At 53.6% G+C, this 556,563-nt stretch overlaps 22 protein-coding genes and 1 non-coding gene across 65 annotated transcripts; 15 read left to right on the top strand and 8 right to left on the bottom strand.

Annotated features, from left to right (window-relative positions):
* Window positions 1–176,221: 176,221 nt before the first annotated feature.
* Window positions 176,222–242,558, bottom strand: TNS1 (tensin 1). Of its 15 annotated transcripts, none has more exons than XM_074873487.1 (34): window positions 242,493–242,558; window positions 239,257–239,371; window positions 238,015–238,052; window positions 222,730–222,768; window positions 220,504–220,545; window positions 217,673–217,722; window positions 217,171–217,342; window positions 216,798–216,848; window positions 216,154–216,276; window positions 215,783–215,847; window positions 215,578–215,661; window positions 215,344–215,456; window positions 214,625–214,685; window positions 213,320–213,395; window positions 213,056–213,185; window positions 212,631–212,696; window positions 211,913–212,074; window positions 201,652–203,349; window positions 199,123–199,209; window positions 195,015–195,193; window positions 194,628–194,766; window positions 192,138–192,230; window positions 191,184–191,219; window positions 187,811–187,985; window positions 186,287–187,155; window positions 184,835–184,921; window positions 184,022–184,153; window positions 183,493–183,585; window positions 182,861–182,938; window positions 182,687–182,758; window positions 182,439–182,607; window positions 182,122–182,190; window positions 181,745–181,777; window positions 176,222–180,704 (listed from the first exon to the last, which is right to left on the bottom strand). In XM_074873487.1, exons 1-34 carry the CDS (start codon window positions 242,523–242,525, stop codon window positions 180,560–180,562), a joined length of 5,574 nt encoding a protein of 1,857 aa, XP_074729588.1. In that variant the 5' UTR covers window positions 242,526–242,558; the 3' UTR covers window positions 176,222–180,559. The 15 variants fall into 15 exon arrangements, with proteins under 15 accessions (XP_074729588.1, XP_074729589.1, XP_074729592.1 ...); XM_074873488.1 differs by having other exon boundaries at window positions 182,693–182,758; XM_074873491.1 differs by having other exon boundaries at window positions 194,691–194,766.
* Window positions 242,559–248,530: 5,972 nt separating this feature from the next.
* On the top strand, window positions 248,531–254,669 carry RUFY4 (RUN and FYVE domain containing 4). Its single transcript, XM_074873485.1, has 11 exons — window positions 248,531–248,621; window positions 249,596–249,657; window positions 250,023–250,129; window positions 250,460–250,585; window positions 250,863–250,969; window positions 251,115–251,258; window positions 251,970–253,044; window positions 253,121–253,227; window positions 253,831–253,977; window positions 254,187–254,318; window positions 254,398–254,669. The coding sequence occupies exons 2-11, from the start codon at window positions 249,612–249,614 to the stop codon at window positions 254,498–254,500; spliced, it is 2,094 nt and encodes a 697-aa protein (XP_074729586.1). The 5' UTR covers window positions 248,531–248,621; window positions 249,596–249,611; the 3' UTR covers window positions 254,501–254,669.
* A 1,121-nt stretch (window positions 254,670–255,790) lies between these two features.
* LOC141945389 (C-X-C chemokine receptor type 2-like) lies at window positions 255,791–259,194 on the bottom strand. The gene is made up of 2 exons (XM_074873484.1): window positions 258,993–259,194; window positions 255,791–257,189 (listed from the first exon to the last, which is right to left on the bottom strand). The coding sequence occupies exon 2, from the start codon at window positions 257,182–257,184 to the stop codon at window positions 256,108–256,110; it is 1,077 nt and encodes a 358-aa protein (XP_074729585.1). The 5' UTR covers window positions 257,185–257,189; window positions 258,993–259,194; the 3' UTR covers window positions 255,791–256,107.
* A 1,595-nt stretch (window positions 259,195–260,789) lies between these two features.
* On the top strand, window positions 260,790–281,100 carry ARPC2 (actin related protein 2/3 complex subunit 2). Its single transcript, XM_074873483.1, has 10 exons — window positions 260,790–260,967; window positions 270,936–270,970; window positions 271,993–272,105; window positions 274,131–274,176; window positions 274,741–274,927; window positions 275,363–275,456; window positions 277,677–277,803; window positions 279,076–279,176; window positions 279,571–279,671; window positions 280,659–281,100. Exons 1-10 carry the CDS (start codon window positions 260,894–260,896, stop codon window positions 280,681–280,683), a joined length of 903 nt encoding a protein of 300 aa, XP_074729584.1. The 5' UTR covers window positions 260,790–260,893; the 3' UTR covers window positions 280,684–281,100.
* AAMP (angio associated migratory cell protein) lies at window positions 280,891–285,888 on the bottom strand. Its single transcript, XM_074873482.1, has 11 exons — window positions 285,767–285,888; window positions 285,273–285,425; window positions 284,744–284,863; window positions 284,448–284,587; window positions 284,189–284,333; window positions 283,957–284,040; window positions 283,602–283,717; window positions 283,107–283,210; window positions 282,520–282,610; window positions 282,058–282,212; window positions 280,891–281,791 (listed from the first exon to the last, which is right to left on the bottom strand). The coding sequence occupies exons 1-11, from the start codon at window positions 285,852–285,854 to the stop codon at window positions 281,716–281,718; spliced, it is 1,272 nt and encodes a 423-aa protein (XP_074729583.1). The 5' UTR covers window positions 285,855–285,888; the 3' UTR covers window positions 280,891–281,715.
* A 218-nt stretch (window positions 285,889–286,106) lies between these two features.
* On the top strand, window positions 286,107–298,218 carry PNKD (PNKD metallo-beta-lactamase domain containing). 2 transcript variants are annotated; one of them, XM_074873480.1, is made up of 10 exons: window positions 286,107–286,172; window positions 286,492–286,693; window positions 295,385–295,500; window positions 295,710–295,822; window positions 296,061–296,119; window positions 296,263–296,355; window positions 296,612–296,775; window positions 296,889–296,975; window positions 297,075–297,190; window positions 297,412–298,218. In XM_074873480.1, the coding sequence occupies exons 1-10, from the start codon at window positions 286,109–286,111 to the stop codon at window positions 297,583–297,585; spliced, it is 1,188 nt and encodes a 395-aa protein (XP_074729581.1). In that variant the 5' UTR covers window positions 286,107–286,108; the 3' UTR covers window positions 297,586–298,218. The 2 variants fall into 2 exon arrangements, with proteins under 2 accessions (XP_074729581.1, XP_074729580.1); XM_074873479.1 differs by lacking the exons at window positions 286,107–286,172; window positions 286,492–286,693 and adding an exon at window positions 293,995–294,167.
* On the bottom strand, window positions 287,422–293,588 carry TMBIM1 (transmembrane BAX inhibitor motif containing 1). The gene is made up of 12 exons (XM_074873481.1): window positions 293,467–293,588; window positions 290,158–290,438; window positions 289,969–290,051; window positions 289,808–289,872; window positions 289,620–289,673; window positions 289,435–289,485; window positions 289,241–289,280; window positions 289,036–289,073; window positions 288,727–288,814; window positions 288,517–288,612; window positions 288,193–288,246; window positions 287,422–288,093 (listed from the first exon to the last, which is right to left on the bottom strand). The coding sequence occupies exons 2-12, from the start codon at window positions 290,408–290,410 to the stop codon at window positions 287,950–287,952; spliced, it is 966 nt and encodes a 321-aa protein (XP_074729582.1). The 5' UTR covers window positions 290,411–290,438; window positions 293,467–293,588; the 3' UTR covers window positions 287,422–287,949.
* A 432-nt stretch (window positions 298,219–298,650) lies between the features above and the next one.
* LOC141944987 (natural resistance-associated macrophage protein 1) lies at window positions 298,651–308,755 on the top strand. Of its 2 annotated transcripts, XM_074872307.1 has the most exons (23): window positions 298,651–298,727; window positions 298,932–299,144; window positions 299,258–299,313; window positions 299,613–299,699; window positions 299,865–300,035; window positions 300,219–300,343; window positions 300,432–300,508; window positions 300,610–300,698; window positions 302,057–302,174; window positions 302,743–302,876; window positions 303,609–303,731; window positions 304,035–304,154; window positions 304,953–305,059; window positions 305,153–305,223; window positions 305,333–305,400; window positions 305,534–305,689; window positions 305,816–305,974; window positions 306,159–306,248; window positions 306,427–306,546; window positions 307,079–307,228; window positions 307,321–307,394; window positions 307,841–307,994; window positions 308,083–308,331. In XM_074872307.1, exons 1-23 carry the CDS (start codon window positions 298,652–298,654, stop codon window positions 308,191–308,193), a joined length of 2,649 nt encoding a protein of 882 aa, XP_074728408.1. In that variant the 5' UTR covers window position 298,651; the 3' UTR covers window positions 308,194–308,331. The 2 variants fall into 2 exon arrangements, with proteins under 2 accessions (XP_074728408.1, XP_074728407.1); XM_074872306.1 differs by lacking the exon at window positions 307,321–307,394 and having other exon boundaries at window positions 308,083–308,755.
* Window positions 308,756–312,153: 3,398 nt separating this feature from the next.
* Window positions 312,154–317,738, top strand: CTDSP1 (CTD small phosphatase 1). The gene is made up of 7 exons (XM_074873478.1): window positions 312,154–312,294; window positions 313,644–313,786; window positions 313,990–314,091; window positions 314,289–314,345; window positions 314,857–314,949; window positions 315,223–315,408; window positions 315,507–317,738. The coding sequence occupies exons 1-7, from the start codon at window positions 312,228–312,230 to the stop codon at window positions 315,633–315,635; spliced, it is 777 nt and encodes a 258-aa protein (XP_074729579.1). The 5' UTR covers window positions 312,154–312,227; the 3' UTR covers window positions 315,636–317,738.
* A 315-nt stretch (window positions 317,739–318,053) lies between these two features.
* VIL1 (villin 1) lies at window positions 318,054–325,990 on the top strand. Of its 4 annotated transcripts, none has more exons than XM_074873476.1 (20): window positions 318,054–318,224; window positions 320,297–320,401; window positions 320,637–320,711; window positions 320,842–321,038; window positions 321,316–321,424; window positions 321,735–321,845; window positions 321,942–322,144; window positions 322,641–322,719; window positions 322,807–322,905; window positions 323,002–323,155; window positions 323,262–323,362; window positions 323,498–323,635; window positions 323,771–323,929; window positions 324,017–324,196; window positions 324,312–324,457; window positions 324,579–324,723; window positions 325,008–325,196; window positions 325,351–325,419; window positions 325,593–325,730; window positions 325,812–325,990. In XM_074873476.1, the coding sequence occupies exons 2-20, from the start codon at window positions 320,327–320,329 to the stop codon at window positions 325,923–325,925; spliced, it is 2,481 nt and encodes an 826-aa protein (XP_074729577.1). In that variant the 5' UTR covers window positions 318,054–318,224; window positions 320,297–320,326; the 3' UTR covers window positions 325,926–325,990. The 4 variants fall into 4 exon arrangements, with proteins under 4 accessions (XP_074729577.1, XP_074729576.1, XP_074729575.1 ...); XM_074873475.1 differs by having other exon boundaries at window positions 318,145–318,224; window positions 320,300–320,401; XM_074873474.1 differs by lacking the exon at window positions 318,054–318,224 and having other exon boundaries at window positions 319,936–320,401.
* Window positions 325,991–326,585: 595 nt separating this feature from the next.
* USP37 (ubiquitin specific peptidase 37) lies at window positions 326,586–364,766 on the bottom strand. Of its 5 annotated transcripts, none has more exons than XR_012629500.1 (25): window positions 364,721–364,766; window positions 363,541–363,746; window positions 359,801–359,972; window positions 359,163–359,263; window positions 357,484–357,665; window positions 357,045–357,119; window positions 356,390–356,487; window positions 354,754–354,838; window positions 353,686–353,847; window positions 353,090–353,221; window positions 350,954–351,077; window positions 350,488–350,693; window positions 349,277–349,394; window positions 347,985–348,064; window positions 346,470–346,634; window positions 344,940–345,005; window positions 343,626–343,776; window positions 339,553–339,805; window positions 336,976–337,142; window positions 335,106–335,166; window positions 332,831–332,946; window positions 331,521–331,590; window positions 331,005–331,143; window positions 329,207–330,184; window positions 326,586–328,466 (listed from the first exon to the last, which is right to left on the bottom strand). XR_012629500.1 is itself a non-coding variant. In XM_074873471.1 (24 exons), exons 2-24 carry the CDS (start codon window positions 363,694–363,696, stop codon window positions 330,097–330,099), a joined length of 2,967 nt encoding a protein of 988 aa, XP_074729572.1. In that variant the 5' UTR covers window positions 363,697–363,746; window positions 364,721–364,766; the 3' UTR covers window positions 326,586–330,096. The 5 variants fall into 5 exon arrangements, 3 of the variants coding, with proteins under 3 accessions (XP_074729572.1, XP_074729574.1, XP_074729573.1); XR_012629501.1 differs by having other exon boundaries at window positions 326,586–327,719; XM_074873471.1 differs by having other exon boundaries at window positions 326,586–330,184.
* Window positions 364,767–365,020: 254 nt separating this feature from the next.
* On the top strand, window positions 365,021–379,248 carry CNOT9 (CCR4-NOT transcription complex subunit 9). Of its 2 annotated transcripts, none has more exons than XM_074873469.1 (8): window positions 365,021–365,175; window positions 370,100–370,279; window positions 371,396–371,511; window positions 372,817–372,926; window positions 373,699–373,808; window positions 374,757–374,855; window positions 376,772–376,863; window positions 377,577–379,248. In XM_074873469.1, exons 1-8 carry the CDS (start codon window positions 365,152–365,154, stop codon window positions 377,743–377,745), a joined length of 900 nt encoding a protein of 299 aa, XP_074729570.1. In that variant the 5' UTR covers window positions 365,021–365,151; the 3' UTR covers window positions 377,746–379,248. The 2 variants fall into 2 exon arrangements, with proteins under 2 accessions (XP_074729570.1, XP_074729569.1); XM_074873468.1 differs by having other exon boundaries at window positions 377,571–379,248.
* Window positions 379,249–379,987: 739 nt separating this feature from the next.
* Window positions 379,988–390,586, top strand: PLCD4 (phospholipase C delta 4). 3 transcript variants are annotated; one of them, XM_074873465.1, is made up of 16 exons: window positions 379,988–380,109; window positions 382,848–382,900; window positions 383,249–383,407; window positions 383,838–384,068; window positions 384,284–384,411; window positions 385,079–385,310; window positions 385,705–385,906; window positions 386,225–386,369; window positions 386,841–386,993; window positions 387,692–387,832; window positions 388,190–388,346; window positions 388,681–388,797; window positions 388,985–389,265; window positions 389,431–389,566; window positions 389,659–389,808; window positions 389,938–390,586. In XM_074873465.1, exons 2-16 carry the CDS (start codon window positions 382,876–382,878, stop codon window positions 390,042–390,044), a joined length of 2,364 nt encoding a protein of 787 aa, XP_074729566.1. In that variant the 5' UTR covers window positions 379,988–380,109; window positions 382,848–382,875; the 3' UTR covers window positions 390,045–390,586. The 3 variants fall into 3 exon arrangements, with proteins under 3 accessions (XP_074729566.1, XP_074729567.1, XP_074729568.1); XM_074873466.1 differs by lacking the exons at window positions 379,988–380,109; window positions 383,249–383,407; window positions 383,838–384,068 and adding an exon at window positions 382,672–382,711 and having other exon boundaries at window positions 384,304–384,411; XM_074873467.1 differs by lacking the exons at window positions 379,988–380,109; window positions 382,848–382,900; window positions 383,838–384,068 and having other exon boundaries at window positions 384,304–384,411.
* A 127-nt stretch (window positions 390,587–390,713) lies between these two features.
* ZNF142 (zinc finger protein 142) lies at window positions 390,714–400,981 on the bottom strand. Of its 2 annotated transcripts, none has more exons than XM_074873463.1 (8): window positions 400,069–400,981; window positions 398,848–399,486; window positions 398,332–398,595; window positions 397,031–397,843; window positions 396,588–396,765; window positions 392,683–395,899; window positions 391,688–391,793; window positions 390,714–391,337 (listed from the first exon to the last, which is right to left on the bottom strand). In XM_074873463.1, the coding sequence occupies exons 1-8, from the start codon at window positions 400,349–400,351 to the stop codon at window positions 390,838–390,840; spliced, it is 6,000 nt and encodes a 1,999-aa protein (XP_074729564.1). In that variant the 5' UTR covers window positions 400,352–400,981; the 3' UTR covers window positions 390,714–390,837. The 2 variants fall into 2 exon arrangements, with proteins under 2 accessions (XP_074729564.1, XP_074729565.1); XM_074873464.1 differs by having other exon boundaries at window positions 398,332–398,592.
* A 46-nt stretch (window positions 400,982–401,027) lies between these two features.
* On the top strand, window positions 401,028–406,193 carry BCS1L (BCS1 homolog, ubiquinol-cytochrome c reductase complex chaperone). 6 transcript variants are annotated; one of them, XM_074873457.1, is made up of 8 exons: window positions 401,028–401,071; window positions 401,991–402,367; window positions 402,768–402,907; window positions 403,023–403,217; window positions 403,606–403,669; window positions 404,049–404,218; window positions 404,677–404,794; window positions 405,491–406,193. In XM_074873457.1, exons 2-8 carry the CDS (start codon window positions 402,048–402,050, stop codon window positions 405,741–405,743), a joined length of 1,260 nt encoding a protein of 419 aa, XP_074729558.1. In that variant the 5' UTR covers window positions 401,028–401,071; window positions 401,991–402,047; the 3' UTR covers window positions 405,744–406,193. The 6 variants fall into 6 exon arrangements, with proteins under 6 accessions (XP_074729558.1, XP_074729557.1, XP_074729560.1 ...); XM_074873456.1 differs by having other exon boundaries at window positions 401,051–401,071; window positions 401,797–402,367; XM_074873459.1 differs by lacking the exon at window positions 401,028–401,071 and adding an exon at window positions 401,092–401,142.
* Window positions 406,194–407,416: 1,223 nt separating this feature from the next.
* RNF25 (ring finger protein 25) lies at window positions 407,417–415,400 on the bottom strand. Of its 3 annotated transcripts, XR_012629499.1 has the most exons (11): window positions 415,330–415,400; window positions 415,099–415,173; window positions 414,908–415,010; window positions 414,744–414,811; window positions 413,958–414,027; window positions 413,761–413,832; window positions 412,877–413,017; window positions 411,972–412,061; window positions 410,708–410,842; window positions 409,203–410,591; window positions 407,417–409,105 (listed from the first exon to the last, which is right to left on the bottom strand). XR_012629499.1 is itself a non-coding variant. In XM_074873453.1 (10 exons), exons 1-10 carry the CDS (start codon window positions 415,365–415,367, stop codon window positions 409,872–409,874), a joined length of 1,512 nt encoding a protein of 503 aa, XP_074729554.1. In that variant the 5' UTR covers window positions 415,368–415,400; the 3' UTR covers window positions 407,417–409,871. The 3 variants fall into 3 exon arrangements, 2 of the variants coding, with proteins under 2 accessions (XP_074729554.1, XP_074729555.1); XM_074873453.1 differs by having other exon boundaries at window positions 407,417–410,591; XM_074873454.1 differs by lacking the exon at window positions 410,708–410,842 and having other exon boundaries at window positions 407,417–410,591.
* An 18-nt stretch (window positions 415,401–415,418) lies between these two features.
* On the top strand, window positions 415,419–429,915 carry STK36 (serine/threonine kinase 36). Of its 8 annotated transcripts, none has more exons than XM_074873440.1 (27): window positions 415,419–415,502; window positions 415,832–415,943; window positions 416,809–416,949; window positions 417,701–417,778; window positions 418,206–418,336; window positions 418,568–418,817; window positions 419,218–419,311; window positions 419,562–419,722; window positions 419,944–420,143; window positions 420,222–420,348; window positions 420,460–420,603; window positions 420,864–421,043; window positions 421,265–421,362; window positions 421,719–421,824; window positions 422,233–422,374; window positions 422,655–422,782; window positions 423,394–423,498; window positions 423,726–423,824; window positions 424,038–424,132; window positions 424,453–424,516; window positions 424,720–424,830; window positions 424,972–425,046; window positions 425,470–425,635; window positions 426,054–426,201; window positions 426,405–426,564; window positions 426,835–427,581; window positions 427,674–429,915. In XM_074873440.1, the coding sequence occupies exons 2-27, from the start codon at window positions 415,860–415,862 to the stop codon at window positions 427,887–427,889; spliced, it is 4,050 nt and encodes a 1,349-aa protein (XP_074729541.1). In that variant the 5' UTR covers window positions 415,419–415,502; window positions 415,832–415,859; the 3' UTR covers window positions 427,890–429,915. The 8 variants fall into 8 exon arrangements, with proteins under 8 accessions (XP_074729541.1, XP_074729543.1, XP_074729542.1 ...); XM_074873442.1 differs by having other exon boundaries at window positions 415,421–415,484; XM_074873441.1 differs by having other exon boundaries at window positions 415,433–415,588.
* Window positions 427,916–455,321, top strand: TTLL4 (tubulin tyrosine ligase like 4). 2 transcript variants are annotated; one of them, XM_074873450.1, is made up of 19 exons: window positions 427,916–428,311; window positions 435,334–436,689; window positions 437,409–437,518; window positions 437,960–438,023; window positions 439,712–439,836; window positions 440,227–440,337; window positions 441,314–441,390; window positions 442,317–442,511; window positions 442,595–442,677; window positions 443,786–443,914; window positions 444,541–444,663; window positions 446,192–446,290; window positions 446,846–446,980; window positions 447,705–447,842; window positions 449,678–449,780; window positions 450,367–450,577; window positions 452,880–452,950; window positions 453,547–453,629; window positions 454,422–455,321. In XM_074873450.1, exons 2-19 carry the CDS (start codon window positions 435,356–435,358, stop codon window positions 454,561–454,563), a joined length of 3,333 nt encoding a protein of 1,110 aa, XP_074729551.1. In that variant the 5' UTR covers window positions 427,916–428,311; window positions 435,334–435,355; the 3' UTR covers window positions 454,564–455,321. The 2 variants fall into 2 exon arrangements, with proteins under 2 accessions (XP_074729551.1, XP_074729550.1); XM_074873449.1 differs by lacking the exon at window positions 427,916–428,311 and adding an exon at window positions 430,040–434,661.
* A 1,593-nt stretch (window positions 455,322–456,914) lies between these two features.
* Window positions 456,915–462,427, top strand: PRKAG3 (protein kinase AMP-activated non-catalytic subunit gamma 3). The gene is made up of 12 exons (XM_074873452.1): window positions 456,915–456,986; window positions 457,903–457,942; window positions 458,250–458,500; window positions 458,585–458,666; window positions 458,754–458,812; window positions 459,083–459,128; window positions 459,258–459,312; window positions 459,405–459,531; window positions 459,641–459,806; window positions 459,973–460,010; window positions 460,239–460,385; window positions 460,471–462,427. Exons 1-12 carry the CDS (start codon window positions 456,954–456,956, stop codon window positions 460,585–460,587), a joined length of 1,161 nt encoding a protein of 386 aa, XP_074729553.1. The 5' UTR covers window positions 456,915–456,953; the 3' UTR covers window positions 460,588–462,427.
* A 789-nt stretch (window positions 462,428–463,216) lies between these two features.
* CYP27A1 (cytochrome P450 family 27 subfamily A member 1) lies at window positions 463,217–468,593 on the bottom strand. The gene is made up of 9 exons (XM_074873451.1): window positions 468,360–468,593; window positions 466,060–466,250; window positions 465,590–465,789; window positions 465,309–465,506; window positions 465,010–465,170; window positions 464,537–464,703; window positions 464,174–464,255; window positions 463,887–464,087; window positions 463,217–463,790 (listed from the first exon to the last, which is right to left on the bottom strand). The coding sequence occupies exons 1-9, from the start codon at window positions 468,591–468,593 to the stop codon at window positions 463,665–463,667; spliced, it is 1,560 nt and encodes a 519-aa protein (XP_074729552.1). The 3' UTR covers window positions 463,217–463,664.
* A 9,272-nt stretch (window positions 468,594–477,865) lies between these two features.
* On the top strand, window positions 477,866–490,566 carry WNT6 (Wnt family member 6). The gene is made up of 4 exons (XM_074872305.1): window positions 477,866–477,961; window positions 486,398–486,618; window positions 489,516–489,817; window positions 490,101–490,566. The coding sequence occupies exons 1-4, from the start codon at window positions 477,885–477,887 to the stop codon at window positions 490,560–490,562; spliced, it is 1,062 nt and encodes a 353-aa protein (XP_074728406.1). The 5' UTR covers window positions 477,866–477,884; the 3' UTR covers window positions 490,563–490,566.
* Window positions 490,567–502,045: 11,479 nt separating this feature from the next.
* On the top strand, window positions 502,046–518,679 carry WNT10A (Wnt family member 10A). Its single transcript, XM_074872304.1, has 4 exons — window positions 502,046–502,200; window positions 505,075–505,337; window positions 513,130–513,506; window positions 518,212–518,679. The coding sequence occupies exons 1-4, from the start codon at window positions 502,142–502,144 to the stop codon at window positions 518,677–518,679; spliced, it is 1,167 nt and encodes a 388-aa protein (XP_074728405.1). The 5' UTR covers window positions 502,046–502,141.
* TRNAV-GAC (transfer RNA valine (anticodon GAC)) lies at window positions 515,706–515,778 on the top strand. Its single transcript has one exon. It is a non-coding gene; the product is annotated as a tRNA-Val (tRNA).
* Window positions 518,680–556,563: the final 37,884 nt, after the last annotated feature.

Genomic DNA, 556,563 nt, shown 5'->3' with positions numbered 1-556,563 from the left:
AGAAATCTGAAACATCCCTTTTCCCTCTTCTGCTTTTTTACTGTGTAAACTGAACTATCCTTATTCCTTAAGCTTTACAATCATTTTATTAATTCATGCATCCAGAAGTCAGTTTGCTCAATTTATTCACGTCTTTGTAATTTTCTCATTCTACTACTGTAAGGTCTTTAAATATAATGATTTTTTAATCTTGAATAGCATTTGTTTGAGAACTTCCTAGTGCTAATACATTACTATCATTTGTTTTACTATTCCTTTTTTAAGGTAAACCCTTCATCCCCAATGGGATGTGGTAGCCTTTCATAAAGTAACTTGAATACTGTAGCATCTTTTCAGGTACAGGCACTGTCCTGATAAGTCTCTTCCTTGGATCCTATTATTGATGAGCCACATGAAGCTGTTTCAACCTTCCTGTTTGCCCTCAGAAAGCTATTAACTCACTAAATTGATATTGATTTAAAAAAAAAAAAAAGTTATAGAAAGTAGCCTGATTAAAGAAATGTGAAAGAAATATAAAATCAAACCACTTTGGACAATAGATCTTGTCAAACAAACTTGATGCCATTCTGTAGGGTAACCTACTGTTTAAGTCTGACTCTAAGGCATAAGGTAAGTCAAGTCAGCAGAAAAACTATTGCTGTTCCCACCTTAAGTACTTAACCTTTCACTGCCACTCCAAATCCTCTGTTAGAACATGGTGGTGAAGATTTGTGATTTGGTATTTGACATATCTAGGAGCCAGGCATGGAGGCTAGGGTGTGGGACCCTCCAAAAATATATGTATGGATGCAATAAACTTTGCCATCCTGAGAAAGGACTCATGTCCCCACTGAGGACACAGAAATCCTTAAAAAACTTAACAAAACTTTTAAGTAAGTAAGGCTTCTGAAAACAGCAATTACTATCCAGTTACTGCTTAGCAGCATTAATTAAACAGAGCTCAATAGAGAGCTCATTAGAGAGCTCCTTAGAAACGTTGTATGTTTGGATTACTGTCATTAGTTTTACTGAATTTTAGGACTCCATATTTTGATTTAAAACAAATGAGCACTGAACAATATAGAGAGCAGGAATTAATTAAAAACTGTCTGACAGATCTCATAATTTTAATCCAGGCGAAAAGCCTGAATGACTGTGTTTTTAGTGGTGCTCTTCTAGGATGAGGCACATTTTGGATCTGCACTTTCATCACTGATTTAGTAATGGGTATAAAATCCCTGCAGATAAAGGCTACTGGGTGGCACAAGCATTGCTGGAGCAATGACTTACAATCAAAGCAATCAATTGATAAATTCAAATGAAACATTTCAATAAAAGTTTCTGCCTAAAAGAAAAGCAGTATATCATACCTACAGGAAGACTGGTGCTCACCACAAATGTCTTTCTTAAGATAGAATTTAGCATAATGTTTTTTGTTCTGGTTATGAAGACAAGCTAAACAGGGCTGCTGAGGTTGTAGGGTGTGTTGAAAGAGAATAACCTAACAGATGACATCATTACCTCTGCAGATGACATTTACTGATGCCAGCTTGTTGCATCCAGTTCTGAATGCACACCTGAGAAAGGATACAAAGCCTCAGTATTTTGCAGAACAGAACCACGTGGTTATTCTGGGTCTGGAGAAATACCTTCACCATGGGAGAGTTAAAGAAATCAATCTGTTTAACTAATCATGAATGCAGCTGGGGAGGCAAGAGGTGACTTGATTACTCTATAATTACCTTCCCAAGGAAAAAATAGCAGTTGCTAAAGAAGTCTTTAATTCAGCAGAGAAATGCAGAACAAGAATCAGTAGCTTGGAGTTGAATTAAAACTTGGCATATTATTTGACTGGGAGGGGGAAGGGAGAAGAATCAGCTATTTGGAGTAATCTGCCTGCAGAAAATACGAACTCTCTCTCTCATGCCTTGTCTTATCCATATAAGACCTAAGCATCTCTCTAGAAAACACATTATCACTGAGCAGTGTTAATGGATTTTATTAGATGGTGACCAGCAGAAAAACTGCACCTAGTATTCATGAACTACAGAGGCGGTCAAATCAGATAACTCTAATGGTCTGGCCTAGATTCAGAGAATTTAAAACTAAGAACTGCCTAGTACTGACCAAGGCTACGTGAGATGTTTTAATTTCATGGTAGTACAGTAACCTTCTGAACAAATTATATTTGACCTCTGCATCCTAGTTGTGGATAATCCTCTTGGGAAAATGCTTTAAAAGGCATTCACTGAAAGTTTGGCTGCTAGTATATTCATTGACTTACTGGTAGTTGAACACACTGAGACAAACCTTACAAAGTCATGTAGTACAACTAATACTTATTTATATGCTCTTTTTTCTTCTTTCCAGGTGAAAAAAAAGTCCAAAATGACCCAAGGACAGCAAGTTCTACTGTAACAGTCTTCATGGGGCTCTGGCACACTGGACTGCAGTTGTTACTTGATACAAACTGAACCTTTAATGATAGTAGTTAATAATCTTTTTATCTGCTGCTAATAAGGCCAATCTCTCATGAAATTTTTTTTTTTTTTTTGTTCTGTCTTGTCATCCCTTTTTTTTGGGCTGAGGAAAACCAATACCAAATAATCAGCAATTTCAATGGCATATATCCAACCCATATTCTTTTGGCTGTCTTCTTTTCTTAGCTATAGTTTTGTCTGAATATGCTGACAGTGGCCTCCTACAGTGGAGAAATATGACATCTTGTATTTATCTCATGTAGGAAAGTGAATGGTCTTCTTGATACTCTTGCAGTAAAATCATCACGTTAGCTTGGCCCATGTTTTGTTGCCTTCCATAACGTTCCTGTTTCCCAACATGCTAATATTTTTGGAGAAGTCATGTTAGATGTGCTTATCTTGACCATTGAAAACTTTCTTTACATTCTCTGGAATTTCTTGAATGATAATACCAAGATACGTGTGCACATCTCATCCCTAAAATCCTCAAAGCATTATTCATGACCTACTACTTTACAAGGCATATGGGAAAAATAAAATGACTGATTTCACTGATGTTGTTTCTTCCTAATCCATTCAGAACATTTTGAATTTGAGAGAGGAGTTGTTTTCTTGAGCAATTTAGTTTTTTCTGGTTGTTTTCCAAAAACCAGGCAATGTTGGATAATCATTCATTTTCCAAGCACACCAGTGCATGGTCAGACTGTGACCTGTCTCTCTGGAATAACTTGCAGGATGCGTTTTACTATTTTATCCAGCAGACGTGACACAGAGACACATCTTCCATTTGCACTTGTTTATGCTCTGTGATACACAGATAAAACAAACCAACCAAATCGCTTTGTTTTAACTATTCATAGCAGTCATGCATGGATGGGTAGACTACTAAGCACCTGTTACTTCAGGAAGTTTGGAGCTAAGAACACTTCTAATACACAAGAAAAATGAGTTGTGATTTCCAAAAGTCTGATAGCTTACAGCCAGAGAGCATACATCTGAGTCTTTTCATGACTGTCTGAACTGGTGATTCAGAGATGGACAAGATAAAGTCTGCTGATCTCTTCCTATGTGATATCTATCCTGTCAATGTAAAAGTTGTTTGAAAATACAGTACATTTTATACACACTGAAATGTACTCAACTCATGCATCTTCTGCTATTAACACTGTTATCCCCACCCAGCTCTTAAAATCAAATTTTCTTTCAGCCAGATGTTGTAGATCTTGGCATTCTTCTAAACAGACCATATCCATTTTTAGGTGAACTTCTTGTAATTATCATTGGCTCTTTTGTTGTTGCTTTGGTACTTTAGATTGCTGGAGGAGCATGTTTCCAAAGCAATGCAGTGAATTTTTTTTTGCTTTATTTCTCTGGAAAGGTCAATGAGCCAAGGTAAAATTGGTGTAGTTGATTTGTGAAGCAGCTGAGAGATTTTGGCCCTGAAAGACATTGAGCAGGACTGAAAACACCACAGAAGTCTACAGCCTCAGGTTTGAAAAATAAGAGCAGGCGGTTGTGCTAGTAAAGAATTCAGTGCCATGCTTTAAAAGGTAAAATCAAAGATTTCTGTGTGCCATATAAAGTTGAAAGGAAAGCAGAATCCAAAAGGGTTGGGTGACCAGTTTTGAAACACTATTTGAATAAGATGGATGGATTGGAGCTTGCCGTACTTGGTTTGAGGCCAGGAATAATCTTTTCAAAGCTAGAAGTGCTTTTGATCTCTGCCTACTCCTCCTCATCACTGTGAATCTCCAGGGATACAACCCTACTGTGCAATACAAGGGAAAGAAAATGTGCTTCAGAAGAGGGAGAGGAAAAAGGAGAAGGAAGCCAATGAAATAGTATCTGAGAACAACACCGCTGCCTGTAATGACACTGACCTGCTGGTGCCAGTGGAAGAGTTTTGTAATATTTTTCCAGGTCTGCTCTTGTTTTTGATACTAGGCTTTGGATCTGGCTCTGTGACTCTATACCACCCTCCGTACACTTCCAGGGGTATTGGTAATCGTTCCTATGGACCTGTGACTTGGAAGTAGACCCAAAATGTTTTACAGGCTGAAAGTCCCTTCAAGCAAAATCAAGCCAAATTGATCAGTGGGAGTAGATACACTGAGGAGCAGGGGTCTCTGCATCGCTATCTCTATCCCAGCTAGAAGGTGGCTGTGTTGGAGGTGGAATGCAATGGGTTTGTAGTGTACAGCAGTCCCAGGAAATTATTTGGGAAGAAATGAAGGGGAATAATCCATCAAATGAGTATAATAGGGGGCTCAAAGGGCACATGGTATTATTTATAATGGAATTCACACAGCTTAGCTGGAATGACATCGCAACTATAGTTTTGAAAAAATAAGCATCTTGTCTTTCAAGGACCATCAAACCTCTTAGCTGCACAGTGCCTCGGAAACCACCTTAGCGTTAATTTTGGTTCAGACTTAACTTAAAGAGAAGTATGTGTCCATGGAATTACTGCATCTCTAAAGCAGACTTCTCCCTGGAGGTCTGTTGTTTTAGCCTGTAAATGCTAGGAAATTAGAAGGTCCTGCTGGGAGCATACAGTCATTTCTGGATGTCTCTCTTCTTCTTTACAACTTAGATGCCACTAAGACTGAGACAGAATCACCACCTCCTGTTGGGTGGCATATCTTATGATGCATGGGCAATTTTAATAAGTTTTTTCTGTGAGTAATATAATCTCCTGGGACTGTGGATACAGGCTTGAGCCATGGAATAAATGTGGCTTTTTGGGCTTACAGTCGTCCTGAGCAACATTCTCCACTCAAAACCGCACCCTGCGCTTGCTGGCGGGAGAGTATAAACAGTCAATCGGAAACTTCCTCTGGTTTCTTCTCATCTGATTCAGAAATCCCCAGTATGGAGGCACCCAGTGGCACCTCTGCCTGTGACCACCACGCAGACCATTTCTGAAAGTCACCATGGCCATGGCTCCGAACAAGCCTGCAGACTGCTGGCACCCCTGAATCCCCACCAGGAGCCAGGCCCTCGGGGCTGTGGGGCTGGGCAAACCCAAGAGAGATGCAGATCATTCATGCCAACAGAGATGGGTGTCTGCTTGCTGAGTGGTTGAAGGGCCACCCATGCCCCTCTCAGATCTCACATTCACATTGGCTCCTCTGCAAGGTTGTTCTCTTTAGTTCACCACCCTGTCTCATGCATACACTTACTCATGTCATGTAATTTTTGCAGTGCCCAAGACAAATGTGTATTGCTTGGTGTTCCCTTTGCTTCTCTTCTGCACATACCCAGCCTCATAACTCCTGTCAATTCACCTTCACCTGATGTTTGTCAGAACATTACTAATTCTCCACAAATGGTATCCTCTAGTGTTTGTCATCCTTTTGCGCACAGAAAAAAAAAAAAAATGTAGTCTTTTCTGAAAAAGAAATTAATAAAGAATCAATTCGTGCAAAGGGGGAGGGGGAGGGGGAGGAAGGGAGAGAAAAGAAAAGATGAAAGAAACCTTGTCTTTGCCCTAGAAGGCTTTTCTTTTAAAGGTTTTAGTAGTTTGCTGACAATGTTAATTTACTAGCATCTCCATCAACACTCCATCCGTTCCACAGATCCTTTAGCCAACTTTTAAAACCAAACTGAATTCTAGGGAAAACTCACAAGATGCACAGACAAGTAAATTGCAGCTTGTCAAGTTTTATACTGATCAGTGGTAGTGTAAAACAAAATGTCAAAGAACAATCTTCTCTCTCACTCTTCTTGTAGAAACCCACACCCTCCTGTTCTGCTCCCCCACCACCACTCTCACCTTAAAAATAAATTCAATAAAAAGGAAAATAAAATAACCCCCTTTCTAACCACTTTGGAGAACGAAAGCTTTGAAAGCAAAACAATTCCATAAAATGATCCAACTACAATTCAAAATAAGCTGGTCACACAGAATAAGTTGGGTTACAATATTTGGAAAAACCACTGCATATGTTCCTAGCCGAGGTCTGGTAAAGGGCAGCCACAAATTGTCTGATCACAAAGAAGGAATTTCCCCCTCACTGGTTTGTGGCAAGTGTACGTGAGGCTAAGAGTGATGTTCAAATGAGACAAGCTGAGCACAGCTTCTGCTAAGTGAGTGATCCCTTCTCAGTCTACAGATTCAGTAAGAGTAAAAATGGAGTGAGGAGAGAGGAGGAGACAGTACCATACCTCAACCGAGACAGGAGCCAGCATAGACACAAGACATTTAGGACCAGCACTAAGCAGGAGGGAATCCCTAACAAATGTTTTCAAGTATCGTGATTATGTCTGATAGGAACAGGATGCTCAGACATTAGCGTGAAGAAGTCTCCCATCCCCTGCAGCTCTGAAGAACTAACTCAACAGAAGTATTCACTGTGCAAGGCCCCTTTTGTGTGTGCTCAGATACAGAAGTCACCGGGTGTCTTCAATCCCTACTAACAACACACTGTGTCAAGGGAAGCTCAGCAGCAAATAGGAGGTCCTCGGGTTCTTGCTGAAATTGTTGGTATTGGCAACATTCATTATCTTCCAGGTTCATTCACCACATGGAAAACAGTAAGAGAAGTCAAAATGCTGTCTTACAGATCTGTGTGCAACCCCAAAAGCCTTCTCCTAGAGCCTGTGTAGGATCAACCTATAAAGCAGAAAATAAATCAAGTGAAACAAAAGCTGAGGAAAAGCATCATATGCATCGCATTTGGAATCCTCCACTGTTTTGACTGCTAAATGGGAGGTGCTGTGATTAATCTGTGATTATGTGACTCACCATAATTATGTCTTGTTGAAATTGAATTTATTGAAGCATGAATCATTCCACCCGAAGTGGAACCTAATTGCTCCATTGCTGTGGCAGTCATTTAGGGTTTAGAGAAGAGGTTGATACTTTGGGTGAAGCCTTCACCTTGATTCAAGCAATGAAAAAGTTTTGTCTTGTGACTTGCAAAAGGGTGAAACTTGTCTCTGAAACAAGAAGAAACCATCCCGTGAAGTTATGTTTGAAGTGCTGGGAAATGTTCAGCCAACCTGATGGTGAAAAGCTTCCTTAGGCTGAGAAGGTACGTTAATGATCGATTTGGGTCTGTGAGGCTGCTGTCAGTATTTGAAAGCTGTATCACTCAAGCCACAGACCTCCCACTACTTCACTGTTTTTTCTGGGCACATGCTCACCAGGGCTGGTGTATATCCATAATAAACCTGTAATTTCATCAGTAAGAGTAGACTAGAGAAATACAGCAAAGATGAGCCTGGCACTCCTGCTTTGGAGTATGTGGTGTGTCTGTGGGATGTCTCTCAACCAGCAGCCCTGTATAAGAGAGAGAAAACTAAGGTCAGCTTGGATTTTTTTCCCATTCTTAAAGAAGAGATCCACACTTTGTATTCAGTTGTTTGAATTTTTGGACGGAAAAGGCTTTTTTCAAATGGGAATTTTTATGGGTAGACTTTTTGTTCCATTTTTTCCCAAAAAGCCACATTTAAAGAAACAGTCTTTGTATTCAGTTTAGGAGGAAAAAAATTTACATTTTCTCCTCTGATGTAAAATGGACCCTTTTTTCTAACCAGACTTTAGTATAATTATTGCTAGCATACATGAAGGAGTATAAACAATGGCTCTCTGGGGTAAGGAGATTTTTACAGTTGTTAAATTTCCTTCTCTATTTTTAAAATTCCTGCTGCTGCTGCTGTTGTCTACAACACAGCAGTAGCAAAGACCCACAATAGCAGTTAAGGTTGAAATGTGGGTGAAAATCGCAATTAAGAACAAAAGCAAAGCTAGGAAATACTTTGCAGTCCATAATGCCCAACCAGACAGAAGAATTATGCAGGGCAAAAAGGGGGAAATTTACACTTTGATTTCCCACTTAATGCCCATTCAGAGATCCATCAATAGGTTCTGGAGTGAAGGAAACAATCCTGCCTCATATCACTTGACCTGATCATCACTGGGACAACCAGATGATCAGACTCAGTCAGCATGGGTTTATGAAAGGCAGGTCCTGCTTGACAAACCTGATCTCCTTCTACGACAGGGCGACCTGCTTATTGGATGAGGGAAAGGCTGTGGATGTTGCTCCCTTGACTTTAGTAAGGCCTTTGACACTGTTTCCCACAGCATTCTCCTGGCAAAACGGGCTGCTCGAGGCTTGGATGGGCACACGCTTTGCTGGGTAAAAAACTGCCTGGATGCCCGGGCCCAAAGAGTTGTGGTGAAAGGAGTTAAATCCAGTTGGCAGCCGGTCACGAGTGGTGTTCCCCAGGGCTCGGTTTTGGGGCCACTCCTGTTTAACATCTTTATTGATGATCTAGACGAGGGGTTCAAGTGCACCCTCAGTAAGTTTGCAGATGACACCACGTTGGGTGGGAGTGTTGATCTGCTCGAGGGTAGGGAGGCTCTGCAGAGAGATCTGGACAGGCTGGAGCGATGGACTAAGGCCAACTGTAGGAGTTTCAATAAGGCCAAATGCCGGGTGCTGCACTTCGGCCACAACAACCCCCAGCAGCGCTACAGGCTTGGGGAGGAGTGGCTGGAGAGCTGCCAGTCAGAGAGGGACCTGGGGGGGGTGACTGACAGACAGCTGAACATGAGCCAGCAGTGTGCCCAGGTGGCCAAGAAGGCCAATGGCATCCTGGCTTGTATCAGAAATAGCATGGCCAGCAGGGACAGGGAAGTGATCTTACCCCTGTACTCGGCACTGGTGAGACCGCACCTCGATTACTGTGTTCAGTTTTGGGCCCCTCACTACAAAAAGGACATTGAATTACTCGAGTGTGTCCAGAGAAGGGCAATGAAGCTGGTGAAGGGTCTGGAGCACATGTCGTACGAGGAACGGCTGAGGGAACTGGGGTTGTTTAGTCTGGAGAAGAGGAGGCTGAGGGGAGACCTCATTGCCCTCTACAGCTGTCTGAAAGGAGGTTGCAGAGAGTTGGGGATGAGTCTTTTTAATGAAGTAACAAGGGATAGGACAAGAGGTAATGGCCTCAAGTTGTGCCAGGGAAGGTTTAGACTGGATATTAGGAAGCATTTCTTTACAGTTAGGCGTTGGAATGGGCTGCCCAGGGAGGTGGTGGAGTCCCCATCCCTGGAGGTGTTTAAGAGTAGGGTTGACTTAGCGCTGAGGGATATGGTGTAGTTGGGAACTGTTAATGTTGGGCTGATGGTTGGACTGGATGATCTTCAAGGTCTTTTCCAACCTAGACAATCCTGTGATTCTGTGACCTCTTTGCTCTGTGTTGGTACTATTGTTTCCCCCCAACTATATTTAGCCAATGGGAAAGTGATGCAGGAGTCCCATATGGTACATCAGAGGATGCTTCTTTCTTGGAATCACATCTGGTTTATGTTCACACTGAATCTTGGAAAGGAAACACGGAGCCAGGGTATTTGCTTGGCTATTACAAATTTGTTACTTATTTCTAGCAATGCACCCTTGAAAGCAAATATTCAGTGCAAAATATCTGGGCTTTATGGACACTGAAATGGAAATAAATATGTATTTTTTGAGAGAGACTACATGAATGTGTCTGTCATATGTGATGAATTAGTTATCAAAAAGGTCTCCCCTTCAAGAGGAGAGGCTGTGTAAGGTATTAGTGTCAGTCATTCTCTTCTAGATCTGCCTCTCCAGAGAAGGCTTTCACTGACCCTGTCAAACAACTTTCCAGTTTTCAGTCTACTAGAAACACTGTTTTTTATGTTGGTCATACATGATCCTTTTTTATTTTTTTTAAAGGCTTAACCTGTTAACATCTATGGCAATTATTTTATTCTCAGGCTTCCTGCAATCTGCTGCAGAAGAGATTCCTCTTCATCATAGCTTCTTGCAGTGACTTTGCTTTTGTTTGCTCTTGGTTTTTGAGAATGGAGAAATGGAGTAATTTCTTGTTTTTCATTGCCAAAAATAGATTTTCAGGATAAAAGGAAATGGCAGTAATTGTTCTCTACACATGCAAAGATGACAAGAGGAAACCTTTTGACTAGAACTCAAATTGCATTCAAACCATTCTCAACAACTACTTATGTTTTCTGATGTCCATCCATTCATAGTACAAAAGACTTCTGAAACTAATCTCAAGCATGATGTTAGATCAGTCCTCTTCCTACCTTTATGTGTTCATTTCTGGCTTGATATTGCTAAATACTTTGTGTTTCAAGGAAGGTGTGCAAACAACCTTGCTCCAGGATGACACACAGCTTCTCTTCTGGGACTTAGAAACCAGTCTCTGAACTACCCTGTGCATGGAGTGACACACAGTCCCTGCATGAATGGACAGCTGAGATCTGCGCCAGGGCAAGCAACAGGAATAAGCCCCCAAGACTGGGAGGAACACATATTCTTCACCTCATCACAGCACTTGATTTCTTTCTGATTCTCTGCATCTGTCAAGTAGAGTTTAGAGCTGCAGAGAGGGATGGATGCACATGTGTATGGATGCACAGGGAGTACAAGTGTTAGCAACATTGCAGGCCACAGAGTCAGAGGGCCAGAGATGGTAGTAAAGCAGGACTTCTAGTCATTCCACTAGTTCATCCCCAAGCAGATTTGTGGATGTCTGCCCCTTCCAGAGTGGGAGGAATGGAAAAAAAGAGTGACATTTCAAGGTCAGGATAGCCACAATCATTTTGCTATGCCCTTCAGTGATGGCTCTGGCACCTTAGCTAAGACCACTAGAGTACGAATCTTGTCCTTTTACTAGTAGTCTGTTCCCCCTCTACCCCAGAAGGTCTGAACACCAGCAGAATTGGTCATCCTTTCCCAGAACATGGAGTCAGCATTAACTAGATGGACAAATGCCATCTGACCAAGAGCCGTCTACTGTCTCCACCCCCACAGGAGCAAATCTTCTGATGTCCCAACCAGATTCCAGTTATTGGCATAACTTTCATCCTTTCTCTTTCTATGTTAAAACTTTGTCTCTCTTATGCCCAGGAATAAACTGCCAGTTTTGTAGATCTTGAATTTCATGCTAGTTAAATGAAACCATGGGTGCCATAAAACAGTTGTCCATTTGCTGGAAGCATTGGTCACATAGGATCAGGGTTACCAGCTTAAGGAGTGTATGTCTTCTTGAACATAAAGTAAGAGTAGGGGAGAAGATTTACTTCATGGAGGTAGCTATGTTCTTGAATGAATTCTTGTTAATGCTGGACAGTTCATACAATTTTCTTGTATTTCTCTGAGCTTTGACCCTCTACGGTCAGCAGTCAGGCACTGAAGGCGCTTGCTTTTCTGAGGGGTGGCTTGTACAGCCTTTTCCAGGTTATGCAAAAGACAAGACAAACACTTTCTGAATAATTCCACTCTTCATGTTAGGACAATGACTTTTCAGTTTTAAAAAATATTTATGTATTTCTATGTGGTGTTCCTCAGGGGTTGGTATCGGGACTGGCTCTGTTTAACATCTTTGTCAGTGACATGGTCAGTGGGACTGAGTGCACTCTCAGCAAGTTTGCCAGTGACACCAACCTGTGTGGTGCACTCAACACACTGGAGGGAAGGGCTGCCATCCAGAGGGACTTTGACAGGCTTGAGAGGTGGCCCCATGCAAACCTCATGAAGTCCAACAAGGCCAAGTGTAAGGTCCTGCACATGGATTGGGGCAATCCCAAGCACAAATACAGGCTGGGTGAAGAGTGAATTGAGAGCAGCCCTGCAGAGAAGGACTTGGGGGTACTAGTGGACGGAAAACTGAATAAGAGCTGGCAATGTGCACTTGCAGTCCAGAAAGCCAACCATATCCTGGGTTGCATAAGAAGCAGCATGAGGGAGGTGATTCTGCCCCTCAACTCTGCTCTTGTGAGACTCCACCTGCAATACTGTGTCAGCTCTGGGGCCCCCAACATAAGAAGGACATGGACCTGTTGGAGGAAGTCCAGAGGAAGGCCACAAAGACGATCAGAGGGCTGGAGCACCTCCCCTGTGAGGACAGGCTGAGAGAGTTGGGGTTGTTCAGCCTGGAGAAGAGAAGGCTCCAGGGGGACCTTATAGCAGCCTTCCTGTACCTAAAAGGGTCCTACAAGAAAGCCGGAGAGGGCCTTTTTACAAGGGCATGTAGTGACAGGATGAGGGGTAGTGGTTTTAAACTGAAAGAGGGTAGATTTAGATTAGATATAAGGAAGAAGTTCTTTACTGTGAGGGTGGTGAGACACTGGAACAGGTTGCCCAGAGAGGCTGTGGCTGCCCCCTCCCTGGCAGTGTTCAAGGCCAGGTTGGACGGGGCTTTGAGCAATCTGGTCTAGTGAAAGGTGTCCCTGCCCGTGGCAGGGGGGTTGTGATGAGATGATCTTTAAGGTCCCTTCCAACCCAAACCATTCTGATCTCATTCTCTATCTATCTGTCTGTCTATCTATTTATCTATCTGTATCTGCTGAGAAATGTATAACCAAACATTTCAATGAGTATTTTGCTGATTTTATCTGCTTTCCCTTCTTCTTTTCCAGTGCAACATTAAGAAAGCATTTTTTACAAAGTCCTCAGAAAAAGTCCCTCCAGAAGACATTTAAAGACAGGAAAAGAAACTTTATTTTCTCTTCAACCTCCTACCATTATTTATCTGAAAGTTGCTACTCTCCTCCCCGCCACCCCTGCAGATGTCTCCACCAAATCAAAACTTTTACTCTAGAGTGACTTCCCCAGGAAACAGAATTTAATGTGATCATGTTGTTTATGTGTCAGCCCGTACAACTTCCAGCTAACAGCTTTGTAACCTGACAGGCAGGAGAGAATGCCTAAAAATATTGTGACTATCATATTTCATCAAAATAAGCAAGTGGAGAAAGGAGAGAGACTTTCTTACTCAGGGATCACACCTTTCATTGAACACTAGAGAATCCATGCAAGCGAGAGCCTTTGGAATGAGCTTTCATTTCTTCCTGTGCTTATGGAACCACTTTGTCTGTGGGTTGTCACTGCTCTCCCTAATTACAGCCCCCTCCCTTGGGCTGTATCAATTTTTCAGCAAGTGTGAAATATTGCCTTGGAACCTATCATCTCACGATTCACCTTGGGTCTGGCCTGGAGGATTGTGCAATTTCTGCGGTCTGCTCCAGTGCAAACAGGAAAAAGAATCCAAGCCTCAGTTTTTACAATGTGCAGCTTGCGTGCAGGAAACGGACCGACTCGGCAGCATCTCTGGGACATTTATTGCTCTGCACTCTTGCCAGCAAGGCCCAGGCCATTAGCTCTGCTAGTGGAGGGCTGAGCCATCAGCATTGACGGGACCTCCAGTGGCCTGTCATCCTGCTGGAGGTCAGCTGGAAAAGGCACAGAGAAGTTCTCAGGCATTGCTTGGGGAAGAGGGGAAGGTTTCTTCTTCTTCCAGAGAGGTGATGTGAACAAGTGCAATGCTCCCACCTTCCCAGCCCCAGAAAGAACCAGTTTCAAGTTACGAGCCCAATTCATTGACTTGTTTTCAATAGCAATCCACAGTCAAGTGGTAACGGCACAACCAGCTGCAGCACGGTTGAGATCATACGTGAATTCATCTCTGCCCAAGGGACCCACTTTCCTCACCTACCTGTTACATTTTCCACCCAGCTCAGCTGCTTTACGCTGCTTTGTTCTTGGCACCTTCTGGGGATGAAATTTCTCTCTCTGGAATAGAGATGGAGCCTTGGGGCACTGTGTTGAAATCTTCAGCCTTTTTGTTAATTCATCCCAGTTATACACAAATGGGATGAAGCCCCATCCTGTGTGCAGTTGTGTTTCTACAGTCATTAATACTGCACAAATCAGTCCTACAGCTCACTAGTGAGTAGTTCATGCCAGCTGAAACAGACAAGCTCTAAAAAAGTCTCTCTCACACTTTTCTTGCTGTCCAAACCCATCCAGGCATAATTTCTTTTTCTGAATGAATTCTAATCTCCATTGACATGTTTTCTTCTCAGTTAACTTTACTCAAAGGAGGAAGTGGCCTAGTCCTTGCTATATACTGAAGGCAAGGAATTTGCATTTTCTCCTCTAATCCTTCACACCATGAAAACAGATGTGGAGATGTGGCACTGACATTTTGGGATTCTCCCTTTTAACTTTCTAGACTCCATGCCCTGTCATTAGGTTGCTGAACTGGGTCACTCCTGGGTAAGTCACTTTCTCCCTCTCTAGACCTTGGTTTCTCTACCTCTTATAAACTACATTGAGGTTCCTGGGTAAGAAGGAAGTCCAAGAGAAGATAATATTAGTAGCACCACAAAGGCTACTACCAGGTATACACTTAAATTCAGGAGATTCTTAACCTTGCCTTAGTTAAGGTAACCTTTGTGGTTTGCAGTTTCTACCTATGTGTTCTTTTGACCCTTGGGCAACACTGGGAGATCCACAGGTGTTGGGACAGAAAACTGCCTTCTGTGTGTCTCAAATGTGTAATTCAGTCCTAAGGAGCAGAGTGGGCCACCACACATATTTGTGGAAACTGAGTGCTCCAACGTGCAGCAGCAGATATGCTTCTGTCTGAGGGCAGGACCTGAAGTCCACGCATCACCACTTGTTACAGAGGCTCTCAAGTAAACCACCAAAAATTAAAAATTTATTATTAACACAATTAACTAGCTCTCCATAAATTACAGGTTCAAGTGTCTGTGAGAGGAGAACAGAACAACTTTCTAGGATTTAATGGCAACCCAAAATGCAGAACAAAGAACGCTATAGGGTTTAACAGCAACCCAAAACACAGAACAAAGCCCCACTCCCTAGGGTTTAATGGCAACCCAAAATGCTTTATCACTCACCTGACAAGTGAGGACTCTCAACCTCGAGGACCTGCTCAGGGCAGCATCCTGACCCAAGGCCCCTCAAGGAGTTTCCTTGGGCAGCGTCCTGACCCAAGGGGAGAGTCCTCGACCGCAGCAGACTGCTCCAGGGGACAAGCTCCAAAATGGCTCCCCTAGGGGACTCCATTTATACCCAGGCCAAATCTGACCTGTAGTCAATAGCGGCTCCCATTGGCCAAAGGCCCCAATTACCACAAAGCCCTGAGAACAAAAGCAGTCAGGAGCTGCTACACTTCAGCAGTCAAGAAGCCCTGTTTTCATTGGGTGGGTGTACCTCCCACAATCTACAGTCTACAGACACTACAGTCATGATTCGGCTGGTTTCCTTGAAGTGGTGGTGCAGTCACCTCTTGCCTCCAAGGTTAAAAGGGAGTGCAGTCCCGGTGAGTCTCCATACTCATTGTGGGTTGTCATCCCTAGATGATTATATAATCAAATCTTAAAAAAACCAACCCTCCAACCATACAACGTATTACAATCAAAATTGAAGGAAGCTGATTGACCATTCTAACCAGGAAGATTCAAACATATCCAATTAATCAATTAATGCTTAATATGGCAACAATTGCCTCAAGTCTCTTGCCACTTCCTTCATTTGTTGACCTAAAGTGACATTAACACAATAGCACCAAGTTCAATCACATTATTCTGAATGCTGCCAATTTCACAAGATTCATTCGCCACCACGTTGTCATCCAAGTCTTGATTGTCTGTATGGATCACCATTGCCAATCAGGATGTCGAAGTCATCTGTTCCTCCAAGATCCTAACAAAAAAAACAGAACTAGGCCTCAGATCAGAACTCGGTCATTAAGTTAGAAATCAGGGATTATTCATCAGGCACTGATTCGGTGAGTTTTTCCACCTTTATCTAAGGTCTCTCAGGCATGTAAACCCCCTAGATTTTACCAAGGTCACAGGCACAATGCCAACTGAGGGCAACTTCACCAGGACAGGTTGGCCTGCTTATATTTTCAGGGGGAACTGGCCCTTGTGATTGTCAAATATAGGAGCACCATCACCTGATAATCCTGTAGGACAAAATGCTCGTATTTTGGGTTCACGTAATGTCCCCAGCGGTTATTAACAATAAAAACCGCTTGTGCCAACCTTATATCCCAGTTCGGTCATGAAACATTGGCATGTCTCTTAATCAAGCCATTAATTTGCTCAACCATGCCATTAGCTTGAGGGTAATACGGTGTATGAAACACCCACTTGATGCCTTGTGTGCCCACTCCTGGACCACCCCGGCAGTAAAGTGGCTCCTGTTACCTGATTAAATTGATTTGGGTGTTTCCTTCTCTATCTGCCATGTGTGGCAATAATCTCACTGCACGTAGGGCTTCCTCCTTCCTCGCAGTTTCTCACTGCCCGACTCCCACAGGAGGGAGGGGGGGTTTCCAGAGATCTTAACCCCTTCTCCGGGCGTGGTTTTAGCGAGCTTTTGAGCCAGTGCATAGCAAGCAATTGTCGGCGAGTGCCGATATCCCCGACAGGACATGCAAATATAAACTGCACCGTCCCACGTGGGAGCAAAGCGATCTCTGCTTCTGACAAAGGCACCACAAAGAGCCGGTCCCAGAGCTGGCGGGCGGCTCCTGCAGGCCGCACCCAGCCCAGCCAGGCCCTGCAGCTGACAAAGGGCCTGGATGGGCATTCAGCCGCCCATAATCGGCTGTTAATTGCCACCTTTTGTTTGGTTTGCAGACTGGCCACACCGGAGAATTCTAAGGGGAACGTGTACGATTTATAATCTTTTTCAGCATCATTAATCACCTCAAAAACACCCTGTTTGGCAGCAGTTGGCAGTGGATATTGAGAGACACAGGTAACTTCTGTCCCCCTAACTCCAAAGCTCCACACTGCCGTGTGGTAAACACCACTGTTCACCTGCCAAAACATCAAACTCTAATATTTTTCATTTGTTCTCGAGTTCTGCCCTCCAGGAACTGCACCAGCTTCAAGATATTGCTAATAGATTGCCCATGTAATATTGCCCAGGGTACCCCCAGTGCCAATGCCTTCCACCAAAAATGATTCCTTTCTGAATCATAAAATCGACCCGATTTATCCCAAAATGCTTTATCACTCACCTGACAAGTGAGGACTCTCAACCTCGAGGACCTGCTCAGGGCAGCGTCCTGACCCAAGGCCCCTCAAGGAGTTTCCTTGGGCAGCATCCTGACCCAAGGGGAGAGTCCTAGACTGCAGCAGACTGCTCCAGGAGACAAACTCCAAAATGGCTCCCCCAGGGGACTCCATTTATACCCAGGTGAATCTGACCTGTAGTCAATAGCGGCTCCCATTGGCCAAAGGCCCCAATTACCACGAAGCCCTGAGAACAAAAGCAGTCAGGAGCTGCTACACTTCAGCAGTCAAGAAGCCCTGTTTTCATTGGGTGGGTGCACCTGCCACACCACTCCAGGGCTTTAGGCCACACAGCATGTCAGCATGAGGGGCGAGGAGCCCACCAGAGGAGTTTGGAAGTGAGGAAGTTTGAGACATGCAGATCCTTTCCTCAAATGGGCACTGGAGGACCTGTAGGAAAACATGCAATCGATGGAAGTGTCAAACTATGTCAGTCCTTGAAATCCAGAATTATGAAGGAATTAGAGCAATTGCTAGAAAAGCAGCAAGCTCTGCTGAAGACCAATAAAGGGGCAAGGTTTAGTGTGTGGCTGGCTTGGTTGTGGACTGCTTCATATCACTGAGCAAATGTCTTATCTAAACCACAGTGTTAACTCAAGGAATGAACACAACAGATCTTCATTTCTTCCCCCCTCCTGACCCCGATTTATATACTGGATGACCAGAAGCAGCTGAACAGTAACTGTGAATTTACTAGCACAAGGTAGGAATGCTGCAGTGAAGGCTTACCTGTTTTCCACTGGGATACATGAATATCAAAACTTCCTGTGGAAAAATGTTATTTTAGAGGTAAGGAGAAAATCAGGTTTCAGTTGCTTCAGAACCAGCCCAAATATGTCCTCCTCTACATGATCTTAAAGTGCTTTATTTCTGAAGCTGTGCAACAAAACAAGAATTTACATTTCTTTATGGTATGTTTATTTAAGGTATTTTGCAGAAGATCAGGAGCCCATGTTCCTTCTTAGAAAACTACATATCCCACAAGGCAAGCAAATGTTGGAACTTTATTGGGCACATGATGCCACTCCAATTTGGGTAGTTTAATGGGAGATGTAGTCAATCTGGTTACTAGCCCACAGAAGAAAACACAAGCTGGCACAACAACTCCCAGAAGTCAACACATTGCTGAAACATGAAACTAAGTGCTGAAATTACTTCAGAGGAAGGGATCCTCTGCAGGCTGTCTCAGGGATGAAGTGCTTCCCTTATTTACATTTTAAATGTCAAAACAAGATGTTTTGACATTTACTACTAATTAAAAAAGCTTTTGACATTTTCTGCAGATGAGAAATTACAGAATTTTTTTCTCTCTTTCTTTAACCTCATATTTTGGAACGTAAAGCAAATTTTTAAATGTCAGATTTTCCCATGGGATGAAGATCCAGAATTTTTTCTCAGCTGTAGTTATGGTGCTTGAAATTACCTCTGATAACCAAGGGACCTACAGTCCAAACAGTGAAACACTCTGCAGGCTCAGTTAGAGAAGGAGAATTTCCTCCCTTTGTTCTGTATTTTGAAACAGTGCTCTTTTTTAATTCCATGCCTCTGTTATCTGATACAGTTTTGCAAAGTAGGCAATTCCATCTAATAACTTTCTTCTTTACTACAGAGCAATCCCCTTGTTATTTAACTCTCCCTAAATCATGAGTGTAAATTTCTTAGGGAAGAAAAAAGAACTTAGTGACCCAACTGATGATACTTCTACAGTTCAGGCTGAGGTTGTGTACACCCCATAGCCATCCCCTGGTTAGCCAACAAAGATCTGAATTCTGAAGATTGCCAACATTTTTCCTGGATATCTCACATCCTACCTCAACAAAAGACCGGGGGTTGACCCCCAGCATCTTCCCTCTCATCAGAAAATGCATTACACTTGGGAAGAAACAAAAAGCAATGATAATCTGCTGACTAATGCACAGTAACCAAGACATGAGAGACACATGTCTTCATCCAAAGAGTCTGCTAATATAGTCAGGTGTCTAGTCCCTGTTATACAAGATGTGGATTTGATACCGGAGGCCCAAAGGAGCTTCTCGCTGACCAAGCCTTGTGCTTTTACTGAAGAGAAGAGTAGATGGGGGGAGCAGAGCACATTGTTGGGACAACTTAAAAAAAGAGGCTATGAATAAAAAGATAAAAAGTGGGAAGTATGTTCCCTTGTGCTAGCAAGCCAAGGCACTAAGCTGATTGTCTTTGGACTTGGCAGTGTAAGGAAGCCATGTCTGAGCCTTGTGATCCAGACCCATGAGGGGCCATTCAAGTTCATTCATGTGCCTTTTCAAATAGGCTGTTCCTCCAAGATGTGCCACTTAAAAGGTTAGTGCATTTGATTATAGTGTTAGCATTGAACATGAAATAAGACAAGCCACTCACACCTACAACAAAAAGCTCTTGCTACTGACCACCGGTCTGTCTAATGATGCTGACCAGTGGCAACTGCTCTAGGATAAGTGCAAGAAACCCAATGAGCAAAAGCCGTGGGGTTATGGGAAGACCTTTGATAGTCAGAATGGTTTGTAACCTACAGCTGTAGGATGTATTTCATTTTTGGTTTAGGATTCAGTGTTGCAATCCCAGATGCTCAAGCTTTTACTGAATATGACAAAACTTTTGTTGGCAATCACACCTCTGTGCCAGTGAGCTACAAAGAGTCATGTTCTGCAGAATATATATCCTAAATAGATACCCTAAATAAATCTGGCAAGGCATATATACCCTAAATAAGTGAGTAAAGGTGGTGCAGGTCTTATGGCATGCCAAAGAGCCAGCAAAGAATGATCAGAAAGAGTGAGTAGAGGCACAAGAGTTGCCATCATCTTCCCTTAGAGAAGAACAATGGATGAAAACAAGAATCTGACATGATCTTGCTGACTGCTTGATAATTTACTAGTGTTGGCTCCAGAGCACATTCTTTGCAGGCTGTAAGCAGGAAAGGATGTTTTTGGACTTCAGTAGACTGTCAGAAACTCCTGGAACAGCTTTGCCTACACAGAGACATGCAGCATTGTTCATTTGAATTAACCAGTGGGGTGTATTTAATGCTGATGTTTAAACTACATTGAACCCCTGGCTTGACTAACTCATTTGAAATTAATGTGGCTTCAGTGTGATTTACCTTAATTCACTTTGGGAGTGAAGTTGATGACTTAAATCTTAGAAAAAAGTGTCTGTAAGATGGTATTTTAATGACCTTAGGGACAAATGGACTTGTCCAAGTTATTTTGAGTTAAACAATCTGTTTGAAAAAAGCCAATTCAGATTCCTCTTTTTTTTTTCTTGAATATTTCTTTGCAAATAAATCTGTGCAGATAATGGTTTTCTCATCCTGTGAAGCTTTCTGAGACTTCAGAATTTTTTCATGTCCCACCACAGGATAAATCCAAACTCTTTTGTAGTGGTTTTGGTTCATTTAGTTGGGATTTTTGGGGGTTTTGCTCTCTCTTCCCTTCCTCACCCTGAACAAACAAACAAAAACTATCTCTCTCTGGAAAAGAGTCAGCTGACTAAAATATCAAAGAAATCATCTGGGGAGGGAGCCATTACCCCCATGAAGTCAACACAGGCTTAAAGACAATCTTTCAACTTTTTATGATTATGAATGACGTGGTAAGACCGCAAAATATCATCCTCATAGTCTGAGACCTGGCCATACTTATTCCAAGACATGTATCCTCTATATTAGCAGCTGCTCTGAACTAAAAGCATCTACATTTGATCAGAAATTCCATCATCAAGCTGGGAAGCCCACCTTTACTGAATGTTTGGGTTTGTTTTATTTTACAATGTTTTCTTGTTAAAAGATGTGTGGGGGAAAGGTTGGAAGAGCAACATTTTCTAATGACAACACTTTTAGTCAACAGTCCTGTCTGTCTGCAACCTTTGTATTCTGCTGCTGCTTATTTCAAGGGCTGTGCTTACATGTCTTCTTTTTTCATCCTGTCAAGTTACACAGCCTGAACAATCCCACTCTCTGGGAATTTTAGAAATTACCATATCCAAGGGGCTCTACTGTCACACTCTTCAACTGACTGGGACCTAAAGGAAGAATGTAACAAAAGTCCAAGGAAACCCAAGATAAGGAACTAAGTAACATTGAGTGAGTCTAGACAAAGGTCATCTGAATCCTTAGGTTTGTTTAAGATTGTTAGGCTTAGGACCTGAAGAATCTCATTTCTAAATTTCCATGGATTTCTGCAGGACTGATGCACCCAAAAGCCTTTGGGGAATTTATTTCTGATAGCAAGGTTATTCCTGTCAAGGCCCATGTAGCCAAAATAACTTAATGCCAAGGCTTTAGCATGAGTTTTAGGCCATAAATGAAGAGAAGTAATATGGAATCCAGTAATCAAATTTATTTTGCTAACTACAGTGATGAAGGAAAACAACTTGTGAGCATTTTAATTCAAAACTTGAATCTGAGAGTAACAGTAGCAAAAAGAACATATCCAATAAAATTCATGGCAACTTATGCTACCACTTGGCTTGCCAAAGCCAATAGCCTGAAGTCAGAGTAGAATAAACAGCAGGACAGCTCCTTGGGTTTGTGATTTCGGGCTATTAGGATTGTTATCTTGAGGAAGGAGTGTTACTGCAACCTTACTGCTTTGAATTGGTGGGTCTTTGTCAGCAGTGTTAAGAAATAACTAATCACTGCTCTGAAACTAGTTTAGTGACAGAGATACAAATGGTCCCAGTAAAGCTAATCAGTCAGAAATTTGATCAGCTAACACTTCTGCTTATTTTGAGGAAAGTAACAATGCCTTATATCCAGCAACATCCCGACAGTGTTGATCAGAGCTCTGACTTTTCATGGAGACGAGGAGTTTGCAGAACAATGTGAATTTAACAAGCCACCTTAATGCTGTTGCTCTGATCAAGTCCACCTGCAGTTTCCCCAAGGAGTAACACCTGTGTGGTGTATCTTTACATTGTACCCCTTGGTACTCTGGGATAATGCCCCTTCTAAGTCCTGAGCTTCAGGAATATGGGTCCAAAATAAGACAACTGTCCAAGGGTAGCTTAACCAAAACCACCTACATCTATGGTGAGAGGTTCACCCAGCCAAGAATTTTTCAGGGATGCAAACACATTTATGTTATATCACATTGCACCATGTCCTCACTCAGTCATCATCTAAATTAACCTATGACTGCAGCCAGCTGTGCATTTTTCTATGATTTTTCACTGGAAGAGGAGTCTTTGGGTCACTGAAAATTCAACCAGAATAGTGCATGAGAGCGCCTGTACTTGGGAGGGGACCCAAAGGCTCCAAGCATGGGTTGGGAAGGGGGAAGCTTGTTTGGATAGCTGGGGCAATTGCTTATTCAATGCATTCCTCTATGTCCATGGCCAGTTTGCAGTGTGCTCTAAGACCCTTAGTAAACTTGATGAGGAAGCAGGAATAGAAACAAGACTGGAATTCCCAAGTAGGTCAGGAAGGGTAAAATTTCAATCTGCTTACATTATTGGAGAACACGTGAAGGGACAGAACAATATTCATGAGACAGAATTGGCAAATTAAGAGCCAAATTAATAACATAAAATTGGGGGGGGGGTGGGGGGGTGGGGGGTGTTTTTTGTTTTTTTTTAAAGGACATTTGGAGCCAAACTTCTAGGAGGGACCACAGAGAATTAGCCTTGCAATTCCTACTAATAGGAGTCTGGAGACCCTTTACATATGTACTCTCATCTTCTCCCCCTGGTCTGTGCTGAAAACCTACCCTCTGAGGGTTATCTGAATGCTGCTAACAGGAAGGCAGCTAAACATTTGTCTTGCATCAAGGACAGAAAGAAAAATGAACCAAAGTTTTTCTTCTCATCCCCATAAAACTTGAGCATTCATACTCAGAGTGAATGCAGACAGCCCTGGGACCTGTATAAAAGACTAGCAACTGGCTTTAAGCACCATAACTTAGAGCACATTCCACACTAAACTGAGGAGAACTTGGGAATAGCAGAAATAGAATGATAGAAAGTGCCTCTTCGAACAAATTCCCAGCACTCAGCTCAGGGAGAGGTGAAAAGTAAAGGCTATTAATTGAAGAGGATGGATTGAGATGTCTCTGGCCAGATGAGGGAAGAAAAAACATAAGGGGAGACTGGGAGCGTGTAAAAGCAGTTGGTGCCTTCCAGTAAATCTTGCAACTTTTGCTCATCAGGACCAGTCCTGTTCTGCACACACGGCTGTTGTCTGTAACCTCCCCCTTTGTCTTGATTCTTCCTGCTAGCGATGCTCACTGAATGAGCTCTTTTTTTAGCACTGGCTTATGCTCAGAGAGGAAAGTAAGCATATCTTCCTTATATTCAGTTATTGTGGTGAGGAAAGAAAAAGAGAGGGGTATTTTGAACTTTAAGGCAAAAGTAGCACATTTAGTATCCTGTTTTCTAAGTGGCCCAGATGAGACCTCTCCTGGGTATAAAATATTTGCCCAGGTTTACTTACGTCTCAGGTGTTTGTCCATTTCATATCCAACTCTTTGTGTGCTTCTGCAAGCACAAGAGTGACCCATGGAGTGTGATCATGAATCTTAGCCCTCTGCAGTTTGAGCTCATGGAAATTGAAACCCATCATATGGAAATCTGTACTTTCAGATCAGCTGTGGCTTCTTGGGAGCCCATAGAGCACACAGCTTTAGGGCATCAGATCCAGACTTTGAATTTCTAGCAGGAAGGTTTGGATTCAAGGCTGTGGAAGAGTGACTGTGCCTCATAAAAAGCATGTACTTAAAGATCTCAAAGGCATCAATGTCCTGTGGATGATCATTCACTTTCCCATGTGCTTTTGCTTTCCTGTGAGTGTGTATTAACCTGAAGAGCTTAAATCCAATCACCCTGCTAGGGATTCCCTCTAATAATTACACAGTCCTACAAATGAGACTATCCATTCCTGCTGAATGCATTCCCAGCAATGTTTTCCCAGCATTGTTTGTAGGTCACTTTTTTTACCAAAAATATCACTGCAACTTCATTAACAAGAGAAGGAATCCGAGCTCCTTCTCAAACTCCCTTACTTGCTAAATAAGAGCACTTAAAGATGTGTCCATATAGCCTGCCTGTGTCCTCTCCATAAATAAAAATACTTTAAGCCACGTTTCTATAGGAAAGTTGCAATATAGACTTTTGCATTCTGCAGTCGGAAACCATGCAAACAAATAAGATCTGTCAGGCTACCATCACCTCCGGCTAAAATTATTAATGACTGAATTATTTCCAATTTACTCAAAGGCAATGTTAGTTGGAAAGACGAAAAGAGTTTATTTTTGTATTTTGCTTTTTTTATTTAAGTTTTTTCAAATAATAAATCTTCATTTGGGGGGGTGGAAATTCCTTCTAGCACTTGGTTCAGAAGACACAAGGGAAAAAAAACACTTTGTCTATTTTTATTTTTAAATAATTAATGTGGTTTAAATGGTCACTTCACAGGAATGCTTCGGCCTGTTTGGTGCTGATGAAATTGTGGTGAGGTTAAAATAAAGAGGAGGTTCAGCACTTACACAAACTGTCCAGTTTTTAAGGCATCTGGTGCTGGTATGAAAATTAAATATGGCTATCATGCATCACACGTGATGTGACCCAGTTTTACTGTTGTGAATCCAGATGCTATAAACCAGCCACGTCCTGAAAGCTGATTAAGCACCACTTGGTGAGCCTAAATACAATGAAGAAAACCATGATCCTGTCAGAGTAGGAGCCAGGCATATCTCATATTGTCATTTTTCAGTTTCTTCTGAGAAAGGACTGGTATTGGGTATTTCATTGGGCAGAAAGAGGACATACCATTGCATAAACAAACATATGAAAATGTATCTTTTTGTGTCATTCATAGCTTGAAGGTAGCATCATGAGGCAGAGCCAAGAAGTCATTGAAGAGTGAGGGAAAACATGGGAAAGGTGTATCCAGCACAGTCAGGTTGCAAGGTGGTGGGTCTCACAGACTGGTGTCCAGATGTGAGATGTGAGCCTTCTTCTCAAGGGGGTGTGATGCAGCTGTGCACCATTAGGCTTGCCTGTGAATGCGTGCCCAAAGCCAGGAATGCTTATACCCCAGAAGCAGAGTCTGGTGGTTGAACACCTCCAGATGGATTATTTAAGTAAATTTCTTCCAGTTGAGACTTGACCTGGGCCAGGTTTTAAGCACTTGCGTAAGCACAGTTTGCAAGCACAAATGTGTATTTTGGGCATACTGTGTTGGATGCACATGCACTCTGCTTGAACACATGGGACTCTTCAGGGCAAGACCTTTTAATTGCTGCATTTCCTTTTAACGGGTCTGTTGCTTCCCAAGTAGCATTTGCATCTGTCCTACAAACTTTCAGCCAGAGTCCTGTTCTGAAACGATGTGCTTGTTGCAGGGCTAGAGTGTTATCTCAGACAATAAACCAACAAGTCTTGAGGGCTTTTTAGACCATGCACCATTGTGTGCCGAAAGGTGACTGTTGCTTTCACAGTCCATGAGGTCATTTAGTGAGATGGAAGACAGAAGTAGGTGCAATCTGAAGCTTGTCCGTAAGGAAGCCAAGTGGGTGAAAGGGAGGACACTGTCCCTCTCGTTGCTCTCTAGGTTTCTGCATGAAAGCAGTGCAGTTATAACCAAAACAGGATGGTGGACAATCTGAAACTGAAAGCAGCCCACCACCCAGTGTGGAATGAGAAGCTATCTAAGATACCAAGATGGGATTTCTGCAGCCTCATCAGCACCAAGAGAAGCTGAACCAGACCTCAACCCATCATCTGCCTGTCCTGACGGAAACCTGAGGAAATTAGCACTTAACACATTTTTCAGAGTAATTTCAGGCTGTTACTCCTGATCTCAGCATCTTTTTCTTTGGTTCATAGTAAGAATCTAGTCATGGCAGTATCTTTTTGTCCGGCTAGGATATACTGAAAGGCTCCTGCATTTTAAGTAGGTAGTAAATTGCTGTGATATTCAAAGGAAATTTTTTGTCAGTAATGTCTTTTTTCCTTATCTTTATCTCTCACTTTCTTACCATCATTATTTACCAGCCTTGCTGGGAAAGAGTCATTTATATTCTTAGTTGTTGGGTAGATATGGTGGACTGACCTTGAAAAATTTCCTGCTTTTCAGACAAGTTTCAAGAGTGTCCATCAAATTTCACAAAGGTACTTTTGGGTTCTCTGTTCTTCCACAACTTTCTAATTCCACAGTTTGTTTGTGTTTTAGTGCAGAAGGGCCAACAAAATAAAGAACCAAGCCAATAAGAAAAAATATACACACTCCCAAACAACCTTCCAGTCATATTGCTGCAGATAATAGCATTCAACCGTCTGGTCCTCTAGTCTCTGTGTAAAACAGCAGTAGGCTCACACACTGTTGTCAGCTTTACTCTGATGCAGTGACAGCTCAGGGATTTCATGTGACATCGTATTTCTGGTAGCTGGTTCCTGGAGAGTGGACCTGAGCTCCTGAAAGAAATTACTGGACTGTGTGCTTGCTGTGATGCAGAGACAGCTATCTGCATGGGAGTGATCCAGATGTGCATCTTCACTCAGACTCCCTGCTCTGTAGGCAATTGTCTCCCTGGTTTCACAAGATGAAAGCTGGATGCATCCATGAAGACCACACTCTGTATCCCTATAAACTAAGTGCCTTTTGCCTCATTTTACAGGTAGGTGTTACCAACTTTTCTGCATGGCTCACACACGCAGAGTCCCATGTGGCTGGTACCATGCCCAGCTGCCGCTAGCCAGCCATTCAGTGTGAACCATGTGGGATGTCCAGCACGGGTTTTGACCACAGGCAACCCCAGCCAGCCACTTGCCTAGGGGTAAGCATTTCTTCTCACAATTCTCAGGGCAAGGGGCCCTTGACACAACACTGCTCAAAATCTAACTTGGTGTGTGTTCATCTCTGAAGGGCTAGGAAGGCAAATAAACACACTGGCTCAGCTGGCAAGGGGTAGCTCTGTTACATGAACACAGCACCATTTTCAGAAGTGTTGCAGAACAGGAGCTTTCATCCATGGGATCCTTTCAAGACCGTGTTGGAGTTAGGCTGGTTTTATGCGTATGCTATGAATGGAACCCATCCCAGTTCCAAAAACCGCCTGCTTTTATGCTGCCGTGGTACAAAAAGATTGTTTTCTTCCTGCAGCCTGATTCAATTTTAAACCAAATTTTTACAGCTCCTATCTGTATAGGCTTCCAGTAAGACTATTCTCATCTGAGCAAAAATTGGTTTGAGGAAGTTTTACCACAAACCCTTAAATACTTTGATATGACAGTATCCATTGCACTGACAAAGTCAAGGTTAAAAATAGAGTTTACAGGCTTAAGTTTGGCATTCAAGTTGACTGCAATATTGCAAAACGATTTAAAGTCAGCAAAATAATGTTTAACATGTCCCGGATCCCAGATCTCCTTGGAGGAGCAAGAGAAAAAAGAAGAAAAAGCTAAATAACCACAACATCAGGTCAGATGGCAATTTACTGCTGCCAAGCTTCCTCCATACAAAATCATTGCAGATGCTTCCTGGTCAGTGACAGTCTAAACAAGCAGTGAAACATTTACAGCTGTAAGCCTTCATGCCTATTCAAAACAGCCTTCTGGAAGAGAAGGTGCATGGTTTCAGAGAGGACCCTGATGAAGTTAGCATCCTGTGGCAGGACCAGGGCAAACCTGGAGTTAGGAGGAAGGTTTTGATGAGGAGATGCGTGGGTCTTTTGTGTCTTTCTGCAAGGGAGGGTAAGAGTATTTTATTGACACCGTGCTGATCCTATTTGCACTGATGATTAGAGAGATTGTAGAGGACTTGCATCAGCTAGACAGAGGGAAAAGGAGGATTTTGTTTCTCATGATTGATAGTCCCAATTCTGTCTCTTTTTACCTGTTTTTCTTCTGGTGCTTTGGGGCTGAACTGTAACTCCACAGGGTCTGAGGCAAGCCTCCTGGTTCTGCTAGAGGTAGTGAGAGATTCCCCTGGAGCACAGCAAGTGTACTCATGCCATCCAGTTTAATCCCATTGACAGATCTGTCTTTGGGAAGGAATGTATTTTTTTTCCCATTGTTCAGATCTGGCATGGATTTTTTTAGAGAGATTTTGCTTTTCTCTATGAAGTAGGGGTATAATCTGTTCTTCAGGACTCCAAACATAATAAAATCCTCCCTGAAAGTGAAGGAACCAGGAGCACACTCTGTACTAGCTCTCACCTTGAGTGCATGATGGTCCTCATACCCTTTCAGCATTTTACAACAGGTCTTAAACTTCAAAAGGGAACATTTGGGTTGTGCTGGTAGAAAAGCAGCAATTCTGAGGATACTTTTTGACTACAAGTTTCTACATGGTGGCTTGAAACTATCAGATGGGGAAGTTTTTGCCGCCCAGTGTGCTTTTTTTCTGTCCACAGTGTGTTGCAGTTTGGGATGACTGGCATCACACCATCACTGAAAAGCCTCAGCAAAAATCAAGTTGATGATGTGCTTGAAACTCAGTGACTTTATTAGCGGCTGACGTGGGAGACTGGCCACTTGCAAGGCTCCCCAGTGCCTCCTATTACAACACATGCTGCTTTCAGTTGTTTATGATTTTGCCAAAGCTGAATGTTTGGGTTCAGGTTTTCCATGCTGGATGTATGCCTTTGGGCTGAATTGCTTTTTGTTGTTCATTTTCCACCATCCAAACACCTTTCTCATCTAAGTTGACCTGACAAATATCTAAAAGAAGAAAAGTCACACAGTCCCCATTTTCCAGGCCTGGGTCTGAGAAATACTGAGGAGAGTCTGTCAATAAGCATTACTCCACAGAAGGAATGAAACCACTTGGAAAAGGTCAGGAAGGAAGTTCTTGGAGGAGCCAAGAATCGCAATCAGGTTTCCCAAGCCCACGAACCATGTCTTAACTCTCAGGCTGTTTGTTCTTGTCCTCTGCTGTAGGACTCATGATTTAAAGGGTAGGATGGGACTGGTGTTTGGCGGAGTCAGAAACTCTGGGTCAGTTGGGTTAGGGGATCTTTATTCAACAAACAGTTTCCTTTGCCGGACTTGTGTCGAAAATGTCTCACACCACAGCATTTCTGTACACTAGCCCTGTTCTTATTTGCTGCCCTACAGGCATCTGTGGTAACTACTCTCCCTGCTGAATTTCTTAGTGATGAGTCCAGAGCCTGCTCAAACAAGAAAAATAATAAAACCCCTTTCACAGGAAAGAGTGACTTGGAAGCAGGTAGGGGACAAAAACAGAAAAAGGAGGGTGGTATGAGGATAGCAGAACAGCAGAGCCCCCAAGCAGCACCTAACCTCTCCATGAAGAGGTTCAAGATGTCTGTCAATACTGACCAGTGGTGTTTAGTCTGGGTCAGGAAAATTGATAAGATAGACCACACAGTTGCCCTGCTTTCTCACCTCCTTGGTCTGGGGATGGCCAGCTCAGACCTGTCCTTGCGGTTCTTGAAGGAAGGATCCTATGACTCCCCAGGAATGGGACAAAGGAAAAAACACATCCAGAACCTCAGTAGAAGGTCTCAGGGAGCTTCATCAGACCCACAAAACCACTTTTGTGGTACAGCTGGGGCCTCAGCCACCTGCACATCTAGATGGAGGTCTTTGGGCATGGCAAACCAACTGCTGGAACAAGGTCCAAAAACCTTGGGGGTTTCAAAGAGAGGGCTCTAATGTGTGAGGAAAATGCTGCCAGTTGAAAGATTTTTCACATGGGAAAGTTGAGCAAAGCTGGCTGCTTTCTTTCCCAAACACTAAGGTGTGGTTTGGTTTAGTTTAGTTTAGAAACCTGTAAGGAGTTACCATCCTTTGAAACCAAAGCAGAAGTTCCATTAGAGGATGATTCAGAGCAGAAGCCTAACTTCTTGTGCTCTGGATCACCATTCTCCCCACTGCATCTGACAGAGACAAAGGCAACTAAACAGGTAAGTTACATGTCTGTAGCTGGATGCTGGGACATGAATGCTCCACGTAGGTTATGCAGGTCCCGTTCTAATACACTTCCCACCAGATTATGTTCTTCTCGAGGCTGTAGTGCCTTTCTCCTTCCTGCTCTCAAAAGTGATTGTAATTTACACACAGGTAAAGGGTAGAGGCAGGCAGTCAGCTCAGTTGTTCCAGATGCATTAAATTAACACTTTTTCTAGGGTCATCTTATTAATATTTTGGTCAGGAAGCCTTGAGGACTCAAAGTCAATCGCACAAGGATACCTGAGTCTGTACACCACTGCACAAAGCAAGGAGGCTTTGAAGAGAACAAGGCATTTCCCTTAAGAAAACACTGCAGGTGACTATCCTGTGTGGACTGCAGTCTCTGGCTTGTGTCTTTTGCCTGGTACACCGGGTCTGAGGGGGTGTTCAATACATCTCCCTGTGATCTAGAGCTGATGTAACATCAGCATCCATAGGGAAAGCTTCAGCCTAGCTCCTAGCCAGAATCACCCAGCACAAACTCTGCTGCCACTGAAGGAGATAGTCCTGCTCCAGCCACATGATAATTAAGACTGGAAAGCTCAGCCAACTGAAACTGAACTGCTTTTATACTTCCACTAGCTTTCAGCCAGATCATTTCCCTGACCCCATTCATCATGAGGCCACAGAGATGCCACTGCTGCTATAAGAGCAGAGAAGGGAATGGGAGAAATGTGGGGTAGGTGGATTTACCCCTGCAGACTAATGCTGGCTTTGCTTACCCTGACTCAGGGTCGTAGCCACAGACACATCTCTGTGACGTGCTCTCACTCCAGAACAATATACTTCTGTGAAATTTCCTTGTTTTGAAAGTACACCAATGAGCTCTAGTTCAAATTTAAACTAATACATAAATCACAGTAGATTTTGGCTTAAAATACAATGCCTTACCAAAAAAATAGTATATGTATGTTCACTAATCCAGCCAAGAACTGTAATAAACTGTCAACATCAGTCTTGTTCACTTCATTTTGGGGTCTTGCTGGTCCTTACAGAAAGGTTCTTCAGTTATGATCTCCAGGCTGGTGGTCTGTGGAGATTTTTCTGTTCCTGTGATTCTGTTTTTTATATCTGAATCTGATAAACTTCATTAAAAGAAGTCAGTACCCTATGGGATGAAATGTCAGACCTGTCTTCATGAAATATTGTGCTCTGAATTGACCCAACACAACCCAGCTCCGTGTGGGAAGTAATGCAGTCATTTTAGTGCATTGCTGAGCCCAGCTAATAAGCATTTTTGAGAAGTAGGTTATATTAGTTGTCACTCAGCACCTTGTGATTGCATTTCCATGGCTGTTGGACTGGTTTGGAGTGTGGGCAAAACATGTTCTGCCTGCTTGGAAAAGACCGTGTGGATCTATGTGCATGTATATCTAATCACATAAATGAATTCTCTAGGTGACATGAAAATCCTTGCCCAGAGTACAGGAAGGATATAAGAAGCTATATTGTCCTTGCTTTCCAGAAGTGCTGGGGTCACTTTGAATAGAAATCTGAACATGGGAAATTTGCCTGAGGGAAGTCAGGGACAAGTCAGGGTATTTCAGAGCTACACAAGTAATATAAAACAGCAGGAAAGCCATAAAGATTTACGGACAGGGTGTCCTCTGTTCCCAGGTAAAAGAAAACAAGTACTTCCACAAGAAAAGGAGGCAGCAGGGGAAAAGTATAATTCTTGCTGTAAATTTCAGTTAAATTAGGAGTGCAATACAGAGACAGCACATGTGGCAGCTCGTCTTGATTTTCACAGTCCCACACCTTGTTTGTTTGGTTTTGGTGGGGTTTTTTTCTAAGATGCTGTTCTCTGCTGAGCCATTCATGCTCTCATCACCCCTGTATCATGGTGTTTGCTGTGTTAACCAGTAGTTGCCATGCCACATATTTGTGCCTGCTTCCCGCACCCTGCGCCAAGCCTGCCTTGGTTTTGCTGCTACGCGGTTTCAGCCTTCACTCAGCTACACCAATTTTTGCCAGTACAACTTGTCATCAGCTCTAAGGTCAGTTCCTCACCGACATCCCGTTCACACGTCATCAGGCAGCCATGGGCTCTGAGCTAAATCCAACCGTACAAAAGAAAGGGCTTAGCAGCGCTATAAAAATTAAAGAGGTGCCTTTGTTTGTGTTCATCACCTCCCAGGTGACACTGTTGAGAGCAGCAGTTCCTGGATTGAGGCTTGTGCCCATCATGAGCTCTACGTGGCAGGCAGATCTAGTCCAGGAAGCAGTCAGCATGGAGCAAAAAGTCCACACTGGCAGCTGCTGTTGCAAGACACAAGTTTTTGTTCAGGTTTTTTCTTACAGCAGGCTATGTCCATCCAGTGATATTCATTTACCAGTTCTTAATTGTTTTGGGAATATTTCAGACTGGTACAGCTGGCTGCCAAAGAAGACACTAAAGCCATTCTCCTCTTGACAAGGTTTGAACTCCATCCCAGCAGACTTGATGTGTTGCTCAAGGTGAACGGCAAGGGGTTTTTGCCATTCCCACTGACAAGGGATTGTGACCACCCCAAGCTAATCTCTGATTTGCAGGAGCAGGGGAGGATGCACCAAGAGGAGGCAGTGACAGTGAAAAGATAAAGTGCAAGTTTTGGTCACAGCCATCAGACTCCAGGATGAAGTTGTTACTGGCTGACAGAGTCTACAGTGATGTTTTCTTCCTGCTCCTTCCTACAAGAGAATGTCTTGGTCAGAACAGGCATTAAAATGACCACCCAGCACCAAAAGGTTTCAAGTACTTTGGGACAGAAAATGGATTTTGCCTCCAGAACACTTCTCCTCTTGGGGTGGAGGGAGACATTCATTTCACCACACAGAGGAGAAACCAAGGACTCCCCCACTGAGATTTTGGATACAGATTAGGAGCTAAAGTAAGATCTCTCAAGGTGCTGGTCTTCCATCACCCCAGGCCCACTATCCACATGTCTCCCCTGGTCAGCAGGGAGGTGTCCAACTCCTGCTACTATACACACAGTTCTGGTGGGGTGCAAATTCCTAATACCATCACCTCACAGGTCTGGCTGAAACAAGTACCAAGACCCGTGGAGAGCCAGTGGAAGTAACAGAGCAGCCATTCCTTTCTCCTTCTCTTTCCTTGATTCCCAGGTAGCAGAGCTCATGGCAGGGCCCCTCAGCTCAAGCCATGAAAGATTTCCATCTCTTCTGCTGCTTATTTGTGAGATCGATTACCAGTGGTGCGGATAGCTCCCTCTGGCATGGAGAAGTGACTTTTAGTCCTTACAGCTGAATCAAATCTCTGATGTGACATCAGTCCTAGAGATGAGGCATCCATTCTCAGGGCTAAAGACTTTGGCTGTGTCCCCCTCTGGAGGCAGTCCCCACAGATGACCTCCTATCATCCACCACTAAGCTCCACACTCAGATGCTGTGTGTGTTTTTATCATGCAAGCCTGTGCATGCCTTCCCTGTGCAGCCCTTTCCATCTGAGCTTGCAGGGTAGGGAAACAGGTCTGACCTTCTGAGTGACCCAGTGGTCACATCCAGCAATGAGTTGTGCCACTCACTCATGTGCCATTGACCAAGTCACCTTAATCTCATGTGGAGGATGAAGAGCAAACAACTTCCTAGTTTCCAGGTTTGCTTGGGAATGAAATATGCCTGAAAAACTGACTTGAAAACTGCAACAATCTGAACAAAATACAAGGCCCCAGAACCTGAAGTAGATGGACCCTGGTGAATCAGTCGTCTTTGTTCTTCACAGAATGGGGTGGCCTTTTATTGCTGGCCTACAAGCACCAGTCCTCTATGATTCAAGGGGGTTGTTGCTTCTGTGTGTAGTTGTCTGTCACTGCCGAGCTCTCTGTGGGAGTGTGGCTGTAAATGTGCTGAAAAGCCAGCTTGTACTCAGGAAGCACAGGAATGCCTGCAGAATAAATAACAATGTAAATTAGACAGGACTGGAGCTCACCAGCCTCAGCAGGAGTTATCCCCTTGTCCAAACATCCAGCCAGCAGCTGATGAGCTTCCTTGTGTGCTCAGCAGTGCTCCTGCCAAGCTGAAAAGATTAAGAAGGAAAACTTGCCCCAGCTGAACAAATAGCTCAAAGGTCTGCCTGAGGCTCAATAGATGATTGGGGTGGCATGGTTAAGCGTTAGTTTCTCTAGCCTGAGAGACAGATGCAACTAGCATCACATCCAGCAGCAGCTGCCACGCTAGCCTGCAGGACCTGCAACACACCTGAAATTGTGCCCCCTGGAAAAGGTGTTCACTCAGCAAGTGAAAGCAAGTTTGAATTCCAAAAACACAAATTCAGATTCACTCTTAGCTGTGCTGTCCTTTTAACATGAGAACAGATACCTAGGAAACCAAATGTCTCTTGATTACCTTGGGACACAACTAATCTGTAAAAGAGACATCATGTCTTCCAGAAATGTTGACAGTCCTGCTTGTTTCACCACTGCTGCTGAGCTCAGGAGTCAAGTTCCTGGCTTATCTCCCCTAGGATTGTTGATGGCTCGGCAGGGACTGCAAATCTATGACTAGTGAAACACTGCTCAGAAACATCTTCTAATTTACAGCCAAGCATTTATGCAAACACCATAAATCCAGAGATGATCCATAGGGACTAATGTAATCATACATTAAGAATAACCGAGCATTTTGAAACACTCACGGCAGGTTCAACCCCACCTGCCTTAAATCACCTCTAATGGTCTTGGCCTCATCTTAGTCCCCAGCTGAAATTAAACCTTCTGTCACACTACTTTTTCTGAGTGCCTGCTGCACCTGAACTCATCACCAGAGACTGACAGCAGGGAAGAGAGGGGGCTGGAGAACCCTATGAATGTTATCATCACAGAGGGAACTTTTAATAGGTTTTCCATCATAGCCATAAACATTTCAGATCTAGGGACTTTTATGTTGATCTCCCTATGGTGTCCTAAAGGATAGTAAATAAAACACATTTCTATTGAGCCTTTTGAAAGATATAACCACTCATTTTTCTCCAATGGAACACTACAAAAGGGAGACAACTATTTTGCTTTCCGAATGCAAGAAAGTCTGTTGGGTGGTCAAACTGAAGGCTACGTCATGGCTTAACACCAGGACACCCCAAAACAATATAGACAGGATTTGCCATCCTCTAGACCCTCCAAGGTCAGTTTTGGGGTATCCTGGGGTTAAGCTGTGACTTTAAGAAAAATTGGAGTGTCATTCCCATTCTCCCTGACAAAGGAGCTAGAAAAGTGTAGGTCTTTTCTTGCTGACATTTGACATAAGCAAATATGACGTTGCCCTGCTTTCCTCCTCTTTCTACCTTCACCAGAAATTTATCACAACACTATGCTACTTGTGTTGCTGTCTGCCTGCACTCACTAGAGATTAAATGATTTTCCTGAAATCACTGACTCTGGAAGGACAGGTAGGTTTTCTACTGACCAAGTAGAAACCACAGATTTTTGTTCATGGGAATGGTATGTGACGAGAACCCAGTGGAAAGTGGTGTTGGGTCTCCAGGAAGCCTTCTTGTACTGTCCTCAGAGGAGGCAGAGAAATCCGAAGTCCTCCTCACATGAGACAAAAAAAGTTCCTCACATGAGACAGAGAACTGACACAACTGATCTTTTCAGGTGAGGTTATGGGAACAAGAGACAAACAGAAGTCTAACTTCTATAAAGCATTTCATTAACCTGGATTCAGCCTGTCATCTCTGAGATGCTTAAAACCAAGATACCCATGTCATTACTGTCATCCAGCGGGAATCCCTATCTGGACATTAACATTGCAAAATTTTGTCGGTTTTAGATCTGTATCCCTTAGGAAGCATCCCTCTTTTGCTCTCAAATATATGCACAGAGCATCTACAGTGACTCTGATCCTAACATGAGCACCCAGAGTTGGAAGACGGTCAATCTGGACACTTAGATGTGTTTTCCTATCCCCAGTCTTGAGGAGTTTCCATCAGAGCGTGTACAACGCATCTTAACAGTCGTGTTGATATCACTACCCCATGTGAGAAACAGTAAAAACCATTATCCATGGAGACCAAGAGATTTACAGTTGCAGAATGCAGAAAGCAGGACAGTGGTTATGCAGCTGAATATATAACACATAGGAGGTGATTTAAAGGGACCTATAAATATCCATGCACTTGTCACTGAGGATGGTTTAAATGTGTCACCTCTGATGCCTTCAACAAATCACATGAATAGGAAGGTTACACAAACAAAATTAAATGGAAGTGTTTTATTAATCAGATACTGTGAAGAGGCCTCTGACATGGCAGAAATTTAAGATTACAAAGTTTGAAAATATTAACTTGGCAAAAAGAGAAAAAAATGGTACTTTTCTCCCAGTGTGCAGTTCTTTTTCTTTGTCCTGGCATCAAGCCACAAACTGCATAAATCTTTGGAAGTATCTCCTAGTACATGAATGGCTTCTGGACTAAGAATGATGTGAGTGCATCTTAAATAACAGAAGTGCCCATTGCTCCACTATAAAGGGTACAATAGAGAAGTGTCAGTGATGGGAATGGACTTCGGGAAGGAATAACTCCGTAGCAGTAACTTGGGGTCACTGTGAGCAGCTCTCGCACGTGTGAAGGTTGTTGAAGTGCACAAGCCTTGCCTGTATCACTGCTTACTGATATCTAATTTGTCCTTATAAGCCTTCAGCTACAGAGACACCCTGACTTACCCGGCAGGCTTTTTGGAGCTTCATTGCTCTTGCTATTTTCCCAGTGCAAAGCTGACATTTCTCTTCCCTGTTTAAGCCTGCAGTTTCTCTTCTTGCTCACTACAGAACGCAAGTGCTATTCATCATCTTCCTCTATATCCGTTCCTCTTTAAAACATGAAGACAGAGAGCATTTTGAACACTGTAAAGTTTTCAGTCTTTCCTTTAGAGTTTTCTAGACCTTCCATCAGCCTCTTCTTTTTCCTCTGGATCTCACCAGTTGCTTTGCCCCTTTTTTGAAGTGTGATGCCCATAAAAGGGCACTGTACTTCAGCTAAGATTTTATTGATGCTGAGTTGGAGATTCCCATAGGCTTAAAAAATGTGGCACATTCCTATCATTAAGCATGTCCTTGACTTCCAGGGGGTTCAAAACAGTCCCTTCTCTTTAAGAAAACAATAATTTAAAGGATCCTCTATGTCTGTTACTGAACCACACTGGACAATTTCTCTTCCTTTTCTAAATAGTAAAAGAATATTTAAAGAGTATTTTGCTACTTCCAGTATCTTGTGTGCAGTTATTATAATCTATAGATCAAACCTAATGATTCCTGATAAATATCTTAAGCTCCCCTGGCTGCTTACATGGCAGCAATAAAATTGCCAGGCAAAGGTATCTGGCAAGAATTGCTTCAGTTCCTGGCCTCATTACTCATGAATCTGCATACAGCTGCCTCTTACCCCCATCAAATGCAAACCCTAGAGGCCTGAGAGATGATTGTACACACTTGAACATGCCAAATCCCCAGTAGAGTGCCCCCCCCGCCCCCCACGCACCACATCAGAGCGCTTTATCCATGCTTTGAAGGAATCACTTCCTTAAAATGCCTCTGGTTTAAAGTAACAGATGAGTTCACCCCTGTGGCCCAGTCTTGGCCCTCGTTCTCTGCTGAGGCTGACATTTTATACACAAGATGATGTCTTCCAAAGGCTGTAAGGGTTTCAAGAACTTCTCTGATTGTCCTTCATGATACATCCACACTTCATGTACACTGTGCCCCCATCAATGGACACGCATGGTCACTTGCCCATGGAGACTGATTGTCTGACTCCTTCTAGAACAAATGATTTGTGGCTCACTGACCTCCTGAGCCAAGGCGTTATTTTTTGTTAAAGTCTTTGATAGATTTTACTGCTGTGAATTTGTCTAGATATTTCTGAACCCAAACAAACTTTCCACAACCACAAAAACCTGCAGCAAGGTGTTCCACAGCTGAATTGCAAAATGTGTGAAAAGGCATCTTCTCTTCCTTTCTTTGTCCTGTCACTTAGTTTCTTCTGATGTCCCCTAGTTCCTGAAAGGGAAGAGACAACGAGAAATCATTCCCTATCCATCCTTTCAAAGACATTCATAACTCTACAGTTCTCTACCATACCTTTCCTTTATTACCTTTTTTCCTGCGGATCTCATTAGCTTCATACAGATTGGCAAATTGCTCCTTTTCTACTTCTGCTTTCATCACAACAATTTCTGTGATGAAAATGTATCCTCCAGAAATGGAAGACTAAAAACCATCAACCTTATTGTATGTCATCAAATGGTTATTTCAGTCCCGAGTAACATGTGCTGGATTTGGACTATCTCCTTAGATCAGTAAATGGTTAAACACCTGTAGAAGAATGTGGCAGAACTGCTAAGCACCAATTGTTTTGTGAAAGGGCTCAAACTCCTCATCAAGTGACCAGGGTTGTGAGTTATGATGTCTCTCCTCAGCTGGGGCAACTGCCTACATCTCTTCTCTTTGCCTGTGGCAAACACACAGTGATTCATTTTAGCTTAGTCTGAAGTGTTAAATTACATTATTTTGCATTTGCCCAGGGATAAATTGACTCAGCATTTAGGCTAAGCATTTACTGTAAGGTTTGCATCCAGACAATTACCTCAGCTTAGCTGATGCTTGGTAACTTGTTAAGCCACAGTATCTTAATTACAAGTCTGAGACCTAAGGCTGTCATAAAACAGACTGGGATTTTAAGATAAGTTCAGCTTCTATTTTGGAAAGTTGGAATAAATTCCAGGGCACAATTATTCTAAAACAAAGCTCTGCATTGCAATCTCCCATCATGTAGTTAGAAGAGTTTTGTATATAAAAGAGGAGTTGCAGCTATTTCTTTTCTAATACAAACTGTCCACCAAATACAGAAATAAGATTAAAAACTACCCTTGGCATAGTTAATTGCAATTAGACACTTTTGAAAATTCAAGCACTCATTCCCCACTTCAAACACAATTCAGCAGTGTTTAAGCTCTGACTTGAATGGGATGACTTAAATTATTAGCATTAACACGAGTTGAAGCATTTTGCAGAACCAAGACCTAAGGGGGAGAATAATGTCTTAAAACTATGGCAATTCTTCATCTGAAAGAACACAGAAGACCCTTGCTCTGGGTACCAAAATTATATTTCTTATGCATTTTTGATCTCCAGAAACAGAAGACTGCTTTAATACAGCTTATGTTGCACCTTTGGGATATGGATGAATCTGGTTCTTTGCAAGCTGCAAAATAACTTCTTAAGGAAAATGTCTTCCCTTAGCAGTTAGGAGATAGTACATTACCTTTGATGACTCTACAATACTGACAGCAACAGTTTAACCTGGATATTTTACAGTTTGATATAACATGTTCCAAAAGGTGTGTGCACAACCAGGAATTCTGAAATTACTTTTTGCATTTTGCTTATTAGGATCAATTCTGACAGCAGCATAATCTGAGTAACTTCATCACTTGCTCGAGACTGACATGATATAATTTAGAGTATCTTTTGGCACAGTATAACTCTTGATACATAGACACTAGTCACTCATGTTATATACCAAGATGCATTCCTGTATGCTGCCACTGAATTTGTTAATATTCTGCACTTAAACAATGCACAGATACGTGGAATAGACCTTCAATTAGCTGGAATCAGTCCTCCAGACTGGGCCGTGATGTTTTTGGTGGAGTAACATCAGAGAATGTTCTTGCTCCTCCCCAACCATTCACCACACATAACATGTACATCCATGATTTTTATGACCTTACAAATTCTTCTCTCACTCATTTACCATGGTAAATGGCAGTCATTTACCATGGTAAATGCGACTGTAATACCAAGGAAAGAAACTGGGAAAACTACAGCAAAATTTAGTTCTTGTAAGTATTCTAGGCATCCATGTTAGGCATCAGCTGTGGTTGAAATATGCGCATTTCTGGGTGGGTTTGGGGGGTTTTTTGCTAGATGATTGCTCTGTTTGGGATAATTACTGAAGCATGGCCTTGAAAAAACAGGCTTTACTCTGGATCTGGGAGAACACTCTTGCCAGTTGCAGTCCATCAGTTTAAGGGTGACATGTAGAGTCCTGCTTTTGAGAGAGGAAGTCGTAAGGGGAGTATTTTCTTCCCAGCCAACTTTCCTGTGCTTTTTGTGCTCTATAGTAAAGGCAAGTAGTCTTTCACTGTCAATCTAGTCTAGTGTCTTTCTGCTACAATCTCTTCATGGTCTCATTATCAGCAATTAATTAATTTGGGCCAATAATCCACTCAAAGATCAAAATTAAACCATAACAGCACATAAGAGGAGCAGACGTCTTACATCCTGTGTCAAGCTCATAACTGTGCTGAGCTACCATGTAACTATCATCACACTATCTAATCTTGACTTAGGCATCAGGCAAAAGAGAACCCAGTCCATTCCTAGATAAATTGTTCCACTGTTAAAAATGTGCAATTTATTTCTGCCCTCAATTTGTCACTCATCTGACAGTGTCTGGATTATGGAAAGCCTTCATTCAGTATATCAGAGTCTTTTTTTAAAAACCATTCTAGCAAAGAGAGCTGGAAGAAACTCCAAGAGACCCTCTAGCCCATCTCCCTGCCCTAAGGGAAGACCTGCTCTGCCTGTGCCCTTCCTAAGACCTCCTGCAGTGATGACTATGCCATCTTTCAAGGCCTGTAAGCAAGATCTCTTTACTATGTCATTCATAATTCTTCAGGGAGTTTCACGTATTTCCACTATTTTGATGGTGTGGTGGCTCTTCATGGAGGAAGCCCTACCCCACATGGTAGATGCCCCAGCAGCGCTGTGCTGTGTCTTGGGTGTCTAAAGCAGTCAGGTTCCTGCTTGTTGGTCTTTGGGGCTTGTTTGTCTACTTTCTCACAGAGACACCTCCTCAAGAACCATTCTCCTAAATTGCACTGACAGACACCTACATATAAAATGTTTGGAAACCTTCAGCTCGTAACCTCCTCTGCCAGCAGGTGGGCTTCTGGCTCCTGTGGGGAGTCCAGTGGTTTAGCCCTGGGTATTGAACTCCATAAGCTGCTTCATTTTTAGAGGAGCTGAAAATGCCTAGCACATCAATCCCTTGCGCAGAAGGTCTGGCAAATGCCACAGATGATGCGGTTTCTCACTCTAAGGAAAACACTGCAATTAACACTACACTAATTAACAGAAGAAAAGCAAGTTATTTTTGGAAGTAGGTGCCTGCCCACTCAGAAGCATCCAGGACACCCATCATACCCTTCTGTTAACAAATTCACATTAGCCTCTCAGACTAACCAGTCCAGAGATGGGAAAAGATGGTTTAAACTGGGGCTACACACTGTGCAGATATAGATTTTGGGAATCCATTTTCTGCGACCCTGACCCAAAATTCTGCTGGCATGGAAAAGGAAACCCTGGGATGCCAGTAGAAGCAGAAGCTAAAGAGTAGCAGGGATTGCCCTGTTTTTTATAATTCTGCTGTCATGGGATAGAAGAACCAAGGCTTCAGCACATGCTTGGCTGAGAGATCTAAGTCTGCTTTTAGAAATCCATACTCAGCTCTTTTGGGACAGATAAAGTCTCTTTGAAGCAGAAAAAAAAGTGTTTACAGAACCTGGCTTGTCTAATTTACCAGTGTAAGAAAAGGCAGGGCTCTCCCTGATGTCACTTTTCACATCCAGATAAGATGAACATGCCAGGGCAGCTTTCTAGCTGTTTGTGGTCAGTGGCATGGTAGTCTCATAAGGAGGTTTCCTTGGAGAAAGAGATATGTAATATATAAATGTTAACCACAGGATAATCGATTATAATGGATGGAGAATGAAGCTATATGTTAAAAAAAAAACAGAAATGCTAAACTGCTTGAGTTTAGTCAGACTTTTATGTTTATGAAGCTGGTTCAGGTGGTGTTTTAATGATTTAATGACCTTTGTGTAAGCTCATCAGAGGTGTAAGTCAGGAGTAACAGTAGCGTTACACTCTCATACCAGTAGCACAAAACCAGATTGCTGCCGTTCACGAGTCTCAGTGTGGCTGTCATCTTACCGGCCACATTCTGGGTATTGCTGGCTCTGTGAGCAGCTCTGGGGACTCGGAGAAGGAATAAATTAATGCTCATCATTGAGAACTGGGGAGGAATTTTCCGATGGAAGTGTTTGTTGTCGGAAAATGTGGGTTCATCGACAGCTGCACACGTGGCAAGGGTGGACTGACTTCAGTGACACTTTTTTCTTTTTTTTTTTTGACAAGAACAGTTTTCAGGTCCAGCATGGAATTTTTATTCAAAAACAGAGCAGAAAACTGCAGCTCCAGAGTGCTTATTTCTCATGATTAGCGTGTGAACTCAGAGATGGAAAGAATGGATTTAAGTCCCTGTTGTATCTGATTTGACTTTCATGTCCCTGCATCTCTAGCAGGTCCCCTCACTCTGGAGGTAGTTATTGGGGGAGAAGGACATGATCCCTCTTGCTGGGGAGGTCTGTCTCCGTCTTTGTTTTGCTTTGTTTGTTTGTTAAGAATACAGCATTATTTCATGCAGTAAGAGAAAAAGAAAAACAAAGTTCTTGAAATCTCAAGTGGTGCCAGGACATATTTTCTACCCAGCTACTTGCCATAAATAAAACTGACATTTTATATCTTGGCCATTACAGCTAAATGACTGCCATGATTTTTTTTTTTTTTTTCTTCTTAATAAAATAGAAGCCATGTTAACACACACTTGCTAACAGAAAATTTGGGCTTGTTTCAGTTGGTGCAAAACAGAGATAATGAAATATCAATTCAGAAAGATACACAAGGGGCTTCTTTTTTTTCCTGGCAAGCTTAAATTTCATTTGGGTGAGTTGTCTGCAATCCAGATGGTATCCGTGAGGGGAGAAGAAGTCAGGCACCATTTTTTTTCTCTCTTTTTCTTCCAGGAGACATATTGCAAATAAATTTGAAAAGGGGGCCATTTACAGAAGACCCATTTCAGGAGATCCCAGTTTTAATTCTCCAAAGGTAACTAGCACAGCTTTTTTTCCATAGAGTTCTTATAATTTTTCTAAGTCCTCAACATTAAGTGAGTCACTAGCTTTTAGAACATTTTATTTCAGCCATTTCTCACTGTGCCCTTTGGCAATGGATTTTTATGCTGCAATTTTCTCAAGAAGTTTGCATGAGGAACTACAAGGTTAAGAAAAAAAAAGCTTATGTCTCTATCTATAACTGCCTAGCTCTGCACATCTGGAGAGTACCTGGGGATGGGATCTTTCCCTTTCCTGGCACAGACCTGAGTTTGATCCTATGCTTCCATTGCATTACACATTTTAATGCATTTCTCTGCATTCTCAGACAGTGATTTTTATGAGTAAATAACATCAACAATGAATAGCTCAGAATGTCAAGCTCCTGAACTCAGAATTGGGTTGCACAGTTAACAGTGGAGTTCACTGTCTCAGGTTGAAAATAACGGGCTGGTATCTGACAGAACCAAGCTAAATTCCTGCCATGGACTTTTTCAGTTTCTGTGATGCCTCTGAAGTTAAGATTGGGCTTTGCACATATATACAAACACACTCAATGGTATATTGCTTTTAGTAAGACCCTTTTATTTCTTCCGAGTCCTGGACTATGTTCATGCAATGAGTCATGAGCAAACAGCTTTGCAGAACATATCCTTTGATTTGTAATACTCCCTGCTGTGCCTCTGCAAAGTCTTTTATTTCTTTGCAACATTTGCACAGAACACTTTCATAACTATAGTCTCCCAAAAGCTGAAATCAGTGAGAGTTGTATCCATTACACTAGGGATGCATTTGTCTTGCCATTTTGGACTTTGAAAATTGGAAGCATTAAAGCATTTACCATTGAAGGCAAGAACATATGCCATCACTTAGGAGACCAAATCCTGTTAGTTTGCAGTGGACATTCTTAAACAATATTTTTTAGATATCTAGCAGCAATCTAAGGTGCTTAAGTCTCCTTTTTAAATCCAAGCTCTCCAGCTATGTTTGTGCTGCCTTCAGTAGAAGTACATGAGTTCAGAGCAAGCCAAATGCCTTAAGATGGTGGCACCTGGACTTAAGGTGGGATCCCAAGTCTCAGCCAGGTTTCACAACCTCAGAATTGCATTTACCTGACTGAAAATGCTGAATTCAGCTCAGAAGCCAGAACTGACCTAGCTTTTTTAGCTTGAGCTTCTGGCAAGTGAAGGGAGGCTGACAAATGACATTTTAGCCTCTCCAGACATAGGCATGGTGAAGGGCAATGTCTTAGCTAACATGTCAGCTAGGAGGTATCCTTAGGAGCCTTCTGTAGTGTTCATCTATCTTCTCTCACTGCAGTGGCATTTGCACATCTACCTAAGCTGCCCTAGGCAAACCTGGTAGCTTCAGACAGCACTGGCACCAACATATTTTCTCCCATCCTACCAAACAACATCTGAACACTTCATAAATGCTGAGGGATCTGGGCTTTTCAATACCTCTGCAGAGAGCAGGCTTGTACTACCATCCCTTATTGACAGATGAAGAGATGAATGATGCAATTATTTAGCAGAGGTTGTCACAAAAGTCTCTCTAAGTGGGGATTGATATAAATTATTTTATATTTCCTTGGAAGCCTCCTCTCTCTTACCTCAGAGTTGAGGTACAATTAAAATGCTGACTGGACAGTGAGAGCTAGATGGGAAATTTTGTCCCAGTCATCTTTTGTTCTCTCTTCTTACAAGAGACTTTATCATATTGGGGACTTCAAAGGACAGCACCAGATAAGCAGAGGAGAAACACAGATTAGCTGAGACATCAACAAGCATTGGATGAGGTCAATTAAAAGCCAAATTAAACAAATGTAGCTTTCAACTGCGATCAAGACAGGAAGAAGCAGTCAAGTTGCAAGTGTTGGAGATGAAAAGAATTCCAAAGGGCTGATGCAGAACAGGAGCATGGGGGTGGGAAGAGCAGGGGGAGCAGGGGGGAGAAGTACCTTCCACCTACTGTCTTCAGACAGGACCAAAACTCATCTGGATCCATTCTACCTGGAGAAGCTGGAAGGGAAAAGCCCTGGCCAAGCTAAAAACCACTTTGGTGACTACAGAAAGAAAGTGAAGCAGAGCCCCAGCGTAAGGGTTGGGGTTAACGAGAGCAAGGACGAGCTGTGCTGCAGCAAGCAGAGCAGTGGCCTAGCAGTGAGAAGAAGCCGGTTTTGTGCCAAGTGGATTCTGGGTCACGTAACCCGAGCTGAGCTGCTGAGTCACTCTGCAGAGCCTTCCAAAAGCCACTTTGTCCACCTCCTGCTGCCACAGTCAAACCCGTCTTGAAACAAGGTTCATGACAGCCAGGAGCTGTGATGTGAAAACAAAGTGCTGGCTGAATATGCCAGAGGTAACCATGTGAAGGACTTGGTGCTGAGCCCACAACAAGGCCCTCTGAGTCAACATCTAAGTACCCCTGAAACACTGACATAAAAAGACTGGTTTTGTTTCATAGTGGAGTTTTCTCAAAAAGTCTTAACATTTTGCTTTGCCCACCAAATCCACTAACTTCTATGAGAGATCAGACTCAAGCTGTGTAGAAATATTCACATGATAGGACCTCTGAGGAGGTAATATACAGTGCATGGAGCAATAAATATTCTCCTTTTGAGGGGCTGTTGACTACTCTGCCTCTAGGTCATACATGTAAGATGTGACAAAGTCTGTCCTATTCAGCTGGGTTGAAAAACAGGCAACTCGTTCCCCTGTATGCTCCAGCATGAGTCAATTTTTGGTCTAAGTTTACCTTGTAGCTTCTAGGTCTTGTTCTGCTCTGATTCTACTATATCAGAGAACTGTTTGCTCTCAGGAATATAGTCTTCATACAAGTATTTGAAAGTCATGTTTGCTGTTTTATGGGTCACCTAATCAGACAGCATCCATCTTCTTTTTCACTTCGATCAGGCTTCTCAGATTTTGAGTCAAACAGTGGCTGTTTTCTGAGTTCTCCCTTCTGTTCTTCAAGGCCCTTTTTGAAGTGTGGACAACCGAAGCAAAAAAGGTACTTTTATTCAAATGACTGTTCCAAACCACTTTCCAGAGTCATTGCTTTCCTTGCTTTGGTCTTCCAGCTCCCAGGTTTGCCATATACTTGTATCCTTATTTTCTAAACAGAAATAATATTAATGGTCTCAAAATTACTGTCTTCCAGCCCATGCTTCCATGTGGGCCATCTGACTCCATCAAGAAGCTTCAACAAGTGGAGTATAATCTCAAAGACATTATGGTCCCCAATAAACAATTGCAGATTAGAGGAGCTAGAGGCCAACTAATGCTCTCTTGCCAAGGGAAAAGTGTGATCCCAGTGATTATCTACTGTGCTTGGCCAGAAGGTCCAGAGTTTGGAACCACATATGGGTATGTGACCACTTATCAAGATCTGGGAACAGGAGAAGAGATGACAAAGGGGCTGTGGGATGTAGGAACATGGCAAGCCATCATACAGGAGAGAGAGGGTTGTTGCATGGTAGGGAATGACAGGGGAAATACTGGGCACAAATCCATAGGGAAACAGTTTTCATGACTTTCTGTGTCCAGGGGACATTTCACTTGCCTGGATCAGACGACAGTTTACTTGAACAAACCTTTCCTTGCAAAGCAATCTAGTTCCAGTAAGACACGCAACATTCCTTTTTCTGCCTATTTGCTGCCATTGCAAAGACCACTGGAGACCACTTCAACCATCCCCCCTCAGTTTATCTTCCTTTTTCTTCTTAAGAATCACAGGGCAAGCCTGATGTCAAACTCTTCCCTTCAGGCTGATTTCCATCACTCCCAGAATTATGTTCAAACACATATATAGTCCGGTAATTAACACAAACTATCATGAGCTGACACGCACCTCTGTCTGTGTATCAGTACCCTCCATGCCTCCAGAAGATGGATGGATTTAAATAGCACCTTTGAAGACAGCTGAAGCAAGTTAATTAGGGATTGACTAACACAGTAAAGCTATTTTTAGTAGTCACTTTATATCTGGTTACCTTGTTATGGGAAGTTTATGCAATGCTAGTAAATTCTTAACTAAGGAGATGGATTGGACACCAAAATTATTTCACTGTTAACTCTTTGAGTCTCTCTTCAGAATAACTATAGGACTTCAAAAAGTAATGCATTTGACAGACAGAGATTTATTTCCCTTGAGGTGTTGGAGTTGCAAGGGGTTTATTTTTTCCCTTAAGGTTTCCTCTGAAGCTATGCAGGCTATCAGTAAAAAAAAAAAAGTAAATTTGTGATGAAACACCTGCCTCCAGGAGCAATTTATTGAAATAAACTTCCAAATATCACAATTCTTACCAGTGTTTTATGTGACCTAGTAGTACCAGCATTTTGGGATGTACATTTTTAAAAGACTGGTCTTCTAACATATACACACAAAATAAACTTTTCTGGGCAGCAGAGAAGCATTGGTATGGCCAAGCTGATCAGACCTGGGCTGACAGTCCCAGAAAGTGAATAGCTTTTCACAGACAGAAAACACTGGGTAAAGCAAGATCCCATTAATCTTCTGCCTCCCCAGGGAGGGAAGGAGAATGGAAGACAAGGCCCAGTTCTAACTTTGTTTTTTACCTTTGCAACTCTGATAAGATTGTCCCTGGATCTAAATAAGGACAGAGTTTGGCCCTCTGACTACTGAGAGGGAGTAGGGGCTGATGCAATTGAACCCATATGCAGAGGCAGCTGGCCAGTAAGACAAACTGTCTTGGGAGCCAGGGCATGATGCTGTGAAGTGCTTGATCCAGCACAGCAAGATGTTTTCCTTCCTTGCAAGCCCTAATATGAGAACAAGGCACACCGAGTATATATAGCTCTGGGGATCTGGATGGAGAGCTTTTGTGTCCTCAAAAAAAAAAAATTTTTTTTATTTGCTGGACAAAGGGGGACAGCTTTGCCCAGTTTGGGAGGAATCTCTTTTTTTTGGAAGGCTCAAGGGAGGGCAAATGGCACCAAGCCACTTCTAAAAATTGATTCAGAGGACAAAGCATGCACAGGTTTCCAAGGAATGAGTAAATACCATGACACCAAGGAAAGGTTTTGTCAGTGGAATGGAGAATTCCCACCTGTGACATATCTTGGAGATGCAAATCCAGGTAAATGGTAGAATCTCCGATGGTCACATAAGCCCAGTCAGCAGCACCAGCAGAGCCCGAGAATGGAGTAAAATGTTAGAATCACCCTCATGGGATGAAACAAGCTGAGATCCTAAATTAGGTCTTTGTCTTATCTTTAATAATCAAAATTGGCCTGCACTAGGTAGCAGTGGGTCTAACATCTGTGGCAGGTGCCAGTCAACACCACTAACGCAGAAGGCACAAGGCTTGACAGCCCTTCTAAGTATTATCTTATCTGCTGGAGCTGATGGATGCTGTTCTTACAAGTGAAGTACTTAATCCTCTTTTATCTCTCCTAATCACTTGGCCTCCATGATAGCCTCAGGCAAGCCCAATCCCTGTATTAATTATTGTTTGCATTTTCTTAAAGCCCCTCTTGTTCTTTTCTTTTTTTTTTTTTTTTTTTTTCAGATTCAGTGACTCCTAAGTGAAATGCTGTCATTCACCCTTCCCTCATAACGGACTCACATCTGTTTCTGTAGTCTCTTGGTAACACAGCAAGCTCTGATTTTACAACAGTAGGCAGATTTGGGGGTCTGAGGGTGTTTAAAATTATTAAGATTAAAGATGCAGAACTTGTGATTAACAAACTGATCAAACTTTCATGATGGCATCAGACTACAAGCCAAACTCTCAGGGAGCAAACCTCATCTCCACACCTCCAGTCTTGTTTCTCACCTGCTTATACTGGTTCCACTCCACAGTGCTACTGTATTTACATGTAGGTCCTGGAGCTTTATGTAACAAAACAAGCAAGAAGGAAAAAACAAGTATGTATCTGTCCCAGAAAACACCTCTCTAACTCCCCTTTGCTGTCCTACTCTAAGCAGCTTCGAAAATGAGAGATGCTGAGTTCTGGTAGAGGGTTCATAAGCTTGTTAAAGGAGTACCATACTGCTTTCTATGTAGCATAACACAGGTGCAAGTAAGAAAACCTCAGGCGTGTGCATTTCTTATTTTCCAAATGTAAATCATATCTTTGTAATAACCCCAGGCTCAAGCTTATAGCAGTTCTTAATACCTTTTGCTGTGCTTGCCTCTCTGTCTGCACCATCAGCATACAGGATCCCTCAGCTTTACACCTCCTCCTGCGTGCTTTCTATCGCTTTCCAACAACCTCTGGTGTAACCTCAGAGAGGTCACATCACAGTGTTCACTACAGTAGGGCTATTTGTTACAGATTTGGGATGGATTCTTGCCCAATTTGCCCCCACCTGCAGAGCAGGCACCCAGGGCCACCTTGGCTGTTCCCAGCTGGAGCTAGATTTCCAAGGGTAACCTTCACATGAAGGCTTTGATCAAAGCACCTGGGTCACTCCCTTTCCTCTGTTTCTAAGGTGAAGAAGTTGGAAAGCTTTGAGGCTCTTGAAAATGCCTCAACTTCTGGAGAAACAACTCCACCTCTCCTCATGTTCCATGTGCCTGACATGGACCAGAGTGGAGGAAGCCCTCCTGGGCAGAGGTGGCAGGCCTGATATCCCCCCATCATTTAGCCCTGCAAAGAGACTCATTGAGTTTGGACTATCTGCTGTTTCTACTGTTGAAACAGCCTCAACTTCTCCTCCTTCCACTCATTGCTCTTGCGTTGAGTCATGGCTCTGCACATCCCAGCCCCTTACATATCTGCAGGGAGGTTATGTAAGGCAAAGGAGATGTATAACATGAGTCTGTCTGTCCTCCATGTCCAGAGAATTCTTAGCGCTATGGTGGAGAGGAACAAGGAGTGGAAGTGTCCAAATCTTCATGACTTTTTACATAACATCAAGAATATATTCTTAGTCATCCCCCAAGACAGGCTGTAAGGGAGTACAACCCTTATTAGATGTCAGAAAATTTATGTGAGACTGGACTTCAGGCCAGTCCCAAACACAGATCAGACAAACACACGCGTGCACTTCCTTAAACAAAACAGAATTCAAGTAGTCTCCCTTACCAAGGCTTCATGTCCTTGAGTTTTCTAATTCCACTGATCAAAACCTCTTTTATTTAGTTTCCTCCAAAGCTTTGTTTCATGGTTCAGTTTCACTGGGATTGCGCTGGTTCTTGAGATGTCAGACCTCAGTATCAACACATGTGTGCGTGTGCCTCAGGTTTTGGAGAGCAGTGCTGACAAATGTTCTCCAAACACCCTGGCATTGTACTGAAACAATGCCAAATAAAAAAAAGAAAAATCATCCTCCTCCTCATTTTTACAGCAGAGATGAGTCCCACACTCTCTATTCTTAATCTGTAGCACCATCTTTTGAGGGGATGCTGTATTCCCAGGCAAATACACTGAGTTCTCCCCAGAGGATCCCCATGGGGCCTTGCTGGCCACAGTCAAAGCTGGCTGAAAAAAATTGTGACAGAAGCTGTTTTCCATTGGAAAGGGACGTTTCAAGGCAAAATGTTGGGAACGTGTGACGCTGAGTAAATTTGTGACTGAAAAATGTCGGGCTGCTACAACAGCAAGAAAGACTTATTTTGTTCCAAGTTTCTCAAGTCATTCAGTCCCAACTTGGTTTTCTTCAGCTCACATTTATACTTGGGCAGAGGGTGCCATGTGTATTGATACTTTCTATGCAGTATTTATATTGCTATATTTAGTGTTTCAGTATAATATTTTGGCATTGCTAAACTGTGTCATTTTGGTGTTTTCAAATGGAAATTTTTATTCGGGGGGGGGAAATAGAGAAATGTTGACCTTTCTCATCTATTCTTATTCCCCATTGTTAATGGAATCACCATCCATACAAAGACAGCTTCACTGTCCTGAACCTGTTACAGTTAATAGCAAATAATTGCTTTATGTCACACTTAAGCTGTAAAGGACTTCACAGGGAAGCAAGTGAATGTCTGTGTGCAGTGTGTGCCTCTCTTCACTTCATCCTGGATTTCAACTAAAGCTGGGGGAAGGGAAGACACAACAATACTTACAATGATGTGTTAGTAAGCTGCAATGATGAGAGTGCGGTGCACTTAGTGACTCTTCTATCCATACAGTGTTCTGGGGTGAAATATTCACACCCAAGAGATAATAGGGAAACTGAAGCATGAGGAAGGGAGGTGTATTTACTCTCTTCACTTTTTCTTTTCAAAACTTCATGAAAGGCCAAGGAATAAAAGAAGTCTGTTTCAGGGGAGTCATTTCTCATTCCCATTTAGGTAGGCACTGGCTATCAGCTCATGGGTGCTGCTCTGAACCACCTGCAAAGTGCTACGCAGGCATGTGGAATGGGTGGTCACCTACTGAGCTGTAGGAGACAGGCAAGGTCACTGAAGCCATAAGGCAGAGCTTGGCATGGTAGAAGCTCATGGATCCCATGGTGCAGATAGATAGTAATGGAAGCATCTTCCAAATGCTAGCCATGTCTAAAGAGGAATATAAATGAGGAAAAGGTTTCCACTTTCCCTTTATTTTTATTTCAACCCCTTTTATCTGTCTTGTTTTATAGCTTTACATTGGAAGGAAGCCTATTTCCTGGTACGTACAGCAGCTTGACTGAGCATAGCTTGGCAACAGTGCCTGTTGCTTTAGGGAAGAACAGAGCATATTCTCATTGTGCATGTTTTCCCTTGGAAACATTTCATCCTGTCTATATAATTCTATATATGGCTCCCAGCCATGCCACTACAGGCTGCAAAAACACCAGCTCTTATATGCCAACAATGTCAGGCCTATTTAATGACTGGATCCAAGGCCATCAAGAAATTACCTGTGATTCTGTAGATTGTCTTCCTCAGGCAGATTTGGGGGTTTTTGGCCCAGCATAAAGAAGGGAGCTATTTTCCCTTTTTAGAGGAGACCCTCAAAATCCTCATTTCTCCTATGCTCATCACATACCCCTTTGCTGCTTTTCACAATAGTAAGAAAATTAATTTTGATGTCCCAGCTAAATTTGGTATTGGTAATTCTTGCAGTTCTCCCTGTTCTAAAGAGCTTCTTGCATCCGTCTCAAACAGGTCATGCAGAATGCCTGGGTCCCTCTCCCACAATGCAAGGTTCATGTTTCTCTTGGGTTGAACTGGGTATCCCTGCACTGAAGGACCTAATTCAGTCCTGTTCTTCTGCTAACAAGCTAATATCCCTGAGGAGCTGGTCAAGAGAAGAGATTCTTTGGAGTCCTGTCTCAGTAAAATTTTAAAAAAAAAAGTTACATATTCAGTTCAAACCTCGTTTCATGTCTGCCCTAAGTTCATGTCAATTTTGCTATTAATAACCATGTCAATGTTAAAACAGGAAATAGAAAGTTTGCAAACTTTCTTAGTGTTGAAGTCATAGCAACGCTGTCATCCATGTGAACATGGATTTCATCATCAAAACAGATACTCTACTCCAAGAACTGTTAATTCTCTGAATACTTTTTGGCCCACATCAGCTGAAGTCATTCACCAAGCTAAGACCTTTTATTTGGGTTCTTCACTGCATTACACTGAGTGGTCTCAGCTCCCAAGGTTAGTAATGAGAACTCCACACTACTCCAGAGGTGATCTCTGTAGGAGCTGTCAGCATAGGGAATGATGGCTGTGAACGCAAGGGATGTCTGCTCCAGAAACGGGCAGCTTCAGCTCCACCTCTGCCCTTGACACTGCAACCCTTGCTTGTCTCATGCCGTTCTCAGGCATAGTCTCAAGCATATGAGACCTCCTCTCTCTGGCTTCTCTGTTGAATGGAAGAGTGTTTCAGTTCTGAGATTAGTCTACTTTTTGGATGTTTTTCAGCTCCTCAACTGATCTGTCTCCCCAACCAGCATGTGCAGAAGCAAGAGGAAGGGACCCCTCGAACTTTTCCTTGACGTGCTCACTGCTGTCTGTTTGGCAGCTCTGCAGATGCCATGCTGCTCTCTAGGACATGGTGTTTGGCTGGAGAACACCCTGGCAAGAGGGGATGTTGAAAAATAGCAGTAGCAGCAACAGTAGCAACAGATGGGGCTAGCAACCTTTCCCTGGGTGAGTATCAGATCTGTTACTCTTCTCAGCTGTTTGGCAGGTCATTGCTGGGTTACGTATCCAGTGGTGTTTGCACTGTGCTGTGGCCCAGCAACGTATATGCCAGATTCCTCTGGTTCTCCTCATTGCTTTGCTTTAGAGTGACAGGAGTGTGCTCAAATGCTCAGCAGAGGTTTTGCAGACTCTGAGCTGGAGCAGCCAAAAAATGTAATGTCCTGAAGTTTGAAACAACTCATTCATTTCACAGACATGTATGCATATATACTGTGTAATTTCTCATCATTCAACTTTGGCTCCTGAAGTCTGTAACCATCAGAAGCCTTTACTTGAAATCCTGTTTTCTCATGGGCTTCATTGGTTGTTATCTCAGAGGTGATTCATTACCTGCCTGGATTGGTTACCAGAGGGCTTTTTTCGGTGTGAAATCTTTCTATAGTGGAGTCATGGACTACAAAGCCAAGAAGGACCATTTTGGATCACCTAAAATAACCTCTGAGCTCTTCATGTATTGAGCTGTGAGTGTTGGCTGGTGATTGTAAGGGTTTTGCATACAGAAATGTATGCTTGTATTTTCAGTGCAAGTTTGCACTTGTCTGCCTTCCCTCAGTAACATTTTCCATGTTTTCATAATAAGATGGATCCTAACAGTCCTTCGGTGGTGCAAAAATTTTAGAGGGGAAGTCTTTTTCCCAAATGGTCATCAGAGACAGTGGACAATAACCATTAAAAGTGTCATGGACTTTGAATGGCTTTGGTGCTTAAGAAGGACAGCTTAAGATGATGTTTACATTGTACAAACAAGTGAAGGACAGGGATACTTTGACTAGAGCCCCCAAATGTGACGTCCACATGGCATAAGACACCGCAAAAATGTTGCCTTTCATAAACTGCATTATTAGCACAGAGTCACTCCCAAAACTGTAAGTCCAGTTTTTCAGTAAAGATCCATCCAAGATTTTGCATCTATTTCTGATTCCAGGTTCCTCTATTTTCATTATTTCTCACCAGGTGCCATTGATCAGTGTAGAAATGCCCCAAAGAACCTTGCTTGTCCTTGAAGCCTTCTCTGGATAAAGAAGTTCCTTCCCTACTGTTACATCAAAGCTTGATACCCATGTGATTAATCTTCCTACTTAAGGCAGAAGTCATTGGGTAATGAGACTATATAATAAGAGTTCCAGATGGCAGCTCATGCTTAGGCTGAGGACTGTGTAGTGGGACAGAGGAGGAGATCTGTCCATGAGAATATCACACGGGACATATTAGGTCAGAGTAATGGTCTGTTTGGATATGTTGTCTCTGATAATTCAAAATCAGATACCTAGGGAAGGATATTAGAACAGGAGAAGCATCATCCTTTCCCCTCTACCCTTCTATCCTCCAGCCGTTGAAGACCACATGGGATCCCACGAGACCTAAGGATGCCATAGCCCAAAAGTGAACCGAACACTGATCTGTATGGATAAATCAAATTCAAAGAGGACACCTGACTGGTCTTCGGTCACCCAGTGATCCTTACTCACCTGCAAACAAAGCAGCAAAACCAGTAGACCTAACCCAAAGGTGAATGAAAATGGTAGCAATACAGTGACAGGACAGGGAAATTTTTCATCCAATATTTCACTAGGGATCAAGCCAAACATGGTATGACACTGGAAGGAACAGAAGACACAACCCACTCTCCCAGCCATGCTGCTACCTCCCCCACCCATGGAACAAACTATTTTCAGTGTTTCCAATGGGAGATTTCTCCTGTGGATAATGTCCCCAGATGTCCAATTATGTTGTCCCATTGGTGACTTAGTTGTTAGAGATAAAATGGTCTATATTACAAAGAGGAGAGACAGCTCTGGAGTATGGCCACTGCCAGGCAGGACAGACCTAATTGTTTCCTTAGTAATTGCAATTTCTACTCTTCACACTAGGGAAATAAAATTGCCTTATTCTGAAGAGCTTATTGGCGATCAGGACAAAATAGGCACAGTATAGAAGACTTTCCTCAGTTTTACAAGAGGGAAATAGAGACAACAGTGTCAAGAAGACACATCTAAATTCATCCAGCGACATCTGAGACATGAAGCCATGTTGCAACTCTTGCTGTCCTTGTTGTGTGTCTTGCCTCAGGGGCAAGGTGACTTTTCTCTGCCTAAGATGACCTGTATGAACAGCCTGAGCTCACCACATCAAGCCTGCTTCCATGAACAGCACAGTCTTTCCGTGGCTCACTGCTCCCTATCAAACCTAGCCCTTACAGAGCATAAATGCCTGTTTGAAGACGGACTGTGCCCTGAACTAAAAGTGTAGTCAGTCCCCACACATCTGGATGCCATACTGAATGGCTAAAAATGGTTTTTTTTGACCATGATTCATCCCTCTTCATTTTTTCACTCTGTAAGCTTCTGTGAGTGACTCAAATCTGACACCCATGAAAGGCCTTTATTTCTTTATAATTCCTGTCAGACCACTAATTAATTGCTGTGTTTGTTCTTTAATACCTGACCAATTAGCATAAGTAAATAACATGGGTAGAACAAGATGGCATGCAGAGCTAATAAAACTGCTGCAGTGTTTTTAACTGCCAGCTTAAAACCCTGTGAAGTCTTTAGCATAAAAAGAGGAGAACAAGAAGGAAATAGGCTGAGTAGCTAAATGATGAGCTACCTCTGTGGGCTACACTTCTAATCTGTGGACTACTTGTAAGAGGTCTAGAAATAATAATATAAAAGAGTAGTAGTATTTTCAGCAGATATAAAATAAAGAGGGCTGATGAGTCCACAAAAGTTGAAGACCAGTCTCTAAGCAAGCCCAATAGCTGGGTCCAGATCCTCAGTACTGGGATCGCTGTATTTCCAGGCAGATTGCTATGTCTGCTGCTCGTTTATTTTACTGGCTCACTATATAAAATTACAGGGTGGAAAGAGCAGGAATGTCTAGGGAAACCTTAGATGTCACTGTAACAGCCCTGCTACTTTTCTAAAGCTGTATATACGCATTAACACAATATTGCTTTCAAACTAGACTATATCCTACCTCTTAGCTTGGTTTCTTACCCCAAACTCTGGTTCAGCAATGCAGGTACATGGTTTCTGGAATAGAACAACCATGTGCCCAAACTGCTTGGACTAGCAGTAAAGCTGTTCAGATGTCTCTGTGTATAAATGCCCTAAGTGATGGGAAAAGGTAATAAAAACACAGAAGCTACGTGGAGACATTAGAAAGAGAGGGTGGGATTTTTTATGTGTTCAGTGAGAGCCAGGAAAATGAAGGGGCACAGGTTTGGGTTAATCATTAAAGAAAAGGCTGGCCAAACATGAGGATGACATTTCTCACAGAAAGAGCTATGAAGCCACAGAGCCAGCTTGAGGGAAGCACCATCACTGACTCATTTCAGACTAGTCCGAACAAATTAATAGAGAGAGCAGAGAAACAGGCAAGCCTGGCAACAAGATTGGAGCTGACGATACGGCTTGATCCAAGAAACTGTTGGCCCTTCTCATCTTGAGTTTTCTTTGATTCTTCAGAAGCTTTTAATAATTTTATGGATTTTTGCATAAAACAGCTACAGTGTTGCATAAGGTCTCTATTAGCAGTTCCAGCTCTGAAGACGTGTCAGCAGTTCTGGTGTTGCTGCACTCGAAGGGATTGGGGCTGCAAGCATTACGTATATCATGGAGATACTCCCCATCATCACCCTTTTTTGAGGACTGGCTCAAAAATGAGATTTATGAATTTGCTCTTCTTCCAATGTGGATTGCCTTTCTCTATAGACAATTGAAAAGCAGGCATAGGTGTTAGGGACTCTGATTCTTTCATGGTTCTCTTCAACTCAGACTTTGCAGCTGCTACACGTGTTGAGATACAGTTGTCTCAGCCACAATTTTAAAGGCCTTGAGAGTTAAGCATCTCAAGGTCTTTAATGGCTCTGCAGCTTACTTTGTGAACTAAATCCACCATTTAGCATGGAAATTCCCAGGTGTGAATCTGTGGTGCTTTCGCTAAACTGGGGATTTCTGGAACTTGTGGAGTGCCTTTGGGATGTGTCACTGTGCATTTGCCATGGTCCTGTACTCCTCCCTCAGCATATTCTAGTTACCTGCCTACATGGATACTTTCCTAGATCTGCGTGGCTATTCTTATGTTCCCAGGGAGACCTGGCAACTACAGGAGCTGGCTACTAAAAGCAATGCACAGCAGGCTTTATATGCTTGCCGGGACCATCTTACAGGCATACCGTCTCCATGCTTATGTGTATAGACCTCATGTGAAAGTTTAACATCAGGTTTGACCTCTCGGTTATAGGACACAAGAAAGGCTGTTGGAAGCAGCAGGGCAGTTGCAAGCAACATTTGGTATGAATTTTCCCCTGTTTTGCAGTTAATGAATCATTCCTGAGCCTGCCCTTCCACTGTTCTCATTATTGCAGTTCAGACTGTTGGGAAAAGAGCTCTTTAGGAGACAGAGCAGAAACTGATTTTATGTATTTAATTTTGTTGGCCAGAGACAGAGGGATTTGTCATTTATTAACTGACTACCTTCTTGTCCAGTACAAGGTTAAGCTTGCTTTCAAGGCAGTCCAGAGTTTTTCTCTAAATTCATAGGCTACTGTGAAGCTGTAATTCTGCAGGGCTCCCAGAAGGTCTTTTTCTTTGCTGTGACCTAGGCACTGCACCTTTGAATGCACCCTTCAAGGAGTTGCAAGTATGGCTATTTCAGCAGGGTACAGTGCAGGTACCTTGTCCTGGGCATTGCTTGCTTCAGCTCTGGCCCACAAGTGAAATGAAACTGACTCAAATAAAGCCACATGGTAAAATTTCTATCATCTTACTAGTCAGTTAAAAGAAAAAAAAAAAAAGACAAGCTATGGCATCTGAAAATAAATTAGGCACTTTGGTGCTGAGGCAAGGTACCTTGGCTTTCCCTAGGACTTCTGGGAACATGGTACACATGAAATCCTCTGTGCTGCTATCTCCATCTTGGGTTACTGTGATGGGGATCCAGAGAAGGAAGACAACTCTGTGGTTATTGCAGTAAATTTTGTGTTCTGTAGGGTTAACTCATCTTTGTTTTAAACATCCCAAGTACAGAACATCAACAGGTCAGGTAAAAGTGCCTTTCTGTTAATTGCATTTTTTTTCCAAAGGAAAATAAAAATGCTGGCTTTTTGTCAAAAACATCAGCAGAACTTAGCTGACATATATAGGTGTAGGTCTGAAAGCCAGTTGAGGACATAACCCCACAATAGAGGAAAGTGTTAAATTTAGAGAACTATCAAGCTAGGCAGGACCATTTATGCTGGCCTTCTTCTAGGAAATTCCCTGCAAGAGAAAATTAGAGGCAGAGGACAGTGTGTAGCCATAATCAAACCTTGTTTAGTTTGGCACTTTCTCTATCTATCCCATCTTTACCAATCTGACTTGCTGTGCTGTTTTTCTTGGCTGGACCACCAGAGTAGCTATTCCATAGATATATCTAATATTTTAACATATACAGCTAGTGCAGTTGCTGTTTTGACCATCCTCTGTGAAGCAAACTTCAGGGAATGATTTTGAGTGTGACAGATTTCCAGGTTTTGCTGGAATCCTGCTCCAGGGCTGGGCAGATACCCAGAGCAGAGGCTCTTCTGACAGCATGAGAGAGGAGGGGAGAGCTTTTTCCTTTATGTGTCTCAGGCATTTGAGCTCTCAGGCACTTGATGGGCACCCCTGAGATATGTCTGAGATTTCAATAGAGGAGAATCTGAAAATACTTTCATACTTCATGCTGCATAGTTGGCCCATCATGGGGAGAGTATTCTAAACCAAAATTTTGCCGTATCTATGCATGCATGATCATCCCAATAAGACTGAATTGTCCCTGGCTGAGGTAGCGAAGAACATTTTTAATGTGTGAAAGGATGACCAATAGGCAGGATTCTCACCAAAACCAGCTGAGAAGATAATCTAGGGCATGACAGTGTTTTTCTCCTGTTAATGGGCAATCTTTATATTTTAATAGTTTTTTTTTGTTTTCCAGAAGTGATTGCCAAACCCCATAAATAAACATAGTATTCTATACACTAAGGAACTAGATTGACGTTCAGTGGTATTTCATAGCATGTACACTTTAATTAAGACATGATGACCTGGATTCAGTGGGTTGACACAAGGGAGCATTAACTCTCCATTCTAACAGTTCTGCTGCCAAGGACAAATTCTCTGTTGCATCGGTGTGACTCAGTTCAAACAACAAACAGTCTTATAATTTAAAATCCCTACAGGCCTTGGTCAAGTTTCCCCAGTTCTTGGATAACTTCCTCTTTCTCCTTCATGTTTTTCTTAAAGTGAGATATTCTGTTGCTTTGTCCTGATTTTCCAAGTAACGGGTGGGTCTTTATACTCCTGACAATAAAGTCACCTTCCAAATATTTATCACATCAAATAACATAGTTTTCCATGTTATTAATCCTGGAAAATCTCCATCTTTCCATTTGGTGAACTATGTTGTCTAACACGGAGAGATATTTCCAGAGTTAATGTTTCTGGGATTTCACATTTGTAACATACATTGAGAAGTGTATGAGGAAAAGAAACAGGGTTAAATTCAGCTTTGTTTACTTCTTGTTGTTAACATTCATGTGGTTCTGCTCGAGTCAGTGGGTGTAACTCAGAGCAGAACTGGGACATATTTGTATGAAACTGAGTGATTTAAACTGGAGATGGATGAACCTCCAGAGGAGAAATACACACAGTCTCCTGAGAGAAGTGAAGTTCTTCTGGATTCTGATTTGGTAGAAGGACTATCCATTGAGCTCCATCATATAGACTCACAGAGGCTCATACCATCATTGTGCTTCAGGTGTCTTCAGGACAGTATGGAATTCACTGAGTTAAAACAAACCAAAAATAAACTTAGTCAGAGCTGAGCAAGCTTCTCTACTCCAACTCCATGCTACTGAGGCCTGACCTCACCTCCACAAATCTTCCAGTTGAAATCTGCCCTTGCCTTCCTCTGAGAGCACCAGTAAAGGACTCTGCAGTCCTTTACTGAAAATAAAGTAAAGTAGGGTGAAGTTCAGCGAAGGACTTTGAGAGCAGTGATGAAGTTTTGCAGTTGTCCCAGGTCCTGATGTTGCAACAGTCTAGGAAACCAGAATCTTTTCGCCAGCTCTTCAGGCTTCATCATACAAGCCTCACTTTGGTCCAGAAAGCATAAACACACAGAGAGAAGGTGAAAACTGAATCAGAAGGACAGCAGAGTCCTTGTAATGTGTCCAACTCCCAGTGTTAGGCAGAAGGTCTCAAGGAAACATGAGCAATTTGGTGACTTGGCTTACAGTGCATGTCTACCCACTTTGGTGACCACGCCTACCCACTTTGGTGAGACCATGTCTACCCACTTTGGTGAGAGAAAGCATTACATGAGGTGGTTTGCTGCAGAAGTTACTGGGGACAAGCTGCTGCCTGTAATGGGACCTGGCTTCACTGACCTGGATAGTTTATAGGTTTTGATGCTCTTCGGGAAGGCTTTGCATCCACCTGTGTGGCAATGCCACCACTAGTATTATAAGGATGGCATCCACCCATTGCAGCTGGCTCCATGTTTCCTAACTGCTGTTAGTCACAGGGTTTGGATAATTCTGCACGCAAAGGGCTTTGAAACCAGGACTGTTCATAGCCTCTGGAGTGGGCCAAGAGGTGGGGCTGCTGTCTGCACTGGGATGAGTGAGGGCAGTACTCCTCCACGGCATTACTGCAGGTGAATTCCTTTCTCCCAACCTTTTCTCATCTGTTCACAGATCAGAAGCTTCAGAGACACTTTTATTTTGTTCTTGTCTTTTAAAAACATGAACTTTTCAGAGCCCTTTTTTCTTGGCACGTTCCTTAAAAAAGGCATACTACTGAAGCTCATGTAACCCTTACATACCTCTCCAGGCACAGAGATGGAGAGCTCATGTGTATGCATGCAGCTTCCCCTCTGCCGGAGGTTTTTTTTATACAGCTTTGAATACCACAGGACCTGGCTGCTTTCGAAGGCAAAGGCTGGCTTGCAGTTCTTCCTGACAGATACAGCTTATGTGCAATACGACGGCTCCTTCAAGGAGTACCGGTAGCTCTGCACAGCCAGTCTTCTGTTATCCTCCTCAGCCAGGTCCAAGGGGTTTGTGACAGCTGATACCAGGGAGTCTGTGGAGCTCCGGAAGATGCAGAGAGAATAAATTCCATGGAATGCACTTGTCTCGCTTCTCCATCGATAGTTGCAGACCACACACCAGTCATCCGTGCAGGACAGCTGTAAACACCGCCTGCGATAGAGCTCTGGCAAAGAGGCCAGTGGTCCTCCAGTGAATCCAGATGGGTCTCAGAGGAGAACAGCTGTGTGTGAACAGGAAGGGAGAGCTTCCTCCTGCCTCTTCCAAAACCTACCACTCAACCGCTAAATAAATCAACATCAGCAGTGACTCTTCACAAGGCAGAGTGAGCCAAGCCAGGCTGGGAGTTTACCTCAGTACATAGCAAAGGGAGAGGAGCTGTCTGCAGCAAACCAGGGCTTTCCCGATGCAAAATGGGTCATCACCAACCCATTTTTGCTGTGTTTTCATATAGCTTCTTTCCTAATGCTGTTTGTGCTACCTGAAGTTACAGCAATGACATGGTGTGTATCACTGGATGGAGACAAGGCATCCAGAGTATAGAACAGGTGAAGCAAAAATTACTTTCAGTTATACAACAGTAAAAATACCAAACAGAGTTTCAGAAAGATTTGGTTTGGGTCACGCAGGAAGTCTGACCGTTCCTGTCACTGTTGAGAGCTGTAGAAGAAAACCTCACCTGCCTTTGGACAGAATATGAGACATGTTTATAGGGAGCAAACAGTTTTTATTTCTGCAAGGACATGTTCTTGAAAGAAAAAAAAAAAAAAAAAGAAGCAAGACCCAAGAAGCTAGACTGTTTGGATCTGCTATTCCCACAGCAGCCCAACAGAAATCTCCAGTTTGGCATTAGACAACACCTGAAGTGACAAAAGAAACTGCAGTTCCTCTAGTGTCTTCACAGAGCACCATCTGATCATTTGTCATTTTAAAACAGCACTGGAGGTCCTTTTAATGTGAGTGTCCTGTAATCAGCCTCTCAAGCCTCATATCTGATAATCTCAACTTCATGTTAGGGTGTATAATTACAGGTGCTTAGTTCTCATCATCATGAATATAGTTAAATTGCAATAGGATAAAGGGAGTTTGATGGGTTTGCTACGTGTTGTGTATGGTATACCATGCTTAGAATGACAGAGTCATTTACATTGGAAGGGACCCACTGCATCTTCTGGTCCAGCTCCTATAGCTTAGGATATTCATACAATGTACCAAAGAAGAATTGTGCAACGTACGAAGCGAGGATTAAATTGTGTAATACCATATTCGCTAAGATGTCTGGAGGCATCCGTATAAATGGCTTCATAGGACAATCTGGCCTTCCTAATGCTGTATGAAATGGTCCCTCTTATTTGTCTGAAGAAGAGATCAGGACACATTTTTTCAAAGAAGATATTTTCCTGTTGAAAAACTACATTTAAAAGAAATACATTTTCCTAGAAATGTGTTGGTTTGGATAGATGCTTGTTTAGAAATGAGAGTGTGAAATGCAGAACTCTAAAGCCAAGTATTCTCAAAATATGTCATTTCGGTGTGTTTGGTTTGGGGGTTTTTTTACATCTTGAAACAACATTTTGCCCCTCTCTTTCTAGGCTGATTGTTAGACATGACTGAGAGCTGAAAATAAAACAAACAAAAATACCCCACAGATATTTTTTACTTCATGAAAGGGAGCTAGTTCACTTTGTCCAGAAGGAAATATTTGTGTGGAAGCTTTCAAATGTGCTTGTATTTGTCGCCACTGAGAATGCATCTTATTGTGGAATCACAAGATTTCATCCTTGCTGGGAAGATGAGCTGCAGCAGCTCAAGAGCTAAAGTTCCCTAGCTGGCTACCTCTCAGTCTTTGTATTGAGTTCAAACAGGGAGATTGCAACTTCCAGCCAGGAGAAGGGTTTATGCTGATGCTTCTTAATCCTGCCTAAAATCTATCCCAAGCAAAGGTGGTCCATCAGGGCCACAGGGAAATTCTACAGCTGGTATCACACCTGGTTTTGGTTTCCCAGTCAGAAAGTCAGGTTCCCACTCATAGTTGGGTGAACTTGGGCAAGATCAAAGCAAGGCTGGAGCACAGGCATCTGGCTTCAAAGCAGCACATGCCATACAGCTCTCTGGTACCCTTTCTCTAGCAGCTGAATTTCACCTCTGCAGAACATATTCAGAATTTCAGGTACCTACAAATTTAAAATACTTCTAGGGTGGTTTTGATTTTGAAACCTCACCAAATCTCACCATCCCTGACTCCCCACAGGATAACTCAGCAAATGAAATGTTATCGCTTTCTCATTTGTTTAGATAAAGGGCAAAAAAAGAGACAGAAAGAGTCTTGGACTTTTTTGTTTAAGGGAAACCATATTTTTCCAGCCAGGCTGAAGCTGTTCTTCCTCATGCATCCCAATAAAATTCACATTCAGGCATGGACTACATTTGGAAAACTTCAGCCGAAAATGTAAATGTTCTGAAACAGAAAAAAAAATTTATGAGACTGAATAAAAGAGAGGTTTAACATGGAAACTGCTCTGCAGCCTTCACTATAAAGCACTGCCAGATGCCTCCTCTAAAAGAACTCATACAAGGTATTGCTCACATAGCAGTTCCATTGGCCCCTTTGAGTCTACAAATATAAATTAGGGTTACTCATGTGAGTAAAGCATTGTGGGATCAGACTCCTCTCTTGCCCAACTGTGAGCATCTGTAAAAAACCCTTTTGGGATAAAAGACACAGAAGAACTATAAGACCCTTATGGTTGTCAAATACAATTTCCTTTACTTGCATTTTTTTCTTCCATTTAGGCTCTGACCTCCATCTGTTTATGGAAATATTTAGATCCCTCTGGTGTATTTTTAGCAGATCATTTTGCTTTCGCTGCTGCAATATCATTGCATCATCATTCTCCTGTTGCTCAGCTCCTATTCCTTTGCATTTTTTCTTTGTTTTTTCAGTCTTAAGCTTCAATCATTCCAGCATACACACACAAAAATAGTGAATGCTACACTGTGTTTACACTCTGAGTGCTTACACAAACATGCTGGCAAAGTGCACACAGAAACACACGCACACAGCATGACTTGTTGTGAGTGTTAGTGTTGGGCTTTTTTCAATTATATTTCCATTTGTGAATCATTCTGCCTGAGATATTATGGGATGGTTGCCCTGGCAGCTGAGATCTCAGGCTCTGTGAGGTACCTCCTGTAAACAGCTGAAGTCTGAAGGTGGGCAAGACTGTCACTATCCTTTGAAATGTTTGGTGTCACATTGTTCAGTCAACCAAAAATACAACTGGTGCCGCCATATTTCCTTTACCAGTCTTCAGACCTACAAGCATATGCATATATGAATCACCTTCTCCATCATCTGAACGTTTTTCCTCCCATAGATAGGGACCTTCCTTTGACAGTGCACAATAATCCTTCCCCACTGTCCCTGTCTATTCTGTCTGCAGACATGTCACAGCTTCAAATGTTTTCCAAATCAGGAGCCATTTGGACATAGTTATTTACAAAGGCAGGGAAAGCACCAACCTGCTGATAGACATTAAGTAGAACACCTGCAGTCTGGAAACTCAGCTGAGACCAAACAACTCATTAAATAATCCCCTTTGTCCCTCTCCATCAGATAACACTCACTGGGTTTTACAACATCATTACCTACAGTCTGAGATGACTAGGCACAACTGAAACCCTGGAAGAAGCTTTTAGGTGGAACCTGATGAAGGTCTAGGTGAGATCCATGGGGATACAATTAGAGCTAATTTCTAAATGGGAGAAACCAAGAATTATGTCTTCTGGGTGAAGAGCTACCCTTTTTTTGTGATAACCTTAAGGAAGCAAATATATGACTTGTCCCATGGATTTGATTTCATAACCTTGTATTAGCTAACAAGGTAGAAGAGAGTAATATTATGTCACTGGGATGTGATGTCATTCTTTGGCCTAGCTGTGTTAGTTTTAGGAGAGACAGTGATTTGTGACTCATACATAAATGGACCTGCACTCAGGAGAGATCAGGCTCCTTTTGCACACCTGAAGAGCCTCTGACTAGCCAAGTCATGCTCAGCATCTGCTCTTCCTAAATGCCTCAAAATTGTGTTGCCATTTGCAAAATTTCAAACCACAGCAGTCTATTTATCCTTAGCCTGGACAGAGAGTGTGTGATGGTTGCTCCAGACAAATCAAACCATTGAGCCTCTTAAAATGCTTTCATCATCATCATTATTTATTATTATTTATCATCCCTGCCATGTGTTACGTTTTTTCCACACACAAAGAACAGGCAGATGTTTTCCATCTGCATGATTTCTTAATTTTAGATCTCAGGAAAAAAAAAAAAAAGAAAGAAAAAGAAAGAAAAAAGAAACCATCAAAAATGAAGAAATGCACAGTGTATCTGGGAGCGGCCCTGACCCTCACATACAGGTATGTGCATGCATGAGGTCACTGGAACCACAGCCAACATCTTTGCTTTTCCTCAGGCTCTTGGCTGCCTTGGAGAAAAGGCTCCTGGGACTGCAACGGGTGACTTCACCAGAGCATGGGTCCTAGGGAAGCTGTACACCGTGGGAACCTGTTTAGGAGGTTACTCTGACCCAAAATGATGGGATGAACTTGAGCAGACCCAGACCAGTATATAAGTCTGCTTCCTTCCATGCAAACCCTTTTTCATCCCTTTAGCTTCTTGCCTCACTCTAATTTCTCCTCTGACCATAAGCTATATTGAGCCTCCAATTCATTCTCGGCTTCTTTCCCTATACACAGGCTGTGCTTTTTCTTATTATCTGACAGCTTAGATGAGTAAAGCTTTTGACCTTCTTCTCCCCACTGTGTGAGACCCATGGACCAGGTCAAGTGGCCCAGGACAATCCCTGACAGGAGGAGGTGGTATTGCCCAGAAGTGTCTCTCAGCTTTGGCACAGCTGTAGTCAACACTGGCTTTGCTGGGAATCTGGAGTTTTGATTAAATGTACATTTTCTTGAAAAGTGTCTTCTTTCCACAGGAATTTTGACTTTTTGATGAAGACCAAAAAAGTTTTGGCCTAAATGTTTGGGGGTTTTGAGTCTTTTTTGCAGGATATGGAAGGCAAGACATTCAAAAATTGCCACAACCAAATTCCAGGGGGACTGGATTTATTTTGGTTTCCCTCAGAGTCTTCCCAGAATCTTTCTCTCTTTTCTGAGAAACTTTAGTGTTTGATGTGAACACGTAGCTATGACATACAATCTATCAGCAAGGTAGCAGGCAGGATACCAAACTGGACTGATAGAAAGGTGAAAGAACTTGTATGATATATCAGTCCCCAGAGGAAACTTGTTGTCCGAGAGGATATAATGCATAAATAATAACAAAACAATGATGGGAACAGGAGCTATATTAATAATAATGCACCATAAATGCACATGGCTTTTTACAACTATATTACTAACAGACCATATCAAAGACCTTGTAAGAACAGCTCAGCGCCTCTAGGGCATTTGGAACACAGACCAAGATTTTGCCCAAAGAAACTGATGTGATACGTGAGGTGACAGTTTAAATTCAGACATCTGGTGGGTTGTGGGGAATGGGGCGCTGTGACTGTGGTATTAATAGCATGTTCCCTCCATTCACTAGTTCAAACAAGTTGCCGTGTTGTTGTTAACTTCAGAAAGCAACCAGACTTGTGAAAAATTAAGCTGTTTTCTTTCTGCTTGACATATTGTCAAAGAACTGAACAGACACAGTAACAAGTTCAGGCACTCTGAAGTGTTTTGGTTAGTGATTATTGCTATAAAGTCCTCTGTTTCTTCACCCCCACTACCCTTCTTGCCAAAATGAGAATCTGATGACAAGGTAACTTGACTCTGCCTCGCCCTCAAAAAGATAGAAAGATTCAAAAATAGCTGTATGCTTCAGGCTACACGGAAAGCTTGCAAAGAAAAATTACTTGAATGAGTAAAATGAAGATTTGTTGCATGGAAGCTCCCAACTACATAGCTGACCTGGAAATCTTGAGGAATATTTGACTGGGGCAGGGGGTCGGGGAGGGTTGGATGCTTCCTGCTGTTGGTTATCTGGTGGATTAGAATTCCACCACCTTGGGGACTTCTTTTTATTATTTTTCTCCCCAGTAAAAATTTAATGAGTATATTTCCAGCCTCAAGAAGTGAGGAAAGAAGAAAATCAGATTAAACAATTTTATAAAAGTGTAGAAAAAGGGGGCAGGGGGAACATCTCAGTCAAGACACAAGTGACAGCAGGAGAAGCCAAAAAAGTTGAGGTGGGGGGGGGGAAAGCAAAAGCTGCTTTCATGAACTATTTGTTTCATGGGAATTGAAATGAGCCATCAACTATTATGTTGATTTGCAGATGTTTGGATTATTTTTCTCCCAAGGAACTTCTGGAGGGAGACACTGCTCTGAGGTGTTAATAAAGCCTGACCAGAAGAGATGTCTCTGACTTTAGGTCTGTTTTGCCAGGTTTCTGTGACAAGATGAGCCCACAGTCCTCTCCTGTAATGTTTGCCTAATCTCTTACCCTGCCTCCCAGCCAGAGCCTTCTGGTACCATCATGCCCAATGTACCAGGAATAGCACTGGCTGCTCTGGCAACATTGTCTGTGTGCAGAGCCCAAGCACAACTGAATCCCAGCATCTGCTCTCCAGCATCTCTTCACTGAACCAGGTTTGGGGCTCGATCTGTTCCTCTCTGTCCCACCTTCCCTGATGAATAGAGAGACACATCTGCCAGCTGATCTGATGGAGAAAACCTGTTTGTCTCCTGCTGAACAAACACCACAAACAGGTAAGAGAGCCTCCAATGGACACCCTGAAGACCTTGGTCTCTGCGTGTTCCTATTCCCTTGGTTCAGCTGCCTGAAGGCAAGGGTGCTAGGAGGGGTAAGAAGGAGAAGGGTTTATGCACTGAACTTCATTTGGATACTTGCTCTTGATTAGTTTGCTCTGAGATGTACTGAGACTACCATTTTGCAACAGAAGACAATGGAAATAAAAGCAGTACTTGGAAATAAATATAAAAATTCACAGTGTCTACCACTCTGCTCCTCTGTGTGGAACAGCCTCCCCACTCATCCATTTCATTATCCTCCCATGCAGCTCCCTTTTAAGCTTCCTCCTGCACAGTGCGGAGCAGGAACTTCTTGGTAAGATGAGGCAGCTGGTGAAATGTGATCCCTGTGGATCCAGCAGGTCTGAAACCTTTCAAAACCAAACTCATCTGCCCTACCATGTTGCGAACCTTCAAGCCTGCCCTGAGAAAATGCCTCAGCCCAAGAGCCAGAGCTTTCTAAATGGTCAAAGTGAGGTTAGGCATGGCAGGGGGGAGGCCAATGACAGAGGAAGAGAACAAGACCCTGGTCACAAGTTGAGCATGTTGAAGCCCAGATCTCCACCTTGTAGCATGGGCCTTAGCAGATGCACAGGCTTGCTTGGCACAGAAAGTCTGTGATAGAGCAGAGAACTGGCCCTGAAAAGTGGAAAGATAATGTTCAATGGGTGGGTGATCCTGTCCCACTAAAAAGAAACTCTGCATTCAAATATCTGTGAAGCTGTGTTCAGAAAAGGATAATGAATGTCATCTGTCTGCACTCATTTCTCATTCCATGATTATCCCAACCAATATTTAGAAAACTTCTCTTCTCTTTCCCTCCCATCTTGATCCAACCCTGTCTCTTTCTTGATTTTTATTTCCTTTGGGGTTGCTGTTTCTGATTCCTTGTGAATGGGCTGTGTGGAGAGGGTCAAGGGAACTTCTTCACGGCCACAGAAAAAGAAAAGAATCACCTTGTTTGATATATGTTGCCTATGTTTCTTTCCTCCCTTCAGATTGAGAGTATCAGTCCCTACTCCCAGTCTTTTGACATGATGGCTTAACACTATCCATGAGGTAGAAATTTGTTTGCCCTATGGAATTTCCCACTTCAGTTTACCTTAGAAAATGTGGGAGGCTAAGAAGGTACATTTCCATCTATTAAGTCTTTCCAAGTGGTGCCATGATGCTGTTTAACCTTTACCTACAGATGTATAATGCCAGAGCTGTCAACCTGCATACAGCAAGTCTCTGCATGTACTTAATGCACAGACAGAGACCAGATCTTTACAAGAAAATGTCTGCATAAGCAACTTTGCATTCACCTACTGGTGGTTCATTTAACTCTTTCTCTCCTGAGATGCATTTTCCCCTCTTTCTACAGCACTGTATATATAAGTGTGTGTGTGTGTATTTACATACATATATATATATAATATTTCTATAACGTCATGTTCCCATTACTGGTTGGGTTAACTAAGGACAACAAGTATTGCAGGTTATCCCTTAATTCTAATGATGGAGCCCAGGCTTTGATGTTAAGGGTCACAGATTCATCCCTTTCATAAGGTGTTGGTAATATGTAGTGACATATGAAAAACACCTCATCACCTAATGTAGCAAGTACATTGAAGTTATAGAGCTTAAATTACTTTTGGGGTTTGTTTATTTTGATTGACCAAAGACTCGTTTTTGAGGACACAGATCTATTGATCAATTTTTCAATTTGGTAAATATAACTCACATGAACTTGATTGATTTTGGGAAGAGGTGAGCTCGATTTGTCCTCCCCCACATCCCCTGACAACAAACCAAAATATCCCCTAATGGCACAGTTCTGGGTTGAGTTTCAGAAGTCCTGAAATACAATCCTGATCTTGCTACTATTTCTAAGTGTGAACACGGGTATGCCGTTTCACTTCTCTGTGCATCTTCTTCTCCTGCTGACCTCTGTTTCATCTAGTCTTAGCTTGTCTCCTGTTTTGTACAGCAGCTATCAAGAGCAGACTCCTGATATCATCACCACTCAGCAGATAATGATATAGAGCTTCCCAATAGATACTGGAGTCTCAGCTGGGATGAGTGACAGTGGAGGCTGGAGAGCAGTTTGAGGGAGTCGATTTGCTTTGGTTGAACCATTTGTGCCTTTAAGGGAAGATTCAAGGCATGTAAAAACTCTAAACCTAGAGCTGCTCAGATATATGTATCTAAGGCAACTAGATGTTTTTGAGTCATTATCTGACCAGAAGTCTTTGTTAGGCCAGCAGATTACTTGGGAATAAACTAAAACCAACCAGAACTACAAAAAGAGGAATCCCATTCCCAGGGAAATCTCAGAATCTCTTTTCCTTTACAAAATGAAATAAAAAATAAATTCATTACTGAATTTCTCTAGAATGAAGATTCCTGAAGGCATTTGGTTCACAAACATAGGAATAGGAGATTTGATTCTGAAAACATAACTATTTCATATGAAATGTTTCCTAACCAAACTAACTTAAATGGAGAATTTCTGTTCATAAAAAAATGTCACTCAATGCTGATGAAACTCCATATATGCTAAGAGCACCTACCTGAATAATTATTTTGTTTGTTGTTATCCACTGGTACACAGTCAAAGAAGAGAAACCCTTCTCTTCTGGTATATCATCTTCCTTCCCATTCAATGCAGAGATGATATGGAACTCCAATTACTTACAGGTTCACTGAAGGAGGTGAGTAGGTAGGAGCTGGGAGGGTGGCAGAGTAGAAGGAAAAAACAATCTTTCTAGAAGAAATCCCAAAGAAATACTATGCTTCTGGACCACAGGCATGGTATGCATTACTTTCCATATCTCAACAGTTATGATTTTTTTTACTGAAAAGGGGAGATAGAGTAAGTCAAGGAGCAAAACTAGGATTTTTCGGAAAGGGATAAAAGATGGAAGTTCTTGACACAAGGAAAAGTTAGCTGGGCACGTTGACCTGAAAGCAGGCAATCTAGGCCAAGGAATGAGAAAGACAGAAAGAAGAAAAGCCATGCAAAAGCCAGCACACCACCAGGATGAAGCCAGGGATTGGCTGGCAGTGATGTCACTGCCCTCACTCCGACGACCAACTGTGGGTGATGTCATCTCTTTTCCCTTAACACGTTCTAACAAACAACATGGTGCAGAGGGAGGTTGTCCCCTTTTCTTCCTCCTATTATTATTATTATTTTAATTTCAAAATTAATTTTGTAATAACAGTAATTAGACCCTCCTGCCAGCCTATCCCTGGGGGGTGATTCTAGTTCTTGTGCAGCTGAAGTTTGCTCCTAAAGAACATCATAGCAGGCATGCAATAATCACCTAGAAATGCACAGCCTGTCGTGTCTTATTGCTTAATTATCCATCTTACCTTCTTTCAACCCTCTTCTTACTGTACTTCATGTGATGCCTGTTTATTTTATTTAATTTTCCTGAACTGCCCTCCCTTTCTGCCTTAAGATTATGAGAGCTGAAAACATTTTTCCCTTTCATTCTGCTGCCCTGAGGTTCCTCCTTCTTGGTCACCACTGATTGTTCCCATGAGAGATTACAAACACAACAGTCTGTGAGAGCTTTTCCCACTTTTAAGTTCTTGGGGCCCAATTCTACCATCTGTAACATCACTACATTGGTGTTTCACCAGAGGTAAATGTAGCCTTTTGGTTTTATGCCCTCAGAATACAATTGACTATGACCTGGTTCCTGAGAGGAACCTCTCCTGAAAAAATGAAGATGAACCCAAAGAAACCTAACATGCAGCAGCCAAAAATACTGTATGAAACAGTGGCTAGAAGTTCCAGACCTCCATGTCCTGGGGTTGCCTTGGTAGGACACACACAAAACTGTACAAAAAAACGTTTATTTGGGTGTGCACTGAGATCTCTTGCACTAAAAGCTGCTCTGGTTTATAATAGTTGCTAACCTTTGCCCAATGTTAAAATCACAGCCAAGAATCTGAGCAGTATCAGAGTGGAGCAGCCCCCACTTCTTCCACCCAACCACACTGAGGTAAAAAAATCCGTTCAGTTTGCATCATTTTGCTCTCTTTGTGGAGCAAAATCTGGGCCTCCATATCACGTCTAAGCAAGATTCTCAAGACAGTCTGTGAGTAGTTTAGAAACCTAAGTCTGAAGTTGGAGAGAGGAAAAAGCTGAATATCTCACTGGAAAGAGTAGCATTTACATATCTCTTGAAAATAAGAATTAATCTGTGAAGTTTCTAACAAAACTGATCAATTCTGTATCCATGTTCCAAAGCCCCTTTGGTTCCTTGATACTCTCATTTCTTGTGCTTTGTCTTTTGAACCGAACTAGGATCAGGAACAGCTGTGTGCAGCTCTTGCGCAATTCAGCAGAGACACTGGTGCCCAGGTGACAGGAAGGGGCTGGTCCCAGGATGAGAGAACAAACATGTTAAAGGGAGGTGGGGAAAGTCACGTGGCCCGGAGAGCTCACTGGAAGCGTCATTGACAGGCTTCATAATAGGTGAGGAGATTTAGATTATATTTGGTTTTCCCCTTTCTGCCTTCTTGAAGTTTTTTTAGATTGATAAAACACAACAAAACAAGGAGGGGGAGAGTTCCTTTTCCGTTTAAATGCATTTTTAAGAAATTTTTTACCAAATGAGAATGAAAATAAATAAACATTTTTATACTGACGTTTTAAATTCAGTGTTAGCTATCTTTAAACACATGTAAAAATACAGAAAGGTAAATTAACTAATTTATTTTTAAATGAAGACCAATTTCCAAGGCAAATAATGGAAAACATTTATTTTCTGACCTATTGGGATGAAATGATTGGACGGGAAGGGTCTTTGGTATTATTATTGGGTGCTTTTTCCCTGTCTAAATGAACTGCTCAGGGGAAAAGGCATGAATTCATAAAACATTTTGGTACTACTAAATCAGGCAGGGATTTTTTTTTTCTTTTTTCTCCTGGTATAAAAAGCATTAGATGAAAAATATCACCTAGCTCAGTTTTGGCACTGTGGCTCTCTAGTATTTGCTGGGGTTTGTACCTCGAGCATTACCCACCATGTTTACCCATGTTGAGAGCCAGGAGGGGAAGTCCATGACTCCTTGGCAAGTCCCTGCCCGGCCCCCCCGAAGACCAGGTTTGCTGTTGCCAGTGCAGACCACCGGGCTGCACACATGGCCATCTGCACATGGCCTCCTGCCTGCTGGGGCACCGGCAGTGGTGTGGCAGAGCCAGCGCACGTCCAGGCATGTGGCAGCTGGGTGGTCAGCCCTGGGTGGGACTGGGAGTTCCCGGTGCTCACATCTGTGCCCAAGACAGCGCTTTACAAGCAGCGTGGACACAAGCCCAGCCAAGGAACATCACTGGTAATTCCTCCCTCCAACCTACCAACTTTATTTTTTTCCCTAAGATATGCAAGATACGTCAAGGCTCAGTTTAGGAAGGGCTTTTATGAGATCTTTACTGTTCAAGGCAGGCTGTGGTTTCATTATTTTTATTATTTTGGTAGAATGAGTAACAGGAATAATAGTAGCTGAGGGTTGTTTCTCTTCATTGATTCTGTGTTAGGTTTGGAAGCCATTCGACCAGGACAGTCAAAACACAGACAGGAAATAATCTGTGATAATGTCCAACTGGGGTATCAATTACAGCTTTAGAGTTTCATGTTAAAGGGATATTGTCAGATCAAATTTAAACCAAAAGTTGTGGGTTGCGATTTTCAAATACATATATATACATACAGATATGTATATGTATGAGAGAGAGAGAAATGGAGACTACTAGAAACATTTCCAAGTCTCCTTTCTTTTTAAGTAAAAAAAAAAAAAATTTAAAGCAAACAGTCTACTCCCTGCTGTGTGTGAGACTTGACTGATGTCCTCGGCCTAGCCTGACCTTATGAGCTCACTGGGTCTTTTTTAACATCGTCTCTTAAAAGTCTCTGGTGGGTGAAGTGATTCTTTCCCCACAGACTACAGAAGACATGGGGTTAATCTACCATGGTGGCCCCACGGCAGTCTCCAGAGCAGGAGTGGGCACATGCCGACGCAGAGATTAACAAGTACATCTCTGAACAGAGCATGGTGCATCCAAGCACAGACACCAGTGAAGCCTTTCCACAATTCACAGGGGCTTACAGAGGTGTCCCACGATGAAAGCCATGGCAGGGGAACTGGGAGGGTGGCATGTCAACCAGCCTTGCTCAGCATGGTCATGTCATGTGAATATGGGAGGGAGGGGAAGCTGTAGCAACGGGTTTTTTTGGCCAGGGTGGAAGAAATAGGTGGGACTGATGCTGCTTCTTTCTGGACATCTGCTGTCAAGTCTTATAAAGATAAGATGGTAACCACCCCTTGCTGTTACACCAAGAGTCACTGAGTGGTCCCCAGAAAACCATGAAAGATTCCTCCATGTTAGGATCACATAGTTAAAAGAAACAACATCATACGCTATCTCTTTCCTTCTCCCTCTGCATTTTGTCACCCAGAACTGGCAGAAATAAATGGAAGGGAGATGTATTTACAAATGAGTTTGTAAACCAGCCTCTGGCAAACACATGAGAATAAAATCCTGTGTCCAGTCCTGGAGCTGGCACTTTAAAAAGAAAACTTGGAGAAAGCTCAAAGAAGAGCTGCCAGGAAGATTTATAGCCTGTCAAATGTGCTTACCAGTGAGAGAAGAAAGGAGAGATGGCATATGGGCTAACAGGTTAATAAGTGATTAAGGGACTTATAGAGAGAAAAACTCTGATATAAAATGGATCTTTGATCTAGCAGCCAGAGGCATGAGAGACTCCATGGGCTGTGATTTGGAAATTGGAAATCGGCAAATCCCAGGAAAATACATGGCACGTTTCTGCACAGAAGAGTAATGCAGCACAGGGAAAGCTGCACCCCAAGGGAAAGGGTGGATTTACTGTCATTTGGAGCCATGGGATGACATCCCTGGTCCTGGCCCAAATGAACATGAAATATTACATCTCATGTTAAGCAAAAGGCCAGATAAACTGGTAAGAGAGATGTCTTCCAGATTATCAGTCTGAAAGGTCTTTTGGGAAGTAACCATCACTGCCCTGGTGTCCTGGCTATGCTAGAGCAAAGTTGTTTTGTACATGTATGGACAGAAAGGTATTTTTGAATATGTGAACAGAGGGAAGGAACCAAGAGTCCCCAGGTACTGCCTCCATCCCTAACAGGTTGCAGCTGGATCTTGCCTGCACACCAGCATGGCTGATCAGGCCTGACGAAACTTCACAAACATTTGTCAGGCATGGAGGCCAAATAGGAGGCTGTAAAGAGAGAAACTACATGTAAAGCCTTCCTGGTAGCTCCTAAATATGGCTAAGCATGAGCTCCTTGGCTCACAGAGAAGGGACCTGAGGCATTGTTCAAGTGAGGTCCTGTGCTGGCATGGTAGATGTCTTTGGCCTCACATAGTGATTTGCAACGGTTTGGGACCCTGCTGAAGGAAATGAGAGTTATCTTTCAGCTCCAGGGGAATGATGTAGAGAAAGAAGTTACCAGGCTCAAGGTGAATGCTAGAACAAAGGAGTTTTTAAGCATATAGCCACATGTAGAAGACAGTGATTTTCAAGTACGAAAAAGAATCAAAATGAGCTTTTTCTGCTTTTTCTGTTCTCTGAGAGACCTTTCACTAAGTGAACATGATAAAGATTTCATTAGATCTTGTTCTTTACAAAGGTTGTTCTACAAAGGACCAGTAGCTACCCCAGACTCATGTCTCACACACATCCATCAAGTTCTGGAGAGGGCCTTCCATCCTTAGGAAGCCTTTAAGTCCAACATGAATGCAAAGCTTGCTTGGCCTTTAAGAGGAATGTGTGAAATTCCAGGGGCATTCCAGAAAAGCTGACTCGTGTGGAGCCAGGTTTTGACTCCAGGATTTGATTATGCATGAGGATAAGGGAAAGAATTCTTTATATTGTGGAAATATGGAGGAAAGCAAATTTCCAGACTCCAATAAAGTCTGGAGTTTGTTCTGAGATCTATGTTCTTCCCTGTCCCTTCTTCTCATAGGTAATGTTAAAATCTGTGTTGGTTTCTGCAGACAAATCACCCAGCAGTGACAAACAGTAGATGATGACTGAAACCCAGAACTGCATTCCAGGATCTCAATGTAGGTGACTGGACCAAGCTGTAGAGACTGGATGCAGCTGGAGTATAAGGGTGGGCATCATCCATCCCATAGTCTTCTCAGCCTAGGGGAACAACCTCCCAAAGCCACTAAGTGATGGATGCATTTGAAACCCTGACCTCGAGGCAAAAGTTCCCTGTTCCATTGCCTTGCTGTGGAGTTTTCCTGTCCCCAGTGAAGAAGCTTTTTTCTAAGTTCCCCTCCTTTCTCTCATGCTCTCTCTCTCCTCACGCTCTCTTAGACAGTTTATGTTCCATGTGACTAGAAACTGGAATGATTAAAAAGGGAGCCTCTGATTATAATAAAACAAAAAAGCCAGAGTTTGTTTTGTTTTCCCTGAAAGAATATCCGGTGTTTGGCCATTCTTTAGAGAGTTACAATTTGGACAATTTGCCAGTGTGTTCAGGGCAGAGGAAAGCATGTGACAATGGATTCAGGGACGATGACCATAGCTTAGGACAGTGAGAGGATACACAGTTGACTGATCCCGACAGCCTATTCTGCCTTTCTTCAGAGATGATAAACAGCCCCTGGTAATAATTAAGCAATAAGTATCAAAGACGTATTTTAAACTATTTTACTAACTTTTTTTCCTTACTCTTGGCTCAAGTAAAGCTTTATGCCAGATCCCTATGTATAGGTGCTCGTGGTGTTTCACACAACATTAAGGATCATCACAAACAACCCACCTGCTGAACTGGGACATATTCCAGAAATGAACAAGAGAAGATCCTGTATTTAATCCTTTCCTCAGAGCCAGTGTGCCTATAGGATAGGCTTCTTGTCCCCCAGTTTAACAACTGAAAGTGAGGTTTCTAGCCTAGGCTGAACACCTCTGGAAGCAATTCATCCTACCTAGAGTTATCTGAAGAAAATGAAACACTGCTTTTCATTGAGTTGCTGAAAAAGGTGGCATCCAACTTTAGGTGGCTGAAGTGTAAATAATCCCACATTATTAGGATGTATGCATTATTGGGTGCATACATCTACTCTAGGTACCAGGACAGAGGAACTAAAGTTGTCTGAAAAGTTTGATGATAAAGATAATTACACTGCATTTAGGAGATCTTCTGGACAGGAGGGTTGTGGCCTAAATTTCCAATATAAGGTCTCCATGTCTAGACGTCAGGTTCAAAAATGCTGAAAACACCTGGGTCTCACAGATTTCATGCCAAAAGAAAGTGAAGAGAATAGGGTTTCTTATCACAAAGAGGAGGTGAATTAAAGTAATGCTTTCAAAAAGTAGGGACAAATCTAAAAGAGACAATCTGTCTCCCTTTCCAGCAATAATGGAAGGTTCAGCCAGTGAAACAGAAAAGTGACAAATTCCATCTTAATGACAAGAAATTAATGGTTTGGGGTTTTTTAATGGGACAGTGGGACTCATTGCCATCGGAAAATTGGAATGCCAAGACCTGAAGGTTCAAGCCATTGCCTAGTTATGAGCAGTTGGGAATTTTCCCAGTACAGAGGGAGGAAAGTTCTGGACAGACCATCCAACAGCTCTCTGCTTTGGATTGCATGACCTCCCTTTTGCAACACTGGTGTCAGTCATCACTGGAAACAACCTCATGTTCAAAAGGACTGGGAGTTCCCTGTGTCGCCCTGATTTCAGCAGGAGGCACATGCAAATGAATTGTCAGACAGACACAGGAAGAAAAGCTCTGAAAGAGACTTTCAGATAGCCCTGCTTTGCCCACTCCATACTCACCACTTTTTTGTTGCCAGGCACCAGATCCTAAAGCTGGGATCATGTTCCCAGAGTACGAAGGCAAGTAAAAAAGGGTAATATCTCCTACAGGAAGGCATAAGGGTGGGAGATGAACTTGGCATCAATAGGAAACTTGGCATGGATTTTCAAGGAGCTCCAGAAATAGCAGACATGCTGTCATTGAAATGTAAGAGGAGGAGGGCAGAGCAAAAATATATAGGTTTTATGGGGGATTTGGAAGATTAGAAGAACAAATAAGTAACACAATGGCTGGATATTGACTCAAAGAATACTTGAACTAGATTTGACTGGCAAACAGTCCCAGTCTCTATTTGCCAACTGCTTGGAATTGTTTGAGCAATGACCTTGAAAAGCATACAGCAGATTCAGAGACTGGGAAGCCAGAAGGCTGCACTGCACTGGTCTGATCCGATCCTCTGTACAACAGCGTTCCTCTGATGTCACCTAGTCTCAACTCTGCTTTTTAAGCCAGCAAAAGTGGCTCATCCACTTTAAGATATTAAACTGGTTTAAAGAATTAAGTCCTCTTAAATCTTGAAAGCAGTTTAGCAGATCATGCTGCTTTTAAGACACTAAATTCTTAAACCCCCTTAACTCTGATGGAGGAGCCGAGAGCTTAGTATACCAGAGTCATGCCAACTTCAGAGTTTAAACTCTTAAGACACTTTTCACATTATAAGCCAAATTCAGATCAAGTGTAGTGCCCACGTTCTTGCCTGGTGTCAGTTCAGATGTTCAGCATCCACTGCATCATCCCACACCAGGTCAAGAGACTCGTGGCTGAATGTCTGCTTTAACTCACTGCCTGCTTTGTGAAATCACTTGACTTGTCTTCCAAGAACTTTTGTTCGTATCAGTCAGTCTTAATCTATAAAGTTTATCTCTCCTTGCAGATGGTTTTGATGTGGTATAAGAGTTCATTGGGTAAGGTTTTTTAAGTTCAACTCGTGGAATTTTTCTGATGATAAATACAAATATAAGATCATATCCAGATCAGCTGTAAAACCCTAAGAAATAGGCCTGACCCCAAGACATTTTAAGAGAAGGCTCTTGCTATGCTTTTGCAACTGGAGCAGCATGTATACAATTAGGTTTTAAGAATGGAAGGAGAGGATGGGGTAGTTAGGAAACCAATCTGAGTCTTTAACAAACACCAGTCCAGCAAACTCACCTTGCAGCAGAGTTTTATGTCTGGTCACAAACTACGTTTCCCCTGGATATTCAGGGACCATATTTACAGCACCAGAGCTAATCTTTCTTGTGCAAAGGTGGGCACATGCAAAAGAACATAAAATCCAATTTTTTTCCTGTAGAGATGGGATCACCTGGGATAAGAAAACCTCCTGTGATTTAGTGGGATGTGAATACTCCTAAAACGGTAGCTAACTGTGGTAAAGAAAAAAATGTCATTTACCAAATGCATAATATATAAGAACACTGAATGCACAAAAAGGCTTGTATTACATTTTGGAGGTCTCCATGTTGTCTAGAGTGGATGATTTGAGGGGGGAAGAGAGGGACTCTCTGAAAGGGTGGTTCAGAGCAGAAGTGTACTCAAGCTATATTTAAATTGGGGCATGCAAAACATGCCCACACAAATCTGGACCATGTGGTTTAGAGAGAGATTTGCGTGTGCATCAGTCCTCACTGCAGCTCCAGTGCCATCATTTCCATGGGAAGGAAACCAAGCATGTGGGCTAGAAGGGAGCCACAGTGTTCTCGGGATGGACCATCAATGAACAAGGACCCCTGTGTGTACTCCTCACACAGAGTGCCCCAGAGTATCCCACACTCACACTTTGTATGGCATCAAGACCACCCTCTGGAAATGCTTCACTGTTAAAGGGTCTTTTGGCTTAAGATCAAATGAAGGCTGGACTTCTCCAGGTTGGTAGTGAGTCCCGCATGTGATACATGTTGTGGCTACAGAGTGGCTCAGCCCTAGACCATATTTTCAGTTCCTGCCACACTGGGGGTCAGTGGTATAGAGCTCATGATCTGGCTCTCCGTTTCTTTGACTCATATACATTGCAGATTTTTTTAAGACAAAAGTTAAAGCAAGCCACAGTTAAAGCAGCTTTGTTTTCTTGAGGTAACAGGTTTGCTCTGTACAAACAGTATCTCTTATCTAATAGCCCTAGAAAGGCATGTAGCGTCAAGCTGATACTGTCTTCATGCTTGGCTTATTTTTGCATTTCAGCCCTGAGATATGCAGGCAACCTGCCATCAGCTGTAAAACCACAAACCCTGATCTGTGATGGGGACCGATAAGAGAAAATATATGAAAACAAACTCCTTAGAGCTTGACTCCTTTCCAGAAGGCTCTGGACTAAGATCTGGCATTTGAAAGTGATTGTTCATGCATAAGAAGCAGCATTTTTTATGTTTCCTTTTTAGGGCTGCAGAAAGGCTAAAAGAGAAGTGAGTGAGTCGGGGGGATGTTATTAGGCTCCTATCATGACATTAGCAAGTGCAACATCCAGTAGAACAATGGCTTTGACCTGCACAGCCCCCTGGGCTCCCAGGAGCCTTCTCTCCACTTCAAAATGAGAGGAAACATCATGTCAGCGGGTTGATGTGCTTCACAGGGACAGAAAACAGAACACAAAGCTGTCAACTTCCACTTTGATGGGGTGTTTATCTGTCCATCTTCCCCTTGCTTGCTTAGTCTAAACAGCCACTTACTGATCCTAAACTTTGGAGTCTTCAAGTTTTCTCAGACTTACTGCTCCCAAATAATACTTTGCTTGTTGAACATAAGAATTAGATAACATTCTTTAAATGTGCTTGCTTATAATGCTTATAATGCTAATGTTTGTAACATTTCAAGACCAAAAAAAAATCACTCATCATACCTGTAGTACCTGTGGTGGACATGGTGTAATGGTGTGCATGCTCCAGGCCCAGGGCACAACCATATGTGCCTGCTTCCTTCATGTTTTTTGTCAAACCCTGCTCCTCCTCACGAGGATTTCTGCCTAAAGACAGAACCAAGATAATGGAAGAAGAACTCCTCTGGGTCTGTCTGAAAGTAGAAACAGCAGCTACTGCTGCTACTGATGTGTGAAATCTGCTGCCCAGAAGGAAGTCTTTGTAGTTGTTATTTAGCCTGCTTCCATCTCAAAACACTAGATTCCCCTGCAACTTGAGCTAAGAGGGTATTTCACCACCTGCTTGAAGAGCAGGGACTGAGAAACTCTCCCAAGCTGTTGTGCTGCTACCTCTGAGCAGGCAACAGCACCCCCACACTCTCCCCTGCCTAAAAAACATTATTCAGTCCTCACATTTCTTTTCTGAAACAAGCCCCAGACATGTGTCAGGTGCAGATCTTCCACCCTTGTTGAACTTGTGGCATTGACCTATCCCCACACTTTGCCTTTCCAATGTCCTTGGGAGAAGCACCCAGCTGCAAAGCAATTTAAATGGATGGGGAGCCAACAAGTACACTAAATGGCTTATCTGATTCTCTGGGGAATCCATCTGGAGCCAAGAGCTTTTCCCCATCTGTATAACAACAATTATACTGCCTTCTCACCCTCATCCTCCACAGACTCTCATAATCCCCTGCCCTTCTATCCAGACAAGGGCAGCAGTTCTCTTTGGAGCAAAATGAGATCGCCAAGGGAGAGCTTCACCTTATTGGGACCACACCAGTCCCTGGTGTTCGGTTAAAGGGCCGCCATCTCAACAAAACCTCCAAGCAGAGCTCTTGCTCCCTTTCACCAGGTAGAGGAATTAAACAGAGTTTTGTTTTGAGGATACTCTGGTTGCACAAAAATATTTTGAAGACTATTAAGATCCTGTGACAACTGCACTCACCTGGCACCATTCTGGACCATCTTTTCCTCACACCCTGAAAGCTTGAATTCTTCAGTGCTTGTGGCAATCTTGAGACCAATACAGAGGACTGACATCTTCTTTCCACCATGTACTGTTTATAGGTGTTAAGGACATGTTCTTGACTTTCACTGCACTAGGGAGAAGCAGTTATTGACATCCTGGCATGTGTGGCTCCATTTGGTGGTTGTTTGTTGAACCTGTCCACTTGCAACAACTCTGAAGAAAGGAAAATGTAAGCAAGAGTTGGGGTGCAGAAATCAGGGTTGAGGATAGCACCAATGTACAAAGCCTAAAATGACTTTTTTTCTTTGTGGAGCATTTGGAGGAATGGCTGGAGCTGTCCAGTGCCAGCTGTGGGCCACTCTCCAGCAGGCCATGAGCAACAAAGACGCCCAAGGAAGAGTCACAAGAAGAGAGCAAGCATGTACTGACACCTTCCTAAAGCCACCTTTGGTGCCTTCATACCGAACAGCTCTTGATGGATTCAAAGACCATTTGAAGAGATTACTGGAAGAAAAATCTTTAGCACAAGCATCATGCAACAAGGAATTCCACAGAATTTCCATATCTTCTGTTGTTTGTTTTATACTTGCCTTTTAATTTCGTATGATGTTATCCAATTTTTCCACCTTTTAAGTAACTCCTCTTTTACTTGTGATACTTGACCCAGATGGGTTACAGAAGCTTTTTTTAATTAGTTTATATAGAAGGATAAACTTTATTTGAATGTGGAAGTTGCAAATAAAGACAAGATCTGGACTGATTTCCTCCTAGAAAACCCATGGTTGCCCAAACATACCTAATCACTTACCTTCATCTAACCCATACTTTTCTTATTATAATGATTTTCTGTCTTTGACTATATAAGACTTTATTTTTGTATCCTGGGGTAGCTAAATGAATTTGAAATGAATATGGATTTCCTGCTGATCTCATTTAGTTTTGGTCTTCACCCTAGAATTGAAAACATCAATGCCAGGGTGTGTTAGAGGTACACTCTGGAAAGGCAATTATCCTATAAATGCTCAGCTGTAACTTATATAATAATTATTTCTTCAACTGAAGTGCCTTTTGAAGTACTTTCCAAAAACTTACAATAGCCCTAACCCATAAGCATTTTGGTGGGGCAGGGAGACCAAATTCTGTACTCCATCTGAAACCGTTCTGCAGAAACTTTGTCTGAAGTGCACTGGCATTGGGTGTAGCTGGATCTCTCACATTAGGTGTTTGGAAATCTGTCCACAAAGACATATGCCCTGCAATGTTTACTTTTCAAATATTACTTGGAAATGATATGATGGATGACTGATCTGTGGGGTTTTTTTTTCATCCCCTCTTGGCTGAGGGTTTCCCTGGAACTTGAGACATGTCTCTGCTGAAAAAATCACTCAACATTAATGAAGAACAAAAGACAGCAGAAGGTTATTCAGTGTGTCATATAGTTTCACCTGAACCCCAGTGGTTTTAGGGTGTATGTGATCTACCAAGCATCTTGTCCAAGTCAAAAGCAGACTGCTTGTAAAACCTAAACTAATTCTTGTGACGCCAGTCGTCTGCATTAGCTGGTTAAATAACTTCTCTCTAATACAGCTGTTAACTGAGAGGAAAAGATTATAGGTTGAGAATCAGCAGACTGGGGGGTCAGTAATCTTTGGCCTTTCAAGTAATCTTGGGAGCCTCCCTTCATTTCTCTGAAGCCCTTCCTTTCTCTCCTTGTCTGAAGCCTCCTCAAGTCAGGGATTTGTTCTGCCTTGTTCTTGCACAGCACATGGCACAGGGACCCCTCAACTGTCGTTGGGATCCATTGTAGGCACTAACTTAATTTAGAAATGGTATTAGGCTGCAGCATTTGGATGAATGACACTGGTGAAGAGCAGCCATCCGGGGAGGCTGGGCTGCAGCATGAAGCTGAACAGCTGGAGAAAAGTAAAGAGTCTGGTGTTTTAAGAAAAGGCCTTTTTAAAGCCAGTATGTGCTCAAGATTCAGAAAATAGTCACAGAGGGGCAAATTCACCCTTGGCAAAACCCCAGCCTGGGGTCACATTGGAGGTAAGCGTGCTTCCCTTCTATCAGAGGGATTTGCAAGCAGAAAGAATTTTAACAAGGTCTCCAGACGTGACTAAAGACCCTGTTTGTTTTAGATCAAACTCCGTCCGCCCCAGAGCCCTGAGTATATCTCTTGTTCATAAAGTATCTCAAGCTCGGATATGTGTTTGTTTTCAGGGGTGACTCCTCCCCCCACTCAGCCCGGTTCACCTGTTAAAAGCTCATGAGAAATTGTATCCACAACATTCCTGTCCCTGTAACACTGGCGCATGGTGAAAGCCAACAAGCTGGTTCTCCTCAGACAATGGGAAAAAGCTGTCTTTCAAGCCTCCCTTCATCTGAAGCACACTGACTCCTTTCCAGGGCCAGCATACGATACTGAGCTCATGCATCTCAAAACACTGCAAAAACTTTTTCAGAGGCTCTTTAAGAAATAAAATAATAACTACAATGATGATGATGATGATAACAATAATGATAATGATGATAATAATATTAGCAGCCTTTGAGCCTGCTGCTGTAACCCCCACAGATCCTTCTGATGGGGAGAATCTTATTTCATGGGCTCAAATGGAGGAGTCACAACCAATTCAATTGCTCAAGAGTAATATCCTTCATAAAGAAGAGCTCCTACCACTGTTCCTTTGGAGGGTTCCCCTTTCCTGCTCCAAGCAGCTGTGTTGGTATTTAGACACAGGATACCAGCTCAGCCTCTACTTCCAGCACAACCTCGACTCATATCCTGAAGGCTTTATAAGTCCCCAGATGGTCCATAATGCTTGTGTAGTAGTTAGCCAGCCAAACAGTGCTTGCTGCTTATCTGGTGTATAACTCTCTGGAATGCGTGTGTGGGGAGAATGAGAAAAAATGCCAGATCATCTTCCCACAGAACATTTCCTTTCTTGTCCTTAGCCTCTCCTCTCTAAGCCCAGACAGAAACAAAACACCAGCTAGGGAATCAGCCACATTTGTGTCGCAACGGACTTGATCCTCGCGTCTTTTCAGAAGCAGCCTGGTGTATTGTGGCTGTGAACCTTTGATGCCAGGGCATTTATGCTGATCTCTGAGCGCGTGACAACCCATTTAGCTCTAGCTTAAATGACAGCACCAGATGGAAGTTAGTAACAAAACATGTCCAAAGCTAGCCATTTTCAAAACAGTGGAAATTCAGAGGATTCCTGCTAACAGTGGAAGGAGGTCAGAAATTTAACAAGAGAGAAAGAAGTTATGGGGAAGGGTCCACCATACTGCTGACATTCAGGAATCTTTGTGAAGATCTTTTGCTATATTACCCTTCAGCCTCAGGTCTAGCCTGGCTCTTCCTTCACCATGTGAAGGGCTACACTGGTAGCTCCCAAAGTCCCGGGTTCAGTCCTTGAAATTGGCCAGCAGACATGTCCACAGAGAAGGAAATGTTTTGGACAATGAATAAACCAGGGATACCTACACTGAGTAAGAAAATAACTGATGGTGTCTGCAGGGCCAGCTTACTCTGCTCCCCCAGCAGAGACCTGGTTTTGCCTGCTCGTTTGTGTTGTTCTTGACTTAACCAGTATTGGCAACATTTGGATGATCCTCATCCTGACACTGTGGGCAAACGAGACATTTGTTTCTTTTGCCAGTGCTGATCTGTTCTGATATTCAGCTACCCTGGAGCAGAGTAAGGAGGCCAGGGGAACACACGGAGACACAGATGGAGGTTTTCATTTCAGATTCACAGCTTCAGAGATTCCACTTTAATGCAGAAAGAGAATCTTCTGTTTAGTGTGAAAAACAAATTAGTAAATGTTGCTGTTGTTGCTCAGTTTTTTGTTTTCATGAATAACTGCTGAATTCAGAAAGTGCTGGTCTTGAACGTCACTTGTGGCTGGGCAAGTGGAGTGAGCAGTATGCACACCTCAGGAGAAGGCAGAGATTGTCAAAGACCCCAATTCTTTATATTTTGTTACACCCAAATAAAAAGAGACAGGGTCAACACCTTTGCCTTGGGTTCCAGAAATACTGCTACATTCCTGAGTAGGAATTCTGGACACTAAAGAGCATGACACCAATTAATAAAAAATACAAAGGCATTAAATAGAGGACAGCAGTGGCAAAAGAGAAGTTTCATGTTCTCTTGATGTGATGGTGACAACATATGCTGTGTCACTGACAGACAGCCACCCCCAGCCTCATTACCAGGCATTAAATAAACAAATGGAAATATATTCAGCCTTCTATTTCTCAGTGGGAACTAAGGTTCTTTCTAACTTTATCTTCTGTGATTAAGACCTTACATAAAAGAGTCTGTGGACAAGGGTAAGGTGGAACTGAAGATGAGTCACAGAGAGGTCATTGAAATGTTTTTGTTTCTTTTTCCCAGTGTTTTCAAAGGATGTTAGGAGAACACCGACCTGATACAGAATGCTGACATGCTCAATTGCAGGTCAGCAAAGATATTTAGTCATTTAGCTTCCATTTCAATCGGTGCCTGAGTTTCCCTGGGTTTTGCTACCCAAAGCCTGAATGATGGTATGACAGCCATCTAACTTCCATCGTTGTTAATTGTTCCCTAATGGCTGAATGAGCACATTGAAAGACTTCACTGAAAATATATCCCATTGCCTTGATGTTCCTGTCTTTTATTGCAATTTTTTCTTAGTGCTTGCTAAGTGTTTATATACAGTCATTCTCTTCCACATAACGTGATCCATACCTAAGACATCAGACGACTGAACTGACCAGTGAGTATTCTATCCCAGCAACACAACTCTCACCTAAAAATATATGGCTTGCACTACCATGCAGGAATACTTTTGCCATGTTCTACTTTCGTGCTTTGGGGGTGGCATATTACTTCTCCATTTCCCCTGAAAAGATTCCACAGGCTCTAAGCCTCCACCAGGAAAACGGGGGGGGGGGGGCAGGGAGGAAAAAAGCATGACATTAAAATTCAGATGCCAAGTTCAGTAGCATGAATAAAAATTGTCTTAACCTCTGAGGTCAGGAGGTCACCAGCTGGAAGCGGAAAATCGCCACCAGTAAATTGCTGTGGGTTGGAGTGATGAATGCTAGTTAGTACCAGTGAATTTCAGAAGAATCTCAGCTGTAGGGAGACAGGGCATCTTGGAACAAGACTGAACAATTCCCGACTGTGCTTTCTTTCTTCTTTAGTCTGTCTTGTGCTCTTTCTGCTTCCACAGATTTCTCAGTTGAGGCAGTGAAAGATTAAACCCTTGTGGGAAAGTCTTGTGGCACGTAATAGGGGTGAAAGCAGTGAGATTCCACAGGGATTGAGTGGTACTGTAAGAAAATTGCTCTCAGATCCTACGGATGTCAAGAGGAAAGGAAAGTGCCCCAGTACTTGAGATTTGTAAAGCTGACTGAAGCACAGAGCTGGATCCATTGCCCTAGTAAGGTAAGTTCACTGTCACTTATGTCAAACTACAGCCCAGTCCAGCAGCAGGCACCCTGTACCATGTATGTTCTGCTTGTTTAAGCCCAAGCTGTAAACCGTCCAACTTGGGAAGATGTTGAGTTGATCTTTCTCTTTCTCTGCCAGTCCATCTTTCTCTTGCAGGGTGAACACAGGCACATTTTGTCTGGGTTCCCCATCGGCTTACCATCATTCATCCATCCATTGCTGTGTACATCAGCTTACAGCCTTGTGGGATGTAGCCGCTGTTCAGCCACCATCTAGAATAATGGGTTCTTACTCTGTTCACAGGACGTAAAGCAGTGAAGTAATACAAATTAATAAATGTCTATATGAGTGAATAGAAGATGTGTCCAAATCACTTTGTCTAGTCCAAAATTCTAGGGTGGGGAAGGTTTCAGGTTGAAGAGGTTGGACCACACCACAAAATGCTCCAGTGATGATACAATTCTCTACAACACTTTATGGGACACTTGACTATAAGCCCCTACTATTAAATTTGGTTTGAGGTTTCCATAACGGAAAAGGGCCAGCTTGCATTTCAGATGTCATTTGTGTAGGGGAAGCTGGACAAAAAGCAGATAGTTGGCAGCAAAAAGTACCAGGCTCCTTTCTCCTTCCAGCCACCGTTCTCCAACCTCTTTGGCTAACCCCCAAACCATGGCATAAGCTGAACGCTGCTTTTCATTGAGTGACATACCTGGCTCTAGAAGAACACGCCCTTGTGGAATTGGCACCCGGGCAACATTTCCATTCCCTCTGCACAACACTTTTCTTTAATGCCTTCCAAACTAAAACAAAACCTGGAGGATTTTCTACCATGTTCCGCTCATTATATTGGTTTTATGAGGGTGTGGATGTTTCTTGCACAATGGCAGGATGGATTTGTCCCTGAAACTTAAAATACAGCAAGAAAATATAATAGATGGGGAGCTTTTTCTTTTTCTGCATTGGGCTTTTTATGGTTTTGGTTTGTTTCTTGAATATTTATCATTTCACCCCAAATCAATCCACAGTCATTTCATGTCCTTTTTCAGGAATGTGTTCAGCCTTTAGAGCTAGAACAGCAGTGGGAAAATCCTGGACTCGCTATGTGGAAAACACAAAGGATCATAGCAAACAAGACTGCCAGGGACCTCCAAAACTCACCAGGAAAAGTCACTCCAATGCAGGATGGTTATATCTGTACCATTTCTAACCTCCTCTTCCAGCTTTTAGGGCTTGTGATTCCCCAAGGCCTGATGGACACATGTCCCCATGTGATGGACACATCTCCCCCAAGTCATTAATGCTGTTTTCTTCAGTTTTAACCTGTTGCTTCTCACCCTCCTGACAGGAGAAACAGGTTGTTCCTTTTTCCTTGCAGCTTTGTGTGTTCACAGAGACATCTATCATAGATCCCTTCAGTTTTCTTCTCTAGACTAAACAACCCTACTTCTTTCAATCTTTCTTTCTAAGTCAGGTCTTCAATCATTCCTGTTACTTTCCAGATGGTCTACATCTTTCTTGAAAAGCAGTAACCAAAACTGTACACTATTAAAACTGAGTCCCTACTAATGTCAAGAAGAGTGGAAGAATTACTTCTTACTTACAGGCAGTTCACCCACTTATCTATCCCAATATGGTGCTAGTCTCTTTCCCAACACCATGATTGTGTTGGATTATGCCCAATATCCAACATGCTCTAGGTAATTCTAGTCCATCCTCTGGCAAGTCAGCCAATCATTCTGTTTAAGGGCAATATCCTGTGTGTTTCTTTATTGAAATGCATCTTATTTTCCCCCTACAGGGAGACCTGACTCAATCCTTTCTGAAGCCAATAGAAAGAATACACTCTGTACTCACATTACAATGTGTAATGAGACTGTGATGCATCTTCTGTGTAAGCATTCTGCACAAAATACATGTTACTTAGATTGCACCATCTACCAGTTGGACATTAGAGGAGCATTTTAGAGATGTAGGTAAGAAAGCTGTGTTCTTGACCAGGATACACCACTCTGCTGTTGTATGGAACTTCATTCTGTTATCCTTTTCATGGACTTCTAAAACCTGATCCAGTCGTAGAGAGACAAAGACTCTCCAGGGATACGAGGAAATTGCTTTGGGGTCTTATAGACTGCAAGAGGGACTGAAATAGTCCCTCGAGCTAGTTGAGGGAATCCCTCTAGTAAATCCATGAAACATCTGTCTCAAAGGATATCTATTGAGACCATGAATTTTGAAAATAAACTCATAGTTCCACATAGGGATTCTGTTGCCTTTACCATTTCCCACACTGTGCAAAGGACTTTGATATCCCTGGGTAGGAAGTTGATGTGGAAAACCAAGAAGTTTTCTTATTTCTTCAGGTGGCTGAAGGCCTGGATTTCAGTTGAAAGGTTTTAATGGTACATGTACTTCATGGTACATTTGTTTTTCAGGGGTGGGGCAGGTTATTTTGAGTTCCTACAGGAGTAGAAGACAGGAGTAGAAGAAAATTGAGGCAGATGGCTTGTTGTCCTAAGCTGGCATTCCTAACAAACAGCTGTGTTTGCACAAATCTTCAATAGACACATGGATATGGAATATAGCTGGAAAGGCATCATATCAATACTGCCACCTTTGAGCATCTATATGGGTTAAAGAGTCCAACACACTCCATTGCTCCTCCTCCTTCCCTCTCTTCCTAAAAGTCTTGTAATGTGTTTCACAGAAAATGCCTTTTCTTTTCCTTTTGGTGTAATATTAATCTTGGGGGGAAGGGAGGAGTTGGGGGAAGGGACATAGTGTTTTGAGGTTCATATTCCCCTTGCACTTAATCTCTTTAACAAACCTCTTTAACAAATGAAAGGTCTGACAGGAGGCAGAGTCATTAAAATGAATTAAAATGCATCTAGGAGAGATTAGTAACGAAGCCACTCACCAGACAATGTCCCTTTTCTTCTCCATGTGGACCTCTAGGAAATATCGCAGATTACAGAACAAAAGGGTTTGCAGTTGAAAATGCTGATCCTTGAAAGATGCACCGATTTCTCTTCTCCTCATATTCACTCCTTGCTCTACACAAATACATCTGCAGCCAAGGGATCCAAGTTTAATCTCCTCATGGGGAGGGTCAGAGGGATTGGTTTTAAGTACCAACGAGTCTGCAAGCCTGCACACACAAGGAGGACACGTCACCAGACTGTGATTACGGGCCCAGTGATGCAGGATGCTGTCTACTATGACGTTGTGATGAGACAGCCAACACATCTGCTCCTACTGGGTACCAGAGGAGTTTCAGCCAGCTCCAAGGGATAAAGCTGGAGAGTATGGCACAGGAGGAGGGCCAGGATGCGGTCAGCAGTTAATGTTGCACACATGCAACAGGTGAAAATTTGTGTGGGAAACGACATGGGCAGGGGAGGAACAACAGCAGTCACCAGTGCCCTGAACAAGGGGGAAATAGATGATGGTAAGGACAAATGCAGCTGTAGGGAGAGGAGCTAACTGGATCTTGAAAGTAGGTTTTCCTAACCCAGACAGTGTCCTTAGGAATTAGAATTCATTCAGATTTTCAAAGGAGGCCACAAAAAAAACCTCTCTGCTTCAATAAATCTGTTGTTTAGTTGATTTAGCTGAAGCTATGTTGATTTCTGGTCCATCATGGAAAGAGTGCCCAAAGGCAAAGCTACCATATGTGACAACGTTAACAAAGACATAGGATGCCTAGATCATGTTTTCCTCCAGCTCCTGTTGAAAGAAGAGCTATATGACCAGGTGTGGACATGAGGTCTCTGCTCTCAGGTGTAAGTCAGTCAACCTGTGATCCACATGTACATCTTACCATGTACAACAATAAAGACAAGCCAAAATCCAGTGGGCTAAAGCTGCTCTGCGGTGTTCATTCCTTCACTGAAGGTGTTGAGAGGTCAGCAAATCAACAGGAGGTTGAAAACAACTCCTCTAAGTGAAAGATAAAACAACAGATAAATAGAAACTGGATGGCTGGAGGGAAAGAAAACAGATTTGTAAAATCTCTTAGCCTTTTATAAATACTATTCCCACTGAGGGAGGGAAGAAGTTAGAGCCCTTCCACCATTGCTGTATCTCTCTTCTTTCAGATCTCTTCTGCTTTTCTTTCTAGTGGGAAATGGTGCAGAAGTCCCGCAACATTTGCAGTTCCTGCACAGCAAAACAAAACAACTTTCTACTTTCTAAGGTGGCAAAAAAAATTCTTTTGAAACTCAAGAAAAATGCGGTTTGTTTTGGACAGTTGATTATAACTGAAAGAACCTCAGTTTCCCAACCAGCCCACAGATTTGCCTGGAAGATGGCAGCTTCTGTATCTCAGGACAAGTTTATTGGTGAACAAAGATTCTCATCTGCAGCTGGAAACTCAGCAAAACTTCCAGGGAAATAAAAAGCTGCAATAAGCTACTCCACTGACATGAATGAAACTCTGAGCTACATTGGCTGAGACTATATCCAAAGTTTGCTGATGACAGAAAAACAATGAGGTAGTGAATTGGTGAGGGACCCATTTCACTTGTGGTCTGCAGAGTTATTATATCAAAACATGTCCAGCAGAGTTTAATAGTGTCAGCATTTAATGTTCAGTATAATGTCATTCCTAGAGACCAAGACAGACACTTCCCATAGGTAATTAATCTTTTACAAGTAATTTAGCCATCGTAAGCAAAAGTGGATGAAATGTATTAATGGGGGGAAAGGCTGGGGGCAAACCATGCATGGAGAAACATTTCTCTGCATTAGTCCCACAAAATTACAAGTGAGTTACAGCTGATAGATTTAGGACAGTTCCTGTTGAGTAATTGTATTCCATGAGGGTTTTTGATACAATGTGATATTCATTTTCACTTTATACAGTAGAGACAATAATGGCTACAGGTGCACAGGCTGTCTTGCTGGGAGGAATAAAACTGTGATTGTTTAACATCTGACTTTTCTCACACAGTTACAGCCTTCAGATTTGAGCTATATTTTGCACATATCTCAGACACGGGTTGTTCTTTTTTTTTTTTGCTCCAAGAGTCTAGCTCTAAAAAATACAGGCTCTAAAGACCCATTGTCAAATGAAACATACTTCCCTCATTTGATTTGTTTTTTCCTCTCTTGCAATATCAGCTTTCACTACAGAAATGCAGACAACCCCATGTTTGGGTAGAGAAATGAAACTGCCAGCTCATGTAGGATGCACGGCTGCCAGGCCAGGCTCCCAAAACCCAAGTCCCAAAACAGGAAATTTTGAGTCCACTTCTGAAAACCTGGACATCCCTGTAAACTTCTCTCCATTCTGCAGGACATTATACCATTGCTTTTTGCTTTGGCATCTGATCACAGCTCTGCTGTGTCCTTCTGGGACTTTCCTGGTCTCTCAAACAAGAATAACAACAACAAACCCAATGAGCCAAGTGAACACAGAGCCTGAACTTTCTCTGGAGAAGACAGTATGGCTCTTCTTGGATTTTGCCTGCCAGCTGCCTTCTGTCTCAGAAATGAACTCTTCTTCCTTCTGCTCCCCAGAGACACATCCACTTTGCTTATGACGTGACTGAAGCTAACCGCATCCACCTGCCAGGGTGATTTTGCTTCCTTATGAAGGACCCGATATCTCAGCTGAAGGGACAGGAGAGAACCCAAACAGAGTCTAGCAAAAACTTACTGTACGGTTTTCTCTCCACCAGAAAAGCTGTAGGTTCAGTCTGATCAGGAAGTGATTTGGGGCTTTCTTATGTGAAAAACATGCATCATTTTATTTTGTTTATATCCTACATTTTAGTTTAGGGAGAAAACTGATTGCCCCTAAAATTTTTGTGGTTTCCTGCCACAGAACACTGAATTATTTCTTCCTTCATACTTTAGAAAATTAAAACACAGATTTAAACACTAACATTTTTTTATTTTGCTGTGAAAAAAAAGTATGGGAAAAATCAGGTTAAGAGCTTCATTTTTAAAAACAAAAATTTGCGCTTTTTTTGCAAAATGGATTTTTAATTTTTTTTTTTCCAAAAGAAAAATCCCTCCCTCAAGTTCTCTGATTTAGGACAATACTGACTTTCAACAGATTTAGCTTTTTTAAGAGTCTCTGGGTTAACTGCCTCTGGACTTTGCTCTTATGCATCTCTCCAAGAAGAAAATAAATCCTGACATTTTTTCTTCTGGGCTTGTAGGGACCAGCATTAAAACTTTCCAAACCATCTTGGTGGCCTGGGAAACTACACCCTCCATCCACTCCCTGGGCTGAGTACCCCAAGTAACCTTTTGACCATCTTCTTTGTATTCTTGTAATTCCTGCAATGTGTTGTTCACAGTAGCTCTGAAAGAGCTGGCACTAGTGCTGATTTCATATAATTTTGCTCTCCATCACTGTCCCTTAAGCTGCAAGTTCCCATCAGAATTTTCCCCGTGGATGAAACAAAATGTCTCTGTGGTGCCTAAGAAGAGGCATCCTCATGCTCCTGCCTGCACCGCAGTGAGAGCCATGGTCTTACCAGCTGCCAAGTTTTCTCAAAGCTTTTAGGAATGTAACATTGTTGGTAGTTGTGCTCCTTTCACAGACAGGAGGAAAATCGGGACTCTGAAAGTCCTGAGAATAGCACAGACAGACAGGCACACACAGAGCCATGCATGCACAGACACCAAGCTGGGTAGCAGAGGCTTTGCTTCTTTAGGAAACAAGCCTTAAAAAACAGCTAGACAAACCCATGCACCCAGTATAAATCACACAACAGCTTCCACTCATGCTAGGATTTCTGAACCTGTTTTTAGAGCATTATGCTTAGGCCCAGCATTAGCTGAGGGTCTTGTTGCTCATCTGAAACCATTAAGCTGTTCCCCTTGTGAACTCTAATCAACATCTGAACCCGCGTATCCTGAACATAATGTGTCACCTTCCCCACTCTTGGGAAATGAAGTCCTCCAACTAGCACTACAGGGATGAAATATGGGTTGCAGATGTTGAACCAGGAAAGGGCACAGAAACAAGTTTGTGGAGCTGAAATACAACTTCCAAAACCTGTTTCCCTTTGACATTTCAGTCAGCTGTTCCACAAGTCTTTGGGGAAAAGAGAGACTGCTATTTCTTCCCTTCTCCTTCCTCCCCCCACTTTTTAATTTTGGTTTTTTTGGACTATTCTTTATTCACTTTTATCTTTAATTATTTGTACTCTGTGCTTTAACATCTGTATACATTTTGGAAGTAATCTCCAAAGCTTAGCTTTGTCCTCACTTGTTGAAATGTGGCAACCTTAAATAGATCTGCTGAGGTGCAGGCAAAGAAGGTACTGGGATCTTCTAGACATTATACATTTGTTTGTTTTAACTGAAATTCATCTTTTATAGGGAATAATGCTAGTGGATACTGAAGGATACAGCTGGGCAGGTGTGGCATGCATCCAGGGCAGGAGAAGGCTCCTAAGCCAGTCAGCTCTGCCCACTCACGCAATCCAAAAGCAGGAGTCAAATTGAAGCCATATTGAGCAGAACAGGCTCTGGAGCCCAAACAAGTCATTAGCAGTCTTTCAACTGACTTTGAAGCAGGTCTTTGAGACCCAGTCTATTTTATATGGTGGAATGTGGAAAAACAACCACCGCAGCTTGTAAAACGGAGGGGAACAAAGCAATGCTGGTGTGCGCCTGCCAGCCCCAGCTTCCCCAGCCCCTTCAGTGCATGCAACTGGCCGGACTGCACCCCTTCCCCACTTGACTCCTGTAATTTTCTGACCAATTTAAGCACGACCTGTAACTTCCCCTTTTACATCATTCATGAATTCAAATGCCTCTTAATTTTAGCTGCACCTTGTAAATCCAGTGGAAGTGATTCTGTGATCAAAAAGCCTTGGGCTGGCTCCCAGAGCAGCTACTCTAGTCATGAGCAATATGGCTGACATCAAAAACGGGTCCCTTTGGAATAAACCCACAGGCACACACGCCATACACTCTATACATGAGGACACACTCACACGGACACCCACATGAGCTAAAGCTACACAGAAAGCTGAAGGTGCAGGCATGAACCATGATTGTGTACATGCAGCTTCTATATCATACACACAGGTTTTTCAGTCTCTGTCCATTTTACAGCCAGTTCTTTCTGGACAACTGTCGTCACACTTTTCTAAATAAAGGGCATTTAAAAATAGCTCTCCAGGTTGCCGAGCCCTGAAGGCTCTCCTGAATAAAACAGACCAGGTTGGAGGACTGACAGACATCAGAGGAATGAAGGGAGAAGGCGCTGTCTTTCCAACCTCATGGCCCACGACACACACAGAAGCGTCAGCAGTCGGTACAGGTAGCTGGAAGCTGACGTTTATTTTGGCACCTGCCAAGGTGACTTTGTTGTTGGGATCAGGGCTTGGCCAGCAAACTGTGCTGGTAGGACAGCATCCAGACCAATGCAATAAGCTGTGTCTTGAGGGAAGCCAAAAGAAAAGACAAAAAAGACCACACACAACATGGATTTTATGCCTGGATTTTACAGGAGAGTGTGTGGGGTTTTTCTTCCTTTTTTAAAAAAAAACTTCTTTCCTTATTTTTTTCCTTTTTGTGAAAATACTTAAGGACTTGGGAAAAGATTTGAGTCATTATGAAAATGTAACTCTATCTCATGATACAGCTGTAGTGAGCCAGGGTAGCTAGGTCTGGGGGAGTCAGCAAATTAGGATCTCTGATTAGGAAGCAGGGAGGCCTTTGGTCAAATTTAATAAAAATAGACTTGTTGTATTTGGAACATTTTATCTGAGAATGTGTTGCCTCTTTAATGCTGTCTTATATCTGCTTGTCAGGCAGTGGGACACTTCCTGCAAGAGGGGCAGGCTCTCAAGAAGACTCAGAGCTGTGCCTAGGAGGGATCTGCAGCTGCTGTGGGCAGAAGGAGCCATTAAAATGATTTCTGACTATCTCAAAACTTTGGCCAGGCTGAGAGGAAAGGTTAACTTTTACATGGTATGAGTTACCTATAGGAATCTCTCTCCCTCCAATGACATACAGGAAAAAAATCCTTTTAATTTTCTCATCTGTCAGCTAAAAGCAAAGCAATACACACCCCGTGATATTTACAGGTTAGGTTTTAGACAACTGGCTGGTTTCCATCCTCTTGGTGAATCACTGCTATCGATTTAATGAGCTTTAATGCAGCATGCAAACAGCAAAAGTCAGCCCAACCAAAACCATTGAAAGCACTGGGAAATCCTCAGGTCTTTGCAGTGGTGTTGTCAGCCTGTAACAATGATGGACAGAGACTCTTTGGCAGCCCAGTTCAGGGGCAAATAAGAAGAGATTTGCACAGTATTTAGCAGCTCTAAGTGACTGTCTATGGAAAGGAGCAACAGCCAAGGAGACAGCAGGCCTCCTTTCAGAAATGTCCTCACAGAAACTTCCCTGTGAAGACTTCCTTGACTAGGATAAAACTCTGATTAGCAACTGTTTCACATTCCTCAGAAAACAAAACTAAGCTAAATGAAGAAAAAACCCGTGTTTTTCATCTGAAAATAGATAGTATCCACTGTAAGGAGCTGCTTTATTGTCACTTTATTTTACAGAGCAGGTGTCCCAAAATGGAAAGAATGAGAAACATGATAAAGCCCAGGATGAGGGAGACAGAGGAATCAATTGACTTTTGAATTCTTCTTTCACAGTTACATTCGATAGCAACAGAAATGTTAGACTGAATCTCTCAGTATTTTACCCATCAGGGGCTTCATCACCTCCAGGCACAAACCACAGGACTTTTCCTGGAGTTTGGGACTTTCTCTTGTCTGTAGCTGAAATTGCCTGCTGGGTTCTTAATATCGTGTATGACCAGACAGAGATATTAACAACTTTCCCATCCTTTTCTTTCCTGTTTAATTTTATCTGAGTAGTCTGAAATGTCCATCACCTGAGGGTATAAAATTGGTTGCTGATAAAGCTGACTACATATTTCCATCTGTTGTTTCTTGCACTCAGATATTCTGCCTGTTTGGAGTTAATTGTACCTTGGCTTTGCTTCGCATAAAGGACCCAAAGGACCTTGACCTTTGGCACTTATACAGCTTTTTTAGTATAGTTTTATGCACGTGGATTATGCAGTATGTATAGAGAGGAAGTAGTTGCCTGAACCTGGCTTTGGAAGTCATGAACTCCAGAGCATGTACTGGGATCTGAGAAGACGCTAAGAATTTAACATTTCCATCTCATCTTGCAACATAAGTATCACCATTCTGATACAAAACACCTACAGACTTAATCTACCCTTGGGTGAAATGAATTCCCTCATAACTGTACCTTAGCCCAAATAATTATATGCGCTTAGACACTTGACACAGTGGGGTAGATTTAATAAACCTGAGCTGCATAGACCATTCCTGTGGTTTAGCTTTAGAATCTCTCTATCAAAAACTTAGGAAATGAAGAGTTAAAAAGGAAATCCACATGTGTTTATAGCCAAACAGACTGTAATGAATGTGTGAAATGAATTACCAAGGAAAGCCATTAATAAATTATGGTTTAAGCATCAAGGGCAGTCAAAAAAACAGATTGAATGAGAAAATGAAAGACCTAAGGTTCAGAAGGTGACAGTTACAGGCAGTTGATGGGCTTGTCAGAACCAACATCCTTCTTCCCTACAGTGACTCATGGTTTTCATCTCTGTTACCGAGTGTATCCTCTCAGAAAGAGAGCAGACCACCTATGTGATGCTGAGCTTCCCCTCCACGTGCGTAGATGTGCCCATACACTTATAAGCAGAAAGCTGTGTGGTCTAGGATTTCAAGGGGGAAATAAAAGTTGGATTCAAGATCCTGAGTTTTAATCCCAGTGGTTCCCAAAGGCTCATTGCACCAAACCTGAGAAAGTCACTTACTTCTAGCTTCAATTAAGGAATATGAGACCTTTGGGGAACCATGTTTTCTGTTGAGTAGATCTTTCTTGTTTCCTCGCTTCTTTCTAAGGAGGGTAATAAATGTAAAATGGGCCTATTTAGATGGTCCATCTTTATGTTTCCATCCATTTACTTGTTTGTTTGCTTGCTTTGTCAAGTGGTCCAGGCTGCAAGTAGACCCATTAAGAATGGCTTGCTCCTGAGGGCCTGAGAATAATTTCAAAGAAATAAAAAAGAGGATTTTAAGACATGCCCAGATTCATGTACAAAATTTCTCTCTGAAGATTTGGCTGCTGCTCCTTGTGAGCCAGCCCCAGATCTCACAACTACCACAGCCATGTATCTTCGCCCTACTTGCCTGACTCTCCTGTAGTCAATCAGAGCTGCTTACCCTAATTCCTGGGCTCCTTGCTGCTGATGGCTAAAATCTTGTGAAGTCCCAGCTAAAGAAGGGTAAGAGACATCTATTACACTTTTCTGCTAAGTCAAGCTTGTTCCCCTTCAGTGTTTTCTCCAGACTAGTTTTGAATACCTGAGCAATAAGGAATTTTCCTCCCTGCAGATTATAGGGCTGTACACTGATGGGATCTTCTTGCCCTGTCTTAGCAATGTAGTCCTGATACTCCAAGCTCTCCTTACTCCAGTTTTACCCTATTTTCTCGAAACTTATGGTCTCCAGAAATGTATGGGTGGCTTGCCTGACCAACATACATTGGTGGCTCTTGGGCATGCTGAGGCTCATAATATGTGAGTCATACTGGAGGCCAAGATGGTGCCAGGCTTCTATCTCCAGTAGAAAGGACAATTGTTTATCAGGGCACTCTTTTGCATTATGCAAAATATAAATTTCTTCAAAACTTCCAGCCATGGAAGAAAGAGAGTTTTTCCCAACTGAAAACACAAAAACTTTCCATTAAACACCAGATTGTGTGATACAAACCACGGATGGCCCTCTGGCCACAGCTGCTTCTGTTTAGTCATAGTGTGAGCAAAGAGACACTCGAATAACACATTTGCACTGGAACAGCCCTTGCCGTAACTTGCGTTACTGCAGCTGGACTCACATCAAAACCCAATGCACCGTGTGGAAAGCAATTACCCACTGCAAAATGGTGGAATGAAAAGCACTCTTCAATATCCCCTTTCTTAATGGCGCTGAACCAGATCTGGCAACTCAACAAAATACTTGAGACACTTTCTCTCTCTCCAACCCTCCCCCCCCCCCCCCCCCCCCCCGCTCTTTCTTTCCCTCTTTTCCTCTGTTGTTCAAGCTGCATCGCAAAGATCCATCAGGCATACTAAGCTGAGAGCAATTTTACCAGAGCTTTTATCGGCCAATCCAGGTTCTCAGCTGGCCTGGCAAGAATTGTGTTGCTGCTTGTAAAACTGTGAGGATCCTGGTTAGGGGCCACATTGCACTAATTTACAGGATATAAACAGATATTGTGAGACCAACCATGAGATATGGGGAAGATTCAGCTAAGCTTCTTGTACAGACTTTGGGGCCCAGCTGGTGGCCAGACATAACCCGGCCACATAGTTTTCAATCTGGGAAGGGATGAGTGGGGGAGCTGTGGGAGCAAAGGACTGCAGAACCCACGGCAGAAAAATTCATGATGTGCAGCCTATTAGAAGAGATGAGTAAATTAAATGTTAGAGGTCCCATTTCACAAAACAGGTGCTTGTTTTCTTCCAGCAAAACACATGCATGAGAAAACAAATCACTGGGGACCAAAATGACAGCCTTGTGATGCAAAGGAGGGAATTCGCCGAAACAGTTTTGCATTTTCAAGTGCGTCCAATGGTGTGCCTTATTTGGGAGATGTAGCCTGTCAAGTTCAAGTGAAATTGGATCATTGATTTTCTGCTGCAGGAAGCAAAGCAAGATTTCCCGGCAGTCTGGAGAGTGGTTTGTTTTGTTGGGTTGTTTTATTATTATCATTCATATTTTTCCTAGTTATTAAAATTTATGTCAAAATACAGTGACATTTCTAATCCAAATAATTTATAGTATCTCTTTTTTTTTTAATTGTTCCCTTTGTTTTGTTTCCCACCAGCCTGGAAAGAATCCTACCTTTAGAATAAAACATCTCCATTCAGTAATTTGGGGTCTTAGGCTCTTCTTTTGCCACCTTTAATACTTCTCTGTCACCTACTAGCAGGCTAGAGAGCCAGTGCCCCATCAAAAACCTACACCTCATTCTAGGTGATACATGACCTCAACTGAAAAGGTAGTCCTTGACTCAGAGAGGTTGCTACCTATCCCCACAATAAAAAAATGCTATATGGATGGGCACCAACAAAGCAAAGAGCACACAGAAATAGTACTCCCCATGGAAAGATATTCAGGTCACCCAATTTCAGACACCGCCCCTTGCTGTACTTCACTGCTGTCATCTCAGCATGCACCATGAAAACACCCAGATTTCCCATCCCATGGCAATTGCTGGTTTGCCAAAGGTGTATTGTCTTGATACAGTCTTCCCTCAAAGGGCAACGCTTGTAGCACACCAAGCAGCGTAGCACACCAACCCGGTGGGTGTGTCAGAGTATGTGCCACCCATCACAAGTGATAACCTGGGGTGGTAATTTGCAGGGTGTGCAAATTATTCCTCACCAGTTGAGCTGTGGTAACTGCGTGGTGCATATGAGGTGGATCTGCTTTTTCCGAGCTAGGCTGCAGCTGGCCAACATCAGGGTTATCTCCCCACTGAGAAGTGACTATGTGACAGGTTAGGCAGGACCAGAGCCAGGGAAGATCTTACCAGTCTGTGGAAGATGCTAAAGGCCTTTCAAATGAGCAGGACATGAGGACTATATCTCTGCACCCAGGAGGTGGATACTCAGCAGTTTTGGGGACAGGGCACAGAGCAAAGAAGAGGACCTGTGTCTTGAAAGCTGCATCTGAGAGGGCCTGTTGTAGAAAGTGCAGAAGGAGTCGGGGGACGTTAAAAGAGGAGCATGCCGGGAAAGCAGAAGGAGCTAGTGAGAAGAGCAGTGAACAAGTGCATTAATTGCAAGAGCAGCAAGGAAAATATGACAGGGAAAGGAGTCAAGAGGAAGCTGGAGGGGCCCCATCAGCTTGATGCTGGGTCAGGTGCAAATGGTTTCAGCAGAGGCAGCTCACAGCTGTAGGGAGCAGGTGCAAGGGCAGACGGATGCTGCCCTGAACCTGGGGAGAAGGCTGTAGGCAGGAAGGAACTGGTTTTCTCAAGCTCCAAACAACAGCACACGAAAGAGGGAAAAGGAGGGAGAGCAGTGTTCAGACAGAGGAGAAACAGCTCTATCACTCTCCACTTCAGGAAAATGATGGGCAGATGAAAGATGAATTTACTTCAGCCAGTCCTGTCAGATGTTTCTGAGCTGTGGGACTTATCAGCTGTCAGACCAGAAAAGAATAAGCTAAACAAAAAGCTTTCACAACCTTCATTCCCAAATCTGTGCGTCATAGTGTGCCAGGAAAAATTATTTCTGGCCTTTTTCTTTTTTTTTTTCCCCCTTTCTCTGCTACTACTAAATGCTTTTTTCTTTCTCTCACTGGACAGCTGGAGGGAATCCAGACGGCTGCTGTTCTTGTGGCTGCACACTGAATACGATGGGGGGAGGCTTGCAAATGGCTTTCCATGTAGCCAAACACAATGGTGGTGAGGAGCAGTCCATGTGTGGGGAGCAAAGGGCTTTCTCTGGACTGATATAGCAGGGGCAATGGCAGTGTGGGTATTCAGGGCTTCCTGTCTCTTCATTCTTCCATTATCCACCTTAAAACCTCCCGCTCCTCTTCTTCTGCTCCACCTCCTTTCAAGGGCCAGCCTGTTCAGATGGGTGCCATCACACAAAGCCCCGGATGTCTCCGCACAGCAGTCTCACTGGTGGATTCAGTTGGTGGCTCATTCTAATTAATTCCTTTTAAGCTGGAGTCTGGAGGTAACTGCCAGTCCAGATACTCTTGACTAACTCAGATGAATACCCAGGACTGGGCTAGAAAAGAAGGAGGTAAGAGGAGCTCTGCTGTGCCAGACCAGCACTCCACTGCTGTCCCAGAATCAACAAGTAGGTCCACAGGACTCCTGAGGACTCTTCCAATTGAACTATCTGATGAGCCAGTGTGGTGTCTTCTCTGCAACAGAGGCCTGGGGCAACTCACTGGGGAAGATGACTCACATGGAGTCATCCTTCCCTTGTATGGTTCATGTCTCAGAAGATAACCAAAGGTGTTCACACAAGTAACCTCCGAACCAAAGGCTGCTCAGCCTTTCAATCATTCCTGACTCTTCTGATGGCATTTTAAGGTGCGTCTAGGTTATTTTCTAGGTTATCCCTCTTTTAGTGTCCAAGAGGATCTGAGGAGCAGGGTTGGAAGAGCAGAAAACAGGTTAAGAGCTTGACGTAATGGTGAGACTGGCTTGAAGGGAGAAACCAAAGCTCACATTCTTTATCCACCAGAGACAAAGGGGTCATGCTTCTTTGCAGGTTAGCATGGCTTCATGGGTTACTAAGCATCAGCTAAGCTATTATAACAGTCTACATCAGCAGTCTTAACTATAACGAACACAAAGGAGTACAGCAGGGAATAATATGTAAAAAAAGGGTCTAAGCTAAGTTGCTTTACTCTGTGCTCGCTTCAGGCCAACCAGAACACCCAGGTGGTTCCTTTAGTTCTGCTCTGCTGATGCCTGATAACTTGCCATGCTCTTTATCATTTGATTACAATCGTCACACTCACCGTATGGACTTAGTTGACATTTTTCCCTCCCTTGTTTTCCTCTACACTTTGGCTGTGTCTTCGCATCCTGTCCCTGGTTTGTTTCTGTCAATTCTTTAAACAGCTGCTGGGTTCTGCTCCAGAGGTGGCTGCATTCCAGCAGTGGGGAATGTAACTCCTGACATATGGGAGAGCTGGTGCCGAGCATCAGGAGCTGTGAAGCTGAGAGATACAACACATCCAGGGTCAGCTTGTCAGCACTGTGCAGCCCCAGGAGAGGTCCCAGTTTGGACATCCATTTTATTATCTTCACGTGCTTCAGCTTGGTTTCTAGCAACAGTTTGCTGTGTTCATTTCCCGGTCCATAACCAAGTCACCCCCTCTGAAATTTTCAGCAGTTGCCGTACACTGAATACGCTTCACACATGAAATCCTATGATGGAAATGACCCACAGTCATCAACTGCAAGCAGCACCAGGGAACGGAGCTGCTGAGTGTGATCCTGGTGTCAAGTATCCAAGCAGCTGGGCTGCTCTTTGCTTTCCCCATGCTGTGTTAGGGAGGGTCATGCTGCATTTGCCACGCTGGGTTGGGTCCCCATTTTCAAAATACTTTCTGGGCTTCTCAGGAATCTCCCTCTGGTTCCCTCACTCACTGGCAGGCCCTTCCCCACATCCATCTTCTTTCTCTCTTGCGGTCAGCTGGTGCCAATGCTCTCCACAAAGAAGGGCACCTTGACCCGTTGCTGCCCCTTGTGTCCAGCAGGCTCCAGTGATTCTGAAGCCTCCTCTGCTTTTTCAAAGGACAAAAACTGGATGTTGACTGTGCAAGAAAGCATCTGTGGGTTTGCTGTATTCATTTTTTTCTCTGCTGTTTCACAGGCCATCTTCTGAGTTCTCATGGACCAGCAGTGGTTCGTGAACCATCAGCTGGGAGAGTCAGCAGTAGAGGATATAGTCTATGACTCAGCTTCCCACAACCGAATTCCTTTTATGCCAGTACTAACCAGTATCAATATCATGAGCTCCAAAGCTCCACACCCTGCTCACAAGCTGTGGGCAGTGATGTTATTGGCATGGAGGAACACCCCAGTATGGTAAGGAGGCCAAGAGCATGGCAAGTACAGCAGAGCTGAAGCCACTATATGTAGCAGGAGCTTTTCTTCTCCCCACTGACAGCAGGAGAACATGAGTTGTAGAGCTCCATCTTTTCCAGCTGAGAAGCATCTGCCACAGCCCCTTTCCTTTAGCCAGTATACTGTCTCTGCTTGCACTTTCCTCCAGAAGAGTTCTTTTCAACAGCTGCCTCCAAGGACAGGAGCAAGAGAATCTTCAGCTCAGCCCACAGAACACATCCCACTGCCATTCCTTAGGCCCAGGAGAAGACTTTGATCAGATGATCCCAATGCCAAGGCACATAGCAGAGAAACAAGACTCTACAGCAGGGACAAACCAGGGTCTAAGCTCTGTGCACCTGGAACATGCTCTAAATTGTTGGAAGCCCAGCAAGGACCATCTTGCTGGCCAAGACTGTCATCCCCAAGCAGTGGGGTGGCAACCCACAGAAATTATGTGGAGTGGGGGTTCAGTTAAACAGAATGGAAGAATATAACTTTTCTTTCTTTTCATGAAAGCAGGATTTCTTATCATCATGTTCCCTATGCTTCATTTCTGTCCTTTAGCTGGAATAGGGCAGAATGGGACAGCCTGTGTATAATTTACTCTGTAACAATGGGGACATTTCTTTGGGTATGAGAGAGAAATTCGCATCAAGTTAAAAAGGAGAGACAGTTGAAATAGCCCAAAGTACAGCTGTAAGCCAGAGGTACAAACATTCCCAGCCTCCAGGAACAAGTAAGAGGGGAAAAAAAGGCAGGCACAGAGCCAAGAATCCACATGGGCACTCTGCACTTAACTATCCCCCACCTACAAGTACCACTGAAACCAAGTCCATCAATCTTACAGCAGGAAGAGGAAACCCGTGCCTAGCCAGAACCATTCCTTGGGAAATTTCCACGAGCCTCTCATCCAATGAACCAGCACAACCTCTTCTTTCTCATTATTCCCTCATGAAATACCTCTACAAACTCTGCTCCTTGCTTACTTCACTCCCTTCTGTTCATTCTCCTGCAAGATGTGCAGCAAAGCCCTAAGCTCCAAAGATAATGCCATGCCTAGGCAGTTAGACACGGCTGTGTCTGAGCACAGAACATTTCTCTCTGATTCTCAGTGCTACTGTCTGAATATGTCACTGCTTGCATGGAGATAGGACATCTCATGAAATAGGAGAAGATTTGCTTGCCCAGGGAAGATGAAGCACGATATGACCTATTCAGACTGCCTCCCACAGCACCTGAAATAGACTTAAAAGACTACTGTGATGTCTAAAGTTCAAGAAAGCAGTTGAGAATTTCTGCCATCAAGGGCTTTGGGGAACCTGATTCATGGCTGGGATGGCTGGAAGGGCTGAGGATTGCATTCAAGGCCCTATACCTTGCTCTGCTGTCTCAAACATACTAGAGCTGGAAGATTATTACCATATCCTGAACACTGTTATGTTCAAGTGCACAAAGAGAGACATAACTTCAGGGTGGCCACAAAGCCAAACAGAAGCACCTTTGGTACAAACAGAGATGGAAAATAAATACAAAACCAGTCAGAATTAGTTGGAAACTCTTCTGGACTAAAAGGCTGGGCAGAGAATTTTGCACATGCCAAAAAACAAAGAGAGTAATGACACCTGTGGCTTATCCTAAAATTGTTTTTATACTACTGGAGTACATGCAGATAAAACACAACTCAGTATCACAAACTAGCAACAGAGATGTTGGTGATACAAACACAATAGTATTATACCTACAGCAAGAACAAGAGGCTGAAACTACTAAAGGAAAAGTCTAAATTGAATCTATTAGCACAAGCCACAAGCTGCTGATCTGTGTTCCCTACAGCAATGATGAAAACGTCACTGCTGGGGTCACTGCTAAATATATGTAAACCCTTGCCAGAGATAAAGGTGGTGTTGTAGAGTGATGCACCTGTAGCGGTGTCGGTGCTGTAGTTTTTTCTTGCCCATGAAGGAACATGCCATTTTACACCAAAGGATCAGAAGATTAACTGCATACAGTTATTGCAGAGTCTATGAGAAAACAACTATAGCACAATGTTATTCTTGTCGTGGAGCCAAATGACATCAAATTCTTTGCTTGTCAATGCATTCAGTCCTACATCTACAGGATTGCTTTCCTGGGCCAGAAAGTTCAAGCACGATATCAAACAACCAGAGATGTTGGCTTTTTTTTTTTTTTTTTTTCTTGTACTAAGCCAACACAAGAATATATTGCAGTTTATGCATTGTTTTTCCTGGCTTGACTTTATGTTGGCTTATCAAATTGTGAACATCACCACCTGCCAGGATGGAAAGGATGTTTTCACAGACAGGTCATCTAATTTATGTTATTATTTCCTAGGTTCATGGATTTAAGGACCACTGCAGTAAACTATTCCAGTTTCATGAGTAGAACAGACTAGAATCAAGAAGGGTATAAAATTTCAATACTGTCACAAGCAGGGCAAGAGCACATCTCTACAACTGCAAGAGGGTGTTACAGAGGTCTAAACAGAGAAGATGAATAGGAGATGATTGTAGCTTAGCCCTCATAATGTAAGGTTGAAAGGAGACAGGCTCATAACAATGAAAACTAAGCACATCACATAATGCATCATTGAACAGTTGAAGTCTGACACCAGACGTTGAGGAAGCAGAAAGCTTGCATGAACTTAAAACCTGAATGGACAGATTAATGAAAAAACAATTCATCAAGAGCTCCTAATCACAGATACAGCACCTCTGAGCCACCAGATGCTGGGAGAGTTACCTGTGAAGCATCATCCTTCCCCAGGCACCCACTGTTGGCCTCTATCAGAGAGGGTTTGGAGCAGCAGGACTTTTGGTTTGATGTGCCTCAGTCTCTCTTAAACGGAAACCACTGACAGGCCACACTGAATTTTCAGGACTATCCTGAGCCTGAGACCAGTCTTTTCATCTGTGCCTGTAGGCAGTGGATCTGCCAGCGTAGTCCAGGGTCATACTTCACCAAATCTGGGGCTGCACGTGCTCCAGCAGGCTTGATCCCTGCTTCCCCAGGAAGTAGCTGAACAGATGCAAAGTGGGTTGATCTGGGAGCTCTTCATTCTCCCGGTTGTTCCCAAAACCACACTGCAGAGCAGTATAGACAGCTCTTGGGACTTGTGCTCCTCTGTTTGAAGTACAAACCCTTCACATCAGTTGTCTTCTAGCCTTGGAAAAATACTTAAGGTACTTAAGTGTGAAACCAAGCGAGTCTCCTCCTTTGTCCTTGCCAGGAAACGCTCCAGAGGGGTGGAATTTGTTTTTCCGATTAGACTTCACGCAGCACGACCTTTGCCATCTCCAAGCCAGGTCGGGCTGATTAATAGGCTGTTGTCCCAGCTCAATGAGGTCCAGAGGGGTGTGGGGTAGCTAGGACATTCTCCTAACAGCTTCTGCAGGAGAATCACTTTTGGATTGCTCTGCACCATTAAGCAAAGAACCTGGGGGTCTTTAATTTATCAGGTGGGAAGTGAGGATAATTACTTTTCAAGCAGCCGATATACCCGACGTGCACTCACAGCGGAAGCAAAGCACAGGGAAGTTGGGGGATTCAGACACTGTTTACATTCCGGTGAAACTGTATCTTGGAGCTATATACCAAGCCTGGGAAGGGAGTGTCAGACTGGGATGGAGAGGAGGACAGGCTGTTATATAGAGTGACTGACAGATTAATCTAATAGTCTGGACTCTGAGGCTCCACAGGTGTTCAGACCAGTGGTCAGACCAGCCAAATTTGCAGACAATAAATCCAAAACCTGCATGGGGCCATCGTGACTAATTTTGCTGGGGGGTAACATCAGGTGTGTGATAGGATATGTGTCCCCCCCATAAGGACTGAAAGGATTGAGTGAATATTGAGAGCGTTTTGAAAAATTAATTTCTTGCCCCTTTCTGACCTCTCTCTGGTTTTGATGTTACACTTCATTGTCAGGATTTTCAGTCATTACATAAAGAGGATCAAAGCCCGAAGGGGGACAACACTTTCCCTTCTCCTGACAGAGGGCTGTCACAACTTTCAGGGGAGGGGTTGAAAGCATCAATGCTAGATAATGGTCTCACCCAAGAAAAGCTTGTTTTATATGTTAACCTGGGATCCAGGACCAATCTGTGCTCTTTTCCAAACATGGAGCAGTGATTTGACCAGTGACTGGTCTCTGGAACTGGAATGGGTCAGCTGTACAACTCCTGGGAAAACATTTGGAATGAGCATGGACACTGAGGGATGATGGATTCCTCCCAGCTAATCAAAGCTGTCTGAGAGGCAGGACCAACAAGGCTTGCTGTCATGCTCAGAAAGAAGCAGCTGAAAAAGAGAGAATCTAAATGTGCTTTCAGATCCCTAGGAAAAAAGCTTGGGAGCTGACGTTTTAGCAAGTAGGCAGATCTCTGTAGGAGGCACAAGAGGAATGGGGCAAAAAAAAATCCTTTATCCGAGAGGAAGAGTGACTGAAAACTTGCTATGAGTGATGCTAGTGACGCTAGCATACTGCCTTTCTTCCCATCCAATGCAACTAGAAGACACAGAAGACTCAGTATTTTGAGACCTGGACCCTCTGTGTGCCATCCCTCTCTTGGCTATGGAGGACTATCACTGAGCAACAACCCTTCCCCCTGTTCTGAGCCATCCCACGGGAGCCATGTGAATATCATACCTCTTCCAGCCTTTAGGTGAAACCAACTCATCAATGATATCTTAATAATATTTAACAGATGCACACACCTCCCTTGGGCTCAATAAATACGTTCTGGGCTCATCTCCTATCCCTCTTAAAAACACTAGTTAAAAGAACAGGAGGGGGGGAAAAAATAACCCCAGATGCAGTGCAGTGTCCTGCGGGATGAGGCTTGGGTCTCTGAGCCTTCATCACGCTGAAACCCCCCGCAAGTGAAATATGTCTCACTTGGGGCGAGAGGTAAAGAGATGGTGATCTATCAGCTGCTAAAAGGCGTCAGCACCAAGCAAGGAAAGGGAGAAGCAGGCCCTGGGGGGACAGGCGGGATCATTCAGCACAAGCAGCAGCACTAGCGGCAAAGGTGTTTACAGAGGCCATCATTCCTCGTGTTTCTACATCTGAGCCACCCATCAGATGGGATCACGCAAGAGTTTCCTCCCCTGCATCATGCAGCACCAGTGCCAAGGACCTGAATTACGATGCCGAGTAGTGTAGGGGAAAAGGGCTCCTACTTTTGAAATATCCAGTGTTGGCTCACCATTAAAAACAGTATAACAGGCTGCATGGAGTACTGGCCTGGATCTCCCAGACTTGAAGCAGCAGGATGGCTGCAGGTGGCTGCAAGACCGTAGTATCTAAACACATTGCATTTATGTTTCCAGCACCCCGAGAGGAAAGATGGGATGGTATAATTACTCCTTTCTCTAGAGTGGCAGCAGAGGTCCACAGGGATCACAGGAGGCCCCTGAATGCCAAGAGAGCCCCCTAATTTCTGGCTTTACCCCGCTCATTTCCCTAGGATGGTGGAAGGAATTCCTGATCCATGACAAAGACTGGCTGCAGGTGCCCCTTTCACCTGTTGTCCTGTTTCCCCTGGCTTCCACAACTGCCCTGTGCCCCGAGTGTTGTATTATATATGAGATCTTTAAGCAGAGGATTGTGGCTTTGCTCTGTACTTGTACAATACCTAGCAGCTAAAGCCTTTCCCCATGCAGAGCTCAGAGGCACTAGCCCAGCAGTACTAGAAATAATAAAATACCACAAGCACAGTGTAGTTTCAGTAAAGAAATCTAACCACACGTGAGCAGGGGGAATTCAGCTTTCTGGTGGAAATAAAAGGGTAAAGCAAAGCTCTTAAGGCTAATGAAATTTTCCTGGCTGTCGTCAGGGCTGCAAAAAAAATGGGCTTTTCCTGTTGATTTTGCTATTTCCTCAAACCAGTAATTATTTCCTTCACTTGCTTTAAGCTCTCACACCTTATCCTAGTAATCTCAGAGGCAACAAGGATCCTACTTTGTGAATTTATTGGAGACATTTTGACAAGGTCTATTTAGACACAGGAAACTTCTCTGTACTGTCATATGAGCAAACTCATATGGGCAAATCGTCAGTTCCTCTGGGAATTTATACGGGCAAAAAGTCAATTCCTTGTACAATGGCACTAGACAGGCATCTTTAACTTCCTCAGTTTTTCTTCTTACTTAACAGTAAACTCATTTTTTCAGATGATTAGAAAGAGAAGGGCACCTCCTCCCCTACGCACACCCCCCCATGCATTTTGTTAGCCTGTGAATTTAATTGAATCATGAACTTAACTGTATCTGATAAAATGGGATCCTGACTTAGGACACAGATCTTCCAGGGACCTTAACATACATCACACATCAGCATTATGCTACATGAAGCTTTGGAGATTCAACTCACTAAATCACCAGTTATCTCCATACTATCTCAGCCATTTAGAGATTCTCACCAGCTGTGAAGAGTGTGATTGGGTAAGGCTGGAGATAACCTGTTGGCCCTTTATCTTCTGAATGGAGTGGCCAAGGTAAGAGAACTGTGATCTCCACAAGGGCATTGAGAATGGGCATTAACAGGGCAAAATAGCACTTAACAAGTCAGAGAGAAAGACTCTATGCTAAAAAAGGTGCAAAATATTTGTAGCCTAGTCAAGAGCTTTGAGTGAGCAGATGGATTGACTGTAGCACTACCAAGTCAGTTGAAGTGGTTTCATGGCTGTGAATGTCTTAGAGGAACCTGTTTGCAACACCCACCATGGTACATATGCTTAAATAACACCACTTGACCTGACAACTACACAAACAGAATCCCCTTTAGAGGACTGTCTTGTAGCACCTGTCAAAGATCCTCCTGATCCTCTAAGGCAAGGTCTAAGCGGAGAGATGGGGAATCTAACACCACACCCACACACTGTCTAACCCCACAGAGAAAACACAGGCAAAGTGAAATCCTTCCCAATCTGTCATCCACAACCAACCTGCCAGAAAGCAGCACGTATCTGTAAATACGCTGTGGAAAGGAAAATGCATTGTTACTACACATAAAAACATGCTTCCATTAGGAGAGAGGACCAAAAGTTGTTTGAGCCTAGCCAGCAGCAAGAGGGTCTCCAAAGTGCTTCCTAAGAGCCCTCAATCCTTTCCACTGTAAGCATTTGCATGGCTTGAATCAATATTACCAGTGCAAAATCTGTTCTTCATCAATGGCACAGTGTTAAGGCAAGCCTATGCTTTGCCTTGCGTTTCTGTTGGGATGGACGTCAGTCGTCAGCTGCTAGGATCATGATCTAATTGTCTGGAAGACAGCAGTAAGGTTACCAGGGCAGTTTATTCGTGTGGGAGTTTTGTATTCATCAGTGGACGGAGGTAGATTTTTGCTACAGATCATATCTTTTACAACATTTCTGCTCCCCGGATAAGTGCTGTTCTGGTCAGAGTGACAGAATTTGACAGTCCCACTCTGAACCTCTTTTCCTCCGGCTCCACCAGTTTAATTAACAAATGCTGAGATAAAGAGTTCAGTTTCTTTCCCTCGTTATTAAATAGGCCGGGGAAGAGATGGAAGAGATTGCTTAGCCCAGAGCAGAGACACCTCCAATCACCAAAGCTACCAGACCAAGCCTGCAAGCTCAGCCTAGAAAGGTGATCTGCCCATCCTTTCTCGAGGCTCCCCACTGTGATGGGGGAAAGCCATTTCCTTTCTGAGTTTCTTTGCCTGGTCTATGAATTAAGACGCTGCTCTCCAGGGATATCCATCTGGAATGCATCTGACATATTTCTCCGGTGTTGCATTTGGCTCATGGGAATTTCTGTCCTCCCAAATAAGATCAGGGGTCCATCTACCCCATCTGCCTGTCTCCAAGAACAGACAACACCAGATGCTGGAGGTGAAGCTGCAGGAAACCCCTGTGGCCAGGAGTTATAGGATATCCTACCTAGGGAGACATTTTCCTTCAAAAATCCTATTGCTGAATGTTAACGAATGGGCTGGAACGTGAGGTTTCTGCCTTCTCTAAGAATATGTGCCTGTGAGTGAACACAAGAAGTTGCTATTTATGGGTTACCCTCCCTCAGTTGAGCTGCTGTAAATAACCATATATGCCAATGGCCTGCTTCTGCTGAGAGAGAAAATGTGTTAGCTTAAAACTCAATAAACTTCTAGTTCAACCCTGGCTTTTCCTAAAGAAATAAACTGCAATAAAATAAGAGTTTGGCTCATGTTTGATCAGCTCCATCTATCTGAACACACCCCACTGTTCCTGAATCAAGTATGCATCGAAGCAAGATCATACTGGAATTGCACAGCAAGTAAAACTGTGAGAGCTGGCTGTGTCAGGTACAGTGCTTTCACAACAGGGCATAAATCTTCTCTCAGAGCAAGAGGACAAAGGAAAGGTAAAAATGAGAGGAAAAACAAGGTGCTGCTCTTATTTTCTATAAAGGACACAGACAGAAAATGCAAGCTTGAAGTCTTGACATGATGTGATTAGATTTGTATTTTTGTTTTACAGAGTGAAAAAAATTATAAAAGCCTTACATTCCACAGCAGCAAGTCAGGACAAAGATGAGACTGAAACCATGTCTGCAGGAGTAGAAACTGCAAAGATGCAAGACAGTTACCAAGAGAGAAAAGGAGCTAGCACTGTGGAGGTGGGAGCTGTACCTCCAGGGCTGACTGTGGGAAGACTGAGTAAAATTCCAGTAAAGACCTGGTCCACAAAGCAATGAGGGTGCCTGAATCCATGGGTTCCCACTGATTAATTGCTTGCTCTGCAAAGGACTTGAGTGAAGATAATGTTTAGGAAACAGAGGGAAAATGCACCTTCTGCAACTGCATGGACTTCAGCACTGAATGATGTGGAAATCAGCACAGTTTTTGACTCTTTGCATCTACTGTAGAGCATTAATGGTTCAAATTTTGTCAGTAGCAATGAGAGCAATGGCCAGAGTTTCAGAAGCAGAAGTGTTATATACCTGAGGGATGAGAAAAGGTTAAGTCTGATACAGTGCTGTTGGATTCCATCACAATTATCTACCTTGTGCCAGTTCTGATCAGGCAAAACCAAACAACTCTGGATTTTCGCATCCCAGCACATGTCCTATCCTTGGCACTGCTGGATGGAGTCAGGCTAGTTTAGCCAGCAGGTAATGAGTAGCTAAACAGGTCATTTGGCAACTAGGATGACTGATGAATCCCAGGTTCCTATGGCTTTGTGCCTCGTGAGTCATCACCCACCCTGATTAGCTGGTGTTAGAAAAGGCTGAGCCCTTGCCCTAGCTTTCTGCAGACATAGGCACTGAAGGAGTTTCTCTCCTTCAGCCAGTTGCTCATCTTATAATATGGTTCAGTACACATGAGATGATGTTATGGGGGAAGAAAGACAAACCCATGCAGTGTAGCCTTGTTGCTTTAGGAACCAGGGTAAAGAAGATAACAGCCCTCCCTGAAATGACTGCCTCTGAGAAGTCACCCACTCCTGGTCTGCATCTGAGAAAATCAGCTCTACCAACCCTTGCCAGAACTCCCTGTCCTGCTCTTAGGGACCTCTGAACTTGACACATTTCCAGCTTTTCCCAGCAGCTTGTAGGGTTTCAGTGTTATCCTGCTCACCTTAGGAAGAAAACATAAGACTGGACTGGATAAGGCCCTGACCAACCTGACCTAGCTTTGAAGTTAGCCCTGTTTTGAGTAGCAATTTGGATTAGAGATCTTCTGAAGTGTTTTTCCACCTAAACTGTCCCAACCTAAACTATGCCCCCTCAAGGGGATAACCACCACTGGAGATGTGCCACAATGTTCCTGCTGTCTGGATGCAATCAGGCAGTGATATGCTGAGCCTCCACAGCAACACAGTGGTTTGATTGCTGAAAGACAGCTGCCTCCAGCAAAGGTGGAAAAGGCAGTCTCCATTTGTTGGGTTTATTTAATCCTTCCCAAACTGTGCCAATCAACACAAAAGAGCTTCTCTCAGCAGAAAAAAAAAAAAAAAATTAAAAAAAAATAAGAAAAAGCAAGCAAGAAAGAAAATTAAATAAGCCCTCATTCAAGGAGCTAACCATCCTGTCAGCTTAACACTTGAAGCTCCTGAGGGCTACCTTGTATCTCATCTCTCGCCTTCCAGATTCTGGATTTCTCTTTTTCCCCTGTCCCATTACAACAGCCCAGCCTTCAAGCTAGTCCTGGCATCTCTCTTCCTCTTGTGCAATGTTTGCCTACTACATGATCCCCTCTCCAGCAAGAAGTTTCTCCTGCTGTAATGAAAGCTGACAACAAACAGGGACCAACACTCTTTCTGCAGAAATGCACACACCTCACAGATTCCTACATGCTTCTTGCTGTTGGCCATAATAAACTCTCCTGGCAGTCGCAAGCAGAATTAATGCATGTTTGAGTCCCCAGCTGGGGGGGCTGATGGCACAGCAGATAAAACAAAAATGACTATTGTATTTCCAAAACAGCACCAGGGGAGATGTCTTTCCATGTGACACCACATCGCAAGAAATCACATGGATTTTTTCTAATGTGAAGCTTCAGGGGATTATTGTGTGAAGCAGAGAGGCATTGGCTTTCTACAGCTCTGCATCTGAGACATTTCCAATTGTCTATGCCCTCACACATATCAAAGGCTAAATCTGGAAAAATCTGGGCAGAATATGGGGCATTCAGGAAGGAGATATTTCCATGATAAGATCTAATAGGTATCATCTTTGACACCCAATCTTTGCAGGATACAACAGCACAGAGCTTATTAGGTAAGTCCAGTGAGGTCCAAGATTGCTTTATGTCCTGTGCACTCATGGCCAAGTTCATCATGAGGCAGGATATGTCTTCCTCTCCCTTTTCTTTCTCCTTACAGGTTGGAGAATGGACTGAGCTCCCACAATAACCTCCCTCCCAAGAGATCACACACACATTTTCAATAGCATCCCTCTCTTCCCTGCTGGATACCAGTTATCTCATGGTGGTGAAACATAGTGGCTATTTAAAAACAGTCTCAACCTTATACAACAGATTAACCCAAGGACTCAGAAGTACTTCCTCCAGCCAAACAAGCAGGATGTCTTTGGGAAGAGCAGCATGCAGTTACACAGACAGGAATTAGGTAAAGGCAACAGAAGCCTTTCCTGTAACACTTTTCCACAATGCTTTTAGTGACTGAAATGAGGTGTGTGTCCTTTTGCTATGTATTGGTATGTGCCTCTAAGGCAAAGATCCGTCTCTCGTTCTCATCCACCACATGAAGTCTGCACTAGGAGGCCATATCAACCCAAACTGCAGAGCTCTCAGTGCTGCAGTGAGATGCTGAGCACTCATCTGGATGAACCAGATGCAGAAAAACAATAAACTAAGCTCAGAGTTCCTGGAGATACCTCCTCTTTGGTATCCAGCTGAAGACTTGACTACTTTCCTTGCAGTCTACACATTTGTTCAGCTTGGGATGTTCAGGCTATTTGCATTGCCATACAGATACTATACTACAAGACTTTGGAGACAACATCTCTTTTCCAAACCACTAAACTAGTGATGTGTGGACTTACAGGACAGTCCATCCAGACAGATTTAGCATTCTTGCTTCTAGTAGGTTTTAGAGAGGTAATGGCAAAGATCCAGGGTCTAAATGAGTTGTGCACTGAGTAGACACACTGAAAGACTATCCTTGCACTGAAGATATTATAACAATACAGAGAGGATAATGCAGTGAAAAGAGGGAGGTATTTCCCCAAGGAAAATGTCCCACCATAGGAACAGTGGTGAGGGCAGGTTCTGCAGGTACCTCTCCATTAGCTTGAACCTCAGAGGTCCCTTCCAACCTCAGCCATCTTACAATTCTACAAGGAGTCCACAATACTGGCTTAGGTTAGGCACTTAATCTGCAGACAGCAAATCCCGTGGCTAAGTGACTTTCCTAAGCTCAAATGATGTCCCTGGCTGAATCAGAAACTGGATCCCTGTTTTTCATCTGTTTCTAAGTCTACCCATCCCTCCCATTGCTTGAATTTGTCACTTTTGTCAAAGTTTCTTGAAAACTAACAAAACTTCAGCATTCATATCCCTGTCTCTTTAAACACCACGGTGTTCCCACAGGATGAAAGTTGGTCCCACACAAATGGCTAGTATCAGGAGTTAAATGGTTTGCTGAACTTCTGCTAGTTCTGCCTTCATGGCTGACTTCCACCCTCCAAAAGCTGAGCTCACACACGTCTGTGTTTCTGCTCACAGTGCCAACACTTTGCCCTTCTCCTTTTGTTCAAAACTGCTGGAAAAGGAGGACTGTTTCTTCATCGGTTATTTGAAACCTTGGTGATTGTATTTTTCATTTCACAAGAGGATGGAGGGGGTGGAGATTAGACGTTGCCTATGGCAAACTAGCAGTATTTCACTACCTCTGCAATGAGAAATTTTCCAAAACCTTCGTAATCTGCTCATGAAAGAACACACTGACCGTGAACTTATTTCTCCCAACCTCATTTGCTAGCTTTGACCTTACACCTTCCTCCTGGTTTAGGATATTGGCTGAAATCTTGCTGTTGGGATTAATATCTCTCTCCCTCTAACTGAAAACAAGGTTTGCCTTACAGGGAATGAAGAAGAGGTTTGTAAAGCACCCAGAAGATAATTAGTGAGCCTTTTCTCTATGCACAGCAGTGTCACTGAAATCAAGATGTATCACATGAGGACTTGGACCCAAGAGGAGTAGGAAGCATGAAACAGTTTTTCTGTTGGAATCTGTTTTCCCATTTCTATGTTTTACTGGTTTGGCTGGGAGAGGAGAATGGGAGCCACAAGTGATGTAGCCATGGAGCAACTCAGCTCCAGATCCAGGACTACAAATGCCCCTTCCTCTCTTAGCCTCTTGCCTTACTCAGTCAAGACCACACAATGTCCTTAGGCTGCTGACAGTTCCTCGGCAGCTGAGTTCCAGTTTATTCCTATAGACTTTTATGGTTACATATATCAACCTGAGACAATTTAATCTCTAAGCATCATCAAGTTTATTCTCTTTGATGTGACAAATCCAAAATTTTTTTTCTTTTCTTTTCAACAGACTTTGTGGTTAATCTTTTGCCTGCTGAAATGTTGTTGCTCTGCAACTGTAGCAGGTCAGGGAACTTAGCTGCTGACTCTGCAAATATTGTTCTTAATCATGATTTGATGGCTTTTCATCCATAATGACAGCTAAACAACCATGAGTAGGGATCCTGTTCCATCACGAGTTACCTGAGTTTGGATAGTTGGACCAAAACAAAAAAATATATACACACACAAAGACCCTACAGCAAGCACCTAAGTGGCTGTAAGAGAAAGTCACTTTTTTCAAGCAGCATCCAACCAAGGAGCTTATGGCCAGCTGGTCAGCTGAATTGCCTTCTTTTCAATGGCCCAATTCACTCCTATCACTTGTGAATCAGAGTCATCCTTCAGGATTTGGCAAGAGGAGGGGTGCAAGATTCTTGATCCAATCCTATCTGATGGACCAACAGTTCGTTCTTCCCTCCGTAGGCCCCAATCCAGTAAAGCCCTTAAGCACGTGCAAAAACCCCCTTGACTTCAGTGGAATTTCTCACTGGCTTAACGCTAAGCATATGGTTGCGTTCATACCACCGACTCAGCGTGCTTCTCCAATGGCTGTCTAACATGCCCGTGACCTGGTAAGCAGCTGACACATTCCACCCGGCAGCAGTTCTCCACTCTGCAAAGTGATTTCTGCATCCAGAGAGTGGGAGATCCTTCAGCATGAGAAATGCCTAACTGGTAAATAGCCTTTTATTTATTTCTTATCTTTGTGCCCAGCTCTCAGCAATATATTAAACTATCTCGAGGGCAGGGAGAGGGGGAAAATCCCTGCTTAGTTTACTTCTCATCAATCACTGAAACAGACTGCTAAGAGGAGAAGAAGCATGAGGACCTGAGTAAACCAGACCCAAGTAGGCCCACTACATGCAAAGATCATAGAATCATAGAATGGTTTGGGTTGGAAGGGACCTTTAAAGGTCATCTAGTCCAACCCCCTGCAATGAGCAGGAACGTCTTTAATTAGGTCAGGTTGCTCAGAGCCCCATCCAACCTGACCTTGAATGTTTCCAGGAATGGGGCATCCACCACTTCTCTGGGCAACCAGTTCCAGTGTTTCACCACCATCATTGTAAACAATTTCTTCCTTATCTAAAGGATATCCTTATCCTTGTCTAAACCTACCCTCTTTTAGTTTAAAACCATTACCATTTGTCCTGTCACAACTGACCCTGATAAAAAGTTTGCCTTTCTTATAAGCCCCCTTTAAGTACTGGAAGGCCGCTATAAGGTCTCTCCAGAGCCTTCTCTTCTCCAGGCTGAACAACCCCAATTCTCTCCGCCTTTCTTCATAGGAGAGGGAGGGAGAAAGAGACTTAACACCTTGAGGAAAAGATGCTGTGTTAAAAGAGAGCTGGGAGCAGGCAGGAATCTGCCCATAGGAGACTTGCATGACAGATGAGAAAATTCTCTCAGCAGATGACAAACCCATGGCCAACACTTCATGCCCCCTTGCTCCTTTCTTTTAAGAACAACCATGCTTTCTCCAGCTGCTTTTCTTCATCCCTTTTCCTTAGAGTGATCTTGGCCAAAAAAAGCCTGGACAGAGATCTTCTCACCTGCAGGGTTTGTCCTTCTCTTCTCCTGTGGCTGTGGTGGGCATAGAAACACTGTGTTTTGGAGGCCAGCTCAGAGACACCTGAGGAAGCATTGCATGGAATTTGCAGCTGAGACAGGATGGATCAGGCAGGATCCAGAACTTGTTACAGAGAAAAAGACTGAAAAGTTCTTCTAGGAACATTTTATTTAAAAGTTGATCCACCTACAATTTAAGCCCATGTCTGGTCTGTCACATTTCCAGCTCCATCTCACCAATGCAAAAACACTGAGGAGGGTCTTTAGCAACCCAGACCAATAAGATTTTTCAAATGTTTCCCATGGGAGAGAGCTGAACCTGTACAACTTCTATTGATCTTTCACCTGTCCCTGTGCCAGAGGACTTAGTAAAAGACACTGACTTTGTGTTGCTTTTGTTTGTTGACCTCACTGGATTTTACTGCTACAGTTCTGCTGCCCCAGCCATGTGTGTGCTTTGGCAGAGGGTGAATAACTTCAGAAATTTTGATATCTGCCCCGTGTTTCCTTAGGGAGGTTTGGAGCTCATGGGGGATTTTACTTTTGGAAAGCTGCAGGGAGAAAGTTGTAGACTGAGACACAAGCAACTCAAGAAACAAAAATCGTGGGCTAGAAATATGAGGTATACCTAATTCTTCCCCTTGCTAGACGGGCTACAGTAACTTTGAAGAGATAAGAAAGCAGGTAAACTTGTACAGCCTATCCCAAACTTTCTTCTATTTGTTTTGCAATATTCAAGTTTAAAGTACTTTAAAGTGCTTTGTCTTGCAAAAGCAGTCACCAGGCTTCAATTCTTCAAAGACTTTCAGACTTTCCACTGACCAGTTCATCTGGAAATTATTTTGTCTTGTGAAGAAGCATCTGTCATTGGCCAGAATTGGCAAAGTGGTGACATGAATGTGGGGGAAAACCCCATTTTGGTACGGTGCTTCTACAGACCCAGGGAGCAGAGGTCTTGAAGGAAAAGAACCAGAGTAGGATAGGAAACATTCCCTTAATCTCCTCCTTCCTACAGTTTCAGAAAATCGTGGGATGTCTTTAATTACATGAAACCTTCTTGACTGAGATGAAAGCTAACGCAGGTTTATAAAAATCCCTGATCTTGGCCAGGGCCAGATTCCAAATATGTTTTTCTGATGCTTCTTCCACCTTTTTTCCAATCCCCAAACTAGAGAGGACAAAGCCTGTGTTGGGTCTCCAGATGTGACTCTCCCACACCCAACTCTTCTAGACAAAAAGACAGATACAACAGATGTCTTCATGTCATAACATCCTTAAGCAGTTAGCATACCCCTAGAATGTACGCTATCCATCCATCCATCTATCAAAAATGTCATACTACTTCTTTCTCAGGTGTCTGCATAGGCAGTCCAAAGATCCACTTGTTGGAAGGGACACTGAACAGCGCTGAGCTACTGTTTGAATAGATATCCATGGGAAATTTGTATTTCAGATCCTATCTCAGGATGTTAAATTAAGCCTTTCCAGCTGAAGGCTTTGGTATATAAAATTTGACAATACAAAGGAGGTGTTTGCCCTGTGTAGGTTACTGGCTACAGCTCACATGATGGACTGAAAGTTGCTGAGAGAAGGTAGGTGTGACTGTTTCTGCCATAAATGTGTGTCTGACTTGGCAAGAAAATAACTTTTTTCTGCAGTATAAAAGAATATTTTGCCATAATCTCTGCACCAGGATGGAAATAGAAATAAATCCAAATAGAAATTGCCAGCTGGTCACAGCTGACAAGGAAAATTTTGGAGTAGAAAAATGGTTCTGTTGGTTTTTCAATTTCTCATTTCTTCAAATAAAACCAAGTTGAGAGCATGCAATGGACTAGTGGAAGATTCAAAAGTGTAATGTTGGCCTTCATGAGAATCCCCTTCTCTGGAAGGAATATTTTCATCTGTCCCACTTACAAAATGGATTAACCAGAAGTAGCATAGTGTGCCTCCTGCTAAAAGATCTAAGAGAAACATCCTTAGACTTAATGACTCGACCTTAATTAGTCTCCCAGGAGGGAAAAAACCCACTGGTACCATTTTCTAAAACATTCTAAACAAAACTAACCATATAGCTGTGATTATTAACGATTCATCATTTCTGTGGACAGTGAGAACATATGAGAAGATTAATAGCTTTATTACATCTCTACTTTGCTATCTGTAATTTTATAAACATGGTACTCATGTTGAGTGTTCATCAAAGTAAATAATAATGCATTTTGAAATCATGTAGAAAAATGGATAAATGTTCCATGACCACAGGTCTTCAGGGGATGGCAGAAAGCAGCTTGCTTTCAAGGGCTAGCTACATAATAATAGAAGTTCAAATGATGCTCAAGAGATTTACTTGGTGACTGCGGCTTTTTCTCTTAGTTATGACCAAGACTTCAGTATTCTCAGAAGTGTTCAGTATGGGGAATTTATTTGTAAATTTCCTAAGCAAGCAAATTCTGTTCCACAAATTATTAATATCTCCAACTCTTTTAGACTACTGATAGTTTTTGACTGTTTCACTAGCATGACATTAGTGTAAGGGAAGCCTTATGAATTTTGCAAGTCTGTATGTATTGTAAAACAAAAGAAAATAAATGGGAAGTGACTTCATTTTGCTCCCATTACCACCTATCTTAAACATTCACTTTAGAGGGAGAAACAGATCCCCTAGAGGCACCAGTCCTTCACTTTTGACTATAGCACGAGCCTGGAGAACTAGAAAGTATTACATTTATTTAAAGCTTAGGATAAAGTGTTGTGAAACAAATTCCACCTTTAATTTCATCCTATGCTGCATTTTCTCACTCATAGCCATAAGTGGATTTGCACTGAAAGAAAGTTTTATTTCATGGCCAACATCAAACATGATCACCCCAAACCAATTTGAGATCTTTGTGGAGCACCTTTCCAAGAAAGGCTGAGCCTCCACAACTCTCCAGGAGATCCTCAGCACCTCACCACAATTGGCCCCTTCGCTAGCTGGTGTCCTCACTGTCAGCAGCATTGCATTTCAGTGGCATGTCCATTTCCACATGGAGAAATGCCAGTAGCTGGTGCGCACAAAGCATATTAAACCTGTCTCCAAATCAGCATACAGATGCAAAACACGACACTGATTTATTATTTACTATTTATTGTGCAGATTCGCATAATGAAGGAGAAAAAATCCTCTTTATCTTTGGTGACTGATTAGCCAAGAGTCATGATGAATGAGAAATGTAATCCAGATACTACCACCAAAGCAAGAAGAGAGAAATTCTGGAACAGATGGCCTGGAAAGTTTGTGAAATCTCCATCACTGGGGGTTTTTAAGAGTGGTCCAGGCAAAGACTGCTTTCAGTTGGGTTGCCATTGTCTTGAGGAATGTCAGTGCAGTGAACTACCTCTCAGGATCCCTCCCAACTGTTTTCTGTGGCTTTAAAAATTCCCTTTTCTCTGAAACATTCAAGGTGTATTTGCACACAACAGTTGCCATGCACCAAGGTGTTCCAGAGGTGAATAGCACATTGAGTAAATGCTTTCTTGACAGATTGTCTTGCCTAACTGGAAAGCTGAATGGTTTTCTGGTGACTGAAACACAGACATTATCATGAAGGGAGCGGCAAAATCCACCACAGGTAGGGCTTTTGGCTACTGCAGCTCTCCTTAGAGTCAATATCTACAGAACAGACGTGTTTTACCTGGACAAGAGTTTTGATGGGGATGAATCCCTGTGGGTAAGTGCCTTCATACTTCCTTCTCTTGAGAAAACAAAAGCCTAGAGCAGCAGAGCCTCCAGTGACACCAGTCCCAGCCCGGGGAAGACACAAAGCTCTCCCACCGGGCACGTGGCAATAGGGTACACGTCACCTCTGTGCCCAGCAGCTAGAAACACTGAGGGACCCGCAGCCTGCTTTAACAAATACCTTGCCCCAAGTCTGGTTAAGAAACGACCCATTTCTCCTGTAGAACAGCATGCTGGACCTCCCTGAGATACAACAGTAACACAATGACAGCACAACCAGAGAAGACCCTCAACCCCAAGTCTGAGCTGTCAGCTCAAGGTCTCCCAACACACCCCTTCTTTCCCAGGCCAGAAGTGATGGAAGAGCAGCTGTCCTTTTGTCCACCACTTCTGCTGACAGCGTTTCTCTCTGGTGCAGATTACAAGCAGCCTCTTGCCTTCACTGCCTGGCTCTCATCCGCACAGCCCCTCGAAGTTCAGCTGTAAACCCCAGCCTCCCCCAGAGAAGGGGGGGATGTTTTGAAATGGCTCTTCATCGTTGACTCCTTGCTTTCAATGCAGAGTTCAAGTCGCAGCAGACTCACTTGTTTGCTTGTATTTAAAAGGAGGAGGTGGAAGGAAGGAAAGAAGGAGATAGGACAAGAGATGCACAAACTTTTTTCTTTCAGGCAGAGCAAGAGCACCCTCTACAGCTTACTGCTCAGAGCACAGGCAGGCTGGGAAAAGGAGCCTGAATTGCCTCCAGCCCTGTCCGTCTCAGGGACGAGAAGGGATGGAAAGAGACAAAGCACCAACTGACCCTTATGTCTCAGCTGTTTCCTTGCTCCTCGTAGCCTCCAGGCCCTTTGCAGTGCTCTAAGGCTTGTAAGCAGACCAGCTTAGCCCGCCCAAGGATCATGTAGGCTTGCAAGTGTCTCCACAGCCAGAGGACCTGGGGTTCAAGGGAGGGTGAAGGTCACTTTTCTTCATTACGGTTCTGATCTGGGAAGATATTTGTACCAGCTTCAAGGACTGAGATCAAACCAAGGCTGCTCTGGTTCCTCAGTTGTTGAAGTGTTTCCAGATATAAGTGTTGGAGCACCACAAGGTCAAGATCAGAAAATCCCAGGGTTGCCTTGGATATCATGAGACTTCATAAGAATGCAAAATTATGTTTCGTTTGTTTATTGGACTCGAGTGTTTTTTGTCATTAATTCAAGTTTTTCTTCCTTATTGCAGAAGTTACTCTTTCTCACAAAGTAAAAGCAAAAAGCCCTGTAATACAAAGATCACATGAATCTTAAAGCTGCAACTTCATGGCAACAACCAAAAACTTTTAGACTGAGAAATGAGGAACACAGCTATTAGTCTCCCCCCACCCCTTCCCATCTTCACTTATGAATATAGTTTTGTATCCTGCTTGTATTAAAGATACAGAATTGGTATCTTTTTCCACTTTCCAATAACAAAAAGAGGTAAAATGGCACTATCCAAAACTCGAGCTCCAGTTCCTCACTATGAAAGGACGAAAGCCATTTTGCCATTGTTTTCAAGGACACTTGTTCAGTCACCCAACATTTTTGTGATCAGCTACATGTCACTAGAGCATCAAAAAGAAGTCGTGTTCCTTGCCATCAGCATCTTGTTGCACCTGGTGACTTGTGCAAAAGTCCCATAGAAGTCAGTGAGTTATTTCTTGTGAAAATTTCAGATCTACTTCTGAGGGGCAGGCAGGCTAATGAAATAATAACCAGGAAACCCATTCTGTGGATTTCCAGAGCTAGGATTTGATCCAGTTTTCCTCTCTTGTTGTAATAGACATTTGCAAATGGACTGATTGTCCCTGGACCTTTCTTCAGCAGAAATATAAGCTGAATTTTGCTGAGACCTGGGGCCCATTTGGCTTTTCAGGAGATCTGAACCATATTATAATAACTAGAAACGACACAGCTGTACCCAGGGACTCCAGAGTTTCTAAATTCTGGAATCAGACCTGACTCATGAGTTGGCTGGTCTCATGTCCAAAACTATGAACAACCCTTTCTTCCTCCCAGGTGAAAGGATAAGTTGACTTGAAAATGGATTCATTAGGTCCCACTGTTTTTCTTCCTGTGTATCAGCAAACCCAAACTGCTGACATCTGTCTTCTCTCCCAGCTGCAGAACCTCTGGATCTCAGCAAGTGATGAAAGGTCCATGTGACTCCTTTTTCACCTCACCTTTACACACACATTTTGTCTTCATGACAGGTCTTGGAAAGATGGTCCATGTTCCCTGCAACACAGTTGCACTTAAAAGAGACTCCTGTGGTAGTGGCGTGATACAGGGGTGCATCTGCAGAACACGGCAACATCTCTACATCTTCTTGAGGCCAGGAACTTCATCCATGTCCTGTAATTGCTCTTGCTTCTCTCCCACAGCAGTTCCCAGAAACACAGAAGTCAAGCGAGGAGGAACAGAGAAGATAACCTGGAGGCAGTCTTCCACTTGCTCAGGCAAAAGTACCATGTTTTCTGAAGGGACACGATACCTGGTGCTACTGGGAAAGTCAGGAGGCTGCTACCATTTGGGTGCTATAATAAAAGCATCCTGAGATGCTGCAGAGAGTCTGGAGCTGTTTTGTTTGAGTCAGGTTCACAGATGCCCTGCTCATCTCTTGCACACACAACTGGCTGCTCATACCTAGTTAGTTCTCTATGCAACTTATCCCTTAAGCAGGTGCTCTGGTCACAGCCCAGGCCAGACAAATCCTCTCATCCCAACAAGGAGCAACCCAGACAGTCTGAGCAAAGTGCTCCTCAAATCACAAGGATCTGACTTCTTTTGATTTAAATTCTGTGTTCTTTTTGCATAATGCCTCATTTTACATTTCAGAAGCCAAGTCCTAGCCTTTCTTCTTGCAGGTAATTAGCTGGAGAAATGCCAACATGTCCCACTGTCTTTTTCAAGGTCCATAAGGAGTTGCAATATTCCTGATCCAGCTCTTTGTACCTCCTCATTAAAGTCAAAAGCATCCTCAGCAGCTGACCTTGGACACTTCAGGGGTAATGTTCTTCTTGATGTGTGCTTTAAATTCCTAAATTGGGGCTTATGCGTTGATGATGCTCTACCCATGGTTAGGTGGAGGAGCACTTTCAAGGGAACCCAACAACCACCATCTGATCAAGGTGAGATAGCAGTCCTGAATGCTCACCCACAAAACGTCACCTGCAAACACCAAGCATCCTTCATCTGAGTTTCAGCACATGCCTTCAAATAGGCCTGAGATTATGGTGCTGCCCTTGTGGCCTCAGAGGTGGCTGCTGGGGTCACAGCGAGTAGGTAAAAATCGTGGGTGGCTATAGCTAAACAGTGGTCACATAAGCCTCAGCTGCAAGAAGAGGGAATTGTAAATTAAAGAGAAATAGACCCCTTCCAAAGGCAAAACATGAGATTCCACCCATGTTTATGCTGTGCCTAATTGACAAGAATAGTTAGACATAATTACCCTCAATTTTGAAAAGAAGGGAGGAAAGCATGGAGGTTAAGCTTTTTGCCCAGAAGCACTTTATGTTACATAGTGTTTGAAAGACCAGCATTTTGAGTTTGGACTCTAAAGCACTGGTTTCGAAACCGGGATTTGAAAGGGTTTCCAGGCAAGTATCTTTGGCAAACCAAAGAACGTCACAGAACAGAAAATCAGCCCAGTCTTTCTCACTCCCAACTAACAGTACAATGCATTATGTCAACCACATCTTGTCTAAGATGTCTAATGTTGGGCACAACTGAACACCTAACATAGTTGAGCTACTACTAAAAGTGTGGTGACAGAGTAAGTCTCTGTTTGTTTCCCATTTTATGCAATTCTGATAGCTCCACAGCAATTAGTTGAGCAATCAGACATGCATTTTGCATGCACAATTGCACATCTATACCGTCTGAGAATCTGGTTCCAGGCTAATGCATGCCAACAGTATCAGGCCATGCGTGTTTGAGCAGGATGCAATGAGGCCCATATTCAAATGATATGTCTCACTTCTATCCAGACAGTTTCTTTAAATGTCCCCATCCAAACAGCAGCATTGTCAGCTACCTGCAGCCCCCATTGTTCAAGAGCTACTGTGTCTCCTGGTCACCCAAGGCAAGAGACCTCCAAAGCCAACTTACACAGCTCAGAATTTTGCCCTCATTTCCTTAATCAAACTGCTGATGGGTTTGGGTATGATTTCTTCAGTCTGAAGACCCTCCTGTCATGGCCACATGCTCCTCATTTTGCATGACATTTTGGCTTGCACAAACAATCCTTTGTACGTGCAAAAGCTCGCATTTGTGCTTGCCAGTCAAGCAAGCCATTGTCTACTTAGCCTGGTCTTTGTGCCTGCAAAAATTCTAGGGCAAATGCAAAGGCTGGACAGAAGAGCCTTTAGGACTCTCAATTTTCTTAGCAGTCAAAGCCAAAGGCAGTTCTAACTCACAACGACCTTATCGCAGCGAATGCAAGCACACATCCATCCTTCCCAGCACAAAGGCTGAAGTCCTGGTCCTGTCCAAGCTGATTGGAGCCTTGCCTCTGATTTCCGAGAGGTGCCTGAATTTACCTTCTGTGGTTTTTTTCAAGTCTCCCCTTAGCAGAAATGATGTTTCACAGTTGCATGTGCTCTGCCACTTGCAGCAGCAGAGGCAGCCACATGACCTAAAGTAATTAAGGCACTGAGCACTCCGGCCGGCTTGCTTTCGCATTCTGTTTGGTCACAAAAGAGCAGTCATGGACCGTTTCGACCGAAAACAGACCTGAACACAGAGGCTTCATTGTCCCGAGGCCAGAAGAGATGGCTGCTGGGAAGAATTTGAAAGGCATAGGTTTCGGTATATATGTTGCTTTTCCATGAAACTATATACACTTTTGCAAATTATAAGCCGTTTCCTGTCTATGTTCCAGCACTTTGGGCTCAAATTAAAATCTCCTTAAAATCAGACCAGCAGGAGGGGGAAGAAGGAGGAGGTGTTTGCTGGAGTTCTTGAGCAAATGGGAGGAATTTAAGGTCTTGTCCTCTCTAATTCCTCCCCTATAAAGGAACGTACTTCACCAGGTTGCCACATACTGAAATAAACTTGGCAGTGGTGAGAGAAGCAATGTTTTCCTTCAGGTTTTTAATGCTTTTGGCTTGGACTGCGTTCTCATTGCTTCTTCCTTTTGCATTCTCCTGCCTTTCCATCCAGGTGCCACTTAGCACACTGGCCATTTTGCCCAGGGACACAGCAATAAAAGAAACTGTTCCACCAGGCTGTGATGTTTTCCTTCCCCTTTGCCACAGGCAACCAGCAGGCCTCCAGGCAAGAGGCATTGGCCAAGGGATAGGTAATGTTTTATATGCCCCTTGCATGGGGCTTGCTTGCATACCAATTACAGCCTGGCACGCCTCTGTCTCCCCAAGGGCTGAGAACATCTGGAAGCATTCACAGTCCAAGCACAATCTGGGCCAAGTCCCAGACTGAAGGGAAAACAAACCAGGGAGCCCGGGAAGTCAGCACAGCAAGGTTCACTGAAGCACACTGGGGACCTGCCTCTGATGTCTCTGCTTCTCCCTCTGCTGTGTGATGGGAGTGCTATGGGGTGAAGATATCCACCTGTCTGCTGACCTCACACTGTGCCTCTTTGCCATCTCCAGAGATTCTCTCGTCAGTGTGAAGGATCTATCTCACGGGCTGCTTTCCTTCGGTCCTCAAGAAAGACTTGGTGTCCCAGTCTCCACCTTAATATTTGCACATTTCAAGCCCTGATCTTTTCCAGCCTCCTGAATCTGGGCTCCTGTTTCTCTCAGGTTTTCCAGTGCACCCTGGGTGCCTTGAGGCAGCACATAGCCCCACTGAGACATGGACAGGCACTTCAGCTCCCAGGAGTGGGTTGTTCTCTCTAACACCAGTGCTGTCATAACCCATCTTCAGGAACCTCTTTCAGAAGGTGGAAAGATCTCAGCACCTGCCAGAGGACAATTTGAGCTATGCACTTTACAAACTGACCTGAGGTTGGTGTTGTGCCCTGAGGAACCAGTCTCTCTTTGCTGACATTCCTCTGCAGGGATGGACAACAGCTTCCTAAAGTAACATTTCTACCATGACTGCAGAGTTGTGCAGAGGTAGAGTGCTCAGTGCCAGTTGGCAGAGCTCAGCATAAGTTAACTCACCCTGCTTCTGAGGTGGGTTTCCTAGGCCATGTTCAGTCCTGTGTTGGCCTGGCTGGACCATTATTGTGCTGTAAACATCTATTTTAAAAGATGAAGCTCAAACAGGTAAGGAAGCCAAAGAGAATGGTTTGGTGTAGAAGAAAATATGGACTGACTTTCACATTTTTTCCCTGATAGTTGTATTCATAATGAAAGATAATGCCATACCAGAGGCACTTATGTTCCAAATATGTTCATGATTTATAGCCCAACATGAGTTCCCAATGCAGATTTCCATCCAATATTACAGAAACCAGCAAAAATCTTTCTAGGTGTATCCTTAGTGGAAAAAGGTGAAAAAAAATGTGGAGAAAGCTTTTGGATTATTTTCTCTGGCTTCTGCTCCATTCCACGTACATATAAAGACAAAGAGATAAAGACAGGAGGTGGGAAGTTAATGTGTTGGATTGCTACTTTAATTAGAGTTTCAGAGTCCTACAAGGCAGGCAGCACAACTGTGGATCTTATCCCACCTCGGCTTTCTTGGTTTAGTTCAAGTGTAACAGGCCATTCCTTCATTTGCAGGTGGGTCAAAGTACCTTCCAGAGGAATAGCAACAGAATCTAGGTCCTCCTAACTTGGAGCAGGAAGAGGAGACTGATTTTGCAGTGCCTGATGCCTACAGCTCATGCTCCTACAGGACCCTGGCCTTGGTAATTCCAAATTTTGAGTAGGATCCTTGGCTCTTCAATATGGTGGGAACAACAATCCATGTTTCTTTAAGTCATGGGGGACGGGGGTGTCTCTGCCAACTGTTTGACCTGTGCTGATTTACCCCCTTGCACATTCTCGTTCCTTGTTCTTCTGACGTACCCGCATCTTTGAAAGCAGAGTGGATAGTTGCTATCATTAATCCAGCCCAGGATAAAACCAAGGAAAGAAGTAATCCAGTGAGGAGACCATGGTGTATCAAGAGTGAAGGGTGTAAAAGTTTCTCCACCAGGACATAGGTAGCCTGGTAGACAATGACATGCATTCATTTCAGATTATATAAATCAGGATTCAATTGCAGCTTCATGTTTTATGTGGAGAATTTCAGGACTGCAGATATATTTGTAGTCTGGGAGACCAAGTCAAGTCAATTTATGTGGTCATCACAAGCAGGTACAGAACCAGGAACAACAGCATCTCCCTCCCTGTGCTCTCAACTTGCTTCAGCTCTGTTGCTAAGGTCAAGCAATGCTGAGAACAAAGAAATTCCTTCATTTTTTGCCAGCTTCAGCTGGAAGGCCCAGAGGTATGAACTCAGCTAAATAAGCCAATTTTTCTAAGGCTGAATTTTATAAAGGAGGAAAAATAATACAGAGAGCACAATAATACAGAAAGCAAGCTGTCACTCCTACATGCCTGTGGTGTGCCTTCTGCTGGAAGTTGCAGAGGTGCAGAGCTGATGTGCAGGGCTCAGAGAAGGATCCTTCCTACTCATCTATAAACAATTGGCCTGGAAAGAGTATGCTGCAGCCATATGCCTGCTCTGACCCCGCCTCCACGCTGAAGGCAAAGGAAGTTGTAGCTGCAGTGGGCAATTTCCAGTGCTACCCAGTCCCCAGATGCTCTTGGGATGACCTTGCTGCTCTGTTCCCTCTGTCCATGATCAACTCCTTGGGATGGGGTGGGCAGGTTCCCTTGCTTTGCACCTCATTGCAATCTGATGTGTTAGTCAGTCCCAAAAGAGTTAATAGCTCAGCCTTGTTGTTATGTGGTCTTTCTCCATACAAAACAAACCACAAAAGCCTGTATTGAGAGGCCTATCACTGACAGGTATATTTCATCTCTAGTTAGGGTGCTCAGAAAAAGTACTGACAAGGCAGATTTTTGCCTAATGAAGGGAAGGAAGAGAGGGAGAAAAAAACCCTGGGGAATCCCCTTCCATTATATTTTTCCACTTGAGCAAATGAGACAAGGTAACTTTTGGTACAGCATTTGGGGTTTTTCTAATCAAGATAGTTAAGTGCTGTCTGAAAACAATACAGACAATGGTTTCCCTTTGGTCTTTCAGGAATACTCCACGTGCCGATGTCAAATCCTGCAAGCCACAGTGGGTTTTAAGTATGTGGTTGAATTTGGCCATGCCCTTCTCCCCATTTGCTGAGAGCTCCAGGGTAAAGCCTGGTCTGTGAGCACCCTGTGCATGCTAGAGAGGGAGGAACCTCTGGATGTACCAGTAGAGATTAAAGAAGACCAGCAGAGATTTAAGCCAGTTAGACCTGTTCTAGGTCCCTGATCATGCTACAACTCTGAAGACCTACCATCGGCCAGGGCAAAACTCATTAATACTATACATGGCTGCCTAAGCTCTGTTTGCAGACAGGGAAATCAACATCTCTGGGGATCAGTTTATCCAACTTTTCTTGCTTCATTCCTGAAAGGTGATGAATCCTTCCAGTCTAAACAATCTATTCTCTATTAATTGATCCCAAGCTTTCCTATGCCAAGCATCACATGTTTCTATATACCTCTATATACTCTTAATTTTGGATCAAAAACCAAACAAGCAAGCAAGCAAAACACCAGTGGATGCAAATACTGACTTTATCTTATTCTTGATTCCCCAGAGTGCCCAGACTCCTTTAATATAGTTTCCTTTCCTCATGGAAGAGGAGCACAACTTGAACGTATCAAGTTCCAGCCCGCAGGGAGAGTTTATGAGCTGGCCGTAAGAGCCAGAAATGCGACTCCAAGATGTGTCTTTGAGAATATTGTCACTGAACGCCCCTCAGCTGAAAACCCTTCATATAAAAACCTTCACTGGAGCAGCCAAAGGAGAATGCTGGTGTCTGAGTACAGACTGAGGAATCAGCAAATTCATTTGAAATTCAGATGCCAGCACTAAGACACATATGGAAACAGGCCCTACCCCTTTCTAATCTAGATGATCATGGGGGATCGAGTTCCTTGCAGGACCCAGGCCTCAGACAGACAGGGGATTTAGGCAATGGATGACCTTGAAAATGCCGCAGCATAAATCACCATGCAAACCCAGGAGGGTGGGTCTGTTTTCCCCATATAAATATTTAAAGAACACTCATTTTTTCTAAGTGATAGATGACAAGCAGGTGGGCTGAAAACTGAAAATATTTTTGCCATTTGTTCAGGGAGCTTTCTACACAGGTTTTGCATTTACTTCTTTATCTATTTATTTATTTATTGGTAGTTTGCCATGTTATTCTCCAAGGCCAGGAGTTGGTTTTGGAAACTTTCCTGGAGAACAGTGCTCCTGCTCTGGGATTGCTTTCTAAGCCTGGTTTTGATTTTAAGCAAGCAAGATCTGATTTCCCTGTTTTGCTCCAAGCTACCTTGCAGACCATGCTTTGGGCCAGACCCTCAGCACTTGCTCCATGGTCAGGACTGTGCTGATTTCATTAGCACGTGAGTACAGCCAGGTCTGAGCAGCCCAAAGGGCCCAATATCTTTTCTTTGACATTAGTCAGTAACAGGTGCCCAGTGAAGAATAGAAGGGCTAGGCAAGTGCACAGTGATGCTTCCCTGGAGTGCTCTCCCAACCTACAATGATCAAAGACTGTAGCTTTATGCTCAAAAGCCCTTTATTTATCTAGTTAGTTTTGAACCCATGCCAACTTTTAGCCCTCGTAGTCTCCTGTGGCAAGGAGCTCCTTTGGTTAACTTTTGAAAGTTTTTTGGATTTATATTTGTTTTCTTGCTTGTTTGCTTCCTTCATACTTCTCCTGCCTTTACAGATATCTATAAAATCCTCTCTTGGTCATGTTGTTTCCCAGCTGAAGAGTTCTAGTCTGCTTATTTTCCTTACAAGAGCTCTTCCCTTCTTCTGACTATCCCTGTCAAAGGAGCATGAGACACAGGTATGAAATTCATCAGTAAATCCTACCACCTGATGGGTCTGGGAAGTGGGGAAAGGCTGTTCATAGTTCCACTGTGGCAGAGATTGTATCTATACATACACAACACATCTCTAACTAGCACAAATATATCTATAAAGGGCATCTCTAACCCCAGTGGTTTTACAACAAAGATAGGAACTGGAGGGATCAAGACAAGACAGAAATCATAAGACAGAGGGCAAGATACTTTCTCAGATAACCTGGTGACTTCAAAGTCCATTTGCAGGGTAGTTTAATGAAACAAATACCTAAGATACATTATCTGAGCATTAATGGAGCCACTTCTTGGACCAAAGCAGGTTTTAAGAGTGGGTAGGTAAACAGCACTGTAAAAGCACTCTCCATAGGGTGAAGCAGTGCTGGGACAAGGCCTAGAGAGAAACTGGCAGGGAAAAAGCAGTTCATGAGCCTCAGTCTGCCCTAGCTTGGTTCCTCCCTCTCCTTGTTAGTATAATAATAACAAAATAACACAAGAGGGGTTGCTGGCGAGGTTGGTGGCAGGACTCCTGAGTCCCAAAAGAGAGTGTATGCAATTATGTGAATGAGTTAAGGCCAAAGACAGAGATAACCAGTATGAATAAATGAGCAGAGATGAGATCAGACTGACGTCATTCACCTCAGGCAAATTTTGGACCTCTCTCTGGGTGGAAGTTTCACTAACCAGCACAGTGGAAGTAGGAAATTAAAAACAAGCCTCTGAACCATGAATTTCACCATTGAGTGCTAACACAGCTCTCTCCCCAAAGCCAAGAAGGAGGCCAAGTGGGGGAGAAAAGATCAAGTTCCCATTTATCTCAGATCTATCTCCCGGTCCCCAGCAGTGCTTTGACATGGTTGAGTGGCTTCTGATGAGTCATTTCCCTTCAGCCTCCCCTTCCAATTTTCCTCCACCTTGCGTAGTCAGACATTGGGCTCATGGAGGTAAGACACAACTCCCTCTCCAGCGGTCAGACCTAACAGTCCTGACATTTGCCAAGGCTCCAGCAATTGTGCTAGGAATTTTTTGGAAGTGTTAAGCACCACTTGACAGCAACAGGAGTCAGAAAGACTCAACAAGCTTTCAAAACAAAGCCAGAGGAGAAAATTGAGCTACCACTGTCTTTTTTTTCAGTGGAAGCATGTGTATAGAGCGTAGAGCTGCTGACTGCTCTCCCAGTGACTGACGCGCAACCACATGGTGAAGCCATTGGCCAGGGATGCACAAGGGTTGTTTCCTTCTTTTATTTTACCAGTCATATTTATAGATTTGCAGAATCCTCTCTACAGTTTGCAAATGACTGCTTCATGCAGCTCTCACCATCTTTAAGATTTTTATGATGTGGATCCAATCCGGCGTCTAGACCAATAATGATAGCCCACATCTCAGCCAAGCCTTTTCTTAATTGTCCACAGGGCTGGCGAGGAAATATAAACATTTGTACAAATGGCGACATCACTAAAAAGGCTTTGACCAGCTGGCATCTTTCCCTGCCAGTCCTGGGGCAGCTTCTTACTGTATATTTCCTAGAGCTCAATCCAATCAGGTCTTAAAATAGCTCAAATGATGGTGGTTCCTGAAAAAGAGAGAGTTTCTACAGAAAATGTAATGGCCAGAGACTTGCCTTCAGATTCTGTCCACTGGGGTAAGGCTTTGTTACTCCTTTACTCATCTTCAGATCTTTCAGCTTCTTTTTGACAGTGTGGTAGGGCCAGGTTTTTGGGTGTCTGTTGGGAAGGCCTAGCCTTCTTCCTCCCCCATCTTTCTCCCACATTGATGGGGTCACATGTCACACGTTGGAGTATCAGAGCCATGGGGTGTCCCAGTGTCAGCCGCAAAGAGCCTCTGGTCCCATTTAGGGTCTATAGGTACTGCCACAGTGCAAAAATATCCTTGTCTCAGCAGAGGGCAGTTTGTATTGGAGGAAGCTTAGCTGTGCCACCAAGGCATATATCTATGCCACCCCTTTCTTAAACTGCATTCTTTTCTTCTGAACCCTCAGCACCTCCTGAATAAAGTTATGTCCTTTGTTCACAGCACAGCTTTCTGTCACTTGTCTCCCCAGACAGCTGTCATGCAATTTGATGTTGTTCTTCCAGTTTCTCCAGCTCATTTCCAGATTTTTTGATTGTCTGTCCTCCCACTGTGGCTATGCACTTTTGCCAAAAGCATGCCCAAGGCCAAGTGCTGTGATCCAGGTGTGACCCTGACAAATCCTTCCCTAAATTTCTCAAAGACTAGGCTCACAAAGATCGTCATGAAACCTTGACATCACATGGCCTTGTGCCTTTGTGTTCTTCTCTCCATATCCACCTATTCTATGATGTTTAACACTGTAAACTTGCTGGTATGGGATGTTACTCTGAATTTGGGGGTTTAAATAACACCAGGCAAAAGGAGAGAGGAGTGGAGAATAAGTCAGGTTCCTCAGTGTCTCCTCCAGAGCAATGATTATTAATAAGAACCTTCAAAATGCCCCTCTCTCTTGCACTTACAGGGAGAGCTCCACCTCACCAGCCCAGACCTTGTGTACTCCATCCCAGCAGAGACTAAGCTTCATTTCAAGTCCAACTCAAGCTATACTTTGTGGCATTAAATAGAAGTTAAATACTGAGCAGGCTTTATGCAAACTCTGGGCAAAGAGGGAAGTTTCACCACAAAAGCATTATCAGAGATTGCTGACTCAACCGCTGCAGCACCTCATTTTCAATTGCATGAAAGCTGCAGGATTCAGACTCCAATGTCGGGGGGCCAGGGGCTTCAGGGTTTTGGTTGGGGCCTATGTCGTCTTGCAAATTACCCACTGAAGACAAGCGAAGCTGTGGGCTGTCATGTAATATGAGGCATTTTACTGCAGCCAGGTTGGGGTTTTAAAATAACATGATACCATGCAATGAGCAGTTGGGGAACAGAGCTAGTGAGAGTGCCACTCCAAGCCTTGCCCGTTGGGAGCCAGCGGCAGAGCCAGGAAATAAACCCACAGCTCCCAAGACCCAGACTACTGGCTAAGCCACAGGATCATTCCTCTCCCCCTCCTGCAATCACAGCAACTGCCCCACCCGAGGCCCTACAATCTCCCCAGCATACTAGGACCCTGCAGAGCAGGGTTCCAAAACATTCCTGCCAGAAAGACTGAAGTGATGCTGGGGCTTATTCCCATGGCATAGAAAGGGCTCTCACTGCTACACAAGGTATAATCTGTGCCATGCTTGCTGGCAGGACCCAGGGAAGCCTAGAAAGCTGCAGCTGCTTCCACCCTCCAGGTAGCCAGTTTCCTTTCTCAGATACAAGAAACCCAAGGGAGTCTGGGTTACTCCATCCTGTACAAAGATTCTTCCCACATTGCTATAAAAACACAAGCATCCCATCTCATTCACATGTTCAGAGAAGGAACATATCGGCCCTGCATGCCATCACATCGTCAATGTCATGGAGTAAAAGAGGTGGAATTGGAAGTTGAAATGCTTGGTACCCTGGATAGGAAAGCATCAAGCTGGGCAAGTCCATCAAAAAGAGTTTTCACCAGAAGTCACCACATGTTTGCTTTTGTTCCTGACAATCCCTTGGAAACGCTCAGGTGCTGGGTTAGTGCAATGCCAAGCACTCACTCTGCAGCTGAACTCAAGGGGGGGTAGGTGGCAAATGTACACCAGTGAGCAATGTCTACTGTGCACCAAGTCATTCAGGGATCTCACAAAAAACAAACAAACAAGTAAAAAATATATGCCACCATATCCAAATGAATGTGGCACAGGAAGCCTATTTCCAGGTATTTCTGATCTCCTGACCTTGAGTTTGCAAGTGGAACACTCCATTCACTTCATTTTACTTGGTGCAATACCAGCAGAGTTCCTTCATGCGTCTGTTAGTCAAAGAATTGTCAGCTCTCCTAACCACATCATTGCATGAGGAATGTGTATTCAGCTGGACATTCACCATAAACCCTATGTCTTTTGCATAGTCACCATCTTTGGGAGAACAGCTTTTCCTTTTTTCCAGTTCGCTTTTCCCTTTTGTTCACAGATAATACGTGCATAGATATATGCATGTGGCCTTGTTAAAACCCACTTCCACGTGCAACCAGCTATCACCGTTCAGCTGGTTATTAGCAGCCAAGGGGTTGAGCCAGATGGACACATCACTGCAAGCTTGTGGTAATGACAACATTGCCCTGGCACACAAATGATAGGGTTTCTCATCTCTTCTGCTTCAATGTTCCCTAGAAGTCTAGGTCTTCGAGACTGCAACCTGGTGCTCTAGGTTACTAGGTGTATTGGTACTATAGAAACAAAATAGATGGGTGGCTGGATGGTTGGAAACTTGCCAAGCCAACAAAAATAGCTGAGCAGTGCCACAGCTTAGGCCAAGAATAGACAACTAAATTCTTGAGAAACTCTTGTATTCCCAGCCAGGTGTTCAGGGACCAGACAGATGCAGCTTAATGCTGCAGCTTTCTTAATAAACCCTAACAGAATTAACCTGGGTCTGTATTGCTGCCACAACAAACACAGCCCCAGCATGGTAGGTCCACCTGTGAACTAGATACTGGGGTCTGCATCCAACTTTTGGGCTGCCTGTTAGTCAAGCTTAAACAATCTAAGCAGAGAAAGTGAACATGAGATATAGCCCCCCCTCTTGTGTTGACAGTGCTCTTTATCTTGGATAAAAATGTCAAGGCTTCCCAGCTCTATAAATTCTTTCCATTTGTAAGGACACAAGGAAAATCACACACATTAAGCAGACCATAAACTGCTCTAGGCATTGATTCCACACAAAAATTCTCACATTTGGAGCATGACATCAATTCGGCCCAGCGGTCACATGAATTCCCAGGCCTGCATCTCTCCTCTCCTTTTTGCTTCTTGGGTTATTGCTTACACACAATCTCACATTGTCCCCATTCCCCAAGACTGCAGAGGAAGCCACAGCAAAGGCAGGGATGTTTCTTCCCTGAGGCTAGAGGCAGCTCCAGAAGTGTGATGTAGAATTGGCAAGTCCATCTTCAAGAGAGGGAAAGAAGACAGACGACAATTGCTTTGGGACAAACCTGGCATAGCAGTTCCTTGTTTGCCATCTGATGCCTAGCCTACGTGGCCTAGCCAGGACCTTCCTGCAGGAATGTTTCATTATCTGTCTGCATACACCATGTGCTGCAGTCCTTGATTATGGGTCACCTGGTTCTGGTGACACAAGACTGAGGTTTAGCAGGTCCATTCCTCACCGGGCCTCCAACCATTTTGGGGAATGTAAATAAATCCCATTTCCACTTGTAAACTGTAGATAGTATTTATTTTCAGACCTTCTTTGCCTATTAAATTTATAATCCCTTTATGGCCAGGATTGTGCATAGAGAGCACTCCACACCATGCATGCCCAATTTCACATGAGACATCATCCCCACCACTTCTGCCCAGTCAGAGCAACAAGGTACCTTTTAACTCACAGTTTGGCAGGAAGCCTTTGCTGTAAGTGTGAAAGAAAATTTGAACTCACAGCCCTGGACCTGCAGCAAAATACTCGAGTTGTTTTGGTATCTCATACCAGCTGAAAATAGCAAATTACAAACCAGGAAAAAAGAACAATGTCTGTACTAGTCTGTGTACATGCTTGGAAAAATGTAACCCATAGGTCTTCAGCAAGTGCAGCTGCATCTCAAGTAGCAGTGCTGTAGACTGTGGGTAGCTCTGAATCCACCAGACCTCTTAAAGAAATGCTATGGTAAGCAGCAAAGTGGGACAGTCATCCTTAGAGTCAACAGCAGGAAATTAAATTTGACACCTTTCTCAGTGTCAATGCAAATTTCGAATACTGTAATCTCACTTTTGGAATACCTTCATTGGGACTGCAGCAGATTTTCCATCCTTTGAAGTCTTCAGAGCAAGACTGGGCTCATATTTAGATGACCTACTCTTGATGCCTCATTTAATCATTGTGCATGTTATGTGCTCAAAAAAAAGCAAGAAATTCTGGTCGTTTTCTCTCCAGAGCTATGAGGTCCTTGGATTCCTATGCAGTCAGTGAAGAGAGATAGTCATAACAATTAAGTTAGCTTCCTAGAATTGTTGGCCTGCAGTTGTTTGTGGCTGCCTTTCTGCACAATAGGCTTTGGCTTTGCCTCAAACTAGTGGATTCAACAGAAGAACTGTCAAAGAAAATTCTCCAGGGTTTGGCTTATCTGCCACATATCATGCTTCATCTTCATAATTGTCCTTTCCAACCTTACTGCTCAGGGACCACCATACAGAAAGCCTTTGGGAAGAACTGAGGAATGCCATAGAGATTTTCAACTAGAGAAATGACCATCAGCTAAAACTTAGTCTGTTTGGGGACTTTCTGCTGGAGTTACAGCTTTGCCTTTTTAGTTAGCTAAGAAGTTACGACAGGTAAAGCGAGGAAATCAGAACAGTGATTTCCCCCTTCTGTGGGATGAAAGTATCCAACAGCTCCCTGATCTGTCCCCACTGGGGACCACCCTTCCATCTCTCCGTTATGCATGAGCACCGTAACAGGAGTAACACAATCACCATTTGTCTTCAGCAAAGAAAGGGTTAAGCAGGGCCAAGAGTGCCTTGTAAACAGATTGAAAGTGTAACCTTTGCTTATAAATCATGTGTTCAGCCCCAGAACATGCCTTTAATCCTGTAATTACATTCAGAACTTGCTGTTTCAGTTAAGGAAATACGAGCTCCTCTCCAAATGGCACCGGGGCTGACCTTAAATGATATGTTAGCTCCCCAAAACGGCCGCAGAGCCCCACGGCTTCCATCATCCCGGTTCCCGGGTGGCAGGGCAGGGAGGAGCATGCTCTGGGCTGTGTCACCCTGGGTTTTGTGAAACTCGCCTTCGGGAGCCCTGCCTCCAGCCAGCAGTTCCCCGAGAGAGAAAAACTGCCTGCAGGCATCAGGTTGGCTTTGCAGCTGTGGCGGACAGGAGTCCAGATAGATCCTTGGCAGCTTGGGAGCATGCAGGACCTCAGCCATTGTCAACAGGGCAAGGGGACAGGTGTTACTGGTGGAGTGTGGCATCCTCTCTTTTGCAGCTCTCCTCCTTTTGTGGGCACAGCCTGTCCTCACAATCCCTGGAGAATGAGCAACAGTCAAGAGCAGGGTGAGGGCAAGCAGCTCCCTTTCTGGTTCCAGCTCTGATTCTGCACCAGCCTCTCCCTGGGAGCAGGCTGATGTGTCTCTCTGGTCACTGCATGGCTGCAGCAGGCAACACAGCTCATGAGACCATCTTTAGGATGACCCCCCAGTCAGGGTCCTGTCTGTACCTCTCAACTCCTAGTCACAAATTAAAGGCCAGGAACTTAGAAAGAGGTTTCCGCCACAACAGCGCTATGTGGACAGCTGGCCAGCCCTGCACGAGGCCAGAGCAAGGCTCCTAGGTGGTATTGCTTGCAGTTCCTGGATCCAGCTGGAGCAGGCCAGAGACTGCACAGGTAACCCCACAGGACACAGCTCCAAGCACTGACACCCACCCAGACAATATCAGCCATAGACCAGGAGTATTCCCAGGAGGAACACTGGATACGGCCCCTCTTCTCTGGAGAGAAAAGCTGCACAGACACCCTTCAGTTGCAAGGCTCAAGTCCATTCCCCAGCCCATTTTCGTATCCATGCAGGCTCAGAAGAGGAGCTGGAGGACCTACAGGACATCTGCAGCAAAACAGGAACCTGAAGTTAGACCCAAGGCCCCAGAAAGGCATTTCTCCCAGCCCAGTGTGCAGAGACATCTGTGCAGGGAGCTGCTGCCCAGCATGGTGGGGTGGTCACCTGCCCTTGGGTAGTTGTTAAACAGTAACTGCACAACCAAAATTTTCATTTATTCCCAGGATATCTATGTCATGTCCTTTTTGTTAACTCCAAGATTATTTTCACTCCCATTCATTCCCTCTCCATATATATATAAATTGTACACCAGCAGCTTCTTACATGTGCTTGGGAAAGTTTTTCAGGTCTGATCAGGAACCTTCCATGGATATGTTTTCTCCAATAATTTCAGAGTTTCTGTGAGTGGATCAGCAAGGAAAAAAGAAAAAAAAGGAACCATAATGGCAGTATGACCCCTGTCTCTCAGCTGATCTGCCCTGGGATAATTACTTGAGCTAAAACTTGTTGAAAATTTAGCAGAACTTTCACTTTCCATTGGGAAGCGAAGCACAGTTGCTTCTTCCTAGACCCACTTAGTCTTCCTTAGGATATAACAATGTGCTGTTTCTGAGACATCTCAAATGGACAAATAAAGCACAGAGCTAGTATCTCCAAAGAGTGGCTGGCAAGATCGGCAATAAGCAGATGTTCTGCCAGCACCTCCTGAATTTCTGGAGCTCTTAAAGTAGTAAACAGGGTTATCACATTGCAATGATCCAAGATCTCTCTGTATTGGATCCATTTTATGTCCCCTTCATGGGAGTGATCCAGGAGCTGGATGATTCATTAGCGGCATCTGGCCAGAGCATGCAGCAACGGCACACCTCCTGGGTTTTTATGGGAGCAGTTGTATTGTCCTCACTTCAGAAACACTGGTGTGTTTCAATTCACAGCTGCCTCACTGATGTCCTTATTGAGTCCTCACTTGGAAGATGTTACTTTCCCCTTATATTTGCTTTGCCGAGCATCTAAAGGGCAGGGAATGCCAAAGGCAAAGCTGGACCAGCAGATCACCATGATGGTGACATCAAACAATAGAATCTCAAATGTCACTTTGCAAAACATGCACCCATGGTTCCCCTTTAAATCACACATGTATCCTTCACACTGAGCAAGAAATTCGAATGTTCACACCCCTCTCCGAAACACCTACCACGTCTGCAGGGATGATGTGGTGGCCTGACCATCTACCTGAGGTCAGATAAGCCCTGATGAAGAGACTACCACTGTCTTATCCAGGTTCTGTAGGTAGTATGTGTTTCATTGTTTATATCTGTTGGGACACAACAACAGCCTGTTGACCTAGATGGAAAACCAAGCTCCTGGGCTATTCTGCTTTGGAAGCATAATGAAATCAGTAAAGGCAGAGAGTAATACAAGCAGCACAATGCTGGTCAGTGCAGTACTGTAGAACTGGCTGTTGAAGTGATACTTGGTTTTCAAACTTGCTGTTGAAAACACTTCTTGCAATTGAGCCAGCTCATATCAAATTCTTGAGTCCTAACCTCTAACTCAGCGACTAGGAATTTACTCCCTTTCTCTTAGGAAGCCTGAGCACAGTAGTTCTGCAAGGATCCTGAATTTCTGAATGCATGATAATCTTCCACCTTTGCTCACAGTCAGGTAACTTCTTGCTTGAAAAAGCTTCCTGCAGCTTTTACAATCCATCTCCCCAAATACACTTTTATTTCCTCCCTCCTCCCATTGCAAAATATTAGTAACTATACTAGATCTGTGCCTTTCCAGCAACACATGGCTGATAGCCTTTAAGGTTTGGCTCCCTCTCTGGGTGAGATGGCCCAGAACTGATCTGTCTCCCAATGCTGAGTAGCAGCTACACAGCCTTTTTCAGAGCTGCATCCCATTTTTTTCAGGCCAGAAGTATTCAGTCTTGCCTGAAGCACCGAAGAAATCTTCCATCTTATGCACAGGATACATGCCACTGAGTTCTACTGTGTGTCTATAATTCCTCTAAGCCAATATTTCTGGTGACAGCAAGGCAGATCCATTCAATTTAGTGCAAGGAAAGGAAGAAAGAACAACTTCTTATTTATTCTAGGGTCTTCATCCTATTACTGCTGCTCCCACAGAATGCCTTTGAACAGGTTAAACTGTCCTCCATTAGTGCCCTGTGTTTCTGGGAGAATACCACAATACCATATCAATTTAGATTGTCAGACTTCAGCTACAGTGGTATGGCAGGACTGTTGTAGAACTGATTTATGTGACCAAATGGATGTGGTGTGGTTGAATCTGGCTTCAGAAATCACAGCTTTTCCACAAGACCTTCTCTTCTTCCCTCTAGGTCTGCTGTGAGATTTTAGCATAGATAGCTCCAGGACAAGAGGAAGTGGACCTCACATAATGAGATTTTTCTGCCATGCATTTTTGGGAAGGCTGAACCAAGGAAAAGGAGAACTCAGACTCCACTCACTGACTTTTGGACAGGAGCGGAAAATTGGCTGCAGAGCAAGAACCATCAGATAATTCTCAATGGGATTCTTTCTAAGCGGGAAGGAAGTTGCTTGTGGAATACCACAAGGATTAGCACTGGGCCTACACAACTTTTAATTATTTATATTGTATAAGTTAGAGCTGGGGAGCACTTGGTGGTGAAAAATAAAAACCTTACCTGGCAAGCCAACTCCTCTTCCCCCAAACTCAGCTTTCACTCTTTCATGCCTACTGTCTCCCTTCTCCCTTTCAGCCCTCTACTCTCCATCATTACCCACCTTTTTTTTTTTTTCCTTTTTACCTTCCTTTGCTCTAAAATTGTATGACATGATGTTATGCTCTGATACAGTCTATATATATTGCACTCCACCAGCCTGTGAACTCAGAGGGAGGCACAATCAAGGCTATGTTGGCACTTTGACTTTTCACCTGTTTATTTCCAGTCATTAATGATGCATAATTCATCAGATCCTTGATGCAGCACGGTACCATGCCTTCCTATAATACAAGAGGCTTTCTGTCCCAATGACCCATGAGCCAGCTCTATGCAGGAACCTCACACTGCAGCCAATCTCTCTTTCCCAAGTACTCCCCTAGTTATGTCCTCATGATATCTTACCATGACACAGTCCAGACTGTATTCCTTCCGGGACACGGGTGCAGACAGACAAGAGTGCAGAGGGGCTGAGATCTGGATTTAGCAATTGGGAGGCTGTATCCTCCTGAGAGGTGGTCCAAGTCTGCGCAGAATAACATTTCCATCACTTTCAAGGGACATTTTTATTTCCAATCCCACTGAAACAGGGGGTTGGGCCTTGTTTTTTATTTAAATGAAGAAGTGATAGGAAACAGTTAGACCTTTTGCTTTGCAGAGATAGGATCTGAGCTTTTCTCTGGTGCAGTCCCACTTCAATGGATCAGCTGGCTGCAGAGGTTGAAGGCTGAAACACAAACCACCTGCAGAATGATTTCTAGCATTCTCTCTTTTCTTTCTCAACGGAGGCAATATGACTATTCAGTGAGCAAACCAACTCAATCTGCAGCTTCACAGGGTGAACACGCAATTGGGAGGAAAAGTCAAGAGACATGAATTTTGCAGTGAAGAGGAATCATCTGAGCACTCATCTGACTCATCTTGCATTTTCCCAGCAAAGCTTTTTTTTTTTGTTTTTAAAGGGCTGAACTAAAACACATGAGAAAAAGATACATGACCTTGATTTAGGGGCACATGAACTGCTTTCTTCACATAAGACTAAAGAAATAAATGTTCAGCTTGGGAGTAACTCTATCAGCTCCTATGCAGTCACACCAAGTCTGAATCTGATTCACAGAACAGAAGAAAACAAACAAACAAACTCCAAGAAGGTCAAACTGCCAAAGAAAGTGAGAAGAGTGGAATGGGAAACCCAGTCAGTGGTTTTCCTTACGTCCTGAACTTCTCATAGGCCTGAACCCTGAGCCACAACAAAAGCACAGACATTTTTCATTACAATAGAGGTATTTCAAAGCATTTGGTTCTTTGGCAATTGAGCCTTAATGCTGCCTATACGGCCCCAATCAGACAAAGGGGATCAGTTTCATAGCTAAGGTGGCTAACTAGGATCGGACTAGGACTGAGGTTTGGGATTGCTTGTTTCTGTGCTGTACAACCACTCATCCAGCAGCAAGGCAGGTAGAAAATGATGGGGTGGAAATGGATGTTCCCCTCAGACTGACCTTTCCTGGGAAAAGCAAATTCATTGAGGCAAAAGATTTTCTGGCCACAGTACATTCTTATTCAATAAAATATTGGCGCTTCCACTCACAGGAATGGAGATTTCCATCCCAAACCAGTGTGCTGATATCCTTTCTCTGATGGCAGCCAAAATTTAATGCCTCGGAGGAAAGCAATAAACTGCCACAATGCACCTGGCCAATTTTGTGTGGCTGAAAGGAATGGAAGAAGGGGCTAATTCCTTCCTGGCTCCCAGGATGATCCCTCCACTGATGCCTGAGATCTCATTACTTTCCTTGCATGGCTCCAAATGTTTCTGACCCAGTGTTTATCCTGCCACACTGCTGAACTTGCAGCAGGAGTGCTGGGTTGAATGAAATGAATGATCTCTTGTTCACCTTTGTTCCAAACATGGGAGCCTCTCAGAGGGGACAGATCCACCTTCCTCTATCTAGAGTCTTAATCCTCATTCAGAACTAAGGCTGGCACTCTCCAGACCCATGACAAGCTTACCTATCACAAGTGTCCTTGTGATCTTGCAGTAATCTAGTCTTAGATAGGATCCCAGCAAAGGCAGGGGAAGCACATGTCATCAGACAAGGCCCAGGAACAGAGTCAGAGCATCTGAGGAGCAATGAGAGCCAGCCAGCTAGCCCTTGGCATGTGCAGTGTTCTGCAACGGCTTGGGGAATGGCTTTCAGCTATGCCTGGAAGGGATCCAGAAGTCCCTCTGAGAATAACATGTTGCCTATTTCCATCTAAAAATGTATGCTGAGGACACAGACAGAGGCCATCTGGTTTGAATGCCACAGAGATGTCTGCCAGCACACCACCATGTATCTTGATCATCACCACCAGTGAGGGAGGCTGTCAATATGGCTGTGATTTGACTGTGTGAGTAGGCCAGGGGAAACTGAGGCAAGGCATGTTTTAAAAAGTGTCTCCAATGAGACAGGAGGAACAGCCAAACCAAGAACACAACCCAGCTCTCCAGAGCCTCCCCTGTCCAGTTCTGGAGCCAGAAGACTTTACGTCTTCCAGTTTAGAAATGTATAGTCAAAACCTGTCTCGAGAACCTGCCAAGCTTTTCAGTACAAACTCCAGTCCTCCTTACATACTGAATATTTGTTAGCTGCATCTCCCAAGCACACTCCATCCCAGTGGTCACATAATACAGGCATCAGCTGATCCACAATCACAAATAGACTTGAGGTTAACAATACAGACATGCTGCAGTGTATCTGCAAGCCCCCTCAGATGACATGACAAACACACACATCTTCACTGTGTTGCAAGCCACCGCATTCCTGAAAGTTTCTGGTGTCTGCTCTCTGTCCTGCATGCAATGCAAACACAGCCCCAGCTGTCATGACTAGCTGCACCAGCCAAACCACTTGTGTAATCATTGAGGTGGGAACCAGAGCATCCCTTGTGTCCCTGTGGACACAGAGTAAACAAAAATCTCCATGGCTTTGCTCTGCTTGGACACAGAGCACATCATCTCCGAGCCCACAGGAGGGGTGTACAGGCATCTCATCAGAGAATGACTCTCACCTTGTGCCATCCAGCCACAGACCATAGCCAGGATGTGCCTGTTTTCTTTGTCTGCAACTTCCTGTTACCTTGACTTCCTAGGAAACATGACTGGTGTCATGCATGTTTGGTCTGCCACAGATAATTTTTAACCCAGTTCGTTACTTTCAACCAGCTTCCATAATGGGAGCTCAGAGTTGTATCTAGACACCAACATTTAGGAATGTTCATCTTTAACTGAATCCTGCTTGTATAAGGGAAAAGCGGCTGAGGGGAATTCAACCCTAATTAGAGCATCTACATGAGACAGCACATGTCCTTTGAAAAACCTCAGCCATGGGACAAGTTTCAGCAAGAACCTACGCCTTCCGAGAAACCAAAAAGTGAGCCAGCTATGAGACAGTGGTCTGCAGGCCCTCAGGTACACATCATCCTGCCCTGCTCTGTCCCCTTCCAACACAGAGTGACCTCTTAGAAGGAAGCAGGATGAGGCAGAGCATGGGAAGCAGCAGTAGCACCACAGCATAGCCAAACAGCAAAAAGAGAGCCCTGCATGGGAAGATATTCAGCCTGCCCTCAAGTGGCTCAGCCCAAGGGCTACCTAGAGGCAAGGCAGGAAGGCTCCTTCCAGTCAAGTCAAGCTGCAGTGGAAAAGCTTTGGAAAGGAAAAAGCTTTTGTGTGGTTTAATTACATGATGATGCATCCTTTCTGACAAAGGTTGAAGGGCACAAAGCGTTTCCATTGAAACAATAACAGAAAGGGAGAGTTTCCACAATTCTGTTCTCAGGATAAACAGAGTGGTGGGTCGCACAGGCTCATAGTCTATTGCTTGCTGACAACTTTGCTTTGTATTTCTGAAACCAAGCAGTCAAGGACCAGATGGCTGCCAGGCTGCCTACAAACCCCACCTTCTAGTCCCTCCTATTTTACAAAGTGTCTTTTATTTTTAACATGGTTTCCTAAATGAATGGGCTTATGCGATCTCGCTGCCTGCGTGTCACGCTCTCTCCATCTGTCCCTCTGCCTTAGTAGCTCTGGAACCCCCAGACCCTTTCCACTGAGTTTGCTCAAAGGGAAGAGATCTCAAAGATGGGAAACTACTGACAGATTTGTAAAAAGAAGCATCCAGAGAGAGGATACAGCCTGTATTAGCGATCCCGCTGCATGGTAGGGTGAGAGGTGAACTCAGCCATACCAATCCACATACATCACTTACTATGTTTAGGCTCTAAGGCCAAGCTGCCCAAGGGTCACAGACTTGATCAAAGAGTAGCAAGAGCTAATACACAGCAAGCCAAAAGCAAACCATAAACCATGCTCCCCACAGCGTCCAAGGTGATGCACGCTTCTGAGCCTGTTGGGTTTGGAGATGCCTCAGGGCCACCCATGGGAACACAAGAAGGTTTTGCTGGAGGAAAACAGCTAGCAGAACCTTGCCAGCAGCCGAAGACAGGACTTGGATTCAGTGCCAAAGTAGTCACAGCCTGCAAGACTTCACCTTGAGCATCCCAACCACCCTGCTAGAGTTGTCCCTTCCCACAGAGGGCAGAAAGAGCCAGCTATGCCTCCTTACAAAGAGTCTGCCAGAAGCTGGGGGCTGCATTTGGGTGGCCTCACTCTTTGAGGGGAGGTCATCTCCAGCAGAGCAGAATCAAAGGCATTACAAAGCTCAGTCTGAAAATGGGTGCTCTGCTCTGGGGTTTGTTTCTAGTGCAAGTCCCTGGACAAGGGGAATAAAGACTACCCGCTGATATTTCTGACCTGGCCCCTAGAAAACAGTTCATAGTAATGTCCCTCACAGACTGGTTTAATGTGCTTGTACCTTCAGGCTGTGTCTGGTGGTCTCAGCCTCTCTGATGGGAAGCTGGTTCCCCTCTCTTCCCACAAGGAAGATACAATGGTGCAATATTTCAATCATCATGGAAGGGGAAAACAACAAACTGCCGCATGGATCTATGGCATAGCTGGACTTGGAGCCAGTCGGCCAGAGGTCCTGTACAGTTAGCAATGATTCCTTGCCAGCCCCTCCATGACATATTTTTCTAGCAGAGCCCTCTGAATCCTATTGCTCCTGCAGCTGCAACGCTCAGGTCCCAGCAACACTGGGATTGACACTACTAGATTTGTTACAGTCTCTCTCATTTTGCAACACTATTTCAGGCGCTCTTGTTTGCCTTGGGGACATTACTGATGTGTCCAAACAGAATCACCAGCCAAGACCAAGTTTCTCAAGCTGCCACCCCTTCCTGCAGCGGCAAGAAGCTAGCTGAACAAGCCTTGGCTTCAGGGAAGGGGCTGCGCGCATCAGCTCTGTCTCACACCACCATGGGAGCGCAAAGCTGAGCAACCCAACCCATTTTTTTGGCTCCACCCAAGGAGTGGGTGCTGTGGGTGTGAAGCAGCTATCCATGGTTCATAGAAGCCAACTTCCTGACAAGGCGTACCCCCACTGGGACGGCATCCCAGCGTTTTCCCACTTCTGCCTCTTTGCCAGCCAAACGCCATCTTCCTAGTTGCGTGCCTGTCTCGTTCCCAGCTGTGCTGAGGCTCCTCCATCCACTATCAGGCAGTGGAGCTCACCACAAATTACTGACTCCATGTGTCTGCAGGAAACATGCCCCATCACTGGGGGGTGGGCAAGAAGAGGAGAAGGGGGTGTTAGCTCTGTGCCAAACACACATGCAGTGCTCCCTCCAACTGCCATTGTTTTCCCTGCAAGACTGCCACAGCTCCAGGGAAACCTCCCTGAACCCACAGAGCAACTACTGGCTCAGAAAACACAGCTTCAGGGCCCTAAGCCCAGCTGTGGCTCTGTGCCCCAACCCCTGCTCACACACACTTTCTACTTCACACAGATGCTGCTTAGCTAACCAGGCTGCAGGAGTCAGCAAACCTGCAGAGGGGAGGCCACAAAGGAAGTGGGAGGCACTGCTATTTGCTACAGGGCAAACAGCCCCTCTAGGCTGAGCACACCTCTTGGCAAGGAGCAGTGTTGCATGCCAAGGTGCCTTCACTGTGGGCACTTCTCACCATCTTACTGATGGTGTCATTCAAGAACAAACCTCGTCTGCAGCCACTTTACCTCCCCACACTAGCTGCAGAGCAATTTTCAATCACTGCCAATATTTCCTTTTCCTTCTCTTTCCCCAGGACAACTCTGCAACCTAGCTAAAAAACACCAGCCCTTTCCTGGGACTGCAGGCATCTGTTGGCCTCTCTAGGATGGAGACCATTTCCTGCTCCTGCTTCACCAAGGAGCTGTGAGAAGATTCAGAGCTTGGAGCTTTGCTGCTCTCCTGTTTCCTCAACCAAATGTCACTGGAATTGAGGCTGAGGGCAGATGCTTCAGCTTGAAGCCTTGGAAAGACAAAAACCATTAGCCATCAAGGACTGATCTGCCAGAAGCACTGTCTAGTCTATTCTTCCAGAGGTTATCTGGGAAGATCTGGGGTGCTTATCCTACTTGCCAGGGAAGTAGGATAAAAAGCTGAGCAGCATTGGTGACTCCAGACTCCCTTCCTTCCTATTGTGTGGGACAAGGTGAAATGTCTTGCCCATAAATTTGGCATGAGGAGAGATGCTAGGTGAGCTCTCAAGGGATCTATGTTTTTAACAAAAGCTGGTATCTCTCCCAAAACCACCGAAACCTTTTATATACAGGTACTGCTGCCAAGCCCAGCCCAGGGTAGTCAAGGCTGGTGTTACACAGACCTTTACTAGTTGCATTCACACTCCAGCTCTTACTTCCTGGATTGCTGTATCTTCCATTGCTGTTCATGCTCCACCATGGCCATTGCTCAGAGCTGAACAAGCAAAGCCTGGGTTTCTCCAGGAAAGCACCTAGAACTTAGGCTCTATGCTGAGACTCAAGAAGTGAGTACACAGTATCCACCTGAGCCACACTTGTTAGTGTGACCAAGGTCACATTTAGCCTTAAACTCCTCAGTAAATAATCCCTTACAGCCTCTTCTCTGCTCCTTTTGTTTTATGCCCTACAAAAGATGGACTTCTTGGTGCCTCCCAGTGTTTACCCACAAGAGTTCTTAAATACAGAAGAACTGCTAAGAAAACAAGGTTGAGTTTGGTGCAATGGGAAGACGTATTTTGCTGGAGCTGACTGAGTGAACTACTTCAAATACAGGAAAAGCTGTGAGTGTCTCCCAAACCTCAATGTCATTCACCAGCTTGTCTCCCCCACCCACCGGAGAGTGGAAAGTGTCTGAGTTTGCCGCTGCTGGAAAGTGACTGGGTAAACGTGCAAAATACCCCAAAAACCAAACAAACAAACAAAAAACAGATAGCGTTTTGAAACACGGTGGTGTCATTTAACCAACACAGTCACGGTCTCAGTGTAAGCTCTACCAAAGGGCAGCCAAGACTCCAGGAAGGAAAGCAGAGCTTGATCTTGTCTGCAATTTCACAAAGCCTCTGACATCAACAGGAAAAATGAAATCCCTAGATGGGCAAGAGGTGAATGTCATGCATTGCTTTGTCCAATGCTTGCTGATGTCTGTAAGAGTGGGACAGGCAGGAAAGGACCCCAAAGGTATTACATGAGGACTGCCTGGTCAGAAAAAAAAAAAAAAAATATATATATATATAGAGAGAGAGAGAGTCCTGACAGCAGGCATTTTGCTCTGCCTAGCTGCAAAGTGGTTTCCTATAGCAGGGTGTTTTTTCATTACTGGGCTGAGCACCAGCAAAAGGAAGAACAAGTCATGTTGGTCTCTACTGGGAAGGTCATGGAAGGTTTAGCTGGCTGGAGGGCTGACACAGATCATAAAGGTGAACAGCAGGAACCCATGGGCCTTACACTGAGAAGAGAAGCAGGGGAGCTCCAGTCTGGTACAGCTCTGCTCACCTAGGATTGTCATCAAGCCACGTTTCCAAATTCTCACTCCACCTGTCCTCTCCCTGCCCAGATGAGTGAGCAATGCTTTAACCAGGACAGTCTGTCTAAAAGGTAACTGGACATGGAGTTACTGTAATACAGCTCCCAGAGGTGAGATGAGCTATCTGTGCTATCCAGGACCTAACTTGGTAGAGAAGCAAGAAACCTGGGTTTCTGTCTGTTCTAACACACTGGGCAGGTGTCTCACCTCAGTGTCCCCACCCAAGAAGTGCAGATGATCTGCAGACATCCTGTGCAGTTACATCCCTCTCCTGAAGTGAAAATATAGTGGGGGTTTGCATATTTTCTCAGTGATTCCTCATGGCTTATCACCATCAACAGACATTCTCTACAGCATGGCCACATGGTGCTGCCCAGGGGTTTTAGAAACATTGTTCCAAAGCAAGAGCTTACTTGGCTTCATAACAGTATCTTTGCAAGGCAAATCATACTGCTCCCTGCCTTCTCCATCCAAGAGCAGCATTTATAATCAGAGCTTTTATTTTGTGAAGCAGAGCTGCACCCTGACTTCTAAGAGGTGAGGGAGAAGATGTCTCCTCTCTCCTGGAAGGAGGTCTGTCTTTGGTCTCAGTCTGGAACGGCACAGATGGTTCAGCAGGGATGGCATCCAGTGCTGGGAGGAATGGTCCCTTTGACACAGCCCATTTGAGGTTTGGAGTGAGGAGCAGTGGTGGGAAGGAATTAAACACCATAAAAATGTAGAAGGAGTGCTAAAGACATACACTGCCATTTAAATAGGTCGGTGCGATTAAAACCCGATGTGTTGTAAGATCTTATGGGCATCTCATTAAAAACCTATTACTTAAAAAACACAGCTTAGATGGGAATGTTGTTAAAGGGCAACTTAAAATAAAACTGACCATCTGGTCCTCATTAGGCAATTGTCTATAACCACTGTGTTATTATAAAATCCACTGTGTGCTCCACATCTGCTTATCTCCTGCCTGCCCCTAAAAGGGCAACATCGGCTGAGACTCAAAGTCTGGAAGGAGCATGGTCTGGGGTAGGCGTAGGGGATCTATGCTGGTGTAGGGTTTCTAGGTGATAGTGATCAGCTCTTCTCACACTACCCATCTGTCCATGCATCCCCTTACTCTTTTATTTATCCCCATGCCTTCTATCCATCCCTGCATGCTATTTCTGTTGCAGCACTCACTTTCTTTGCCTCCCAATGTATATCACTCATATTTCTACCCCATCTCCACTTTCAGCCTTGTCCAGTGCCCACAGCACCCCAAAGCACACACAGTTAGCAACCCCAGTTAGACCAGGGACTCCAGGCTCTTTCACCCCAACCCACAACAGTGTGATCCCAAGACCAATGCCCTATGCTGCATCCCCAGACTGCCCACACTGAAAGCATGGAGGTTATCAGCATCACAGGAGGAGCATGAAAAACAAGAACACATCCCCAATAAACATTGGCCTGATAAGTCCAACATTTCCTGGAGGTATTGGACTTGCATGTGGTGTCTAGCTACCAAGCACAGACTCCACCAGGGATTCCTTGTCCCAAGGCATCCCAGTGCAATAACATAACAGCACCATTGATACAAAAGCCTACATGCAGAGACATCAAGATTTTTATCAAAAATAGTATGAGAAATCCCATTCCAACACAGGAAATCCTTCAAATATGCCCAGAAAAGACTTTCTGTGTAGAAAATAAATGGGATCAACACTATAAAAAAAAAAAAAAATAAACAGGACTAGGCTTTGTGCTTGTTAATAGCAAAGTTTAGGATGAAGGGGTTTTCTAAGAACAGCTAAAGGAATTTCCACCTAAAGAAAGTGTACCTTGACAAGAGTTGCCCCCAGAGAAGTTTGCCCTCTGGACTATGCCTGGAAGCAGGACCACGTGCTGATTGTGGGGTCCAACAACCACCCCAGATGAGGCAAACAATGAACTAGTCCAGAGTCCACGAAAGAGCCCAGTCAGAATCAAAAGGAGATAGGGCCAAAGAGAGGGCTGGAAACAAGCTACAACCCACATCAGAGAGACAGATAGGAGAGAAGTTACCTGGAGCATAGCTTCAAAGTCTGCCCAGGAGGCACATTCAGAAGCAGGGTTGCAGATAGGCATACCTACAACACAGCTCAGGAAAGAACTAAAGACCCTAGGCTGAGCTGAAATGAGGCTCCTGAGGCACAGATACAGGATGTGGGTGGAGGCCCCAGGTGAGTGTAGTTAGGGCAATTAATGCCTATCAGTATACTGAAGGACCTGGGAGAAGACCTGTGCCCAGGGAGGCTGGGGACAGCGGTGTTGTGAGCAGAGGAGTGATTTCAGTAAAGTGTTCAGTCTGCACTGGAACAACTCACAAAATCACTTCCTTCATCTCAGCATAATATCTAAGCAGTCCAGCCAGACCTGCAAGAGGGGCCCTGCCTGTGCCTCTTCTACATGTATGTAACAGGTCAAACCAGCCCCAGGACATCCAGCCACGAAGCTCAAACACATCCAGAATGTTGCAGCCCATAGCGATATGGTAGAAGAAATTGGCTTCCCGCTATGGGTGCCTTATTTTCCACAAGGAGAATAATTGAAACTAAGGCATGACATCTCTGTGTTGACGATCAGCACTTCAGCTGTCACCTGGAATAGAGTTCATTATCTTTTGTGGCCATGAGATCAAAGGGGGCACACAAGGCATGCTATCCATAGCTGTGGCTTCACCTACACACGTTACATCAGTAAAGGCCACCTGCTTTAATATGTGTAGTAGCTTCACTGACCCGCCTCAAACCTCTGTAGTGGACATGCTCTTTAGATGGAGGTGGACTTTCTTTGAGCTGGCTCCCAGAGGAATTAATTAACCTGAATTCTTCTCTACTGAAAGGGCTTGCAGTAAAGTTCACTTACCAAGCTCAGGTTAACATTTGAGCAGATGTGAGCATCTCCTACCTCACCATGGCAAGACAGATGTATTGTAACTATGTCATCCCTTCCATAAACAGCAGACACTTTTCCCCCTGCCTTGAACAAGAAGAAGCCTTTTGGACTTCAGAAAGTGATGTGTAATGCATGTCCCTCCCTATATACCTGGCTGTGAAGAGGATGACTGGGCATACCTGAGAAGTTCCAGTGTGGAAATTGAACTTTAATAGCACCGGTGACATGGTGAGATTTGCTCTTCACTTTCTCCTCTCCCTTCTCCATAAGCCCGCATCCTCCAGAGAGTCAGCTTACTTGATCCAGAACGAATTCCTGCCTGCAGTGTCTTCCTAGTCTTCAAGCACAACAGTGAGAAAAATGGTGTCCTTCCGCCTGGTTTCTCTGAACCCACAGCTGGCTCCAAGCATTTCAGGAGCATGGGCATGGCTGCAGGTTGCCACTCCAAGGACTGGTCTGCTTCTGCTGTGTGAAGACATGCAGAGACAGGTTTCAGAACTGGGGGCAAACCATTGAGAGATGACTCTGTTGCTCTTGCTGCCCTGGGAGGTGGAAGGTAGGGGCAGTGACTGTCCTTCTGAGAAAAGATGAGCTGCAGAAAAGCCTCAAGCACAGAAACTCACTCTTTCTCCAGACACAGCCAGCCTGGCATTTCTGCTCTGCACAACAACTCCCTACCTTAGACAACCACTTGCTTGATTTGTCACTAGAGTCTGCCTTGTTTGGCCCTCTGCACAGCATTCAACTAGCATACACCTCCATGCAGAAGATGAGGGACCATACATTCCTTCATCCATCCAGCGTATACAGGACCAAACCAATGGGGACTCCTCCACTCATGGACCTTGGGCTCAGAAAGGGGAGACAGGACCACTCTGAATGTCCTAACCATCTTTGGATGTCCAAGGATGGGGCTTTTTCCAAGAGGCAAGGTTCAGAGGAGGAGCCATTTGTCAGACTCTCAGCACTTTCAATACAAAGCACAGGCAGTTCGGACTGCACACAGTCCTGGCATGTGAGCTCATGACCCCAGGACACACTGCCTGTCAATCCCACCTGAAGTGGTGGAGAGACAGGTTCCAAGAGAGACCCAACACCATTGGAGAAATGGCTTTCAGCTTGCTCACAGAGAAAGAAGGTGGTGAAGGAAACAGGCACTGGTCCAGTAGGAAAGGGCAACCGTAGGAACAATATCCTGACCCCATTCTGTTTTAGAGGGAGTGGACCTACAAAACAGGTTCTGCTGGAGTTTTCCTCTTACCTCCCCTGGGAAAAAGTCAGTGATTTGCAGTTTGCTCCAAGTATTCACCCTGACACAAGTGCTCTGTGTTTATCAAAAACATATGCCTCCTGCCCCCGGGCTCTGGACAGCAGGTTCAGATGCCATTTCAGGAACACAGGGGGTGTGTGTGCTTGTTTGTTTGTTTGTTTGTCATTGGGATGTTGTGAGGGGTGCTTGGTTTGTTTGTTTGTTTCTTAAATCTCCCAGGGGAAGTTTCTGGCAGAAAGCACCTCCTGAGCAAGCTTGGACCAGGGTGTGCTTTGGCTGGGAACTGAGGCGATCTGTGTATGAAGAAACAAGAGGTGAAGAGGAGAAGTGTCAGGCCAGAGGGCTAACAATTTGGCTTTGCTATGTAATGTGGTCATCAGGCAGGGACAAAAACAATCAGAAAATCAGAAACAAACTTTGTCCACAACACAACTCAAACTTCAGCAAAAGCCATGGGAAATATTTCCATTTTAACTTTTTGCCACCATTGGGCCTTCTGTGTGTTTTATGTGACAAGGGCTACTCTGGTTCCTATTGAGATCAGTGGAAAACTGCCTACTTTAGGCTGGAACCATGTGAACCCTCTGCTTGGAGAGAGATCAAGAGATGTTAACACAGCCTAACATGTCTCAGAGAGGTTAGAGATGGTTTTTCTTGGAGTTGCATCCAAGGCAGTTAAAATTCCCTATGGGTCACCTGTCAGCCAGCCATACATTTGCCACTTGTTGAACTAATTCTGCAGGGAGCTTCCTGCAAAGAAATCTACAGAGCTCCAAAATATGTCTGATGGGGAAATATCCAGACACAAGAGAGAGCCAGAGGGCTGGCTTACTGGTGTCACAACTGTGGCTGCTGAGCTATCACAAAGCCATAGGAGCTGTGGTGAGCTGCAGCAGTAGGCAGGAGTTTTCATGGAGGCTGGCTCTGCAAGCCATCTGAGCTGACTATATCATTGGGTTTATGGTAGCTGGACATGTGGAAAATAGAGCTACATTTCCTGTTCAGTTTCCCTTGGGATAAAGGAATATTGCACAGGTCACTACAAAGAAATCTTTCTAACAAAATGCCAAGTCCCAACTGCTTTGGGAGAAATCACAGTCCTGCATTCAAAAAATGCTGATGGAAGTAACAGATGATGTACTAATGATCCTTGGGGCTTTTAGACAGGTTTACTTAGGAAACCAGGCATGTGAGATCACAGTGTCTTTTAGTCTGCCAATACATTTCTCTGGGTCCTTTCTAATAGCTTTTTAACTCACAGGTCCGTTTTAAGAAAATATAACAGAAGAGTATAAGTCTTCAAAACTAAAACTTTCTATGAGTTTCATGAAAATTATTGGCCAAGTGGTAGACAAAAAATGTATAGATCTAATAAAAGCACCCGCTGCCTTATGAGCTTAACCTTTACAAGGCCTCAGAGAATCCACAGAGGTGCTCACCTTCAAGTCACATGAAAAACAAAGGTTCCTTGGTTTTGCTGTTCACACAATGATTTAAGACATCTTTAGGTTTCAGGTTCTGAACAAATGGGTGCCTTGTCCCCATTATCATGCAATGCATCTGTCTGTTCAGGTCAGGTCAGAGATGGATGAAGCCTGCCCAAAAGAAGTTGCAATGCAGGACATATAAGGTCATAAGCAGGTAAGGTTTGTGGAGCTCGTGTTCGGAAAACAGCAAGGGAAAAATCCATATAATTCTTAAACCCCAGAAGAATGATGCAGATTTGGACACACTGATCTCATTTTTGTGTTTGAACTTTGTGTGCTTTTCATCCCACAAGCTCTAATGTAAAGGAATCTATTTGCCTGAAAACCATGTACTTATACATTCAGTGCAATTTCCTTTGGAACAAGAAGCAGTATTTAAAAAAGCAATCTAAATAAGGTTGAAAAGGGATCTCAAAACGGGTGCTGCAGACCATCATGCCACCATCACGAGCACACGCGTGCATGCACGCACGCACACCGCATGCACTCATTGGTATAAATGGTGCTCTGGGTGGTGAGGAAGGAAACACGGAAAGGTGACCGAAAGTTGGAGACCCCAGTGCCCAAGGGATCAGCACGGTGTTAATTACTGTAGCTGGTGCTAACATAGGAACACTAAAGCACAACTCTCATGGTAGCATCTGGCACAACAAGCCTGGGGAGGTGCCAGAGAACTGATGCCAAACAAAACTCTTTCCTTGTTTTTAAAACAGCCACAATCCTCTCTCTCCCCTTCTTAGCACCCCTCTTTCCACCAATCACATTATTGGCTTGGAGGACAGGTTTCTCCAGTTTTCCCTCCAAAGGCTGATGCAAAAGGAGACCCACCAGAGTTAGCATGTGGCCATATACAGCAGAGGACTTGATCTTCTTGTCCCACCTGCTGCTTCTCATCACACACCCGATACTCCTTGCATATTAACGTCTGGAATGCCACCTCTGCTACTTTATCCTGGGCTTCCTTGCCCAGCTATGTCAAGTGCAAAAAGCCTTTTCCTTCCCTGATCTCCTTCTGGACCTGACACAAATGTGTGGAAAGAGGGATGAAGATTTTTTTTTCCCTTTTTCCTTTCCTTTGTTAAGTATCATCTAAAGATTTCAATGATGAAAGAAACTCTGGCAATGTGTGCTGTGGGTGATGAACTGCAGTGTAGGGTTAGCTATGAACAGACGGTTACTGTTCCCAGCCAGCTGGGAATTGCACATCTCCTATCATGTTCATTGGTCACCCATCCTCTGTCACCTCCCCCTTCCTATTTACCCCATCGTCCAGCTGCTGTCTCTCATCTTTTAGATCTCTGGGACATGAGATTCAATTAGGATGGTTATAGTCATGTAGGACTCTTCAGCTGCCTCCTAGCATACATATTTGTAATGATATTTACATGCTCATTTCCATTCAAAGGCACTGTCAAACTTGACTTCATATGCTGATATACATAAGCAGAAAGTTAGAGATCTACCCAAGACTCAGCAGCCCAAGAAACATGGAGTTAAGAAACTGTAAAGTACAGATTCACACCATTGGCAATGACTTACCCTGAGATATTTTGGGCACATCTTGATTGTTTGATGATGAATGGATCAGCCTGCATATGTTTTAGAAAACACTTTGAACTTTCATTAAAATATTCTAACAATGTTATACATCAAAATCAGACGTTATTCTTTTTCAGTAAGCAAATTCCTAGAGCAACTCAAGGAAAATATTCATTCAGCTCATTACAAGAACTATAAATAAGATTGAAAAGCATATGGCATATTGTTTCCCTTTACACCCAAACAACAACATGGGGGATATTTTATGATTGTCTCCATTAGAAAAACTGATGATACAAGAGTAGTATATTCTTGATGTCATCTTGTAAATATTTTTTTTGCTGAAAATTTATTTTTAAAAGTCTAGTTTCCCTTAATAACAGTGACATCCCATTTTATTGCTGGAAATTCCCTGTGTAAGTTCCTTATGTTCCTGTGAACTTTGTTTCTAGAAAACCACACCATCTTTCTTTGTTTCCTTGAACATTATGTCCTCACTGCACAGGTAATTCAGAACTTGTCTAAGTTTTAGCTTATTATCTCTATTCCATTTCTAAAGAAAAAAAAAAAAATCCTGGACTTGGGTTTGGAGATGCCCTGAACCTGGACAGGCTTAGCTGGCCTGAGGTATTCATCAGAGCCCTCTCACTTTGAAGCAAAGGATCTGAAAAATCACAAGAGTGCTGATAGTCCTCCCCTCCATGTTTTGGAGTCATAGAATCATAGAATAGAATCATAGAATCATTTAGGTTGGAGAAGACCTTTAAGATTACCAAGTCCAACCATTAACCTAACACTGCAAAGTCTACCACCAAACCATGTCCCTAAGTGCTACATCTACGCATCTTTTAAACACTTGTGTAAAGTCTCCAAGGATTGTGACTCAAACACTTGCCTGGGCAGCCTGTTCCAATACTTGACAACCCTTTTGGTGAAACATTTGATATCCAATCTAAACCTCCCCTGGTGCAACTTGAGGCTATTTCCTCTTGTCCTATCTCTTGTTACCTGGAAGAAGATGCTGACACCCACCTCGCTACAACCTCCTTTCAGGTAGTTGTAGAGAGCGATAAGGTCTCCTCTGAGCCTCCTTTTCTCTAGGCTAAACAACCCCAGTTTCCTCAGCTGATCCTCATAAGACTTGTGCTCTAGACCCTTCACCAGCTTCATTGTCCTTCTCTGGACACGGTCCAGCACCTCAATGTCTTTCTTGCAGTGAGGGACTCAAAACTGAATTCGAATACACAGTATTCGAGGTGCAGCCTCACCAGTGCAAGTGCAGGGGGACAATCACTTCCCTAGTCCTGCTGGCCACACTATCTCTGATACAAGCCAGGATATTATTGGCCTTCTTGGCTGCCTGGGCACACTGTTGGCTCATATTCAGTCGTCTGTTGACCAACACCCCCAGGTCCTCCTCCACCAAGCAGCTTTCCAGCCACTCTTACCCAAGCCTGTAGTGTTTTGCATGGGGTTGTTGTGACTCAAGTGCAGGACCCAGCACTGAGCCTTGTTGAACCTCATACAATTGGCCTCAACCCATCGCTCCAGCCTGTCCAGATCCCTCTGTAGAACCTTCCTACCCTCAGTCAGATCAACACTCCCACCCAACTTGGTGTCATCTGCAAACTTACTCAGGGTGCACTCAATCTCCTAGTCCAGATCCTTCTTAAAGTTATTAAACAGAACTGGCCCAAATACTGAGCCCTGAGAAACACCACTTGTGACTGGCAGTCAACTGGATTTAACTCCGTTCACCACAACTCTTTGGGCCCAACCATCCAGCCAGTTTTTTACCCAGTGAAGTGTACGCCCGTCTAAGCCATGAGCAGCCAGTTTCTTCAGGAGAATGCTGTGGGAAATGCTGTCAAAGGCTTTACTAAAGGCTAGATAGACAACATCCACAGCCTTTCCCTCATCCATTAAGTGGGTCACCTTGTTGTAAAAGGAGATCAGGTTAGCCAAGCAGGACCTGCCTTTCATAAACCCATAATGACTGGGTCTGATCACCTGGTTGTCCTGTACATGCCACGTGATGACACTCAAGATGATCAAGATTTTTCCACAGTTTTTCCTGAAGAACAGACTATTTTTTTCTGAAATTAACACAAGAGATGGGAAGAGAAACATGGCATAGAAGCTGGTTGGAATTCACTCCTCAACATAGTTATGAAGAAGGAGAGGTAACGTGAGCTGTATATTTCACTGTGATTGACATACCACCAAAAGTGGGAAGACATTTCCTCAAGGCAGCCAGCCTTCTGGTATACCCAAATCTCCACATAGCCAAGAGATGTAGACTGAACCTCTGAGGGCTGAGGAGCAAGACAACTTCAGAGGAAGTCCACAGTCAGGAGATGGTAATAGCTCTCCAAGGGGGTACTCCACTCCATAGTTGGGAAAAAGATGAACAGGAAGTGATGCTGGGTCCAGGGCAATCCAGAAAGCTCAAGGACAGGTCATGCAAATCCCCCACCACTTCAAATGCTGCCTCTTGCAATACGTGCAAGAAACAAAGCAGCTGACCTTTTAGCAGCCACTGGAGCACCTCAACCTGGATGTGACTGAGCACTCAGGAGGTGTGTGGACAACTGTGGGAAGGAGCAGGCAGCAGAGAGCCTGATTTAGAGAAGAAGTGAAGAGATTAAGAGATGCTCAGGTGCACTGTAATTCAAAGGAAGGGAACCTGGAGAAGAGCCAAGCATTCTTCTACACAAGTGTAGAAGTTCCTCAGCCTCGACCCAGCTTGTGGAACCTATCCATGATACATCAGGATGTCTTTGAGCCTATATGAGAAGTAGACCTTATTCTTCCAAGATCACTTCAGAGATTGTATGGGTACAAGGAGAACAGTTAACATTTGGCCATACATGAACATATCCCAAAAATTCAGCAGTACAGGAGCAACCAGAAGTTACCTGTCTCTGTGACTGCTTTTTGCTCTGCCCACAGAACATCCCAGGTGTTGCTGGCCCTCTTCTCCCATGCCATTCATTTTCAGGAACTACCCAAGTTGCTTCAGCAAGTTTCCTCCTATTTGCCCTATTCCTGTCCCTTCCCCTCCCAGTGGGAACCTCTTTCCATCTCTTAATCACCATGTAGATCTTTGCCTTTGAGGGAGGTGGCCAGGCATGGGCTCGGTGGAACATGAATCTAATCCAGGTGCAGAAGGACCTTACTTTGGGGCAGCCTCCAATCCATGTTTGACCCTTTGGTCACAGCTTTCCCTTTCTGCTTCTGGACCCACTGTATCCCTGCAGCTTCCTCTCTCCATCCTAGAAGAGGTAGAGGAGAAAGGGGAGGTGTGTTCTTGTCCCAGTCATGTTTTGAAAGATGTACTGTGCCCATGCACAGTGTTCTCCCTCCCCCTCTGCCATCCCTCCCCCAGGGTTGCTCCTGGTGGCCACAATAAGAGGTTAGCCAGCCTATTTCAATTAGTGGCAAACCGTGTGGCGTGACTCCAGGGCCTCCATATGTTCATAAGTATATGCAACCGCACTTTCCTTGACGCATTCCTCATTCCAGGGAAAGGCCACATCTCCACAGCTTGCTGGCACAAGTCACACAGTCAACTGCAGAAGAGATGCGATAATAAATACACACTTACATATCTATACACACACACATACGTAGGAAAACTTGGCACCCTCCCACCCTCTCCCGTGTTGACTGCCACATGGTCCCCATCAGTTTTTGTCAGAGCCAGCAAGCCAGCCAACCACTTATGGATGCTGACAAGGCAATTTCAACAGCTGAAGGGACTTCTCTGCTTTCCTCCTCCAATCCGTAGGATTTTGGTTGGGTTTTTTTTTTTTTTTAAAGGCATCTGCTCCTGGGAGGCATTTCCTAACCATGGCATTGCCAGTTTCCCAGGTGCTCCTTGTCTAGGATGTCCCTCTCTGCAGCTGGGGATCAGCAGGTTCATCTTAATCCTGTGTAGGGATAGGATGGAGTCTGAAAGCAAAGGTGTTCTCATAATGTGCCACCTCTACTAACTCAAGCATCCCCTGAGGAGATTGAAGGTCTCCCAACCCAGCTGCTGCCATTTTCCTCTGTTGGCCACAAGGGTGCAAATTCCATTTACTTTTCCTCTACCCTGAACACAACTGCTACCTTCACATTCTTCCATCCCACTGCTTTCACCAGCCATCTTCCCCCTTCCCTAAAGCAATTCCACACCCCTCACTCTCCTTTCTTCTATACACAGCTTTCTTTGCACCCATCCCTCTGTCCCTCTTTTGACACTGATCTTTCTATCATTTCTTGGCTGCCAGTTCTCCTTTACACCATACTGTGCCCTGAAAAGTTAGCTTTTACCCATGACCTCATTACCTTCACCCATCCATGTACATCTAGTGATCCTTCCTTAATTTATAGTGCGGCTTCCAGCAATGCCAAATACAGAGTGATGGAGACATGATTTGCTTCAGTGATTTGAACACTCTAAGCTGATTCCCCTTGCAGTCACTTTACACTAATTGACTCCAAAGAGCACTCTATGCTCTAACCTGCCTGGAGCCTCCTGTACTGAGGATAAATGGGCTGTGCTCAGCACCTGTCCTTTGAAGGGCTCACACTTGGCCTCGGTCATGCAATCAGATGAAGAGTCTGAGAAATTCCAATTCCTTTGGCATGAATAGCTTGAATCCTCACCTCCTGAGGACCCTGGAGAGATTCATTCCACTCTCAGCTTTGCCACTATATTAATGTAATGCTCAAAGATTTTGATGGGGGTTGAGGACATATCTGTGTCCAGGAGGTCCTCCTTCCATGTGGTGTTTTCAGGGCTTTCTGCAGGTGACCAGGAGTTTGTTTCTAGAGTCAAAGTCAGGCCTGAATTAATGGAGATCTCCAAAAATATTTGACACATCTCAACAAGTTTGCTAATACTTCACACAGCACACAACACACACTGCAGTGGCCCCTAGGCTAAGCTGAAGGGCAGGAACTGTGCTCAAGAGAAAGGGGTACAGAAGTCTTTGGGGAGGAAACAGAAAGCAGTGGTGGCAGAATGAGGACTTTCAATCTCAGTGAAATCCTGGTCCCACTGAAGCCCTGTCAAAACCTCTCATGGTTGCTTACCCCAACCCTATCCTGAGTGAAGCTCAAGAACATCAGTCTAGTGCCATATAGGTTGATGTTTTCAATCCCATGAGAAGAGGCATTTTCATGTCCTGGGCCTGGAGGTTCCCACCCATTACCTGGGCAAATACCTCATAGCTGACCCTTCTTTCCCCACTCAGTCCCATCCCAGGTCAGGAGAGGGGTCTGCATTTGAAATGTGGTTGAACACAGAGAAAAATCTCCCAGTCAGGCACCACCCCCCAAACAGCTGTTTGCAATACAGCTGTGGGGCTGTGTTTTGCAGGCTGGAACGTGCTGCTCACTCAGATGCCTGGAAACATCTGTGCAGACAGTGAGACTGACAGGCACATGGTGGGATGGGAAGCAGGGGGAGAGCAGGACTGGGGGGACTGTGAAAGGACTGAAGGGAACTGTTTCAGATGAACAAGCAAAGTTAGGCAAGTCTTCACAAACAGGGTGCACAAGCAGGTCTGGCAGAACTATACCGCTGGCACAGGAGCACTCTTCTTTCTCCACCCCAGCCATCATGTCCATAATGGACAGGACAACTGAAACCTCTCCCACATTGCCAAATGTCAGGTCATGTCAGCCCATGCCATGCAGACAAAGAAACCACATTGCTCAAGCAGCATCATTTCTCAGAGCTGGAAGCAGCTGAATCGAGGAAATGCTTCAGGAAATATGGAGTTCAGTGAGAGGCTTGGGCCTAGATGGGGTCATGGGTAGAGTCAAAGCAATTGTGAGGAAGTGCTCTGACCACAAGCCCACACTGCCTGTCACTTCCACCAAGCGACACATCTTCTGACATGAACAGGGATCTTGTTAGCAGAACAGAACCTGAAAGCTATCCAAAGCTGACGAACCTTTTCCAAACCACTAGCCTGGGCTCAAGATGCAGCATCATGGGATTTCCCTATACCTATATTATGGTGCTTCTCAATTATATGCATTATGGTATTTTTATATCTCTCTCAGAAGCCCCGGGTGTTGATCACAAGTGATGACAGGAGAGTGGGCAAGGATAACCATCAACTTGAAGCTTGAGACTACAAGCTTTGGGAAGCAGACTAGGCAGTCTGGCTTCACATAGCAAAATATCGCCATTTCCAAGGATGTACAAAGTGAAAGATGAAGTTAGGTGCTGGGACGAGCTGAGGAATGAAACATCCTTGCAACACTGCATTTTACTTCATTGCTCTGTCTGGACTGAGGTGGGATGTAGAAACTTGGCCATGTTAGATACAGGGGCTACAACTGGGAAAGGAGGTGGAGGGTGAAAGCCATGAAGACTGTCAATGCACAGGACTTAGGCAGTTTCCCCAAGCTCTCTGTTGGACTGCCCACTGCAACCGTAGCTGTCTCATCAAGCCAAAGTCAGATGTATCAGCTGTGATTTGAGATGGATGAGCAGGGCAGGGGAATCTGACAGCCATTTTGAAGAGCCCTGGCAAGAAGCCCTGGGAAGTACTGTTTCATCCTGCACTAAAGATGATATCCATGCTTGAAGAAGCTTGTTGTTTCACCCATGGTTCAAGATTTCCACTCCTCTTTCTGAGCATGGATCCTGCACTAGAAATGAAAGAGAGAGATCCCAGATTAACCCAGAGAGTCTTCCAAGGGAGATAAAATGATGCCACAACATGGAACCAGTCCCCTGTATCCCACCCTTGAGATGCTCTTCTTCCATGTTCCTGCCTACATATCTGGGATGGTCAGAAAAATAACAGGAGAAACTAGAGAAAAATGTAGAGAAAGCACACTTGTTTTCAAACTCAACCCAAATGTGTAGGCAACTGTCCTGTGTTTCCAGATGACCAGTGATTTCAAGAGATCTCTGCCTTCTCAATGCCTGGGGTGAACGCTTTCTTCCCCATTGTTGTTCTGCAGGTAACAGCAGAGACACATGGTCCAAGAAAGCATGGATATGGGAATTTTACTTCCACTGGTTCAAATTTTTCTCCAATCAGTCCTGAAACACCCACATCCTTCCGGGTCACAGTTGACAGCAACAAATAATGTCTGCAGGGAAGGAGGCAAAAGAGAAGGAATAATTTGATTTGTCAACTTTGCAAATCTGATCTAAGAGTAATTGTCCCTGCATCTGCCTAGGTCAGAGCTAAACCTCATCACCGGTTTGAAGTCTCACTTGCTGGCCATCCCTGCATGGTTGGAGTGAGCTGGAGAATGGGGGCATGCAGACAGCTGGAAAGACCTCCAAGCAGACCCCAAGGAAAGATCTAGAGTTTCACTGTTGGTTGAATTAAATGAGCTGATTTTGCCAGTTGTCAGGCAGCAATCACAGCCCTGATGAATGACAGAATAAATCAAGTTCCTTCTGCAGCCAAATTCCATTGACACCTCCACAGAGTTGGCTTTCACCATCTATCACGACATCTGCTGAGGTCCACGGGAAGGGGAGAGGGTGTAGATCTCTGTCCCACCCTGGGTTATTTTTACAGCTGGGAAAGGAGGTGGTGAACCTGAATGAGAGGGTTGGAGACTTTTCCAAGACAGCTCACAAAAACTGTGAAACTGTGAAGCCGGAGCTTACAAGGTCTCAGATCCCCAGATCAGCAGCTCCAAATGTGTCACTGGCACTGAACCTAAAAGGGCCGTGTGCCCCAGTAAGGAATTTCCCTGGTTCTGCCCAAGCAGAATATTTCTGCACACAGAGTCTTCCAGCCAAGTACCAGTCCCCCCCACTGGGGTAGAAACCTGAAATAAATGCTCAGAACTCATAAGCATCTCCAACCCTCTTGGAGGACACACCCTCAGGGGGTACAAGCAGGACATTGGGACAGAAAGACCATCTATGACATGCAAATCTTTTGCCTGCCCAGATACAAGACTCCTGGAAAATACCCAACCAAACAAAGACCAGGGAGCTGTGCTGATTTACATCAGATGAGGATGGATCCCTTGAAAATCAGTTCCAGGTGAGCTGCATGGAGCTGCCTAGAAGTTGCTTGTTAGTTTTTCTCTCTCTCCCCATTCCTTGTTGCCAAAACACGTTGAAGCTGAGGATTCACAGGCAATGCAGAATGGCTCCCTCGGGAGGAGCCGTTCCACACATGCCTTCCCAATAAGCTATCCTAGCAGAGTGGCAATGTTTAGAAACTAACTGGTCATCGCTGGCAATTGTAGAAATGGACAAAAATAGCAGACAAAAATTTCACAATTTCCTGCACATTTTTTCTGATTGTTCCACAAAAAAATGTTGGGTTATCCAAAAGAGAAGAATGATTTAAGCAAGCAAAACAACAGTAATCACCTGCTTTGCAAAGTGTTTGCAAATACCATATACTGGTTTTCTTAGCCAAATGTCATTCCTTTCCACAACCATCACCCCCTTCTCCCAGTTACTCACTGTGATTAATGGGAGGTCAAAGAGATTGTTGCCTTTTTTTCCAATGTATTTTAACTCGAAAACTTTCATTTTAGTTGGAAAGTGTTCTCCTTGCTTCCTCTTTGCCCCCCAGGATGGCTGACACCATCACATCTGTGGCACAAAATCCTTTGGCTTTGGTCATTTAAACATTCAGCAGTATAAGATAGCATTTAGCTAAGTCCTCTCTGGCAAACTGGGAAAGGTGGGACAAGACCTCTAAGTTTATAACACTTCTCCAAGACAGTCAAGGTTCCTCGGCACATCCTTCATCAAATTCTCAATTCTGCTAATTGAGCTATCGAAGCTGTGTTGGACAGGAGAATTGTTTATATTTATTTCTTTCTGGGTTGTAGACATTGCCAGTAGAGTCTTCAAAACAAGAAAAGAAAAACCCTCTGACTCGCTGCCCAGAAACTCAATCCCAAAAGCCTCCTCCCAACCTCTGTTTACAAAATTATAAGCTTTCTTTGTCCTAACCATTTTCCTGTTACAATAATATTCTTCATCTTCTATCTGACTTTTTTTTTTTGGTGCATGGAAAATATGATTTCATTGTGAAAGGATGTCTTATGAATCAATACAGCAAAGGGAACACAGAGATGTTTGCAGTAAATCACCCTCGAAGCAGAGACATGTAGAAAATGAGTTACAAGAAAAAGTAGATAATCCCAAGCCATTTCCAGATGGAAGGAGGTTATATTTTCCATACACTGTATCTGGTTTTTGTGTCACAAAACACGCTGGTATTTATTTAAAGTATTTTTTTCTTGTACTGTAGAGTTATGATTACATGAAATGAGTTTCCAAAAATTACAAAAATTGGCCTGCTTTAGGTAACAAATGGAATAACTGAGATACTGAGTTCAAACCAGCTAAGGCTCAGCCACTTTTGAAGTTAAGAGCCAAGTCCAGCAGCTGAAGGCTGACTTCCATCCAGCGAGGTTCCCTCCACTGCTAGGATGGTCATGACCAGTGCAGAGGTCTGATTTTCCAGCACTTTGCAGTTTCTTTCACCCACTTTTCCCTAGCTGGCAGGGACAACACTTGGAGGTAGGCTTGCTTCTCCCCTTCCGTAAAGTGAACTCTGTCATCACCATCTCCTTGGAGAAGGCTTGGCAGGACTGAACGCCTGGCAACTTGAGGAAGCCGCTGGATCACTGAGTTCTTGGAAGCACTGGACAGGGAGCAGCCTGTCTGAGCCACACATCAAACTGGGTGTTAGGTACCAAGCTGTTCTCCTAAAGGAGAGACATCTGAAAGCCATTTAGAGAGCATCTGGATGGAATCAGTTCTGGCTGCTACCCAGGGGACTGAGGCACATCCTCCAAGTGGTTCACTCCTTCAGTGACCTAAACTTAGACAGGTAAATGAAGGAACTACATCCCCCTTCCAACAACTCCCTGAGACCTGAAAATCTGGTAAAAAATCATCCCATGGGCTCTTCATGGAACCATGGTTCATCGGCACTGCGGGTGTGTAGCATCCTGCAAGGCAACTGAGAAAGCAATGACTGTAATAGATACAACCTCAGACATGCAAGCAAACAAGCAACCTGTGAGGAAATAAAAGTAAATTCAGACTTCTCTAAGCTGAGTCTAGCTGTGGGCAGATGGTACAGGAAAGCCCCTATGCAGACATTTGGGTGTAAAATGTTCTAGAAATGGGAGAAAGTCTTTGAATTTTAAAAACTGCTGAAAAAGATTGTTATGGTGTCCACATAAGCAAAGCAATGTGGGTCTGGGCTGCCTATGGGAGCATCCCATCTCCAACCAGCTTGGAAGGTGGCTGGGTCCTGGCCCAAGAAGCCACTTGCAGTATTGCTGGTGTTTTCTGCCTCTGTGTACTTTAATCTCTGGTTCTCATAGGGCAATGCAGCTGTGTTGGGCCTGTCTCACATGTTATTTGGATAAAACACCAACAAGAAGAGCTGGGGTCACATGAGCCAGACAGACAGGAGGGTGCATGAAAGGCAGTTTCAGGGGGGGTAGCTGATGTACCAAAGCTCCTGTCCTTCATTATCCAGTTCACACAACATTCACAACAAACCTGTCGCCTGCTGTACAGTTTTGCTGAACTGAAGGACTCCAAATAATACATGTAGTTTAAGTGCAACCTGCCTTCTCCAGATACGCCAGGCCAGCCTCTTCCCTTGCTGTATAGATGGACAGAACTGAGCAAAGGAGGGGCTGGATCTTCATTAAAGCTCCTGGCTGTTCCACTCCTTTGAATTCCTAATCCTAATTGCACCGACAGGGGGTGGGACCCAGACCTGGTGATTTATAAGGGTTTCATGCTCAATGAAAGATCCCAAGGGCATGACCAGGTCCTGAGTTCCTGCAGGTCACTGAGCAATGGGGGAGTGCAACCAGTGCTGAGACCCCTCTGCCTGAGGCTGAGGGTGACTCTCTTCACCTTCCCAATGGCTGGGGCTGCCTCTGAGGCTGCCAGAGCTCTGTGTGCACCGGCTGCCTGCTTGAATCTTTTTTTTTTTTTTTTTTCCAGGAAAAGCTGGCATGCCATCTATTCCAGCACTCCCCTGCCGTTAAAGACCTGAATTTTTTCTAGCATGTCAAATACACCGATCTATAAGAGGAGCAGCACCAAGCCTGGAAAGCTGGCCCGGGGCCGGGAGAAATGTCAATACGAGAGGAAGTGTCTGTCACATACACACACAAGGCTCCATCAGCCAAGCTGTTTGAAGTCATCTTTGGCCTGCTGCTCCCTTCTCCTGCTTTCAGCGGTCCCATCGGTAGGGACCGGCCGACCTCTAGTGGTGTGAGCCCACAGTGCTCTCCTCGGGCAGGGAGGAAGCCTACGCCCAGAGCAGAGCATCTCACGTGTGCGTGGGTTTCTCCCCTGGATAATAAAAGGTCCCAGATGACTGAAGAAACCAAAAAGGGAGGAAGAAGGTGGGAGATCATCTGGGGAGCCAGAGGGAAGCAGCCACAAGAACTCAGATTACCAGCACTGACTTGGGACTTGCGATACCAAACCCTTCAGCATCTCCACTGGAGATGTTCTCCAAGGGTTGGTGGCTCTGAGAGAACATTTGGTCAAACTGAGGCTGAGAGAGAGAGCAGAGATGGGACATCAGGACGCTGACCTCAGAGGGGCCTCCTGAGGCCAGGTGGACTATGGTCCCTGGGTTTATGCCCCATGCTCTTGAACAGTCATTCTTCTTTCCCTCATGCAGCAGTTTCTGAAGTGTCTGAAGAGGGGCCTGTCTCCCTATTTCTCAGTGGTATGAAGAGGAGGAAAGCCAGGAATGAGCACCAGAGCCCTGAGAAAGCTCACAGCCAAGCGCCTTCTCCTTGCTGGAAGGTATTTAGGATCTCCCTCTGAGTGGGGCTGAGACTGGAGCCGGGGGCCCCTGGGAATGAAGGACAGCCATCACTTGCAACCCAGCAAGCTGAGGCAGATAGCAGCCAGCCTGCCTGAGCAAGGCTGAGGTTTCTCTCACGTGGAAGTGTGAGCTATAAAGATGTGTGAAACCCTATCTCCAGTGCTATCCATATCAAAGAGTTCAAGGGGGGATGCTTTAAAATAGGAGCTTGGCACAGATTCCTGCTTCTCCTCACGTCTTACTGAGCAGCAGTCTGCCAAAATGTCAGCTTCGTTGCTCCACATGTCCCAGGCATCCCAAGCATGTCCTACAAACCTTTCCGGTGCTCCCCAGGAGATCGCTGCCTACACAAACAGCCTCTCCTCTCAGCTGTGGAGGGTCCCAGTGGCCCCTGAGCACCATCTCCCCAGCTGAGGAGCAAGAGGAGTGTCTTTCCTGAAGTGCCAGAAACAAGAGCTGGGGACATGCATGAAAAGGTCTCTGGAGACAGTGTTGGACAAATTGTGCATAGGGACTCCTTTTTTCCCTCCTGCCCTGAACGAGCACAAAGGTTCCATGGAGGACCAAGGAGCACAAGGCAAAGCTGGTGCAAACAAACTTGACTTTCTAGTACAAGTGGAAGAAGAGTTTTCCGCTGAGGTGATCATGGGCATATGTGTCCAAAGATCCTGAATGATCCTGGGGAGCCAGAGGTGGTACTTTGGAAACCACTCCATGCACATAAACCATGGCATCATCTCCCAGGGATCATCCAAATACCGCTGTAAAACCCTAGAGGGACCAGAGTCCCCTCATGCTGTCCTGGGATACTGGCTCAATCCAAGATGCTGCAAAGGGAGAAGACTGTATCCTGAGTCACCATAACCATTTTCTCCCACCCCACCCAGGCTTTCCTCCTTGTTTTTGCCTTTCTCATCCTCCTGCACTTGCAAAATCCCAGCCCAGAGAGAGAACCCACATGAATAGAAGCCTTTTCAGATTACTCTGAGGCTGGTGGGTGTTTTCCCCCTGCTCTCCCAGCTGGAGGAAGAGGCAAGGGTGGCTCAGCAAAGATGCCCAGCAGCACTGGAAAAACTGAGATCTCGGTAAAGTCAAAGGCATTTGCTAAGCATCTATTAAGACAGATTGTTCTCATACAAGCCACCTCACAGACAGCCAAGGTAACAAGGTGCTTCAGCAATAAACTGCTCTTCTCTCCTCCCCAGTCCTCCTGAGTGACTGCAGTGCATTCCAGCAAAGCTCCGCTACACCAGGGCCGAGGTCGCTGCTGCACTCTGCTTTGATTCAACACAACCTCCCCTCCCACATGCTGTTTTCATTAGAACCTGGCTCTTCTGGCAAGGGCGCTGTGCACAGTCACGAGAAGCTGTTCGCTGGTGGCTTGTTTTATCCATTTGTTGGAGACTTAAAACAATGAGCTTGCAAATATTTCATTCCTCCACTGCGCTTTTTCTTTCTTCTTTCATTCTTTTTCTTTTTTTTTTTTTTTTTGAGGAGAGAGGGGGGAAGTACATAACAGATAGCACTAGCGCTTGGGGTTAGGACAGATGAGAGAAAAGAGATCAGAAGGGTATTTCTGTCCTGTTGTGAATACACACACATGTGAGCATACTTGTGCATGTACATGGGTGTCTCACACTTGCCCTCTCAGAGGACCCTCGCAGCTGTCTAACACCATTACAAACTGGACATGTATGTTGCCCTGATTTGGGCAGGAAAACATAGAGCTGGACCCCTATCACCACCACGAGAAAGATGCCACATGCTAAGGCCACACAGCTGTCGCAGTGTCACCAGGACAGAGACAGATCCCTCTCTGCCTTCAGTCTGGGAGGCAGAGACACGGAGAGGAGGGAGCCTGGAGTCCAAAAGGATGACCGCCATTTTAGGGCCAAACACTCTCTTTCCTGCCATAGACTGGGAATTTTCTGCTGGGACCCGTTGCCATCAGGACATATTGAAGACCTGAGCCTCAGGTGACATGTGGGGAAAGATTGGTTTTGACTGGAGATGAACTGCATGCCTGTTTCTGACAGGCACTGCCTGAGCCCCATGTAGGGATGAGGGGTACAAGCAATGGGGCAGTGCAAATATAGGGTGGCAGCCAAGAGGTAGAGGGTGTGAGCCACCCTGAGACCACCGAGGCGTGAGGAGGCAGAGGACAGTTCCACTCAGTTTATCCCACCACAAGGACACGCAGGTACAGCCAGATGGAGGCCATCAGTGATGTAGTTTGAAGCAGACACAGTGCAGAGCATGAATGAGGTGGGAAATAAAGGACCACCGAGCATGTTAGAAGAATCCCCTTGTCCTGGGCTGGGGCAGAAAGGTTGTGAACAAGGTGCTTCACCTCCCTTCTCTAACTCACATTGCTTTCTTTAGCTTGGCTGTAGCATGCTGGGACAGTCTGGACTCTTACTTGTCGCTACTTCATGCTCACGTAAGGGTCATCCAAGGAAGGATGATGACATGATGAGCATCAACTAACCAGGGAGAAGAGACCTGGCTAATGTTGCTTTTGAATTAGGCTGCCTGCCTGATTTTCTTGGTCCCATGGGAGCCAAGGCTGCACGACACTGCTGTGGGAGTGGAAAGAGTTACTGGCACTGAAGGCCTGCATAGGGACATCTTTGGGCTGTGCTCATGTGAAAGACTGGCAGGGTTGGCAGAGGCTGTGCAGAGCATGTGACTCTGGGACCAGCAGTGCTCGGAGTGCTCTGCACCCAGCTCAGGGTGCCCCTAGTGCACGCTGGTCCTGCAGCCACCTGGCAGGTTCCCAGCCCCTCTATCTCAGGGTTGTACAAACCCAACTGCATCTGAGCTTGTCCATCCATCGCAGAGCACAACTCAGAGGTGCGCTTCGGGAGAGGAGCCACAGAAGCTGGGTGCAGGCGAGAAGACATCACCTCCTGCCCAGCCCGCTTTGGGCATGCGTCAGTCCAAGGCCTCCATCACTTGGAGACACATCCCTGTAGATGGAGCCAGAACCTCACAAGGCAGAAGAACAGCCCAGTCCTACCCATCGCCCTTTCCTGATGGACAGACCAGATCTCCTACGGATCACTCAGCTCTGAAGAGGAACTAGCCCAGACCCTCTCCTCCCTGCCCTCAAACACCTCCAGGGTTTTGACTCTACTCCCTCTCCAGATAAACCATTTCAGAGTATCACATTTTCCCTCCTTATTCAATATTTAACCCAAATACCTTTTTGTGGTGATTTCCTGTCCACTACGGCCATGGAGAGGCGGTAACTCCTGTACCACAGGCTGAATCTCAATGTCCCTCTCCAAGCAGTAACATCCCCCTGGGATGATAATGAAGCCCCTATAGCCATTTCTGGGATGGCTTTTCTCACCACCAGCCCTATGATGCACTTCCCCAGGCCCTGATGGGTTGGATGATGGCATTCACACATTGTGTCCCCTACAACTGCCTTGATCCCCCCCGGGGAATGACTGAGGGTCTGGCCCAGGGAACAGAGAGCTCCAAGTGAGCTGTTGGGGCAAGGGAAGCTGACTGACCCCTCTCTTTTACCGCTAAAGCTCCTGGTTTGGTGCTGCTCAGCCCCAGTCTGTGCCCCAGGCACTTGGACAAGGGGCCCTTGCCCCTCCACTAATGGTTTGGGATCTCACCATCACGTGCAGTGGCCAAGCAGCTCAGGGATGCAGTAACTCAGCAGCGGGATTTGCAGCCTGCAGGGAGGCATTTCCATTACCATGTGCACAGCCCCCTGAGCAAGCTTGTGTGTGTGCATGTTCATCTGCGTGTGGTGTGTGGCACAGTGGTGCATGCATGAGTGGCAGGCAGCACTCTGCCCAGCACACACACCTCCCCAGAGAGGAGTATTGATCAAACCTTCTAGCACGCTTGACTTCAACACCCAGAGATTGGTTTTCACTTCAAGTCCCAGTCCATCCTGCCCATGACACTGCAGTGCCTGAACTGGTCTGAGAAATGGGATGTGGGTGCTTGGCAAGGAGTGATGCAGCATCGGTCAGGCCCAGCTCCACGTGGATGAGTCCCTTCCTTGTGTGGCAACGGGGTGAAGGCAGGTTCAGACCTGAGCGAGGACATGGCTGGGGTGGTTGCAGCAGAACGGGACAGGGACACTTTTTGCTCAGTAGGGTGCAGATGTGAGCACAGATCATCCCAGCCCAAGGGTGGCTTTTGCCCACATCAGGTCTGCTCTACCCTTCTCACCCTGGGGAGACTGGCTGGCTCCTGGTCTTTGCCCAGACAGGATGCTGAGGAAAAACCAGGTTATGTCATGCTTTCTGTCCCTTGGGGACACTTCTGAGGGGGAGCCAACACTGCTGAGAAGCCTGGGAAAGAGTAAAAACAAAGGAAGATGAACTGCCCCATCCCCACCATCATGATTCCAATTTTGCTCCAGATCTGAGGGTTGTTTCTAGCTTAGTCAACAGAAAACTCTGGTGGTGGGGGACAGACCCACCTCCAGGGTTTCTCCCCAGGAGCACCCATCCTTGCTGGGGCTCCCCCCTGGACTCAGGGCATGGCTTTCCAGCTAGCTTTTATCTGCCAACAGTATCCCACAACCCAATAAGCCCATGGGTCATGGGTCCTGGGCTTTAAAATCTGTTAAATAGAGGTTGCTCGGAGTGTGACCACATTTGCAAGGGAGTTGGCTAGGAATACGTGCCCTCAGTGAAGGCAAGTGCCCCAACCCCAGCCTAGGGTTTCCTGACTGTCCGAGAGTATGCCCACCCTTTTCTCCTGAAGCAGGAAGCAGAGAAGAGCGAGAAACTTTGCTGCCTTTCACAGCCCCGCAAGAAACACTCCATGGGTGGCCCCAAGTCTCCAGATCAGGGTCTGAAATTAAAAAAAAAATGCTGATTTGGGAACATTAAGGTGGGAACTCAATAGGCACAGGGAGATGCAATGGGGGCAAGGGTTTCCTGGCACGGAGCTGGTAGGATCTGCCTTTCCCAATGGTCACACCAGAGCCACCAGTCTGGCCCAGAGACAGCAGCAAGCTGCAAAGAGGGAGACCCTGAAAAGCCTGTGCTGTAAGAGACAGCGAGAGGAAGCGGGTGGCAGATAAGAACATGTCGAGGAAAAACACAAACCAGAAGCTCCCGAGGAATTTTGGAAAGGAAATGGGGAAGTAACTGCAGAAAAGGGACGGGGGGCGGGGGGTGGAAATGCACAGCACTTTATAGCTCACAACAAATGGTCTGTTCCCAGCACCTCACCAGGCACTCGCTGCCTCTCCTTCCTGTCTCGGGGACACCCAGCAGAGGCTGTCCCAGCCAGGCAGGAGAACCGGGCATGGGCAGGCGGCTGGTGCTGGCTCCTGGGGGGTCGATTCCAGCAGGAGTCAGGGAAGAAACAAAACCAAGAGAAGCTGGCAAGAAAATACCATCCCACTGTGTCAGATAGGGAGAGGAGGTTGCATGTCCTGTCTTGCTGGAGGGTAGATGGAGGACAGCCGAGGCCAAGGCTAGCAGACACCAGGTACCTCCTGAGGTTCCATGGTGCAGCCTGGCTCGGAGAGCACATCACTTGGGTCCCACCCACAGCGCCACAGCTATTTCTGGGGGCCCAGAAACCATCTCATCTCCTCCCCTTTCTTTTTTTATCCCTCTTCCCTTTGCCTCCCAGCACAAGCCCCACAGCATGGGGTCCCCGCGTAAGCAGCCCCCTCAATCCACCCCTCACCCTGCAGCTATTTTAGAGAAAGGCAAGAGGTATTTTTAGTGCTGCCGGCTCCCAGGAGAAGCTCTGAGCCTCTGAGCCGCAGCAGCACTGGCGCCAGAGAAACTGCCGCTGCTCTGGCTGATATTTCTTGTATAATTAAACTCAATCCATCCCGGGGGCCGGGTCTTGGCCACCAACTCAGCGAGGAGGGGAAGGAGCAGAGCCAGAAAGCTGGGGGCTGAGGCTCTGATGGATGCTGGGAATTGATTGCTCCGCAAACGTTAGAAAAGTGAGGCCTGAACTTTGGAGAAAGTTTTGCCAGTCATGGAGGAGCAGGATGGCTCCAAAAGGGGCAGAGAGTGGGATTTCATGGGAAGAGAGCCCAAACCGCCACCTCGGCAAAGGCAAAAGAACGTGTACCAGTATCATCTCATCCCACTCCCCTGTGGGAGATGGACTCAAAACGGATGACCAAGGCTGGACAGACCTAAAGGCAACCTGGGAGAAAGCAGTGGGATTTGCCCAGCGCCTGCAGGGCAAGTTGAGAGATCCCTCCTGGTAAACAAAAGCTCAATCTGGAGCTGGAGCCATGTAGGAAGTCTGGGGGCTGTCTGGTTAGCGAGCATCTGGTGAACACAAGCTGCGGCTGGAGGCTGACAAGCAGCAGCAGCACAACCCCTCCTTCTTCCCACGCCCACCGCCCGGCATCTGTCCGGGGGCCCCAGTCTGCCATCGAGGAATGGGGGGAACGACAGCCTGGAGAAAACACAGCACCGGCCGGGTTTTAGGGTTGGGTTTTTTTCCCTGTGCAAAAAGAACAGAGCATTTATTCCTGCGCTCCCTTAAATTTCAAGATACATTTGCAGCAATCCAGACACCAAGCTGGCATTCCAAGCAACAGTATATTTTATATAACTGATTTTTTTTTTTGTTTTTACCACTTTACAAAGCCATACAATGAACTGCAAAGAATCCGACATCTGTACAAAGGGAAGACAAAAGCGGAGTCACATTCACACACGGACATGGTGTGACCGAAGTCATCCTTACACGCGCAACAACATTATGGGCACAAAGATACAAAATATAACGTATTTTTTTTCCATCTATATAAATACACAGAAATGGGCAAGTCTAAAAGTTTGAAACTGTTCATTAACACTGATTAGCAAATAAATCTGTAACGTTCCCAAAGTAACAAAGACAACAACAACAACAGAAAAAAAAACCCACACATAACACGGCGGCACAGGATCCGCCAACAGAAACATCGGGTTGCTTCCTTTTTTTCTTTTTTTTTTTTTCCTTTTTAAGGAAAAGTAAAAAAAAAAGAGTAACCCCAAACCAACCTCACAATTTGCAAAACAAACGAACGAAATGAAACAAGCCCCTGCGGGCTCCTTTGCTGTCTGATCCTCCTGCCTGCTCCAACGGGAAGGGTTGCCTTTTGTTGATGCTGCTGTCTGGGGTTTTTGGGGCAACTGGTTTCTTTACCCGCCCAACCTGCTGGGTGGGGATTTACTTTGCGCTTTGGTTCAGGCGGTTGAACTCACTGCAAAATCGATGCCCAGAGGCTGGGTTGGGTTTTTCTCCCTACCTGGTTTGTTTTCCATGTGTGGTTTGACCAGAGGGCAGCCAGCAAATGTTGCATCCAGAGCAACCCCAAAATTTGCTCAATTTATCTCCTTAAAGCCATAAGCCCCCCATCTCCACTGGCAATGAGGGGCTGGCAAAGACCATGAGATGGATGCATCCCATCAGCAGATGATAACATGGATCATCCCCCAAAATATCTCCCAGGGGAACAGAACTGGAGGCAGCCCCCTAGAATGGGAAACCCACATTTTTTGCATTGCAGGCACTACCGTTTGGAATAGGCAGCAAACGATCTCCCTGGAGAGCATTTCCCAACACACAGCAACAACAACAGCAAAGGGAGGACGGGTAGGAAGGGGCTTCTCCGAAGAACAAACCAACACAAAAAGGGCACGTACAATAAATTTACACACGCAAAAAAAAAAAATATATATATATATGTGGGGAAAAGTGCGTTTTTAAGGATATCTTTGGCAAGAATATATGCAGTTCTTTGTGCAGGAAGGAGGGATGTGTTTCTGTGTGTGTGTGTGAGCGAGAGAGAGATACCATCCGGCTGCTGACAACGGCAGTGTGATTACAACGAAACACATGCTGGGCTTAACTCGCACAAGCTTAAATCTCAAATACCATGACTGCATTTAAAAATGAAAAACCAGAGTCTTTTCTGTCCCTTTTGTAAGGAAAAAATATCAACACTAAGTCCCCACCAGCCCCAGGACCTTGGCGATCCTCAACACTGGCTGACGGTCTCTTCACAGGACAGAAAGGGTAGTTACACCTAAAAATGTAACTTTAAAAAGGAGATTAAAGGAAAAAAAAGTGCCTTTACAGGGCGCTGACAAACACCCGACTACATCATTGAAAGGTGATTAGCTGTGTGTTAAAAAATAATATAATCATCAGTCAATTTTGTTAGTGTTCGAGATTGGGATACAGTCTAAATCTTCAGCTAGTGGGTTAGTGGCGAAGCCATGAGTGGCTCAGGGCCCAAAGCAGGCATGGTGCTATTGGCAGGTATCTGCTGGGGTCGGCTTCTATGTGACATCTCTGGGGTGCTTAGATCTGCTTCATTTGTAAGGGAAGAAAAAGAGGAATGGGAGTTTCAAGCACCAGTTTCCGAGGCAGCAGATTAAAATAAAATTGCACTATTATCATCTCTTTTCTTAGCAGTGAGAAAACCAAGTCTGAAAAATAGAGGCTTTCAAAAATATATCTTTATATATCTATAAACACAGTGTTTTCTCTAATCAGTGAACGGCAGGGTGAGGAGATTACAGGTGAGATCATCTCTCATCTCACTTGAATTTCGCAGAAGGAGGGAATCGCTTTTTAGAAACATCAAAAATTAAAAGGTCTCTGCATCCGTACAGCCAGGGAGCCGGGGAGGGGGAAAGTCCCCCCAGAGCCTCCCGTCCCGCCACTGTCTCGCAACCAACTCCTCCCTACGCATCTTTTCACACTCGCTTCAGTACATCAGTACAGCCTCCGGCCGTGCCAGCCCCTCCAGGCACCCACGCTGCTCACTCCCCCACGCACACACACACACACGCACACGCACATGCACACCGGTCACACGCACGCCACCCCGACATGGGGGGGGACCCCCACGCCTCTTCCCCCATCTGTATTTTTCCTTGCTCTGGATTTTCTTTTAATGTGCAGGTGTTTCCCTGGGGCAGGGGAAGGGGAGGGGGGGCAGATATAATGGGGGAGATATGATGCGCAGAAAGCAATATGGCAAAAATAAATATTTTTGGAGTGTAAATTTAACCTTTTTTTTCTCCTTAAAATTTCATTAGCTTACAGTATTTCATCAGTATAGCTTGTATATATATTATAGTTATGAAGGCAAGGGCAGTCCAAGGGAGACAAGCTCTCTGGGGGGGCTGCAGTGCTATGTTTCTGACTTTTGCCCCTAGTAGGCTATCTGGGCCACTTTGCACTGAAAGCTTCTCCCAAAAATCTCTCAGCAAGGGGAGTAATATTTGCAGACAAGGGCTCAGCAATGACCCCACAGCTCCAGCCAGACTGTTCCCCCTGCCCCAAACCTGCACGTGTGACCAAAGCATCCTCTGCCCCCTCCCCAGCACTGTGGGGCTGGGACCTCCGCCTGCTGCCTCCCAACCATGATCCCCTGCCCACAGCAGCACCCTTCAGTCCTCTTGTCCCCTGGCTGGCCCTCCTCACCCACCAAAGCAAAGGGAAAAGCCAACAGCACCGAAGCCACTGTAAAACTACGGTGCATTTGGGGGGCACAAGCCTCCAGCCAGCCAGTTTTGGGGGTACGCGCATGCCAAGCAAGGTGGCTCTCGGAGGACCTGTTACCTCCCCACTGAGCCAAGGTTGCCCAGCAACTGCAGGTCCTTTCCTTTTTTAAAAAAAAAACTTTCTTCCTTCTTTTTCTTTTTTTTAGCGTGGCCTCCAAAATAAAAGGAGAAAAAAGCGCCTGAGTTACTTGTAGTCATTCGCCTTTCGTGCAACTTGAATGTCCATGCAATTTAAAAACCACTTGCACATCTCTGAAGAGCGAGATAAGGGGTAGCCACGGGACCGCTGATTCACACAGGGAATCCACCTGTGCCAGCATCCACTATTATTATAATTGTTATTATTATTACAATGTTTTTCTTTCCTTTCTGTTTTGGTTTTTTTTGTGTTAAGAGAATGTGTGACAGGCTGCAGGAGAAAACTGCCAAAGTGACGGGAGGGAAAAGGGGAAGACAGGAGAGGAGGAAACTTTCTGCATCCTCCAGGGAGGTTCCCATGGAGCATCTGCCTTCCCCAGGCATGGGGCGGCAGGAGCCCCCCCCGACACCTCCTCGCAGGCTGGAGAGCACAGGCACCCCCGGGGAGGTGGTGAAATTGTGACACCCCTCTCTGGGTGGACTCACAGCAGCTCACCTGTGATCAGCGCTGGGCTTTGGGTCAGCAACAGAGGTCAGCCCACAGCCAAGCTCCCCAGGGACAGGAGGGTTCAGGACCAAGCCCCGCCATGGCCCCAGCAAGGCGGCCAGCAAGTTTCGGAAGAAGCATGGGGGCTGGTGAGGGCCCTCTGCTGCAGCCGGGCAAGGAAAGGTTTCTGAGGGCTTTTCCTCCAGCGTCCCACTGACCAACCCACATCGTTATCTCCTACGGGTCGTTTCAAACACACAGCAGACATTCACTGATAGAGCTGCTGGGGTGGAGCTTCTTCCATGGGTTTTGCCAGTTGTCTCTTTTTTTCCAGATGGAAAACACCAGTCATGGTCCCACAGTCGGTCCCGAGTGGATGTCACCACTGGGGACCACGATGCCGAAATCTGGGAACAGGCTGCTCACTGCCACCTTCGCTTTGGTCACCTTCTCTGCAATGGGACATACATCCTGTCTGGAGTGACTTTGTGGCGTTCTCATGTAGGTGCATGCTTTTGGTTCCTCTAAGTGTGTATTTGGCTTGCGTTGAGTTTTTAGAGGTTTCATTGGGGTTTTTTTGTTTGTTTGCTGTTTTCCTCCAAAATTCCAACCCTTTCCCCCCCCCCCCCCCCGATTCACTTCCCTCTCCCACAATGCACTTCCTCACACTCCTTCTCGGATCAGCTCCAAGTCCTTCTCCAAAATTCAAGAATCACCCGCAAGTGCCAGCTCATCTTTTCTGGCCAGAGCCAAGCATGACTCTGGAGACAAAGTTGACAATGGCTGCAGCCGGCTGGTCCGGGTCCAGCTCGGCAAAGAGGTGGCAGATGTTGTCTGTGGTGCTCCCTTGCTTCCTGGCCACAAAGCCGAAGAGCCTGGGTGGGAAGAAGGCAAAAGGCTCAGTGAGGTTTGCCAGTGTTGCTTGCCCAAGGAACACCACAACCCTGTTCCAGAATGGTCTTGTCCACCTTCCCCTCTTTAACATCCACCTTGCACAACACAAAGGGAGACATCCCAAACCAGCCTGCATGAAGACCCATCTACTCTTCCCTTTGCTGCAGTTTCTTTGAAGGCCAGCATGGCATTTTCATCATCTCTTGGCCAAACTCCCCTTTGCTCTGACCATCCCTGCCTTCCTCCCCAAGATCGTCCCCAAGAAGGGACCTTCCAGGTGGCCACCGCATTGCCTTGGTCTGGGTGATGACTCTTGAAACCACAGAGGTGTGATGGGCTGGCCATTGGGGTAGACCCTGTATGAGAGGAGAGCCATCTGGGGACACGGGGACCTGGGTGAGACCATGCAGTTATTTCTGTCTGTCTCTCCCCGATGAATAAAATGTCCCTTTTTTTTTTTAATTAGAACGTGCAAACTCAAGTTATAAATACAGGGGAACAGAATGTGAGACAGGCCTAGGCCATGGCATTTCTAATTGGAGAGGGGAAATATCCCAGCAGCTGGACACCCTAATAAAAACCCCTTCGCTAACACAATGGCTAAAATTAGTGGGAATTGGCCCCTGGAAATGGGCTCAGCCAGTGGCTCCTTAGTCCCATGGGTCAGGACAGAGAGGACAGGAGGAAAGGGAAGAGCTGGCCAGTGGCTCACACGCCATCAGCATAACCTGCTCCATGAGCTCTCTCCCTCTGACTCTGCTGGGAGTTTCCAGTAAGGCCAGTTCAGCAAGGGCCAGTTCCTCTGATCAGGAATTTCAGGCTGAAAGATGCTTCCTGAGTTCCCAGGACCATGGTCTCATGCTTGGGTGAAATGGGCTTAGCTCCTCACTGCAGAAATATCTCATGCATGACCAAGAGGCTGTCCTGAATGGGGCATCTCCCAGCCAATGCTCAAACACAAGCAGGAACAACCCCAACAGCGGCTGGGAGGAACTGGCTGGAAAGCACAGAAAATACTTACTTGGCTGGGCCACTGCCATCAGTTTTAGTCCACCTGCAAAGAGAAGAGGAGGTGTGAGGGATGGTGCCTCCTGCACCCCACAGAGAGACAGGGGGCCACCGCACCAATGCTGGAAGGCCAGCCTGGCTTTGCACAGGCTTGGCTCTATGGAAAAAAACATGATGCACCTCTCCCCCAGCACGAAGATGCTTAGAGACACCAAGAAGTCACTAGGAGAAGCTGGTGTTGCCCCACAGTATTGAAGGGGACCTTCTATCCCTGCCCTCTGCAGGACCAAGGGGGACAGAACAAGCAAACACCCTGCTCCAAGCAGCCCAGGAGCCTGGGGGAGGGAAAGGGGCAGGGGACATGTGCTCCCCCCAGGTTAGGGCACTCACTTTCGTTCCTGGGGGTCCAGGTCACAGAAGGTGACGGTGTTGAGGGGGTAGTGTCGTCGGAAGAACAATCTGAAACACAAAGCGGGGAGCATCAGGGCTGGGGAGCCCCCACCTCTGCCCCACCACAGCCCAGCCCCACTGGCATAGAAGACACTCCCATAGGTCTCCCTTAGGATGCTCCAGGAGTCAAGGACAGAGTCCAGGCCTGCCCATGACCAGGCTCATGCCACCCGAGGGACATCCTTCATCAACACACTCCCTGAATCACAGCCTCCTTGGCTTTGGGGACCCAGGGACATGGCCATGGGGGCTCTTACTTCCTCTGGTTGTCAGTTAAGGTGATGCCTTGTGCGGAGACTTTGAAGTGGACGATGGTAGCAGTGGGCATGGGGTCAGCCACCAGCGTCTCAGCGACAGCCTTTGCAATGGCCTGGGGGCCCGTCAGTGACTCCATCTCCACCGAATTGATGAAGAGGACGTTGCAGGCTGGAAAGGGAGACAGTAGGCATGGGGTCAACCACTGCTCTGACCCACATTCACCCCACGACAGCCCCTTTCTACTCACCCGCACCCTGTTTGAGGAGATCTGTGGCTGAGTTCGTGGCTGACACGGTGTCCTTCTTTTCCTCCATGGGATCTAGAAGACATGGGATGGTTACTGGTGCTCCCTGCTTGGAATCCTACCCCATCCCTGTAGGCTGTGGGGACGGATGCAATCCCTTCTGGTCTTGGCTCTTACCTCGGTCAGGAATGACCAGCTTGCATGGCAGGGCCAAGGGCATGATAGAGTGCTGGTACACCAGAGCCGAGAGACAGCCTGAGGAGAAAGGGGAGATGGTCAGCGCAAGGCTGGTGACATGGGTTTCCCCCATGTTAGGTCAGTATTGCTCCAGGTGGATGGGAACAGGATTTCTGGTAGGTTTCTTCACTGTGGTCCTAATGCCACACGTGGCAATTCCTCTCACTGAAACCACCATGTCCACAGAGGGTTGAGGGAAATGACAGAGATGCCAGGGCCATCTTAGGAACAGCAAGTGGGGCACAGGTTCTCGTGCAGTGTGTCAGAGCACATTACCCATGAGATAAACGGAACAAGAGGACCCCCTGCCCTCCACCCTGCCCAGCAGCATCATTTGCCCTCCATATGCATGCAGAAAGGTATGTACCTGTGCATATAGGCATATTTGTGTGCACTCATGAGTGTGCATGACCCCAGAGGCTCCAAATGCCCACGGGACTTGGTTACACAGGGACAAGATGCAGTAACAGAGGCAGGGGCTCTCCCAGACACCCAACAGCTCCAATAGTCCACGAAAGGCAAGGCTCTCCCAACCCAACCCCACATGTGGGAAGCACGCTGGGGGCACTCACCAAAGTTGGGCTCATTGGGGCATCCTTTTAGTTTCACACCCCGCGGGCTGGTCTCGATGAGGAAGTGCCTCACCAGCTCGTTGGTGATGTCTCCTGGGAAGAGACAGAGGTTCTCACACCAGAACCACCCTTCTCCTCCTCCTCCTCCTCCTCTGCAGTCCCACACGGAAACCAGTGCTCCAGCTCGAGGGAAGGGTCCCTGCCACTCTGCACACCCTCCTCAAATGCGACCCTTCGCACAGGGTCAACCCCAAGCCAGGCTCCCCCATGGTGTTGGTGAGCTGGGGAAGCTGTGCCCATTTCACCATGCCAAAGCACAAGATACAGATGCCCCTGAGCCCTCCGCAACTCAGGGAAGAGGGTGTCTGGTACTTCCCTGTGCCCTGGAAGGGGAGAGCTGGGAGGGAGGGATCCTGCCACATCAGCACATACCCAAGGGCACAACTGGCTCAGCAGACCCGGCTGCCTGCTTGCCCCAGCCGAACAATGGAAAGCATCTTGGTGTGGGATGGAGAAGGGCACACAATACCTTTCTTGTTCTGCTGCACGACTGTGGGAGGTGGAGAAGCTACTTTCATGGCAAGGCCATAGGCTCCCCGGAAGGAGTGGCTGTCTCGGATGATGAAAGCCCCTGGCTCCCTGTCCTTCAGCAGAGCGATGGCTGCAGGAGAGAACAACAGACATCAGAGCTGGCATGGCAAGAGCCGACATGCCCTCCAAAACCAGCAGGTGTGGGTCGGGATAGGGTGCCCCAGCTCCACAGCCTCACAGATGGACACTGTAGTGTTACTGTCCCCCCCTGCACATCTGGATGGGGGTCTTGAGCAGGCCCATGGACAGGCAGGGGTTCATCTCCCTCCAACCTCTGCTGCCCTTGCATGGGAATCTCAGAGAATCCATTCCCACCCAGCCCAGCTCTAAGCAACTGAGCACTGGAGAGCAGGCAGGGATCAGGGACCAAATGCTGGGACCTTGCCCCTAAAGGCACCTTGCCCCCTCCTTATTCTCCCCTTATTTTAGCCATGTCTCCAAGACCCCTCTGAGTTCTCTCAACTCAAGATCTGGGAGCTTTGCACCCCAAACTGCATAGATCCACCGCACGCTGTGGAGACCGGTGCTCCTCCACCAAGGGGAACATTTGGGGAGCCCACATCATGCAAACCTGCAGCTGAGCTGGGCTTCAACCCCCCTCTGCAACGGTCTGAGCATCCACAATCCATCTTCGCTCCTAACCCAGCCCCTAAGGGAAATCCTTGCTAATTCCTGTGATCCCAGATGATACACCCCAACTCCCAACCATGGCTCACTTGACCGTATCCTTCATCCTGTGCCATCTACCCACCCTGCTCCCTGGAGATCTCTGGTTTGTACCAGTACTTGGAAGTGTCCTGCACAAACTTGACATTGGCACGAGTCTCAGGGCTAATGTCTGCAAGGAAAGGAAAAGAAGACAATAGTTAAAAAATGCTGTATCTAAAAGTCCATGAGTTTTTAGCAAATCCGGCTAAAGCATTAATACCTCCACCTCCTTTCAGCCCCAGCACATTGCTTTAACCCCAACCTAATCCTCCATGCCCAGGCAGGCTGATCATCACCTGGAGCTTATGGGGCTGCTGGGCATCTAAAGCTAAATCCAAATACAAGAGCCCTTGAAGGGATGTGCATCAGATGAGCCTCTTTGCCACACAGCCAGAGACAAAATGGGAATTCATCATTTAAAAGGGAATTGGACAGGTGAAATGAAAGCTCTTGGAGGAAAGAGATATGTCCAGAGGGTGGTGAGGAGATCCTCTAACTTCAGAGACCTTCACTGCTCTTTAATATTCAAAATTTGGCTCATCCATCATAAAAATAAATTCCTTCCCTTGTCTTTGCTCCATGCAGAGGAACTGGATAGGTTGACCTACCCTAGGAAACTCAGCCCCAGGCCCAGCCCAATGCTGCCTCGCTCAGTGCCCTTCAGTGGCACAGCCCCGATAGGAGCTAGTCCTCTGGCCGTGAAGCTGTCACTTTGCTCAGGCAACCAACCACCTGCCTTCCAAAAAACAACCAAGCAAACAACCCAGAGGGCCAGATAGCATCTCTGCTGGAGACGTGTTATCAGCCCTCTGCAATCTGGTAGCCTTCGGAGAGGTGGGGGGCTCACTCCCCTCCCCAGCCCGCTCACTAATTGTTACAGGGTTTAATTGCTCCTGCTTCTCCACTGGGAAAGGTCCCCAGCCACAGCAAGTCACGGGGCCAGGGCGGGTGCCAGCATGCCCACAAAAGGCTGCCCACTCAGCAGCGAAACTGGCCCAGCAGCCGGAGCCACCACTGTCCCACGGCTTTATTCCCCTGGTCCTATCAGCCCAATCTTGGCGTCACTCAGGTGTCCCATAACTGGAGTCAGTGAAGGCGTTCCAGGCGTGGCAGCACCCAGGGCACAGCACACCATTTGAAATGAGGAGGCAGCGCCGCAGTGGGGTCTCAGAAGGGTAAAGCCCGCCAGGAACAGGGCCAGGAGGTCAGCACATCTCCACAGCAGAGAAAAGCCGCCTCAGGGCGCTTTGATCTCCCCGTACACAGCTCTGGGTGCTGTTTACACCAGCAATGCTGGGTCGGTGCTTTTCCTGTTTGGATTTGCCAGAAAGCGCAGGAAATGGCCTAAGCCCTGGCGGTGTCGCCGGTTTGCGGACAGGCAGGAGGGGTAAATCAGGACATGGCTGCAACCCCTTCCCTGCCAGCCGGCAAGGAGGAGGAGGGGAGAGCCCTGGGCAGGCCAGGGGATGCAGGGACTTCTGAGGGCATCCCTTACCTGGCATGGAGAACTTGGAGAAGTCCGGCAGGGTGTGGGAGAAGGCGACGGTGCTCCCACCGCTGGGGCTGGACATGCCGCTGGAGAGGGGCGAGGACGTCTTGCCATTGATGATGGCATAGTTGGGGAGGCTGTTGGAGCGGTCCCCAGCCGACATCCGCCGCTTCTCGGGCAGCGCGGGCTGTGGTGTGGGGCTGCCCTGGTGGTAGGCAGCCGAGTCCGGGGAGGAGGAGTGTGGCGTGCTCGTGCCAGGGTAATACGCCGGCGAGACAGGGAAGGATGGTGTGGAGGGAGGCTGGTAGCCAGAGGAGCTACTCTGCCGAGACAGCGTCGGGCGCCTCTCCTCCGGGCTAGGGTAGCCGTACAGGGGGCTGCCAGGGGGGATGGCCACCACAGCTTGATGCCTGGCCAGGCTAGGGCTCCCCGGTGGGGCCACCAGGTTACCATGAGCCACCACAGTGTGCCTGCCCAGCCCAGGGCTGCCGGGAGCGCCACTCACACTGGGGTTGACAGCTCTTCGCCCAAAGCCAGGGCTGGGCGGCGTGTTGGTAGCCACTGTCCGGTGCAGGGTGCGGGGGCTCCCTGGCAGGGCGTGAACCCCCACCACATTGACCTGTGGCTGCGGCCGAGCTTGAGGGTCCGGCTGGAGGCTGGCTTGGCCATCGGGGTAGTCAGGGCTGGCATACACTGAGCCTGGGACTCCACCTTGGACCGTTGCAAAGGAAGATGGAGACGAGTTTTGGTAGCTGCTGTGAGCAGAGGGCATCTGCGAGCCAACAGGCGACCGGTAAGCAGGCTCAGCTGAGGCGTGGGGAGGTGTAACCGTGCTGTGGGGGCTTCCCTCTGATGGGTAGCTGTGGAGGGAGGTCCTGAGGAGAGATGAGGAGAAGGAGGATTCAGCTCCACTGCTTGTTCATGCTGCTGGCTGGCACCCTCCTGCGTGTGGTGCACAGCACCAGCGAGCTGCTCGGTTGTTCAGAGGCAATGGAAGCATGGGTCCTGCCAGCTGCATGAAAGCAACTAGAGGCAGCTTTAGTTCCACCATGCATCCCAATTCCCTCTCAAAATATGACTTTCTGGGAGGCAGAGACATTTTCCAGTTACTGTTCCAGCAAAACACCCAATTTGTTCCTCCCTGCCAGCCTTGCCAGGCTGGGCTGGTGTAGGACACTTCATGGACAGGGTGGAGAGGGGACAGGGACGATGGCTCCATTGCACCACAAGGGACCGATGCTCAGCCTAACCCAGGGCTAGGGGTTAGCATGGAACCCATCCCTCCTCCCGCCCCAGGGGCCAGGTTCCCAGTGAGATGCTGCTGAGGTCCAGTGACCATCAAGTGTCCACCAGTGACCCAGTTTTGTGTCCTCAGGTCAGTGACCCACATGGTTGGCCGGGACCCCCACACCCTGCATAGGGAGACAGGGGTACTTGCAAAGGCAATTTTAATGTGGGAGCATGCCTGTGCACCAGGCAGGGTTCAGCCCTGGCCCCACCAGCCCCTGGGACCTGCACCCACTGCCTTACCCGTCCACGCTGTGAATGGGGCTGCTGGTGGAGACAGGGCTGGGGGCGGTGAAAGAGTTGGTGAAGGTGCCATTCCTGGAGGGCACCTCTGGGCCCCCAGGCTGGACGGTGGGCAGGCTCCCTCCCCTGCCTGTCGTGGCTGTGCGGGCCACCGACTCGACATAGCTTCTGGGCTCTGTGGCAAAAGAGAAGGGGAAACAGATAAGCCTACAGCTCCCATGGGAACAGGGCCATGCCCTTCCCAGTATCCCTGTTTCAGCCAATGTGGGTGCCTGAGCTGAGCTTCTCCAGCTGCACATTCCCCCCATCCCTCATTCCAGCGAGTGTGCAAAAACACATCCTGGTCATCTGAACCTTTAGATTGTTCTAAGGGATGCTGAAGGCTCCAGTCAGGGCACAGGGAGGGGGGTTGTGCCCACCCATTTCCCTGAGGGGACCAAAGCACACAGGACTTGGTCCCTTCCACTGGATAGCGGTCCCTGCCTGCAGGGGTTCCTGCACCATAGCCCCTCCACCCTGCTCTGAGTCAGCGTCCCTCCCCACCCGGGATGCCACACAGCACACGTCGTGCTCCTTGCTCATCCCCAGCCCCTAAAAATAGAGTGGGTGACTCTGCCCAGCCTGCGCTGACTCACGCAGGACTGACGACGATGCCCAGTGGTCCCTGCCCCGCATGGCCCACCTCTGCCAGCCATCTCCAGCAGCAGACCAGAGAGCAGCCCCAGCTATTTCCACTGCAGCATCCAACACTCTCACTCCCAGTCCAGCTTGAAACCAGAGCCCATGAGCATGACCAAGAAAAGCAATTTTCCTTTGGAGCCGCCGAGCCATCCCGTGCCAGGAGCAGCGGGCTGGGCTGGCCGTCACCAGACACGGCAGCTGCCAGACACAACCCTCCCTCCTCCCTTTCCCCCCCTGTCTCCTGCTCCATTCAGGCTGGTCCCCATCCCTGTGAAAGCTCCTGCAGCCCCCAGCTCCCCCTCCACAAAAGCCACACCAGAGGAAGGGGCTGCAGCTTTAGCCTCATCTCCCAGTGCCCCTGCAGCCGTGTCACACCTCAGCTAGCACATGCCATCAGCTGCCTCCGTGCTGGGGCACAATGCCCTAAGTGAGACCCACCAGCATCAAACACTGTGGGCCAGGCATCCTTGCAGGTCCCTGGCTCCAGGCTGGCCATGCCCGAGGTGGCCTCACAGTAGTAATTAGTATGACAAACATTATAATAATAATTATTATTATTATTATTAGTCATAACAGCCAGACTCCAGCTAAGCCTGCCAGCGAGCCGGTCTGCTCACAGCCAGTAACACCAATGCACAGCTCAGCGTTCAGTGCCAGACCAGTTGGTTGCAAGGAAAAGGACTGTCATAGGTCCCCTCGCAGCATCTCCATGCCCCATCCACCTGCAGACAGGGGAGAAGTCATCCATCCCTTGGGCTGATCTCCCTGCCCAGCCCTGCTCAACCACCCCAGGAAAGATATGAGCCAAAACCACACTGAGGATGTTAACGTGGACTTGCTACCAGCATCTGAGGTAGGACACACGGCTCTGAGTGACAGGGACCAGGCACTGCCCAGGGGGACACCCAGGGCAGCTGCAAGAAACTCATCACAGCTTAGGTAATTAAATTAATTTCACAGCTACTCACTTTTCCCCCCTAGCTCCCCACCCCAGACTAAAATTAGCCAGACAGTACATATGAGTCAGCCTGCAAGAGGTTAAGACCAAACGGCTGCAAAAATGCCAGCCCCTCCTGCAAAGGTGGGGCTGAAGCAAGGCAGGAGCCGGAGGCTCAGGGAGGGGGGACAGCATACGTGTGCCACACCGTGGGCATGCCATTTGGTTCAATACGGGAAAAAAGAAAGAAAAAAAAACCTGGGAAGTTTCAGGCAGGGTTTTTTTAGGTTGAAAAAATCAGACCTTGGCTCCTAGTGTTTTCTTGGAAGACGCTCTGGAGATGGGAAGACAGTGGGAGAATAGAGGTCATGAGTCACCGGGGGGTGGGCAGTCATTTGGGAATCCCAAATCCAGGCAGGGCTGCACTCCTGCCAGAAATACCCAGCGCTGTGACAGCGCTGGGTTGTTTTAAAGCCTCCTCGGAGGTGTCAGCCAGGCCCCGAGCTCCTGCACGGCCAGAGCATCCTCAGGACCAGCCCGGCCGCACAGGCTGGGATCTGCTGAGCAGGGTCCCGGTGGGACAGGGATCCTTGTGGGGTGGGCGGCTGGGTAGAGAGGGTGCTAAGCCAAAGCTTTGTTAAGCCAAACCACCAGTCCCTGCTCAGGATTCAACCCTCTCAACACCCTCATGTTATCCAAGAGGATGAAGCAGGGCAAGAGGCTGGTGGCAGCCACTCAGCCCAGACAGCGCAGGATCACTGGGCATACTTTAACTTACCCAAGAAACCATCACTGAACAATCAGCTCTGGAAACATTTTCTTCAAGCAAACACTTTCTCCAGTATTACACAATGTTCAGGTTTAGGTTATGTGCATTTTGAGGAACTCCCGGGGAGAAATGCTGACAGCTCCCGGGGCCACAGGAAGCATCGGAAATTCACCAGGAAGAGACATCCTCTCCCCAAATCCCATCTTGAACACACAGTTCCCCATTCCGGCCCTGAGGGCCCAAAGTTTCATTAGATAGCGGGCGGCACTCAGGGAAATCACAGCCGTTCCTGAAGCCTCTGTCCCCCCAGGAGACGTGCCACCCCAGAGCCCGCAGAGCCTCCTCCTTCAGCACAGCCACTCCTGAGCTGACGTCCCAGCTCAGCCCCATCCTTGGCATCCCCAGAGAGGCACAGCCCAGGGACGAGAGAGGTGGGGGGAATTTGGGCAGCCTCCCAGCCGGCAGAGAACACACACTGGCTGCCGACACTGTGCCGCTGCCCGGCTGGCTGAGCCAGCAGCACACTGGTGGCCTCTGCGCCTGCTGACCTTTTGTGCTGCACTTTGGTTTATTTTCGCTCCAAACGGCAGCAGCAAAGCCAGAAAAGGGAGGGCAGGAGCCCAAAACCGGGGCTGCTGCTCTCAGCCCCCTGCCAGGCTGGTCCAAAGCTGGCCAGAGCCTGCCAGCATCCCTGCAGTCCCACAGGTGAGGGTGCCACACACCGACAAAGAGCTGTCAGCCCCCTTGGACGATTGCCACCCAATGTGACAGGTATCCAGATCCAATTTGGACATCGGGGAATCCAACCACAACACAAGGCACAATGTTCTCCTCCTTGAAAGGGAGTAGGACAGGAAAGATTCAGGCTTCTACATCCCTGGAGGCCAGTGCAAGGGAGGGCTGCTGGCACAGACAGCGGAAGCACTGGTCCCAACAATGGGGATGAGCAAGGAAGAGAGAGACAGAGAAAGAAAAGGCTTTCTTACCTTCTTCAGAGTCACCACCTGCCTCCCCTTCTAGCTCTGAGAGATGGAGGGGCAGGGGAGTGATGGAAGCAGGAAGACAAGGAAGAAAGGAGGTGCAAGACAGAAAGAAACAGAAATCAGAGTTAAGCAGCTTTGCCTTGCTCAGGCAGGGGCACAGAGAGCACAAGGGAGAGCCCCACACCTCCCCAGCGCTGCACCTCAAACTGGACCCTTGGCCTTAGACACCCCCAAGGTCCCCCTGGGCATCCCAGAGATGATGTCCAAAAGCCAGGAGGCTGGTTTCATGTGGGAAACTAGGAACAGCCCAGCAGGAAGCCACCACAAAGGGATGCTCCAAGAAGCCCAGCAAGCACCAAAAAAGTATCAGCTCACCCTTAGGGGCAAAGCAAGAAAGGTCTCACCAGGTGCCCCCAGTGTCAAGCCGTGCCCCACAAGCTCAGACAGATTTTGGGGAGGTTACACTCAACACTGAGATGACCCAGAAAGGGGCCCCAAGTGCTGGGGAGCAGCGAGGTCTGGCTTGGCAGGCTGCTCTGGAAGGTGTCCCCAGGACAGTGGGGCCTTTGCATTCAGACAGCTCTCCAGGATGGAGAGGGCTCTGGATACTGTTCCAGCTGACAGGCTCGGCTCCTGGAGAGCAAACCCTCTCCTGCTATGCTGGGGAGGAGAAGGGAGGAAGGGAGGGGTATGGGGCTGGGCAGGAGGCAAGACCCCAGGGTTTTCCAGCCTCCACCACTAGAGACCCTGCTGGGATGAGCCCCCCAGGGCAGCACCAACATCCCCCCACCCTCACACAGTCCCAGAGTCCTCACAGGAGGTGACAAGGACCCCAGGGCCACTTGGCCCCAAAAGGGAGGCAGAAGTGCCTTCTCCAGCCAGAGGGCCCTTCCAGGGGTATCCTCACAGATGCCCCCCCCCCCCAAATCCACCTGCAGCCCCTGTACCCACACTCACCTCCCACCGGATGCAGCAGGATCTCAGCTGGGTTGTGGGGTTTCAGCCCCAGCGCTGAGAGCGGGGTCTTGGCCAGGCCAGGGGGAGAACGCACTGTCGGCACGAGGGATACAAGAGCATTAGTGGAGAAGTGGGAGGTGAAGCTTCAGAAAGACCAGAGCTGCCCAGGGGTTCAGAGGCCCCATGACCTATCCCACCCACTAGCTGCAATCAGGGGCTGCCAGGAAGAGGAGATGCTCTCGTATGAAGCCACGCCCCAGGAAAGGGCACCAATCCCCCTCTCCATTTGGGAGAGGGTGCAGGGCAGGAGGTGCTGGGGAACAAGCAGCCTGCCCCATCATGTGGCTGGCAGAATGGAGAAAAGGGGCAATTCCCACCAGGACAGGCCCAGAGCCCATCTCCCAGCAACATCCCCATAAGGGAATGGTCCCACCATAGGCATGAAGCCTCTTTCATTGTCCCTGTGCAAGCAGCCATCCCCCCAACCTAGCTCTCCCAAAGCTTAACCCCCCTCTGCCGATCCCCATGCCTGGCTAAGCTGGGACTGGGCTGTCCCAGAGCACCCCCACAAAAGAGACAGTGGGACTGTCAAAAAATCCCCCACCCTTCAGACCAGCTCGATGGGCAGGTGAGGATGTTCACACAGAGCATGTTCCCCGAGGGGTGGCAATGCACACATGAGGTTTGTACCCCTGTGCCCATACGTACATACCAGGAGGAGCTGCATATGTATGTATGGCTATGGTATGGATGCACCGGCAGTGCAGGGTGGCAGGGTTACCCAAGCCGACTGCACCTCCTCTCCTCTCCTGCCCGCTGGGTTTTCCCCATCTCCCTGATGCTGCATTTCCCCACACCAGGGAAGACCTCCAGGTCTCATCTCCAGCAAGAGAGACCAGAGGGCACATCCCTCCAGCAGCATTTGAACATCCCTGACTGGTGGCGTAGGCATGGGGCCCACGGCGAGGCCAGGAGGCGGTGGGTGGTGGGAGCTCCAGAGGAAAGCCAGGCCTTGGCCCTGAGGCAAGGTCCCCCCAGCAGCCTGGGGCCTGAGCAGCGGAGCAGCCAAGTCCCTGGGAAACCGAGAGGGCAGCGCCTTCCCCGACGGGTGTCTGATTTCCCCAAATCTGGTCGGCCACAAGCCGCGATGTCAGCTCACACTTCCGTAGGCTGACAAGCAGCGGGGTTCTCCCAGAGCTGGGAATTCCCCCAGGACCACTCTCTCCCCATGGAAGGAAATCGCTCCTGTATCCCCCCAGGGGGCATTTTGGCGAAGCCTGCAAGCTGCAGCTTCAAACTTCCCAGGCCTCCCTGGCTAGTGTTGAATAAAAAGCACTGCCTCTGGGCCATGTCCCCAGTCAGGCTGTGCCTGTCACCTCTGTGAGTGACTCATTCCCAAAATGAGCCACTGTCCCACTGCCAAGGAGCTGCTGCCCCAGGGCCAAGCTCTGTGACCCTCCAGAACAACGGGGCCATTTCCGAGCTGCCAAGTGCCATGGGGACGCTCCCACACTCCAGTCACCGCATCCCATGAGACGGTGCTTAAACGTCAGCAGGTTGCAGGGGAGGAACAGCAACAGCACAGGAGGAAACAGCCTGAAGCCCCACAGGCTGAGTTACAGGGGGCAGGTGGCCCCATCGCAACCAGGACGTGGCATCAGAGGGGGCTGCTCCCAGCCCACGCATCCCCAGCCCTAGAGCATTCCTCAGCCTTCAGCCTACAAAAGTGTCTTGGAGGGGCCTAGGGGAGCTGCCATCTTTTTGATGGCTTTCCCAGTTGACTGGCTGCTCTGTTGCACTGGTCCAGCCTGAGTGGTGCTGTGCTGATGTGAGGCTGTTCTTGAGGGTTTGTCGCTCAAGGCTGTCACACAAACCCGGTCCACACAAACCCACCGCAACTGTAGTCAGGGTTATTCAGAAAGAAGTCATGCCATGCCAGAGGAGAGGAGACAAGCTGCAAGCAAAGGGCTGGCATCTCCCAGCCTTCTCCCCCTCCTGCCCTGGAAACAGCAAGCAAGAAGTGGCACAGCATGCGAGGGTCTGCCCCAAGACCCCTCCTGGTCTTCAGTCCCTCCTGCCTTCCCCCAGCTCGTCTGCTACCACAGCCTCACTGCCCTCCTTGCCATTGCAGTAGGAAAGATGGGGAGGTGCAGGACCAGGACAGGGTGAAAGGATGCTCTTTTGGACCTTGCCTCTCTCCTTATCTCGCCTTGGGATCCCATCCAAGAAATGCCCCAATGAGTGGAGGGTGGGAAAAAGCTGACAGGAGGGTGCTGAGCATGAGATGCTGATGGCAATGGGGTGCTGATGGCAATAGGATGCTGATATCATGGAGTGGTGGGATGCAGAGGAGAAAAGAGGATGGAGAGGAGGAGTGATTAAGATGGCGGTGGGTGTCTGCAGCCCGGAGCTGCCTGACCCTTGGCAAATTTCTGGCTTGCCGGGAGCCACCCACTGAGCCCCGCCGCCTCCTGGAGCCGCAACACTTACAGGGGTTGGAGTAAGGGGTTTGTGGCGAGACGGGGAAGGCTGAGGTAGGGGGAGAAATCTCACCACCGCCGGAGGGTGGGCTGGTGGGGGAGGCACCCTCCATCTCTTCAAAGGCTTCCTTGTAGCTGTGGAGGTGAGGCTGTGGAGAGCAGGAGAAAGGGTCAGTCCCTGTGATGGGCCCAAAGCTCCAGAACACCCGGCGGAGGGAGCAGAGGGGGCAAAGGGAAGGTTTTCACCTCCTCCCAGCTAACCACCCCCACCACAAAAAGCATCACTGACCCTCAACCCTCCAGACGCTGTGGATGCTAACCAAGTCTTCTGCCTCCCCGGAGGCATCTGTCCCGTCAGCCACCCCCCCTGTCCCAGCACCCCTCTATGCCAGCACACCTCTTTGGGCCTCCCTCCAGGGTTGGCCGCAATGGTGCTGACCACCTCAGGTGAGAGGATGGTGGGGCTGCGGGGTGAGCTGGGCTCCGGCGAGCTCTTCTCATAGTGGCTGTCGCTGGGGGTCCGCTTGCGAGCAGGGACGGTGCTCTCCTCCAGGGGCTTCTCCCGGGACTGCACCCCTGCAGGGCAAGCACAGGGTGGGAGACAGGTGAGGAGCTGCCAGCTGAGATGGGGACCAGCAGGAGATGCTCCGGGGCTGATCTGAGAGCTCCCCCCAGGGCTGTGTGCCGCAGAGGAGGCTCTGCCCAGCGGAGATGGCAGCTTCAGCACTGACTTGCATCTAACCCCTGGACTAGCACAGACAGTTTTGAGCTGGAGCAGATATACCCTAAAGCGGTGGCCCAGGGCGAAGCAATAAAGCAAGACAGGTTTGTGGCTAGTGGCTGGATCACTGCACTAGCCCTCACAAGCACCATGAAACTTGGGCTCAGGGAAACAACCCCCAGCAGTGGGTGTGAAGGGCGGGAGCATCCTGTGAGCAGCCCAGCAAGCCCAGCCTCAGAACTGGGGAGGACTGGGACCTCCTGACAGCATCCCAGTGGGAAAGGGCCGAATCCCCCATCACCATGGCAGCCGCATTCAACTGCATCCCTGCTCCCACAGCCAGATACAGCTTCAACCACAGCAGCAGAAAAAGCCTCGTTTTTGTGAGTCCCAAAGGCAGAGGGAGCACCGGGTCAGGAGGAAGGACTCCAGCAGAGGGACAGTGCAGGGAACCACGACAAACCACTCCTGATCTCCTACCCCCAGCGTGAAGCCTTGCTGAAAGGGAAGATTGGCATCTCCTCTCCATCTCCCCCCAAACCTCCTTCCCAGACCCCAGCACCACAAGCCGCTAGCACCCACAGCACGGGGGAAGAAGGCAGTGAGCAAGTCACTGTGGGAGAACGGGTTTCTTTGGGCTGGCAGGGTCTGGTAGATCCCACTAGTGATCCCCATGGGCTGGAAAAAGACCAGGAATGGGGACAAAGCTAGCACAGGGCAGGGGGGTGTGGGGGACTGGGATGAGGGGTGCGACCCAACTCTCCCAGCACCCAGCAGGGCCCAAACACACTCTACGCCCCATCTCGCCTGACAAAGAGGTTAATTAGGGCTCAGGGACAATGGTGCCGGGTTCGATGCAGGGGACCTGTGCAGAGCATCACAGGCACAGCTCAGATACCTGCGGGACTCCCACTCCTCCATGGGACCCACGTGGCAGTGGGGTGACCCCTGGTCTCAGCCCCGCTAGCAGAGGATACAGCACCACCCCCTCCACCTTTCCCAAAGAGCTGGGGAGCACCTTTCCCTTGGCCAGCACATTGGGGGGGGGGGAAAAAAAAAAAAAAAAGAGAGAGAAAAAGGAAAAAAAAAGAGGCCAGCATCATGCTCCAGGAAATGCACTTTTCAAACACCAACTCCTTTCCCACGGGCTGGCGGAGGAAAACCAGCCATCAGCTGCTTCCCCTCGCTCCCCGGGGCTCAGCGCGGGACCTACGCCTCGCACCCGCTGATCTCCCCTCTTCACCGCTCCGGCACCCGCACCGGAGCTTTCCTGGGCCCGGGGAAAGGGCTGGGAGCAGGGGAAGGGCTGGGAGCGCGGGAGGGAAGGAGGTGGCCTGGGTGCATTTCTAAATAATCAACCCAGTGAATGGCAACAATAAAATCACAGCTCGCGGGGGGGGGGAGAGGCGGCCGGGCTGCGAGGCAGGGGACGCGAGCCAATGGGGCCGGCTCCAGCCGCGGAGGCGGCCTGGAAAATTCCACTAAGAGCAGCTTTGAAACACAACTCCCGATCCCTTCTGCAGGTGCTCGCCAGTGTGGGGGACAGCCATTAAAACGGCCCCGTGGAGGGGACAGGGGGACGGAGAGGGTCCCTGGGAAGCTGCCCTGCAGGCATGGGCAGCATCGTATAGAGCCACCGTATATCTTTTGCCCTGCCCTTCACTTTAAGGGAATGAAGCCCTGAGTTGTGAGCACAGGGAGAAACAAAACGTTAGGGAAAAATAAAGCAAACTCTTACATTTTTCTTTTTGTCCTTCCACTTTGTGCAGTGTGGGGTGTCCTGCAAGAGCAACACAGAAGCATCCCTTGGCCCATCCCAAAGTGAGCTGCAGCAACCGAGCACTGCAAAGAGCCAGTGCTCCTGGAGTCCTGCACCCCTGACTTGCTTTGCATTTTCCATGTGGGAAGCACAAACAGCAGCTTGCTGGAGCCTGGCTGTCAGTACACATCCCACATCTGCAGTGTGGGACCCCCTGCTCCATCCCTGGGGGTCCATGTCACCCAGCTGCAGGGTGCTGGATCTGGCCCATCAGGACACCCAGGAGCTCACCAGGCTTTGGCTGCTCCGCTCTCCAGTCATGGAAAGCGGACGGGGCCACGGGGAGGGGAGGGAGGAGAGAGGAAAAAAGGGACTCATTGTTCGGGAGCAGAGAGTGGGAAACTTCACGGGCGCCCGGAGCAAAGCCTGGAGGAAACCCAGGCTCTGAGCATGGGTCCCCCAACCCCCTGGGTGATTTATGGGCTGGAAACTATGCTTGAAAAACAAACTCTCCTTTCCCCCACTCCCTGTGCCCCCTCGGCAGACAAAGACCCTCCCTTAGCCACGATACCACCACCAGTCCCCCCAAGGATGCCCTGCCTGGCTGTGGGAAGGTGGGTTCCCCATCACAAAGGGGGAACAGCAGCCTGCACCCTTCCCCCCACCCTCACACACACCACCACTGCTACTGCCACCCCTTCTGCTGCCCATTTAACTCCCTAACCTGGCAGCAAACCTCCCCCAGCAAGGTCCTGCCCTTGGACTCAGCACATCTCTAGGGCTGGGGAAGGGCAGGAGCACAACAGCTGGGGGAGGAGAAAACAGGAGGGATTTAAACCCAGGTGGTTTTGTGGCTGGGGTGCCAGGTTTCTAGGCCAAATTAGGAGGCAGCTGCTTTCTGGGCATGAGATGCTGGAGCTACTGCCAGGCAAGAACCGGGTGATACCTCCATGGTGGAGAGTGCGAAGCAGCATCCCATGGCCCTCAGGATGCAGCACCCAGCAGTAAAAGCCAGACAGGGACACGCAATGCCCGGGGAAAAGAGAGGTGCAAACTCACTCCCTGCCTGCACAAGGAACAGCGGCAGATGTTGCCCAGTACTGCTGTCCGCCAGAGCCCAACTCACCCTGTCCCACTGGGCACACAGACACGTACGTCCACTGCTCCCCGCCTCCCAGCTTAATCACACAAACCAGCACGATAAAAGCCAAGGACTGGAAGGGTTCAAACCTCTTTGGTCCTCCTGGGGAGAAACCCAAGGTGCCAGCGGGGAGAGAAATGACACCCAGAAAGCTGGTGACTCCCCAGCCTGCTTTTTGCCCCCAGTCCCTCTCCATCCCCCTCCTCCTGCTCGCCCCGAGACAAACCAAGCACCAAGCAGGTCTCCAGCATCCGTTTCCCAGGGCAGACTCACCTCCAAGGAGCAAAAGTCACATTGCCTAAAATCCAGCCTTCACAGGCCATATCCCCTGGCTACAGACAGACCCATGGGGACCCTTGGACGGAGGCAGGTGAGACCCTGCCGGGCTGGGAACTAGCTGATTCTAGGGTCTGTAGAGCTGCACCCCAGCTCTTGCCTCCCCGAGGGATGAGCCACGGCTAGGGCAAAGCTCAGAGGGGCTGGAGCAAGGGTCCAGATCTGGCCCAGCAATGAAACCCCACCAGAGAGCAGTGCCAGCCTTGGATGAGATGCAAAACCAAGCATGGGGCAGGGAAGTCTCTACCAAGGGCCAGGGACTACCCCATCACCGGAGGAGGTTGAAGAGGGCCCTGAGCATTGTTCTGCTGAGAAAAGGGATCGATCCTGCATGGGGAGGGTCTACTGAGCCTCCCTCCATCCCACATCTATGTCACACACAGAGCACTCAGCATGCAGGGATAGGGCAGGAAGGAGGGATGAGAGGGAAGGGAGGAGGAGAGAGAGGAGGGAAAGGGAAGGATGAGAGGGGAAAATGGAGGAGAGGGAAGAAGGATGGATAGGGAAGGTTGGAGGACCAAGGAAGGAGGGAGTTGGAATGAACGAACCGGAGGAGGAGAAGGACCGTTGCTGGTTCAGAGGAGGACGGGGGGCTTTGGTGCTCTTGTTGAGGTCCCTGAGCCTGGCGTTGTACTCTGCCAGCGTACCAGGACGGGGAGTGCAAGGAGGGTGGGAAGTCACAGGGGACAGACACAGTCCCCCATGGGGAGAGGAAGGGGCAGACAGGACAAATGTCACAAGATACAATAGGGGGAGAGAGAGAGAGAGAGAGAAAATAAGAGAAAATATTAGTTGGGCTCCAACAGATGAGCCCAGAGTCACTTGGGGTACAAGGGAGCTCAGACCCTGCTTGGAGCTGCCTTCCCATCACCCAAATTGCCTGGCTCCAGGCACCACTGAAACCCTCATGGGAGATCAATGCTGACTCCCCGCCACATGTGGCCTTGTGCAACACCACAAATTCCTCATCACCATCCCTTTGGGGAAGGCACCATGCAGGTCCCCTCCGTCATGGGATGCCCAGGGCTGGGATAAGAAGGGATGACCCCAGATGCCTCACTGGGAGATGAGGGTGACTTGAAGGACTGGCTCCTCTCTGCGGGGAGGCACTGAGGACACCAGCACTGCCCTGTCCGAACTCTTCCCCTCCATCACCAGCAGGAAGTGGGAATGGGAACATGCCCCCACCAGGCACGGAGGAGGTGTGAAATGCTCCTCATCGCTGCGCCAGGACACACAGGCAATTTATAGCAGCAGGGAATGTAAACAAACCCGTCCATGCTCCACCATCCCCATCAGACGTCCCCTCCCAGCACTGGCTTCTGGACACCTCGTTCCCTCCGGAGGTCAGGCCGCCCACCCGCGCTGTCCCTGCCTCAGCACAGACGGCCTGGCTCCAGCAGGGACAGGTGGCCACAGGCTGGGGACCATCCCTGGGACGCCTCTTCTCCCTGGGAAACCCAGTGGCTGCAGGGGCATGAGAGTGACTCCATCCCAGCCTTGAGGACATGACCCCAGGGTTGGGGGGATGGATTTTTTGGTAGACACCATCCACATCCATTTCCCATGCACTGCAAATACTGTTCCCCCTCTCCTGAGGGCTCTCCTCTTTTCCACCCCATTTTTTCCCCTCTATAGTTGCAGGAGGTAATCTGCCCCTTATAATATTCAGTCCAGACATACAGTACAGTTTGGGTATCCATGTGTCCTTGGGTTTGTTTAAACCCTCTGCACAAGTCCTAAGTCCCTCTGTGGATCTGGCCTGGATCACTGAAGTCAGGTTCGGATGGATGCCAACTGCCCCCAACACCTATGTCACTTACCCCTGTCCCCCCTCTCCACTGCTGGCACCCCTCCTGCTCCAGCACCACAGTGACTCAGACCCCGTGCCTGGGAGGTTGGTGCTGTTGGATTTTTCCAGCCAAACCTTTTCTCCCCTCCCTCTAATGCCGGGCGAGTTTCTGGACTGAGCGCAGAGCTGGAAGGGACAGAGCTGCCAAGCCCCAGCATCACAAGCTGGCCCCCAGCCTGGCCACAGCGCCGAACCCTTCCCAAATGTCGCTCCACAATTCAACATCTGCAACCGAAGCAGCAGGAAGGGAGGGCACCTGCCCAGCCATAGGGCCATGGCACCTCATTCCTGGGGGGCTGAGACCCTCTGCATCCCCAAAGTCCCCAACCCAGAGCCACAGGCAAGCAGGGAGTCAGAGGACCCGGTTTCCCCTGTGTGGTACAGAGCAAATGCCTTCATCTAGCCATGGCACTGATGCTTGGTGCTGCACCCAGGCAAGCATTGCACCAAACCCCTCTGGCAGGACTGGGAAATGCCTTCCCAGTCCCTGACCATCGCCTCAAGGCTAGGTCAAGCTTCAAACCACCGGGGGCCAAGCTGGCTGGGCCACTGGGGCAGAAAGGCTGCTACCAGCCTGCACCGTGGACCTCTCTCTCCAGCAAAATCTCAGCTGCCCAGGGAGAAGGACTGAGCCCCAGAGAGGAGGTCTGAGCACCAAGCTCAGCATGCTGGAGGGAAAGCGGAGGCTGAAATCAAGGAGGAGCCCAGCTACATTACACATGAGGCAAGTGCTCTGCTAGGACCTTACACCAGAGCACACTCCAGGCAGGCAGAGCATCATGTCCAAGGCAGGGTCCAGGCAGGACAACCTCAGCCAGAGCTGAAAACATCTTCCCAAATTGGGCCATATTCTCCCCGAAAGAGAGGAATCCCCCCAGGACTGAGCAAGTGGCCCTGCCACAGGGGACAGACCAGCCCCATACCCCAGAGGGGGGAGGATGAGGGGGCCTGACCCCCTCAGCCACCCCTTCTCCCCACCTCTGGGCAATGCTGCTGCAGGCAGCATGCTACAAGGATGGGTCTCAGCAAAGGAGAGCGGCACAGGCTGACCCCCTGTCCAGCTTTCCCCCACGGCGGATGGCTCTGTCCCAATCCCAGATCAGGCACAGAGGAAGAGTCGCCACATCTCCCATCCCTGGCCCCACCATGCATGCCACCCCCGCAGGCTCCAGTTTCTCAGGACACATGGTCCCCCCCACCTCCCTAAGGAATCAAAGTGTCCTACCTGCCACTCTGTGGGCCACCAGGCCCTCCAGATTCAAGGGCTCTTCTGCTGACCTCGACAGGTCTTCATAGCTCTCCGGTCCCTTGGGGGGCATCTGGGTTTGTGCTGGGACGGTGGGGGAAGGTGGGGAAGAGACAAGGAGCTGCTGAGACCCCACAGGACTGTAGGAGCTGCTGAGCGGGAGGATGCCCATCGGTGCTCCAGCCGGGGCATGGCTGTAGCTCCTCGGCTCTGGCACCGGTGCCGGCTGGTAGCTGTAGGGCAAATAGGTTTCCCGGTACTCATGCACCCCATAGTCCGGCTCCCCAGGAGAATACACTTTGCCCCCATGCTCAGAGACCACAGGGCTCACGGAGGTGCCAAAGGACCTTGGCTGGACCACTTGTGGAGCTGACCGGGCGTAGAGACTAGTGATGGGCTGGGCTGAGAGGGAAGAGAGCAGGGGTCCCGTTGGCTTGTCCTGGCGGGAGGCAGCAGGCACGCTCTGTGACTTGTGGACGGTGGGCGCAAGGTCCAGCATGAGGTCGTCAAGGGCTTCGATGGACTGCTCAATCTCCCGGCGGGAGGGTGCCCGGGGGAACTCAGGCATGCTGTGGCTGTGCGGGGGCACCGACTGCAGTGGGCTGGGCTGGGGGCTGCAGCTAGAGGCGCTGGGGCTGTGGCTCTCCACACCGCCCTCCTGCAGCCGGGAAGGCGGCCGGCTCCCTCCTTGCTGTTGCCAGGAATTCAAGCCCCTCTGCACGGCCTCCCGGCTGCTGGTGCTGCGAGCCGGGGCCTGGGGCAGCGCCGGGTTCACGTCGTACTTGGCCGTGTCTACCGCTGGGAAGGATCGGGAGCGGTAGGCGCCAGGGGGGTCGTAGCCGTACAGGTAGGGCTGGGAGCCAGGCAGCGGCTGGGGCTGGAGCCAGCCTGGAGCATGGGATCCCGGCGGGCGCTGTGGGTAGCCGGCCAGGTGGTCCTGAGCAGATCCTGAGGGTCGCAGTGGAGGCAGTGGGTCACGGAGGTGGTGGCCCATCAGGGTGTTCTGGTTGTTGTAGGGGTAGCCGCCGTTGGAGAGTGGCTCACCATCATACAGCCCCTCTTTCAGCAGCTTCTCAGCCCCATTGCAGCTTGAGGGGCCGTTGGGCAGGGAGGAGAGGCTGCCCACCCTGGGCGCCTCCTGGTAGCCGGCCTCGCTGGCAGTGGTGGTGCCATCCAAGGAGGAGAGCGTGCCCAGGCTACCCACACTGTGCCCATCCTGGTTGGGCAGCTCATCATCCAAGATATCCGTCTCCCGCTCGGCCACCAGTGCTGTGGCATTCCCGTTGACATGCACCTGAGCCGGCACCACGTGGCGGCCTGGCATAGCAGGCAGGCGTGCCGGCACGGGGCCGGGCACGTGGTTGTGCATGGGTGGCACGCTCCCCAAGCCAAAGCCAACAAGAAGACGATCCAGCTCCCGCTTCTCCTCAGGGCTCAGCACCGCCTGGCCGCTGGGCACCCCAGGCACCCCCGGCTCATCGGTCCGGTCGGTCTTGGTGGAGGCGGTGGAGTTGCCCGAGTCGCTGCTCACCGAGAGCGTGTGTTCAACGTGGTTGGGCGTTGCTGAGAGTGGGAGGCGGGTGGCGTTGACGGCACCGGTGCTGCCGTGGAGGGAGTCTTTCTTCTTCACTTTAGCGTAGAGGCTCCCATCCAGGGGCCCTTGCGTGTGCCCAACCTCTGCAAGGGGAGAAACGAACACGAGACCCAAGATCAATTGCTGGCTCTCTGCACAGAGCTAATGGGTCCCATTAGCCGGTGGTTTCGATCTCTTCCGTGCCGCCGAAACGCTTAACGACCAGCATCGCCGTCTCCTTGGCACCCTCCACAATCCCACGGGCGCCACCATGCAGAGACACCGGAGCCAGACCCCCCATTCCCATGCCCCCACAGCCCCCAGCTCCGCACATCGTCCTGCCCTGCCCTGCAAGCACCACCTGCTCCTCTGGGATTCACCAAATATCCCTCCCTGGTTCCAGGCATCATTCCTGGCAATTCCCCTCCATGGCTGGCAAAGGCCGGGGCTGCCCACACAGTCGGCCATCGCTGCTCCACAGGGCTCAGCCAACCCCAAAGGACGACACAGCACTGGGGAAGCAAATGGGGACAGTGGGGGAGGGGCACCACAGGCCGTAGGAGGACGGGTGGAGGCGGTCAGGATCTGACCTTGCAGCTCTGTGTGTCTCCAGCTGGATGGATGTACTCAGCCCACGGGTGAAGGACAGATGAACTATGGACCCACCTTCCCTCTCCCTGCCTGCTCTCCTCCCAGATGATGGGCTGATCCCACAGATCCAACCAGCTGCCCATCCTTGACATTTTCTTCCCTGGCTACAGACAGGCTCCCACCCTTTCTGTCCTTCCCCGTCTCTCTCTCAGGCCAGGTGGATCTGCCCCAGATCTTTCCGCACAGCTGGATGCTGCCCCAAAGCTCCCGCACAGGCAGCACCTCTGCCCAACCCTGAACATGCAGCATCTCCTCCCCAGGGAGGCACCGAGCACCCCAGCACCGTGATTCAAGGCCAGTGCAAGCAGACAGCTCCACTCTGCAGCCCTAAAAGGCTGGGGGGCAGCCAGGGCGTGGCAACATCACCATCAGCAACCCTGCACCTCATCTGTGAGCCCCCTGGCTCCCTATACCCCCAGCAGCCCCAACACCACAACTAGCTGTACCTTTTAAACCTTTTCAAACAGGGCAGCCAGATTTTGGGGGCACAGATGGACCCCAGCCACCAAGATGGCAATGGGGATGGCCCCTAAGCTGCGTCCCCCCCACTGGAGCGTGCACGGCACCAGCCAGGCTGCAGACTCTTGTTTTTCCAGCTCCCTGCCGAGGTTTCCTGGAAGGGCCCGCGAGCAGCGTTAAACACTTTCTTTTGGAGGAAAAAATGACTCTTCCCTGGCAGGGGGCCAGGTGGCTGACTCAGGGACGGAAGACGGCCCTAACGCGATAGTGTGAAATCAGAGCGCTCCTATCTGTGAGCAAAACACTTCCGAAAGCCAGCCCTGAGCTGGGGACGGCTTAACCAGTCCCACTCCACTGCACCCACGCCCCAACAGCTTCCACAGCACCAAACCCCCTGGCCGTAAAGCTGAGGGGGGCAATAACACCCAGCACAAGTCCTACCAAGACAGAGCCCCCTCCTTGTCGCTGATTTTCCACTCCCAAATCCCTGCTGGCAGCATCCCAAGGAGGCAGCCGAGCCACAAAGCCCCTCCTTGGCTTGAAGATGCCCCAGGACCGCACAGCAAGGTCCCCTCTGGGCACTCGGTGTGAGAAAGGATGAGGACGGTGGTCCACAGTTTCTCCCAGAGACTCAGAGCTCCTTTATCCAGCCGGTGTAGCCAGGAACCGGCAGCATTTGACTCCACAACACCTCCCATACAGGGGAAAAGGGGGAGAGAGGGATGGAATCCCTCCCTGTGGAGGGAGAAGGGAAAAAGCAGCATGTCCAGGGGCAGCGTCAACGCTGGAGAGGCTGAGACATCGCCTGGAGACAGGGAAAAGGCCCAGCCCTCCTGTCTGATGGCAGCAATGGGTGCTGGCTGGTCCCAGGAAACAGGGCAAGAGCCAGGGTGGGGGCTGGGATAAATAGGGCAGGGGAATAGAAAGGAAAAGGGAATAAATAAATATAAATGAAAGCACGTGGCGCCAAGGGAGAAAATAGCTGGGAAAGGCTTTAATTAGACTGTGGGCTGGGCACCGCCCCACGGCTGGGAGAAACGTCTTAAAGCGGGTTCAGGATGGGGCATGATGCCATTCACAAGAGCCAGAAAGCCCCGAGTGCCCTGTCCCACCTTCCCCAGACCCTCCGGTCAGGCAGGGACATGGCAGGTCTGGTGTCCCCCACCCCACAACCAGTACCAAGGCAGCAAGAGTGGAAGGAGCCATGACACCTCCACCATCAGCCAAGCCCTTGTCCGACGGCTGCTCTGCCCATGCCTGACTGCCCACCCTGTCCTCATCCCCACGCGTCCCCTGGGCTCGGATGCCAAGAGCCAAATCCTGCTGTTCTCCACCACTTCCATGCCCCCTCCACCATCCCTGGGCCACATTATCGCTCATATGGCTGTCTGTTGCTTGTCACCTGAGAAGTTGAATAAAATCCCCCAAAAAAGAGCAAGGGAAGGGGGAACAGGCTGCCTTAGCTGAAGCAGCCGTACCCAGAGCAGCAGGCTCCCAGGTTCCCATTTGCAAAATGTTTTCAGCTCCTAGCAAGGTCAGATTTCATCCCTGAAGGTCAGAACAGCTACAGCCTGGCAGGCTGTGCCATCCCAGTGTGGGTTGGGTTTGCCCAGGGCTCAGCCCCAGACACAGCTCTGCTACAGCTCTATCTGCTCCAGCTGTATTGAGGTGGCTGGGGAAAGCCTGGCGCTACCCCAGCTGCCAGGCTCGCTACCCCAGCGGGGCAATGCACTCTCCTCTCCCACCCCAGTACCCTGCAGCTACGCCCGGGCGAAAAACCGGTCCAGGACACACACAATGGGAAGGGGGGTCACCTCACACCCCCAAAATCCCACACCTAGTGGGGTGCACTACACAGCATCGTGCACCAGCACAAATCCTGGCCGAAGCTCTGCACCAGTGCAGAGGATAAGGCTGGGGCACCACCGTATCTCCTCTGGTCTTGCCCGCAGCAGCATCCCACCTGCTGCCTCCACACCCCACCACCCAGCGCCCCAGCCCCAGGGCATCTCTGGAGCATCAGCTGGCAGGGAAGATTCTGGGGTCCCAGGACCCTTTGCAGGATGAAGGACGCAGGCTGAGTCCCATGGGGAAGAGCTCAGCCCCCCAGCTGTGGTTTCATCCTGTGCCCAGATATGATGGCAAGAAGTGACCCTAGCCCCTGAGCCATGAGTCACCACAGCCATGAATTACCCACCCACCCCCAGCCCGTCCAGCTCAAAGAAAAACAAAGTCAGGACTTACCAAAGGGGATGGGGAAGAAAAGATCCCACGCGAAGAGGAGTGGGCTGCAAAATCCCTTTCCTTCACCCCTTACCGCACCAGAGCCTTCCAGGGGGACCTGGTGCGGTGGCAGCTCGAACAGCGTCCGCGGCCGGCTCCGTGTGTCCGTCCAGGACAGGAGCCGACGGCCCGAAGCTGGCTTTGGTTGGCGTTTGTCCCTTTGGCTTTGCTTTCCCTCTCGCGGAGGGAGCTACTCCCTCCCCAGCGCCGTGTCCCGCGGGGCCAGCGAGAGGGGCACCCCGACGACAGCGGGGTGCCGGAGGGGCTGGGACACGGGGTACCCCCAGAACACGGGGCACCGGACAGGAGGATGGAGGAGAGGAAGGCGGCAGAGGCAGGAGATGGGCAGGAGGCGAGGAGGTGCGCTTGTGCTCCCCTCCACCCCGGACCACACAGGGACGAGCGGGAGGGGAAGGGGAGAGGCGCGGGGAAGGCGGCTGGGGGCCGCCCAAGCCTCAACCCCAGCCCGGGTTAACCCCAGCGAGGTGCGGGGAGGGTGAGAGCCAGAGAGGGAGGACAGCAGGACAGACAGCTCCTAGCTATGAATATTAACTACTTCCTCCACAGGCAGGGCTGTGCCGCGTTAACTGTTTCCTAGGCACGACAGACAGACGGACAGCTGGACAGCCAGCCTACCCACTCCGCACCGGGTGCTGAGCATCACCCGGCTGGATGACATCCCCCCCAATTTGAGAACCCCAGCCCTGCCCGGCTCCTGTGTGCATACGTCACACCTGTCCCTAAAAAGCAGTGACACATTTGGGGTGGGGATGTCCCTTCAGGCCACACATGACGCTGTAACCCAGCCGGGTCTGCAAACCCAAATGTCTTGCTGGAGATTTAAGTTTTTCCATGTTCAATAAATATGTACACACATAAGTATGGACACACCAGCACTGCGTTTGGGATGGCATGTGCTGGCACGTCTCGTGGCAGGAGGCACGGTGCATATCCCATCCACCCTGGAGCTGCCTGCGACCACACAGCTCCATCCCGGGCAAAATCCATGCTGAGATAGTGCTGACGATTCTCTAGTCCAGGTGACAGTGAGCCCACCCCGTGCCCAGACCCCAGCTTGAACCCATGCTCAAGTCTCTGCTCCTCAATTGATCCAACATACTCAGCAAAATGAGAGGCTCCCTTCACTCTAATCCCCCAAATCGTGTTTCCCACACCCCTGCGGATGACGGCAGGGGATGAGAGCAGCGTTTCCAGCCGGCCCCCTGAATCGCACCTCTGTTTGCTCCCAGTAGCGGCACATGCCAAGTCAGCATCCTCCCAAAACCTCCAAGGTTTGCTCACTTCTCTGCCTTTTTATTTTTTGCCCTGGTTGCACAGCTGTGGGCAGCCCACAGGAGAGCAGGCCGAGAGCTCCCCGCTCCAGCCTGGTTCCCTGGAGACAGTCCCAGCCCCACGCACACACGCTCCACCAAATTTTCGCTTCAAGGACGGTTTAAAGGGGGAAGAGAAGGGGCTGAGCTTCCACCAGCCTGTCCCTCTCTCCCTGCAACCCAGCCCTGCCTGATTCCCACTCCCATCGGGACCAAACCCCATCACCCCCCCACATCACAAACCCAAATACCAGGTCAGAGGACAGACCCTGCCCTGGGAGCAGCTACGCTCCGGCCGAAATGTCTAGCCAAGCCCATAGATGCTCCAGCATTTCTCCCATGGGGAATAATAAGAAGCAAGGGGGAGACACTCCCTGTGGATCCCCATCCAGCCCAGTCGGGTCCCCACTGCCCCCCAAAACACCCGCCCCGCCAAGCCCTTACCTTGCCGGCACTGGAGCAGAGAGTGGCGGAGAGGGGCGGGATGGGGAGGGGGAAGCGGATTCCTTCGGCTTTAGTCAGCTGGCGAAGGCGAAAGGAGAGCCAGCGGCTCCCCTCCCCTCTGAGCCTGGCCAGGGGATGGATCCAGCCGCGGGGGGAGAGCAGCAGCCTGACGGCAGCTCCAGCGATGGATTTAACAGCTCTGGCCTGGCCCTTTTGGCTCTCCGCCTCTGCACAGCCTGGCTCGCCCTCCTGGGCAGCCTCAGCCCCAGATAAGTGGGGCAGGATTTGACCTCACTACCCCACGAGATGTCCACCCTCCTGGGGGACCAACAGATAACAGCGACCCCATCTAGGGGCTTGCTGCCCCATGGAAAGGTACAGATCGGCATCCAGCTCGATTTGGAGGGCTCTGGGACCCCCTGATCTTTGTCACACGGGGTTCAGGCTCTGCTGTGACCTCCCATCCCCGGATGGGTGGGATGCTCATCCTGCTCCCCACCCCAGCCAGCCCTGCCCTGTGCACAGGGCTGAGCTGCCGGGGAGCCCCACGCCAGAACCATGACTCAGGTGGGGATTTAGCAAGTCTCCCACAGATGTTGGATTTGGACAGGGCCCGGCCACCCCGCTTCCAGCCCCGGTAAAAAGGGGGGACGGGCAGGGACAGAATGTGGTGGGGACAGGGATGGTACAGAGGTGGGAGGTGGGGAAGAGGGGTGGGTGCTGGGTGCAGCAGGACCAGCCAGGGTGGGTCCAAGGGCTGGTCGTTACAGGGAGCTGCTGGGTCAGGGACACACGCCCGGCCCTTTCACACTGTCTCATACCGCACCAAGATGGCAGAGCCTAGTGTCGCCCCACCACAGTCACACATCCAGACCCTGAGGACAATCCTTCCACCAGCTCCTTGCCAGCCCCAGCAGCCTGTTGTTCATCAGCGCTGGTTTTCTCAGCAAAACCAAACCAGGCCCTAGATGTTCCCTATCCAGATTTGCCCACCTGCCTCTGTAGTACCCCAAAAATTTCTCTGTGGTGATCCTCCAACCAGCTGCAAACCCAGCAGTGCTGCATCCAGCCACACGTCTCCTGCCTCCCTGGAGCCAGCCTGGCCCCACGAGGAGAGCCACCATGGTGCTGGCAAGCATCCTTCATCCACCCTCAATAAAGGACATCTGAACCCCCAAAACAGCTAAAGAAGCACCCCATTACCACCCTTCAGCTTCCAAACACCCTCTCAGCCAACTGATGGCTATGGGAACTGTAGCAAGAACTTGCCACACAGTCGGCACCAACCCCAACGCCCCTTCAAGGAGGAGGAAGGAAGGAAGGCAGAGCTGCTTGCCTCTCCCATGCCATGCGGGGATGGATGACAGACAGTGGGATGGAGATGTGGGGTAACCCAGCGCACCCCACTCTCGCTAAGGACCACGGAGCAGCCCAAGCCCAGCAGGCAGCAGGGACCTTGCCTGGGTAAGGCAGGAGGGTGAGCTTGCTGAAGGGGCCAGCCTGTGCCATGGGGGTGGTTCGCAGAGCAGCCCCTGCCTGCCAGACCCAGCTGGGTCCCCTCAGCCAGAGAGCAAGATATGGGGATTCAGATCCCCCTCTTATGCCCCCTGCCCTAGGCAAGCTTGGTTAGCCAGCGACCCTGCTGTGACTCAGTTTCCCCTTCCCCAAGCCCCCACGGATAAGCATAGCAGAGGCAAGGGGAACACCAGGACAGGCACCATCCCCAGCCACCCACCTGCCCCTCCAACTTCAGGGTCCCACAGGGTCATCCCACCCTGTCAGGCACCCCCCCAGCCCATATAGGTGCCTCATGCTAAGGCAAAGCTGCCGGAGAAAGGGCATCCACCTCCACCAAGAGCAGCTGCGGCCGACAGAGACGCAGCGTGGCAGGGACCCACCGTTTGGCAGGCGATCCCGATCCTGTCGGCCCAGTCTGTGGGTGCTGGTCTGCAGGGAGCCTTCACTGAGCAGCGAGGACAGGCAGTGGCAGGGACAAGGAGCAGCGGCTGATCCCACCCCGGCATGGGTCCTGGTGCCAGCCTCACCCCCCTCCACCCCCGGCTGCCGCTTGCTCACGCCTGGTGGTGCCAAAAATGTGGCATGCAATTCCCTGACCAAATAAGGCGAGAACAACCATAAACAGGGACCCTCTTCACACAGCCGGGCACAGGGGTCCCCATCCCGGCCAGGGATGGCTGAAGAAGAGGGAAAGTGCTGACAAAAAGGGAGGAAGATGGGATCTCCACCGAGCCCCCCAGCAGTCCCAGCTCATCCCCTAACTGGGGCAGTGTACAAATCCAAGGTGCCCTCATTCCCCATTGCCACCCTCCCTGCAGGGAGGACAGCCTGGTCAGCACATGACAGGACCTCCACAGCCCCAGCACTCACCAAGACCCCTGGGAGGGGACAGAAAGGAGCCCTGGGGTACCTCTGCAGCCCTGCAAGGGGCTGGGAGTGCAGCAGCTCTGCTCCGGGGGCCAGAGGGGAACACACGTGCACTGAGGCTCCCCAGTCTCTGCAGGCCGGGGGGGCTGCCAGCCAGTCCTGCCAGCCAGTCCTGCCAGCTCAGGGCAGGGGCAGAGCCATGGTCTGAGCTCATGTTGAGAACACACGTCCCCTCCCCTCAGGGCTGGACCCACAGCTCCCCAGCTGCCCGCTGCATAGCAGAGCCTGCGCGTCACGAGTTGTCTGTTTACTGCCTCATGCCAAGGCAGGTGCCCATGCCAGATCCGCACAGCCACCCCAGGTCTGGCCCCATGTCCCCACCATGGGAAGAGACCTCAGGCACCCAGAGCTGCCACCCTCCCCAGAGAGTCCAGCCACCCACAGCTCCCACTCGGAGCAGCAGGTGACCTTCAGGGACATCGGGAACCGCAGCTGTCCCCACTCCGGGGACGTCTGTCCAGACCGGGCCAGGAAAGCTCAGGCATCTGCTCAGCCACAGGTGGCCTCGCCACCAGGACAGGGGCCCACCACCCTTCAACATACAAATACTGCTTGTTCCTGCCAAGCAGGCGAGGGCAGCCGACTCACTGCATCCAGATGGGTGCTCAAGGGGCTTTTCACAGCTCCCAGTGATGGTGCAGGCCCTCCAGGGCCAGTGAAGCATCCTCATCCCCCAGGGGAAAATGAGGCACAGCTACGTCCTGCCAGGCTTGTGCCATGAGAAAGAAGCTGCAGGACCTAACGATCCCCCTGTTTGGTCCCGCTCCAGACTTGGGGTTTGGGTTTCCGAAAGCTCTGGTGCATAAATCGGGACTGGACACTGATCCCTGCAAACAGGGCTTTGAGAGCACAAGTGCTGAAAAAAAGAGTCTGAGCTCCCTGGCACCGTGGCAGGAGGGCAAGTCCACGAGATCTTCCTCTCCCATCCCATGGCCATGCTCCCAGCAGTGGCCGCCTGCCCCCAGCTCTGCTGCCCACCAGCATCCCCTTCCCTGGGGTGTGGGGGGATTCCCATGGGGACACTTTGGCCACCAACTTCCCCATGAGCCCTAACCTTTCTCCAGGTGCTTGCTGGGCAGGGGCGGCTCAGCCCAGGTTCCCTCTGTGCTGTCCTCACGCTGGATGTTGAAGTTCTCGTACGAGTCCCACCGGATGAGCGGGTCGGATGTGTTGTAGTCCACGGAAACACTGGGCCCATTCTCCAGGTGCTCCATGCCTGGGAAGAAGCAAGACAGTCAGGGTGACAATGGAGCCAGCACAGGTGGGACAGGGGGAGGAGGTGGAGAGAAGGTGCAGGCAAGGGAAAAAGGGCAGGAGCCATAAGGCAAGGCAGGAGAGTCATGTAGGAACAGGAGCACCACAGGAGATGGATGGGCACGGGATGTACATCAAGGCCCTCAAACAAGGTGTACAAGGCTGGCTGGGGCTTTTGGAGTTGCCTAGGGGCAGGCAAATGGACTGACAGCAAGTGTGCCTAGGTCTGGACTTTCTGGGGAGGGGGGTCCTCTGTTCCCAAGCACCCCCTCCCTCTCTCCTGGGCCAGCAAGTGCTGCAGAGAGCGGCCTCCTGGACAAGAGAGCAAGGGCAATAGGGCACCCATGGGTGTTACTAGATCAGTATCAGTGCATGTACCCCTCATCGCACCCTGGTGACAAAAGGACTGCAAACGGGGCAGGGGGAAGTCACAGGGGAGGCAGCAGGGGTTAGGGCTGGGGCGTGGGAAAGGGGCCAGCATCCAGCTCTGAAATCCCACAGCAGTGAACCAGCCATACCTTGGATCTTCTCGGGGCCATAGGAAAACACGAACTCCACCTTCCCGTACTCAGGGAAGCGGTCATCTGGCAGGGAGAGAGCAGAGCAAAGGGATCATCTCCACCCATCCCTTCAACAGCACCCAGACAGCCACCCCAAACATGCCTGCAAGCCAGCTCAAGGCCAGGAGCTGGTAAGGGATATCGCAGGACGGGGCAGCGTATCTCAGCCCCCAAAACAACCCCAAGGCAGCCCCTCCACAACGGTACCGGCATCGGCAATGGGGGATGACATTGCCACCTGTCCCTGAGTGGATGGAGCAGGGGTGCCCTGCTTCGTCAGGGGTGGATTTGGGTTGGGTGCCCAGATGTCCCTGTGAGGGGAGCAGCGTCAGAGGGGCAGGAGAAGAAGGGAGTCTGCAGTAGGGTGGTGTCAGGGCAGTTACCTCTGAAGGCCTCATCCAGGTCCTCCTTGCCAAAGACGACGTCAAGGTCGTGCACAGCACACGTGTGGAACTGCACGCGGAAAATCACATCACGGGTCGGGCTGCGAAACTTCTTGTGGTAACACTTCAGCTGCGGAGGAGTGGGGACAGGCCATCAGGACAAGCCCCTGGAGCTGGGCAAGGGGGAACCAGGGGGTTCCAAGGCATGAGGACCACCCACTCCCAGATGCTCCCCATGCAGGGAGGTAAGTCAAGGCTCCTTACCAAGATATCGCCCTTGAGAAGCAATCCAGGCTCGATGGTGATGCAGATGCCTGTCTGGCTGTCTCCTTGCACATTGCTGCAGAGAGGGACAGTGGGAGGACGTGAGTTGCAGTGCAGATCTCCCCCCAGAGCTCCCAGCACTACCTCAGCCAGCACCTTCTACCCAAACACAGCCAGAAAAGATGCAAAGCACAGAACTGGTCCTCTTGGTGACAGAGAAAGGTCCCATCCCCCACCCCAAGGGGCATCCATTCCCAGGGAGAGGAGGACAGGAAGGGGAAACTGAGGCACAGCTCAATGAGGGTGCTAAAAATCCTGTCTGGGAGGGTTTGACCAGAGTCTGAGTACTGAGGCTAAGTTCTCAGTCATCTGCCTGGCTCCTGTGGGTCAAGCAGGGCATAGGATGTGGAGGGAGAACTCTCAGGGAAAGCTTTCCTCCCTGACTCAGTTTCCCTGCCTGAAGCCCTCTCCCACCGGGGCGCCAAGGGGCTGCCTCTGGGTGGTGGCGTCGGCAGTGGGGGATGAGGGAAGAAGGGAATTGGATTTCACAGGCAAGATAAACCTGGAGTTTATTACTGGCGTCCCATAAACAGTCTATTAAAAGCTGAAAGGCAAGGCTGGGATGGCAGTAAATCTTGGCTAATGGGGATGCCCGGCTGCAGGGAAGGGAGACTGTGGTTCAGGGGGGCAAGATGGGAGTACCCCCGAGGTGAGGGGCTCTGATGCCTCCCAGGGGGACAGGAGCCAAAGATCCCCAGCTGGGATGCGGCTGTGGAAGAGCATCTGGGTGGCTGGAGAAATTGGCTCCTGCTTTGCCTTTGCCAGCATCTGCTTCCAGGAGCAGCATTGGAAAATGGTGCTGGGGGTAAATCATGGGGAGGTAAAAATGGGGGGAAACATTTTCTGGGGAAAGAAAGAGAGCTTTTAGGACTAATCCAGGCAGGAGAAGCAGCTCTTTGGGCAGAGAGAGCAGAAACACCTCCATCTCCCAGGGAGGTGTCCCCATCCCTGTCCCCACTCCCTCCAGGGACACCCAGCCCCAGGCTCTGCGCAGCCCCAGGCTCCCTCTGCTGATATGCAGAGTCACTACAGCCCTCCCAGCAGAAGGGCCCAGTATGGCCCAGTATAGCCCATTACCACCTCCAAGGAAAAGAAAGCCCCTTTTAATCAGCTCCCTGCTCTCCAAACAGACAGCACAGGGTGCCAGACCACCCGGAACTTGGCCTTGACACTCTCCACCTCCCCCAGCTTGCCAAGCCCCCTGCACTGGGCAGGAGGGAAGCCCCACGGTGAGGAGATAGTTACTAGATCCCCGAAGTGTAGACGGGCTGCATGGCCTGGTAGATTTTCAGGAAGGGCCGACAACCTGGAAGACATCAAGGCGGGGAGAGAAGGCACGCTGCTGTTAGCCGGCAGGGCGGAGGGGCCGGGGCAGGGATTAGTCATGGGGGAGAAATCCAAACAGGGAGGGAGCCAAGGCAAACAGCCACTCCTCACCCCGGCCGGCCCACACCAGCCATGGGCAACATCTGGGATGGGCAGAAAGGGATGCTCCAGATGGGTTGGGAAAGGTGGGAAGCCCCTATAGCCTAGTTTGGGTCCTGTAGAACCTGGGGCAAGTGCTGGGCTGGGGATAGAGGTGGGATGATGGTCTCAGAGAGGGACCGCTTCTGAGTACTGGCACCAGGCGTGGTGCTACCTCCCAAACCCCAACCCCAATCTGGTGCCATCCTCCAAAGAGCCATCTGAAAAGCCTTGTCACCCCACAGCTCGTGTTAGTGCCGAGCCCCAGGAGCGCTGCACAAGGAGGGTGCCCCCCAAGGGCACCTCTGCAGGGAAAGGGGAGCATCCTGCTACAGTGAACAGTCACAGAGAGGGAACAGGCCCTGAGAGGGAAAGGGAAATTCAAATTTCAGAGGAAATTGTGGAAAATATCCCCCAGGGACATCAAGCCTGGCCAGGCAGCGTGTGGCAGTGGCGTGTGCATGGGGGCTGGGCTGGGGGGAGGCGTGGGGGGCACCTACCGCCTTTTGACTCAAAGTTGGGGATGCCGTGCATGATGACGTGGTGGAGGAAGAGGGGCTTGTTGTTCATCTTGATGCTGCCGGACAGGAGCCCGCTGAAGTAATGGATGTACCTAGGGGGGACAGGCAGCTCAGGGCCAGGACCCACACCCTGGGAGCACCCTCCTTGGCCCCCCTGCACCCAACTACCCAACATTTGCCCCCCTTGGGGGCAAAACACACACCAGGACCCACCTCTTCTGGGATGGCTGTCCCACTGGCACTACCTTGTCCTCATAGAAGCGCTTCATGGCAAACCTGTCCAGAGCCTGGTCAGCACTGCGGGGATAAAAGGGTAGAGGAGGTTGAAGGAAAACATTGGCACCAGCAACCTGGCATCACCAGGTTGGAGGTGGGCAGTGGGTCCCAGGGCCACTGCAGGACAGCGTGTCCCTCTCACCTGGCTGAGATGTTGCTGTAGTGCATGTAGGCAGCCACCACCACCCCCAGCCGGCCACGGTTCCCCTGTGGGCACAGAACAGAAGGGGTGTCATGGGGGTGGTGGTGCCTGCGAGCACCCGGGCACGGTCACCCCACACACGGGCATGTACACGCCACTCCCTACAGACATGCACTGATCCACACGCACACCTCAACTCTTATAGACACACACCAATGCACAGATATGTCAACACCTACACACCCCCCAAGCCACAAACCACCACATTCTCTGCACCCCTCAGCCTCTGAGGCTGCTCAGCCCCATTCCTGCAGTCCCCCGGCCCCCCAGACCCCCATTACTGTGTGCCCCGGGGTCAGGGTCCAGCCCACCTTGTTGTGCAGCACCACCACGTTGTGCGCCGCTGCGTTGAGCCACGTGTCCATGGCTTTGCAAATGCTGCAGATCTTCTCCAGGGCCGGGGTGTGCAGGTCAGGCCACCCAAAATCCAGCACCTAGTTGGTGGGGGGGACAGCCAGGTGTCACACCCACACCAGGCTCTGCCCCCTCCACAGCCCCCAGCCTCCCAGTGTGCAAAGCCCAAGGCACATACCCCGGGGGGGCACCACTGTCTTGCCCTGACGTGCCCCTCGCAGCCTCTCCCCCAACCCTGCACCCCACTGCCCAGACCCCTGCCCTGGGGGGGACACTGGAGTCCCAGATCTCAGCCCCTCCCTGGGTCACTCGGCTCAGCTGCCCAGAGCTCCCCTATGTTCACAGGGATGAGGACGATGCCTTAGGGAGGTGTCCAAGAGGCCCCAACAGCCAGGTTTGGGCTAGGGACAGTGTGCGTGGGGTTAAGATGAGACTCCACAAACTCATTGGGAAGTCCCAGTGCTTTCCCTTCCCCTGCTCCTCCACCAGCTGGGTGGGATAGAAAGGTGGTTGTTCCTCCCCCAAAACAGCTTGCAGCAGGGAGCTGGTCCTGCAGACAGCCCTGCCCCGAGCCCCTCTGCTCCCCTCAGCTGTGACTCACCTTGGGGTGAAGTTTGCTGACGTCATGTCTCCGCTCAGAGAGGTTGAAAAGCTTCAGGAAAGAGGAAAAACAGAGTGAGGGGACACCTTCCTTCCTCGCTGCCACCCCCCACCTCTTCCTCACTTCAAAGCCTCCCCAAATGCCCCCCCATGAAAGGCTTCCCCAAACGCCCAAGTAACGCCTTGCTACTGGGCAACGCAATGGCCAAAAACTCCCAGGGGGTCCAAAAGGGACTGAAACGCTTCCAGGAAGGAAAAAATCCATCCGTCTTGGTGCAAAGTCAAGCCCAGCTGGAGGCAAAGATGCAGCACCCATCCCCTGCAGCACCCCAGCCCCTGCCCCAGCCTGGAGGGGATTTGGCCGTGTCCCTCACCATGTAGTTTTCCCCATGCTTGGACTTCAGCATGTGGGCCACCTCACGGAGGTTGCTGCAGAAGCTCTGCTCCTCGGCCGTGCTGGGGTAGGAGACGGCGATGATCCGCTCCGTGATGTACACCAGGTCCAGCTCACAGCTGCTCTCCATGGCCGCAGTCAGGCTCATGCTCCTGGGTGAGGGAGGGGACCGCTGTCAGGACACAGCATGGAGAGGGGACGCAGTGACCCCTCCCCACCCTGCACGGCCCCTGGGATTAAGGGAGGTGGACTAGGACACGTGGGAATGCAGTGGCAGGGCAGCCTGCAGCCTTTCCACTGTTCCCAGCCCTGTTGGGGTGTCTTGGGGACCCCAAGTTGGGGATGGTGGGTCATAACTCCCCCTGTCTTCTCCATGGGAAGCATCTCCCAGCTGTAGCATATCTGGAGAAGCGAAGTGTTGGCAGGGGGAAGGTTCAGGCAGAGCAGAGGTGGTCACCAGAAGGGGAAACTGAGACATCTACCTGGACGTTTTGCGGCGTGACTGCCCGCTCCTGGGGGATTTTGTGGCATCCTAAAGAACAAGAAAGGAAAAGTGAGTTACTGCCCTGACCCATTCTGCAGCCAGCACAGGGCTCCTGCTAGAGCCAGGAATGATGGTGTTGCCGAAGCATCCCACACACATCACACTGCACTGCACACCATAACACCCCCAAAATATCACCGGCTCCAAATCCCACCCGCTAAGCATCCTGGTGGCACCAAACACCTTGATGGTGTCATTGTTTCTCCACCATGCTCACGAGCAAAATCCAGCTCTCACAACCCCAGCACAGCTGGGACCAGCCGCCACGGGCACTGTGGGGCCAGTGCCTTGGCACAGCGGACCTTTGAGGAGGATGCTGTGGGTTGGGGAACAGTCTCAAGCATGTCACAAGTCCCTCTGGTCTCAGCCAGGCTCTGGGCACACACCTGGCAGGAGAGAATAGCTTTGGCCCTCGCTGCCCAAGCGGCGGCAAGGAGCCAGCCAGGCATGACGGTTTGCTTTGGCCCCGGCTCTGCAGAGCCAAACGCCGGGAGGAAATGTTTGAGCTCTCGGAGCAGGAAACTTCTATTTATGCATGTTCTCCGGCCTCAAGAATTTCATCTGCAGCCGGTTTGCTCGGTGACTTCGTGACCTCAGCCGAAAAACAAAGCAGGGTTTCCAAAAAAAACCGCTAAGGAAAAACACACTCACACCTCATTAGTTTTAGTATCTCCAGTTAATAAGCAGGAGTCATTTAAAGACTCATCTCGTGCAGGCAGCATGTCCCGAGCCCCTGGAAGGATCCAGAAACAAGAGATGCACCCCACAGTCAGCTCCCAGGATGCCCTTTTTGTCCCCGGAGCTTCAGGACCTGCTGCCACCCTTCTCAGGGCCGTGGCATCCCGCAACCGGCATGCCAGAGGCGACAGGAGGTGTGTGTGGGGTTAAGCTGAGACTCAAAGGTCCACTGTGCCAAGGTGGGAGAGGTTTCCCCAGCACCCTTCACCCACTGCCTCCCACCCAGCATGGTCCCAAGGCTGCTCCTGCAGGCAGCCGGCGTCACCCTCCACTGGCCTTACATCCCCCTTTCAAGGTCAGGCTGCCCAGCAGAGCAGAGCTGGGCTCAGCAGCCCGTGGGGCTGGGGACAACAGTCTCTCCCAGCTGAAGCCACTGCGGGAGGTGGCAGCCCCATCCAAGCATCTGAGGGTGTGTGGGCAGCAGTGGCAGTCCCCAACCCGGTTATCCCCAGGGTTCCCCAAATCTCCTGCTCACCCCAGAAAACCCACCAGCATCACTGGAGACAAAGAAGGAGTTAAAATGAAGCAAAAAGAGAGGTAAAAACCTTTCCTGGGCAGAGCCAGTGTATGGAGCAAGCCTGAACCTGAGCACGGGCTCATCCCAGCATCACCCACCAGTGACCAGGATGGGATCCCCACCATGGGCTCTGTTCTGCCCCAAAACTTCACAGTGGGAAACATCTGGAGTCCCCCACCCTCACCCACCAGCCAGCCAAGCCCCATCAGCCCCTGTCACCCCACCCAGCCGCAGCAGCCTCCCAGACCACAGCTTTCCCGACAGAGGAGCTGACATGGGGCAACGGGGATTTGCCCCCCTCTCCTGCGTGGGGAAACTGAGGCAGGGGAGGGTAAGTGAGGCTGACACTCCAGAGCCCCGCTCCCTCTCCATACCTTGACGGCGGCAAGACCTTTGCTAATCCAGTTCCATGGCATGGCAGCTCTGCTCCCAGCACCCTCCTGGCTCAGGGGAGCAGGTGCCCGTAGCCTGGGCCCTCCAGCAGGACTCTGGCAGGAGCCGCCTGGCTCTCCCCTGCTCCACACCCCCCCCCCCCACCCCGATCTAACCACAGCCGCGCTGCTGTCTCTGCCGCCAGCCCCTGCACGAGGAAGAGTCAGCCCACAATCAGCTGATAGGAGCAAGCGCTCATGTTATTAAACACTCCTACCTGCCGCTGGGCTAGGAGACCCTGCAAAGGTCTCCTCTGGAGCAGAGAACCCCCCCACCCCAGTATGTCCCAGTCCAGCCCAGCACAAGACAGGCTGGTCTCAGCTGCATTGGGTTGAAGACCCCTCTGCCATCAAGCATCTGCGTTCCAGCCCCAGGCTGGCTCGGCGTGTCCCCAGGCTCTGGGCAGCATCCAAAACCCACAGGTCCCTTCTGTTTGGAAAGGGTGATACAAGGCATGAGAAAGGCTGCAGAAATACCAGGAAACTTCCCCAAAAGAGAGCAAAGCCAGCAAAGGGGGCTCCTGACTGTCCTGTTGATTTTTTCTAGGTGTGGATGCTCTTCCTTCAGTTCAGAGAGGGGTTGGAAACGTGTCCTGGACAACTGAAGGGATGGGGCAAAGCCGGTTTCCAGGTGAGGAAGGCTTTTGCCCTCTTCCTCGTGGGAACCACTCTGCCTCCATCCCTCAGGTCCCAGTCCCAGCACACAGGGAGGCTGTCGAGCTGGCTGCAGGCAGGGGGAAGCCGTCCGCGTTGACTTTGGCAGTGCATTTGTCTACACTGTCTTAGCAATTTCATGTCCACAGATTAAATAACTTATCCCCGGCTCCGAGACAGGAAAGCCGGCTTTGCAGCAAAAGCCCCGGCCCCCTCCTCTGCTGGACACCACCAACCCTGGGCACCTCGCTTGGCCCAACTTGGCATGACTACCACCACCTTGGCTGGCAGGGAGGGTGGACTGAGGGGGTCCCAGAGATGTTGGAGGGATTTTCACTGCAGGGGGTGCTTGCGGCAATATGACAGGCACAAATGACCCCCCAGGAGATTCTGAGGCAGAGCTCAGCCTCTGCAACTGGTAGCACTTACCAGGACATCTACCTGCTTCGTGACGCCTTCCCCCAGAGATGGCTGCAGACAGGCAGGCAGGAGGAAGGGGAGGGTGAGAAAAAGGCAAGCGAGAGAGAAGGAGAGAGATTGAGAGACACACACACACAGAGTGGGGGCTTGGGTCAAAAGTTCCCCCTGGCTATTTCTGGACCTTCCTAGGAAATGCGCCACGGTCCTGTTTCCTTCCCTGCCCGTCAACATGTCCGCTCTTCCTAAAGATCGGGAATCCCTCGAAACCCAAGCGCGGAGCCAGGGCGATGCTTGGGTACTGAGGGCGCTGCCGTCCTGCCTTCCGGCAGTCACCCCCCATGCTGGACCACTGTCATGGATGGAGAGCACTCAGCCAAACCCTGCACCCCATCCACAGTGGGCACACAGTGCCCCCCACACCTCCAGGATCACATCCAGATCCTCCATGGTCAGACCCCAGAGCCAGGAGGTAAACAACAGGGTGAGCCTGGCATGGCCCCACACCCACCTTGGCCGCCAGCCACCGGCAGGCCCAGCTCCCCAAGATAAACCCAGCCCCACAGGGCCAGCAAAGGACCCCAGTGGGACCAGAGTGGGGATCCGAGATGCTCAGAAAAGGGGCATATTTGGTAACATGCCACTGGAGTCCACAGAGAGCTTTGAAACGGGGCTGGGGACAGGAATTAACTTCCTGGGGTGGGGGAGAGTGTTTGGACCCCAAATATAGGGAGCAGGGGACTAATACCTCTGCCTGGGGAGAGTGGGTTGGGGTGCCTGGGGGTGGTGCAGCAAAGGGACCCAGCTGGGTGGCTTATGGGGGCCTTGGGACCAGGGGGACAGAGGGAACCCCTGAAACCAGACTGCTCCGGTCCTGGTAGCAGGGCCAGAGTTGCCATTTCGAGCCACAGGACAGGGCAAACCCCTTTTGATTTCCTTCTGAAGCCACAGTAACGGTCCCAGCTCGAAGAAAACATGTTTTTGCTGGTGATAAGTGCCCGAGGAGGCTGGCAGGGGAGGGGAAGTGCAGGCAGAGATTAAACCCAGGGCAGATAACCACTGCGGGGCCCTGGAGCAGGCAGCATGCTCTGCTCCCACCCCATCCCCTTGCTCCTTGCTCGCTTGGGCTCATGCACCGTCCTCATGAGCTCATAGGGTACTATCCCCAAAACCCACTTTTTGGGTGAGACCTCGGCCTGGCTATGGGGTGCCCAGCCCAGGGCCCCTCATGGGGCATGGCCACCCCGGCACTGCCAGGCTGCCGAGCCTGGAGCTGAAACCCTGCCAGGGCCTCCTCTCCCCGGCGCCTGCCCCAGCAAGCCTTGGCACACGTCCGGAGCAAGAAGGAAGGGCGGCCGTGCCAGCCCTGGGCAATGCCAACCTCCCTGCCACCACGTGCCCGCTTTGCCTGCCGCCACGGGCACGGTCGGGCTGGGGACGGCGCAGGGGGGCTGCTCTGCCAGCGATATACTGCCTGGTGGGCACTGCCGTGCCATGTTTCCCAAAGCATGGCCCTGCTCCTGGCGCCATGCCCTGCCATCCTCAGAGCCCTGCGTGGCCCGGAGCAGCGTGGCAAGGGAGCACGGCTGCCCACCCAGCAGTTCACACATCCTCTCCAGGATGAGGGGAACGGAGATGGGGCACCCAGATGTTTTCCCAGTGTCTGGAGAGGACAAGGTGGGAAGGGCTGTGCGTCGCCCTGGCCCCAGCTGCTCATTAAAGGTCCCCAGAAGGGACAAAAGAAGGGGGTGACAATAACAAGGGCTGCAAGCGCGTAGCCTTGGGCCCACCGAGCCAAAGGCACATCTGGTAGAGCCATCTCCGGGCGTGCAAGAAACCGCCCTGGCTCTGGACAGGGAGGGGACGCCCTCAGTGCCGGGGGACCCCAGAGTTCAGGCTGGTCACGTCCCATCTGCCTGTCCCATCCAGCAACCCTGCAAGCCCCTCTTCTCCAAAAGCTCCAGCTCCAGGAGTCCCATGATGGCTGGGCTGCCCCAACTCATGACGCTCAGACATGGGATACCCTGCAGCCAGCAACACTGGAGGGCATAGCACCGAAATGGGAGGGTGCCATTACCCTGCACCAGACTCCTGTGGTTCTGGGGGTGGGTTAATCACAACCTGAAGCCCCCAGGCAGAGAAAGCCCAAAGCCCAGCGCAGAACAGGGTGTCTGGTCCCCCCCCAGTGTCCTCTGAGCCCTGCCTGCCACCCACAGCTCACAGGGGGTGCTCACTTACCAGCTCATAGTTGACAGCAGGGGAGCAGGGGGTCACAGCCTGCAAGGAAGCAGAAGAGGGCCAGGATTAGTCCCTGAAGCCCCCAGCCCAGCATGGGGTGTGGGAAGAGGCTGGGCTGCAGCATCCATCCCCCTGCCCAAGCAAACCCAGCACCCGCCCAAGGGGGTGACAGGGACCCATAGCCCATGGCCCTGCTGGTCCGAGCAGGAGCACAGGCAGCGTCCCAAGATCAAGAGTGGGCTCCCTGGTAACAGGAGCAGGCTCGGGGCCATGGTGGCAGTGCCATTCGTCCTCGGCCAGGGAGCCTGGGCAGCCCCAGCCCCGGGTGGGCACAGCGGGGCCACGGCACGGCGCAGAGCGGCTGCCTGATGCCAAAAGCAGCTCCTGGAACAAACCCCAGCCCAGCCTCGTGAGCGCTCCTGCAGCCGCCAGCTGAACAGCCCGGCTATTGTTACCTTAATTACCAGCGGCAATTACTGACAATTAACCTTGGGTTTTGCGTGCACCCCAGTCCGTCGGGAAGCAGCAGCACGCCAGGGTGGGAGAGGCAGTGCCTTGTTTGTCAGTGCTGGGGCAGCAGGAACAGCTGCTCCAGCCCCGCACTGGCCCAGGGATGCCGGCAGTTGTGGGAGGGTGAGATTCAGGGCACTTTGTCACCTCCAAACCCCCCCGTGTGCCCCCAGAGCGGCGACCCCCAGCCAGCCATCCTCTGCCCCATCCCAGGATCGAGCCAACGTGCCAAATACCACTCAGGGGCCGGTCCCCCACCATGGCTGCACAGGGAACCACCCACACCCTGCTCAGCCTCCTCTGCTCTGGGCCATAAAAAGCAGGATTTGCCCCAAGCACCCCACTGGGAGCACCCAGACCCCACGCCACCCAGGTCCCCACAGACGCCTGCCCTGTCCCCAGCCACCGGCCTGTTCCCATCCCGCCTCCCTGTTTTCTTCAGGGCTTCCTCCTCCTCCTCCCGCTCCCTTCCCCTGCGCATTATTATTATGATTTTATTCTAATGCAGAAACGCTTCCATAAAAGGCCCCTTTCCCTGCCCCGCGGCGCTGGCCCCGCGCCAGCCTCCCTGGAATGTTCTCCGGCAGCAAGCCGCCGCGGACGAGGCCGGCAAGGGCTGTGCCGTACCCCGCACCGTGCTCCGCACACCGCCGCGCTCTTCCCCTGGAGATGCTCAACCAAGGGCCCCGGCCCCCGCCCAGCCCCCGCTCCCGAGGCCGGTGATGGGGGGAGATGTGCAGCTCCCCCACCACGGGACACGCTGGTCCCATGGACAGGTAGGGTCCCTGCCCGCCCCTCCTCTGCTGTCGGCACCAGGAGGTTTGCAGGCTATGCGTGCTCCTTTGGCTAGAGACGGGAGAAAACTGGGGTGCCTGTGGTTGTATTTCCCTGCCTAGCGGATTCTCTGATGTCTAATATGGGCTTGTGCTCACTCAACACCACTCCTCCCATCCACAGGAGACACCAACCCGGGCTGTATAGCACTCTCTCATCCCAGAAAGGCAGTTTTACAAGAACTGCAGGAACTCTGTTTTCAGCTTCCATCCATCTCTCAAGTTTCCCTCAAACATGTCCTGGGTTCAAAGAGAAGAGGGAAGACCCAGCCCCAGGCAACAGACCCCTTCCTAGGGAAGCTGAGCTCCTGACCCTGGGGTGCAGGAGCATCCCTCCTGCCCCACAGGACCAGTGAGAGCATCACCCCACACAGGACCACGGTGACCCCCAGGACCACCGCCACCTCGGTCCCCAGGGATCCCCGCATCCCCCCCTGCAGGGAGGGGTGGGAAAGGCGGGGGGACCTGCACACCCCCGGACCGGGCTTCACCTCGCCGTGGCAGACACAGCGGCCTTTCTTCTCCCCCCCACCGGTGTTTGCATTCCTGCCGCCCGGCCCCCGCCGCCGCGACCCCGCCACCCAGCAGCCCTGCCCAGGAATGTGAGGAACGAGGCGCAGCGGGGCTGCCGCCCACCCCACCAGCCCCCCACGGCCCCCCACCCGCCCACCCGGCCCCCCAGGTTGCAGCTCCATCCCTCCCACATCCCATGAGCTACTGCCTTGAGATCCAGGTTTTCCCAAGCAGCAAAATCAGTTTCCCAGCAAACGAGGCCCCATGGTCACGAGTGGCAGGGACTCTCTGATGTCTTGTAAAGGGTTGGACACACACTGCAGCTTTCCCCTGGAAAGCAGCGATGGGCTAACCCGCTCGTAGCCAGCAGTAACCTTTACCTAGAGAAACTTGATACCCTTGAGATGACCAAGCCCAGAAGTAAACACCTGGCTGGCAAACTCCTGGCAGCCCCTGGCCACACCACCCCAGGGCAGAACAGCCCATGGGAGCCCTCCTCCACCAAACCCCACCAACTGCAGCTTGGGGACTGGCCTCTGCACCCCAGATCCCCGACAGGACTTCAGCACCAGTTCACAAGCACTGAGCGAGGCTGGAGGGATGAGGACATCCACCACGTACCCGGTGATGAGACACCCCAGAGCCTTCTCCATACTGCAACCACTGCTCACATCTCCTTCCTTCCCAAATCCTTCATCTCCTTCCTCCTCCTCCCTCAGCAAAATAACCCCTGCAGCCACAGAGATGCCCAGGGGCATCACCAGGTCCTGCTCCACCTGGAGCATCTCCGTGGGTTGTAGTCCCAGCCTGTGGGATGCCAGTGGGGTTGCGGGGAGACAAACCTCCACAGAGGGGCCCTGTGATTCGGGAACAAGCTGGGTCAATGCAGCACCAGGCACAGTGTGGGCTGGGGGAGCGCAGGGGTCCGCCCCAGCAGGGCTGCCAGAGCCAGGCGAGCGCTGGCCCACAGCCCACAGCATGGCCCGCCCGGCTGCCGGTGGGCCACGCAGGCCCATCTCTGACGCATATCCCTTCCTTTGGGTGGCGGTTTTTGTTTTTCCCTTCCCCAGGAGCTCCGATAAACATTCCCGAGCTGGACGATATCCGGGCCAGTGCTGACCCTTGCGATGCCGGGAGCAGCCGCACCACCAGCCACCCCGGCCCTGGCGCGGACCCCAGCATGCTGGAGCCACTTCCCACAGCCAGGCACAGAGAAGCTGGCAAGCCAGCCCAGCTGGTGAGGTTGGAGCTGGAGACATGCTGTCAAAACAGACCCCCCCAGGCATCCCAGACCCACCTCACAGCATGCCAGCATCAGGCAGGCACAGCCCTCCTGGCCCCCCTACCCAGAAGGGATGTGGATCCCAAAGGAGTGGAGCAAGGCACTCTACTGCCCGCCAGCCCCCAGGAAGGGGGTCCCCTGCCCAAACAACCCTGTGGGCTGGAAACACGGTTGCCAAAGAGGATGGTGACTCAGTGGCCAGATTGGTGTCCCACAGGACAATGCTGGGGTGGCACTGACACCAGTTCAGCCCATGTCACCCCATGGGGAACCTCATGGGGTCCCACATCACCCCATGCGGGACCTCTTCCTTCCTAGAAAGGTTGCTTGAGTTTGTGCCACCCACGTCCCAGCTGGACTACACATCACCTCCCCATGCACCCCATGGCTCTCTGCTCACCCCAAGACCCTGCCCCAGGCAAGGGGCGGGTCCCAGGGACAGCCACAGACCACAGCAACCCCCAAACTGGCCCCAGAGCCCTCCCCTTGCGCGTCAGCCCCTCCAGCCCTGCCGCAGCCACCAAGTCCTACCAAACCCCCCCTTAGCCACAGCGTGGGGCAGAGCAGGACCCTGGCACCCAACAGCAGAAGGCACTTTAAGGGGCCACCAAGTTGGGGACACTGGGGAAGGTTGTCCCCTCTCCAGCACCCCTGTTCCCCCCTTTCCGGCGGGACCAGCCACAGCATCCTTTCCCCCTGCCAGACTATAGGGTCCAGGCTCAGAGAGCGACCCTCTGGCCACCCCCATGCCCTGCACAGGGGTCAGGACCCCCCTGCCCACACCACATGCTGCCTGCTCCTGCCCTCACATTTCTCGCAGCTCTGGCAAATCTCCTGTTTATGCAACAAGTCCCCGGCAGGAGGACGGCATGTTTCCATCCGCACCCGCTCCCCCCTCACCCCAGCTCCACCCCGCCCAGCTCAGCCCTGGTGTTCGAAGCACAGGATGGCCGCGCGGAGCCCCGGCCCCCCAGCACGGGGGTCCCAGGGAGGGGGCAGCACCCCAGCACCACACAGCCCCTCTCTGCCCCCACCAGCACTCAGGGGCTTTTCTGCTTTTGGGGTTTCTCCCCTCGGGTGGGGGTAACAGGCAGCCGTGCCGAAGGGCTGGGGAGCGGCTTGGCTGGAGGCTCAGGGTGAGTCAGGCTGTGCTGACACCGGGGCACGGAGGTCTCACCGCTCCCAGGCTTCCCTCCGAGCATCCCCGGCCCGCCCCGCAGCTGGGCCAGGGACTGTCACCATGCCACCTCCTCCATGCCAGGATGCCTGGCAGCACCCATGCCAGGGCAGAGTCCACCAGGCTGCCCTGCCCCTGCATTGCCCAAGAGATGCTGTTGGTGCCCGGGGAGGGTACTGCACAGCCAAGAGTCACCACCGTGCCAGGGATGTCCCCCAAGCTGGGATGGACCCCATACCCTCTGTTTCCCCTGCCCCCCTCCAGTATGTCCCCAGGGAGCTGCCCCGTGACCCATCCCCGCCAGGAAGGCGGCAGCTGGGCCAGGACAGAGGTCACCCGGTGCGCCCAGCCCTGCAGATCAGGGTGGAGATACCGCAGGGGACACCAGCCGCTCCACCCCGCAGAGGCCGTGGGGGCCACCACCAGCACCCCGACACACACTGGGACACACAGCATGGTCAGGAGGGTGATGGCCCCCAGCAGCCCATGGCTGGCCAGGCCAGCAGCCCCAGTGTAGGAAGACGGAACGGGACAGGGAAGACAACACAGAGGGAAGCTCCAAGGGGTTGCAATGGAGGCAGCAGCACCAAAATAGCCCTGATTTCAACCCAAATAAGGGCAGGTCCCTGCTCTGGGGCGGTTTGAGCAATCAGCCCTAGGGTTGCCAAGTGCCGACTAGGGGAAGGGGGAGAAGGTAGTGTCTCTGGGCTTGTTTGGGGGGAAAAAGGGGTTTTTTGGGGTCAGGAGGGGAACAGAGGTGCCTCTGCATACCCAGGACAGGGGCTGGCCCTGCTCTGTCAGCGGGTGCTGGCTCAGCACGGGGCCGGCCACAGGCAGGGATGGGCTGTGCCCCAGTGCCTAAAAAGGCAACATCTGCAGGCAGCGGGTCTGGTTCTGGCCCCACGGGCCAGCACCTGCCTGGCACTGGTCCCACAGCCCCAGCCATGTCCTGCTGCCAGCACCCACCCATGGGTGCTGCCACCCCACTGCAGGGACACCCCTCGCCCCAGTCCCACGGGGGCCCCACAACCAGCCTGCCCCAAGGGAGGGCATGGGGGGCCCCTGGCTCCTCACCAACACCCCTGGCCCCAAATCAGCCACCGGGATTGGCCAGGGAGCAGCTCCCGCATCAGGGATTGGCTGGGACACTGTAGGGGGCTTCACCAGGATTGGCCGACGCACAGGTTCTTACATGGGATTGGTCAATGCACGGATTCTTACATGGGATTGGGCAGGAACTGGATTCTCACCTGAGATTGGTCAGTGCATGGATTCTCACCCAGGATTGGCCAGCACATGGATTCTTAGATGGGATTAGTCAGTGCATAGATGCTCACATGGGATTGGTCAACGCATGGATCCTGACATGGGATTGGTCAGAGCACTGATCCTCATGCAGGATTGGCCAGAGCACTGATTCCAGCACAGGACTGGCCGGTGCCCGGATTCTCACCTGGGGCTGGTCAACAAATGGATTCTGACATGGGACTGGTTGGAGCACGGGTGTGCGACTGGCCAGCACACGGGCCCATACGCAGGCAGGGTGGGTGCCTGTGCCCCACGGTGAGCCCTGTGTGGGACCCTGCCCCACAGATCCCCCCCTGCCCTGCTGGTGCGGCACTGGGGCAGCCCCATCTCTGGGCGCAGAGACCCCACTGCAGGCTTTGGGTGGCCCCACAGCATCCGGGGCACCTGCCAGTGCCCGCGGGGCTGTGACCCATCCTGAGGGGTGGTCAAGGTGCCAAAATCAGCCCTGGCTGCCCCAGGGGGTCTGTGCCCCCCAGCACCGAGCCCTGGACGCTCCCCTCATGGGGGAAAGCCCTGAGCAGGTGGAGACCAGGGTCAGTGCTGTGTTCCCACCCCACAGAACAGAACTGGATGTGCTACAGCGAAACTGAACCACTGAGCAACACCCCCAAAACTGGTGTCCCCCATCTATGGTGTCGGGGGAGGGGGGGGAGAACAGGACAGGGAAGCAGAGGTGGAGCTGCTCCCCCCTGCCCAGGGGCTGTGCCCCAACACCCAGCGGGGCGGCTCCAGTGCTGATCAGGGCTGCCGGCACGGTGACAGGACGCCCTGGGGATGGGCTGCAGGAGGCCAGGCACCCGATGGTGGCAAAGCAAGGAGGAGGGTGGGCCAGGGCAGGGTGCAAACAGACCTCCCATCTCAGCACCCAAAAAGGGGGGGGACACACAGAGGGGTACAGCCCCAAGGTGCCACAGCCTGCCCGGGGTGGGGGGCAGCAGCCCCACGGGACGGCACGAGCCCTGCCCTTCCTGAAACTGGGGCCAGCGGGGTCACTAAAGTAGAGGCTTCGTTAGAGAGGGCGTGGGCTGGGGGCTCATTTTCTCTCAATCCACTTTCCCCGGGGCTGTCACCCCCAGGGATGGCTTCAGACTCCAGGCAAGACACACGCAGCCCTCCCAGTGCCACCACGCTGTAGGGACACGGGGTGCCCACTCAGGTGCCCCCCAGCACCCCCAAACTCATCACGCAGCAGATGCCACCCCAGCACCCTCCATGAGGACCCGGGGGACACAGCCGCTGTCATCCCCCTGTCCCTGCCTGCTGCCCCCCACCACGCACACCGGGGTCCCCGGTCCCGCCCTGGGGGCTGACCCCGATGCCGAACGGGATCAGGCGCCCCGGGAACGGAGCAGTTCTCTTTTTCTTGTTTTCCCCTTAAAACCAAGAGGGCTGATGCCTCGCTCGGCCGTTTCCTCTCCCAGGAGCACAGCCCAAAAACATCTGCGCCGAGAGCTGCCCTGCCCTGCCGGATTTAACCCTCTGCGGGCCCGGCGGCGCCGAGGGGCCGGGGGTCCCTGCCCGGGGCGGGGAGGGGGGGGGGCTGGCACCCGGCGGGGCTGCCGGGCTCCTCGCCACTCATTAACCCGGGGTTTAACCATTGACGGTCCCGCGGCGGGACCGGGGAGGGGGGGTTAACCCGTGGGCTGCCAGAGTGTCCCGGCCCAGGGGTTGCCCCTCCCGTGTCCGCCACCCCGGGGTGACAGGCACCCGCCCGGCATCGCCCCCCCGCCGGCCGTGGGGTGGGAGCGGGGTGCCGGCGGAGGACCCTGCTTTCCCGCGCAGCCCTCGCTCCCCAGGGACAGGTCCCTACGCACTTCGGAGGGGACGCACACCCCGGCGCTTGTGTGTCCCCCTCCCAGGCACCCTGCGGGTCACCCGCCCTGGCGAGGTGGGGAGGTGGGCACGGGGGGTACGCCCCCCCCCGAGCCGGTCACAACTCCCAGCCGGCAGCAAACCGGCCCTTACCCCCTCCCCAAATCCTCCTCCCTGCGAGCACCGCATCGCCCCAAGTCCCCCTCACACTCCGAGACCCCCTTTGGGTACCGACAACTGGGGACACGCCAACACGGGGGGGCAGCACCCCCCAATCACGCACCACCCCATCCCATCTTGGATGTCACGCGTGACCCCTGCCCCCTGAAGAGATGCCACCCCCCGCAGCACCCACACACCCCCGGGGGGGCTGGGGACCCCCGTGTCCTCGCCGCCCGCCCGTACCTGGTTCATGACGCTCCCGAAATCCATCCGGGGTCTCGCCTGCCTACATCCGAAAGAGACGGCAGCGCAGCCTCACCTGGCCCGGGGGGCGCGGGGGGCGGCCGGGGGGCGGCCAGAGGGGCCGGGGGGGAAGGGGGGGCAGACGGGAGCCCGGCGTCGCCCGGGCGGGCAGGCGTGAAGGCAGACTGCAGGCAGAGCCCCCCTCCCTCCCCGGGCCAAGCCTGGAGAAGGAAGGAAGGAAGGAGGGAGGGAGGAGGGAGGGGAGGGAAGGAGGGGGAGAAACCGAAGGGTTTAGCTCCCCGCAAGCGGGACCCCGGCGACGGAGGGGCGCAGGGGGGTCCCGCCGGCCCCCCGCTCCCCTCCGCACCCCCGGGACGGCCGGGGGCTGGGGAGCCCGGGGGCGCCGGCCCCAGCCCTGCAGAGAAAGGGGGTCCCAGGCGGCTTTTTCCACCGCTCCCCTCCCTCCTCTCGCTCCTTCTCCCTCTTTCTTCTCCTCTTCCCTCTCTCCCCAGCTGCACGGCGCGCTCCAAGTCCAGCCCCGCACCGCTCCCCTCGCCTCCCCCAAAAACGCCCTTAAAGGCAACTGGGAGCCCAGCTCGGGCAGCTGGCCCTGGGCAAGGACGGGGTGCCGGCAAGTGAGCAGACGACCCCCCCCAAAAAAAATACCCTCCCACACCTCTGCCGCCTCCCCCTGCAAAGCGTCTCGCACCCTGTGCTGAGGGGCCGCGGTGGGTGCCGGGGCGCAGTGGGGTCGGGGCCTTATCGCCCCGCGTGACGCCACTGGCGTCCCTGTGCCCTTGGCGGGGGGGTGGCAGGGACGGGGGTGTGGGGCCCTTCTTGGGGCCTTGATCTGCCTGGCACCCCCTGGCACAACTTGGTCCCCCTCTGCTGCGCCCGATTAATGGTCCTTGGGTGCCCCACACCCCCAGTGTTGGGGGGATGTGAAGATTTACTGGCCCATCCCCCAGTTAAAAAGCAAAGCCAAAATTCTGGAAAAGCCCCAGCTGTCCCTCGGCACATGGAGCCACTCCAGTCCCCACTTGCCTGTCCCAAACCTGGGGTGCACCCAGCATCCCCCTTGCCTTCTCCCCATCTCCCTTCCTCCTCCTTCTCAGGGGCTCTGTGTGGTGATGGATGGAGCCCTGCTCTCCCCGCCCACCCGTGGAGCAGCCCAGCCCTGGCCCTGCTGTGCGAGCAAGTGCTCAGTGCTGGGAGACCTGGGAGTAAAGGGAGGAAGACCCCAGCAGTGCAGGGCAGCGGGGAGCCTGCCCAGTGGTGGCCCACAGAGTGGCAAGCCAGCCTGGGAGGTGGCGAGCCAGGCACCCGGCCCAGAGCTGTTGACATTTTCTCGCCCAATGCCTCCCTGTTCCTGTTTGCGTTTCCGTCCTTGCGCCGTGGGCTCAGCCAAAAAGCTGGGGCTGGCTCTGCCGGCACAGGGAAGGACCCCGAGGACCCCTCCTGCCTCACCACCTCCCCAAAAGTCACCAAGGTTGGTGGCAAGGGGCTCTCCCTCTGCCTTCTTCCAAGATTACCATAAAATGCACCACCCCTGTGAGTGCAATCCCGCTCCAGCAGACCCTGCCCAGCCCCTCTGTGCCTCAGTTTCCCTCAGCAGCCAGATGATGCCATGGGACAGGAGCACTGAGAGGCACCAGTGGACCCTTCCCACTGCCAAGGGCAAAGTGCTGGAGCCCTGACATCCCCAGGGGGCACCTCCTCACCCCCCTCCCAAGCAAGCACCAGCCCCACTGGCTGCCCCAGCACCCAAGGGCATGGAGCTGGACTCCAACAGCCACCACTCTGAGACCAAACCCCCTCACCAGGATCCATTAGTACCCCCAAACAAGCCCCCCTCCAGCACCACAGCCCCCAAAAAGCAAGGATCCCAAAAAGGGGGGAGTGCTGCGACCCAAATGGAGGGTCAGCAAACAGCCTGCACCAGGGGAGCCACACACAGATGCCAGTTCGGCTTCAGCACAGACCCCTGCACGGACCCCTGAGCCCCAGCTCCTCAAGAGGCGGCTGCAGGACGGCTCCCAGACCCTGGGAAACACCAGCAGCAGAAGACCTGGGGCCAGATGGGAAAATATCAGTGGCTGAGTGGGCTGGAAATGAGTGGGTGAGCCAAGGGCACTGACAGCACGTCCCTGTCCCCGGGGAGGTGACGGGAGCTGTCCCCTGGGGAGATGACGTGTCCCCTTCACAGGACACAGCCGGAGAAATCCTGACAACATCCCTGAACTTCAGTCACCAAAGTGCCTCCTGGAGCCATTGGGTGAATGTGCTGGTGGGAGTGGGTGGGGCGGTCAGCCAAGTGGCTCCAGTGGCCGCTGCACTCCACAGGTTCCCCCCCCAGCACCCCTGGAGAAACCACCCCCTACCTGAACCAGCTCCTCCACAACCCAAAACAAGCACCCCTGGAGCAGCACCACCCCAGATGTCAGCAGAAGAAGGGGGACCTGGGGACCAGGCACACAGGGGGGTCATGTCTGGAGGTTAAAACACATGGGAGGGCGAAGCCCCATTGAGGGGTCTGTAGAGCCTCTCTTGAGCCAGGCCTTTTGGCTGTTTTGGGGTTGGTGCCACACCTTGGGAGGGTGCTGGGTGTCCTTGGGGACCGAGCGCCCTTCCTGGGGCAGGTCCCAGGAGGGGTGGCCATGGGGGATGCAAACTGGTCTGAGGAGGCAGAGAATCAGTGGGAAATGAGGCAGAGACCCTCCACAGGAGCCTCCGTCCAGTCATCCTGCCTCCCACCACTGCAGGGTCGTGGGGGGCTGGATCCAGCCCTGGGAGCCCCCGAGGAGGGAGGCTGGTGGTCCCCGCTGCCTCAGCTGACACCTCCCAGGCCAGTCCTGGCCAGTGCTCACCAGTGCAGTGAGTGTGGGCGGTCTCAGCATCCTGCTCTCCTGCCCGCCCTCCCAGCGCACAGCAGCACCCGGAGGGTGCAGAAAAGGGCCCCAGCTCCTCCAAGCAGCCGAGCCGACCCCCCCCCCGCCGCCAGAGCTGAGAGAGGCCGAATATTTGGGCAGTGACGTAAAGAAGGGGGAAAAGGAAAGAGGGAGGAAAAAAAAAACAAAAAAACAGAACCCCTTCCAGGACCCACTGCACAAACACGACCTGGCACGGCACCGGGGCAGGGCTGACCCTGGCAGCCCCCCATCCCGCCACCCCGGCTGGGCCCGTGCCAGGGCCAAGGACACATTCCTGCGGCATTCCTCCCCCCGCCACCCGCTCTGTTGTGGAGACCAGGGGTGTTGCTAATTAGCTGTCCCAAAGCACTTGGGGGTAGCTTTTAACAGGGCATCGGGGACAGTGACGGGACAGGCAGCTCCCCGCGTGACCAGCACGTCATCCCCTCCGCTGTGCAGGGAGGAGGCCACGGGACAGAGCGGCTGGGGCAGTGAGTGGGGACAGGACAGCCACACGTCCCCTAACACCAGCCTGCCGCAGCTGGGACATGGATGTCCCCTGCCTGCAGCCCCCGTTCCTGGCACAGCCACAGGCAGCTCAGGAGGCACCGCCTGGCCGTGTCCCCCCATCACTGCCCAAGCCTTGGCCACAGCACGGCTGCAGGGTGCCCATCACCACGACTCAACCCTGCGCAGAAGGGTCCAGCCGCTCCCTGCCTCAGTTTCCCCTCCTGGTTCTGACATCCTTTACAAGCGCGGGGTCCCCAGCACCAGCTGAGGGCAGAAGACACACGTACCCTTCGCCACCATCACACGTCCCAGCACGGGTCCCACTGCGTGCCCCCCACTGCCAAGGGCCCCTCAGTGCCACAGGCACTGGGAGCGATTGCTCTGGCCGGGACGCGCCTCGTTGCCCAGCCCTGGCCCCACTCCAGCCCCCGGTTTAATAATGGACAAACACCCCCCTCAGAGTCCCATCGCAGGGGAGCACTTGAAAAACAAGCCGGGCCTGGCGCAAGGCCAGCAGGGAACAGTGGCACTGAGCTGGGAGCACACGCGTGTGACCACGCACCGTGTGCAAGCACGCTCGTGCACATGGATGGATGTTCTTGCACGCACGTGCATTCCCCCGCAGGCTCACATGCACGTGCATGCAAACACACTTGTGCTCAGGCACACACATGCACACACACACGTGTTCACATGCACGGACACACATGTACTCACACACGTGGCCCAGCAGTCCGGCACAGCTCCAGCACCCACTGTCAGCTCCCTGGGGGGAGACACTGGGGGACAAGGCAGCCCCCAGACACCTCAGCCCCACACTATGTGCCATGCCTCAGTTTCCCCTCTTGGCACAGCCTGGCACCCCCACTCCCCCAGCACCTGTGGGCCCCAGTGTGGCATGGGGCAAGCAGGGCAGGCTGGAGCCCCACCAGGCCCAGGGGCTGGCACAGCCGCCACTTCCCAGAACCACCCGCCGGCGATCACCAGACGATTCGGCAGCCAAACGCTGCAGCTCTCCCTGTCCCCCAGCCAAACCAGCCATCACCGGGCTGGCTCCCGCTATGGGAAGAAGCATCCCCTGCCTTTGATCAGCCTCTCCAAGTAGCATCATGGCAAAATCCAGCCCCAGTCAGAGCAAGAACATCCCAGGGGACAAGGACACCCCCAGCACCTCCCTTGCTCCATGATCTGGGACACGCCTGCATGGACTCACTGCCCAGAGAATCCTCGGGCTCATCCCTCCATCCCAGATGGGAGGACAGTGTCACCACCAGATCCTGGCTGTGCCATGACTGGCACGTGCCAACACATGGGCTCACCTGTGCCTGACCACTGCCACGGAAAGCACTGCACCCCATGCCATGTCCCCCACCTCCAGCTGCCCCCCGGCAGGACCCTGTGACTCAGTTTCCCCTCTTTTCAAAGGAAGCTACACCTCCCCTGCTTTGGGCAGACAGTTTTGGTGTGGGTAGGGAGGGAGGCAGGGGGCAGGCTGGGGGGGTCAGATACACAACACTGTCCATCCATCTGTCCGTCCCCCTCGGAGGGAGGGAGGTTTGCTAAGCAAGGAAGAATCCCTGAGCGGAGGCGCCGGGCGCGAGAAGGGCCTTACATGGGCATGGGAACAGCGTCGTGCTTCCCAGCTGATGTGTGTGCGGCTGTCCCGGCCCCCCCAGAGCCGCCCACGGGTGCCGGGCACCCTGCCAGCATCGCTGCCACCACAGGGGCATGGGTCCCACCCCTGTCCCCTTCACTGTCCCTCGGGCGGGGGGGTGCAGGTCCCTGCTGGGGCACAGGTCCTGTCTGCCCTGGCACAGCTCTGGCCACCCACTGCCTCCTCAGGGATGTGGCACTCACCAGCACCCCAAAACCTCCCTGGTGTCCCCACATACACCCCAGTGCGCCCCCCCCTGTAACCGCATCACACCCTTGGCACCCCACACTCAGTATAACCCCACCAACCTCCCTACCACATCCTTATCTCTCCCCTCCCACCATACCCAGTCCATTGGGGGTTTATAACTGGGTGCTTCCCCCCACCTGGGCCAGGAGGCAGCTGGCTGGGAGGCAGCTGGGGGGGCAGAACAAGGGGTCAGGGCAGGTCCCAAGAGGGAAAATATGGGGACCAAGGGGAAGATGCTGCCAATAGCACGGTGGGACAGGCTCCAGGGCCAGGAGCCACCAGAGGGGGTACACCGGGACCTCAGCAGCATCTCCAGGGCAGGAGGAGGAAGAGTTGTGGGATTCAGCTGCCAGCACTTTGGGGATGAGCCCATCTTCCCACTGCAAAGTATCCTGGGGGTGCAGGGGGTTAAACGTGAGGGGCTTCAGGTAGACAAGAGGCCGGTTTTGCTGTGTGCCAAGCCCCCTCCCCACACGCACCCTCCCCAGAGACCCTACAATAATAAGCTGGCGTGTGAGTCAGCTGGCCACTTGCCCGGCCGGAGGAGCCCCTCCCTGGGCGCTGGCCCAAAGGAGCTCTGCAGAAGGCCCCTGGCCCTGGCCCCATGCACGCACCCCCCAGCAGCACACCCCTCAGCTAGCCAGCCCCACTGAGGGGGCTCCAGCTTCCAGCGAGCGTGGGAAGGGTGACGGAGGCTAATGAAATGCAGACGGCTGCGGGAGTGACTCATGGGCTGCCCCTGCATGCAAGCTACCCAGATGCTGAGACCCTGGTGTGACCCCCATGTTGGTGCACAACCCTGTAGCAGACATCAGAGAATCCCCACTGGGCGCATACCCAGACGCACGCGTTTTCCGACACTCCCTCCTTCCTGGAAACCACTGGCTCTCCACCACCGCTTGCCGTACTGCAGGCATCCTCTCACCCCACACCCCTTCCCCTCTCCCTGCGGCACCCCGGCATCGAGGCAAAGCCACCTCCTCTGGTCGCAGCCCCCAGGCATCTTTGGCACAGGGTCCCCGGGCTGGCACAAGGTCCTGAGGCCGACACAGTTGTCCTGGGACAGCAGAGAGTCCCCAGGATATCATAGGGTTCCCCAGGGGGGCACAGGGTTCCAGGGTTGGCACAGGGCCCTAGCATGGCACAGGGTCCCCAGGGTGGCACAGCCCCGCCAAGCCTCCTGGCCACCTCTGCCCTGCCTGGACCACCTCAGGGCCCAGGGTATCCGGCACGTCCCCAGGGTGCCCCCACAGCTCCCCCCTCCTTTGACACCCCAGCCGGGGCTTGGTGCCAGGGCTGCTCCCAGCGCCTGCCCCGTGCCACCACCCGTGCCACGGCACCCTGCAAAGCCCAACGCGTGCCTGGCCCCCGGCACAGGCCCCCCCCGGGCCTCTCCTCTCCCTCCCTGCTCGGCCAGGCACGGGCACGGGCACAGGCACAGGCACGTCCCAGCCTACGCTGCCTGCCCAGGGTGCGCCAGCTTCTTCCCGCCCGAGATGCCAGTCCCAGAGCCGGCTGCCACACACGCCTCCCTGGGGATTCAGGAACGCGCAGCCTCCCCTGCCCCGGCAGCGTGGCGGCAGGCGCCGTGCCCACCTCCAGCTCCCCGGAGAACCTGGGTTGCCGTAGGGTCCCCCTCCGCCGGCGCAGCAGCCGGACAGACGGACATCACTACCAGGCATCCTCAGCTCTGCTCCCTCCTGCCAGCGAGATCCGCCCCCGGTGGCGCTGGGTATCGGGAGAGGTGCTCAGCCTGCGTGTGTGCCGCCAGCAGCACCCAGCCGCAGCGCATGGCACCCACATGCAGCAGCAGCCACCCTGGCAAAGGGCACCCCACTCCAGGCGCTGGGACACAGATCCCTGCCGGCCCCCTCTGACCAGGGCTGCACCCCAAAACCCAGCCCCGTACCCGGATGGGCACGTGCCATCAGGGGCCAGGCAGCAGGATGGCACTGCCAGTCTCACCCGCCGGTGACACAAGGGCCACCACAACCAGCCCATAGCCACCAGCCCATCCGGGTGTCCATCCAGTGGGGTCAGCTGGTACAGACCGTGGCATCACCCCTCTGAGTCCCCAGTGCCCCCCGGGCAGGGATGGGCACACCTCAGGGCACCAGCCTTACCTTGGCTTGGCACTTGGTGTGGCAGGAGAGCTTGCAGCCTGCAAGAGGGAGAGGGGACAGAGGGTTAGTGGGTGCAGGAGAGGGGGCATTGCCAGGGGACAGCCCACAGGCAGGGCAGGATGGGCGGTGACACCCCACGCTGCAGGGCACGGAGCACCTTGGCACCGGGCACAGGCTGCCGGGACATGCACACATGCACATGGATGCCCGTGCCTTGCACACGCGCATGCACACTCTGGGTGGCACAGCACCGTGCGCACATGCCTGCAGCACTCGGTGCCACACACCCATGTGCAGGAGCCATCCCCTCCCCACGCCAGAGTGCCAGGGAGCGTGTGCGCGTGCAAACCCTAGTGCCCAGGGGTTCATGGCGTGAAGGGAGGCTGTGCACGGACACGTCTCACGAGACCTCGCACGTGCACCGGTGTGCATGAGAGCGCCGCGGGGGTGCTGCCGGTGCCCGTGCCTCCGCTTGCCTGTGCACTGCTGTTGCACGCTCGCGCCCGTGCCCCTGCGCAGGACAGCACGTGCACACGGTCGGTGCAGGCGTGTTTGCTGCTGCAGGGGACACGCACTTATACAGGGCACCCCCACGCCACCCGGGCAACCCTGCAAAGCCACATATCCCATCCCCAGGGGACACAAGTGTCCCCGTGCAGCATGGCCCTGGCCACGGCTGCCCCTCAGGCCCTGTCCCCCTGGGGCTGTTTCCTGCGGCGCAGGAAGCCGCATTGTTCCCGCATTGTTCCTGCGGCCAGCGGCCTTTCCGCCGGCCGCCCCTCGCACGGGGCTCAGCGGTATCGCACACGTGCGAGGGGCTGCAGCACCACCTGCGTCCCACCGGGCGCCACGGGCAGCGAGCACGGCAGAAGGCGTGAGCACCCACCTGTGACCACAGACCTGCACGTGTGTGCACACTCGTGCGGTGACAGTTGCACACTCACTGCACACACATGCAGCTGACACATAGCCACATGCCTGCAAGTGCCTCCCTGGGCCCCCCTTGCCTCCCAGCCACCTTCCTGCCCACAGCGGCACCACATGCTCTTGCACACCCACAGGTTCCCCCTTTAACACACACACGCGCGCGCCTGTGCGCACAGGTTGGCACAGGCACGTGTTCCCACCTTCACATCCTCGCACACGAAGCCGCACTGTGCCGGCACACACACACATCCCGCGATGTCCTGACCCCCCCAGCACACCCCCTTTCACACAAGTGTGCCCGTGCCACCGGCTCACCTCGGCAGGTGCTGCCCTGACGTGTGATGGCCTGCCGGCAGATCCCACACGCCTTCACCTTCTTGAAGCTTGTCATCTTGAAAGTGTGTGCCGGGGGGGCCTCCAGGTCCTGGGGCTGGTGGGGGGAACACGGGGCTTTGTCAGTGGGAACGAGGTGGCACGGAGACGCGGGTACTCAGCCCTGTGCTGCCTCAGTTTCCCTCAGGGCAGGGGATCATCCTCCACCTCCCCCCCCCCACCACACCCCCCACACACCCCCACACCCCCACCCCCACATACACCCCCCCCCCCGAACTGCGGCGGCCCCTTTAAATAGTCTCTGCCGCCCCCTGGCGGCGCGCGCGGGTGGCTGGGGGTGCGGGGGGGGGGGTGTGCACGCGGGCGAGCACGGGTGCGCGCACAGACACGGGTGCGCGCACAGACACGGGTACGCGCTTGCGTCGCCCGGCGGGTCGCTGCGCGCTCGCAGGTGCGTCCCCGTGAAAGCGCGAACGCGCACCAGAGCCTGCGGGAGCGCGCGTGTGCGGGCACGAGCACCTGCGGGCACGTGCGTGTGTGCGCGCGAGCACGTGTGACTCTATACGGGATCCCTGAACGTGTTTGCACCTACGGGTGCGGACACCCGGGCGCGCGTGCAAACACGGAGGTGCCTGGAGGTGCTGCCGGAGGGTGCCCGTGCGAGGCGGCGTGTCAGCGCCAGGCCGCGTTCGGGGGCGCACGCCGGGCAGCGTGTGCTGGGGTGCCTCGGGACGAGGCGCCCCCCGAGCGGGAGCCCACCCTGCCCGGCGCAGCTGGCGGTGTGGGGGGAGGCCGGTGCTGTGAGTGGGACTGCGGGATGGATCGATCCCAACACGCGCAGGCGCCGGAGGGTGAGCGTGCGAGCGTGCGTGTGTGCTCACGCACGGGGGCTGAGGGCAGCGGGGGGGTCCTGGCACAGCTACAGGCAGCCAGTGCCCCTCCCGAACCCTCCCCCCCTGCTGTTTTCGGGAGGGGGGTCAACCCCTGGCAGCGCGCCAGCCCTGCCCACCCACCCGCTGGCAGATGAAGACGTGAGCCCCCATAAATCCGCCTTTTCATGCCAAGACTAATGAGATTAAGCAGAGGCCCGGTGGCCCCCCCTTGTCAGGGCACCCCGCTCTCCTCTGGCCTCGGCACTGCACCAGAGCCAGGGGTGACGGTGCCAAAGTGTGGTGGAGCTGGGTACCGCCCCCCCAAACTTCCCTGCCTCAATTTCCCCAGTGCACTTGTGGACAGGCAGAAGGGCCGCGTGTGTGCACTGCACGCCTGCGTGCGTGCAAACACCCCCGGGGCTGTGACAGTGCTGCGTGTGCTACACGTGGCGCTTGTGTCAGCACTGCATGCACATGCACGCCTGTGAGTGTGCAAGTGTGTGTGAGTGTGCACATCCCTGCCAGCCACAGCAGCAGCAGACGCGTGGGCAGATTCCCCTGTTCCCACATGCAGTCCATGTGCAACGGTGTGCACACACACATGGGTTTGTACACGCGTGTGCAAGGCCCTCTTCCCCAGGCACCTATGCCCGCAGGGCCACTCGCCGGTGCCTCGGCCACCCCCGGCACTTGTGCCACCCCACAAGGGACCAGGGTGCTCACGGCTCGGTGCACACATGCACATGAGTGTGCACAGGCGTGTCGTCACCCATCCAGCAGCCGTGGGAAAAACTGCCCCGGGCCAGGGGCTCCCACGCCGCAGTTGCTGGGTGACAGCGAGGCCTAACGATGCCATGAGCTCGTTTGCATATGCAAAGCAGCATCTTTGCTGCAGGATGCCCCGGGAAGAGGCCTTGCCCCCCGCTCCCAGGGACCCGGCCGGGATGCCCCGGGGATGCCAACGCGTCTCCCACACACGTATCCCCCCACCCTCCCTTGACCCCACACATTAGCATGGGCCTGCTTCATTAACGGCAATTGTCCTCGCTGGGGAAAGAGCTGCCCCCACTGTTCCCACCCCACAGAGCCCCCCCCTCTGCTTGTCCCATTGCCAACACCATTCCCATGCCGGGGGGCTGCCGACACAGCACCCAGCTTTACACCCTCACACCCCTGCTGCCAGGGGAGCACCCTGCCCACCCAGTGCCACCCCGCCAGCTGGGAAACCAGCCCATCCCACAAAACAACCCTGTCCCAGCTCCATACTGGCAGGATCGCAGTTATCCTCCCAGCCCTCAGGACTGGGAACTGCTGGGGGAACGCGGGGCGGGGGGCTGGGGGGCCTCTCGGGGCTGCCACCTGGGTACCCATGGGTGGGTACCCACCTCCAGGGGCTGGACCCCACACAGTGCGGGGAGGGGGCAGAGGCATCCCTGGCCATGGGCCCCCCAACACACAGACCCAAGGAGGCTGGAAGGGGACCCAAGTGTCCTGGGCTGGAAGAGGCACCGGGGAGAGGTGCCAGATTAATCAAAAGCTGGGAGGCCTGGGTTCATTGCCCAGCACTGCAGAGAGGTGCAGCAGGGGGGGGACTGGGACACCCAGTTCCCCTGAGACTGCAAAGCCGGAGTGAGTGGGGGGCACCGGGACACCTGGGTCCAGCCCTGTGGGCTCGGGCCCACCCAGCGCTTTGCTCCAGGGCCCCATTCGCCTTGGTGACCGGGGGGAAGCAGAGCCCTAAACCCCCAGCACTAACTGTATCCCCCCAGTTTGCCCAGTTTCCCTCCCCCCCAGTGGAGTGGCAGAGCCTCAACCCCGGGGAATGGTGGGGGCCCCCGGCCGGTGCGGCAGGCTGGGCGTCGCGGGGGATCAGCCGTCCCTCCCCTCCTCATTCCTAACCCCATACCCCCTCCATAGACACCCCCCCGTCCACGTCTCTGTCCCGCATCCCATCCCGGTCTCCCCCTTCGTGCACCTCCCAGCCCGGCGCCCACCGCCGCCGCTCTCCCGGGCCCTGTCCCGCTCTGCTCCTCGCGGTCCCCGGGGCTCCTCCGGGCCCCGCTCCGGGTCAGGTCCCCCCAGCCCCGCCCCGGTGTCCGGCCGTCCCTGCCAGCAGTCTCCGCTCGGAGCCGGCTCCCGCAGAGCCGGTCCCGGTGCCGGTCCAGCCCCGTCGGCTCCCCCCGCTCCCAGCGCGCCCGTCCTGGTGCAAACGCCCCCGCTCCGTCCCGGACCCCCCGGCAACCAGCCCCGCTCCCAGAGCCCGCGGCCGGGCTCCACCGCGCTGCTGTCCTGCTCCCCCCCGGTGCCCCCCCCGGTGCCCCCCGGTGCGGGCGCGGCGGGCCGTACCCAGAGCAGGCAGGAGAGGCAGAGTCCGGTCATGCTGCCCGCGGCGCAGCCCCGCGGCCGGCCGAGCCCCCCCGGCCCCCTCGCTCCGCCCGCCCGCCCCGCCCCGGCCCCACACCGCCCCTCCAGCCGGGGGGAGAAGGGGGGCGGCAAAGCCCCCCCCCTCCCACCTCGATCCCCGCAGCGCCCACCGGCACCCCGGCCGAGGTGGCCCCGGGGGCGGCCAGGACTCCCCCACCCCAGCAGAGGGGCTGCGGGACTTGGGGGGGCCGGAGTGGAGCTATTGTCTTGTCTCGGCCCCCTTTCCCCCCCCACAACACATTTGGGATCCATTTCCTCTGCTGACCCGGGGGGCACACGCCACCCACCTCACCCCCATCCCTCCTCTGGCCTCCAGCGGGTCCTGCGGCAGGGTGTCCCCCCCCCATCCCCAGCCATGTCCCCTGGGTGGTCCCGGGATGGGAGACAGGGAGGGATCGGCCATCCATGTGCCCATCTGGGGGGCCTCAGCGAGGGGCGACAACCTCCAGACAGAGCGGCTTGGCAGTCCGCGGCCCTGACGGCAATGGATTTGGCAGGGGGGTGCCCCAGCCCCTCCTGGGGGGGCTTGGATGGGCAGCACACGGTTCCGTCCCCCGCCTCCAGCACTGACTCCAGCCTGGAAACTTGTGCTCAGCTGGCCGTGACCACGAGGGTGTGAGTCAGGGTGGGGGACGTGCCGCGGGGAAGGACATGCCAGCAGGACAAGCCATGGCTGGCATGGGGATGTGGGCACGGTGAGGACATGGGCACTGTAATGCCCCCCCCATGCCTCAGTTTCCCATCTGTACGCTGCATACAGCTGCCAGCCCAGAGAGAAAGGGCAGGGTGGGACAGGAGGGGCTGCCCTTCCCAGACACTGGGGTGGCATCTGGCCCCCCCAAAGTGCAGCACCCCCTCCCCAAAATATCCCCGTCCCACCGCTCCCTGACCCACTACTCCACTGCGCCCACCCAGCCCATGGTACAGGTACCTCTGTGGGAATGTGCCAGCTGGGACAGGGGACAGATGGGGACAGCACCCCATGTCCCCCCATGCCAGCCAGGCCCAGGGGCGGATGGAGGCTGAGGGGCCTGATCCTGCTCACAGCACCAAACAGGCAGGGAGCGTCTGGCCATGCACCCCCCCCCCCCCATCATTACAGACCTCATTAATCAGCCTCGTTACTGCCCACAAATGAAAGCCCCAGTGGAGAGGGGTATCCCCACCCCCCCCGTAAATCACCCCCTCCCATTCTGCCGTGACAAGCCTGGGCCTCTCAGAAGGGCAGGGACAAGGGTCATGCGACAGGGACAGGGTGGCCACAGGGACACTGCCCATGAGCATTATTTAGGGCTCATTTTCTCAGCGGGGGGTCACAGACAGGGGCACTTAGCCCAGGGACACCACCCCCCCCAGGTACCCAGTACGTGCCTCCAGTGCAGGGCCAACCTTGGCTGGAGTTCTCTGTGTCCCACTTCCTGGAGTCACCATGTCCCCAAGGCCCCCACACCCGCTTCCAACACTGCCCTTGGGTGCACAGAGCACACGCACACGTCGCACACGCACTCCCCTGCCACACGCACCGGGGCACACTCATGCACACCACATATACAGCCCATGTCACGCGTGGCAGGTGGGCACGGGAACGGCTGGGGGACACCCCTCTAACAGCTCACGCCACTGTAAAGCCCCACTGCTACTGCACCGAGCACACATGCATGTGCTAGGGGGCACATCCATGCACCCATGCAGGGACACGCACCCCATGGCAGCTCCCCAGAGACCTGCTGTGCACCCACACTCGTGAGAGCTGATGGTCACTCTCACCCTAGCCCCATCTGCACACCTGTGAACACACACACGCACAAGCACGCATGTGTTACACCCCACCATGAGTCCCTGTTCTCACACCCGCATCAGGGGCGCACGGACACTGCAATGGATGTGGGACCACACAACCACCGCCCCACACCTCAACAGCGCCACCTACTCACAGCCCAGAGCACCCCCCCGTGCTCCTGGCAGCTCACGGTCCTATGTCCCCAACACGCACTGGGGTCCCCAGGCAGCCAGGGGCCTCTCCCTCCTCCAGGCTGTGTCCCTGCCCTGGCACATACTGGCCTGTCACCACCCTGCAGTGACACTCCCCCAGGTGCTGCCCAGCAGTGGCTTTGGCACCCATTTTGCTGGCACGGTGCAGCCAGAGTGGCCCATGCCACCCCGTCAGGCACGGGACAGCTTCCCAAAATTTAAGGAACCAAATGGAGATGGTGCAGTGGGAGCCCCACACCCTCCGCCAGCCTCTCCTCTCCCTGCCTCAGTTTCCCCGGCAAAGCAGGATGGGTCCCCACACCGGGCACTGCATGGGCACAGGGATCCCACACACACCAGGTGCTGATGGGCACAGAGATGTCCCACGCCGGGAGGTTACAGGCACGGGGGTCCCTCATGCCAGGCGCTTTTTTGGGCACAGGGATCCCACACAGACTGAGCATTTTATGGGCACAGAGCTCCCCAGTGCTGGGTGCTTACAGGCACAGGGATCCCCCACGCTGGGCACTTTATGGGATCTCTTGTGCTGGGTGCTTTATGGGCACAGGGGTCCCCTCATGTTGGGCACAGGAGTCCCCCCACTGTGGGTGCTGTAAGGACACAGGGACACTCCCCGCCTCAGCGCTCGCTCTGTAAGGACACAGGGATCCCAGCAGGTCCCGTTGCGTGTACAGCAGGTCCCAGCAGATCCCCTCCAGCCAGGTACTGCAGGGGCCCGCGGGGGTGGGTTATAGGGTTGGGGGGTCACAGTGCCACACTGGGGGGGGGACACAAGGAGGGACAAAGGACATGCCCAGCACCCTGGCATGCATAGGCACGGTTTAATCCCCTGCTGCCTGCAGCAGGCAGGGCCAGCGCCAGTCTGTATCCCCGTCCCCCTGCACCCCCCAGAGCCCGCCCCAGCTCCGTGCCCCCCCTGCAGACCCTAACCCTAACGCTGTGCCCGGCGATATCCGCTTACCTCCCGGTGGCAGCAGGCGCGGACGGGCAGGAGGCAGGACACCAAGGACTTTCCCCAACGAAAGAAGGTGGCAAAGCACCAGCTCAGCCGGGTCATGGTGCCCCTGCCCGGGGGTCACCCGGCCCGGGGCGGGGGGGGTGCAGGGGCCGACCCCTGCTCAGGACACGCTTTTGGGGGCAGTCAAACCCAGCCGTGCCCCCTCCACCCCCCTGGCTGCAACAAGCTCCGGTGCCCGGGCAGTGCCCAAGGAGGTGCCCGGCGGCGGGCACGGGGCCGTGCGGCGATGGGCTGGGGGGCTGCGGTCCCACCGGGCCCTGTCCCCCCCCGCCGGTCCCCCAGCGTCGCCTGCGCGCTGGCAGCCAGGCAGGGAGCACCGTGCCCGCCCATGTCCTGCAGTGCTTGGGTGGGAGCCAGCTCCGCCACGCTCCCCCTCCTCCTCCTCCTCCTCCTCCTCCTTCTCCCCGCACACGGGGCTCGGCAGCCCCCGGGCTCACCCGTCTGCCCCCGGGCACGGCATCCCCTGGGGTGGATGCCAGACCCTAACAGTGCCCCCCCCCCCCCCTCCAGCTCCCTCTGGTTTTGGGGTGGAGGAGCCCGGACACCTGGGTTTGACCACAGCTTAACCTGCGACATCCCCTCCCCCGACCCTTCCTCAGTTTCCCTCCAGCACCCCTTGCCCACCCCAACCCCTAAATGGCAGTGCCTCCACATGGAGCGGGGGCTTCCCTCCCCCTCCACCAGTCCCCCTGGCACCCCACCAAGCCTCTCCCCTTCCCAGGAGCTTGAGGACACATTCAGGGACCCCCTACCCAGACGCCCCCAGCAGGGTCCCCTCTCCAAAGGGTGCCTGGCTGATGGACCGTGCCATGGGCACAGCATTACCCAGGGGAACCCATCCATTACCCAGAGGACACCCCAACACGGCCCCGGGCACCCCTACCCCACCACGGGGCTTGCACAAGACAGGGGGATGGGGTGCGCTCCATCCCGCAGCTGCACCAGGGACACCCCCCCCCCCCGCACCTATTGGGGTGGTGCCAAGGGGGGCTGGCAGCAGCACCCCCGGATGCCGCCGCAATGCCGCGGTGATGCCGGGCAAGGACCCATCCCCGTGGGGCAGCTGCCGGTGCCAGGCGTGGGCAGCTGCTGTGCCAGGCTTGGGCACTAATTGCATTTGCCTCGGGAAGGCTCCTAACGAGCGGCAGCGCCAGGGAGGGGTGCAGGGGGCAGGGAGTTCAGGGGGTCCCACACACTTCACAGCTGTCCCCCACAGCCCTGCCTGGCACTCCGGGGCTGGCGGGCAGGGGGTGCCAGGGTACAGCCCTCCTACCCCGGGCCATGGGAGGTGACATCACTGCTGGCTCCATTGTCCCCCACCCTGGTTTAATTAGCAGATGGCCCCCAGACCCCCCCGTCAGGCAGCACCAGGCCTGTGCAGGGCCATTAGCTTTATTGGCTGCGCTGAACATGGGCCAGGCCTCGTTAATTGAATTGCACCCGCGCCAAGGACGGGCGGGCGTCTTCTCCCCCCCCCTGCCAGGCCCTGGCACCCCCTTCCTGGCCTTTGGCTGGGGCAGGGACAGGGGACCCCACTGCCAGGGTGCCATGGTGGCACCCACCCTGGCAAGGGGTTGGCAGGGGCAGCCCCCGCGGTGGGTGTCAGGGTCCTGCCCGTGGGGTGCCTGGCACGGGGCAGGCAGTGTTGGTGGGTGGGTGCAACCATGGGCACACGTGTGTGCATGCACATGTGGGTGCCCTCTCAGCCCCGCGCCCACTCCTGCCACATGTATATGGCTTGCACCTACACATGCACCCCTATAGTCATGCACACACAGCCTGCACATGCATGCAATCACACACGTGCATACACACACATTCACATAAATATGCATCCCCCTCCTTGGCACAGTGGGGTGATGCTCCACCCCACCCCTCACCCCCCATCCACCCCCCCATCCGATGTGGGGTGCTGTGCTCCATGCCCACAGCAGGGCAAGGGGGTGCTGGGGAGGCTGGGGGTCACACCAAGCATGGCCACCAGTTCCCCCATGCCCCCCGGCTGCTTGGGGGCACCCCACGGCCCAACACACACCCCCCCAGACTGAGAGACTGGAGGGTGCAGGGAGGCCCAGGCTCCCGCTCAGCATCACTTCCTACTTTCGCTTTGGTTCCGAGCCGAGGCCTGGCCTGGGGGAGGCGGGTGCCCCCCAGGCCCCCCGGGTGGCACAGGTAGGGACAGTGGGTGCTACAAGGGGGGGAGCAGTGGGGGGCAGGATGTGGGGGCAGCTGGGTGTCGCTGGGGGCATCCACCAAGCTGGACGGTGGTGGGGAGTGAGATGGCAGTGGGTCCCCATGCCCGGCACTTGGGGGGTGAGCTGGCATCGCCCCCAGCCTCCACCTCCAGGGGATTTAGCTCCCACCCCAGAAGGACCCCACAGGACAGGGCTGGCACTGCAAAGGGGGACAGGCATGGTGGCCGAGGGGCACTGCTGGGCTGGGGGGTCCCAAGGCACAGACAGCAAGGGGGGGCCTTGACCTGGGTGTCCCAGGAAGTTTGCACCCTGGCTCTGGGCAGAGTCCCCATGTCGGGGGCAGATGCCCACAGGGGGCTACAAGCCTTGCTGGGGTGGGCTGCAGCTCCTCAGGGGGCGGCCTCCATGCCCAGGGGCTGCTGCTGCCCCAGAAGTGCTGTTAGCTAGCTGGGTCCTGGACTCTCTCCCCAAAAACTGCAAGGGGGTCCCTCAAAGCATTCCCAAGCCTCATTCCCATGGGAGGGCATCAGGGTCCCCCCCAGGCCTGGCACTGTCCTTCCCCACCCCCGCAGAGGCTGCACAGGGGGACCAGCCTTGCTGACCCCCTCCCCAAAACTGGCACCCCCCAAACCAGGGAGCTGAGTGCCAGGGGCCCCAAGTTGCGGTGCCTGATGTGATGCAGGACGGGCAGGGGGTGGCTCCTGCGGCCCCCCCGACCTCCCACAGTTCCTCCCGGCCAAGGTAGAAAAGGAGAAGCAGGCAGGCGCCGCGTGGGCACAGGGACACGCCAGCGTCCCCCCAGCTCCCAGCGAGCGCCTTGAGGCACCCCACAGCTCCCAGCCACAGGTAAGGGGCTCCTCTTCCCAAGGGAAACTGAGGCACGGGCAGGGGGGGTAGGTGAGAAGATGGCTTGCCCAAGGTCGCCCAAGGTCACCAGGAAGGGGACCCAGGCATCCAGAGACCTGGGTCCTGCTCTGCCTGCAGAGCCACTCTGCCATGGCGGGGGGGGGGCAGTGGGCACTCACACACGCTTGGGCACGCTTGGGCATGCACGCTCCTGTGAGCACACACCCACCCTGCCATGCACAACCCCATGCACACACATGTGTGGTCCCCAAGCCCTGTCCCCAGCCACCACCTGCGGTGACAAGCCCCGGACCTGCCACCTCCGTGGGCACTGTCTTGCATCCTGAGGACAGGGTGCCACCCACCGCCCCCCCAAAACCACCCCACTGCACTGTGCCTCCCGCCTCTCCGCCCCATGCTCACAACACCCCCAGACCCTGTGCCAGCCCCGCAGGCAGCATGCTGTGCCAGGGGGCTCTGCCTGGGGCAGAGCTCAGTTTGGGGGGCTGCATGTCGGGGGTTGTGTGTCCCCCTTCCCCGACCCCCCAGGAGGCCCCCGCACTGTTTGCAGTGTGAGTAAGGGAAGCGAGAGCAGAAGCAAAGGCAGCGCTTCCCCAGCGCCAAACCCACATCCTGAATCCTGAGGGACGGGGACAGGGACACACTGGGTTGGGGGGGCCCAGCCCCAGGAGCCCCCCCAAGGAATGGGGGCAGAGCCTGGGGGCATTTTGGGGCAGGGCACAAGAACAACTAAGTGGTAGTGGTATGGGGCACCTTTCCCCACCCCATACCCCCTACCCCAGGTAGTGGGGGGACATGAGAAGGGAAAAGGGGTGCCTGAGCCCATCCCCTCTTAACAGCAGGCAGCTCTGGGGTAGAACTACAGGAGCAGACCTTCTCCATGGGGCAGAGAGTTTGGGGATGCCAAGTGAGTGCCAGCCTGGCACCTCTCATCTCTGCCCCTGCTTTTGCAGCCTCTCAGGGACAGCCATGGCAGGGGACGGGGAGCTCAACCGCATCATCAAGGACCTGCAGAGTAAGTGTGCCAGCCTGTCCCCTGCCAACGTGTCCCCTGCATCCCACCCTGGCCATGCCAGCTCCCTCCTCGCACCCAGCCTGTGGGCAGCCGGGAGGGTGTCACTGCCGGGGGTGCTCCAGAGCATCCCAGTGCCAACCCTGCCACTGCTGCCTGCTCCTGTCCTTGCTGCCAGCCCCAGGGGACCAATAGTGCCTGGTGGGTACCTCTGGCCTCACTCCCCCTGCTCCCCCATTCCATCCCAGGGCAGGTTCCTCTTTCACCCACCGGCAGAAATCCCCGGGAGCTCGGAGGTGGGGGTGGGATGGGGCAGTGTGCCCGCTGCCTGGGCAGGGCCATGCCAGCTCAGCCCTGCCATCCCACAGAGACCGTGGCCGAGCTGAACCGCAGCTACCGGGAGCAGAACCTGCCAGTGACAGATGGGAGCCGGGAGCTGCACAGCCTATGTGCCCAGCTGGAGTTCCTCCTCCAGGTACTGTCACTCCTCAGTCCCTGCTGCTCTCTGCCTCAGTTTCCCCTGGGGTGCAGCTGAGAGCAGAGGAGACCCCATGATGGCTGTTTTGGGGGGTGGGATGACGCCAGCCAGCGTTGTCCGGCCCTGGGCATCCCCAGCGAGCACCCAGACAAGGCTCACCCATGTGCTGCAAAAGGGAAACTGAGGCACAGAGCCAGCAAAGAGGGGTCAGCCAGGGGACACTGGGACCCACCCTGCTGGGGGATGTGGCTGGATCCCAGCCCCACAGGGGACAGGCTGGGGAGAGACAGGGGACACCCTGCAAGCCCAAGCTTGCATCTCTGCCAGTTCGACCTCAAGGAGAAGAGGAGCTTCTTTGGGCAGCGCAAGGACTATTGGGACTTCTTATGCCAGGGCCTGGCACGGCGCCGGCAGGAGCATGAGGGTGTTCGCTTTGTCACTTCCCTGGACAAGGTGGGCACGGGCTGGCGGGATGCCGGGGGACTCGTGCACACACACGTGTGCGTGCTTCTGCTTGTTTGTGGGTGCGCACGCACTTGTGTATGGCCACCCACTCACTTGGGCACCGAGGATATGCCCACTGGCACTATGAAGGGTTTTCTCCCCTCTGGGGTCCCCGCTGCCCCCCAGCCCTGGCCCTGGGGACCCCTTCCCTCCTGAATGGGCTGGGGAGGAGGTGTGTGGGGGACAGACTGATGCGGCAGGGCTGGATAACTCCATCTTCACCCAGCTGAAGACCCCCGTGGGCAGGGGCCGAGCCTTCCTGCGGTACTGCCTGGTGCACCGGCAGCTGGCAGAGTCCCTACAGCTCTGTCTCCTCGACCCTGAGAGCCTCCGGTGAGAGCTGGGGGCATGGAGAGGGGATGCTCACAGTGGTGGGGGGCACAGCCAGGGCAGGCAGTGGCCTGCAGCACCTGGTTGGCAAGGCACATGTGCCTGCCCAGGGCACAGAGTGGTGCCTGAGCCTGTTTTGTGGTTGCAGAGAGTGGTACTACGCCCGCAGCCCCTTCCTGAGCCCCCAGCGCCGGGCCGAGATCCTGGGCAGCCTCTACGAGCTGGACAGTGTCACCTTCCACCTAGCTCTGTGCAGGGCTGACCTGGACACCGCCTGGCCCATGTTCTCCGAGTGAGCACTGGGGGGCACCAGGGGCACTGGGGACACTGGGGGTGCCAGGGTTATCAGGGGCATCAGGGACACCTGGGGCTCAGCATCTCAGAGCAGCACATGGGCATTGCCCCACTGCCCTGAACCCGACGTGGTACCCCAGCTGTGCCAGCCCTCCAGACATGACCCCAGGCAGGCACAGACACCTGTGCCAGCATGCACACCATGCCCATGCCTGCAAACATGCCATGCGTGCATGCACACACAGAAACACAGCTGTCCTCTGCCAAGTACGTGCCCAGGCACAGGTCTGCTGCAACACCGTGACACTATGACATCTGAGACACGGGGGCATATGTGTGTGTGTGCACACCCTTGCCCCCGGGCATATTTGCAAGGGGGAACTTGTGGACGCAGCCACTCCAGCATGTTCATGCCTGTTCTGCTGCTCGAACACTCATGTGCACGCCCTGCCACAAGCACACATGCAGCCCCCAATTGCCCCCTGCAACCACCATGGGGGTCTCTGGGTGCCACCTGCTCTGTGGGTGCCCAGGCTGGTGGCACCAGCATCCCTTGTCCCCTGTCACCAGGTGCTACTTGGTGTCACCACCCTGCTGCCCTCTCCATCCCCAAAGGCTGAGCTGTGCTCAGGGAGCCCTGAGGGAGGGTGGCAGTGCCGTGCTCACCCTGAGGGTGACCTGGTGGCCCTGAGCCCCATGTCCCCTCTAGGACACTGGTACGGCCCAGCCCAGTGGCCAGAAGCAGCTCAGCAACGATGGCCCAGCAGACAGACAATACCGACACTGGGGAGCATGGATGGCCCAATGGCATCACCCATCCCACCGTGGCACCCCATGGGGTGCCAGGCCATCCGTGCCCACCCACCCTGACTGCCCTGCAGGCAGGGGGTGTAGAGCTGGAGGATCTGGAGGTGAAGAAGGACATGGAAGAAGAGGATGAAGAGGAGGTGGAGAAGGATGAGGAGAAGGATGAGGAGGAGGATGAGGAGGAGGTGGAGGATGTGGAGGTGGATGTGGATGTGGATGAGGACGTGGAGAAGGAGGAGGATGTGGAAGAGGAGGTTGAAGAGGAGTTGGAGGAGAATGAGAAGAAGATGGAGGATGTGGATGTAGAGGACCTGGAGTATACACATGGGGCTAGCAAAGCACCTCATCCCGATGGTGATGGGGAGCCTGGCACACCCCCACCGCCCGGCATGGGGTGCATGCCAGGCTCCCTGCCACCAGTGCCTGGACAGCCGGGTGGGACAGAGGCGTCCCTGCGGGCACTGGTGTCCCAGCTGCAGACCGAGCTGGGGCAGCGGGAGGCGGCATCGCGGGTGCTGGTGGCCCGGCTGGCACGGGAGGAGTGGCGGCACCGGCGGCAGGAGGAAAGCAGTGCCCAGCAGGCCCAGCTGCAGGCACACGAGGCTGAGGCGCTGCGGGAGACCAACATCTTCCTCAGGCAGGCACTGGCAGCGGCGGTGGCAGCAGGGGGCCCAGGGGAGCTGGCGCGGATGCAGGAGGAGGCACGGGGCTGGCGGGTGGTGGCAGAGGAGCGGGGTGCCCAGCTGGCTGGGGCGCTGGCAGAGGCGGCAGCGCTGGCCTCACACCTGAAGGACTGCCAGGCGGCACTGGTGGCAGCGGGACGGACGGACACGCTGAAGGATGCTGGTGCCGCAGATGAGGTGGCCACCGTAGAGGAGGTGCTGCGGCAGGCACTGGAGCTCGCCCACAGTCACCAAGAGCCCCTGCTGGACCCCCAGGCAGAGGGGGAGCCCAGCACGGCCGCTGACATGGCCATGGTATGGGCAAGCCCAAGGGGACCCCACAGTGGGGCAGGTGGTCGGGGGGCCAAGGCTGAGCCCTGCTCTCCCACAGCGCTTGGCCACCCTGGCCGCTGCGGCGCAGAAGGAGGCCTGGCAGAGCCGGCAGCAGCTCCAGGCTCAGCGGCAGGAGGTGATGCGGCTTCAGGAACAGCTCAGCAGGTCGGGCAGGGACCCCCCACTCCCACCACCTCACAGTGGGTCTCCCCATCTCCACCTGCTACAGGGTTTCCCCTGAGAACCCCCACGATACCCGACTTGGACCCAGGGGAACAGCACCTGGGGATGGGAAGGGAGAGAGAGGGAGGGAAGGATATTGGGGAGGGAGGGCTGGAGGGAGGCATCAGTTTGGGGACTGATAGGTAGGTGGAGGAGTGGGTGGGTGGAGGGTTGGAAGAATGAATTTGGGCTGAATAGAGGGATGGAGGGGTGAAGGGGTTGGTGGGGTGAATAAGTTGATGGGCAGGCACACAGAGGGATGGAGGGATGAATTTGAGACGAGTGGATGGAGGAACAGAGGGATGAATTTGGGGTGAGTGGATGGATGGGTGAGTGGGCAGAAGGCCAGAGGAATGGGTGTGGGGAAGGACAGACGGACGAACAGCTGGGAAACAGAGGGGTGACTGGCTCAGCAGATAGCAATGTGGCTGTGGGGATGGGGAGCCAGCTTGGGGATGGATGGGGAGTGGACAGAGGGAGGGAGGAGGGGGGGAGAGACGACCAGCTGAGGGACAGGGGGACCATCTCCCCACTGCCCTGCACCAGGGCCCAGCAGGACGGGGAGCGCTGGGCATCAGCACTGCAGCGGGCGCAGCGGGAGGCCCTGGAGCGGGAGGCCATGCGCGGCACCGAGCAGGCGCGGCAGCAGGAGCTCATCCGCGACATGAAGGGGCGGCTGCTGGAGCTGCTGCGGTGAGAGCCCTGGGGACCCCACTGGTGTGGGACCATGGTGGGGGGACCCAAACCCCTTTGCCCAGAGGAGGGCACCAGAGCCCAGGCAAATCCCGCTCACTGCCTCAGGAGACTTAGGTGCCCACCTTGGGTCTGGGGTGCCAGGGCGTGCTCCTGGACCCCCACCACCGGGCATGCTCCTGCCAGGGTTGACCTGTCCCCTCCCGCAGGGAGAAGGATGCCTTGTGGCAGAAGACAGAGGGCATTGACACCCCGATGCCCAGCCCGGCACCCCGCGATGTAGGGCTCTGTGCCCGCTGCCGCAAGGATTTCCGCCTCCTCTCCCGACGGTACAACTGCAGGTGGGCTACGGGGGGCACCGAGGGTGGCACCGGCACGGCACCAGGATGGCACGGCACTCACCGCCCTCTCTCTCGGCAGGCTGTGCCAGGGCAAGGTGTGCCACGCGTGCTCTGTGGACGTGGGCAAGCAGGGACGCTGCTGTCTGCTTTGCTATCAGCAAAGGCACCCACAGGCTACATGAGCCAGGACCACAACCCTCAAATCTTTGTGCCCTGGCTGCCTCCTCTCGGACTTACCGGGGACCCAGGCGTCCAGGCCCTGCAGGCAGGCCCTGCTGCCCAACATTTCGGGTTTGAGATGTCTCTTTCTTGTGGCTGGTCCACAGAGAGGTAAACAACCCACTCCAACTACCCCTGTGGCTCCTGTGTCGTCTATCAGTCATCGCCGGATTGACCCCCAGGCTAGGCGCAGGGTGGGGGAATGCCAGCACAGGGGTGTCCAAGCCCTGCTGAAGGGGAACCATCCCCATAAGGGCTGTTCCAGCTGCAGCCAGGCTGAGCCACCGTCTGCCCGAGCTGCAGCGGGGAGGCAGCAGCAGGCAGGGGAGACAGCTCTTGGCCAACAGCCCTGGCTTCCTGCCAGGCTCCGAGGAACTGCTTGGGCAAGAGGTTTCCCAGATGCAAAGGTGATGGGCTGTCCCTGCCCAGCACCCCCACTGACCCTGACTAGCCCCGAGTCCCCAGGACTCCGCACATGGGTGCCAGGGGACTCCTGTACCCACGCATGAGCCAGCCCACGACTGTCACCCACTGATGCCTCCCACGGTTAAGGACCCCCAGGGACCCTGGAGCAGGGGAGATAGAGGAGCAGTACAGGACCCCTGTGGAGAGATGCTTGGGCATGGTGGTACAGACACCCCAACACTTGGACACAGGGTGGCAGGAGGGACCCCAGCAGGGTCACAGCCCCCTCTTCAGCCCCTCTGCCCTACTCTGGTGCAGCCCCAGTTGCCCAAGCAGGGGAGGAAACGTCACGGTTGTGTAAGGGACAGGTTCCCAGTCCTTTGCACAACAATATCCTGGCACCGCAGTGCCGGGGGCGGGGGGGGGGGCAGGGAGTGCCCCGGGTCAGAGCACCCTTCAGGGCAGGGGTCACAGTCAGCAAGGGGCTGCCCAGGGATCTTGCAGTGGTTTGCTCCACTGGGGCTTGGATTGGGGTCAGGAAGGGGGTGGCTTTGTCCCCATGGAGACCCCCACACTGGGGAAGTGCCATGACCTGGCTGGGTGGCAGTGGGGACCAAGACCCAGGTTTAGGTCCCCTCTGGGGATGCACAGGATGACGAACTTCCTGCAACAGCCTCTTGGGTAACAGCCCTTCCCTGGCCTGAAATTGGGGTTACCTACGTGCCGCTGGGCTCAGCTGGCACCACCACTTTGGCACAGAGGTGGGGAGCCCAGGACCCACCGTGCCCAGAGATGCGCCCTGGCTCCATCCCACCGTCCCCCTCTCTGTGGCAAAGAGGAGCCAGACCTGGGTGACCAACCCACCAACTCCTTTAATGCTGGACAGCCGTCAGCCATGAACACTGTCCCCACAGCGGGGTTGCGGGGTCACTGAAGTCACAGGCTCTACACCAAACAGTGGGGAGGGTGGGCATCGCTCGCCTGGCAATGGGATCCTACTCTCTCGCCACCCAAGCCCCCATCCAGCTGGGGTCCAGCATCTAGTGGTGGCCCTGCCCGTCCCTGTGGCATTGCTGCCCACATCCCAGGGGGCTGGAAAAGGATGCTGGGGTGTGCAGCGTGCTGGGACCTGCTGGGAGCTGCCAGGGTCAGGTTCCAGCAGGGCTCAGAGGGTGGTGGAGGTGTTTCCAGAGGTGGAGGCGTAGGAGGTGCGACCGTAGCGGGCCACGGCATCCTTGCTGATGAGCCCACGCTGGGCCAGGATCTTGAGGAAGCTGTTGCGAAACTTCTGCCCGATGAAGGCGTAAATGATGGGGTTGATGCAGCTGTGGGCGAAGCCCAGGACCTGTGTGACGGAGAGGGCTGTGTCGATGCGGTTCCTCCTCTCGCAGGTCTCGGCGATGGCCCGTGTCCTCATGAGGGTGTCGCTCACCAGCGTGATGTTGTAGGGCAGCCAGCAGATGAGGAAGACCAGCACCACGGCAAAGATGACCTTCATGGCCCGCTGCTTCTGGGCATTCTTGGTCTGCAAGAGGGTGTGGATGGTAACGCCGTAGCAGAAGAGCATCACCAGGAGGGGCAGGGCGAAGCCAAAGGTCTGCGGCAGGACCCGCAGCACCACCCGCCACTTGGCAGTGTCCTCGCCGCCGATGCGCTCATAGCACACGGTGCCATTGCTGGGCGAGGGGAAAGCCTCACGGAAGAGCAGCACAGGCAGGGAGAGCAGCACGGAGAAGACCCAGATGCCCAAGCAGACAAACTTCACCCAGTGCCTCTTCTCGGTGGCAGCCCGGGTGGCATAGACGATGGCCAGGTAGCGGTCCACGCTGATGCAGGCCAGCAGCAGGATGCCGCTGTAGAAGTTGGCCTCCTGCAGCACAGAGATGGCTTTGCACATCACAGTGCCAAAGACCCACTCGTGGGCTCGGTAGGCAGCCCAGAGCGGCAGGCTGAGGGCGAAGAGCAGGTCTGCCACAGCCAGGTTGAGCAGGTAGACATCGGTGACGGAGCGGTTGGTATGGCTGGAGGTCACCACCAGCACCACCAGCCCATTCCCCACCACGCTTAGGATGAAGACAAAGCAGTAGATCACCACCACCAGGTACTTGTTGAGGGCAGATCCATCGGGCCGGCATGGGGCAGAGGAGATAGCAGTGTCAGGCATGGCCGTGCTGTAGTCATAGGTGTAGTTGTAGAGGGAGAAGAGGTTGGAGAAATCCCCGTTGAAGGAGAAGGACTCCATTTTACCTGTGGAGCACAAAGCAGCATGAGTGTGGGAGGGTGGTGTGGGCCAGGGATGACAGTGTCTCTGGGTCCCCTGGCAACTCCATTGCCCCCCCAGGTTCCCTCCCAGTCAGTGGGCAGCCCCGCTCCATTGCTCTACCATGTCCTGTGCCATGCCAGTTAATGGGCAGGGCTGCAGATGAACACTGTCCCCTTGTACAACTCTACCAGCACCCCTCAGTCTGCTCCACTTCATTCCAACCCTGTCCCTTCCCTGTCCCCCACAGACCAGTCACTTTTCCTTGGGTTGGGGGGGCTCCCCCATCAATACAGCATCACGTCCCTCCACCTCGCCCCTCCAGCATCCCTGGGTTCCCCTGGTTTGTGTGGGTCCTTCAAAAGCCTCTGAGCTCTTTGAGCAACTCAGGGCCCCTTGGGCACCTCCAAAGTCCTTTGAGCATCTCTGGATCCCTCCGTTCTCCCCATCCCCTCAAGCATCGCTGCCACCACAGCCAGCAGAGAGGCTGTGGTCATGGTGCTCAGGGCAGGCGGGGACTCAAGAAGGTCTGAAGGTGGTTTCATGTCATTCTTCCCCCTCCAGTCCTGTCCCTGCGTGAGTGATTTCACCCCCCTGACGGAAAGACGTGTCACCCTTTGCAGGCAGCTTTGGAAATATTTCACGTCTCTGGTTTTCCTGTTGCTCTGCTGGGTGCTGCTGGGCGTCCTCATGTCCCCTGTGCTCAGCCGTGATGGGGAAATCACAGGTGACAGGCACTTTTCCTGTCTCCTCACATGTAAGACACCCTGCTCTGTCCCTGCCTCCCCGAAGACCATTGGGTTTCAGCCTTCTTCCAGTACAGATCTGGACTCTCACTCCAGTTTCACCCTTCTGCCCCATTTCCAAGCCCGTGAGAACCCTCCAGGGCTTGGCGATGTCAAGGCTGCTTGGGGGTGCTGAGTCCCTGAAGTGCTGGGGGGTCCCCGGCCCCAAGGTGGCCCTGTTTGAACCCAAACCCTCCCTGGGACCAACCTTCCCCTTCTGCCGTGCAGGGATTCCCCACTGCAGCTGGGCTGGTGCCCCTGCCCAGAAAACTCCCTCCCTGGCTCTGCTGGCCCCGATTCTGTGATGATCCCAGGATGGTGATCCTGGGGTGGTGGTCCTGGGATGGTGATGCTGGGATGGTGATGCTCCAGCATCCCAGAGGACCACAGCTGGGGACACTGCTGGTGCCAATGGGGGAACGTCCCTCCAAGTGTGGCTACCATGGGCACAGGGCAGAGCCAGACACCAGCGCTTCCCCTCCATCTATTTTTGGCTTCTTTTTTCTGCCTCCCCACTTCAAAATTCCAGCGGTCCCTCTGGGACCTGGTATCCTCCACCCACAGGAACCCCGCAGCCAGTCCAGCTGGGGGAACAAGCAGCACCCCATTTCCCCTCTTGACCCTGGAAGGGCTGGGGGACACTGGGATGGCCCTGCGGGTCCCCACAGGGAGGAAGGAGGGACAGGCCATGGAGAAGCACCCTCCCGGTTCATCGCTGTGCGAGGAAATGAGAGCGGGCGCTTCCCCACCGGGGCACCCACAGCCAATGACCCTGGGGACCACGGGGGTTTACACCCCAGATGAGCCCCCAAGCACAGCCCTGAGTGCCCCCACCCACTGCCTCCCGCTCCCCCGACAGCAGGCAGCCTCCTCAGAGAGCCGGAGCAGCCCACCCCGGCCCCCAGCACAGCCCGCGCCACATGTGAGGAGGCTCAGCTGGGTGCTGGGGTGCCGACAAAGCCCAAAGAAAGCCCCCATCTCCAATGGAGCACCACGGGGACTCACCGCTCGCTGTCCTCACTGTCTCCCAAAATCTGGGGTCTTCTCCTTGTCCCAAGCCAGTTGTCACCGGGAAGCACCCGGGCACGGGGACAAATCCAGGCGTCACCCTCAAAGGGCTCTGGCACAGAGCGTGGCAGGACACGGGGCAGCAACCAGGCCCAGGGGTCTCACCAGGCCAGCTGGACGGTCCCTCACCTGCGCCTGCCGCCGTGCCGCCTCTTGGCACCCCTTCCCTCTGCCGCCCGCTTTATGCTGCCCAGGGAGGAAGCGAGGTTGCAAAACCTTCTCCCAGCATGAAGGGGAAGTGGCAGCCAGAAGGGACCCTTCCCCGGCACCCCCAGGACACCTTCCCCAGGGTTGGGGGGAGCCCACAGACCCCTCCACCGTCCTCCTGCCCCCCCAGAGTGTCCCAGGCCACTCAGCAGTGGGTCACACTGGGGCACACCCAGGGGTGCATCACCCCCCCTGCAGTGATGCACCCCGGAGGTCTCCAGCCAGGGGTCCTCACCTTGTCCTCTGGCCCCCAGTGGATGCGGGGCTCCCCTTCAAGGCCCCCCCCGGTGTTGCAGCCCCCCCAGGAGAGTGGAGGCCCCCTGGGGCCGGATGGGGTTTGGTGAGCAGGCCAGTGGGCGAGGGCAGGGCTCCGTGCCTCAGTTTCCCCATTGATAGACCAGAGGTTGGTGCCGGGGTTTTGGTGGGCACAGGGGCATTGTGGGGCTGGCTTTCCCCCTGTTGCGGGGTGCTGCTGGGGACCCCCGCAGAGCGGAGCCCCATGTCCCTCCTGCCCTGGCTGTGCCATGCCGTGCCAAGCCGAGCCCAAGCAAGCTGTGCCACCAGACAGAGCCATGCCCCTGTGCCAGCCCCGCAGACTCGGGGAACACCCCCAGCCCCCCTGTAACCTCACTCCTCTGAGCACCCTTATTGCCTTTAGGGGAAACCTGCACCCAAGGGCACCCCTGTCCTTTTGGGCCACCCCCAAACTTTTGGGACACCCCTATCCTCACAGTTTTCAGTTGCTTGTCAGTCTTAGGGGTACTCCACACTTTTGGGGGACCTCTCTTACCTGGGGGCACCTGTACAATTGTAGGGCACCATTATACCCCTGGGGCGTCACCACGGATCCAAGCACATTCCTATTCCCTGCGGATACTTCCAAAGTTTTGGGCAGCCCCCCAGCTCCAGGGCACCCTCACAGCCCCCCTAGGGTGTCCCCACTCCCTGGGGGCACCCCACCCTTTTGGAGCACTGTAACCCTGGAATCATCCAGTTTGCAGGACACTCTTTACCCCTGTGTGCACCCCCATATCCCTGAAGCATTCAATGTTGTGCAGACCCCCACACTCTTGGGCACAGGCAGTACATACTGGGACACCCCTATATCCCTGCGGGCACCCCACACTTTTGGGGACCTCCTGTACCCCAGGAGCAGCTCATATCCTTGGGGGAGCCCTACACTTTGGGGGACCCTCTTACTGCAGGCGCACCCCATATCCCTGGGGGCACCCCACACTTTTGGGGACCCCCATACCCCAGGCGCACCCCATATCCCTGGGCCAGCCCCCAACTGGGGGGACCACCCCCACCCCTCCAGGGTACTCCTCTGCCCGTGCCCCACCACATTTAGGGGCACCCCCGGCGCACCCTCCTTTCACCCCCCCCCCCATTCCCCCTCCCGCCCCCGCCCGCGCCCCGGTGGGCGGGGCATCCCGTGACGTCACGCGGGGGCGGGGGCGGGCCGGGCGCGCGTGCGCCGCCGCCTGCCGGCTCCGCCGCGGCCGGAAGTGACGCGCGGGCGCGAGAGCGGAAGCGGCGGCGCAGGCTCGGGCGGGTCCCCGGTGCGCGCAGCGGGCTCGGCTCCCTCCGGCCTCGGCGCCCTGAGAGCCGCTCCCCTCCCCGGCACCGACATGATCCTGCTCGAGGTCAACAACCGCATCATCGAGGAGACCCTCACGCTCAAGTTCGAGGGCGCGGCCGCCGGGTAGGGACGGCGGGGGGGGGCCGGGCCGGGCCTGACCGGGGCGGGGACGGGGGCGGCGGGGCCGGGCCGGGCCGGAGCCGCGGACTTGAGGGAGGGGCAGGGGGTGTTGGCTGGCGGGGCAGGGCTGTGCCAGGCGCCCGGGCAGAGGGAAGGGCCCGGCGGGTGGTGCCGGTGTAGGATGGGGCTGAGTGGGGCTGGGGGGGAGCGCCGAGGCAGGATGGGGACCGGGGGATGGAGGGACTGGGCTGGGAGGGGTGGTGACAAGGCAGGACGCGGGCTTGGAGAATGGAGGGGTGGCACTGGGGTAGGACGGGGGTCTGGGGAGTGAGGAGGGCAGAGGTGGGACAGGGTGGGGGCCGGCGGGGTGGAAGGGCTGAGAGGAGGATCGGCGCTGGACGAGGGTGGTCTGGGCGGGGGTAACTGAGCTGGGGGCGGTGGGGTTGATCAGAACTTGGGCAGAGTGAAGGCCTGGGGATGAGGGAGCAAAGTCGTACAGCAGAATTGGAGAGGAGAGCAGGGCTTGGCTGGGTGGTTAGTGCTAGGGCAGTGTGAAGGCCTGGGGGAGGAGGAAGGAGCTGGGGGGAAGGTGTTGGAGATCGCAGTGTTGAGGCGGGGTGAAGGAGTGGAGCTGGAGGAGCAAGCCAGGGCAAGGAGAGAGTTGGGAAGGGGGGAAGGTGGATTTGCAGGGATGTTCGCTTTGCGTGAAGCAGCCTTCATCAGAACGGGCACAGCGTGGTGCCAACGCCAGTACAGAACGTGTGGGGGAAGCTGAAGAACAGGAAGCCTGTGTGTGGAGCCGTGGCCTCAGCTTTTTGCTTTGGGGGTGGGGAGCATATTCCAGCCTCCCCCCCTCTGCTTTCCCAAGCAGGAGGGGTGCAGGCCCATCAGTCTGCCACGGCCCCTGGTGCCAGCCTGCTGGGTGTTCTGGCCTTGGGGGGACTGATTTGCACCTGCGTCTCTGGCTGGAACAGTTCAGTCCCTGGGGAGCCAGTGATTATTTTACTGTGAGTGTTGCACCAGGGCTGTTAAGGTGCTTATTTGAGCACAGCCTAGCTTAGAAGAGAGTCCCTTCGTATAAACGCCCTTAACTGCTGCTGAGCTACCTGTGGGCTTGCTGTGCTGTCTGCACCGGGCACCTTTGTACGGAGACAAAGCCTTGAGAAGCAAAGCATGGTGGTGTTATCTCTGGGGTGGAGCCTGCCCTGGCACCTCAAAGAGCAGGGCCCAGGCTGCTCTGGGAAGGGACCCCCAGGCAGGTGCCTTTATCTGTGTCACCTTTTTCTCCAGTGGTTTTTGAAGCTCTCAGCCTTTTGTGTACAGAACTTTGACAGAGGCCATTTCCTCTGCTTTCCCCTCTCAGTTGACTTCTTGTTCAGGTTGTGGGTTTTGGTTTTTTTATAAAATAACCTCACAGGCTGCACTGCCTGGCGGGATAGCCAAGCTGCTTGCAGGCTTTTTATTCTTCTTGAGCCTGATCGTTTAATGCAACAAGTTTCCCCAGAGCACAGGCACTGCACTGGGAAGAGAGAGCTCCCGGATGACTGCTATGGTGTTGCTGCATCCATTAGAAAATATTACATGTACGGAGGTTAACAGTGTGTGTCAAAACCAATCATTCATCACAAGTCCATACTGAGGCACTCTTCCTGCTGGAGAGAGAAGAATGTGCATGGATGCCTGTGTTGGTGTAAATGTGGAGGTGTCAGTCTGTGGGTTTAAACACACCTTGAAACCCCAACTCTGTGTGACCAGAGCTGGGGTTGCTCGCTCTGCACCAGCCTTCAGGCCCCCGAAGTTTCCGTTTCACTGTACAACGAAGCCTCCTCACTTCTGCATCAGCACACTTGCCTGGCATACTGATTGTTCCTAGATCAATTTGTAGTGCGGCTGGTGGTGCTCTGCTTCTGCCTCTTACTCATCTACAGCATGTTCTTTTCTTTAGATGTGCCTTGAGTGTGTTGCTGAAGGAGAGGAAGTTATTTACTTCTGCATTTTCTTCTGTGCTTGTGCTGGGGCCCTCCTGTTCAGGCAAGCGCAGGGTGGAGACAAAGGTCTGAGATGTGCGGGGAGGTGTATATTTTTTTCTCTTGGTTTCAAGTCTTTTAGGGTATGGGTGTTATGCAGTGTTTATTCACATGAAATTTTTTTCCCTCCAGCCACAGTTCTGGGGTCACTCCTGTGGTACTGAGCCTGAAGGCAGGAGGGAATTTCCTGTATTTCACTATTTTGGTGATGGTTTTCCCAAGGTGTGTCTAGGGGACAGACACAGGACAGTCGGGACAAGGTCAGGCCTTGAGGGATTCAGTGACTGGGAGGAGTGAGTCTGGACACTCGGACAGAGTTGGGTTTGCATTATTTGCTCTAAACCAAGAGTGAGGCAGATGCAATGCACAGATTTGTCTGTAGTGGTTGTCTCGGAGCCAGGTGTGCCCGATGGCTTCAGCACCAGCCTGGGAGTTGGGCAGGGCAGGGCTTGTTTCCAAATCCTTTGCCAGAGACTTGTTCTGTGACGTGGGCTGTGTCGCTCCCTTCTGCTTCCCGTGGCCACACTGGCCATGATTCAGCAGGCTCCTGCAGAGCTTTCCTGGGCCATCAGGTGAGAGACACTTCATATTTCACCCTGTCATAGAGAACTAGGTCACATTTAGAAGTTGGAGCTAATAACTGTTTGTAACATTATTGCTGTATATTATATGTCGAAATCCGCTCTGTGTGGAGGTCACATCAGCTGTCTTTGGAGTTCCCGGTGTAGAAGGTGCCTTGGCAGGGCTGCAGACAGAGATCAGCACTCGATGTAGGGCCTAACCTGTGTCTGAGTCCTCCCTTGACAAGATCCTTGGCGCTTGGCAGCATCCACCAGTAAATAGGGTAATTCCAAACTTAGTTTGTTTTTGTGGGCAAAACATGGAAATCTCACCTCCTTGGACAGCTACATTGAACGGTATTTAGATCAAGGTGGTGACAGGTAATGGACTTCAACGCATCTGATTTTAATTTATTGAACATTGTAATTTCTTGTTTTAAACCAATCACATTTTTAAATAAAGGCCTAAAGCTACCAGAATCTGTTGAAATAACTTGAATTAGGAATTTGCTGCTGAAACTTTCAAGCATCAGACTGCTGCAGTGGGGGAATACCTGGTCAGTATCTGGGAGAAAGTGTGTGAAATGAGGCAGCTTGTGAGCTTTTGTAGGTGTCAAGAGAATAAACTGTTCCATAAGCTTTTGACTAATTCGTTTGGGATTGAGAAGTTCCCTGGAAGCTGGAGTCACACTCAGGTTTTCCCATTTCTGACAGAAATGCAGTGTGAGGGAATGAGCTCTACCAGTTGGAAGATTTTGTTTCTCATCATTGCTTCTCTCTGCTAACTGTACAGACAGGAAAAAAAAAAACCACAAACCATTTAAGTGTAAAACATTTTGATGATTGTCTTCTGTGTCTGGTGAATACTCATTCTGTTTAACACACAGGGAGGAACCGCCTCCCAAAACTGATTTGCTATCCAGTTTTGTCCAGCTCTAATTTAACTGACCCCAGTGAAAGTGGCTCAGGGCTTCATTCACAGGGTTTGGTTTTTCAGCCGTACATAGCTTGCCCTAAATCACCAGTAAATTAATCATCTATCTCAAATTGTTACTTCGTATTTGCCCACTGTGCAAAAGAAAACAAATTTGCATAGCTGGGGAACAGCATGCCTTTCCCCTTGGTTGGGGGTGAAGGGAAGAGAATCTCAAATTAAATTGTTGGTTTCTTTACAGCCTTTAGTAGGTACAAATCTGCAGGGCTTCTTGACTAGTAGCTACATAGGAAAACAGCTGAAGCTTGAACTTCCCTGATGTAGAGCGGTTCCTGTGAGTTGGTTGGAGAGCTGGGCTGAAGTTGCACCCGTGTGCTTTATGCTATTTCCCATCTGCGGTTGCTTTGGTGCTCGTCAACTGCAGAGCTGAGTGCTGGGTGAAACCAGGTAGCTTGAACTTTGTGTTTGTGATGTGATGTGCGAAGTGAGCTCATCGTGGAGAGACTGAGGAGTATCTGGAGGCTGTCGGTCAAGCTGGGAGGGTAGAGGAGCTTTGGGTCCTGCTGGACACCACTGAGAAACTCCCCGCTGGAGTGGCTGTGGCGATCTGTGGCTCCAGTGCTTCAGAGGAGCAAAACGGCCCCACTGAAAACAGAGGTTGTTCCTCTGCCACCCCCTCCTTCTTGCTGACACAGGCATTTCTGTGGCTTCAGGGGAAATGGGATTGGGGAAGTGACCTAGGTTAAAATTAAATAGGCAAAACTGGGTATTTTTAGCCCAAATGAGTTTCCTCATCCCATTCATTGTGCAAAGGCTGCTCACCATGGTGCAGTCAAGGAGCTGGGATCAGGTCTCCCTCCTTCAGGAGCAGTGGCAGGTGCTGGCTCAGCGTCCTCGCAAGCCCAGCCTGGAGCCGCACATCTTCCCCTGCACGATCTCACCTGCTGAAACTCGATCTGCCTGACTGAGGAGTGCTTGGGCCCTGCCGCTGTCAGAAAGCAGTACCCTTGGGTTCGGCGTGGCACGGGCAGCTGTAGTGGTGAACCTTGGCTGTCTGCATTGACCGAGCGTGCTATAGGTGTTTGAGCGCGACTCCTGGTCTGCCACAGCACATCTGGCTTCAACCACCGGGGAAGGTGACTTTGCATTAATGGTGGACCTTGAACCACCTCTGCTTGGAACTAGGCAGTGCTCTGCTTTCGAGCAATAGCGCAGGGAACAGGAGGGAAGAGCAGCCTGGATCTGCAAAGTGTTAGGCTTTTGCAGGTTGTTCTGTCATCGCTCCAGCCTCAGTTTTCATCTCTGCTGCCCCAGAGGGGCCTGCTCCGTATTATCCTCTGAGAATGGGTCTCACTGCAGCCACCGGTGCTTGACACCAGAGAAAAGTAGGTATTGGTCGTTGTACTAAAGAAACACAGTGAATGGTGTGTGCAAAATGAGGCTCTTCCCCGAGACCTGCCGCAGCACTGGATCACTCTGGCGGGGAACTGCAGGCTGCCTGCCCGCAGCTGGAACGGAGGTGCGCAGGGCAAAGGCTTGGCTGGAAGCGGAGCTGCCTGTACCTGTGTGCTGCAGGACTGGCCCGTGCTTTGTCCACTGAGAATTCCAGCACCTTCTAACCAGCCATCCTCCTCCAGACTGCCCTGCCTGCTGCGAGGGAAGAAGCTCGAGCGCAGAGGGGTCACCTAACGGAGAGGGGAGAGTGAGCTCGTGTGGGGGCTGCCATACACTGCTTGGCATTGCTCTGACAGAGCACTCCCCCTCAACTTTGTGGTGGGTATGCTGCCAGAGCTATGGGAGCCCTTTGCTTTCATACACTCCCGCAGCTTACACAGAGTAGCTTTTGTTAGCTGAGCAGGGCCCAGGAGTGGAGGAACTGTTCAGATAATTTTAGACATTGCTCATAATTTTTTTATTGGGGTGACCTGTCTGTAGCAAGAGCCTGCAGTCTGTCACTGTATCTGGCTCTCTCTCTCCAAACTATGTGTTAACTCCGGTGATCTGAAAGCTCTGCTCAGAGCTTTAAGCTTTGAAATATACCCCCTTTCTTTTTTTTTTCCCCCTCTCCTCTGGGGCAAGAAATGAGAATATCTGCATGCCTGCAGCTTTTAAAATAATTGCCATCCTCCTTTATTGGGTACAGGCGTTAACTGTGATGTGGGAGATGCTTCAATACGGTTGTCAGCCAAGTTTGCATTTAGGTCTGTTTAATACAGAAGATGAGGGCTCTGTATAATTACAGTCTTCGTTCTTCTGTTCTTAAATTTGTTGTAACATATGGCTAAGAGCCTCCGTGGCCTGAGAATGAAGCGGGGAAGTTTGGAATTTGTCCGAGTCAAAATTAAGGAAATGCTGTCAGAAAAAAAGATTTGCTGTTGCTCTTAAGTGCTTGCTGGCGTCTCTCCATGGGCACTGTGGCTCTTCATGGATGTTCTGCCGGGGTGAAAAATCTGATTTGGAGCTGGCTCTGTATTAGATAGACAGAGAGTAGGAGCCATTTGGAGATGAATAGGAGGAATGTGGGCAAGAAAGCTTAAAACCTGTCAGGGTCTTTTATTGTTACAAGCAGAGGGCAGATGGGATTTGGTGTGGATTTGACTTCAAACCTGATAAGTGTTATCAGAAAATGGACTGCTGTTGCTGCTTGGAACAGCCGCCATTTTAGCGTCTGAGTTCAGGCAGGGTTTTGCAGAAAGGTCTGGTCTTGGATTAGGTGTTTAGTGCAGAGGAGCCATTTCAGTTACTCCTGGTATGAGCTGGTTCTGATGTCCATTCGGGGCAGAGGGTAGCAAACAGGGAAAAGTTGCTGGAGGAGGTTATGGTTCAGGTAGTGGTGGGGGTAAGGAGCTTGCAGGGGTCCTGGCAGCTCCGCCTTGGGAGCGGATGGGCTGTACAGTCTGAAATCCTCCAAGACTAAGCCTGGCTATGCTGGTTCTCAGAAACTTGAATCTGGGTGGAAGTGAGCCCCAAACGAGCTCTCAACTGCCCAGAGCCCCGCTTCAAAGTAAAATTCGAAAAGGATGCCTGGGATTTACAGTCACTCTGCACCAAGCTGCTGAACTGCCAATTCTCACCATGAGTGTGGATGGATCTCATCACAGAGGCAGGGGACACTGGAGCGTGCTAGACCAGGCAGAGCTCTTTGGGATCACACCACTAATCTGACAGTAACTGGTACCCACCCTGCAGCAGCACAGCCCCAGTCCCAGGCCTGCTGTGCATCCCCTGCATCCTCACCTGTGTGAGAGCAGGATGGGCTGGCACGACTAAATGGGGAGAGGACGTGCTGTGCCTCCGCAGGGTGTTCAGCATGTCCCTGCTGCTGCTATTTCTGTTGGTGGAAGTTGGGGTTGGTGGGAGGTCGAGGGGAAGTGATCGTGTGTGTGCGAGCTGTGGTACCATTGCTCATCTGGAAGCCGCAGGAGGCTGAAGGTAAGAGCTCCTCTCTCTTCTGCCTGGGGACTTTTTGATGGCGGAACAACAATTCGGGTAGCAAAAGGGGTGATTTTTATGTTGTAGAAACGTTTTAAGTAGCCAGGATAGTTTTGGTGAGGTGAGCCAGAGAAATAAATAGAAGCACTTTAGACTTTGGGGTTGTAAGGCTGCTGAACTGTGAAGAACTAAGAGAGCTCACTTCGCTCCCAGCCACGCTTCTGATACCCTTCCCTGTCCTCCCCTGGGCTGGGCCAGGCCTGGGTTAGTTAAGTGTGTGCCAGGCGAGGTAGAAAAACCACCCTGCGGTAGATGACAGGGCCCGGCGTGTCTGTGAGGAGCTCTGTATGCGGCTCACGTGAGCGCTCGCTTCACTGAGGCTGTTCCGGGAAGCGGTTGAATATGCAGCACCCAAAGTTCTGCCCAGTTACCTGCTTTTTCCTTAAATATCTCCTCTCCTCGCCATCCCCAAGTAGAAGAACCGAATCACTTGGGAAATCAGTGTTAAAACAACTTCTCTAAGAAATCCATGCTTGCAGGATGAAACATTCAGAAATGGGGCCGTGTCAGCTGTAAGCTTTTGTGTGCAGAACAAAGGCTGTCGTGCAGAGCCATTAACTGACTTTGGTTATGTAGTCTCACACTGCTTCTTAAATAATGTGGTGAGTGATCTTCCTGCCATCCCCTGGGGTACTGGGCAAGTGAGCAGGGAATTGTCCTTCCTTGGCAAAACCACTCCAGCGTGCTGGCTGTCAGTTGCTTCCCTGGGTGGCTCACAGGGAGGTGCTGGGTATGGAGGCTCTGCTGGGAGCTGGGACTCCGGGAGGCATCAGCTCCGTGTGCGTGGGGAATGGGGTTTGAACGGTGTAACTCTGAGAAGACAGAACAGAGGTTTAAGGATGCGTCCTCTTTAATATTCCTAGCTCTCATGTGCCTGACTGTGCTATCTTTAAGGCTTCCTACGTAGGTTTCTTTTTTTATAAAAATTTATACTGCCATCTACACTGATTCTCAAGTCTGAGTGTGGTGCTCTAAAAGAAGAATACGTCTGCATCGACTGACCAAGTGGGATCAGTGGGATTTTCTTTCATCTCCGCTCTGAGCAGTCCTCACTGCGCAGAGGTGACTTGGATGCGGCTTGAGGAATTGCTCCCCTTTCCAAGCACCTGAGTTGAACATGCAGCCAGCAATGCCCTGTGAGCCTCCATCTCAGGCCCATCTGGGAGGGGAAGATGAGAGCGAGAGAGGTCGCAGGTAGTTGGCACAGCTTTTAAACTAAAGGACCTGCCTTGGGTGCACTCGCACTGCTTCTTTCAAGTACGTGGTTTTTATCTTCAGCGATGCAGCACAAAAGACGGAGCCTCTCCAACCTTCCGACAGAAAGGACTGTTGCTTTTCACAACTAATAACTTTCAAGAAGTAGTGACACTTCATTGTTTCCGCTTAAGATCTCTGGCCGGGGGTTAATTCCTCCCTTTCCACCCGAGTAAAATGTTGTTGACCCGGTGCATGGTGCAGGATCGTTGCTGTTCAGTGCCTTGGTCTCCCTGCATTGCCCAACTGAAGTTTGAGCACATCGTGGTCATTCCTGGCTTCCAGGAGTGAGACTGTCTGCAGAAAAGCTGATGGAAGAGCAGTACTTTGTGCTGGGGAAGAAAAAAAATCATTAAAACCTTTCCAGAGTATGCTGAGGGAAAGTTGATACCGAGTCATCGCTTCCCCCACCTTTCTCTGTGTATGTACCAAGGTGTAGCCGGTACCCAGCAGCATACCTGTGTGTGGACAGAGCAAGTTCTGGAAAAAAGGTTGAAGTTGGTCTCTGGGCAGCGGCAGCATAGTTGAGACTACAAGGCTGCCCTCGATAAGCTGGCTTTAGTTTGGGTAGTTATTTCAGTATGTTGGTTCAGATGGACACGTAAAAACTGTTTTAGAGGCTAGATTTCTGTTAGCAGCAGCATTAGCCTGTGCTCTGTTTAATATCAGCCGCTTTTGAAAAATAAGTGAAGATACGTTGTGAAACAGCAGTAGCAGACTGGCATTTTTATCCTGTTCTCATTTTCCACCCCTGCTCTCAGCTGTGGAGGTACCTTTGCATTGCTCCCTGTTGGAGAATGACCTATTAATACCTGTCCTCTCAGAGCTGCCAAAGCAGTTACGCAGTGCCAGTCCCAACAAAATCACTTTTCAGAAGCGATTAGATCTTTCACGGGATCCTAGTCTTCGACAGATCTTGGACAAACTGGCAAACAGGATTTGTTAAGATGCTGTTAAATCTCCATACCCACAGTGTAAGACGTGATGTGCCTTTGGCTTGCAAGGTGCTTTTGTTGCTGATCAGGGATCCGAAAGACCACTCTGGGAAGTGTTACAGCAAACTCAGATCTACAGTTTTTCCTGCAGAGGTAGCTGGCATCGTGTTGGGGTATTTTGGAAGGTATGTGGTGAGACAGGTTGAAACGCACATCTGGAAAGTTTCCTTCTGTGGTTTGTTCCTAGCCCTGAACATGGAGAAGGGGTCTTCTCTGCGGGCGAGTTCAGAGAACGCGTTTGCAGAACTGCTGTTGATGAAGAAGGGGGCACTGCATCAGAAAGGATGCTCAGACTTTGAGTCCCTTCCATGAACTGGTATTGCAGCCTCAGTCCCTAAACCTGTATCGTAGCGGTTCCGTACAAAGAATGCGCTTGTTAAAAGAGACTCCTTAGTAGCTTTCTCAGTCATTTCTAACTGTAAATCTGTGATCTCAAAATCTATTAATAAACTACAAATAATAACAATCTCTGCCAGCTTCAAAGCCTATTTTATATCATCTGGGGTAAAACTGGTGCTTATAAGAGCAGGGAGAAGTCTAAGATCTCTTGTTGAAGGTTATCTGCTAGTTGAACAGCAGGAGATAGAAGGGTTTTCAGGTAGAGCTGCTTATGAGAAATAAGGCATTGGAGATTAATCCTCTTTCCTTCACAGCTTGGAAGCTGCTGTTTGAGTTCTCATTTACCTCCTTTGTTGTCTTTGCTTTTTAGAAATAAACCAGAGGCAGTAGAAGTGACGTTCGCAGGTAAGCTCCACAGCTTTCTTGGCTTCTCTGGAAAAAAGGGCTGGCTCGGTCTGCCCACAGTTACACCTGGTGTGCTCAAATTCACCCAGCACTACTGCAGGGGGGAGGAGAGCCATGCAGGGGCGGATGGTGTGGACACCCTGCAGCATCCTCAGAGCTGGGGCTTTGTTGGCTGCCCCACTGTTTTCGCTGTCTGTCCACCTTCCCTGGGACTTTCCCCACAGCAGCGAGTTCAGTGGTGACAGCGCTTTGTTTGGTGTGTGCGTGCTACGTAGCTCTTCCCTTTTACCTCACCTGTTCTCCAGTCCTGCCCCTGATGCTGCTTGTTGTTAGGTCTTTAGCACCATCTGGTTTGGGTTGTTAGAAAGCTGGCTCAGGGTGACAGGCAAGATGAATTCATTGTGTGAAGTTTGCTCTCCAGGATGAGAAGTGCCAAGGAAGTTCAAGTGTTCATTCAGCAACTGATTTTTTTGCTTCTTTTATCAAGAATCTGTGTAAGCTGCAGAGCTCCATGGGGAAGTGGAGCTTGCTAGCTAGCTGGAGGGTTGCCTTTCCCTGCCTCCTGCCCTCCCTACCTGTTCTGTAGTGAAGTGGAAGCTGTCTCAGCAGGCAGCGGCTGAGCTGCCTTTGCTGGCAGAGATGTTTTCACCTCCAGGCTGCAGCTCTGGCCTGGTGGGCATGTCAGTCACTTTGTGCTGGCTATCCAGAAGGCTCCTGTCTCTGCATGTTTGTATTCTTGTGCATTGAACACAAGCAGATTTGCCAGGGGTGCTAAATGACACTAGACTACAGCTTTCTGTGATGGACAGGCATTGAAACTGCTTCAGGCCTTTGAATGATAACAGGTCTCCTTACATGACATTACCACTTTTCTTAATTATGGATTTCTTTCTTGGTGTATGTGTGAGGGCTGGAGCAGGGAGAGTGTTGCTTTATGCGGTTCCTAGAACACGTAGGGAAAACCTTCCTCAGAAATAGAAACTGGTTCCTGTTCCCTCACGTTTCTGTTGCTTGCTTCATAGACTTCGATGGAGTCCTTTATCATATTTCAAACCCTAATGGAGACAAGACAAAAGTGATGGTCAGTATTTCTCTGAAATTCTACAAAGAACTCCAGGAACACGGTGCTGATGAGGTGAGTGAGCATCTCTGGGCCTTGAGCCTATAAATACTGTTAGCATGGGCAGTGTCCTTGCAATGTTGATGGATCTAACCTCTAACCCTTAGAGAACCATCTGTGCTCTCATCTCATGCTGGTCAAAGGAGCAGCCCTGTGCCAACCCAGAGCCCCACTTTGCTGGAAGACATGGCAAAGTGTGTTCACACTCTCCCATGAATAAGAAGTTATCGTGTACGGCCCTATAGCCTGAAAGGCAAAAGGCACTGCTAATTTTGAAAGTCCAAATGAGAGAAAGGCCTGACCATATAGAAGTAGTTTCCCTGACTGATGTGCTGAGCCCACGAGTGAAGGAAGGCACCAAGACAAATCCGGAGTCCCATGGCACTGCTCTTTTGACTCTAACCGCACTTGAGAGCAAGTGATGGGCTCCTGCTGTGTGTGCAGACCGGTTCCCTTTTTGCTGCTGCTGTGTGAAGCAGCAGGTTCAGTTCCTGTTGAATGGGCCGGGGCTTCAGAGGGCCATTTATGGTAGAAAGAAGGAGCCTCTCTGAGCTGTGGTTGGGCGGCGAGGCAGGAAGTGTGACTCAGTTCCTGAGTCAGTTTTCAAATCTCCGTGTGGTAGCAAATGGGGTTCACCCAAGGCTCTTCAGCAGGCTTTTGCCCCTGGGTGTCTGTCCTTGGAGGAAAACAAGGAAACTGCTCCATGAGTTTATTGTGAGTCTGGTGAGAAACATGTGATTTGAATACAAAGTGAATTCCTATGACTTGCTGCAAGACCTGCCAAAGTCAGAATAAATATGACTGAGTATCCTGCTTTCCTGGTTCATGTATGCAGAGCTTTCTAGGAGCGGCACTACCCGCTGCTGAAGGTACTGCTGCTGGCAAACAAGAGTCAGGCAGCCCAAATGGTGGAGCCCTCCCAGCATGTTTAGCAAGGACCAGTACGGTGTGTGATCCCAAGAGAACCACTGTGGTGGGCGAGCGGCTGACACCACTGTTCACCAGCCGCCACTGCGGTGGTGGTGGAAGGCAGCTTCCCAAGCTTTTAGAGGAAAATGGGATCTCTGCAGGACTGCCTTGGGAGTGCTGATTAAATAGAAATTACACTTCTAAATCACCAGTTAGCAAACTGTTGCTTTCTGTGCTTCCCTGAAGATGATAGAGCTTGTTTCTGCTCCGTCTTTGGTGAAACCCCACTGTAAGGAGCACAAAGTGGGGTTCATCTTTCTAGGCCACTGCAGGGAAGCAGGCAGGCTCTCTGCTGAGAGGTGCTTTTGGCATGCAGACAGCCCGTGCATCCTCTCTGCCTGGTAGTGGGTGTCATCCCAGGAGGGCCAGTTCTGTCACAGCGTTGTTGTGTTCTTCTCTGTGAAATACCTCCTGTTCCCGGCCCCCTCATTGACACAGAGCTATGGCTCAGTTGAAAATTGCCATTGATGTAAAATTCAGCAGTGATTATGTTTGAAGAAAGGTTTTTGCTGTGCTGTAGGCGTCTCTGCTTCTGGGAGGCATCCAAGCTGCCTGGCAGACTCCTCTCCATCCCCATCTGTGCCATAGGTTGAGACAGGACAGGCGGTCACCCGGCCATGTTGCTCCTGACCCCTGCTCTGAACTTGCCTTCCCATGAAGAGAGGGATAGGGCACGCTTTGCATCAGCCTTTGAATGGGAAGAAGTGTTGTAGCCCTCAGATCTGTTGTGTTAAGTTCTGCTGACAGTTCTCCTTTGAAGATGTGAGGTGTATGGAAGGGGTTCTCTTCCACGCACAAGTTCAAGACTAGCAAGAACTTAAAAAAGTTCCAGTTTTGAGTCCTGTCCTGCAGTGCATTACCTGTCAGTGGGGTTCAAGGAGCTCTGCCTAGAGCAGGAGCAGCCAATAAAACTAGAAGCTGATTACTTAATATTTGTCCAATTTCACTTAGACTAGAGGGAGGCAGATGCTGTAATTTGATACTTCTAAATGGAGACTGAACATGGCCTGGGCTGTGCAGGAAGAAACAACTCTGATAGCTCTTGCTCTCAATGTTTAATCTCTTTCCTAGGTATTGAAGAAAGTCTATGGAAACTACTTGGTAAATCCTGAATCAGGTAACCCTGCGATAACATTTACACTCTGTGTGTGTGAATGCGATTCCAAAATTACTTAAGTTGCCTCAGAAATGCTCAAATGAGGGCTGCGCTTCAAGAGCTTGATATCTGGGGCTCTCTGTACAATGAGTTTAAAAGGTGGCTTGGGTACGTCAGGGCTGAAGTAGCTTGCAGCACAAGCTGTAATTCTTGATGCAGCCCTCCTCTGGGAAGCCTCTGTTCCTCACAGTTGGGGTCTTTGTTCTTCTCAAAGACGCTTTGAGACACAGGAAAACCATGGTTACCTGTGACAGCATCTCTTCCTACTCACTGCAGAAACTTGGGAGCAGCTCAGCCAGCACGTGTGTCTGGGAGCTCAGGAAGGAGCCCCAGGAGCGTTGCCATGGCCACGCACCAAGGTCAGGCGTGGCTTCTGGTGATGCTTGGAGTGGGAAGAACTCACACCTGGGGCTTCTGGGGGGGCTTAAGACAAAGGTGGGACTGTAGGTGTCTCTTTCTGGAAAATGTGTCTGGCTTCATTAAGGCCGTGCATAATTATTAAGGTTAGTGGCTGTCCCTCCCCAGGTTACAATGTCTCTTTGCTGTACGACCTGGAGAACCTTCCCGCAGACAAGGATGCTATCGTGCACCAAGCCGGCATGTTGAAGCGCAACTGCTTTGCTTCAGTGTTTGAGAAGTATTTCAAATTCCAGGAAGAGGGCAAAGAAGGAGAAAAAAGAGCTGTCATCCACTACAGGGACGATGAGACAATGTAAGTGTTCAAACCAAGCAGCACAGGGAGTCAGACAGCTGTCCGTATGCTCTCTGATCCTGCGCGTAGCTGTAGGTTGTGGTGGAAAGTCAGGAAATCCTCCTGCTCCATACTTTGGCAAGGTAATAAGGGCCTGTCTTAGGCTGTCAGAAATAGCCAGTGAGGGTAATGCTTATCCCTCGGGCTGCAGGGATGTTACACAAGAGTCTCTGTTAGTGGTAGCACTTGTGGCTGCATGCAGAAGAGGAACTGGCCACTCCCAACAGAAATGTTTTGCTCCCTGTAAATACTGTCTCGAGGGAGGGGAAATTTTCAGCAGTTGGCCTGTGAATGGTTATTGTATCTACTTGACCTTGTCATGCAGTTTCTCTCTCATCCAGTTGTACTTCTTAGCTCCCGTTCACAGCTGGTTTTTCCTCTCTCGCCCACCTGCAGGTACGTTGAGGCAAAAAAGGACCGTGTCACAGTTGTGTTCAGCACGGTATTTAAGGATGACGATGACGTGGTGATCGGAAAGGTGTTTATGCAGGTATGGAAACTGAATTACAGGGAGAGGGTCTGGTCCTCGATTCAGATGCCTTCTTGCTTGAAGCAGTGTTGCTAAACAAGCAGATGTTAGGCTGAAGCGAGCTCATGGGCAGTTTAATGCACGTAAATCCTTTGCAAGGCTCCAGGCTGCACTGAGATGGAAGAACTGCATTAATAGGCATAGACGGTATATTTTTTTAATCCAGGCTCTTGCACTGGCATCTTTACTGTCAATTGTTCATACGGACAATCAAATATATTACGTGTTACAGATGAGAAACACCACGATGAATACCAGTGTCCACTCTGAGGCCCTGCAGTGCAGCTAGCTGTGGTGTAGGGGTCACCAGCCAGCTGAGTAGCTGGTGGGGAGGCTGTAGAGGAAGGAGGAGTGAGACGATGTGCCGTGCCTGGGATAGTGCTGAGAGTTGTCTTCACCTCAAAGTTTGTTCCTGCTAATGTTCAAATGCTGCAGAGGGACTCAGCAGCTCAGTGTGGCTGCTCTCACATGCCATGATGGCTACCCTTTGCAACTGCCATTTAGCCAGGAAGCATTCAGAGGCCCATAGTAAACATTTTGCATGTCTGTTAGCAACTGTGTGCAGCCTATGGAGGTGGAAACATTTGTTTATAGCTGAGGAAGGCTCAGTGCATGCTGGTACGTGTGTTCATCCATGGTGTTGGCCCACCTAGCTCACCTTGTGTTTGCTGAAGCACCTGGGGAGCCTCCTGCACAGGCATGGCCATGGAGCAGGGCCCTGCAGGGTGTTCCAGGGATAGAGGGGCTTTAGCCCATCCATTCAGGGGTGCCAGGCCGTGCTGCTGACAGGCTCACGGACAGCAAGTTACTGGCCCAGTTTGCTGGATACCAGTTTACCTGTGTTGGGGGTCATTAGAACAGGGCCTGTTGTGATGGGAGTCTTACCTTGCAGCTCTGCTCTCAGTGTTCTTTAACTACAAGCAGGGCATCTGCTCTGGATTTGAGTTTTTCCCCACCAGCATATCCCACAGCCTGGAATTCAGCTTTTAAAACAGAGGCGGGAGGTGAATAAAACAGAGTTTGTGAGGCTCCTGGGGAGGTGGCAGAGCTTCAAGTCAGTGTCTGTCCCAGAGTCTCCATGTCCCAAGTTCTTGGATTTTACAACAACAAACCCCGCTCCTGCCCAGCCACAAGAATTTCCACTCTGAGTCACACTGGTTCCTTCCCTCCAGCTATTGCTCTTGCATAACGCAGCCCAGTCAGGCATGGTGGTTGCTCATCTGGGCTCTCATGGAGAAAATCTGACCATTAACTAACCAGTGAAGCTGTGTGAACGATTTCACCCTCTGGCATAAACAGGCAGAGTGCAAGCTAAGCATTTCATTAAGGAAAACCCAACTAACGTCTTGCTTCTCTGAGAGGGGCACAGATGCTCCTCCCCTTCTCAGGGTGAGCTGTGCTCAGAAAGGAGGAGAGGCTAATGGTGGCTGGTGATGTGTAGGTTGGGCTGGGGTTCAGTGAGGCAGAGGGGAGGCTGCCTTGCCTTGGGGCAGGAGAATGGCGTCTGGACTTTCCCAGCCCTGTGTATGCAGAGCCAGTTCATTTCATGTGAGGTGGGGGTCATGCTGCTATCAGAGAGGTTCCCTGGCAGAAGGGATTTCCCTGCCTGGAAGTATGGTCTCAAGGTGTAGAGAAGTGTTAGGAGGAGCAGGCTTCACACATGAGCTTCAAACCTCATAGATGCTTCTTTATGCCTGGGCAAAAACTCCCTGGGGGAGATGCTTTCTCAAACAGCAGAGCCTTTACGCTAAGTGCGATGGAGATCTCACAGCCCTTTCTGAGAATTTCCTTTCCTTCGGGGTGATGGGTTGCTGCCCACTTTCACTGAAAGCATTGATGGTGTTGACTTTTGGGCAGGAGCTGTCGTGTCTCATGTGCCTGCTCAGATTGAGGTATCCCTTCCACAAAACACCCATGGCAGGAAGTGTGACGCTGAAAGCCACCCCAGCTGAGGGGCTGTGCTAGGGCCGCACGTGAACCTGAGACAGCCAGGCATTTTGGTCTGGTTTTGCTGGGAAAAAGGATTGTATTCCAGAGGTTTGGCCTGATGGACTCAGCCCATTCAGGGAAAGCTGGGAAACCTGCTCAGTTGCCTTGTGGGAGTGGGGAAAACCCTATTTGCTTTCACAGTGTGTTGCTGGAGTGTCACAGTGGGACTCACCTTCGCTTTGTCTTGTTCAGGAGTTCAAGGAGGGTCGCCGGGCCAGTCACACAGCCCCACAGGTGCTTTTCAGCCACAGGGAGCCACCCTTGGAGCTGAAAGACACAGACGCAGCCGTTGGCGACAATATCGGCTACATCACCTTTGGTAAGCAGGCAGCTCAGGCCTGGGGATGCTTGGGGATGTGCTGTGTTCCTGCTGCTGCATGAAAAACAAAAAGGAATTCACCTTCCCTGAGTGTTCAGGTGGGGCTGAAGGGACTCTGTGTTGTCTGCCTCCTTTGGTGTGTCCCTTTGCTGTATCAGCTCACCTCAGCTCTGCTGTGGGCAAGAAGGCGTGGAAGTGGACAGTGAGCCATTTAGTGTCTGCCTGCAAAATAAGTTCAGCACCTGGGAGCAAGGGAAGGGAGGCTTTGCTGTGATATTGTGGAAACTGGAGGTTTCTTGTGGGGAGGTTTCAAGTGAGTTTGTCCAGCTGCAGGCACCTGTGTAGTGCTTGACCAGCAGAGGCAATCAGAGAGCAGGAGCAGGGCAGCAAGTTCTTCTCCAGCTCTTCTTTGCTCTGGACCAAACACCTCCATCTCTGATGAGCCACTTTCCCCTGCCTGCAGAGGTGCTGGCCAGCAGAGTCATCGCTTCCTCCTGCACAGCAATGCTGAGGGCTGAGCTGAGGAGTCCAAACCCTGACCTGTTCAGAGGGAAAGGTCTCTCCCAGAGAAATTGAGGGTCATGGTTGGATGTGCCATTAGGGTCTCTCGAGCTGGCATTTCTGCAGTTTGGAGCTCAGAGTCGGAGCACAGACACTGCAGGGGAAGGTGAAGTTAGCACTGCCCTCCTCCCATGCTGGGAATGGTGCCTTGAGGTTAGGGAACCTCGTCAGCTATGGGAGGGCTGTTTAAGGGCAGCTCTGGGACAGCGAGTGAGACTTCATTCTTGTTGAGACGAGATTGCCCTGTTATCTGATCTGACAGTCCCAGGTGAGATCATCACCCAGACAAAAAGGTCTTTCAGCCCTTGGATCTGGGATGCTTAGCACAGCACCAGCCTGTGGAAAGAGCGAGCCCCAGGGCCCCTGCCGTGACCAAGTCTGGCTCTGTCACAGGGCCGGTAAGCTACCAGGCAGGGGTCCACAACTGATCTCCAGATCAGAGGGCAGACTGGATCTTGAAATCAGTTAAGCAGCCTGGCCGACCTTGTCTGCCTCCCAGCTCTCTCCTCCGTTTTCTCCTCCCAAGCACTGAAGTAGCGTCATGCAGTTTTCTACAGTGCCGTCATCTCTGGGCACTTGGCCTTGCCTGCGTCCTCCCGAGTGCACAGCTGTGTCCAGGCTGGTGCGGGAGACATGCGAAAGTGCTGCTGAGCCCCGTGTTTAAAATCACAAGTGCTTGGGAGTTATTAATATGTCACCCTCTTCTTTCAGTGCTGTTCCCCCGTCACACCAATGCTGCTGCCAGAGACAACACCATAAACCTGATCCACACATTCCGGGACTACCTGCACTATCACATCAAGTGCTCGAAGGTACTGAGGGGACGGGGCTGGGGGATACAGGGTAGCTTCAGCCCTGGTGTTGCCCTCCCCAGTCATGCAGTGGTGCAAGTGATGCATCATCACCTTCTCCCTGCTCTTTGGATGCTTCCCATCCTACTAGTGAAGAAGGATTTTTCCCTTTTGGATCTGGTTTCCTTTCTTCCAGGGAACAGAAATGAGGGTAACTGTCAGAGACCTGGCTTTGACCAGGGCTCAGGCAGCAATTTTCACTGTTGCCTCCTGAAGTCCCCTCAGCATTGTGGCTGTGCCTAGCTAGGCGCTTTCCCAACAAGGAGCGGAAAGACAGCTCCTACCCCATGTCCTGAAGTCTCAGCTATGAAGACAGGATCTTGACATGTCCCCATTTTGTCCTATTGAAACGCAGGCCTATATTCACACACGTATGAGGGCAAAAACATCGGATTTCCTCAAGGTGCTGAACCGTGCCCGTCCAGACGCAGAGAAAAAAGAAATGAAAACAATCACGTGAGTAGCAAAGGGGGTCTCGGCTCTCTGGACTTCTCTGCTAGCCATGAGCTTGCTCCTTCTCAGCTTGGCATACTCCTGTTCGGGGAGGACTGGGGTGCTGTGAGGGTGACCAGACCAGGGCCTGATGTGCTGGCACCCCATCTGAGAGAGAAAAGGGGTGTTTCATAGTGAGGTGCTCACCTAGGTGCCTTGAGGTGAAAGACTGGATCAGGGTGTGTTGGTCTTCCAGGACCCCTGTGCTCCCTCCACCACACTTGCTTACTGCCTCGTGTGTCCTTCGCAGGAGCTGGGTCTCTGGCAGACCCTGTGCTGGCAGGTCCTTTGTGACAGAAGGTCGTACATGGCGCTGTGAGCCCTGGTGTCTCCATTGTCCCCCTCCCCGAGCCTGTGGTGGTATTCATGGGGCTTTTCCCATGTTGTATTAAAGCTGGCTGATGGGCTCTGGGGGCAGCTCCAGCTCATGGGAGAGAGTGGCCAGGTCCTTCCCGGGGGTTTGTGGGTGCTGGAGCAGGTTCCTGCTGCCCGGTGTGTCTGCAGCTCCTCAGAGCCCCTGGCTGCCCTTGGTCAGCAGATGGCTGGGGCCAGGAGCACTCCTGGGCCACCACGGTGGCTGGCTGACTCCCTCTTGTGAGTAAAGCAGCCCAGAGCAAAGTGTGTGGAGAGCAGTTCCATGAACATGTTTCCCTCAGGTCCTTTACCCTCTGCTGATCCCAGAGCCCCTTGCTGTCCTTTTTCTGTGCATTCTGACATGTCCCCCGTGCGTTCTGCTCTGGGGCAGTGGGCTCGCCCCCTTTGCGAAAGCCACCCCCTCCCCACAGCCCTGTGACGTGGTTTTGCACCCACAAACGCCTGTGAGCTCTGAACCAGCAGTGCCTGGCTTTGAGCTCAGTGCAAGCGTGTGCCCCACCAAAAGCCCCGTAGCCACCCTGGGGCACCCCAGAACAGTGCTGGGGGCTGTGCTGACCTCTCTCTGCATCCTTTCAGGGGGAAGACGTTCACAACCCGTTAACGCCAGGGTCACTGAGGCTGCCGTGGAGGATGAAGGTTGGGGCACTTGCTACCCGATAATCGTAGCTTTTAATGTTGCACCTCTGTGGGCTCATAAGGAATTCAAGCAATCGGGGTCTGTTTGTACGACAGTTTGGGGAGTAATCTGCAGAAACGAGCTGTGCTTGCGAGGACTCGATCGTTCCAAGAAACAAAACCTTAATTCCAGTTTGATTGACTTAATTTCTTTTCTTTTTTAATTTTTTTTTTCTTTTCAAGCTGTTTCGCTTTGCAATATGTTACCGGAAATAAGTTGCAGTATTTCTTATGAGAATAATGCAATATTAACTTGTTTTCTTCTGAGTATTTGAGTTCAAAACTCCTGTATCTGAAGAAATACTGTTGGGGTTCATTAATAAAGGAGATCTTTCTATCTTAAGGGGCTGTGGGGCTTTGGCTTGTCAATGCATATGGCCTTGCCCTGGAAGGGGTGGTTGGAGTCACAGGCACAAGGGGGATAATTACTGTATCCCAGAGCAAATTACTTCTGGTGATCTCTGTCTTGGGGCTGAAGTGGGGGTGAACAGCCTCTTGTGTTAGGGAACTCCTGGGCTGCACAGAGCTGGATTCTCCTACCCTCAGTTAGCAATCTGCACCCCTCCCTCCTACCGGACCCTCTCATTCCCCCTAACAGGGAGGGCTAGGAGGGGGATGGCTGCCTCCACCCAGACCAGCATAAAACCATCTGCCATTGATCCTCAGGCCATGGTTGGATGTTGGGGAGATGCCTGAGGAGGGAGGGAGCACAGCTCCCCAGGTCCTCTTCCCCCCACCAAGCAGAGTGGATGGCATCCAGTTAAGTGAAATAATTTATATAATTAAAAGACATTTTCATACAAAACCCCAGGCTGGGCCCCCAGATGGTGAGGGCAAAGCAGGGCAGGCTGGAAAATTACAAAGCACGCACTGGAGAAGGGTGGTGAAACCCATCTCCCTCCTCCCTCTGTACATGAGCCAGCGGGCAGAGCCAGGACACCGTCCCTCAGCACTGCTCCTAGCGATCAGGGCGCTGGACGCAGAAGACTTTGGCTTGGTGGTCGCCAGAGGTTGTTACCACAATGGAGGCATCCCTGGGGGGAGACAGGGCTCAGAGATGGGGCTGGGGGCTTTGGGCATCCCTCACCCAATGCCCCTGGCCCAGCTCTGATCTGCTCTGCTCCCCCTTGAGACCCTCAACTCTCCACCTGGACCTGGGTCTGTCCCCCTACCTTGGGACCAGACCCCAGGGGCACCCAAAAGAAAGGCAGCTCATGATTCAAGTTTCTGAGGCTGGAGGCCCCTGCTGCCCCTGCTCCCTCCACCCAGCAGGGAAGGGGTGTAGGGCTTCCCCCCTCACTTGTTGACGGCGAAGTCAAGGATTTCGGCTGAGTGCCCTCGGTACTCGCTGATCATCTTCCCAGAGCGGGCGTCCCAGAGCCGCACAGCCCCATCCAGGCTGCAGGTGTACACCACGGCCGAGCTCTCCTCCCACAGCAACTGCACGATCCCTGACTGCGGCAGGGGGAGGCCACAGGGTGAGCACTGGGGACCCCCAGCAAGTCTCAGCTCCCCCTGCATGCCACACCCCCACACCCCCCCCCCCAGTGTCATCTGCCATCCCCACAGCTGCCAGCCCCCAGGGCCAAGCTCTAGGGCACATCCTCTGTGCAGGAGCTGCGGCTGCCTTTGAGGAAGCCCAGGGTGCCGAGGGAGAAGCACAAATTGGGAACTGGCCCCAGGAAAGCCCCGGGGCTCCAAGGGAGGTCTCGGATGGGTCCAAGGACCCCCCTAGGCCTAGGGATAGGGGGCAGGGCAGTACCTCATGTTGGCACTTATGCCTCAAGCTCTGTGTGGAGAGGTCATAGATAGCCAGCGTCCCGTCCAGGTAGCCCACAGCGGCCAGTGGCATCCTGCAGAGAGGTGAACAGGCATTACACAGGCTTGGGGGGAGCAGGGATGGAAGCGTGTGAAGAATCAAGGTTGAAGGCAAACTCTTTGCTGAGGGCTACAGCGTATTGAGAAGATAAGGGACAACCCAATGGCCGGAGCCATGAAACACCCCGATCAGGAAACCCAACAGGACAGCGAGAGTCAGCAACCAGCCCGAGGTTCGTGAGGGAGAAGACAACGTTCTGGTAGGAAAGATCCCCAGCAGCTGTGTCTGGAGGGTATCCCAGCCAGATAGTGGTCCATCAGGCTAGCCCAGAAACCTGTTGCAGGGAGGATCAAGCAGCTGGTGTCCCTTGTCCTCTGTGTCACACCCACATGACCCAGGATCTCAATAGCCAGCTGGGGAGGATGGAGGCAAGAGGAACGCAGCAGAACGAGTGCGAGGGATGGAAATGGATCCGTTTGTAACAACCCATGTAAGATCTAGCACCGAAGAGGGGCTGTCCCCACACTCACACGTTGCAAAAGCCCAGCGACTCCACTGAGTTGGACTCTGCCTCCTCACCCTCGCCGGCAGGGGCCTTGGGGGCCATGCTCTCCATCTTGAACACGCACACCACCTGGGGGGAGGGAGGCTGACTAGTCCCCGAGGGGAGGGGAAGGGGACCCCCAGTCACACACCGAGGTCCCCTTCCTTACCCGGAATCGAGCCTTATACCCCCTGGACACTAAGGCCTGACCCCAAAACCTCAGCTCCTCGGAGTAAACAAGGGGGGGGAACTTCCTTCTACCAGCCCAGCGGGACCACCCAGCTACAGGTCTCACCGGTAGCTGGGAGGAAGCCGTTGTGTTGGCCAAGGGCGCCTCCTGCTGGTTGCCAGTGGCCACCACAGGCTGCTCGGGGCCAGCAGAGCCCCGAACCACCCAGAGACACAGGCCTGGCACAGGACAGGGGCTTGGGAGGCCGGTCCCCCTGGGATCCTGGCTCTTCCCCCACCCACACGGACCCACCTTGCCCGTGGCAGAGTTGACCAGCTTGGCGTGACAGTCCACAGAGCCCGTCATGATCAAACTGCCATCCTGGTTGCTGGCCACACACGTCAAGGGGTCCTGGTGGCCATCCTGGCCTGGAGGGCGAGCAGGAGAGGCGTGAGCTACATGCGTCCTCCCTGCGGAGATCTGCTGGGCCTCGAAACCCACGCCCCCTGCAGCCTCCACCTTGGCCAGCTCTGCCAGCACTCCAGTGGCAAGGAGCACCCCCTGGCCTCGGAAGGTGCCACCTTGCCACCTGCACAGAGGTCAGAGCCCACTGGAAGGGGCGGTTGCCCAGCTAGGGAGCACCCCAGGTGATTATCCTCTTCCCTACCTTTCAGGACATGCAGCGAGGTTCCCTGCTTCAGGTCCCAGATGCGCATGGTCCCGTCCTCGTACCCCACCACCGCTCGCTTCCCTGGGTGAGACAGGGCCAAGCGGATAGAGCCAGAGATCCCCTCGTCCCTCCACCTTCTGCTCAGCACAGACTGGCAGAAGCAGGAGAGCAGATGGGGGCAGCGGGATCTGTCACAGAGTTGGTGACACTCCCAACCCCAAGGTCTCACCATCAGGCAGGATCCTGCCACATGTGGCTGGACACGCAGGGCCCTGGAAGGTTTTGCAGTCTCCACTGGGGATCTTCCACATCCAGGAGTTGCCATCAGCTGTGCCCGCCAGAAGGACATGGGCTTGAGGGTGCCACTCCATCCACTGGGCAGAGAGGGACACGCAGCGTCACGGGGGTGCTGTCCCTCCCCACCACCCAGCTGAGTGCCGGCTGCTAGCCCACCAGCTCCCCACTGCACTAGGGGTCCCACCGCTCACCTCCAAGTCCCCCACCTCGAAGGACCACACTTCTTCCTTGGTGTCCACCCGCCACACTTTGATAAGCCCAGACATGTCACCCGTGGCCACAAACACAGAATCGTGACTGAAGCCAGCACATGTGACCGAATCCTTGTGTCCTAGAGACATCAGGCGATAGAGACTGCTCAGACCAAGCTATGGAGGACAGTCAGGAGCCCAGCTCCAGCTGAGCATCGGCTGGGGAACAGCGTGTCTGGAGAGACATGGCTGAGAGGGGACACAGCCACTCACTTGGACAGCCTTGAGCACCTCACCTGAGCATTCGAACAGGAGCTCTCCGTCGCTCACACGCCACACAAAGGCCTTGTCATCCTCCCCACCTGTCACCGCCAACGTGTTGGTCTTGGGGTCGAGGCTCACGCAGAAAACAGAAGCTTCACAGAAGAGTAAAGAAAGGCTACATGGCTCAGACACCACTCACACCCCACCTGATGCTCCCAGGGGATCCAAACCCCACACAGCACTGGGTCTGGACAGGATGTCAGTGAGCTGAATTCCTGACCCAAACCAGTGAGAATCCATTCTTTCCATGGGGAAAGAGCAGCACAGGCTGTCTGCCAAGCTCAGGGCGAGCTGCCATGGTAGGAGGCTCAAAGGGCTTCTCTACCTGAGTAGAAACAATCCCAACCCAAGGCAGCCCTGAGTCGTGATGGCTGTCACAGGAATGGCTGAGAGATGGCAGCCTGGTAAGGACCCACTGCACCCCGTCACCCTGGAAAAAGCCAGGGTGGAAGCAGGCCCCGAGGGGGACTCCAGCTGCTGCTGCCCGTGCTCACCGCTCACCCGAGTGGAGGGAGAACGTGACCTCGCTGTCGTCCTGCGCCTCCATGCCATCCTCCACCCCCTCGTCATCCTCTGTCTCCCAAGCCTCAGCGTCGGGCTCTTCCGCCCCCTCATCGTCAAAGTCCACGTCCTCCATCTCGTCAGCCAGGTCATCTGCAGAGGGCGAAGGTCAGGACGCGGCCCGCCGCTTGCCGGGCTCGGCCCTTCCAGAGCAGGCGGCTACGGGCACGGGGGGACCTCGGGGTCCCCCGGGGACGGGGCAGCGGGAGGTATGCGCGATCCCGTGGCCGGCGCGGCCAGGAGACCCGAAGCAGAGGAGCCGCAAAGGAACGGGGCGCGACGCGGGGAGAGGCCGCACCCCCGGGGGAAAACGGGCCGGGACCCGCGGCCGGGCCTGGTGCTGGGGCGGGGCCGGGGCGGGCCCGGTGCCCCGGCGGGAGGCCGGAGCCCCCGCAGGCCCTGCCTAGTGCGCGGCGCGGGGCGCCCCGTCTCACCCGGCCCGGGCGGGCCCAGCTCCACCACCTCGATGATCTCCTCGTCGCCATGGAAGCCCAGCGCCCCCGGGCCCTCGGCGGGCTCCATGCCGGCCTGCCCGCGCGCCCCACCCCGCCGCCGCCGCTTCCGCCGCTGGCCCCGCCCCAGCCAATCCCCGCCCGCCACCCTCCCGCCTCAGCCAACCCCGACTCGCGTCCTCACCCAGGCCCCGCCCCTTCCGCCAGCAGGGTGCTCTGATCCCGCCCCCCGCGCAGTGCTCTCTGGGAGCTGTAGTTTATCGCGCGCACGGCTGGCAGCACCGCCCCCCGGCAGCCCGCGCGCGGTGGACTGCAGCTCCCGGCATGCAGCGGGGCTGCCGCACACTGGCACGGCCCACCATGGCGGCGGCGCTCGGCGGACTGCGGGGTAACGGCGGGCGGGTGGAGGGGGCGGCCCCGGGGCGAGGGGACCGGGAGCGTCCCGCCACCACCCTCACCGCACGGTCCCGCGGCCTCCGACACCTCCCCCCCCGCTCCCCGGGACACCCCAGGCCCGGCCCGCAGGGCCCCGCCCGGCTGAGGAGAGGTCGTAGAGCCACGCCCCTTGGCCTTGGCCACGCCCCGGCGGGCTCAGGCCACGCCCCCAAGCCCCCGCCGGGGCAGGGGCAAGGGCAGGGGTACGGGCAGGGGTACGGGCAGAGGCTTCAGGCAGCTCGGGCCCCTCCCTAACACCTCTCTCCCCGCAGGGCTGCTGGCGGCAGCGGGTCTCGCCAGGCCCCGGGGGCGGCCGGCCCGGCCGGGCACACGGTTCCTCGGGCAGAGCTGCCGCCGGGCGGCGGGGCCACGGGCGGGCCCGGAGCCGGGCAGCGGGGGTCTCCCCGAGGGGGTGGAGTACATCCCCACGCGCAAGAAGGGCAAGAACCCGATGAAGCCGGTGGGGGTGGCCTGGTGAGTGGCTCGGGCGGCGGGAGAGGCTCGGCACCGGGGGGGCTCTGCTGCTCTGCGGGGCCCGGGGTGGGACGGGGTGGCCTGGGGGGCTGCAGCACTCAGCAGGGGGGTGTCCGTCCCACCCGAGGGTGGCACAGGGCCCTTGTTTCCCCGCCAGCTCTCTCCATCTCCTGCCCACCGGCTGTCCTGCAGGGCCATCGGATTGCCCTCTGGCATCATCCTCTTCCTCCTGGCCAAGCGGGAAGTAGACAAAAACCGTCTGGAGCAGCTCAAAATCCGCCGAAAGATGATGGAAGCCAACCAGGGCGAGTACAAGACGGAGCGATATGAGAGGGTGTTCAAGGGGGCATAGCTGGGCTTCCCCCTGCCTGGCGCCATGGCACTTTGAAGGGATTGGCTGAGGGGACGTGGGACATGCAGCACTGGCACCAGACCCCTGTCATGGGGCTGGATAGGGACAAATAAACCTCATCCCTGGTGAGTGGAACAGCTTGGTGCCATGGCGGTCGTTCCCTCAGTGCTCAGCCCCAGGCTCTGCCTGCCCCTGCAGCGGGGGGGAGGCCCAGCTGCTCTGCAGTCAAGGAATCTGCTCACAGGGGTGGAGGAGTACAGGCAGGGGAGGGAGGCCAGGCCTAGAGCAGCTCGACCTTGGTTTTTCCGCCCCAAAGCCCGCTGAAGCTGCCGACAGGTTTTTTGTGGGAGTCACCACATCAGTAAGACTAGGACCGTCTGGAAAATTAAAGTGTTTTATTTAGCAAGTGCAACTTTGCCCACGTCTGTGGCTGCAGGGCCTCTGCGACATGAGCTCTGCCACGAGTCCTGCCACGGGGGTCCCAGCTGCCCCCTGCCCACACCAGGCACTGCCACAGCTCAGGGAGGGGGCACGGCTGGAGCCGCGTTTAAGGCACCAAGTGAATGACACCAACCAGCCTCTGCCAAAAAAATCCCAACACGATCTCAGCGGCTGCTGCCAGCTCCCCGCACCCAGGCAGGACCGTGGCACTCCGCTGCCAGCCCGGCACCGCTGGCACAGCCTCAGCAAGCGGTGCCGAGGTCGAGCACTGCCTAAACACTGGCAGCCGGTCCCCCCCACCGCCCTTAGAGGCTTGTCGGGGTGATCAAGGGAAGCCCTTTCCTTAGCAGCCTACGGGTAGGGATGCCAAAGCATTAGGAGTCGTGGTAAGTGGCCATATCCTGTACAGAGGCCAGAAGAGGGGGTGAGGGCCAGTGAGAAGGGGAGAGGAGGGTTCCCGGGGCTAATCCCGGCCCACGATCTGCAGGATGAAGGTGAAGATATAGACGATGTCGGTGTAGATGGTGAGGGCACCGTAGATATACTCCTCAGGGCTCAGTGTGTTCTTCCTGTTCCCCAGCACAAGTTGGGTGTCATACGCGAGGAACTGAGGGGGCAGAGGGTGTCAGGCAGGAACGGAGTGGGGGTTCCCCCCTCCTCAGTCCCTCTGCCTGACACCCTCTGCCCACCCCAGCCATCAACTCACCAGGGTGAAGGCGATGGCGCCGATGGCTGCGTACAGCATGTGGAGCCAGGGGACCTGCGCGGGGAAAGGGACACGGGCAGGGTGAGCCAGGGTGTTGCAGGCAGCGGGCAAGGCAGGGCAGGTCCTGCCCGCACCTGGCTCCTGAGGAGATGCTGCTGATGCTGATGCCAGCTGACGCACCCTCTCCCTGCGGGCAAGCTGCCTCTGCTGTGGCTGGTACCACACCCTGCTTTCCCAGCAACGGGGACCACCCAAACCCCCCTGCTCGTGCCAGCCCTGGAGACACCCGTGGCACCTCACAGCCCCTCTATCTCCCCCACTCACGTATTTGAAGGAGAGGACGATGGCGGTGACAATCCCGGTCACCATGACCACGATGCCCAGCACACAGAAGAGCCCCGGACATGACGTAAAATCAACCTGCCAGGGGGAACAAACACATGTCACGGGAGAGCCTGGGGTGTCCCTACCACCCGGTTCCCCGCACCTGACCCCCCCCCCCCAGGGCACAGCAGGGCACATCCCCCTCCTTGCCTTGGTCTGGAAGCAGAAGATGGTGACAATGATGGCCACGATGGCAGTGATGAGCATGGCGATCAGGACGGCGTTAGTCCGGTACATGCTGTGGACCAAGGGGGGACACCAGAGTCACCCCATGCTTTGGGGTGCCAGGGGGGTGTTGGTGACCCACCCCCGGCCCCAATCCTGCACAGGGACCCCACTGTCCCTGAGCCCAAGGGACCAGTGTCCCCAAGCTCCTGGCAGCCTCTCATTTGAGCTGGCTGCACAGTGGGGGACAGGAGGGACCCCAGCTCCTGTCACTGCGGGGTTCCCGGGGCATACCTGGCAATCGTCCCTGTCATCAGCCCCATGGCCAGCGTCTGTGGGAGAGAAGGGCGGGCTCAGTGGGACGAGCGGCACGGAGGCAGCAGTTCCCCACTATCCCCTCCCTGCCCCCACATCCCCCTATCCCTCCCAGCCCGCCTGGGGAGTTGGGGTGTCATGGGGGCACCACCAAACCCCCCCCTGCCAGCCCCAGCCCACTCACAAAGATGCTCAGCAGGATGATGTTCCAGGGAAAGCGTCTCCTGGGGATGAAACGGGAAGAGAGGTGAGCTGGTGACAGCAGCCATGTCATGTCCCCTTAGTCCCCAACCCCCAGGGGCAGCCTCAGGCAGGGCCCCTGCTCCTGATGACCTGGAGACACCCCCACCCCCGGGGACCCAGCCACCAGCGACTCACCGGGGACCCTGGCAGCAGGCCAGCACCAAGTAGGTCACCAGGAACACAGCGCTGCAGAGAGAGACAGCAGGTGTCAGCCCTGCAACCCCCCACCATGACCCCCCGGGCTAGGAGGCTGCGACTGTGGGGTGCCCAGCTGCCAGAGAGCACCTGGGGGGGTGCAAGCCGGCAGACCCCCTACTCACTACGAGGCATAGTAGATGGCGACGTTCCTCTGGACGAAGGAGCGGACAGGGGAGCTGCAGGACAGGAGGGACGAGCGTGAGGGAGGGGGAACAGCAACTAGTGTCCCTGCAGGAACCCCCAGGGGACACAGGGCCAGGCTGCCCCCCACCTTCTTCAAGGCAAGGCTAAGGAGGGACCTTCCACTTACACAAAGGTGAACACAGAGATGATCCCCACCGTCACCAGCAGCTGCAGAGAGATGATGGCATAGACCTACAAGAGACATGAGGAGGGGTATCAGCACCTGGTCCCCCACCCCAACATGTCCCCCCCGACCCTGACAGGTGGCCCTGTCCCCCCAGGGCTTGCCTTGCGGATGAAGGTGTGCCGGACTTTCCTGTCGTCCCAGTCAACTGATTGGAAGGGGGAGCCATCCCCGATGCCATCGTCACCTGCAGTGGGGGACACCCCTCAGCACCAGGGTGGGCTGCACAGCCCCCCATAGCACCCTTGTTTCCAGTGTCCCCCCCAAAAAAAGCCCAAGGTGCCCCCACTTACCAAACCGAATAGGCATGGTGGGCATGGCCATCCCCGGCTGGGGGTACCCTCCTGCTGCTGGGTACCCCCCTGGCTGTGCGTATCCCCCTGGCTGTGCGTATCCCCCTGGCTGCGCGTATCCCCCCGCTGCAGGGTATCCCCCAGGCTGTGGGTACCCCCCAGCATAGTGGGGGGGCTGGGGGTACCCCCCCGGGGGTGGAGGGTAGAGGGGATTCTTGTCATCGTAGGGTGGGGGTGCGTTGGGCTGTGCCATGCCGGCTCCCTGCGTCTCCCGCAGCTACCTGGAGGGGACAGAAGATGGGGGGTGTTAGTGCAGGTCCCCCTCCCCAGGCAGGACGTGTCCCCGACAAGCAGAGCCGCAGGTGCGGGGACACAGGGGACAGTGGAGCCACAAAACCTCCTCCTCCCACTTTAATAGCAGCTTCTAATTAATAAGGACGAGCTGGCCTCAATGCCTGACGGTCAACGAGAGGCGAGGAACGTCCCCACTGTCCCTTGGCCAGGGCCACCTGCATTCCTGTGCCCTGAGTCCCCGGGACCTGCGTCAGTGGCCAACCACAGGCAGGGCACAGCCACGCACTGACTCAAGCCACAGCAGGGACGTGGCCTCTGGAGCCCACCCTGCCATTGCCGGGGGGGCGGGCAGGGAGCACACACATAAACCCCCCCTCTGCACCCTGGCTGGTCTCCAGCTCCTGGTGGCACCACCCTGGGGACAAACGGCATCACCCTGCCCACTGCCTGGGATGGAAACACAGGGCCTGATCCTGATCACATCCTCACTGCCCCCCCCCCCGTCCCCCCAATTTTGGGGGTGCCCCCCACCTGGCAGCCCAGTGGGTCACGCAGGGGCTCCAGAACTCCTGAGTTGCCCCCAGGGATTTATAGGGATAAGTGCCACTCGTGTCACCTCAGAGGGAGGCAGATGTGTCCCCAGGGAGGAGAGCCAGGATCCCCCCCGGGGCTGAGCTCCCCTCCCTGGCCACGCCAGGCCCCCTCACAGAGCCCCCGGCAGTCGCAAGCAGCCAGCCTGGGCCCAGGGCCAGCTGTTGGACTTGGCCCCAGGAGGAGGAGAAGGAGAAGGAGGAGGAGGTGGAGGAGGAAGGCAGGATCTCCAAGGCCAGGAAAACAATGGCGCTGCCAGGAGCCGGTGCCAGGCCTTTACCCGCCTGCCACCCCCCCGGTGCTGGCACCGGGTGACTCCCACCCCGAGCCGCAGGCAGGTGCCAAGACCCCCCACGTTCCCCCTGCCTGCAGCTGTGACGTGACCCCGGAACCGTCCCTGGGAAGGGACCAGGATCTCACCCCAACTGGGACGGGGCTGGGAGGGGACCAGCAGCTTCCTTCAACATGACGCCAGTGCTTCCAGCAGCCGGGCTGGGCGGGCAGGGGTGCCGCGGGGGGCACACCCAGGCCAGCCAGGCCGGGCCAGGGCAAGCAGCTCAATGTCCGTCCTTCCATCCCTCCCACCATTCATCTATCCCAGCCGCGGCAGAACTGCCACGGCCACACCACCCTTCGCCATCGATGACGGTGGTGCTAAAAATAACCAGTGTGGTGATGACCACCTGGCTGGGAAGTTTCACTTTCACTGCTCTTCTCTTTCCCAAAAAACACCGGGTGCCCCCTAGCACTGCCTTGTCTGCGGGGCCAGGGAAGGGCCCAAAATAGGAGCCTGACCCCAGGAAAACAAACCCCTGGAACTGGCACCAACTTAGGGGGGACCAGAGTCCCCAGAAGGGAACCTACCATCTGGGGAAAGCAGGGTGAATCTGGCCGGCACATGGTCATCGGGGGGTCCCACCCTGTGCCCATGGCAAGAGTCCACCGGCTGCCCCAGCCCCTCCTGTCCCCACCCCAGCGGGGTAGCCTCAAGAACAGGGAAGGAACCAGCCTGACGGGTCCCTGCGCCGCACCCCGGGAGGCAGGCAGCATCCTGCACCCTCCCCAGGCCACAACACAGCGGGGCCCTGAAACCAGAAGTCACCAGTCACAGGGCCACCCAGGACAGCTTGGTGGCCCCGGCATGACGTGACTTCCCCAGGAACAGGGCACTGTGACTCAGCACAGATAAGGCGCACATGGTGGGGACCTGGGGTGCGGGTGGCTGTCACCCCCAGCACCGCCCCAAGGGTGGCACTGGGCAATGTCCCAGTTGGCTGCTCCAGTGTTCCTGCCGAGTGCAGGCCTCTGCCACCAGTTCCACAGGGACCCTGGGGTGCCAAGGGCCACCCTGGGGGGAGGACCAGGGTTTGGGGTGAGGGCCAGGACTCCCTGCTTTCCCTATGGCTCTCCATGATGAGGCTGCCTGGGAAAGCATGTGACTTCCCAGAGGAGCCTGGAAGCTCCCACCAGTATGGCAGGGCTTGGTATGGCACGGCATGGACTGGTACAGCACGGCACAGCCTGGTACAGCATGGCACGGCTCGGTACGGCACGGCCTGGTACAGCACAACCCAACACAGCACAACACAACTGGGCCTGGCTCAGCCCAGCCCAGCCCACTCAGCAGGGCTCATGCCAGGGGGGTCAGCGCAGCCCACCCAGGCAGGGTTCCCCCGCTGCCCTCCCAGTGCCAGTCACACAAGACACGAGTTTGCAAGACCTCAGCACTGCTGCCACCTCTCTGCTCCCCCCCTCGAGCCCCCTCCCCGTGGGCAGGGACGTGTGACTGAGGTGCCCTCCTGTGCCCAATCCCAGGCATCCCCACGCACCCCCCACGGTGCCACCCCACACCCTTCTGGGCACAGACCCCTGCCCTCATTTCCTGAGACACCCCACGGGGCCCGTGGGGACACGCTCCACAGCACAGCGCACCGTGACCCCACGCCGCGCCCCAATTACCCCCCCACGCGATCCTGTAGGGTCCAGAAAACGGCACCAGCCCTACAGCGGGGTCCCGCCCGTGGGCGTCCTGTCCCCCCACGGGACCCCATTCTGTCCCCACTACCTACGCCGCGCCGGACCTCGACCTGAAGTGCCCGCCCCCCCCGCTCCAGGGATGGGGGTGCGGGGGGGTCGTCACGCGTCCTCGCGGTTCAGGGACCGGCCTCCCACCCTCCGGGACGCTCGGTCCAGCGCTGGGACCCCCCCCCGCCGGCTGTGGCACCAGAGGGGGCCGGGACAGGGGGGTTGGGGTGGGGGGGCGAGGGCGGGGGGATCGGGGCGGGTGGATAGTCGGGGGAACGGGGGCGCCCGCCAGTCTGGGGGGGGGGTGGGTGGGTGTCTCCGCGCCCCACCCGCGTCAGCGGCCCTAGGCGGGAACCGGGAGCGGCGGGGGGGGTGCGGAGCGGGGCCGGGCCGCCCTACCTGCTGCGCGCTGCTCCGCCGGGCTGTGGCCGCGACCAGCCGGGACGGGGCGGCCGGGGCGGGGGAAGGCACCGCCCGCCCCCCCCCCGCCTGCCCGCCCGCTGCGCCGCCCCGCGGCGGCTCCGCGCCGCTGCGTCCCGGGGGGGGGGCGGGTGATCCGCGGGGGGGCTGCGCTCCCCCTCCTGTTGCTCCCCGGAACGGACCCCCCCCCCACCCCCCTCCCGCCGAGCGGGGCCCCAGCCGCCCCCCGCCCCTCCGGGCCCCCTCTCTTGCAGACTCTGACGTCACTTAGGGACCCCCCTTCTCCACGCAGTGATGTCAGCTGCGAGGACACCCTTTGCGGCGATGGGGGGGGAATCCCCTCCTCTCCGCCGGTGACGCGATCGGGGGGGGGGAGTGTGTGTCCATCCCCCCCGCCCCCGCCGCCCGGTCCCCGCGGCAGTGACGCGCCGTGGCCAGCAGGGGGCGCGGCGGGGCGGGGCCGTGGCGTGACGCGACGGCGGGGCGGGGCGGGGCCGTGGCGGCGGCATGGCCGCGGGGCGCGGGGGGCGGCGCCCGGGGCATGGCGGGGCCGCGCTGCGGGCGGCGGCGGCGGCCGGTGCCCGCGGGCTGTGGGCCGCCTGCCTGCCCCTCCGCCGCCTCGCCCGCCGCGCTGCCGCCGCCCTTATGGCCCTCGCCGGCCCGTTGCTGTTCCGCGTGGGGTGAGTGTCCGCCGCTCCGGTACCCCCCGCCGGGAGGGAGCCACCGCCGCCCGCCTTTGTTCTGCCTCCGGGAGGAAGGGCCCGTCCTCCCCGCCTTGTGCGGAGCCCCCACGGGGGAGGACCGCGGCCAGTTCGGGGTGCTCCGGCCCCGCTGGCACGGGGAGGCCGGGCTGGGGCTGGGGCTGGGGCTGGGGGGGGGGTCCAGCTCTGCGCGGGTGCTCAGCCCGCCCGGGCCGGGGGCGGCGGGGGCAGGCGGTGTCAGTCCGCCTACCGGGGGGGCTTCGCGGGGTAGGGAATCAGCCACCGGCTCCCCCAGCACGGTGACGGTCACCCCTGGGTCGGACACACGCCCCCCCCGCCACCCCCCGGGGCTCCTTCCCTCGGGTCTAATCATTAACCCAGCCCGGGGCCCCGGCCGTGGCCCTGCTGCCCGGTGCTCACAGGAGCCCCCGCTCCCCGGCTTCGGGCTCCCACCCCCCACAGATGCGGGGACCCCCGGAGGTCCCTCCCCGGTGTACCTGCCGGTCCCAGCGCAGAGGATGACCCCGTCCGGGGGGACGCCCTTGGCCCGGGGATGGGCTTTGCAGCTCGGGGCTTTGCGCGTCCTCCATGGCACCGGTCCCCGTCGCCAGCCCTGAAACGCTGGTGTATAAATGTCCCCCCCGCCTCGAGCACCCAAGTCTACGTCTGTTGCACCCCTGCGTGGCAAACGCCGTGGGGTCGTTTCTCGCTTCCCTCTTCCTCGACCAGTTCTGCTCCCACTTCCCGCTTCCCTGGGGCCGTGGCACACAGGACAGGCCCCCGGAGCAGGGTCAGCCCGGGGCATGGCCCCCCCCGGGGCTGCGGTGGGGTGGAACACCCGGCAGCCAGAGTGCTGCTGCAGGTAAAGCCCTGAGGGCTCCAGCCCTTCCAGGTGAGCAGAGCTCTCCTGGACAGGCTCATGGACAGATGGATATCCCCAAAGTGATGCCTTCCCCCCCCCCCCTCCCCCCTCCCCAGTCCGTGCTGCCTGGAGCATCTGTGGGGACTTGCCTGGGGAACCGATTCTGCCCTCGCTGCAGATCTGCAGTGGGGAGGCACCTCCCGCCCCCATGCGTGGGAAAGTGACCCTGTATGTGTCCCCCACGGGTGGTCCCAGCCCTGGCAGCAGCCCCCTCCCCAAGTGGGCTCCTTGGGGGGGCTGGTGGTTAACACCGGGGGGTGTCTGCCCTCCCCAGGTACAGCCTCTACGCCCGCACGCGGCTGGGCTACCTCTTCTACCAGCGGCAGGTGAAGAAGGCCCGGGAGCGGTACCCGCATGGCCACTCCGCGCCCCAGCCCTGCCGCTTCCCCGGTGAGTCCTGGCGAGTCGTGTCCCCCCCTCCCTATGGCCTTGTCACATCCCCCACACTGGCACTTTGGGGTGGGGAGGGGTTGCCATCGCCAAATTGCCCGAAGCATGTTGAACTGAGAGTTTGATTTAAGCGGTGGGGAGTTTGGCTTGGCCCCCACCCTTTCCTGGGCCAGGGGCTCATGCCCTGATGTCTGTCTGTGCCCCTCCAGGAGTAAAAATCCTGCCCATTCCCGTGCTCTCCAACAACTACAGCTACCTGGTCATTGACACTGGTTCCGGTCGGGCAGCCGTCGTTGACCCCTCTGACCCCCTGGCCGTGCAGGTAAGAGCCCCACATCCCCCCGACCCAGTGTTCAGGTGTCCCTGGGTGAGGGGGGGGTATGTCTCTGGCTTTTTGGGGGGAGCAAATCTGCCCCTGATCTGCAGCCCTTAGTGCCTGGAGCAAGGTTGGAGGGCAGCAGGGCTCATCCAGCACCTGGGGAGGGGGGTGTTAGGGGGAAACTGGTACTTGGGGTCTGTGTCTCCCCAAATCTCTCTGTCTCCATCCCCCCCATTCCCAGGCTGCCATTGAAGAAGAGGGGGTGATGCTGGAGGCCATATTCTGCACCCACAAACACTGGTAAGGGGCAAGAGGGGGCCCTCGGGGGCTCAGTGGCTGCCATGGAGGGTGTCTGAGCTGAGGTGACCCCCAGCCTTACCCCATGTGGGGTGGGGATATGGGAGGGGACACACATTTAGGGGCGCTGACCTCCCTGTCTGCAGGGACCACAGCGGGGGGAACGCGGCGCTTCACCAGCGGCACAGCTCCTGCAAGGTGTACGGCAGCGCCCTCGATGCCATCCCAGAGCTCACCAAGTAAGTCCTGCACCCTACATCCCACCCAGCACCCCTGTAAATTTGGGGGGGGGACACACACTTCACCCCCAATCACCACTGTCTGCTCCACCCACCCACCAGTTCTTCCCCCAAGTACCACGTTGCCCATATCATGGGCAGAGACCCAGCATGTTCATGACACTAGTGCACTGGGGAAGGGTTGCGTGGGGAGGTGGGTGTTTTAAGGTGCTGGGAGTGGCAGCACCCTGATGGTGCACCCCTATGCCTGGCGCAGCTCGCTTGAGGACAGGGAGAAGGTGAGCGTGGGCTGCCTGACCTTCGAGGCGCTCGCCACGCCTGGCCACACCGTGGGCCATATGGTGTACGTGCTGGACGGGGGGCCCTTCGGCGGCCCCCCCTGCCTCTTCTCCGGGGACCTCCTCTTCCTCGCTGGCTGTGGTGAGTGCGCCCAGCCCTGGACCTGGGTGGCTGGGGAGGGTGTCCCACACTGGGAAGGGCTTGGGGGGACCCCCCAATCCCCCTCAATGACAGGCGATTGCACGCGGGTCCAGGCAGGCTGTTCGAGGGCTCCCCTGAGACCATGCTCGCCTCCCTGGACGTGGCCGTGGGCTTGGGTGAGGACACACTGCTGTGGCCAGGTGAGTGTCCTCAACAGCGGGGCAGAGCTGCTGACGTCCCCCCTATTCCCTGCTGGGGAGCCGGACAGGGGTGATGCTAAGGGGTACGGGGGTCCACAGGCCATGAGTATGCGCTGGAGTGCCTGACCTTCGCCAGCCTCCTGGAGCTGGACAACCCCGCGCTGGAGCAGAAGCTGCGGTGGGTGACACAGCAGCGCCAGGAGAAGAGGAGCACGGTGAGGCCAGGGGGGTCCCCTGGCTGCAGCTCCCTGCTCCCCCCCCCCCCCCCCCCCCCCCCACCAGCCCCTTGAGGGGTTCCCCATCCCTCAGTGGGGATGCTGCCCCCTGACACCCTCTTGCATGCCGGGTGCCAGAGGGGAAGGGGGTGCTGGGGGTTCCAGCTCCCTGCCAGGGGGGCTGCCTCTGGTGGGGGGGGGCTGATCGGCTGCCCCCACAGTGCCCCTCCACGCTGGGGGAGGAGCAGAGCTATAACCCCTTCCTGCGGACCCACCAGCCGGAGCTGCAGGCAGCACTGGGGTTGCGGCGAGACGGGGGGGAGCACCCCGACGCCTTCCGTGCCCGTGTCCTGAAGGAGGTGCGGAGGCGCAAGGACCTCTACAAAGCCACCTAGACCCCCACCCCTTCCCGGACCGCCCCCCACCTTCCTCTTTCCATGGGGCTGGGTGCTGCTCGGGCACTGGGGGCCCAAGACTGTGGTTTGTTTTGCTGTGAATCTCCCTCCTGGGGTGTTGTAGGGTGGGGGGGTGTAAGAGGGGACCCCCCCCCATGTGGGCACCCCATAAGTGATCCCTGCCTTTGCTCCCCTAGACATGGGTGTCACCAGCTGTCATGTAGAAACACCTCAATCCCCTTTCTGGGGGTCTGTAGCCCCCCACCCCACTGCTGGGGCTGTAGGGACAGCACCAAGGGCTTTTCCTACCCCCTCCTCCCCCATTTTTCTGGGAGACCCCAATTCCCCCCTCCAGCACTCAGGGAGCCCCCCCTTTCCCTGGCAGCCCCCAGTGCTGTGCATCTCCTTTGGGGGGAGGGCTGAGATGGAGCCAGCAAGGGGGCGTGGGGGGGCCAGTACTGTCTCCAGGCAAGGGGCTCTTCTCCAACACCCGACACTTGGTGCCGGAGCCCCCCCTGCACATGCACACACTGGGATGGGACCATGGGGGCACTCTGGAGGGGTGTGGGGGGGTGCTGCTGTACTGGGGACTGGAGCCCCCACCCGAATGTCCCGAATTAAAAGACTAGATCGGATTTGTACCTGTTTGGCCTTTTTCATCTGCGGCCGGTGGGCCCCCCCCCAGGCGAAACCCCGTCGGAGGTCGCTGCCCCTTTAAGAGGTGGGGCCAGGCCGTTGCTACGGAGACCGCTGAGGCGTTGGGGGGGGCACCTGGGTCCGGACAGGGCAGGTCTGGGGGCTGGGGGGCACCCCGGGGGCTGGGGCGAGGGGTGGGGGGGCTGCTGAGGGGCGGGGGGGTTGTTGGGGGTCCGTGGGGAAGGATGGGGGGGACTGCAGAGACCGGGAGTGGGGTGTCACTGTGTGTGTCTGGCGTGTGGTTCCGTTCCCCCCCCCCCCCCCCCCCCCCCGGGTTACACAGGTGGGCACCGCGGGTGTACCGCGCTTTGGGGCAGACGTGCTGCCCCCTCACCTGGGGGGTCCGGCAGCAGGAGCCCCCAGGCGAGTCATGGAGCCCCCCGCCGAGTGCCGGCAGGAGACGCCAGCCCTCACCGAGGCAGCCGCCGAGTTCCTGAGACTCATCGGTGGGTGCCCCCCCCCCCCCCCCCCCCCACCCCGGTATCCTCCTTGTTCCCCTCCCCTCCGGGGGGTCCTTGGTGCAGGAGTGGGGGGCGGGGCGGGGGGGGCTTGAGCCGGGTATAAATGGTGAGGGGCTCAGCCCAGCCTGCGCGGGGGGGTGCGCTGGGGGGGTGAGGTGCCCCGGGCAGGGCTGACTGTCCCTCGGGCAGGGCCGGAGGAGCTGGAGCGCTGCCTGTTCGCCGAGACGCTGGAGGTGGTGGCAGCGGGGGGACAGCCAAGGGACCAGGCGCGGGGCCAGTGGTGGCTGGCAGCCCGGTGGGCACCCTACGAGCGGGCGGGCGAGCCGGTGCGGAGCTGCCTCCTGGTGCAGGCCGGCTCCCGCAGCAGGCAGGCCGGCGCACCCGGCTCCAGAACCCTCAAAGGTGGGTCGGGGGCGGCTTGGGGGGGGGGGGGTCCCTCCTCCTCCCCAGGGCTGTGGTGGGGGGCACTGCTGCAGTGCCAGCGGGGGGGGCTGAGCGTGGCTCTGCTCTGCCAGCTTACGTGACCCCGCAGCTGGAGACCCTGGAGCAGGAGGAGCAGGAGCGCCTGGAGGTAACTGGTGTGGCGGTGGCATGTCCCCTTTCCCGTGTCCTGCACCCCTGCCCTGGGGTGTGCCCTGCAGCCATGCCCTCCTGGGGACAGCCTGGTGTCCCCTCCCCAGCTGGGACACCAGCCCTGTCCCACCAGCCTGGTTCCTATCCCCTACTCTGGGGGGTGGCTGGAGTGGGGAGTTTCCCACAATGCATCTGACATGGTACCCTGATTGAAAGGGGTGCTGGGGTGTGCCCCCCACTCAGAGAGGGAGTGCCCTGGCTCTGCCCCCCACCCTGTGCTCCCCACCCCTCCCACAGCTCCAGGCACAGCCCGTAGAGAGGAGGATACACATCGTGAGCCACCAGCACAGGATGACTGTCACCAAGAGCCTCCGGGAGGGAGAGGTGAGGGAGGGGGGTGTGTGTCTCTCTGTCCCCCAGATGGGGCACATCCTGGGAGGGGGGGGCATGGCTGGCCTGTCCCACCCAGGGGTGCCCCCAGGCTCTGGGAGGTGCTGTCCCTGGGGACGGGCTGTGGCTGTCCCATGAGGTGGCCGGGTCTCTCTGCAGGCAGAGCCGAATTGCTGGAGCTTCTCCTACGGCCAGGCTGAGCTGCGGGGGCTGCTGCCCGAGGGTGCCAGCCTCCTGCTGCTGCGGGTGCTGGCGTGCCGGCGGGCAGTGCCCCCCAACCTCGTCTTCCCGGCCATTGACACCGAGGGCCACCTCTGCACCTCCAGCTACGTGAGCCACCGGCCAGGGCGGCCCGTGGGATGGGGGGTCTGGCTCAGGTTGGGGGTGGCAGGGTGGGATGCAGGAGGTGGGAGTGAGCAGAGTGTGGTTGACAGCATGAGGGGGACATGGGGATGGCACCTGGGGGCAGGAATGACTCCGGGGCAGGGGTGACCCCTGATCGTGCCCTCCCAGCGTGCCCTGGGCATCCAGCAGCAGGCGGTCGGCTCGGCAGAGGCAGAGGTGTTTGTGATCGAGCGAGCCATGCACACTGTCACAGGCATCTCCACCATCTGGCACAGCAGCTTCCTCCCCAGCGGGTACGGGGGGGGTCCAGCCGGGGGCACCCCCAGCCCTGCCAGCCTGGTGGGGTCCCAGGAGGGGGGTCACCAGCTCTTACCCCCGCAGGCATTTGGCCCGGCTGGTGCAGGTCGGCTGCCCAATGCTCGTGCTTCTGCAGGATGAGTCTGTCCTCCGTGAGACAGGTACTGAGGGGGGGGAGGCTTGTGCCCCCCAGCACGGGCAGCCCCTGCCCACTGCCTGGCAGCTGAGTGGGGAACGCCCTGCCCTGCCTTTCTGCTGCCAGGTGGAGCCAAGCCACGGCCCCCCTTCCCCAAACAGCCCCTGGACTGGGAGGAGGACCTCCAGCTCCGCTCCTGGTTCCTGGACAGGAAGGTGAGATGGGGGGACATGGGGCTGTGCCACTCCCCAGCAGGATCTCCCCTGGGGTGTCCAGGGGGCACAGTGGGGGGGCAGGCTGGTCAGCATCCTCCCCCACACCTCCTCAAGTGTGGGAAAGGACCCAGGTATCCTGCCCCCCACCCTGGCACAGCACCCCAGGGAGGAACATTGGTGCCCACGCCTCCCCTCCAATGCAGGAGGAGCTGCAAGCGTCCCACGCTGCCTACGTCCAGCAGCACCCCGAGCTCTGGGTGCTACTGTCTGACTTCCTCCAGGCCCTGCTCCTCCAGCAGCCCCATGACCCCATCTCCTTTGCTGCCCAATTCTTCGCCCGCCAGCAGCCCCCCAGCACCCCCTTTGCCTCCACCGGGGCTGCCAGCCCTGTCCCCAACCCCCTGCTCCACCACCCTCCAGCTAACGGGGAATAAAGCTGCCAGCACTGCTTGTCCAGGCTCGTTTGCTTTGAGGAAATTGAGGCACGGAGAGGGCAGGGGGGGCTGCGTTGCATGCTAATGCCCCCCCATGCCAGTCTGGGGGGACCCTGTACCCCTACCAGCTGTTCTAGCCCTTGCCTGGGGTGGGGGGTGCCTGGGGCATACCCCGGAGCACGGCCAGGCTCGCATCCCTGTGCCCCACATGACCCTGGGGGCAGACCCCGATGCCCACCTCTCTGTGGGGCACAGCCCGGCTGGCAGAGGCGTGCCACAGAGAGAAGGGGGGCACTACCCGGGCACCCATGGGTGCATCTGGGGTGCCCCCCTTCTACCTTCACAGCTACAAGGGCCCTCAGAATGGGGTGCCCTGCTTTTGCGGGCACAGTCTGACCTGTAACAGCACTGAGCACCCCATCTTTGGGGTGAAGGTCACCCCACCCAGGAGCACTGTGACGCAGAGCCTGCCTGGCTGGGTGCTCCCCCCAGCAGCTGAGGGTGCATTTTGACCTGCTCATGCGCTTGTGCAATGCACGCCTGCTTCCTCCTCGCTCCCGCTCCTCTGGCCTTTCCCCTACTCCCGTGGGGCCAACCCTCCCTCCCCATACTGCGGGACACTGTCCCCTGTCCCCCCAACCACCCAAAGAGCAGGACCCCTGGCTTGTGACGGAGGGTGACACACAGGCACGATCCCACACCCCTGGGCAGGCTGGCCTGGGTGCCTTGTGTTTGCACGTACGTGTGCATGGCAAGGGGAAATGAGGCTCTGGGTCCCCCCCTCCTGGCACAGGGTGGGGGAACTGAGACTGCACATTCATAGCACCCAACCCCCCTGCCCCCCCACCCTAGGCGGGGCCCCTTTCCCATCCCAGGTCAGCGAGTGGGGAAGGAACACTTCCTTCTCCTCCTCTCCTCCTCAAGGGGGGGCAACTGGCGGGTCCTTTAAAAGCTGGGTGGCGGGCACTGCACCCAGGGTCGAGATCAAGGCTCCCTATCAGCATGTCCAGATCGGGTCCAGCCATGGCATCACCAGAGCCAGGTGAGCCCCCATGGGTCCCCCCCCACACCTCCTTTCCTCCCCCAATCCCCTTCCCTTCACACTGAGACCCCTGACTCTTCTACCCCCACCCCTGCTGGCACCATCCATCCCCCCCAGCCTGTCCTGGCTTCCCCACCTCCCCCATCCTCTGTTCCCCTGAACCCATGCTCCCAGGACGTGGGTGTGCTGGGGGCGGGGAGTGGGACCAGTACCAGCCTCTTGTCCCCATCCCGTGCCCACGCAGCAGCAGGACCCAGAGCAGAGTCCCCTCCTGTCCCTCCTGTCCAGAAATGCACTTGGCTCAGACTGGTGAAGATTGGGCTCAGACCAGGGGTTTTTAGGGACACCTAAGCTGGAGGTGGTATCCGACCCCTTTGGGCAGCCTGGCAGCCCCCATACAGCCACCCTCACAGCCCCCATGGAAAAATGGGGCTTCTCCCTTATGGGGCTCACTGGTCAGGGCCAGGTGAGACTGTGGGGAAGCCGGTACCGGGGCTGCCAGCCCACCAGTGTCCTTGTCCCCCCAGCAGGCTGCCACCTCCCCTCCTCCTCTTCTTCACCCCCCCAGGCCTCACCGGGTCGCTGAACCGGGGCCAAGCCCAGACTTACGGCACCAGTGGGAGCCCCGTGCCCCCACAGCGCCCTGGCACCCAGGATCAGACCTACTTGGACGAACTCATCAGCATCCCCAAGGGTGATGGGGTAGGTGCGGCCAGGCTGGCACCTCCATCTGAGGGAGGGCAGAGACGGGCAGGGGGCCAGGAGCCTGAGGTGGGGAGGCAAAGGGCCACTGCAGCGGGGAAGGGGAGAAAGACACGCCTGGGACGTGCCCTGGGCAGCTCAGCATCCCCAGACCCGTGTCAGGCAAATCACAGCCCCAGGCGGAGCATTTCCACACCTACAGGCTTCCAGCTGGGGAAACTGAGGCACGGGGTGAGGTGCTACCCAGCCGCAGGGATCACCCCACTGCTCACACACCTCCTGGGCTCCTCGTCCTGGGCCACCTGAGCCCAGCCCAGTCGGGGTTCCTCAGGCTGCCTGTGCCCCACCGGCTCCCCCATCCCCAGCTGGCCCTAGGGGGCAGAAGGCAGAAGGAGAAGAAATGGGGGTTCCTCTGCCAGGAGGGGTGGTGAAAGCGGGGCTCAGCAGCGGGATCCCATGGGGTGCAACTAACGGTGCCTGACAGCCCCAGGACCCCCCTGTCCAATCTGTCCCCAGGTGGGATACGGGGTCTTGCTGCTTCTAACAGAGACAGGCTGGGAGGCAGCAGTTCCCTCCCCAAAGCAGGTGGGAGAAATGTCCTCTCTGTACGAAATGCACCCATGAGGGCAGCACAGGGCTTCCCAGCACCGGGCTAAAGGGGACCGGGAGTGCAACTGGGAGACACTGGTTTTGAATTGGAGCTCCTCGCTCTGACTGCCTGCCTCGTCCTAGCCCGGTTTCAGCTTTAGGAAACTCTGGGCTTTCACCGGTCCCGGCTTCCTCATGAGCATTGCCTACCTGGACCCGGGAAACGTGGAGTCGGACCTGCAGTGCGGGGCAGTGGCAGGGTTCAAGGTGAGCCCCGGGCCTCCCCCCCGGCCCCAGGGTCAGGAAGCAGCCGGGGGTTTCGTAACCCCTCCTGCACCAACGGCCGCCCAGCCCCATGGTGAACTGGCTTCCCCAGCCCAGGGAGCGGGAAGAGCACAGGGGGGGCCCTTGGCACTGGGGGAGGGCACCTGGTGATCTGAGAGGGCCACCCCTCTGCCTGGGCTGGGCACCACCTCCAGCCCCTCCGGGCTGTTTGATAACCTTGCTGGGAGCCCCAGGCAGCTGGATCCTGCCTGGTGCTCAGCCCACCCTTCTACCCGCCCCCCGCAGCTGCTGTGGGTGCTGCTGTGGGCCACGATCCTGGGGCTGCTGTGCCAGCGCCTGGCCATCCGGCTGGGCGTGGTGACAGGGAAGGACCTGGGTGAGATTTGCTACCTCTATTACCCCAAGGTGAGCAGCCACGGGGAGCCCCCCAGGGGTCACAGCCTGGGGGGACCCCGTGCTTGGGCTGGTGATGGTCCTGGCAGGGACTGGGGGGGCTGAAGAGGAACAGAAAGATGCTGCGAGAGCCCCACCTCTCCCAGGGGGTCCCCAAAGCCCTTCCAGCCCCAGTGCCCCCCACCTAGCACCCACAACCCCCTGCAGTATGGGGGCCCAGAGAGAGGAGGGGGGGGAGCAGCTACCTCAGTGTCCTGGTCTGATCTGGGGACACATGAGCGCGTCCCCCAGGGGGGTGAGCCAGGGTGTCGGGGCAGCGACGCGCAGCTGAGACGCGGGGCAAGCCTGGACGCGTTGGTGCAGAGACCTGACGGGGCTCAGGGGGGTCACACAGCAAAGGAGAGGGGGGGAGATAGGGGTCCCGTCTAGGCAGCAGAATCCTGATGGTGAGGAATGAGCAATGAGATGTTGGCTGAATGACAGGTCCCCAAAAGGAGGGCTGGACGCGTCCCTCTGCCCCAGAACCCCCCAGGAGCACCATATGCAGACAGCTGGGTCCTGTCCTCAGCTCCCACTGGGGCAGGGATGGGGATGGGGGACAGGCTGGGATTTAGGATCTATCTTGCACCCTGAGATTGTGTCGTGGGAGAGGCTGGGGAGGGTGGGGGTGTCTCCCGGGGTCCCCATGCTGCTCTGGGTGGCCTGCTGCAGTCTGGGGACAGGGGTCTCCACCCTTGAGGCTGTGCCAGCTCGCCTGGGGCCAAGACCTGCTGCGGGCTCAGGCACCTCACAGTGCCCCGGCCCCGCCAGGTGCCCCGCGTGCTGCTCTGGCTCATGATCGAGATCGCCATCATCGGCTCCGACATGCAGGAGGTGATCGGGACAGCCATCGCCTTCAGCCTGCTCTCAGCCGGCCGGTGAGCTGCCCCATGGGGAACCCCCCCAGGCTCCCCCATGTCCCTGTTCCACCGAGGGGCACACGTCTAACGCCCCCCCTTGCCATCCTGCAGCATCCCCCTCTGGGGTGGGGTCCTTATCACCATTGTGGACACCCTCTTCTTCCTCTTTCTTGACAAGTATGGTGAGTGCTGGGGTGTGGGAAACAGGGGGACACTCACCAGGGCAGCCCTGGTGCCGATGTGGCACCAGTGTTCCCCGTTCCGTCCCACTCCATCTCTTGACTCCTCTAGGACTCCGCAAACTGGAGGCTTTCTTTGGCTTCCTCATCACCATCATGGCCCTGACCTTCGGCTATGAGGTGAAGTGGGGACCTGGGGACACCCCTTTCCCTGCAGGGCACTGTCAGGAGACCCCTGTGGGGCATCCCCACTGTCACCGGCCTGCGGCAGAGGGGGGTCCAGCTCACAGTGCCCCTTCCCACTGGTACCCAGTACGTGGTGGTGAGGCCACAGCAGGTGGAGGTGCTGAAGGGCATTTTCCTGCCCTACTGCCCGGGCTGCGGGCGAGAGGAGCTGCTCCAGGCCGTGGGCATCGTTGGTGCCATCATTATGCCCCATAACATCTTCCTCCACTCCTCCTTGGTCAAGGTGAGACCAAGGCACTGCCACGGGCACTGCCACCCCAGGGTGTCTTGGTGGGGACCAGCTGGTCCTGGCTGTGGGACAGGGGTGCTTGCCTGATCCTGTGGCACCCATGTCACCTGCCGTGCCCAGACACGAGCGATTGACCGGTCCAAGAAGGAGGCGGTGCAGGAGGCCAACATGTATTTCCTGACCGAGTCCTGCCTGGCCCTCTTCATCTCCTTCCTCATCAACCTCTTCGTCATGTCTGTCTTTGGTGAGGCTTTCTACCACCAGCGAAACGAGGACGTGGTGAGTGTCACCTCGCACCCACGGGGAGGTGACGGCTGTGCCCGGCTGTGGAGACGGGCAGGGCGAGCATCCCTTGGAGAGCGGGTGTCCTCATTCCCTGAGACATGGTGTGTGTGGGGGGGTCCACCCGTGTCTGTGGGGGCTACTGAGTGGCCAGCACGCTCGTGCTCGCCGTGCCTTGCAGCACAACAAGTGCGTCAACAGCAGCGTCAGCCACTATGCCGGCATCTTCCCCATCAACAACGAAACGGTCTCTGTGGATATCTACCAGGGGGTAAGTGGCCCCAGGCTGTGCTCAGCAGGCATCCGTACCCATTTGGGGGACATAGTGCTCCCCCCATTGACCCCTGGGGCTGGGGACTGCCATGACCCCGCTGGAATGCTGGCAGCTGATGGGGTGCCTGGGGTGGGGGACACTTTGCAATCCCCATGGTTTGAGTGTCCCCAAACAGGGTGTCATCCTGGGCTGCTATTTTGGGGTGGTGGCACTGTACATCTGGGCCATCGGGATCCTGGCAGCAGGACAGAGCTCCACGATGACCGGGACCTACGCAGGGCAGTTTGTCATGGAGGTGAGGGACTGGGATGCTGCCCCTCGCCCCCATGGGGAGAACCTGGGAGGAGAGGAATCATGGGTGGGCCCTGGGTGGGGAAGAGCTATGGGGAGCATCCACCTCCCCAGGGTTATTTGGCAGAGTTAATTGCCCCCATTCCTGCAGGAATCTAGGCATGGGCCATTGCCCACCCAGCAGGTGGCAGCTGGCTGGCACCAGGGTCCCTAGTCCCCAGGAGGTGGGATGGGGACAGTGCCCACACACTGCTGCTGCATGGCCACCTCCTCCTCCTATGATACCCTTACCAGAGGCACCCTGTGGGTGCCCCACGCAGTATGTCCCTAATTAGATCGTTTGCTTAATGAGCTGGAGCTGACATCTAGCGGGGCCCAGCAGCCTTGCAAGGGCCTGCTCAGCACCCTGGCACGGGAGACGGCAGGGGGGGCAATGCCCTGCCGTGTTCCTCTGAGCCCGGGTTTGGGGAGGCTGCCCTGGCATGATGCCCCAGGCACTGTGAGGGGAGAGGGCACAGGTTCTGCCGTGTCCCCAGGGCTTCCTGCAGCTCCGCTGGTCCCGCTTCGCCCGAGTGCTCTTCACCCGCTCCTTTGCCATCCTGCCCACCGTCTTCGTGGCCGCCTTCAAGGATGTCAGCCACCTCACAGGCATGAATGACCTGCTCAACGTCCTGCAGAGCATCCTGGTAAGGGGCGGGGGGGGGGGGGGGGGGGCAGCACCTGCTCCCCAACACTCCAGCCTGGTGGTCATGTCCCCTTCACCCCCCTCTCCTTCCAGCTGCCCTTTGCCGTCCTGCCCGTCCTCACCTTCACCAGCCTGCGCCCGCTCATGCAGGACTTCACCAACGGCCTGTGAGTGCCAGGGTGGGGGGAGGCACAGAGGGGGGCAGAGTGGGGCACCCCAGCTGCAGGCACTCTCCCTTTGGCCCATCCTGCCCCCCCAAACCATGCCGTGGGGGCAGTGGGTGTACGGGCATTGGGGGGGGCATGCTCATTCCCACCTGCCCGGGGCAGCCAGAGCGGGACAGACCCCATCACTGCCCTCTCCATCCTCATCCCAAAGCCACGTCCAGGCCCCTTGGGCATCCCTAGGTCCTCAGCATCCTCCTGGCACTGAAGGGTGGCCAAAGCCCATGCCCAGAGCCCCATCGTGGGGGTGTAGTATGGCCATGGGGTGCAGACATGTCCCGGTTGGGGTCTTGCTCACCTACAAACCCAGCCCACCCAGACCGCTGGCACACAGGGCACACGGGGTGGGGGCTCTGCCCTGGTGCTGATGACCATTCTCCTGCCCACAGCCCGGGGAAGGTGCTGATGACCCTCATCACGGGGCTGGTCTGTGCCATCAACATCTACTTCGTGGTGGACTTTCTGCCCACGCTGCAGAGCCTGGGGTACTACATCCCCCTGGGCCTGCTGCTGGCTGTCTACGTGGCCTTCGTCGCCTACCTGGTAGGGCTGGCACTGCGGGAAGGGGCAGCTGGGTGGGCATCACTGTCCCCCGCGGGTCCCCACCGACCTGCCCTCTTTGCCCCCACAGATCTGGACATGCAGCATTGTGCACGGAGCCCGGTTTCTGGACCGGGGCCACCACAGCCGGTTCAGCTTCGGCGTCTCACTCGACCCGCCGGCACTTGCAGGGACACGGTGACAGACCCTGTCCCGCCTTACTGTCCCCCTCTCCCTGCCCCGCACGGCCCGCCCCGCCCCAGGCACCGATTTGATGCCACGCCGAGCCCGAAGATGATGTTCTGGCCAGAGATGCACCCAGCAAGGAAGGGGTTAACAGCCGGGCAGACCTCCCCCCAAGTTTTTAGAGCCCCCCCCCCAATTCAGAGGTCCAGGCTGGATGCTGCGAAGACTGGGGGGGGGGGGGGGGAGGCGGGGAGCAGCAGGAGGTGCTTCCAGCCCTCGACACCGACGCTTCAGTGAATGAGCTGCCCCGGAGACCTCCCCTCCTCATTAGTGCCCGGGACCGCTAATCACCTCCCGGGACCGCTAATCACCTCCCGGGACCGCTAATCACCGCCCGGGACCGCTTATCACCGCCCGGGACCGCTAACCATCCCTCACCGCCCGCCGCCCGGGGCCAGCCCTAGGGGAGCCGGGGCTACCAGCCCCCGGCCCGGCCCGGCCGGAACCCCCGGGGAGGGCTCCTGAACTCGGGGCGAGGGAGGGGGGGCGCGGCTGATAAATGGCGTGTTTGTAACTTGGCCTCAGCCTCGCTGCTGCTGCGCGCCCCCGGGGCGGGGAGGGGACCCCCACGGCCCCCCCATACCCCGGGCCGAACCCTTCGCCTCAAGCTGAGGCGGCTCGGCTTGGGGGGGCTGGGGGGGGTGTGTGTGTTTCATACACCCGTGCGTGGCTGTGGGGGCGCGGGAGGGGAGGCTCAGCCCCAGCTCTTTGCATTCCCCCGGGGTGGGGGGGGAAGCGGGGAGGCGGGTGGGGGCCCACCGTGCCCTCCCCGCCCCGGATGCCCCGTTTCCCGCCTGTCGGCACCGCCGGATGCGGATGCGGGGCCGCTCGGGCCCTCCCCGGGGGCGGCCGTCACCCGCCCCCCCGGCCCCGCACCCCCCCGGTGGGGGGTCCCGCCGCGCTTCGCCCCCCGCCGCGGCCCGCACTTGCGAGACGCTCCCTGGCTGTTTCAAGGCTCCCCCCTCTCCCCCAGCACCCCCCCCACCCCCCAAAATACCCCTTCCCAAACCAGCCCGCCCGGGAGCTGGAGAGGGGCGATTCTGGGGACCCGCCGCCCCCCCACCCCCTCTCCAGCCCCGTGCCCCCCCCACTCCGGGAGGGAGACCCCCCCCCCCCGCTCCCGGGGGCCGCGCTTGTTTATGTGAAGAATTTCCCCTTCCTTAAAAGGGCGATGCTTGCCGGGCTGGGGCGGTGCCTCCCCCCCGCCTCCGCGTTGGCCCGGCCTCGGGCTGCTTGAAGGAGGAGCCAAATTGGTGGGGCCCACCGACAGGCGGGGTGTCCCCTGTTTCCCCCCCCGTAAGGGGCGCAGCCGGCCCCAGTCACCGGCTGCCACCGGCCCTGGGGAGGAGGAGCAGGGACCACCCTCCCACCACGGTGCTTCCGAGAGGCACCCACAGCCGGGGGTGCCCCTGCCCGGGGCTGCAGGACTGGGGGGCCTCGGGGTCGTCCCCAGCGGGCGCGGGGCTGGGCGGGGCTGGGCTCTGCGGGGTGCAGGGACTGGCCCCATGGTTCGTCCGAGGGGCAACACGTCCCCAGGGCTGTGCCAGCCCGCATGACCCTTCTCTGGCTGGCACCCCCAGCCCAGGGCACCCCCATTCCAGGGGCACCCCCAGCCTGGGGGCGCCCGCTTGGGCCTAGCTCTTAGCAGGAGGTGTCCAGGCCCCGGCCGTGGGGCAGCGCTTGGGGGGGCAGAGCTCCCAGAGCCATGGTTAGCTGGGGGAACAGGGGACAGTGTCATGGACCCCAGCCGAGGACAGTGGGGTGGCACAGAGGGGTCCCCCGGGGCCCAGCTGGCAGGACCCTGGTGCCTTTCCAGCCTATGTTTGCACCCCACAGCCCACACATCCAGCGGGGCTCTGCCTGCTCCTGGCCTGTCCCGGGGGTGCAGGATGAGGCCCCTGTCCCCACAAGCCCCATGTGTCCCCAGCTTGTCCCCCAGCCCCCGGACGGGGACGATGTCCCCTGAGCTCCCCAGCTGCCCGACCTGAGCAGGCAGCAAAGCTGGAAATGATGCTTCAACTGCCGCTGCAGGCGTCTGGCCCAGAGACTTTCCTAATTACATTAATTAGAGGACAAGCAGGGCCTGGCTGGGCTGGGGCTGCCGCCTGCGCATGGCTCATCAGGGACGGAAGAGGAGGATTCGGCCAGAGGGACAGGGGTCCCGGAGGGGACAGTGTGTGGCTCCGCTGATGTCCCCGCGGTGAGCAGCATCCCCGGGCAGCCGAGTCCAGCCCGCCGGGGACGAGGCAGGCGTCCTGCCCCGCTCCACCTGGGCTAGAGGAGCAGCACAGGTCAGCCCAAAATAGAGAGCGGAGGAAGCACAGCCTCTTCCTTCCTCTTCCTCCTGCCGGGCCAGGGGAGCCGGCTGCCTCCCAGCCCAGCGCTGCGCAGGGAAACCGAGGCACGGGCATGGCCACCGCCAGAGCAGGCGGAGGAGGGGCAGGACGCCGTGTCCCGGGTCCCAGCCCAGCCCGGTCCCTGCCACGGCTCCCCCGGGGACTCGGGGTGCCGGGATGCCCGGTGCGGAGCCGGGAGCAAGGGAGCCGCAGGCAGGAGCTGGCTTTTACTCTGCCACCGTTCCCACGGGCTGTTTGGTTCCCGTCGGCCCCGCAGCATCCTGATTCCCCAGCTGGGGGCACCTCTGGTGCCGCGGACCCCATTGCCCAAAGGGCAGAGCGGTGGCCACCGCGGGCATCGCTGCCTCGCCGGTGCCCCTTGTGTCCCCCGCCGCCCCGGGGCAGAAAGGACGATCTCAGCCCCTGAAGTTCCCAAATCGCAGCTGGACGAGGTGGAAAGACCCCAAAGAAGCTCAGATGGAGAATTTCCAAGCTGCTCCCTGCCCCCGGGGCAGCGCTGACAGAGGACGCAGCATCTCCTGTCACCGAGATGGCAGGGAAGGGGGTGACCGGGACCGGCTGGAGACCCCCCGGGGCTGGGCACTGCCGGGGGCACCGGGGGCGAGGCTGCCCTGGCAGGGCCTGGCCGGGCTTGCTGGGGGGCAAGGGGCTGGAGCTGGGGAATGCCATGGGGGGCTTGGGGGGGGGGGGGCACGAGTTTCCCCTGAAGGGATTGCGGCATTCTCTGTCTCCCGGTAAAAGCTGCTTTTTGGAGAGAGCCTGGAAACAACCCCGCTCACCCCCCCAGAAGGCATGAGAGGAGGAATTGCGGAGGAAAGCACGTGTATTGATAATATGTAATTCCTCAAATAGTTTGGGAATTGCAGGGGAGAGAGGGAAAGAAAAAAGCAAGCGGTTATGGGTGCAGCCCCCCAGCACCTGTTTCCCCATACACTGTCCTGCTCTGGCAATGGGGAACGTGTCCCCGGGGGCTGATGGGGACCCCCTCAGCCTGGAGCCACCGGGTCCAGGGGTCGCTGCTCCAGGGGACATCCAGCATGGGTGGCTGGGGGGGGCTTCATGCGCCGAGGGTGGCTGCAGGGGGGGGATCCTTCTCTCCTCCCCCCGGGGTTGACACCTTGGGGGGTGACAGCAGAGCTGATCCCTGAGCCGGGGGGAGCCCGACGGGGAGGGGTGGCGGGGGACCTCCGTACAACCACCATCGCGCCGGGTCTGGGGGGGTCCTTCCCAGCCAGACCTGCGTCGCAGGCGCCCCCGCCAAGACACCACCGCCCCTTGCAGCCCAAGTCACGGTCGCGGCCCGGCGGGGACCCCCGCTCCTCCCTCGCGGGGAGGGTGCCGGGAGGGGGAGTCGGGGGTGGGAGGAGGAGGAGGAGGAGGTGGAGGAGGAGGAAGGCCCCCCCCCCCGACGTTGCCCTTTTAAGGGGTTCCTTGAAACCGCGCCCGGGTTCCATGTTTGCAGCCCCAGCCCGGGCGGAGGAAACTCCATGTTGTAACAAAGTTTCCTCCGCGGCGCCGCTCCCGCGCCCGCCGCCCCGCGCCGCCGCCGGCCCCCGCCCCGCCTCCCCCCCCCTCCCCCCCCGGGGGCCGCGCCGGGGGGGGCCGCCCCCTCCCACCCCCCCCCCCGGCGCCCATGGAGCACCAGTCCATCATCGCCCAGGTTAGCAGGGAGGAGGGGAGCGCCCCGCTGCAGGAGAAAGGTAACGCGGGGAGGGGGGGGGATCCCTGCCCCCCCACCCCGCCCCCGGTGCGTGGAGGGGGGGTCCCCGGAGTCTCCGGCATCGGGGGCGGCTGGGAGCCTGCGGGCGGCTGGTCCCGGAGGGTGTGATGAGCTGCGGGAGGTCTCAGCCCCCCCCTCCCCCCCGCCCCGTGCGTTCCGCTGCCCTAGGGTTGGAGGGGGATGCGCTTGGGGCACGGGGGGCGGCGGGGCTCGGAGGGAGCGGGGCTGTCTGCACCGTCCTGGGCGCGGGGGGCCGTGCTCCGTCCCCTCCCGTCCCCCCGAATGCCGCCGGTGACCCTGAGGTGCTCGGGGCGCTGCTGGGGCCCAGCCTATCTGCGCTGTTTCCTCGGGCGGCGGGAGGGGGAGCGTGTTTGTGTGTGTGTGCAGGCAGCGCCGACACTGGGGCAGGGAGGGGGCCGAGCGCCGGGCACCCCGCTGCAGCCCCGGGCACAGCCCCGCGCCCCCCGCCCCGCGCAGGGGTTTGCCGGGCAGCGCTGCCCGTCCCGCTGCCGCCGGGCTGGGGAGCTGCGGGGCCGCGGGTGAGGGCAAGCGTGGGAACGGGCCCCATCCCCAGTGGGGAGCTCCAGCCCCACCGGCTTCCTGCCGCGGGGCTGCCGGGGCTGCTGGGGGCACAACAGGGGAGCTGCGGCTGCCGGCCCCGGGGCAGGACCCGTCCCGCCGGGCCGCTGGGGAAGGGGCTGGAGGCGCCGCGGGGCCCCGGGCGGCCAGGAGCTGCCCCTCTGCCTCAGTTTCCCCTTGATCCGCCAATGGGGGCTGCGGGAACGGCGCCCAGGGGCGGGAACTTTGCCCTGATTGGTGTCTCTTCTCCGGTACGCTCGAGTCGGCCAATGAGAGAAGGGGCTGACTGGGGGCGGGGAAAAGAGGAGCTGTAAGCCCCGCCTCCCTCCGGCGAGGCCCCGCCCCCAGAGCCGCCCGCCCGCGTGGGCCCGCGCCCCCCGGGCAGGGACGGCGGGGACGGGCCGCGGGTCCGCCACCGCCCCGGGCGCTGCCGCAGCGGCCACGGCTGCCCCGGGGGGCAGAGCCCCGCTGTTACTGTAGGGTCTCCAGCCGTGGCGGGGGGGCCCACGGGGGTCTCCCAACTCTGGTGGCCGCGGCGCTGCCCCGGCGCCGCCGCCTGGCAGGGCAGGAAGGGCGGCCGGATGGCTGCCGGGGGCTGATAAAGGCTCGGGGGGCTGCGGGGGGCACCTCCCGTGTCCGGCATCAACACCCCGAACCCGGTTCACTCCCCCCTCCCCTCACCGTGCCGGGACTGGGGGGCTCCCCCGGGGATGCCGCTGTCCTCTTACCCCCCTTCCTGCCCCCCCCCAGGTACCCAGGCCCCCGCCAAGAAGCCGCGGAGCCGCAGCATCCTCCAGTCCCTCTTCTGCTGCCTGTGCCGTGATGAGGGGGAGCCCTGTGCCGGCACCACCAGCGCCCCGCTGCTGGTGGAGGAGAACGGGGCCCTGCCCAAGGTACCCCCCCAGCACCCCCAGCCTGCCGTTAGAGGGGGGTCAGCGCTGCCCATCCTCAGCACTTCCCCTGTGCCAGGATGGGGGGTCTAAATGGGCTCCCCCCAGCCCATCCCCCTCCTTTGGATGGGCAGGAGGGGAGGGGGTGCCCCTCACCACCCTGCTGACCCCCGTGCTTGCCTGTGCCCCCCACCCCCCCGCCGCAGGCTGCCGTCAAACACCTCCTGCCTGAGATCAAGCCGCAGGACGCCAGCAAGCTGTGCGTGGTCATCGACCTGGACGAGACGCTGGTGCACAGCTCCTTCAAGGTGGGGGACACCCCGGCCCACCCCACCCCTCCTGCCCCACACCCACCCCCCCAAGTGATGCCCAGCACCCAGGCAGCCCTGCTGGGTCGGGTGGGGTGTCCCTGCGAGGGGACAGGGGGATGCCTGGTGGGCACAGGGCAGGCAGCGTTTGGGCAGGGGGTGCCTGCTTGGCGCTGACCCTTCTGTGCCCTCCCCAGCCAGTGAACAACGCCGACTTCATCATTCCCGTGGAAATCGATGGCATCATGCACCAGGTAACGGTGGGGGCGGGGGGCAGCCGCTGGGTGGGGGGCACAGCCCCCTCTGCCCCCTCCCTGGGGACCGGGAGCTGTCCCAGAACTCTGCACTGAGGGACAGTCAGGGATGTTGGGGTGCTAGGGCTGGCCCTTTGAGGGGCAGGGGTGTGTGCCCCTGTTGCCAGCGGGGTGGGGAGGTAAGGGGGTTCCCGGTGCAGTGCCCTCCTGCAGTGGCCGGCCCCGGGTTCAAGTAATCCAGGATAGGCTGTGGTCTGGGCAGTCAGCCTGTTCTCGGTTACTTGGTTCTGGAGCCGGCCGGATGCTTCGCCCAGGACGTGCCAGCGGGGCCGTCGCAGCCCCCAGCCCACGCGGGGCAGCCCCTGTGGCACGGGGCACAGGCAGCCCCCCAGCAGGGAGCCGCTGGCTGGGCTTGGGGACACGGGAGTCCCCCGGGGTGGGCGCGGGGGTGCTGGGTGGGGGCCGGGCAGCCGGTGCCCGTGGCGCGCTGCACTCGGCCCCGTGCCCGCAGGTGTACGTGCTGAAGCGGCCGCATGTGGACGAGTTCCTGCAGCGCATGGGCGAGCTCTTCGAGTGTGTGCTCTTCACCGCCAGCCTGGCCAAGGTGAGTGCCCCTGCCGCCCCCCACCATTGCCCTCCCCTTCCCAGCTACCCCCCTGCGGTGGCACGACTCCCTTTGCCTGCCCACCCCATGGGCATTGCTGGCCCCTTGTCCCCTGCCTACCTGCAGGCAGTGCCAGCGTTGGGCAGCGCTGCTGCCTGCCCCTTCCAGGTGCTGGCCAGGGAAACTGAGGCACGGGGCGAGCTGGCGCCGGTGGAGAGCTGGGTGCCACTGTCACTGTGGTGTGCCCCAGTGACCTTCCTCCCGTGTCCACAGTACGCAGACCCCGTAGCCGACCTGCTGGATAAATGGGGGGCTTTCCGGGCACGGCTTTTCCGGGAATCCTGCGTCTTCCACCGCGGCAACTACGTGAAGGACCTGAGCCGCCTGGGCCGCGACCTGCGCCGCATCATCATCGTGGACAACTCACCCGCATCCTACATTTTCCACCCCGATAACGCCGTACGTACCCCCGGGGTGAGGCTGGGGGGTGGGCCTGGGATACGGAGGGGAGGTGGTGGGGCCCCCCTCTCAGCCACTGCCCACTGCGCTGCCCGTAGGTGCCGGTGGCCTCCTGGTTCGATAACATGGCGGACACGGAGCTGCTGGACCTGCTGCCCTTCTTCGAGAGGCTCAGCAAGGTGGAGGACGTGTACGCAGTGCTCAAGAAGCAGCGGACTAACAGCTAGTGGCCCCACCCCACCCCACCGGGTGCTGCCGGCGGGGGGGGGCAATGCCGTGGCAGCCCGGTGCCTTATTTTGGGGGGGGGTTCCCAGTGTGTCCCCCCTATCATCCTTCCCAGCCCCGGTGGGCGCGGGAGCCCTCCCTGCCTGCTGGTGGTGGGAGATGTGGGTGCCCCTGCCGGGGAGCTGGGTGTCCCCCTTCCTGTGGATAAGGGGGGGGCCGTGGGTGACCCGCTGCCTTGCTGTGGTGGGGACCTGTTGGGGGGTTCCCATCCTGCCCCACTGTCCCATTCCCCCCACCCTCCCCCCCTGCAACCTGCATCCCCCCTCCCCAAAACGGTTCTCAGGTCCTTTATCCCTCTGTGTCCTCCCAAGGGGGGAGGAGGGGTCAGCAGCTGCTGCTTTCCACTGCCTTTGGGGGGGGGACTGGACCCCCCCAGTCAGGCTCTGCCTGCTGGGGGGGCTGGCGGTCCTCAGCCCCTATCTGCAGGGGAGCCCAAGAAGGGTTAACCCCTTACCACCCCCAAAAAATGGGGGGGGGTGTCTTATTGGCCTTGGTGCATGGGGCCACCACCGTACCCTTAACTCTGCCCTTGGTGCGGCTGATCACCTTTGGGGGGGGCCACATCCCTACCCCGCCTTGTGCCTTCTGCTGCCCCCCACCAAGGGGGTGTGTTTTGGGGGGCAGCCCAGCCTCAGGGCTGAGCCTCTGACCACAAATGCCCCCCATGTGCCTTGGGACACCGTGTCTCTGTGAACCCCCCAGCCGTGCAAGGGGTGTGCCTGGGGGGGTTCTTAATTCACCTCCTCCAACCTCAGTTTCTTCCCATGGGAGGGGGGTCTGGTGGCCTCCCCCCTCTCCAGTTACACTGTGTCAGTGGGAGCCACTCCAGTCACCAACAGGGGGGTCCCCTCCGTTGCGGTGTGGGGGGGCATGCATCCCCTCTCCATCCATCTGCAGCTTCACCAAAGGCTGCGACTCTTAGGGGGGAGGGATCCCCCCATACCAGCCTTAGTGTGCCCCCCCCAGCTGGGGCAGGGGTGGGGGGCACTGCAGGGTCCCCCCTCCCTTCAGCCTGGGGTTACCCTGACCCCCATGGGGTTGGGCTTGTGCCAGGGTGTCCCCCAGCCTTGAGGGGCTGGGGGCTCTCAGGGAGTGTTTGGGGCGGGGGGCTGAGCTCAGCCAGGCCTTTTTTAATGTCGCAATATGGACAACGTCTCATAACTTTTTAGGGGGAAAAGCAACGGTTTCCCAAAAAATCATGGGTGCCTTTTTACCGCTGTGCCAGGGAAGGAGGCGGCAGTATTGGGGGTGGGGGGGGTGGGGGGGATGCAGGGGTTTTTAGCTCTCCGGTGCTGTCCGGCCAGCTCCTGCTGGCACTGCCCTTCTCCCAACGCTGGGTGCCAGGGGGAGGCAAGGGTCCCCCCAGGCCTGCCTGCACCCCTGCCTCCACCCCGTGCCTCATGGCAGGGGGGTGGGATGGGGGATGCTGTGGCACACCCACCCCCCTGGACCCCTGCCTGCCCCGGGCCTGATCCTGCCCCTCCAGGAGGGTTGAACTCAGCACTTTATATTAGACAAGTCAAACGGCACCAGCGCAGCCCGCTGCCCAGCAAGCACCCATGGGTGCTGCAGCACCTGAGGAGCACAGCCCCCATGCTGGGCACCCTTGGGGGGTCCGGGGGGGCTGGAGGCAGCATTGGGGGGGGGCTGGGGAGGGCTGGGGGACCAGATCCAAGTGCCTTCATGTGATTAAAGCTGTCAAACCATCATGGAAAGAGGAATCCTGTGTGTGTGCGAGTGTGTGTGGGCATGGGTATGTGCTACATGTGTGTCGCTAGTGGGGGGGGGGGGGGCAGAGAGTCCCTGGGATCCCCTAAATCCCCCTGAGAAGGGGGGATGCTGCAGGTCAGTGCTGGGGGAGCACCCTCGGGCTGCAGGGTTGGAGGGTTACCCCTTGCCTGGTGCTAAGGTGACACCCTCATGCTCCAGGGCAGCCCCCCCCTAACCCCTTCTGCCGGAAAAAACCACCCTGATGCCACGGGGATGGGTATCCTGCCCCTTTACAAGGGAGTAACTGAATTTACCATGTGGGCTGTGCCCCCCAGCTTTGGGGCTTGGGGAGGGGTGGGCTGGTCACAAGTACGCCCTTCCTCACTTTCCTCCAAATGGGGTGTCAGACCCTCCCTGGGTAGACTGGGGGGGGTCACTGGGGAGACTTGTGACCCCCTCCCCCGGGCAGCCTGCTGCCAACATGCAGACAGTGGGGTGCTGGGGGGGGTGGGGTGTCTCTTAGTCTCTTAGCTGCCCCCCTCCCCGTGCCCTCATTGGCCCTGTGCCTCTCCTCATTAACGAAGTCTCTGTCCTCCCTGATAACTGCACTAATTACTGAGTTCATTAGTGGCCCAGCGTGTCTAGCTGGGGGGCCCAGGGAGGGGGCAAGCCCTCTGGGGCTGGCGTGGGGTCCCTCACCCCTGTGCCACACCAGCGGATTCAGCCCTGGGACGCAGCCACCGAGCAGAGAGCGGCCACCCGGGTGTCACACCCCACCCAAAACTCAGCCCCACAACCCCGCTGGGGGCTCTGCATCCAGGTAAGGGTCCCGTGGGGGACACTGGTGTGGGTGCAGGGGGTGGGAACTGGGTGGCATGGTTGGGAGGTCTTGGGGGTTTTGGGGGCCAGGGGAGTGGAGGGCAACAGCAGAGCCCATCCCTGTGGTATCAGGGCACCAACTTGTTTGTGGCTGACACCCCCCTGGCCTGGTTCAGCCTATTGCCATCACTTGGGGGTCCTTGGGGTGGGGTGTAGGCAGGATTTGGGGATCACAGCAGCCCAGGACTGGTGCCAGGGTGATGGCTGGGGTGTGGGATGCCCACAGCGCTCATGGCCAGGGCTGCTGGCTCAGCAGGGTGGCCGAGATAAGGCTGCGGCAATCCTTCAGGGCTTGGGAAGAGATAAGAGAAAGACGGAGCCTGAGGGCTTGCCTGATGCTGCGAACCTTTCCCCTCCCAGCTTTATGTACCCCTGGTCATCCCCCAAAACCCCCTTCAGGGCTGGGACCCACTGGGCAGGACTCCAGTCCCTTCTCCTCTCTGTCAACACCAAGGGCATCATCATGTACCACCCCTTGGGGCTGGGGTTTGGGGGTACAGGACAGGGCATAGGGCTTAGTGCTCCATGGCTGGGAGGGTTTGGGGGTTTTGGGGGCTGGGGAGTGGAGGGCAGTGGCAGAGCCCATCCCCATGGCATCAAGACACCCCCGTGTTTGTGGTTGACGTCCCCCTCGTCTGGTTCATCCATTGCTATCACTTTGCGGAATCTTTTAGTGGGGGACAGGCATGAAAAGTCCCATCACCATGGGCTCAGTGCCAAGGGCCAAGAGGGGAGCAGGCCCAGGAAGGGCGGTAGGTACCACCCTGGGCACAGCAAGCCCATGGGCAGAGTGCCCGGGGTTGCCCTGTGCTGCAATAGCATCCAGGGGGGCAATCGCCTCATGAGTAACGGGGCTCTTCAGGTGCTGTGAAGCCTTGGAGGGCCGTGGGGACCTTGACTCCCGGCTGTTCCTGCCCTTATATGGTGAACGTAGGCTGGGACAGGAGGGGACAAAGGTCTGGGTGCTGGCACCTGAGCACTTTGCCTAGGTACGCTCACCTGTGCCCAGCTCTGCAGGGAAGGTGAGGGGCTGGGGTGGGGGGGCCAGAGGGTGGGCATGGGGGGGCAGCACATCCCACAGCCACCACCACTCCTGGCACCGGGGTGGCCTGGCAATGGGGCTTGGGGACCCATATGTGCCCCATCTCGAGGCTGCGCTGGGGGGATGCCACCCCCTGGATCTGAGGGACGGGATGTGGGTGCTTTCAGGGCAGCGCAGTGGGACCAGGCAGGGTTTGGTGGGGCTGGGGGAGCAGAGACCTCTCTGTTGGGCACCGCTGGCTCTCCCTGCCAGCCCCCTGCCAGGGCGCACGGGGGGCTCTGCCCAACGCCAGCTGCCTGAGCTCCTTGCCTGCTTACCAGCGAGCACTGCCAGCCTGGCAGAGACGGCTGTGGGCAACCTTGGCAGCACCGCGGCTGAGCCCTGGCACGCCTGGCATCTCTGGGGGGCCAGGCTATGCCCTCGCTGGGGAGCATGGATCCGGCGGTGGGGTTGGGAGTGGGGGGAGCTGAAGCGGGCTGAGTGGGCTTGCACACGTGTGTGTGTGTGTGTGTGAGTGTGCATGTGCGTCTGTGCAAGGCCACCAGCAGTGGCCATGCCACACTGTGCCAAGCTGTGTCAGGACCAGGCTGAGCAGGGCTGGTTCCTGCTGGTGTCACCCGGCTGTGGCACTGGGGACGCCCTGTATGGCCCTGCCCCGTGCCTGGGCACAGGGCAGGGCACTGGGGCACTCAGGGGACCCCGCTCCTGCCCACCGTGGACCCTGGCATGGAGATGTGACAGCCCCCATTAGCTGTGGTGCCAGCCAGGCTGAGGGGGACGGCAGCCCCGCTTGTGTGTCTGCAGCCGTGGTGTCGGCGGGGGGTCCTCTTACCCCGTGCAGCTCCGGACGGGGGGTTTATGGCCTGGCTGGCTGCAGACAGGGCAGGGCAGCAGATGGCAAGGCTGGCTGGCTCCATCCCAGCTCTTAATGACAGTGCCTGCCATTAACGAGGGTGTTGCCGATGCCCCAGCAGGTCCCCTTGCCTGCAGCACCCGTCACCATGGTGGAGCTCAGCACCAAAGTCAGCAGGACGCTCAACAAGACCACGCCGGGCCTCCAGATATGGCGAATCGAGGTGGGGACAGTAGCACAGCCTGGGCACCCCCATCACCCGGGCACCCATCACTGGGCTGTCTGGGGGGCTGCGGGAGGGAAGATCTCCCCTTTGTGTTCTCGGTGCCTGGGTTTGGGGGTCTCAGTGCGGCACCCAGGGTTAAACCTGTCCAGGTTTTGGGGCTGGGGGCAGTGGGGTGTGTGGAGCAGGGGTGGGGGGGTCCCCGCCAGGGCTGATGTCTCCCTTCCTTCTGCAGAACATGGAAATGGTGCCAGTGCCCACCAAAAGCTACGGCAACTTCTACGAGGGGGATTGCTACATCCTGCTGTTGGTAAGGCGGTCTGGGGTCTCATGGGAGATGGGCTCTGCTCTGGGGGGGGCCGGGGTGGAGGGAGGGGTGTCCCTGGCCAGAGTGGCCTGGGGACACAGGGTCTTTTCTAGTGGGGACTGGTGTCCTGCAGACACGCAAGACTGGGAGCAACTTCAGCTACAACATCCACTACTGGCTGGGCAAGGAGTCGAGCCAAGACGAGCAGGGGGCGGCCGCCATCTACACCACCCAGATAGACGACCACCTGGGCACAGTGGCTGTGCAGCACCGCGAGGTCCAGGGCCACGAGAGTGACACCTTCCGTGCCTACTTCAAGCAGGGACTCATGTACGTCGGTCACCTCTGGGGACCTGCTCCTACAGTGGGTGATGGTGGGCAGGGGTTCTCTGCCCCCATGAGGACATCCCCAGTGGGGATGGGGACAGCCCTGTCCTGGTGGGGTGGGGGAGGCAGGAGGATGATCTGGAGCTGGTCTTGCTCCATCCATCACCCACGTGTGTGGGTGGGGGTCCCCAAACACCTCCCTGCACACAAAGGTGGGAGGGGGACCCTGCTGGAGCACGAAGGGGGTGTCCAGGGCTGACACTATGTCTGTCCCCTCCAGCTATAAGAAGGGTGGGGTGGCCTCGGGCATGAAGCACGTGGAGACAAACACCTACAACGTCCGACGCCTGCTGCATGTGAAGGGCAAGAAGAATGTGGTGGCAGGAGAAGTGAGTTATGGGATGTGGGGGGTTCCCAGCCACCAAACTCTACACAGAGATACTGTTTGGGGTCAGGATCAGGCCAGACCCCCCCCAGACACAGCTGCCCTCAAGCAGGGGACAGAGTGTGTGGGGGGTCACGCCGCCTTGCCTCAAGAGCAACCTCACCCCAAAAAGCCCCTCTTGGGGTATGGAGGAGGAATTACAGGCTGGAGGCATCAGCACTGAGCCAGATCGGGTGGGGGCTGTGGAGCCAGGGGGATGCAGGCATCCTGCTGCTTGACCCCCACCCACCCCCACAATCCCATCCTTCTTGCAGGTGGAGATGAGCTGGAAAAGCTTCAACCGGGGAGATGTGTTCCTGCTGGACCTGGGCCAGCTCATCATCCAGTGGAATGGCCCGGAGAGCAACCGGAACGAGAGGCTGAAGGTACAGATGGGGGGTCCCAGGGTTCCCCCCCAGAGGAAGGGGGTGACTGGCCACCCTCCTCCCAATCCAGGCTGACCCCTTCTCCCCCGGGTGCAGGCGATGACCCTGGCCAAGGACATCCGGGACCGGGAGCGCGGGGGCCGTGCCAACGTGGGCGTAGTGGACGGTGAGGATGAGGGTGCCTCGCCGGAACTCATGAAGGTCCTCACAGATGTGCTGGGTGAGAAGAGGGACATCAAGGCAGCCACCCCTGATGACAAAGTGGACCAGAAACTCAAGTCCTCCCTCAAGCTCTACCAGTGAGTTGCCAGGGGTGGGTCGCCTGCAGGGGCATCTCGCAGGTTGCCAGAGGGACCCAGCACCCATCTCTGCTATGTCCCATAACTTCCATCCCCATAGACAGTCACCAAAAGCGGTCAAGGCCACCACAGGGGTGGGGACAGGTCCTTTGGATGTTGTTGGATCAAGGGTAGTCCCTGGTGACAACAGAGAGATGCTCCTGCAAGTGTGACCTTTGGATACAGTGGCAATGTCCTTGTGTGGCCTCATCGCATCTGACATCTCTTTGTCCCTCCTTGTGGCCATGAGTGAGCTGCGTGGCAGGGCAAGCTGCAAATCAGGTTGCTACCATGGCAGGGCAAGAGGGTCTCTGGGTACCAGCAGTGCCACGATCAGGGTGGGGAAGGGGATAGGGAGAAGACACCCCCCACCCAACTCTGCCACCCCAAGATGGGGATGGGGACAGGGTTTTCCAGACCTGTTTCTAACCCCTCCTTCTCTCTTTCCCCCTGCCAGCGTCTCCAATGCCAGCGGGAACCTGGTCATACGGGAGGTGGCAATTCGACCCCTGACTCAAGACATGCTCCTGCATGAGGTGTGTCACCCATGGGATGCTTGGGGGTGCCCAATTTCATTTGGGAGTGCCCAAAGTCCTAATTTCTGCTGTTGTCTCCACTTCAAGGACTGCTACATCCTTGATCAAGGAGGTCTCAAGATCTTTGTGTGGAAGGGCAAGAACGCCAACAAGGAGGAAAAGCAGCAGGCGATGAGCAGGGCACTGGTGGGTGCTGGGTCAGGGGTTGGTTATGGGACAGCCTGGCAGCTCCCCAGGGTGCTGGGAACTCCATGCCCATGTTCTGGCTCCAAATCCCCCCAGGGCTTCATCAAAGCTAAGAACTACCCAACCAGCACCAGCGTGGAGACAGAGAATGATGGGTCTGAGTCGATCATCTTCAGGCAGCTTTTCCAAAAATGGACTGTCCCCAACCAGACCACCGGGTTGGGCAAGACCCACACTGTGGGCAAAGTGGGTGAGTGTCCTCTTCCAACAATGCACGACTCCTTGGATTGGGATGGGGAGCTGTGGGGACCCCATGGCCAGCAGAACGTGGCTCAGCCCTCTGCCCTTCCCCGCAGCCAAGGTGGAACAGGTGAAGTTTGATGCCACAACGCTGCATGCCAAGCCCCAGATGGCCGCCCAGCAGAAGATGGTGGATGATGGATCTGGGGAGGTGGAGGTAGGGGTGCTGGGGCAGAATGTGGGATCCTCTCGGGGCATGCCCTGGGCTGTACTGGGGTATGCCGTGGGGTCCAGGGGCTGCAGGGCAGGGGGATGCACCAGCCCTGGCAGCGGCATGTCCCCATCCCACCAGGTCTGGCGCGTGGAGAATCAGGAGCTGGTGCCTGTGGAGAAGAGGTGGCTGGGCCATTTCTATGGCGGGGACTGCTACCTGGTGCTCTACACCTATTTCGTGGGGCCCAAGGTGAACCGCATCATCTACCTCTGGCAGGTGAGACCCCCAGGGTGGGGGATAGGGGCATCTCCATGGACTGGGGGTGCTCTGCCCCTAGACATGAGGGTTCCCTCTTCCCAAGAGGAAAAAGGGAGCTGTGGTGGGTGCTAAGCCCCACTCTGCTGTGCCCAGGGCCGCCAAGCCAGCACAGATGAGCTGGCTGCCTCCGCCTACCAAACTGTCATCCTGGACCAGAAGTACAACAACGAACCTGTGCAGATCCGCGTCGCCATGGGCAAGGAGCCGGCCCACCTGATGGCCATCTTCAAGGGCAAGATGGTGGTTTATGCGGTGAGTGTGGGGCTGCCAGGGAGTGGGGAACGGGCAGGTGGGTGAGGCTGCAGCACCTGTGGTGACCTCCTGTCCCTGTACCCCCAGGGTGGCACCTCGCGGGAGGGCAGCAAGGAGCCCACACCCTCCACCCGCCTCTTCCACGTGCACGGCACCAATGAGTACAACACCAAGGCATTCGAGGTGCCCGTCCGTGCCTCCTCCCTCAACTCCAATGATGTCTTCGTGCTCAAGACCCCAAGCTGTTGCTACCTCTGGTATGGGAAGGTGGGTACTGCCAGGCACCAGGGTGGGTGCTGCTGCCCCCAAGAGGGATGTCCCCATCTCCTCTTCCTCCTCCTTGGCTGGGGCTGGTGACGGAGCAGCTGTGCTTGCTTGGCAGGGCTGCAGTGGGGATGAGCGTGAGATGGGCAAGACGGTGGCTGACATCATCTCCAAGACAGAGAAGCCAGTGATCGCAGAGGGACAGGAGCCACCTGAGTTCTGGCTGGCTCTGGGGGGCAAGTCCCAGTATGCCAACAGCAAGAGGTACCAGCCCTGTGCCCAGGGGTCCCTTGTCCCTACCTATCCTCAGGGGTAAGATGGGCCACCAGTCCCCAAGCAAGGTGAAGCCTCTTCCCAACACCACTGCCATGTTGCTCCCCACCAGGTTGCAGGAGGAGAACCCCTCTGTGTCCCCCCGACTCTTTGAGTGCTCCAACAAGACAGGCACCTTCTTGGCCACGGAGATTGTAGACTTCACCCAGGATGACCTGGAGGAGGATGACATTTACCTGCTGGACACCTGGGACCAGGTGAGCTGGGGGGCACAGGGCAGGGGGACACATTTGATCCCACAAGTTGATGTCCCTGGGATGGGTGGAGGACCTGTAACAGCCAGAGGTGGTGGGATGGGAGGCTGGAAACATCCCTGGTCCTATGCTGTTTTTTTCCAGCTCCCTTGCTCCAGGGATGGCTGAGGATGGACTCCTGGTGCCCTTCCCCATGGACAGATCCTGTGTTCCCCCAGCCATGGGTTGGGCACAGCCCCAAAGGTCCCTGTCTCCCCCCAGTGGTGCAAATGGTGACCTTGTTGCAGGTTTTCTTCTGGATTGGGAAAGGCGCCAATGAATCGGAGAAGGAGGCGGCGGCAGTGATGGCACAGGAGTATCTGCGGAGCCACCCCAGCGGGCGTGACCTTGACACCCCCATCATCGTGGTGAAGCAGGGCCACGAGCCCCCTACCTTCACCGGCTGGTTCCTGGCCTGGGACCCTCTCAACTGGGCCGTGAGTCATGGAGGGGGCTGGAAAGACCAGGGGGGCCCTGTGCAGATGGGACCAGATGTGGATCTGACCCCAGTCAGCATCTCCAGGGTGCAGGCAGGGGTTTGCCTGATCCCTGCCTGTGCCGAGGGGCTGAGTGCTTTTGTCCCCTTCCCAGGATAAGAAATCCTATGAGGCGCTGAGAGCCGAGCTGGGGGATGAGAAGAGCCTCAGGCAGCTCACCTCAGTAAGTGGCACAGGGCAGGGGGCAGCCAGGGTGGGCACAGAAAGCCCCTCTGTCCCCTTGGCAGGTGGCACAAGGAGCTGCAAGGACACATCCTCTGGTGCGGGGACACCTGGAGCCAGCCTGGTGCCTCCGCCCCTGGGACAGCCCCCATGTGACCCTTTTTCCCCATCCAGGCGCTCACAGCCAAGCAAGAGGTCTTCACCACCACCACCACCCTCCTCCCCGACAAACTGGAGACCTTCCCCCTGAACGTGCTGGTGAATACCTCGGCTGAGGACCTGCCGCAGGGTGTGGACCCCACCAGGAAGGAGGTGAGATGAGGCTGGGGAGCTGCTGGGGAGGACTGGGGGAAGCCTCCCAGCTTTAGCTCAGCCTCCTCTCTCCTCCCCCAGTACCACCTCTCCGACCAGGACTTCCAGGCTGTCTTTGGCATGAGCCGCTCCACCTTCGGCAACCTGCCGTTGTGGAAACAACAGAAACTCAAGAAGGACAAAGGACTCTTCTAGAGCAGAAGCCTGTGCCCAGTGACACCCCCAGCTCATTATTTTTATTAAATAAAATATATTTGGAGAGTGGGGCTGTGTCTTCCCCCCAACCCCGGGGCTCAGCCCAGGCGTGGGGCTTATTTGGCAAAGAGATGGTGTGCAGGGGAACACAGGTCTTGCCTGGGCACTGATGCAGAAGCTACCCACCCCCTGGGCACCCCTGGGGAGCCAGGGCTCTCCCATCCCACCCCAGCAGCTGCAGCTCAGGGCTAAAGGTCTGGTATACAGCTGGAGCCGCTCCCTCCGTTATCACGTGAACCTCAGTAAGTACGTGCAGTACCAAAGGTAAAAGCAACAAGCCGCAGACTGAGGGGATGGCACGTGTGTGGGGACAGACACTTGTCCTTGCCCCAGGAGGGGAGGGGAGCATCTCCCTCCTGCTTGGGATCTGTTGGGGACCCAGCGAGGCGCTGGGGGGACGCCTGCAGGGGTGCTTCCTGGCAGGGGAGCCGGGATTTGCACGTGCCTGGAGGCACTGGACACACACACACACACCACCTTCCCAGACAACTGAGCAAAGTCCCAACGGGAAATGGGGGGGGCAGAGGTGTGGTGCCCGTTGTCTGCAGTAGTCAGCAAGCAGCAGCCCAGGCAGCATGGAAATAAGATCTGGAACCAAGAGAGGGTTAATAAAGAGGTTTTAATTTCACAAAAATCTATCTACACATCATTTAAAAAGGGGCGGGGGGAACCCAAGAGCAAAAACTGTAAAGAATAGAGAGGAACAGGTCTGCTAAAACACAGAGAAAAGTGCTGCTCCACATTAACAGTGTAAAGAACCAGAAAGTTGGGGTGCAGGCAAAAACTGGCAGTGGCCACCCCACGGCAGGCAAGGCTGGAGTCCAGCAGCTGAGCTACACAGACAGCAGCTGCCAGGGGTCCCGCACCCCTTTATCTCTTTGGCAGGTGAGTACAGGGGTAATTAGCTCCATTAAAAGGAAAATAAAGCAGATGAGTTATTCCCAGCCCGCCCCCCTCCCCCCCACTGAAGCATGGGATCCCTACGCCAGGGTGAACTGCAGCAGGAAGCGCTGGGCTGGCCATCAGCCCTTCCTCGGGACGCAGGACGGGGAGGAAGACGCCCGGGTGATGGTTATGTGTGCTGCACCGAGCGGGAGGTGGAAAGCGATGCCATGGCCGCAGGCGTTGGAGAGCCCTGCTCCTCCTCCTGCTCAGCTCCTCGTATCGGTGCCAGGCTGCCGCTCCGGTCGGGAAACCAGTCCTGGCTTTGCAAAGGCTCTTTGTGCAGCCCCACTGGCCAGGGCTCCCCAGGGACCTGCACACACAAGCTCCAGTTCATTGACGTGAACGGTTTTGCACCTCTTGGAGTAGGGGAGTAAATCAAGATTGAATTATCGCAGTCAAACAACGAAGGGGTGAGAGGAACGGCAAGATGGGACTTCCTTGAGTTTTTATGCTGAATCACACTTGGACTAAGCTGGGCCGATTCAGGAGCGGGTAAATGTTTAACCACAACGCTGTACATCTGAGGAAGAGCCTGCACGCGTTCAGGGACTGCAACTGAACTTCTCCACCTACCTATACCCCAGGATGGGCGTCCCACCTGGAAGGTGGGACTGAACTTGTTGCTGCGACAGCACGAGTGGTGGGAATGTTACAGCTGGTGGGCAGCACACCCCTCGAGGATTATGCACCCGTCTTCCTCCCCGCTGCTCTTGGAGAGGGAGAAAGCTGGCTTCTGCAAGGAAGCGGCTCCATGGACACTCCTCCTGCCAGTGTGAAGGTGCAACTGAGCTGCCATATGCCAAATAAAAAAGCTTAAATTAATTAATAGATGTCTGCAAATTCTTAATGGCTAGAATAACAAGCAAGAACTTTTCATAAAACAAGAAACACTGGTTTCAAGCATCAGCTTTTGCACTTTGATCCAAACAAAAACTGGCTTTAAACAAAAGTCACTGCACTGAAAAGTCAGGCAATGTTTGCTTTTATTATAAATTAACTGGAGTGCAGTGCCTTGCAAAAACAACCTTGCCACCCAAAAAAGCAGAGATGACTTCTGATACTACAGGAATACTGGTTATTTACAGCACTAACGTAGGATGCGCTTGGGGAAAACAAATTTGCCCTCTGGACGGAGCAGTCCCTTCATCACATTTGCAGGGGCAACCAGTTCAAAGGACAACTCCTGTGTCACCGCCTCTTCCCATCGCCCAGAATTCTACCAAAATTAGTATCAACAATAGAAAAGTATAATGCTTTGTAATAAATTAACATATACACCCACTCGGGCTGCATCTGACAAGATAAATGCTCTGTCACGCTTACAACCAAATATTCTCTCCTAGCTCGAAAACCAGAAAGATGTCACCTGACCCGGTCCACTGGGCTCATCCAACACAGGGACTGGAAGGTCAGTCAGTCTTTTCACCACACTGGGGCCCCTGAAGTACTCGGCCTGGGGAGGACTACGGATGGCTGCCGCTCACTGCTGCGCACAGAGGTGAGGAGAGGCCACCGAGGTAGCATCCCTGCGCCAGCCTGCTAGGATAAACTCTAGTGTGGAAGTGCCCATGAAAGAGGTGCCTGCTGTCTCCTAAAGCGATGGTTTTGTCTGCTTTGCTTCAGCTGATATATTCCTGAGAAACTCCTAACGATAGTTTAAAAAACCCAGAAACTATCTTGACAGCAAAAAAAGGTGTGGGTTTTGGTTTTTTTTAGAAAAAGAAGTCTTTCACCTCTAAAACTCAAGCTGCAAAAATCAGAACTAGAGGCCAAAACAAGAGCAACTACTCTGCTTAACAGCAACAATTTCTCTGAAATGAGTAAAAGGAAACATCTGCCCCTGCTAAATAAGCATGAAGGTGCTGAAAAAATGAAGTCACTAGGCTTTCCCACCCCTGCTGAAACAAGTGATAAAAGGAGCATCATGTCTCTAAATCCAATAAAACGCAACACTTCTTCCTAACTGTGTTCTGTTACTGCTGAACATGGGCTTTCTGAAAGCTTTCCACCTGGTTTAATTTCACAGTTTGAGCACTCTGGACTTCCCAGAAAGGTGAGCAGAGGCATAGCTGCAGTAAAAACCCTCTTACCCTGGGACACGAGAAGACCAAGGCAAGGCCATGGTTCAATCCAAGAGCAATTCAACTGCCCAGCGCTGCCCTGCAGACCCTGCCTTTTCCCACCGTTCCCAGTTCATGATGACCCAGGCCTGCACAGAAAGGGTAACACCAGAACGCTCTTTCCCTCCCAGAAGACACGAAGTGGCTGCTGCTCACCTCCTGCTGCTGTTCTCAGTCTGCTCCAGGCATTCACCAGAGTTACATCGAAGCAGCCCTAAACAATACAACTTCGGTGCGAAATACTGCACACCCGAAGAGAGACCTCTCCTCTCCAAATGGTACTTATGCAACAACCTTATGAAGAAAATGCAATCAAATAATAGAACTTGTAAAACAAAAGAAATCACATATATAATCTCACATCTAAAGGATGACAGTGAATGGTGTAAAAAAACCAACGGAGCTGCCACCAGGTATGCCATACATTCCACAGCACCGACAGTTTGGTTCCTGGAACCGTATGCAAATAGCAGAGCGCTTACAAACCCACGAATGTCAAAACGCATCAGCTTGAGTGATTCCAAAATGCCTGTTAGCAAGATGACTGGCAAGAGCATACTCAGAGATCTGGGTTTCCAGTGAATATTACTAACACAACACACGCCAGGTTACAGAATCTATTGCTTAAATTGCTCTTGGAGGAAAAAAAAAAAAAAAAAAGCCAAGTGATATGTAAATCTTTGCCACTCACATCTCTCAGGTGAATGGGCTTTTAAAGTCGAGTCTCTTTTTGCACTTTTTTTTTTTTTTAAATCAGTTTATGAGCAGCTGTAGTCTTGTGGCTTGACGCAACTCTTTAAGGCTCCATGCTGACAAAATTATCTGAGGAACAATAAAAACTTCACCACAGGAGGATTGCTCTGGGATGTCAAGGTTTAAACGCGTGGTTCAGGCCCAGGACTTGCACAGATGGTTCAACAAACTGAGCGCCCCATATTTCTACCTTTTGTCTCTTGATTTGGCCCTGAGCTGTTTGTTACTCCTGCGTGTCTGGCACAAGTTCAGAATCTTCCTTGTTCCTCAGGAGGAACAAGGTGTTTTACTCTTCACAGAGGCTGACGAACCGATCTTCCTACTTCCATGCTAAGTGGTTGTGCATTTTTTTCTGTTTCTAGTAACTCATCGAAGATATCCCTAGGACAGAGGGAAAGACCAACAGTGAAACTTATGTACAACAACAAACTGCTACATAACACAGCCCTCAGGGAATTGGCAACTGGATTTAATCCACAAACTCAAGCGTCACGGATCCTGGCAGAGAAAGGTGTCTTATCTGGCATCTCTAAGCAAGGCTCCTTGAATCCCACAGCACTTTTTTTTTTCATTTATTACAATGAATAAGGTCAGTGGTAAGCCTCAGAGAACCGTAACAATAGCAAAAATAAGTCCTGGTTGGTAAAAGGATCAGAAGCAACACAAGACACAGTCTGTAGATAAAGTGACATCCTTTATTAAAGCAACCAGTAAAGACAGAAGAAGAGGACAAACTGAGACACAAAACCCCTTCTTCAGTTCTGTGTGCCTGAAAAGATATCACTTCTCCCTACAAACTTCATCTTGCCTGTGTCCTGAGATGACCATGGCTGCAACAACACAACCGCCAGGAGCAGGGATAAGGGCATTTACAAACATCACAGCACTTGAGGGAAAAACCCAAGCTCTGTTATGATTCCTGGTGCAACAAATGCATAGTTGAGACACTGAATCCCCTTCTTAAAAGATGATTTAATGCATCTTGTTAAAACCCGATGTATTAGTGACATACAATTCCACGCTTCTGAACTCAGAGCACTTCAATTTTGTCACTCTTGCATATAATTCTGACTATGATTTCTTCTGACAAATGCATGGAGATACTTTTCAACCCAGCAAAGAGGACTAGAGGAAGAAGAGAAGCCCACTTCCTCACAAACAGCAGGTAATTACTAGAACCAAAATTCCCCAAGACACCTACTTGTGCATGTAGAAGAAGATATAACCACTTCGGTCTCTGTCACACTGAACAGTGGCCTCTAGAGTTCTCGACACTTCCAGGTCATTGTAGGTGAACCAGGACTGCTTCTTGATATCATAGACATCACTGATATAATGACCTTAAAAACAGAGAACGCACCTTTCTTTTCATGCTGCAGTTTAACCATTAAGCTGGTTAGATAGATACCCTGGTCCAGCGACCTATGTCAAATTTAAATGCTAAAAGACCCCAAAGATCCTGGTCCCTCCATCCTTCCTGGTCAATGAGCTGGTAAAAAGCACAAGCAACTCCACAGACCCAATAAGCAGTACATCATCCACGTGCCGCAGTTAGGCACCACGACATCCTCAACCTGCTCCCCCACCAGCAAACCAAGATGGAAGACTTGTTTTGCTGCCTTAATTCTTCTCTACAAATAATCCTGCATTGGTAATTCTGTATTACAGATTTTTTAAGATATATAAGAGATGAAGAATAAAATACAGCATCTTTTACCTGAAGATGATGTGCTTCCAATATGGCTGACAATGCTGATGAGGCGATAGGAGTGAGGAAGCTCTCCTGTCTGAAAAAAAAGTTCAATTAAAGCTTTTAGGCATTCATTTGTGTCCCACATAGTTTATGGACAAGATGATTTATACCTGAGATGCCAGCTTTGACTACTGTATTCAAAGCTGCAACCCAATCAAGGATTACAGAAACAGACACCCTGGTTCAGACCAAACAAGGAGGCCTTCCAGAAGTGGGAAAAAACCTTCTGTCTTATTTAATCTTTCAGCAAGCCAATGAACACGCAAAGGAGCCACTCTGACCTCAGAACAGATGCTGACACAAGCTCTACACTGCAAGTTTTCTAAACAACCATTTCCTGAGCGACTTCCACTGATGTCAGAATCAATCCACCAAATAAACATAGAAAAGCAAAAAGGGAACACCACGCTTACTTCTGAAATATCAAATACCCTTGATAACGGTACACAGATTTAACAGCTAATACCAGATACGTAGCCCAGATTATCTCATCCTGCACCTGTAATGTCAGAAGACAACGCCCTCTTGGCATGCAGGAAACATGCTCTGCCTATTCACTGACAATAAAACTAAACGGTGGTAATTGGCTTTTGACAATTATTTTTAAATCCTCTCATCATTGATACGATTCACCGATAATACTCTTAAAATGTAACTCTTGGTTAAGAGTAAGGAAATTGGTAAAGAATTGTAAGAAAATAAAAACTGCTCAAAGAAACTCCAGTTGTTTAACCTTTTCCACTCTACACAGCATGCCTTCCACTGAGGCAAGCAGGCAGCTTTCACAACAGCGGTGTGTGGAGCCTGAGCGTGCCAGCGGCCGGCAGCACAGCCTAGGTTACAGTTACGTTTCACCTAATGGGAATAAGATCTTGCCACAACTTCTCAGTTCTGGTGGTGCAGGATCTAGAAGCCCATGGTGTGTTGCAATTAAACTACCACACTGGCTGAAGTCTTCTCGCTTTGTAAGTAAAAATTTCAGGCCCATTGCTTTACATGCACTGGAACATTTCTGGTATAAAATCATTGTTTCCTTTTCATTACTATCCGCATTTTAGAAAAACTCGGAGCGTCTCTGCAGCTCTTTTCGTTTGTTTTTTTTAAGTTAAAATAACACAATAGGACAGACTCTTAAGGATAGAAATCTATCTTTTAACTTCTGAATGTAAAAGACCTTTCTAGACTCTATACTTGCTCTGTAAAACTACCTCCAACACTAAACTGATGGTAAAGGGGTCTATTTCCCAGATGGCTTTTGAAATCATAGATCACACCTCAGCATTTCTTTTCAGCTCTTCTGCTTCAGCTTCTGAATACTCCATGTCAAGAACATCCTCATTCCCAGAGTCTTCATCAGAACCAACGCTGTCCAGGAGAGAGCTGTTAAACTCTAGATAGCATGGAAACAACGATACTGTGTGAGAAGCCGTGGCGTGCACAGGAATTCACAACAGGTTGAGGTACATCTACCCCCATAAACAAGCCAATAAAATGCTAATGTTTCAAGCTTTCTTTCCAAGGAAAGCAGGAGATATTGGAATTTCCAAATAAAAACTCTCTCACTTTCCCAACTTGTCAGAGCAATAGTTAAGAAAAGTATCTTGCACTACAGAATTAATTTTAGCATAATCTCTCTCATATGTTCACAAAATGGCACTATGGCAATGGCAGCTGGGTGATAAACGAGCATTTAAACGCCCAATTCGCTCCAAAGCACCAGTGGTCTGCAGCCAGAACTGACATTAAAAGAAGTACAGCCAGTCTGGTCAGTGAACTGTAAGTTTCTGCAATGAGAAGCTATGAATTACAGTTTTAACTATAAGTTGCATTAACAAAGTGCATTTTTCAATTAAAACTGGCATCAAAATGCTACTGCTGGCAGCAGGCATCTTTTCATTGTCTTCAATGGTAAGAAGGCTGCTCACTGCAGGAACTTCCAGTTTGCTTGGCTGAGCAAAATGCAGACAGCTTTCTGTAAAGAGCCGGAAGGCACCACTGCTCCCTGTACACGCTGTTCCAAACTTCCCGGGATTCTGCAGCTACCCGACTAATTTAAGATTTTGTACAGTACTCATTAGGAGAAGTAGCTATGCTTTCACCAGCTAAATTAAAACTATGGAGTCCTGGGTGGATGAGTAGTTGAGATTAACAGGACACTACTCAGGATATTTTTTGTAAGATACTATCACGCCAGTTATGATGGAGATGTTTTGCCAAAGAGATTCTCACACTGCTTGTGCTGTTAAATCATCAGCGCTGGATTAGTATAATCTTCTTGGGAAGTTTATAGATGAATTCCTTTAACTGAGAATATTTTACTGCTGGTTTCCACACTGATTTGGGCTGTTGTGAGCTAGACTACAGCCAAGAAATGCAGTCACTTATATAGGTGTCTGCATGAAGCACTTGCCATGGGTATTGCTAAATGCCACTTCACCAACGGTCCCTGGATGACTAGTGGTTCTGTGATTGCAGCACCACTGGGAACCTTCCTAAAACAAATACTACCAGCTACACGTTCAAGATTATTAGCATTTCCTTGAACAACTGCTGGCTGATGCCTTACAAATGAGACAGTAGCAAGTTAAGCAGCACAAGGCTACACTCATGTTTAAGTCAAAGCGACTGCAAATCAGGAGGAAGAAGGATTTCTAGCCTTGAATTCTTCCTGGCCACGAATCAAGGAAGACCCAGGAGGGGCTGGGCACTCAGTCTGCCAGAGCTCATCAGGGGACAGGACTCAGGCTGAGGGACGCTTAAGCAGCATTCAACTTACTTCTCTTCAGAAGCAGACACAGGTTCATCCAGTAATAACTGAGGGCCTTTAAAGGTGCCTGAGCAACTACGAGTATCTTAACACAATACTTCATTACCCCTCCTTCTCCCTCTTTGGAGCAGGAATTTTCTCTCAGTTCTGCTTTGCTCTGCCAGATTGTATGAAATCACTCGCATGCCAGCCTCACACAAATGTTAAACAGTGCCTGAGGCTCACCACACTGGATTTGGAGAAGACAGATAGTGTATTTTGGGTTTCTTTTTTCATCCCCAACAGCTATACCTTGCAGTGAGGTCTGTCTCCCTCTCATCGTGTATCAGACAGATACAGCACTTATTCATTTTCCTGGGCAAGGCCAGTGCATTCATTAATCAGCACTAAAACGTCAATACAAGTAAGAAGTAATCTTTATGCTCTGACTAGAGCCATTAGCATACTGGCTTTTGCTGGGAATGCAAAATTTCAAGGTCCATTTTGCTCTCTCTAGATTAATATGTTATATATTTAGTATATTACATATATATATATATATATCTCTAATTAAAAACTCAAGAGACTGAAGTAAGTCATTTTTCGTATTAAGTTTTTCCTGGCATTTGCTTTCGCAACCAAGAGGAAGAAAAGCTGACCTGAGCAAAGCCAAACACAACAAAGCACACACCAAAAGAACATGAAATCCCAGCTGTCTTACAGACACTCAGGAGCTGCACTCATACATACAGATCTATTTTCCCTCAAAAGCAACATCCTGGAAGAAGTTAAATAAGTTTCACCTTGTAGGCTTAATTCCGTGGCTCGTTTAAGGTCATCATCCTCTTTTTGTTCTCGTGCCTCCTAATGGGAAGAGAACAAAACTTAGCTCATTGAGACACTTCACTGTTTAAAATTCTTGTGGTGCTCTTTTTCCATTGAAACTGTGCTGCTCTGGTTTCTACAACAAACCTGACATTGTAAATTAAAGGTTCTGTGTGAAGGAATGTTTGCAACCAGCGAGAGTCCAATGTTCCCGTGCAACACAACCTGGGACAAACCTTCATTAAGGCTTGTCAAAGCTCCTGAAGTTTGGTATGCAGCAGAGCGAGTCTCTAGTAACACCGAACGCTTTCTCTGGATCATTAATTTGAAAAGCATCTGAATGAATTTGCAATCCTTCGCTAAGGAAAGCTGTCACTTACGCACAAAGCTCCTCACGCTTCGGCAAAATTTAGCCTACTTCTGCTCAAAGCCAGCTGAGGACAGAGTTGTTAAATCCTGACAGATTTTATTATTTTTTAAGCCATTTGAAAGCAGAGCCAATGATTCTATATAACAGGTGTAATTCACAAAGGCTAGATGCAAAAAAAGACACCGCTAAACAACCAGGTATTCAAAATATTACCATGAACAAGTAGCAAAGAAACCTCAAGTCAACAAACCCTTCTAATCTTTGGATAATATCATGCCCCTGTTCCTCCCACCACTCTTGAAAGCTCAGAGCTACAGCAAGTCAGTCAATAATATTTAATGAGCTGGCTTCTTAATTCAGGGTTTGAATGCTTCCAGTGCACCTGAACGCAGAACCCTAACTATGTATTTCAAATCAAGATAACCACAGCTACTGCATTTCCATGCCTGAATCATTAGAATAGCAGATTTTGCTTCAGAACTGTAGCAGAACAACACTCAAAGGGCAGTTTTACATTATTAGCATGAGGCCTTTTATCTCACTATTTCTAAAGCATTTGGGAATCTTTGTTAAACTACTCAGCATCGCTGAATCAAAGCTGCATCTGGCATGGAACATACCAACCAGCACCTCATAATGAGTAATGGGAGAGAAAAAAAAAAATCCAAGAGCCATGGAAACATCAGATCTCATAAGGAAAACCATGACAGCTTTAGTATTAATAGAGAGCAGACAAGGGCACCTATTTAAAGAAAGACCTGGCTAAGCACTTGCTTCACTCTCAGCAGCTCAGTTAAACTTGTGGAAATCCATTACAGGTCTTGAAATTCAAATGGAATACAGATGGTTAGCACACAACCCGAGATCCCAATTCTTTCCAAGTCTAATTTAAAGGACTTGTTTTAGACTATATTATTTGGGATCCTTTTTTCAATTTACTAACAGGGAAGGATCACATAAATGGTAAGTTCCTCTATTCTTCACTAAGCATCCCCTACGTGCTAGTACTAGAAACAAGACACTGGGATAGACAGATCATTAACCTGACCTGGCATGGCTGTTCTTAGCCTTTGCTTTGAAATCTGCTTCTTTCACTTTGCGTCTTCACACGACACACTGCCAGAAGCAACTGCCAGGGAAGCTACAGGTGGGCTTGGTTCCCAGTGACAGTAAGAGTTTAGTTCAGTTTGTCATTGATTTTATATAATATTACAAGCCAGCGTATGAATGTGCACGGAAAGCTTTGTGAAATATGGATATATGGATTCCAAAGCCCATACAAAACGTGCTCAGATGTATCCAGTGCCGTCACTCTATTGACGCTGGAGCTAGAAGAAACCCAAACCTTTTTCATCTGGTTCTCTCAAAAAAGCAGCAGAATCCCTTTGCAGTTACTGCCTGAACACAAGCTTTTCTTTTAGCCATCAGGTTCCCAGTGTTGGGGAAGATAACTCAAGGAAGCAAACTTTATTTCTTACTTGCTCCTGAAGGCTTTGAGCCAGTGCCTGCTGAAGTTCTTGTTCCTCCCTCTCTCTCTCCATATCGTACTGCTGCAGCCAGTCAACCTCCCCCTGGGAGCCTTCCGGAGTTTTGTTTTCCTTATTCTCATCAAAATCTTTAGTTATCTCGGTGAAACTGGAGGGACCTGAGGAATCAGAAAGTACAGTTATGCTTTCCTGGGTCTTCTGTTTGTTACCAGCTAAATCCTCTTTAAATCACCACAACCCTTGCAACACAGTGACATCTATTGACAGGGAAAGCTCATGAGCCATAAAGAAACCACACAAGAGTCAAATGGAAAAAGCTCCAACGTGAAGGCTTATACTTATTTTAACGGGTGTAAGATGAAACATTTGATTAATCCCTGAACCTGTTCTCTTCTTACCCTTTTACGTTCACTGAGAAACAGCAACTTTAAAGTAAGATATCACACACCACTAGGTTTCTGCAACCATGAGCCGACACCTGAATTTCTCTGGAAGGAACCATGGATTATAAAAATTTGCATTGCATATTATACCTCAGAGTACTACAGATGAAGCCACAAATCATATGTAAGACAGAGGGAAGCACAAGTCTCAAGCACTGTTTAAATTTGTCAACCTTTTGCTTCAGGTAAAAGCCTCAGTCTTGTGAACACTATCTACAGCTTTACAAGCGCAAGATTGTAACTTTCCAGTTCAGCTTTAAAGCAAACTCTATGGCAGAAGTATTTTACAAAACTCCTGGAATGAATATTCATTCAACCACTGCATTTATCTCCTGCAGTTGCAGGACACTTTGATTCTCCCATTTGCTTGCAGCTGAGTCAGGACCTGCTCCAACAGCTATCATGCAGCAACATGTGAAACTTTATAGTTTTGCCCTATGCAGACTTCAACATCTGCTCGTTAGTTATCAGCAAGGATTATACAAGGCAGTCTCAGTATCTGTGACCTCTTAAACACAAGACCACCAGAACTATAATCCATCAGTCTAATCCTTTTAGGATGAAAAACAAACCAGAATTTATTACACGACCTTTGAAAACTTCCAATGTAAAAAGAAATACTCATTCTACTCACACAACCGTTATTTGAGGATCACGTAGCAGAAAAGACATCTGTCATATCTAAATTAGCCTTTTTTGAAAGCTCCACAAATTATTCAGTGTTTATTAAAAAAATATTAATAGTAGTAACAAGAAATGGACCAAGTTAAATCCATCACATTTAGAATCGTCTGATATAGCAAAGCATCCTTTGCAATTAAGTTTCCTTTAAATAGAACATAGGATTATGAACTCATGATATGTTACATTCAGCTGCCATAACTGGTAACTCAGCATACACACATATCTCATCTGAATGTTAAATCGTATGCTTTAAGCAGTACTTGTATTTTTTGGTCATACACAGTCAAATACAGAAAGCTGAATGCAATGTTGAGTGTTTAACTGCATTCTTAATCAGAAAATACAGAAACTTTTATTAAACACATACTTTTTGCTTAAGTGTCACAAAAGGGCCTTCAAATAATTATACTTTCCAAAGAAAACTTGGAAAGAGACACATTTATGTGGCCACACTCTCACAACTCTTTCACACAACCATAAGCAACATTAGTGTATGTAAAGGACACAAACAAGGCTGATCCCAGACTGAACTTTCTTATACACTGCCTTCCAACATGAGAGCTGTCAAGAGTTGTCCATTAAAACAAGTGTGATTTTTGGTAATAGAATGGGGGGGTTTGTTGTTAATATTTAACCTCCTGGCTCTTAAGAGGAGGAGGAGAGCATATTGTTGGCCTGTTTTTCCAAGCTAGTGGAATTAAAAATCTGACTGAAGGCATGTAGCACACAACAAATGATAAACACTTAAATTTCCTTCAGCCAACTAAAGGAAGACACTGAATTTCCCCACACTGAGATCAAACAGGCTCCTTCTTGTACTTAACTGTGTTTCTGGATCAGAGGCCATAATTCACATGCTGAGTCTCTTATGCTCAAGGGTCTACACTCTCACATAAAAAAAGTATTAGAAAAAATTACAGAGCGCCAAATTCATTAGTAACTAGTGACAAAATAACTGCATTTATGAAAGCATTTGTCTTATGCACCCCAGACATCACTCCTGCACACCAGCAATGTGAACACTGCTACTGTGCTGCCCAGGCTGCAACAGCTCCAGAAATGAAAATACTTCACGATTATGAAAGATTAAGTTCCAGACAGTACCAAATCTTAGTAAATTGAATTGTCTGGTACGGGAACCAGTGGAAACGTGTGTTAATCAGGAGAGAAAAAAATGGAAATGAACTCTGAGATAACCTTACCTTTATCAGGGAGGTGACAGACCTACAATTTTCACAGTTCAAAATACAAAATACATTTTCACAGTTCAATGAATTAAACACTTTATACACAGGGAAACTGTAAGAAAACTCTGAGGAAGACAGGCAGTTTCAGCAGTGCACTTGCATCCAGATTCTGCTACCATACATTACTAACCTGCTGCTATCAGTAACCCGCTTTAGCTCACTATAGTCCAATTAAGATGATTACTTTGCCTTACCTGAGTCTACTGCTGCTTTGGGTTTCTCCATCTCCATACATTCCAGGTTTTCTGGCATTTCCTGAATTTCATCATCACCAAAACCAGTGTCTGGGCTGCTTGTGGGCTTATCTTCATCATGGCTCAGAGACAGAGAAGCTTCCCTTTTGCTAATCTCTAAGACAGCTGCTAGCAGCTCATCTTCGCTCATCCCATCAAAACCAGCATTACCCAGCTCAGGTTTATCACCCTCCATTTTACTTCTTTTGGAACCCTAGAGATGAATGGATTTATGATTAAGTGCTTGAATAAACAGGCATATAACATCAGCTTTACATTTCTGTGGAGATTTTTTTTTTTATTAACCCAGGGAGTGGGAACTTGGCTCTGTCAACATTAAACAGAGTTATGAGACACTCAATGGAAAGGCAACCTTTGTAGCTACATTCACTCCAAGGAATAATATTTAAATATAAACTACAACCAGTTTTTACAAGCCCTGTGGATTAACATACACGAGATAACTCTTCCCTTCTCCTTTCTTTCCTTCAACACGTATGTTCCACCTTTAGGTCCTGATGAATCCCCAAGCCTCTGGCAAGTCAGCACTGAGGCACAAGTAGCGAAATTGCAAGTTTGTTAACAAAGGCTGAAGCAGCAACATGAAATTAATTGAACTTGAACACAGGGATGGAAGAATAGGAATTGAAATCAGGCTGGTATGAAGAGTAATTAAAATTAGGTTTGGTGCTGCAGACTTGCCATGCGAAATCTTGCACGGGGCAGGACACTGCAAATCAAGTAAGAAAACAGTTAACCAGGGAAAGGGGGGAATTATTCTTTCTTAAGGAGAACAGAATGACTTTAAATTGGAAGAAAGGAAAACCACTTTGGTCTTAATCTGAATTTTTCCTTTTTGAGTTATTTTCCTAAAACTGACACTCATCAACTCCTACACCATACTGATTTGCAACTAATATAATTATTTCAATCACTTTGATATTAACTGTTAATCAGGAGGTTAACCTCCATGTATTCATATTTACACAATTAGAATACTTAGCATATGTTTAATTTTTTTTGCCCTATATTATGTTAAAAATGGGGAAAAATATTTTCTACCAGAATGTACTTATCCAGCTCTTATTCTAAACTGCATTTGGATGGATCTCAGAACTTCGCTAAAATGAATAAAAATACATTTTTACTGCTGCTTTTCACTTAGTAAGCTTTTGATAAGCAAGACTAGTTTTATATAGCAAACATTTTGTATTAAAACTGCTTATCAAACAAGTTTAGCAAATGATTTAGCCAACTAAATTATTTGTTCTAGACATCATGCCCTCCAAGAATTAGAACTGACAAATTTAAACTTCTCTCCTCACATCTATTCAGGCACTGAGTAAGGAAAGAAGAGTACCTGCTTTTTAAGCTTTCCGATTTCTCTCTCTGCACCTGTAGGCTACTAACATCAAAACTGGTTTAGCTCTTCAGCAAACCCTAGTTCCAGGCACTTTGCCAACAACTACCACTAATTCAGTGGCTGGACTTTAAAGACTTGGCAGCATCTGTGCATTATTTGAATACAACTTTTCTATTAGAAATTATTTGCATAGATTTTAAGTAGCTTAGGCTCTAAGACAGGCTGCTTTAAATAAGTATTTTTAAAAAGTACTTCAAATACTACTTCCTCTGTGGAGGCAGAAATCACAGAAATTGCAGTTCTGCCCACTTCAGCTGGATAATTGCTATTTGCCCCTACTGCCCAGTGTCGGATACACCCACTGTTCCAGCTGTTCTCCCACAGGACAGGGCTGTTTTGCAAGCAGTGCCCCGCAGGGGATATACCAGCCATGCCAAGTGACTGCCAAGCCCCTAATGCAACCCCATCCACAGCTGCTGTGAGAAGCACACCAAGGGAAAAGGTGCAGCAGCTGTAACGCTGCTTCCGAGGACCAGGACCGGGTCCTCTGAGGACAGCACTGAGAAGGACAGAGGATCTGGGTAATGATCACAGATGGCTGGTCAGGCCTGTGGTTGAGGAGTAGCAAATGTGCATGGCCACAAAGAATAAAGTCACTTAATGTGGAATCATCACCACCAGTGTCTCTTTCCCACAACAGGCTGGAAAGCCTATAATTAATTTGCTATTCAAATTAATAGGCTTTATTCCCACAAATTCTGCACTCATGGGGCTTGTGTGATAGAGACTACTTACACTTCCCCACAAACAAAGCTCGAGGAAGAATCATTTAGGACAGTTTGGAATACTTTTTCTATACATAAGAGGGACTTCAAAGACAAGTTAGTTTCCTTCCCCAACCCACAGCCAGCTATAGATGTGCCATGCAGGAGAGCAGTTGCCTACCCTGTTCCTGAGACCTTCAGCAAAGGGTTTTCTGCTTTTTCCCAAAGCAATCCATTCCATCCCTACACAGCTGGAGCATCAGGAAGTTTTCCCTAATATTTATTCTAAAAATTACTGTCTGCAATTTAATCTATTACTTCTTGTTCTATCCACTACGGGCATGGAAAACAGCTCAAGTGTTTCTATTAATTTCTTTCCCTTCCTTGAAGACACAAGCCCTGCTTAGGTTTCTCCTTAAACTAAAGACTTGCCTGCTCTTTAATACTTAATACTAGTCACTTGGCAGCTCCTTTCCCCCAAATCTTCCTTTCTAGACCTCCAATCATTCATGTTCCTCTGCTCTGGCCCCTCCCCAGTTAATCTTTAACTCTCTTCAGTCTGCAGCCCAAAGCTGGATAGAGGACTCCAGCTATAGCTCAATGCTGAGGGAAAAAGGAGGGTTACTTCACACAACCTGCAGGCTGTGCCTCTGTCTATACACTTCTGTTTTCAACCAGCCTGACCTTGTGACCGACTGTCACCTTTCACGCCCTTGTGAAGGCCCACTGCTTTCCCAGCTGTTCCCAACCCACATTTACAGTCAATCAGTCCTGCTACGATTAGCACCTTTAGCCTGTTCCCACTGAACAACACCTCCTATTTTAATGCAATTTCTCAGATTTGTCAAGATCATTCTTAACTGTAGTTTGGAGCTTCACCATACTGGCAGGCCTTCCCAGCTCTGGGTCTTCTGAAAATTTAATACTCATTATCCATTTTAGCATTTATTAAATACTGAGTGGATCAGGATCCTCCCTTGGTTTGATCTTCCCATCAGATCAGAAACCGTAGATATCTTCCTCTTGTTACCTATTGCTATTCAGCCAGCTTTACGCCTGTCCTTTAATGCCATAATTAAGACCACAAGTCTCTGCTTGATTAAAATAATCCCATGAACACTGTCAAACACTTTAGAGAAGTGGAGATGAAGGATGCTTGTTCTAAGCACTGGGCCTGCAACAGTCTTAACAGAAGAAAGTGGTACTGAAAGATAATCTTCTAAGCTTCTTGTTTTCCCTTCTGGGTCATCAATCCTTTCCACACAACTCATTCACCTGTTAATGCCCTGCCCCGCGAGAGGCAAAAAATATCTTGGCAATGTTAATACTGGTCACAATGAAGAGCTCAAAGACAATTTGAAGTTAACTGCACCTCTACACCAATGAACTTGATCACTACACACTTCTAGTGTCCTCTTCCAAAGACTGACAGCTTCAGCTTCTAAAAGCATTTACAAAGCCACGCTTTAAAAGGGACAAAGATTGGATGTGTAAGAAGTTCTCTCAATTGAATATTTTGCTTAGCCCAACTTGTACTGGATCTAATTTAATCAAGGGCTTTACTGCATAATTTTATTATTGACAGCCCATTATATTTCAGCCTCGGAACATTATTAGTGAAAGTTACCCATAGGACTGACAGAACTGCTAAGCAGCTGTTCTGTATATGTAACCTGAAAACTCAAGTACAGTTGCAATGCAATTATCTCTGTTCCCAGTGGGAACCCAAGACAACTGTACAGAGAGGTCAATTAGCAAAGCACTCCCTTCCAGCACCGCAGTACTAATTAGGAGAAAAATCTTATCTTACGTCAATTTTACTCACAGTCTATGCTAAGAAAAGCACAGGCCAGACATGAGCACATATTGGATCTATGTATATGAAACCTGGTGGTTTTCTCCCTTACCTTTTCTGGTTCTTCTTGCAGTTGTTGCTGATCTCTACTCTGTATGTTACACAACCTTTGGCTATGGGCAACAGAGCGTTTCAATGGCTCATCATCACTGTCAGAATCCACATAGAGTGCTCCAGAGCTCTTTGACTTTAAAGTGTATTTTCTGTAAATCAAAAACATGGCTATAAAACTTTATAGTATTGTAGCATTGGACAAATCTGTTTTGAAGTAGCTGTTAAAGAAGAGTTATACCCAACTTTCACGTTGCGGAGCAGTACAATTGGGGGAACAAACTGCAACAACTGACAATGACAATTTATTAACATAGCAGGCAGGGTTTTCAGAAAAGGTGTATTTTACTAGGTTAACTGACATACCTACTTCAAGCCTGCAGTAGCAACTTACAACGTTAAAAGTTACTCAGTGTGTGGCACTTGCTTCTAAGGCCGAGGATTCTGCACTTTATCACCTAGCCATCCCAGACAGTATTCATTTGAGTCCACAATAACACCCAGAACTTGGCATAAATCATTTGATTTCTGAAGTTTACTAAACTGAACACAGGACTTCCCAAACCATTACTAGGATATAAAAAGCACAAACGTGCACAACTTTTTCAGTTTTCCTGTTTGCTCTTTCATTAAGATAAATTCTTGTTTCTTTAGAACAGAAGACAAGGGAGTCTGGGGAAGTTGTGATTTCTGCTCAATTAGGAAATCTGGTCTTTAAGTATTCCATAACGCAAAACTATCCAGTGTGATATTATATTTTTCACTATATCAAAAACTGGCCTTTCAAAACAGCCTATAAAAACAATTCTTTTAATTAACTAACCACCTGTTCCCAAACCACACATGGGGGCTCCATAGAGCCAGAACAAAGAGCTAGATTACAGAGTTAGAAACCATTTTGCTTCTTACATATGTGACTTGCAACTACAAACGCCATCTAGTTTAAGGTATCTGGCACTGACAAATCATCTGTACAAACTAAATCCAGTTCTCATTCTGATGCTCAGCCTTCTGTCTGAAAAAAACATCGTCTCTGCTTATAAGTTCCCAAAGGTTTTCTCAAAAGAAATGCTAAGGTGACTGCCTCAACTAGGCAAATTGTACCACTGACATTCATTTCAGCTAGCATGTAATACCAATAAAACTCAGATATGAAAAAAGACAGCAGCTGAAATAATTTACTACAATAGAAAAAAACAGAAAGAAAACAAATAGAAAAAGTGGAAAGATCAAAGAAGAATTAGAAAATTTTAAAATGCCTTAAAAGTTATCCCATGAAACCCCAGGCCATGGGCATTTCAGAGCTATAACTCACCTACAAGGTGTGGAAGTGCTTGTAGTACAGGAATTCACCATTTGGGAGGCTTTCAATGGACGGGAACTATTAAAAAAGCAAAGTATTTATTGCAGCGGTTACAGTCCTTAAAAAAATAAGTGTTTACTTGTCTGCTATGCATGCAAATCCATGACCAAAGAAGCAAGTAGAATACCATTACGTACTTGCTAATTGCTTAGATTTAGAGTAATAACTCCATCATGCTATAAATATACAACAGTTGTTCAAAACCATATATAATCCTTTAAACTTGATTCACTTCTTAGTGATGCACCCTTAGGGACAAGCTCACAAATTAAAGGCTTTGGGCTCCCATGTCAAGACAACTCATTCCTTTATTTTTTATTCCCACCAACACTTGAATTCCTGCTCCCAAACCACAGTCTCCTGCTGCTGTCTGGATCAGCCGGTTTTCTGGCATGTCCCACATCTCCGTTTCTCCTCCCTTACCTAGATTCTTCTAAACAAACTTCCTGCTCCATTTAATCCTTTCATGGGCTCCTCAAAGTCCATCACTATCACTACACATCTATCAGATGGCTGCCAACGCAGAAATCTTTTCTAATCTTCCCCCTCAAACCATGGCTGCTTCTCTCCAGCCTAGTTATCCTTCCATTCTCTGGTCATTCAAAATGGTTTCAACGACTAAAAAAAAAAGCCATTGGAAAGCTATTTCAAACATATTTTCAAGTGTTTCTGCTCTGGTTACCTTAAGCTGCTTGTTGTGTTTAAGATTTCTATTGTTAAAGCAAACTCTTGGGAAACATCCACATAAATCTCAAACGCCACTAAATGTTCAGCACAAGAACACATGCCACACTGATGAACGTATACACCAGATGTGTCCTAACTCACTATGGCTACCATGGTTATGTCACTAAGAAGGGACCACAGGAGACCTGAGGGTGTCTCGTTCCTTATTTTGGCACAGACTTCCTATGTGACAGCAGGCACATTTAATCTGTCTCAGGACAAACAGTTGTAAAGAAATAACTGTCACAGGGAAAAGGAGAGAGTATTTTCAGCATGTGAAGTGCTCTGATACTACATTGTCACAGGAAAGACAATGAAAAATGAACAATAGCACAGGACATGCAAGTGGAAATTAGCAGAAAAAGGTAGGCTGTTACATCTTCTAAGCAGAGTTAAGTGTGCTGTGAAGGAAAAGGTAATCTAGATAATTTTGGACCAAGAGGAATAAATTTTAGAAATTACTAACAGAAGCTCTCTTAAAAAGGATAGAAAGTTATTTTCAAGGACAATGAAAAATACTCTCTTACCAAATATTCCCTAGATAATGCCCCATAAACTCTTCCTATTGCTTCTATCATGCTTCCTTTCCATGCATGTTCTCATGATGGCATCATTACAAACCAGCAGTGCACATCTGAAGCTCCATAATTTTAATGTTTCCTTGCCCAGACATCTTCTGGAGGAGATCTGACAACCACCTACCTTATGGCACATGTGCTTAACATGGCATGGATCAATCTCAAGTTGTACACTTACATCGCAGAATGCACGCTCCATCCCAGCGTCAGCGGCAGCCTAGTGCTTTCTGTACAGTGTGAAAGCAGAGTTAAGTATCTTGGAATAACCACCTGCTGCCCAACTTTGTGATTGAGAGACAATGCTACATTGAAGCTGTATCGTTTCAGATGAAGAATCAGGACCCTGAGAGATATGAGAAAAGGACAAATGTTAATCTTAAGACAGAAGTCAGTGAAAACACATTCAAAATCCAAGTAGCCCTGTTTACAAAATGCATTCACCTGACTAAAACAGATTATTAGTTTGGGGTGGTAGGGAAACACTATCCACCTCTTATCTGGCAAGAGACAGGTAATTATTCTCTCAACTTTGTGCAAGGTGCAGTCTCTGCTGACTCAAGAGGCTTCCTGCTTTGATCTGCATCACCTTGCTCTTCAGTCAAGCAGAAGCAAGCAGCTCTTACCAAACTCATTATTTCTACTATGCGGTGAGAGGCAGGAAACAATCAAAACATTATCATTATAGGCCGTAATGCTAGTATATTACTCCCAGATATTCAAGACTCTGATGGAGGGATCACACAGCTGTCCAAAACCGAGGAAGAACTGTGCCCAGTGCAAGATGTGTACTTGGTTTATCTGTCACGATACTTTCTCTTTGAAAGAGCTTTTGATCATAACAGTAAAGAGACTGAAAAGGCCTCCTTACACTGAATCTTCTCCCTTATGCTGCACTTTGTACTGTCTATTTAGATCATGCAGCTGTATCATCACTTATGTTGTGTTAATACTCAAAAACTTTGAAAGAGTTTTGCAGTGCTAGCATAAATACACTATTTAAGCAAAATGCAAGCTAACTACCAAGTAACTGGGTTCAGTATGAGTATACCTGGGACAAGGACATAGGCCAGATAAAGTTGTCCAACAGACTCTTTTAGCTTTACATCAGTCCCATGAGAAAATGATCCCTACCTGCAAGCACTTCCACTCTAAATAATGGACTAAACCCAACCACGAGGTCAGAAACTACTGAGCGTGCCATTAATCCCTAAAGTGTCTGCCTTCTTCCTCAAAGTGCCATGCTTACTGAGAAGGAAAACGGGTATCAGCATGGGAAGAATTAACTGATCAAAGCAAAACCCTCTACATACCTTCTGGCTCTAATGCCTCCAACTCAGTCCTGCCCATCAGGTCAGCTGAGCATAAAATATTAAACTTTCAGAATATATTTACTGTTTCCACTTCCCTCACAACCCAGAAACCCCAATGAAAGGGGGAAGGGGAAAATTCAACCCTACTTGTGTAGCAATAGGGAGGAAGAAAGAAGTGTTGCAGAGGGTGCCCAAGAGAGCTTCTTTGGAGGGAAACTGAAGAACAGCATGAAGACTACTGTCTGCACGTGCATCTTTCTCACATGCTGACCACCATATATGCTGTCCTACCCATTTTCCTAGCTTTACTCTTCAAGGGACTTTTGCTTGCACTTTTGTAACATGTGCTTCCAGGAAAGAGAGGAACAGATGTCAACATTCACCTGGGAAGCCTGTTGAACTTGTGTGTGACAACAGCAGACTTTCCATTGCACTTCTCACAGGAATACTCGATCTCCTCCGCCTGTTTAAGAGAACAGAAAAATGACTAGTGGGACAAAATGCACATCAAACAGATTTCAACAAAGCACACTGCTTTAGGCTGACACAGAAGCTCTTAAAAACAGCTGTTACACTTAATTATAATCACTTTCAACATGACCTAGCAAGAGGACATCTGATAAGAGGACAGATAGCAGAGCTTACAATTTGACAACATATCCACTAATACAGGTCAAATTTTTCCTGCAAGTCTATTGCAGACCAGTGAATTAGCCACAGTTGAGACAAATTAGCTTCCCAGGAGAGGGGACAATCTTGCAAGGTTTACAGTTTTCTTTCCCATAGGGGTGTTTTTTCTAATAACCTTTGGTGCAGGATAATTTGCCATGAAGTTTTCTCTTTCTTGTTCAAAACCTCAGCTTTGTTCCTGAAAAGTTATCCTCATCTAAACTTTTCAAGGATGTGCTGTACCAGAGTACTGAACAGACAGCAAAAGGGGAAGCATCACTGTGCTGAAATTACATGACTTAGTCATCAAACATTTCCACAGCCCTTTTCTTTAAGTAAGGCCAAATGACACCACTATAATTTTAAGAATTTTTTAAAATCGTAAGATCTCCACCAGTTTTTAGAAGAATAAGCACATCAGTTATTCTATCTGTTGAAAACACTATCTGTAAATGGAGAAAAACCACAGGTCAGTCTCAAGCTATGACAAAATACAACACTAATTCACAGACATAAGGCTCATTTTTAGCTTTCAGAAACCTCACCTTGAAGTTCTACTTGCAAGATGCACACCCACATATTAAAACTATTTTTTAAATTATTATATCTGCATACCTTTTTCCTCCATGCTAATTTAGGGCAGTACATAAGCTGTTGAAGCATCCTAGCCCAGGAGAGGAAGCAGAAATTCCTGAGTGATTATCTCAATCTGACAACCTCCCTTCTCTCCTTTGTATTTGTTTATGCCTCAACTCTTCCACCATAAAATGGGGAAGTTTACCTATTTCACAGTATTGTAAAGACCAGTTAATTTCTGCACAGCATTTTACAATAAAAATTCCTGTATGCTGTTAATATACAAATGTCAAAAAAGTACAAAGTTAATTATTTCACGTGCCTGCAATCACTGTCACAGAAACTAATAATCAGCTATACATCAAAATATCCATATGGTACATAACCTACACATACTCCAGTGAATTAAAAAAACCCCAAAACTACGTACCCGAAAAAAGAGGTCGAGGGAATCCTGGATCGATCGGGAAGGAAGCAATTTCTTTCTTCGAGGAAGGTCAATGGAGAGGTCATTAAACTGTTCTCGTTTAGTGACTGTTTCACCACACCTAAAAAAGAAACACACTTATGTAAGTCTGATGAAAAATATACTTGAAATTCATGACAACTTACATTTTTTAAGCTAAAGTAACTTCCCAGTAAATATATGCCTCCTGATCAATCTATTTTTACTCATCAAAATGAAACTACTGTTTGATGCTTATGACAAAGTTGAATTTTGGTTCCACTTTGATGCTTTAGAAGTTGAAAGAAACATTTGTGTAAGGGTGAGAACAAAAAACACAGACTGCTTTGGAGAGGCAAGTGATGAGACATACAGGAAACCAAAAAGTGACTGCTATGTAGCTGAACATGTCTTCGTCATTCAGCATTCTTAGGAGAAAAGAAGTGAGCTCCCCCTAGAAGGGAAAGTCTAAAACCACTTTCAAATTGTTTTTAGAAACAAAACAGTAGAGTCCATCTAAAAAAAAAAAAAAAAAATCTCAATTTTCTTATGCTTTTTTTTTTTTAAAAAAAAGACCCTACAGTCATTTGCTTCAATAATTATTACCTGCATGCAATTTACTTTTAATTATTTTAGGGAACTAATGCAGTACACGCAAAGTAATATTCCCAAATATCTGGGTTCAGGAAAACTCGGTGGAATGTAAGCATCCTGTACAGGAGTCTGCTGCACAGGTCGTAACAACAAATGCCCAGACATACCAGTTTACGTCTTTCTCTGTAGTAACCTAGAGACACAAAAGAAAATACCATTCCCTGGAAGCTCTTAGAAAGGACAAATTAAAAACATGGCTTTCCTTTTTTTTTTTTTTTTTTAAAAGAAGAAACAATACTTGGCTGAAACCCCCTTTTCTTGCTATTCTCATACAACCGGTACACAAAATGCAAAGCACAGAGGCTTTCCACTGGATATGTAATGAAGAACCAATGGTATGAGACTGTTTAAAGAAGGTCTTTAGCAGCAGAGTGGTGAGAGGTTTACAGCATTTCTAGACCACAGAATATTTTCTAAATACCTAGCTTTGGAAAAAACATAGTTCTTAGTTCTAGATATAACCTGCAGATGAAGTCACCTAAGACAGAAACACTTCCCAGTCTTTTAAGGTAAGTATGAGAAAACGTCTCAAGCACACTTACATTTTGCAAATGATAGAATGCTGAACCTCAAACTCTAAGTTACTGATAACCGGACATGTATAAACTTTGGTGGCTGAGAGGTCATCAGAAGCCCGTCCAGGTGAGTTATCCTCATTAGGAATTGGCTCACTCTTCCAAGTTTTGTTTAACTTTTCCATGTCTTCCTTCAGCTGATCCAGACACTGGCTCAGGAACTCATGTGCATCCTAGAAACAGGGTAAACTCAAACTGATTTTGTACAACTTCATTCAGTATCTTTCTCTCAAACATACAAAGACCAGGGAAATTATGTTTTAGTTCATTGCACTCAGCAATACTAAGGCAGTTCCGCTCTAACAAACAGCAGGCAATCATCATTCAATCAAAAGCTCAAGTCACTGTCAAATAGAGTTGAAGATTGACAGGAGTTCGATACAGTCCAAACACTGAACATAACATAATTGTTTCTAAACAATATAGTACTTACGTTCTGCATGTACCCAGAAAATCTCTCTGCAGTAGCTGAAATAGCACTTTTCACCTTCTTGAGCAGCTCTTTCTTAACCTCAGGGCTGCAGACATCCTTTTTAGCAAGCAGATGGGCAAAACGTCTGCAGAAGTCAATGCAATGAAACACTGATTGGCTTTCCAGGACTTTAGAGAAACAAAATAAAACTTATGATATCTCATTTTAAGAGCCTCTAAAAGCTTTCCTCCTGTGATAAGTGGTTTAGGGGTTCTGCATGAAAATATCTCATATATAATTAACCTTTTCCATTTCAAGTATTTTGAAATCTCATTTGAGGCCATCATTGGAACAGAACCCAAATAAACAAAAAAATTCCACAATCCTTTAAGGTGAAGAGAAGAGCCTTATAAAGTTCTATAAACTTATTTTTGCTATATCTTTTACAATGAGAAAAAAACCCGCAATGCTTTTTGAAAACATTTGTACCAATAGGAGGTATGATATCACATGGCACCAAAATAAGCAACACAAAATCACTAAATTCAACTTGCATGGTCAGACTAGTTTGTATTTATTTTTTAGTTTTTAAATTTCCACCCAGTTTCAAGCCTTACTTCTTCTGGCAATAAAACATTACAACAGAGTAGAAAAAAGCCATAACAGAAAGAGCCATGAGGAGTTCCTTAGCTTAAGCTATATATAGTGTGACTGGTAACTTTGTTAAAAAAAACTGTTGAAATTTACTTTACCTGTGCCTCTCAGTTATTGTGATTTAGTTATCTTTTACAACTGCTTTACAATTTCATGGGAAATACACACCCAATATATTCCAAGCACAACAGTTTTGGTCATAGTACACACATAGGAAGGTGATGGGAAGGTGTCATGTTCCATGACACACACAAAAAAATCAGAGAGAAAGACAGAAAAGATCCTCCCCCCCCAAACCAACAACTAATACTCAGTTACCCAAAGAACCTGATCAGTCTACTGCAGCTCAACAAGTTTCTGCTATTCTGCTGAGCTACAGTAACAGTGTGTGCTCTCCTAACCATCTACAACTGCTCAGTGAAGCATGTTAGGAAACAGGCCTTTTTCACCACAAAGCAGTTCATAGGCTTTTCAACCAGAAAAAACATTTACCATGTTAGATCAAGTGCACATACACAAATGAATAGAAGCCGAAGTAGATGCAAGTGCGAATCAACTCTGACTTGTACTTAGGCACAGGATCACACCCTGCCCTCCATCAGAGGTACTGCGGCACAAGCTCTTACCCACATAGTTTACCATTAGATACACGGGGCACAAGCTTCAGAGGTCTTTCTACAAAAATTAGGGAAAGGACATTTCAAGAGGCACATGGAACAACCTCTGATCCTGAGTGGTGTAGGAAGAGTTCAAGAAGACACAGCAAAAATAGAAATTACCCCAAAAGATATAAAAATGCTATGAAATGGAAACAGAAACGGTTCTGATAATCCTGAATCTTGTTTAGTGAGAGAAAAGAAACAAGGTACACAAGACCATATATAATAAAATCCCAAATGGCAGAGCGCGCAGTACATAGAGCAAACAGCAGTTTGTCTTTCTGATAGACATACAATGGAATCTGAATGGCACAGGAATTCAAAATTTCAAAGAGAAAAGAGTTTTATATATTACAGAAACTTCTGGAGTTTCTTGACATGAGGTTTGACTGAACTGAGAGTTCAGTTGAATTTAGAAAAAGTATGCAGAACTCGGACAGTCTCCACAGCTACTAGACAAAGGATATTTTCAAAAAAAAACCCCACATAAGCCCTCACATATCAGGTGAAGTTAGTAACCAGCTTAAACCCTAGCGGGTAATGTTTTAGAAATAAGTTATTCTGCATCTATTTATTTTGCAGTTTCTTGCATTTTATTCTGAAGCATTTCACACTGCCACTAGAAATACAGCTGAAGATGTAAAAGACTGCCTGTAACTCAGCATTGCAATTTTTAAGAGCCTACTACCTATTTCTAAAGTAAAACTCCAAAACAGAAGAGAGACCTAGGATTTATTTTATTATATACACATGCAAATTACACCCTACAAAGGTGCTTCGGGACTACAAAACTAGTTTCTCAGTAACAAAACAGAAAATATCCTTCCCAGAAAGTGAATTTTACCTGATAAGTGCATTGAGTGGAATTTTTTTCCATGGGATACCCTGCTTGAGTAAATCATTAGCAAAAGACTGAATTGAAAACAAGGACTGTAGAATGGCATTCATATAGCAGGTGTTTCCCAAGTTTGAAAATCTGAAAAACAGAAGATTGAATATGGTATGTATGACAAATGTGTAAACATGCCAGTGTTAAACACTGCACTACTAACACATTCACCCCTGCCACTCCCCCCAGTTTCTTACTGGAGCTATCCTCCTGCCCTTCAGACTAAACTGAAAACTCATGGGAGGCAGCATTTATCAGGAAAGCACCCATGAGTTTCTACAATCAAAATTAAAAAAAAATGTGTGCATATACACAAGATAAAGAAACGAATCATAAAAGTGTATGAAAGGAACATGAATTACCTGAAATTAATATCTCTCTAAAACTCTGAGGAAGTGAATTTAAGAATATGCATTTTCCAAACTAGGAAAAGTGTTCCCTGTCTCAGTGTTCATTAGTTTCAAGATTTTTTTTCATTAAATAATTATAACAAGAATGTGCATGTTGTGATGATCAAAGTGTGCATGCTAGATAAAGAAAATTAAATTTACCCTTGTAATTGTTGTTGAGGATGGGTGGAAAGGGGCACTCGGGGTTTGTTCCACCCTGTGTAATCTTGATTAGATCTCATTTTTTTAACAGAAAGAGGGGCAGGCTGAGAAAGAAATCCCAGACTTCTTTTGGCTGAAGGGGTCTGGCTGGATACACTAGACCTAAAAGGATGAAAGGATAAGAAGCGTAAGATTTCTAATGCTCTTTCTTAAATAATTATAGTCCAAGATACTGGAATTGTATCACTATAGAAGACAAGGACCAGTAAAGCCACACAAGATAACTGGCATGTGTCATAATGCAAAAGAGCTGTAAGAGACAGAACTTCTTTCCAGAGCACTTAAATACTTTGTTTGGTCAAATTTCATTACATCCACAGGTGTGCATGCAGTGTAACCAAGTCTTTTGTCTTTAAGATATTTAACAATTCCCCACTGTATGATGAGAGGAAGAACGATAGTGTAGCATGAGATCACCACTCCTAAGATATGCTTAAAATTCACATCTGGGCCAGAGTCTTCATTTTCAGCCTCTTGTTCTTGTAACCTAATCATTCCGGACCTCAGTCCCTCATGTGTAAAGCGTGGACAATGCCTCTTTTCTTCCTTGATCTCATCTATCTAGGGCAGAGACCAACAGTTTGATTGCACAGCATCTAACACAGAAGAATCCCAACCTCAACAGGATTTGGTATTACTAAAATACTGTTATTAAAATATAGAGTTTCATGCCATTTATCTACTCGGGAAAAGTGAAGCAAGGATTCAGTCTAAAGTTCCAGAGTTTATATAGAATTTGAACTGGATCAGTTATTCACCATGACTATAATAGACTTGAGTTACTTTAGAAAGTCTACCTATTGCAAACAGTAACTGGAATTTGTAGATGTAACTAGAGCAATTGTAGCCACACTGAATATCTAGATTGTACTCCTCAGGGTGGGGAATAACACATATATATATATACACACACATTTTATGCATATAAGCTATATACCACGTGATAAACGTCCCTAATTCCTGGGAAAGAACTGTCATTTACAGTTCATGCTAGTGAATCAGTCCTACCTGTCCAGGGTGGAACTGCCAGTGGAGTACTCTTTTGATGAGGACCGACTGCCATAAAAGGATGATGACTGTAGTGGTAAAATACCTTGAAAAACAGAAAGACAGGTCATTTTGTTCCAGGTAACTCAGCTATTTATACAATATACAACTTGTTTAAAAGTATTTAGTCAAAAGGTTTAAAAATCCTCAAATACTCTTTCCCAGAATTGGATGGGAAAATACTAACACACAGAAGTACTCATGCAAATACCAATATTAATCAATTAACACAAATATGAATTAATGCAAAGTAAGTAAAGACATGCTGGAGTTTTATTTGAACTTAATACTATAATCTCCATCAAATCTAAACTGCAATACAAAACATTAAAAAGTCATTGAATGATCTTAACTATCTGAAAGATAATAAATATCCACCTGCTGTTCAAATACACAAGATACACATAACAGAAAACTCAATAATGATTTCCAATACAGTGCTCTCAAAATTCAAAGTAAATATGCAGAAGTGAAAACAGTTTCTCTTCCCACTCCAAATTCCACAGTAAATTACTATATGCCTGGGGCAAAATACAGTTATTGCATTATTCTGGTATCATTGTGTCGAATTCTGAGACTAATGCCTCAGATGGTGTCACATAAAAAAATGCTCTCAAAAGTCAAAAAACACCTATTATGGTGAATCACAGCATAATTTAGTTTGGATAATGAATAAACATTTGCTTCTATCCCAGCTTGAATTGGTTCAAGCCACGCAACTTTCAAAAATGTAGATATATGAAGCAAGTTCGCAATACTGTTACCTGAACTTGCAGGTATACACTCACAGATTCCAATTTTGACTCTGAAGAGCAAACCAAATTTCATTCAGAGATAAACATTCACCTTACTGGCTCCTCTAGCAACATGTGTGTGCCATCAGAGCTGCATAAAAAAAGAATGCATTCGGCAACATTCCCCATAAAAACAAGATCTTGAATGCATTCCCCTTTATGGGGCAAGAGGCTCAGTATTTATTAGTGAAACCAAAGAATGGTGCTGCTTATTAGCTTTTGTACATATGTCAATATGTCTATGTTGTCTGTAAAACCTTGTCATACACCAGTATCCAATAGAATTTTGGTACCAAAAGTAACAGAATGCCTGGCCCCAAAGAGTTCCCTCTCTAAGTTCTGGGGAAGAGATAAGGAAGTAAAAGCAAACAGTACACATTTTCTGCACAAAAAAACAGCCTACAATTCAAGTTGGCATTAACAGCAAAGGAGAGCTTTAAAAACAAACGAGAAAGCAAGCAAAAAGGAAATCCTCAGATGTTTACAGTAATCCCCTCCCAAGAGGAAAGGGCAGCTTGGAGCAAAGTTTGAAGCTGCTTGTTGAATTTTCAAACCAGCCGGCACATGGGCTGGCATCAGCACCCAAGTATAAAGGTCAGGGTCAACTAGAGCAGGACACACTTTGAAAATGAAGGCAAGTTGTTTGCATCTCATATACGGCTCTAGGAAGCAAGAAAGTTAGTGGCACAAGGAAAGCAGATTAGGAAAACCACCTCTGCAGCAACTTTCTAAATTAATATCAAAGGGGTTAAATCAAATTGGTCAAAGCCAGGTATCATTTGGCTTGACTTTTATTTTTTTACCTGGTGTCCTATTTTCCTCTGCCTGCTTCAGATTCAACTGTTTCTCTCTGCTACTGTTCAAGTACTTCCATGCTGGATCACTCAAGGCTTTATTGTTCCTACAGATAAACAAGAGGGGAAGTCAGTGCAGTTATAGATGATACAGGATATTCCTGCTTAGTATTTACAACTTGTTTTAGAGCAACTCTCTCCTACCACCTTTATTACTTGACTGTGGAACAGTTAAATTTTACTCGCAGATAAATGTAACCAATTCATTTAAACAAGCCTTCTTACTTATGATTAAATGCGATTTCAAACACATGGAGCTTATTCTCCAAATGGCAATTTCCCTTTATGAATTTTGTTCTGAAAAGGATCAAAACAAGTTCAGTGAAGAAGGTACCTATCGTTATACATGTATAGCACATATGACAATCCTGGCTAAACTGACAAAAAATGACAAAATTTGCATATGCCAGTTCCTGCAAATCAACTGCTAGAGCAGGTTACATTTCCCTCATTAATCCTAAATGCAAACCCCATTTCAAGCTCCCAGTGTGGTCAGAAGTTGACTAGTGGCTGGCCTCTACCATGTTGCTGAGACAGGAAACACCCAAGCATTCTTTTCAGAAAAAATCATTCTTTTCAGAAACTAGAAACAACGGTTACTTACGTTGAAGAATCATTCTCTTTGGGATAATCTTCGCTCATTTCTGAACCAGGAGGTTGTGTTCTTTTCCTCTTTTCACTGATGATAGAAAATTTTGAAGTGGTCATGCTTTCAGAAAGTCTAGTAAATGATCCTCTTCCAACTGAACAGAACTCCTCAATGCTTTCTGTGCATTTTGCACCTATCTTCCACAATCTCCACTTTTACAACATAGCATACAGAGAAGAATTTGGTCTGCCCAACTCTTAAGTTGTTCATAAAGCTCTAGAGCCAGTACCAGCCAGAGGCTAGAAAAGCACGTATTAACATCCTGTTAAAAGTAACAGCAAAACCAGAGGAAGAAACATATTCCCTTCTTACTTCTAGGTGTACTGAGTTCCACCTGCAGCTCTATAAAGAGCTAAATTTTAACAATATCATAATAAGAGGACAACGCTCCTACCGATTCTCCAACAAGCCCGTTCTGTGAGGGACTGATGACACAGGAGATGCTGAAACGTTCACCCTGTTGCTTGGTGTCCCACTTCCAGTGGAATTCTTAACAGACGCTCTCGCTGGGGTACCCAGCACCTTGCGAAACGGATTTTCCTCCTTACTTTCCACAGTCACTCTTTTGGGAGGAGTCTGCAAAACCCAAGTGGAGGGGACCAAACAGTGAAAAACATGACCATTTTCAGTCTAATCTAGCATTTACACCACTGCTTTACTTGCTACAGTGTAGCATCCAGAAGTAGAAAAATGCTACTTGTAACTGAGCAAGAGAATTTAACACTAAGTAGACATAGGTAAAATTTTGACTGTATCAATGCAAGACATAAACATGAAACTCTACTGCAATAACCAATTTCTCTTTCTCATTTTCCAACACTAAGTCAGTTGAACTTTAGTTTTAAAAATCTCCTTTACATGCTTTGACATTAAAAAAACCCAATGCATGATTCCTAACTATCCCCAAACCAATCCTGGGTGGTATTAAAAAAAAAAAAAAGCCATATTAAAAACCACACAATTAGAACAGTGCCCTGGCAGCCTTGGGCTAAGCAAGCACCACATATAATGCAATGGAAAGAACTAATAGTTAGTTGACTAAGGAATGTTGGTCAATTTTAGACCTGAAAACTAAACATGTCTAATCTTACCACTGTATACACAGCCTTAGAGTTTTTACTGTGAGATTGCCTCTAAGCAACATGTAAATTTTTTTTTGGGACAATGTCAAAAATATTCTCCCTCAAGGCAGTAATACAAGTATATTCACAGAGATAACAAAGTCAATTAAAGCAGGTATATACACCATGAAATCTGTGTTATGCAGGGAGAAAAGGAAGAACAAAAATATTTTGAAGGAAAACCACTTTTGGGAAAATGTCTGCAAAGTTTACATAAAAATCTGAGCAGAATGCCACAAATTCATAGAATCATAGAATACCAGGTTGGAAGGGGCCTCAAGGATCATCTGATCTAACCTTTCTTGGCAAAAGCACAGTCTAGGCAAGATGGCCCAGCACCCTGTCCAACTGAATCTTAAAAGTGTCCAATATCGGGGAATCCACCACTTCCCTGGGGAGATTATTCCAGTGGATGTTCTCATTGTGCAAAACTTTTCTTGTGTCCAATCGAAATCTCCCGAGGAGTAACTTGTTCAGTAACTTTATTCTGATACAAAACTGGGTCAGCAGCTTTTCAATATATACATTCGGCTGAAGTCTGCTAAACTCATTAAGACCAATGCTGACTATAACATGTCAGCTGCTACATAAGGTGTTCAGTATAAACAAAGAGATATTCAGAACTATGCGAGAAGCAATTCTTAATCATGTACTTTCCCTCTATTTCTGCTTCTTGTCTGCCTGGCTGGAAGCTCAACATTAAGAACATATTCTGTTTTCCATAGCCAGACACCGACCTTTCTTATTCATACAGAATATATTGCTCCTCACGAGCAAGAGACACCATTGCCCACCACCCTGTATACATCTATTCCAATCCCTCTAGATTACAAAGACTCTGGATGCAAAATAAGTATTTACAATGCTACTACAACATACAATAAGAGAATGAGGGGAGGAAATTGATGAAATAAAATTAAGGGAGAGGAAAAATTTGAACAATTAAACAAACCTGATTCTCTATATAAGAAAATTGCCTGTTAGCTTCCTTCTGTGTGGTCCTGCTGCCCAGCACACCTCCAAAGCTGCCAGATCCCTGAGAGGGTTTCCCAGCTGACAGGAAAAGTACACAACATTTGATTTGATCGTCATTTAACTGATTGGCATTCTTATTTGTAAGACGTTATTTAGCTGGAGTTGATTTTGGAAGGGACACACTAGATTTCTTGCCAATAGACAGTGCAATATTCTGAGAGCACAGACATAAGCGCATGTTTATGGATATCCCTTATATTGGTCATTTACTCAGTTGGCAGTAAAGTTCCTATCCTTAAAAAGGACAAAATAAGATAAGAGGTAAAATGGAAATGGACTAAGCATGTGTGATAAACAGACAAGAGTTTTTCAAATACCAACATACTTATAAGCATACTTCTACATGTTTAATCTCCGCTTATTGTTCAGCATGACAAAGGTACATTATGAGAAAGGTATATAACAAAAATTGGGGTTTGGGGCGAGACAGCATTTACACAAATGCAAAGAAAGTCACTAACACAAGGAGAACAAAATGGCTAAAGATGAAAAAAAGAAACAGCACCGACCCATCTCCAAACTGTTATTAACATGATTTACAACAACTGCACTTACCAGTATGAACCCTGTCTTGATGGACTGCGTCCAAATACATCCGCATCTCATTTGCATCTTTAAATGGTACCTTATCAATTGTCAGGAAACTCGTATCCTTTAGTGTTAGCATCAGGCAGCACAGTTTTCTACCATTTGGTCGTAAGGTCACAGTTTTAATGTTATGGCTTAACTGAAAACAAGAAAGTGACTGTAAACATAAACCCATTTTTAAAAGGCAAAAATACTTACTAATTCAAACAAAACACTTCAAATAGAGAGGGTGAGAGGCACTTGCACCAAAATACTTCTCCTTGCTCCATTTGGAGCAAACATTAAGCCTCACAGAATTAATGCAATTGGTGATCTTGGACGTTGACAGAACTGAAAGAACAGTATCACTGTATCTCAACAGTCCCTATATTCCTGGATAAACTTTCTGAAACTTGCTTTGCTATGGAGTGTGACATTTTTGAACATAAAGGAGTAAGAGCTTCATACAGTCCCATTTAGCTGGCAGAAACTTCCACATCAAGTTTCAAATATAATTTAAGATGGGGAAAGTTTTAAATGTTAAGTACAAACTTCTGCTCAGTTTATAATTTGCTCTCAGGGAAGACAGATTTGACATAGCTTAAAAAATTTGCTGAGGGAGTAAATCAGTAAGAAACGTGCTTAGTCTACATGTAACATTATAAAAACTAAGTGGTGTCAAAACTCTGAGGGTTATGGTCAAGCACAAGAGTGATTTTAATAAGAATTTGTCCTCCCTAATAATGCCACTGCTACTATATTATACCATTACTTAATTGTTACTTCATGCTGAGTAACTTGTAAGAACTGGCTGTTCAGTAAAGGCTCTAGTATCCATGAAGGTTGAGGGTAACTCCTAAAGCAGAGGAAACAAAAGAGTATCTCACATCTGCAGACCGCAAGGAAGTTTGACAATACATACCTAAGCATACTCTCATTTTCAATTACCTTGTCCTTTTTTACTTCATTCTTCATTTTGCTAATGCTTCTTTAGCCTTGCCTAAGATCAGGCACTAGTTACACAATGACCTCCATGCCAGTCCACTGCTGTACTTAATGCTTCAGACAAGATTGGAAACCACAGCTAAGGTCATCACGCAATACACTAGACTGAGTAAAACACTGCCCATCAGATCGGAGTCTTCTCCTAATTTGGCCTGACCTGCATACTGCCACACTGCTGATCTAAATAACGATGATGAATCAATAGACATGAACACTAATAATACTCTAACGCCAAAGTTTCGCTATACATTGCTCTAGAACTTGTCTTACCTCCTTCAATGATACACAAGTTTAAAAATAAAAATTATTCCCCATTTTTTTTAAATTTGTTCAGGTATGTAAAAGACTGAGACAGTAAAAGGCACTCTAGGTCCATCAGTGAGAATTCTTTTTTTCACAGAATTGTCTAGGTTGGAAAAGACCTTGAAGATCATCCAGTCCATTTTCTATGCATACCTCTAGCTTCTTGGAATGCCTAGACACAGCAGTTTGTAAGAGAGGCTGGAAAACCACCTCAATCGAGAACTAAGGTTATATTTTGCTGGGAAAATTGCATTTCTGAAATACTTTGTGCTTGATCCTTGTGTTTTGGGGCTTTTTTTTGGGGGGTGGTGGTAGTTGTTTTGTTTAAAATACAAGCTAAAAATGTCTTCAAAGACCTAAGAATTGAAAAAGGGTCTTCACATTTTTCATCCTCTTTTAAAAAATGAAGCCCAGTGCAAAGGCATTACAGTTACTTCACCATTTCAGCGCAAAACAACCTATTTCAACTCAAAATGCTATCGTGAGAAGGCTCCCTCGATACTCTCCATGCACCTGTTATGATCCAGTCAGCGTCACAAAGTCTTGGGAGGTGGGGATAAATGAAATAGTTCTCTTAACACATATCTAGCATCAACAACTTAGTAAAAGCTCTGAAAAATCAGTTAAACGTATCATTTGACATAAGACATTTGATGACACACCAGTTCCTGTAGAAAGAAATATAACCCTGGATCCATCCAAACATTCCATTACAGAAAAGTAAAAAATAGGTGGGGAAGTCACCCACAGTTTTCCCATGGCAACTTGTCAAAAAAAAAAAGGGCAATGCTACTTCTAAAGCAAAATTATCAGGAATTTGTCACATCTGAAGCAGCACACAAGCACTGCGACAGACTGGGGCCAGCTCACACAAGCTACACTTAAGCACAAGCCTGCAGCGCAAGGGGCAGGCAGCTCTCCCTGCCTGTTGCTTGCTCCCACCAACGCTCTTGTGCCAGTGCCTGCATTGCTTCAAGACCAACAGGACTCAAAAGCAGATCCCACTGAAGAATAACCACCACCCAAACAAAAATAATTGGTCTAAAGATGCGGTATTTCCTCCTCCTCTGTTTCTGCAGTCCTAACTGCATGGTGCTGTATCACCCCCTCCACCAGATCTCACATTCGGTCCTTTTTCCAAATTAAATCATGTGAAAACCCTCCACTGAGCTCAGAGAGACCTGACAAGTGCCAGAGCCAGCAGATGTGAGAGCAAAACCTGCCCCTTTAGGCCATGGTTAGCTGTTCTATAGGCTCATCCTCCCCATGGAACCACCTTCTGAGTCAGTCACACCACGTTAACACTGTCCAGGCAGAAAGGAGCCCGTGAGAACAAGCACCCAGGGAAGGTATGAGGGAACGAAGAGCCACTCTTCTCAGAAGCAACACGGTCCAACGCTGAATTAAATCAAACCTGCAGTCACAGCATTGTGTGTGAGAAGGCAGACGATCCTTTTTGAGTCTACGGTAACAGAGGTAGGAACTATCCACAGATAATGATTTTCTCACGCCTTGATTCCAAGGCAACACAGGCTGCCAGATTCTTTGCTGAGACTTTTCGGCACGCTAAGGCAGCAAAACCCAAACTTTCAAAAATAAAGTTAACTTTTTTTCAGAGTCCGGCACACAGAAATAAATGACTCAAAGAAAGGTCTGGTGAACAGTACTGATGAAAAACAACTATGGCACGAAAAAGCAGAAGCCAACATTTAGATCAGTTTAGGCTGTTACAAAGTTACTAAATAAGATACATTTTTTTTTCTTCCACCTGCTCTTACATCCTCTATGTATTTTTAAATCACACAGAAAAGTCTTACAGAAAAACACTCCTCATTCTTTCAGTTTGGGGCATTTTGCACAAAACTAGCAAGACTGAGCTGAAAACAGCTATAGAAAGAGAAAAAGGCAATTTAGGCATCAGCCTCTCACAGTGAGGAAACCACATTGCCTGGCATATATAAAACCTAAAACTCTAAGAATTGCTGTTCAGCAGAGTCTTGCATAAACAAAGGACTAGAAATGTGTTAACACCATTACTCTTCAGCTGGGCAAACTGCTAGTACAAAGCGTTCAGGATCTTCACCTCTAGATTCTGCAAACGTACCAGTAACAGAAAGGTTACATGTTCCAAAAATCTGACCATGTGAGCCACTATGCTATATACTTTAGTAACTTTTTTCTGCTTTTTGGTTCTTCCCATTCAGTGGTATCATGATGCCAACCTTGGCAGATCCTTTAACAACACACATGAATAATTTACTGGAGAGTTATACAAAGGGATTAGTGTTCAGGAAACGAGGAACAAGAAACAGTGACAGAGGGAAGTTTGCGTGACACTTAATAGCCTTGAAGAGGACAGCTGTTCACAAAACAGCACAATCCATGCACTGCTCAAACAAAAGCCTTAATATTTGGTGTACCTGAAACGTCTTTGGAATTCCTCCAACATTGTAGTGAACCACTAGACTCACTTTGTTGTCCTTCTCCACAATTTCAAAGCTCCCTTCTTTCCATTTTGTAATCCCAGTCTGCATGCTGCGCATCCGGACGGGTCCGTGCACCTTTAGAGGAGCCATGCTTTCTCACGGAAGAGAGCTAACAAGTAAGTGTACTCCACCTTAAAAACCTGTTAAAAAGGAGAAATTTGTAACTAGGCAAGCCAAGTAATCTCTACAGAAAGATATTAAGTGTGGCTTAAAGTTTTTGTAGAAGTTTGGTAGAACAGTTCTGCTGGTATTTTCAAACCCGGTGAAGGACACTGGGTTTAGAGACAAGTGAAGGAAACGTAGATTAATAAAGTCTCTCCCAGTTTGGGCAGCAACGCACTGATTCCTCACTGTTGAAAGGCGAGCAGACCCAATACAGACACAGAAGTTCTTGCAAATCCCTAAAGCAACTTCAACAGATTTAATGAAAGAAAAAAAATGCCTGAGGAAAAGTCGATAAAAAGAGGGAAACCAAAGTTTTGGAGAAAACCTAAGAGGGAAAACGAGCTCGTTTCTGACGGGACGTGAGCCCCGATCACCTCGAGCGGTCCAGCCGGGGGTCCCCGGGGCGGCGGTGCCTCCCTGCGCTGCCGGCGCCCCCTCCAGCACTCCGCCCGGGAAAGCCACGGGCCCAGCGGCACGAGAAACAGCCCCCGCCCCGCCGCGGGCTCCCGGTCAGCACGGCGGGGCGTATTTTCAACAAAAATTAGAAGAAATGAATGAAGCGGCCCCCTGCGCGCAGCCCGGGAGGCGCCGCCGAGGAGGGTTCCCCCCCCGGCAGCCCGCGCTCAGGCGCCGCCGCCGCTCCCAGCCCGGCCCGGCGGCGGCCGCACTCCCCACCTCCCCCTCCACCACCCCCGGGCAGGGCCCCGCGGCCCCTCCGCCCGCCCGGACAGGGAGAAGGGGGCGAGGGCAGCGCCTCCCGCCCCGCCGCTCCACGGCCGCCCCGGGCCGGGCCGCTGTACGGGGAGGCGCCGCGCGGCGGGGGCACACGGCCAGGCTCCGCGGAGGGGGGGGGGGGGGGGGTGGGTGGTGTCGGGTCGGGGGGGGGGGGGTCGGGAAGGGGGGGTAGGAAGGAGCTGGGGGGGGGGGGGGGGGGGGCGAACCCCGGTACCTGCGTCCCGACGCCGCTGGGCGGGCTGAGGCCCGGGGGGGGAGGGGGGGGAGGGGGAAGGGGGGGGGTGGCGGCGGCAGATGGCGGGAACCGGCTAGCAGCGCGAGACGCCGCGCGACGCACGCACGCGCGCGCTCACGTCAGCGCAGTGGCGCCCTTCCCGGCGCGCCCCGCGACTCCCCGCCCGCCCGCTGCGCGCAGGCGCCAACGCAGCGCCCCGGCCACCCCCCGGCACCGCCCGCCCCGCCGGCACCCGCGCCCGCGCGCATGCGCGCCCCGCTCGCCTCTGCGGCCCGCCCCCGTCCCAGCCGTCCTCGCGGTGGGCGGGCGAGCGCGCGCGCGGCGGGGTGAGGGGTCGGGGCAGGCCTGAGCTTATGGCGGCGGCGGCCTCTTGAGCCGGGCCCGGCGGCACCACCGGCACCGCTCCCACCATGCACAGCTTGGCTACAGCCGCGGTGAGGCACGGCTCCGTGTCCCGGCGGGGCAGGGCTGGGGACGGGACCCTGTGGCGCAGGTCGCGCGGGGAGCGGGGCCGTGGGGACGCGGCCGCTCGTAGCTGCGAGGGGATGTGTCCCTTCGGCCGCCCGCGGTGGGGGAGGGCGGGGGGGGGTTTGGGCCGCGGGGTGACGGAGCCCTGGTGAGCTCCCTCCCCTCGGCGCCTCGGTGGCCCGCTGGGGCGGCGGTATCCATTCGGTAGCGGGGAGGCGCTGAGTGAGCGCTTTCTTGCTCCAGCTGCTCCCCTGGGGCCTCCCCGAGGTGGCCGTGCCTCGCTCTGCCGCTCGTGGGGACGGGGTGGCTCACCCAGGGGCCAGGAGGGCTTCCCTGCTGGATGCCCTGGCTGTCCTCCTTCTGCCCGGTGTGTATCATGTAGGGTTTTCGCTCCTTCCCTTCTCTTGCCTGCTGTGCTCCCTCCCTGCACCCGGACGCCTTCTACATCCCCAGGCACTTACTCTGTCCTCTGGGGAGCTCTTTTACTTCTGGCCTCGCCTACAGAGGGAACGAGGAGATAGTGAAAAGTTCCTCAGGACAGCAGGCAAGCGGGAGGAAATGCAGAGATTGCCTATTCCTTCTTCTGTTTTCCTCCAATACCTTGCGGTGCTGTCTGTAGTTGGTGCTTGCCCTCCTCCCCCTCAGGAAGCTGCCTCGGTGGGATGGGGTGCCTGATGCTCAGACTGGTGGAGTGGAATGGTACCTTGGCCTGGTTGGATTCAAAAATGGAAGCTGAGTTTGAACAATGTGGTTATTGCATCTTATCTCCCATCTGAGTGGGTTTGTGTTTTGGTTTTTACTTCTTCACTTTCTCTTTTTCATTATCACACTCTACTCAGCTCTTGTCAGGCCACACCTGGAGTACTGTGTTCAGTTTTGGTCCCTGCTATATAAAGAAGATGTGGACAGGCTGGAGAGGGTCCAGAGAAGGGCCCCAAAGATGATCAGAAGACTGGGAAGCCTGCCATGTGAGGAAAGGCTGAGAGAATTGGGTTTGTTCAGCCTCAAGAAGAGAAGGCTTAGGGGAGACCTCATTGCCATATTCCAATATTTAAAGGGTGGCTACAAAGAAGATGGAGACTCCCTTTTTGCAGTGAGTCACATGGAAAACATGAGGGGTAATGGGTACAAGTTACTCCTGGAGCAATTCTGACTGGATGCAAGAGGAAAATTTTTCACAGTGAGAACAATGAGCCATTGGAATAATCTCCTCAGGGAAGTTGTGGATTCCCCAACATTGGACATTTTTAAGATTCAGCTGAATGGGGTGCTGGACCGTCTTGCCTAGACTGTGTTTGCCAAGAAAGGTTGGACCAGGTGATCCTTGAAGTCCCTTCCAACCTGGTATTCTATGATTGTATGAAATGCACATTCATCACGTGTGTAAGACTTCCTAGAGTTGATTGAGTCTCTGGTGTGTATTGGGTTTGGGAGGTGTGTTGCCAGACCAGCAGTTAGAGCTGTTTTCAAATGAGCTTAGCTCAAGGATCTGCTTGGACTAACAAGCAAACGAGTAAAGTACTTATGAGCACGAATTGAGAGAACTTTTTAAGTCTTCCCACTTTAAGTGCTTGTGACTTTACATTGGTTCTTGGAGTGTTGGCAAGTACTTCTGACTTAAAGAACACTTTCTGGAGCATGGAAGGGTGGGTGAGATCATAGTGATCTCTCCTAATCAGCATTTACATTTTTATAGCAATGTAATTCCTAAGTGCTTGTTGAAATGCATGAGGGACTGTTGTATCTCTCGTTAATCCGTTCCCTGTGTTCTAGTCACCTCTGTATAAAACGGTTTTTTAAAGACAATTTTAGCAAAATAATCTGTTTCAGGAATAGAAATCAACTTTAGTTTGGGACTCATTTGAATGTATATTTAATTTATACGTAATTCATACCACCTGGTAGTTCTGTATTGAAATGTTTTCTACCACAGTCAGTTAGTGTGCATAGACTAAAGGTGACAGGGAAGGGTCTTTGGCTCTGGAGATGTGCTTGGGAGCTGTGGTAAATCATGTTACCTCTTTGTGGGGTCATGAACTGGCTTGGGAATCCCTTTGGGTGTTGTGAACACTGTCGTGATAAAGCTGTGGTAAGCCAGAGCATTGGTCTTTATACAGTGATGCTGGTGGCAGAACTGACACTTTGATTTCAGACCTGAAGACAGCATAACATGCTAAGAGGCTCAAGAACAGGCTAAAACCAGTAAATGTAGCTGTAACTAGCAGTAAGACATTGAAAGCCCAACTCAAATCAGCTAATTCACTGCTGTTGAAGTTCAAAGTTCATTTTGGTGCTTTTGAGTTGGTGATCTATCAAAATAGTTTAAAAAGCACATGTATCCTGTTCGTCAATGTTCTGCTTTGGTTGACCAGTGCTCTGCCAGTGTGGCTAGCAGCAACTGCTCAGTTAGGAAGAGAAAGCCAGTTGCCTAAATCCAGTTTGTTATGTGTTTGTTGGAGATGTAATCAGGCATGGATGTTTGAAGTAATGCTGTTTCTCCTGAGGAAGGTGTTACAAGATCTTTCATGATGCAGAGGTGGCTGGCCTGTGCTGTGTTGAGATACTGTTGGTAACTTTTACTTTCCCTGTGTGCAAAAGAAAGCCTGCCTGGCAGGGTTCTGTCTCAAAGCTTGCAGGATTTGTGTGTAGCCCTCAGGTTCCCCAGAATTTTATGTTTTAGAGGGAGAGGGGGGGAACAACAATAAAGTAGGAAATTAGGAAAAAAATATCTTTCGATTTAAACTAAAATGAGAGGAACAACTGTAGAGCCTGTGAAAAGCAGTTGGTTCTGGCTAAGACAGATATTGGACATCATAAACCTAATTGTGTGGAAAATCTACTTAGTGTTCTCTAGGGATCACAAGCACATGATTGTGCTTTTAAAGGGTCGATGTATTTAAGCTTACAGGAACTGAAACTTCTAGTGAGTCTAGAAAAATAGATGGAAGCTTTAGATAACACAATTATAATAACATTATTGCTAGACTGCTTGTCACTCTACCATCCCAAATAAAAACAAATGAGCTCTGTTCATTCTCCCTCTCTTTCTGAGCTCCAGTGTAGCAGTTGCTATTGGAATTGCACTCCCAGCCGTAACAGCACAATAAATTTGTTGGGAGAACTAATTTAGTGTGAGGTTCTGGAAAAAAAAAATTAAAAATTGAGTAGAGAAGAGGAGGATAGGAGGAAGGATGAAAAGCTCAAAATGTATTTGAGCCCTAGAGTATAGGGATTAATTACAGCACATTGGCTTATATATAGACATTTAAGTTACATAATATGATGAAAGTGGCTGCAGGAGAGATAAATCCCACAGCTGGGGAAGAATCTCTTTGGATGTGGCTATGGATATAGTATGTGGATGAACAGAGGCAGGAAACGTTTGCAGGAGCAGAAAGCTCAGGAGGTGTCTGCCGAAGGTTAAGAAGTCTCCCTTCATCCCTCCTGCAGTTCTGGGGGCCTGCCTCTGGCCTATGGTTTCAGGTTTGGTTCCAGCCACTTTCAGTTCCTGAACTCCTTTGTATTCTCTTCAGTGCCTCGGTGATGAGCTGCTTAGTAGTAGCATTGCTGTCAGTGCCGTACAGGCAGTGCTCACATCTGTTGTGGTAAGCGAATGAAGAGTTTTGGTCTGGGCTTTTAAAAAAAAAGAAATACAGTCCGTTCTCTGTTCCCAGCCATGATTGCCATACCTGTGGGGATGCTGAGCTGGTTGCATGCAGGCTAGCTCAGGAGCAGCAGCGTACAAACAGGACTGTACTTTACTTGAGTAGTAAACACTGCAGCAGAATGTTTGAATAGGTTCTGAACTGGCTTTGGGAATTGTTCACACTGGAGGTTTTAATGCTGATGTTTGTCTTCCTCAAAACTTTGTATCTGAATCACCAGACTGTCTACTTAGGAAGCTTGCTGAGCATTTGTTTGCACCTTGAGTGCTCATTGTGCCGGCAGAGACATGAGACAAACTTTCACTGGAAGACGTGCACCTTGCCCTCTCCACAGAAACTGTGCTGGAATTCCACAGTCCCTGTTTCTCTTCCTTTCCTTCCCAGCCCTCCCTCATTTTTTTTGGCTTGAAAGCTTGTTGGCCTTGATGCTGTCCTTTCTCTGGTATTCCAAGAAAGGCAGAGAAGAAATCCTGCATTTCTGCTGAGTAGTAGAAAATATACCTTGACTGAATACAGATCTGCCCTTCTCTGGGTTTATTTTGAACAGGAATTTTTGCACAAAATCAGTCTTGAAAAATTCCCTTTTAGCTCCATGCATGTAAACAAGATACCTGGGGTGAATATGAGATGTCGCTAACAGCAGGTGTTACTGGCTGTGGATAGTGCCATGCTGATGTTGGAGTAGTGAGAATTTTTCTCGTATTTGTATGAATATTTTTCTCGTATACATTGGGTGAATCCTATTGTCAGGTTCCAATGTAATGGATGTTTTTGGAGAGAAAAAGGTAGCATCTGCCTTGCTTTGAATTTGTGGAAGCTTGCACTTGAAGCATGAAATGAGTGCATGCTAAATGCAGGTGGAGCAAATGATAGCTGGCTAAAGTATGTGACCTCCCTAGGAGCTCTGCTGGCACAGGCAGGCAGCAGCATGGCTCCCTTCTATTGCTGAATGAAGTTATAAGGTTCTGCTTGACAAGTGGATTAAGAGAGACTGTCCTAACAAGTCAGGCCAGAAAGTAAAACCTTTGTGTTTCAAATAGGTGAAATAATCAGACTAATATGAGGAAGGGATCCATATCCAGGGCATCTTAGTGCAACTTTAGTTCCTCCCTCCCTGGTCAGGAGTTTCTTGAGCACTTTTTTGCTTATCTGCCAGGTTGTGGGAAGGGTTTGGGTGAGACCTGGATAAAATGTTTGGACTGAAGTTTTCTTGTCTCCCTCCCAGCCTGTGCCAACAGCGCTGGCTCAGGTTGACCGTGAAAAGATCTACCAGTGGATCAATGAACTGTCCAGCCCTGAGACGCGGGAGAACGCGCTGCTGGAGCTGAGCAAGAAGCGTGAGTCTGTGCCTGACCTTGCCCCGATGCTGTGGCACTCATTTGGCACAATCGCAGCGCTCCTGCAGGTGGGTAGGACTGGCAGCATCTTGATTCCGTGGTGCAGCACCAGCACATTGCAGAGCTTGTGTGTCCACAGGGCAGATCTGGGGAGGCACCGGTGGGGTCCCTTATTGCTTTTGCTGGGAGTATGATGTATGTTGGATCGTGTGGTGAGGGGAGCAGATGTGGGAAGCCCATTGGCCATTAATCATCATTAGCAAGGCGTTCTGTGCAGGGACTGTAAGATTTCTAATTAAGACCGCTTATATAGTTGGAAGGGGAGCAGGCAAGTTCTTGGCTGCATGAGCTCCCTGCAGATCGCGTTCTGCTTATTTTCATACCGTGGCATAGCAGAGCCACAACAGTTTTTACTCCTAAGATCTCCGGTTGAATTTATTTTGCATGAGCTTGAACACTTCCTGGTCCGAAGGTTGCCCTTGCAGGGAGCCCACTGGAAGGGCAGCGTGGGAATGCTGCTCACTGCTCCAGAGATCCTTGCGAGGGACTGTACCTGCATTTCATGTGAAACCAAGCAGTTCAGTTTATCTATGGGCAAACTACTCTACAGCTGATGACTGGCTGTCTTGCAGTGCCGAATCTAGTTATTTCTTTCAAAGAAGGAAAGAAAAGAGTGCAGGATTGGCAATGTCAAACTGTTCTCAGAGTGGCCCTGAAATAAGTGAAGAAAATTAGAAGGGAGCTGTAGTTGGAAGCAGGCAGAGTTCTGAATCGGATTTCTCGCCATCAGCTGCTTCCCCTGCATTGAGTTAGAAGAGTTACTGGCAGATACAGTATGAATGGAGTGGGTGTGCTCTGCCTCTAGGCAGAGGAACAACACTCCTCTTCGATCTGGAAGTTCAAAACAAAACAATCCCTACACTAGTAAAGAGCCAGGAAATCAAATGAACCTGTTTTTAGTGAAATTAAGGTTTGAATGCATTCCTGTGACTCCTTGTCAAATTGACTCTGACCCAGCTCTGCCCTTGCCTGGGCAGCGTGGTGACTGCCATGTAACTTCAAAATGATGCTTGGTGAAAGCAGGATGTCATCTCTTGTCACCATAGATCCTTGCTGGGCAAGTGCTTCAGTGCAGCTTTCTGATGTTTTTCTCCTTTAACTTCTCTTCATCTGTTAATTTTTAGGAAATTGTAAATATTTATCCATCAATCAACCCTCCGACTTTGACAGCCCATCAGTCCAATAGAGTCTGCAATGCTTTAGCTCTACTACAGTGTGTTGCATCGCATCCCGAAACAAGGTAAGTGTTTCCAAGTGCATGAGTTTTATGAGGTGTTGATGTTGACAGCTCAGCCTGTCTCTTTCACTCCGGAAGCACGTAAGCTCCTTTTTTTTTTTTTTTTTTTAAAACCAAGAGAAGTGGAATGGAGGACAGAGCTGGAAGGTAGGCGGTTGCCTGCTGCTTTTACTTGTTTGCATGGGTTATCAGGATGACTGCTTTATGGTGGCCCTAAGTGCATTGCATTCCCTGGATTATCCTGAGATCCTGCAAATTCCCAAAACATTGGGTTGTGGCAGATCCTGTGAGCTCAGCCAGAGATGAGGGTGCCCTTGTTCTGAGTGCTGTGTGCAGGATCATTGTTTTAATGAGCTTACAGTTATTTAGGCCAGCTGTCCAAAGGGTGTAATGAGCAGGACTGTCCTTCCCAGACACCGTGTGTGGCAAGGGAGCAATAGCGGAGTGATGTCTGGAGTCTTCAGCCAGTGCCTGACTTCAGTTTTTCTCAATTTTTGTCTAGCCCGTGTCAGCAGGGGAAAAGATAATGTTGGTTCAGCCAAAATCAATAGCTAAAACTCAGAAGAAAACTACCAAGAGATCCATGATCTCATGCTTCTGTTCCTGCTGAGAAGAAAGTGCTGCATAGCTGAAGTTGTTTTTCAGCTGCTGCAAAGTAGTGTTAAACAGCAACCCTCTATGAGATGATATCCTAAGAAATAGGGTAGTTTTACACCACACACCTTTACATTTAAAGTTTGAAAACTGAAAGCAAAGGAAGAATGTTGGATGATTGTGCAGGAGAGCTTCCCTCTGCTAGCAGAGCAATCTCCAGGTTTTTCCCTCCATTCTGTATTTCTCACCGTTGTCAGAAAATGGGGTGAGGACCCCTGGGGAAAGATGGCTGTGCACATTTAAACTGTGGTACTGCCTAGAGATCAGCCAGTCTGGATTTCTGTCATGCAGAGGCTTTGCATGTGCATTGTGGTTGACTATCTCTGCCCATGGGAGCCTGCAAGGTGAAATGCAACAGTGAATGTACAAAGCAGAGAGTCTGGGTGCCAGGAAGAGGTAATAAAAGCAACAGGACGTGCTTTGTTCCTGGTCAGCTGGAAGCAGCAATGCAGGTAACTGGCAGTTTAGTGTTGGGTTTTGTGCTGTGCAGAATTTGCTTCATACCTTTCCGTCAGAGAACAAACTGTTACCCTCTTTTGAGGAGCAGCAGTAATGGTTTCTGTCAGGAATAGCCTGAGGCCCTGCATGGTAATGCTGGATTGTGTGCTTGCTTTGTTTTCCTTGTCTCTCATGTTGGGTGTTCTTTTCCTACAGGTCAGCTTTTCTGGCAGCTCATATCCCTCTCTTCCTGTACCCCTTCTTGCACACAGTTAGCAAGACACGTCCGTTTGAGTACCTGCGGCTCACGAGCCTCGGAGTGATTGGTAAGCAGCCACACCAATTCTGGAGCACTGTTTTTTTACCAAGTTGGATGCAGTTCATGCTGTGGGTATGAGACCTGCACGACCAAAATCACAGGTCTCTTTCTATTCGGATTTTCTGGGTCCTGTAGTATTAACAGGAGGAGCTGCTCCTTTTCCATCAGTTGTAGAGGCAGGTTCCTCTTAGTGTGTAGGAACTGGACTTTTCACTAATAAGAAAACACTGAACTCTGTGTACCTTGCCAAAAACATGTTTCCTGTGAGTACAAGCACCTGCAGGCTGCCTTCACCCTCAGCCCAGCCAGCTAGACACTGGCATGGGTGGGTGCAGACTGGGCTTTCTTTGAGTTTTTATCATTGATTGGCTTGGCTGTATTTGCCCTGTCTTCCTCTTATCTTGTTTTTTTTTCTTCTTTCTGCCCCAAACATTTCTCTCTGTGTGTAAAGTAAGAGGGTCTTAAAATGCATTTCTTCTTCCCAGAGGTTGCTGTGGGTGGCATGATCCTCTTTGTGTTACCACTGGGGGAGAGCCAAGAATGCATCCCCTTTCTGAAAAACAAACAACCCCCAAACCCAGCTTGATTACTTTTATGCTGCCAAAATGATTTCTTCTCCAGCCATGTGCTGCAACATATTTAGGATGACAATTGCTCTGCCTGCCATTCAGACTTAATGATTCCTGGGGAGGACACAGCACAGGCCCTTTTTGAAAGGTGAGATTTTTTTGGAAACAATTTATCATTTACTGATTTTTGGGTTTTGTTTTTCCTTCAAGGGGCCTTGGTGAAAACTGATGAGCAAGAAGTGATAAATTTCTTACTGACAACAGAAATTATCCCCCTGTGCTTACGCATTATGGAGTCTGGCAGTGAACTCTCCAAAACGGTACCTACTCTTTTTGTCTTAAGACTTCTTGTTGTTTATCTCTGACTAACCAAGCAGCCAGTAACCTGCAGAGTTGGCTTGTGTCCTGTTGCAAATGCTGGGGCAACCCTGGGTGGAGCTTTTTACCTCTTCAACAAACAAACAAACCAAAACCACCAAACTAAGCTGGAGTTCCTGAGCTTGGTTGTTTTGCTGGGAAAGGTCTTGCTGCTCTCAACACCCATTCCCTCCTTTGCAACCCTGCAGAGTAACTTTCAGGGCTGAGCTGGATCAACTTTCCTTGGCTTGAGAGAAAAAATGCTGTAACTACACAGCACAGAGGTTGGGCAGCAGCTGTTAGTGGTGGTTATGGGAATGTTCACTGCACTGGACCAGTTTTTCTTCTCTGATGAGGGGCCCCTTTCCCCCATGAGCTCAGATCTGTGGTCAGACTGGTCTGATGACCCAGGTAGGCTGGCCACAGGTTTTAGTCTGTGCATACTTCTCTGGTGAACCTTGCTGACAGAGCTGGCTGAGGTTCTTCCAGAAAGTCACTTGTCTCATGATGAATCAGTAACGCTCAAGATGAAAACCAAAATCATCTTGCTGTCTAGATGACACAGTCAAGGGGCAGATCCTTCTCCTGCTTCTTGCTCTGTGACCAGAGTAGCGTGCCTGTAATCTTGAGGCTGTCCTGGCAGTAGTTGCTGTGTTACGCAACCTGCATCCAGTTGTCATGTACACACTGCTTTGTGTCCATCTCTTTTCTTTAGCCTGAGATGCCAAGCTTTGTGTAGTGTCCTGCGTTTTCTTTTGGCTTTAAGCTTTTTCCGAGTAAAGTATTTGCTGCCTGCTGAAAGGCCTTTCAGCTCTGGGACTGCCTTGAAAAGAACACAGCACAAAGGCTGTCCTTTTTCAGGATAGGTAAGTTGTTTATACGCTTTCTTTTCTGCTTTCTTCCCATTCTAGGTTGCTACGTTTATTCTTCAGAAAATCCTCCTGGATGACACAGGGCTGGCATATATCTGTCAGACTTACGAGCGGTTTTCACATGTTGCCATGATACTGGTAAGATTATTTGTTTCCTGGCCTGCAAGACCAACCTCCTTTTTTCACTTTTTGAACCTGGCTCCTAGTAGCTGCTGCTTATTACTCTAATTCTTGTGTTGGAACACAGAGGGAGCAGACAGTTTTTGTCCGTGCCCTGTGAAGGAGAAGGTGGGGTATTCATAATTTGTTCATCCCAGGAGTAATAACCCCAACCTGAGTTTTATTATCTTTGAGCTTGCCGTGGGGAATACATGTCTGGCCTAGAATAACTATTGTCCTGCTTTTGTGTTTGGTTGGTTGGTTGCTTGCTTTTTAAAGAGCAGTCTCAGGAAAAGAAAAAGCAGCATTAACTTAAGTGCTTTGCAATGCTGGCTCTGTGCCTAAATGTTGATTCCTTCATGGGGAATATTTATTTGTCTCTATTTTCCCAAACGTAAAGAAAACATTACCTCCTAATTCACCCACAAACAGCAAAATATAAATGATTGTGAGCTGCTGTCCATAATATCCAATGTGACACGAGTTTTGCATTCAGAAAAAGGATTGGCTTTGAAAATACATCTGGCTTGGGGGCAAAGTGAAAGATGCAATTAGAAACCCTGGGGTAGGGGACGGAGGGAGGGAGGGAGGCCAAGGAAGAATCTGTGGCTGGGAAGGGGACAAACACAGAAGGATGTGGGTGTGTAAAGTTGTATTAGCATGGAAGAAATCCTAGCTGTGGTACAATCCCACCATTGGATGAAGCACTGACATGACTAATATTCCATAGTGCTACGGAGAAAGATGAAAACATTCATACACATTTCTGTTCTCTATTTCAAAAATTGGGATAGTGTACTCCTGTCTCGTGAGGGTGATGATTTACTTCCTTGTCTGCTGATACCTGAGTAAGATGTTACACAAGTATTAGATGCTTTTAAATGAGCAAGTTAGCATTTGCCATCCAGGAGCTGTCTGAGGAGCTCTCTGACTTGTTGTTCTTTATTTCGAAGAAATACTGGTATCCTGGGGAATTGCTAAGAGCAGGAAGCTTGCAAAAGGGCAAAAGAGGGAGACCTGCTAGTTGCTAACTGCCTGAACATCCAAATACAGGTGAATTTGGCTAATGAGGAAAATGGTTAGTGCTAGCCAATGTAGTTTTACAGGAAAAAAAACCTGACTTGTTGGGCAGATCTTACTGACTCCTAAATATGAGGAAATGGACTGTTAAAACTCCTTCAAAGCAGGCGTGTGAAGGCATCTGCACTGTTCGCTGGGCTGGGTGCATTCAAAGGTGCAACCATGTGCAAAGTCCTACACAGTGTGAGAAACGGAAGCTGGGCTGGGGAGATCTGCCCTGGTCTTGCTTTCCGGTAATGGCTTATGAGGGATGTAGCAGAAGGAGAAAATACAACTCTTGGGTGTGTGATAAGACCAGGTGCAGATCTTACTGTGGGTGATCCCAGTCCTTCGGCATGGCTTCCCAGGCTATTGTTAACGCTTTAAAAGGGCGTTGGAATGAAGGCAGCGCAGATGAGAACAGGGAGTGTTGCAGAGCTTGCGAACAGACCTCTCGGGGTGACTCAGCCTGAGCATATCAAAGCATTTGGGATATGTTTGCCTTCCTGCACGAGGGGCAAACCCCAGGCTCTCTTTAATCTAGAAGAGAGTTGGACCACTAAGCAGTCCTGGGGAGTTAAAAACGAAACAGAGATGAGATCACCTTTCCCTGAGCTGCTGGGAGAATCCTTTCCGAGTCATGGCTAGCTGCTCTTCTCAAAGGCATCTTGGCAAGCAGTGCCAGGCTCCGTGCAGGGGCATCTAGATGAAAGGTAATGGGCTGTGATGTGTGGGAAGCCAGAGAGAGAGTCTTTAATGGTCTTTCCCAGTCTCTGCTGATTGTGAAGCTGTTCTGACAAAGACTTTAACTGGTGGTGCTGGCCTCTGTCAAACAGGGTAAAATGGTCCTGCAGCTCTCCAAGGAGCCCTCGGCACGGCTACTGAAACATGTCGTCCGCTGCTACCTTCGCCTTTCCGATAATCCCAGGTAAACATTTTAGGAGTTTGGGCAGGGGCTTCTGCGCTTCCAAGGGAGTGGGAGTTCTTCTCCACAGTGCCCATGTGAGGAGAGTCGAGGTTCCTCATCTGCCATTGCAGCAGCCTTAGCTCAGTGTACAAAATGGGTGGGTTGTTTGGTTGGTTTGTAGTTTTTATTGCTAGTCCCAGGAGCTTTTATGGTACATGGGAGAAACAGTGACTGTTTGGGGCTTGTGCAGATTCAAGCTGTGCAGGTTACGACTGCCTGAGCTCAAATGTAGCTTGAACAAAGTACGAGGGACGGGCTGAGGCAGAAGGTATGCTGTGCTCTTCCTCTTCTGCATCACGTGGGCTGTTAAGCAGTAGAAGCCAATGGATGATGTTCAGTTGAGGGAATACAAACTGATTTCATGCTGATCAGCAGCTCTGTCTGAAGTCGCTGGGTACGTATGCATTGTCTCAGACTCTCCTGACATCGTGTTGCTCTTGGCTGCCGGGTGTCAGGGCTCAGGGGTTGGCTCGGTGGGGTCTGCTGTGAGGGGTGGGAGCCGTGCTGGCTGGCCAAGCACCACGTGCTGCGGTGCTGCTGCTGGGTGCTCTCCTTGGCTGGGCCTGCCAGGGAGACCCCCCAGGCAAAGGAGGGTCGTGTCCCCAGTGGGGTTTGCTCCCCTCTTGCCCCTGTGAGTTTATTTGTTGGGCCCCGTTTCTTGTCTCTTGATGTAGGGCACGTGAAGCTCTCAGGCAGTGCCTTCCTGACCAACTGAAGGACACCACCTTCGCCCAGGTCCTGAAGGATGACACCACCACAAAGCGCTGGCTGGCTCAGCTCGTCAAGAACCTGCAAGAGGGTCAAGTCACTGACCCACGGGGCATCCCTCTTCCTCCGCAATGACTGCTGGGGGAGGTGGGGGACCGGGGAAGAAACAGCTCAGGTTTACAAAGAACCAGGAACAGGTGACCTCTTCTGCAACAAACTGGGCATGCCAGCTGGCTGCCGGCCTGTCGGACCATCCCACCCAGCCAAGGGGCTGCTCTGTAGCAATGCAGCATGCCTCCGGGGATCGCAACACCAGCAAATGCTGATACTACAGCTTTAAAAAAAAAAAAAAAAAATCAATAAAAACAATCTGTAAAGATCCCCATCTCTCCAGGAGGCTTGGCTGGCATCTCTCCCCCCACCGCCAGGCAGGGGCTGGTGTGGATGGCCGCTCTTCCAGCTAGCTCAGCCTCCACCCGAGTGGTGCGTGACATGGGGTGTGTGCGCCACGTCCCTCCAGTTCCTTGTCACTTCTTGTTTACACGTCTGTTTAGATGAGTGAGCTGAATAAAAGCTGATCCAGTTGTTTTATCCCCTCTTAAGACTGCTACTCAGCTGCAGGTAGCCCAGGGACAGCTTTCTTCCCTGCCAGCACATCCTTGCTCCTGGCTCTGCACCCGGCTGGCGCAGCAAGCTTCTCTCTTCTTTTCCTCTGGTGCGGAGGCAGTGGCTGGGGCTGGCCACCGCAGTGCTTGCCCCAAGAGGAGGGGTGGATTACTTGCAATGAACCCACGTACCATAAGTGTGTTTCCTCTGGGGGAGGAGAAGACATCAGGACTGTGGCTCTTGCGCTGTAAATAGCACACTCCCGCAGCTAACCAGCGGCCCCGGGCTGATGTGTGCTGGCCTCCCGTCTAGCCCATCTCTTGTGTAGTGGGGCTGCTGGCTGGTTCATCGAACGGAGCTCGGTGTTAGGAAACCTTTCTTGTGGTGGGCAGGCCACTGACCGATTGTCCTCTGCTGCGGGACAGCTGGGAGCGACGTCCTGTGGGCTCCAGGTATGCCGGCTTCCGCGGCCGCTGCTGCCTTCCAGGCGCCTCTCAGTCCTGGCCCCCCTCCCTTTTCCCCCCTCCTCCAGCTCATCTCTGCCAGCCGGGTGCATCCATTTCAGCTTTCAAACCTGCCTTGGCGTCTGCCTCAGCCCCACCGCAATTAGGCTGGGCCAGCAGCGCTTACCTGCGTTCCCTGGGCCGAGGGGTTAGCGCGGCTGCAGCAGGCGCTCTGGGACGCGGCTGGGGAGCTCCGGGGCTCTGCTGCAGCGGAGCCCGCTCTTGGCTGCAGGCAAGCCTGGGCAGCTACTTGTTTCTCCCCCCTCCGCGAGTAGCCTATTTTGCTGATCATCTGCGGTGTCGTGCCAACAGTGTCTTAAATCCCATCTCGTGTCCCTTCCCTCCTCCCTTTGCAGCCTTGCGTAACCAGGGCAGAGCACGGCCTTTTCCTTGCCCCCGGGGTCCCGTTTTATAACCATCGCCTTCTTTTCCCTCCCCTCCACCCTGACCTTGACAGGGTGTGAAAATGCTTGTTTGTTTGGGTTTTTTTGTAAGTTCAGATTAATAAATAATAAAACCCCAGCCAGCACACATTGCTCCTGGTCTGGTCTCTTGGGGAGGGCAAGCAGTGAGGGGGGTGGATTTATTGCAGGTGGGAGGAAGAGGGGGGCTGTGCCAACTTGGGGATGTGAGCTGGGGAGAGTTTGTGGCCTTTCCCGCTGGGAGCTGCCTGCAGCCCTGTGTCCCTCCGTCTCTCCAGGTAACGTGGAGGGGTTTTGGGGAGGAGGTGCTGCTCTGTTTTGCTTTGCAGGAACCGGAGCGAGCACTCCCTGCCTTCCAGCAGTGTGTGTGCAGGCGCTGCCACACTCGCCCAGGGCCTGGCTCTGTCAGAGCATCGGCTGCCTCAGGTTTGGTCCCTGCAGCCCTTGCACCCAGCTCTGCCTGCCCCAAGGGTGTCCCAGCTCCGGTCCCCGGGGAGGGGGGCTTACCTCAGGAGGCTCAAACCATGCCCTGCTCTTTGGGTCCTGTGCTTCTGCCAGCTGGACGGTCCTGGGGAGTGCTGGGGTGTCCTGGGAAGGGGACAGGGACACATCAGGGACGCCCTGTGGCTGGGGGGGTCGGGTACTACTGGGTGCAAGCGGTTTTGCGAAAGGGCCAGGCTGTGCCGGAGGGTGGGAATGGGGGCTCAGCCCAGGCGGGGGGCACTGTAGGGTGCTCCCCGCCCCCCTCCTCCCTTCCCCCCCCCCCCGCTCCCTCGGGAGCGGCGTGACCTTAATCCGAGGCGACCTTGAGAGGCGGCGGCTGCGGGGCGTGCAGGGGCCGGGGGCGTCCCGCGGGGCCGGGGGCGGGCTCGCCGCCCCGCCGCTGCCGAGGGGCGGGCGGCCCGGGCAGCCCCGGCCGCGGGCGGTGGAGCACCGGCGGAGCGGAGCGCAGCGGCACCGGCGAGCGGGTACGGGGCTGGGCGCCGGGTCCTCGGCGGGGAAACCGGGCGTCCTGCGGGGGGAGAGGGGCGGCGGGGCGGGCTGGGACCCCCGCGCCCGGGCAGCGCTGCCCCAGGGGCGGCCACACGGGTGGGGTGGCGTGGGGTGGGGGGAGAGGTGCCCGCGGGTTTCTTTCTTCTGCTTTAAGGTGTCACTTGTCCTCCGAGCCCCGCACCCCCCGGGTGGTGCTGCCCCATCCCGGAGCCCCTTGTCTGACGGCCCCCCGATCCCTCTGAGCCCGTCAGCTGCCGGCTGGTCGCCCTGCGTGGGTCAGGCTCCATCCCCGGGCGCCGCAGCGTGTCCCGGGTCTGCGTGGGGCTGAGCAGAGCCCGGGGACGCGGGCAGCCTGTGCTCACACCGGGGCAGCGGCGCGGGGGGGGTGGCCGGGGAGGGGGGCATCCCTCCCTGCTCTGGCACGACCACCCCCACGGTGGCATTTCATTCTGCCGGGGGACTCTGCGCTGGAGCGGCTGGGGAGCGCCTACACCCGCTGACCCTCCAGCTCCGCTTGGGGACTGTCACCTCCCGGAGAGAAGCTGCGGTGGCTCAGTGTGCTCTGGGGGGAGCTGGGATTGTCCCTGGCAGGAGGCAGCTGCCCTGCGGGAAGCCCTTGGGTTGGGTTTCTCCATCCCCTGGCTCCTGGCCCGCTCCCCTCGACAGTGTAACTCAGACGGGGGTGAGGGGGCTGCATGAGGCCGGGCTGCCCCTGGCTTGGGGCATCGCTCACACGCTGGGGAGAGCCCAACAGCTGTGTCCTTGCATCCACGCTCACGGGATCTTCCCTGCACTGGAAGGATCGTCTCCTCTTTGCTGTGTGTGCAGGGAAGGCACAGCTCTGCAGCTGGGGCAGGGCTGGTTACATTTGGGCGGTGCCAGGAGCCTGTAAGGGCTGGCATTGGGGCACATCAGTTTAGCTCCAAAATCTCAGAGTGGTTATGGGCCTGAGGGCTGCAAACAGCTCCCTTGCATGCTGCCACCTTGCACATGTGTGTGGCAGGGTGCAGAGAGGACAGACCCCATGGTGGCACCAAGTCCATCCCTGTCCCAGGCCGGCGTCTCCCTCCTCTCCTCCAGCCTCGGTGCCTCTCCTTGCGCTCTGGCTTCCCCAAAACATCCCCATCTCCATCCCCTTGCCTGCTGCAGCACAGGGGCCATGGGGCAGGTTGTGACCTGGAGCTGTGACCCTGCAAAGTGGCTGTGGCAGTGAGTGCTGCCAGGAGGCAGGAGGGTGCAGGCAGATGGATGACTGGGGTTGTGCCCCCCTGGTTTTCTGTGGGCCATGGGGTTCAGGGGGGGTGAGAGTGTGCTGGGGCAGGGTGTGGGGCATTTCTGGGGCTGTGCAAGCCAGTGGACATCAGGGCACCCACTGCAGGGCCCAAGAGGAGTGTGGTGCCACCCTTCCATTTGTAGGTGCAGGCACCCTGAACCCTGGGCCGGTGGGTTGGTGACCCCTGGCACGTCAGATGCGGCAGGGTGCGGGCACTGCCCTTGCACTTGCGGTCTGAGCCCTGCAAGAAGGGCTGGTGCTGGGAACACACAGCCCTGGCACTGGGCACTGCTGGGAAGCAGCTGAGATGGCACCCCAGTCACTCCGTGTCTCCAGGACACGTGAGGTTCCCAAGAGCATGGACGGGCAGTCCCCACTCGCCCCAGAGACAGCCAAATGGCCACTGCCAGCCCCACGCCTGGCGTGTCCCCCAGGACTGGGGGCCACAGCCCCAGCCAGCGCTGTGCTGGGGTTCTGCTCTGCCCATCCCCACACGGAGCAGGGGACAGCCGCCGTATGGCCCCGGGGCCCGCGAGGGTCTGGCAGCCAGGCTTGGCAGCTGCCTGCACACTGACGGCACTGGCTATTCCCAGCCCCGCACCACCGGTGCCTGTGCTGAGTCAGGGGCCTGAGGCACAGCTGCCACCCCTGCGACCCGGCACTGAGCCCCTTGCCCCCAGGGATCCCCGGGTCCCTTCCTGAACCCAAATCCCAGCCCACCATCTGCAGCATCCGCTCCTTGAGGGCCCAGCTCCAGCACCCGGGTGACAGGCACATCCAGCGATTTGTCAGTCTAATTAAAGTCTTAACAGCCTAATCAAAGCCTTATTGTCAGTCCAGTTGTATTTATAGTCCCATTTGTCGCAGCGCACTCCCTGTACAGCTGCCAGTGCAGTCGCAGTCCTAGGGTGCTGACATTCCCCGAGGAGAAGGCGCTGGGGAAGCTGAGGGTCCTGCTCTGCACCCTCTTCCTTGCTCTTACAGCAAGTAAGACCTTACTTCCAAATTTGCTGGTTGGGGGCCATTTCCCAGGCAGTGGGGACTTGTTCTTGGCTCTCCCAGGCATCCCCAGGGCAGTTTTTCCTGGCTCCTGGGGCTGCTTCTCCCCTGGGAGCAGTGACCTGGGAGCACCAGGGCTCTGGTACCTGCTGGGTTACGGGGCAGCTGCACTTGCAAGTTTTTCTGTTTTCCTTTGACACCTTTCAAGCTCCGGCTTCCCGGTAACACAAATTAATATTTCATGAACACGGCGGGGTGAACTCGACACTTAAGGAAAGCGATGACCCAGCAGGAGACAAGCGCAGGTGCGCTTGCACACAGGCAGGGGCACACGCACCTTGCACATGCGTGGGCACGGCTGGAGCCCACCTGGCGGAACCCAGGTGCAGTGGGGAGGTCCGGCCACGCTCCCCCCAGCAGCCTTCTCTCTTCTCTCCCCAGCGGCCACCAGCGTGGAGGAGGCAGAGCCATGGCATCGCTGCTGTGCAACGCCCGTGAGTGCCCCGGTGGAGGGGAGGTGCAGGGCAGGGCACCAGGCCATCCGGATTTACGCCAGGGCAAATCTGGCCCATGGGTTGAGCTCACCTTGCTGCACTGGGGAACATCCTACCCCATTGCGGCCACTGGGGTTTGGGCTTGGCAGTGCTGAGGGTGGATGGGAAGGGTTGATGGGGAATTACCTTCTGCCCCTCCTGTGGTGAAGGGACTTTGTTTGGGGTCTGTCCCTCCTGCATCCCAAATCGAGGGACCATGTGTGGTCCCAGAGGCAAGAGGGAGCAAGGTACCAGGGATCAGTGCCTGGATACCCCCACCCTCAGTGATGCAGCCCGTGCTGCCTCCAGGCATCCAGCTCACAGACACGCTGGAGCAGATGCAGCAAGGGACGCTGATGCGCAAAGTCAAGTCCAAGAGCTGGAAGAAGCAGCGTTACTTCAAGCTGCAGGATGACTGCATGACCATCTGGTACCAATCCAAGAGGACAGGCAAAACTGAGTCTGCCTGTGAGTACTAGATGCTGTGTGTTGGCCATGGGGCTATTAATAGGGTTCAGAGTGAATAGGGATGTGAGTGTACAGAGATTCTTGGAGCTATGCTTGCAAAGGGTGCTGGGGCATTCAAGAGAGGCTCCATGTGCATGCATGGGCTCTTCTCACCCACACCTCTCCATGAATCCTCCTGCCCCTAGCAGGACCCATGAGTCACAATGGCTGAGTAGAAATTGCAGCTGATACAAATGGAAGGTCTGGCATGCCAGTGGAGGAGTAGGCAGACAGAGGTGCGGATGGATGGATGGATGGATGGATGGATGGATGGATGGATGGATGGAAGGAAGGAAGAAGGGATGCCTGGAAGGACAGATGCCTGTGGGCAGTGCCCCCTGCCCTGCAGTCCTTGTCCCCCACAGACAGGCCTCCCCTCCCTCTGCCTCAGTCTCCATCAGCGATGTGGAGACGGTGCGGGAAGGGCACCAGTCGGAGGTGCTGCAGAGCCTGGCCGAGGAGTTCCCACCCGAGCGCTGCTTCACCATTGTCTTCTATGGCCGCCGGGGCAACCTGGACCTCATTGCTGGCTCAGCGGAGGAGGCACAGTGCTGGGTCCAGGGCCTGCGCCAGCTCATCGAGGTGGCCACCAGCATGGACCAAAGGGAGAAGATAGACCAATATCCTTCCTGCAGGCACCACTCTGCCCTCCACCCCCATCCCCTGGGCCTTGCATCTCCAGCCTTGCCCCAGCGTGTGCTTAGCTCTTCTGGGTCTCACCATCTGCATCAGGGCAGGGAAAGCCCCCAGAAAAATGAAGAGGCCCTCTGATGCTCCGCAGCTCTGTCACTCTTAGCCAAGGTCCTTTCCCTTAACATCTGCCTTGGTTTCTTACATGGATTCGTGACTGGTTCCAGAAAGCTGACAAGAATAAGGATGGGCGCATGAACTTCAAGGAGGTGCAGCGTCTCCTCAAGATGATGAACGTGGACATGAATGAGGATCATGCCCTGCGGCTCTTCCAGGTAAGCACTGCACCTGAGTGCCGGGAGGGGCAGGGGAGGGGCTAGAGGGGTTGGAACAAGCTACACAACACCTCCCTGCAGAAGGATGTGGTCACTTTCTTCTGTCTGTCTGTCCATCCATCGATCCATCCATCGATCCATCCATCGATCCATCCATCCATCCATCCATCCATCCATCCATCCATCCATCCATCCATCCATCCACAAATCCATCCATTTATTTTGTTCACCCAACTACCTGTTCACCCAGACAAACATCCATTTGTTCATTTATCTGTCAACCCAACTAGCCAAGGCAGCTGTTCCTCCCTCCCATTTATTTGTCCATCCAGCTGCTTATCTGTCCACCCAGCTAACCAGCCAGACAGCTGTCCATCCATCCATCCAGCCATGTAACCATCCATCCATCTGTCCTTCCACCTGTTAATCCATCTCTCCCTCCATGGACCCACCCATCTATCAGTCCACCCAACCAGCCCTCCATCTGCCAATCCATCCATCCATCCATCCATCCATCCATCCATCCATCCATCCATCCATCCACACACTGTTGGCGTGGAGTCTCTGTGCCCTCTGTTGGGGGTGGGTAAATTACCCCACAGCCCTATGGGGTGGCCAGGACACCCCATTTTTGCCCTGGCTAGGTGCTGAGTGAGCTCCCTTGCAGGATGCTGACAAGTCGGAGTCGGGGACACTGGAAGGAGAGGAGTTTGTGCTCTTCTACAAGGCCCTCACACAGCGTGAGGAGGTGCTGAGCCTCTTCCAGGACTTCTCGGAAGATGGGAAGAAGCTGACACTGCTGGAGCTGGTGGATTTCCTGCAGCAGGAGCAGCTGGAGCATGAGGGGACAGAGGAACTGGCTATGGAGCTCATCGACAAGTATGAACCATCGGAGACAGGTGAGAGCCAGCCCGGACATCAGCTGACCTCCACATGGGGGGAAGGAGGGGGCTGAGACCCACAGCCCCACAGCATGGGCACCCCAGCCCCATCCTGCTGCAGGTGGGCACAGCAGGGAAGACCATTTATGGTGTGATCTGTGTGCAGTTCCCCTTTTTTTGGTCCATTCCTGGACCATTTTGTTGTAGAAGGTTGACCAACCATGGGGTGCAAGCTCCAGCTTTGGGGTCCACTGCCCACCTTCCCAAGGTTACTGACCTGGGGCATCTCTCCCTGTGCCCCAGCTTCTGGCAGTAGGGCTGGGCATTCCAGGAGCCACCAGCAGCCCCATTTTCCCCCATCCTGTCCCCTCCGGGTCCCCAGCTGTTGCTGAGCCTCCCCTTCTACTTGCAGCCCGGGCGCGCCACGTACTGAGTGCCGACGGGTTCCTCATGTACCTCTGCTCCCCGGAGGGCTCCATCTTCAACCCCCGGCACCAGGTGCTGTGGCAGGACATGAGTCAGCCGCTCTGCCACTACTTCATCTCCTCCTCCCACAACACCTACTTGATAGAGGACCAGATCCGGGGCCAGAGCAGCATCGAGGGCTACATCAGGTAAAGGGGCTGCTCCCTCCTGGCTGACCCCAGCACCCTTTTGCCCCCGTGCCGTGCCCTGGGCAGCTCCATGGGGCAAACCTAGAAGCTCCTTTGCCTCCTCCATGGTCCAGCACCCCTGTGGCCATGCCATGGGGTGCTCAGCAAGGGGGGATGCTGAGCCCAGCTCTACCTGTCCTGCATGCAGCAGCATACCCACCCTTGGTGATTGTCCCCTGGTCCCTGCAGGGGTGACATCCACAGGCAGAGGGGAGGGGAGGGCAGGGGGCTGGTGGTCTGGCTGGGTGCAGGGTCCCAGAGGTGACAACCCACTCCTAGGGCTCTGAAACGGGGCTGCCGGTGCTTGGAGGTGGATTGCTGGGATGGGCCGAATGGGGAGCCCATGGTGTACCACGGCCATACCTTCACCTCCAAGATCCCCTTCCGGGAGGTGGTGAGCACCCTGGGGAAGTACGCCTTCAAGGTAGGGTACCCTTCCCCGGGTCATGGGTGTCATGGGTGGCCTTCGGCGGGTGGGAGGCGACGTGGCTGCAATTCGGGGCAGTGATGGGTGTCTGGAGGGGGAGCGGTGGTGGGGCTTACACACCTGGTGCTGCAGCAGGTCTGACCCCACTGTGAGCGAGGAGGGTGACTGTGTTCCTTCCCAGGGGACAGCACTGAGGGGTCTGGCTCACAGCCCTGTGCCATGCCGTGCCATGCCAGGGGACGGGGGCTCATGTAAGCACTGTCTGGTGGGGGTGTAGGGGTGACATGGGGCATGGGGAGTGCTGGGGGGTGCAGGGGTGAGATGAGATACAGGGGAATGCTGAAGGGGTGTAAAGGTCTCAGGGGGATACAAGGGCACACAACGGGCTCCTTCCTGGCACTGACCAGAGGGGAGAGAGCTCCCCAACCCCACCAAGGCTGATCTCCAGCTGTGCGTGTTCCTCCCCAGACCTCAGACTACCCGGTGATCCTGTCCCTGGAGAACCACTGCAGCATGGAGCAGCAGGAGGTCCTGGCCCAGCAGCTCAAGGACATCCTGGGGGAGCAGCTCCTCACCACCACCACTGATGGGCGTGTCCCCACCCAGCTCCCGTCCCCAGAGGTAGGAACAGAGCATGGCCACACTGGGCATCACTGTCCTACCTGGGACTGGGATGAGGTGGTGGCTCTGCTGTCCAGAGGAAAGGTCACCTCTGTCCCAGCATCGTCCTGCTCTGCTGGAGCACTCGGGGACCTTGGGGATACTGTGTCCTCATGTTCACCGGGGTCCCAAAGCTGTCCCCAAGGTTGTCTCCCCATGCCCTGCAGATCCAGAGCAGGGCAGAGCACTCCTACCTTGTCCCCTCCTGGGTGCTGGAGGGAGCTGGTGGTGCTCGCCCCCAGCAGTGTGGAGTTCTGGGGGGACAGCAAGTCCCATGGAGGAGATGGGCACCCCAAGGTGCCTTCCTCTTGTCCTGGTTTAGCCAGGATAGGGTTAAGTTTCCCCAGCAGCAGGGGGAGAGCTCTAGCCAGGTTATTCAGATATCATGTGGAAGCCATCGCGCTTCTCACTGCTGTATTGGTAGATATTTTGCTCTGTTCATTATTATTATTGTTACTGTTATTGTTATTGTTGTTGTTTGTTGTGTTGCTGTTGCACTGTTGTATTAAACCTTTCCTTGCACTGTTGTATTAAACCTGTCCTTATCTCAGCCCGGGGCTTTGCATTTCACTCCCTTTGTGGGGGAGGGGCAGCGGCCGCGTGGTCTCAGACCCTGGCAGAGATTAAACCACCACACCTCTCTATCCCCAACTCTGCAGGAGCTGAAGCACAAGATCCTGCTGAAGGGGAAGAAGATCGGGCGGCTGGAGGACACGCTGGATGGGCCAGGGGATGAGGCTCCCGATGTATCTGATGATGACAACGGGGCAGAGGCAGAGGAGGAGAGGCGGAGAGTGAAGGTGGGTGGCCTGGGCTGGGGACTGGCCAGGAGTGCTGAGACCATGGACAAAGCTATGGGCCATGGTGTCACCTAGTGCCAAGAGAGGCAGACCCTGCAGGGCCATCACCAGGCAGGGGGGACAGCCCTTTCTGCCATGCCAGCCCCCTCTTTTCACACTGTCCCTGTGGTGGCACCATGTTGGGGTTCCTCTGCTTGCTCCATTCCTGGCAGAAAGGCTGCCCATGGTGGGGATGCTGCCACCCCCAGCACATCCTCAGCTGCTCTTGGCTGCCCTGGGCTCTACAGCCCCTATCCCGGGTGAGTGCTGGGGCCAGTGCTCCCATCAGGAGGGACCCAACACAGCTCTGCCTTGCAGAAGGACAAGGAGAGCCTGGCACAGGCATTGTCCGACTGTGTCGTCTACTGCAAGAGCGTGTCCTTCCGGGGCTTCCAGGAGGCCCGCAGCCATTCCCGGCCCTCCGAGATCTCCTCCCTCTCTGAGGCGAAGGCCAGGAAGCTCATCCGGGATGCGGGTGAGACGGATAGGGCAGTGGCACCAGGGGACTGGGCCAGGGTGGAGGGGGCAGGTGGCTTCCTCAGGAATAGGGTTAGAGCCTCCAGATATCGGGGTTCCCCCCTGTCTGGGGGAAAGGGCACCCAGAGGGGCTGTACCCTGGCTTTTGGCTCTGGTAGGTGAGAGGGTGTTACCGCCTTAGAAAGCAAGGCAGGATGCCTGGGTTCCTGTGAGGGGAGAGGGATGAGAATTGGTGGGTGGGTGGGTGGGTGGATGGATGGGCAGGACATGTTGTGGGTGGCTGTGCAGGCCAGGGAATGACCCCACAAGTGGCCCTCACGCTCCATCCCTAGGGAATGAATTTGTCCGCCACAATGCCTGGCAGCTGACACGCATCTACCCCAGCGGGTTGAGGACCGACTCCTCCAACTACAGCCCCCAGGAGATGTGGAACGTGGGGTGCCAGATCGGTATGGCCAGGGGGTGTCAGGGCTGCGGGCTGGGGAGATGCCCTGGATCCCATGCCAAATGGCGCCATCAACACCAGTGTTGGTGCCAGCTACAACCCCAGCTGGAGCCAGGTCTGGCTGCAGGCCCTTGCTCTGCCCTGGGCAGCCTGGGGGTACCTGGGTATCGGTACCTTGTCCCCCTGTGCAGCCCTGCGTCTCTCTGGCCACGGGGACAGGCTGGTTCTCAGCTCCAAGCAGGGCAGGGTGCCTCCAAGCTGCCCTGAACCCTTTCCCTGCCACCTTCTCCCAGTGGCCCTGAACTTCCAGACGGCTGGCACGGAGATGGACCTGTGTGACGGGCTCTTCAGCCAGAATGGCCGCTGCGGCTACGTGCTCAAACCACCCTTCATGAGGGACAAGGACACTCTCTTCAACCCCAGTGACCCTGACAGCTGGGAGGGCCCTGGCCCCACCACCCTGACAATCCAGGTATGGGGTCAAGGAGAGACCCTGGGGAGCCGTGACAGTGTCCTGGGGATCTCTCGGCCCCATATGGGTGGGGACACTATTGGGCAGCGTGCTGGAGCTGAGCAGTCTCCCAGCAAATCGGTTTGGCTGCTCTCCGGCTCACGGGGTCCCTGCCCCTTCCCGCAGGTGATCAGCGGGCAGCAGCTGCCCAAAGTGGCCAACAGCAAGGACGGAGCCATCATCGACCCGCTGGTGCGCGTGGAGATCCACGGGGTCCCCGCAGACCAAGCACACCAGGAAACCAAGTACATCGAGAACAATGGTGAGCCCCACAGTGGTACCAGGGACCCCGCTGCGCCCAGGCAGCCCATCCCTGTCCTCCCTCGCCCTCCCAGTGCCACTCTCCCTTCCCAGGGTTTAACCCCCGCTGGGACGAGACGCTCCAGTTCCAGCTCCATGTCCCTGAGCTGGCCCTCGTCCGCTTCGTGGTGGAAGATTATGACAAGACCTCCAGGAATGACTTTGTGGGCCAGTTCACCCTCGCCTTTGCCAACATCAAACCCGGTGAGTGGCTGCTGCCTGGTGGTGGGGAGGACCTAGGGCAGCCCCCCAAGGCTGTCTGGGGCTCAGCTGAGTGCTAGAGAGCAGGGTGGGGGGCAGCAGTCAGCCAGAGCCTCACTGTCCCCCCTCCAGGCTACCGCCACATCCATCTCCTTTCCAAGGACGGCACCAGCATCCCACCCTCTTCGCTCTTTGTCCACATCCGCATCACCGAGCCGCCTGGCCCTGAGCAGGACTGAGCTTGTGGGGAGAGCAGGACCTGGATAGAAGCCACAGAGCCAGCCCCGAGCAGCTGGGGCCACGGAGCCAACCGCATCGCCCTCTTGTTGAGCCATTTGTGTCATCCCTGTGTCGTCGTTGCTGCTGTGCCCCCCTTTGCAGTAGTCTCCGAGGGCTGGGAAAAGGCACTGACCTCCCCTTCCCAGGTTCGGGATGCTGCCTCCCCACACACGAGCGTGGGGTCTGTGCTGGTGCAGCCCCCTGCACACCCCAGGTGCATCGTGCCCTGGCCCATAGGCACGGCTTGGACGCGAGGAGGAGAGATGGTGCGTGGCCCCCCAGCTCTGCTGCAGGGGCTGGTCCCCCCTGGCCAGGCGAGCAAGGCTGGAGCTGAGCAAACCCCAGGGCTGGGCAGAGCTGGGAGAGGAGTCGGTCTACACCACCCCACGACCCTACAGAGCCCCATCGCAGCCCCCAGGGCTGCTCCTGGCTGGTGCCCTTTACTAACCCTTGCCACATCCTTCCTCTGTAAGCAACCTAATAAATTGTTCGGTGACAGGCAGGCTCAGGTCTAGGTGCAGCAGTGTTGGGGAGAGATGGGGAGCTGGGCTTGTGCTTTTTCCCTATGGGCACCTGGCCCACTGTTCACACAGGGCTCCAAACAGCCCTAAGAAACAGTATTAAAAGGATCTGAGAGATTCCTTTTATACAGCTGCATATTTTACAACCCATATACATATATGCCTATACACACACATACATCTCCGCAGTAGGCCTGCGCCACCGGGGCCTTAAAGCAGTCAGGATTCAGCCTCACAGCAAAGCGCTGTCCTTCTCTGCAGGGCACCCTCCTTCCTGCTCCATCCCGGGGGGCCCCTCAGCCCGGCTCTCCCTCTGCACTGCGTGGAGGTGGATGGTGGGTGTGCTGGGGTCCTTGCCCACCCCCTGGCTGGGGTCACCGGCCCCACACTCAGGGTGATGCCGCTGGATGTGTTTGATGACCTGGAACTTCTGCTTGGCCTTGTAGGGGCAGTAGCGGCAGAAGAAGGGGTGCTCATTGGTGTGGGTCAGGTAATGGTGGCGCAGGCCGGCCGCCCAGCGGAAAGCCCGCCCACAGGCGTTGCAGACGTAGGGCTTCTCCTCGCTATGCTTCTTCAGGTGGGTCTTGAGGAGGAAGCGGGTCTTGAAGGCCTTGCCGCACTGCTCGCAGATGAAGGAGCGGGCCTCCCGGTGCCGTGTCTCCTTGTGCACCCGCAGGGCGTCTGCCCGGTTTGTGCGGTACTCACACTCGTCGCAGCGGTATGGCTTCAGGCCTGTGGCGACAGGGAAGGAGATCGCATCAGGATGGGGGGCTACAATGCCCTCCATCCTGCAGGTCTTACCATCTCCGTAACAGAGCATCAGTTCCCACAGACTCCCCTCTACACCCCATTGTGTCCACAGGCAACCTGAGACCCCTCTGTTTCCAAGGCACTACAAGGTGCCTGGGGTCCATACCACCCCACCTTCCCTCCCACCCTGGGCACTGTCCCCAGCCCACAAGAACATGCTGCCCCCCAACAGCTGGGCCACTGGTAGCAAAGGAAGCATGGAGCTGGGGTCCCTTGCAGCCCCAACACCCTCCCTGGTGCCCCACGGCCCATCCTCAGTGGGCAGGACTCACCTGTGTGCTTTGTCATGTGGTACTTGAGCTGGTTCACCCACTTGCACTTGTAGCCGCAGTCAGGGCAGAGGTACTTCCGCTCCTCCTTGTGGATCCGCATGTGGTACTGGGCACAGGGCAAGAGGACAAGGTCAGGATGAGGCCATGTCCCCTCCCCTGGGAACGTGAAGGGCTCTGGGGTGCCAGCAAGGGGCTCAAAGACAGCTCTAACATCTCAAACTGTGTGGGGAAGGAGGGCTGTCTGCTTGTCTGGGCAGGGGTGGATCCACAGTGGGCTCAGGATGAGACGCCCATACTGCTGAGCTTGCTCTGTCCCAGCCTGTGGATGGCAAAGGCCTTTCTCTCCAGTTTGGTATTTAGGGCAAAGTCCGGGTTAAAACCCAGCCCAACGGAGCTAGCCCTGAGCTGAGCACACTGCACAGCCTCACCCAGGCGGCCCCAGAGGGCTCCAGCTCAGCCTGGCCATTAAAAAAGTCAATATTTCTTTTAGTAAAACCAGATCATTCTCCTCTCCATTACCCCATGCCTGGCCCTCCTGTTCTAGGAAAGGCCCTTTACCATGCATGAAGATGCTAATCACCTACAGAAATGCGGGCAGGGTCTGGCTCTGATTGCAGGAAAACTGAGCTTTCCCTGTCTAACTGCTGCCACACAGCATGCTGCAAGCTAGCAGGCAGCCAAACTTGGCTTCGAGTGGTGCAAGGCTGCACCCAGAGGACGTCAGAGCTGTCAGCAGGAAGAGGAGTGAACTCGGACAGCTGCCCATCCACTTGCTTTGCTACAAATCCCCCTTACCCTTAATCTGCAACAGCAGGGAGCAGGGAAGAAACATATTGTATCCCCATGACTTTTATTCGCTCACCTAATCCTGCACAAGCCACAGAAGAGGACAGAAGACAAAACCTCCCCTTGGGAGTTTCTTCTTCTTCCCTGTGTCTGGATCCCCCCCAACCCACGTAGATGCAGTAGGATATATCCCAAAGCAGGGTTCTCACCTTGAGACGCGAGGGGTCAGCACAGGCGTATTTACAGAGGTGGCACTTGTAGGGCTTCTCGCCAGTGTGGATGCGGATGTGCCACGTGATCTTCTGCCTGTTCTTGGTGGTGTACTCACAGTCCGAGCACTTGTACACGCGGGTGCCCCCGTGGCCCTTCATGTGCTGGTCAAAGACGAGCTGGTGACAGCAGGCGAAGTCACAGAAGGGGCACTGCAGGGGTTTGTCCTGGGGGGCGGCCGGCTCGTGGCTCTCCATGTAATGCCGCACCAGCTGCTGCCGCTCCTTGGCTGCAAAGCTGCACAGCTCACAGCGGTGGCTGAAATGCTGTGTCTTGTGCTCCTCCAGAGCCTCCCGGGTGGCGAAGGTCTCCTTGCAGGTGCTGCACTCCAGGTGCGGGTGCTGCTTCTGCACGTGGCACTTGAGCGTGGCCTCGCTGTGGCACACGAAGCCGCAGCGTGGGCAGCCGTAGGACACCTTCTCCTCGTGCCGCCGCAGGACGTGCTGCTTGAGGGCCGTCTCGGAGCTGAAGCGAGCCTCGCAGCGGGAGCAGCCGAAGTTGAGCTCGCCGCGGTGGCAGCTGTTGACGTGGCGGGTGATGTCGTTCTGCAGGTAGCTGCTGTAGTCGCAGAGCGGGCAGAAGTGGGTTGGAGTCTTCTCGTGCACCCGCAGGCGGTGGATGCGCAGCTTGGAGTTAGTGCCGAAGGTCTGGCTGCAGATGCCGCAGGCGATGCGCCCCACGCCGGTGTGCAGGGACTGGTGGGCTTCCAGGCGGTAGCGCCGCGTGGTGCTGAACTCGCAGTAGCAGCACTTGTGCGGCTTCACCCCCTCGTGCTTGATGCGGACGTGCTGCCGCAGGCAGCGGGCCTGCTTGCAGGTGAACTCGCACTGGTGGCACTGCAGCTGCGGCCGCTTGCTGTAGTGCTTGCGGTGCAGCTTGCGGTGCAGCCGCAGGGCTTTGGCCACCTTGGAGGTGAAGGGGCAGGAGGCACAGCGAAACTCACCCAAGGCCACGCAGCCCCTCTTCTTGTGTGTCTTCATGGCCCGTTCCTGGTGGCAGGTGAAGGGGCAGGTGGGGCAGGAGAAACGCCTCCTCTTGGGCAGGGTGGCTTTTGGGGGGGCCACACCCAGCGGGAGCTCACTGGACTGGCCCGTCTCAACGCCAGCTGGGTCCCCCTCAGGGAACTCGGTGCTTCGGGGTCCGTCCTCCTCGGCATGCACGATGTGCTTCTCAGCGCAGTGGCTTTTGAGGGCCCTTCGGGAACGGAAAGCCTCGGGGCACAGGGAGCACCAGAACTGCTCCAGGCTCCGGCACCCATCCTCCACGTGGGACGTGATGGTGGAGACGCGGGAGCACACGAAGGAGCAGGCGTTGCAGTGCAGCTTCCCTCCCTCCAGCCGGTATTTCTCTGGGGGTTTCCCAGGCTGGGGGCGGCAGGCGGCCCCACTTGGCTCAGCCCCATCTCCTTGCTGGGGAGGCTCTTCTGCCACCTCTGTGCTGTCACTCAGCAGGGATTTCTCAGGGGCAGGACAGCCCGATGCCCATTCCCCAGCCAAGCTCTCCTGCGTTTTTTCAGGCAGCAGTTCAGCTTCCCAAGGGCTCTCTGCGTGCCCAGACTCCTCCAAGCATCCCTCCTCAGTCTTCACCATTTCTGTACCAGGCTGGTCAGCATGTTGGTACAACCCAGGTGGCTCCTGACCAGCTGGTTTGAAGATCTTGTTCTTCTTCAGGAGGACAGGGCACTTCTTGAGGAGGTGGGTGTTGAGCCCCCTTTGCTGTTTAAAGCTGGCACCACACTCGCGGCACACGAGTGGGGCCCGGCGGCTCTGGCAGCTGGCTTTAGAGTGCAGGGACATGGACTTCTCCTTCCGCGTGATGTACGAGCACTTCTCGCACTTAAAGATCTGGCTCTCTGACTGCACCACTAGCATCTGCACTCTGCCCTCCAGCACCAGCGTCTCCGCCTGCTCCTTGTCCTGCTTCCGCAGAGCCTTCAGCACCGACTCCGAGCCGCCCCTGGCATCGTCACTGGAGGTGGCCACGTCCTCTGGGACAGGCGGGTGGCTCTGCTCAGCTGTCTTCAGCACGCTGAGCCAAGCCTCTGGCAGCTCGGCTTGGCTGGTCTCTCTAATCTTGGTGTCTGCTACCAGTTTGTGGTGGTCTGAGCATGATCCCTTGAGGTGGCCCGTGGCCTGCCTTAAGGCATCTTTCCCCTGGCTGTCTCCTGCAGCTACACTGCCCTCCAGTCTTACTTCCTCATCCTCCTGCACATCTGCCTCCTCTTCCTCAAAGTCTGGGATGTCTTCAAGTGTACTGTCATTGTCCTCCAAGCCAAGGTCATCCCGGGAGCCCAGCATCTCATAGGCTGCAGAAGGCTCCTTGCAGGGCAGCATTTCCACACTCTCTGGCTGTGCCGTGCAGGCTTCTCCAGTCAAATGCTCCAGGAGGGGGTCAGAGGAGACATTGAGTGTCTCCAAATGCAAGGTGCAGCTCCCTGCCACATCCCCAGAAGCAGCGAGCTCAGTTGAGCCTGCGGCAGTGCCTCCTTGCACGCAGTCATCTCCCAGGGCATCGCTAGCAGTGGGACAGCTCTGCTCCCCCTCACCCACACCTCTCTCCGCCTCACTGCCGCTCTCCAGTGGAGCGGTATCCTGCCCAAGGAGGGGCCCTGCGAATGCTTGCTGGTAGGTCTCCTCCCCCTGGGACTCCAGTTGGGATGGCTTTGCCTTTGCCCCCTGCTCCTTGCTGGCGATGGGGGAGCTGGCATCCACACGCAGGGCTGCGCCGAGCTCGTAGCCGAAGAGCGCCTCAGGTGAGCTGATCTCCAGCTCCTTGCTGGCATAGTTTTCCAGCCAGTCTTTATCACCGGGGACGTAGCCGTGAATCTTGCGCTTGTGGAAGAAGAGGCTGGTGTTGCTGAAGGTGCAGTAGGAGCAGAGGGCGCAGCGAAACTCCTTCTGCTTGGTGTGCTTGCAGTTCTCGTGGTTCAGCAGCGCCTGCTTGTACTTGGTCTGGTAGGTGCAGTACTGGCACTGGAAGATGGGCACCTGGTAGTTCTGCGAGTGCTTCGCCTGCATGTGCTTCTGCAGCTCGTACTTGCGCTTGCAGGCGAAGCCACACACCTCGCAGATCAGACTTTTGCCCTGGTGCCGCAGCTTGTGGCTGCTCAGCTGGTCAGCACGGTGGCACCGATACGAGCACTGGTTGCACTGGTACCTGTGGGGAAAGTGGAATCAGGCAGGCAGCAGGAGGATCCGGGGCAGGCTGAGCCCTGTCAGGCACGCTGAGCCCTTCTTCCCCATCCCAGACACATGGGGAAGGGGTACTGTTCGGTTTGCCAGATCTGACCTCTGCTGTCCAGGCAGCTCTTACCACTACAGGCAATCCTTCCCTGCTGCAGCCCTCGGCTCTGCTGGTGCTTTACACCCCCCCATCCTGGGGACGGGAGACAGATTCCCTAAGTATTCCATACAGTGACCACGTCACCGCCCCCCCACACGTGTCACACGAGCAGCACCTCCAGCATCCCCAGAGGCAGACTAGACCCTAGGGAAGTGATAATACCAAGATGAAAAACATGTTTTGGCAGAGTCCTGCAAGTGCCCAAGTTGGCCTTGGTCTGTGAACATCAGCAGAGCCCATGAACCCAAGCTCAGAGCTGCACCCACTGATGTGGTAATATACCTCCTTGGTGGCACAGAGACACCAAAAATAGCTTTGCCCTCACAGCACCATGCTGGCCACAGCCTGCAAGCTCAAAGATCACATTTCTTACATGCCAGACAGAGCATCCCCCAGGCACAAGAGAGTCTGGCACACTGTGCAGCTGGGAGCAGCAGACCCCTGAAGCAAAATCGGGGGAGCCCTGACTATGGTGCCAGGTCAGTAGAGCCAGGGGTCATACCGGAGATCTCCAGTGTGCTTGCGCATGTGGACGTTCAGGTAGTGCTTCCACTTGGTGATGTACCCGCACTCAGTGCACATGAAGTTCTTGTCGTTGGAGTGGGTCAGCATGTGCTTGGACAGGTAACTCACATCCCGGCACGTGAAGTCGCAGAGCTCACACTTGTGAGGTTTCTCTCCTACACGCAACACAGGGATGCCCTCAGCAAGATGACCAGATAAAGCAACACGGTTTGCCTCCCCCCACAGGAAAACGAGCTCAGCAGGAGCTGGCAGTAACAGCAGGGATGGGGGCACACCACAACTTCAGCCAAGTGACATTAGGGTGGCAGAGCCAGTGATGGAACCCAGGAGCCCTGACCCAGCCCTCCCTGCCCACCTGAAGCTGGGACAGGACCCCCCCATCCCAGCTCGGCTCTCGGGACCCCCACAGTGGACACCCACCAGTGTGCAGCAGCATGTGCCGGATGAGCACCCTCTTGTGCGCGGTGGCGAAGGTGCACTCGGTGCACTTGTGGATCTTCTCGTTGGCGTGCATCTTGCCCACGTGGTCATGAAACTCCACAGGGTTGAAAGTGACGTAGGGGCAGAAGCTGCACTGGAGCTGCTCGCTGCCTGGGTGTCCCTGCTTCTTGTGCTTGCGGAAAACGTGCTTGTTGGAGCAGATGAAGTCGCACTGCTGGCAGTGGAAGGCGTAGTGGGTTTTTCGGTGAGCTTCCATGTCCTCAGCTGTGCCAAAGAGCAGCGAGCAGGCGTAGTACTTGCACTCCACTGCCTTGATACCATGAGCATCCTTGAGGTGACGGACAAACTCCTTCCGGTCCTCTGCACAGTAGTCGCAGCCCCGCTGGAAGCAGCTCAGCCTCTTGGGCTCAGCTTTGTGAGTCTTCAAGTGCTCTTTGAGGGCCTGGCTGAGCCGAAACTTCTCCTCACAGACGGGGCAGGAGTAAACATCAGAGTAGAAGTTGGAGATGTCCTCGTGCATGCTGGCCATGTGGCGGTTGAGGGCATTCTTCTCCACCGAGCTGTAGTGGCAGAGCGGGCAGCGATGGGCCTTCTCGCCCGTCTCCCGCATCATGTGGATTTTCAGCTTGCTTTTGCTAGTGAAGTACTTGTGGCAGTTGGGGCACTGCAAGCTGGGGTCGGGGAAGTGCAGGTGGAGGTGCTCCACCAGGTGCGTCCGCTTCTTGAAGCACCGCTTGCATTCGGGGCACATGTGGGTTTTGTAGAGGAACTCAGAGCCCTCCATGACACCCCCTGTGAGAGCAGAAGAGGGGGAGCTGTCAGCAGGGAAGAGATGGAGAGCACAGGCAGATGTTCACTCCCCGATCCAGCTGTGCCGGGGTGAGGGCTTATACACGTATGTGGTCACACAGCAGCCATCTACTTGAAGGGACTGTCCTGGCCCCACGCCACCAGCATGGTTCAGGTAGGCTCTTTCCAGCTCAACACTGGCAAAGTGCAGCCTAAACCCGGCCTGTCTGTGTGCCCCCATCCCCAAAATCAGGCAGACTTTTGCCTGAGCCTGGCAGTGGTTGTGGATGGGCAAAAGAAGGGATGCGTTTGCTTGGGCAGCGGGCAGGGGGAAGAGTGCACTGGTACATGCAGGAGATGTGGGGCTGCTGGGCAGCAGGAGACCCCCAGGCCCCACCAGCCCAGCCCACATCTCCCTGCCAGTCTCAAGGCTGTGCTGCTTGTTCATAACACAAAGCCTGAGCACCTCCTGGTAGGGCCCCATGTCCTACCTTTGAAGTGCTGTGCCCAAGGCACTCTGGCTTTCTCGGGAGCCATCTTCCCATCCTCCTTGGCCTCGCCTTCGCAGGGGCTCTCGCCATCCTCCTCCGGTGACTCATCTCCACCGCTGTCCAAGTCCTCTTCTCCAGCTGCTGCTTTCTGCCCCTCCAAGGAGCCCTCTGTGGCGACAGAGGGCTTTGCCAGCCTGGCTTCTGCTGTGGTGGCTTCCCAGCGAGGGTGGCAATTCCCCGCCTCCTCCTGCCCTTCTTCTGCTGCTTCAGTGGGGAAAGACAGAGATCATCAAGCTCCAGACAAGAGGGAGCTACCCCCCCCTCACCCACACACGTGCAGAAAACCTCCTGGCTGAGATGGGGAGCACAAACCATGCCATAGGGAGGAAGGAACACAGGGCTCCCTGGCCCTCTGGCAGCACAGCCTCACCCTCCACTCCTCCCAGTTTGTAACTGGGATGCATGGACACAGCCTCTGCAGCACCCACAGGCCCCGACCCCCCCACCCAGCTGTACCCGACAGCAGGACACAGTGCTGCTCAAGGCCGTGGGGGGCCGAGCCAGGGGGGCCGCCTGTCGTGGGCGTCTCAGAGGAGGGCTCTGCAGCGTGGCTCTTCCTGTGCTGCCAGAAGAGCTTGGCATTGGCTGTGACAAAGTCACAAAGGCCACAGTGGAAGGGGAAGTGGGTGCGGTGGTGCTGCTCCATGGCCGGGCGGCTGGGGAAGAGCAGTGGGCAGGCACGGTAGGCGCAGGACACAGGGGAGGCCCCGTGCAGGCAGCGCAAGTGGCCACGCAGTTGCTTGCGGTCCTCTGTGGCGAAGCTGCAGCCCTTCTCGGGGCAGGGCAGGGCTCCTGGCGGGGCGCGGTGGGTTTTGAAGTGCTCCTTGAGTTCGCTGGGCTGCGTGAATGCCTCCCGGCAGACAGGGCACAGCAGGCGCTCGGGAGCGGAGCCCTCCTGCGTGCCGGCTCCAGGCAGCTCCGAGGCCCCCAGCTCACTCTGGCCCTCGCTGGCAGAAGCCAAGAGTGCCCCAGTGAGCTCCAGGTGCCTCGGAGGGGCCAGCAGCAGGCACTGGTGCTGGGACAGCAGGGAGGCCTCTGGGAAGCTCTGGCCACACCTCTCGCAGAAATACAGCTCCACCACTTTGACCAGAACCTCTGCAGAGAACGAGGGGTGAGCGTTAGAAGGGGCTTTCACCAGGTCCAGAGCTTGGGACTGGTTGGTTCAGTTGCAACTCCAGATAAGGAGGATAAACCCCTGTTGCCACAAATCACAGTTTGGAGAACTGCAGCCCTCCCCCCGCCTGGTATCCCAGGATACCTCCCATAAGAGAGGGGACACCACCACCTGGGTGACCACATCTGTCCGTCAGCACCTTTGAGGCACACAGCAACGTGAGGCCAGCTTGGCCCTGTTCCTAGCAGGATATGCCCACCTGGGACACAGGCGAGAAGCGTGCTGGAGGTGGCACTCTGGGGTGGAGATCTCCGCCTGGTCCCTACTGACAGCCCGGAGCAATCCCCTCACGCAGCACACAACTCCCACAGCCACCCCTCCTCATCCACACACCCAGTTTGTGCCAGATCTGCACTGAACAGTAGCACCAGCCTCATGATGCACACAAGGTCAGAGACACGAGGGCACCGGGGTGCTGGCTGGAGGGGACAGGAGCCCTGGCCAGAGCTCCTTCCCTCTGTTCAGCATCATGGGGCCCACGCTGCCCTCCCTGCACCCCATACCTGTGGCATTGGCTGTGTTGCTCAGCGTCACGTTGCCAGCCACTGCCTCGATGAATATTTCCACGTTGCCTCCTTCAGCGTGAGCCCCTTCCCCAGTCATCGACGCCTCTGCCAGCAGCAAGTCCTGGCTGGCAGACAGCGGGGGTGTCCCAGCCAGGCCGGTGCTGGCCATACCAGGGCTTCCCACAGCTCCTGCCTCTCCTGATGTGGGCAGGAGCAGCTCTGAACACAGGGCCTCCATCTCCCTGCTGGCACCCTCAGACACAGCCACTTCTGTGCTCATTGCCACCGGGCACTGCCGTGGTGCTGGGCAGGAGGGAGTCTCACGCCAAAACAGGAGAAAGTGCTTTAAACGAGGAAGAACTCAGAGGCCCAGTGGTCCTACAGGATTTTGGGGGGCAGCCCGCAGTGCCAGTCCCCAGACAGGGGTATGAACCCGGGTATCTCAACGCTGGCTCCCTCCTGCTGCGCCCCAAGCAGGCTGCTGGCAAAACCCGCTGCCACAGAAGAGACAGGGGTGCAAGGACCCCTGAAACCTCCTCAAGGGCCTCTCCCTGAGCCCACCAGCCAGGGCTTGCTCCCTGGGCCCCGGTGGGCCCAGACCTGGGCCCAGCCCCCAGACCCGGGCCCAGGTGGACCTAAGCCCAACCCCCAGACCCGGGCCCAGCCTCCAGCGAGGAGGTGCCCACCGCGAGTCCCCGCGCGGCCGGGGCCGCCCCAGCCCCCTCGCACCGCAGTCCCTGCCTGTCCCCGTCGCCCCGGGCCGGAGACTCAAGCTGAGCCCCGGAGCCTTCAGCCCCGGCACATCTCAGTGGTGCGCGCCGAGCGGGAGGGAGCGTCACCCTTTGTGCGGCTCGCGCGGCCGCTCTGCCCGGCCCCGCCGCCCGCCCCGGCCGCGCTCTATGGTGCGAGCCGGCAGCCGGCCGGAAGCGGTGCCGGGCGGAAGTAAGGGTCGGGGCCATAGAGAGCGGCGCGGCGCGGGCTAGAGCGGCGCTGCGCGGAGGTGAGAGGCGGCGGGGCCGAGACTGAGACCGAGACCGGGGCTGGGGCCGGTGGGGTGAGCTCCTGCCGGAGGTGGGGGCTGCGCCATGGGGGGCGAGGGGAGCGGAGCCCCCCCCCCCCCGTGGAACGCACGGGGGCTGGGCCCCTGCTGTGAGGCAAGGCGGTGTGGGGCCGGTCTCCTGCGGGGGATGGCGGGCTCCTGCCGCGGGGCCGAGGCGGGGAAGGCCCCACTGCGGGGTGGGGACCCTGCCGTGGGCGTGAGGCCTTCCCGTGGGGCAGGGGACGCCCTGCCCTGGGAAAGGAGCCTTGCTGCGGGGTCGGACCCTGTCCTTGAGGGAGCAGAGTCTGTCTGTCTGCCTGTCTGTCGGGGGAGGCTCCCCCTCATCCCCTATATCTGACAGACACCTCTGAGGTAGCCGGAGAAACTTCAAGCCCCCAAGTGTGCGGCTGGTGCCCTTTATCCAGACGTGGAGATACTTATTCCACGACAGTCGTGCGCCCATTTCCAGCAGCAAAGAACCAGCTCTTGGCTCAGCCTGGGCATGCACTTCAGCATTTTCAAACAATAAACCTTAAATAATTGCAGTGCTCTGTGATTTCTAGCTGCTTAAAGAATAAAACTGTGTAAAACTCTGAGCTTGTTGTCATGTCTGAGGAAGCGGCAGATGCTCCTTTGCTGGCCTGAGAGCCTCCAGCTCATGACCCCTTCCTGCTTGTCTCATGCAGAAGCTGCAGAGACGGAGGAGACTCCTGCAGCCAGCGGCTCTCTGAACCCCCAGTAATAAGATAAGCACGTGTATGGGGGATCCAAATGTGCCAGGCTGCCTTTTGCCTTGAGAACAGGCCACAATAAAGGCCAGGCAACTGTGGGCAGTCTGTTGCGTCCCCTGCTGCCATTCAGTCCTTCTCTTTCCATGCAGGTTTGTTTCCAGAACGCAGAGACAATGCTGTGGAAAGGAGCCACTTAACCTCCCACAATGCCCTTTTCTGACTTTGTCTTAGCACTGAAGGACAACCCGTACTTCGGGGCTGGGTTTGGCCTCGTTGGGGTGGGCACAGCCCTGGCCTTAGCCCGGAAAGGGGCCCAGTTCGGGCTGGTGGCTTTCAGGCGCCATTATATGATCACCTTGGAGGTGCCCAGCAAGGATAAGAGCTACCACTGGCTGCTGAACTGGATCTCCCACCATGCCAAGCACACGCAGCACCTCAGCGTCGAGACATCATACCTGCAGCATGAAAGCGGGCGTGTCAGCACCAAGTTTGACTTTGTCCCCAGCCCTGGGAACCATTTCATCTGGTAAGAGAGGGCAGGGGGAAAGCAGTCAGGGGACTGACCCTTGTTTTGGCAAGGAAGCTCCAACCTGTGGGGCCTGTGGAGGTAGCAGAGAGAATCTTGTGTCCTCCTTGGGTCTTGGTTAGGGCAGGAGATTGAGAGTAGTGAGAAGAGTCTGTATTCACCATGTGAGGTTATAAAAGGAGCAAGCTTTAGAAAAACTCTTTTAGGATATTATTAATAGCAGGAATAATTAATAAATACATATTGTTTTATAGGTTTAATAATAGAGCACAGGTGCTCTAGGAACAATACTGACAGTTTGCTTTACCCGAGATGAGTGTGGTCCTTGATGCATGAACCGGGCTGGGTGCAGCTGAGTGGTGCTGGACCATCGTCCCTCAACCCCGCCTTCCCACCCCAGGTATCGCAGGAAGTGGATTCGCGTCGAGCGCAACCGGGAGAAGCAGATGATCGACCTACACACGGGGACCCCCTGGGAGTCTGTCACCTTCACTGCGCTGGGCACTGACCGGGAGATCTTCTTCAATATCCTCCGGGAAGGTCTGTAGAGGAGCTGCATGGGGTCGTGTTGGGAACAGCCTGCTCCCTGGAGATGCCCAGGGCTTCATGAGTGATTCTTTTCCCTGCCAGCTGTCCCCTCTGCCTCTCTCTGCAGCCCGGGAGCTGGCGCTGCAGCAGCAGGAGGGGAGGACGATCATGTACACAGCCATGGGAGCAGAGTGGCGGCAGTTTGGCTTCCCCCGCCGGCGGCGGCCTCTCAGCTCTGTGGTGCTGCAGGAAGGTGTGTCGGAGAGGCTGGTCCAGGACGTGAAGGACTTCATCGACAACCCCAAGTGGTACAGCGAGAGAGGCAAGGCTTCCGTGTGGTGTCCTCTGTACCATGCCCAGTGTGACTCCTTACACCCCGCAGCCACGGCTGTGGGGCATCACCTTGGGCACATCCCATAAATGAGTGAGCCCAGGTGCCGAGGCTCGGGTCTGCAAAGGGACAAACTCCCCTTGGTTCAATCCAGTCCTGGAAACCACGATAAGCCACGGAGTTCATTGCTCCTGCGATGCTGCTGTGGGGTGGGACAGGATGTCCATGGTCCTCTCTAGAGATGGCTGCCGAGAGATCTTTCCCTGCTGCTTGCCTTCCCCTGGTGCAGCCTCTCTGCGTGCTCAGCACAGCCCCACGGCTCTGGGGGAGAGAGCTCAGAGCAACCCAGCTGGTTCCTAAAAGGATGCTGTCTTCCTAGGCATCCCCTACCGAAGAGGATACCTGCTGTATGGTCCTCCTGGCTGTGGGAAAAGCAGCTTCATGTGAGTATTTCCAGCTGGCTAACAGCAGCTTTCCTGCCAGCTGCCTGCTCTGGGGCACAGCAGCCTCTGCTGAGAGGGTGTGGATGAGTTTGGGTTTGAAATGCAGCAGTGGGCTGTGCCTCCTGTGCGGTGCCTGGTGTCAGCGTTGTGTTGCTGGCACTGTGACAGGTCAGGGTGACGAGCCCTTCGCGCCCTTGCTTTGCACAACATGGCATGGCACCATCAGGCTGAGCAGGGGCTTCTACCCGCCCCCCATATCTGATCCCCACTGGGGAGGATGCCTCTGCCCTCTTCCCTGCTGCTGGACAGGGAGATCCAGTTCTTCCTCTGCTCCGGGCTTTCTCACTGTGATTCACCCTGTGGTTTGTGTCCTTCCCAGCACAGCCCTGGCTGGGGAGCTGCAGTACAGTATCTGCCTGCTGAGCCTCAGCGACCGCAGCCTCTCCGATGACCGGCTCAATCACCTCCTGAGCGTGGCACCGCAGCAGAGCATCATCCTGCTGGAGGACGTGGACGCTGCCTTCGTCAGCCGGGACCTCGCTGCTGAGAGTAAGTGGTGCCCCCATCCCTGGGCCAGCAGTAGGAGGGAGGTTTGCTGGCTGTGCTGGGGAAAGGTTTGGACTCCGGGCTGCTCTGCTGCACCAGCAGAGACCAGGAGTGGACAGCAATTTGGGGCTTCAGAGCCCAAGTTGGAACTTGCCCAGGTTTGGCTAGGCTATATAAAGGGTAATTTGGGTCCTTTATCCTCAGGCAAAGACACTTCTCCTGCCCAGCTATTTTCAGCATGAGGGAGGGGCTGGCTTTCCCCCTCATTCTGTTTGGGTTCCCAGGGGTGTGGGTGGCCAGGGGAGGTGAATGTGCTGCCAGCCAGGGAGATGCAGAGGGTCAGTCTTGGGGCAAGGAGAGAACAGGGAGCTTGGCTTAAGTCTTGGGTGATAGGGAGGGGCCTGCAAGTCTGTGCAGGGTTAGTGGCCAGTGGATATGATCTCAGACACCTCTGTCCCCAGACCCAGCTGTGTACCAAGGCATGGGGCGTCTGACCTTCAGCGGCCTCCTCAACGCGCTGGATGGTGTGGCCTCCACAGAGGCCAGGATTGTCTTCATGACCACCAACTACGTGGACAGGTCAGAGCTGCCCTCTGGGAGGGAACAGGGAGGGTAGCATGGGAAAACTTTTCTCCCTTTTGATGGGCCTTATGGAGGGCTGTTTGCATCCTGCAGCATGAAGACTGGGGGTTCAGGTTTCCCGAATCCTCCTTTGGGGTGCAAATCCCTCGATTGCTAATCAGGATCCCTTTGGCTGGAGCCTCGGATGCTTCCTTCCTGTTCAGACCATGGTTGTGCCCTTCAGGAGTGGTACTAGCTTCCTGCCCGTGGGGATCTGCACGTTTTGGGGTTGTGGCTGTGCCTGAGTTAAACACTAGCCCCACGTGCAGCCCACTGGGTTGGCAGGGTGCAGCCTGGGCTCACGGCATCGGGCTGGATGCTGCCCTGGGGCAGGCTTGGCTTGCTCCTGACTGAGCTGGACTAGAGGGTTGTTCAGAGGTTGCTCAGGGGACAGAGAATGGCAGAGCTGTTTCCTAGGACGATTCTTGTCCTCCTCTGGAGCCAGCCCTTCCCCAGCTCTCGCTTCTTTTGGGTTGATTTTCCCCCCTCAACCCCCCAGGGACAAACCTCTTCCCCACCTTTACCATCTCACAGTGCAGAGCACCTTACAGATAGGACACTGGCTGTGCTAGTGTGGAGGGGGGGCTTCCTGCAGGACCCACCCTGCAGAGACACTTTGATCAGGTTTTCAAGGCCCGCTGTGTCTCTCGACAGGCTGGACCCAGCCCTGGTGCGTCCTGGCCGCGTGGATCTCAAGCAGTACGTGGGCCATTGCTCCCGCTGGCAGCTTGCCTGCATGTTCCAGCGCTTCTACCCCGAGCAGCCCCCGGCTGCAGCTGAGCGGTTTGCAGAGCAGGCACTGGTGGTCTCCAAACAGATCAGTGCTGCCCAGGTGCAGGGCCACTTCATGCTCTACAAGACGGACCCTGAAGGAGCCATTTCAAACATACGCTCCATCCTGCTGTGACCAGGGGCCAGCTTTCCCCTGCCACGCTGAGAGAACTGGGACAAGGATGTGACCATCCCAGGGATGCCGTGAAGCTGCCCAGCTGTGCAGGCCAGGTCTCTGTTCCTCTCCTCACCAAGGTCTTGACTTTTTCTTAAAACACGGGGAGAGTCAGAGCTCCAGCCTTGCAGCAGGGAGAGGGAACTGTCTCTTGCTGCTCCCCAGGCTTGGGTGCTGCTGCACTGGCCCTGCTGACCGGTGTGTGCCTCATGCTGGGATTGCCCTAAGCTGCCAAGGCTCCTGGATGTGACTCCCTTTCCTTGTGGGGCAGCCTGGGGGTGCCCCAGAAGGGCATTTCTCTGGGGCAGGACATTGGGGTGCTGCATTGGTAAAGAGCTCCTGGTCTTTGACGGGACAGTGGTCTTCACTAATTTGTGAATATCCTCTGGAAAGTGAACAACGCAGCTCTTAGCTCTCTGGTCCCTTTGCCTGTTAGTTGCCCCACTATCCAACTGCTGGTCCAGAGCCCTCCTGACCAGGGCCTGGCACAGCCAGTACTGCAAATCGAGTGTTTCAGAAAAAAGCTGCTCCCAACAGACAGTTCATTGTCCCTCGGGCTGCAGGCTGGTGCCACAGCTCCTGCCCTGCTGGGTTGTGATGCCAACAGATCTGCTTGGACATCGTTCCTGAGTGGGCATGACTGTCCCTTCTGTCAGAGGAGGAGGTGTGGGGGCCTGAGCTACTGCAGGCCTGTGTGTGGGGGCAGATGAGAGGCTCTGGCTGGTTACAGAATATGTTCACAAGAGCTTGATGTTAACCCCAATGTGAATTTCTGCAGCCAGGCCAGCCCCATGCAAGGTGCAGAAATGCCCCTTGGAGGTGACAACTGCTCTCCTTTGAGCAGGTGAGGCCATTCCAGCAGGTGAGGGCCTGTGTGGCTGAAGGAGGGATTTGGCCCGCTGCTGGCAGTCTCACAGCCTTTTCCCTGTCACTGGGCTTCCTTCCTGCCAGGAGCAAACGCCCTGGATGGGCTGGTAGAGCCACAGGTGCCTGAAATGCAATCGAGAAGTGGGCAGGTTTTGCATCTCCTTCCCAAGGCCATGGAGCCAGGGGTCAGGGTGTGCATGCCGACCCACAGAACAAGCCAGCCAGAGCCTCTCCCCTCTCCAGTCCCAGTGTCCCAAAATCAACTTCCCCAGAGCCAGCCCCAAGTTCAGGTCCTCGCTTTGGGGTCTGCATCACCTTGGTGGGGTTGGGGGAGCTGGTACCACACCAAACCCAAACTGCTGAGTCGCTGCTCAGCTGTCTTGGCTCTGCCCTGCAGGCAGGGGCCCAGCTGATGCCACCTGGCTGAATTTCAGCTCAAACAGGCACTGCTTTGATGCAATCCTGGACTTGCACAAATGTTTCTGGAAGCGAAGGGCTGATTCTGTGGCTATGGAGGGGGAGTGGGGGATGTCTCTAGTGACGCAGGGTGGCTCCTGGAGCAGGGTGGTGCTGTTGGCATCTCAAACCCTGTGCTCGGCTGTCCCGCAGAGGCTGACTGCTTGGATCCAGCTTCCTCAGTCAAAGCTGGGGGTCAAAACTGGCCAGTGAGTGACTGCAAATGTCTCACAGCAATTCAGGACGATGGGGTAGTGGGGAGGGAGAGCCAGAGGGGCCCAGTGCCGCCACACAAGAGCACATGCAACATCTCTCACTGCTTGCTTTTAATAGTGTTAATGCTACAGCCTCCACCGGTGCCCTTCAGCCTGAATACTTTTGCCAGTTAAGCCTCACAACAGCCCTGTGAGGTAGGTGGGTAACACAGGCGGACACCAAGCAAGGAGCCCCAGGGCAGGGTGCAGGCTCCATTCCTCTCCTCTGACCTGGAGGTTTGTTTTGTTTAGCCCAAATTAATTTCCACACAGTTGCAAAATGTCCTCTGCTCCAGGCTGACAGCAGTGAGCAAGAAAGATGAGGGCCCTTCCTAAAACTCTACTCCCAGGAAAAACCGTCCCCTCTAATATGCCTAGCATTTGATTGAAGTTACCCAAGTCTTCGCTCACTCTGATTTCCATGGCTGAACTCCCATCCTCCAAACACAGCACAGCAGCTTTCCTGCTGAGCGTAAGCCTGGCTCACTGGAAGAAGTGAAGGAGCTTCAGCTGCTGTGAGGGGCAGGGATCTTCGTGTTTCTTTCAGGTAATGATCAAGTGCCTTTCTTGGAGCACAGCAGTTTCACAAGTGAATGCAGGAGGCAGCAGAACAAGCATCAATGTCAGATAGTTTACACCTTTTCACCCAAGTGTGGGCAGGTCATTCACCCAGGAACCAGCTGGAACAAGGACAGAGTGAGCACTGAAGAAAAATCGGGACTCTTCAGGGAGCGAGTGCTCAGCCCTTGTCCCCAGCAGGGCACAACATCTGGCTCTGAGATCCCCAAGCCCAGGACAGGTAGTGTAGGCTCAGACCGAGGGGAAAAAAAAAATAATGCTTTTAGAGTATTGAACCAGTGTTGGGAAACTGAAATACAGAAGGTTCTTGGGCAGCGGGTTAAACCAACCCCTTCAGGACAAGGTCAGGCGTGGAGAGTGCAGGGCAGCAGGTTAGGAGGACCTGTTCAAGAGAGCTTCTGTGCACCCTTTGTGTACCAAAGGATCAGCCTGGCAGATACAGCACGAATGCCCCCCCAGGCGGCACACAGCCCTTGGTTTCCGAGGGATCTCACCCAAGGCTCTGGCAAGCCCATCGTGGTGCAGCCATTTTTGCACTCAGCAGGAGAAGGAAGACAATAACAACCCATGTGTGGCCAAAAGAGAGGTGGGGGCACAAGGCACAAACAAGTGTGAAGGAATTAGTACTGTCTGGGTGAGTCAGACAGCTTACACTGAGCCAGGCAAAGCAGGGACTGGGGAGCCCTCCTGCCACCCAGGTGTGCCAGGGGAAGGTCTCTGCCCCGGCCCTGGGCATAGGGAGCAAGGAGGGGAGCGAGCAATACCAGGGATCAACACCTTCGCTCCAAACAGCAAAGGACAGGAGCGAGAGGCCAGAGAAAACAAAGGGAACAGGCTCTCGAGAAGACCCAACAAATTAATTTAACAGCAGTGTCCCACTTCAGAGGCTTGGGATCACCCATCACTGCTCTGGAATGAGACACTATAAATCTGTGAAGCAGCAACAAAAGGAACTGCACCAAACTAGTTCAGACAGCAAATCCTCATTTCTTTGAAGCAAGATCAGCTTGAAGATGAAAGGAGGGTAAGAGTATCCAAAATATTGCGGCATGTCTTCATTCTAGGCTGTTGGAAGCTTCAAGAGACAGCCTGGCCTTAGAGGGGGATCCCAACAGATACAGGTCGCAAAGCAGAGCGCTCTTCCCAGGTCTCCCCAACAGCTTCTGCCTGCACAAAAACAGCTGAAGGACAGGGCAGGAGCTCCAGCTAAATTCAGGCTTCCTGGGGGAGCAGGAGCCAACCCGAAGCCTCAGCCAGCCCTGACCTGCCAATGCGTTGACTTAAGCTTCATTTATCTCTTCTGGCTGGGACCGGGAAATGTCCTGTTGTACAACGGACTTGCCTGGCTGAGCCCATCAGCTGAACAGTCAGGGCTAGAGGAGAAGTGATGTTGTCTCCAAGGGACAGGGACAGCAGTTGAGAAGGTGCTCTGAGAAGGAATGGGGGACACAGTGAGCTGAGCTCCAGGCTGCTGCCCTGGCACAGCCTCATCACTTGGCACTGCCATGGCTCTGCTGGGACACTGGCTTCCAGGGAAGGTCCCACCGCTCAGGCTCTGCCGTGGCACCATGCTGGGCTCAGCCCATTTGCTCTGTAGGCGTGCACGCTTCTTGGCAGCTCACATACAGGGGTGATGACTGCAGGTCCCCAGTCAAGGATTCCTCTGTCCCCTGGGTCCTCTGAGACCAAGGCTGAAGTGATCTGTCAGGAGTCAACTTCTCCAACGCTAGTGACAGCCAGTCACTCATGCCAGGATGCTCCACTCTGCACATACTCTGGAGATACTGCCTGTCCCAAGCTGTGCCACATGGCAACTGCCTCCTCCCTCCCCAGGGGTACAGTGTCTGCTTGCTACTGCTCCACAAGAGCCTTCATGATTCTCCCCAGAAACAGCTCTTCCCTCCTCCCCCAGCCCAGCTCCTCACCACTCCTGCTAGGAGCCACTCTCCTTCTCAAGGAGATGGGCTTCTTGTCGTCCATTGGGCCTGAACACCCCTCGCCCTCTTGGCACTCTGGGGTAGGAACCACGCTCCTGGACTCTGGACCTCTCCCACCTCCCACAATCCCAGGGCCGGTGGTGGCCCTGCCAGCTGGGAGCTGCTCTGTGGTCGCTGCGGTTGAACACCAGGTTCTCCTTCTCCCTGCCCCGCGCCTTAGCCCCCTCCTCCGGGGTCCATCTCTCCACATCACGGTGCTCCTCCTTCAAGTCCACTACCTCTGTTACTGGGGAGGGGTCTTCAGGGCACAACTCCTTTCTTTCAGCCAAGGCTGCAGCCCTGCTTCTGCTGAGAGGCTTTGGAAACTCCTCGCTGTGCCTCCCGCCGGGTCTCCGTTCTGGTCTCCGGCTGAAGCCCCTGGGCACCCTGGAGCCATGGAGTGGATGACAGGCTTCCTCTGCGGGCTCCTGCAAGCCACGGCACGACTGCCCGCCCTGGCCTCTGGGGCCCGGCCTCTCCCCTCTGTGCCTCTCCCTCTTGCTCTGTTGCTCTCTGGGCACAGGAGGCCGCTCGGGCCGCCCAGGTTCTGCCTCCGGCACCCCGGCTGGCGCTGGAGCTGAGGCTTGGCTGGGCGGCTGGGGCACGTCCACAGCGCTTGCACTCACCGGCAGCTCAGAGGCAGCGGCTGCTTGGCCTGGATCGACAGCAGCTGGAGGCTGAAAGAAAGAAGCCACCGGTGAAGAAAGGCACAGGGGAGTCCCACAGCAGACGACAGCGCTTGGTCCTGCAGTCCAGGGCCCCCCTCGCCAGGTCTCTGCCCCCAGTGCCATACCGCCTGGAGGCTGATGAAGTAACGGTTCCTCTCTGCTTCAGGGTCAATGATGCCCCCTTTCTCTTGCTGTCTCTTGAAAATTAAGCGCAGCTCTTCCTGCTGCTGCAGTGTCTTGGCATCCGGCCTGTACATCTCCTGAGCAGCAGAAAGCAAGGCAGGGTAAGGGCTCTCTCAACAGCTAGCACGGGTAGGCAGCTGGCAGTGCTAACAGCTACTCCCCAAACCCTCCTCTGATCACACAGTGCCCAGGCAACCTGCTTCCCATTGCTGCATTTGACCAGGCCTACAGAATCACAGAATCATTCAGGTTGGAAAAGACCCTTGGGATCATCGAGTCCAACCATCAGCCCTACTCTACAAAGTTCTCCCCTACACCACATCCCCCAACATCACATCCAAATGACCCTTAAACACATCCAGGGATGGTGACTCCACCACCTCCCTGGGCAGCCTATTCCACTGTCTGACCACTCTTTCTGTGAAAAATTTTTTCCTAATGTCCTGTCTGAACCTCCCCTGTTGCAGTTTAAAGCCATTCCCTCTTGTTCTATCGCTAATTACCTGTGAGAAGAGACCAGCACCAACCTCTCTACAATGTCCTTTCAGGTAGTTGTAGAGTGATGAGGTCTCCCCTCAGCCTTCTCCTCCTCAAACTGAACAGTCCCAGCGCCCTCAATCTCTCCTCACAGGATTTATTCTCCAGGCCCTTCACCAGCTTCCTTGCCCTCCTCTGCATTCGCTCCAGCACCTCGATATCTCTCTCATATTGAGGTGCCCAAAACTGGACACAATACTCAAGGTGTGGCCTCACCAGTGCAGAGTACGGGGGGACTATCACCTCCCTACTTCTACACTACAGATGCATGTGAAATCCCTACACAGAGGTAGAGCACGCCAGCACAGACCCGCTGTCCCCACTGCTGTGACTGCCTTGGGACGTCCTGCTGCGGGGCAAGACACAGAGCACCTGCAGTCAGGTCACTCTCCTGACTCTGACTATATCCCAGTGAGTACAGGGACATGCCCCATGGCAGAATCACCTCTCCCCCAGCACATCTGCTCAAGACTCAGGGCTGTACAACTAAACCTGCTCTTTGTGGACACATCAAAGAATCAGGAGACACCCTGCTGGGTTTTGTGAACTGCCCTTTGGATGGGCCATCTAGGAGAACCTGCGAGCGTGCATTCATTCATCTCTTATAATGTCCCAGTTGAAGCTACCCAGAGAGTGGGCGCAGCTGGGCCAGTGAACCCCATCTCTTACCAGAGGGTGCTGCGGGGGCGGCGCTGCCTTCAGAGCACAGAGATCGTAGACCAGTGTCTCCCGGCAGACAGGGCACTGCACACCGACTTCCTGCGGGGAGGGAAGAGGTGATACCAAACCCTGGCTGTGACCCAGGCACGCACTGCTTAATAACCCCCGCCTGGAAGTGGAACAGGGTGGCCTTCTTCACTCTTCTGCCAGGGCAGGGAAGCCCAGGGCAGGTTCCAGTGGCATGAAAGCAGCCTAGTGTCTCAATGACTGCTATGGAAGGTGTCTCCACCACAAGGCATGCTGGGATTTGTGCTCCAGCAGCTGCCCACTGTACAAACCACTTCTGTCAGCACGTATGGCTTCAGTCCTCCTTAGCCCAAGACCTGTTTTCTCCACTCCAAAGTGGAGCATGTCATCTTGGCAGCACCTCTTTGAAAGGGTTTTGCAGGAAGGAGCCTTTGACTTGTTTCACGCTCAGCTATGCTGTTTGCTCTACAGCTGACAACTGTATCAACACCTGCTCAGGCAGGTTTTATCACCCCAGAACACAGGTGATGATGTTTATCCTGCTGCAAAGACCTGCAGTTCAAGGACTAGGGAAGGAGCTCTTTTTTCTAACTCATGGGGTTCCAGAAGTCCGAAAATGCAACTCTCCTGCCCCCTCACACAGCAGGCGCTGACCCAGACATCCAATAAACCAACTGTTAAAGTACTGAAAACCCACAGGGTAATTATGTTTGGGAAGGGCCCTTGGAGATCACTTGGTCTAATCCTCACTCTGACTCTCAGTGCAGGCATGACACTGACGGTGCTGCTGGGTCAGGTTAGCCCTCACTCTGTGTCCTGAACAGGGCGGCAGAGACGTCATGAAGGCCCGTGCAGGGAACCACGGGAGGGAGCCCAGGGGCTGGTACCTGTTTGGGGGATGGTGCCAGGTGCTGCTCTCTCTCCTCCTGCTGCACAAGGATCTCCTCCTCCATGTGCTGGGCGTAGCGGGCCAGGCAGTGGGAGTGGAAGTAGTGGTAGCACTGGGTCTTTGTGAAGGCTTCTCTCTCCTGTAGAGGAGAAAGAGCAGCTTTAAAGGGTTTCTGAGCTCAGGGTTGTGTGGCCTTCCCGGCTGAGGTGGGTTTTCACTCCCATGTCAGCACTGGCAGTGGGGAACTAGTGCTATTGCTGACAGAGCCACATAACATCTGATGGCCATCATCTCTACTTCCTCAGCTCTCACTGGGACACTGCTCTCTGTTCTGAGTGTGAGGAACACTCCTAATGTCAAGATGCACAGTTTTTGTGTCCGATTTCTCTGCACGTGTTCCTGTGTAAGCAGCAATCTTCCCACCTGATATGTTCTCCTTCCTAGGCAAGCACTGCCTCTCCTTGCAACCTGGAAAAGGCAAGTTCCCCTATCCCCACAGACCTCAGCACCTGCACGGATGTGTTCCAGTCCCTCCTGACCACCTGGGTGCTGAACTCCAGGCGAGGTGTGACCAACACAGGGACGCTGAGATGCACCAGCAACTATGCCCAGATCCTACCCACTCCCTTGGAGATGCTCTGGCATCACTCTCTGCCCTATGCCCTGTTTCTGTAGGTGGTTATCTTTAGGCTGACAGGGAGAGTAGTGCACATGGCCTTTGGAAGGTTCACACTCAGTAGGATCGCCTACAGACCCAAGGGAGCAGGGGGCTGCTGCAGCACACCCCAGGCCCAGGTCGATATCCCCAGCTTTGAGCCCCAGGCTCCCCATTCTCTTGCCTCACTTCCCAGCCAGCTGGTGGGGAAGGAGACACGTGCCTACCTGGAATCCATAGAGGCAGATCACACACTGGCCGTGAGGAATGTTGTTGTCGGTGAGAATCTCCTTCCCCTTCTGCAGAAGCATTAAAGCAAACGTTTTACCCACTGGCTTGTCTATAGGCTCAGGGCTGTCCCACCCCTGGGCAGTCAAGGACCAGGGTCTGTGGCTGGTCACCCCCAGTCTCCCCTAACTCTCACCTCAATCAGTTCATAGAGCACCTCTGTCCCCAGCCTGGCTTCAGCAACACTTCTGAGGGTCTGGGAAATCCTGCAGCAAAGCAGCAGAAATGCTTAACATAAGTTTAGCCACACCTTTTCACTACCCCACATACCTGTCACCCCACCACAATGACAGAAGAAAGATATAGGGCACTGGCCTTCAGGCTTTGCCTGCAGCACGGGATGGGCACACGTGCACACACACATTCACGTGCTCTCCCAGCTCCCCACAAGCTGGTGCACAGGAAGCCTTTGTCCTCGGAGGGCTTGCAAGAGCAGGTTTGCTGCCTGCTTCGGCTCAAGCTCACCCAGCACCCTTTGGTTTTGGCGAATCTCAGGCTTCATTTATCTGATGGCAGCTCCTGAGCAGGTCTGGTGGGAGCTGCGTTACTCCTGTGCTGCCAGCAGGTACCAGGGTCTTTCTGCAACACTCCGCTGCACCAAGGACAGGAGCACAAAGGCAACAACGGGCTGCCCAAGGACTTGGTTCAGTCCCACCTCTGTCAAAGCAGGACCAGCTGCTTCAAAGGCCATAGGGATTTAGATTACATGTCAGGGGAATCACAGGGAAACAACTATAAGGTGGACTGCTAGATGTCAAACTCAGCAGCAGTGGCTCCCATGAGATTTAAGACAAGGTGATTTAGGGACCTGTATCCATCTGTTAACCACACACATGAATTTGAGAGAAGGCTTTTCCACCAATTCTGCCTCCCGCATCTCCAGAGGAAAGGCTCACCCTCACCCTGCCCTCCCGGGACTCACTTTTGGATTTGCTCATCTGACAGGCCCCGCGGGTTTCTAATCGAGATTCCCGGAGCTTTGTTGGGATACTAGAAAAAAAAAAAGAGAAACACCCAAAGCACAACAAGGAAGGTGGAGAGTCCAAGGGTGGGGAGGAAAGGGGACGTGGGGGGCCGGCAGCCTACCTGAGGGGGAACGGAAAGCACCAGGGTGAAGCAGACATACTGGGAGTCCTGGTCCTGGGCCGTGGCAGGGTGCAGGGTGATGCTGATCTCCCAGGGCTCCCACCTGCGGGGCAGGCCGAGGTGAGGGGCGGCGGCGCGGGGCCGGGCCGAGCCAGGCCCGGGGAGGCGGGGATGTGGGCCACGGTACGTACCTGCCGCGGCCCCGCGCCACCCGCAGCTCCTCCAAGTAGATGGACTCCAGCACCTCCACCTCCGGCGGCAGCGCCCTGTGGGGACCGGGCGGGGGTCAGGCGGCGGCGGCAGCAGCACCGCCGGCCCCGCTGGGCTGAGGGTGCGGGGCACCGGGGGTGTGAGGCACCGGGACGAGGGGAAGGAAGGGAGGGAGGATAGGGGGGGCGGGGGAGGGGGGGGGGGCAGGTTACCAGTCCGTCGCCTCTGCCTCCTCACCGGCCGCCGCCATCTTCCCACGCGCCCCGGAACCGGAAGCGGAAGCTCCGCCAGGGCGCACGCGCGGGAGGGGGTTGCTAGGCGACGCCGTGGCGGCGGCGGAGGGCCCGAGGGTGGCCGGGCCGCGGCGGTAGCGGAGCGGGGCGAGGTTACTCCTCCCGGGGGGCTGGGGGCGGGCCTCGCCTAGGGTTTGCGTCTCGTCCTGCCGCGGGGGAGCGGGCGTGGAGCCGGCGGGTAGGGACAGAGCCCGGCGAGAGGGCCTGGGGGACACCCGCCCTGGGTGGAGCCCCGCGGGGAGGGGAAGCCCCGGCCCTTGGGATTTGGGATCGCAGAGGGTGCGGCCCTGTCTTCCCAGCACTGGCACTGTCCGCCTCCATCGCGGCTGGGGTTGGTGCCCCATGGCAGCCGGTGGCGGAGGGCGAGAGGAGCGCGGAGAGGGTGAAGTGCTTCTCCTCACCAGGCGTTTTGCCTCAGCAGCTCAGCGGCTCCAGCCTTAACGCCCACGATGGAGAAGTACCATGTCCTGGAAATGATCGGCGAAGGCTCCTTTGGGCGCGTGTACAAGGGGCGCCGGAAACACAGCGCCCAGGTGAGGAGAGGGGTGGCAGGGGAGAGGGCCGGGGGTCCGGTGTGTGGTGCCAGGGACTGATTTCCAATGGCTGTGGGGTTCCAGGGCCTTGTCAGGCCTTTGGGACTCAGCACTTACTCATTTTTCTGTTGATGTTCCTGGCCAGCTCCTGGTGGCACAGAGTCGTTCAGGTTCAAGGGACCTCAGGAGGTCTCCAGTCCATCCCCTGCTCAAAGCAGTGCCAGCACTAAATTCAGATCCTGGGAAACCTCAAGGACAAACACCCCACAGCCAGTGCTTGACTATACTTGGGATGAATGTTTTTTCTTATACCAAGTTGAAGCTCCCCTGTTTCAATTTGTAGTCCCTGTGTCATCCTCCCAAGTACTTCATCCCCCTCACCATCGTGGTGGCCTCTGCTATACCCACTCCAGCCTATCGATGTCTTTCTGGGCCAAAAACTAGCCACAATATTGGTCTAAGAAGTTCCAAATAAAGGGCAATAATCACCTCCCTCCAACTTCTGCCTGTTCATACAGCCCAGGGTGCTGCTAGTGCTCCTCACTGCCAGGGTCAGCTGCTGGCTCATGTTAGCCTGGCTGTCCACCAGCATCTCTAGGTCCTGTCCCATGTTTCTGACAGTCCTAGTTTTGTCTGTGCTCAGTGATTATATTTCTTTGCTCTAAATGCCAGTGTGCAAAGTACTGTGAGCACCTGTATCGATGTGCAAGGGCCTGTGGGGAGCCCCAGCTCCAAGGGATCCAGTGAAAAAATGTCTTGTTCAGTGTGCTTGGCTGGAAAATGCTGAGTCCCATTTGGGTTAAACACAGCCTCTGCCAGGGCGGGTAGGAGCCTGGTCTGATCCCAGCTTTGCCTGCTTTGAAAGGTGGTGGCCTTGAAGTTCATCCCTAAGGTGGGGCGGTCTGAGAAGGAGCTGAAGAACCTGCAGCGGGAAATCGAGATCATGAGAGGCCTCCATCACCTTAACATCATCCAGATGCTCGACAGCTTTGAGACCAACAAGGAGGTGAAGGGGACTACTCTGGGCAGATGCTTTTGCTTGACTGGGGCAGGGGAACAAGGGCTGGCCCCTGCTGTTGTAGGGACCTCTTTCTCAGGAGATGCTGGTGACACCCTCCCAGGGTCTGGTCAGTGATTTTCAGAGCCCTCCAGTATGTGCTATGTGGGGAGTCAGCACCTATCTGAGCTGTATGGCGTGCTAGGTTATATGCAGAAGTGAAGGAGCTGGGTGGTGGTGTGTGATACAAGAGGAGTGGTTTGGGATCACAAGGCGAGGGTGACTCTTCAGTCACCTCATCAATCTCTTCAGAGACTGGCTTTTCACTGATCTGAACTCTCATGGAGAGAGTATGATAAGAAAGGGCTGAAGACTGTATTATGGGACATGAAGGCATGAAATAAAGTAATTGGGTAGCAGATTCAAACCAAGCAGATTCAAACAACTCAGGGGAGTGATTCTACCCACTGGGCTTGGAAGTACCATAGTGGGTCTGTTCTGTCCTTCCCTCCTCCCTGGTTTCTGCTGGCTGTCTGAGATAAGGACAGCCCCAAGGCCTCTGCTAAGTGCCAGGCCCTCACTGCACTGCAGCCACGGGGGCTCTCTCCCATCCCAGGTCCAAGCCCAAGCTGATGGGCTGTGCATGATGACACCCCAGCATTTCCCTCAGATTTCCTACCTGTTCTGTCCAGGTCCCCAGGGCGTGGTGGGGCTGTGCCTGGGTGAGTGCCTGATCTCACCGTGCTGCTCCTTCCTCCAGGTCGTGGTGGTGACTGACTATGCAGAGGGGGAACTCTTCCAGATCCTGGAGGATGATGGCAGTTTGCCTGAGGACCAGGTAACTGTCACGGTGGTGGCCATGCAGTGTTTGCTGCAGGATGGAGAGAACAGGGTTCATCTGCCTACAGGCAGCGGGTCTCTGCTGTGGGCCAGGAGACATCAGGAGGGTAAAGTTCCTCCGGGGCTTCACCTGGCAGAGCTTCTGAAGGGGATGGAGAGGGGGTGAAGTTGCACTGACGAACAGTGGGAACCAGCAGGGACCTCAATTTCCCTGTTCCTTCTCCAAGGACCACAGCACCAGGATGCTGCCTCGGCCATTGGTCTACTCCAAGAAACTGCTGGCCCACAGCTGGGGCTGGTCCCTGCCCCAAACAGGGCAAGGGCAGGAGTGGGGGTACAGGGGGAGCCAGGCCGTAAGGGACCCCATGGTTGTGCCAGCTCGTGGCACCATGGGACACAGAGTGAGGTTCCTGTGTCTCCGGCAGGTCCAGACCATAGCTGCCCAACTAGTCTCTGCTCTCTATTACCTGCACTCCCATCGCATCCTGCACCGTGACATGAAACCCCAGAACATCCTGCTGGGCAAAGACGGTGTTGTCAAGCTCTGTGACTTTGGGTGAGTGCTGGGGGCCAGCTTGAGGGGGACATGTGGCCTTGGGGCAGCCAAGGAGTGTCTTGGGTGCTGTAGGGGAGGAGGAGGGAGTGTGGAAGGGGACCTGGATTCTGTGCATATTTAGAAATTGAGCAGACATGGGGGATTTTGGACTCCAGAGGGGAGAGGTGTCGGTAAACTCATAGGGATCTCCTTAGGAGCTGCAATGGATGTTCTGTGCTTTGCTCTGAGCAGGTTTGCCCGTGCCATGAGCATCCACACCATGGTGCTGACCTCCATCAAGGGCACCCCGCTGTACATGTCCCCTGAGCTGGTGGAGGAACGGCCATACGATCACACAGCGGACTTGTGGTCTGTGGGCTGCATCCTGTACGAGCTGTTCGTCGGCACTCCTCCCTTCTACACCAGCAACATCTTCCAGCTTGTCAGCCTCATTGTCAAGGACCCCGTCAAATGGCCCGCAGCCATAAGCCCAGTCTTCAAGGTAAGGGCAAAGGACCTGTCTGTGAGCTGAGATCCGTTAATGCTGTAGCAGCTTTGGTGTTGCATGCTGCCCTGGTGGGTCACTCTTAGGTTGTATGTCCCTTAACAGGGATTTCAGAACATAGGGAAGGGATGAGAGCTGGACCTCCTGGGAGGGGGACCCTTATCACTGCTGTCCATAAGCTGGAAAACTGGGGCTGACAGCAGAGAAGTGATTTAATGGGCTAAGAGGGGAAGTGTCTTCTCGTCTGTCCTAAGCACTAGAGCCAGTCCTTTCCCAGAGCTAGTCAGGGAACACAGGCCTCCTGGGTGCCTTCACTGGGGGAGACTGGTGGGTACACTGTCCTCAGTGGTGGGTGCCGAGCACGTGTTGGTGACCCTGGTGCTGTGCTGCCCTGTAGAGCTTCCTGCAGGGACTACTAATGAAGGACCCCCACCAGCGCCTGTCGTGGCCGGAGCTGCTCTCTCACCCCTTCATTGCTGGATGGGTTACTGGTGAGTGCCAGCTCTTTTTCCAGCAGTGGCCAGGTCCGTTTCCTCCTCCTGCTGCCTGAAGGCTGGGAGGACCACCCTGCCCTGCTATTTTTACTACCCTGGTCTTTGCCTCCCTCCTTTCAGCTTTCTCCAAGCCCTGACCCTTAGCTCCTGCCCCTGGGCTAGGTCTGGGTCCCCTAGGATTTTCCTGGGATCCCAGAGCCGATCCCAGGGGAGAGCTGCTGTTGAAATGCTCCCCTCGCCTCCCTAGTGATTGATGACACAGAAGAGCACGGGATCTCAAACCCCTTCACCACCAAGCTGTCCCCAGAGATGCAGGCCCTGAAGGAGCAGCAAGCCCGTTCCGTGGCCCCCAGGAGTGGCCAGTCCAAGATCCTGAGAAAGGCCTGGCAGAAGATGGCTGAGAAAAAGGTGGAGGAAAGTGTGGGATTCCCCTGGCTGTGTCCCACAGTCCGGGCAAAAGAGGGACACTGAAATGGGACCTGGGGGGGAAAGACAAGGTACATGGGTCAGGCTGGGGTGTCAGCCACATGCAAGGCAGGATGTGGGGTCCTCAGGGTGGTGGGGTCTAGGGGACTCATCTGGCTGTCTGAGTAACCCTGCCCTGACCAAACTTCTCTGCCATCACCCAGGGGCAACTGAAGGCAGGTGTTGCATCTATAAAGGACTCTGGCAAAGGATGCCCAGGACATAGACCCAGAGCAGCTCCAGGGAAGGCAGCCCTTGGGGAGGGGGAGCCACCAGCTGCCTCCAAGGAGAAGAACCCTGGTGTCTTGCAAGGAAAGAGCAGCACGGCAGAGTGGGAGTTGGAGGAGCCTCCTCCCAACCCACGGTGAGGGAGGGCTGAGACGGGGACAGAGGAAGAGGGGAAAGCAGGGTCATCCACTGACTGCGCTGTTTCCTTGGCCAGGGAGCACAGCATCACTCGAGACTACGAGCAGGAGTTTCCTGGAGCAGGTGCCCCTCTGCAGCCTGGTGCTGGCAGGGCAGAGCCCCGGGGCAGGCACAGCATTGAGGCCGTGGACCTGGAGAATGAGGTGAGACTGTGTCTTGTGGTGAGGACAGCAGGGCCCAGTCCCCAGGGGCTGGTACAGAGACCCCACGGCAGGCAGGGTCTGTGACACCAGTTCTCTCCCCTCTGTGGCTAGGAGCTGGAGAGTGATGAGGAGTGGCAGCACCTGATCGAGGCCACTGAGCCCTCGGCCATGCAGCTGAGCACACCGCTGAGCCTCCTGAGGGACCTGGCCTTCCGGCACCGTGTCCAGGCCCACCTGGCAGACTCTGTTCAGCAGGTGAGTGATAGCTGGCCCAGGCAACTACGAGTGGGGACATGGATGCCACCTTCTTCCCCAGGATTGGGATGGGAGAGTCCTCCGTCCAGCCAGCAAAAATATCCTCTGCTTCTCCAGGAACTGGAGCTGTCTCATGCACTTAGCTTGCCATCTGCTCCCCTGCTGTCTCCTGCCTGAATGTGTTGAAGGGCTGCCCCGTGGCTCATGGAGAGGCCAAGACCACTGCTGATCCTGAGTTCTTCTGGCTTCTCTGTGTCCAGGTGCTGGAAGGGATGCTGGAGGGAGCCTCCCGTCTCCGTCTAGTGCTCCGTGTCGTGGGCAACCTGCTGGCTACCCAGTGTGACTCTGAGCTGCTGGAACACTTCTGCCGAGAGCTGGGTGTGCCTCTGTCCCTGCTGTGTCTAGCCAAGCAGATCCTGGAGAGTGGTAGCATCAGGCAGGTGGGTGTAGGACCCCAGAGGAATTTGGGTTCCTTCCAGCCCTGCAGAGTGCTGGTGCCAAGGAGACCCTGGTGTCCTGCTGGAGCTGGCTCAACAGGACTGGTGCCTCTTCCAGGCACCCTTGAGAAGGGGGAGGTCCTGGCAGGGAAGGGTTGTGCTGTGGTGGTGTTGGGATGGCCACCAGACAATCCCCAGTTGCTGTTTCTTTCTGGATCCTGCAGCAGCCCTGGTGTATCACAGTGCTGACAGACCTCCTCATGGTGACCATAGTTCATTTCAGCAGTAAATGCAGCCTGGAGGAGAGTGAGCAGAAGGACAGGTAGGGACAACTCTCTGGGCTCTGCGGTCTCTTGTGGCCACTTTGGGGACCCGGCAGTAGGTGGGAGGGTGGTGTTCATACTCTGTGGTTGGAGCTGTCTCTGTGGGAAAGCATCATGGACTAAGTGTTTCGTGCCACGTCACCGCTCACAGAGGAGCGCTTTCCGTCAGTGGGACTAATTAAGGGGAAGGCACAGCTGACTAGAGTCCAGTTGTGCTGGCTGCTGACAGCAGCTCACAGTGCTAGCGTGTGCTGCCTGCTCCATTAGCCAGGGCCATGTGGGCCTGGCCAGATGCTGTCCTCACAGACAGAAGCCATGTTTCCCTGCTGTCCTTTGCCCCTGCTGCCTTCCCCAGCCTGCAGGCCTTCCAGGAGAGTGCTGGCTGCTTCCTAGCCCAGGTGCTGGAGCTGCTGGCTGAGCCAGGTGACAGCGAGATGAGACTCTGCCAGCAAAGCCTCCTGGTAAGGGTGCCCCTGTCTCCCTTTTCCCAACCCTCTTCTCCAGGGACAGAAGTTGTGGGGCTGGGCATGTGTGTTGGGGAGCTCCTAGCTGTGGGGTCTGATGCATTCTTGTCAGGGCAGGCTGTCTCATGCACTGGGGTTTTTGGGGGGGATCACACGATGAAAGGAGGTCTCTGAGGGGGCACCTTCCCTGGCTGTGCTTCCATGTGTACCCCTCTCTCAGCCAGCATGCAGCCACATGTGGCTCCCACACAGTAACCTGGCTGGAGAGGACACTTGGAGGTCCCTGAAACTCCAGCACATAAGTCCTCCCATCTCTGTGGTCCCCCCACAGCCTCCTCCCCCATTGTCCTTCTCTCTCCTCCCACCCTCAGTCTGCAATGATGGCAACCCCTGTGTCTCCCCCAGTGCTTCACCCTGCTCTGTGAGAGCCTGGATGCAACATACCCCTCCGTCTCTGCTCCCTTCTATGCCAGCCTGCGAGAGGAGCATCAGCCCCTGCTGAACAGACTCCTTCAGGGATCCATCTCAGAGCAGCCTGCTCTGCGAGGTAGCAGTGGTAGCAGCTCACCACCTCCTCCTCTCCCTCCTGCCCTTGGGCTCCCTCAGAGCACTGACTGCCATTGCAGTGCTGTTGGCTGGAGGAGGTGACTGAAGCTTATCTGCCCAAACCCCCTGCTAACCAGGGCTCTCCTCTCCCTCAATCCCAGATCTCACCCTCCTCATGTCTCAAGCCTGACTTTTTAATCTCTTGGCCTCCAACCCCATCCTGCTGCCCCTCAGCGTCCTTTACCCATAGCACGTTTCCTGAGCTCTGTCCCTGTGTGCAGGTGCAGCGATGGAGGCTAAGTCAGCCCATGACCAGAGCCCACATGTGGCAGACCTCTTCATGGCTGCATTGGCTGCTGCCTGCAGCATCCCCCTGGAGAGGAACGGCTGTCGGGAAGCCAAGCAGCAGGTCAGGCCAGCTCTCTTGCAGGGTGAGGAGGTGTGGTCCCCACAGGGGCAGCAGCCCTTTCCAGAAGGATTTCTTTTTCAGCAGTGGAGTGGCGGGCTGGGGTCCTCTGGCTTTGCTGGCTGCAGGGCTGGCATTTGCAGGCTGCTCCTCCCCTGCCAACAGCTGAGCTTTAGGAGTCTAAGGACTCCTCCTAAATCAATTAAGAGACTCACACTTAAGATCTGAACTGTGGGATGGGCTAAGTAAAGAACTAGGCAATGCAGAGAAAACATGAAGAATTCTTATATGACAGTGGTATGAACTGTAGGAAATCTGAAATTGAACAGACAATAAACAAGAGGGAAAACACAACTACAGATTTACATTTGATCCTTTAACTCAATTCTGAGTCAACAAGAAGGGAAGCAGAGGAGGAATCTCACCTTGCCCATCTCAGCTGTGGTACTGTGCATCAGTGCTATGCTGGGTCATGGCAGATGGGCATCCCTTTGTGAACACAGACAACGTGGGAGGCAGATGCCTTCTCTTATTAATTTGTTGCTAGCATTAAACTTCCTAAGTTTGTGCAGTGTTTCAGCTGTCCATGGTGCAATACAGGCTGATTTCTGCAGGTTGCTCAGGAGGTAGCTGAAAAGCTTATGGAGGGAGAGAGTCAGCAGCTTGGGAGACTGCTGGGGAGACTGGAGCACCCAAGCTGCTCTGTGAACGTGCTGAAGGTAATGGCCCCAGCCATTTACCTGGCTGTGCCCAGGGGTGCCTGGGCCTTTGGTCTGGGGTTAGGGGCATGGGGAAGGGGGAAGTGTGGGCTCAGCCCTCAATGACTCTCATCTCCCTGGTGTCAGTTGTTGGATAAATGAGCCACAGTAGCCATGGGGTGTGACTGGAATGGGCCTGGTCACTGCGTCCCAGGGGCTGGTGTGCATTTCTCCCCTCTGTCTTGCAGATCCTCTACGCTGGCTGCCATGCCAGCCTGAGCCTGTGCCAGCACCTGGGAAGGAGCCAACAACTGTGGGGCTCCCTCATGCAGCTCTTGAAGGGCGAGGTAGGACTGACCACAGCCACAGTGGTGGGGTAGGAGTGTGGGCAAGCACAACACATTCCTCTGAGCGCTGCCCAGATCAAGCTGGGGGGCACATGGGGAGAAGAGTTTGGGGGAGCTTAGTCTGTAGAGTGCAGTTCTCCTGCAGGCCCCAGAGACATCCCTTCCTCCCCTCCCAGCCTTGTTGTCCCCCTGTGACTCCTGCTCCCTTGGCAGGTTCCCATGGCAGAGGTGGTCCAGAGGGCAGCCTGTGAGGCCTCACTGTATCTGCTGGCCCTGCTCACCCTGCAGCTCCAGGCCTCCCCTCCCAGGTAAGCACTTGCTTTCGCTCAGGGATGAGAGGGGAACATGCCCTGCCCTGAACAGCCCTATGCCCTGCACCCTGCCCAGAGCTGGGCTCCTGCTCACACTGATCCCTCCAATCCCGACACACCAGCAGAGTGCTGGGCAGTGTGGGTGGGTGCTGAGGATATGGTGAGGACCCAGAGTGGACAAGGAGGTGCTGTGAACCAGGGCTCGCTCCTCCTGCAGGATGGCTATTTCCCAGCCCTGGGGGTATTTGAATGCTGCTGCTCTGTGGGATGTGAAACTGTGGGAACACAGTCCCTCTCCCCTGGTCCCTGTGTTTCAGGCTTGAGGAGGTGGTTACCATGGCCATGGATCTCATCACTCAGTCTCCTGTCGTCCCCCTTGTGGTAAGTCTGTCCACCCTGCTGGGGCCGTCGCTGAGAGCCCTGCAGAGCCCCATGTCCCGTTTGGGTCCTACTGTTGCTCACTCAGGGTGGGATGGGGGCAGGCGCAGCCCGGCTGTCCCTGCCCTGAGCCAAGGGATGAAGAGTCAGCAGTGAGCGGGCAGATGGAGAAGTCCCAAAAGTGCTGAGCTCTCCCTGTCCCACAGGGTGCTGCAGCATTCCTCCTGACACAGCTCAGTCAGCATGGGGTGGCCTTGGAGCTCAGGAGAGAAGAAATCCTACCGGTGGTGACAAACGCAGTGAGAGCACCTGCTGAGGTATGGGTTGGGGACAGAGGAGCAGGGGAGCCATGCTGTCACCCTGCTGTGAAGGTGTGCAGTCAAAGAGTGTGCAGGTGTGGTGCTGCTGCCCTCAGACCCAGCACCTAGCTCCAGCCTGTCCCCTACTCTCTCTTACAGCTGCAGCTCCCCCTGCCCATGGGTGCTGGTCTCTATGATGGGATCTTTTTCCTCCTGCTGAAGCTCCTTGCTCAGGTACCAGCCTGCCTATATCCCTCTGCCTGGTCCCTGCCAACAGATGTGGGGGCAAAAAGGCCTGAATGTGGATAGTTAATGGAGGCTGAGCCAAACCAGGGAACCAGGCAGCTTTGGCTGAGCTGTGTAACCCTGTAAAAGTCACCTAATGTCCCTGGGTTGTCTGTGGAGCTCTGGAGGGTTGATGGGAGGGTGGTGGGCAGGGAGGGATGATTTGTGGGTACATCAGAGTGAGAGAAGACAGAGATACCCAGGGACTGGCAGTGTTAGCAGGCGCAGCAGGGCTGCCAGGTGCCTGGCCCCCTCTCCTCCCCCTGGGCCATGTCTGTCCAGCCCTGACCTCCCCAGCACCAGGGGGCTGGCAGGGACTGGGGAGCTGTGGGGGACCAGGATGCCCCCCAACACCTGTCTCCCCATCTTTAGGAGGACGTGGCTGTGGAGCAGGGCTTTGCCACCTCAGAGCTGTGGAGTGTGGTGTGGCATTGTGTTGCTGCGGTGCTTCGCGTGGGCAGCGACAGGGCAGCAGGAGACCCCCCAGGGGCAGACCGCCCCACGGCAGAGCCAGACTGGAACCTCCTCTCCCCTCAGGGTAGGAGCTTCCGGACAGCAGGGCATCTGCTGTGAACCCCACTCCGCATCCTGCTCTCAGACTTGCCCGTGTCTGTCCCCATCAGCATCTGGTCCCTGAGGCCAGAGGGCTCACAGGGCTTTTCTTGAGGATTGCTGTTGTCCTCCGGGAAAGAGAGGTCTGGGCTGGCCCATGCTGTGCCCCATCGGCAGCAGCCCAGCTGAGTTGGCTGGGGAGGAACAAGAAAGGGTGTCTTTGCTGCAGGGGAACGTCCACCCTGTCGGATGTGACCACCATGAGTGGAGATTGGTCTGGTCTCAGGCAGGGGAAGCACAGAAGCAACCCCAGAGCAGCCTTGAGGCAGTACAGGCAGGCAGAAGAGTGGACACTTCTCAGCCTTCCCTAGCTTTGCCCCTCTGCTGTGCCATTCCCCCTGCAGGCACCCTGCTCTTTCTCAGCCTGGCCCTCTTTGTCTTCACTCGTGAGTCCCACCGGTGCCTGCCTCAGCTCACCCAGTCCCACGGTGTCCTCATGGTGACACTGAAGAGGCTGCTGTCCCCTGGCTTCCTGGCATGCCTAGCACAGACGTAAGTTTGGGGAGGGCTGAAGTGGGCAGAGCTCAGCCACAGAGTGGGGCATGGACATGAGCACACAGAGGGCCAAGAAATTCCTGCCCTGGCACCTGCAGGGCACAGCTCACCTGCTTTGTGCCTGGGGAATGCTCTCTGCCGCTTGCCTTGATATTTTTCTGATTGCATCTGTAATACGCCCTCTCTGTTTAACAATTCAGGCGAGCAGGAGAGAATGGGGACCCTGAGCTTGTCCCAGCTGTGGTGGTCCAGGCCTGCCAGCTCCTCTGTTTCCCTTTTGCCCTGGATGTGGATGGAGACACCTTAGCATTGGTCGTGGAGGCTGTGAGAGATGCCCAGATCCCTGCCCAGCTGCTGCAGGTACCCTCTTGGCCCTGCATTTCTCTTCCCACCCCCCGTACTGTGGAGACACCTCCCCACATTGCAGCCCCCTGTGGGTGGCACCACCTCACTCCGTGCTGGTGATTTCTGCCCACACAGGGACATCACTTGGGTGCCGTGCAGCCCTCAGAGCAGCTGGGCCGGCAGCTGAGCTCCGCTCTGACCTGCTCGCAGCCTTCGGTCACTGCTTGACTTGGTCCACACGTGAGGACAGCGCACTCAGCGCCGCTCTCTCTCCTCTCTCCTTAGGTCTGCTCTCACCATCTGCCCTTCTCGTACGCTGAGCTCCCCATGAGCCTCTTGTGCCACCTCGTTGTGTCTGATGAGCAGGTCATAGACCAAATGGTGAGAGAAGCTGCTGCCTCAGAGTACGTCGTTGCCTTCTTGACGTCTGCCTTGTTTTCAGACAGCCTCACGCTCACAGCTGACCTCCTGTCTCTCTTGACCCATGTGGCCCGGGCCTGTCCGGAGCACCTGCCCTTTCTCCAGAGGATCCTGAGGGGCTCCAGTGTGGCCGACCAGCCACTGACCCGCCTGCTCGGCCACCAGCGACACCTGATACGGGCCAAAACCTGCAACCTGCTGGGCAATCTGCTCCGACACGGCCACGACTTTCCCCAGGCACTGCAGAGCCAGCCCGCCTTGCTGGAGAGCCTGCTGGGGTGCCTGGCGGACCAGGAGGAGAGCGTGCGCAGGGCAGCCAGCTTCGCGGTGGGCAACGCTGCCTACCACGAGTCCTGCCCCGCCGGGACCCTGGGCAGGGCCGTGCCCAGCCTGACGCGGCTGCTGAGCGACGTGCAGGCCAGGACGCGCTGCAACGCGGCCTCGGCCCTGGGCAACCTGGGCCGGCGCTGGGCGGAGCTGGGGGACCTGCTGATGGAGAGCAGGGCCCCCCACCTCCTGCTGGAGGTGGCCTGCGGGGACCTCCGGGAGAGCGTGCGGGAGGGAGCCCTGGTGGCGCTGCGGGCCCTCAGCCAGCACCCTGGGATACAGCAGGTACGGCACGGGGACCTCGGCTCCTTTGTGGGCCCTGTGGGGACAAGGGGCCAGGCTGGCAGGTGACTGCCATCCTTCTCTTTGCTCTGCAGGTCCTGCTGTCCCTCAGAGCCGCTGAGAAGCTGGCCGTGCTTGCCAGCAGTGGCCTGCAGCCCACTGTTGGTGGCAACCTCCGGCCGTCTTCTGCCCGGCACTGCAAGAAGCTCCTCCGCCTCCTCACACCTCTGCGCAGCACCAGCGGGAGCGGCGCTGGAAACACCCCCGGCCCCCCAGATCCCGACAGGTCTGTCGCCCTGCACCAGCGCTGAGGGCTGACGCCTGGGCACAGCCTGGCGCTGGGACAATCGCTTTCCTTGTCCTCCTCGGGCTCCAGCTCTGACCTTCTGCCAAAGGGGGGGAGCCCTGCCTGGACAGCTTTACCCCGGGGGTCGTCCCCGTAGAAATCCGTTCCTGGAAAAGTGCCTGTAGTCTTCAAGAAACCACCTCTCCCGGGGCTTCGCTCCTCCGGCCCGGGACAGCCCCACGGCGGGTGCCGTGCCGAGGCTGTTTCCCCACCGGACCGCTAGGGGGCGCCGCGCTGCACGCCGCCAGGCGTAGTCCGGCGCGGCTCGCGCGGTGGCTGCCGGGAGGTGTAGTCACGTGGCGGCACCGCCCCGGATCCCCATGGTAACGGCGGGCGGTGCGGCGGCGGCGGCGGCGCGGCGGGGCCCGGGGGGCGCCGTGCTGGGCGGTGAGTACGGGAGGGGCGGGCCCGAGGGTGCCTCCCCTCCAGAGAGTGGGGCCCTTCCCCCCTGTGGGGAGTGCGTCCCCCCCCCACCTCCCCGGGTGCCACCTCCACGGTTCCCTCGGGGCCTGGGGCCCTTAGTCCCGCCCGCTGCCTCCCCATCCCCGCCTCGGCGGGGTCACCGGCCCTCCCTGCCCCACGGCCGTGCCCTTGACACGCACCCGGTCTGTGCCCGCGCCCCGAGGAGGCACCTTGCCCAACCCCAGGCCTTCCCGCGGGGGCTCACTGTGGCCCTACCCTGCGTCGCCTCGGGGTGCGCCGGCCCGGGCCCGGGCCCGGCCCCGTGGGGCTGGGGAGGCGACACGGGGATGCTCTGCGGCGGGACGTGCTGGGGACGGCGTCCTGGCTAGCGCTCCCGGGACAGGATGGAGCATCCCAGTGGCGTCTTTGGCCTCAAAGACTCTCACCTGAAGAGATGAGAAACTGCATGTTCCCCGGGCGTGTGCCAGGGAGGACGAAGAGCTGGCTCCCCAGCGAGCCTCTCCAACGGCACCAGGAGCTGGAGTTGACCAGACCCGAGCAGGGCACTGTAACAGCCTGGCTGTTAATCCTTCCACCAGGGTCTTGGCTTGGCTGCTCTGGTGTCGTAAAAAGGAGCTCGTGGGTCTGAAAGGTGAATGGCAGAGCTGCAAGAAGAGTTGAGACAAGGCTGAAGAGTTTCCTGAATGCCTCCAGGATCTGGGCTGGGAATGAGGGGTACAGGAGTGAGGAAGGCCTGTAGTGGTGTGCCAGCCTGCTGTCTCTCTGCCCGTCCAGGCTGTGGATATCTCCATTCAGCCCCACAGCTCCACATCAAAACTCTCCCTACGTGACTCCACGCGATGTGGCTTCTCTTTCTCATTGCTGTGTGCTCCTCTCTGAGCAGCCATGTGACGTCTGGTGGCTCCTAGGCAGTCTGGGGGAATGAACAGCTAGTTGTTGGTCTGATTACAGTTTTATCTAGTAATTTTTCTTTGACTCTTAGTGGTTGTACCCATTAGATAGTGACACTTGTCTGTCCTTGCATTGCTCTCTTGCTGCAGTCCTTAAGTTTTGTACTAGGCAAACTTTGTTGATGACAAATTGGCCCCTTCTGCTCTTTGGTCATGCCTGGGGCCCTTCTCAGCATAGCAGGGATCGCATTGCAAGGAGGATGCGACAAATGCCACTGTCCCCAGATAATGATGTCTGCATGGAGATGTCATGTCACCAATGCAGGTCGGGGCTTTGGTTGCCATACAGGCCTGGCCAGGTGCCATTCCTTGGCATTTCCTGGGTTCCTCCCCTGCAGCAAGTCTGGGAGTATTTGGCAGCTTCTTCCCAACCTCAATCTCTGTTTCAGCTCCACTCCTGAGCTCTGAGAGACTGTTGTGTGGAGTGAGGTTGTTGCAGTGCCTCCAGAGGAATATTTCCCACCCTGGTCAACACATGGAAGAGTCCTCATCACATACTGAAGGACAGACCTCGGAGCTTCTTCCAGTTCCAGATACGTTTTAGAAGAATGTATCAAGAAAAGGGGACAGATAAAGAATTGATGTGTTTTGAACTAATGAACAAATTCTTGTCTCCTTGCTATGTGTTGATATTTTATACTTGTTCCACTCACCCCAAGTCTTCCACTTTTATTTTATTTCTCTGCCAAAGGCTGAGAGTGTGGCCAGGCTGCCTAAAACCGTAGTGATCTGTTCTGACTGCCCATCGGTTCCTGTGCTGGTGGCCAAGCTCTCCCCAGGTCTCACTGCGTATTTCTCCTGTGCCTTTTCTCCCATCGTGAAGCTCAGTTGAGAATGCTATCCCTTCGGTTCGTGGTCTGCTCAGATCTGCAGGAAGGTGCTTTAGACCTCCACACTGAAAGGCTGTAAAACACCTCATGCTTTAGCTGGTTGCTTTTAACCTAGAAGCATTTCCCTACTCTAGTTTATGTTGCAGTACAACTGCTTCTGTAGCCCAGATAATGAGAAAATATGAATCAAGGATGTGAGCAAGGGCAGGGATTTCCCAGCTCCGTTGCTGAGGAAACAGAGCTGCATGGTCTGCTGTTGCTGTGTGGTGGGTCCCCTCTGGTGGCCTGGGGACCCTTGTCAGGGCAGAAGAGTTGATACTCTTCAATAGTGATGGGGACTCCACTCTCTGGACCCTTTGTCCTTTGGTGTGGTCCATGCACTCTGGTCACAGCCACATCAGCCCGCCTGGGACAAGTGCTGGGCCAGCCCTTTATTTTAGATGTCCCTGGTTGTGCTCTCTCCATGGCAAAGCTGCAGCCCTGGATTTTCTGCCTAACCCCGCTGGAGCCCCTCACCTTGTCCAACACTGCTCCGACACCCTGAGAGTGGTGAGAAAGTCCCCTGTGAGCTCGAACGCATGAGCCTTCAGTCCCCAGCCCAGCCCATGTGTGCGCGGAGGGAGGCATTTACTGCGGTGCAGAGTGAGGCGGTGGCTGGATTCCAGCTCTCCCATGGCCTGGTCCAGCACCCTGCTGCCCGTAAGGTCTGCCAGCCTTGGGAACGGGAGTGCCTTTCTTGCAGGGCAGCGCTCTGCATAGTTGAAGGATCATTTTGGGCAGCCATGCACTTCTCATGCCTTCTCTGTTCAGCGTGGAGTAGAGTTCAGCACTGCAGCCATTGAATTGAAATTACTAGCCCCAGCGCAAAGGCCGGGCGCGAATGTAATCCTGGGATGCAGATGGAATTTGCTGACGCATCCCCACAGTGGGTGGTTTCTCAGGGGTATCTTTTTTTTTGACCTGAGTGGCCAATCAAAAACTTGGAGTCTTGATTAGGAAAGAAACAGGTCGTCACCCTGTGCCTGTTTTTGCACCCAAAATGTGGTTCTGCAGCTGAGAGGGAGCAGTGATGCTTAACTGCGTGGCAAAGCAGCATGCCAGGCTGTCGGTCCCTGTGTCACTGGCATTTCTGTGGTGGCTGAGCTGTTTCTGAGCTGTCTTGTCCTCATGGATGTCTTCTTATAGCCAGCAGGACCCTCTGCTCTTCAGCTTGAACTTGCGGGTGGTCTTGGGTGGTGCTTTGTCTTGGTGTGTGACTGCACTTGAGGCCACTTGTTTCCCGGAGCTGATGTAGGTGAGGGTTGTTTCTGTGCTGTTAAACACAAGAGTTTGTACCTAACTACCAGGTGTAAGAGCAGCTTCAGGCACTCTCAGTCAGTTGGTTTCAGATGAATGTGCTTCATCTTGTTGAATTGAAGGGGTACAGACCCTTATTTTGAAATGTATATTGGTTTTAAAACCTGTTTATTTTGTGTTGTTGTTAACTTGCTTGTTCGAGCTTTAATCAGAAGCCCCAGAGCTGCAAGTGAGGAACTTGGTGTGAACTCAGGTGTCATTTAGAAAAAGATGTTTTCCTTTCTAATCATAAAGAACAGAAATTGCACCCTGCAATGGCATAGAAAACGATAGCAAATCACAGTTGCCTGACTCCCTGCCCCCCTTGCGACTTTGGGCTGCGTGAGGCTGACAGCACATTATCAGGTCAGCCTGCAGCTCATACATTTGCAAGCTCTTGTTATTTTAAGCATGTCACCACAGCTGCGTTTAAAATAACCTCCCCAGCCAAACTCATGTGATGGAGGGATGATGTGCACGCCCGGGCTCTTAGGGTCTCGTCCTTTCTTGTTAGAAATGGGTCTGCGAGGAGCTGCTGCTGCCATTAGAGGAGCACATGCCGCAGGGAGGCTTGGGCTGCAAGAAGGGACTTCCACTGACGCTTGGTGGGGTGTGCACGGGCTGGGGCGCGTGGTGGCCCCTGCGCACCTGTGATGTGACATTCGTAAAGGCTGTGGCAGTGCTCCAGCTGACGTCCCGAAGCTTGCGAGCAGGCTGCGCGATAATAAAAGGTGCTAGCGAAATAGTTGTAAGCAAGTGCAGCTGTACGGTCACTCCAACAGTGACAACTTTGACCTCTATATTGTATGTCAATAAGTCCAAGCCAAAATCCATTAATTACTAGTAATGATGTTTGGGTTTGTCTTCCAGCCTGGCCAGTTCACCCTGGGCTTTTCCCAGCTCATGTTTCTACAATAAAATTTCCAAGTGTAGTTTTATTGCTGTTGCAAGCAACAGAACGGACTCCTGCTCCTTTGCCGTAGGGTTGGGTTGGCAGAACTAAGAATTGCATCAAGCCGTGACCTTCCTCCACCCCAAAACTCTGACTGAGTCAAACGTAAAGGGGAAACTTCCCTGACTGGTAACCAGCGGGGATTTACCTTGGGGGAGGTGACGTGGTTCGTGCCCAGAGCCACGGGGACATGGCAGCTGCTGTCCTGTCGTGCCCACAGCCTGGCATGTGAAGGTGCCTTTGTCTCTGCCAGTTCTCCTGGATGTTCAGCAGCTGCTTTGCTGAGTTGTCCTTGCAGCGAGGACAGGAGCTGGTTTGCAGAGACACATCAGAAGTGGCTGTGCTGACACGCAGGAGGTGGGACAGGAGCGTGGACGGGGGAGGGACAGGCACCATAAGCTGGCGCTTCCAGTCTCTGTGTATCCTGACCTGTCCCTAGTGGGGACATGTTCTTCCTTCCATCCTTCCTGGGCTCCTGTGTCTCCACTGGGAAACAGCAGTGGTTACTAGCCATCGGCCGGCACAGTCCTCGCCTGGAAGCTGTACAAAAGGCCCTGACACTTCCTTCTGCAGCTGCTGCTTCCAGTGCACCCCTGCCCCGGCCCAGCTAGCCGCTTCTACGGCTCTGCAGCAAAACTGTTCCGGAGAGGGGCAAGCTCGGCACGTTCTCCCTCTGCCGCTGCAGGGCTGGGGACCAGCCCTAGCCAAGCAGGTGGTGGCAGCTAAGCTACCACTGTGCCTGTACCCGTGCTGGTCACATGTATGCCACTGTTGTCGCTCCAGAGCAGGGTCACACAGGGCTTCTGCTGGCATACTCACACCTGTGTCTAAGCTGGCTGTAGGATTCACATTCCTTGTTACAGCTTCATTAGGCCAAATCACTTTTATTTTTACAGCAGGATGATCCACTGATAGGTGTAAAGCTGGGTGGAGATGAGACACAGGTGGCTTTCACTGCAGGCGGGTTTTGCAAGGTCATTCAAAGCCGGGTGAGAGCACAGGCAATGGTCAAGCTGGCAGCACTTGTGGTGATGCTGCAGTGACAGGCCCCTCCAGGCAGGGACATCGGGGACACTTTCATTCACCTTCTTGTATTTTTTTTTTCTTTTTTACATCTACGTTTGCTGGTGTGGTGGGGTTGCTTTGTGGTTCGAGTGTGCTTTCAACACAGGTGGATTGGTGGAGGGAACGGTGTGCGGAAGCTGAGCTTTGCTCGGTTGTTTACTGGGGGAAACTTGAGCTGGGCGAGTGGCGGCATCTGAGCCACAGCCTCTTCGCTCTGTGCTAATCGCTGTGAATGTCGCAACACAGCTGGGTTTGCTGCTGGGCACAGATTGGGTAGCAATCAGAGAGTGTGGTACAGCTCAGTTGTACATGCGTGGGATTCCCTTCCCCAGGGCTCAGACCCCCTCTGGGCTGCAGCTTGCAGAGGGACACAGCCACCTCGCCCTCACTGGGAGTGCTCAGTGTGGCTGTACAAGCGCGAACGAGTGTTGCAGCCATGGGCATGGAGCAGAGCTGACCCCTTCCATACTTCCTTGCAGAGCTTGTCAGGGCAGCAGCTCTCCTTGAGGATGTATAGCTCCTATGGGATCTTATGTGGGACGTTCCCTCCTTGTACAGCCTCCAGTTGGAATGCTGCTGACCTGGTGTGCACTGGAGACTGGGGCCTGATTCACAGGTTGAGGTCTGGCAGATGTAGGTCTTTGTGGGGTGTGGGTCTGTCTGACCAGCCCTGTGCTGGGTGTGAGCCACTGTCATGGCACTACAGAGCAACCTCGGGGTCTCCTAGCTACACTTGAACTGCTGTAGCCAAGGCTTGATTTTCAGATAAGAAAGGAATTTGTACGTGTATTGCAAGAAAACCAAGAGGGTGATGGTTGATGCTCTGCTTACCCTTCTTTTTATACTTTTTTTAAATATGCAAGCTTGTGAAAGCTGGAAGGTGGAAGAGCAAGCCAGCCAGCCTGCCTGCTTGGGATACAAATTCCTATCGCGGCTGTATCCAGGGCTCCTCCAGGCATGTGTTAAAGCAAGACAGAAATCTGGCGCATGGTTTGTTTTCTCTTTCCCTTCTCCCCAGGCACGAGGATCTTCAGGCATGGTGCAATAGTTCATTTTAGGAAGATTCAGGACACCTGTGTCTGCAGCTCTGTGATCTGCCAGTTGCTCCTTGCAAGAGACTTTTCTGTAGGACTGCAATGGGGGAGGAACATGTGTGTGCCAGTCTCTGCTGGAAACCGAGGTGTTGATGTTAGAACAGCCCTGTGTTTGCTCCTTTCTGCCTTCTCAGTCCTGAGCTCTTTAGGATGCCATCAGCCCTCACTGAGCTTTGCCATGGGGTTACAAAAGTGAGAAACATGTTCCTTTTAAAAGGAAGGGCTGAGGTTCTCGCCTAGTTGTGTGACCTTGGGAGTTGACTTTAAGGAGTGGGGAGAAGAAAAAGAAGCAGACATTTTGGGGCTTGTGGTGGGGTCGAGAGAGCTGGTGGTGGAACACACGGTGCAGTTTGGAGACACAGAACTGTGGGAGTGGGCTCTGGCTGCCATACCGGGACCAAGGCAGATGGGCAGGCGGCCTCTCCGGCGGCCTCTCCTCGCAGCTGGGTCTGCTACCTCATGGCCCTGGCTGGCAGCCAGGCACACCTACGCATTTGCAGGGTACAAGCTTTCCTGAGGATGGTACTTTTCCCAGGGCCCTCACTAAGTTGTCCTTCACATCCTCTGGTTTCATGTGAGGCACCAGCTCTTCCACTGACTTGTTCCCAGGATGCTCTTGGGGAGCTCAGCATCTCCACAGAGACGTGGTTTTTCTTCCTGCAGGGAAAGCAGCTCACCCTGCTTCCCTCCTGGGGCACTGGGCTGGGTGTTTTGCCCTGCCAAGGGTACCAGGGCCTTTCATATTGTTGTCTTGTTTTAGGTCAGTGAAGATGCTGCTGTAGATGACTGACTCGCTCGTGCCTTATGTGCTATGGCTCTACATGGCCTCTGCAGGAGCAGAACGTGCTAATCTGGGCCCTAAACAGGAGAAGAGCATCGGGCTCAAGTCAGGCACCCTTCTGACAGGGAGAGCTCAGCCACGCCAGGCCTGGCACCTCGCACAGCAGCAGGCGAAACCCATCTGGAATTTAGAGAAGTATGTGAGTGCTTTCCAGCATCGTGGCCTGCTGCCCTCAGGGATCCCTCTGCAGCAATCCTGCTTCCTGTGCCCACCATCACTATGCCACGCACACCCCAGTGAAGACACCCTCCCGAGCCTGCCCGTGGCCCAGCCCTGCCTGGACCTGGGCGGGAGCACTCTGCTCCACCGACGCTCCTGTCTCACACGCAAACCCTACGGGTTTCCTTTCCGAAGCTCTCCGGACACTGGCTCTGCCACGGGAAGGGTGATGTCTTCCTTGGTGATGGAGCCCTGCCTGCTGCCTGCGCTGGTGGAAGAGCACTCTGGGTCTGGGGTCAAAGGCTCTGCCCTCAGCTCAAGTCAGCAGGCTTCCAGCTCCTATAGACCAGTGCTCAATAATAACTCCTTCCTACGGCCAAGCAGTGCTAAAGTGCCTTTGCTGCAGTCACTGGAGATGAAGAAAGTGAAAAACACCCTGAGTTTCCCCGCTGCCTCATGGCCCCACTCTGGGGATGATGGAGACAGCTCCCCGGGCAGCCTGGTCAATGGAGCAGTGAAAAGCAGCGACCTTGTGTTGGAGGAAACCGTGATCCCCTCCCCGACCCTTGTGCCCAGCAGTGCGATCCTCAGGGAGGACCGGTGCTTGCAGGAGAACACTGAGAGGAGAGTGCATAGCTTGAAAGAGAAGGAGCCGGAGATCAGCCTCACAGAGACTGTGCAGCAGCAAGCCAGACAGACTGCCACGCTCAATGGCTTTGGACACGAAGTCGAAAGCTCTGGCCTTACAAACATGGGCAGCCTGTCCGACTGGAAAAGCAGGTGGGGGCAGCACATCATAGCGCAGCTCACACCAAAAGAAACCATCGCTCCTCTGAACTTGGAGCTGGGTAGCCATCGCCTTAACGGTAACTCGAGCCTTATAGGCACCGATAGTGCCATCGTCTGCACTAAGCGTATCAGCGTCCATCTCTTGGCCTCGCGCGCTGGCTCTCCCAGCCGCAGCGCCGACTGCCAGCTTGTGAGCATGCTGAGCCCCCATGGCGGGGACCAGGTGGCGAGAGCAGAGCCTCCGCACCTCGCTGCTGTCTCCGAAGTGGCAACTCAGATGTCCACCATCCAACTGGAGAAAGAGGCTGTGCTCCCAGGAAACCTCGAGTAAGTAGAGCCAGGAGGAGGGAGGCCCTGTCGGGATGGGCTGGGCTGGCTGTAGTGTCTCTGTGTGCTGGGAGAGGATGCACTGTGGGCGCTACAGGGGTGGCCATAAGGATAACCATGGGCTGCATCCCTGAGCAAAACCCATCTGTGGCATCCTGGTGCAGGGGGAGCCTTCCTGCCACCCCCAGCTTGACGCAGGCACTCAGGGTGGCTCCGAGCCCTTCCACCTTCTCCTTCAGCCACAGTGTGGAATTGCTGTATGCAGCCACAGTGAGGAATTGCTGTGTGGCATTTCTAGCTCATTCCCTGCACAGTCACGGGGCCCTGCCTGCTGTGGCAGGCTCTGCATGTATGTTGAGTGAAGCCTGCTGTTGAGCCATGTCCAGCAAGGCTTTCCTGAGCAGAGACATGGGTTCCTAAAGGAATGCAGAGCTGGCGCAGGACAGGGAGGGTGCAAGGACATGGAAGTCCTGCTCTCCTGCTGGGAGAGGGTGTCCTTTTGCCTCTTTCTTTCTGGATGCTCTGGAAAATGTTCCCTCTTAGGGTGCCCTGGGGCCTCTCCATCTTGCTAGCTTGAGATGAGTGCTTGTACATCAGCACTGGGGAGGGCAGTGCTGTCACCCCCTGCCCACATTATCTCATGCTGCCTCATGGGCTCCTGGTCTTCTGGCCCCAGAAAGCATGTGCCACTCCTTCTATTGGGATGTCCTTTGTCCCAGTGTCACTGCTGAACAGTCACCGCTGGAGCTGAGCCATCCCCAGGATGAAGCAGAGGAAGAACTTCCTGATGACCTGGACGAGAGCTGTAGCCAGGAGGAGGATGAGGACAGTGAGTGCTGGTTCCCTGGGGAGGGCTGTGCTCTGTGCCTCAAGTGGGGAGTGTAGGGGCCATCTGGGAGCTGGGGGGTGAGAAAAGCTGCCCTCCTGTCTTACATTCATGCTGTCATTTCAGGATGACCTAGAGATTGTGCTGAATCCAAAAACGATGTTGCAGCAAGGAGGAGCTGCATGGGTTCCCCTGGGGAGCAGGCTAGGGTTCACCACTGTCCTGCTCCAAAACATACCCATCTTCGCTCTGTGCAGGGCTGTCAGCTCCACCCCCTGCTCTGCCTTTTATGCCACCGATTAGTGGGCAAAACTCAGGGTCCAAAGATTCAGGGCAGCTGGGAAGGGTCTGTCCCCTGGGGCATTTGTTTTCTCTCTTCCCTTCCTAACTCTGTGTGCATTTGTTCCACACGGAGACAAAACTTGGGTCTGTCTGCTCCTGCAGGTGACTCTGATGCTTCCTCTGTTGCTGGCGTGTCATCCAGTGGCTCTGTGGCTCTTGTATCCAGGTTAGTATCTGTAAATAGTGCATTGGACTTGGCATCTTTGTCCAGACTTGTCTGTCTGCCCTCCTTGGTGACAGAGGAGAGCTGTAGCATGTAGGGGAATGGAGTGAAGGTAACAGGCTTCCCAACCAAAATGAGCTTCCTTGCTACCCTGCAGACCAAAGCTACCTCTCTTGCTATGGACAGCAGCCTGCGAAGTGCTGAGGGTGCATCCACCACAGTGAAACAGGGGTCTTAATTTCACTGCCAGTGCCAGTTGCTGGGTTAGGTTTACTGGATTAAATTGTGCTCTTGCAGTGTCATTATCCTGCAGATGAAGCAGAGTGGAGGCGTCCTGGGATGGAGATTGCAAAAGCTTCTTGGGGTCTTGTGTCTCAACACTGCATCCTAGAAATGAGTCCTGGAGCCTGGGTTTTTCTTTAGCTTTTGGAAGGAGGTTCTCTGGGGAGGATTGGTCAGCCTGTGCTCATCTGAGCCTGCCTCCGTGATGCCTGGCAGACCTTTGTGGGACCCATTCTTGCCCTCCAGCAACGGGAGCTGGTCTTTGCAGCTGTGCTGCCCCCTGCACCAGGGCTGCCTCGGGCTTTGCTGTCTGCCCAACAATTTGCTGCTTTTCATCATGCCATAACTCACCTGGGAGACGAGAAAGGCTTCCTGCGAGCAAGTGTTGAACCTCGGGGTGCTGCAGGGCTCTGGGTGTGAAAATCATGCAGAGGTGACATAAATTGGACCAGCAGCTGTTTCTGGCAGGATGTGACTGGTTGGCCTCTGGGGGCAGATGTGAGGAAGCAGCGCTTGGGCCAAATGCCTCCTGCGGTGGGGAGGGAGGGATGTTGGTCACTTCTCTGTGCAGGCTGTGCACTGGGCTGCCTTCAAAGCCTTGGCAGCTGTCTCCTGCCTTCAGTCTGTTGTGGTCAAAACCAGTTTTATGTCAGAGAATGTTGATCAATATAATTTATTGCCAATTAACAGACTTTTAATTACCGATTCAAGTATTGGAAAAAAAAAATATATATACAAGGACTTAGGAAAAACACCGCTTCTTCGCCCATCCTGGTCTCCAACCCCCTCGCTGCAGGCTACACTCAGTCCCTTCAGCAAGGTGAGGGCTGGCCTGGAAGATGGGGTCAATGTGTTGTGGTTCCTTTTCTTTTGCTGCTCTTTGTTCCTTAGTGGATTGCTCTGGTGCAGCTTCTTTCACTGGCTCATTATAAACTCTACTTTTAGCATCATCACAACCTTAATAGAGATGTTATAAATTCTACCTTTCCTCCCAGGTGTTAGGGATTGCTGTGGTGAGAAGGTATACATACAGTCAGTAAAACTCCAGCCCTCTTCCTGGCAACACACCAAAACCAAGAGGGTAACAACAGCTGACTAATATATGCATTACAACCTCCACCCCTTGTTCCTGTGGATTAGGTTATAGGGTTTGTCATGTAACAAACACCACCCCTTGTCCTGGCAAAACACAAAACCTGTGGGGGTTACGACACTTGGCATGTGAATTCATTACAAGCTCGCCTCTTCATCGCTGCAGACTGGGTTACTGACCTTAGCGCCCATTGCTTGCACCACACTGCAATGATGCAAATTCCCTATACCAGGATCAAGGCTCCTTCCAGCTTCCCCCTTCCTCCATGTGCTACTTTTCATCTTTAGCCAACTGCCTACTGCTTCATCTCTCCTAGGAACTGCACCGAGTGCCTGGCGCAGCCCGCTGAGGCTCAGGAGAAAGTGCTCAAACCAGCTCTTGTCTGCAGTTTATTCCCTAATGTGCCTTCAACCATCTACTTCAGTACTCGGGATGAGAGAGGTGAGCTGGTGTCTGTTGCTGTGCAGGGTGAGAGTGGCCAGCCTGTTGTTAGCCAGCAGCGGTGCCAGCGCATAGCTGGGATCTGACCAGCAGCGCCTCCCCTTCACCCGTTCCCTGATGAGACCCAGCACGGCTGTGAGATCCAGAGGGCTGGAGTAAAATGTCGGCTGCAGCCCGGAGCATGAGTCAGGCTGCCATCAAATGTTCCGGTGCCCTGGATCTCCCCCAGCCATGCAGTCTTCTGCTCCATGTTAGTTCTGTGAAGGGGGCTACACACCCTCCTCTGCAGGCCTGGTGCCTGTGCAACAAACCATAAGAATGTCCCTGGGTGCAGCTGTAGAAAATTCAGGTATTGCGTTTCCTTCTGTCCTTATCTTTTTGCCTTCCTAGTGGAAAAGCTGCCTTGGGAGCAGAGGAAGCTGCTGCGATGGAAAATGTGCACAGTCACACCAAACATAGTGAAGCAAACTGTTGGCAGGTCCCACTTCAGAGTCAGCAAAAGTAAGTTGTGGGAGGCTGGCAGCATCCGACATGTCATGTCCTCCCTCACCTCCAGCCCATGGGCACGGAAAGGCAGACTGCCTGCTAAGAGCAGAGCAGGAGCGATACAATACTGCTGGGTTCCTGTTTCTGCCTGTCTGACCCTCAGTATCTGAACTCTGTGGGTCCTGACAGGGCCTGATCTCCCCCTTGGCTTGTCCCTGGCATGGACCACAAGGACTTCCTCGTGGGCTGTCAGGAGCTGAGGCAGTGTGTGGGACAGCAGAGCTGTGCTCTGGCTTGTTTGAGCTGTGCCTCTAGATGGTGCTGCCACTCTAAGGAGGCTGGCACTCATCTGGTGCCAACCCCAGCATCGCTGTCCCTTGTCCCGGTGTGCTGAGGAAGAAGCCATCCTCTCTGACCATAGCCAGAGAGTTCTCAGGGTTGGGATCTTGTCGCTGAGGAGATGTGTAGGAGACAGCTGGGGCTGGGGAAGCACTGAGCATTTGCAGCTGTGATCCGTACCCTGGAGCATGATCTCCCAGCAGTACTTACGGGGCTCTTGCGTGTATCAGGAGTCCTCTGCGCAGACCGTTTTGGGGCTGTAATGGGACACTTAGGGCAGAGCAAGACCTAGGAAGTCTTGCAATCCTACATGTCCCTCTGCAGTGCAGCACTGATTAGCCAACTGCTTCATTCACCTGCTGTAAAGCGGGGAAGTCAGGGTGCTGGGGGATTAAAGCCATTCCTTTGACCCCCTGTCTGCCCAGATCCCTGCAACAATCATGTTTGCAAGGATATGACCACCTGGTTAACTGGATCCCACTCACAGCCCTTGGTTTGGCAGCTTCGCAGTAGCCAGTATGAGTGCTTTGTGCTATTGCTGCAGCATCCCTGGCACACTTCTGCTAGCCCCAGGAGATGGGGTGCTGGTGGGTTGAGAGGGTGTTGTGGGTGGCAGGGTACTCGGTCATGGACTTTTCTGGTTTTCCTGCAGAAAGCAACGACTGGCTGGGTTGCTGGGGCCACCACATGAAATCCCCCAGCTTCAGAGCCATCAGGGAGCACCAGAAGGTAGGGGATGTTTTGGGCTGACCTCCTTCACCTGCATGGAGAGCGTGTTGGGAGCAGTTTGGGTGCCCCTCTCTTCAGGGCCAGGTGTTTGCTGTGCAGGCTGTCCCTGCAGTGTCCCTGCAGTGTCCCTTCCAGAGCGTGGCAGCTGGCATTCCTGTGCTGGCAGATGAGCCCAAGAGCCAGGCACAGCTGGGTGAGCAGCCCCACTGTGAGGCTCACTCTTGTACAGACTGAGGCCAAGTCGTGTTCACTTGTGAGCTTGTCTAAATTTAGTCATTGTTGCTTAAAACAGTCCTTCCTCTGGCAGAACTGAGCGGTAGAGCCAGTGCCCTCCCTGCCAGTGCAGCCAGAGGGGATGATCACAAAAGGGTCAAGAAGTGGCCCATGGCTTGGGGAACGTGCAAGGGACCAGAGGTTTGATATCTATCACACATACATGTTTGTTCTGGAGAGCTGTGAGGCTTCAAACTGCTTGGTCTTGAGGCAGCAGCCAGGTTTGGAAGTTAGAAGCCTCCAACCCTGTTCCTGTCCCGCGGCAGGATCTTCCTGCCCCCAGAGCTTGTGTTGCATGGGCAGGACTCTGACATACAATTTAGAAGCAAGTGGGAGACCACTGGGGTGGAGGATACTTCCAGAGGAAGCTCAGAGGCTGAGGGTTAAGTGCCCTGCAGCTGCTCAGACATCAGAAGGGACAAGGTGGCAGCTTCTGGCTTCATAGCCAGTGTGGGTCACCGTGCGGGTGTTTGTCCCTGCAGAGCTTCAGGAGCAGGTGGTTCCTGTCTTGGTGCAATCCTGGGAGTGGGGAGCAATGACCATTACCCTGCATTGTGTTCAGAAAGGATGTATTCTCTGGCCAGGGAGCAGCAAGGGGTGGGCAGGGAGGTGGGGAAGCAGGGAGATCTCACAGCATCTGGGTTCGTTTTCAGCTAAACCACTTCCCCGGTTCATTTCAAATTGGGAGAAAGGACCGTCTGTGGCGCAACCTGTTGAAGATGCAGGCTCGCTGTGGAAAGAAGGAGTTTAACTTCTTCCCCCAGTCCTTCATCCTGCCCCAGGACATCAAATTACTCAGGAAAGCATGGGAGGAAGGAGCTAGCCACCAGAAATGGATTGTAAAACCAGTAAGTGCAAAGCAGAGCTCAGTCTTCTGTCTCATCGTAGCTACAGGGAGAAAGTCGTATCCCTTCTTGTTTGTGTTTTGCAGCCAGCATCAGCCAGAGGCATTGGTATCCAGGTCATCCACAAATGGAGCCAGCTCCCCAAAAGGAGACCACTGCTGGTACAGAGGTGAGTGAAGGCAAGCAAGGCTGGCACACAGCCTGGGGCCTCCTAGCATCTAGTCTCTCTGGTCAGGTCTGGGCCGCTGCCATCATGTGGCAGAGCAGAAGCACCTGATTTGTATCGGGAAACTTCTCAACTGCCTGGGTGTAATGCTGCTACTGGAAGTCTGGCTCTGTCAGCTGCACCTGGGCTTATTGGAGTGCTGCTGTCTCTGTGCAGGTTTTTGAGGTCTCAGGTACAAACTGGCTTCATGGGCTTTCTGGAGCTTCTCTCTGGCAGGTGATCAACTGCTCTGCTGTGATCCTACTCCCACGGGGGTTTGACATCTCTGGGGTGCTCTGGGGTTTGGCATCTTTGGAGGCAAACAAACCTTCCAGTGCCCACAAGCACAGTGGGAAGAGAAGGGCCAGGGAAGAGGTGGCAATTGTCAAAGGTTTGTTATCCTAGTTAGAATGGGTCAGTAAGAGCTTCTGTGTGTGTGGGTATTGGTCAAAGGGTTTTCCAAGATTTTTAGAATCTCCTTCCCCTCTGCAGTAAAATGGAATAGCTCATCTTGGTGAGCTCATCTTGGTGAGCCTTGTCTTGAGGCTGCTTTCTGGGAGGGTTCTTGTGAGGGCAGGAAAACTGTCCAGTGTTTGGCAGACGGAGCTGCTGTGTTGGCTTCTCTGTTCTCCCTGTCCACTCCCCGTGCAAAGTGATAGCTTTCCTGTGGAAAATCATGAACTTCTGAGGTAAATAATCAAATGATTTGGATGAAAATTTCCAACTGTTTCTTCTCACTGAACCAAACCATCTGTGGCCCACTGCATGTCTTAAATGTTCTTGATTGTGATCAATCTTGTGGGTGTGGAAAAGCTACTGTGCCTTAGAGCTGGGGAAAATCTCTTCAAAATGGAACTGAGCAGAAGGGAATACTGCTTCTGTGCTGCAGGATCTCCCTGTGCATGGGAGAGCTTTTTTCTCTCTCATATTGACTGTGGTGCACTTGGAAATGCTCTGCAAAGGGGCTTCTGCAGTGATCCCTGGTTTTGCCAAGCCTTCTGAGGTGGGGGCTGGAGATGTTCCTGCACACAGAAATCATAACCCTTCCCCTGGTGCTTGCTTCCCTCTGCAGATATCTGCAAAAACCCTACCTCATTGGCGGGAAGAAGTTCGACCTGAGGATCTACGTTTACGTCACTTGCTATGATCCCCTCAGGGTCTACCTGTTCAAGGATGGATTGGTTCGCTTTGCCAGCTGCAAGTAGGTGGTGCGGGAGAGCTGCCTCAGTGCTGAGGCGTGTGTGGCTGTGGTACCCGCCTCGGCTGGGACAGAGGCAGTCGCCCTGCATGCGGTGCTGCTTAAAGCTTTAGCTGTTTAAGAAGCAGTCTGGAAACACATGGGGTCACTGCAGGTCACAGCATTGAAAGAGAATGTGAGAGGATGCTTCGTTCATCCACCTTTCCCAAGGCAAGATCATCTCAGTGTAAAGCAGCTCTTGAAATATGCTGTCTGTGCTTCATACTGCATAACAGCTGGCATACCAGAAAATGAGATGTTTCTCCCAGTTTTGACTATATTGCCTCTGGCTGCTGTAGTTCCAGCAGTGCTTTTGCTCACTGATGCTTTGGTTTTCTCTTAACGGCACGCTATGAGGGTGGGATTGCATCCCACTGCCCCAAGGTAGCCTGCTCTGTGTCTCATGCTTTGTCCTGTCAGCTCTGGGCCTGTGGGGACGGAGAGCTCTGGGCAGCCTAAGAAGGGGAGGCAGCAGGGCTGGTGGGCTGCCAAGAGTAGTCTGAGATGAGAACAGAGTTTCTGCCTGCCCTGTGGGCCTGGGGGCAGCCAGTTCAAGCTCAGACTGCTTGTGCACCTATTGCCTCCTTCAGGTACTCCTCCTCGATGAAGAGCCTCAGCAACAAGTTTGTGCACTTGACCAACTACAGCGTGAACAAGAAGAACACAGAGTACAAGTCCAACTCGGATGAGACTGCTTGTCAGGGACACAAATGGTAGGTGCTGCTTTTAGGGCACAGGGCAGCTCTTTCTATTCCCTTTTAAGTCAGCCTTTTTCAGTATTCCTACACAAAACTTGGAAGGTGCTTCCTGTATCATCTGCTCCCGCTTGGGGAAAGTGGAAGAGCAGAGTCATTTTAGCATGGGATAGTGTCAATGGAATCTGGATGGTCTCCCTGGCTTGTGACTCATTCTGTCCACTGCTGCTTGGACTGTGGTTGCTGTTCATCCTGCCTGTGTCTGTGCTGTTCCCTGCTTCCAACGCTGCTCTCATCTGTGCTCATTCATCCCCTTGCCCTATGGCGGGGGCGATGGGATGTGGTTAAAGTGGAATCTGATTTTTTACTGTTAGAACTTGAATGGGTAATTGTGATGCTTAAATTGGCTAGATGGAAGCTTCTTCCTATCTCACTTTTGACTTCCATGTGGAAGCAGAGAAAGGGACAGGCTTGGTGCAAAACTGATAATTTATGTGCTACTCGGTGTGAATAGGAGAAGCGGTGCCATTTCTTGGCATTTGGGAGGAGGGCTGCAGTCTTGCAGGAGTTCCTGTTCCCTGCTGTCCCATGGGTGGACTGATCCAAGGCCCCAGGCACTTGTCTCTGATTCCACAGTGGTGTTTGAACTCTTTTAAAAATAGTGCAGGATAGAGTTCTCAATTCGTGGGCCTGGGCAGGGCTACTTCACTTCAAAGGAAGCTGCAGAAGGTGACTGACTGTGGTAGGATTGCTTTCTCAGACCTGGACATGTGGCACAGTGGTCTGTTCCTCCACTGGGACTTTTGAGAAGGGCCTGCTGTCCCCCCAGCAGTTGAAATCCCATGGGCTTGGAATTGTGTGGGTTTTCGTACCACCATGCAAGTCAAAGCTGGCTGCTCCCACGTTAAAGATGAGAGTGGCTGTAATCCACTCCATCTTGTATACAGGAAGCGTGACCTTTGGATTCCTGGCAGTTATCCACATGGTCTCACTTGAGCAACTTCTAGCATCTTTGGCTCAGTGTCAGGGTAGCTTGCAGCACTCAGTGTGGTGTGGGAAACTCCTATAATAGCAGAGATGCTCCCCCCTACCATCTTGTTCTCCACATTTTTCAAAAATTTTTCTCCACCCCCGAAGCCTCAGTGAAATGACTCTAGCTAAAAGATTTACGGGGGTCTTGCTGGATTCCTGCTGAGCTGCTTTGCAGTGTTGCGGGGGAAGGCCTGCAGGAAGGGGAGGTTTGCTAAGGACACGGAGCGGGAGAGAAGATCTGGGCTTGACTTACCTTGCTCATATGCTAATTTGGGACCTATTACTTCAGTGCTGGGACAAGTCTATGACAGTTTTATGTTCCTGGTAGCTGGGGCCTACAAGACCAGGGTCCAGGCTGGGGAGGGCAGCAACCAGGAGCTGAGGGGTTTGAGGCAGAAGGATGGCCGTACCAGGGAAGAGCTTTGTCAAGGCTCCCCTCTGCTGCTTTCACTCCCCTAGCAGAGCTGGGCAGCAAGGGGCTACAGAGCTACCTCCTTTGCTTTCTCTCTCCCAGGGCACTCAAAGCTCTCTGGAGTTACCTGACTCAGAAGGGAGTTAATAGCGAAGCCATCTGGGAGAAGATTAAGGACATCGTTATCAAAACCATCATTGCGTGAGTCCTGGCACCCCTTGCTCTGTGCCTGGCTGTGGGGTGCACCCTGGCCCCTCTGGCTCTCCAGTCCCCTGTCAGCCCAGTCCTTTTGCTCTTAATCTAAATGCTACCACTGCCGTTGGCTTCCGTATTTCTCTCTGGATCCTTCCTTTCATCCTGTTACTTGTGCTCCTGCTGCAGTAGCTGCAATGGGTAAATAGACCTTACATTTCCTGGGTCTGCCTGCAGTGCAGGGGGCGAGGCCAGGAGGGTGCGGTGTACCCAACACTCTGCCCAGCTTGCCACCCACTCCCCTGCTTGGCCAGCATGCCTAAGAAAGGTCCCCTGGTGCAGGATGGGTCTTGTGTTCAGAGGTGGATCCTGCCCGACAGAGCAGGGATGCTCAGGATGCAATGCTGGATCCATACGCAGTGCAGCAGCAGCAGCTCACAGGCAGCCCACCCGCTCCCGCAGCATGTGGCTGCATACGCTCTCAGAACCGGCAGCGTGTGCTGTGAACAGCCAGAGCTCTGTTGTCTGACTGTTGGAAACAAGCATTTTTTCCTTGGCTTGCAGATCTGAGCCCTACGTGAACAGTCTGGTGAAGATGTATGTGCGGCGACCGTATTGTTGCCATGAGCTTTTTGGGTTTGATATCATGCTGGATGAAAACCTCAAGCCCTGGATCTTAGAGGTCAACATTTCCCCAAGGTAAAGCAGATTCTGAACTACAGCAGAGTGGATAATGGCCTTTCTTTTACCACAAAGTGGATTTGATTTGTGATGTCCCCTGCACTCTGTGCTGAAAGACTGGGGGTTTTGAAGCCTCCCTGTCCAGATTGCAGCAATCAAAGTCCTCCCTGTCTGCGAAAGCAACACCCATCCGCAGCTCAGAAAGCTTCGCTGGGCATGCTCTAGCTAGAGCCAGGGAAGAGTACATTAAAAAAGGAAGGCCAAGTAGGGATGTGTCATGTAGGGAACAGGTGATGGCAGAGATTTCTTCTTTGCGTGGGCAGCAGTGATCAGCGGCTCCACTGCCTCGTGCACTGTTCCTTGCTTGCTGACGGCACCCGGCCACGCGGTGTTGGCTGCGCAGGCAGGGCTGGGAGCTGCAGTGTACCTGAGCACGGCCTCTCCTGCCGGCATGAGCTGGACACACAGCTGTGGTCTCACACAGAGCTATGGGGAAGGATTTGCCAGTTTCCATCAAATCTAGGCAGAGGTGGAGAAATGAACTGTTTCTGGTGGGGAGCCCCCATTCAAAGAGCTGTTGTCAGGATTTTTCTCTCAATGTCTCATTGCTGGCTGTGATGAGGCGAGGGACAGGCTGGGTTCTGTATCCTGGTCGGTATTAACCCAGGGAGTGGTCCTGGGGCCGTGGGGCTCGGCACCTCCATTCCAGCACTTGGACTGCTGTGATGCTTCCTCCCTGCAGCCTCCACTCCAACTCGCCACTGGACGTGAGCATCAAGGGCCAGATGATCCGGGACCTCCTCAACCTCGCCGGCTTTGTTCTGCCCAGCCTGGACAGTGTGGCCTCAAGGCCACAAACACGAAGCGGCTCTACCTGCAGGTCAGCCCCCTTCTCTGTCAGAGAGGCATGCTTTTCTCTTGGGGGATTTCACCTGGGGGCTGCTGGCAGCCCAGCAAACACTGATTTCTATGCTGTTGAGAGCCTGTGCTTGCTGGTCCTTCAGCTATGGGTCTGAGGGACTTGCATCATTGCCTGGGTATCTGGTTCCTGCGGTCTCTTCAAGGCAGAAGGATTTATGCCCTCTCTGCAGGTCCATAGTTGGAAGTGAGGCCAGTGTAATTTGTGCTTGCTCTGCAGTTAGTTGAGTCGTGCTCTTCCCTCCTTCCCCCTGCCAGAACTAACACGATGCTGAGCTGTACTGCCTCTCCATTTGCTTGGAGAGCTGGCTGGCTGTGCTGGGACTAGATCCACTTACCCTCTACCCCAGGGCTGACGTGCTGCTGCCTTGAGCAAGAGGAGCACCTGTTATTTTGCAAAGGCTGAAGCGATCTGTTCCTGAGGCAGGACTGCAGGTGTCGGAGGCTGTAGACCTATGGGTAGGGGTGTGCACAGTCTTACCTTGCAGCTAAGATGACTGTTTCTTCCATAAGGCTAGTTCCTGGGCATGTGCCCACCCAGGCCCCTGCTTCTTCTGTGTTTCACTGTAGTTTGGGCTTATACTGGTTTCAGACCTGATGGTGAGTGGAAATCAGTCCTGTTCCCTGCTGCAGAGCGGCTGCTGGCCTTATGTCACTGAAGGAGCAGCTTGCTGGGATGAGCACCAGCATGCGGTGATGTATGGGCACGCTGAAAGACAGGACTCTTGCCCTCAGCCTGCCCTGTGCCTTCAGCGAATGGAGAAGCTTGGAGCGCGGGCCAGTTCCAGCCGGGGAGCTCTCGCCAGCTCATCTGCGGCGCTTTGATCACACGCTCATTTGCGGCCTGCGATGGAGGTGCTGAAGGGCAGGTGTCCTCAGGGGGACCTGCAGGGGATTAAGCGGATCCTTAACATGGTTCAGATGATGCATTACCAGAGTTCCTGCATCCACGGGCAAGCTTGCTTAACCGTATCTCCTGCTCTGGGAAGGATATGAAGGGTTTTTTTGCATATGGGCGTAATTCCAGGAGATATGTATGTTCCCCAAGCACCATGCAGCACAGCCTCAAAGCTCTTCTCTCCCTGTTTGGATCTACACACAACTAATTATTTTTGTAGCAGCAGAACAAATTAACTGTGTTGATATAAGGGTTAAAAGGTGTTGGACAAGTGTCTCCCAGACTCTGGCATCCCCGAGTGGTTCAGCTGGGTGCTTAGAATAGTTTAGATGGTTGCTGGTCAGATCGCACAAAAGGCCAGGATTTCCCATGGCATGTGGAGCTGGATCTGAATTCGAGTCTTGAGAGTCCTTGGATGTTGCAGGAGGAAGTTTTTGATCTAAGAGTTCTCTCCTTCCTTGCACAGTACCAGTACTGAGTACTTGTACCCCCAGGCCTGTGGTTACAGTAAGGAAGCTGTGTTCCAAGCGGGATGAAGCCTGGTGGGATCTCATGCTTACAAGTGCTGTGAATTGGGTCACGGTGTGTCTTGGGCCCTCTTGCATCCTATGTGGGAGTGAGCGCTGGATGAAAGAACGCTGAAATGCCTTAGTGAGGATCTGACAGGGCCCTCCCAGTTCCCCTGCCCACATTCTTCCTGGGTCCTGAGCTGATGCACAAGGCTGTGGGTGAATCATTGATCTCAGAACTACTGAAATCCTTGGAAAAAGCATTCTCTGCTCCACAGCATCTTCCTGAGGGAGTCACTGCTCTCACAGAAGTGGCTGGGAGCAGCTCTGTCATGACAGGACTTTGTCTTCTGCACTTAAATACTCTACTGCCTCTTCTTGTGTCCTCAGTCTGGGCAGTGCTTTGAAGGAGAAGCCCAAGCCAGCATCTGAGCATTTCATAGCAGAGAGGGTGAAGAAAGCCTATTACTTGACACAGAAGATACCTGACCAGGTATGACACAATCTCCTCTGATACTGGCACCATCCTCCCAAGCCACTGTCCCAACTAGTCCCACATATCTGTCCCTTGTCCCTCTCCAGATTGTGTCCCTCTGTGGGGACAGCCAGATGATGGGGAGCACTTGGGCTCCAGTGGCTTACAAGAGCTGGTCAGAAATAAGCTGGATTTGCTTAAGCCACTGCTGCACTGGCTCATTTTTGCATTAAAATAGCCATGTGCTGAGGGGCACGTTACTCGCCAGTCCCCAAACAGGGTCTGAGCATTGCCTGTTCCTCCTCGTGTCTCTGTGCAGCTCTCATAGACTTTGCCTGCTGACTCCATGCAGGTTAGCAGGGACACTTGCCTTGTGTGCCTCTCGGCAGTGTCTGTAAGAGAGGTTGGGCTGCAGAACTCGGGATGTCCTCAGCTCTGACAACACTGAGCCTAGATTTCTTCATTTTGCATGTGGTCTATGTCCCAAAGATCTCAGACCCATGGAGACCTCTGCCTGAGAGGGTTGGAGGAGTGGGGAGGTGGGAACAGGGACTGACAAAACGTAGTTCAGTTCTCCCTGACCCTGGGTTGCTCTTGTCTGCAGGATTTTTATTCTTCTGTCTTGGACATCCTGACCCCAGATGATGTTCGCGTCCTGGTGGAGACAGAGGACGAGTATTCCCGTCGCGGGCAGTTTGAGCGGGTGTTCCCCACCCACATCTCCATGCGGTACCTGCGCTTCTTCGAGCAGCCTCGTTATTTCAACATCCTGGTGACCCAGTGGGAGCTCAAATACTACTTGAATAAACACAAAGGTAACTGCCATCCGAGAGCTCAACACAGTCACTTGAGTCAGGCAGGCTGCCTGCCGGCAGTCGTGGGAGACTTCTGAGCTACGCATGTTGAGGGGGAGCTGCCTGCCTGCACACTAGCCATAGGAAATGTGTTACCCTCCCAGACTGCTTCAAATATCATGAAAAGCTTATTCTGAGTTGATCAGAGGTGCTGACTGCTCTGGTAAACACAGCACCAGGACTTCTAGGTGCCCCAGGGCTGAAGCAGGCTGGGATTCTGCCTTCAACCTGTAGCTCTGGCCTCTTACTACATTCCTCTGCCCTCTTTTGGGGGAGAAACAGCTGGAGACACTGGGCTTTGCTCCTTACAGGTGATCTGTGAAGTGAAGGAAAAATTGGGCCTGTTCCCTGGTCTCCTGCTGCTTTCTAATTGATGAAAAGCTGTCAGTGTGCACACAGAGGGATTTTTCCTAAACGCTAGAAATCTAGCTATCATTTCCACCTTTCCAGGACACAACTCTATATTTTAATAAAAAACATCCTTTAATGAGGCATAGCTGGGCTGGACCAATTCCGTCTCACCTGGGCCTGTCTCTGTCAGGGCAGCAGTAGAGGCTATTTAGGAGAGAGAACCAGTGAGGTCTAGTGTGAAGGGTTAGAGAAGATAAAAAGAAAGAGACTGTGGCTCTGGGCTCTCCATCCAGCATCAGATCTAGCTGGAGAGGCTTCTGCAGGAGCTGGCCCTCCACTGACATGACCATTTGTGTGCTCCTAGCCTGGCTGTCATGCAGAGAAAAAAAGAATGCTTTTGTCACTTTTCGCTGGTGTTAAAGCAAATATCAAAGGGGTCAGTAACAGTCTTTCACAGAGAGGCAGTAACCTCATAGCCTTCTCCAGCTGCGCTGTCAGCATGTGTCATCCTTTGACTCGCTAATACCTTTGCTGGATGCTCTTCTGTCAGCTGGAAGAAAGATCCTGTCATTGTCCTCATTGAAGTGCTGCCCTGAACTTTGCCGCTCAGGCCGGGGCCCTGGTTCAGTGCTCCAGCTTCCCCAAAGCAGCCCAGTGAGCAGATTTGCTCTACCTCCTCGTTGCTCTTCACCTCTAAGCAAAACCCAACCTCCCTCTGGCCCTTCCCATTCATGTACGTTCCGTGCAGCCCTCCTCTCTCCGTGGCCAGCAAGGTGCAAAGCCCAGGCTGGTGTGCAGAGCTGGGGCAGGGCTGCCGAGCTGCCCTGCTCCTCTCAGCCCCCAACACGTGGGGTTTTTTTCCAAGGTCCTGGGGCTTGCTGAAAGGTCACTGAGGCACAGAGTTTGGACAGCAAGGATCCCTCCTATAGCCAGGACTGGTATCATATAGCAATCCACAGTAACCCCAGCTGGACAGCGTCAAGTTCCTGGCCATTGATCTGCTGGTTCTTAAATCTCAAGGCACCTTAGTTTGTGCTATGGCTCTAGGGCTCTTAAAAAAACCCCAAAAAACCAAAAAACAACAAAAACAGGAAGGGAGCAGTCCTGGATTTCTCAACATTTCTGGATTAGCAGAGAACAAGGAGCTTGGCTGTAGTGGGGACAACTAGCAGGAGGCCTTGGAGGAAGTGGAGCCTGTTCAGTGCAGTCGGACACATGGCTCTGCTTCAAGGTGACCTCCCTGTGCTCTGGAGCAGCACATCGTGTGTGTGTCTGGAGGAACGGTCCCTTCCAGTCACACCCCCGGTGAGCTCGGTCCATGCCAGCCTTGCCCTCTGCCAGGGATGGAGACCAGATTTCAGCCCATGTTGAGCTCTGGGTGGATCTGTGCAGGGAGGAGATGATGTGCTGCGATGCTGCAGCTCATCGGTGCTGTGCAAGGAGGAGGTTGCTCGAGCTGCCCTCCTCTGGGAAAGGGGCTGGTGACAGCAAAGTTGCTCTACATTTGCACTGTAGGAACTTTCACCGGTGCAGCCCAAATCAGGTGCTACCGTTGGCAGGCACCAGGCTCAGGGGGACAGCCAGTCTGGTCTAATTCGGCAAATCCTGTGTTGCCCCAGTTTTCCTGCTTAGCTGAGCCTGCTGCACGGTGCGTCTGGCTCCCTGGGAGGAAGACAGGCACTGCGGCAGCCCACGTGCTGGCGCTTGCTGGTGTTTGCTCGTACAAAGGGTGAACGCCCTTGGTTTACCCCGTGTTTGCTGGGACTCAGGCACGTGTTCAAGTAGTTATTGCATAGCATGTACTGCACGGTCAGTTCACTCCGAGCAGTGTATTTGCGTGCTTCAAGCTGGGAAGACTTAACTCTCTGCTAACTTGGTCGTTCATTCTCTTGTCTTTTCTGTCACTGCCCAGGTCTAGAGCTTCTGAAGAACTGGTGTGTCAAAGGCTACCACACTGGGGCTGGGGTGGATTTGGCCCAGACGGTGCGTATGGCTGTGGGCTTAAGCTTAGGGAGAGGTGGTTGTTTGCCTGGGCAGAGTTGGGCAGAGAGCCTGGATGTTCCTGTGGCTTCTGCCCTACCTGTTTGCCCTCTTCTTCCCCCTCTGCCAAGGCCTCCGGGAATCTGGAAAAAACCCTGCTTGTCTATCTCACACCAACATGAAGTCCACCCAGTATATCAGATCTGCAAGTACTTTGCATCTGAATATCCTTGGGTGCACTGGGCACAGCCCTACATATTTGGCACCTGGCCTGCCCTTTATTCCCCCCCCCTCTGTGAGGGAGCCATCTCCGTCTGTCACTCCTGTGCCTTACAGCAGGCTGATCCAGTGAAAGAAACCCACTCTTTTGACCTCGAGATGCTCTGCTCCCACTTACAGCAGAGGGATTCATTAAGCAGAGAGCAAAGACTGTTCTGTTTGCTATTCTGGGAACAGTCTGGTGGCAGTGACGATGCACAGCAGTGTGAGGCAATTCAAGCTGAAGCGCACTAGGGCAGCCTACGGCAGAGCACAGAAGGCTTGAGGGATTTTTGCCATGACTTAAATAGCCATTTGGTTGCCTTTCTCTTGTCCTGCAGTGGTCGTTGCCAAAGTCTTTCTTCCTCCAGAAGAGCAGCATTCAATCAAATGGCTTCAGCAAACTGGAACTGGGTAGACTGGGGTGAGTTCACACTGGCCATGACGCGCATATTCACAGCGTGGCTTTAGGACTCGTGTCCTGAGAGAGAACTGGCATCAGGGAAAGCAGCTTTGTTAAGGGGAGAGGAACAGTTGGCTTTGCAGCCTCTGAAGCCAGCCTCCACGCTCTGGAGAGCCAACTGGTGGGGCTGACATGATGTTTACATGTCTGGGCACGTCTCCTTGGCACTGTACGCCCAGCTCAGATGGGAGTGAGGCCCAGAACAACCAGGCTGAGTGATATTTGGGGTTGTGGTGGTCAGGACACACTGACAAGATGTTCCCCACAGGGACCCCCACAGGGTCTCTCAGCCGCAGCGTGGGGCTGGGGGGAGCAGTGAGGCCTCCAGGACTGCTGCACTCTGCCAGCTTCCCCGAGCAAAGCTGGGCTGCAAAATGGGTGCTGCTCACCCCGACAGCTTCCTTCAGAGAGGTGGAGAACTGGGGTTTGTCTGGCTGAGCCGAAATGGAGGGTGGGCACACCCCTGGTCTCTGGTGTTAAGTGAAAGGGCATCCCTGCTCCTGTGCCCAGGCCAGCATGGAGTTGGGTTTACGTGCAGCCAGGGAGATCAAGCTGTGACCCTAAAGTCCCATCACTGTCTTGGATGTCTGTTGGGGTGAGTGGTGGTGCCTGGGATGGGAGGTTGAGTAGGGGAGCCTGGCAGCCCTGTCTCTGAGTCTGTGTGTAATGACACTGCAGATGAATGTTGTTCCATGGCCCTTTTGATCCTTTCTTGCTGTCCCTAAGCAGCATGGGGTCTCCTTCCTCCTGCAGCACGCTCCTCCCTTCGGCTGGTGAGGACCTCACGAGATGCCTGGAGCCCAGCCCTACTCAGAGCTTACCTCTCAACAAGTGCACTGGTGGAGGCAACCAGAAACCTGCTGGCTGCCTCTCAGACACTGCCCTGGTGATGTGACCAGGCAGCCGCCGTCCCTCCCTGGGGACACCTCAACCTACCTCAAAGGAAGAGACAGGAACTGGCTCTGGAGAGCAAGGACTGTGGGAGCCCCCTGCGCTGCACACTTGCTTGTGGGGCTGGTTTTAGAGAGGGATGTTTTACTGGGCAAAGAGGAGAGCTGTGTGGCTTCCCTTTCTAAAACAAATGGCAAAGCCTGGGGAAGTGGGCTTTGTCTGGCCTTTGTCCTATGCTGCTCTTAAGGCCTGACGTGATGGTGGTAGTTTCTTTGCTGCGTGGGAGCTGGCTGAGCTTGGCCTTCCCTGTCCCCAGCCAGCACGGGCTGAGCCCTTGCTCGCCCGTGTCTCCGTGCGCTTGTCCTGAGCTGCTGGGAGCAGGGTCAGCTCCTGCCCTGCTGCAGCCTGGCTGCTGGAGAAAGGTCCCCAGCCACCACCCCACTCCTCTGGAAGGAGCAGGGCTTGGGACTTTCAACCGAGCCATTTCATCCTTTCTGAATGCCTGTGCCAACATCCTGCCCTCCCACAGCCTCGGGGCCTGGGGGAAACTTCGGGCTTGCCCATAGCTGCTCGAGGAGACCAGCATAGCTCCAGTTTGTGGTGGGGACAGTAGGGCTGCCAGGGAGGGAGCATCCTCTCGAGGCTGGGGGCTCTCCTGGGTGACCTGCAGCATGCGTGCGGGGACTGCAGGCATCTTCTCCTGGGCTCTGCTCTCTATTTTCCCTTTGTTTCTCAAGGATTTCTATTAAAGTTTAACACTCAGCTGCCCTCCATCTGCCTTCATTTCCCTGACCTGTTCGGGTCTGCAGGGCAGCTCGGCTCTCCCCACGCTTTGCCAAGCTCTGGTACAGGAAGGCTTTGTGCCACCACCCTGCTGTTCCGCTGTCCTTCCCGGAGCTGAGAGTCATTCTTGCTGCCCCACGGCAGATAAGCATGCCCCACTGCATGGGGGAGCGGCTCCCAGCGTAGCTGCTGGGGTCTGAGGTCTGACTTATGTCCCGGGGACTCTCCTGCAGATCCCTGACCAAGGGGACAGAGCACCCCAGCCTTACAGCAGGGGAAGGGAGGGTTGGGTCCCCTGATCTGTCCCTTGCTGGTTTGGGGTTGTGTCCCCCGAGCCTGGCAGGAGGATGCTGGGCACTTGGGTGGGTTGCTTGGGGCCAGGGGAGGTGCTGAGCCTCCTGGGGCTTGCAGAAAGCCCTTCCCTCCGCTCTCCCCGCAGCCCCCCGCTGCCCGGAGCTGGGCCCCGTTTCTCTGGTCTCCTTGGTGACAATCTCATCGCTCCTCGGCTTCTCTCCAGCACCTGAAAATAGCCGCCGAAAGTGGAGATGCCTGCTCCCTTCCTTGCTGCCAGCACCCGGCGGGAGCCAGCCTGGAGCCAGGCTGCCCGGCTCAGCGCAGCTGTACGGCCTGGCCCCAGCCCACCCCCCGCACCGCTGCGGGGCAAAGGGCCACCCGGCACCGGGGCAGCCGCTGCGTCCTCGTGTCACCCCAGCCCTGCTGGTCTGTCCCCAGCACCCTGCCTTGTCCCTGCCCTTCCTCCCTGCCTTGGGGTAGCACCAGGGGACAGAGGCTTTGCTCCTTGCGCCCTGCCATGGGCCAGGGTCCAGCTGTCCCCGGGAGTCAGCCGGAGCTGCTTTGTCCCCTTGGTCTGGCAGCCACCAGCCCGCTCGCCCACGGCTGCTCCTGGGCCGGCACGGCAGCCGGCCAAGGGGTTATTTGAACCTTCCTGAAATAGAAATGGAGCCTGGAGAGAGCAGAGGGTGGACAGGGTGGCCCCGTGGGCGAGGAAGGAGATTCCCCAGCAGGCACCGGTTGCCCCCGCTGTGAGACCTGGGGTGGCCAGGGATGACTGAACCTCAGCAGGACCCCGGGCAGGAGCAGGCAGGGGCAGGCAGGGCCACGGCAGCATGGAGGAAAAAAGGGTCCCCAGGTGCTCTGGGTGCTGCTCAGCCTGGGGATGGATCCAGCCCTCCTCCTGCATCCCCGGGGGAGTGGGGGGATGCTGTGCCCCCCACCTGCTCCTGCTGCTGGATGGGGTGGGGGCAGTGTCGGGGTGGGCAGGGCCGTATCCTGGCAGGTGCTGAGCACTGCTCCTGGAGGATGGGGATCTGCGGAGTGGGGGGACAGGTTTTCTACCCCCAGCCATCTCTCCATCACCCCTTCCCTCGCATCCCCAGGGCCAGCGCTGTCCCCGGGGCCCTGGCCATCCCCTCCAGCCCGGTGTTGCAGGGTCGCAGGGTGGCGCAGTGGCAGCGGGCACTGCACGGCAGTGGCAGCAGTGTCCCCCCCGCAGCGGTGGCAGGGGCATGGCTGGCATTGCTCGCTGACACCCTATCTGCCAGGGCCCCGCCAGCCGCGGGCCCAGAATAGCAGCGCTGCTCCAGAGTCAGCATGGAGCGACTGCCCGGTCCCACTGCGTCCCAGGTACCGCCGCGGTGGGTGGGGGGCCCAGCCTGACAGTCCCCCACTTGGGAACAGGCCACCCCCAGGGTGGGGAGATGGGGGGGGGCGGAATTGGCGGTCCCCTTGCCGTGGCCAGGCAGGTGTGGGGACAAGGACTCAGAGCGCAGCCTGGCTGGCCTGCCTGCCTGCCCCGGCAGTCGCCAGCCCCTTGGGAAGGGTTGGGGGCATTGGTGTGGGGTCACCTCTTTCCCAGGGTTGGCTCTGGGCTCCTTAGTGAGCAGTCCCTGCACCTTTGTTATTGTAGGGTGGCTCGTAAGCATTGGCTCTGCCAGTGGGTTTGTTGTCTGGGGTTGCTCTTCCTGCTGCACGTGCTGCTTTGTTATGGTAGGGTCTCCTGGGGACTGTGGGGCATGGGGTCGGCCCTGCTCACCTCCCCCCTGCCTGGGGCTGCCTCCTTGTTATTGTAGGGTCTCCTGGGGCAGACCTGGTCCCTGGGGGGCAGGTGGGGCTGGTGGGGCTCCCAGCATGGGAGGAAGCAGGACTGGGATTTACACCTTGGGGTTGGGAAAGGGAGAGGATGGGCGCAAAGCCACTGCGGGACATGCTTGCCACCAACAGCAGAGAGAGGAGCCGGGCGCTCCTGCCATCTTCTGCCCTGACCCGGGGACCCCCACTGTCCCCTCAGAGTTGGGGTACAAACTGGACATCCTGAGCTGGAGCCATCACAGGAGTGGCAGGCTCTGGGGGTCCTGGGCGGGCAGGGGGCTCCTCAGGGGGATGGGGGCTGAGGCCAGCCCATATCCCCACCCTGAAAGTAGGGTCCTCTCTGCATGGCTTGGGGGGGGCAGGGCAGCTGGGTGGGTGCAGACAGTAGCTACGGTGGGGGAGAGGCTGGGCTGGTTTCTGCTGAGCCCCCCCTCGCTGTGTGCCCCCTCAGGTGGAGCTTCTGAATGCTGCTGCCTGCCCTGAGGAGGAAGGTGGGTAGCAGGCAGTGCCTAGTTGTGTAGGAGGGGGTGCTGGCTCACTCATGCAATGAGTGCATCAGTTCTCTGCCCACCCTGCCCATACCCTTCATCTCCCCATTCCTCAGCTCCTTCCCAGCAGCTCCCAGTGTCCCCCAGGCTGGGGAGCTGCAGTGCTGTGTGCTGCCCCTGTGGAGTGGGGAACAGGGGGATCTGTGGGGAGCACCCCTCCTGCAGCATCCCCCTGCTCCCCTGAGGCAGGAGGGCGCTGAGACGTGGCAGCTCAGCTCACTGGCCAGGGCTGGGGCGGGTTTGCCCACAGGGTTCCCAGAGGCCCTGTGCCCCAGGGAGGAGGGGGAGGAGGAGGAAGAGGAGGAAGAAGAGGACAGGTGGAGGAGCACAAGACCCGTCACCTTCACGCTGGGCAATGAGATGCTGGGGCTGGGCCCAAGCCCGGAGAATGAGTTTCAGAGCCCTGATGCTGAGGTCTACATGCACTTCATGAGGAGCCACTGCTGCTACGATGCCGTCCCCACCAGCTGCAAGCTTGTCGTCTTTGATGTCTCCCTGGAGGTGACAAAGCAGGGGATTGGTGGGGACGGGCAGGGGGGGAGCAGGCTCGGGGACCCCCTGACCCCCTCCCCACTCCTCCGGCAGATCAAAAAAGCCTTCGTGGCACTGGTGGCCAATGGGGTGCGTGCCGCCCCGCTCTGGGACAGCAAGACACAGAGTTTTGTGGGTGAGTGCCTGCAGTGCTGCCTGGCCCCTTCCCCTGCTTGGCAGTGAGGGGCACGGGCAGCGCTGTCAGCCCCACGTGTCTCCACAGGGATGCTCACCATCACTGACTTCATCAACATCCTCCACCGCTACTACCGCTCGCCCCTGGTGAGTGCAGCGGGGAGGTTACGGGGGTTGTGGTGGGCATGAGGCAGGGAGGGGCTGTCCCCAGCTTTCCTAGTCCCCTCTTCATCACTAGACCATGGCCAGAGGATGCTCTGGGCCAGCCCAGCATCACTTGGGGCCCCTTTTCCTGGCTAAGATGTGATCCCTGTGCTTAGGGTGATGGGGTGGGATGCCTGGGGAAGGGGCAAGTGCCCCAGAGTCCCCTCAGTCTCCCGTTGGGCCACTGTGACCAGGGCATCTTCCGGCCCTCAGGTTCAGATCTATGAGGTGGAGGAGCACAAGATTGAGACCTGGAGAGGTAAAAAGCAGGGGGCAATGGGGGTGGCTGGGCTTGGGATGTTGCGCAGGGCATGGAGGTGGGCTCTGGGGGTGTGGTGCTGGATGAAGGGGCTGGGGGACCCCCTCTCCCACCTCTCTCCCTTGGCAGAGGTGTACCTGCAGGGCTCCTTCAAGCCTCTGGTCCACATCTCCCCGAGCAATAGGTGAGCGCCTGTCCGCTGGGGGAGAGCACCCCCCGCGGGGGGTGTGCCCGGAATGCAGCCCTATCCCCCCACGATGTCCCCATCACCTGCAGCCTCTTCGATGCTGTCTACTCCCTGATCAAGCATAAGATCCACCGTCTGCCCGTCATCGAGCCCATCTCAGGCAATGTCCTGCACATCCTGACCCACAAGCGTATCCTCAAGTTCCTCCACATCTTTGTGAGTGCTGGGACTGCGTGTGCACACACATGGTGGGTGCGTGGGGGCACAAGCAAGGGTGTTGGGGTGCATGTAGGTGTCAGCCCAACTGTGCCCTGCCCTGCCGCAGGGCTCCACCATCCCCAAACCGCGCTTCCTGAAGAAAACCGTGCAGGAGCTGTGTGTTGGCACCTTCCGCGATGTGGCTGTTGTGCCTGAGACTGCCCCTGTCTACACCGCCCTGGAGATTTTCGTGGACCGACGTGTCTCCGCCCTGCCCGTCATCAATGATGCTGGTACCTGTGGAGGGGGCCAGTGACCCCCCCATCTCCCTTGCCAGGGGCTCTGGCCCCATCCCTACCCAAAAAAACCCTCCTGGCCTTTGGGCTGCCCTTTGAGGTAGAGGGGGAGCATGGTGGGTTGTCCTCAGGACCCCAGCCCCTGCACTGTCTCTCCTTGCAGGGCAAGTGGTCGGCCTCTACTCCCGGTTCGACGTCATTGTGAGTGCCCTGTGTGTTTGCATGCCCAGGCATGAGTGTGGCCCCTTGCATGCCACTGGTGGGGTGCTCACACCTGCCTGTGCCCGTGTAAAGCCACGCCACATGCAGCAACACGTGCCAGTGCAGATCTGCCCCCATGCATCCCCAGGGCTCTGTGTCCCCCACTACGCTGGCCCAAGGGGGTGCAAGGACATGTTGGGGTGCTGAGCAGGGCCACCTCTTCCGCAGCACCTGGCAGCCCAGAAGACCTACAACAACCTGGACATCAGCGTGCGGGAGGCCCTGCGGCAGCGTACCATCTGCTTAGAGGGGGTTCTCACCTGCTACCCCCACGAAACCATGGAGGACATCATTGACCGCATGGCCAAGGAGCAGGTGAGTGGCTGGGACACCTTGCACCAGCTCCAGCCCCCGCTGCCTGCTGCCCGACCTGCCCATGATACTCTGCCTGCACCCACAGGTCCATCGCCTGGTTCTGGTGGATGAGAACCAGTACCCGCGGGGCATCGTCTCCCTCTCTGACATCCTCCAGGCCCTTGTGCTCACTCCCGCAGGTATCGATGCTCTTAACTCTTAGCCCGCGACGCTCCGTCTTTCTCCATTTGCACCCTCCATTTCTCTCCACTTCAGGTAGGCGCCGCCCCCCGCCAATGTGCGCCTGTCCCCTCTCCAACACTGGGTCACCTTCACCTCATCACCTCCCTGCCCGGGCCACCGGCCTCCAGCCCAGCCAAACTGGCCCAGGGGATGGAGGAGGCTGGGGCTGGGGTCTGGCAGCACTGGGTGCCCAGGTGGGGATGGCAGGACCTGGATGCTGTTTGTCCCTGGGGACACAAGGACCACAGGGGATCCCTTCTGGGGTCCTGATCCCAGGTGTCTGTGAGGAAGGATGGGGGCACCTGCCACGGAGACACCCCCAGACCCCCATCCAGGCAGTGCGTGGAATGCAGGTTTTGCAGGTCCCTGGGCTTTGGGCTGGATGAGGGTTTTGGGGTGTGATGCACCCCAAGACAAAAAGCCCTCTTTTGACCTTGCCTCAAAGCCCCCCCTGAGACCTGAGCCCCTCCAGTGCCTGGGGAACACAGAGGGGACAGACCCCCACTCGCACACTCCAGACATGTTGCCCACCACTAGCCATGTGCACAATGGGGCCAACCCATGGCTGGCAGAGCCCTCCACCCCCTCCAGCCCCGAAACTGCTCGCTCCAGGGATGGGGCTCACTCCTGAGCCATGCTGGGACTGCAGTGCCTGGCCACCTGCACCTCACTCCGCTCACCCCCTGCCTGGTGAGTCCTTGCTGGTGGTGGGTGGGCACAGTGCTGGCACCCACTGTGGCACCCATTTAGGGGTGAACAGGGGAGGAGGGAGCTGGCCCTGGTGTCCAGCTGCTTCCCAAAGGTAATGATGCTTTTTTGGGGTGGTGGTGGGGAACAGGCTTGGGACAGCCTCATGCCCACCAGTTCCCCCAGAAGTGCTCAGCTTCTCCACACAGAAGGGGACTGAGAGTGGGGTGTGTGAACCATACCAGACATGGGACTCCCTCTCCCCCGACTTCCCCATCACGGTGCCTCTGCTCACCCCATCCTCTGCTACCCATGGGGTGGCTGTGTCGAGAGCTGCAGGGGGCCACCAGGCTGTCCCTCTCTAGGCCAGCCCCCACCCTGAGGTCTTACATCCAAGCCAGGGATGGGGACAAGACCCTGGTCTCCACCGGGGTGGTCAGAGGGCCGTGCCACAGGGTGTCCAGCCCAGTGCCAGTGCCCGCCGAGGGGTTACGGCCTCGCACACTCTCTCACCCCACAGGCATTGACCGAGCCTCGCTCTGAAGACACCAGGGAAGTGCCACCATCTCTGCTGACTTGGGGGCCTCTTGCATGGCCCTGGGGCTGTGGATGGAGGCTCTCTGCAGGGAGGACCTGCCTGCCCACACCGGTCCTGGAACTCGTCTTGAGTCTGGGGCCAAATCCTGCCAGCCTCGGAGAGGCAGGGAGCAGGAAAAAGGGGGCTCGGGGGTGCCTCCTGCCAGCAAGCATAGTGATGCTTGATGGGCACCATGCTGGAGGAGTCATGCCCTGCCCGCAGCTGGACGCGGGGATGCACATGGCCCTGGGGGAACTCGGCCACCCCTCTCCCATCCTGCTGCTGGATTCAAGTGCTTCAGCCACGGCTCCCCCGCGGTGAGCACAGTCCCGCCAGCTGTGCCCGGTAGCGTAGGCTCAGCTGCACACAGAGGCTTGTTTATTGTAGGGTCACACGGGGCTGGAGCTCCCTGGCAGAGGCACAGCCTGCGCGGGAGCCGGCACTTAGTACAGGCACTTGCACGGGGACCCTGTGCATGGTTTGGGGTGGGAGGGGGGTATTTATTTATTTGCTGGTCTGTTCAACCTTGTTGTAATAAATCAGCCTGCTCCAGGAACTGCTGCCTTGCCTTTCTGGGGTGCAGCTGGTCATGGCTCCTCCGGAGAGAGCCAGGCTGGGGAGGGGGTGACAGCTGCTCGGCATGGCTGGGCAACCCAGCCTGGGACCCCAGCGAGGGTGGTGTGGGCACAGGGTGGCACCTCTGCCCATCTGGGTAGAGCCGGGGGATGGGGACATGGGGCATGCAGCCTTGATAGCTCCACCATGGCAGTGCTGTGCAGGTCCCCTTGGGGACACCCCAGGGATGGCAGCCTTGGTGCCAGCAAGGTTTCTGCCTGCTGCTTCCCTCAGTCCAGTTAGGATCCCCAAGCATCAGGAGGGTGAGGGGGGTTCGCTGTTAGGGTGCCCCGTACTCCAGCCCTCCAGGACCCTGGGCAAGCAGCAATGCAGCCCCTGCCTCTGGCTGCTCTGAGCCCCTGCGATGGCCCTGGATATCAGCCCCACGTCCCCACTAGGGGATGGGGGGAGCTGAGTCGATCCTCTCCCACTGCTTCTCCCAGAGTGAGTCCTGCCCCCATTCCCGTGACCCTGTATCAGCATCTCAGTGAAGTAACGGCTGATAGTGAAAGGTCCCGGGTGCTCCACACCCCTCCTGTGCTGGCTGGCCCTGCCAGGGACACGATACCAGCACTGGGTGGTGACAGGCCTCCTCCCCAGCACGGGGGACGTGCATTGCTTCGCTTACCCAGGCTGGCTCTGTCTCTCTGGACCAGGCGCAAACCCCCAACCCCCGCCGGCGCTCGACTCTCCCCTGGCAGGCAGAGAGGGAAACTGAGGCACAGAGGAGTGGCTGAGGCCAAGGTCAGCTGTTCAGAGAGGACCCAGATGTCCTGGCTCCAGGCACAGATCCACGCGCAGCTACACAAGGACGGGACGAAGGAGACACCGAATGGCTGCAAGCCCCCTCCCCGCTTCCCCCCCGCCCTGGCAGAGTTCCCAGGTCCCCAACACAGCCCAGCTGGGCATGGGATGGGGGGGATACAACCCCTCGCGGTGTGTGAAAGGCACAGCAGTTCCCCAAGCCTCCTGCTGATTTGGGGTAGGGGGATACTAGTGCCCCAGGGGCAAATTGGGGGTATCCCTTACCCCCCTCATCTTCCCCACAGTGGGGCTGGGAGCTCCCTGGCCCAAGCTGGGCAGGAGGTGGGTGCTGGGGTGGGTTTGCCTTCCTGCCCCTCCTCCTGGGGCAGCGGGGGTCCCCACTCAGCACCCAGGGTGAGGGGGTGGGTGCGCAGTCAGGGGGCCCCCGGGCGAGCGATGAACTCCAGGTTGATGGGCTTGTCGGCCACCAGGACAATGCGGGACACAGACGTCACCTCCACACCGCGGGGGTCCGGCCGCACTTCGAATGCCTGGATGATCTGTGGGGAGAAGGGGGGTGGCAGTGCCTTGGGGACTCCCTGGGGCCTCCATCCCATCTTGTGGCGAGTTACCCTGGGTGGGGCGTCTCTACTCACCCTGGCGAGGGCCAGGTGCATCTCCAGCTCAGCGATGCGGCGGCCGACACAGGCGCGGACCCCGTAGCCGAAGGGGATGGAGCTGAAGGGGTGATGGGGGGAGCCGTGGCCCCGGAGCCAGCGCTGGGGCAGGAACCGCTCGGGCTCGGGGAAGTAGGTCTCATCATGGGACATTGCGTAGTGTGCCAGGACAAAGAGGGTCTGCAGGGCAAGAAGAGGGGGGATTAATGATCCCCATCCAGCCCCACTGAGTACAGTGGGGTCCCCATGGCATGGTGCCCACTCACGTTCTTGGGGAAGAGGTAGTCTCCGATGACAATGTCCTTCTCATAGAAGACCCTGGCATTGGTGGGCACCACAGGGTAGACCCTGGGATATGGGGAAAGTTAGTGGGGGAGCAGGACCCATCTGGGAACCCCAGAGGAAGAGAGCCACAGACAGGGCAAGGGGGAGCATCTCCTGCTGCTCAGCAGCTCTGTCCTCCCCAGGGAGGAGGTGGATGGATGCGGCTCTGAGGGAATGAAATCCAGCCCTGCACCCTGCCTGGCTGGTGCATCCCCCAATGCTGGGTGGGGGAAGAAGGAAGGGACTGCCCCTGGGGAACACGTTGGTGACCAGGACCCTGGGGCAGGGGCAAGGCTAGGCTGTACCTCAGCGTCTCCTTGATAACAGCCCGAAGCATCGGCATCTTGGGGATATCCTCAGCACCAGGAAACCGGTTGGCAGGCACAACAGCTTTCAGCTCCTGGTACAGGGTCTCCTGGATGCCCAGGTCACGGGAGAGGTGGTACAGGGCCCAGGACAGCGTGTTGGAGGTCTGGGGGAGTGGAGTGCCAAGAGGAGTGAGGGAGGTGGGGCTGGTACCCAAGCAGTGCCAAGCGTGGCACCAGTGCAGCTCCAGACAGTCCCTGCTTCAGTGCGCAGGGAAGCCAGCGGGCATGGGGGAAACTGAGGCAGGGAGCAGAGCAGAGGACAGGGTCTGTACTGACCGATCCCTGAGGGTTTGCCCCTGTGGAGCATCAGCCCCCCACCTGCCATCCCAGAGTGGCTGAGCGTGACCCCATGGTTCCCCCCAGCATGGAGCTCAGCAGGGATCTCCCAACGGTGGCTGCCCAGCTCTCACCGTGTCCACGCCAGCCAGCAGCAGCTCGGCCACACTGCCGTAGACCTCATCCAGGCTGAGCCTGCCGCTGGCCAGCAGGTAGCTCAGGTAGCCAGACACCTCCTTGCCCCGCTCCACCTGGCCCTCCAGCTCCACCATCTTTCGGTCAATGAGGGTCTTGCCTGCAGGGACAGAGAGCAGGACCCAGCGCTGACAGAGCGGGGGTGGCCAAAAGGACACATGGCCGGGGACTACCCCACTTTTGAGGCTCCTTAAGGAGTCCGATCCCACCGTGCCAGGCCCCCATCATCACCGCTCACCGAAGGCAAAGATGGTGTCCCAGCTGTCCAGGTAGCGGTCCCAGAAGGGCAGCACCTTGCGGCTCCATCGGGGAAGGACAGTGGCAAAGATGGAGTTCTTGAACATAAGGTTGATGGAGTCGATGAAGCGCTGGGTCTCGGCGGGGACCTGCTGCTTCAGGCACCCGATGCGGGTCTCGAAGAGGATATAGGAGATCCCTGTGGGGGACAGGCCACATCCAGACCCCCGTGGGGATGGGAAGAGCAGGGCAGGGCAGGGGCAAGGGGGAGGACCCCCCTACCTTCCAGGGCGAAGCGGTAGAGCAGGTTGGCCACGTCCCCCACCAGCACCCCTGAGGGGCTGCGGCTCCGCTCATCCCGCAGCCGCACCATCAGGTCCGACACCACCTCCCCGATGGCGTCCGCGTACAGCACCGCCTCCGAGGGCTTCAGCAGCCGCTTGTTGAGGACCTGGCGCAGGCGGTACCAGCGCTCCCCTTCCCTGCGCGGGGATGGGGCTCAGTGCCGGGGGCAGCGCCGGGCAGGGAGCAGTGGCTGTCAGCAGTTTCCCAATCCCTGGTGCATCCTCCCCAGGCTGGGCTGGAACCACCCCAGGGGGCTTTCCACCCCCCATGGCCATGCCCTTCTGCTTGGGGGGGAACGTGCTTCTTGCAGGAGAGGGAGCACTGTGAGCTGCCACCTGGGCCCTGCACCAGAGGAAGGGACAGGAGCCGCCTGCCACCCCACAGAGCGTAGCCAGGGCAGGACTCACTCAGTGAAGGGTCCGTAGGGCAGGTGACGGGTGTCCCGATGCTCCTTCCACAGGGCCATGTCGCTCCGCATGGGGTATTTGCCCTCCTGCCGTAGCAGCTGCTCCAGCACCACTGGGCTCCCAATGTTGATGTTCTCATAATGCCCGAAGGTTGACTTCCAGATGGGGCCATAAATGCGCCGGGACATCAGCTGTGATGCACCAGAGCGTGACAGGGTGAATGGGACAGGGCCAGCGCTGGGGCTGGATCAGCCCCTCCCTGCCCTGGTGCTGCCCTGCACGTGTCCAGCATGCTCTGCACCCATCTCAGGGACCCCTCAGCACCAGCTGGGCCCAAGCACCTGCGTCTGACCCCCCAGGCTGGCACCATCCTTGAAGCGCTCTGCAGATGGCTTGGGCTGGTGTCTCCAGGCACATGTCCTCTGCCAGCACTAAGCACACCAGGCACTGACCCCTGGCACAGGCTGGCACATCCCTCACCCACCCCAGAGATGCACGGAGGGCCTGGTGGGCCTTTTGGGGACAGCAGAGACAGGGGCAACTGCCAAGCACAGGGCTCTGCCGAGTTGCAGGGCTATTGCAGCAGCAGTCAGCAGGTCCAAGCCCTGATGCTTCCAGCATGGCCCCAGCTCTGCTCAACCTGGGGACAACAGTCCCTGTGTGGGTCCTTGAACCCACCACCCGATAAGGGTGGTTAATGATCAGTGGTGGGAGGGCAGTGCCAGGCTGGGACAGGACTGGGCTGCTCCCAGGGCAGGCTGCCACCCCCAGGGCATGGCCCTGGAGTCATGGGCTCAGAAGCCAGCTAGGGGACATTCACCAGCATCAGCCCTGCTCTGGGTCCACTGGCCGCAGCTCCCCTCTCCTTGGCTGCACCCAAGGGTGTCATGCCTGCCTCTCTGCCGGGGAGCACCGTGACCCCCGAGTGCATCCCTCAGGGGCAGCTGGGCACCCCTTTGCAAGTGGATCTGTACAGGGCCACATCCAAGGGGTGCTTTCCATCCCATCCAGGCAGGCCAGAGCCCCTGTGGAGCAGAGCCAAGCCTGGGGGGCTGTGGGGGACCTAGCAGGGAAGCCCTGGTACCCATTCCCCGCGGCTGCGGGGATGCACGTGGTACAATCTCCCTTGGTGACTGACTGCATCTCAGCCTGCGCCCGGATTCAGCTGGATTCGTCACCGCGGGGAGACGTTCCTCACGCGTGGTGGCAGGAGGAGGGGGAGGGACAGCCACACCGGTGTCGCAGGCAGCTCGCCGGGCAAACACACTGCGTGGGGCCACGGGCAGCCGGGTCGAAGCCTGTCCACCGGCATCTGCTGGCAGCCAGGACCCGAGATGGCCCAGGCCTCGGAGAGCAGGGCTGAGAGAAGCCAGAGCTGCCGGGATCTGGGGAAAGGCACCTCCGGAGCACGTGGGCATCTGTCCGCAAAGCCGGGCCATACTCAAAGCCCCAAGGGCAGGAGGGAGCTGCAGGGAGCCCCCGTGCCCGCTCCTGGAGACCCTGCTGCCCTGCGACAGCCCCTTCTCCAAACAGCAGCGCCTGGTGCTCTGTGGTGCTGGGGAGGCCTGATCCCGCATGCTCCTCTGGCCGGTCAGAGCTCCAGAGCACTGGAAGATGCCGCCTGGCTCATGGCCAGCCAAGCCCATCGCTTGCTTCATCCGACGTATGAGGAAGTGTTGACAGAAGAAAACAAACACCTCTGCCTATCCCTCCCATGCCTGCCTGGGTACCATCTGCCCAAACACCTGCTGGGCTGCCTGCCCCCCAAACCGTGGCCCCTCCAGCATGTCACGGCTGGGGCGGTCTGCGCTGCCCGGGGATGCCGGGACCCCGTGAGCCACCCCCTACCCTTTGCCCTCGGCTGCCTGGCCGGCTCGGGGATGCCGGAGCCGCCCTGGGCTGGCAGGACCGTCCCGGGGCCACCCAGTTCTGTGCTGGCCCCTCTCCGCGCTGCTGGCCCCAGCATCACCCCACCACGGTGCAGGGGTGCTCCCCGCCGCCCAGCCCCTCCTCTCCTCCGCCCCGCCGCCCCCGCTCAACTCCCCGCCGTCCCTTGGGGGCTGCTCCCCCCCCGCCGGAGCCCACCTCACCCTGCTCCCAGTGCACCCACTCCCCTCTTTGCAAAGCCCCCCCCACGCACAGCACCCTCTCCGCAGCCCACCCGGGAGCCCCTCCGCCCCACGCATCCCTCCCAGCACCCCCACCCCCGCGCGCCCTGCAGGGTCCCCAGGCCCCCCGCGCACCCCGCAGCCCCGGCCCCCCCGGCCCCGCAGCCCCCGGGCCGGGCTGCCCCGGCGCACCTGGAGCCGGTGCGTGTGCAGCAGGTAGCCCCGCAGGAAAAGCCAGACGAAAGTCCGGAGCAGCCCCGGCCCCGGTAGCTCCTCCGGTCCCTTCAGCCGCGCCGGCCCCGCCGCCGCCGCCGCCGAGCCCCCGGTCCTGCGCGGCGGCCCCGGGCTGCTACGCGGCGGCGGCGGGCGGGGGCGCAGGAGCAGCGGCAGCAGCAGCCGCCGGGCCCCGCCGCTCGGGCCCGCCATGCTCCGTCGGCAGCGCACGGGACGGGGCGGGGCGGGGAGGCACCGGGGGCGACGGGGGGCGGCACCGGGGGCGGTGCGGGGGGCGGCGCGGGGGCGGGAACCGGGTACCGGCACCGGGAACTGAGCATCGCGCACCGGGAACTGAGCATCGCGCACCGGGTACCGCGCACCGGGCGCTGCGCACTGGGGTACGGGGTACCGGCTGCTGCACAGCGGGGACCGGGCACCGGGCGGTGTGGACCGGGCACCGTGTGCCAGCTACTGCACAGCAGCTACCGGGCCGTGGATACCGACTACAGCATACCGGGTACTGGGTCTGGTACACCGGGTACCGCGTGCTGTACACCAATACCGTACACCGGGCACCGCGCACCAGCATCACACACCGTGTAACGGGTTCTAGGTACTGGGAACTGGCCTCAGTGGTACCCAGGTACTAGGTGCCACATGCTGTGCACTGCATGGTGACACTGTGCACCAGGCAGCTGGCAGCCAGGCACGGCACGGTAGGTACAGCACCCTGGGCACAAAGCAGTGTGTGGCACCGGTCCCAGCACCAGGTGCTGCGCACCGGGCATTGCAGACGGGCAGCGGGCACTGGGCACTGCTCACCGGGCACTGGCACCAGCACTGGGCACTGCACCAGGCACCGCACATCATGGGCCAGCACTGGCGTCACACTCCGGCACTGGGTACCGCACCCCAGACCCTGCACACCCCGCAGTGGGACCAGGCTCACTGCTGGGCCTGCTCTTCGGGGCGCTGCCCCTCCTGGCCTGAGCCCTCCTGTCCTGTCGCCATCCCCTGCCTGTCACACCCCTGTCCCTGCCTTGTCCCCTTGTGATGTGGGACGATGCCCACGGAGCTGGGTCTGAGCTGTCCCAATCCCTCTCTCAGTGCTTCCTCCGGGCGCTGCCAGCCAGGAGCCGAGATGGGGCTCAGCATGCCCAGTGCGGCTGCTGGCAGCCCAGCTGGAGGAAGGTTTGCTTCCTCTTCACACCAGGGAGAGCATGGCACCAGCTCCTGCCCAACCTGGTGCAGGCCAGGCTGTCCAGCCCACAAGCAGGACTCTGCTGCGGCAGCGTCCAAGGCCGTGGGTGCAGGGCATGTCCCCTCTGGCCAGCCTGGCACTGCCAGCAGGTCCTGGGGCCGTGGGGCAGGGCACTGCTCTGCCCAGGTGTCACTCCTGGGGCAGCTGGCACCATGCCTCTGGCTGGCACATCCCAGCACTGATCATTAACCACCTTATCGGGGGGTGAGTTCAAGGTCCTGGACCGGGACGTTTTGTCCCCAGGTTGGGCAGACAGCTCAGAGTCCTGTGGGTGGCTGTTGTCCCCTCGGTCCAACCTCACGGAGGGACAAGGGATGTCCCAGGCTGGGCTCCAGGCTGGTGCCTGGTGTGCTCCCCGCCAGCGGGGGAGGGATGGCAGTGCAGGATCCGCGTCCCCCGCCCGGTGGCTGCAGACACCGGTGAGGCACCCCAGGCTGGGACAGCCAAGCGTGAGCGCCTGCCGCCATCTCATGGCTGTTCACAGCCAGCTCCGCCGCTCGCCCTGCCCCAGCCGGGCCCAGAGCCGGGGGCAACGGCAGAGCCCAGACCCCCAGCCCTGCTTGGGGCTTCCCAGCCTGGCACCCGACCCCCCTGCGGCTCTCGCCCCCCGTGCCAGGGGACACCTCGGGCTCTCCCAGCCTGCTGCCGCTGTGTTTGCCTTTGCTGAGGAGTGGGACCCTGCCACCTTTTTCAGTTTAAAATCATTGCTCATTGCAAAACCAGTAAAAACAACAGGCCCTGGTAAAAAGTCTCCATCTTTCTTATAAACCCCTTTATATAAATATCGGAAGGCTGCAGTAAGGTCTCCTGGAGCCTTCTCTCTTCCAGGTTGAACAACCCCAACTCTCTCAGCCTTTCTCCATGGGAGAGATGTCCCAGCCCTCTGACCACTTCTGTGGCCCTCCTCTGGACCCGCTCTAACAGATCCATGCCTCTCTTGTACTGAGGACCCCAGAGCTGGATGCAGTGCTGCAGGTGGCGTCTCACGAGAGTGGAGTGGAGGGGGAGCATCAATCACCTCCCTCACCCTGCTGGCCACGCTTCTAGTTTTGCAGTCCCAGACGTGATCGGCTTTTTGGGCTGTGAGTGCACATTGCCAGCTCCTATACTATTTTTCATCCGCCAGTACCCCCAAGTCCTTCTCTGCAGGGCTGCTCTCCATCCATCCATCCGTCCCCCAGCCTGTACCGCTGCTGGGGTTGCCCCGACCCCGGGGCTCTGTGGAAGGGCAGACTTTACCAACGCAGCGGCTCCCCGGGCCGGTGCCCGCTCCCCCCGCAGCCCGGCCGGGGCGGGGGGGCACCGGCAGCCCGGTTCCTTCCATCTCCCGCCGCTAGGCTGTGCTCCCCGCCCTCGGACCGCGGCGCGGGGGCCGGCCGGGGGCTCCGCCGGGGCCGGCTGCCAGGGCTGTGGGGGAGGCCGTGCAGGAAGGGGGGGCGGAGGGGGGCGGGTGAGTCAGACACCACCCCCCCGCCCCCGAGCTGTCCGGAGGGGACTTCCGAAGGGAAGCGGCTGGGCCATGACACATCCGCAGCCGGGGGATGCCGCGGGGAGCCGGGGGCATCGCCAGCTCCCGGGAAGTCCCCCAGTGCGGGGCCAGCCCTGGCCCCAGCTTGGTGACAGGCAGGGCAGAGACAGGAGAGCAAATGCGTTTATCCATGGGGAAGGGGAGCTGGGGGTGGCACGTCCCATCCTGTGTGTCCCTCTGCCCCGGGGATGCTGCGACTCGTCCCACGGCCGCATCATCAGGTCTGACCTCACCTCACTGGTGGGACCTCTCGGTGCAGAGACAGGCACCGTGGGACCCCCCCGGCTGCTCTGCCCCCATCCACCACACGCGGAGTGCTCCCTCCAACATGGAGGGTCCTGGCTGCCGGGACAGAGTGGCAGTTTCTTTACGTGACTTGTGCAGTGTCACCCAGGAGCTCAAAACTTTTCCCAGGGCTGCATCCACTAACCCCCATTTGCTCTCCCACAGCCGGGGGGGAAGCGGGGTGTCCCAGGGGAGGGCATCCCCTGACTCACCCCCAAGACAGCCCAGTCTGTGAGAAGGTTGAGCCCAGGGTCCCGGGGACCGTAAACAGCCCACAGCATTTAACTGGAGATGGTCCATCACTCCAGCTGTGTGTCACCACACTGTCACTGCCTGAGTCATGAGCCATGCTGGGGCCAGTGGGGCTGCACAGGGGGGACATGGGGAGAGCCAGAGGGATGGGGACAGATCCCAGACCTGGAGACAGCTGCTCTTTTCGCACACAGAGAGTTCAAGTGGGACCCTCTTGTCCCTCTCCCAAAGGTCCCCATCCCTTTGTTTCCCTCTGTCCGACCCCTCAGACCTGGACAGGGGCTTGAGGACAGAACAAACCATGCAGAGCTCAGCACCCTGCAGCGAGCTCTGCTCTGGACTCCCCCCAGTTTATGCCCTGCGGGACCCCAGCGGGCCGGGACCTTTCCCCGAGGACATGGGAGTGGGACACTGGAGTGAGCCTGGGGCTGGCGGCCTGTTATCATGGGAGACAGGAGGCAGCCCTGGGCTGCTCTCAAGTGGTCCCAGCTGATTAGTGACTTCAAGTGCCTACGGAGTTATTCTAAGTCAAGTAGGCAAGAAGGGACCTGATCTGGGACCAGCGAGACCAGCACTGGGCTTTGCTGGGGCATCCCCCATCACCTCTGCTTCCCGCCAAGCCCTCCAAGCTGGGGAGGTGTCCCCCCTCCATCTGCTCTCTCTGTCCCTTACTCCTCCTGCAAAAGGCTGTTTGCTCCAGCCCAAAGCAAACCTGATTTTATCTCCCGACTCCAGTTCCCTTGGCTGTGGGCCACGGTCGATGCCTCCCACGCAGAACTTGTGAAGCCCATTCGGGGACCCGCGCACAGAGCGGGCTGTGTACACTGCCACATGACATCATGTTTACGGCCTGCGGGGGCCCAAGGACACCCCCTCCCAGCGGCATCTCTTCCAGCCCAAGCAATGTGTGTCCTTCCTATGGCTGGACAGACAGACGTGCGGGGGGCTGGCAGGAGCAGACTGGCCCCAGCGCCACGTCTGCCCGTAGAGGGGTGGTTTCAGTTTCGCTGCACTGCAAGCTGGTCCCCCCGGCCTCAGTTTCCCCTCTGGGCAGTGGAGAGCAGATCTGGTGCTAGCAGTGAGAGTGCGCTGCTGCGGCAGCACAAGGTCAGACCCTCGAGTTGTTGCGCAAAGAGAAAGGCAAATTTTCCCCCCTTGGGACATGGTTGTTCCCTTCTCTCCCAGGACAGAGCAGGGCCTTTTTTGCTGCTGCATGAAACTGAAGTTGTTGGGAAAGAACAACAATGTCCAGAGCCACAGGGGCTCACTAAAGAGTGCTAGGGCCATCGTTTCTCCTGTCCGTCAGTCCATCCATCCGTCCATCCATCATCCATCCATCCATTCATCCATCAACACTTGCACGCAGCTTCCTATCTCACAGCCATCTCTCCATCCATCTACTGAGCTGCCTGCACACTCACCCATCCATCCATCGACAAACGTGTGCATCACTCTTCCCACCCATCCCCACACCTACCTGCCCGTCTATCCAGCTAGCCACCCACCCATCTGTCTGTCCATCCTCTCATTATCCCCTCCACCCATCCATCACCCACCCGACGGTGCCTGAGTGATGCCCAGCCACTGAACAGCCTTCCTCAGGAGTACAGTGTGTGCCCACGTGTGTGCGCACGTGTGTGTGTGGGACACGCTGGCCATGCAGAGCACAGTGAGCAGGAATGTCCCAGGCTTTGTCCAGCCACGGGGCAGGGGCTGGGAGCGCCGGCTGGGGGGAGGCGGGGGACCTGTCTAATTTAAGAACGGGCCCTGCGGTCGCTGTCAGCACCGGGTGGCTCTGATCTGGGGACAGGTCCTCGTCAGCTCTGCTCGCCACCCGCCAGCCCGACATGAAAGGGCTCTGCACCCCGATAAGGCCCCAGACACTCAGCGCTGGAGGTAGGCAGTGCTGCGACCGAGCCTGGGGTACCCCTGAGCAGAGAGCCCTGGTGTGGCTGTCCCCAAACCCAGTGTCACCCCAGCACCACGGGGCTTGTGTGTTTTCATCAGTCAGGGAGCTCAGCCCTGGGGGCTGCCCTCTGCTTTGGGCACTGGATTGTGCCCTGTCTCATCACCAGCTCCCACCAGTGACACGACCTCAGGGAGAGCTCCGTCCCCAGCGTCCCCCCGGCTGCCACCAGCTCCTCCACTGGCTGTAACCCCGCACTGGAGTCCCCAGGCCGTGAGCGGCTGCGGATGGAGACCATGTTGTTTTAATAAGATCATTCTCCTCCTGCCGTGAGGTCGCAACCCTGGGCTTATGACATCACAGCGCGCTGCCATGGAGATGCCGGGATGTCACAAACACAGTTCGATGACCTCACTGCAGGAGCAGGAGATGGGGCCAACCTGGGTTTGATCGCCAATGTCCTCGGGAATAAAGGAGGGGAGGGACGCTGGGAAAGTATGCGGCTGCTGAGCGCCGGGGTGTTTGGGTTGGAAATCGCCACGCTTTCCCCGCAGCGGGAAAGGCCCGTTCCTTCCTCCCCCCGTCCACTCCCTCCCAGCGGCCAGAGTACCCCCAGCCTTGCGGCTGCAGGGCAAGGGGGACTGGGGGAGCAGGGCACCCCCATCTCTGCCCTTGGGGCCATGCAGTGGGGAGCAAGAGCCGGAGCTCAGTGCAGCACCGGGGCACCAGCTTAGGGGCAGAGCAGGGTTGGTGGGGGGTGCTGTGTCCCCGAGCAGGATGGGGCACTCAGGGGTTGCTTTGCCCCAGAAGCAGGATGGGAACCTCTGGGGATGCTGTTGCATGGGGCAGCGTGGGTTGGTGTCTGGGGGAGGTCTCCTCTTCCCCAGGGGAAGTCCAAAGCTGTGCTGCTACATGAGGACATGATTCCCCATCACAGCACCCTGCAGCTGGACCCCGAAGCACCCCTTGGCTCTGCCCAGCCACCCAACAGCTGTGCCCCCCCCAGCCCATAATCAGCAGCGTCTCCTGGGGACCAGTCCCCACTGCCCCATCACCCTTCCCCACCACAGCCTGCTTCCCCATCCTCTGCCCTCAGACCTTGTCACTGGGGAAACCACGGCTGGTTGGGGGGACACCCGTCCCCCCGCCTCTCTGCTGCAGGGGTGCAGGGGTGCCTGCTCTCCCCCTGCATCCCCCATCATTAATTTCCTTCAGTGGCCAAGCAGGGCCAGGGCTGCCCGGGGGTGGCCGAGGAACACGGCGCTTTCCCCTGATAGCAAAAATAAATACATTAAAATTCTTGCAGGAGGCAGAAGAATGCGGGACGGCAGGAAAAAATTGTTTTATAATTTGTAATAACACAAAAGTCGGGGGGGGGGGGGGGCTGAGCTGCAAGAAACAAGGGAAGGCAGAGACAAAGGATCAGCTGTGGTGGAGGAGGCTGCTTCGGGATGGCAGTGACATCCCCATCACCTGGAGCCCTGTCTCAGTGTCACCACCATGGCCTTGTCCCCCGAAGGATGTGGCCCTTTGGGTCTTGTTGCAGAAGAGGGGGTGAGCACACTCCTGGAGCTGGGGGAGCAGGCAATCACCTCCCAGCTGCTTAAGCAGGTCTCAGCATCTCCGTGCCTCAGTTTCCCCCTTGCTAAAGGCGGATTTTTGTGCAACTGGGAGAAAAGCTGGGAGGCAGAGGCAAACCCTGGGCATCCCCCTGGTCCCAGCCCCACTGGTACAGGCACAAGGCAAGGAGCCTGCCTTTGCCCATCCCACTCCACCAGCCTCTCTCAGGGGGTTTCACCACAGGACCCCAGTGATGGGGCCATTCCCATACACGTGCTGGGGACATCACACCCCCCCGGCCCCCTCCAGCCTTGCACAGAGCTGGGACATGATAAGGCGAGTTGCTGTGCGCCAGCCGCACCTGCTCGCTGGGATGGGGCTCTCCCTCCTCCCGCTCCCCTCTTCGGGGCAAAATCAAAGGGATTTTTCTGCCCTTAGGAAATCAGATAAAGGCTTCTCACCTGCCCCGCGCTGTCTTTGCGAGGAGGCCGGTGCTCGGGGCGGGGGGACAACAGGCACTTTCAACACGCCGGCAGATGAGCCGTGCATTGCAGCGAGCCGCCGCGGAGCTCTACCTGCAGGGGCTGGGGCCCTGGGCATGGTGTCAGCCTGTCCCCAGCCTTGGCACGGATGTCCCCTCTTCAAGAGCTACTTGTTGCTGATTTCCCCCTAGATTCGAGGTGATGAGGTTCCCATAGGGCAGGTAGGATGGAGACTGGTGGGTGAAAGCAAAAGACTCCGGGGACTGGATGTGGTGCTCAGATGCAGCACACAGCTCAGGGAAGATCCCCATGTCCCCATGCTGTAGCCAGGACAGCTCAATCCTGGTCACCATGCCAAGGGTGCAGACTGGGAGCCCAGCTGCTGTGTGGGAGGGCAGGGAAGGAGCAGGTGGGAAACCTCTGGAGGTGGTGGGAGTCCTTACCTCTTTCACCCAGAAGGGAGAGGAGAATCGTGCCAAGCCACAGATAAAACCTGAGTCATCCACCACCAAATGTTGCTGGTGGGGAGCGAATGTGCCCCTGTGAAGGAGAGAAGCCACTGGTGATGTGGGCAAGGGGAGAAGTGATGGACAAGCCAGGGGGCTAGAGATGGCCAGGGGATGGGGGGGTGGTGCCCTCCTAGGAAGGGGGACAGAGCCTGAATCTCTGTTGAAGGGACGGGTGAGCTCACCAGCAGTGAGGATGCTCTGCTTTGCCCATCGCTGGTGGCAGACACTCCCTTTCCCTCGGGGTAACCCAGTAGTCTGGCTGGGTGCTCTGCAGAGGTGGGTGCAGAGGTGATCAGGGCCCCCCAGGGTGACTGTCCCAGCCCCAGGATCCGTGGCCCTGATGCTGCAGAGGTGGGAGCTGCATCCCCAAGCTCTGCTGTGAGTCACGGAGGGTGCAAGAGGAAGCGGAGACCCAGGGCCCTGGGCTGAGCCCTGGGAAACCATTCCTGAGGCTGCTCAGGGGGGGAAAACTGGGGTGGCATCTTATTGGCACCAGCTCCTCCTGTACCCAGCCACCCGGTCCTAGTGTGCCCCCCCCCCCCCCCCCCCCCCCACCTGCTACCTCCCAGGCCCCTCAGCTTTCTCCTGCCCCAGGCAGCTCCTGCTGCCTGCTGTGATCCGGTGCTGGGGGCTGTCTCCCTCCTGGGTCCTGACTGCACCTGAGATGAGATCACCATAAACAAGCTGACCCTCCCCACACTTTTCTCCCGGTCTCTTTGCTCCTGGGGTTGGCTCCTGTCACCCACCTGCATCTCCTCCTGCCCCAGAGATGTGTCCCCAGAGGAGCTGGAGCCAAGTGTTGGGAGATGCTTTGCGGGGGGGTGGGGTGGTGTGTCAATCCTCCAGTGTCCCCAGGCAGGACAGACTGGTCCGAGGGCAGGCAGGGCCACGGAGCCAGGCTTGTGTGAGATGGACCCAGGAGAGGGACAGGGACAGGGGCCAGGCAGGGCTGTGCTGGGGGGCAACACAGGGGTGCCAAGTTTGGGCAAGGCTGTGCCAGGAGTGTCACGGCTGGGCAAGAGAGTGACAGGCAGGTGCCAGGGGGGACCTTGAGGCCGGGTCGGGTTTGTCAGGGCCACGCCAGGACCCTGAGCAGAGCCAGGCAGGGCTGTGCCAGGCAGGCTCCCACGAGGGCTGCAGGGCTGAGCCGGGCTGTGCCAGGTGGGGCTGTGCCAGGCAGGGCCGTGCCAGGTCCCCAGGGCTGCGGGGGACAGGGCTGTGCCAGCCAGACCTCGCTAAAAGGGCTGCACGTCCAAGCGCGGCGGCGAGACGCGGGGCCGGGCGGGCTGCGGCCACTGTCCCGCTGCCGGAGGGTGCCCGTGGCCGTGGCCGTGCCCACGCCGTGCCCGTGGCTGCGCGCCGGGAGCCGAGCTTGGCACCCAGGAGTCCCCCCGCCCGGCCCGCCCTGTCCGTCCCCCCGGGCTCCGGTTTCCCTGTCGGAGGCAGATGCTTTCGCAGCCCCGTCCCTCCTCCTCCTCCTTCTCCGGAGCAGCCTCCGCGCCGCGCTCCAGCCGCCCGGAGGTGCCTGCCCAGCCCAGCCCCAGCCCCAGCCCAGCCCCGCCGGCCGCGGTGCCCGCCCGCCCCGGCCCGGCGGAGGGAGGCAGCGGGCACCCACCCGCCGGGGCCCCGGCCGAACCCTCGGGGCGGCGACGACCCCGGCTGCCCGGCTCCCCGCGGGGGCGCGGAGGAGGCTCGGCGCTCCCCTCAGCCCTGGCAGGATGCTGCCTTCCTCCCGGACCCAGCTGGGGCTCTTCTTCATCCTCCTCTGCCCCGCCAACATCATCGGGCTCTGGTGGTGAGTAGGACACCCCGGGGTGGGAGCCATGAGGGCGCGCACAGGGTCCCTCTCTCTCCGGGAGTGGTGCCCCCTCCCCAGCTTGGGGACAACAGAGTCCCCTACACCCAGGGCACCCCTTGGATGGGGACTGCTACTCGCTGGCCAGGCGGATCCAGATGGGGGGCACCCCCACGCTGTCGGGGCTCGGGCACATGAGGGCTCTGGGGACAGCAGGCTGGGGGACCCTCAGGGGTATGGGGCACCCAGGTCCTGCGGAAAGAGCTGCAGCCTGCCTCCCCGCACCCCAAGCCCGCAGTCTCAGAGGGTTGTATGCCTGAGGGCTGGGGAAGGGGGGGTAGGGGCCTCCAGACCCCTCCAATAAGTCAACTTTAATTAAAAGCCTGAGGGTCCCTACGGTGTCCCCTCCCAAGCGGTGGCCTGGACGCAGCGGGGACAAAACCCCTGTTTGTAATGGTGCCTTCATCAAAGGCAGAGACGGTGCCTTGCAGGATACCGGAGGGGGTGGGGGATTCATTACAGGCGCAGAGCTGGGACCCAGCCTTGGAAAGCCCAGGTATCTGTCGAAACATGAACTATTTAAATCTATTAAGAATTTCACCCAGCCTGTCTTTATCCGGTTTTAAGTGCTTAGATTCCAGCTCCCCGGCGTGCCGTCCGGGCTATCATTCATTATCTGAGGCTATTCGTCTCCACATTGTCACACTCTTTTGACCCCTAAAATAAAGCTCTCCATAAGCCTTTCCCCTCCCAGTCCCCTGCCTGCCCGCCAGTGATTTATTTTGCAGCTCCATCCCCTTCGCTAGCCCTGGCTCCTGGGGTGCCAGGCAAAAGGGGGGGGGTGGGTGTAAATGGTATTGTTACAGTCAGTTGTACACCAGCTGAGAGTTCGGCCCTGGAGCCCAAGCGCTGTGTTTAATGCTGGGGAGGGGTTAACGCGGGTCTGAGAGGGGCTTGCCTTGCTTTTCTTGCTAGAGGAGGGGAGAGCGAGGCAGGGTGAGCCCTGGCTAGGGCAGGGTGCGTGCAGAGGGTCCCCCTTCTCCCTGCCACCTGCCTTGTGGTAGCTGTGCCATCCCAGGGCACAGTCCCTCCTGCTGCCCAAGAGCTGCTATTTTTCCCTGTCTTATTCTCAGACTGCTGGTCCGCACACACACCTGTCCCTTCAGCTGTCCCCGCTTTCTCTGCCCCATCCTCATCAACACCCACCTGGTGAGCCTTCACCCCCAAGCTCATGCCCCATGTCCCAGCTCCAGGGACATCGGTCCCATCCTGCCCACGGCTGGAGCAGGCAGGGGTGAAGCAGGAGATCACTTTGCCTTCAATTCGGGGGCAGGCAGACGGCAGCGACAAGGGCAGGGTACCGGGGTACCCACTGCCCCCCACCCTGGCTGCTCAGAGCTGAGTCTCGCCGCCCAGCCTGGGTCCTGCTGGTGCCGTGACCACGCCATGCGTGTGCTGGCAGCACTGGCTCGGGGAGATTAGCAGGATTTGGCAGAGGAGGGCAAGGGGTCAAACTTGTTTTTTCTTCTCTTAAAAAAGAAGAAGAAAAGGAACCTTTAATTTAAGAATAATAACCCAGCTGCACGCAGCGCGGCCGAATGCGCCGGGCAGTGGAGCGGCTGCAGAGGGATCACCAGCACGCACTCCGCTTCGCTCCGGAGCCAGCAAGCCGGGAGGAGGTGATGTGTGGATGAGGCCACCAGCACCACCACACGGACATGCCGGGCTTCCCGGGACGGGGCACTGGAGCAGCCGGCTGATTCACGAGCTGCTTCCCCCAGAGTTTGGGATCTCCGGCCCCCGGCTGAGGTCATCCCTCATTTCCAGGGAGCTCTTCCCGTGCGGGGGAGAGAGGTCCGGGCGCTGCCCAGCCCTTTGAGCCAGCTCAAGACAGGCATCTTCCCACACGCCTGCTCCTGGTACCTGTCCCCTCTCCCAGGTCTGGGTAGCACTGGTGTCTGTGGCTTTTGCTTTTGGTGAGGAGGGATTCAGGGGTGCAGCCATGTGTTGTGTAACGGCTCCTGGAAGCTTCAGGGTGGGTGGCATTGGTAGGGCTGTTCCTTGCTGTCTCTGCCACCAATGCTTAGGGACTTTGGTGGCACGCCTTCACGTGTGCATCTCTGGGCACCCGTGGGTGCTTAGCCAAGGGGGCATGTTCCCCTTGGACAGTAAAGGAAGGTCTTTACCACCCCCCCATCCCACCCCTGGGTAATGCACCTCTGGTTGTGCAGTGGTAGGGGACAAAGGGGCTGCCTGTTTGAGGCATTTTTTGCCCATGCTGATGACAAACTGATTTGTGAGAGTGGCACAGCAGGGTGCAGCAGGCATGGGTCCTTGGGGGGCACAGGCCCCAGCCCAGGCACACAGCCGGGCTTGGCCACTGATGGGTGGTAACTGCGCCTGTTGGGATCCTGGCAGATGGCTGCATCTACAGAGAACAGTTTGGATGTGATGTACAAGCAGTGACATCATGCTTATGACATCGTAGCCTGAGAAAGAGTGTCCTCATTGTGGTTGGATGTCCCCAGAGGGCTCACTGAAGATATAGTCACCCTTGTCCTATACGCCCTGTGCCTCTCTGTCTAAGAAGAGGCAGGGGGACAGAGGGACGGGCAGGTACACGAACGTTTCCATGGCAGAGGGGAGCAGGCTGTGGTCAGTGCTGATGGAAAGGTGTCTCATTCAGGTGCTGCTGGTCCCTTGGTTAGTGCCAGGCTGCAGCAAATAGTCTCCCCTTGCTCCCACCAGCCCTGTAAAACCTCTTTCTTCCTCCTCCCCTCATCTTTTCATATTTCTCACCCAGCTCCTTGTGCAACAGTGATTTCTCCCTGAACAGGACAGGTAGGACTGCCTGGGGCTCCTGGGCTGACCCCGAGGGTGCAGGGATATGGGGCAGACAAACCTGGTGTGTCAGGAGCCCCGGGCAGATTCAGGGCAGGATTTCAGCCAAGCCAGTTTGTGGTTGGGCTGTGCTTACAGGGATGGAGGCACTGTGGGGATGGGGGTGAGCAAAGCTGGGCTTCCCCAGTGCCCATGTGGGCACAACTGAGAGCAATCAGGAGGTGGAAGAGAGCAAGGGGAAAGATCATCCCAGGTGAGATGTGCTCCACTCCAGCTGTGAGTCTGAGGGGCCTGGGGGGGATGGACATTTGCCCTGTGTCTGCTTCCCATGGATGCAGATGGGCAGTGCATCTCCAGGTTTTCGTGGGGCTCTGTCAGAGGAGCTCAGGGAGGACCCATCCACCAGCACCAGTGGCTGCAGCCTTGCTTGAGAGGGTCCCGGCCCTGCATCCCCTGAAGCCACACACCCCTTGGGTGGGTTTCATGCACCGGTGCCCTCCTCTTCTCCTCTGCTGCTCTGACTGGCACCTGCACCATGCGGAGCCTGTAAGGGCAGGCTGCCGGGCTGCAGGGCCCTGCCTGCATGCCTTGGGGTGACCATAGTGAGTCACCCCCCGGGCCTGCTGACCCACACCTGCCACACCACAACCCATGGCTCCCCATGGTGCCTGGTGGACTGGGCTGCCCAGCTGTCCCAGGCATGCCTTCACCCCTGGAGCAGCGCTGTGAAGGCAGCAAAGCACCTCCCAGCACAGGAGCCCCTGACCAGTGCCATCTCTTTGTGTCCCTTCTGGGGCAGCTGCTGACCTGCTGGATTTTTCAAAGGGGAAAAAGTTTCCCTTGTGTTCTTTGAGATGGCACCGGCTCCAGAATTGGGCTACATGTCTCCTCCCCCAAAGACAACTGAGCTTTCCCCCCTCACCCCTACTCCTGGTCACCTCCACTCTCCCATGGTGACACTCAGGCTGCTCAGCCCTGCCACGTGCATGCCCCAAACTGAAGGGCTCAGCTGGGCTTTGCATCATAGGCTTGGCCTCCTCAAACCCCCCTTGTGGAGGAGGGTGCTAGGCAGAGCTGGGCACACCCTAATATTTGCTCAGGACATACAAGGTCTTGCTGACATGTGTGGCACCCACATTTGGGCATACGCTAGCCCAGCCCTCATGCCACCCTAGCTCCAGCCTCCAAGAGTGCCCAGAGGAAGGATGCAGTGACCAGGGATGGGTGGTCCCTTTTCTTCTTATCCCAGGCCCTCCAGGGCTTGGACATGGCTTTGAGACTGCCACCTCTGTGGGCATGTGCTCCCTCCATGCCCCACACTACCCGCAGCACAAGCTTGGGCAGCTCCTGCCCGCAAGCACCTGGCCTCGGCATGACCCTGCAGCTGGCAGGTCCATGGGTTGACACCATGCCACGCCAAAGCCTCTTTCCTTTGGGCGGCATCCCAACTATTTGCAACCCATCCTTGCTGAGGAGGTGTGAGGAGGAGGGCAGGGAACCCCGTCCCCCTGCTCTCCTGAACCCACAGCATTTCCTATTCCCTCGGTGCCCCTGGTGCTGCTTGGCAGCCAAGCCCCAGCTGTGCCCCCCCAGGGCAGTGACTTGCTGCTTACTCACCCCCACTCTGTGCGCCTCCTGCTCCGCTTTCCACACCTGGCTGCCCTGGTTAGTGGCAGCACCCACGCATCGCCCCGGGTGAGGGGCCAAGTACCCGCTGCGCGCCTGCGTGGGTTGAAGGGAAAGCTGGATGGGTGAAAATTCATGTGTGTGTCCCCCTCACCCTGTTTGCACAGCTTGGAAAGAGACGGGCTCCTGCCATGTCCGATTTCGTTGCGGGACTGTCACTGAATGTGACAGCACTGGGGAGGATGCAGGGTGACCTGTCCCGCTGGGGATGGAGCTTGGCTCTCCAGGGTTGGCATCCTGCAGCTCTCACCTTTACAAGCAGGTGGAGAAGTGCCTGTGGGCTCGAGGCGATGGGCTGGGTACCCTGGCACCCTACTTCCCCTCCTGAAGGCATTCAGAGGCTGGGATGGAGACCTGGAAGCAAGGCATGGCTTCCCTTGCTACCCCAGAGCAGGAACACCAGGCAGCAGTACTCAATGGGTGCAGACCCGGCTGGTCCCACATGGAGCTGGCACAGCACAACTGCCACTCTCCCTCAGGGTTTCAGGGACATCAGGACCAAAGGAGACATTTTTCCACCCAACATGGGGGTGCCATTTGTGAAGGCTGTCCATTCTCTTCCTTGGCATGTGGCCAGTCCGTCTCCATCAGCTTCCTGCAAATCGGAACCCTCCTGGCTCCCCTGGATCACAGTCTGCTGGCAGGGCCAGGAGAAGACCTGCTCCACACCAGCTCCATGTCCAGGGGGGAAATGGGGACTTGTGCCAGATTCCTTGGTCCCAAAATCCCAGATTTTGCCTGGGAACCAGACCAGGACATAATGGAGGCTCCATGACCGTGAGCTGAGCTGGAAAAGCTGGTGGTTATGGCTCTTAGGAGCCCCAGGCTCTGTTGCAGTGAGGCCAGAGCACAGGGGTTGCATCAGAAGTGCCAGTGACTCCTGTTTCCCGTGCGTCACTGGGATAGGTCTCTGGCTGTAGCTGTGGCAGCCAAAGGGGTGACAGCAGCAGGTTGGCTGCAGGTTGCAGCTCCTCCTCCGTGCCTCAGTTTCCCCTTTCAACAATGGGGGTTTGCACAGGGGTGCTGGAAATCACATCAGAAAGTGGAGCTCTTTGTCCTGGCTCCTTTCAGGACGAGGCAGCAGCCACCCGGCAGCAGTTTCGGCAGCAAGCAAAGGACGCTGGGGACAGGCAGGAGGGATGCTGCCGAGACAGTGAGCCTGTCCAGGGGCTGCCAGGCGGGAGGCCGGGGTGCCCCGGGCAGGTTGGGGGGAGCCGGGCTGGCGACCCGGCTCCTTCACCAGGGCAGGGGGAGGAGTGCCCGGCGGCAGAGGTGGGGCACCTTAATTGTAGATGCGGGAGGCCTTGGAGCAGGACAAGCTCAGGCAGATCTGGGCCCCGCGCCGGAGCCCTTGCCAAAGCGGTAGCAGTTTGGCAGCATTTTTCTTGCCCTTGTCTCCCCCCCCCCCCCCCCCCCCCCCCCAAACCCTCCAAAGCAAAACAGCTCTCGGGCTCCCGGCAGCCTCCCCGCGCCACAAAGCGGAGGCCAGCGGAAATTAATATTGCGCCGGACTTAGGCAGCCCACCCCACGCCTCGTCAGCATGGCCGACGAGCTCCTGTGCGCTCCCACCGGCCTCACTGCCGCCCGGGCCATGGGTGGGGACCCCCACGATGCCGGCGAGCCGCCCGCCGCCCCCCGGCCCTGCGGGGCTGAGCTCTTCTTCCCAGCCTGATCCGGCGGGCTGGGGTGAGCCACAGTTCAGCATTTGATCTGATGGCCCCGGGGGTCTGGCGCATCGTTTTTATATGAGTACAAAGAGTTGTCTTTTAATGAAAGTCCTGTCCCAGCTCCCCTTCTTCCCCACCCCGCCAGAGCAGGCGGCCAAACCTCCGCCATCCCGTGGGGATGTTGGGACCCCACGGTCCCCAGGGAGGGCGAGCTTGGAGCCTGGCATGGAGGCTTGAATCCTCTTGTGGTCATTGTGCGATGGGACTGGACAGGCTCACTGGTGGCTTTTCACATGGGCCCCAGTTTACCCATCGATGAGGGACCTAAGCCAGCCCAGCCACAGCCCTGCAGTGTTTTCCCAGCTGCCCCATCCCTTTGCAGAGGTGCCTGTGCATCATGCAGCAAAGGGAAACTGAGTTGCGGGGAGCAAAGGGAGAAGGATGCTCCCCAACAGTGGTGTGGGCTTGGCTCAGCTTCCCTGCTGGAGGTCACCTTTCCAGGCTGTGCCTCTTGGTTGAGCTGTTTAACCCTTTAAGCCTCTAGCCAAAGCATAAGGGCTCCTTTTCCAGGCTGTGCAAGAGGGCACGTCCTTCCCAAACCCAGCTGGTGTTTGGTGAGCAGGAGATGTGGACAGCCTGGGAGCCTGATATGGGGCGGGGGGACCCTGGCAAGACCTCAAGCTTCAAACAAGGGCCTCGGAGGGAGTTTGCACCGGGGGCAGGATGGCAAGCGAAGTCCTGCAGCCTGGTGTCCCAAACACAGCCCCCCAGCTGCGCGTGAAAAGGAAACCCAGAATATAGTTAAACACCGAGATTCAGCTTGTGATTTTCGAGCCCCTGGGGCTTGGCCAGACTATAAAGGTCTGGGTTTGGAAGCTGCAGAGCAGCCGGTGCTCCCCAGTGAGCAGGACTGCCAGCACCATGGGCCACCTGGGTTCTGGTCCCTAGGGAACCTCAGGGGACATGGCCTTGCAGTCCTTGGACATCCCAAAGTGCTGGGGAATGCTGAGTCCAGCCCTGGGGTCCTGTGGGCATCCGCAGCCAGAACAATCATGTTATCGAGCAGGACAAGTTCTGAGCCCGTGGGAGTGGTGCTGGAGGCGAGGCGGGGCCATGTGGGGCTGTGTTTGGAGCGTGCTAAATTGGGGTGGCCCATGGTCACCCGGTCTCTGTGCCACAGGACGGGCAGCGTGGGTGGGAGGCCGCCAGCGTGGTGTGCCTGCCCTCTGCCCACTGCGTCTCCGGCGTTGTCCGCAGCCGAGCTGGAGCATCGCCTGCCCCGGCACGGGGCACGGCACCAGCGGGCTGCGCAGCTGCGCGAGCCGTGCCATGGGGGGCACTCCAGGCAATATGTGTGGGGAAAGTACAGGAGTTTCTGTAGCCAGCGGCCTGCCGGGGAGTGCGGTGTCGTGCTCAGACTTTGCCTCCCAGCCCGGAGAATCAGGTACCTCGCTCCAGCTGTGCTGGCGAGGAGGAGACGCTTCTGACATGGGCCGAGCCGAGACTTGCCCTCCCGTGCTGGCATCAGCGGTGCTGGCCATGCCACCTGCAGCCCTCCCTCACACACCCACGTCTGCCTGCGGCTCCATTCCCCTGGGGCCAGTGCCTGGGTAGCGGGAGGCGAGCATGGGAGCCTGGCCAGCAGCCAAGGGGCTTTATCACCAGCAAGGTCACTCGGCTCGTCTCCCACAGGGTAAAGCAGCGAGCCCCCCCGGAGAGGGGGAAGTGCACCAAGGGTGCTGGCTGGGCTCCCTGCTGTGCCCACAGGACTCTGGGAGCCTCAGCTGCAGCGGGCATCAGTCACACCGTGAAGCCAGGGCTGTGCTGGGCCAGTGCCAGACCCAAAGAGCAGGTGCTGAGCAGCACAGAGCCTCTGCCACCTCACATCGGTGATACCGCCATCACCCCCAGGGATGTTCCCAAGGGCTTCGGGGTGTGGAGTGGCATGTGCCAGCATCATCCTCCAGCCAGCCCCACAGTTGGGGATCTGCCCCATTCCCCAACTGTCTGGGCAGGGCAAGTTATCTCCTGGGTGCTGGCATGAAGGTGTCACCCATACCTTTTGTCCTGCCCTCCCTGCATACGTCTCCCTGTCCCCTGGTCACCTAGGCTCAGTGCTGAGCCAGCACTTCCCCGTGGCCCGCTCTGTCCCTGGGAGCAGGCCTGGCCATGCCCCATCCCCACCCTGGTCCCCCCCAGGTTTGGGTGCTGGCTTTGCTCTGCTCACTGTCCCTCCTGCAGGGCAGTGGGGAGCCCCCTGGTCATGGACCCCAACAGCATCTGTCGCAAGACGAAGCGGCTGGCAGGGAAGCAGGCGGAGCTGTGCCAGCTGGAGCCGGAGATCGTTCAGGAGGTGGCCAAGGGCACCAAGCTGGGTGTCCGGGAGTGCCAGTACCAATTCCGTTTCCGCCGCTGGAACTGCACCAGCCACAGCAAGTACTTCGGCAAGATCCTGCAGCAGGGTAAGGCCAACACTTCCTCGGCTTCCCAACTCCCAGAAAGCCTCCAGCTGCCTGGTCATGTGTCTCCCTGGGACTCCCGGAGCAGAGTCTGGGCGTGCAAACCTCTGTGTGTGTGTGTGTGGGGAGTTGCTCAGTGCTCCCTGGTGCAGTCACGCTGAGGTTTTACTGCCGGGACATGTCTCCCCGTGTTGTAATGAAGCAATTACCGATGCTCCCAGACAGTGCGGGGCTTCACAAAGCCCAAGAATGCACCCTCGTCTGGCAGTGATTTACTGCTCCCCTGGGACCCCGGGGTGTGCTGGGGGAAGGGGCCCGGGTGGGAGGCAGTGCACAGCCGCCGGGAGCTGCCCCTAGCCCCATGGGTGCCCTGCAGATCCCTTCTCCTGGCCTTGCAGGGAGCAGAAGAGAGGAGTGCTTGCCCCCTCATCCCTGTGTCTCTGGGTGGACACCCTCATGTCACCCCAAAGGACAAGGGCAGGGTGGCAGGGAGGGATGGGCAGGTCCCAGAGAGGTGGATACAGTGCTCCAAACCCAGGCCCATCAAAGCCGGAGCAGGGGCAGAGCAAGAGGGCACCTCTGAGTCTGTAAGGGATGGGAAAGCCCTGCCACGCTCCCCAGGGAAAGAAGCTCGGGGTGGATAGGGAAGAGGGAGATAATGAAAGCACCTCGGGTTGGTAGGGCCACTTAGTGGGTGGTGAGTTTAGTCTTGCCCCTGTTGGTGGTGCATCTCCTGCTGGTGCATCCACTGGGCCAAGGCAGAGCGGGTATGCCCTTGAGCCTTGCAGGGGGGTCGGGGTGGCCTCCCTGGGGGCATTGCCAGGGGCAGGGCACCCTGAGCACCTGGCAGCTCTGGGTACCAGTGGAGGGGCAGAGCTGGGGCCTTGAGGGAGACACTGGCCCATGGCAGGGCATCAGGCTTTTTTAAAAAGCTGATTTGCAAGTGTGGGTTCCCCCAACACAGGGAGGTGTATTCAGTCAAGGAGCAGAGATCAACGGCACACAGGGACAATCTTGCCTCTGGAGTCACCTATTTTCACACCAACCTGGCAGCGAGTCAGATGTGATCTGTGCCAGGCAGGGCTCCAGGCTGGAAGCGGGGTGGTGCCAGGGTGCCAGGGCCTGACCAGGTGGCAAGTGGGTGATGCTGGTGGATGAGCTGTTGGGTACCCAGAGGCAGCTTGGGTTGGAGGAAGCACAGGCGCATCAGGCATGGGGATGCTGAAGGAGCCACCATGCTCTCTTTGTCCCAGCCTAGCTGCTGGGGTGGTGGAGATGAGCAATGTCCTGGGGACAGCGGTGAGTTTGGGAGCCCCTGACACTCTGAGGACATGCAACATCCCAGCTAGAGGCATGGAGGTCCCCAGGGCTCCATCATGGGTGTCAGAAGCAGACAGCTTGCCCTACACTGAGAGGAGCCAGAAGGAACGAGCCTCCCTGTAAGCCTGCAGGGACTGCATAAACCATCCCAAACTTTTGGGGGTTCCCAGCTGCCATCAGATGGGTACATCCCATCTGACAGCCTCTTCTTTCCAAGGATGCTGCAGCGGGCTCTGGTTCCCAGCCATGGCCTCCCCAGCACAGTCACAGCTGTCTCCCTTTCCATCCCTGCTGCCTGTGCCAGGTGTGGCGTGCCAGGGCAGGCTGGCTTGGGGGCAGCCACGTGTCTGGAGGAGCTGTCAGAGGATCGGCATGCCCCCGGGGCCCCGGCTGGCAGGGTGGCACAGGGACCTCTGCCAACTGCGGGCTGCCCACAGAGGGCTCTGCCAGCCCCAGGCAGCTGGGTGGTCATGGGGCTTCGGAGGGATAGGAGGGTGTACTGGGTCTGGCTGAGCCAGTGCAGGGGACACCCGTCCCCACGGTGACACTGCTAGAATGGCACTGGTGTACTCAGTTTCTACCAACACCAGTGGGTATCAGGTGCTGCGTGGGCTTGTGGAGGAGCCGCTCATGGAGCTGTGCCCAGGAGCCCCTCTTCCCACAGCCCCTCCAAGTCAGAGTGCTGGAGATGGAGGGATGCGGCACTCCCCAAAACACACATTCCCCTCTATTCCCATGCCCCAGGCACCCCCTGCGTGTCACCACCCTGGGCCAGCCCTGCCCTGGCATTTGGGTGGGCAGAGGTTTGCCTGGCACAAGGTGGGGGGGAGTGCGGGAGCCCCCCAAGCAGGGCGCCGCACCCCTGCTGCCAGAATCCCCCGCTGGCTGCGGCTGCGAGCGGCAGGTCCGGGCAGGGGAAAGATGCTTGGAATTCGTGTCCCGGAGCAGAGAGAGACAGGAGCAAATACTAATAATAAATAATCCTGCAGGGTGGAGGCTGTGCCGGCAGAGGGAGGGGAGCAGGGAGCGCCCCGTGGCAAAGCGGGTATGGGGGGAGAGCGGGCAACACAGCTTCATCACTGCCACCCTGCAGAGGGGTGAGTGGTACCTGCGGTTTCCCTCGCAGCACTTCTCTCCTCTCTGGATGCCAGTTTGCAGCAGGAGTTGGGATTTTTACTGCTTGAAGGGACATTGTAGGGTAGTGTGAGGAAGCTGTGTGTACCACCTAGTCACCCAGGACCCCCCCCGCTCTCGAAGCTCCCCTCTTGCCTATGGGGCAGCACCCGTCCTTGCAAAGGAAGGCAGATTTGTTGCCCCTAGGATCCTACAGCTGGGGTGTAGGAATGCTGGCAAGGCCTGGCCATCCCTCAGATTCTGCATATCTGCTTGCAAGAGACAAGCTCCTGCCCCAGGCAGATCACTCCAGCGTGGGTGCATCACCTGGGGAGCAGCACTGAGCACAGAGGAAGGGTGAGGAGGGGAGATCTGAGCGCCCATGGGATGTCGGCGGGGGGATGCTTTGCTTGCAGAGTCTTTGCCAGAGCTGACCCCGCATCCTGGCCCTGTCTGTTCTCCTGCAGATATCCGGGAGACAGCTTTCGTGTACGCCATCACGGCAGCCGGGGTGAGCCATGCCATCACGCAGGCCTGCAGCATGGGCGAGCTGCTGCAGTGCGGCTGCGAGCTGACGCGGAGCCGGGCTCCCCCCTCGCCCACGGTGGGTCCGGGCACGGAGGGCACGGCCTGGGAGTGGGGGGGCTGCGGGGACGACGTGCAGTTCGGCTATGAGAAATCTCAGCAGTTCATGGATGCCAAGAGCAAGAAGGGCAAAAATGACATCCGAGCTCTTATTGACCTGCACAACAACGAAGCTGGGCGCTTGGTAAGGCCCCCGTGCTCCCTGCCCTCTGCAAGCATCAACCCCCTGTGCCCTTCCCAGCTCAACCCTTCACCTTTATCTCCCCCAAACATGTACCTGCACCAACTTTGGGTGAAATATGGACCCAATATCTCTCAGAAGCCCTTTGCAGGTGTTTTGGAAACCCCCTGTGCCCCCTCAGCACCCTCTCCCAGGCCAGGGCAGCACCAAGAAGCAGAGTTTTGGCTGGGGGTGCTGGGCAGAGAGGCGGGGGACTGAAGGCTGAACATCACTGTCTCTTCCCCAGGCGGTGCGCAGCTACATGAGGACAGAGTGCAAATGCCACGGGCTGTCGGGCTCCTGCACCCTGCGGACCTGCTGGCGGAAGATGCCCCATTTTCGTGAGGTGGGGGATCGCCTGCTCGAGCGCTTCAATGGGGCTTTCAAGGTGATGGGAGGCAACGACGGGAAAACCCTCATCCCCGTGGGGGACAACATCAAGCCTCCCGACAAGCAGGACCTCATCTACTCGGCTGACTCGCCTGATTTCTGCTCAGCTAACCGTAAGACGGGCTCGCTGGGCACCCGGGGCCGCGTCTGCAACAGCACAGCCATGGACACAAGTGGGTGCGACCTGCTGTGCTGTGGGCGAGGGCACCGGGACGAGACCGTGGTGCTGGAGGAGAACTGCCTTTGCCGCTTCCACTGGTGCTGCGTGGTGCAGTGCCGCAAGTGCTCCGTCCGTCAGGAGCTCAGCCTCTGCGTCTGACAGTCTGGAATCGGGCAAGGACAATTTGGAGGGCCACCCCAGGCTCACGCTGCGGCCCACCCTGGGACAGAGACAGGCTGAGCCGATGGCAAGGGACGGCGTGGGTGAGCTCAGCTCTGCGCCCCGGGGAGTCCCAGCTTCCCCAGGGGACAGCATGGGGCTACCTGGCATCTCCACAGCCCATGCAGTGGGGGCTGCAGGTGCAGAGCTTCCACTAATAAAGCTATTTAAAGCCGGTGTGCCACAGCGCTTCCTGGGGAGGGCTGGGAAGCGCTGACCACCATACCGGGACGGGACTGGCCGGAGAGCCATCCTGCCCTGGCTGTGAGTCCCTATCAGCCGGACTCCCTCCAGCCTCCTGTTCGTGCTGGCTGTGCTGGGACCTGTGGCAGAGCCCGGCTCATTTTTTATCCCCTCTCTGCTTTTCTCCATGGTTGTAGAGCCAGATAAGGATGAGGGCGAGCACTCTCCTGCCCTGCTCTCCAGCCCCCAGGCTGGATGGGTCTCTCCTCCCATCATCCATGGCCACCATCACTTGGGGATGCCAGTTTGTGTCCCACCACCACCTAACCTGAGATGTTTTGTAGTGGTCTGCGGTCCACAGTCCCTTCGCTCATGTCTCATGCAGGAGGTACAGCTAGCTGCCCTGACACCATGGTGATGGGCTGTGAGTTTCTTGAAGATATCCTCTATTCTTTTCACTCTATCTTCAGCCACTGTCGCTGCAATCCCCACCGTGGGGCCTGGCACAGGGAAGCCCTGCATGGCACTGACACTGTTGGCTTGGTGGCATGCGAGGCATTCGCTTGGCATGCCACAAGCCACGTGCAGCCTCACCTGGCCGGCACAGTGCCAGGCACGTCTTGGTAACCTGATCAGCCCGTGCCCCTTGTGGGCAAACACAGGGCGAGGAGCAGCCCGCCTGGCTGCCCAGCGGGGCAGGCTGCCACCCCTCTGCTTCAGAGGCTCCGAGGGTCTCCGAGGGGGTCCCTCCCCTCCTGCAGGGAGCCTGCAGGAACTGGTTTCTCCAGCCTTACCCAGCTTGTCGGTTTAGGTAACTGCAGAGGGGAATGTGTGTGCGCAGCGCCCGCTCGACTGCAATGCCACGCTGGGCAGAGGAGCCCCCGAGGGATGTCAGCAGAGCCAGAGCTGCCTGGGCAGAGAGGTCCATGCTCCTGTGGTACAGCACAGGGCATGGGGGCTTTGCCCGTCCACCCCTCTGCAAAAGGGCTACCGGGGCTCTCAGCCGAGGCAGGCAATGCCCCGCAGGCTGAGTGTTGCCAGGCAGGGCAGGGGCAGAGCTCGCAGTGCTGGGCACGCTGCAAGGCAAGGGGAGCAGCAGTGGAGTGCTGGTGGAGCCCACCGGCGGGTCCCTCCTCGCCCACCCCCAGGCAGCCAGCAGGGAAGGGAAGGGGAAGCAGGGTACTGGTGAACCATTAACTTGGCCCAGCGAGCACTGGGGCGGGAGCTTCTAAATCTGTCAGCTGCAGCTTTGCAGCTGGAAATTCCCTCCTGGTTTGCCCACAGCGGAGCTGGGAGAGGGGAGGCACATGGGACTCCCGGGAACTCCTGGCTGCACGCCTGCCCATGGGAACACGTGGGTGGGTGTGAGCGGGGCTGGGTGGGTGCGCGTGAAGGTACCTGTGTATGCAAGCAACTCGGTGTGCATGTGTGTGCATGCAAGGTAACACGTCTACGTGTGTTCATGACCATACGTGTGCGTGTGAGCTTGTGTGCACACCCATCACTGTGCATGTGAGCCCCTCATGGGTGCGCAAACAACTTGGCCCACACATCTTCGTGCATGTATGCAGCAAGTTGTTAGTATGTGTGTGTGTGCTGGTGACACTGTCCCCGTGTGTGCCTGTGTGCGAGCATGTCTGTTTGCATGTGTCTTACTGTGTTTGTGCAGGTATGTCTGGGACAGGGAGGACATGTGGGTGCAGGAGAGCCCTGCAGGAACAGAGCTGCAGAGATGCAGGGTCTGTGTGCACTGGGAGATGCAGGGACCCATTTTGTAGGCTGAGCAGGTCCCTTCGAATTAGAAACACTGGAGCACACCTCAAGGCCTGGGCTGCCCATCAGGGGAGCTCACTTCAGGCAGGTCCTGTGAAACTTTGGGTCACTCCTGCTCTCCCCCAGAGCCATCCCAGCTAGTTGTACTGGGGAATTCTGAATCTCTTTGTGAGATGTCAGAGTCCTAGCTCTGAACTTCAGCAAGTTCCTTCTCTGGAGTCTGCCTCAGTTTCCCCACAATGGGCTGCTTTCATGGTCCTGGCTGCAGGGACATGGCTCTGGAGGTCTGGATCATGGATAAGCCCTGAGGAAGACAGGTAGTTCTTTTAAGGAATCAGACCTGTGTCCTCTCTGACATTGCCCCAAATCACAGCTCCTGAAGGCTGGAGACCACAAAAGCCAAAAATGTGGAGGGGGAAGAAGATGGAGAATGGAGTTAGTGCAGGGGCAAGGGGTTCTCGCTTGGCCACTGATTGTGGGGTGACTCCTCTGTACTTCCAAGATATCTCCAAGTGCTCTGCCCAACTGGGGAGAAGAGTTAGCTCTCATGGGGGCTGCTGACTCCCTACCACTGCTCCCTGTTGTCCCTGAGCTGGCAGAGCCAAGTCCATTCCCTTGATGGCCAGGAGAGGCCCTGGCACAGCCAGGTGATGCCAATAGCCAGGCAGGGGCTGGATCTGGCCCAGCAGTCTGGAGAGGGCTGAACAGCCAGCAGACCCCCCTAGCAATCTCCCAGGTCCTCAGACCCCTAGCAGTGCCCCCTAGTTCTCCAGACCTCCAGGAGCACTCCAAGAGCTCCCTGTCCACTAGGACCCCACCCCAGACTCCTGTAAGTGCCCCAGCAGTCCCTAGGTGCCTCTCATCCCCGTTAGTAACTCCCCAGATCCTCAGAAGTGCCCCAGGAGACCCCTAGATTCATAGAAATCCCCCAGCTCTTTCCAGACCCCCTAGGAGCCCGCTGAACCCCCTCAAGAGCCCGCAGTTCCCAGCCCGGGGTGTGTGTGGGGGGGTGCAGCATCCCCGCCGTCGCCGTGGCAACCCGGGATGCGGGGCGGGGCGATCGGCGCGGCGCCGGGCGGCCGCCAGGGGGAGCTGTGTCACGGCACGGCAGGGCGGGGAGGGGAGGGGGGGCCGGGGGGGGCTGGGGGGTGCATGGGGGGGGATGGAGGGGTGCATGGGGAACGTGAGGAGAGGGCATGGGGGGGTATGGGGGTGGGTTGGGGGTGTCTGTGGGGGGCTGTATATGTGGGGCATGAGGGAGTGCATGGGGGGTGTATGAGGGGGTGCATGGGGGGATGGAGGAGTGCATGGGGAACGTGGGGAGAGGGCATGGGGGGGGTATGGGGGTGGGCTTGGGGGTATCCGAGGGTGTGCGTATGCATGGGGGGCATGAGGGAGTGCATGGGGGGGTGTACAGGGGGCGTGCATGGGAGGGCACGGGGACAGCCAGGGAGCTTGGATGGGGGTATGTGTAGGAGGGCATGGGGGGGTGGGGGGGGTGTATAGGGGTGTGCATGGGGCTGTGTGAATGTGGGTGTGCATGGGGGTTTATGGCGGTGCACAGGGGTGTGCAGGTGGCTGTGCCGGGGGAGATGTACATGGGGACTTGTGGCGGGGGGTGTAAGCGTATGGGTGTGCTTGGGACTGTACTTGGGAGAAAGTGCATGGGAGTGTGTGTGTGAGTATGTATGAGCCCCCCGATTCCCTCCCAGACTCTTGGCGCCATGCTTTTGGGAGCAGTGCTCAGGCAGGACCCAGCTCTTGGGGGGGGGTGGGGGGTGAGCCAGGGGTGGACAAAGGTGGCTGTGTGGGTACCATGTGTAGCTGGGGAGTCCAGGGGGTGTAGTTGTACGTGTGAGTGTGTGGCCCAGATCCCTGGTGCTGGGCAGATTACACTGCAAAACTTGCAGGATTTTCCCAAGGGAAAAAGAGGAAGTTTATAATATTTAGGTGGGTTTTTTTTTTTTAAAAAGAATCCCAAACCTCTGTAACATTAATGGCTTCATTTTATTTGTTTCAAATGGGAAGAGCACAATTTTCCCTTCAATTGCCCTAGTTGAAAACAGCCAGACAGATTAATTCAATCAAACTTGAAAAAAAAAAAAAATCCCTCTGGACTGAGATCAAAATAGAATGTTTTTGCCAAAAAAAAAAGAAGCTTTTTAGGAAATTTTGGAGTAACACAGATAGGCCTATGAGGGGGAGGCTGAGAAACCCGCATACCAGCTCAGCTGAGGGAAGGCTCGGACAGCAACACCCGAAACCTCTAACAAACCCATTTCTTGTGGTTGCAGTCCTTCTGCCCGCTCATTGCTGGGTGCCCAGCCAGGGGCTGCCTGTCTGGCAGAGCTGGGTCCCGGTCAGGGCTCTTGCCTGCCCAGCCCCAGGCCCCGGAGGCCTCTAACTCTCCTTCTCCAGGCTCTGCTGCTCCCTCCAGGGAGCTGCCTGGAACTGTCCTCCTCTGTGCCCACCCCAGCTCCCAGTGACAGATGTCACCCATGCAGCCACGGGGTCACATCCACCCTGACCTGCCCAGGAGGGTCCAGCTCATCCCTGCTCGCCGTGGGGGCTCTGCTGACCCCTCCAGTCCACTGCTCCCAGCTCTGCCCTGCTCTTGGGACCCTGGTGTGTGCAGTGGCTGGCTCTGGCAGCGGGGAGGTGGGTGCTGGGGGAGGTGCCCAGGCCAGCCCTGCTGCGGCATCACCAAGCACCCAGGCAAGGGGATGCACTGGGACGTGGGGCACCCCAGGCAGGGTGCAGACAGTGGGCATGAGCCCTTGAGGGGCAGGAGATGGGGTGTGCAAGGACTCCCAGATGTGCTGTTTGGGGATCCTCCCTGTGAACATGAGACGTCTGTGTTCTTCCTTTTCCTCAACCTTCTCTGGCACTGGTGTCTGGGCCCTGCTCTGTCTGTGCAACCCCAACACCTCGGGGCTGGCCGTGCTGGCATGGCGCACACCAAGCAGCGCCTGTGAGGGCGATGGGCTCTGGAGGCTGGCAGGGAGCTGCTCCCCGCACCGCCCCCCTGCTCAGAGCACCCCTCAGACCCCCAGCAGAAGGGCAGGGCAGAACCCCCCCACTCCTGGGTCCTGTTTCTGACTGATAACATCTCACCTTACCCAAAGCCCTTCCGCTCCTGTGGCCTCATTACTTACCCTGTAACGAAGGCAGCAGCCATCCTCCATGCCTGGGGAGGGAGCTCTGACTATGCCTACCCCCGGAGGGCGAAGCTGCAGGAGAAGTGGCTGCTGAGGCAGCTCCATGCTCTGTCGACCTCGCCTGGGGAGCAACACCCTCCACCCATCCCTGGGGTGGTGCATCCCTCCCCGCAGGGGAGAGGTGCCCGGGGCAGCGCTGCACAGACGGGCTTAGGCAGTCCCATCCTGCCACCTCCCCTCCACCCCAGCCGGCAGCTTGGCCCTTTGGGGATGTGCTCTCCTTGCCAGAGGCAGTGCTGGGATCCCCCATCCTGGTCATACCAGCACCCCAACCAGCTTGGAGGCTGCTCTGCCATGGGGTGTCCCCTTGCACAGCCAGTCCCTGTGGTGTGGGGGTGACAGCATGGGTGAGGGCCTGCTCCAGCCCTGGCATTTAAGGCTTCCACGGGATGGTACCCACAGTGGGGCTTCAACTCCTTCCCTGCACCCTGTTGCCGCTGTGGCACCCACTGCCAGCTGCTGGGAGGAGGATGAGGAGGGAAGGTCTGCCTCACTGCAAGGATGCTCCCGGGGATGGCTGGAGGCGGACAGATCCTACCTCTCCGCCCTGACACGAGGGGCAGCGTGGCCAAGCGACGGCACTGGGGCTGGCGTGCACCCACTGCCCCAGGCCCTGCCAGCGCCCCAGCCCTGGGCAGCCAGGAGGACTGGCTGGGCCGGCCGGGTGGCCGTGCGGTTGGCTCCTGAGTCACGGCGAGCAGACTCAGGCAGGTCGCGGGGTGTGAGCCAGCGGGAGGGCAGCGATGCTGGGGGCTCCGGTGCTGCTGGGCTGGGGCAACTTGGGACAGTGACTAACGCTGCCGCAAAAGGCAGGGTCGCTCCGACCCCACGCCCAGCCCTGACTCACGCAGCCGCCGCTCCGGTCCCGTGGGTGCTGCCGGGCAGGGGAGCGAGGAGAACTGCGCTGCAGGATGGCGAAGGCTGGGTGCATGGCTGGCTACATGGGCTCCCAGTGAACCTCTCCTTCCTCGTCCTCCAAACAGGCTCGCATGCCCTGCTGCAGACTGCAAGCCACACAGGTCCCAGCACCCTTCCCCTCTGGTTTCCAGGTCCTGGTGGCATCAGACCAAGTGCCTGTCCTGGTGCTTCTCCATCTCTGTCCATCCTCCTGCTCCCCCGTGCTTTAAGGTTCCCCAGAACTTCCCCCTGCACCCCTTCAGCCCCACTCTGTGTTGGCAGAGTTGCCCCATCCTCCCACACCTGCACACACAGACTGGCTGGACCTGGTGGTTCCAGGGGACATCAGCCCCTCCAAGGCTGTGGCATGGCCAGGACTGTGCTCGGCTGGAGCAGGCTGGTCTCTCCCTGTGCTGCCCTCCGGTCCCATCCATGGGCCTGCAGCCAGTCTGTGAGATCAAGTGGGAGCAGCATGATACAGCAGAGACCTCAACCCCTGCTTTTCCCTGCCGTGGGTCTCTAGGGGGTCATTCTTGGACATCCCAAAGCCCCAGAGAGATGACTGACTGCTCCAAGGAGATGCCAGAGACTCTCCATCCAGTGCCTATGAAAACTGCTGCATGATTGTCCAGGGCACAGGGCTTGGAGGTTGCTTATCCTAAGGCAGAAGGGGCTAAAGGAGGACACCTGCCAGGACGGAAGGGGGGAACAGAGCCAGCGAGCCATGGGCTGCATGCGGAGGTGCTGGAAAGGGTCCTGAGGGAGCTAACAACAGAAAAGCCAGCCCCATCCTCCTGGGGGTGTGGAGCCCCTGGTGTGGGGTGCTGGCAGGACCTGCTCCTGCACAAGGGAAGGAAAAAGGAGCAGGGAAAGTGCAGGCAGACTGGGGACTGGGCAGGAGGATGTGGGGTGTAGAGATGGAGGGATGGCAAGGGGGATGGAGGGACAGAGAGAGGGTACGAGGGACAGAGGGACAGAAGGATGGAGGGAAGGGAGGATGAAGAGAAAGAGGGATGGATGTTTCCTCAGTCCCCTAAACAAAGCACATGATGGGGCACCACGTAACTTGCTGAAGGAAGGGACCTGCCTGGGTGCTTTGGCCTGGGCAGTGGAGCTCCAAGGCGTGTCCCCATGGTGCCCTGTGCCAGGAACCCCCCATCACCTTTCCTGCCCTGGCTCTGGGGAGCAACACCCCTCATGCTGGCTCTGAGAGCTTCCCACATCCTTCCCTGGCCTGTTCAGAGTGTGGGACTGCCGAGGGGTGCTGGAGACAAGAGAGAAGCTGGGAGGTGGCAGGTCCCATGGCCCTATGGCCCTGTGTCCCCAACCAGGGGTCTGCAGCAGTGACAAGGACAGATGCGGTGCTCACAGAAGGCCCAGATTTTGCCCTGAGCCTTGATGCTCCCATCAGGACCAAAGCTTCCTCTTCCAGCCTGGCATGTCTGCCTGCACCCATTCCTGCTCGGAGGGGCCAGATCCTGTCCCGTAGGCTCCCAGTTCCCCAGGCTACAACAGATACTTAATCTTGTGCTTACAGGCTTTGCCGGTGTGACACAGAAGAAAGGCTGGAGCAAAGGGATCACCTGGTTCTTCTTCAGCCCTGGCACATTTCTAGGACATGAGGAAACAGGACCCCCCCTGCCTGCCCCCACTGTGAGCGCTGAGATGGTGGGACACAGCAGCCGGCCTCCTCCCCAAGTCAGCAGGAGCGTGTGAGTGAGACACCCGCTCTTGGAAGCGATTATGTCATTAAAAGCTGGAGGAGGATGAAAGAGTTTCCCCTCTGATTTGCCTTGGCATTTATTTGTGCGCAGGAACCTAACGAACACACAAACATCTGCGCTCCCAGAGCCTGGGTGCCAGTGTCCCCAGGGCTGCAGGAGTTGCCTTCTGGTGGGAAGGACCCCCAAAAGGATCCCCCAGAGCACCCTCTGGTGGGTCCAGCCCATGCCCGGGTGTAACCCCTGGGGTGGCCTGAGAAAGCAGGGAGTAGTGAGGACCTGCTGGGGACACCTGAGCCAGGGTGCTGCATGGCAGGGGGGGCCGCTCTCCTGCCTCCTCCCGCCTGCCAAGGGGGTGTCCAGTCAGCCTGTACCAGGGTGCAGAGGGGAAATGGAGCATGGGAGCCAGGTCTTGGGTGGGAGGAGATGAGGAGGGCAGGAGCAATGGCCACTATGTTGGGGTCCAGTGTGTGTCACCCTCACAAGGCCCCTGGTGTGCTCTGCCCAGCCCTGACACCGTACCTCCCATCAGCCAAAGTCTGCAGCAAGGGGACAGGTATCCTCTGGCCACTTTGATGGCAGGGTGGCTGAGGAGGGGGTCCTGACAGCACTACCAATCTCCTGTGGGACACCCCACATCGCCTGGGGGGTGCCAGGGGGATCCCGGAGGGAGGCAACTGTGATGAAGTGGGATGGGTGCCAGGGCGGTGCTGTGCGAGGGATCTCTCTGTGCACTCAGAGCATTGCCCAAGGGACAGAAGGGTCTCTGACGCCCCTCCTGCCAAGCTGCGTGGGTAGGAAAATCGGAGGGTAGATGCTGGCCCCATGCCCACAGGCTAAGCCCTCTTGAGAGTGAAGCCGGGGGCAGGAGAACAGTCAGCACCCCCAGGACTGCAAAAGGGACCTTAGTGGGGATGCCACTACCCTGCACCCAGAGCCCCTGAGGGGCACAGCACAGCCTTCAGGCCCAACCCCAGATTGTAACTAATTTCCCAAAGGAAACACATTTTCCTTCCCGGTGCAAACAGGAATCGACACGCAAGCAGCGCTGGCAGCCCCCGCCAGCACTGCTGTGCCGGCGCAGAGACGCGTGGTGCCTGCCCGGGGGGAGAGCGCTTTGCCAGCTGCTGTTTAGCTGTTTACAACATCGCATGGGCCATGGTGGCTGGGGACACTGGGGAGCTGCAGGGGCACTGCCCGCTGCCCCCCAGCCACCAGCGTCCCCCTAGCCCCAGGGTGGGCACCCAAACTCAGGGGACAACAAGTATCCCCATGAGTATCCCCATGACTGGGAAGGGGCTGCATTGGGGCAGACAGTGTTCACTGAGAGCCCAGTTGCCATGGGCTTTCTCAGGGCCACCCTCCTGTCCCCAAGGGAGCAGCAGGAGGAGACAGGGACAGGCTGCAAGGCCACCACACAGCTCCCAGATGGCAGACTCCCTGCCCAGCAGGATTCCACAAAGGTAAGGGGTGCCTGAGCGTTGGGGTGATGGTGCCAAGGAGGTGGACATAAGCTGGGTGCCCAGCCCAGAAAGGCTTATGGGGAAACTGAGGCGGGAAGTGCTTGGCAGCCCTGTCAAGGGAAGACGGAGCCACATCCACAGCTCCTCCAAAGGCATCGGTGGCCCTGCGGCGCTGCTTCCCTGGTACTGGGCTGGGGGAGCCCAAAACAGGGCTGGCACCTCCACGGGATGTACACGGCCACGCTCAGTGCCCACACACAGAGTCACACCCCCAGCACGTGCCACTCACGCTCACGCCCCTGCGCACACAGGCAGGCACCCACGTGCCTCATCCCCGCAGGGACACCTTCCTGCACCCCCAGCCCCCACACACACAATCTGGTATCTCTGTGCTCCCCTGGTGCCCCGTGCACACCCAACACCACGGGCACACTCATCCCCACTCCTCACTCACCCCATGCTATGCACACCCCTCTCCTTGTGCACACTCACTCCAGGCCCATGTATTTACTCTCTGCTGCGCATACTCACTCCCCACATCACGCACACGCTCTCCATACCCCCCCACACTTACCCACACCATGCACACTCACCCCACACCCTGCGTATTCACCCTATGCCCCAACCACACTGAATGCACACTGCCTGCACTCACCCACATTGCACACACTCACCTTACCCCCACACCCAGCACACACTCGCACCAGGCTGTGCACAGTCACCCCACGCTCCACGCATGCTCACCCTCACCACCCACACTTTCTCCATACTCCACGCACACTCACCCTTTACTCTTTGCACACTCCTCTACCCTGTGCACACCCGCCCCATGCCCACAGCGTGCCCTGCGCACACTCACCCACGCTGTACACACTCCCCCAAGTCCCAACGAATATTCCCCCACACCATGCACACTCACCGCACACCCCACGCGCAGTCCCCCACGCGGTGCACACTTGCTCCCGGGCCACGTACACTCGCCTCTCGTCATGCTCAATCCCCACACCATGAGTGCTCCCCCACTTACCCTACTCCCCATGCACACTCCCCCATACCACACACCCCCTCTACTCCCCCATGCTGTGCCTGCTCCCCCTACTCCCTGTGCCCACTCCCCACACCGTACCCACTCCCCGTGCCCACTCCCCCCTCTACTCCCCGTGCCCGCTCCCCCTACTCCCTGCGCCCGCTTCCCACGCCGTATACCCACTCCCCGTGCCCACTCGCCCACACCAGACACCCCCTCTACCCCCCGTGCCCACTCCCCCACACCACACCCCCCTCTACTCCCCGTGTCCGCTCCCCCACGCCGCTCCCGCTCCCCCTACTCCCTGCGCCCGCTCCCCACGCCGTGCCCACTCCCCGTGCGCACTCCCCCACGCCGTGCCCGCTCCCCCACGCCGCACACCCCCTCTACTCCCCGTGCGCACTCCCCCACGCCGCGCTCCCCCCCCTCCCCGCGCCCACTCCCCGCCGGCCGTGCCCGCTCCCCCCGGCCGGCGCTCGCCCCCCCGCCGCCCGCTCCCTCCCCGGCAGGCTGCGTGCGACACGCCGGCTCCCCGCCCCGCTGCCACCCTCTGCCCCGTCCTTCCCCCGCGGGCTCCTGTCTGGACGTGTCGGGACTCGGGCTCCGGGCGCTGAGTAATGCTCGGCGCAGCGCGATCCCAGGCAGAGCCGCCGCCGCCGCCGCTCCGCGCCCAGCGCTCCCGGGGCGCTCCGGCCGCGACCCTGCCCGCTCCGCCGGCGGCCCGGCGACACCGGCGGCGGGGGGCGGCGGGGGGGCCGCGGCTCCCCATGTGCCTGCGGGCCCCGCGGGAGCCGCAGCGCCGCTCGCCCGGCCAGCCCTGCCCACGCCCGCCGCGGCCCCGGAGCCCCGGGGCGCCCTGGGGAGCGGCGGGGGAGCGCGCCCCGCGGGCCGAGGGCCCCCCCGGCCCCCCGGCGCGCCCCGCCATGGGGGACTGAGCCGGGGGGCTGAGCGCGGCGGGGCGGCGGCGGGCAGGGCGGGGGGCGCGCAGCCCTCGCCGGGCTCGGCGGGCGCCGGGGCGGCGGGAGGCGGGGGGGGCATCCCGGGAGGATGGCAGAGCCGCCCCGGCGAGCCGAGCCCCGGCGCGCAGGGAGCCAGTGAGAGGGAGGAGAGGGGAAAACACAAACAAGCAAACAACCCACAACAAACAAAGCGGGCAGAGAGCAGCGCCGAGCCCCGCCGCCCCTGCCCCAAAGGCGCCCGCCCGCCCGCAGCCCGCACAGCCGCTGCCCCAGCGAAGATGCGCCCGGCCCTGGCCCACGGACTCTGCTCGCTGCTGCTCAGCCTCTGGGTACCCAGGTAGGAGCTGTCCCCCCCCCCCCCCCCCCCAGCCCCGCCGCCGCCGAGCGCCCCGGCCCCGCGGGGAGGGCGCCGGGAGGCCGCCGCGCCCAGCCCCGCGCCGGGGGCGGGCTGCTCAGGGGGCTCCGGGGGGGTCCCGCCGCCCCGGCCCGGCCCCGCACGGCCCCGGCCCCCCGCTCAGGGCGCTGTCAGGGCCGCTGCCCCCCACTCCTCGCCTTCCTCCCGTCCCGGCGGAGCACCGGCGGGATGCGCGGCTCCCCCCCGCTCCGGGAGGTTGTACCCGCTTCCTCCCCGTCCGGAGCCGCCCCAGCGCCCGCCCTGCCTGCCTCAGTTTCCCCTCTCTCCGCGGGCGGAGGACGGGCCTCGCTGCCGGGGCCCCCCCCCGGAGGCCGGAGGGATGCCGGCGGGGATGCCACTGTCGTGGAGGACGGTGCCCACGGGATGGGGGCCTTTGGGCTCCGCACCCCAGGGGTGCGCACCGGGGCGGGGGATTCACCTTCATCTCCTCCCCGGCTCCGCCGATCCTAGAGGCGAGGGGGGTAAGGGGGAGCCGCCTGTCTTCCAGAAAACGGCCCCCCAACACTCACCACCTCTGTCCGTCTCCATCTCCCCCGCGTGGCTAGCAGCTCCCCTCCGCCTGCTCCCAAACTTGTCCGCTGCAGGCAGCCAGGGGTTAACCCTGGTGCTGGTGTGAGTGGGGGGGTCCCCCGCCCTTCCCCCTCCCTCCAGCCCCTTTAAATATAATTTGTTAACGTTGGGACTTGTATTAATTAAAGCAGCAGCCGCTGCAGCCTGTGACCTGGGGGCTTGTCACCGTGAAATCAAGTTTAAATCCAGATTTCAAGGGGGAAGAGAGCTGGGGGGAGCGCTGTGTCCTCCTAGGGAGGGTGACAGTGACAGTTCCTTGCCGGTCCCTGTCCCCCCTGAGCCCTGGGTGGAGCAAGAGGCGGAAGGACCTGCCCTCTGCTCTCCGGGGACCTAGACCAGGGCCCCTGCCTCAGTTTCCCTGCTGTGCGATGGGGAGAAGGACCATAACACCCCACCCCCACCCCTGCGGATGCCCTGGGAGAAGGTGGCAGTTGCTGTGACTGGCTCAGGACAGACAGGGGACAAGGTCCTTGCAGTGCTTGGGGCAGGAGCCGCTGGGCTTGGGGATGGTGGTAGCTGTGGACCTGCTTTGCATCTCGTGTCAGCCAGGGCTTGCTTCGGCAGCACGAATGAGCACAGGAGCCGGGCCGAGGATTCCCCCTCCTGTGCAGGGGCTTTGGAGGGATGCACCCCCTTCCACTCTCCTTCTCTCCACTCTCCCTGCCTTCGACTCTCCCTGTTGGAGTCATTGTGGATCTGCAGTGGGGCAGACCCACATATCACCCGTAGAAGTGGTGGGGTGGGTATAAACACCCTTGGGAAGCTGGAGAAAGCAGCAGCCTGACCCTGACAGCTCCCCTTCCCCCCTGAACAAGCTGTAATTCTGCAGGGACCCTGGGGCTGAGCCCTTCCTCCAGAGCTGGGTGAGTGCTGAGCTGGGGAAGTCAGTCCCTGACACCCGAGAGCACTTCTGTCCATGTACCTGCACCAGGCTTGCAGGATTTGGGGGAGCAGAGGAGGAGTAACCCTTCTCCCCAAGACCCAGCTGCTCTGTAAGGCAGCTGCAGCCCTTCCTACAGCATCCTCCTCCAAGTTTCATTTCTGTAATCAAGGTTCAAAGGGCTCCAAGCTCCTTGCTCCTCCCAGGGACCCAGCTCGTGTCTGTCCCAGGGAAGAGGGAGCCCTGCCTGGAGAGAGCTCTCAGCTGTGCTGAGCAAGGAGCGTGGCGGTGCTGAGCTCCTGATGGACCCTGCTGCAAGATGCAGGATGCTGCTGGGCATCCCGCTGCCTGCCGCTCGCTTTGCAGGTCCTCTGCTTGGACACTCTGGATCCCAGGGTCCTTCAAGCCATTCCCTGGAGCTGGGCAAACACTTCCTCCCCTTCCATCTCCCTCTCCGCATCCGTCTGTCCTGTGTACCACTGTCTTAGCTCCATGCACCTCTCTCTGGACATGCTCTGTCTGTCTCCCCATACTCCATCCACCTCCCTGTTTCCCCAGGCAGCATCTCTACTTTTGTAAGTCCTTGCAGCCCTGCCACGGACCATGTGCCCCACCTTGCACCCATCCATCTGCTGGTCTCTGTGCTTCTGTGGTGACAAACATCAGGTCCAGTGGGGCTGGGGTGTGATCGTGGATTTGGGATTGTTGCTGGGAGCTTGAGGGTGTTCAGCAGGGTACCTGGCTCCAAATTTCCCATCTGAGCTGACGGGAGAAGGCGGGTCCCTCTGGTTACCTGCCCTGTGAGGACCAGGAGTGCCAGGGGGGTACGGGACATGCAGGGAGGGGATCAGCCAGCAACAGGGATGGAGCCAGACCCGGGATGGGTCTTCTGCTCTGGGGTCTCTGGATTCCCAGGGGGAAACCCACACTTTCTGGGGAAGGTGAGCCAGGGCAGTCTGTGCCCAAGAGTCTGCACTGTGTGGCCAGGGTGGGAGATCCCTGGGGGAGCACACAGAGGAGGTGCAGCCCCAGGAGATGCTGGGCTCCAGAGGCAGGAGGGCCAAATTAGTCTGCTGCTGGGCACAGGCTGCCTGGGTGTCTGGGCTGTGCCAACAAGGCTGGAGAGGATTGCAGCCCCAGTGCTGCTGGGGCATCTCTGCCTGACAGAGCTGCTGTTGTGCCCAGAGGTTTCCCAGCATTCTCTTTCAGCAGCAGGCACAGTGTGGGTTGAGGAGCATATCCCCTCCCCGTGTGTGTCCACCCCAAGCTTTTCTCCTTCCCCGAAGGGGAAGCGACCGGTTGGCACATTGCTTCTCTGAGCTCACAGGTTTCCCTTTCCCTCCCAGCTCCTGCTCCAATGAGATCCTGGGCCTGAAGCTGCCGTCGGAGCCGGTGCTGAACGCCAACACGGTGTGCCTGACCCTGCCGGGGCTGACACGGCGGCAGCTGGAGGTCTGTGTGCGCCACCCCGACGTCACTGCCTCGGCCATCCAGGGCATCCAGATCGCCATCCACGAGTGCCAGCACCAGTTCCGAGACCAGCGCTGGAACTGCTCCAGCCTGGAGACCAAGAACAAGATCCCCTACGAGAGCATCATCTTCAGCAGAGGTAAGGCCTGGATGGTCTCCCTCCTCTTCCTCTTCTTCTGTCCAGCTCCTACTCTCAGGAGCCCTCGTGGGCTCCCCATGGACCCCTGGACAGCTCTTCCCTGGCCCAGGGGACCAGGCCAGCTCTCCAGCATCCCCATGGATGAACGCAGACAGAGACTGAGAAACCTCAGGGTCTGCCAGACTGAGCATCACTGCGCTGTGGCATAGCTGGTCTCTTCTCCATGCACCTTCGTACCTGTGCTGGCCCTTGTCCTGAGCTGTTCCTCCCTGCCCAGCCCCAGCTGCTCCCAAAGCTCCTTCCAGGCCCCACCACTTTCTGGCATCTTCTCCCCATGCGGTGTAGGCTGGTGTTTGGAGCGGTGCCATGGGTGTGCAGCACAGTTGGTGGGTTTGAAGGTGGATGCCGTGCTCTGGGATTCGGTTTGGTGGATGCAGTGAGCATCTTGGCTCATTCCTGCTCTGGGGATGGTGTCTCAGTGCATCACAGTGAGCAGAAACGCCCCTAGCTAATGGGACATAGCTCTGTGAGCCCATCACCCTGCTGTCCTGCCTTTGTGTTGGCTCCCCAGTGCAGAGAACTGAGGGCTCTCTGTTTTGTGGGACCCTAGAGCATGGTGCCATGGGGGGGCAGGGAGACAGGCTGTTCTGGGAGCTTGCCTGCCCACAGAGCCCCCACCTGTGCTGCTGGGAGAGCTCTCCTAGCCCTCCACGGCCTGCTGAGCCCTGGTGCCAGGGTCTCCTTGTCTCCCTCTCAGGCATGGCTGACTCTGCCTGTACCAGAGCCTCCCCAACTGATACTCTCTCCCTCAGGAGCGGACTCTGGGGGTGCAGAGGGGCTGCCCTCCATGGTGCAAATCAGGGTTGTGACCTCATAGGACCTTCTGTAGGACTTGAATGTATCCTCTCACCTAAGTACCCTTCTTGAGGCCTGGGCCTCAGCATATTTCTAAGTACCTGTTGCCCCAGACCATGGGCAGGAGAGGTCAGTATGGTGCCCGTGGCAGGCAGGCAGGCTGCTGAGGGCAGGCAAGGTGCCCAGCAAACACATTGTTCCTCCTGAGGAAGGTGAAAACTACCGAAGGTGTTGCTCACCTACCCCTTTTGGGAGCCTCCTAGCCTGGTGCCCAGCCGGGAGTTGCCTCCGCCCCCCGCTTCTCCAAACATCCTTTCACATCCTGCAGCATCTTCTCTCCCTAGGACTGGGAGGAGAGTCTCACAGAGGAGAGTTTGGCAGCTTGAGGCTTATGTGCCTTTGAGGGGATGCGGTGGCAGGAGCCCCCAGGCAGCTGTAGCAGGTGGGAGGATGACTGGAGAGGGGAGCACAGAAGCACGGTGGTGCTGGGAGGTCCCTCGTGTCCAGGGCAGATGGGCAGAGCCTCACTGGAGGGGATGCTACCTTGGCGAACCTGTGGCATCAGGTCTGTGGTCCTGCTGTGGAGCAGCTGTGACCCCTCTCGGCACACCGGTGCCTGGAGAAGGGCAGCGTCTCTTCCCTCCACGAGCAGCACCCAGGTTAGGGCCTGGCAGGGAGGGTGGGGACCGTCAGCTCTGATAAGCATCGAGGTATTTCCAGGTCCTCTGAGGAATGTGGTTCACTTCTAGTCTCCTCAGGCGGCAAGAGACACTGACTTGCTGGCTCAAGTTGCTCACACACCCAAGGCGAGCTTCCCAGCTCTGGGTCCCACCAGGCTGGGTGAAATGCTCCAGCAGCAGAGAGCATTGACCTTTTGCATCCCTTCCTCAGCCCACCAGGTCTGGACTTGCAGCTCACTTGTGTCTCAGGTGCCACCGCAGCCCTTCCTGCTGTCAGGGCTGGGACCGATGGGTGTGGGGACTCCTGCAGTCCCTAGTCTCTTGCCCCAGTCCTGAGCTCATGGGTATGGCTCAGCCCAGGCTCCCAGCACCGGTGGGATCCCATCCCCTGGAATGGAGATCCAGCACCAGGGGAGGATGGAGGTAGGGGTGGAGCAGCAGAGCAGATGGGCACCTCATGGCACTCCTGTTTTGACAGCAGAGGGTGCAGGATGAGCCCCGAGCACCCAGGCCACCCCGTGTGGTTGCTCAGAGTCATTCTGGCATGGAGAAAACCTTGAGGCTGGTGTCCTGGCCTGCTTCCAGCCCACTCATGTCCCTCGATAACAGAGCTGGAGCTCTGAGCTCTGCCTTGCAGCTGTTACGGACACAACCGTCAGAACAGAGATGCTGGGTACATCTCCTGAGCCCAGAGCCAGAGGAGAGGCGAGTGGTGGAAGCAAGGGGTGCAGGCTCCGTGCTGCGGGCATTGTTGCATCTGACCCCCGGGGACCAGGTCTCTGCTCTGTGCCCTGCCCCATCCTTGCCGTGCCTGGGAACGCAGCGTGCTTGTAGGATCATTTTTTGTAACCCGAAGTGACAGAACCCTTTAATCTTTCATTCCTTTTCCCACTTCTTCTGCCATCAGTTCAGCCGTGCGTGAATCTCACTTTAAATTATTTGTAGCTGGCTTCTCCCTCCCGCTCTCCCCACTTGGCTCTGCTCCCCACCTCCTGTGTCTCTTGCATCTTCCCCAGCACGGGTGTGAGCCATCCGGGGCGCAGCACTGGTGCCTGTCCCACACTCTGCCTAGCATCCAGGCACTTGGTGGAGCTGGGGGGCTCATCCCCTGGGGACAGCGTAGGGGACAGTGGCAAATGAGTGCCTGTCACCCCATCGTGCTGATCTAATCCCAGAAGTTTGAGTGCAAGCCCTGGGGAGCCAGGAAGGAGCAGGGAGGCTTCAAATCGGACAGGGCTGGGAACCTGGGGTGGCTTCTGGGCAGCATAGCTGGGGACAGGGTTGCTGACAGCATCCTGGGCAGAGCACAGACCTGCTGGAGGCAACAGGGAGATGGAGCCATCCCTGGGGTGCAGAGAACAGTGGCTGCAAGGCACAACAACAGGTTAACGGAGGGCAAGCAGAGGGGGTGCCCAGGGATTTACCATCCCTGCTCTCACAGAGCCCCTGTTTTTTTTGAGACACCCCCATAGGCTGTGGGGTTTTCAGGTTTGGTCTTTTGATGCTGAGCACTTGCGGTGTGGGGTGTCCCTTGTACCCCTCGCTGAGCCTCCAGTGCCATCTGCATCCCTCATCCTCCTTGGCCCGTGCCCCTCCATGTGCATCCAAGCTCAGCCAGACATCCTCTCCTGGCCCCAGGGACACATGTAGGAGGATGGAGCAGTGAGGTGGAGGCAGGAGGCTGCATCTGCACCAGCAACGGAGACAGGTCCCCTGCCCCTGCTCTGAGGGTGAGCAGCACGATCATGTCCACCTCGCTGGAGAGGGTGGCCTGTTGCCCCTGGTATGTGGTCCCGCCACAGCATCCACGGGCTGCCGAACACTGTGTGGCTTGGCTGGGCTGAACCATGCCTGGGTGCCTGCTGAAAACAAAGCTGCGAATGGTGGTGGGTCACCAAGCCTTTGTCCTTGTCTGGTACATGTGCACCCATGGGTAGGTGCAGTGCCAGCAGGCTGGGAGTGTCTGGCTGTTGGGCAGGGAATATCTGAGGTGTGCTAAGGGATCCCTCTTTCCTCTTTGCTGATTCCAACTTCATCTGTATGGAGCTCTGAAAGAAATGGGACCCCCACGCAGGGGTTGGGTGTCCTTGAGGCCCCTGAGGGTGTGTGGCTGGAGGGGATATGGCTCTGGAGTCCAGTATCCCCTGGTTCCTTTGCAGCCTGTGGAGGGATGGGTGATGCCCTGTGCTCTCCTTAGAAGGGCTCCCTGGTGCCAAGTGGTCTGCGTGGCCATGGCCAAACCCTGATTTCTTATAGCAAGGAGGGAGGAACTCCCTGCAAGGCTGGAAACACCAGGTGCTGGGGCCCAGCCAGCTGTGAATCGGAGCTTGGGGAAGCTTTGCTGTGTGCTGAGGGAGGCAGGTGCTGTTACGGCTATCAAGGGAGATGCTCCCAAGCTCAGGACCCTGGTGCCCGGCTCTGCAGAGCCCCAGCCAAGCTCCAGTGCCTGCAGACCACAGCGCCTGGCCCGGCACAGCTGCAGCTGGGCTGCTGGCAGGGTTTTTGGTACCCCCAGGCAAGCCAAGGGCTTTGCCCACCTGGCCCCGAAGCGCACGTGGGTGCTTTGGATGCTCAGCTGCATCCCTGTGGGTGCCCCCATCCCCTGGACCTTTCCCCAGCTGGTAGGTGCAAACGAGACCCTGGGGCCAGGGCAGCATTCCCGAAGGTGCGGGGCTGAGCCCGGCTCCCTGCAGCCTGCAGAGCGGCGAGGGCTGCCGTCTCGGAGCTCCGTGGGTGGACGGGGAGCGAGGGCTGCGGGCTGTCCCTGGCACGCTCAAGGAGGTGCAAGGAGGCAAGTCGGGATCTGCAGGGAGGCGTTTAGCGCCTGGCGCCGGGCCAGACCCTGGCAGGTTCACCTGCAGTTTAATTAGGGAGAGGGGAGGGGAGGGAGCGGGGCTGGGGGAGAGGCGGCGTGTTGGGACTGGCCGTCTCTGTGGGCCTCGCAGGAGGTGGCGGGAGAAGCTCTCCTCCGCCTTGCCAGCCTGCAGGGCCAGGGCGATGTGCCCGCAGATCTTGGCAGCTGCTCCCAACTCCTGGAGAGTGCTGGCCATGGAGGGGACAGCTGAGCATCCCTGGGGTACCCCAGGGTGCACCCAGACCAGGCTGTCCCAGCTGCTCCCTTAATGGCACCCGGGTGCCGCAATGACGTGTGCTGGGAGGCTGTAGCTGCGATGGTGCGATGGTGAGCAGTGGGAGGAAGGCCATGACTCCAGCTCTCCCTACCCCAGCAGACCATGGAGCCCACAGCTGTGCTTGAGCCAGGTCCATTGCCTTCGTCCCACATCCGCATGAGAGATGGAGAAACCGCAGCGTCCATGGCAGAACCAGTGCCAGCTGGAGCTTGGGGTCTGGCTAAATGGCTCCCCATCTCCTACGTACATCTGGACAGGGAAAATTTTCCCGTGCTAAGAAAGCCACTTTGGGATCTGACCTGGGGTTGAGATTTCAGGTCAATCCTCCTTGCCCATCACGGTCCTTTAAGTACACGGCAGGCTGGATGCGGGTAGGGGTGTCAGGGTGGTGCCCTCTGTTCCTTCTTCCCTGCAGGATGCAATACTTCTCCTCACACCTCCCATGGCTACAGCCTCTTCTGTGGTCTCTGAAGGGATCTGGGGACTCAGATGTCACTGCTGAGCTCTTAGGTGGCTGGGGTAGCTGGAGAGCCTCCTCTGAAGGACTCAGGGCCAGCTGCTGCACGCTGCACTTGGCTGTGGTTCCTGGAAGCTCCCACCCTTGCCGAACCCATGAAGCTGGTGGTTGTCACCTCCAGCCATGTTGCTTGCTGCTTTGCTGCAGTCCTTCAGGCACTGGCGTGGCCGGGGTAGAGCGAGGGATGTAAACTGAACCTCCAAGCAGAATCGCACTGGCATGGCTGCTGTGGTCGTGGTGCTGCCCTTGCCGCCTTCTCCCCATTGCTCGCAGCTCCCCATCAATGTGGGGTGAGGGAGGGAGGTGAGAAGGCAGGGAGAAGGGGCAGAGCCAGGCAGCGTGATACTGAGCAGGGAAATGACCATGGTCAGATGGGGACAAGACTCCCAGAGCCCTGGGGTGTTAAGTCCTGGGGACCAGCCCATCCCCTGCCCACAGCCTGCGGTATGGCAGCTCCATGGATGAGGACCCATGCCTCATCCATCAGCTTGTGCATGGCTGGAGAGCAGCGGAGGAAGGAGGAGGGCTGGGGCTTGACCCCAGGGGTTTCCCCAGCTGTGGAGGGCACCAAATGAACCCAGCCTCTTTACCTGCAAGGAGATGGGCTTGCTAGATGGACTGGGTGGGGTAGAGCTTCTGTCTGGGCTCCAGAAGGGATTTTAAGGAGAAGCCACATGGGAAATTATTCGTTAGGCTGGGGAAATGTGTGAGAAAGAGGCTAACGGAAAGGCAGGACTGAGAGGAGAGAGTCATGCTGGGTGGAGGGTTTACTGCCGCTGTCCCCAGGCACTGGCTGTGTGAGGAGCTGGGGATGCCGAGTGGGGTGGCAGCGACAGGTCCCTGCTCTTTGGCTGTGCCCAGGTTTGGCTCATGAAGGGCTGGAGCTGGCCCAGATCATGGAAACAGAGAACTGATAAGGGGAGGATTTGGGGATCCTGGAGACCTTCCTGTGCTGGTTCTCCATCCTGCATCGCTCACCTGGGGGCTGAAGTTCCCTGGATTTGGGCTGCCCTGCTCTAACAGCGATGTGGGTGTGTTGCAGGCACTGCCTGCCAGCGCTCTCCCCGGGGAGGCTGTGCAGTGTACGCACCAGCAGCCCCATTACCTGCCTGCTGAAAAATGTTGTTCAACTTGTGCATGGAAAGAGGCAGGCTGAGAGCAAGCTTGTCCCACACTGAGGGGAAGCTGGGAGAGGCTCCCGCTGGCTTTTAAGCAGCGCCTCGTTAATTTTTTAAATGCACCAGTGTCAAATTAACACACAAAAGAGCAGCGTGACTTTAAATGCAGGTTTCTGAGCTGCGTTTCATTTCCCTTTAATAAGATCATAGCATTTGCTCGGCGGGCGGCAGCGAACCACCGAGGAGACATACGTGATGGGGAGCATTGCCCAGGACGGGCGACGGCGGCGGGGAGCGGTTGTGCTCTCACCTCTCATGACTCTGTGGTGCAGGCAGGGAGCTGGCAGAGCCCCTGCCTGGGACCTGTGCTTTGGGGTACTCGCCCAAATTCCCCGTTTGATGGCATGGATCTGCTGGAGAAAACGCCCCAAAACCTCTCATCTGCTCAGCCATAGCAAAGCCAGGGCTGATCAAACTGCTCTTGTTCGACAGAGGGAGAGAGGCTGGCGAACTCCAGCTATTTATTTATTCACGTGTGAAGCCTCAGCACAAAATCTGGCTCTCCCTCCTTCCCCTCCTCGTGCTGGGGCCAGTCGCTGCACACTGACACAAAGGGCACTGCGGGCTCCCTGCTTGGCCTGGGAATCACAAATAAAAATATTACTTTGCATTTAAAATAAAATAGAAGTTCCCAGGTAGGGGAGGCTCTTCACTCAGCTGCAGTGAAGCCAAGTGGCCCTCGGGCAGCCCCTGCTCGCAGGCCTGCGGAGGCCCTGCTGTGGGACCCGTCCCTGTCCCCATCCACCCCATCCCCAGCTAATGACGCTTGTGGATGTCCTCGCTCCTCAGCGTTTAACGACAACCAGCTGCTGGCCCTGGCAGTGTGTGGTGCGGTTGCGGCATGCTCTAACTAACTAGGGATGCTCGATTTTTCCAGCACGGTATCTCATTTAGAGCTTCTTGTGGGAGCTGACACGGCTCGCAGAGGGAAGAGGCATGGGCAGACACATGGGGCTGGACAGGCAGTGCTGTCTGCTCCTGTTGTTGCCTGATCCTGCACCATGTGGGCAAGCAGAAATGGCCCATTCCTCAGCAGAAATATTTCTCAGCCAGCATTATATACAGTGGGAAACTCTTGAGTGGAGGAGGGAGGAGATACTGCCTTTCCCATCAGAGCCATAATGCTGATGCCTGAGCAATGCTGTGATGGCATCTCCTGGGGTGATGTGAGCGCAGGGTGATGGTGGGAGCTGGGGTCCCAGCCAGGGCAGGGCTGGGCTTCAGGGCAGCAATGTGTCCTGGTGGGGATGACGCTGGAGAGCACTGAGTGAGGATTCACTCGTGGTCCAGGTGGGAGCTGGTGGATCAGGACAAGGCAAGGCACAAGCTGAACCTCTGGCTCACTACACCCCGGCATGATGCTGGGCTCGTCCAACTTCCCGCAGGGATTCGTACCACCCAGCCTGAGCCCCACTCTCTCCTTCCTTGCAGGCTTTCGGGAGAGCGCCTTCGCCTACGCCATCGCAGCTGCCGGCGTGGTGCACGCTGTCTCCAACGCCTGTGCCCTCGGCAAGCTGCAGGCCTGCGGCTGCGACCAGAAGCGCCGGGGCGATGAGGAGGCTTTTCGGCGCAAGCTGCATCGCCTCCAGCTGGAGGCCATGAACCGCGGCAAAGGCATGGTGCACGGGGTGCACATGGAGCACATGCCAGCCGAGACCCCTGGCCTCCAGGACTCCTGGGAATGGGGAGGGTGCAGCCCTGATGTGGACTATGGGGAGAAGTTTTCCAAGGATTTCCTCGATTCCCGGGAAACCTACAGGGACATCCACTCCCGCATGAGGCTGCACAACAACCGTGTGGGCCGGCAGGTGAGCAGGGTGCTGGGCAGGGGTGCGGGGTGATGGTGGCAGGGACAGTGTCCCCAGGAGATGTGCTGGAGGGCTGCGAGGGGCTTGTACTGGCTGTAGTGGGACACGTGGGAGGCTGGGATTGTCCCCAAGGCACTCCCTCTCCACAGTTGTGCCTGGAGCAAAGGCAGTGGCACAGTTCTGCTGTGGAGCATCTGCTGGGGAGGGCAGAGCATCATTGCTGTCCCCTTGCTAAGGGACACTTCCCCAGGCCACTGTCACCTGCCTGTGCTGCAGCAGTGCTACGGGAGTGGCACAGCAATGAGTTCAGCTCCTGCCCCTCAGGGACTGGGTAAACTGGTGTCGGGCAGTGGCAGTGTGAAGGAGCTACAGACAGGGAGGAGAAAGCCACTGGCATCATGAGGACACAGCACAGGTTCCACAGCACCCAGCCACGGCTCTGCCTCTGGAGATGGAGCCAGTGCACGGAGGAGGCAGATGTGAGTGGGACTGAGCCAGGCAGTGGTCGTCTGTGCCAGCTGGGAAGTGCAGCATCCCCTTGGCAGCAGAGGTTACACCCCACAGCCTTGTCCCCTGGCTCCAAGGGGGTGCTGGAGCCTGCCCAGGTGAGCAGGGCAGCCTCCCCTCCATTCTCATGATGTCAAGTCTCGTTAAAGGTGCTAATTAGTAGCTCACTGTCTGGAAGGTGATGTTTAAAAGCAGCCTGACATTGGAGACAAGAAGCATGCAGGCAGGAGGGGCTGGGAGAACGGCTGCATTTCCCTGTCCGGCTTTGCTCCCAGCAGGTGCCAGGGGGACCCCATCCCATGGATCCAGTGGAACATTTGTCCCCTAGACCCCAGCCACATACTGCCAAGGCAGCACAGGGGATGTGTAGTGGCTGTGGGAATGAGAAATTAAATATCGGAATTCCACAGGGAGCATTTCCCCAGGATGGCTCAGACATTTGGATGTGCCTCTTGCTTTGAGCATGTTTAAAGCCAGCTGTGAGATGGGGACGCTGCAGAGCAGGACCTTGATGTGTGCCCTTCCCTGGTGCTGGAGCTGAGCTTTACCATCCAGAAAAGCTGTCCCAGTTTGGCCAAGCTGTAAGTGCCTGGGGAAAGCCAGAGCTTTTTGCTTGTTTGGCTTTGTTTGCTTGTGTGTGGTGAAGGCTCAGTCAGCGTCAAGCAGCTAAATCCTCCACAGGCTGCTCTGTCCCAAGCCAGGGAAGCCCCTCCATCCCAGTTCTGGCTACAGGGCTCATCCTGGCTCCCCTCCAGCTCTGCGTGCCCCAAACCACTGGGACTCTTGGCAGCACTCATAAATTTGGGGTCTGTACTGCCTGTTTCCCAAGGAGAGCCCCACAGTCCCCCATAGAAGGACGGGAAGGTGAGAGAGGAATACTTGCACAGGAGGATGTCACCGTGTGGCGCCTGTGGGATCCGGCAACAGCAAAAATGCCTGGGGTCTGCTTGTCCCCAAGGGCAGGCAGGCATGGAACCGGCAATGTCAGCTCTTGGTGGCTTCAGAGACAAGAGCTGGACTGATGGAAGAAGCATGGAATCTGGAAGCAGAGGCAGAGCAGGACCAAGGGGATAAAGGAGAGGATGGTACCAGTGCAGGTGGGGAAGCCATGGCTGGACAGGCTGCCCCCAGCTCAGGGACCCTGCTGAGATAAGGGTGTGAGCCCGTGTGCCGGTCGGGCTGTGTGCCATGTGTTGGAGCAAGGAGATGATGCTGTGCCTGGTCCATGCCTGTTGGTGCCATGCTTATTGCCAGGGCTGGACCTGGCCATCCACATTGCCTGGGGATGGGTTCTCCAGCTCCCCACCTGCTCTTTTAGCAACGTCGTGGGTCCCACACCCGCCCAAGCCCTCCTCACTCCTAGGACCATCTTTCTGCTGTAATAAGAAGCAGTCTACTGGGATTTCCTTCCCCTCCAAGTCCCAAGGCTTGAACCCCTTGAGCAGAGCCATGATGTGGACACGCAGGCCACATGCTGTGCCCTGCCACATGCCATCCCTCTCTGTGCACTGAGCAGCTGCAGCACCCAGGGCTCTCCAGCATCTCATTGATGCTGAGCATCATCTCCGCAGTGGCTGTGTGTCCCAAGGGTGCTCTGTGCATGGGTAAGCCTGGCTCCCAGCTGAGACCCTGCAGTGCCAGGAGGAGGTGACAATCCCACCGATGGTCACATCCAGTGACCATAGAATGTGGGTTTCTGTAGTGTAGTGGTTATCACGTTCGCCTGACACGCGGAAGGTCCCTGGTTCGAAACCAGGCAGAAACACGCTGATTTTTTTCCTCTTTTGCATCCAGCTACAAGGCCAGAGAAGGGATTGCAGCTGCAGAGGATGCACAGCATCCTCCAACTGTGTCAGTGGTCACCTCGGTCTTGTGTTGGAATAGGAAGCCCTGGGGCAACATCCTATTCCAACTCAAGACTGAGGTGGGTGTCCTGCATCTCTGTGAGGGAGCAAGTTCCCCAGTGAGGAGCAGCAGGAGTGCACAAGAGGCTTTGCAGGTCCTCCTAAACCGCCAGATCAGAGAGCAAACGAGGATGAAAGGCAGCCAGGAACTACCCATTACCCTCACAACAAAGACCTACGATAAAGCTCTTATGAGCGTGTCTGGGAGGAGCTGGGAATGTGCGAAAGAAAGCATCAGCGAGTCCGGGCATGTGCTGAACCTGGGTGTCTGTGAGACGGGGGAAGGACATGGCCGGGTAGGGGTGCGTGGAAGAGATCTGATGGCAAAAGCATGGGGCTGAAGCTCAGATGGGTCCTTCTCGGGTCTGCCAGCTCTGGCAGGGTCCTGTCCCCCCTGCGCTGTCCATGCAGGAGGGACAACAAGCCATCCCTGGGCAGGGATGAATGGGTGCTGTGGTGCTGGCGCTCGGGATGCTCAGCAGTGATCGCTGGAGTGATGGAGATGGCACACACACGCTGCCTTCTCCAGCCCCTGCCGTGACCAGGTGTACCCACAAATGAGCCCCTGTCTGGCTGTCACACCGCTGTCCCCTCCATCCTGGTGGTGACCATCCCAGCCACAGCCCTATATGCAGATTTTCCCTGGTCCAGCCAAGGGACCAGGGAGGGGATATGGGAAAGGATGAGGTCCCAGGGCCAGCGTGTTCCCGTGGGTGGTGGCAAGGATGGTGGCGAGCAGCTGGTGTTCCCGGCCGGCACACCCAGGGCACGGCGGAGAGGCCAGGCAGCTCATTACCTGTGAGGTGGAGGCTGTTCCCGGCAGGAGACAGGACTCTCAGCAGGATGGAAGCCAAACTCCAGCCCAGCCCACACCTCTCCGTGTGCCCCGAGCTCCAGGCTGTTTCTCTGACCTGCCTTCATTACCATAACTGCTTAGCAACGGGGAGATTTACTCAAAAACAAGAAAACAAGGAGTAAAAACTGCGTACCCCTACCAAAACAAGGCACTCCTCGCACCTCGTCCCCCCCAGGGAGGGGGCAGAAACAGGCATCACGTGTTGGGCGTGAAACTGGGTGGCTGGGCAGGGCTGGCATCGTGGGATGGGACCTTGTGCAGGGCCACGGGTCCCCTGAGCTCTCCCCGAGCCCTGGAGCATGACCCTGTGTGGGGGGATCAGACTGCGATAGTCTTTGCAAGCCCCAGTGTGGCTCTGGGTGGGGCTTAGGTGTCCCCATGGGAAGGGGACTTGTTGGAGCCTGTGCGAGCATGTGGGCATGGGGGCACACAACCCAGCAGGGAATCCCAGTCAGAACAGGGCAGACGACAGAAAGAGGTATAAACTGCCTCTTTCTAGGCTGTGCGGAGATGTGCGGCAACTCTGTGCCTCTGGAGATTGCTGGGCATGAGCTGTTTCCTTTGGCATGGCCACAGCAGCATCCCTTGCAGGGATGGAGGACATAGGGGGTTCCAGCACACATCCTGGGTGCTCAGCAGCATTGCCCAGGGAACCAAGGGTCCTCTTTGCCCTGCACTGGCCTCTGGCCCCTGCACGAGCCGCGCTCCCCAGCCAGCCCAAACCACAGCCACAGCCCAGCCCACACACCCTGGTCCTCGTGGGGGGTGGACATGTGGCACTGACCTCACTGTGGCCTCCCAAAACCACAAGTCAGTGCTGTGAGCATCTCCAATCCCTGCTTGAAATTCAGGTGGTGGTGGGAGGCAGTGTCTCAGCCCCCTGGCACTGTGCTCAGGGCTCCCACAAGAAAGCAGGCAATTGCTGAAAGCGGAGCTGCTCCCGAGAGTCCCAGAGCTGGGGCTTTATGGAAGAAAAGCCCTGGGGAGGGGAAAGCATCCCTCCCACCTGCCCTGCTTGCAGTGCTCCTGGCCGGTGAGGTACATGGGGGACTCCTGGACTTTGGGGTCCCAGTAGTGCTGCAAAGATGCAGCCACACTGGGTCATGGTGATGCTGTTGGAGCCAAGCAGCAGTGGAAGGTGAGAGCCAGGCTCCTTCTCCTCCCTGTGGTCAGGTAGCTCACCCTCTCCTTTAGGTGCTGATCCCTTGCTGGAGCATAAAAGCCAGTTGGTACTGCCAGGATGGGAAGGGACAGGGTGTGGGACATGGGTGACGCTGGGCACAGCAACAGACTTTGCAGCTCCAGGGCTCTGATGGCTGCTCGTGCCAGTCCTTGGTGTTCCTGTAATGCCAACCCACAAAGAGCTCCATGATGGCTTCTCTGGTCTCCGAGAAAATCTTCTCCATGCTAACCCCTCTGTCCTTCCCTCCCTGCCCAGGTGGTAATGGACAACATGAGGAGGAAGTGCAAATGCCACGGCACCTCGGGGAGCTGCCAGCTGAAGACGTGCTGGCAGGTGACGCCTGAGTTTCGCCTGGTGGGATCCCTGCTCAAGGACCGCTTCTACGGGGCCACCCTCATCCGGCCCCACAACCGCAACGCCGGGCAGCTGGAGCCCGGCCATGCTCGGCATCGCCGCCGGGCCGGCATCAGTGAGCTGGTTTACTTTGAGAAGTCACCTGACTTCTGCGAGCGGGAACCGGCTCTGGACTCCTTGGGCACCCAAGGGCGCCTGTGCAACAAGACCAGCCCGGGCATGGACAACTGCGAGAGCCTGTGCTGCGGCCGCGGGCACAACATCCTGCGGCAGACGCGCAGCGAGCGCTGCAACTGCAAGTTCCACTGGTGCTGCTTCGTGGCCTGCGAGGAGTGTCGCATCACCGAGTGGGTCAGCGTCTGCAAGTAGCCGGGCAGGGATGGGTGCCCGTCCCAGGGTGCCAGGGACAAGCACGCCTGCCCGCAGGGGGGGAGGGAGACAGGGATCGACGCTGGGGGGGGAGATGGAGCCACGGTACCCGCTTCCCTCCACTCCGAGGGGAGCGGGAGAGGAGATGCTCGGCACCCTCCAAAATCAGCACTTTGTTGTCACCCGGGGAGGGCAGGGCTGCCTGCTGCCTGCTGCCCGCCCGGCCCCACACGAGAGCACCAAAGCTCCTGGCCCCAGGGAGCACACGGCCATGCTGTACAGACCGCCGACACCAGCACCGCTCGGGGGGGGCGGAGGGTGGGCACAGGGGTAGGGGAGCACCCGCTGGCACCCAGCGGGATAGGGCAGGGTGGGGTGGGGGACGGCAGGGCGTGGGGAGCCCAGGGTGGGAGGGGAGGGGGGACACACACACTGGCACCGTGCACAGGTTTCTCCGGCCACATGCAAGGCCGTGCTTTGAGCGGAATGGGGGATGGAGCATCTGGTGGGATGGAGAGGGGGCACAGCTGCCCGGGCTGGGATTCGCCTCTGCTGGGGCAGAGCTTGGGCCGGCTTTGGCTGTAGCATTGTGGCCGGAGGGGAGGGTGCCCGGGGCTGTGCTGTGCGTGCCTGTGTTATTGTATGGTAAGTTATTTTCTGATTGTGAATAAAAGTGGATTGGAGACAGTACAGGATATTTTGGGGTGCAGCAGCCTGCTCTTCCTGCTGCCCAGGCCTCTCCACTCCTGCAGGGTGCCAGAAGGATGAAGGGGGTCCCTCAGTACTACCTACCCACTTGTGCAAGACTTTCTCCCCAGTGCTCTGCTGCCATCCATAATAACAGCCCTAGGAGGTGTTTGCAGACAGGCAGGAGGTGGGAACCCCCCCACTGGCAACCCAGACCTGTGCAAGGTGGCTGCCAGGAGGCTTCTGCCCAGCTGGACGAACACTGAACCCCATCCATCTTGTGGAAATCCCGGCTATTGGCTCCATGCCCGTGGCCGTGCCAGGGCCGGAGGCTGCACCGCTGCCCGCCATGCGCCCCGGGAAGGATGGTGGGGCCAGAGAGCAGGGAGAAGGGAAGGCAGTGAGGACAGGACAGGCAATGGGGGTCCTCAAACGGCACCTCGCTGTGGTGGTGGGGAGGGCACCCATCCGGCTGCAGCAGCCTGCGGGGGCCAGGCAGTGAATCATGCTGCTGGTATCTCCTGGCTGATAACTTCCCCTCTCCTCCCACGGCTGCACGCCCCTTGGGGCTACAAAAAAAAAAAAAAGTGAATTAAAAAAAAACCCAACCCAAATCGAGGAGGAAAATACCAGGCTGGAAGGAAGCAAGTGCCCCGGGCCCAGCGGGGAGCGGCCCGTGTCTTCATTTCATAACGCTCCCGCAGGCAGCGGGGAGCTGGGTCAGCTGTGACGGATGCTCTGCCCTTCGCCACCCCCAGGCATGAGGGCTGACTTTGCCCCTCCAGGAGGGACTGGGTGGATGGGATCCTTGCCCCTGCAGCCAGCTGTGTTTTAGGGGCTGAGGAGAAGAGGAGGTGCTGGAGGTGATGGAGGGAAGCGTGGAAGCTCCTGTGATCTTGTGGCACCTGTGTGGCTCCTTCTGCCAGCGCAGCAGGGACAGCAGGGCAGATGGCCACCACACCTTTCACCCTTTGCCCCAGGCACTAGCCGGACCTCCTCCCCGCCCCAATGTTCCCTGGCCACCCCGTCTCCCCTTTCCCTCCCAGGCTGGCCAAAGCCCTGTGTCCCCAGGGCTGTGCTGCTCAGGGCAGTGGGGCTCTGCACATCCATCATGCTTCAGCACTTTGTAGGTGGCATTGGCTTCCCACCTCCCAGGGGCTGCTTTGCAGGTGCCTGTGATCTCAGGGCTGCCTGGGGTGATGACTGACTCACCACCAAGCTCTCCCGGCACCGCACTGGCCCTTTTGCTCCCCTGCTTACTAATCCCAGGCCACCTGCGCTGCAGCAACTGGATCCCAACACACAGGTCCCCTGGCCAGGCAGAGCTGGGGAGGGGACCGTAGTGAAGACAAGGTGTGTTTGATGATGCAGCCAGGGGATGCAGGGCAGGGCCGTTCGCCCCCAAGCACATCTCATATCCCGCAGCAAGGGACCAGGCTCTGAGCATCCCAGGGCTGCAAAAGCTGCAGTTTACTCTTCCTTTACCCCCCCATTTTGGGAACATAGCGCTGTGAAATGGTACACCAGTAATGCCAGCACAGCCAGGGTGTCACTCCCAGCACAGCCTGGCCACTGAGCCTGGCAAGACACAATGCCTGGTGCTGTTTGGTTCTGCAGAGACCCTGTCTGAGCTTGGGACTCTGGGACATTCAGGGGAAAACATAAAAAGATCCCTTGATCTTGGTGGCTCTGGGGGTGGCATGGTCAGGGGTGCAAGCGCTGTGCTGTAGGGGTGCTTTGGGCTGCAGGCAGCATGCTCTGGGTGCAGGCAGCTCCAGGGTGCAGGCAGCTCCAGGGCACAGGCTTCCTGGTTGCAGGAGCTCATTCCCTCCTGGGGCCAGCTGGCTCCCAACGCAATACCAACCTTCAAGATCTGCTCTGTGGCTTCCCTCGCTGAGTGTCTGGGAGCCACAGGCAAGATGCCAGTGTGCCTGTGGTTACAAAAACAGTGTCCCCATGCTTCCCTAACTGGGAACCAGCCACCAGGCAGCCATCCTAACAACCGCACTGCTGGGCACAGAGAGTGTGCAGGACGCCTCCTCTCCCCACAGCCACTGCTGAGCCTCCAGAGCCAGTTGCCAGAGAGGGCTTGGCTCACCAGGGTCTGGGCACCCCAAACCTCTCCTCCTCCAAGAGCCTGAGTGCAGCCTCCCTGATCCACAGATGGGATCTGTCCCAGTCCCACCAAAGAGTCACGTTTCCTCACATGGAGGGACTATGTGAGCCTGCTGAGCTGCTCCAGCCTCGCACCTTCTGCTGCGTGGCCCCCCCGCCCCATGAGGGACACCTCCACCCTGCAGGGCACCACACATGGAGCTGGGCTGAAGTGGGAAGGTTCAAGGTGCTTTGCCCAGGAGAGAGGAATGACCATGAGGGTAGAAGAGCCCAGGCAGATGATGGAGGTAGTTTCCAGCAGAGGGGACCGGATGTTCCCAATGCTTTCCCATCATCTCCCTGCAAAGCCAAATCACTAAGGAAGTTCCAAAACTAAAAAAGAAATGGCCATCTCTTTCACATGCATGTCATGAAAAGGGCAGTGAAGGCTTCTAAAGATGGCAGCAAGTCTATGCTGGCAAAACCAGGTGGAACTTACTCCAATTTCATCAAGTATTTTGACCCAAGCTCTATAGATTCCTTCATCCCTGAGGGTCCCTGCTGCAGAGGGAACCACCAGCCTGGTGGCTCTGCTAGGGCTGTGCGAAGTCCAGCGATTTTCTCAAAGTTTGAACTTCCCTGTCCCAGGAGCAAGAGAGACCTTCTCAGCTCCTTCCAGCAAGCCAAAAGTAAATCTCACTTCTTGCCCTTGCAGTTGTGGAGAGCGATGGGAAAACCTGACCTGAGTGTGACCGCTGAAAAAGCAATAGAGAGACCTGAGCTGGCCCAATCGGTTTGCACTTCTGCCAGGTCTGAAGCCACATGTGCAGCTGTCCAGATACTCCAGGCTGGTGCTCTCTCAGACGCTGGCCTTGTGCCCATTACCAGACACAGCGTGGAAAAGCCAAGGGGACAGTGGATTCCCTCCAGCACCGCAGGTCGCTGGGTCCTTTCTCCTCTCACCCAAAGCCCCAGCTCATCTCCTGCTTCTGGAAAGCTCCAGCAAGGGTGGGGAAGGTCTCTGGGGGTGGCAGGGGGGGAGTGGGGGGGCTGGGACTTTCCCCAGGAGATCACAGGAGGAACTTTTGCTGGAGGGTGGGGGGAACCAGTGAGGAGTTGCTACATCATGCCCCAATGAGCCGTGAGTAACTCCTCTGGTATTTCTTCCCCGGGCAGAACAGTCATCAGAGCCAGATCCTGCCCGGGGGAATCACTACATGGCAACGCCCAGCCCCATCCAAATTCCATTCCTGCTCCCAGCAGAGCCGATGTGAAGCAGAGCCATGATGGGACGGTTGCCTGGTACCCCCTGTCCCATCCCACCCACTGGGGTGCCATGAGCATGGCCATGGGCAGGGCTGGCAGTGCTGGCTGGCAGAGTCTGCTGGGCTGCTGACCCGCAAAAGCAGCCAGATGCACCTGGGCTACTGGAAGTCACAGGAGAGCAAAACCTCATTGCATCTGCTGGTCCAAGGGGAGCAGAGGGCGGTCCCTTCCTTGCCTTGGACTAGGTAACTGGCCTCCATGCTTCCTCTGGTTGAGAAGCAGGTGGCCATGGCTTGAGACCCTTTCCAAGAGCCTGGCTGGCACCGTGCTGCAACCCGAGCTGCTGAGAGGTGCTCCGAGGCTTTCCTGAAGTTCAGCCCCAACATGTCATGCTTGGCACCAGTACCTGTGCAACCCCCCGAAAAAGAAAAAAAAGAGTTTGGCCCTAACTGACCTGCTTGGCAAGGCAAAGTACCTACAGCGAGGCAGCAGCTGGCTCGGGAGAGGAGCCTGGGAATCCTGTGCTATCGCCCCGGGCCCAGCTCCTGCCCACCACCCCCTGCCACAGCATGCTGGTGGCATTGCCCTTCATGATGAGGGGTGGACCATCTATCCAGTGAAGAGGCTGTAGCCACCACTGTGTTGAGCTCGTTGAGTGAACAGACATGCCAGCAGCAGCTTGACTCTGCATGAGCGCCCCTGCTGCCTGGGAGGACTGCAGCCTCCTTGCTCAGCCACAGCTGCACCAGCCCTTGGTGCTCCACAGCTGGGTGCCCCTGGACATGAGGCTGCCATGCGCCTGCGGAAGGGCCAGCAGTGTCTGGAAATGGGTGGGATGGGGAGATAGAGAGCAGAGGGAGGGCTTGGGCTGAAGGCTGTAATGGAGCCAGGGCAGCTCCAAGGGCTGGGGTAGGAAATGCTCACAGGGGAGGCTGGACAAAGAATGGGGAAGAAAGGGGCTGAGCAAGCTGGGAGCAGAGTTTGGGGTGCACTGAGCCTCTTAGGCAGAAGATCGGAGTGGAGGCAGGGTGGGCAGTCACTGGAGTGAGAGCAGGCGGGAGAGATGCACAAGAAAGCAAGCTGATAGTGTCTCAGAAGGGGGTGATGTGGAGGTCCTCCACAGCCCAAACCCCAGTGGCTGAGATCCCCACAAAGCAGATGGGCACCAAGTCTCCCCGGGGAGCGTGTGGACTCAGAGGGAATGTTGTAACTGTTAGACCCCCTTGCTTGTGATGTGCCCCCTGCTGCAATGGCTCCAGGTAGGTTTGGACCCAAATACTCTTTACTCTCTCAGTCCTGCATGTGGTCCCCTACCTCAGGAAACACCAAGGACACCCCAGGCTTCTCAGGGAGCGTGAGGGACACTGGTCAGATCTGTGGCACCCACCATATTCCTTTATCCCTTGACCAGAGATCTCTCACAGGGCATGCCCAACCCTGGCTGCTGCATGAACAGGTGCCTTTTGTCTGTCCCCTAGCTGGAACTGAAGAAGAGGAAGGTGAGTGCCAGCAACAGGGAGGGACATTGAGGTCCACCAGCATCCCCAGCTTGTTGCCTCCATGAGGCAGATGGAGGAGGCAAGAGGATGACTGACTGTGACAGAGCAGGGCGCACCCAGCGAGGGGTGTGACCCTGGAAGCAGCCTGGTGGGGACAACAGGACCAATGGGAGAAAGGGGGGAAAGCTTTTTGGACATGGATGGAGAACACCTGGGGGGACTTTGTACCACCCCTCTCCTTCCCCCCATGGCAATGGGAGGTTTTGGGCTGGAGATGACCCAGGGGCAGAGCCGGCGTGGGGGCAGGACGCCAGTGCAGGGGAGGTGGGAGCAGGTGGCTGGGGGTCAGGGGATGAAAGCGCAGGGTCCTGCGGGGGGGGGTGACAGGAGCGGTGCAGAGGCAGCCAGCACAGCCAGGTGCAGCGGGAAGGGCTGGGGGGAATGCAGGGAAAAGAGGCCAAGTGCAAAGAGAGCAAAGGCAGCGCAGGAAAAGAGAGCGTGGCCAGAGAGGCAGACATAAAAGGGGGAGTGAGGCAGGGGAGAGATGAAAGGGCCACGGCGCGGGTGCTCCTGCCTCCTCCCCAGGCTCCTGGGGCTCTGTAATCCCCGGGGAGCTGGCTCCTCTCATGTGGTGGCCCGCAGCTGTGTGCGGTCGGCTCAGCCCCACCACTCCGCACTGGGACTTTCCAGGAGGGGGAGAAACCCAACACAAAACACATGACTTAACCAGCGCCTGCCAGGCCCCAGCGCACGCGGGGTCCCGGGGCACCCCAGTACACAGCATGCCCCGGGATGCTGCAACCCACTGGGGTCCCAGCCAGCCGGCAGGCACAGTCCCTTCTGCTCCAGGGAGAGGTGGCCCAGAGCAGGGTGAAAGGGGTATGAGGCTGGCGGGTCAATGGGCAGAGCTCCAAGGTGGTTATATACATGCACAAGAGCCGGGTTGAGCCAGGGAAAGCCTGGATCAAACAGCACCTGAGGTAGTGCAGGGCCAGCCCCTTAGGGGCACCCCTGAGGGCATGAGGGGGGGGGGGGGGGTGCAGGGACCTTATGGGCTCTGTCCCTCTCCCCTGCTTCCCCTGTCAAGTGCCATACCCTCGCCTCCTGACTACCGGGCTTGTCTCTGGGTACCAGGGATGCAGCAGGACTTGGCAGACAAAGTTGGCACCCATCCTGATGGGTCACTAGGTCACTTATTTTACTGCTCAAAAGCAAACCAAGAACCCAGGCCACAGCAGATACTAAAGTGGTGCTTCCAAGACACTTGTGACTTGGGATATCTCTGTTCTTCAAGCCTAGCTCAGGCCACTGGAGGGGGGCTCTTTCCCATAGCAGATGGCCTTGCTGCTGGACAGTCTCCTGTTCACTACTGTTGATTGCAGTAAAAGTACTGTTGATTGCTGGGCTCTGCAGGGATGCTGGGGTCTCTTCTCAGCTTTGGGGCAGGTGGGGCAACAGAGCTGGTATCCATGGGGGGTCCCCCATATGTCTCCCTCCTTGTCTCAATTCTGTCTGTGCCAACCTTCTCTTGTGTACCTATGTGAACCTGGTGGGCTCAACTAGAATTGACTCTGACTGAGTTTAGACAGCACCAGAAGCTGCCTTTGCCTTCCTGTGTCAGGGCTTTTCCTCTCCCCAACACCACTTTCAAGACAAAAGAGGACTGGTGCTTGACAGCATGGCCAGGAAGTTTCTCTGAGCTCCTGGCGAGTGTCACTCTATAGGACCTTCCCCTTCTAAAGGCTCTCACGGAGCAGGGTTGTGTCAGCTCCACAGGTATTGCCCCTCTGGGGAGATCCCATCTAACTCCATCTTTTTGGCTACATTTGGAAGGACTCTGGCTTCCTCCAGAATACCCCATCCACCCTCAGCAAGGAGCTGAAAGGGGAGTCTCCATGGGACAAGGAAGTCCCAGCCCTAATGCACTGTCCCTGCCCCTGCCATGTCTAGCTTCTTCTCTGCACTGGTCAGGGAGGGTCACACCTCCCTCATCCATGCGCACATGTAAGAAGGGGTGCAGAAATCCCAGGGTGCTCCCCACGCCTGCACAGCAGCCCTGAAATTGCTCCTGGGAACATCTCCCTGTACCAGCCAGGCATTGGCTCCATGACCGCAGTGGGATCTTGCTGCAGGGACAAAGCTGAAGAGGTGATGAGGGTGCTGGAGTGGGAAAGAGCCCAGTGCACTTGGGGAGCAAGGGGGAATGTGTCCGCAGCCCCCCATCCCTCCCAGTACAAGCCAGCCCTCCCCAGAGGAATGCTCCAGCACGGCTGCAGCTGCAGGGAGGGGAGGTGCTTGCCGAGCACCGTGGCATGAAGGCATGATAGGGCACGCTCCGCCGGACCATGAATACCTGTCCCAGGCGGTTAGAGGCACCCAAGGCGTGTGCGGGTGGCTCAGGAGCACACGCCTCGTCAAGCCTGGGCGGTGGTGCTCTACTGGGAGAGGAGGCTCTTTCCAGTTCGTCCTCCCACACGAGCTGGTGAAGGGCAAACTGCCCCTCCACCAGCGACCCGCTTCCCCATCACACTCTGCACGTAATGCACGGGTCTTGTAGGGGGGAATACCCCTCTTCTCCCTGGCAAAGCAGGTGGGAGTGGGCCTGGCCTGAGGCTGGGTGTGGGCTGGGTGGCCTTGCTGGGTCCCTCCAGCCTTAGCATTGCTGCTTGAATGAATTACCAAGGGAGCTGCTGAGCAAAGGTCAGAAATCAGGAGATGTGCAAGGCAGTGAAAGAATGAAGAGAAGCATAACTAGCGGTGCCTGGTGACTTGTTCTTACTTGCTGCTTGCGTGGACATGGACAGCGTGCCTGTCACAGGCATGGGGACACGTCCATGTGAGCCTCATCCCTGTTGCTCACGCACAGCTCACTGCCCCTGCTGCTGCAGGATCCTATTGCTGGGGACAGGCTGCACCCCTCTGCCATTCCGCTGATCACACTGCCTGCACCAGACCAGGAATACAGGTCATCCCAAGAGGCCACCAGACTCTGCTCACTTGTGCTCTCAAATCAGGTACCAATGTACATATATCCCCAGGGGTGTTCTAAAGGGCTGAGTCCAAGTAGAGAATGAGAAAAAAAGCCAAAGTTTCCAGCTGTTTGCAACAGCTGCCTAAAAATAAGCATGTACCACACCAGGACACTGCCAATGCAAAACCTCTGCCATGACCAGCTGGGGTAAAATATCTGCTGAAGAAAGGGGCTTTTGCTGAGCGACATCTTGGAGCAAAGCCAGGTCTGGACTGATGTTGGTAGCCCTGCCTGCCTAAAGGTCTGCTCCAGACTGCTGTGTTTCTTCTGCGAGTTGAGGACTGGGATTTCAAGGTACTTCTGGGACTTCTGCATCCATTTAGGCTAGCAAGGAGGCACATTTCCAGCAGCGGGAACACTGGAGTGCTTTTGGCCAGCACTTGGGAATCTGCAGGGCTGGAGGGATTTGAGCCAAGTGAGGTAGTAACCTTTGAAGACACCTGCCCTCAGGAGGTGGGGGTTGTGACAGGAGAAGTGCAAACTCAGAAGACTTCTGCCACGTTCCTCCAGCTGTAGGACCCAGCACAAGCCCAAGGTGGCTGTGAAGTGGAAGGGGGCAGCACTGTGGTTGCCCCTCACATCCCCCCCACACACACTACCTGCCCAGCCTTACAAGAAGAAACAAATCTGTGCTGTCATGGTGCGTCATGCTCGCTGTTCATGGGTGCTGAAGCCTGTGGTGGGATGGAGCGTCCTGGACTGGCTTTGATGTGGCTGCCTGCTAAAACCACTCCTGCAAGGTCACTGGGCAGCAGCCCTGGCTGCAGGGCAGATATCCCAGATACTGCAGGGGCTTCCCTTCAGGTGGTGTTGGTTGGGCTGAAAAAGGAGCCTGTCAGCAATGGGAAACCCAGGATATGCTGGACAATAAGCAGTCTTTCGCTGGAAGCACTTCACAGCTGGCAGCTCAGCCCTGCAACCTGCTTGCAAGATGGATGCTGTCAGCTCTGGTGCCAGAGCCCAAGAGCTCCCCTGGATAAAGCAGCAAGAAGCAGCCAGGCTGGGAATAGGACCCAGAAGTTCTGTTCTTGGTGTCACTTCCATGTCACATGTCACCTAGACTGACAGGGAACCTGGTCCTTGTGCTGTCTCAGTAGTCTGGTGCTGTTGCTGGAGGGAGTCAGAGGAGATGCCTTGAAGAGACATCCCCGGAGGCATTTCAGGATGTGAATCCCCCACAGGAGGTGAGTCCTGCGGCGAAGCACAGTGCTAAATCAAGGCTGAATGCAAACATGGATGTGAGGACTTTTGTTGCTTCACTTGGGGACCAGAAGCTAGAGAGGGGATGAGAGAGGAGGTTTGTCCCTGCTCAGCCCATGCACGCTTCAGGGGGTGCTCAGGCTGTGAGAAGAGTCGCAGACGCCATCAGTCCGTGGTGGCTGCGGTTCCCAGAGCCTCCTCACTACCCATCCCTGCTGCGGGCTTCCCGTTGCCACAGTCATGGCACTTTAGGATTTGGGATTCAGCTCCATCCCTGACCTTCTGGGGAGATGCCCTTTCCCACCAGGCACCTTTCTCCACTGTGCCACTGCAAAGCCCAGGCCTGGCTTGGCACCACGCTCACTGGGGACCACAGAATCCCTCAGCAAGGCATCCAGGCTCGACGGGAGCCCGGCTCTCCAGCTGCTGGCAGAGCAGCCCTCCCTCACCAGCTGCCCCACACTGGGGCTGCAAACAAATAAACAAACACCCCAGCACCGAGCCCCAGCAACTCATCCCTTCCTAACGACCGTAATTACAGTGAGGCAGCTGGCGAGAGGTGCTTGAAACCTGGTGTGTAAACATGGCTTTCTCCTCCACTGCTCAGGCAAAAGCAACCTCCTTCAGGAGAGCAGTAATTTCAGGAGGGGGGTCCACGTTGTTGCGGCGAGGGCTGTGGCCGGAGACTTTCATCTCGGCCTTTTGAAGCAGGGCAGAAATAATAGATGGCAGCCAGCAACACTCCACCTCGCTACACTGCCTGCTCTGGGCCATTTTCCACCTCCCGGTGGGTAGCTGAGTCTCTTTGCCCTTCCCAGCCCCTGGGCCAGCCACCGGCTCCCTCTCCCTCACCAGGATGGGTGAAAGCACAGGGAATTTCAGAGAGCCAAGCCAGGGCTTGCACCAGCCATCCAGGAGCTAAAAGAGTCATTTTGTGCCCAGAAGGTCTGGCAGCCAGTGGCACCAAGGGATGGCTGGGGCATATCATCACTCCGCATCACCACCTATCTCGCTCCCTCACACCGCTTCTTCCAGGGCTGTGGCTGCTTGGGAGCCAGCAGACCAAGAGCAAGAGCTCAGATACCTCGGTGATGAGCACCCTTCAAGACCGAGCAGAGAGGTGTGGCTGCCCACAAGAAGAGGTGACCAGAAGGTCCCTGGTGATGTCACCTCTTGCAGAGCAAGCCCAGACTATCACATGCAGGATGTCCCACTCCGTGCACAAGCATGCTACATCCCTGCAGTGTCCCCCAGTCCTATCCCCTGCTCCTGTCTCTCAGCCCTACCCTAAGGTTCCTTGGGTACCACTGAAGAGGAGAGGAGGTGTGGGGGAAGTGGAGGGCAGAGGCTGGGGAGTCTGTGTGGATGGAGGAGGGTTGGGAGAGGTGATGGAGTGAAGGAAGATTGTCCCAGTTGGGAGAGGTGGGTGCAGGAGACCCTCACTCCCTGACTCAGCTCCCAGCCCCTCCAGTACTCCCCAATACGCAGCCCTGAACACAGATGCTCCCGAGCTTTGGGCCTCTCTGCCCAAGCGTTGGCTCACCATCACCGTGCTCCTCCTTGGCTCCCCTCTGCATCCCACTCCTGCTGCTGGCCCAGCCTGGTGTCACCAGAAGCCTCCCACGCCAAGCCTGGCGCAGCTGGGTCCCTCTGGGGAAGGAGGCGGTGCGTGTCCTGCCGACGTGGGGAGGGATGCCACTCTCTCACGTGGTGCCAGCACAGCGTCCCTGCGGAGAGAGGGAGGGACGGGACAGTCTGGACTGCCGCAGTCACCCTGCAGCAATGCCAGGCTGAGTGTTGGTGAGTCCAGAACCATGGCATGGCAGATGGGCACGGCTCCGGGCACGGCTTTCCCAGGACACGCAGTGGCAAAGCTTCAAGAGATGCTTGGTTTTGTGGGAGCAATTCCTGCTGGCTGTAACATCCCCTTGCCACGTGCCGAGCTGTGTGTGCTGGCAACAAGGGGACAGTGCTGGGCACATGGGTGGTGGCTTCCAGGCACCTCAGGCTGACTCTCTGCACAGTGCCAGGCTGTTAGCTGAGGACAGGCATACTATGTCTGGATAAGACTATCTCAGCACACCCTGTGAAGGGCGCTGACCTGTATTGGGATTGTTACTGGAGGCATTGTATGCATAATGCTGCCTTATGCCCTGATGGCTTGATGCCCTCCTACATTCAGAGCCAGGGTGTTAAATCCACCACCCTGGACCACTTCCAGCTCAGGTAACTGCATGTGCCAGAACCCCCTTCCCTGCAATTCAAGAGCAGGACACCATCTTTCCATTGTTGGGAGGGAGAAAGAATACTGTTGCCTGCCTGGGGTGCTCGGCTGATGTTCAGCATCAGCCCCAGCAGGCCCAAGGGGAGGTGCTGGCTGCCACACTGCCAGGTGCTGCACGGAGGATGCACATGGTCCAACTCCCCACTGACGTAACTCCTGGGAGGCAGCCGGGAGCTGCCAGTGGGGATTTGGCCCACATCACTCAGAGCACTTGGGGAGCTGTGCCGAAAGGAGGTAATTGTTAAATGTGGGTTGAGATAGGCTGAGCGGGAAGGGCAGGAGGCCAGGGAGGTGGCAGACACCTCACCAGGGCTGGCTTGATTTACACAAGTTGGGCTTTGTTCAGTATCTCCCCAGGGTTTCGTGGCTGGGAGGTACCACCCTGTGCTGCTCTGATGACAGGGAGCCAGGAGGCTGCTTTGTGGAGCCTTGCAAAACCTTCCCCAGCAGCCATGCCTCAGCAGGATGCAGCAGCAAGGGGAGGGGGGCACAGCAGGGCTGCCTCAGGTCTATCTCAAACTCTGGTGCCAAACCCCCTGCAAAACAGCAGCCTCGAAAACCCTTGGGAGAGTGGCACGGGATGTGGGGGGTATGGAGCGGCCTCCCTATCTGAACTGAGGGACAGTGGTCACATCCTGGCCATGTCCTGGACAGCCTTTGTCTGGAAACCAGGCTGAGAGCAGCAGCAGTGGGCTGGAGGCTGTAACCTCCCCCATATCAGTCATAGTCCAGACTACCAGCAAAAACATCACCTGAGGCAGAATTTTTGGTCCACATTGTGCTTCACACCCAGGGCAGAGGGCTGCTGAGAGCTAACAGCATCTTCTGGGCCAGTGCGCAGTCCCCACAGTCCCCTGGAAGGACACCAGGCAGGTGAGAGATGCCCCTGGTCTGGCAGGAGACAGACCCTGGATGCTGGGACAAGCTCCTTTAGCCTTCAAGCCTCCAAGTGCATGCCAATGTCCACTAGAGATGATGTCCTGATGGTTAATGGTGCTGGGACACGCCCCCTCCCTGTCAGGGGAATATCGTACTGCCTGCAGTGCTACCAGCCAAGGAGGGAAGACCCATCACTGCCTCAGGCGAACAGATCAGGTCTCTTGTGTGCCAAATCTTGACACTGGGGTCTAGCAGACACCTGGGTTATGCACTAAAGCATAACTGTTCCCCATGGGCAGCCTCAGTTCTGCCATGTGTGCCCCAGCTGGGTCCATGGGGAGCCCATGGTGCAGAGCTGGCTCCCAGGTGTTTGTAGCCCTTTCCACCATTGTACGTCACCAAAGCGGAACCTCCTGTCCTGCAGGTATAACCTGTCCTTGTCCCAGCGCTGCCTCACACACACTGTGCCCAGCCATGTAGTCAGGCTCTGTGTTGCTCACCGCCAGCATCCTCCAGCCCGTGCATCACCTGCAAACCTGGTCAGCAGTGATGCCACCTCCCTGCTTGCTGGTGCTTCAGTCAAACTGACAAGTGTCTTCAGGACTCACCAGCATGTCCCTGCCCACTCTGCCTTGCCTTCTGCCTTGCTGACCTCCCTCCCTGAGCTGCACATCCCCAGCACCACCCTGGCCCATCCCCAGCACATCCCCTGCCACCTACAGAGACAGTGTGTGTCTCTGCACTAAAACCCTGAAAAAAAAAGGCAAGGACCTGGCCAGCTCACATGCTTACCCCCACCAAGCCAGGCTGGGGCTCAGGTTCACAGCAGCACAGCTCCTCTCTCATGCTGTCCCCATCTGCTCCTCAGCTGTGCCCACACAGGTGAGGTCTCAGTGCAGGAGAGATGCCCCTGGGCTCTTTTGCTGATCAGGGTCCTGTGCCCAAAGCCAGTCTGAGTCAGGCTCCTTGCTTGGCTGCTGAGAAGTACGTCAGACCCTGTGAGCCCGCCTGCCCTGAGGCTTTGCTGGCTCACACAGAGTGGAAGAGAAGCACAAGGGTCTGTCTCATGCTGTGCAACGGTCTCATGGGTTGCAAGAGGCTGCACAGCATCTCATGGCATCCAGACACCTCCCCAAGCTGCTGCCGTGGACCCCAGGGTGTCTGACCATCCCCACTTCTGCATCCTGGCCCCTTGACCTCTTCACTGCCTGCTGCTCATCTCTGCCTGGCCCCCAGACCTGGTTCCTGAGTGGGACAGGTTGGTCTGCAGGTCTCCTGCCTGCTGGTCCTTCCCAACACACCCAGCCTCTGGGTTTTGGGCTGGCTGTGGGGGGTGAGCAGGTCTCCCCCAGCCCTGCAGTCCTGTGCACCCCTCTGCTGAGCATTTCCAATTTGGGACAACCTCCTCACCAAACCCACTACAAAGCCTTCCATAAAAGTCACGAAGGGAAAAAACCCCATACATCCAAGGCTAGAAGTGCCTTGCGTTTTCCTCAGCCAAATACTGCCTGGCAGAGCAGGAGCAAGGATCCTGGGAGAGGCAGCTCCCTACCTGCTTGCTTCCTCGGCCACGACTCCACGGCCGAGCTGGCTCCCCAGCACCTGCCTCCCCCCAGCCTGCAAGCCCCAGGGCAGCGTGCAAGGAGTGACAGGTGAGTTGGCAGCAACCCGGCTCCGGCATCCCTCGGCGCTCCTTCAAAACCAAGCCCTTTGCATGCCGTGTTTCTGCCGTGACGAACCAGCAGACATCAAGGAGAAGTAATTTGCTGGGATTCTTCAGGCCAGGCGTGTCCCGACGCCCACACGCCGCTCTTGCCCGTGCGGACGGGAGACACGTGCTCTGATGTTTCCCGACACCCAGCATCACTGCTGGCTTGTGGTCGCTGGAAACACCGGTGGGGGAGTTGGGTTGGTTTTCCTCTGAGACCTTGGAGTCCATGGGTGGGTATCAGCTCAGGATTTGCCCTTCCCAGGACACAGGTCATGACACACCAAACATGCAGGGTTTTTGCAAAGATTATCAAGGCGGCTTTACTCCAGACAGGACAAAACCAGCTCCAAAGGGAGCAGCGATGCTCTGCCCTTCCCTCTGTTCCACTGCTCCGGAGCATCCTTTGGCTTTAGGCAAGTCCTATCACATACCCAAGCTGTTGCTCTGAATCACCAAGTCTGCCTCCTGCTCCTGCTCCAGTAGCTGATAGCCTTCCTCAGCAGAGCCAGGAACAAATCCTCTGGTCTGCTTTCCAGGTTTCCCAGGTCTCTGCAAATCTCTCTGAGCTTTTAATTCCTGACTCTGAAGCCAAGTCAATCTGTCCCATCTCTGGCATCCCATGCTCCACCTCATGGCAGGGCTCTGGGTGAGCTGTGCGCAGGGCTCGGGGAGGAGGATCCTGAGCAGGGCTGGTGGAGCGGCTTAGTTCCCCTGCATCACGGTCCCTTAGTGGGGAAATCATTCTTGGAGGCTCAGTGCCGGCTGTGCCCATTGCAGACCTGGGCTGGTGAGCCAGGCCTTAGGGACTGGGACATGCCCAGCTCCCGCTGACTTAGCAGGAGCTCTGCTGGGCAGTGAGCAGGGACAGAGGGCATGTCCCATCCCCAGCACGGAGTGGCTCAGTGCCATGCCTCAGCTGACTCTTCCACACAAGCAGGATCTCAGGGCCTTGGGCCAGGGCAGGAGCCTCTCTTGGGAGGGTTTTCCAAGGAAGGGATGCTGAGCCAAGCTTCTCAAACCAGTCCTCCCCTGGTGAGGCAGACAGCAGCCTCTGTCGGGATGGGCCGGGAATCTCTTTGGGGATGGCCAGCAAAGGCACACATACCCCAGCATCTGGCGAGGCTCCGGCATGCTCAGCCATAGCCTGGGCTCGGTGACAGCCGGGCTCAGCCCAAAGTGCTGAGTCGGCTGAATCCAGGCCAGGATGGCTCCTGCCCTTGCAGCAAGCCGAGAAGCTGAGAGCAACCCAGAGTCGGGAATCATATGGCAAAGACACAATCCCACAAGCCCCCCACTCCCTGCCCGGCTCCCACCGCCCTTCCTGGGGCCAGCCTGGCCTGCGGAGGGGAGTGGTGGGGCTGGGGGCTAGGAACACCCTCTCTGTGGCTTCCCTCCTAATAACGAGGGGATGACGCCATGTGCACAAGCTGTTCCTAAGGGAGGAATGTCCTTTCTTCTTGTGCCATGTCGCGGCCGGATAAGTACAGGCCTCCAGCTCAGCAGCCTCCGCATGGCTTGCCATCGCAAAGTGTACCTTCTACATCTGGCCTGAATGCTCTACAGCTGCTGGGGCTGCCCCCTCCCTCTTCCCAGCACATCTGGGCCAGGCAGCACTGTGATGGTGAGGCCATAGATACTGGGAGAGGCTGGGATGCACTGTGAGGAGATGGTGCTTCATATCCCTCAGGGAGGGGCTGGCACTGGGGACCCTCCTGGAGGGGGGATCCTGTGGCTGTCATGTGCCTTACACCACTACAGTGGTCCTGCTTAGATAGTTATAGTGCCCCTCCTGATATAACTAATGGGACTGCCACCTATACAGCTACAGGGGACCCCTTTATACTCTGACAGGGACCACTCTGACCTGGGAGACTGCCCGCGTACATGTAGGTGCTTCTTCACCTCCCCCCGCCCAGTGGTAGAGATGGGGTCCCAGTTTAACAGCCCAGAATATTGCGTGGACACTTCCCCTGCACCTCCAGGCCTCAGGGCTGCCTTTACAGCCTCGTCCCTGCTGCCCAAGGCTCAGAATTGCTGCTGTCGTAAATGCCCATGAAAATAAGCCAGGGGAGACAGCTTTCAGCATCCCAGTGGGCAGAGGAGGCTGGGAGGGCAGGCAGGGATCTCCAGCATGCAGCTAGCTGCAGGGGTGAGCAAAGCAGTGTGGGGCTCACCCACCTGGGCTGGAGATAGCGTGTTCTCTGCTGGGAACCAGAGAGAGGACAGGGAGCTGGGTCAGGACTGGGGACAAGGTCAGAGCATGGGGAAAGGCTGGGTCGTGCAGGCAGAGATCCTTGGCCCTCAGCAGTCCCCACTCAGGCCACCCCGGGGATGCGTTGCAGGACCAGTGCTCACGCTCCTGCCACCCCTGCCTGCCAGCTCCTGGGCACCCGTTTCCCCCCTAAGGTGTGCCAGGGTCTTCCTTGAACACGCCGGCAGCACCCAGAGCTGGTCCCTGCCGCTGTGTAGCTCTGTGTCCTGGGCACACAGGGGCGGGTGGCTGTGGAAATAAAGAATTGGTGGTTAGCAAAAATGTAAACTGACCTTTAGGTTAGAAGAATGATTGTGAATAAATGAGGCAACATTACGGAATACCCTGTTGTGAGCATGAGAAGCAGCAGGTTGGAACACCAACTGCCAAGCGGGTGATGAGCCTGTGATCAGTAAACAGACAAAATCTGAAGGTCAGCAGGATGTAGAAGAGGAAATCAAAGTATGTAAATATTTTGTAATAAATTGGAAGCTTGCACACAGTGTAGCAGCATTTGCTCTTGGCAATGGTCCCCCTTCAACAAATGTGAGTGAGTTTGTCATTATTCAGCACATTGCCCTGATCCTGGCTGGTCTGAGACCGGCAAGTGGTGCCCTGTGTGAGTGTGAGGACCCGAAGAAGACAGTGGCATGCTCGTGTGCCAAGGAGGAGCGTGACGTCCGGACTACAGTATCCATACATCTGGTAAGTACCAGACAGCAGCACCCAGCTGAGGGAAGCTGCCGGCATACGGAAGAACAGAAGGGGTTTTCTTTCTCATTTTCTCTTTCTCTTAAATCATGGGGTCAGGGCTTTCTAAGGAACAGAAGCTGTATATGCAAGTTTTAATGCAGCTATTGAAGGCTGCCCAATGTTCGGTAACAGTCAACTACACGAGCTATTGCGCTGTATCTTGAGGTATTGTATGTGGTTCCCAGCAGAAGGAAGTTTTGATTTAGCATTATGGTGGAAGGTCGGACAGGAGTTTAAAACTAAAAAAGAGCTGGGGTTTGCAGTTCCTACCTCTGCTTTGTTTACATGGCGATTGATCTACATGGCTTTACAACCGCTGGCGGGAGAAATAGTAGAACCTGTCAGTACCCTGTCCCGACAGGAGAAAGAAGCAATTCCCCGTGCTCCCCCAGGAGAAACAAGCAGCAGTGGAATGGGTAAAGATGAGGAACTAGAATTTGTACCCCCGGATTTTCCACCTCCCCCACCTGAGGCATTCCCAGCAGAGATTCAGGGAAAAGGGTCTAGGCTAGAAACATGTTTTAGGGAGGCACTAAATAATGGGGACCCTGTGGCATTTCCAGTAATCTTAAGACTCAGCCAGCAGCCACAGCATGAGTCCCTGCCATACATGGTTTTTAAAGAACTACAGAAAAGCATCAGTGAGAACAGGCTTCAAAGCCCATTTACCACAGGTATATTGAAGGCACTCTCTAATGGGTATCAGTTGGTCCCATGGGAGTGGCCAGCACTTATAAAAACAGTATTAACACCAGCATAGTATTCCATCTGGAAAACTGAGTATATAGATCCCTGTACTCAGCAAGCCATGGAAAATTTGACTGATGGTACACCAATAAGCTATGAGATGCTGGTCAGCAAAGGGCAGTATATGGACCCCTGTGTTCAAGCCCGGCAAGATCAGCGCTTGCATACCCAGGCCTCCTGAGCTGCTGTAATAGCGTGGAAAAAGGTACTCGATGGGGAACGCAGGATGGGTTCCTTTGTGACCCTCCGGCAAGGGTCTCAGGAGTTATATTGGCAATTTATAGATCGTTTACAGGTGGCGATCTCTCGACAGGTAGATAACCTTGAGGCAGCCAAAGCCCTAATATTACAACTGGCATATGGCAGTGCTAACACTGACCGTCAAGCAGTGCTTGCACCAGTCCAGGGAAAAACCCAGGAGCTTGATGAATATCTGAAAACTTCCCAAAATGTAGGTACCAAGGGCCACAAGGCCTTGTCGGTAGTGCAAGGAAGAAATAAAGCGGCACCCAGGGGAACTTGCTTCTCATGTGAAAAGCCTGGGCATTTTAAAAAAGATTGTAAACAAGGAAAGGAGCAAACCCCATCGCCTTCTAAACCTTGTCCCAGGATTTCACTGGGCTAATCGATGTCAGTCAAAATTTGATAAGAATGGTATGCTCCTTTTGGGAACAGGCGGAGGGGTGCGAGGCCCGGCACCCCAACAAATGCCTGGGCCTCTTGGAACAATCCCCAAGCATTCCACAGCCAGGCCGAAGGGTTCACAAGGCAGCACAGGGTTGGACCTTGTCGTTACCACAGAATAGATCCTTAAAGAGCCATATGTAACATATCTGGCTTCAGCGGGAGTCTATGGACCATTACCCTCGGGAATGGTAGGTTTAGTTTTGGGTCGATCCAGCATGTCCATGCAAGGACTGAGAGTAATTCCCAGGATAATTGATGCAAACTATCAGGGTGAAATAAAAGTAATGTTGCAGACATCAGGGTTTCATGTACTTTCCCCAGAAACAAAAATAGCTCGGCTTGTGATATTGCCATATTGGGTATCCCAGGCAGCGGCAGCTCAGAGGGGTAGCACTGGATTCGGTAGTACAGGAGTTAAAGACGTTCCATGGGCCACTGCAGTTCAGCCAAATAAACCCATTGTGACAATAAAAACTCAGGGCAGAACTTTTGACGGTCTTATAGACACAGGAGCAGATGCTTCTATTATCACACAACGCGACTGCCCATCAGACTGGGAACAGCAGAATGTCCCACTGTTGGTTACCGGCATCGGTGGCAGGTGGCCACCGGTGTGCAGCGCAGGTGTGCAGGCGTGTGCGTGTGCATCCACCGCCCTCTGCTGAGGGACTGCGGGCACCTCACCCGGGGACGGGCTCTGGGCGCCGGGGCCGAGCCGGTGCGGGGCCGGGGCTGACCCGGGCACTGTCCCCGGCCACGAGCACGGGCAGCTTTGTGAGGGGCTGGTTTTGCCTCCCTCCATCCCACGCTGCAGAGGTGATGCAGCTCCCACCGGGTGCTGTTTTCCGACCCCAGCCCCCTGACTTCTGGCTCTGAGGTCTTGTCCCCATGCCGAAAGGTGCCTTGCTGCTCCCAGGCTTCCCTCCCCAAAGCTTTCCTAGTTTCTCCCTGAACTGGGTCTTTCTCTTTCTCCCTTCCCATTATTTGCTTGAGGATGTATGTGCAATTATCCAGCTAGTTTTTATTTCCCCCAGCCAAGCAGATCCGTATGAATTTATAACCAGGAGCAGGGAGGTACCAAGGAGCCGGCTGTCCGCAGCCGGGGGCAGTGGGATAGCACTGTACCTGCCCAAGCTGGCCCTGCCAAATGGTGCTGGAGCTGCCCCCAGCAGCCATGCTCCCCTCCACCCTGCCTCAGAGGTGTGGGGCACCTCTTCTCAGCCCTCACACCCAACTGATATGGCAGTGGATTGCAACAAGCCAAGGGGCTCTAGCCAGGCACGGGCCCCACATGATGCTGAGACAGGGCAGGAGGGTGTCAGCAGGGCCAGATCCAGCCTCTCTCTGCAGCACCTCCATTTGCCTGGGGGGCTGCAAGCAAATTCTTTTCTGCCTGGAGGGTCTTTTGTGGGTCTGGGGGTACGTTTAGCTGCCAGATGTGTTGGGGAGGAGCTGCTCCCCCTCCCCACATGCCATCTATTCCCTTGCTGCCTCTGTAAATGGGCCACTTAATTCAAAGCCTCCGGAGGAAAGGAGGGGGGGATCTCTGGTTATGTCTGCACTTGTAAAACAAACAGTCCCAGGGCATCCCCAGGCACAACAGTGAGAGTGTCCTCATGGGAATTTTTAGCACTGCCCTGGTGTGATTTTGGCTGGGGCCAGCTCACACTGATCTAGGCAATCTTTGCTTGCGGTTTAGGAGTTAGCCTGGGTCAAGGACAGTCCCAGCAGGATCTGGCACACAGGCTGCCCATTTGCAGGATGTGTTTCACAGCCTGGAGGTGGGCTGGTCCGTGGCAGAGGTCCTCAGGGTCAGAGAACAGCCTTGGGTTTGTTTAACTTAGCGTAGGGCTGTAGAGCTTCCTTCCCAGAGAGCAGGATGATAGGCACTTTGGAAATACAGCCCCATTGACCCTGGCATGTCTGCTCCAGGCATGTGGAAGGGTGTCTGGGTAGAGGAGCTCCCAGGCAGGGGACAGTGGTGGGACTCTTTGCTGCAGATCTTGTGCAGTCAGGGCTGGAATGAAGGTTAACGAGAGTTTCAAGGGGTGGGCTGTGGGATAGCAGGCAGGGGAAGGAAGGGCTTGGGACAGACCCCGTGGGTGGGATGGGGTGGGAGTCCATCCATCCATGGCACGGGAGAGCCCCAGCCCATCTCCCCCAGCCTACCTCCCCCATACATCAATAGCAATGAAGTTTATTCACATATTTACTGAGACACTGCAGTGACCCCAAAGGGTTTCCCCCTGAGGACCCTGCCGGGCATCCCACCACAGCTGTGCAATACTAGCTGCATTTTCACAACTGCCAGGCCTGAGGATGGAGGAAGGATGCACACACACGTGTGTGCATGCATGTGCATGCGCGTGCGCATGCGCCGGTGCCGGGCAGGCGCCCTTGGCGTGCCGCACGCCTGTGTTTGCACTGCGCTTGCCATGTGCGTTTCAGGGCACGTGTGGGATCTGGCAGCCTGGCGCGGGCGCTTTGCGTGGGCTGGGGGTGTTTTGCTCAACACATACCTTCATCTACTGTTGCAGTTCTGATGCACAGAAAGATCAGGCTTTTGATGTTGGTGTGCGTGCGCGTGTGCTCTGCGGGTATTTCACGCACGCCGTGGGCAGCCTGAATGGATGCCTGTGTGTGTTTGCACATGCGTGTGTGCATGCACGTGTGTGAAGTGTGAGATCAATGTCTCAGCTGGCCGCCGCTCCGGCTGCTGGAATCCCTGCCTCCCAGGCCATGTTATAGATGAATACACTTGAAAGCATTTTTTCCCCCTTAGCCACCAGATTTCACTGGGAGAAGAAAAGGAACCGGGCACTTTATCTTCATTAGCAGCTGGGAGCCTCTTGGGGCAGCTTTTGTCTGAGCGATGCTCCCTCCGCCCCTGCTCTTATCCCCTGTCCTCACTCATTAGCCCTCTCCAGAGGGGAAAGGGGCTGTTTGGCAGGGTCCTGAGGCTCTGCTGTGTCCCCGTTCCTGCTGGCCACCGTGTGCCCCAGCCCCATGGCCTTCTCCAGCCCCCTCTAGGCAGGAGGGCTGAGAGAGGAGGGTACAGGTTCCCTTTCTTATTTGCTCTGGGAGACCCCAGAGTCATTTCAGCCCCCAAGAAGCCCCTTCAGTTTGCAAGCTGCTGCCACCTCTGGGTTTGGAGCTGGCTTTGGCCGGTGCTGGCTCAGGGGCTGGAGGGGTTGGGGAGGGGGATGGAGGTGGCTCCATGGCCAAGGCCCCAGGAGGGCTGGAGCTGGGTGGGCTGAGGGCAGCCCTTCCCTTCTGGAGCTGCCCATCACTGGGAAATTCTCATGCCCGCATCCGTTAATACCCAGTAACCATGACAACTGCCATGGAGCTGTTATCCTGTCCCCAGGCCAGCCACCACAGAGGGAAGCAGAGGGGTCTCAGGGCAGAAGCTTTCCTTGAACCACTGCTACGTGCAGGGTGGCATGTGTGCTGTGAATTGCCTTGCTCTGCTGCCGAAGCCTGGGGCAGTTTGGAGGGGATACAGCACTGCTCCCCCAGGGTGCCAGGGCATCCCTGGACAGGCTGCTGCTGCCAGGAATGGGGCAGGATACTGGGGCCACCTCAGCTGTGGGGAGGACTTCGGGGGAAAATGGAGGCAGAGACAGTCTCTGCTCCCCTCCTGCTAACCCAGATGCTGGGGGTTCAGCGAGACAGCGAGGCGGGGGTGTCGGGGGCAGACTGCCTTAGGTAACATTCCTTCCCACTTAAAAGGAGCCATAAATCACTCACTCTTTATTAAAAGCTCTGCCCGACCAGGAGAGAAATGTCAGGAGCATAAATCAACTCCACTGCTCTCTTGCAAGGGTCCTGGCTTGCCAAGGACTGCTCCCTCCACTGTCCCCAGGTAGGGCATGGCACGGCCACGCTCTTTGCATCCATCCCCATGGACGAGGGGCAGGGATGCAGGTCAAGGGCCTGGTGATGGGAGTTCTCAAAAACCCACCCTCTCTCTGCAAATCCTTACCTCGGGGGGTGGTAAGGAATACAAGCAGGGCTCATCCAGGGGGCATGGGCTTTTTTGGCCCAAACCCTCTGCTTCCCCCTGCACCCCAGGGCTGTGGGGGGAGCAGGGCAGCACCCTGGCCAGCTGGGTGTGGGGGTGCCGTGAGGTGCTGGTGCGGGCCCAGTGCAGCCACGGGGGGAGAGCACCCTCTCCTGGGGCCGGCGGGAAGGAGACCCCCTTCTCCCTCCACCTGCCTGGCGGTGAGGAGGGCTGGTCTTCCCGAAACACTCACCCTTTGCTCAGGAACAAGAGACCCCAGCTGAAGCCAAACACCCTTCACAAAGTCCCTGCTATCCTGCTGCCAGCAAGAATTTTGCCCTAAAAAATGGGGACTGGCCCCATTTTGCAGTTCCTGCCTACCCCAGCAGCAGGGCTGGGGAATTGGAGCTGCAGCAGGTGGAAAAACACCCCACCATAGCACCCTGTTCCCAAACCCAAGGGCCGGCTGTGCCTCACAGGGTGCCTGTGCCTGCCTCCTGCCCGCACGGAGCGGGGCCGGGCAGGGGGAGAGAGGTAGGCGAGAGCCTGAGCAGGAGAAGGACTCGCTTACGCAGCGTTAAAGCAGCCGGCACCGAGGTAGCTGCGTTTGCCTTGCCGTCTCCTGTTTTTCCAGTTAGATGCGCGGCTTAATATAGCAGCACTTATGTTGTAAAACATCGCTCATAAAACACAGAGGATATGCTGTGTGGGAGCGTTCGCAAGCCAATCCCCAGCTGCTTTTTGATGTCGGCTTGGAAATCGCAGCGTCCTGGCAACGGCTGCTCGCTGGGGTTTGTGTGCAGCCAGGCCAGACCTTCCCTGGGTGTAAGCCTGCAGAGATCTCCAGGCTCTGGTCAAGCTTTGAGGATTTCTATCCACTCCAGGATCTTTGTCCAGAGTGGAGTGGATGAGAGCTACTGGGGGGGTGCTGGGGGACATGTGTGCAAACCACACGCAGAGCTCAGCTCACACCTGGTCCCATGGATCTGATCCCATGGGAGCCTTTCCTTAGTGAGGAATCACAGGTACGGCAAACCCCGGGGGTCCAGGGGATGGGCAGTGACCAGTGGCACCCACTGGTGCTGACAGCACCGGCTGTGCGCACTGAGGATGCAACAAGTGTTTCTGCAATGGGTCTGGTCTCCCAGCGCACCCATCAGCTGCATTGGTGGGAGAAATCACTGTCTTGACTGCTACCAACAGCACTGGCCTTTCTCAGATGACTTCCCCAGAGAGGGAGCAGGCTGATAAGAAAGTTGCTTGAGCAAAATCAGGCCAGGCTCAGGCACTTTGCATGCAGCCAGGCATCCCCACGTGGGAAGGCTGAGCACTGGGGGCCTCATCCTGCATGGAGGGGATGGCTTGGCTCTATGGGGTACCACTAGGCTGGAAGAGGCAGCCAAGGATAGCTCATCTTCCTATCTCAGCCCAGGCCTCAGCTGGAGAGGGAATGGGCTGAGGGGGGAAAGAAAGGGAGCGAGGGGGAAGGAGTCAGGATCTTCTTGCTTGGGAAACCGCTGAGACTCTTCCATCAAAGGGAAGGAAGCCCTAGGCGCAGGGCTGCAGGCTTTCATGAACTGCTCGCTGCAAACCCCGGCCCCCATGGGTCTGTTTATCCTGGCACAGGAGAGCCCATAAACCACAGCCCTGAGCCAGCCCACAGAGTACAGCTTTCCTCCCTGCTGAAGCCCCGGTGGTGGGGCTGGGACAGCCTGCCAGGGGCAGGGAGGGGGACCACCGCCTGGACATGGCTGCCAAGCCTGGCTGGTGCGTGGCCACCGCCTAGCTGGGCTGTGGAGACGGTGTCCCCATCCTCACATCCCCAGAGCCAGCAGCAAGCCCTTCTGCTCCCATCAGCTCTCCAGGGCCATGCCTGGTCCCGACGCAGCATCCCTGGAGCAGCTGAGGGTCACCAGGGCACAGGGTCTTGGGGTCCCATCTCAGCTACTCCCAGCCCTGAAAGCAGGTCCCAGCCCAAGGGCAAGGGGCCACAAATGCTGCTGGGAGCTTGTCACATGGCCGGCTGGCACCCTCAAAAGGTCTAGCCCCATTAAGTGTCTCTCCCAACTGGACTGACCCAAGGTGTTCCGTAGTTTCCCACGTTCCCTCCCGCCTGCCATCCGTCATATTTTGCATTTCTCCCTCTATCTTATCTCCCTGCCGGCTCGCCCCTTTGCAGCTGGTCTCTTGTTTTCCCTCTGCCCTCTCCCTAGCTCCTTGGCCCCACCTGCTCTAGCTCCAGCCTGGCTCCCGTGCTGAAGGACCTCGAGGCAGGTCCCTGATAAGGGCCAGACCAAACAAGAACCTTTTGTGCCATGCTGAGCTCATCCGGAGGAACTGGGTGAAGACCTGGCCTGGGCAGAGCAAGAACGATGTATGAAGGGACCGAGTGGCTCAGTGCCTCCATGAGGTGCCAAACATGCAGTGTGATCCTGCCTCAGTTTCCCCATTTCTCCAGAAATCCTTCATCTCCCCCTGCTCCAGCAGCATCCCTCCCTTGAGCAGGGGAGGGAGAAGGGCCCTTGCCGAGGGCTGAGCTGGGGAGGGAGGGCACATGTCCCGCTGAGAGATGCTGTCAGTGCTGAGCCCTGTGTGCACAGTGGACCTGGCAGCCAGCAAGTGCAGGGAATAAAATTCTCCCCCCTCCCGGCCTGCTGCCGGGTTAATATTCCCTCTAATGACAGACGGCTCCTTTTATCCTCTCTCGCACTCCCGCCAGTGATTTAATCTTGGAACAAGCCATGATTATTTCCTGTACAGCTGCCTCCCTCGCTTCCACTGCAGACCAGGCTTGACAGCATCCCACCAGCCAAGGACCAGACCCTCCTCTGGAGCCCCAACCTGGCCACAACCAAGGGCAGAGAGACCCTCTCCAGCCCCCTGCCTGCCTGGTCCCCTTGCCCCTGCCTGTCATGCAGGGTGCCATGGTGAGAGGAGGACAGTCTGTGATGAGACCCCTGCATGGGGCTGGCAAGCATCAGGGCAGAAAAGGGGCTAGTGGAAGTAGTGGATTGCTTGACCAGGGAGTCTTCCAGGTCCCAGCTTCATGGGACAAGCCTAGGGCTGTGAGAGGAGGCTGGTGGTCCCAGAGTGACTCCCTGGAGTTAGCACAGTAACCTACCCCTGGATCCCTCCAAGCTAGGGTACAGGGCAGCTGGATCTCAGGCAGCCAGTCCTCAGCAGCCCTGAGCCAAGGCCCACAGAGCCAGTGAGAAGGCAGGTGAAGGATTTACCCTCATGGCTTTTTGCATCTTGCAGGGCTGCAGTGCTTGAGCAGATGCACTGCAAGCTCAGGACCACAGAGCACACAGCCTGGGATACCATCAACGGCCAGAGCAGAGCTGGGGGCACAGCCTGCAACAGCTCCAGAGGGTTGGGGGTCCTTGGGGATACACATGCAGCTAGAGCAGGCAAGATCTGCTTTAAATGGAGAGCTTGGCAGGGGCTGGGACTGACTCCGTCCTCATCTGTGAAGTGAATGCAGTCAGCCCCAACACTAGGAAAACATGAGGCCAGAACACCACTGAGGACAAGCTTCTGACACTCCTCTTGTGTGGCTGTTGGGGAGAAGGCTTCCAAAATACTGGGTCCATATCCACTCTCTGCCTGCAAGTGGGCAATTTCCCTGTGCTGCTGGGCAGGTGGGGCTAGTGAAGGTCAGCACTTGTTGCCAGAGCATGTGTACAGGATGTGCATGCTTGTCCTTCATGTGTGAGCTACCTGGAGGGATGGAGAAGGCCAGAATCCCTCCTTGCCAGGGCAGGGAAAAGCAGCAGGAGACCAAGGCTGGCCCAGGGCCACCCCAGCGGCAGCAAAACGTGGGGTGCAGCTCCACCTGGTGGGCAGCGAGGGCCCCCCCAAGTGTCACCAGGTCTCTTTGGACACTGCACGGGGACAGAGTGCCCCTAAAGTTGGAGCCTGTGGCCCTGCCTTCCCTGTCACCACTAGGAAACAGAGCCAGGGGATGGCAGCCTCACCCGGGGTCTGGGCTGCTCTGGCACTTCGGGATGCTGGGGCAGCGTCAGCCTGTGGATGCACACGCTGCTGCATGCACGGAGCCTGAGCAGCGAGCACCGGGAGAGCTGGTGCAGAGCCAGCCGTGCCCCCACGACCTGGCCATTGCGTGCTGAGGCTCCCCTGTGCCTGCAGGAGGAGGTTAAATGAAAAGAACTGCCTCCCTGCCAGATGGAAACAATTCTGAGGGGCTGGACTGCTCAGCTCCTGCCAGCCAGGGAGGTGTGGGAACAAGTCTGACCTGGAAGCCAACAGTCCTGGGCTCAGCACACAGCATCCTACATGATCCTGGACAAATCCTTGCTGTCTGCCATGGAGGAGCACTTGCATAGATGCTTTCCTTGCCCTGTGCTTCCCTCTGCCTTCTTCCCACTGCTCTGGGATACTCCTCACACACACCACCCAGTGGCACCACTTCCCTTCCAGAACAGAGACCTCAGTCCCTTCGCCCCAGCCCTTTCACTGGCAGGAGCCCCCAGAGATGCCCCCAACTTCTGCGCAGGCTGTGGGTTGAGAGTCTTCACAGGCGGGTGATGGGTAGCGGGGAGGAACCACCATCAGGACAGCAGACACTTTCCCTCAGACAAGTGGCATCTTCCCAGCTGTGCCAGCGTCCCTGACAGCCAGAGAGTCTCCCCAAATCCGGGGAGGGGGTGGAGTTGGGGCAAAGAGTTGCGTTGATGGGCTGGACACGGAGCCTCTGGAGCAAGCCTGCGCCCAGCTTCAGACAACCTGGAGATGGGGAGGGGACCCGGGACAGGGCAGGGCTCGTCCCGGGGAGCTCCGGGGGCGGCTGCCGCGAGAGGGCAGCACAGCCCCGGCCCGGGACACCGGCCCCGGACACCCCGGGGGCTTCCCCGAGCCGCCCTCCACCCGCTCGGCAGCGCAGGGGCTCGCACAGCCCCGCTTCACCCCTTCAGGGGATCCACCTCAGAGACAACCCGCCGCCTCCCCGTGCTGGGCTGACAGGGGGTCTCCTAATTGAACCCTAACTGTCCGCAGGGAAGAATAATTAACTCCTTCATAAACCTCTACCAGCCTGCGGCTGTGTGGGTTTCCTCTTGCCATAAGACCATAGGGGTGTGCTGGCGGGCATTTAAATAGCCCTTGGGCCTTCCCGGTTATATTTTCCTGTCCTATGCAGAGCTGAGGTCTTCTTCCCTCAAGCACTTTAATAGCAGCGGTCCTGTGAGGGACATGGGCTGTAAGCATGGCCCTGGCAGCAATCCCCAGCTGTGCCCCAAATCGGACACTCACCTCCCCACCAGAGCCTGGGGGCTGCCCAGTGCCAGAACCCAGGGATCAGGAAGCAGAGATGTGTTTCCATGTCAATTCAAGGCCTGGCTCTGCCTTGCACAGTTTCCACTCAGAGGAGCTGTGTTTCTCCGTCTCTCTGAGCCATTCCCAGCACTGCCGTTTTTCAAACAGCAGGACAAAAATAGCTTCTCTCCAGGGGCTGCAACAGGACTGCTCGACTTGGCTGTGCTCTGCTCCACTCTGCTGTGTGAACCCAGGGCTGACCTCTGTGCAGGGACTGCACAAGCTCCTCTGGCCATCTTAAGTAGGCACTGCCCCCCACCCTGAGCCACACTAAGGGGGATCACAGGGTAAGCCTAGATCAAGTGTCTATGGAGCCACAGCTGTAGCCCCTCTCCCTTGAGAACTGGGAAGGGGAAAGATGAAGGGGGATGAGGGATGGAAAAGGGAGAGGTGCCTGGGCTGGGGCACTCAAACACAGGTGGGTTTCTCTTCCCTGGGGGCTGCAGACAACCTGCCAGCCAGGTCCTCTGAGGTTTCCTGGCCCCAGGGCTCCCAGCTCAGGCAGGAGCTCTGCTGGAGGTTGTCTGCCTGCTGTACCGGCTTGGGCGGGGGAGCACCAGAGCTGTCAGACGTGCTGAGAGCTGTACCAAGACTGTGAGCTCTGTCTCTACCAGTAAAGCAGCACAGTGCGGGAGCTGGCTGGCCAGCCGCTGCCAGGGAGATGGTCCTTTTCCCTGCCTGTCTTTGCCAGCACAGACAGACCACAGCACAGCGAGTGAGCTATTAAAGAACAGCTCCAGCCAGCCAGCAAACGTGCTCGTTCATCATTCTGGAGCAGGCAGGGAGATGTGCCAGCTGCTTTCAGCCAGGACCCCTCACAAAGCCCATGCCCAATAGCTTGGCAGCCTGGATGGGAGCTGGGATCAGACTAGGGGGCCCAGTACCCTCCAAAATGACTTTTCATCTCCTGGGGTGCTGGGAGAGCTGCCCTTCCACAGGCTGGGAGCTTGGGCATTTCTGAGCCACAGACCCAGCGTGACAGCACCATGCAGAGACAGCTTGGAGAGGATGTGATGGTAATGGCCTCAAGTTGCGCCAGGGAAGGTTTAGACTAGATATTAGGAAGCATTTCTTTACAGAACGGGTTGTTAGGCGTTGGAATGGGCTGCCCAGGCAGGTGGTGGAGTCCCCATCCCTGGAGGTGTTTAAGAGTAGGGTTGACATAGCGCTGAGGGATATGGTGTAGTTGGGAACTGTCAGTGTTAGGTTAATGGTTGGACAGGATGATCTTCAAGGTCTTTTCCAACCTAGATGATTCTGTGATTCTGTGATGATTGGCATGGGTTTCACCAAGGCCTGCCTGCCCCCATGTTCCCACCTGCAGCAGGCAGGCAGAGCTGCACAGCTCGGGTGGAGCAGAGTGGGAGACGGGCTGCCAGGCACCCGCAGGGAACTGGTGTGCTTTCTGCAGGTCAACATGAGCTCTTTCAGAGCCTCTGGACAGTACTGCCTGGCTTTACCTCTGCTTCTCTCCCCTGGTGCTGCTGTCTCCCTGCCTGTCTCCATCCCTGGAGCCCAGCCAGCTGTGCTGGGTACCAGAGGGCTCCGACTCTCCATCTGGAACACCCCTGATTCAGGGCAGCGATACCCTTTTACACAGCCCAAATTAGGGGCCTGGACAAGAAACCATCCCTTTGCTGTTGCCAGCATATAGCTGAGGTATGTGTTGCCCTGGCCAGGGTGGCCCTTAGTAGCAGGGCATCTGTGTATGCCAACAGTGTCCCAGCAAAGCCACACAACCACCAGCTGAAGATTTGGCCAAGGGCAGGAAGCCTCAGAGCAGCTTTGAGACTGGCCGTGCCTGGAGCCCTACTCTTCCTCCCTCACATCCAAGGGCATGTCATTCCAGTTGCCTGGGATGGGAATCCCAATTCCCTGGGGAAGGGAAATGCTGCCCTCCCCTCCTCCTTTGTTCCTTTCCCTACCAACTGACCACTTACAACCAAGACCTAAAGGAAGAGTGTCCTGGTTTTGTCCAGGATAGAGTTAACTTTCCTTGAGCTGAGAGGGAGCACAGCTAGAGGACCAGGCCCGGATCGATCATTGGAGTATTCCATATCATGTGAAGTCATGGACACGTGCTCTTTCATCTTCTGTTTCAGTTTTGGTTTCCCGGTCAGTGGCATTTCTGGTGCGGCTGGGATCGCTGTGGGGGGCAGGCTGTGTACTGATCGCCGGTAGGTGAGCCACTGCTGTATTTTACCCATTTGGGCTTACTATTGTTACTGTTGTTTTGTTACTACTACTAATTTTTTTTTTTATTCAACCTATGAAGTTTTTTTTTGTCCCTCCCCTATTTCACTGTGGGGTGGGGGGAGGTGGGAAGTAAACAACTGGCCACTTGGTGATTGGCTGCCGGCTGAGTTCTAACCACGACAGTCTTTTGGCACCCAGCGTGGGGCCAGGGGTTTGAGATAATGACAGATCATGTCATAATGTTTATTGCTTGGCTCCTTAAAATTTTATCACCTCACTCGCCATATGTATTTCGCATGCTGTTGCTCACCGCCCATGAGATGGGTTAAGATTTTGGTTTTGCTGTACTATGTAATGCTGATCTATGACAGGATGCAGTCCTCGGTCCTGGGGCTATTTACAATTGTGTTTGAGAAATTCAGGAATTTCAAATATCCTTGGAATGTTGACATTAACATGGTCATCTTACTGCTAGGAGCTAGTGTGTTCCTGCATGTGGCTCAGGTTTTGTTCAGGGTTAAGCAACTATTTAAGAGTAAGAGTATCACCTGAAAATCTACCCCAAGGTTGGAGAATTATGAGTAGCGGGGGGTGTGGAGTAGCATGGGCAAGTACCTACAACAGTGGACACCTCCAGTGTATTGGAACTTCACTCCTGCACAAGTGCAGAATCCTGAAGAACTAGTAAAATATTGGAAAAAGTATGTTGTCACCTGGGTAATTCCAGAGAGGCACAGCTCACTGCAACATGCGGAGGCCCAACCCACACCTACCGAGAGCTATTAAACACTGTTCAGCACCCTCAAGAGGAAGAGAAGGGCTCTGGATCTGGTAACCAAGTAACAGAAACTGCAGCCACTACAAGCCTGAGGACAGGCGCTGCAGCTGAACCAGAGAACCAACCCATCATGGTGTCAGTTGCTCCCATACATAAGAAGAAATACACAAGAAAATCCCCTCACAGTGTACAGGGTGACGATGAACCAGGCCCATCACGAGAACAGGAGGAGGAGGCAGAGTCAGTGATAGTCACCCGATCCTTGTCTCTGAGTGAGTTCCAAGACATGTGAAAAGATTTCAACCGCCATCCAGGTGAGCAACTCGTTACCTGGCTGCTCTGGTGCTGGGATAGCGGGGCCAGTAGCGTGGAATCAGAGAGTAGGGAGGCCAGGCAGCTGGGATCCATGTCTAGGGAAGGAGGCATCGACAAAGCCATTGGAAAGAAGACACAAAATCTCAGTCTCTGGAGGCGACTTCTGTCAAGTATGAGGGAGAGGTATCCCTTCAAGGAAGATTCTGTATGTCATCCAAGTAAGTGGACCACTATGGAGAGAGCCATTCAATACTTGAGGGAGCTAGCTGTGCGGGAAATCGTTTACTATGACTCAGATAATGCACGACTACCCACAGATCCAGATGAAGTCCAATGCACCTGGCCCATGTGGCGGAAGTTTGTACGGAGCACATCATCATCATATGCCAATGCATCAGCAGTAATGGACTGGAGAGACGAAGAGGGACCAACAGCTGATGAACTGGCTCACCAACTACAACAATATGAAGAAAGTCTCTCTTCCCCCCTTGTCGCGGCTGTGGAGAAATTATCTCAAGAATTCCAGCAATTTAAAGAGGACATGTTCTACTCCTTACCCGCACGGACTAGGATCTTGGCTATTAGGAGCAGTCGCTTCTCTACTTGAGAGAACAGGTATACACCATGGCGGAAGCTGTGGCATTGCCTGCATGACTATGGAGAAGACATGAAGAAATGGGATGGAAAACCTACCTACCTCCTAGAAGAGTGGGTACATGAGTTGGAGGGAAGAACAACTACAAAATGGGGTTCTTTTAGGAGAAAAGCTGCTCCAGTTTCCATTAATCAGGTGCCCAAACAGCAGAAAGGTCAACTTTGCTCATGATCCTAGGAGAAGAACTTCTGATCTGTATTCACAAGAAGTGAGTGATCAATATGAGACTGAAACCCATGTACACCACACTAACCCATTTGTGATAGCAGTATTATGACAAACATTAGAGGGGCCCTTCCTCCAGTCAGGCAGAGGACAGGGATAATTGAGTTTATTGGCCCGTGTGGATTCGATGGCCTGGCACATCTGACCCCCAGCAGTATAAGGCTTTAGTGGACACTGGTGCTCAATGCACCCTAATGCCATCAAATTTTAAAGGGGCAGAAGCCATTTGTATTTCAGGAGTGACAGGGGGGTCTCAACAGTTGACCGTATTGGAGGCCGAGGTGAGCCTAAGTGGAAAAGAGTGGGAAAAACACCCCATTGTGACTGGCCCAGAAGCTCCATGTATTCTTCATATAGATTACCTCAGGAGCAGGTATTTTAAGGACCCAAAAGAGTATCGGTGGGCTTTTGGTATAGCTGCCTTGGAAACAGAAGAAATTAAACAGCTGTCTGTGTTACCTGGTCTCTCAGAGGATCCTTCTGTTGTGGGATTGCTGAGGGTCAAAGAAAAACGGGTGCCAACTGCCACCACAACAGTGCACTGATGACAATACCGCACCAATCGAGACTCTGTAATCCCTATCCATAAACTGATTCATGAACTAGAGAGCCAAGGAGCCATCAGCAAGATGCGCTCCCCCTTTAACAGTCCCATATGGACAGTGCGAAAGTCTAATGGAGAGTGGAGATTGACAGTAGACTATTGTGGCCTGAATGAAGTCACGTCACCGCTGAGTGCTGCCATGCTAGACATGCTAGAACTTCAGTATGAGCTAGAGTTGAAGGCAGCCAAGTGGTACGCCACAATTGATATTGCCTACGCATTTTTCTCCATCCCTCTGGCAGCAGAATGCAGGCCACAGTTTGCTTTTACCTGGAGGGGTGTCCAATACACCTGGAATTGACTGCCCAGGGGCAGAAACACATCCCCCCCATTTGCCATGGACTGATCCAGGCTGCACTGTTGAAGCCCCGGAACACTTACAGTACATTGATGATGTCATTATATGCGGTAATAAAGCAGAAGAAGTTTTTGAGCAAGGGAAGAAAATAATCCAAATCCTCCTGAGAGCCAGTTTTGCCATAAAGTGTTGTAAGGTCAAGGGACCTGCACAAGAGATTCAGTTTTTAGGAGTAAAATGGCAAGATGGACGTCACCAGATTCCAATGGAGGTGATTAATAAAATAATAGCTATGTCCCCACCAACTAACAGAAAGGAAATGCAAGCTTTCTTAGGTGTTGTGGGTTACGGAGACTGCACATTCCAAATTACAGTCAGATTGTAAGCCCTCTCTATCAAACAACCCAGAAAAAGAATGATTTTATATGGGACCAGAGCAACGACAAGCTTTTGAACAAATTAAACAGGAAATAGTTCATGCAGTAGCCCTCAGGCCAGTTTAGACAGGGCAAGATTTTAAAAATGTGCTCTACACTGAAGCTGGGAAGAATGGCCCTACCTGGAGTCTCTGGCAGAGAGCACCAGGGGAGACTCGTGGTCAACCCCTGGGGTTTTGGAGTCGGGGATACAGAGGATCCAGGGACCGCTATACTCCAACCAAGAAGGAAATATTGGCAGCATATGAAGGGGTCCGTGCTGCTTCAGAGGTGATTGGGACTGAAGCACAGCTCCTCCTGGCACCCCGACTGCCAGTGCTGGGCTGGATGTTCAGAGGGAGTGTCCCCTCTACACACCATGCAGCCGATGCCACGTGGAGTGAATGGGTCACATTAATCACACAACGGGCTTGAACAGAGAGCCCCAGCATCTGAGAATACTGGAAGTGATTACAAATTGGCAGAAGGCAAAGATTTTGGAATGGCACCAGAGGAAGAGGTAACGCGTGCTGAAGAGGCCCCACCATATAATAAACTACTGGATAATGAGAAGCGGTATGCCCTGTTTACCGACGGGTCCTGTCGCATTGTGGGAAAACATTGAAAGTAGAAGGCAGCTGTGTGGAGCCCCACACGATGGGTCACTGAAGCTGCTGAAGGAGAAGGTGAGTTGAGTCAGTTCAGAGAGGTGAAAGCCATCCAGCTGGCCTTGGATATCGCTGAGCGAGAAAGGTGGCCAGTGCTCTACCTCTGTACTGACTCATGGATGGTGGCAAATGCGCTGTGGGGGTGGTTACAGTGTGGAAATGGAGCAACTGGCAGCACAGAGGCAAACCCATCTGGGTTGCTGAATTATGGCAAGATATTGCTGCTCGGGTAGAGAATCTGGTTGTGAAAGTACGCCATGTAGGTGCTCACGTACCCAAGAGACGGGCCACTGAAGAACATCAGAACAACCAACAGGCGGATCAAGCTGCTAAGATCAAGGTGGCTCAAGTAGATCTGGACTGGCAACGTAAGGGTGAACAATTTATGGCTCGCTCTTGCCCATGACTCCTCAGGCCATCAGAGAAGAGATGCAACATATAGATGGGCTTGTGACCGAGGGGTGGACTTAACCATGGATGCTATTGCACAGGTAATCCATGAATGTGAGACGTGTGCTACAATCAAGCAAGCCAAATGGTTAAAGCCCATTTGGTATGGAGGACAATGGTTAAAACATAAATATTGGGATCCTGGCAGATTGATTATATCATGCTCCCACAAACTCAGCATGGCAAACACTATGTGCTTACAATGGTGGAAGCAGCCACCGGATGGTTGGAAACTTACGCTGTGCCCCATGCCACTGCCCGGAACACCATTTCAGGCCTTAAGAAGAAAGTCTTATGGTGGCATGGCACCCCAGAAAGGATTGAGTCAGATAATGGGACACATTCCTGAAACAACCTCATAGACACTTGGGCCAAAGAACATGGTACTGAGTGGATATATCACATTCCCTACCGTGCACCAGCCTCTGGGAAAAGTGAGCAATACAATGGATTGCTGAAAACTACACTAAGAGCAATGGGTGGTGGAACTTTCAAACACTGGGACGAGCATTTAGCAAAATCCACCTGGTTAGTCAATACCAGAGGATCTGCCAGGCAAGCTGGCCCTGCTCAGTCAAACCTCCTACATACTGTGGATGGGATAAACCCCCTGTAGTGTGCACTAAAAATATGCTGGGGAAGACAGCGTGGGTTATTCCGGCATTGGTGTGGTGGTGCAATTCTCACCCCTCCTTGACTCTCCTTGTTGGACTGCTTGGTGCTAGGTGTGATTCCACCCACCTCCCCCGAGCTATACACCAATCTGTGGAGATAAGGACTGCTAGGCAGTGAATCAGAACGTTAAGGTGCCCCTTTAACGAGCCTGGATCCTGCTGTCCCAATTGCTTGGAAACGGTTATAACAGCCCACCATCTCCTAACGGCCTGGCACACCTGTGCCTGGGATGTGGTCAAATGGGAACAATAACAGAGTTGCACATTCATCAAGTTCTTGTGCAACTGCTGGAAGGCACCAGAATACTTTGTTCAAGCTGGGTGTGAGCAAAAGGTACCTGACAAAAGTCAATTATCTTGGACCCTATAAATTGCGACCACAAGGGAGACCCTTTGAGCTCTCCTGGATCGCAGCGGGTCTGTGACCAGCATCTCCCCTGAGCTGGGACGCCTCTCAGGTATCAAAACCCTTAAGGTGTCATCTGCTGTCAGAGCTGACAGAAGGCCAGGGCAAAGTCAACCCACGCGAGTCTCAATTATCGCCCGTTGAGGAATGCCAAGGCATTGGGAGTATTTACTCTAAACTCAAGAGGAGGGAAATTTTACTTTGAGCTAGCTTCTCTTTCACCCACTCTTTCTCTGCTTACTGGTATGTGTGGGTACATACTTCATTCTACTGGATCCAAATACTTTTGTCTCTATGTGTGTTTGTACATTTTGTGTTTTTGTATGTGCATGTACATACGTATAGATTTAAGATACCATGAAGTAAGTTAGTGTGAATCTTGTCATCTTAGAATCTGTAGATAAGTGGCTATTTTTAAAACATTTTCTGAATTATTTTGTAATGATCAAGTGCTGTTAGTTATTAATAAATTAGATTTCCTGTTAAATCATTATCGTGTTACTACTTTCATCTGCAACAATTGGGTAAAGGTAAACCCATGCGTGGGATTACTTTTGCCCAAGGACCTGGGTGCACTTGGTGGGTGATGCAGAAGGACAGAAAATTCTGATGTGTGCCTCAAGGAGATTTGATTTTAGGTGAAAATAGCCAATGAATTGAACTGTCAAATAACCTTGTTATTGCAACTGGTGCCCTGCAACATCCTCCTGCCACATCCAAAGCCTCCTGCTCCACTGACTGGGTCAACTCCACCTCACTCCTCCAGCCTTAAAGACTGTCATGACAGATAGAACCCAAAGTTATGCACTAAATGAACTCAGCAGGCATTTTGGAAGGATGGCCCATAGACTAAGGGAATGATATCTGTGAGACCCAGGAAAGGGGTGGTGATTCCTTAGAATGTATCTGGAACCTGAGCATAACGTAAATGGTAGGGAATAAGGGGTGGAGACTATCCTGGTTTCATCCAGGATAGAGTTAACTTTCCTTGAGCTGAGAGGGAGCACAGATAGAGGACCAGGCCCAGATCAATCATTGGAGTATTCCGTACCATGTGACGTCATGCTCAGTATATAAGGGGACGCATGCTCTCTCATTTTCTGTTTTGGTTTCCCAGTCAGTGGGATTTCTGGTGCCGTTGGGATCACTGCTGGGGGTGGGCTGCATACCGGTTGCTGGTCGGTGAGCCACTGCTGTATTTTACCCATTTGGACTTACTATCGGTACTGTTGTTTTGTTACTACTACTACATTTTTTTGTATTCAACCCACAAATTTCTTTTTTTTTTTTGTCCCTCCCCTATTTCACTGGGGAGGAGGCGGGGGGGGGGGGGGGGGGGGAAGCAAACGACTGGCCATGTCGTGATTGGCTACCCGCTGAGTTCTAACCACGACAAAGAGACAAGAAGAGATGGCCCCAAGGATGTGGCTTGTGCTATATCACTGCCTGCCAGCCTCAGGGCTGGAGCCTGAAGAGTAAAACGGAAGAGGGTAGAAAAGATCCTCCTCTTTCACGTGGAAGAGCAGCTGCCTCCCAAGTAAGCTGCAAAGCTGCTTCTTTACGTGCATAAGAAACATCCTGCTGTTCTTGTAGGGCTTGGGTAATTCCCTAGTGCTTGCAGGAAGCTCTTGCCACTGCCAGCAGCACTGGCTTAGGGAAGGACACTGATCTCCTTTATCCCAGAGCTGCTCCCGCAGCAGGACACAGGCAGCTGCAGGCAAGAAGGGAATAACTGGCCCTTGAACAGTTCTGCTGCTCATAGCCGAGGCCTCA

Source organism: Strix uralensis, chromosome 6 (genome assembly GCF_047716275.1).
Source record: "Strix uralensis isolate ZFMK-TIS-50842 chromosome 6, bStrUra1, whole genome shotgun sequence".
NCBI lineage: Eukaryota > Metazoa > Chordata > Aves > Strigiformes > Strigidae > Strix > Strix uralensis.
The sequence above is the reverse complement of the archived record's forward strand: the minus strand, read 5'-3'. Positions and strand labels throughout refer to the sequence as shown.

Coding starts and splice junctions, on each gene's coding strand:
- TTLL4 (XM_074873450.1), top strand. CDS start 435,356: ATGACTGACTCGCTCGTGCCTTATGTGCTATGGCTCTACATGGCCTCT. Junction 442,512..442,594: donor AGAAATGGATTGTAAAACCA/GTAAGTGCAAAG, acceptor TGTGTTTTGCAG/CCAGCATCAGCCAGAGGCAT. Junction 444,664..446,191: donor GCTTGTCAGGGACACAAATG/GTAGGTGCTGCT, acceptor TCTCTCTCCCAG/GGCACTCAAAGCTCTCTGGA.
- CTDSP1 (XM_074873478.1), top strand. CDS start 312,228: ATGGAGCACCAGTCCATCATCGCCCAGGTTAGCAGGGAGGAGGGGAGC. Junction 314,092..314,288: donor TGGTGCACAGCTCCTTCAAG/GTGGGGGACACC, acceptor TGCCCTCCCCAG/CCAGTGAACAACGCCGACTT. Junction 314,346..314,856: donor TCGATGGCATCATGCACCAG/GTAACGGTGGGG, acceptor CCGTGCCCGCAG/GTGTACGTGCTGAAGCGGCC.
- LOC141944987 (XM_074872306.1), top strand. CDS start 298,652: ATGGAGCCCCCCGCCGAGTGCCGGCAGGAGACGCCAGCCCTCACCGAG. Junction 299,700..299,864: donor AGAGCCTCCGGGAGGGAGAG/GTGAGGGAGGGG, acceptor GTCTCTCTGCAG/GCAGAGCCGAATTGCTGGAG. Junction 305,060..305,152: donor AGCCTGCTCTCAGCCGGCCG/GTGAGCTGCCCC, acceptor GCCATCCTGCAG/CATCCCCCTCTGGGGTGGGG.
- RUFY4 (XM_074873485.1), top strand. CDS start 249,612: ATGGCAGGGGACGGGGAGCTCAACCGCATCATCAAGGACCTGCAGA. Junction 249,658..250,022: donor CATCATCAAGGACCTGCAGA/GTAAGTGTGCCA, acceptor GCCATCCCACAG/AGACCGTGGCCGAGCTGAAC. Junction 250,130..250,459: donor AGCTGGAGTTCCTCCTCCAG/GTACTGTCACTC, acceptor CATCTCTGCCAG/TTCGACCTCAAGGAGAAGAG.
- TNS1 (XM_074873487.1), bottom strand. CDS start 242,525: ATGACCGGACTCTGCCTCTCCTGCCTGCTCTGG. Junction 216,849..217,170: donor AGCATGGGGAAAACTACATG/GTGAGGGACACG, acceptor TCTTTCCTGAAG/CTTTTCAACCTCTCTGAGCG. Junction 215,848..216,153: donor TGGTGGTGCTGCACAACAAG/GTGGGCTGGACC, acceptor CTGTGCCCACAG/GGGAACCGTGGCCGGCTGGG.
- LOC141945389 (XM_074873484.1), bottom strand. CDS start 257,184: ATGGAGTCCTTCTCCTTCAACGGGGATTTCTCCAACCTCTTCTCCCTC.
- PRKAG3 (XM_074873452.1), top strand. CDS start 456,954: ATGGAGCGACTGCCCGGTCCCACTGCGTCCCAG. Junction 457,943..458,249: donor TGCCTGCCCTGAGGAGGAAG/GTGGGTAGCAGG, acceptor GTTTGCCCACAG/GGTTCCCAGAGGCCCTGTGC. Junction 458,501..458,584: donor TCTTTGATGTCTCCCTGGAG/GTGACAAAGCAG, acceptor CTCCTCCGGCAG/ATCAAAAAAGCCTTCGTGGC.
- PNKD (XM_074873480.1), top strand. CDS start 286,109: ATGCAGCGGGGCTGCCGCACACTGGCACGGCCCACCATGGCGGCGGCG. Junction 286,173..286,491: donor GGCGCTCGGCGGACTGCGGG/GTAACGGCGGGC, acceptor CTCTCCCCGCAG/GGCTGCTGGCGGCAGCGGGT. Junction 296,976..297,074: donor GGACACACTGCTGTGGCCAG/GTGAGTGTCCTC, acceptor GGGGGTCCACAG/GCCATGAGTATGCGCTGGAG.
- STK36 (XM_074873440.1), top strand. CDS start 415,860: ATGGAGAAGTACCATGTCCTGGAAATGATCGGCGAAGGCTCCTTTGGG. Junction 424,133..424,452: donor CTCCAGGCCTCCCCTCCCAG/GTAAGCACTTGC, acceptor CCTGTGTTTCAG/GCTTGAGGAGGTGGTTACCA. Junction 424,517..424,719: donor CTCCTGTCGTCCCCCTTGTG/GTAAGTCTGTCC, acceptor CCTGTCCCACAG/GGTGCTGCAGCATTCCTCCT.
- VIL1 (XM_074873474.1), top strand. CDS start 320,288: ATGCCCCAGCAGGTCCCCTTGCCTGCAGCACCCGTCACCATGGTGGAG. Junction 322,906..323,001: donor AGGCGATGAGCAGGGCACTG/GTGGGTGCTGGG, acceptor AAATCCCCCCAG/GGCTTCATCAAAGCTAAGAA. Junction 324,458..324,578: donor CAGTATGCCAACAGCAAGAG/GTACCAGCCCTG, acceptor GCTCCCCACCAG/GTTGCAGGAGGAGAACCCCT.
- RNF25 (XM_074873453.1), bottom strand. CDS start 415,367: ATGGCGGCGGCCGGTGAGGAGGCAGAGGCGACGGACTG. Junction 414,812..414,907: donor TGCTTTCCGTTCCCCCTCAG/GTAGGCTGCCGG, acceptor TTTTTTTTCTAG/TATCCCAACAAAGCTCCGGG. Junction 412,062..412,876: donor TGGCACCATCCCCCAAACAG/GTACCAGCCCCT, acceptor CCCTCCCCGCAG/GAAGTCGGTGTGCAGTGCCC.
- WNT10A (XM_074872304.1), top strand. CDS start 502,142: ATGCGCCCGGCCCTGGCCCACGGACTCTGCTCGCTGCTGCTCAGCCTC. Junction 502,201..505,074: donor CTCAGCCTCTGGGTACCCAG/GTAGGAGCTGTC, acceptor TTTCCCTCCCAG/CTCCTGCTCCAATGAGATCC. Junction 505,338..513,129: donor GAGCATCATCTTCAGCAGAG/GTAAGGCCTGGA, acceptor CCTTCCTTGCAG/GCTTTCGGGAGAGCGCCTTC.
- AAMP (XM_074873482.1), bottom strand. CDS start 285,854: ATGGAGCCCGCCGAGGGCCCGGGGGCGCTGGGCTTCCATGGCGACGAG. Junction 285,426..285,766: donor GCTGGGCCCGCCCGGGCCGG/GTGAGACGGGGC, acceptor CGCCCTCTGCAG/ATGACCTGGCTGACGAGATG. Junction 283,211..283,601: donor TCAACTCTGCCACGGGCAAG/GTGGGTCCGTGT, acceptor CCCTCCCCCCAG/GTGGTGTGCGTGTTCAAGAT.
- PLCD4 (XM_074873465.1), top strand. CDS start 382,876: ATGGCATCGCTGCTGTGCAACGCCC. Junction 387,833..388,189: donor AGGAGAGGCGGAGAGTGAAG/GTGGGTGGCCTG, acceptor TCTGCCTTGCAG/AAGGACAAGGAGAGCCTGGC. Junction 389,266..389,430: donor CCACCACCCTGACAATCCAG/GTATGGGGTCAA, acceptor CCCTTCCCGCAG/GTGATCAGCGGGCAGCAGCT.
- TMBIM1 (XM_074873481.1), bottom strand. CDS start 290,410: ATGGCACAGCCCAACGCACCCCCACCCTACGATGACAAGAATCCCCTC. Junction 290,052..290,157: donor CACCATGCCTATTCGGTTTG/GTAAGTGGGGGC, acceptor CCCCCACTGCAG/GTGACGATGGCATCGGGGAT. Junction 289,873..289,968: donor GGCACACCTTCATCCGCAAG/GCAAGCCCTGGG, acceptor TGTCTCTTGTAG/GTCTATGCCATCATCTCTCT.
- USP37 (XM_074873471.1), bottom strand. CDS start 363,696: ATGGCTCCTCTAAAGGTGCACGGACCCGTCCGGATGCGCAGCATGCAG. Junction 339,806..343,625: donor TGCAAGAAGAACCAGAAAAG/GTAAGGGAGAAA, acceptor ATTCATCTCTAG/GGTTCCAAAAGAAGTAAAAT. Junction 331,144..331,520: donor TGGAAGCACATCATCTTCAG/GTAAAAGATGCT, acceptor TCTGTTTTTAAG/GTCATTATATCAGTGATGTC.
- ZNF142 (XM_074873463.1), bottom strand. CDS start 400,351: ATGAGCACAGAAGTGGCTGTGTCTGAGGGTGCCAGCAGGGAGATGGAG. Junction 397,844..398,331: donor TTGGGCACAGCACTTCAAAG/GTAGGACATGGG, acceptor CTGCTCTCACAG/GGGGTGTCATGGAGGGCTCT. Junction 396,766..397,030: donor GCACATGCTGCTGCACACTG/GTGGGTGTCCAC, acceptor TGTTGCGTGTAG/GAGAGAAACCTCACAAGTGT.
- CYP27A1 (XM_074873451.1), bottom strand. CDS start 468,593: ATGGCGGGCCCGAGCGGCGGGGCCCGGCGGCTGCTGCTGCCGCTGCTC. Junction 465,507..465,589: donor CTACCGCTTCGCCCTGGAAG/GTAGGGGGGTCC, acceptor TGTCCCCCACAG/GGATCTCCTATATCCTCTTC. Junction 463,791..463,886: donor TGCACCTGGCCCTCGCCAGG/GTGAGTAGAGAC, acceptor TTCTCCCCACAG/ATCATCCAGGCATTCGAAGT.
- ARPC2 (XM_074873483.1), top strand. CDS start 260,894: ATGATCCTGCTCGAGGTCAACAACCGCATCATCGAGGAGACCCTCACG. Junction 260,968..270,935: donor TTCGAGGGCGCGGCCGCCGG/GTAGGGACGGCG, acceptor TTTGCTTTTTAG/AAATAAACCAGAGGCAGTAG. Junction 274,177..274,740: donor CTTGGTAAATCCTGAATCAG/GTAACCCTGCGA, acceptor GTCCCTCCCCAG/GTTACAATGTCTCTTTGCTG.
- WNT6 (XM_074872305.1), top strand. CDS start 477,885: ATGCTGCCTTCCTCCCGGACCCAGCTGGGGCTCTTCTTCATCCTCCTC. Junction 486,619..489,515: donor CGGCAAGATCCTGCAGCAGG/GTAAGGCCAACA, acceptor GTTCTCCTGCAG/ATATCCGGGAGACAGCTTTC. Junction 489,818..490,100: donor ACAACGAAGCTGGGCGCTTG/GTAAGGCCCCCG, acceptor TCTCTTCCCCAG/GCGGTGCGCAGCTACATGAG.
- BCS1L (XM_074873457.1), top strand. CDS start 402,048: ATGCCCTTTTCTGACTTTGTCTTAGCACTGAAGGACAACCCGTACTTC. Junction 402,368..402,767: donor CCTGGGAACCATTTCATCTG/GTAAGAGAGGGC, acceptor TTCCCACCCCAG/GTATCGCAGGAAGTGGATTC. Junction 404,795..405,490: donor ACCACCAACTACGTGGACAG/GTCAGAGCTGCC, acceptor GTCTCTCGACAG/GCTGGACCCAGCCCTGGTGC.
- CNOT9 (XM_074873468.1), top strand. CDS start 365,152: ATGCACAGCTTGGCTACAGCCGCG. Junction 365,176..370,099: donor ACAGCTTGGCTACAGCCGCG/GTGAGGCACGGC, acceptor TCTCCCTCCCAG/CCTGTGCCAACAGCGCTGGC. Junction 374,856..376,771: donor CACATGTTGCCATGATACTG/GTAAGATTATTT, acceptor TCTGTCAAACAG/GGTAAAATGGTCCTGCAGCT.